We start from the raw sequence: 576,716 nt of genomic DNA, 5'->3' as shown, positions 1-576,716 counted from the left end.
GTTCCTAATCTTAGAGGAAATGCTTTCAGTTTTTCACCATTGAGTATGATGTTTCCTGAGAATTTGTCATATATGGCCTTTATTATGTTGTTGTAGGTTCCCGCTATGCCCACTTTCTGGAGAGTGTTTATCATAAATGGGTACTGAATTTTGTTGAAAGCTTTTTCTTCATCTATTAAGATGATCATATGGTTTATGTTCTTTAATTTTTTAATATGGTGTATCACATTGATTTATTTGTGTATATTGAAGAATCCTTGTATCCCTGGGATAAATCCCACTTGATCATGGTGTATGATCCTTTTAAGGTGTTGTTAGATTAAAAAAATAGTATTTTGTTGAGGATATTTGCATTTAAATTCATGAGTGATATTGGTCTGTATTTCTTTTTTTGTAGTATCTTTGTCTGGTTTTGGTAGCAGGGTGATGGTGTCCTCATAGAATGAGTTTGGGAGTGTTCGTCCCTCTGCTATATTTTGGAAGAGTTTGAGGAGGATAGGTGTTAGCTCTTCTCTAAATGTTTGATAGAATTCACCTGGAAGCCATCTGGCCCTTGCCTTTTGTTTGTGCAAAGATTTTTAATCACAGTTTTAGTTTTATTACTTGTATTAGTCTGTTCGTATTTTCTATTTCTTCCTGGTTCAGTCTTGGAAGGTTATACCTTTCCAAGAATTTGTCCATTTCTTCCAGGCTGTCCATTTTATTGGCATAGAGTTGCTTGTCCTAGTCTCCTAGGATGTTTTGTATATCTGCAGTGTCTGTTGTAACTTCTCCTTTTTCATTTCCAATTTTAATGATTTGAGTCCTCTCCCTCTTTTTCTTGATGTGTCTGGCTAATGGTTTATCAATTTTGTTTATCTTCTCAAAGAACCAGCTTTTAGTTTTATTGATCTTTGGTATTGTTTTGTTTGTTTCTATTTCATTTATTTCTGCTCTGATTTTTATGATTTCTTTTCTTCTGCTAACTTTGGGTTTTGTTTGTTCTTCTTTCTCTAGTTCCTTAGGTGTAAGGTTAAATTGTTTACTTGAGATGTTTGTTGTTTCTTGATGTAGGATTTTATTGTTATAAACTTCCCTCTTAGTACTGCTTTTGCTGCATCCCATAGGTTTTGAATTGTTGTGTTTTCATTGTCATTTGTTCCTAGGTATTTTTTGATTTCCTGTTTGATTTATTCAGCGATCTCTTGGTTATTTAGTAATGTATTCTTTAGCCTCCACGTGTTTGTGTTTTTTACGTTTTTTTCCCTGTAATTGATTTCTAATCTCATAGCATTCTGGTCAGAAAAGATGCTTGATATGATTTCAATTTTCTTAAACTTACTGAGGCTTCATTTGTGACCCAAGATGTGATCTATCCTGGAGAATGTTCCATGCTCCCTTGAGAAGAAAGTGTAATCTGCTCTTTTTGGATGGAATGTCCTATAGATATCAGTTAAATCTATCTGCTCTATTGTGTCATTTAAAGCTTGTGTTTCCTTATTAATTTTCTGTTTGGAGGATCTGTCCATTGGTGTAACTGAGATGTTAAAGTCCCCCACTATTACTGTGTTACTGTTGATTTCCTCTTTTATAGCTGTTAGCAGTTGCCTTATGTATTGAGATGCTTCTATGTTGGGTTCATATATATTTATAATTCTTATATTTTCTTCTTGGATTGATCCCTTGATCATTATGTAGTGCCCTTCCTTGTCTCTTGTAACATTCTTTATTTTAAAGTCTATTTTTTCTAATATGAGTATTGCTACTCCAGCTTTCTTTTGATGTCTATTTGCATGGAATATATTTTTCCATCCCCTCATTTTCAGTCTTTATGTGTCCCTAGGTCTTAAGTGGGTCTCTTGTACGCAACATCTATGTGGGTCTTGTTTTTTCACTTTAAGTATGTCATGCCACTCCCTTCTGGCTTGTAGTGTTTCTGCTGAGAAATCAGCTCTTAACCTTATGGGAGTTCCCTTGTATGTAATTTGTCATTTTTCCCTTGCTGCCTTCAAAAATTTTTCTTTGCCTTTATTTTTTGCTAATTTGATTACTATTTGTCTTGGCATGCTTTCCCTCAGGTTTACCCTGTATGGGACTCTCTGTGCTTCCTGGACTTGGGTGGCTATTTCCTTTCCCATATTAGGGAAGTGTTCGACTATAATCTCTTCAAATATTTTCTCTGGTCCTTTCTCTCTCTATTCTCCTTCTGTGACCCCTATAATGCGAATGTTGTTGCGTTTAATGTTGTCCCAGAGGTCTCTTAGACTGTCTTCTTTCTTTTCATTCTTTTTTCTTTATTCTGTTCCACAGCAGTGAGTTCTACCATTCTGTCTTCCAGATCACTTATCCATTCTTCTGCTTCAGTTATTCTGCTCTTGATTCCTTCTAGTGTATTTTTCATTTCAGTTATTGTATTGTTCTTCTCTGTTTGTTTTTTCTTTAATTCTTCTAGGTCTTTGTTAAACATTTCTTGCATCTTCTCGATCTTTGCCTCCATTCTTTTTCCAAGGTCCTGTATCATCTTCACTATCATTATTCTGAATTCTTTTTCTGGAAAGTTGCCTATCTCCACTTCAGTTAGTTGTTTTTCTGGAGTTTTATCTTGTTCCTCATCTAGTACATAGCCCTCTGCCTTTTCATCTTGTCTATCTTTCGTGAATGTGTTTTTTGTTCCATAGGCTGTAGGATTGTAGTTCTTCTTGCTTCTGCTGTCTGCCCTCTGGTAGATGAGGCTATCTAAGAGGTTTGTGCAAGGCTCCTGATGGTAGGGACTAGTGGTGGGTAGAGCTGACTGTTGCTCTGGTGGGCAGAGCTCAGTAAAACTTTAATCTGCTTGTCTGCTGATGGGTGGGGCTGGGTTCCCTCCCTGTTGTTTGTTTGGCCTGAGGTGACCCAACACTGGAGCCTACCTGGGCTCTTTGTTGTGGCTAGTGGTGGACTCTAGGAGAGCTCAAGCCAAGGAATACTTCCCAGAACTTCTGCTGCCGGTGTCCTTGTCCTCACATCAAGACACAGCCACCCCCTGACCCTGAAGGAGACCATCCAACACTAGCAGGTAGGTCTGGTTCAGTCTCCCCTGTGGTCACTGCTCCTTCCCCTGGGTGCCAATGCTCACACTACTTTGTGTGTGCCCTCCAAGCATGGAGTCTCTGTTTCCCCCAGTCCTGTTGAAGTCCTGTAATCAAATCCTGCTAGCCTTCAAAGTCTGAATCTCTAGGATTTCCTCCTCCCATTGTTGTACCCCAGGTTGGGAAACCTGATGTGGGGCTTAGAACCTTCAGTCCAGTGGGTGGACTTCTGTTGTATAAGTGTTCTCCAGTTTGTCATTTACCCACCCAGCAGTTATGGGATTTGAATTTATTGTGATTGCCTCCCTCCTGTCATGTCATTGTGGCTTCTCCTTTGTCTTTGGTTGTGGGGTATCTTTCTGGTGAGTTCCAGTGTCTTCCTGTCAATGATTGTTCATCAGTTAGTTGCGATTCCAGTGCTCTCTTAAGAGGGAGTGAGAGCACGTCCTTCTACTCTGCCATCTTCCCTATAGTATCTCCTTCAGATTTAGTTAGTCTTTCATTTCTATGCTGGCTATTTATCTATTGTCTCTCAGCTTCACCTGTACTCTTCTGTATACTGATCTGTAATGGATTCTGCACACCACCTTTCCTAGATCGCTTGCCAACTGACTTTTAGTTACACTCTGCCAACGGAAGGCAACTAGAGTGATACCTGAGAATAGATATCAACACATCCAGTAGCTTCTCTTTGAACTACCAACACCCAGTCTCACTGTGTCCCTTCAAAGCAGCAGCTAAGTCATTTTCCCTTGACAATCAGAGTCAATTTCTCATCAGTAGGCTGCAACCCTTGGACCAATATCCATTGAACAATATTCCCTCAGGGGTCCTAATACCCCTTAAGTTGCATTTACTCTTCAGAGGTCCAGCATGCCATGTCTCCTTCTCAAAGATTCAAAAACTGGTTGTTCATAACTTCCTTCCGTAGATTTTTTATTCCTCCAGCCCTAGCAATTTCCTGCAGTTATTAATCTCTGGGTTGTCTGGTTATCTCACTTTGCTCTTTCATATTTCCAACTTCAGTATAACCAATTGCCTTCATCAATTCCCTTCTGCTTAAAATACATAATATCTTCTGCTTTCCTGACTGGACCCTACAGTTGTCTGCCTTTCCATTATAGCACTCCTAACATTCTTGTATTGCATTTATGTATTTCTCTCTGCCATGCATAGCATGCCATTGGGACATATGTGTTGAATTAATGTATGAATAAATGAAAGAACAAATGGTAGTTTGTAACTGGCTTTTCTAGAGCAACCTATGTTAAGAAAAAATAATATTCTGGTCATAGGTATAAAGGGAGAAGATAGACTAAAGAGAGTTAAAGGATGAGAAGTTTAATTCTCCAATATTGTTTTCTATGAAATAAATATCACTTACCTTTAAACCTATCTGTTGGAGTTTTAATTCATAAACAAAAAAGTAGGCAGGAAATGAAAGATATGACTGATTTCTTAAAGGGCAAAAATGTATTCACAATGTGACCCACTGAATATAATATGGCAGCCAATAAATACATAGGGATCTACTGTGTATTAACCCTCTGCTGGGCATTAGGGGAAATAAAATGTAGAGATAGTCACTTTCCTTAAAAAGCTTATAATGAAGCTGGAAAAAGAAAAATAATTGGCTTGAGGGGGTCAACAGACATGCTTTTGACCAAATCAATTCTCTCCCCTGGATCTCAGTTTCTTCATCAATAACACAAAAGGGGGTGCACTAGGAGCTCCAAATAGCCCCACAAGCTGAAGCACACTGTGGCTTTAAGTTTCTATGTGGAGAAGGGGATACAGGGCTATTAATTAGTTTTGAAATGGGGATCTCGAGCAGTTTCAAACACAAGAATAATTATATTCATTTTCTACTTCCAAACCAGGCAGAATCAGATACAAGCTGGAATCTCAAGACAAAAATGAGTCTGTTGACAATCAAGTGGGAAGAGAGCCTCCATTTCCCTAGATGGGTGTATAAGTGTGTGTCAAATCTTTCCATGAGGATGACACCCTGTTTGAGATCTGAAAACTTTCATTCTTTTCTCCTCAACATAATTTCCTAAACACTGTTGAAGAATCAGGTGAAACTTATGCCCTCTGTGAGCTACTTACTGAGCCATTTGATGGTGTCCTAGTCACCCACTCCATCTGCAAGACAACTGTCTCTTTCCTTCTTTACTATCTCACACATTACCTGGGTCAATTTTTGCTGGCTTTATTCTAATGCAGCAGGTGGAGCTAGGACATACACATGAAAATAACTAGTAAACAAGCTTGATGTAATATGCTGTACTAATTCTTTCAACAAGTATTTATTGAGCATCTACTGTGAGAAGAGAGTGAACAAGAAAGTCACAGTCCCTGCTGTCATGGAGCTTACTTCAGGTGACTAACCAAAAATAAGTAAAGCAACATACGAAGAAAGTATTTATAAATTATAACAAGTTATTTGAAATAAATAAAGTACTAGGAGAATAATGTGAGAGCTACATTAAACAGCGTGATCAGAGAAAGATTCTGAGTTGGGTGACTAGTACTGAGACACAAAGTGTAAGAGTTAGGCATGGGTAATTGGAAGGTTGACCAATCCAGGCAGAGAGAAAATCATGTGCAGAGGCCCTGTAGTAAGAAGTATCTTGATGGTTTAAGAGAAAACCATTGCAGCTAGAGTATAGCAGATCTCAAGGAGAGTGGTGGGGCATGAAACTAGTGAGATAGACAGAGGCCAAATTACATACAGTCTATTTGGATTTTATTCCAAGTGAGATAGAAAGCCATTGTGTTTTAAGAAGAAAATGACATGACCTGGCTTACATTTTTAAAAGCTAACTGTGGATGCTATGTGGACGATGGACAGTAGTTAGAGTGCATATGTATTTCTATATGCATATAAGTAGGTAAGTAAGTGTGGAAGCAGGGATACAGGTTAGGAAACTGTTGCAGCAGTCCAGGAGAGAAATGATGGTATCTTGGACCAGAGTGTTGGCAGAGGGGATAGAAAAAAAGTTAATGGATTCAAGATGTTTTAGAGGTAAAATCCAGAAAACTGAATGAAGGATTAGACATAGGGTTTAAGGGAAGGTGAAGGAGTCACGATGACTTCTAGGTTTTTGGTTCAAGAAACTTTAGCACAGAATCCTTCCTGAGGCAGCCAATCTGAGCAAGAGAGAAAGGAAGAATTTATCATAGTTCTCAATAAGGGGCCAAAATCTGTTGGCCTTTTTTTCTTCTTTTTTTTTTTCCACTGTTTCTTTTGAGCTGATTGGTAACTGCTTTCTCCTAGGCCAATCCATTGTCACATATTTTAGGTCTATAACTTGAGTTTCTCTCAGTCTCACCTGCCTACAGGGGCTAGTATGGGTAACCTGATAGTAATCACCCAAGTGTCATCAGCTCTTTCCACACCTGTACAATGCAAGACTTCAGGTCTTTGAGAACTTCTCACAGGTATTTCTGAGAGTCCTTGGGGGTGTCCCACATGTGTTCACCACCAGTGCTCACACAGCTTAGGTATCCAGTTCCATAATTAGGGTCATTTTCATCTTTCTGGCTCTGAAACATGAAAAAAAAACCCTGCAGTGTGGAAATAAATACTTAATATATGCAAACTTCAATCAAAGTTACTTTTAATATTCATAAAAACTTGCATTACATTTGAAAACAATTTGTGGGTTATATTTTCTCACTTTACAAGAATTCCCAAGTATGCATAATGATTACTTAGAAATCATAGCCCATTGTAAATTAAAGGGTTCATTGTAGCCAAATAATTTCAAAAGTAATATTTAAAAAATCTTTTATAATTTTTTACAGTAATAAAATTCTATTTCATGTATACTGTGGGTGTCTTTTATTATATTTGATATAATGATGGATGGGGCCTCCAAAACCTAAGGCTTATGAAGGTTTATAAAGGTCTCTACCCACAAGCAGCACCCACTGCTCTTAAAGCTATTTGCAAGCAGCACCTCCCCACTGCCACTGCTGCCAGGACTCACTATAAGTAAGCGGGTATTTGTAGGTGCCCCAAGGCTGTAAACTTTCTTTTTCTCAAAGCACTCCTGGATTCCCTGTCATTCTCAGAACAGCAAAATCATACTTTGTTGTACATAGGAAGAACATCTCTCCTCATTACCATGAAGAAATTCACCTCTGAAGCACCTCTGCCTTGTTCCTCAGTGCCTGTCAGACTCCCATGAGTATCCTGCCCTTCTGCCTGTAACTGTCTATGGGGTTGTAAATAGTCCATGGCACTGACTGGTTTTCTTCCAAACGTTAGGTGCCAGCATAAAACTGTTTCCTTATTCTTCTTCTCTAAACAGCAAAAGTAAGACAAATCCCCTGAAGACCTGGCCCAACAGTGAAGACCAGCTCTGCATGAATAATGGCTTAGACTCAAGGCGACTACCACTACAGGTATTTCAAAGGAAAACACTTTTCAACCCACACCAATCTTTTTCTCTTGCTTCCAGAGCCACTAGATTTCTGAAATGATGTTAGAAACTTTAAGATGTTGTGTGAGCCACTCTTACTCTATAAGAGCAAGGTCACTCTGGATTGGGATTGGCTTCATAGAGGTAGTGGACCTAAAGCTGAGAAAAGTTATGTAAAGTATTTGTACAATCCACTATGTGGTCTACAAAGAACTTTCACATACATTGTCTCATCTGATCATCACAATATATGAGGTAGGCAATACCCTTAGTCCCTTTTAACTCATGAAGAAATGGAAACTCAAAGAGATGAATGATAGTCCAAGAGTTCTCAGCTTGGAGAAAGCTATAGGAAGAAGCTTTCAAATTGATGAAGATTTTATTTTTAATCTTTGAAAAGTTTTAAAAACCAAAAGAAATGCTTCTCTCCCTGGATCTCTACCTGTGTTCCCAAAAGTACTATCTCCTTATTGCATTTGCAAAAGGCATGGATTCCCTTTTCCAGTGGGTAAATATGTCATGTCCTCTTCTCCCACTTCTGGTGCTCAAATGAGCCATTTGGAGCCATTCAGGAGAAAGGGAATTCTGACCTCATCAAGACACAAGAGATCAAACCCCCACAAATACGTCAATAGATCATTTAGAACAACAAAGAGTACCAAATTTATGTAAATATCACTGATCAAGGCCAATACAAAGACCTTTTACCAAATCCAAACAAGCTTTGGAAATCACACACAAAATAGACAGCCTAGCATAGCAATGCAGTTGACCTCTCTGCCCAGAAGTCAATACTCTGAAAGATTTCTTCAGGAACTAAAAACTGTAGACTTTTATATAATTCTTATATTTAACGCTTGTTTTCCTAACAACAGTAATAATGATTAGTCGTGGAGAATTCAAACACAACAACCAGCTTGGTTTGTACTGATTGAACAGTCAAGAAGCACCTACTATATGCTAAGTACTATATTACATGCTGGGTTTATGGAAAGAATGAAGACATGGACCCTGCCCTTCAACAGCACACAGCAAAAGAATAAAGATGTAAAAGGGCAAAAGGAATTTCATTGTCTACTCAAGAGCTACTGTCCTCCTCTTACTTGCTAACAGCACTTCACTTTTCTTTGGAATCACAATATATCCCAGCCTCAAGAGATGAATCATGATTAGTTTAAGTGATTCAAAATTCCATTCCCATTTTCCTTTGTCAAATATTTACTTTCCCAGACTTCCATGCAATTAGAAGTGGTCATATGATGAAGTTCTGTGCAAAATGTAAAGGGAAGTCTTTTGGAAGTCTCTGTGGAAGATTTTGCTAGGCTTCCTCCAGACTAATGAGAATAAAACTTTACACCTCTCTCCTTTTTCCATATAAATGTGAGGATGCCTTTCCTTCAACTGCAGCAGCTATCTTGTAACCATAAGACAATAAGAATGAAGACAAAAAAGCCATATACTGAAAGTGATGGAACAACAGGATAGAAATAGTTGAAGTCCTTCATGACATAATTGAGCTACTGAATGAACCATAGAACCACATCCTCCAAAGTTCTTGATAAGTAAACAAAACGTCCTATGGTTTAAATAATTTGTTAAGTTTTTTGTTACTTGCAGATGAAAGTATTGCTAACTGATAGCACAATTCACATTTATTGGGCATCCACTATCTGCCAGAAAGAACGTGGTGTTTAACATATTTTATCATATTTAATTTAATCCCCACAAAAATACCACAGCCTAGATATTATTATCATCATTCTTTCACCAATAAAACTTAAGAGAGATTCAGTGTTTTGTCCAAGGCCACAAAATTATTAAGTCATAGAACCAAGAGTCAAATCCATATATGTCCAACTCCAAAACTCTTTCCATTAAAAATATATTCATAATTGTAACACATGATAGAAAATGAAAAGCACTTTAAAAACTTAGACATAAAGTGAGTCTTAGAATTAAACCAAAGAAGAGATTATTTCCAGATAAAAAGGGAGGTATCATGAAGGAGATAACATTTAAACTGGGCACTAAAGAATGGGTAGGATTTATTTTATTTAAAAGGGGAGAGGAAAGCAAGGACAGCCTGAGCAAGTAATTGTTACCTTTTGTTGCTTTATTTTAGTCACACACTCTTTTGAGAATCTAAGGACACTCTCCTCCAGAAAAAAATCTCATATTCCCAGACTCACAAAGTTTTACATATAATTTTTATATGTTCATAGGCCCCTTGAAGCTCTTCCATTGATGTACAGATTCTATTGATTGACAGATTCTAAACAAAAGAAACAACATGAAGCAAATCACTAAGACAGGAAAGTATAGGGCATATAGATGAAGCAGTAAATAGAGTTTGGCTGAAACATAGGCTGTTAAATAAAAGTGGCTGCTTAAATAAAAGTGGTAGAAATAAGATAAATAATAGTCAATATTTGAGGGCTTGGAATGCTGCAGGTAAAAATGCATCAAAAGAGATGACATTAGTGAAAATGGCAGAGTAAGAAGTTCCAAGGTCCCATCACTTCACAGAAACAAACAAACAAAATGAGCATGAACTGTTAGTATCAACTTTGTCAGAACTCTGGAAAATATTCAAAGGCTTGCAGGAAATGAATGCTGAATCAAGGAAAATGTGACTGGAGCAAGGTAGGAGAGCTTTAAGGCACTTTACCTTAAATTTACCCCACCTTCCTTACCAGCACAGTGGCTGTTTAAGACATCAGTCTGCATTTAGTTGTAGACACCTGGTTTCTGGAAGGACAGAGTGGACCTTGTTCATAAAGAATTGTGTTTGTCAATTTTGACCTTTCTGGGAATAGGGTTGTTGTATGCTGAAGGGCAGACAGTAGTGTTAATCCTTGCCTATCTTAGGTAGTTATGCTGTCCATTTTTTACTGGTGTACCATGTTTGATTCATTCCTTATACCTTTGGAGTTTTTCTGAGAAATGGAGCAATGTTGCAACATCAACTTATTAAAATATATATTTAAACATTTAAAAAAAAGAATGATGTGGGGATTCCCTGGTGGTCCAGTGGGTAAGACTCGACACTTTAACTGCTGTGGGCCCAGGTTTGACCCCTGGTCATGGAACTAAGATTCCACAGCCCTCATGGCATGGCCAAAACAAGCAAACAAACAAAAACAAAACAAAAGGAATGATGTAACGCACTTGATTTGTTTCATGTAATTACTCTTTCAGGGCAGAAAAATGGCCAGGTAGAGGGCATACCTTGAAAACATAGAAAAGCAAATGAACAAGCTTCTGCCACTGGAGACAAAAGATTACAGCTGGACAAACATCAGCATGGTGAAAATCTGGGAGGAAAAGCTGGAGAGTTACTTTGGGGAATGAGGACTTTGAAAAGCTCTCATGTTCTGTAAACCTAAATCTGCTCTAAAAAGTAAAGTCTATTAATAAAAAAAATTATAAAGGATTAACTGAATGGACTTACCAGAAGAAAGAGCACAACAGAAGGATGTGTTATTGAAGTTGAAGAGAAGTTAAACAGAAATTATTCATAATAAAAGACAAAGAAAAATAAGAAAAAAACAACAAATTTCCTTCATATTAACAAGGAATCTGAAAGTTTGCCCAGGATAGTACATATGCTCAGATAAAGTCTGAGAAGACACTTAGCTTTCACCCCAGGCTGATCTTTAGGTTCAGTGCAAGCAGGAAGTGAAGGCTAAGGCACAGTAGTAAATAGACTGGCTTAGTCTTGAAAGGGTGCCCCTAGAGAAGGCCTATCTGCAAAGACCAGAAGAGTTTTGCTGTTTTATTTTTTTAACTTAGATGTTTACATAAATCACCAATAAATCACCATCTGACCACCAGCCAAAGGAACAGAGACATCAGAGGCCATACAAAACAGAGAATATGATCTTTTAAAATTAGTAAAAATTACTTTAAAAAACAGTCACTAAGCAAACAACAAGAACCCCCAGTAAGAAACAACTGCAGAGGGAGGAGAATGTGATTTCTATGGTTACCACATTATAATACTCAAAATGTTCAGTTTTAACCAAAAAATGAGGCATGCAAAGGAACAAGAAAGTACATCCCATTAAAAGGGAAATAAACAAATTGAGAGAAACCATCCCTGAGGAAGCCCACACATTGCATTTACTACTTAAAGACTTTAAACCAACTGTCTTAAATATACTCAAAGAGCTAAAGAAAACCATGGAAAAGAAATAAGGGAACCAGGAAAATGATATCCCCCAAATAGAGAACATCGATAAAGAGAAAAATATAATAAAAAGGAAGCCAAATAGAAATTCTGGAGCGGAAAAATACAATAACTGAAATTTTAAAATTTACTAGAGGGTTTCAACCGCAGATTGGAGCAAGCAGAAAAGAATCAGCAAACAGGAAGATAGGACAATTGAAAATATTCAGTACGAGGAGCAGAAAAAAAAGTGAGGAAAAATGAACAGAACATAATAGATCTGTGAGACACTATAAAATGTACCAACACACAATGTGATAATGGGAGTCTCAGAAGGAGAGGAGAGAGAGAAAGGAGAGAAGATCATTTGAAGAAATAATGCTTAAAAACTTCCCAACGTTGATAAAATACATGATCTACACATACAAAAGGCTCAGTGAACTCCAAGTAATATAAACAAACAGATCCACAATAAGACACATTATAATCAAAGTGTTGAAAGCCAAAGAAAAAAATACTGAAAGCAGCAAGAGAGAAGCAATTTATCATGTACTAGTTATACTAAACAATATTAGCAGCAAGTTTCTCAACAGAAACCATGGATAACAGAAAGAAGTGGGATGACATTTAAAGTGCTGAAAGAAAAAAAAAACTGTCAACCAAATAATTGATATACAGCAAAGCTATCCTTTAAAACAAGGAGAAATTTTTTTAAAAGAAAGAAAATTTATACACTCCCAAGTAAGCAAAAGCTGAAAGAATTCACTGCTGGTAAACCTGCACTACAAGAAATGCTAAAGGGAGTTATTAATACTGAAATGCAATAACACTAGAGAGTATCTTGAAACCATTTGAAAATAAAAAGAACACTGGTAAAGATACATACACAGGTAAATATATGAGCTAGTATTATTGCCTTTTAGTATGTTTCTCCTCTTTTTACATATGATTTAAAATGCAAATGCATAAAACATTGATTACAAATCTATGTAAAAGGGTAAAGTATAAAGATATAATTAGTGACATTAACAACAAAAAGGGAAATAACAGAGTTATATAGGAACAAAGATTTTGTATAATATTGAAACAAAGCTGATATTGTTTCAAACTAGAAGGTTGTAAGTTTAAGGTGTTTCTCATAACTCCCAGAGTAACCACTAAGAAAAGGACTTTAAAATATTAAAAAGAGTGATATAAACAAGATGGCTGAGTAGGAAGCCCTATACCTTCCTTTCACCTAGAAACATTGATTCAGAAACAATCTGTGGACTAATTTGCTTTTTGAAAAATCCAGAAAATATTTGAAAAGGATCCTGTACCCTGACAGAATGCAAAGCCATACTTAACAAAGACGGGAGATTTGGAACATTTTATTGCAGCAATTTCTGCCCCTGTTTCAGCACATTATGATCAGAAAGAGACCCCCTAGCTACCAGATTCTCCCAGAGAAGGAAAAGGGTTGGATTTTGTGTTCAAGACGTGAACTTTTTAACGCGGAGTCCCCAGAGTACTGACTTATGTCTTGCCTGTCATGGAGTTCTGACAGGTCTGGCACAGTCGAGCCACCACAAGGAGAATGTAGATTTTGGTTTGAACTGGTAGATACCATATATCCTCCCCTCTGCTCAGCATAGATTGAGTGGAAGAAAAATCCCAAGTCTCAGTTTCCTTCTGGTGAGGGAAAGAATTGATCCATTCATCCAGTGCCCCAACTTCTCCAGGGTTGTCCAAAGGACTGTCATCTGTCTTACTAGTCTTGGAACTCTGATGGATCTGGCGCAGTCTAGCCACCTAGGGAGAATGGAGATGGTGGTTTGGGGGTAACAGATGCTATAGTTTCACCCTCCTGACCCCATTCATCACAGTGATTTAACAAAATCAAAGCTGATTTGCTCTGGGAAAGGAAGGAGATACCCAGAATCTCAAGCCGAGCAGATTGGTAGGAGGTCTTCTCTGTTACAAGGCCAGTCCTTGAAGACTAGGAGAGGTGCCTACATTGTCTAATGAACAGAGACCAACAAAAAGAGTGAAAGAAAATGAAAAATTAGTGAAAGATATCCTCAAAAATGGAGTAAGATGAATCTCCAGAAACCAACCTTAATGAAATAGAGTCATTGATTTGGCTGACAGAGAACGCAAAATGACTGTTGGAAAGATGTTTGCTGAGGTCAAGAGAATAATGCATGAACAAAGAGAAAATTTCAGCAAAGAAATATAAAATATCCTTATAATACCAAAGAGAAATCGTGAAGCTAAAACGAAATTTTAATTAAAGAGGTTCAAGAGAAGACTAGATCAACCAGAAGAAATGATTATCAAACTCAAAGAAGGGTTCTTGAAAATAGGTCAGTCAGAGAATAAAAAGAAATAAATTGAAAAAGAATAAATAAAGCTTCAGGGGCTTATGAAACAGACCAATATATGCATTATGAGTATTGCAGAAAGTAAAGAGAGAAAAGACCAGAAAGCTTAGTCAAAGGAATAATGGCTGAAAACTTCCCAGATCTCTGAAAGGAAATGGCCATACAGATACAAGAAGCCCAAAGGAAACCAATCAAATAAAAGCAAAGAAATCCACACCAAGATACATCATAATCAAATTGTCAAAAGTCCAAGTAAAACAGAATTTTGAAAGCAGAAAAAGAAAAGCAACTTGTAACATAATATTTTTCAGCACAAATCTTGCACATCAAAAGGGAGTGTGATGGTATATTCAAAGCACTAAAATTAAAAAAAAAACACAACTGCCAACCAATTACATATACCTAGAAAATTGTCCTTCAAAAATAAGAATAGGAATGAATATATAAACAGCTCATACAACTCTATCAAAAAACAAACAACCTGATTAAAAAATGGGCAGAACACCTGAATAGACATTTCTCCAAACAAGATACACAGATGGCCAACAGGCACATGAAAAGATGCTTAACATCACAAATTGTGAGAGAAATGCAAATCAAAACAACAATGAGCTATCACCTCATACCAGGCAGAATGGCTATCATCAAAAAGTCTACACGTAACAAATGTTGGAGAGAATGTGGAGAAAAGGGAACACTTGTACAATATCGGTGGGAATGTAAAATGCTGCAGCCACTCTGGAAAACATTATGGAGATTTCTCAAAAAACTACGAATAGAACTACCATATTACCCAGCAATTCCACTTCTGGGTATATATCTGAAGAATATGAAAACACTAATTTTAAAAGACACATGCACCCCAATGTTCACAGCAGCACTATCTACAATAGCCAAGACACAGAAGCAACCCAAATGTTCATCAACAGATGAATGGATAAAGAAGATGTGATATATTTATACAATGGAATATTACTTAGCCATAAAAAGAATGAAGTTCTGCTATTTGCAGGAATGTGGATATACCTAGAGAATATTATGCTTAGTGACATACCAGACAAAGACAAACACTGTAAGATATCACTTATATGTGGAATCCAAAAATACATACAAATGAATGTATATGCAAAACAGAAACAGACTCACAGATATAGAAAGCAAACTCGTGGTTACCAAGGAGGGGGAGGGGAGGGACAAATTAGGAGTATGAGATTAAGAGATACAAACGACTCTGTATAAAATAGATAAGCAACAAGGATATACTGCATAGCACAGGGAATTATAGCTATTAACTTGTAATAACTTTTTCTAAAACATTTATTGGAGTATAATTGCTTTACAATGGTGTGTTAGTTTCTGCTTTATAACGAAGTGAATCAGTTATACATATAAATATGTTCCCATATCTCTTCCCTCTTGCATCTCCCTCCCTCCCACCCTCCCTACCCCACCCCTCTAGATGGGCACAAAGCACCGAGCTGATCGCCCTGTGCCATGCATCTTCTTCCCACTAGCTATCTATTTTAGGTTTCGTAGTGTATATATGTCCATGCACTCTCTCACTTTGTCAAAGCTTACCCTTCCTCCTCCCCATATCCTCAAGCCCATTCTCTAGTAGGTCTGTGTCTTTATTCCTGTCTTACCCCTAGGTTCTTCATGACCTTTTTTTTTCTCTTAGATTCCATATATATGTGTTAGCATATGGTATTTGTTTTTCTCTTTCTGACTTACTTCACTCTGTATGACAGACTCTAGGTCGATCCACCTCACTACAAATAGCTCAATTTCGTTTCTTTTTATGGCTGAGTAATATTCCATTGTATATATGTGTCACATCTTCTTTGTCAATTCATCCGATGATGGATATTTAGGTTGTTTCCATCTCCTGGCTATTGTAAATAGAGCTGCAATGAACATTTTGGTACATGATTCTTTTTGAATTATGGTTTTCTCAGGGTATATGCACAGTAGTGGGATTGCTGGGTCATATGGTAGTTCTAGTTGTAGTTTTCTAAGGAACCTCCATACTGTTTTCCATACTTGTTGTATCAATTTACATTCCCACCAGCAGTGCAAGAGGGTTCCCTTTACTCCACATCCTCTCCAGCATTTATTGTTTCTAGATTTTTTGATGATGGCCATTCTGACCAGTGTGAGATGATATCTCATTTTAGTTTTGATTTGCATTTCTCTAATGATTAATGATGTTGAGCATTCTTTCATGTGTTTGTTGGCAACATGTCTATCTTCTTTGGAGAAATGTCTATTTAGGTCTTCTGGCCATTTTTGGATTGGGTTGTTTGTTTTCTTGTTATTGAGCTGCATGAGCTGCTTGTAAATTTTGGAGATTAATCCTTTGTCGGTTGCTTCATTTGCAAATATTTTCTCCCAGTCTGAGGGTTGTCTTTTGGTCGTGTTTATGGTTTCCTCTGCTGTGCAAAAGCTTTGAAGTTTCATTAGGTCCCATTTGTTTATTTTTGTTTTTATTTCCATTTCTCTAGGAGGTGGGTCAAAAAGGATCTTGCTGTGATTTATGTCATAGAGTGTTCTGCCTATGTTTTCCTCTAAGAGTTTGATAGTGTCTGGCCTTACATTTAGGTCTTTAATCCATTTTGAGCTTCTTTTTGTGTATGGTGTTAGGGAGTGATCTAATCTCATACTTTTACATGTACCTGTCTAGTTTTCTGAGCACCATTTATTGAAAAGGCTGTCCTTTCTCCACTGTACATTCCTGCCTCCATTATCAAAGATAAGGTGACCATATGTGCATGGGTTTATCTCTGGGCTTTCTATCCTGTTCCATTGATCTATCTTTCTGTTTTTGTGCCAGTACCATATTGTCTTGATTACTGTAGCTTTGTGGTATAGTCTGAAGTCAGGGAGCCTGATTCCTCCAGCTCCATTTTTCATTCTCAAGATTGCTTTGGCTATTCAGGGTCTTTTGTGTTTCCATACAAATTGTGAAGTTTTTTGTTCTAGTTCTGTGAAAAATGCCAGTGGTGGTTTGATAGGGATTGCATTGAATCTGTAGATTGCTTTGGGTAGTAGAGTCATTTTCACAATGTTGATTCTTCCAATCCAAAAACATGGTATATCTCTCCATCTATTTGTATAATCTTTAATTTCTTTCATCAGTGTCTTTTTTTTTCCTTTTTGCTGTATGCAGGCCTCTCACTGTTTTGCCCTCTCCTGTTGTGGAGCACAGGCTCCAGACACGCAGGCTCAGTGGCCATGGCTCATTGGCCCAACCACTCTGCAGCATGTGGGATCCTCCTTGACCTGGGCATGAACCTGTGCCCCCTGCATTGGCAGGTGGACTTCCAACCACTGCACCACCAGGGAAGCCCTCATCAGTGTCTTATAATTTTCTGCATACAGGTCATTTGTCTCCTTATGTAGGTTTATTCCTAGATATTTTATTCTTTTTGTTGCAGTGGTAAATGGTAGTGTTTTCTTGATTTCACTTTCAGATTTTTCATCATTAGTGTATAGGAATGCAAGAGATTTCTGTGCATTACTTTTGTGTCCTGCTACTTTACCAAATTCATTGATTAGCTCTAGTAGTTTTCTGGTAGCATTTTTAGGATTCTCTATGTATAGCATCATGTCATCTGCAAGCAGTGACAGCTTTACTTCTTCTTTTCCAAATTGGATTCCTTTTATTTCTTTTTCTTCCCTGATTGCTGTGGCTAAAACTTCCAAAACTATGTTGAATAATAGTGGTGAGAGTGGGCAACCTTGTCTTGTTCCTGATCTTAGTGGAAATGTTTTCAGTTTTTCACTATTGAGGACAATGTTGGCTGTGGGTTTGTCATATACGGCCTTTATTATGTTGAGGAAAGTTCCCTGTATGCCTACTTTCTGGAGGGTTTTTATCATAAATGGGTGTTGAATTTTGTCAAAAGCTTTCTCTGCATCTATTGAGATGATCTCATATAATATTAGAAATCAACTGTACTGCAATTTTTCAAAAAGGATCAACAAAATGAAAACAGAACTTATGGAATGGGTAGAAATATTTTTAAACCATATATTTGATAAGGGGTTAATATTCAAAACATATTTAAAAACTCATGCAAAATAGAAAAAATATATACAAATATTCCAATAGTTTAAATAGGCAAAGGACCTGCAAAGACATTTTTCCAAAGAAGATATATGAATGGCCAAAAAGTACATGATAAGTTGCTCATAGCTAATCATAAGAGAAATGCAAGTCAAAACCACAATCAGCTATCACCTCACACCTGTCAGAATGATATTATTTTCAAAAAAGATAAAGATAACAAATGCTGGTGAAAATGAGGAGAAAGGAAACACTTGTGTGTTACTGGTGGAATTGTAAATTGTTACAGCCAATATGGAAAACAGTATGGAGGTTCCTCAAAAAATTAAAAATTGAACTACCATATGATCCAGAAACTCCACTTCTGGAAATACATTAAAAGGAAATGGAAACATTTTGTCTAAGAGATACCTTGACCCCCATATTAATAGCAGCATTATTTATAATAACCAAGATGTGAAACAACCTTAGGGTTCATTGATGAATGAATGTATAAAAAAGTTTTGATGTATATATACAATGGAATAATATTTAGCCAATAAAAGGAAGGAAATCCTGCTATTGGTGACAACATGGATGGAATTGAGAGTATTGTGCTAAGTAAAGTAAGTCTGAAAAGAGAAAAATACTGTATCATCTCTCTTGTATGTTGAATCTTTAAAAAAAAATACTCATAGAAAAAGAAATCAGGTTTGTGGTTACCAGAGATGGGAGGTGGCAGGATGGAAGAATTGGATGAAGGAGGCCCAAAGGTACAGACGTCCAGTTAATAAATGAGTACTGGGCATGTAATCTACAACATGATGACTAGAGTTAATACTGATGTATAACTATATAGTATATTTGAACATTATTAAGAGTAGATGCTAAGAGCTCTCATCACAAGGCAAAAATATTATTTTTTCTTATTTTTGTTTCTACATGAGATGTTGGACATTAACTTAACTTATTGTGGTAATCACTTCACAATATGTAAAAGTCAAGTCACTATGCTGTACACATTAAAATTACACAGTGGTGTGATCTATTATATCTCAATAAAACTGGAAGAAATTTTAAAAGAAGTAAAACTTGAAAATTCACAAATATGTGGAAATTACACAACACAATCTTGAAAAAAAATTGGGTCAAAGAAAAAGTCAAAAAGGAAATTTAAAAATATCTCAAGACAAATGGAAATGAAACAAACAATACTTAATGAGGTGCAGCAAAGACAGCACCAAGAGTGAAATTCATAATGATAAGCACCTACATTAAAAAAGAAGAAACAACCCAAATACAGAACCCAAATTTACATCTCAATGAGGTAGAAAAAGAACAAACTAAGACCAAAGATAGCAGAAGGAAGGAAATAATAAACATTAGAGCAGAAATAAACAAAATAGAAAATAGGAAAACAACAAGAAAAAAAATCAATGAAACTGAGTTGGTTTTTTAAAAGATAAATAAAATTGATAAAACTTTAGCCAGTTAAGAAAAAAAGAGGGCTCTCACAGATGTAGAGAACAAACTTATGGTTACCAAGGGGGGAAAGGGGGGGATGGGATGAATTGGGAGTTTGGGATTGACATATATACACTACTATGTATAAAATAGAAAACTAATGAGAACCTGCTGTAGAGTGCAGGGAACTCTACTCAATGATCTGTGGTGACCTAAGTGGGAAGGAAATCTAAAAAAGAGTGGATATATGTATACATATAACTGATTCACTTTGCTGCACAGCAGAAACTAACACAATATTGTAAAGCAACTATAGTCCAATAAAAATTAATTTAAAAAAAGAAAAAAAGACGACTCAAATAAACCAGAGATAAAAGAAGAGACATTACAACTGGTGACAGAAAAATACAAAAAAAAATATCTTGAAACCACTATTAACAGTCATACACCAACAAACTGAATAATCTAGAAGAATGGGAAAATTCCTAGAAACATACAATCTACCAAGACTGAATCTTGAAGAAATAGAAAGTCTGAAGAGGCCTATAACTAGTATGGAGGTTGAATCAGTAATCAAAAACTTCCCAACAGGGCTTCCCTGGTGGCGCAGTGGTTGAGAGTCCGCCTGCCGATGCAGGAGACACGAGTTCATGCCCCGGTCCGGGAAGATCCCACATGACGTGGAGCAGCTAGGCCCGTGAGCCATGACCTCTGAGCCTGCGTGTCTGGAGCCTGTGCTCTGCAACGGGAGAGGCCACAACAGTGAGAGGCCCGCGTACCGCAAAAAAAAAAAAAAAAAAAAACTTCCCAACAAAGGAAAGTCCAAGACCATGTGGCCTCACTAGTGAATTTTAATGCACAACAAAGAGAAATTAACACCTACACTTCTCTAACCCTGTCCCAAAAAATTGAAGAGGAGGGAACACTTTCAAACTCATTTTATGACAGCAGCATTACCCTGATACCACAGCAAGGCAAAGTCATTACACAAAAAGCAAAATACAGGCCAATATACCTAATGATTATAGATGCAAAACCCTCCACATATGCAAATCAATTAATGTGATACACCACATTTACAGAATAAAGGATAAATATCACATGATCATCTTTTTCTTGTAAATTTATTTATTTATTTATTTATTTATCTTTGGCTGCTTTGGGTCTTTGTTTCTGCACAAGGGCTTTCTCTAGTTGCGGCAAGCTGGGGCTACTCTTCGTTGCAGTGCATGGGCTTCTCATTGTGGTGGCTTCCTTTGTTGTGGAGCATGGGTGTAGGTGGGCGGGCTTCAGTAGTTGTGGCTCATGGGTTCTAGAGTGCAGGCTCAGTAGTTGTGGTGCACTGGCTTAGTTGCACTGTGACATGTGGGATCTTCCTGGCCCAGGGATTGAACCCATGTCCTCTGCATTGCCAGGCAGATTCTTAACCACTGTGCCACCAGGGAAGCCCCACATGATCATCTTGATAGATGCAAAAAATATTTGACAAAATTCAACACCCTTTCATGAAAAAATTCTCTACAAATTAGGAATGGAAAGCACCCCTATATAATAAGGATCATATATAATAAGTCCACAACTAACATCATACACAATGGTGAAAAGCTGAAAACTTTTCCTCAAACATCAGGAACAAGAAAAAGATGCCCAAACAAATGGGAAGACATAACATGTTCATGGACTGGAAGACTTAATATTGTTCAAATGTCCATACTGCCCAAAGCAATTTATAGATTACTGCAATTCTTATCAAAATCCCAATGGCGTATTTAACAGAAATAGAAAAAAATAATTCTAGTGATACAATTAATATAAAACCATAAATACCACATACAGCCAAATCAATCCTGTAAAAGAAAAACAAGGCCGGAGGCATCACACTTCCTGATTTCAAATCATATGATGCTACAATAATTAAAACAGTATGTTACTGGCATAAAAACAGGTTTATACACCAATGGAACAGAATGGAGAGCCCAGAAATAAACCCACACATATACAGTCAACTGATCTTTGACAAGGGTTCCAAGAATACACAATGGGGAAAGAATAGTCTCTTCCACAAATTGTATTAGGATAACTGATATCCACAGGCAAAAAAAAAAAAAATGAAATTGGACACCCCTCACTGACAACATATGTAAAAGCCAACTCAAAATGGCTTAAAGACTTAAACATAAGAACTGAAACCATAAAACTCCTAGGAAGAAGCATAAAGGAAAAACTTCTTCACATTGGTCTTGGCAATGAGTTCTTGCATATGATACCAAAAGCACACACAACAAAGACAAAAATAAACAGTGGGACTACATCAAACTTAAAAGCTTCTGCAAAGCAAAAGAAACAGAATGAAAGGCAACCTAGAGAATGGAAGAAAATATTTGCAAACAATATATCTGATAAGGGGTTAATGTGCAAACTATATATGGAATTCCTATTCCTGAATAGTAAAATATCTAATAATATGATTTTAAAATAGGCTTAGAAACTGAGTAGACACTTCTCCAAAGAAGACATGCAAATGGCCAACCAATAGATGAAAAAGTGCTTGACATCACTAATCATCAGGGAAACATAAATCAAAACCACAGTAAGCTATCACCTCACACCTGTTAGAATAACTATTGAAGGAAATTCTGCAATATGTGACAACATGAATTAGCTTCAGTGACATTATGCTAAGTGAAATAAGCCAAAATATTAAATAATTCCATTTACTTACACGAGGTATCTAAAATAGTCAAATTCATAGAATCAAAGAGTAGAATGATGGTTGCCAGGTGCTGAGGTGAGGGAGAAATGAGGAGTTACTAATCAATGGGAATAAAGTTTCAGTTAAGCAAAATGAATAAATTCAAGAGATCTGCTTTATAACATTGTACTTATAGTCAACACTAACTTTAAAATGTATTAAGAGAGCAGATCTTTTGTTACATGTTGTTACCACTTAAAAGATCCTTACCAAAAAAATCCAATATATGTATGTAAAAAAATGAGAAGGAAATAAAAACATGTGCAGTGAACTGAATTTTTATGTCCACCCCAAATTCATATGTTGAAATCCTAGCCCCCAAGGTGGGATTAGGTAGTAGGACCTTTGGGATGTCATTTATTCATGAGAGTGGAGGTCAATCACCCATTTCTCCATATGATGTTACAGCAAAAAGATAGCTGTCAATGAGGAAGTGGGCCCTCATCAAACACCAAATCTGCCAGCACCATGATCTTGGACTTCTTAGCCCACAGGACTGTGAGAAATAAATTTCTGTTGTTTGTAAGCTACTCAGTCTATGATATTTTTGTTATAGCAACCTGAACAGATTAAGACAACACATGACAGCAAAAAATTAGTTAAAGAAAGTAAAAGATGGACTTCCCTAGTGGCACAATGGTTAAGAATCTGCCTGCCAATGCAGGGGACATGGGTTCAAGCCCTGGTTGGGGAAGATCCCACATGTCGTGGAGCAACTGAGCCCGTGTGTCACAACTACTGAGCCTGAGATCTAGAGCCTGTGAGCCACAAATACTGAGCCCACAGGCCACAACTACTGAAGCCTGTGCACCTAGAGCCCATGCTTGGCAGCAAGAGAAGCCACTGCAATGAGAAGCCTGTGCACCACACCAAAGAGTAGCCCCCACTTGCTGCAACTAGAGAAAGCCCATGTGCGGCAACAAAGACCCAACACAGCCAAAAATAAATAAAGAAAATAAAAATAAAGAAAAAGAAAGCAAAAGGCAATAGTGGAAGAATTAAGGAACCAAAAACACATGACACATAGAAAACAAATGACAAAATGGCATAAGTAAATCTCTCCTTGTGAGTAATTACTCTAAATGTAAATGAATTAAACTCTCCAATAAAAACCAGAGACTGGCAGAATGGAATGTTTTAAAATCATCAACTGTATCCTCTCTACAAGAGACTCACTTTGGATCCAATGACAGAAATGCACTGAAAGTGAAAGAATGGAAAAGGGTATTCCATCCAAATAATAACCCAAAAAGAACTGTGGTGGCAATACTAATATCAGAGAAAATCAACTTTATTCAAAACTATAACAAGAGACAAAGAAGGATATTATATATCAATAAAAAGGAAAGCCCAACAAAAAGCTATAAAAATTACACACATATATAGACATAACAGCAGCGTCTCAATATATATGATACAAACATTGTAAGAAATAAAGAAATAGACAGTTCTACAATAATAGTTAGAGCCTTCTATACTCCACTTTCAATAATGGATAAAACAATCAAACAGGATTAATGAGGGAACAAAAGACTTTAAAAACAATATGAATTAACTAGATTTAACAGACATATACAGAACACTCCACCCGTAAACAGCAGAATACACATTCTCACATGAAACATTCTCCGGCATGAACTATATGTTAGGTAACAAAAAAAGTCACAATAAATTTTAAAAGATTTAAATAATCCAAACTATCTTCTCTCACCACAATGGAATGAAACTAGAAATTAATAACAGATGGAAAACTAGAAAATTCACAAACATGTGGATGTTAGACAGCATATTCTTAAACAATGAATGGGTCAAATAAGAAATCACAAGTTAAATTAGAAAATACTTTGAGACTAATGAATCAAAAACACAAAGGACTAGAACTATGAAATGAAGCAGAATCAGTATTCAGAGGGAAAATTACAATGATAAATTCGTGCATTAAAAAGGAAGAAAGGGGACTTCCCTGGGGGTGCAGTGGTTAAGAATCCACCTGCCAATGCAGGGAACATGGGTTTGATCCCTGGTCCAGGAAGATCCCACACTCCATGGAGTAACTAAGCCCGTGTGCCACAACTACTGAGGCCGTACTCTAGAGCCCACAAGCCACAACCACTGAGCTCACACACCACAACTACTGAAGCCCGTGTGCCTAGACCCCGTGCTCTGCAACAAGAGAAGCCACCACAATGAGAAGCCTGTACAGCACAACGAAGAGTAGGCCCCTCTCGTCACCACTAGAGAAAGCCCACGCACAACAACGAAGACCCAATGAATCAAAAAATAAATAAATAGAAAAAATAAATTAGTTAAAAAAAGAAAGAAAGATCTCAAATCAATAATCATATTTTACACCTAGAGGAGCTTGAGAAAAAATAGCAAACTACACCAAAAACTGAAAGAAGTAAGGAAATTATAAATATTAGAGAGGAGTTCAAAAAATAGAGAATGAGAAACAATAGAGAAAACTGATGAAACCAAAGTTGGTTCTTTGAATAGATCAACAAAGACGAAACTTTAGCTAGGCTAAGAAGAAAAGACTGAATTATTTACTTCTGAAAATCAGAAATAGAAGTGGGAACATTACTACCAACCTTACAAAAAGAAAAAGATTATAAGAGAATACAATGAGCAATGTTTTTAAATAATTGATATTGCAGTATAGTTGCTTTACAATGTTGTGTTAGTTTCTGCTGTACAGCAAAATGAGTCAGTAATATATATATACCCACTCATTTTTAGATTCCCTTCCCATCTAGGTCACCATGGAGCACTGAGTAGAGTTCCCTATGCTATACAGTAGGTTCTCATTAGTAATCTATTTTATGTATAGTAGTGTATATATGTCAATCCCAATCTCCCAATTCATCCCACCCACCCCTTCCATTCCTTGGTAAACATAAGTTTGTTTTCTACATCTGTGACTCTATTTCTGCTTTGCAAATAAGTTCATCTGTACCATTTCCTTAGATTCCACAAATAAGTGATATTATATGATATTTGTCTTTCCCTTTCTGACTTACTTCAGTCTGTATGACAATCTCTTGGTCCATCCATGTCTCTACAAATGGTACTATTTCATTCCTTTTTTATGGCTGAGTAATATCCCATTGTATATATGTAACACACCTTCTTTATTCGTTCTTCCGTCGATGGACATTTATGTTGTTTGCATGTCCTGGCTATTGTAAATAGATCTGCAATGAACACTGGGGTGCATGTGTATGCCTCATTTCAAATTATACTTTTCTCCAGATATATGCCCAAGAGTGGAATTACAGGGTCAAATCACAGCTCTACTTTCAGATTTTTTAAGGAACTGCCATACTGTTCTCCACAGAGGGTGTACCAATTTATATTCCCACCAACAGTGGAGGAAGGTTCCCTTTTCTTCACACCCTCTACAGCATTTATTGTTTGTAAATTTTTTGATGATGGCCATGCTGACTGATGTGAGGTGATACCACATTGTAATTTTGATTTGCATTTCTCTAATAATTAGTAATGTTGAGCTTATTTTCATGTGTTTGTAGGCCATCTGTATGTCTTGTTTGGAGAAATGTCTATTTAAGTCCTCTGCCCATTTTTGGATTGGGTTGTGTTTTTTTTGATATTGAGCTGCATGAGTTGTTTGTATATTTTGGAGAGTAATCCCTTGTCAGTTTCTTCATTTGCAAATATTTTCTCCCATCCTGAGGGTAGTCTTTTCGTCTTGTTTGTGGTTTCCTTTGCTGTGCAAAAGCTTTTAAGTTTAATTAGGTGCCAGTTCTTTAGTTTTGTTTTTATTTTCATTACTCTAGGAGGTAGATCAAACAAGAACTTGCTGCAATTTATGTCAAAGAGTGTTCTGCCTATGTTTTCTTCTAAGAGTTTTATAGTATCTGGCCTTATTTTTAGGTCTTTAATCCATTTTATTTTTGTGTATCATGTTAGGAAGTGTTCTAATTTCATTCTTTGACACATAGCTGTCCAGTTTGCCCAGCACCAATATTGAAGAGACTGTCTTTTCTCCATTGTATATTCTTGCCTCCTTTGCTATACATTAGGTGACCATAGGTGCATGGGTTTATCTCTGGGCATTCTATCCTGTTCCATTGACATATATTTCTGTTTTTGCGCCAATAACATACTGCTTTGATTACTGTAGCTTTTTAATATGGTCTGAAATCAGGGAGCCTGATTCCTTCAGCTCAATTCTTGTTTCTCAAGATTGCTTTCACTATTCGGGGTCTTCTCTGTTTCCAAACAAATTGTAAAATTTTTTGCTCTAATTCTGTGAAAAAGGCCAGTGGCAGTTTGACAGGGATTGCATTGAATCTGTAGTTTGCTTTCGGTAGTAGAGTCATTTTCACAATGTTCATTCTTCCAATCCAAAAACATGGTATATCTCTCCATCTATTTATATCATCTTTAATTTCTTTCATCAGTGTCATAGTTTTCCGCATACAGGTATTTTGTCTCCTTAGGTAGGTTTATTCCTAGGTATTTTATTCCTTTGATGTGATGGTAAATGGGATTGCTTCCTTATTTTCTCTTTCTGATCTTTCATTGTTAGTCTATAGGAATGCAAGAGATTTCTCTGCATTAATTTTGTATACTGCAACTTTACCAAATTCATCAATGAGCTCTAGCACTTTTCTGCTAGCATCTTTAGGATTTTCTTTTTTTTTAATTTAATTTTATTTATTTTTTTATACAGCAGGTTCTTATTAGTAATCAATTTTATACACATCAGTGTATCCATGTCAATCTCAGTTGCACAATTCATCCCACCACTATCCCCACCACTCCACAGCTTTCCCCCCTTGGTGTCCATACGTTTGTTCTCTACATCGGTGTCTCAAATTCTGCCCTGGAAACCGGTTCATCTATACCATTTTTGAGGATTCACACACATGCATTAATATACGATATTTGTTTTTCTCTTTCTGACTTACTTCACTCTGTATGACAGTCTCTAGAACCAACCACACCTCAACAAATGACCCAATTTCGATACTTTTTATGGCTGAGTAATATTCCATTGTATACATGTACCAAAACTTCTTTATCCATTCGTCTGTTGTTGGGCATTTAGGTTGATTCCATGACGTGCCTGTTGTAAATAGTGCTGCAATGAATATTGGGGTACATGTGTCTTTCTGAATTATGGCTTTCTCTGGGTATATATCCAGTAGTGGGATTCCTGGATCATATGGTAATACTATTTTTAGCTTCTAAAGGAACCTCCATACTGTTCTCCGTAGTGGCTGTATCAATTTACATTCCTACCAACAGTGCAAGAGGGTTCCCTTTTCTCCACACCCTCTCCAGCATTTGTTGATTGTAGATTTTCTGATGATGCCCATTCTAACTGGTGTGAGGTGATATCTCATTGTAGATTTGATTTGCATTTCTCTAATAATTAGTGATGTTGAGCAGCTTTTCATGTGCTTCTTGGAAATCTGTATGTCTTCTTTAGAGAAATGTCTATTTAGGTCTTCTGCCCATCTTTGGATTGGGTTGTTTGTTTCATTAATATTGAGCTGCATGAGCTGTTTATATATTTTGGAGATTAATCCTTTATCCATTGATTTGTTTGCAAATATTTTCTCCCAATCTGAGGGTTGTCTTTTGGTCTTGTTTATGGTTTCCTTTGCTGTTCAAAAGCTTTGAAGCTTCATTAGGTCCCATTTGTTTATTTTTGTTTTTATTTCCATTACTCTAGGAGGGGGATCAAAAAAGATCTTGCTGTGACTTATATCAAAGCGTGTTCTGCCTATGTTTTCCTCTAAGAGTTTTATAGTGTCCAGTCTTACATTTAGGTCTTGAATCCATTTTGAGTTTATTTTTGTGTATGGTGTTAGGGAGTGTTCTAATTTCATTCTTTTACATGTAGCTGTTCAGTTTTCCCAGCACCACTTATTGAAGAGACTGTCTTTTGCCCATTGTATATCCTTGCCTCCTTTGCCATAGATTAGTTGACCATAGGTGGGTGGGTTTATCTCTGGGCTTTCTATCTTGTTCCATTGATCTGTTTCTGTTTTTGTGCCAGTGCCATATTGTCTTGATTACTGTAGTTTCGTAGTATAGTCTGAAGTCATGGAGTCTGATTCCTCCAGCTCCGTATTTTTCCCCTCAAGACTGCTTTGGCTATTCGGGGTCCTTTGTGTCTCCATATAAATTTTAAGATTTTTTTGTTCTAGTTCCGTAAAAAATGCCATTGGTAATTTGGTAGGGATTGCATTCAATCTATAGATTGCTTTGGGTAGTATAGTCGTTTTCACAATATGTATTCTTCCAATCCAGGAACATGGTATATCTCTCCATCTGTTTGTATCATCTTTAATTTCTTTCATCAGCATCTTATAGTTTTCTGCATATAGGTCTTTGTCTCCCTAGGTAGGTTTATTCCTCGTATTTTATTCTTTTTGTTGCAATGGTAAATGGGAGTGTTTCCTTAATTTCTCTTTCATATTTTTCATCATTAGTGTATAGGAATGCAAGAGACTTCTGTGCATTAATTTTGTATCCTGCAACTTTACCAAATTCATTCATTAGCTCTAGTAGTTTCCGGGTGGCATTTTTAGGATTCTCTATGTATAGTATCATGTCATCTGCAAACAGTGACAGTTTTATTTCTTCTTTTCCAATTTTTATTCCTTTTATTTCTTTTTCTTCTCTGATTGCTGTGGCTAGGACTTCCAAATCTATGTTGAATAATAGTGGTGAGAGTGGACATCCTCGTCTTGTTCGTGATCTTAGAGGAAATGCTTTCAGTTTTTCACCATTGAGAATGATGTTTGCTGTGGGTTTGTCGTATATGGCCTTTATTATGTTCAAGTAGGTTCCTTCAATGCCCACTTTCTGGAGAGTTTTCATCATAAATCTGTGTTGAATTTTGTCAAATGCTTTTTCTGCATCTATTGAGATGATCATATGGTTTTTATTCTTCAATTTGTTAATATGGTGTATCACATTGATTGATTTGCTTATATTGAAGAATCCTTGCATCCCAAGGATAAATCCCACTTGATCATGGTGTATCATCCTTTTAATGTGTTGTTGGAATCATTTTGCTAATATTTTGTTGAGGATTTTTGCATCTATCTTCATCAGTGATATTGGTCTGTAATTTTCTTTTTTTGCCGTTTCTTTCTCTGGTTTTGGTATCAGGGTGATGGTGGCCTCATACAATGAGTTTGGGACTGTTCTTTCCTCTGCAAATTTTTGGAAGACTTTGAGAAGAATGGGTATTAGTTCTTCTCTAAATGTTTGATATAATTCACCTGTGAAGCCACCTGGTCTTGGACTTTTGTTTATTGGAAGATTTTTAATCACTGTTTCAATTTCATTACTTGTGATTTGTCTGCTTATATGTTCTATTTCTTCCTGGTTTAGTCCTGGAAGGTTATACATTTCTAAGAATTTGTCCATTTCTTCCAGGTTGTGCATTTTATTGGCATAGAGTTGCTTGTAGTAGTCTCTTAGGATGCTTTGTATTTCTGCTTGCCTGTTGTAACTTCTCCTTTTTCATTTCTAATTTTATTGATTTTAGTCCTCTCCCTCTTTTTCTTGATGAGTCTGCCTAATTGTTTATCAGTTTTCTTTACCTTCTCAAAGAATGAGCTTTTAGTTTTATTGATCTTTGCTATTGTTTTCTTTGTTTCTATTTCATTTATTTCTGCTCTGATCTTTATTATTTCTTTCCTTCTGCTAACTTTGGGTTTTGTTTGTTCTTCTTTCTCTAGTTCCTTTGGGTGTAAGATTAGATTGTTTATTTGAGATTTTTCTTGTTTTTTGAGGTAGATTTGTATAGCTATAAACTTCCCTCTTAGAACTGCTTTTGCTGCATCCCATAGGTTTTGGATCTTCGTGTTTTCATTGTCATTTGTCTCTAGGTATTTTTTGATTTCCTCTTTTATTTCTTCAATGATTTCTTGGTTATTCAGTAACATATTGTTTAGCCTCCATGTGTTTGTGTTTTTTACCTTTTGTTCCCTGTAATTCATTTTCTAATCTCATAGCATTGTGGTCAGAAACGATGCTTGATATGATTTCAATTTTCTTAAATTTACTGAGGCTTGATTCGTGACGCAAAATGTGATCTATCCTGGTGAATGTTCCATGCACAGTTGAGAAGCATGTGTAATCTGCTGTTTTTGGATGGAATGCCCTATAAATATCAATTAAATCTATCTGGTCTATTGTGTTATTTAAAGCCTCTGTTTCCCTATTTATCTTCATTTTGGATGATATGTCCATTGGTGTAAGTGAGGGGTTAAAGTCCCCCACAATCATTGTGTTACTGTTGATTTCCTATTTTATAGCTGTTAGCAGTTGCCTTATGTATTGAGGTGCTCCTATGTTGGGTGTATATATATTTATAATTGTTCTATCTTCTTCTTGGATTGATACCTTGATCATTATATAGTGTTCCTCCTTGTCTCTTGTAACATTCTTTATTTTAAAGTCTATTTTATCTTATATGAGTACTGCTACTGCAGTTTTCTTTTGATTTCCATTTGCATGGAATATCTTTTTCCATCCCCTCACTTTCAGTCTGTATGTGTCCCTAGGTCTGAAGTGGGTCTCTTGTAGACAGCATATACATGGGTCTTGTTTTTGTATCCATTCAGGAAGCCTATGTCTTTTGGTTGGAGTCTTTAATCCATTCACGTTTAAGGTAATTATCAATATGTACGTTCCTATGACCATTTTCTTAATTGTTTTGTGTTTGTTTTTGTAGGGCTTTTTCTTCTCTTCTGTTTCCCACGTAGAGAAATTCCTTTAGCATTTGTTGTAGAGCTGGTTTGGTGGTGCTGAATTCTCTTAGCTTTTGCTTGTCTGTAAAGCTTTTGATTTCTCCATCGAATCTGAATGAGATCCTTGCCGAGTAGAGTAATCTTGGTTGTAGTTTCTTCCCTTTCATCACTTTAAGTATATCATGCCACTCCCTTCTGGCTTGTAGAGTTTCTGCTGAGAAATCAGCTGCTAACCTTATGGGAGTTCCCTTGTATGCTTTGTCATTTTTCCCTTGTTGCTTTCAATAATTTTTCTTTGCCTTTATTTTTTGCCAATTTGAATACTATGTGTCTCAGCCTGTTTCTCCTTAGGTTTTTCCTGTATGGGACTCACTGCACTTCCTGGACTTGGGTGGCTATTTCATTTCCCATGTTAGGGAAGTTTTTGACTATAATCTCTTCAAATATTTTCTCTGGTTCCTTCTGTCTCTCTTCTCTTTCTGGGACCCCTATAATGCGAATGTTGTTGCCTTTAATGTTGTCCCAGAGGGCTCTTATGCTGTCTTCATTTCTCTTCATTCTTTTTTCTTTAGTCTGTTCCTCCAGGTCACTTATCTGTTCTTCTGCCTCAGTTATTCTGCTCTTGATTCCTTCTAGTGTAGTTTTCATTTCAGTTATTGTATTGTTCATCTCTGTTTTTTTTCTTTAATTCTTCTAAGTCTTTGTTAAACATTTCTTGCATCTTCTCGACCTTTGCCTCCATTCTTCTTCGAGGAACTGGATCATCTTCACTATCATTATTCTGAATTCTTTTTCTGGAAGGTTGCCTTTCTCCACTTCATTTAGTTGTTTTTCTGGGATTTTATCTTATTCCTTCATCTGGTACATAGCCCTCTGCCTTTTCATCTTGTCTATCGTTCTTTGAATGTGGTTATTGTTCCACAGGCTATAGGACTGCAGTTCTTTTTGCCTCTGCTGTCGGCCCTCTGGTGCATGAGGCTATCTAAGAGGCTGTGTAAGTTTCCTGATGGGAGGGACTGGCGGTTGGTAGAGCTGATTGTTGCTCTGGTGGGCAAAGCTCAGTAAAATTTAATCTGCTTGACTGCTGACGGGTGGGGCTGGGTTCCCTCCCTGTTGGTTGTTTGGCCTGAGGCAACCCAACACTGGAGCCTACCTCGGCTCTTTCTTGGGGCTAATGACAGTCTCTGGGAAGGTTCACACCAAGGAGTACTTCCCAGAATTTCTGCTTCCCGTTTCCTTGTCCCCACAGTGAGCCACAGCCACTCCCACCTCTGCAGGAGACCCTCCAACACTAGCAGGTCGGTCTGGTTCATTCTCCCCTGGGGTCACTGCTCCTTCCCCTGTGTCCCGATGTGCACACTATTTTGTCTGTGCCCTCCAAGAGTGGAGTCTCTGTTTCCCCCAGTCCTGTCAAAGTACTGCAAACAAATCCCACTAGCCTTCAAAGTCTGATTCTCTAGGAATTCCTCCTCCCATTGCTGGACCCCCAGGTTGGGAAGCCTGACGTGGGGCTCAGAACCTTGACTTCAGTGGGTGGACTTCTGTGGTATAAGTGTTCTCCAGTCTGTGGGTCACCCACCCACCAATTATGGGATTTGATTTTGCTGTGATTGTGCCCCTCCTACCATCTCATTGTGTCTTCTTTATTGTCTTTGGATGTGGGGTATCTTTTTTGGTGTGTTCCAGTGTCTTCCTTTTGATGATTGTCCAGCAATCTGTTGTGATTCTGGTGTTCTCATAAGGGGGAGTGAGAGCACATCCTTCTACTCTGCCATCTGGGTTCCTCCTAGGATTTTCTTTGTATAGTATCATGTCATATGCAAACAGTGACAGTTTTACTTCTTTTCAAATTTGTATTCGTTTTATTTCTTTTCTTATCTGATAGCCATGGCTAGGACTTCCAAAACTATGTTGAATAAAAGTGACAAGAATGGGCATACTTGTCTTGTTCCTGATATCAGAGGAAATGATTTCAACTTTTCACCATTCAGTATGATGTTAGCTGTAGTTTTGTCATTTAAGGACTTTATTATTTAAGGACTTTATTAGGTTCCTTCTATACCCACTTTCTGGAGAGTTTTTTCATAAGTGGTGTTGAATTTTGTTAAAAGCTCTTTCTGCCTCTATTGAGAAGATCATATGGTTTTTACCCTTCAGTTTGTTAATGTGGTGTATCACATTGATTGATTTGAAGGTATTGAAAAATCCTTGCATCCCTGGGATAAATTCCACTTGATCATAGTGTATGGTCCCTTTTAATGTATTGTTGGATTTGGTTTGCTTGTATTTTGTTGAGGATTTTGAGTCTATATTCATCAGTGAGGTTGGCATGTAATTTCTTTTTTGTGATATCTTTGTCTGCTTTTGGTATTAGGGTGATGATGGCCTAGAGCTTGGGAGTGTTCTTTCCTCTGCAAATTTTTGACAGAGTTTCAGAAGGGTAGGTGTTAACTCCTGTCTAAATGTTTGATGGAATTTACCTGTAAAGCCATCTGGTCCTGGACTTTTGTTTGTTGGGAGTTGTTGAATCACTCTTTCAATCTCAGTACTTGTGATTGGTCTGTTCATATTTTCTATTTCTTCCTGTGTCAATCTTGGAAACTTGTACCTTTCTAGGAATCTGTACACATTTTCTAGATTATACATTTTATTGGTGTATAGCAGCTGGTAGTAGTCTCTTGTGATCTTTTATATTTCTGTGGTGCCCATTGTAACTTCTCCTTTTTCAGTTTTAATTTTATTGATTTGAGTCCTCTCCCTTTTTTCTTGATGAGTCTAGATAAAGGTTTATCAATTTTGTCTTTCTTCTCAAAGAACCAGCTTTTAGTTTCATTTATCTTTGCTATTTTTCTCTTCATCTCTATTTCATTTATTTCTGCTCTGATCTTTATGATATTTTTCCTTCTACTAAGGTTGGGTTTTGTTTGTTCTTTCTCTAGTTGTTTTAAGTATAAGGTTAGGTTGTTTAAGTTTTTTTTGTTTATTGAGGTAAGATTCTATTGTTATAAACTTCCCTCTTAGAACTGCTTTTGCTGCATCACATAGCTTTTGGATTGCAGTGTTTTCACTATAATTTGTCTCTAGGTAATTTTTTATTTCCTCTTTGATTTCTTCAGCAATCCATTGGTTATTTAATTACATATTGTTTAACTTCAATGTGGCTGTTTTTTTTTCCATTTTTTCCTCTAATTGATTTCTAATTTCATAGCGTTGTGATCAGAAAAGAGGCTTGATATTATTTCAATTTTCTTGAATTTATTGAGGCTTAATTTGTGACCCAAGATGTGATCTATCCTATAGAATGTTCCACATGCCCTTGAAAAGAAAATGTATTCTGCTGCTTTTGGATGGAATGCCCCATAAATATCAATTAAGTCTATTTGGTCTAATGTGTCATTTAAGGCTTGTGCTTCTTTATAAGTTTTCTGTCTGGATGATCTGTCCATTGGTGTAAGTAGGGTGTTAAAGTCCCCTACTATTAATGTGTTACTGTTGATTTCCCCTTTCATGGCTGTTAGCATTTGCCTTATGTATTGAGGTGCTCCTATGCTGGGTGAATATATGTTTACAATTGTTATATCTTCTTCTTGGGTTGATGCCTTGATCATTAAGTAGTGACTTTCCTTGTCTCTGGTAACAGTCTTTATTTTAAAGTATATTTTGTCTGATATGAGTATTGCTACTCCAGCTTTCTTTTGATTTCCATTTGCATGGAATACCTTCTACCCTCCCCTCAGTTTCAATCTGTATGTGTCCCTAGGTCTGAAGTGGGTCTGTTGTAGACAGCATATATATGGGTGTTGTTTTTGTATCCATTAAGCAGGTCTCACTCTTTTGATCGGAGTATTTAATCAATTTACATTTAAGGTAATTATTGATATATATATATATATATTCCTATTGTTGTGTTCTTAATTTTGGTGGGTTTGTTTATGTAGGGCATTTTTCTTCCCTTCTTCTTTTGTTCTCTTCTCTTGTGTTTCTTGCCTAGAGAAGTTTCTTTAGCATTTGTTGTAAAACTAGTTTGGTCATGCTGAATACTCTTGACTTTTGCTTTTCTGTAAAGCTTTAGATTTCTCTGTCAAATCTGAATGGAGACTTTCTGGGTATTCTTTGTGTAGGTTTTTCCCTTTCATCACTTTCAATATATCATGCCACTCCCTTCTGGCCTGCAGATTTTCTGCTGAAAAATCAGCTGATAACCTTCTGGGGCTCCCCTTGTATGTTATTTGTTGCTTTTCTCTTGATGATTTTAATATTTTTTCTTTGTCTTTAATTTTTGTTAATTTGATTAATATGTGTCTTGGCTTGTTCCTCCTTGGGTTTATCTGGTATGGAACTCTCTGTGCTTCTTGGACTTGGGGGACCATTTCCTTTCCCATGTTAGGTAAGTTTTCGACTATAATCTCTTCAAATATATTCTCAGGCCTTTTCTCTTTCTCTTCTTCTTCTGGGACCCTTATAATTTGAATGTTGGTGCATTTAAAGTTATCCCAGAGGTCTGAGACTGTCCTCATTTCTTTTCATTCTTTTTTCTTTATTCTGCTCCTCAGCAGTTATTTCCACCATTCTGTCCTCCAGCTCACTTTTCCATTCTTCTGCCTCAGTTATTCTGCTATAGATTACTTCAAGAGTATTTTTCACTTAAGATATTGTATTATTCATCTCCATTTGATTGTCCTATAGTTCTTCTAGCTCTTTGTTAAATATTTCTTGCATCTTCTAAATCCTTGCCTCCATTCTTTTTCTGAGATCTTGGATCATCTTTACTATCATTACTCTGAATACTTTTTCAGGTGGATTGACTATCTCCTCTTCATTTAGTTATTCTTGTAGATTTTTATCTTGCTCCTTGGTCTGCAGCAGTTTCTCTGACTTCTCATTTTGTCTAAATTATTGTGTTTGTGGTCTCCTTTCTGCAGGCTACAGGAACGTAGCTCCTCCTGCTTCTGGCGTCTGCCCCTGGTGGGTGAGGTGGATATTTAGCAGGGACTCCCCATTGCTTTATGGTTGTCACTGTCCTGTTAGGGGCATGGTGTGCTCCCTAGTTGCTGGAGTAGAGGCACCCAGATCTGTTTCATAGCTGTGTTTCTGATCTGCAGTGTGAGGTAGGCAGAATTGGATCACTCCCACTGGGAGAGAAGCCACTGAGCATTCCTCCTCTGGAGGTATTCACCTGTGAATATGTTCTGTTGTGTTCTGTTTTGCCCATTGTGCTGGCTCACAAAGTACACTGTTGTTTGGCACTGCTCTTGGTCCAACCTTAACTGAGGGTATGTCAGGAATTGGCTCTGGTGACTCTTAGGTGTTGTTTTCAGCACACCACAAATGCAGATCTCCTGAGGTCAGGAACCAGGACTGCAGTAGTTGTGCACCTGTACCCACTACAGGACGTATGGAGGCAACTCAGACTCTGGCGTGGCCCAACCATCACATGTATGTGTCCAGAAAGCCCACAGCTGCTAAAGCAAGATCTGTCTCACCTGCAGGAGTATTTGTTGTTCATTTCAATGTTCCTCAGGAGTGGAATTTAGGAAACCATTGGTGGACCTGTAACTCCATGGCTTATGTAGATCCAAGGAGAGCTTTCAATAGAATATGCTACTAAATAACCCTGAGATTACAGAAGAAATCAAAGATGAAATCAAAAACTACTTAGAAAGAAATGACAATGAAAACACAGCAACCCTAACCTATGGTATACAGCAAAAGCAGTTCTAAGAGGGAAGTTTATAACAATATAATCCTACCTCAAGAAACAAGAAACATCTCAAATAAACAACTGAACCTTACACCTAAAGCAATCAGAGAAAGAAGAACAAAAAAAACAAAACCCCAAAGTTGGCAGAAGGAAAGAAATCATAAAGATCAGATCAGAAATGAATTAAAAATAAATGAAGGAAAAAATAGCAAAGATCAATAAAACTCAAAGCTGGTTCTTTGAGAAGATGAACAAAATGGATAAATAACTAGCCAGATTCATCAAGAAAAAAAGGGACAAGACTCAAATAGACAGAATTAGAAATTAAAAAGGAGAAGTAACAGCTGACACTGTAGAAATACAAATGATCATGAGAGATGACTACAAGCAAAAATAGGCCAATAAAATGGACAACCTGGAAGTAATGGAAAAATTCTTAGAAAACCACAACCTTCCAAGACTGAACCAGGAAGAAAGAGAAAATATAAACAGACCAATCACAAGCACTGAAATTGAGACTGTGATTAAAACTCTTCCAAAAAAGAAAAGCCTAGGACCACATGGCTTCAAGGGGAATGTCTATCAAACATTTAGAGAAGAGCTAACACCTTTCTTTCTCAAACTCTTGCAACAGATAGCAGAGAGAGGAACACTCCTAAACTCACTCAACAAAGCCATCATCACCCTGTTACCCAAATGAGACAAAGATGCCACAAAGAAAAAATACTACAGGCGAATATCACTGATGAACATAGATGCAAAAATCCTCAACACAATACTAGCAAAAAGAATGCAACTACATATTAAAAGGTTCATACACCATGATCGAGTGGGGTTTATCCCAGGAATGCAAGGACTCTCCAATATATGCAAATCAATCAATATGATACACCAGATTAACAAATTTTAGAATAAAAACCTATGATAATCTCAACAGATGAATAAAAAGCTTTTGACAAAATTCAACATCCATTTATGCCCAGAAAGCAGGCATACAGGGAACCTACCTCTACATAACAAAAGCCATATGTGACAAACCCACAGCAAACATCATTCTCAATGGTGAAAAACTGAAAGCATTTCCTCTAAGATCACGGACAAGACAAGGATGTCCACTCTCGCCAATATTATTCAACATAGTTTTGGAAGTCCTAGCCACAGAATTCAGAGAAGAAAAAGAAATAAAAGGAATCCAAATCGGAAAAGGTGAAGTAAAACTGTCACTGTTTACAGATGGCATGATACTATACACAGAGATTCCTAAAAATGCTACGAGAAAATTACTAGAGCTAATCAATGAATTTGGTAAAGCAGCAGGATACAAAATTAATGCATAGAAATCTCTTGCATTCCTCTACACTAGTGATGAAAAATCTGAAAGAGAATTTAAGAAAACACTCCCACTTACCACTGAAACAAAAAGAATAAAATACCTAGCAATAAACCTACCTAAGGAGACAAAAGACCTGTATACAGAAAACTATAAGTCACTGATGAAAGAAATCCAAGATACAAATAGAGGGAGAGACATATCATGTTCTTGGATTGGAAGAATCAACATTGTGAAAATGGCTATACGACCCAAAGCAATCTACAGATTCAATGCAATCTGTATCAAACTACCACTGGCATTTTTCACAGAACTAGAACAAAAAATTTCACAATTTATATGGAAACACAAAATCTCAATAGCCAAAACAATCTTGAGGAAAAAAAATGGAGATGGAGGAATCAGGCTCCAGACTTCAGGCAATACTACAAAGCTACAGTAATCAAGACAGTATGGTACTGGCACAAAAACAGAAATATAGATCAATGGAACAGGATAGAAAGCCCAGAGGTAAACCCATGCACATATGGTCACCTTACTTTTGATAAAGGAGGCAAGAATATACAATGGAGAAAAGAAAGCCTCTTGAATATGTGGTGCTGGGAAAACTGAACAGCTATATGTAAAAGAATGAAATTAGAACACTGCCTAACACCATGCACAAAAATAAACTCAAAATTGATTAAAGACCTAAATGTAAGGCCAGACACTATAAAACTCTTAGAGAAAATATAGGCAGAACACTCTAAGACATAAATCACAGCAAGATCCTTTTTGACCCACCTCCTAGACAAATGGAAATAAAAACAAAAATAAACAAATGGGACCTAATGAAACTTCAAAGCTTTTGCACAGCAAAGGAAACCATAAAGAAGACCAAAAGAAAACCCTCAGAATGGGAGAAAATATTTGCAAATGAATCAATGGACAAAGGATTAATCTCCAAAATATACAAGCAGCACATGCAGCTCAATATGAAAACAAACTACCCAATCCAAAAATGGGTGGAAGACATAAATAGACATTTCTCCAAAGAAGATATACACAGAGCCAAAAACACATGAAAGAATGCTCAACATCGCTAATCATTAGAGAAATGAAAATCAAAACTACAGTGAGGTATCCACTCACACAGTCAGAATGGCCATCATCAAAACATCTACAAACAATAAATGCTAGAGAGGGTGTGGTGAAAGGGTACCCTCTTGCGCTGTTAGTGAGAATGTAAATTGATACAGCCACTATGGAGAACAGTATGGAGGTTCCTCAAAAAATTAAAAATAGAACTACCATACAGCGCAGCAATCCCACTACTGGGAATATACCCTGAGAAAACCATAATTCAAAAAGAGTCATGTACCACAATGTTCACTGCAGCTCTATTTGCAATAGCCAGGACATGGAAGCAACGTAAGTGTCCATCGACAGATGAAAGGATAAAGAAGATGTGGCACATATATACAATGGACTATTACTCAGCCATACAAAGAAATGAAATTGAGTTATTTGTAGTGAGGTGGATGGACCTAGAGACTGTCATACAGAGTGAAATAAGTCAGAAAGAGAAAAACAAATACCGTATGCTAACACATATATATGGAATATTTTTAAAAAATGGTTTTGATGAACCTAGGCACAGGACAGAAATAAATATGCAGATGTAGAGAATGGTCTTGCAGATGTGGTGGGGGAGGGAAGATGGGAAATAGTGAGAGAGTAGCATGGACATATATACGCTAGCAAATGTAAAGTAGATAGCTAGTGGGAAGCAGCTGCATAGCACAGGGAGATCAGCTCGGTGCTTTGTGACCACGTAGAGGGGTGGGAGAGGGAGTGTGGGAGAGAGGCTCAAGAGGGAGGACATATGGGTATATATGTGTACATTTAGCCGATTCACTTTGTTATACATGGGCTTCCCTGGTGGCGCAGTGGTTGAGAGTCCGCCTGCTGATGCGGGGGACGCGGGTTCATGCCCCGGTCCGGGAGGATCCCACATGCCGCGTAGCGGCTGGGCCCGTGAGCCATGGCCGCTGAGCCTGCGCTTCCGGAGCCTGTGCTCCGCAACGGGAGAGGCCACAACAGTGACAGGCCCGTGTACAGCAAAAAAAAAAAAAATTGCCTTGCTTTGGTATGGCAAGACAAAATTTGACAGGAGTTTTGAATTCAAATTTAAAGAATAAGTAGGACTTTCTCGTAATATGTTACTCTGAGAAACTTTAAATAGACAGCCAGGGTCAGCTGCAAAATTTGTGGGGCTAAGTGCAAAGTGAAAATGTGGGACTACTCATTCAAAAATCAAGGGAAATTCCAGCTAAAGGCATTAAAATATAAAGCATTTTTCCTGTGCACGCTCTTTCACTCACTTGCTCTCTCTCTCAACTTGTCATTATGTTTCCATTTGTTATTTTATATTGTTCTAAGTAAAGAATAACTTAAAATTTAAATTATTAGCATGAATTTTACTGTTCATCTTTATATTATGCAGGATGTTTTAAATACAAATATAAGAACATTTAACTCATATGCAGAATCACAGAAATCACACAGTTCATATTTCATACCTCTCACATATGTTTCATTCTTACCAGAACAGTGGGAATACTGCACAAATACTACTTTTATTTCACTTTTTTATTTGCACACTTTGTACCAATGTTCTTTGGTTTACTGATGAATAATGAAGAAAGTAAAATGAAAAGGAACTATAGATTGCCCTATCTTTTTCTTTATTTCTATATCATCATGTCCAGCAATTGTGGTTAGGTAATACAGGGAAGTAATAGGGTTCCTATCACAGGAAGTGATGGGTTCCTTGGTTGTTCATGTTTCTTAGAACGCCATTGCCTATTTTTTACATTTGAAGCAAGCTCTAGTTTGCATGGAAAGCACAGACTTTTGAGATTGTCAGTGTCCCCATTTACTCAGTTATACCCTTAATCTGTTAACCCTGTACTCAGTTTGAGTCTTGCTGAACTCCCACACATTGCGGATCCACTAGAGTTCTGTGCTCATGCAGCATCACAAACACTATATGCAAATGAGGAACAGTAGACACACTTCAGTTTATGTGCATATTCCATTGTCCCATTGGACTTCACTTGTAAAACACAAGTTCAAAGATGAAATTATTAAGAACTTCCAAAGAGTGACAGTAGAGCATTAAACCAAGCACAGGGCCCTTCTGAGCATAGTGTCCTGTGTGACTGCACAGGTCACACATCCATGGAGTTGACACTGCATAAAACATAATAAAAAGAATTTTATAGTGAACACACATATACCCACTACTTAGATTCTACCATTTACATTTTACTTAAATTGCTTTATCATATATCTATCCATCTATCCATCCTTCTATTCGTTCACTAAGCTATCTTATTTTTGTTGCATTTTAAAGTAAGTATCAGACATTAGTACTCTTCACCACTAAACACTTCAGCATGCATGTTATTAAATTTCAATATATGTTTACAGTTATTCTAAGGTAAACACATACATTTAAAAAATATTAAGAGAACATATGCTGAGTTCTGACAAATGCATATACCTGTTTAATTCAAATAATTATTGAGATATGGAACCTTACCAACATCCCAGAAATCTCCCCTTTCCAGTAAATTGTGACTGTCATAACATTCTCAGAGGTAACCACAAAAACAGGTAGAAATTTGATAGATGAAGACTACAACAATCAAAGGGAAAGGAGAAAATGGGAATATGAGGCCAGCAGAAGGAAAGCTTGTGTAATAATGGTAAGAGCTACCATTTATTGAGCACTATTTGCCCAGCACAGTACTACTTACATGAGTTAACTCAATTTTAATCTTTACAACAACCTTATAAAGTAGGTACTATTACTATCCCCATTTTACAATCAAGAAAACTGAGTCATAGAAAAGAGTCAATAAATGGCAGCCCACGATTTGAATGTAGATGGTGTGGCTCTAGAGCCCATGCTCATAGATAGCATACCATGCTGCCTGTGGTAGGAAATCAAAGGAGAAAAGATGAGATGGTGGGGTGGGCCCTGATCATAGAGAACCTTGAATGCCAGAGTAAAGAACTTAGATTACCCTTTAAGTCATGGGAAATACTCAGAGGTTTTTGAGTATAGGATGAACCTTTCATGCCTTATATGAAAATCAACTCAAAATGGATCACACATTTAAATGTAAACGTGCGTGTTATTAAACTAAAGTTCAATATATGTTTACAGTTATTCTAAGGTAAAGTAAGTCAGAAAGAGAAAAACAAATACCATATGCCAACACATATATATGGAATCTAAAAAAAAATGGTTCTGAAGGACCTAGAGGCAGGACAGGAATAAAGACGCAGACATAGAGAATGGACTTGAGGACACAGGGAGGGGAAAGGGTAAGCAGGGACAAAGTGAGAGAGTGGCATGGACATATATACACTACCAAATGTAAAACCAATAGCTAGTGGGAAGCAGCAGCATAGCACAGGGAGATCAGCTCGGTGCTTTGTGACCACCTAGAGGGGTGGGATAGGGAGGGTGGGAGGGAGGGAGATGCAAGAGGGAAGAGATATGGGGATATATGTATATGTATAGCTGATTCACTTTGTTATAAATCAGAAACTAACACACCATTGTAAAGCAGTTATACTCCAATAAAGATGTTAAAAAACAAAAACAAATATTAAGAGAACGTTTGCTGAGTTCTGACAAATGCATATATCTGTTTAATTCCAATAATTATTGAGATACAATAATATAAAACTCAATATAATATTATAAAAATATAATAAGAATATAAAACTTTTAGAAGATAAGATAAAATATTCAGGACCTTGGGATTCGTAAAGGACTCTTAGATATGACACCAAAGCATGAGATGTAAAAACTCTGATAAACTCTGCTTCATCAAAATAAAAAACTCTCACTCTGTGACAGATCCTATTAAGAAAATGAAAAAATAAGCCACAGATTAGAGACAATATTAGCAAACCACATGTCTGATGAAGGATTGTATCTAAAATATATAAAGAACTCACAGACTAAATGGTAAAACACTCACACACACAAAAAATATTCAATTAGAAAATAGGTAAAGAACATGAAGAGATGCTTGGTCAACATCAGTAGCCATTAGGGAAATGAAAACTAAAACCACAATGAGATATCACTGCATACCTGTCAGAGTGACTAAGTGACAACACCAAATGTTGGTGAAGACATGGAGGGACTGGATCTCTCATACATCATTTTAGTCAAGTAGCCACTCTGGAAAATAGTTTGGCAGCTTTTTTAAAAACTAAACTTGCAACTACCATACAACACAGCAATTGCACTTCTGGGAAGTTATTCTAGAGATAAGTAAACCTATGTTTACACAAAAATCTGTACATGAATGTTCATAGCAGCTTTATTTGTAACAGCCAAAAACTGGAAACAACCCAAATATCCTTCAATAGGTGAGTGGATAAAAAAAAAAAAATTGTACACCCACACCATGAAATACCACTTAGCAGTAAAAAGGAGCAAGTTATTAACACATACAATAACTTGGATGGATCTCAGGGGCTCCATGCTGAGTGGGGGGAAAAAAGCCAATCTCAATAGGCCACATACTGCATTTGCATAACATTATTAAAATAACAAAATTATAGTGATGGAGAAAAGATCAGTGGTACCAGTTATCAAGGATGAGGGAGGGTGTAATGATAAAAAGGTAGCTCTAGAGAATTTCTCTGTGTTGGTGGAACAGTTTCTTATCCTAACTATGGTGTTTGTTTGTTAACAAATCTATACATATGGTCAAATGTCATAACACCTTATAAACTGAATTATGTTCCCTCAAATCTCATACTTTGAAGCCCTAAACCCCAGTACCTCAGAAAGTGACTATTTGGAGATAGGGCCTTTAAAGAGGTGATTAAGTTAAAGTGAGGCTATTAAGGTACACCCCAATCCAATCTGACTGGTGTATTATAGGAAAAGGAGATTAGGACACACTGAGAGACAACAGGAGCACATGTGCCCAAAGGGACAACCATTGAAGAGCCAGCAAGAGGACAGCTGTCTGCAAGAAAGGATAGAGGCTTCAGAATGAAATCAACCCTGACAACACCTTGATTTTGGACTTCTAGCCTCCAGAAATGTGAGAAAATAAATTTCCTCATGGTTTCAGGATTGGTTTCTTCTGAGACCTGTCTTCTTGGCTTGCAGACAACCACTTTCTGTGTCCTCACATGGCATTTCCTCTGTGCACATGGAGAGAGATCTCTGATGTTTCTTCCTCTTCTTATAAGGACACCAGTTCTATTGGATTAGGACCCCATCCTTATGACTTAATTTAACCTTAATTACCTCCCTAAAAGCCCTACCTCCAAATACAATCACTTTGGGTCTTGGGGGTTCAACATACAAATTTGGGGTGGGTGAGGACCACAATTCAGTCCACAACAAAGGTATACAGTTTAGTTCATAGTATTTTACCAATGTCAATTTTTGGTTTTGAAAATGTACCATGGTGATACAAGATAATATTATCATTGGGGGAAGCTGGTTGAAGGGTACACAGGAACCCTCTGTACTATTTTTTCAACTTCTAGTGAGTCTAAAATTATTTCAGAATAAGTTTAAAACAACAAACAAAATAAAAGAAAGCAAGACTTCCCTGGTGGCGCAATGGTTAAGAATCCGCCTGCTGGGCTTCCCTGGTGGTGCAGTCGTTGAGAATCTGCCTGCTAATGCAGGGGACACGGGTTCGAGCCCTGGTCTGGGGGGATCCCACATGCTGTGGAGCAACTAGACCCGTGAGCCACAACTACTGAGCCTGCGCGTCTGGATCCTGTGCTCCGTGGCAGGAGAGACCGCGACAGTGAGAGGCCCATGCACCATGATGAAGAGTGGCCCCCGCTTGCCACAACTAGAGAAAGCCCTCACACGGAAACGAAGACCCAACACAGCAAAAATAAATAAATTAATTAATAAACTCCTACCCCCAACATCTTCTTAAAAAGAGAAAAAAAGAATCCGCCTGCCAATGCAGGGGATACAGGTTCGAGCCCTGGTCCAGGAAGATCCCACATGCTGCGGAGCAACTAAGCCCATGTGCTACAACAATTGAGCCCACGTGCCACAACTACTGAAGCTCATGCACCTAGAGCCCGTGCTCTGCAACAAGAGAAACCACCACCATGAGAAGCCCACACACCACAATGAAGAGTAGTCCCCACTCGCCACAACTAGAGAAAGCCCACATGCGGCAATGAAGACCCAACACAACCAAAAATAAATAAATAAATTTATTAAAAAAAAAAAAAAGAAGTATTCTAATAAGTCCTGCAGTGTACAGGAGTTCTTGACTCTTTCCACACCATAGGGAACCAAGACAAGTTAGATCCTGGCTTCACAACTTACTGGCTCTGCAACTTCACCAACTCACCTAAGTTTTCTGAGCCTCAATGTCTACATCCTTAAAAAGCATGGCACACATTAAGACCCCTGGATCTTTGCCCTATTAACTTCTAGGTAGTTTTTGAAACATTTCTTCCTGTCTTTTAGTAATATGGGGATGATCTCTAACCTGCCCTCCCTCACAACACTGTAGTGGGGATCTAGGGTGGCAACACCATGCTTATGGCTCATTGACATCCTCATATTGTTTTTATAATTTTCTTTCCTAAGTAGAAAAAATAGAAGATGGGGTGGGGGGGTTAGAAATTAGGCAATATGTAGAAAGGAAGAGGGGAAAAAACTGCACACCAGATGTTTTTTTGAGAAATGAAGAAAGTGTGAGGTGAAGTAAGCATTTGACAAGAATGTTCAGGAAGAAAATTAATCACCATTTCAGTGTTCCATGTCCAAAGTGATTGTGTCTTTGCTTGTTTGGCTGGGTCTGTTTTCAGAATTAAAGAAATCAGCTTTCTCATTAGGCAGGATGAGGCAGAGGAGGGGGTAGGGACAGACCAGGGCTTCTTTAAGGTTGGCCACTAATAGAGGACTGATGGAAATGACTAGAATGCCCTTAAGTAAAGCAGAAAACAACTGAGAGAAAACTGTTTTAAAAAAGTACATAAACCATTTGACCACAAACTACCAGGTTCTGACTTGCTGATAGGGGTGTAAAACTAACTTGTCAGCTTGGTTTTAAGTGCCAAATAGTGAGTGCTGAGGTGGCAAGCCATTTGTAACAGGGATGAATCTTAAGGACATTATACTAAGTGAAATAAGCCAGATACAAAAGGACAAATACTGCATGATACCATTTATATGATGAATCTAAAGCAGTCAAATTCATAGAACAGAGAGTAGAATGGTTGTTTCCAGGGACTGGGGGGGAGGAGGAAATGGGGATGTATTAGTCAAAGGGTATGAAATTTCAGTTATGCAAGATGAATAAGTCCTAGACATCCAATGTACAGCATAGTGACTATAGTTAACAATATCATGTTTTATACTTAAAATTTTGCTAATAGGGTATCTTTTAAGTGTTATCATCGTAAAAAATAATAGCAAATAATAAGTAATGAGGACAGGAGAAAACTTTTGGAGCAATAGATATGTTTATGGCCTAGATTGTAGTGATAGATTCACAAATATATACTTATCTCCAAACTCATCAAGTTGTATACATTAAATATGTACAGATTTTTGTATGCTAATCATACTGCCATAAAGTGGCTTTTAAATATGTAAAATAAAAAATTTTTAAAGATGATCTATGACAGTGTGTTCACATCTCTTTTGCCTCATCTCTCAAAGTTCTTCTCTACCTTCTCTTTGTACTTTATATAAAATTATATGGATTCCACTAGCCATACTGTATTTTAATTCCCTGTTTATGAGCCTGACTCCCCCACTAGACTATGAGATACCCAAGGGCAGGGATTGTGTCTTATTGAATTTAATACATTCAACACCTAGTATGCAGTAAGCCTCAACAAGGGTTTACAGGATTGGGCTGCTGAATTGAATGTCTCTTCAATAAGTTGGAACATTACTAAACAAATGTTGAGTTACAGAAGTTCATTACAATGTCAATTGCAATTAATTCAATTGATTTCAACAAAAATTGACTTAGAACAAACTGTATACAAGGCACTAAGCTAGGCATTATGTATCCAGCTGTAAATGAGACAGACTTTGACATGGGTACTGGTTCTCAATCTTTGTTTCACAGTGGAATCACTTGGGAAAGCTTTTTTAAAAATACTGATGTCTGGGTCCCCCACCCCAAAGATTATAATTTAATTCATCTGAGATACAACCTGGTATCAGAATTTTTAATGTTCAACCTAGGCTAAGAATTCCTGCTCTTATGGTGGAAATAGGCATGAAACAAGTAACTTAACCTGGTCTCAGGAAGGTTGAATTCTATGCCCAGTGAAAATATTCTTCAGGAATGAAATGGAAATGAAGACATTCTCAGCTGAAGGAAAACCAAGAATTTGTCATCAGCACACACACACTGTAAAACAATGACTAAAGGAAGTTCTCTAAACAGAAAGAAATTAAGTTTTTAAAAAGAAAGAAATATTAGAGCATCATCAAAGAAGAAACAGCAATCGAGACGACAATTACTCCTACTTAGGAGTTTTTAAAATTATATTTGATAGTTGAAACATAATTATAGCACTGTCTGATGTGATTCTCAACATATGTAGAGGAAATATTTAAGATAATTATATTATAAATAAGGGAGGGTCACTCCTGGGCATTTTTCCCAGAAAAACAAAAACTTATATGTACATAAATACTTATACAAGATTGCTCATAACAGCTTTATTCACACTAGCCAAAAACCAGAAACAACCAAAATTCCCTGCAATTAATAAATGGTTAAACAAACTTTGGCACATATCATCAATCATGGAATACTGCTCAGCAATAAAAAGGAACACACTATTGATACATGCAACATCTTGGATGGATCTCAAGGCCATTTTGCTGAGTGAAAAAGCCAATCCCTAACGTCACATACTGTATGATTCCATTTATATAACATTCTCAAAATGACAAAGCTATAGAGACACAGAACAGATTAGTAGTTGCCAGAAGTTAGAGACAAGAGAAGCGGAGAGAAGGCTGAGGCTATACTGACTGAAAGGTAACATGAGGGATATTTGTGATCGAATTATTTTGTATCATGATTACAGCAGTGGTGACTGCAAATCTACACGTGATAAAATGACAGAATTATGCACATACATTTTATTAATGTCAATTTCCTGGTTTTGATATTGTACTATAATTAATATATAACCATTGGGAAACTGAATGAAGAGTATATGGGACCCCTCTGTACTATCTTTATAACTTCCTGTGAATCTATAAGTATTTCAGAATGAATCTGCACTCTCATGTTCATTGCAACATTATTCACAATAGCCAAGACATGGAAACAACATAAGCATCCATTGATGGATGAATGGATGAAAGAATGTGTGTGTGTGTGTGTGTGTGTGCACATGTGCACGTGTGTGTGTGTGTGTGTGTGTGTGTGTATATATTCAGCCATAAAAATAAGGAAATTCTGTCATTTGTGACACCATGGATGGACCTTGAGGGCATTATGCTAAGTGAAATAAGTCAGACAGAAAAAGACAAATACTCTATGATCTTATTTATATATGGAATTTAAAAACATCATACTCATAGACAGAGTATAATGGTGGTTGCCAGCAGCTGTTGGTAATGGAAATGAGGAGATGTTGGCCAAAGGTCAAACTTTCAGTTATAAGATGAATAAGTTCCAGGGATTTAATGTACAGCATGGTGACTATAGTCAGCAATATTGTGTTGTATACTTGAAAGTTACTATGAGAGTAGAGCTTTAATGTTATCACCATAACAACGACAATAACAAAATTGTAAGTATGTGAGGTAAAGGTTATATTAACTAACTTTATTATTGTAAATATTTTACAATCTATATGTGTACCAAATTATCTCATTGTGCATCTTAAACTTACACAATGTTATATGTCAAACTTACACAATGTTGTGTCTCAGTAAATGGGGTGAGAAATGGGATATTGCCTGCCATATCATAAACAAAGGATGTCACAGTCATCAGCCATGATGGTGAGCTTGTGAGCCTTGAGGGAACTCATGAGGAAAACAAAGAATACCTGCCATCTAGCAGCCATCGGACTGCAGCCACTCCCCACAGTGAGCACTAATGAAACTCAGGATATGAAAACACAGGATACTGGCCCCAGATAGCTGAGGTGCAGATCAAAGGAATGATTTCAGTGAGCCCAGACTCTTGCATCTTCCTATACATAGAAAAGCGCTAAATTCCTTAACTTGAGATATCTAGTTTTCTTTTATTAAGAGTAATCTTTTGTTCCTACTACCAGCCCTTTGTTGTAAAACTCCTATATATCCTAGCTCCCTCCTCGTCTCTTTGGAGCAGTTTTCTCAGGGTTACTTGAGATGTTGTCTCCTGGGCTTGAAGTCCTAAAAATTCCCGCTGAATAAAACATACCTCTCCACTTTTAGGTTTTGAATATTTATTTTAGTTGACAGGGGGAAAAAAAAGTTAAACGACTGCAGCCCTAACCAACATCTTGACTACAACCTCATGAAAAACTCTAAGAGAGGATCATTGGCTAAGCCACTCCCAAATTCCTGACCCAGAGAAACTGTATGAGATAATAAATATTTATTGTTGTTGAAGCCACCAAGATTTGGGATATATTGTTATGCATCCATAGGTAAATAATGCCTATTCAATGTGTTAATATCTTTTCAAGTATTTTTGCAAAATAATGAAAGAGATGGATTGAGAAAATAATTTTGGAAGAAGGTCAACCAAGATGGTGACATAGGAGGCTCCTGTGCTCCCCTCCTCCCATGGACGCACTGAATGTACAGCTACACACAGAGCAATTTCCTCTGAAAGAGATTCATAAACTAGCTGAATGGCTCCTACACATAGGGTTAATGAGAAAATACCCACATCAAGAGGGGTAGGAAAAGCTGAGACATATTCTCACTATAAACCTCACCTCTAGCACAGCATCATACAATCAGGAGGAAATACCCAACTCCCTGCTTCTCACTGAGGAGCAAAAGTTTGGACTTTATATCCAGTGTTCCAATATTTAACACTCCCACTTAAAGTAGAAGCCCCCAAAATACCTAGCATTGAAAACCAATAAGGCTTGCATCCAAGAGACCCACAGGACTATGGCAAACAAAAAAGCAGTTCTTAACAAGCACTTGCCACAACTATACCCCCAAGGTTCAACATAAAGGGAGCAGGTGAAAAATGCCCATCTTCCAGTCTTTCCCTGAAAGAGGTTTATCTGTATACTTTAAAAGCTGCTATCTGAGGACCAGGCTTCTAATTTAACACACATTAGGGACTAGCTGTATACCTCCCCAGAAACTAGAGAAGCCTGAAGGCATCTCCTCTGTCTTCTCCCTCCAACCAGCTCCAAGTTACCAGTATCTCCCTGAAAGGAGCTTGTACACACATCTGCACCCCAGCTTTTATGACTGCTGTTCAAAGCACAGTACCTATACCAGCTGACTCTCATAGCCAATGGAGCTTCCATTCACAAGCCCCCAGAACTGTGGCAAGCAAAAAAAAATAGTTATTAACTGGCTATCCATTCAGAGCTCAGCATAGAGAGAGAAGGCAAAAATGCCCATCTCTCAGTTTTTCCCTGAAAAGGGTTTGCACACTTTACAAGCTGGTGCCCAAAAGTTAGGCTTCTAACCTTAGTACATATCTAAGGGGACTGGCTGCAATCCACCCCAGAGCTGAGGAAGTCAGTGAACACCTCCTCCACCTTCTCCCTCCAGCCCACGTCAATAATAAAACCAAGTTGCCAGTGTCTCCGAGGAGAAAGTTTGTACACGTCTGATACCCCAGATGTTGAAGTTGCCACATGAGAGGTGGGTACCCAGTGAGAAATGGAATATTGCCTGCCATATCAGTAAATAAATGATGTCACAGTCATCAGTGATTGCAGCTCTCCAACATGAGACAGTGAGCCCTGAGGAAACTCAAGAAGGAAAGAATTGCTGCCATCTATAGCAGCCATCAGCCTGCAGCCACTCCCTTCAGTGAGCCCTGAAGAAACTCAGGATGTGAAAACTGGCCCCAGATAGCTGAGGTGCAGATCAAAGGAATGATTTCAGTGAGCCCAGACTCTTGCATCTTCCAATACATAGAAAAGCACTGAATTCCTTAACTTGACATATCTGGTTTCTTTAATTAACAGTAATCTTTTGATGTTCCCAACTACCTGCCCTTTGTTGCAAAACTCCTATATATCCTAGCTCCCCCCCTCGCCTTCTTGGAGCAGTTTCTCAGAGCTACCTGAAACACTGTCTCCTGGACTACAGTCCTCATTTTGCCCCAAATAAAACTTAACTCACAACTCTCAGGTTGTGCATTTTTTTAAGTCAACACTTATGGCAACCATGAAGGGACCCAGAGTGGACTTTCCTCTTTCACCTGAACTCTAAGAGGAACAAGAGCCTTGGTACCAGCAGGGGCCCCTTGCACCCATCCACCTGCTTGGGGAGTCAAGACAAATTTGGGTAAGTCTCTCCTTGTTCACAGATCTTCAAGTATTGGTTGATCATCCTGAGTTTTAATTGGCAGTGTGCAACAGGTACCTGCCCTTCCAATTGAAAGATACTGGGGAGGGGGGCTCATTTGAAAGATACCAGGGAATACCCACTCAGGTGAAAGATACTGGGGGCGGGGGGGGGGTGTGTTGGGGGGGGCTAGTTGAAAAATACCAGTGTTTGCTCAGTTGTAAGAGACTGAGTGGTCTTGGCTGAGTGATTAGGTAAGAGGCTGATCTGACGCTTTTCCTCAGTTTGGCTGCCTTAATAGAATTTGTTGGGATAAAAGTGAAGATATTACATAAGAGCTTTGCTTCAAAGAAAAGGGACAAGTCTCCTCCCAACCAGTTACGGCTTTCTCAGGCGACTGAAAAATTTACGGGAGTGGTGGAGGCAGAGTCCTCATACCATGCAGTGGTCCCATAGGGAAACCTTCTCATTAATTAAAACACTTGCTCGTCCAGGGGTCGCAGATAAGAATTGGCCATTCAGCAATCCGAGCACCCACGGTGGTCTTAGACCACCAACGGGAGAAACCGAGACACATAAGACAGCTGAAACGACTCTAGGGTGACGCCTAGAGGAGTTAAGCTCACCAGCAACACGCTGGCCACCACACAACTTCGTTAGTAAATTTTATCCCTGACAAATTCAACCTAATATGGGAAATAAAGGTTTCAAAATAAAAGAAAAAGGAACAACAGATTGCCAGCCTCCAACTAATACCCCAGCCAGGTTAATGTACGTACAAAACTTACAAGTATTTACTTAACTGGAAATTAAAGGAAATCTCGCCCTAAAATAATGGGGCTCTTTTATTGCATATGCAGTTAAGTTAAATTAAGTTTAAAAAGCTGGCTTGGTAAAAACATCTTTTCAGCATTCTGACTTTAAACAAAGGTCTTGTAGGGGAAAATTCGCATTTCTCTGTGTCTTTGAAATGTAAATGTTCTTTCTGATCTTCCTAGAACATTCCCTGTGTGTGTGTGTGTGTGTGTGTGTGTGTACACACATGCTTTGAAAATTTGACCTCTGCCATACTATTTTTGAGAGTAAACTCTCCTGATTTTACTTAGCTTACATCCTCCCCCACTCTCTTATGAGGAAGCCTCTTGCATCATCTTGGTTTTAATCACTATTAATATATTTTATTAATGGCCAAATGATGGATCCTTTTAAATTTGAGAAACGCATAAATTGGTGAATCTAAAGTGCTCTCGTTATAAACAGCTGTTTTACTGATACTTATAAAACAAAAATCAAACTAAATGCAGAAAAAAGAAATATATATATATTTATTATAGTTAACCTAAAAACTTCTTTAGTTTAAAACAAGAAAAACTGGTTTGGGAAGCTTCATTTGTGGTCTTTGCTTCCCCTCAATGGGCCTTACAGATGCTAATAAAAGCATTAGAATAATTAATGTTAACAGGAAAAATCCTGTAAGGAAATTCTAGGTACTATTTCCAACAAGGTAGGAATTTTTCTTTTCTTTTTTTTTTTTTTTTTGTGGTATGCAGGTCTCTCTCTGTTGTGGCCTCTCCCGTTGCAGAGCACAGGCTCCAGACCGCAGGCTCAGCGGCCATGGCTCATGGGCCCAGCCACTCCGCGGCATGTGGGATCCTCCCAGACCAGGGCATGAACCCGTGTCCCCTGCATCAGCGGGCGGACTCTCAACCACTGTGCCACCAGGGAAGCCCCAAGGTAGGAATTTTACAAGGAATTATTTCAAATGAATAAAGAAATCTTTAGATGGTTATTTAAAATGGGATAAATAAAATGGACATTTATGTGATTAAAACACAAGATTTTTTTAAATAGATCTTTATTGGAGTATAATTGCCTCACAATACTGTGTTAGTTTCTGTTGTACACCAAAGTGAATGAGCCATATGCATACATATGTCCCCATATCCCCTCCCTCTTGAGCCTCCCTCCAATCCTCCCTATCCTACCTTTCTAGGTCATTGCAAAGCACTGAGCTGATCTCCCTGTGATATGCTGCTGCTTTCCACTAGCTAACTATTTTATATTCAGTAGTGTATATATGTCGATGCTACTCTCACTTCGTCCCAGCTTCCCTCTCCCACCCTGTGTCCTCAAGTCCATTCTCTATGTCTACATCTTTATTCCTGCCCTGCGACTAGGTTCATCAGTACCATTTTTTAATATATATATACCATATATATTCATTAGAATCCAGTATTTGTTTTTCTCTTTCTGACTTACTTCACTCCATATGACAGGCTCTAGGTCCATCCACCTCACTACAAATAATTCAATTTTGTTTCTTTTTATGGCTGAGTAATATTCCATTGTATATATGTACAACATCTTTATCCATTCATCTGTCAATGGACATTCAGGTTGGTTCCATGTCTTGGCTATTGTAAAACACAAGGTTTTGATATTACTGCACTACCTAAGGTTAAATGGGCCAAAAGGGACACCCTACTGGTCCCCAACATTAAAAGCCAAACAAGTCCGTTCTATTTACCCCAGTTTTAAAATATATACTTAAGGGGCTAGAAAAAATTTACACTGAGGTACTTGACCAGCAATTATTTTGGGCAACAGGTAGGCCAAAGGGCTTGAGTTCCCACTCTGGGGATCTCAGAGCCTTTTATATAAAAATAGAGAAAATGGACAGGGAACAAAAAGAAGAAAAACTTCTAGAACTCCTCCTGTAAGATCAAAGCTTGTTGATTGGATCCTAATAAAAAGCAAAGTTAAAGGTATAAAGCTGATGGAATTGAGATGAAAGTATATAAAATTGGTATATTTAAATATCCTTTTTATAAGATGGTTACATCTCTTTTGTTTAATTATATTGCGGGATAGGTAGGCTTCACTGGGAAATACTTCCATGCATGGCATTATAAGACAAGTCATATAGATTGCCACTTAGGAAATATTAAACATACTAAAGGAAACCAATAGGGTAACCTGAGCCATACAAATAAGTAAAAACTGGGAACTAACATTCAAGGGCTGATAAAAATAAAAAATAGTGATTTTGCTCTGGGCTTAACTTGTGAACTCAAAATGCAAGTCTTTGCTGAATGCCTTACACAAACCTTTGAAGGCATGATAAATTAAACTCTAAAGTTCTAGAACATAGAACTCATAAAATAAATTTCAGTTTAGTTAGAAATCTTGTCACTGATAAAACCTTTCAGTATCATCTAGGTGACAGACCTGTTCTTTGGAAACTAAAAGCAACTGTCTTTCTCTTGCAAATCTCTACAAACTAGAAATGTAAATACAGGCTACAAGGAACTGAGACTGAGTCTAACGAGGCAAGACCTGAAACCAAGAAAAAAAAATGACAAAGTGGCAGTTTTAAAATCCAAACCGCTGGGAATGCTCCCTGAGCCAAACTTTACAAATAGCAAAACCTTAGTCATCTGAGCAAGCAACTTTAATGTAATCCAACTGTTTGTAAACTAGTAAGTTTATATTGTAATACCTGATTCATAACTAAGCTTTAAAGTGAAGCCATGAGATCTCTAGTTTTGCCTATTTATGTGTGTGTACACAATATACATATGAGATATATCTACCTCTGGAAAGTATTATCAAAATTGAATTTATAAACAGCTCTATTTAATTTAAAAGAAAATGCTTACAAATAAAGAAACTGGCCGAAATGACTTTCAGGTTGATGTGAACTGGGAAAAATGGAATATTAAGTTGATACCTGGTATTAAAGTTTGTTGATCTAATTAATATAGACATGTCAACAGCATTAATACTATTCTAACTAGGTTTAATAGAAGTGAAATAAGACCTTATTTCTGTTGCAAGGGAAAAAACTTGATATTATGAGACTTTAACTGTAAATGAGATAAGAGATTTTGGGTAAACTTTTAAAATAATTATATTTTAGAAATGTCTACTTAAAATGATCTTTCCAGATATTTGGTAACTTAAAGTTATAGAATTGTGCTAATTTGTGATGGAAGTTTATTGAATAGCTGGAAAATTTCCAAAAAAATAAGATACTGAGACATCAATTACTAAACAGAGAAACTAAAGGTATTTAGGACTATTAATGAAAATGTTTGGTGCCACCCTGAGATATTCTGTATAAAAAATGCTTTTAGAAATTATCACTGGTATTTATGTTCACCAATCTATAGAATGCTAATGTAAAAGACAGTTCATAATAGCTTACTTCTTAATTTTCAGTAGAAGTTAAGGTTTTTAAAAGCTGAGGATTCTAATTTAAACTTGTAATTAAAGCTAATAGGAATAACACAGAAACATTTCAGTGTACAGTAGGAAAGTAGAATGTGTGTTTTCAGTAAAGAAGGTATGAGGGATAGAACTACATTTTGCTGAGGGAAAAGAAAGAAAGTATTTCTTAGAGCTGGTTGGTGTTATTTGGATGGAAAAATAAGGGGCAGGCATATATGGGATGAAAGGTTATGGAAAGGAACCTTGAGAAAAAATATGTATTCATGGTCAGGATTAAATAAGTTTAGATCAAAATTAACTAAGTAAATGGATTTTGTTAAGTAAGCTAACACAAGACTGGAATTTGATTTCTGTCTCTGTTAGAGTGCTCCTTTTTGACAACAGATTTTGTGAGTTTCTGTGCCCTTCTGATCCACATTTGTTGTTTTCTTTTAATCGTTTTGGGACTTTGGTTAAATGAAAAAGTATTGCTTCACAGTGACCTATGATCCTGCTGTGTTTTCAAAACTTTTTGATATTTTTAACAAACTTCCCAAATATTAAAATCCAACTAAAGCTCTTTTGGCCTCCAGCTGACTTTGGAATGCTTCAAGGGAGCATATCTGAGACATCTCAGAGATGAACGTTAAAATAATTAAGTTTATTTGGTTTGTTAAATTACATCAAAAACATTGTCAAGTAATTGGAGATGAACCTTAGGTTATAGTGTATAGATAAATGTAATTAATATAGATATTCCATATTTTATATGGAATCCCTAACATCTGATATGTCTTGATATAAAGTTATCAGTCATAAATTTAGTTATTATCCTAAAATGTTATCTGTTACAGAAATATCCAAATTTCCTACTAATTGCATTGTACTCAAACCTTTAACCATGCTATTTTAAGTTTTTTCCTTTATAGACAATAATTATTTTACACTGATGCTTTTACAAAATGAAGATTTTCAAGAAGACTCATAAAAATAACTTTTTAGGAGCCCCAACCACACCAAAGTCTCCTCTAGCTGTGCAGGTCCTGATGGACCCAGGCACTGCCCCTGCAAAACCCCACAGGCCACGAGGGTCCCAGCAGCATGCCCACCATCCCTGACAAAGCCTCACCTGGCCGCGCAGGTCCCAGTGTACCAAAACTCCACCTCCCCAAAGCCTCCATGGCCTGTGCAAGTCAGAGCTGCCCACATGCCACCCATAACAAAGCCTCCTGTGGCCGCATAGGTCCTGGTGGGCCGAGAGCCACCTCCCCAAAATCCTCCTCAAGCTGCACTGGCCCCTGCAGCCATGCCCATGGAAGCCTGCACTCCAGCTCACCTGTTCAGGCACATGTACTATGGGTCAGTTTCAGGAGCAGATGTTGGTGAGAGGCAGAGGTGGGGCTGACACATTTGGTCCAAAGACCTACCTAGAGGTCTTGGAGGGCCACCAGGGGAGGCAGGGGTTGGCTGTATCTCACCATGGGGGCAAGGACACAGATAGCAGAGGAACCATGGAATTTTTTATTTTTTTATTTTCCTTTTTTTTTACATTTTTAAAACATCTTTATTGGAGTATAATTGCTTTACAATGGTGTGTTAGTTTCTGCTTTATAACAAAGTGAATCGCCTATACACATGAAGAACCTAGGGGCAGGACGGGAATAAAGACACAGACCTACTAGAGAATGGACTTGAGGACACAGGGAGGGGAAAGGGTAAGTTTTTTAATCTTTAATTTTATTTTTTATTTTTTTGACTGTTGGTGTTCTGTCTTATTTTGTTGTTACAGTTTCACTTTTATTATTTCTAATATATTTTTTTATTTTTCTAATTTTATTTTATTATTTTTTATTCTTTGTTAATGTTCTGTGCTTTTTTGTTTGTTGTCTGTTTTCTTTTTGCTTTGTTCCTTTCATATTTTGCTTTGCTTTGTTTTGTTTTCCTCTTTTTTATTTTTTGTTTTTCTTTTTGTCATTTTTGTGTGTTTGTGTTTTCTTCACTTAGATTTTCTTTCAGTTTGTTTTTATGATTTTGGTTTTTTATAGATTTATTTTATTTATTTATTTATTTGGCTGCATTGGGTCTTTGTTGCTGTGCACAGGCTTTCTCTAGTTGCAGCGAGCAGGGGGTACTCTTCATTGTGGTGCAAGGGCTTCTCATTGCAATGGCTTCTCTTCTTGTGGATCACAGGTTCTATGTTCACAGGATTCAGTAGTTGTGGCACGTGGGCTAGAGTAGTCTTGGCTCATGGGCTCTAGAGCACAGGCTCAGTAGTTGTGGCACACGGGCTTAGTTGCTCTGCGGCATGTGGGATCTTCCCAGACCAGGGCTCTAACCCATGTCCCCTGCATTGGCAGGCAGATTCTTAACCACTGCACCACCAGGGAAGCCTTTTGTTTTCTTTTTGTCTTCTGTTTAGGTTAGTTTTGTTTTTATTATTGGTTTTGGTTTGTGGGCTCTCTTGTTTGTTTTGGTGTCTTCTTGTTTTTTGCTTCCCTTGTTTTTTTTTTGTTTTGTTATTGTTGTTGGCTTGGTAGTTTATTTCTGGTTTGCTTGGATTTGTTTTTATTATTTGTCTTGGGTTTTATTTGTTTGTTTTCTTTTCTTTTTTATTTGTGAGTTTATTTTTCTATTTGTTTGTTTGGTTTGGTTTTTATTATTTGCCTTGGGCTTTTTCTCTCTCTCTCTCTTTTTTTTTTTTTTGCAACATCACATGGCTTGTGGGGTCTTGGTTCCCAGGCTGGGGGCCAGGCCAGAGCCCCTGTGGTGGGAGCATGGAATCCAAGCCACTGGACTACCAGAGAATTTCAAGCCCCAGGGAATATTAATCAATTGGTGTGAGCTCTCCCAGAGGTCCTCATCTTGGCACCAAGACCCAGCTCCTCCCAACTGCCTGCAAGCTCCAGTGCTGAACGCCTCAGGTCAACAACCAGAAATACAGGAACACAGCCCCTCCCATCAACAAAAATGAGATGACAGAGAAATATGTTACAGACGAAGGAGCAAGGTAAAAACTTACAAAACCAAATAAATGAAGAGGAAATAGGCAAGCTACCGAAGAAAGAATTCAGAGTAATGATAGTAAAGATGATCCAAAACCTCAGAAATAGAATGGAGGCATGGATCAAGAAAATACAAGAAATGTTTAACAAGGACCTAGAAGAACTAAAGAACAAACAAACAGTGATGAACACACAATAAGAGAAATGAAAAATACACTAGAAGGAATCAGTAGCAGAATAACTGAGGCAGAAAAACAAATAAATCAGCTGGAAGAGAGAATGGTGGAAATAACTGCTGAGGAGCAGAATAAAGAAAAAAAAATGAAAAGAAATGAGGATAGTCTCAGAGACCTTGGGACAACATTAACCGCACCAGCATTTGAATTATAAGGGTCCCAGGAGAAGAAGAGAAGAGAGAGGGCCTGAGAAAATATTCAAAGATATTGTAGTCAAAACTTCCCTAACATGGGAAAGGAAATAGCCAACCAAGTCCAGGAACTGGAGAGTCCCATACAGGATAAACCCAAGGAGTAACACATCAAGACACATATTAATCAAACAAACAAAAATTAAATTCAAAGAAAAAATATTAAAAGCAGCAAGGGAAAAACAACAAGTAACATACAAGGGAATCCCCATAAGGTTATGAGCTGATTTTTCAGCAGAAACTCTGCAGGCCAGAAGGGAGTGGCAGGATATATTTAAAGTGATGAAAGGGAAAGACCTACAACAAAGATTACTCTACCCAGCAAGGATCTAATTCAGATTCAATGGAGAAATCAAAAGCTTTACAGACAAGCAAAAGCTAAAAGAATTCAGCGCCACCAAACCAGCATTAAAACAAATGCTAAAGGAACTTCTCTAGGTGGGAAACACAAGACAAGAAAAAGACCTATGAAAACAAACCCAAAACAATTAAGAACATGGTAATTGTAACATATATATCGATAATTACCTTAAATGCAAATGGATTAAATGCTCCAACCAAAAGACACAGGCTGGCTGAATGGATACAAAAATAAGACCCATATATATGTTGCCTACAAAAGACCCACTTCAGATATAGGGACACATACAGACTGAAAGTGAGGGGCTGGAAGAAGATATTCCATGCAGATGGAAATCAAAAAAAAGCTGGAGTAGCAGTACTCATATCAGAAAAAATGGACTTAAAAATAAAGACTATTACAAGTGACAAGGAAGGACACTACATAATGATCAAGAGATCAATCCAAGAAGAAGGTATAACAATTGTAAATATTTATGCACCCAACATAGAAGCACCTCAATACATAAGGCAAATGCTAAGAACCATAAAAGGGGAAATCGACAGTGACACAATAATAGTGGGGGACTTTAACACTTCACTTACACCAACGGATAGATCATCCAGACAGAAAATTAATAAAGAAACACAAGCCTTAAATGCCACATTAGACCAGATAGACTTAATATTTATAAGACAGTCCACACGAAAGCAGCAGAATACCCTTTCTTCTCAAGTGCACATGGAACATTCTCCAGGATAGATCCTATCTTGGGTCACAAATCAAGCCTCAATAAATTTCAGAAAATTGAAATTATATCAAGCAACTTTTCCGACCACAATGCTATGAGATTAGAAATCAATTACAGGGGGAAAAACTGTAAAAAACACAAACACATGGAAGCTAAACAATATGCTACTAAATAACCAAGAGATGACTGAAGAAATCAAGGAGGAAATTTAAAAATACCTCCAAATAAAGGACCACATACTCCAGACATTTCTACTCTTACCCATGATAATATACAAACCTGCATACTCCCACGCTGCTAATATGATTCCCCACTACTCAGCTAAAGTGAAACAGGTTACTGGAGCAGTTGCAAACTGCACTGCAGGCACCTTTTGGGCTGTAATGCTCACCTCCCCAAACCAAAGGATGCTTTCAAAGGGCCTTGGAGACCTCCCTCAGAGGTAGTACCACACACCTCAGCTGGTCTGGTCCTGCTGAAAGGCTCAGAGGAAAGGTAAAACAACCAAATAAAGCTAGTTAAGTTCTTACCTGTCATCTTTGCTAATTAGAGACTGCAGGTTCTGGGTTGACATGTGAAAAGGGATTAGAAAGAAATGAGAAGGGGAAGGAAAGATGAAAGTGAATGTGGAGAAAGCTCAACCCCATAAAATGGCAAGGGGAAATACCTGATAACAGGGAAAACAGGCCTTTGTTTAGAACACCTCCCCACCCCGACCCTCAGGTTTTCATCAACATTTTGAGTCATTCTCTACTATGCAGGAAGATCCACTACAAAAGAAAAAGGAGTCTCCTTGTCTTTCAGTCCCAGCCAAACTCCTCCCAATCAGCTTTGAAGGCTGAGAAATGTCAGCCAACATTCAGAGAAAGTAAAACTACATTGGCACTTTCACTCCTCATCTATGTGCACACCATTTTGGACCAACTTCCCTTCCAAGTCCAGAGAGCTCATGGCTACTAAGGGTAAAGAGCCTAAAGACCTAAGACCTTTCAAATACCTCTGGTTCCAGATCCACAACTGTTGCCTTCTGGGTAAAGTCAATAGGCACATAGGTAACTTAATAACCCCTACTGCTCTACCCTCCCCAACACCACCACCACTACCACCCATGAAATCATTAATGGAAGCTGGCATGAGAATTCAGATACCAATCATCAGGAATTTAGAGTGCTCTTCATGGTATCCATGTCTTGATCTGAAAAATATCTGTCTCGGCTAAGATGCATTGTGCACCAGGTTTTCCACTCTAAAGTTTATATTTTCTCCTTTGTAACAGTAAGTAATTTATGGTGAGATTCTTTGAGTATATGTAAATATCCTGTTCCCCATCAAACCTTCATCCACTACTTTTAGCATCTATTGATGATTTTTGCCCAAATCACTGATTACTATGATGGTTGCAAAATAGTAATTTTTCCAACTCGTTTCTTCTAAAACCAACATCATGTGGCTCCTGATATGATGCACTGAGAAGAACACAGCATCACTCTGTGGTATTTCTGCCAAATTCATAATTTCAATGTAAACATGAGGATATACAATGGAGAAAAAAGAGTCTTTTCAAGTGTTACAGGGTAAACTGAATAGCTTTATGTCAAGCAATGAGATTAGAACAGCTGCACACACTATATACAGAAATAAATTCAAAATAGATTAAAAACCTATACCATAAAAACTCCTAGAAAAAAACCCATAAATCTCTGACAAATTGTAGCAACTATTTTTGGATCTGTCTCCTAAAGCAAAATAAATAGAAGTAAAAATAAATGAATGGGACCTAACTAAACTTAAAAGCTTTTGTACAGCAAAGGAAACCATTGACAAAATGAAAAGAAAACCCTCGGAATGGGAGAAAATATTTGCAAACAATATGACTGACAAGGAGTCAATATCCGGAATATACAAACAGCTCATACAACTCAATATCATAAAAACAAACAGCCCAGTCAAAAAATAGGCAGACAGGGCTTCCCTGGTGACGCAGTGGTTGAGAGTCTGCCTGCCGATGCATGGGACACGGGTTTGTGCCCCGGTCCAGGAAGATCCCACATGCCACAGAGTGGCTGGGCCTGTGAGCCATGGCTGCTGAGCTGCGCAACCGGAGCCTGTGCTCCGCAACGGGAGAGGCCACAACAGTGAGAGGCCCGCATACCGCAAAAAAATAAAAATAAAAATAAAAGATAAATAGGCAGACATTTCTCCAAAGAAGACATAGAGATGGCTAACAGGCACATGAAAAGATGTTCAATATCACTTATTATTAGAGAAATGCAAATCAAAACAACAATGAGATATCATCTCACACCAGGGAGAATAGTTATCATCAAAAAGTCTAAAAATAACAAATGTTGGAGAGAAGGTGAAGAAAAGAGAACTTTTGTACACTGTTGGTGGGAATGTAAATTGGTGCAGCCACTATGGAAAACAGTATGGAGGTTCCTAAAAAAATAAAAATAGAACTACAACCAGAACATGACTAGAGCTAATCAATGAATTTGGTAAAGTAGCAGGATACAAAATTAATGCACAGAAATCTGTTGCAATCCTATACACTAATGATGAAAAATCTGAAAGAGAAATTAAGGAAACACTCCCATTTTCCAATGCAACAAAAAGAATAAAATACCTAGGAAAAAACTTACCTAAGGAGACAAAAGACCTGTATGCAGAAAGCTGTAGGACACTGATGAAAGAAATTAAAGATGATACAAATAGACGGAGAGATAAACCGTGTTCTTGGATTGGAAGAATAAACACTGTGAAAATGACTATATTACCCAAAGCAATCCACAGATTGAATGCAATCCCTATCAAAAGACCAATGGCATTTTTCACAGAGCTAGAACAAAAAAATTCACAATGTGTATGGAAACACAAAAGACCCTGAATAGCAAAAGCAATCTTGAGATGGAAAAACAGAGCTGGAGGAATCAGGCTCCCTGACTTCAGATTATACTACAAAGTTACAGTAATCAGGATAGAATGATACTGACAAAAAAATATATATATATAGACCAATGGAACAGGATAGAAAGCCCAGATATAAACCCACACACATTTGGTCACCTTGGCTTTGATAAAGGAGGCAAGAATATACAATGGAGAAAAGACAGCTTCTTCAATAAGTGGTGCTGGGAAAACTGGAAATCTACATGTAAAAGAATGAAATTAGAACACTCCCTAATGCCATACACAAAAATAAACTCAAAATGGATTAAAGACCTAAATGTAAGGCCAGGCACCATCAAACTCTTAGAGGAAAACATAGGCAGAACACTCTGACATAAATCACAGCAGGATCCTTTTTGACCCACCTGCTAGAGAAATGGAAATAAAAACAAATAAACAAATGGAAACTAATGAAACTTAAAAGCTTTTGCACAGCAAAGGAAACAACAACATAAACAGGATGAAAAGACAAGCTTCAGAATGGGAGAAAATATTTGTGAAAGAAGCAACTGACAAAGGATTAATCTCCAAAATACACAAGCAGCTGAATATCAAAAAATCAAGCAACCCAATCCCAAAATGGGCAGAAGACCTAAATAGACATTTCTCCAAAGAAGATATACAGATTGCCAACAAACATATGAAAGGATGCTCAACATCAGTAAACATTAGAGAAATGCAAATCAAAACTACAATGAGGTATCACCTCAAACCAGTCAAAAGAGCCATCATTAAAAACTCAACAAACAATAAATTCTGGACAAGGTGTGGAGAAAGGGGAATCCTCTAACACTGTTGGTGGGAGTGTAAATCGATAAAGCCACTATGCAGAACAGTATGGAGGTTCCTTAAAGAACAAAAAATAGAACTACCATACGAAACAACAATCCCACTACTGGGCATATACCCTGAGAAAACTATATTTCAAAAAGAGTCATGGAACACAATGTTCATTGCAGTACTATTTATAATAGCCAGAACATGGAAGCAAACTAAGTGTCTAAACAGATGAATGGATAAAGAAGATGTGGCACATATAAACAATGGAATATTACTCAGCTATAAAAAGAAACAAAATTGAGATATTTGTAGTGAGGTGGATGGACCTAGAGTTTGTCATACAGAGTGAAGTAAGTCAGAAAGAGAAAAACAAGTACTGTATGCTAACACATTTATATGGAATCTAAAACAGAAAGTGGTTCTGAAGAACCTAGGGGCAGGACGGGAATAAAGACATGGACGTAGAGAATGGACTTGAGGACATGGGGAGGGGGAAGGGTAACCTGGGACAAAGTGAGAGAGTGGCATGGACATATATACACTACCAAATGTAACATTGATATCTAGTTGGAAGCAGCCACATAGCACAGGGAGATCAACTCGATGCTTTGTGACCACCTACAGGAGTGGGATAGGGAGGGTGGGAGGGAGATGCAAGAGGGAGGGGATATGGGGATATATGTATACTTATAGCTGACTCACTTTGTTATACAGCAGAAGCTAGCACACAATTGTAAAGCAATTATACTGCAATAAAGATGTTTTTAAAAATCTTTTTAAAATATATAAATAGAAAAGGAAACCATAATCAAGATGAAAAGACAACCTTCAGAATGGGAGAAAATATTTGCAAATGAAGCAACTGACAAAGGATTAATCCCCAAAATTTACAAGCAGCTCATGCAGTTCAATATCAAAACAACAAATAATCCAATCCAAAAATGAGCAGAAGACCTAAATAGACATTTCTCCAAAGAAGATATACAGATTGCCAACAAACACATGAAAGAATGCTCAACATCATTAATCATTAGAGAAATGCAAATCAAAACTATAATGCAATATTGTCTCTCACCAGTCAGAATGGCCATCATCAAAAAAATCTACAAATAATGAATGCTGGCGAGGGTGTGGAGAAAAGGGAACCTTCTTGCACTGTTGGTGGGAATGTAGATTGATACAGCCACTATGGAGAACAGCATGGAGGTTCCTTAAAAACTGAAAATAGAACTACCATACAACCCAGCAATCCCACTCTGGGGCATTTACCCTGAGAAAACCATAATTCAAAAAGAGTCATGGAACACAATGTTCATTGCAACTCTATTTACAACAGCCAGGACATGGAAGCAACCTAAGTGTCCATCAACAGATGAATGGATAAAGAAGATGTGGCACATATATACAATGGAATATTACTCAGCCATATAAAAGAATGAAATTGAGTTATCTGTAGTGAGGTGGATGGACCTAGTTTCTGTCATTCAGAGTAAAGTAGGTCAGAAAGAGAAAAACAAATACCATATGGTAACACATATATATGAAAGCTAAAAAAAAATAAAAAATGTCATGAAGAACCTAGGGGCAAGACGGGAATAAACACGCAGACCTTCTAGAGAATGGACTTGAGAACACTGGGAAGTGGAAGGGTAAGCTGGGACAAAGTGAGAGAGTGGTAGTGTATATATGGACATATATACAGTACCAAATGTAAAGTAGATAGCTAGTGGGAAGTAGTTGCATAGCACAGGGAGAACAGCTTGGTGCTTTTTGACCAGCGAAAGTGTGAGATAGGGAGGGTGGGAGGGAGGGAGATGCAAGAGGGAAGCGATATGGGGATATATGTATATGTGTAACAGATTCACTTTGTTATAAAGCAGAAACTAACACACCATTGTAAAGCAATTATACTCCAATAAAAATGTTTATATATATATATATAGTACATCATAAAGGGAGGCCAGCAAGACGGTGGAGAAGAACATGAGCTCACCCCTTCTTTCGAAAACACGAAAACCACAGCTTGCTTCTGAACAACAATTGACAGAAAAATGCTGGAACCTACCAAAAATGATACCTTAAAGGCAAAGACAAAGAGGAAGCCACAACAAGACAGTAGGAGGGGCAAAATTATGATAAAATAAAATCCCATGCTCACTAGGTGGGTTACCCACAAACTGGAAAATAATTATACCACATAATCTCTCTCACAGGAGTGGAAGTTCTGAGCCCCATGTTAGGCTTCCCATCCTGGGGGTCTGACAGTGGGAGGAGGAGCCCCCAGAGAATCTGGCTTTAAGGCCAGTGGGGTTTGAGATCAGGAATTCCACAGGATTGAGGGAAAGAGTATTTCCACCCTTGGAGGGCACACAGAAGGCCTTGTGCACAACAGGACCCAGGGAAAAAATCAGTGGTCTCATAAGAGACACAGCCAGACTTACCTGCTAGTATTAGAGGGTCTCCTGCAGAGGTGGGGGCAGCTGTGGCTGACTGCAGGGACATAGACACTGGTAGCAGCTGTTCTGGTTAGTACTCATTGGTGTGAGCCCTGTTTGAGGCTGCCATTCCCTCCCCAAGTACTAGCCCCACCCAATAGCCTATAGGCTCCAGTTCTGGGAAGACTCAGGCCAAATAGCAAACAGGGCAGGAACACAGCCCCACCCAGCAGCAGGCAGGCTGCTTAAAGACTTCCTGAGTTTGGCCCTGCCCACCAGAGGGACAGGACCCAGCTCCACCCACCAGAGGGCAGAAACCAGTCCCTCCCACCAGGTAACCTACACAAGCCTCTTAGAGAGCCTCATCCACTAGAGCACAGACAGCAGAAGCAAGAAGAACAACAATCCTGCACCCTATGGAATGGAAACAACACTCACAGAAAGTTAGACAAAATGAAATGGCAGAGGAATATGTCCCAGATGAAGGAACAAGATAGAACTCCAGAAGAACAACTAAGTGAAATGGAGATAAGCAGTCTACTGGAAAAATAATTTAGAGTAATGATAGTGAAGATGATCCAAGATCTTGGAAAATGAATGTAGGCACAGACTGAGAAGATACAAGACATATTTAACAAAGAACTAGAAGAACTAAAGTACAAACAGAGATAAATAATACAATAACTGAAATGAAAAATACACTAGAAGGAATCAATAGCAGAGTAACTGAGGCAGAAGAATGGATAAGTGAGCTGTAAGACACAATGCTGAAAATCACTGCCATGGAAAAGAATAAAGAAAAAAGAATGAAAAGAGATGAAGACAGTCTAAGAGATCTCTGAGACATCAAGTGCACCAATATTCACATTATACAGGTCCCAGAAGAAGAGAGAGAGAAAGGACCTGAGAAAATATTTGAAGAGATAGTAGCAGAAAACTTCCCTAACATGGGAAAGGAAACCATCACCCAAGTCCAGGAAGTGCAGAGAGTCCCAGGCAGGATAAACCCAAGGAGGAACATGCCAAGACACATAGTAATCAAATTGACAAAAATTAAAGACAAAGAAAAAATATTAAAAGCAACAAGGGAAAAGGAGCAAATAACATACAGTAGAACTCCCATAAGGTTATCAGCTGTTTTCTCAGCAGAAACTCTTCTGGCCAGAATGGAGTGGCACAATATATTTAAAGTGATTGAAAGGAAGAATCTACAACCAAGAATGCTCTACCCAGTGAGGCTTTCATTCAGATTAGACAAAGAAACCAAAAGCTTTACAGACAAGCAGAAGTTAAGAGAATTCAGCACCACCAGACCAGCTTTGCAACAAATGCTAAAGGAACTTCTCTAAGTGGAAAAGAAAAGGTTACTACTAGAAACAAGAATATTACAAATGGAAAAGCTCACAGGTAAAGGCAAGAAATCATCTGCACACAAATATGGTATCAAAACCAGCAATCGTAAGAAGAGGAGAGCACAAATACAGGATATTGGACATGCATTTGAAATTAAAAGATGAGCAACTTAAAACAATCTTGCTTATATGTAGACTGCCATATCAAAACCTCATGGTAACCACAAAACCAAAATCTACAATAGATATGCACAAAAAGGAATCTAAATTCAACACTAAACTTAGTCATCAAATCACAAGAGAAGAGAACAAAAGAGGAAGGGAAGAAAAAAGACGTACAAAAACAAATCCAAAACAATTAAGAAAATGGCAATAGGAACATACATATCAATAATTACCTTATGTAAATGGATTATATGTTCCAACCAAAAGACATAGACTGGCTGAATATATACAAAAACAAGGCCTGTATATATACTGTCTACAAGAGGCCCACTTCAGACCTAGGGACACATACAGACTGAAAGTGAAGGAATGGAAAAAGGCATTCCATGTAAATGGAAATCAAAAGAAAGCTGGAGTAGCAATACTCACATGAGACAAAATAGACTACAAAATAAAGACTGTTACAGGAGGCAAAGAAGAACACTACATAATGATCAAGAGATCAATCCAAGAAGAAGATATAAAAATTGGAAATATCTATGCACCCAACATAGGAGTACCCCAATATAAAAGGCAAATACTAACTGCCATAAAAGGAGAAATCAACACTAACACAGTAATAGTGGGGGACTTTAACACTTAATTTCATCAATGGACAGGTCATCTGGACAGAAGTTCAATAAGGAAAGCCAGGCCTTAAATGACACATTAGTCCAGATAGACTTAATTGATATTTATAGAGCATTCCATCCAAAACATTCTTCTCAAGTCCACACAGAGCATTCTCCAGGATTGACCACATGCTGAGCCACCAAGCAAGCCTTAGTAAATTTAAGAAAATTCAAATCATACCATGCATTTTTTCTGACCACAGTGCTACGAGATTAGAAATCAACTACAAGAAAAAAACTATAAAAAACACAAATACGGGCAGGCTAAACAATATGCTACTAAACAATCAATGGATCACTGAAGAAATCAAAGAGAAAATAAAAAAATACCTAGAAACAAATGAAAATGAAAGCACAATGATCCAAAACCTTTGGGATGCAGCAAAAGAAGTTCTAAGAGGGAAGTTTATAGCAATAAATCTTACCTCAGGAAACAATAAAAATCACAAATAAACTATCTAACTTTAAACCTAAAGTAACTAGAGAAAGAAGAATAAACAAAACCCAAAGTTAGCAGAAAGAAAGAAATCACACAGATTGGAGCAGAAATAAATGAAATAGAGAGAAAGAAAACAGTAGAAAAGATCAATGAAACTAAAAGGTGATTCTTTGAAAAGATAAACAAAATTGACAGACCTTTAGCCAGACTCATCAAGAATAAAAGGGAGAGAGCTCAAATCAATAAAATTAGAAACAAAAAAGAAGTTACAACTGACACCACAGAAATAAAAAGGATCATAAGAGACTACTACAAAAACCTCTATGCCAATAAAATGAACAACCTGGAAGAAATGGACAAATCCTTAGAAAGGTACAGTCTCCCAAGACTGAACCAAGAAGAAATAGAAAATATGAACAGACTAATCACAAGTACTGAAACTGAAACTGTGATTTTAAAATTCCCAACAAAAAAAGTCCAGGACCAGATAGCTTCACAGTCGAATTCTATCAAACATTTAGGGAAGAGTGAACATCTATCCATCTTAAACTATTCCAAAAACTTGCAAAAGAAAGAATACTCCCAAACTCATTCTATGAGGCCACCATCACCCTGATAACAAAGCCAGAAAAAGATCTCACAAAAAAGAAAATATAGGCCAATATCACTGATGAATATAGATGCAAAAATCCTCAACAAAATACTAGCAAACCAAATCCAACCATACTTTGAAAGGATCATACACATTGATCAAGTGGGATTTATCCCAGGGATGTAAGGATTTTTCAATATCTGCAAATCATTCAGTGTGATACACCATAACAAAAAATTGAAGAATAAAATCTATATGATCATCTCAATAGATTCAGAAAAAGCTATTGACAACACTCAGCACACATTTATGATTAAAAACTCTCCAGCAAGTGGACATAGAGCAAACCTCAACATAATAAATGCCATATATGACAAACGTACAGCTACCATCATACTAAACGTTGAAAAGCTGAAAGAATTCAATCAAAGATCAGGAACAAAGCAAGGATGTCCACTCTTGCCACTTTTATTAAGCATACTTTCGGAAGTCATAGCCACAGCAATCAGAGAAGAAAAAGAAATAAAAGGAATCCAAATTGGAAAGGAAGAAGTAAAACTGTCACTCCTTGCAGATGACATGATATTATACAAAGAAAATCCTAAAGATGTAACCAAAAAGCTACTAGAGCTATCAATGAATTTGGCAAAGTTGCAGAATACAAAATTAATTCACAGGGACTTCCCTGGTGGTGCAGTGGTTAAGAATCCTCCTGCCAATGCAGGGAACATGGGTTCGATCCCTGGTCCAGGGAAGATCCCGTATGCTGCAGAGCAACTAAGCCCACATGCCACAACTACTGAGCCCATGCACTGTAACTATTGAAGCCCACATGCTCTAGGGCCCACATGTCACAACTACTGAGCCCACGTGCTGCAGCTACTGAATCCCATGTACCTAGAGCCCATGCTCCACAACAAGAGAAGCCACTGCAATGAGAAGCTCATGTACCACAACGAAGAGTAACCCCTGCTCGCCATAACTAGAGAATGCACACATGCAGCAATGAAGACCAAATGCAGTCAAAAATAAATAATAAAAAATTAATACACAGAAATCTGTTGCATTTCTATACACTAACAGCAAAAGATCAGAAAGTGAAATTAAAGAAACAATCACATTTACCATCACATCAAAAAGAATAAAATACCTAGGAGTAAACCTACCTAAGGAGACATAAGACCTGTACTCCAAAAACTATAAGACACTGATGAAAGAAATTGAAGATGACACAAACAGATGGAGAGATATACCATGTTCTTGGATTGGAAGAATCAGTGTTGTGAAAATGACTATACTACCCAAAGCAATCCACAGATTCAATGCAATTCAATGCAAATTACCAAGGGAATTAGAGTTAGAACAAAAAATCTTAAAATTTTTATGGAGACACAAAACACCAAAAGCAATCTTGAGAAAGAAAAACGGAGTGAAGGAAAAAGGTTCCCTGGCTTCAGACTATACTAGAAAGCTAGAGTCATCAAAACAGTATGATACTGGCACAAAAATAGAAATATAGATCAAAGGAACAGGGTAGAAAGCCCAGAAATAAACACACGCACCTATGTTCCATTAGTCTGTGACAAAGGAGGCAAGACTATACAATGGAGGAAAGACAGTCTCTTCAATAAATGGTGCTGGCAAAACTGAACAACTACATGTAAAAAATGAAATTAGAACATTCTTTAACATCATACACAAAAATAAACTCAAAATGGATTAAAAACCTAAATATAAGACCAGATACTATAAAATGCTTAGAGGAAAACATAGGCAGAACATTCTTTGACATAAATCACAGCAATATCTTCTTCAATCTGGCTCCTAGAGTAGTGGAAATAAAAACAAAAATAAACAAGTGGGACCTAATTGAACTCAAAAGCTTTTGCACAGCAAAGGAAACCATAAACAAAACAAAAAGACAACCCACAGAATGGGAGAAAATATTTGTGAACAGTGCGACCGACAAGGAATTAGTCTCCAAAATTTACAAACAGCTCATGTGGCTCCATATCAATAAAAACAAAGCAACCCAATCCAAAAATGGGAAGAAGACCTAAATAGACGTTTCTTCAAAGAAGCAATACAGATGGCCATAACACACCTGAAAATATGCTCAACATTGGTAACTATTAGAGAAATGCAAATCAAAACTACAATGAGATATCACCTCACACCAGTCAGAATGGCCATCATCAAAAAAAAAATCTACAAACAATAAATGCTTGAGAGGGTGTGGAGAAAAGGGAACCCTCCTACACTGTTGGTGGGAAAGTAAATTGGTACAGCCACTTTGGAGAACAGTATGGAGATTCCTTTAAAAACTTAAAATAGAGCTACCATATGATCCTGCAATTCCACTCCTGGGCATATATCTGGAGAAAAACATGGTTCAAAAGTATATATGCACACCAATGTTCATTGCAGTGTGGTTTACAATAGCCAAGACGTGGAAGAAACCTAAATGTCCATCAACAGATGAATGGATAAAGAAGATGTGGTACATATATACAATGGAATATTACTCAGCCATTAAAAAGAATGAAATAATACTATTTGCAGCAACATGGATGGACTTGGAGATTATCATACTAAGTGAAATAAGTCAGACAAAGACAAATATCATATGATATATTTTATATACGGAATCTAAAAAAGTGATACAAATGAACTTATTTACAAAACAGAAGCAGACTCACAGACTTGGAGTATGAACTTATAGTTACTGGGGGAAGGGTGTGGGGGAGGGCCAGGTTGGGAGTTTGGTATTGACACGTACACACCGCTATATTTAAAATAGATAACCAACAAGGACCTACTGTATAGTATGGGGAACTCTGCTCAGTATTCTGTAATAACCTAAATGGGAAAAGAATTTGTAAAAGAATAGATATATGTATATGTATAACTGAATTACTTTGTTGTACACCTGAAACTGACACAACATTGTTAATCAACTATACTCCAATATAAAATAAAAAATTTAAAAAGAAATAAAAAATAAAGACATTTAAAAAAACCTACTTGTGGCAATGATGTGGGAAAAAAACAAGAATTCTCATGTCCTGCTTGAGTGAGAATAAAGTGACAGAATCATATTGAATGGCATTTTGTGGTATTAAAATGCATGTACATTTTGATTAACTCTTATAGAAATTTATCTTATGGATATACTTGGAAATACATATAAACTGTGTGTACAACATTATTTACTGCATCATCACTAGCAATACATAAAGACCAAACACAAATAATAACAATGTATTTTTTAATATCTTTTTTGTATCTTTATTTTTTTTCTTTTAACATCTTTATTGGAGCATAATTGTTTTACAGTGTTGTGTTAGTTGCTGCTGTATAACAAATTGCATCAGCTATATGTATACATATATCCCCATATCCCCTCCCTCTTGTGTATCCCTCTCACCCTCCCTAACCCACCCTTCTAGGTGGTCACAAAGCATTGAGTTGATCTCCCTCTGCTATGCAGTTGCTTCCCACTAGCTATCTATTTCACATTTGGTAGTGTGTATATGACAATGCTACTCTCTCACTTCGTCCTAGCTTAAACTTTCCCCCTCCCCATGTCCTCAAGTCCATTCTCTACTTCTGCGTCTTTATTCCTGTCCTGGCCCTAGGTTCTTCAGAACCTTTTTTTTTAATCCATATATATACGTGTTAGTATACGGTATTTGTTTTTCTCCTTCTGACTTACTTCACTCTGTATGACAGACTCTAGGTCCATCCACCTTACTACAAATAACTCAATTTCATTCTTTTCTATGGCTGAGTAATATTCCATTGTATATATGTGCCACATCTTCTTTATCCATTCATCTGTTGATGGACACTTAGGTTGCTTCCATGTCCTGGCTATTGTAAATAGTGTTGCAATGAACACTGTGGTGCATGCCTCTTTTTGAATTATGGCTTTCTCAGGGTATATGCCCAGGAGTGAGATTGCTAGGTCATATGGTAGTTCTATTTTTAGCTTTTTAAGGAACCTCCATACTGTTCTCCATAGTGGCTGTATCTTTATTTTTATTCTTTTAATTTAATTTTTTTTATATTGAAAAAGAAAAAAAGAAAAAAATGAAATTTGAAGATCAGGGAGGACTTCCTCCTATAAAAAGAGGTAATACTCAAGCTAGGTCTTAAAGAATAAGCAGAAGTTCCTTAAGCAGAGAAAGGAGATAAGAGTGTCTGTTGCAAGTATAAGAGAGTCTATGTCATAGTATCACAGGCACTGTATCATGGAGGTCCCTAAATGACATTCTGAGGTTTTAAGGTTTATCCCACAACAATTAGAAGTCCTGAGGGATTGCAGGCAGGTAAACAGCATGATTAAATTTGTGGATTAGGATTATAAGGGAGTAAGACTGAAGTTGTAGATACCAGTTAAGAGGCTTTTGTAGTAGTCCAGGAAAGAGGTGATAGTGATCTTAACTAAGACAGTGGGAGTGGGGATAGAGAGAATTTGACAGACTAGAAAACATTCTGATAACTTGGTAATGGACCTTTGTGAGGAGAGATGAAGAGATCAAGGGTGATTCTATCTGGAAGAAGAGATGGGTAATATAACCAGAGAGACTAAAATTCTAAGAGAGAATCAGAAAGAAATTCTAGAAATAAAAAACAGTCTAACACAAATGAAGAAAGTAATTTATGGCCTCACTAGTAGAGTGGATACAATTTAAAAAGGATCAGTGAGCTTGAAGATATGTCTTTAGAAACTTAAAAAATTGGAAATCAAGAGAAAAAGACAGAAAACATGTAACAGAATATACAAGGACTGTGTACAGCTACTTAAGGTGTAACATATATATATAAAATAGTAACATCAGAAGGAGAAGAGAAAAAGGTATAGAAGAAGCATTTGAAGCAATAATGACTAATAATTTCCCCCAAATTAATGACAGACTTCAAATCACAGATCCAGGAACTTCAGTGAACACCAAGCAGGACAAATGCCAAAAATTCTATACCTAAGCATATCATATTTAAATGCAGAAAATCAAAGATAAGGAGAAAATCCAGGGAAATAAAACAAAAGAGGGGAAGGGAACACCATGCCTAAAGAGGAACAAGGATAATAATTATATTGGACTTCTCTCCAGAAACCATGAAAACAAGAATAAAGTGAAGTCTCTCTCCAACTTTATCCAGTGTAGCATTGGAAGCCCTACCTAGAGCAATTAGGGAAAAAAAGAAAGAAAGAAAAGGCATCCAAATTGCAAAGGAAAAAATAAAGTTGTCACTACGTGCAGACAACATGGTGTTGTATATAGAAAACCCTAAAGACTTCACCAAAACACTGTAAGAACTAAGTCACAGGATATAAAATCAATATACAAAAATATATTCCATTTCTATGTATTAATAACAAACTATCAGTAAGAGAAATCAAGAAAATAATCCCATTTACAATCACATCAAAAGAATAAAATACCTAGGAATAAATTTAACCATGAATGTGAAAGACCTGTACACCAGAACTATAAGATATTGATGAAAGAAATTGAAGAAGACATTAATAAATGGAAGGCTATTTTGTGTTCATGGATTGGAAGAATTCATATTGTTAAATATGTTAAATATTGTTAAAATGTCCATACTACCCAAAGCAATCCACATATTCAATGCAATCCCTATCAAAATGTCAATGGCATTTTTCACAGGACTAGAACAAATAATCCTAAATTTTGTATGAAACAAAAAAGACCCCAAATAGCCAAAGCCATCTTAAGAAAAATGAACAAAGCTGGAGGCATCACATTCTCTGGTTTCAAACTATATTATGGTGCTACAGTAATCAAAAGAATGTGGTACTAGCAAAAACAAACAAACAAAAACCAGACACACAGATAACTGCAATAGAATAGACAGCCCAGAAATAAACCCATGCATATATGTCAATAAATTTATGACAAAGGAACCAAGAATATACGATGGGGAAAGGATAATCTCTCCAATAAATGGTGCTGGGAAAACTAGGTGGGCACAGGCAAAGAATGAACCTGAGCCAGTATCTTACACATTGACAAAAATTAACTCAAAATGGATTTCAGACTTGAACATAAGACCTGAAAACATAACTTCTACAAAATATAGGTGGTAAGCTCCTTGACATCGGTCTTGATGATGAGTTTTTGAATTTGGCACTAAGAGCAAAGGCAACAAAAGCAAAAATAAACAAGTGGAAATGCATCAACCAAAAAGCTTCTGCACAGCAAAGAAAACCATCAATAAAATGAAAAGGCAACCTACCAGAAAGAAGGAAATATTAGCAAAGCACATATATGGTAAAGTGTTAATATCCTAAATATATAAAGAACTCATACAACTCAATAGTAAATAAACAATTCGATTTAAAAATGAACAGAGGATTTGAATAGACGTTTTTCCAAAAACAGACATACAGATGGCCAATACGTACATGAAATGATGCTCAACATCACTAATCATCAGGAAAGTGTGAATCAAACCACAATGAGGTATCACCTCACAACTTTCAGAATGGCTATTATAAAGGCAACAAATAACAAGTATTTGCAAGGATGTGAAGAAAAAAGAACCCTTGTACACTGTTGGTGAAGATGTAAATTGGTGCAGCCACTATGCAAAATATTATAGAGGTTCTCAAAATTTAAAAATAAAACTACCATATGATCAAGCAATTCCACTTCTCTGTATTTACCTCAAGGTAACAAAAACATTAACTCAAAAAAAATGCAACTCCATGTTCTTTGCAGCATTATTTACAATAGCCAAGATATGGAAACAATCTGAGTGTCTGTCAATGGATGAATGTGGGCATTTATGACAAGCCCACAGCTAACATCATACACAGTGGTGAAAAGCTGAAAGCATTTCCTCTAACATCATGAACAAGACAAAGATGCCCACACTTGCCACTCTTATTCAACATAGTTTTGGAAGTTCTAGCCACAGCAATCACACAAGAAAAGGAAATAAAAGGAATCCAAACTGGAAAGAAATAAGTAAAACTGTCACTGTTTGCAGATAGCATAATGCTATACATAGAAATCCTAAAAATGGCACCAAAAATCTACTAGAACTCATCATGGAATTTGGTAATGTTTCAGGATACAAAATTAACATGCAAAAATCTCTTGCATTTCTATGCACTAACAATGAACTGTCAGAAATAGAAATCAAGAAAACAAACCCATTTACAATCACACCAAAAAGAATGAAATACCTAAGAATAAATCTAGCTAAGGAATTGACTTATACTCAGAGAACTATAAGACTTGATGAAAGAAATTGAAGACAACTCAGACAATTGGAAAGATATACCATACTCATAGATTGGAAGACTTAATCTTGTTAACATTACCATACTACCCAAGGCAATCTACAGATTGAATGCAATACCTATCAAAATACCACAGGCATTTTTTACAGAACTACAACAAATAATTCTAAAATTTGTATGAAAGAAAAAGATCCTGAATAGCCAAAAAAATCTTGAAAAAGAAGAACAAGGCTCGAGATATCATGAGCCCTGATTTCAAACTATACTACAAAGCCACAGTAATCAAAACAGTCTGGTACTGGCAAAAAAACAGACACACAGATCAATGGAGCAAAATAGAGAACCCAGAAAGGAACCCACACTTATATGGCCAATTAATCATGACAAAGGAAGCAAGACTGTACAATGGGAGAAAAATGTCTTCTTCAATAAATGGTTATGGGAAAACTGGACAGTTACATGCAAAAGAATCAAACTGAACTACTCTCTCATACCATATGTAAAAGTAAACTCAAATGGATTAAAGACTTAAAGGTAAGACCTGAAAACTCCTAGAAGAAAACAGGCAATAAGCTGTTTCACATAGTATTAGTAATATTTTTTGGACATGTCTCCTCAGGCAAGGGAAACAAAGGCAAAAATTTAAAAATGGGACTACATCAAACTAAAAATCTTTTGCACAATGAAGGAAAGTATTAACAAATGAAAAGGCTGCCTACTAAATGGGAGAAGATATTTGCAAACAATATATCTGATAAGGGGTTAATATCCAAAATATACAAGGAACTCAAACAACTCAACATCAAAAATAAATAAATAAATAACCTGATTTAAAACTGGGCTTGAGTAGATGTTTTTCCAAAGAATACATATAGATTGCCAACAGGAACATGAAAAGATGCTCAACATCACTAATCATCAGGGAAATGCAAATCAAAACCACAATGAGATATCACCTTACATCTATCAGAATGGCTATCATCAGAAAGATAATAATAATTTTTGTTGAGGATATGGAGAAAAGGGAACCTCTTGCACTGTTGGTGGAGTTGTAGATTGGTGCAGCCACTATGGAAAACAGTATGGAGGTTCCTCAAAAAATTAAAAATAGAACTGCTATATGATCCAGAAATTTCACTTCTGGGTATTCACTCAAATAAAACAAAAACACTAATTCTAAAAGATATATGCACTCCAAAGTTAACTACAGCAATATTTACAATAAGCAAGATATGGAAGCAATCTAAGCATACATCGATAATCAAATGAATAAAGAAGCTGATATATATATATATATGTATATTTATATCACTCAGCCATAAGGAAAATGAAATCTTGCCATTTGCAACAGCATGGATGGATCTAGAGGTTATTATGCTAAGTGAAATAATTTGTCTTTCTCAAAGAGAAAAAGACTAATACCATATGATCTCAACTTACATCTGGAATCTAAAAAACAAAACAGAGAAACAAAATGAAAACAGAGTCATGGATACAGAGAACAAACATGTGGCTGCCAGAGGGGAAGGGGATGGATGTGGGTGAAATAAGTGAAGGGGATTAAGAGGTACCGACCTCCAGTTATATAATAAATAAGTCACAGGGATATAATATACAGCATAAGGAATATGGTCAATCATATTTTAATAACTTTGTATGGGGACAGATGGTTACTAGACTTATTGTGGTGGCCATTTCGTAATGTGTGTACAAATGTCAAATCATTATGCAGTACACCTGAAACTAACATAATATTGTATGTCAACTATATTTCAATTTAAAATTAACAAACTAGGGCTTCCCTGGTGGCGAAGTGGTTGAGAGTCTGCCTGCCGATGCAGGGGACACGGGTTCGTGCCCCGGTCCGGGAAGATCCCACATGCTGCAGAGCAGCTGGGCCCGTGAGCCATGGCCGCTGAGCCTGCATGTCCGGAGCCTGTGCTCCACAACGGGAGAGGCCACAACATTGAGAGGCCTGCGTACCACAAAAAAATAAATAAAAATAAAAAATTAACAAACTAAAAATAAATAAATCTATATGTATATACATATAAGGTTTACTGTGTTCTGGAATAAAGTTATAGAATGTAGTGCAGGGTGTGAGGGGTGGGGATTCAATAGCGGTAATTATAAGAAATAATTTCCTAGATTGTAAACATATCCTCTCAAAAATGACAAGTAAAGAAATACAGTTTCTGTGAGTCACTTCGGACTAAAAATAAAAAGTTTTATCACAAAAAAACAGAATGCAGAAATACAGTGGAAGACAAAAATAGAAACAAAGAACAAGGACAACAAGTAGAAAACAGTGATAAATATGGTAGATATTAATCCAATTATATCAATAATCTCTTTAAGTGTCAAAAGTCTAAACACACCAATTAAAAGACAAAGATTGTCAGAGAGGATCAAAAAATAAGACTCAATTACATATTGTCTAAAATAGATGCACTTTAAACATAAAGACATATATAGATTAAATGTGAAGGGATGGAACAAGATATGCCATACTAACACTAATCAAAAGAAAGCTGATGTGGTTATATTAATTTCAGACAAAGCAGACTTCAGAACAAAGAAAATTATCAGGGATAAAGAGGGGCATTACATAATGATTAAAAAGTCAATTCTCCACAAAGACATAATAATCCTTAATGTGCATGCACTAACAACAGGGCATCAAAATATATGAGGTAAACACTGATAGAACTGCAAGGAGAAATAGATGAATCCACAATTATAGTTGGGGACTCCAATGCTCCTCTATCAGAAATGGACAGATCTAACAGGTCAAAAATCAGTAAGGACATGATTGAACTCAACAGCAACCAATCAACTGACATCTATTGAATACTTCAACCTAAGGTGAGGAAAAAGAGCTAGTAGAAAGGAAGAGGTTGAAGATACAGAAGTATGTGTATCAAGGAGGGGAGTGGTGGTGATTGATCACAAAAATGTCTGAGAAGGCAGGATAGAATGGGATCCAGAGGTATGGTAGAGGGTTACACTCTGAGCAGGAAAAGCTATACCTCCTCCACTGAGACAGAAGGAAAGGAGGAGATAATGGGTCCAGGTAAAATTGAGATTATAGGTGGTGAAAGAGGAAGTCGAGGGAGGTCCTGCCTGATATCTTCACATTCACAGTCAAGTAGGTGACAAAGTTAACTTACACGAATGAGAAGAGAGAGTGTAGAATAGAGGGATTAAGAAGAAAACTGGAAATATAAAATAGCCACTAAGAAATTCAAGAGTGAGCTACCTAAGTACATACAGAGGGTCACCAAGCAGCTCAGTTGAAAGTCTAACTGAGAATGGAAAATCATAAATTTGTATTGGCTTCAAACTGCATAGTGTATGCGTGTGTGTACCTGTGCATGAGTTGCGTGAATGTTTTCCAACAGCCTGAGTGTTGAGCAGAAAAATGGCGGAAACTTGGACTTATCCTAGGTTGCAGCTCTACAGGGCAAGTGTGACAGCAGGAGTAGGAAGCATGATGATAATGAATGAAGTAAGGCTCCTAAGCTTAAGATGGAGTCCTAGGGAACACCAAAATGTAAAGGGTAAACAGAAAAAGGGGAACATGCCAAGGTAAATGAGAAGGAGCCAGAAACCAGTGGTGTCACAAAAGAAATATTCTTGAAAACTTCAGCATTTGGAGAGCTTTCTGAGATCATGTTGTCCGAACCCTTAACTGTGGCAGATAAGGCAAGTGAGGCCCCAAGAGGGGAAGAGGCTTGCCCAAGGTTCATAGTAACCTAGAGGTGGAACTAGGGCTGAAATTCAGGTATTTTAACTCTGTCCCATTTACTCTATGGCACTTGGGTATCTTTCCTTCTTTTATTTTAGAAGTAATATATGTTTTCTGTAGATAATTTGGAAAATTCAAAAAAGAATAAAATTTAATTTCTTTATACTCTTACCACTGACTGTTAACATGTTGGCATATGTTAGCTTTAAAACAAGTTGAAAAATTCTTTGACATTTATCACATCAAGAGGTGGAATCTAGCTCCCCTCTTCTAGAATATAGGCTAGGTTCAGTGACTTTCTTCTAACAGCATGAGGTGAATATGATGCTGCATGACTCCTGCCTCTAGGTCATAAAGTCAATATAGCTTCCTCTCAGCTCTCTTTCCCTCAGGACACTTGTTCTTGGAACCCAGTCATCAGGCTATGACAAAACCCAGGCCACATGGAGAAGCCACATGTAAGTGTTCCAGCTGAAAGCCCCAGTTGAGTTCGGAGCCAGCAGCTAGCATCAACTGCCAGACATGTGAATGAGGAAGCCTCCGAGATTTCTCCAGCTCCAGCCACTGTCTGACTGCAACTGTATGAGAGACTTTGAGAAAGAACCATGTAACTGAACCCAGTCAATCCTCAGTCTTGAGAGATGATAATAGTCATTTTACATCACTAAGTTTGTAATGCAGTGTTAAATAACCAATATAGCAAATATCCTTCTAGTCTTCTGTATGCCTATACATTTTTTAACATCTTTATTGGATTATAATTGCTTTACAATGGTGTGTTAGTTTCTGCTTTATAACAAAGTGAATCAGCTATACATATACATTTTAATTACAATATTGAAATTACAAAGTATATACTATTTCCTATCCTACTTTTCTCACCTTGCATTTTTCATGAGCATTTCACTGCAACATTAAAATTTGTTTAGAAAGATCACGATAGTAGGCACATAATATTCAGATATATAGATATTTCAAACATATTTAACCAGTCTTTATTGTTAGACATTTATATTAATTTCTAATTTTTCACTATCACAGATAAACCTGCAGTGAACATTCGTGCATCTACACCTTTTTTAAGGCATGTTTACTTTGTCATTTGAATGACAAAAGCATCATAGTTTAACTGAAGCAATTTACATAAAATACAAAAGATCCAAAAGTTAAATTTGTATATTCTTCCACTCCCCCTCCAGAGCCATCTCTCTAACCACTGTTGAAAATCTAGTGTGAATCCTTACACACTTCACATATACCAACATATAAACATATAGTATATTTTCTTTCACAAAAATGTTGTTACTATAGCCTTCTCTTTTACTTAGCAATGTATCATGGGCAGCCTTCCAAGTCAATATTCCTTATTCCTTTCAATGATTTCATAGTAGTCCATAGTATAGTTAGACCATAATTTATATAACTAGTTCCCTATCAGTGGACATTCAGATTGTTGCTATTACGTATAATATTGCAGTAAACACCTTTGTACAGTTACCTATACATACTGGCACTATAATTTCTGACAGTTAAATTATCATAAGTGAGATTTCCAGGTCAAGGGGCGTGTGAATTTTTCAGTTTTAATAAATACTGTAGAGGACCTCCCATTAAATATGACAGATTAAATACATGTTTATCATCTCTTCTAAAACTGCAATAAAATGAAAGAGAATGGACTTTTTTAACATTTTTATTGGAGTATAATTGCTTTATAATGGTGTGTTAGTTTCTGCTTTATAGCAAAGTGAATCAGTTATAGATATACATATATCCCCATAACTCTTCCCTCTTGTGTCTCCCTCCCTCCCACTCTCCCTATCCCACCCTTCTAGCTGGTCACAAAGCACCGAGCTGATCTCCCTGTGGACTTTTTAAGGAGTATAAACTCACAAAGACAAAGAGAACAGAAATGAAGACAGCAACAGGCAAGATATGCCACCACATTTTTGGAAGATGCAAAGCAGATTCGGGTTAGCACAACTGAAAGAGCTGAAGAGCAAGTGCCTCTAGGTGGCAGATGCAAAATGAGAAGCAACACAATTCATGCAGCAGAATGTCTGTGAAGCTCAAAAATTGGAGACACCAATGACCAAAAAAGTCAGGTGTGTGTCAAAAGGCTGAAAACCGAGGTTTAGTGGCTTGTGTGTGAGAAGTGGGGTTAGACCACTCTTAGATCCCTTCCTTCATCCTGCTCAGCCAGGAAAATACCTTTTCCCTACTCTGGCAGACGACTGGAAGTTTATTCAATCCACAGAAGCCTCAGAGCCAGATGCCCCAGGTAGAGTGAAAGATGGGGAAAGGGTGTCATACTGAAAATAGCGGCACTAAATGAAAGTCTACAATAAGATTCTTTTCCCTACAACCACCACCCCCCTCAAATACCTTGGTTCCAAGAACACAAACAATCAGGTATATATTTTTCAGGCAGGAAATTGAAGAATTCATCTCTGAAGAAATTGAAACTGCTCTCAGAGAAAAGACCTACAGATAATGTCATTTTGGGGTCCCCAGTGAACTAGCCATTCTCACTCAATCATCTTAGAGCGAAGATCACCAGTTGACAAGCCCTTCCCCTATAGGAAAGTCTCCTATATGAAAGATAAAGAACAAGACAAACAAATCAAATGAAACAGTGAAATAAAGGAGAGAGCGGAAGAAAACTTTTTTATTATACCCGGAAATAAGATATTATAACCATGAAATAAAAACAAGATGCTATAAAAAATAAACACTTAGAAAACCAAAGAGAAGTTATACAAATATCCTAATTTTCTTATAATACATTTACAGTTTACTTTTTACACATATATCTCAAATTCTATGATTTTTTTTCTATATGGTACAAGGTGAGGATCTGAATCTATTTCTTCACAAATTGATTGCTGTCCCAATATCATGTATTGAATAATTCATACATATAGACCTTTGTTCACACTGATTATTTCCTTAGGATAAAAACATAAGTGGAACTACTGGCTTTAAGGGCAAGAACAATTTTAAAGCTTTTAAAATATACTGTCAAATTGCCCAACAGAAAAATTATACCAATTTTAATTCCATGAGCAGAGTATAAGTGTATATTTCCTATATGTGTACCAACAGTGCATATTGTTATCTTCACCAATTTTATGAGCCAACAATGGTATTCTTTTATTTAATATTTTTTCTCTTATTTTTGTTTTTTCTTCCACTTTAAGATATAAATGATATACAGTACCATATAAGGTATACAGCATAATGATTTGATTTACATACATCATGAAATGATTATCACAAGTTTAGTGAATATTTATCATCTCATATAGATAAATTTAAAAATAGAAATATATATATATATATATATATATATATATATATATATTTCCCTGTGGTGAGAACTCTTAGGATTTAGTCTCTTAACCACATTTTCATATAACATACAGCAGTGTTAGTTGTATTTATCATGTTGTACATTATATTCCTACTACTCATTTATCTTATAACTGGACATTTGTACCTTTTGACTGCCTTCATCCAATTCCCCTCCTCCCACCCCCAGCCTCTGGTAACCACATATCTGATCTCTTTTCCTATGAGCTTGTTTGTTTGTTTGTTTTTGAGGGATAATTGACCTACAACACTGTTAGTTCTTGTTACACAACATAGTGATTTATATTTCTACACATTTCAAAAAATGATACCACAATAAGTCTAGTTATGATATGACACCATAAGAAGTATTACGTAGTTATTGACTATATTCCCCACACTGTATATTTCATACCCATGACATTTATTTTGCAACTGGAAGTTTGTACCTCTTAATCTCCCTCACCTATTTCTTTCCTCCCCTCACCCTCCTTTACTCTGGCAACCACATATTTGTTCTCTATATTTATAATTCTGTTTCTGTTTTGTTATGTTTGTTTATCTGTTTCATTTTTTAGACTCCACATATAATTGGAATCATACAGTATCTGTCTTTCTCTGTCTGATTTATTTCACTTAGCATAATATCCTCTAGGTCCAACCATGTTGTCACAAATGACAAGATTTCATTCTTTTATATGGCTAAGTAAAATTCCATTGTGTGTGTGTATATATATATATATATATACACACACCACAACTTCTTTATCCATTAGACCATATATGGACACTTAGGTTGCTTCCATCTTAGCTATTTTAAATTTTTGCTTCAATGAACCTTTGGAGTGCATATATCTTTTCTAACTAGTGTTTTTGTTTTCTTAGTGTAAATAACCAGGAATGAAATTGCTTGATCATATGGTAGTTCTATTTTTAATTTTTTAAGGAATATCCATACTGTTTTCCATAGTGGCTGCACCAATTTACAATCCCACCAACAGTGCAAGAGGGTTCCCTTTTCTCTATATCCTCGCCAAAACTGTTGTTTGTTGTCTTTTTGACAATAACCATTTTATACGTGTGAGGCAGTATCTCATTATGGTTTTAATTCTCATTTCCCGGAGAATGAGAATGAGAATTCTCATTCCCAGAGATTTTGAGCATCTTTTCATGTGCCTTTTGGTCATCTCTATATCCTCATTTTAAAAATGTCTGTTCAGATCCTCCACCCATTTTCAAATTGGGTTATTTGGGGTTTTTTTTTTTTTGATGTTGAGTTGTATGAGTTCTTTGTATACTTCGGATATTAAACCCTTATTGAATGTATCATTTGCAAGTATCTTTCCCCATTGAGTAGGCGGCTTCTGGGGGGGGGGTTGGTAGTTTCCTTTGCTGTGCAAAAGATTTTTAGTTTGATGTAGTCCTATTTGTTTATTTTCACTTTTGTTTCCCTTGCCTGAGGAGACATGTCCAAAGAAATATTACTAAGACCAATGTCAAAGTGATTATTGCCTATGTTTTCTTCCAGATATTTTATGGTTATATATCTTACATTTAAGTCTTTAATACACTTTGAATTAATTTTTGTGCATTTTGTGAGACAATAGTCCAGTTTGATTCTTTTAAATGTAGCTGTCCAGTTTTCTCAAAACCATTTATTGAAGAAGCTTTTTTTTCCCCATTGTATATTCTTCCCTCTTTTGTTGTAGATTAATAGGCTGTATAAATTTGGGTTCCTTTCTGGGCTCTCTATTCTGTTCCATCGAGCTATGTGTCTGTTTGGGGTTTTTTTTTTTTGCCAGTACCATACTGTTTTGATTATTGTAGCTTTGTAGTATAGTTTGAAATTAGGAAGTGTGACACCTCAAGCTTTGTTCTTCTTTCTAGAGATTATTTTGGCTATTTGGGGTCCTTTGTGTTTCCATACAAGTTTTAGAATTATTTGTCCTAGTCCTGTAGAAAATGCCAGTGGTATTTTGATAGGGATTGCATTGAATCTGTAGATGGCCTTGGGTAGTATGGGCATTTTAACAATATTAATTCTTCTAACCCATGAAAATGATACTTATTTCCATCTGTTTATGTCATTTTCAATTTCTTTCATTAGAGTCTTATAGTTTTTCAAGTACAGATCTTTTACCTTCTTATTTAGATTTATTCTTAGGTATTTTAATCTTTGTGATGCATTTGTAAATGCAATTGATTTCTTAATTTCTCTTTCTAATAGTTTGTTGTTGGTGTGTAGAAATCCACAGATTTTGTGTATTAATTTTGTATCCTGGAAATTTACTGATTTATTGATGAGTTCTAGTAGTTTTTGAAGCCATCTTAGGATTTTCTATATAGTATCATGTCATTTGCAAACAGTGACAGTTTTACTTATTTCATTTCCATTGGAATTCCTTTTATTTATTTTTCTCATCTGATTGATGTGAATAAGAGTTCCAATACTATGTTGAATAAAAGTGGCAAGAGTGGGCATCCTTGTCTTGTTCCTGGTCTTAGAGGGAATGCTTGCAGCTTTTAACTGTTGAGTGTGATGTTAGCTGTGGACTTGTCATATATGGACTGTATTATGTTGAGGTATGTTCCCTCTAAACCCACTTTGTTGAGAGTATTTATCATAAATAGATGTTGAATTTGGTCAAAAGCTTTTTCTTCATCTATTGAAATGATCTTATGATCTTTGTTCTTCAATTAGTTAATGTGGTTTATTACACTGATTGCTTTGTGAATATTGAACTATATTTGCATCCCCAGGGTTGCAAGTGGGGTTCCACTTGATCATGGTATATGATCCTTTTAATGTATTGTTGAATTTTGTTTCCTAATATTTTGTTGAGGATTTTTGCATCTATGATCATCAGTGATATTGTTGGCCTATAATTTTCTTTTTTGTGATATCTTTGTCTGGTTTTGGTATCAGAGTGATGCTGGCCTCATTAGAATGGATTCAGAAGCATTTCATCCTCTGCAATTTTTTAGAATAGTTTGAGAAGGATAGGTGTTAATTCTTCCCTAAATGTTTGGTGGAATTCTCTGAAGACATCTGGTCTTGGACTTTTGTTTGTTGGTAGTTTTTTTATTACCGATTCAATTTCACTACTTGTAATAAGTCTGTTTATAATTTCTGTTTCTTTGTGGTTCAGTCTTGGGAGATTTACATTTCTAGAAATTTGTCCATTTTTTTCTAGGTTGTCCATTTTATTGGTGTGTAATTGTTTGTAGTGATCTCTTTCTGTAGTATAGGTTGTAACTTCTCCTTTTTCATTTCTGATTTCCTTTATTTGGGCTCATTCTCTTTTTTTCCTGATCAGTCTGGCTCTAAGGTTTATCAGTTCTGTTTATCTCATTGAAGAACCAGCCCTTAGTTTCATTGATCTTTTCTATGTTTTTTAGTCTCAATTTCATTTATTTCTGCTCTGATCTTTATGATTTCTTTCCTTCTACTAACTTTGGGTTTTGTTTGTTCTTTTTTTTTTCCTAGTTCCTTCATGTGTAAGGTTAGGTTGTTTATTTGAGATATTTCTTGCTTCCTGAGGTAAGCGCGTATCACTATAAAATTCCCTCCTGGAACTGCTTTTGCTGCATCCCTTAGATTTTGGATTGTTGTGTTTTCCTCTTCATTCATCTCCAGGTATATTTTTTTTATTTCATCCTTGATTTGTTCAGTAACCCACTGATTGTTTAGTAGCATCTTGTTTAGCCTCCATGTGCTTGTGGGTTTTTTGCAGTTTTCTTCTTTTTTACTTTGTATTGGAATATACTTGATTTACAATGTTGTGTTAGTTTCTGCTGTACAGCAAAGTGAATCAGTTATACATATATCCACATAGATTTCCTTCCCATTTAGGTCACAACAGAGCATTGAGTAGAGTTTCCTGTGCTATACAGTGGATTCTCATTAGTTATCTATTTTATACAAGGTAGTGTTCATATGTCAATCCCAATCTCCCAATTCATCCCACCCCCGTTCCTCCCTTGGTAATCATAAGTTTGTTTTCTACATCTTGCAGTCTTCTTGTAGTTGATTTCTAATCTCAAAGTGTTTTGGTCTGCAAAGATGGTTGATATGATTTTAATCTTCTTAAATTTACTTCACACTTGTTTTGTGGCCTAGCATAGATCTATCCTGGAGAATGTTCCATGTGCACTTGAAAAGAATGTGTATTATGCTGCTTTTTGGTTGGAATGTTTTATACATATATATGTATATATATACTGACCTTTTATGTATATATATATATATATATATATATATATATATATATATATATATATATATATATATACACACACATAAAGGTCATCTGGTCTAATGTGTTATTAAAAGGCCAGTATTGAAATCCTTATTGATTTTCTGTCTGGATGATCTGTCCATTGATGTAAGTTGTGTGTTAAAGTCCCCTACTATTATTGTCTTACTGTCAATTTCTCTCTTTATGTCTATTAATACTTGCTTTCTGTATTTAGGTGCTTCTATATTGGATGCATACATATTCACAATTGTTATATATTCTTTTTGGGTCGGTCTCTTGGTCATTATGTAATGTTCTTCTTTGTCTCTTGTCACAGTCTTTGTTTTAAAATTGATTTGTCTGATACAAGTGTTGCTACCCCAGCTTTATTTTTTTTTCCATTTGCGTGGAACACCTTTTCCATCCCCTCAATTTCAGTCTGTGTGTATCTTTAGATCTGAAGTGAGTTTGTTATAGGCAGCATATATATGGGTCTTGGTTTTTTATCCATTCAGCCATTCTATGTCATTTGATTCGAGCATTTAGTCCATTTATGTTTAATTATTGGTAGGTAGGTACTTATCATTTTCTTAATTGTTTTGGAGTTGTTTTTGTAGTTCTTTTTTGTTCCATTTTTATTCTTTTGCTCTCTTCCCTTGTGATTTGATAACTATTTTTAGTGTTGTGTTTGGATTCCTTATTTTTTGTGTGTCTGTGTATCCATTATAGATTTTTGGTTTGTGGTTACCATGAGGTTTATATATAGCAATATATATATGATTATTTTAAGTTGCTGGTCTCTTAAGTTCAAATACATTTTAACAACCCTGCATTTTTACTCTCCACCTCCCATATTTACTGTTTTTGACATCATATTTTACATCTTTTTGTTTTTTGTATCCCTTAACTACTTATTGTAGATGTAGATAATTTTACTACTTTTGTATTTTAACCTTCCTATGTAGTTGATTTACTATCTTTTCTGTATACTTTCCTTTTGCAGTTTTCATATTTCTAGTTGTGACCTTTTCTTCATAGAAAAGTCCCTTTAACATTTCTTGTAAACCTAGTTTTGTGCTGCTGAACTCTTTTAGCTTCTGCCTGTGTGTGAAACTTTTAATCTCTCCATCAAATTTGAATGAAAGCCTTGCCAGTTAGAGTATTCTTGGTTGTAGGATTTTCCCTTTCATCATTTTAAGTACATCATGCAACTCGCTTCTGGTCTGCAGAGTTTCCACTGAAAAGTCAGGTAATAGACTTATAGGAGTTCCCTTGCACGTAACTTTTTGCTTTTCCCTCGCTGCTTTTTATTATTCTTTCTGTATCTTTAATTTTTTTTTTTTTTTTTTTTTTTTTTTTTTTTTTTTTGCAGTACGCAGACCTCTCACTGTTGTAGCCTCTCCTGCTGTGGAGCACAGGTTCTGGACGTACAGGCTCAGCAGCCATGGCTCACAGGCCCAGCCGCTCCACAGCATGTGGGATCTTCCCGGACTGGGGCATGAACCCATGTCCCCTGCATCGGCAGGCGGACTCTCAACCACTGCACCACCAAGGAAGCCCACTGTATCTTTAATTTTAACATTTCAATTACAGTGTGTCTTGGTGTATTTCTCTTTGGGTTGATCATGTTTGGGACTCTCTGTGCTTACTGGTCCTGGGTGCCTGTTTCCTTTCCCAGGTTAGGGAAGTTTTCAACTATTATGTCTTCAAGTATGTTCTCTGTCTCTTTCTCTGTCTCTTCTCCTTCTGAAACCCCCATAATGCAAACATTAGTATGCTTGATGTTGTCCCAGAGGTCTCTCAAACTATCCTTATTTCGTTTTATTCTTTTTCCTTTTTTCTGCTCAGCTTCGGTGATTTCCCCTACTCTGTCTTCCAGCTCACTGATCCATTTCTCTGTATCATCTAATCTACTCTTGAATCCTTCTAGTGTACTTTTTATTTAAGTTATTGTATTCTTCATCTCTGTTTAGTTGTTCTTTATATTTTCTAACTCTTTGTTAAAAACTTCTAGGTTCTCACTCTGTTCACCCAATCTTCTCCTGAGTTTTCTGAACATCTTTATGATCATTACCTTGAACTCTTTACTGAGTAGATTGCTTATCTCCACTTCACTTAGTTCTTCTTCTGGGTTTTATCTTGCTCCTTCATTTGGGACATATTCCTCTGTGGCCTCATTTTGCCTAACTTGCAGTTTTTATTTCTCTGTATCTGATAGGTTGGTTACATTTCACGACCTTGGAGAATTGGCCTTTTATGGGAGACATCCTATGCATCCCAGCAGGGCACTCCCCTCTGGTTACCAGAGCTACATGTTCTAGTGGTACCCCTTATGTGAGCTGTGTGGGTCCTTCTGTGTGAGATGACTATTGTGGGTGGTCTGGTAGGCAGGTCTGGCCCCCAGTCCTATTGGTTGCCAGGCCCTCCCTCGTGCAGAGGCAGCTAGCTTCTGGTGGGTGGTTGTGTTACAGGGCTGCTGGCTATGAAGCCCTATGGGGTCCCAGGGCTAGCGCAAGTCCCCTGGTGTGTGAGCCCAGGGCCCAGGGGCATCCCAGGGCTAATGCCAACCCACTTGTGGGCAGACCCACCTCCCAGGGTTACTGGCTACAGAGTTCAGGGTGCCCCAAAGCTGGTGTCAGCCCACTGATGAGTAGGGCCAGATCCCAGGGCAGCTGGCTGAGTGGCCCAAGGTGTCTCATAGCTGGTGTTGGCCTGCTAGTGGGCACAGCTGAGGCCCAGGGGTTCCCAGGGCTAGTTCCAGACTGCTAGTGGGTGGGCTGGATCCTGACATAGCAGGCTGTAGGTATACAGTCATCCTGGGGCTGGCAGCCACCCTCTGGTGAGTGATGTTGTGGCCCAGGGAATCCCAGCTTGGGCTTGCCAACTGATGGGTGAGACTGGGTCCTAGGGCTAGTGTTGGCTCTCTGGTGGGTGGAGCTGTGTCCAGGTATCTCTGGCTGCAGGACTCCTGGGGTCCTAGATTTGGTGTTTCAGCCCTCTGGTGAGCAGGGCCAGGCCCAGGGGGTCCTGGGGCTGGTGCCTGCCCACTGATGGGTGGAGCCAGGTCCCAGAGTCTCTGCCTGCAGATCTGGGGTTCCTAATCTAGTGCCAGTGCACTGTTGTGTGGCCCAGGGTCCTGGGCCCTCTGGTGGACAGGGCCAGATCTGAGGGTGGCTGTAGGCTCAGGAGATCTTAAGGCAGCCAGCCTGCTGGTGTAAGAGGTTTTGTCCCTGCCTGGATAGTTGCTTGGCCTAAGGTGTCCCAGTACTCGTGCTGACAGGCTGGTAAGTGGGGCTGGGTCCCTATGCTAATAAGATAGGGAGTGGATTCCAAAATGGCACTTGCCAGCACCAGTGTCCTCATGGTAGAATGAGTTCCCCAAATGGATGCCACCAGTGTCCACATCCCCAGGGTGAACTACAGATGCTTCCTGCTTCTCCAGGAGGCTCTCCAAGATCAGTAGGTGTTCTGACCCAGGACCCTTTCAAATTACTGCTTCTGCCCTGAGCCCCAGAGTGGGTGAGATTTTGTGTGTGTCCTTTAAGAGTGCCTTTTCTATTTCCTACAGCCCTCTGGATCTCCCAAAAGTAAGCCCCACCCCAGGCTTCAAGCCAAACAGATTGGGGAGTCCAATGTGTGGGTCAGACCCCTTGCTCCTTGGGAAGAACCTCTGTGATTGTAATTACCCTCCCACTTGTGGGTAACCCACCTAGGAGTCTGGGTATTTACTATACCACATCTCTGCCCCTCCTACTCATCTTGTTGTGGTTCCTTCTTTATATCTTTATTTGTAGATCTTTTCTGCTCGTCCTCCAGTTTTTCTCATCAATGGTTGCTCTGTAAGTAGTTATAATTTTGGTGTGCCTGTGGGAGGAAGTGAGCTCAGAGTCTCCCTACTCTACCATCTGGCCACTCCTACCTCTCCTAATTATTTTTGGTATGGCAAGGAATGGGGCTAAATTCTAGTATCTGATACTTTTGGTAGTTCCCTGTGACTTCTATCCTGGCCTTCCACTTTCTTTTTCTTGTCCTAACTTTGTCCCCTTTCACATATATTCCTGCATTTTTTTGTTTATATATGAGCCCTAGAATGCTGGGACTAGCCTTACAAGTAGATAGTTGTGTGATATAAGACCTTGTTGATTAAAAAATTTTCCTACAATTTGTGAAATGAAGTGTGGTAATGTATTAAAATTCAAAATACACATACTGTTTGAAACAGATTCCCATTATGAGAATGTGACCTAAGGAGAAAACAAGCAGAGAACTTTTCAAAGATGTAGGTATAAAACTATGCATCCAGCTACTTTAACACTAGTCTTATTTCAGGAAATGGATGTGATAGCTCTTCTGTAATGCATTTAGAGATGTGTTTAAAATCACATGCAATAAAGATGTTTATAAGAAAAAGAAAACAAAACAAAAAAATAAAACTGTGCATCCAAGATTCTTTCTAAAAAAAGACCTAGACAAACTTAACTGCCATCAATAAGAAACTAGTTAAATAAAATATTCTATGTTCAATCAAATATAATGCAAATAGTTTTTTCAAAGAATTTAATATATATTGACATGGAAAGATGCATTATTAGGTTTTTAAAGCATATTTCAAAATGAGATATTCATTCATTAGGCAGATTTTTATTGAGCATCTACTATGTACCAGGTATTGTCATAGCAACTAGGAAGAGAATGGAATTTAATTCTAATAGGATATATACTATACTCACATTTATATAAAATTTTGAATGTACATGTATATGTGTTTTGTGTAAAGAGAGAAATGTCTGAAAAGAAGTTCACTATAAAGCTAATGGCCATTTTTTTCTGGGTGGTAAGGTTTTAGTTACTTTTGACTTTTTTTTTTTTTTTTTTTTTGTGGTACGCGAGCCTCTCACTGTTGTGGCTTCTCCCGTTGAGGAGCACAGGCTCCGGACATGCAGCCTCAGCGGCCATGGCTCACGGGCCCAGCTACTCCATGGCATGTGTGATCTTCCTGGACCGGGGCATGAACCCGTGTCCCCTGCATTGGCAGGCGGACTGTCAACCACTGCGCCACCAAAGAAGCCCCAATTTTGACTTTTTTACTCATGCTTTTCTTAGTGTTTAAACTTTTAACATTAAACATATAATATTTTTTATAATCAGAAGAAACAACAAAGTTATACCCACTTGTGGAGAAATTTTCCAGCCACCATCCTTCACCCTTCACTCCTAGTTATTGTCCATGAAAAGTTTCAAGTCTCTCATGAAGAACAAACTAAGCTAACATCAGTCACCAATACCCCTTCATGAACTTCTTTTTTAGCCCTTTGAGGGGCTGGTTGGCTAAGGGAAGATATTCCTAAGGGTTAAAGTAGGGTGTTGGAAGCTACGGAGACAACCACTGAAATGAATCTGTTGATTGCAGTTTTCCGAGGAGAAGTTGGGAAAGGCAACTACATATAAGTCTAAGGGAAAGGAAGATCTACACGGTGTCAGAGATTTTGCACTTCCCCACCCTTTTGGCCTCAAAGCCTCACCTTCGCAGCATTCTAGAAGAGCTGCGTTTGGTAGACTGCCAGGAGCCCTCTGACATTCAGGAAGGTTATAGGGAGGAAGAAAGGTCTCATCTGTATAAATAACTGTTCTTCTCCTTCTTTTCTCCTCCCTGCAAATAGACTCATTAGGCTTTCGGCATCCTCCAGAGAGTGGGAGCCAGGCCTTCACTGCTGACAATTCCCATTAGCATGCCTTCATTGCAGCTCTTTTATTGCAATGATCAAATTACTTTCTCCAAGAACATTCCCCAGTCCACCAAGTAAGTTATGTATTGAAGAAGAGCATCTGGGGAGCCCTCATGCTTCTTATCCAGCGTGCTGGATCCCAGAAATAGGGCAAGGTAGGGTACTCCTTAACTGAGGCTATACTCCAAACCCCTTTAGCAGAACCTATTACAAGTACTGTTGCCTTTAATTAACAAAGAGACAGACATTTACTTAAAAGTATAGCATAGTGATTAAGGTTTAGTTTACAGTCTAGGAGGAGTAACAGATAGGTACATAATAAATATTAGTACCAATAAGGAGGAATGAAATAATATGATAAACTGCAAGCAAAGAGCTAAGGGATTAAAAAGAAAAGAACCATTCAATCTAATTGGGAGATCATGGCTAACGTTAAAGAGAAATAGAATTAGAGCTAAGGCTTGAAGGGTAAGTTTCATTTCAGCAAATAGAAATGATAACAAAGATCAATCCAGGCTGAGAGAACATCATAAGCAAGGGTATGAAGGAAGAGAAGTAAGTGAGTTATTGAGCTACAAATGAGTAATCAGCTGCGACTAAAGGAGGTGGCATGGTAGCCCTGGCCCACAGTGCCCACTAGATATTGAATGATTACATGTAGGATTCCTGGAGAAATGCAATAAGAGATGCCATCAGAAGAAAGTAGCAGGGTCCAGACTGTGAGGATTTAATTATTTAGGAATTATCAAAGTAGAGGAGTGACAGGGTCTAACCTCTGACTTAAAAAGACAACTCCAGTGTTTATATGGATCATGGAATAAAAGAAATAAGAATGGTACAGAAGGAAGACCAGTTAAGAGGCTACTACAGTAGTCTAGGTGAGATACAACAAAGGCCTGGAGTAAGATAATGGTGATGAGGATGAAGAAGAGGGATACAGATATGGGAGTCCTCAGTATATAGGAGACCTCCAAAACTATGAAAATAGATGAGCTTACCCTTGGACAAAATATAGACTGAAAAGAGAAGAGAATCAAAAAATAAACCCTGGGAAAGACTATGTTAATTAGCTTGATTGCGGTAATCATTTAACAGTGGATACATACATCAAAACATCACATTTGGAGTCGCTCGTTCTTCCTCTGTGCATCCTCTCTCTGCCTGTTATATTCAGAAAGTACTAGATTGCTTTGGGGAGAGGGGGTAGATGGTGGAAGAGTAAAATGCGGAGATCACCTTCCTCCCCACAGATACACCAGAAATACATCTACACATGGAACAACTCCTACAGGACACCTACTGAACGTTGGCAGAAGACCTCAGACCTCCCAAAAGGAAAGAAACTCCCCCACGTACCTGGGTAGGGCGAAAGAAAAAAGAAAAAACAGAGACAAAAGAATAGGGACGGGACCTGCACCAGTGGGAGGGAGCTGTGAAGGAGGAAACGTTTCCACACACTAGAAGCCCCTTCTCTGGCAGAGACAGCAGGTGACGGAGGGGGGAAGCTTCACAGCTATGGAGGAGAGTGCAGCAACAGGGGTGCGGAGGAAAAAGCTGGGAGATTCCCGCAGAGAGGATTGGTGCCAACCAGCATTCACCAGCCCGAGAGGCTTGTCTGCTCACCTGCTGGGGTGGGTGGGGCTGGAAGCTGAGGCTTGGGCTTTGGTCGGAGCTCAGGGAGAGGAATGGGGTTGGCAGCATGAACACAGCCTGCAGAGGGTTAGTGCACCACGGCTAGCCGGGAGGGAGTCCGGGGAAAAGTCTGGACTTGCTGAAGAGGCAAGAGACTTTTTCTTCCCTCTTTGTTTCCTGGTGCGCGAGGAGAGTGGATTAAGAGCGCTGCTTAAAGGAGCTCCAGAGATGAGCGCGAGCCGCGGCTAACAGTGCGGACCCCAGAGATGGGCATGAGATGCTAAGGCCACTGCTGCTGCCACCAAGAAGTCTGTGTGCGAGCACAGGTCACTATCCACACCTCCCTTCCGGGAAGCCTGTGCAGCCCACCACTACCAGGGTCCCGTGATCCAGGGACAACTTCCCTGGGAAAAAGCAAGGTGTGCCACAGGCTGGTGCAACGTCACGCCGGCCTCTGCCGCTGCGGGCTCACCCCGCATCCGCACCCCTCCCTCCCCCCGGCCTGAGTGAGCTAGAGCCCACAAGTCAGCTGCTCCTTTAATCCCATCCTGTCTGAGCGAAGAAAAGACGCCCTCCAGCGACCTACATGCAGAAGCGGGGCCAAATCCAAAGCTGAGCCTCGGGAGCTGTGCGAACAAAGAAGAGAAAGGGAAATCTCTCCCAGCAGCCTCAGGAGCAGCGGAGTAAATCTCCACAATCAACTTGATGTATCCTGAATATGTGGAATACATGAATAGACAATGAATCATCCCAAATTGAGGAGGCAGACTTTGAGAGCAAGATTTATTATTTTTTCCCCTTTTCCCCTTTTTGTGAGTGTGTATGTGTACACTTCTGTGTAAGATTTTGTCTGTATAGCTTTGTTTTCACCATTTGTCCTAGGGTTCTATCCGTCCATTTATTTATTATTTTGTTTAGTTTCATTTTCTTTTTTAATTTTTTTAAAAAAATTCTTAATAATTATTTTTTATTTTAATAACTTTATTTTATCTTACTTTATTTTATTTTCTCCTCTTTCTTTCTTTCTTTCTACTTTTTCTCCCTTTTATTCAGAGTGGTTTGGATGAAATGTTCTTGATGCTGCAGCCAGGAGTCAGTGCTGTGCCTCTGAGGTGGGAGAGCCAACTTCAGGACACTGGTCCACAAGAGACCTCCCAGCACCACGTAATATCAAATGGTGAAAATCTCCCAGAGATCTCCATCTCAAAACCAGCACCCAGCTTCACTCAACGACCAGCAGGCTACAGTGCTGGGCACCCTATGCCAAACAACTAGCAAGACAGGAACACAAACCCACCCATTGGCAGAGAGGGTGCCTAAAATCATAATAAGTCCACAGACACTCCAAAACACACAACCAGACGTGGACCTGCCCAAAAGAAAGACAAGATCCAGCCTTAACCACCAGAACACAGACACTAGTCCCCTCCACCAGGAAGCCTACACAACCCACTGAAACAACTTTAGCCACTGGGGACAGACACCAAAAACAAAGGGAACTACGAACCTGCAGCCTACAAAAAGGAGACCCCAAACACAGAAAGATAAGCAAAATGACAAGACAGAAAAACACACAGCAGATGAAGGAGCAAGATAAAAACCCATCAGACCTAACAAATGAAGAGGAAATAGGCAGTCTACCTGAGACAGAATTCCGAATAATGATGGTAAAGATGATCCAAAATCTTGGAAATAGAATGGACAAAATGCAAGAAACATTTAACAAGGACCTAGAAAAACTAAAGATGAAACAAACAACGATGAACAACACAATAAATGAAATGAAAAATACTCTAGATGGGATCAATAGCAGCATAACTGAGGCAGAAGAACGGATAAGTGACCTGGAAGATAAAATAGTGGAAATAACTACTACAGAGCAGAAAAAAGAAAAAAGAATGAAAAGAACTGAGGACAGTCTCAGAGACCTCTGGGACAACATTAAATGCACCAACATTCGAATTATAGGGGTTCCAGTAGAAGAAGAGAAAAAGAAAGGGACTGAGAAAATATTTGAAGAGATTACAGTTGAAAACTTCACTAATATGGGAAAGGAAATAGTTAATCAAGTCCAGGAAGCACAGAGAGTCCCATACAAGATAAATCCCAGGAGAAACATGCCGAGACACATATTAATCAAAGTGTCAAAAATTAAATACAAAGAAAACATATTAAAAGCAGCAAGGGAAAAACAACAAATAGCACACAAGGGAATCCCCGTAAGGTGAACAGCTGATCTTTCAGCAGAAACTCTTCAAGCCAGAAGGGACTGGCAGGACATATTTAAAGTGATGAAGGAGAAAAAACTACAACCAAGATTACTCTACCCAGCAAGGATCTCATTCAGATTTGATGAAGAAATTAAAACCCTTACAGACAAGCAAAAGCTGAGAGAGTTCAGCACCACCAAACCAGCTTTACAACAAATGCTAAAGGACCTTCTCTAGGCAAGAACCACAAGAGAAGGAAAAGACCTACAATAACAAACACAAAACAATTAATGGGAATAGGAACATACATATCGATAATTACCTTAAATGTAAATGGATTAAATGCTCCCACCAAAAGACACAGACTAGCTTAATGGATACTAAAACAAGACCCATATATATGCTGTCTACCAGAGACCCACTTCAGACCTAGAGACACATACAGACTGAAAGTAAGGGGATGGAAAAAATAATCCATGCAAATGGAAAGCAAAAGAAAGCTGGAGTAGCAACTCTCATATCAGAGAAAATAGACTTTAAAATAAAGACTATTAGAAGAGACCAGGAAGGACACTACAAAATGATCAAGGGATCAATCCAAGAAGAAGTTATAACAATTGTAAATATTTATGCCCCCAACATAGGAGCACCTCAATACATAAGGCAAATACTAACAGCCATAAAAGTGGAAATCGACAGTAACACATTCATAGTAGGGGACTTTAATACCCCACTTTCACCAATGGACAGATCATCCAAAATGAAAATAAATAAGGAAACACAAGCTTTAAATGATACATTAAACAAGATGGACGTAATTGATATTTATAGGACATTCCATCCAAAAACAACAGAATACACATTTTTCTCAAGTGCTCATGAAACATTCTCCAGGATAGAACATATCTTGGGTCACAAATCAAGCCTTGGTAAATTTAAGAAAATTGAAATTGTATCAAGTATCTTTTACAGCCACAACACTATGAGACTATATATCAACTACAGGAAAAGATCTGTAAAAAACACAAACACATGGAGGCTAAACAACACACTACTTAATAACAAAGTGATCACTGAAGAAATCAAAAACGAAATTTAAAAATACCTAGAAACAAATGACTATGAAGATACAACGACCCAAAACCTATGGGATGCAGCAAAAGCAGTTCTAAGAGGGACGTTTATAGCAATACAATCCTACCTTAAGAAACAGGAAACATCTCAAATAAACTACCTAAAATTGCACCTAAAACAATTAAAGAAAGAAGAAAAAAAATCCCCAAAGTTAGCAGAAGGAGAGAAATCCTAAAGATCAGAACAGAAATAAATGAAAAAGAAATGAAGGAAATGATAGCAAAGATCAATAAAACTAAAAGCTGGTTCTTTGAGAAGATAAACAAAATTGATAAACCATTAGCCACACTCAACAAGAAAAAAGGGAGAAGACTCAAATCAAAACAATTAGAAATGGAAAAGGAGAAGTAACAACTGACACTGCAGAAACACAAAAGATCATGAGAGATTACTACAAGCAACATTATGCAAATAAAATGGACAACGTGAAAGAAATGGACAAATTCTTAGAAATGCACAATCTGCCAAGATTGAATCAGGAAGAAATAGAAAATATGAACAGACCAATCACAGGCACTGAAGGTGAAACTGTAATTAAAAATCTTCCAACAAACAAAAGCCCAGGACCAGATGGATTCACAGGCATATTCTATCAAAAATGTAGAGAAGAGCTAACACCTATCCTTCTCAAAGTCTTCCAAAATATAGCCGAGGGAGGAACACACCCAAACTCATTCTACAAGACTTCCATCACCCTGATACCAAAACCAGACAAGGATGTCACAAAGAAAGAAAACTACAGGGCAACATCACTGATGAACACACATGCAAATATCCTCAACAAAATACTAGCAAACAGAATCCAACAGCACATTAAAAGGATCATACACCATGATCAAGTGGGGTTTGTCCCAGGAATGCAAGGATTCTTCAATATAGGCAAATCAAACAACGTGATACACCATATTAACAAATTGAAAGAGAGAAACCATATGTTCAACTCAATAGATGCAGAGAAAGCTTTCAACAAAATTCAACAACTATTTATGATAAAAAACCTCCAGAAAGTAGGCATAGAGGGAACTTTCCTCAACATAATAAAGGCCATATATGACAAACCCACAGCCAACATCGTCCTCAATGGTGAAAAACTGAAAGCATTTCCACTAAGGTAAGGAACAAGACAAGGTTGCCCACTCTCACCACTCTTATTCAACAAAGTTTTGGAAGTTTTAGCCACAGCAATCAGAGAAGAAAAGGAAATAAAAGGAATCCAAATCGGAAAAGAAGAAGTAAAGTTGTCACTGTTTGCAGATGACATGATTCTATACATAGAGAATCCTAAAGATGCTACCAGAAAGCTACTAGAGCTAATCAATGACTTTAGTAAAGTAACAGGATCCAAAATTAATGCACAGAAATCTCTGGCATTCCTATACACTAATGATGAAAAATCTGAAAGTGAAATCAAGAAACGCTCCCATTTACCATTGCAACAAAAGGAATAAAATATCTAGGAATAAACCTACCTAAGGAGACAAAAGACCTGTATGCAGAAAATTATAAGACACTGATGAAAGAAGTTAAAGATGATACAAACAGATGGAGAGATATACCATGTTCTTGGATTGGAAGAGTCAACAATGTGAAAATGACTCTACTACCCAAAGCAATCTACAGATTCAATGCAATCCCTATCAAACTACCACTGGCATTTTTCACAGAACTAGAACAAAAAAATTCACAATTTGTGTGGAAATACAAAAGACCCTGAATAGCCAAAGCAATCTTGAGAACGCAAAATGGAGCTAGAGGAATCAGGCTCCCTGACTTTAGACTATACTACAAAGCTACAGTAATCAAGAGAGTATGGTACTGGCACAAAAAAGGAAAGATAGATCAATGGAACAGGATAGAAAGCCCAGAGGTAAACCCACGAACATATGGTCACCTTATCTTTGATAAAGGAGGCAGGAATGTACAGTGGGGAAAGGACAACCTCTTCAATAAGTGGTGCTGGGAAAACTGTACAGCTACATGTAAAAGAATGAAATTAGAATACTTCCTAACACCATATACAAAAATAAGCTCAAAATGGATTAAAGACCTAAATGTAAGGCCAGAAACTCTCAAACTCTTAGAGGAAAACATAGGCAGAACACTCTATGACATAACTCACAGCAAGATTTTTTTTGACCCACCTCCTGGAGAAATGGAAATAAAAACAAAAAAAAACAAATGGGACCTAATGAAACTTCAAAGCTTTTGCACAGCAAAGGAAACCATAAACACGACAAAAAGACAACCCTCAGAATGGGAGAAAATATTTGCAAATGAAGCAACTGACAAAGGATTAATCTCCAAGATTTACAAGCAGCTCATGCCACACAATTACAAAAAAACAAACAACCCAATCCAAAAATGGGCAGAAGACCTAAATAGACATTTCTCCAAAGAAGCTATACAGACTGCCAACAAATACATGAAAGAATGCTCAACATCATTAATCATTAGAGAAATGCAAATCAAAACTACAATGAGATATCATCTCACACCGGTCAGTATGGCCATCATCAAAAAATCTAGAAACAATAAATGCTGGAGAGCGTGTGGAGAAAAGGGAAGCCTCTTGCACTGCTGGTAGGAATGTGAATTGGTACAGCCACTATGGAGAACAGTATGGAGGTTCCTTAAAAAACTATAAATAGAACTACCATATGACCCAGTAATCCCACTACTGGGCATATACCCTGAGAAAACCATAATTCAAAAAGAGTCATGTACCAAAATATTCATTGCAGCTCTATTTACAATAGCCCGGAGATGGAAACAACCTAAGTGTCCATCATCGGATGAATGGGTAAAGAAGATGTGGAACGTATATACAATGGAATATTACTCAGCCATAAAATGAAATGAAATTGAGTTATTTGTAGTGAGGTGGGTGGACCTAGTGTCTGTCATACAGAGTGAAGTAAGTCAGAAAGAGAAAGACAAATACGATATGCTAACACATATATATGGAATTTAAGGAAAAATATGTCATGAAGAGCCTAGGGGTAAGACAGGAATAAAGGCACAGACCTACTGGAGAACGGACTTGAGGATATGGGGAGGGGGAATGGTGAGCTGTGACAAAGCAAGAGAGAGGCATGGACATATATACACTACCAAACATAAGGTAGATAGCTAGTGGGAAGCAGCTGTATAGCACAGGGATATCAGCTTGGTGCTTTGTGACCACCTGGATGGGTGGGATAGGGAGGTTGGGAGGGAGGGAGATGCAAGAGGGTGGAGATATGAGAACATATGTATATGTATAACTGATTCACTTTGTTATAAAGCAGAAACTAACACACCATTGTAAAGCAATTATACTCCAATAAAGATGTAAAAAAATCACATTTTATACCTTAAATATAAGCAAATTTTATTTATCAATCATACCTCAATAAAACTTGGGAAGGGGGAGAGAGACAAGTTAAAAGTTCTCAAGTGAGACGTAAGAATCACCAGTAGGAGAACCAGTAGAGTACAGTGCTCTGAAAATCAAGGGTAGAAAGTCTCTCAAGATCTACGTTATCCTGGAGCTAGCCCTCCTTTGATCTGCATACCGAAAAAGAAGACTGTGATTGTAGTAGCTTTTTTTAGAATCCATGTCATAATTTTGGCTCATAGTGAGTTTGTTGTCAATTACAACTCCCAAATCTTAGCTACAAGAATTGAAATCCAGTCAGATCTCCCTGTCCTAGACATTTGCAGTTGCAAAAACAGGAACTATTTTGTTCTTATTTAGTGTCATTGTGTTTTTTTGACCTGTTATTCCCGCCTGTCCAATTATTTTTTATATCTTTATTCTGACATTCAGCCTATTCACTTTCTCCCAGCTTTCTGTCATCTGCAATTTGATCAGCTCACTATCTATGTCTTCATCCATATCCTTGATTAAAATGTTGACTAGAAAAAGACCAACTCCAGTGTGGCACTAGAGATCTCCTTTAGGCGGACATAAAAACATAAATCAAAGAGTTGGGGGCTCAAATTATTACTCTTGTACTGTTCCATCATTCAGCCCATGTTTCTGCTTTCTGTACACAAAGATGTCACAGAGAAAATTTACTGAAGTCAATATACATCATTACTAAAGAGTTCTCTCTCTCTAGAAGTAACCACATCCAGAGAAGAAATTGACTTCCTTTGGTAAGCTGGCTCCTAGTGATCCCTCCCTGTTCTGGATCCTCACAATCCATCAGTTTACTAATCAATTCTAAAATGTTGCTAAGCATTGACATCTAGTTTTTTTAATCTGAACTTTCTAGAATCTGACTTCAGTGTTTTGTTAACCTCTCCTCAAAGAGAATTTACATGAGTGTTAAAAATAGTATCTACATATTCTTCTTAACTCCATAGTGTAGAAAGTGGATGTTGTTATAAATGTGAGGAGAGGCCATGGTGGTTTTGAATGGGGAAGGGAGTGACATATCTAATTTTCATGCTGCCTAGCATGAGAATGGATTGTCAACCCCAGGGAAAACTCCAGAGCTGAATGAGGCTGCATAAGGTCATTTTGAGGTTTCCTTAATGTCTCTAAAATCCCAAAGTATCAGCCCAACTCATCCTACAAGACCACACTTCCCACCTCTGCTTTTGTTCACTCTTTTCCCCTCTGCCTGGGATATCCTTTTCCCACTCCCACTACCTTTTACCAATGTACAAATACAGTCCATCCTTTAAGTTCCAGTTCTAATGTCACCGTTGCCAAGAAGTCTTCTGGATTTCCCCAGCATCTAAATTCCCATACCCTTTCTCTGTGCCTTCCTCAGGCACTGAGTCCTTTCTACCTTAGACTATACTCTTTGGAGTATAAAGGAGGTACAAACAGCAAAAGCTATCCTGAAGGCAGATGCTTATACTGGCACCCCACAATCTGAGACACAAAGGCACCTCAGAAAAGATTTGAGTCCCTAGGAGTGCTGGTCAGAGACAAAGCCAGACAATTCCAAGAGTGTTCCCTGTTGTTCATACACTAGTTTCCATCATCAATATACTTTAAACAATGAACCTCTCTTTTCATTGTTTAGCCCCATTATTACTGGACTGTTCATTAGCTAGGACATGGCCTCACCTTTTACCTCCCATACTGAACCTATCAGTACACCCAGAACAAAGATGACACTACAACAAAATTCCTATTGTCAGTGGACCCACTGATGATAGACACCCCAAACATGAGCTTCAATGACCTTCTGTATCTTATGAAATCCTTCTTATTGGAATAACAGCTAAAATACCTGGTCAGAGAACATCTATCAGTTCTGGCTCAAATGAAACTGCCCAGCTACCTCCAAAAGCATGGGTTTTCTAGAGAATAATTACTATACTTCCTCAAATTCTAATGGAAAATTCCAGTATGCATGAAAAAAAATCTCTGAAACTCTACTGTGTCTGTTAGAATTGTGTTCAGCTGCACGTAATATAAACCTAAATCCAGTGACTTAAACCAGAAATGAGTTTATTTTCTCATGACACCAGAAGTCTGATGGTATGCAGTCCAGAGCAGATACAGCCGCCTCCACAATATCTCATGTTACAACATGGCTGCTACAACTCTAGACATAACATATGCATTCCAGGATGGAAAGAGAAAAGAGTAAATGGAGCAAGTCAACCAGATTTGTCAAGAAAACTATCGTTTTCCCAGAAGCCTCACGCTGTAGACTTCCACTTACATCTCATTGGCCAGAACTTTATCACATGATTACCTTTAGCTACAAACCCTCTCAAGAAATCAAAATTTTTAAATGGGCATATCACGTCCCCAAATAAATTCAGAGGAGTTTTAGTACAGGAGAAATTAAGGAATTAAGAAATTCCCTATTAAGTAGGTAATTAGTAGTGTTTGCCTCTTATAATGAGATGAAAAGTAATCAAAACTATAAAAACATGTAACAGGGCTTCCCTGGTGGCACAGTGGTTGAGAGTCCACCTGCCGATGCAGGGGACACGGGTTCGTGCCCCGGTCCGGGAAGATCCCACATGCCGCGGAGCAGCTGGGCCTGTGAGCCATGGCCGCTGAGCCTGCACATCCCAACGGGAGAAGCCACAACGGTGAGAGGCCTACGTACCGAAAAAAAAATGTAATAGTCATTTGAATACATGGCTTATTTCCCTTTTTAGGCTGTACTTTCCCTAAAGTCTGGGACTACATCTTCATCTATCCATTCCACACAGCAGGTTAAGAAAATTTATTCCACACTCACTATATACCAAAAACTGTATAGGTACTTAATATATACTATTTTATCTAAAGTCCTCTCAACAACCCTAGAAAGTAGATACTATTACTATTCCTATTTAATAAATGAAACTAAGTCTCAGGGAGTTGGGTTGACTTGACTGAGATACCACCTCTAGCAAGTGGTCCAGGTAGAATTTCAATTGTACATTCAGATGTTAAAGGCTGTGTTCTTCCACTATACCACAGTACCTGATATAAAGTTGACAATAAATGTTGAATTAATCAGTCACAGTGGTCACACCAAACTCACTTTCTGCCACTGTCATCTACTTCAAAGGGTCATATGCCTTCAAATTTGGGGTACTCATCATACAGCCTCTTGTGACTATATGCACACTGCTCTCCTGCTCACCTTTCTGCCTCATCAGGGATTTGTCACCAGAGCGGTAGAGGCTTTTGCTTAATACAGGCCAGTTCCAGGCTTCAGACAATCCTTGTTGGTATGGGACAGGGATTTCAAGACATTGTTTCCAGGAAAACAGGCAAAAGCCACTGTTTAAAGAAAATAAAGAGATAGATTTTACAGAGGTAGGACAAAAGTTGACTATGGTGGCTCCTGGGAGGAGTGTCCCAATCACATCAGCCAAGTGCTAAGTAAGGGAGAGAGGGGAGAGTACAGAACTGGCAGTCAGGAGATTTATGTTTTAGCCCAGGTTTTGTCATTAATGCATTGCATGACATCAGACAAGTCACTGCCCAGTTCTCATTCTCAGTGTTTATCATCTGTAGAACAAGGGACTTGGGATAAATAAGGCTGCTTTGAGAGTTGACACCTGTAAATCTATGACCTAGAATTAAGGGGACGCTAGGCAGAGTCACATGCCTGGGCACATACATGCAAGCACACACACGCACACACACACAAACACACATTGTATTGAACAAGCCCTATCACTTGTGTAAGTGTAAGCCATTTACAGAACACATTTTCATAAGGGCCAAATTTAGTGCTTTCTTTCTGCTTGCCAAGGCTAAGCCATGTGATCATTTTTCTTGTAATCTACATCCACTCACAAGAAGAATGTTGTTTTTCATGATGTCACCCAAATTATATTTGTTAAAGTGAGTGAGACTGGAAGCTGGGCATGAGGAGTCTGCTTAATTGCATTATTTCAGTATGCTAAGTTATTGCGGGTGCTCAAGTCTGACTGTGATGAGAAGAAAATCTGCCAGCATTTGGGTTTTATCCACCAGCACTGAAGGTAGCCTTAGAGTTTGCTGAACAATGAGGTAGATTTTTTTTCAATGTTCACATTTTTCCTATTAAACTTTTGAGCTTATCTTTCCATTCACCTTATTCTTAGCAAAGGCTCCAGCACTCACCTGAGCCTAGGTCTTCCTGAGTTGATATAATGAAACCAGATAGTGTTTCCCAGACCCTCTGCATACACCAGTTCCTCTAGAAACCCCCTCACCTTGCTCCTCACCCTTCAAAAAACAAGTTAAGAATGCAAACACTTCAGTGCCATTCATGGAACTTCTTTTCTCACTAGGGAGCTGGCCTCATGGTCTTATACATATATAAGAGCAGCATACACACTGGTGAGAGCAATCGGTGGGACTTAGGAAGCCTGGTTGCTGGTCCAAATTCTGTCACCATGTATGTGACCTTAAGAAATCCCTTTCTATTATTTGGGCTTTTAAAGTCCATCTTAAAATCCATCCATCTTAAAATTCATCCATTTTAAAATCACCGGGTTGAACTAGGTAAACTCTCAGGACCATTTTGATTCTAATAATCATGATTTGTTCACACAAACACACCCATGTTAGAATGCACTTTCTCAGAAGTTTAATTAAGGTCATCTTCAGTACCTCAGGGTTGCACAGCTCCAAATGGCACCATTCATATTGTGGGGGTTACCACTCACCTGAGACCCTAAGATCACCTGGCATCATGTTTGAGAACCTGACAAAGTTTTTTTTAGTGTAATGCCTGCCATGACATATATATGTATTGGGCCATGCATACTGGTTTAAAGCCTGTTTCCCCACTAAACTTTGGCAAAAGAGTCCCCCACTTCAAAACCTCGGGTTCCTTCTTCAATGAGAAAGCATAAATCTCTAGATCTCTGTCTTGGTCTCCTTCCCAAAAATGTAGGGCTTATGAGGAATGGCATCTCTGTTCAAAGGATGGAGAGCTTGCATTATGTAAAAGGAACAAAAAGGTTCAATTTAGTTGAAGATAGAACAGCTGAAGGGAGCATCTTGGCCTGAATAATATAAACAGGTCTTTTTCTCCTAGCATAAAGGTCCAAGTGCCTAGAGGAGAAGGAGTCATGGAAAGGTAAGATTAGAATTCTTTAAGCTAAGTGGAAGACTTCACAAATTTCCTTGGGCCAAACCAAGAATGCACCACATATACCCAGATGTGGGATATATCAGACGGTCATGAGGTACTTCCCCAAGGGTATCTTTGGCAAAAGTGGAGAGGTTATACTTCTCCCAGGGGAATGAACTCAATGATATCTACTGGAATATCGAATATTGTTATAAGTAAGATAGGACCTGTGTGAACATCAACTTCCATTCAACAGAGGTTCCGGAGAACTAGAGCTCTATTACATGCTCCGTACATGCACATGAACTCTGCATGCACATAGACTCTGGCCCTGCTGACCAGATTAGCTGGCCTTTCCAGCCATCTTTCATACCCTTGAGCATTTTCCCTCACTAGACTCAGTTTCCTGGTATGTAAATGAGAGAGTTTGAAAGCAGTCACAGTTTTCAAACTATTCTGTGGAGCCCTAGGTTCAGACTCAAGGACATGGCTTGAGCTCATGGCTCAAGGGCTACCTCATTGATGAGAAAGACAGGAGAGGCCAAAAAGGCAGAGATCTACAAAACACACTTCAACAGAGCAGTTCAGCTTCTATCAGTTTTATATATCAGGCTTCCACAAAAGATTCCATTTGAAAAATATATTGTTCTAATGCTAAAAATAGAAAGCTACTGGTCTGCATGCTTGATAAGTGCCCTACAAGCACTAATGTTCTATATGTCTATGAAGAAAGAGTCATAAATTGAGAAGAAATAATTTTTTTTCTTGGGAGACTGGTACTCTGCTGGGAAGAAAACCCCAAGAAGTAGCAAAGAATCATCTGTCACTGAGCTACACAGATAGATCTTTTGTTGAGTTTTGCCTCCCAGTTGGAGCATGAGGCGAAAATCTTCTGTGCTTTAGTTACATTCCTATGAGTGAGATTCCAACTGGAAGAAAACTGATTTAGCTTGAAAGGAGCCTGGATGTATGGGTGGAAGCTGCACCTAGGTTTCAGGTGAAGCTCTGTTCAAGGGAGTTAAATGGTGACAATCATCTCCCTCATATGAACTTTCCAGAGCAATTAATATGCCTACATTTATCTAGTCTCTGATTTTAAGGAAAATTTGAATATCTATTTTAAGAGGGAGAAGCTACATTTTAGCACCATCTGCTGGTGTTAAATTAGCTCTGGAAACCAAATGCCACCTACCTACCTTACTTGCAAGCTGGGCATCTTCTGACACTAATTAGTCAAGGTGACATGCCTGTTTCAGTTATATGGTCACTTTGAATGATTCATTTATAAAGAAAAGAGTAGTCATCAAAGAAGGGTTCCAAAGGAGCCCAGAAATCCTGACTTCCCCAAAAAACTTGGCAGAAAATGTCACCACCTGGCTAGTAGAATTTGAAGAGCCCCAGAAAGGTATTTCTTGTTCTCAATTTCACCACTGTTAGTCAACCCTAGTATCACCACAACTGTGTTATTTTAGATCTTAAAGGCTCTGTGGTCTCCTAAAGCCCCATGTGGAAACACAACTCCCTCTAGAGGGAGAAACATTGTAAGCTGTTAGCAGCTAACGCTTCATGAGGAATTAATTAGATATTTTTTGGTAGTCACCTTTAAGAGGGTTATGGCTAAGATTTGCTCTGGGTGGTCCCAGTTTATACCTATTGTCCTGAAATGATTATTCAATAGCACCCCCATATACACTCAAATATGTTCCAATTTGGGAGATACATTATATGGTCATCTTAGCCATAATATTTGTTATCATATTATACACGTGAATTTACCAAGTCCAACACTGTCAAGGCTGATTAGTACTTTCTAGCCATTTATGCTTACCATTCAGAAGGCCCCCACTAACTGGACAGTGTTGCCAGCGTGTGACTTTTATGAGAAGACTTTCAGGCAGATGGGGGTTGGTGGATACAACTTAGAACACAGACAATACTTGTGACGTAACTTTTGTTAAATTGAAAAAGCTTAACACTAACAAATCACTCGTTACTGTTTCATAAGTTTATTATTTTAATTTTTATTGGAGTATAATTGCTTTACAATTTTGTGTTAGTTTCTACTGTACAGCAAAGTGAATCAGCTATACATATATGTATATCTCCTCTTCTTTGGATTTCCTTCAAATTTAAGTCACCACAGAGCACTGAGTAGAGTTCCCTGTGCTATACAGTAGGTTATAATTAGTTATCTATTTTATACATAGTATCAATAGTGTATCTATGTCAATCCCAATCTCCCAATTCATCCCACCCCCCCCTTTTCCCCTTGGTATCCATACATTTGTTCTCTATGTCTGCGTCTCTGTTTCTCCTTTGTAAATAAGATCATCTATACCAATTTTTTCAGATTCCACATATATGCATTAATATACAATATTTGTTTTTCTCTTTCTGACTTACTTCAAAAAGACACATGCACCTCAATGTTCATTGCAGCACTATTTACAATAGCCAGGACATGGAAACAACCTAAATGTCCATCAACAGAGGAATGGATAAAGAAGATGTGGTACATATATCCAATGGACTATTTCTCAGCCATAAACAAAATTGGGTCATTTGTAGAGACATGGATAGACCTAGAGACTGTCATGCAGAGTGTTTCATAAGCTTAAAGACTACAGTGAAGAGTGAGGTTTAAAAAACTGCTAGTATCAATTTGATTAGATCTCAACCCCTATATCACATTACATTACATTTGCATTTATTTGTTTAGCACAATGACTCTGCTAGACTTTGGTCGCTCCTCAGGAAGTTAGACTTTTCAAGGTAAAAGCAGCATGGTAACATTTTTTTTTTTTTTGCAGTACGCGGGCCTCTCACTGCTGTGGCCTCTCCCGTTGCAGAGCACAGGCTCCGGACGCACAGGCTCAGCGGCCATGGCTCACGGGCCCAGCCACTCCGCAGCATGTGGGATCCTCCCGGACCGGGGCACGAACCCGTGTCCCCTGCATCGGCAGGCAGACTCTCAACCACTGCGCGCCACCAGGGAAGCCCAGCATGGTAACATTTTTAAATATCACTCAGTAGGTTTTCCCTTCTTGGTCATTAATGACATGGTCCTAGACCAGGATTTCTCAACCTAACCGTTCTTGACATTGTAGAGAGTTGTATTGTGCATTGCAAGATGTTTAGCAGCATCCCTGGCCTCTACCCACTAGGTGCTAGTAGCACCAACCCCTAGTTGTAACCATCAAAAATATCTCCGGATTTTGTCAAATGTTTCCTAGAGGACAAAATCAACCCTAGTTGAGTACCACTAGCCTAGACCTTCTGTGTTTAAGCCTAGAACCCAGTGACTATGATTTCTTCTAAAGAAGAAAGGCAGGTGGTACCTAAAATGAAAGTCATTGTTCAGCTTCAAATTTGTAACTAGGCTTTTGGAAGTCCATTTAGAGACAACAATCTTGAAATTCAGCCTTTTAAAAAGAAAAAGGGTTATTCTCAAAACTGTAAAAAGCTGAGTTAATACATTTCAATAACCAAACTTGGAGGACTCACCATAAAATAAATTGTAGAACTGAGAGAGTAAGTTATAACATATGGAAACTTCCCACCCCGTAGGAAAAGGATAAGCCTTCTGGGGCTGGAGAAGGAAAAGATGGGGACAGATGGAAGGAAAGGAATTGAGAAATGATTCCCTTGTCTTGAACTATAGGAGTGAAACCCCCACATGGGGCTGCAGGGGGAGGACTGCAGGTAGGTTTAGGGGAATAAAAGAACAACTAAGGCTTGTGCCTTGCTTCCCTAGAGTAGCCCTCTGAAGCTCCTACTGCTTAGAAAATATGGTGTGAAAACTATGGAGTAGTTAGGACTAAAATTGGAGGCAAGGCAGGTGGGCCTGAGGGCAGCCTTGCAGGAGCTTGCACACTCTTACAGTACCTGGAGAAAGAAGCAGAGGGTTCCTAAGTCCCCATTAGGAGAAGGGGAGCATAGAAACACTAAAAGAAGGATTAATGAGCCAGAAGAGGATGTGCCAAAGTACTATGACCTCCTGACAAGAGAAGGGCCTGGCAACGTCTATGGTCCTCAGTAGCGAGTTGAACACATAATGCCTGAAAGACCAGGAGGTCTGATATAATAATTGCTGAAAAAAAATCACTGTATGTATCTGAGCTGGGTTCAGAGCAAAGTTGAGCTCCGTAATATAAAGGAAAGAAGAACCATCTGCTTTGTGACTGTGAAATTTCTGCTGCTTCATATTCTTAGAAATTGCAAGAGAGAAAGTCATGAGTGGCCTTCTTAGTATGCCCTTATTTAGATTTCAGAACCTCCAAAGTACTTGTCCTGCATCTTTTTTGTACAGAGGAAAAGAACTGCTTTCAGTTCCATTTGAGTCTTCTCTGCTTCCACCCTGTTTCAGTGGATAAAGAAAAATTTTCACCATAACACAATTCCATATGTTTACCTAGGCTGGATGCCCCAAAACGTCTACAGAAGAAACCCCATGATTTTGTTTTCTTGCCAGATCTTCTATCCACCTGTTTTCCCTCCTACCTAATTTCCCTGTCCCTTGGAACACATAACTGTATAAAAACTTAATTTCCCTTAGGCTGCTCAAAATCATCTCTGAAAGATCCCAGCATATTTTTTATCAACTTTAGAATTTCACTTCCGCCACAAACTTCTTACAGAAAGCCATGTCTTTCTTCTTCCCTAGAACATTTCATTTTATACAATGTACAGCAATACATGCTTGAATACGCACAGAATATTTCTGGCCAGATAGAAACTTTGTAACAGCCCTTAGGGAGCCTGGACTTGGGCTGAACAACCTTTCTACCTGCCAGGCTAAATAAAATCTCACAACACTTTTTTACAAGGCAGAGGCTTTGGAGAGAACCAGTTGTGCTAGAAGTAACAAGTAACAGAAGAAGAGAAGAGCAAAAGTGGGGTATATATGGGGAAAACCCAAACACTGCAAGTTGAGGGCCCTTGGTACATTCCTTAATGGTCTCTTCACAGTTACCTGAATTCACTTAGCCACATCAGCTTCTGGCTTTGCTTAGATTGCAACCTGCATGGAATGGCTTCCTTCCTCCTTTTTATCTAATAAATCCTTCAAGGCCAGCTTCAAGTGTTAATTCTTCTAGGAAGTCGGCCTTCCCTCTTTTAGCCTCACAAATCTCTCACTTCTCTGAAATTCTGAAACACTTACTGTTACTTGGCACTTAGCATAGACTGTCCTCTATCATAGCCTGTACTTTCATCTTTGTCAGTTATATTTTTTACATCTTTATTGCAGTATAATTGCTTTACAATGTTGCATAAGTTTCTGCTGTATAACAAAGTGAATCACCTATATGTATACATATATCTCCATATCCCCTCCCTCTTGCGTTTCCCTCCCTCCCTCCCGACCCCACCACTCTAGGAGGTCACAAAGCACCGAGCTGATCTCCCTGTGCTATGCAACTGCTTCCCACTAGCAATCTTTTTACATTTGGTAGTGTATATATGTCAATGCTACTCTCTCACTTCATCCCAGCTTATCCTTCCCCTTCCCTGTGTCCTCAACTCCACTCTCTACATCCGTGTCTTTATTCCTCTCCTACCCCTCGGTTCATCAGAACCTTTTTTTTTTTTTAGATTCCATATATGTGTGTTAGTATACAGTATTTGGTTTTTTCTTTCTGACTTACTTCACTCTGTATGACAGTCTCTAGGTCCATCCACCTCACTAGAAATAACTGAATTTAGTTTCTTATTATGGCTGAGTAATATTCCATTGTATATATGTGCCACATCTTCTTTATCCATTCATCCGATGATGGACACTTAGATGGCTTTCATATCCTGGCTATTGTAAATAGTGCTGCAATGAACATTGTCGTACATGTCCCTTTTGGAACTATGATTTTCTCAGGGTATATGCCACGTAGTGAGATTGCTGGGTCACATGGTAATTCTATTTTTAGTTTTTTTTTAACATCTTTATTGGAGTATAATTGCTTTACAATGGTATGTTAGTTTCTTCTTTATAACAAAGTGAATCAGTTATACATATACATATGTTCCCATATCCCTTCCCTCTTGCGTCGCCCTCCCTCCCACACTCCCTATCCCATCCCTCTAGATGGTCACAAAGCACCGAGCTCATCTCCCTATGCTATGTGGCTGCTTCCCACTAGCTATCTATTTTAAGTTTGGTAGTGTATATATATCCATGCCACTGTCTCACTTGGTCACAGGTTTCCCGTCCCCCTCCCCATCTCCTCAAGTCCATTCTCTAGTAGGTCTCTGTCTTAATTCCTGTCTTACCTCTAGTTTCTTCATGACATTTTTTTTCTTAGATCCCATATATATGTGCTAGCACATGGAATATGTCTTTCTCTTTCTGACTTACTTCACTCTATATGACACACTCTAGGTCCATCCACCTCACTACAAATAACTCAATTTTGTTTCTTTTTATGGCTAATATTCCATTGTATGTATGTGCCACAACTTCTTTATCCATGCATCCGATGATGGACACTTAGATTGTTTCCTTCTCCTGGCTACAGTAAATACAGCTACAATGAATATTTTGGTACATGACTCTATTTGAATTATGGTTTTCTCAGGGTATACGCCAAGTAGAGGGATTGCTAGGTCACATGGTAATTCCGTTTATAGTTTTTTAAGGAACCTCCATACTGTATTTTCTTGAGGACTTCTGCATCTATGTTCATCAGTGATATTGGCCTGTAGTTTTCCTTCTTTGTGACATATTTGTCTGGTTTTGGTATCAGTGTGATGGTGGCCTCATAGAATGAGTTTGGGAGTGTTCCACCCTCTGCTATATTTTGGAAGAGTTTGAGAAGAATAAGTGTTAGCTCTTCTCTAAATGTTTGATAGAATTCTCCTGTGAAGCCATTTGGTCCTGGACTTTTGTTTGTTGTAAGATTTTTAATCACAGTTTCTATTTCAGTGCTTGTGATTGGTCTGTTCATATTTTCTATTTCTTCCTGATTCAGTCTTGGCAGGTGGTGCTTTTCTAAGAATTTGTCCATTTCTTCCAGGTTGTCCATTTTTTTGGCATAGGGTTGCTTGTCATAATCTCTCATGATCTTTTGTATTTCTTCAGTGTCAGTTGTTACTTCTTTTTCATTTCTAATTCAATTGATTTGAGTCTTCTACCTTTTTTTCTTGATGAGTCTGGCTAATGGTTTATCAATTTTGTTTATCTTCTCAAAGAACCAGCTTTTAATTTTATTGATCTTTGTTATCAATTCTTTCATTTCTTTTTCATTTATTTCTCACCTGATCTTTATGATTTCTTTCCTTCTGCTAACTTTGGGGTTGTTTTTTTCTTCTATCTCTAATTGCTTTAGGTGCAATGTTAGGTTGTTTATTCGAGATGTTACCTGTTTCTTAAGGTAGGATTGCACTGCTGTAAACTTCCCTCTTAGAACTGCTTTTGCTGCATCCCATAGGTTTTGGGTCGTTGTGTCTTCATAGTCATTTGTTTCTAGGTATTTTTAAATTTCCTTTTTGATTTCTTCAGTGATCACTTCGTTATTAAGTAGTGTAGTGTTTAGCCTCCATGTGTTTGTATCTTTTATAGATCTTCTCCTGTAATTGATATCTAGTCTCATAGCATTGTCGTCGGAAAATGTACTTGATAAAATTTCAATTATTTTTAATTTAACAAGGCTTGTTTTGTGACCGAAGATATGCTCTATCCTGGAGAATGTTCCATGAGCTCTTGAGAAAAATGTGTATTCTGCTGTTTTTCAATGGAAAGTCCTATAGATAACAGTTAAGTCCATCTTCTTTAATGTATCATTTAAAGCTCGTGTTTCCTTATTTTCATTTTGGATGATTTGCCCATTGGTGTAAGTGGGGTGTTAAAGTCCCCTATACTATGAATGTGTTACTGTCGCTTTCCACTTTTATGGCTGTTAGTATTTGCCTCATGTATTGAGGTGCTCCTATGTTGGGTGCGTAAATATTTACAAATGTTGTATCTTCTTCTTGGATCGATCCCTTGATCATTATGTAGTGTCCTTCTTTGTCTCTTCTAATAGTCTTTATTTTAAAGTCTATTTTGTATGATATGAGAATTGCTACTCCAGCTTTCTTTTGCTTTCCATTTGCATGGAATATCTCTTTCCATCCCCTCACTTTCAGTCTGTATGTGTCTCTAGGTCTGAAGTGGGTCTCTGGTAGACAGCATATATATGGGTCTTGTTTTTGTATCCATTCAACCAGTCTGTGTCTTTTGGTGGGAGCATTTAATCCATTTACATTTAAGGTAATTATCAATATGTATGTTCGTATTCCCATTTTCTTAATTGTTTTAGGTTTGTTATTGTAGGTCTTTTCCTTCCCTTGTGATTCTTGCCTAGAGAAGGTCCTTTAGCATTTTTTGTAAAGCTGCTTTGGTGGTGCTGAACTCTCTCAGCTTTTGCTTGTCTGTAAAGATTTTAATTGCTCCATCAAATCTGAATGAGATCCTTGATGGGTAGAGTAATCTTGGTTGCATGTTTTTCTCCTTCATCACTTTAAATATGTCCTGCCAGTCCCTTCTGGCTTGCAGAGTTTCTGCTGAAAGATCAGCTGTTAACCTTACGGGGATTCCCTTGTGTGTTATTTTTCTCTTACTGCTTTTAATATGTTTTCTTTGTATTTAATTTTTGACAGTTTGATTAATATGTGTCTTTGCATGTTGTTCCTTGGATTTATCCTGTATGGAACTCTGTGCTTCCTGGACTTGATTAACTATTTCCTTTCCCATATTAGGGAAGTTTTCAACTATAATCTCTTCAAATATATTCTCAGTCCCTTTCTTTTTCTCCTCTTCTTCTGGACCCATATAATTCAAATGTTGGTGCATTTAATGTTGTCCCAGAGGTCTCTGAGACTGTCCTCAATTCTTTTCATTCTTTTCTCTATATTCTGCTCTGCAGTAGTTATTTCCACTATTTTATCTTCCAGGTCACTTTTCCATTCTTCTGCCTCAGTTATTCTGCTATTGATCCCTTCTATAGTATTTTTAATTTCATTTATTGTGGTGTCCATCATTGCTTGTTTCATCCTTAGTTTTTCTAGGTCCTTGTTAAATGTTTCTTGCATTTTGTCTATTCTATTTCCAAGATTTTGGATCATCTTTACTATCAGTATTCGGAATTCTTTTTCAGGTAAACTGCCTATTTCCTCTTCATTTGTTAGGTCTGGTGGGTTTTTATCTTGCTTCTTCATATGCTGTGTGTTTTTATATCTTCCCATTTTGCTTATCTTACTGTGTTTGGTGTCTCCTTTTTGCAGGCTGAAGGTTCGTAGTTCCCGTTGTTTTTGGTGTCTGTCCCCAGTGGCTGAAGTTTGTTCAGTGAGTTGTGTAGGCTTCCTGATGGAGGGGACTAGTGCCTGTGTTCTCATGGATGAGGCTGGATCTTGTCTTTGTGGTAGGCAGGTCCACGGCTGGTTGTGGGGTGTCTGTGGACTTATTATGACTTTAGGCAGCCTCTCTGCTAATGGGTGGGTTTGTGCTCCTGTCTTGCTAGTTGTTTGTCATAGGGTTTCCAGCACTGTAGCTTGCTGGTCATTGAGTGAAGCTGGGTGTTGGTGTTGTGATGAATATCTCTGGGAGATTTTCGCCATTTGATATTACATGGAGCTGGGAGGTCTCTTGTGGACCAGTGTCCTGAATTTGGCTCTCCCACCTCAGAGGCAAAGCACTGACTGCTGGCTGCAGCACCAAGATCCTTTCATCCACATGGCTCAGAATAAAAGGGAGAATAAGTAGAAGGAAAGAAAGAAAGAAAGAGGATAAAAGGATATAAAATAGAGTAAGATAAAATAAATTAAAATTATTAAAATAATTATTATGAAAAAAAATTTTTAAGTAAAAAAAAAAAAAAAAGGACGTATAGAACCCTAGGACAAATGTTGAAAGCAAAGCTGTATAGACAAAATCTCACACAGAAGCATACACATACACACTCACAAAAAGAGAAAAAGGGAAAAAATAATAAATCTTACTCTCAAAGTGCACCTCCTCAATTTGGGATGATTCATTGTCTTTTCAGGTATTCCACAGAGTCAGCATACATCAAGTTGATTGTGGAGATTTAATCCACTGCTCCTGAGGCTGCTGGGAGAGATTTCCCTTTCTCTTCTTTGTTCGCACAGCTCCCGGGGCTCAGCTTTGGATTTGGCCCTGCCTCTGAGTGTAGGTCACCTGAGCGCATCTGTTCCTCACTCAGACAGGACGGGATTAAAGGAGCCGTTGATTCGGGGGCTCTGGCTCTCTCAGGCCGGAGGGCGGGAGGGGTACGGATTGCGGGGCGAGCCTGTGGCAGCAGAGGCTTTCGTGACATTGCAAGAGCCTAAGGCGTGCCGTGCATTTTCCTGGGGAAGTTGTCCCTGGATCCCGGGACCCTGGCAGTGGCGGGCTACACAGACTCCCTGGAAGGGAGGTGGGGATAGTGACCTGAGTTCGCACACAGGCTTCTTGGTGGTGGCAGCAGCAGACTTAGCATCTCATGCCCGTCTCTGGGGTCCGCACTCTCAGCCGTGGCTCGCTCCTGTCTCTGGAGCTCCTTTAAGCCGTGCTCTTAATCCCCTCTCCTCACACACCAGGAAACAAAGAGGGAAGAAAAAGTCTCTTGCCTCTTCGGCAGGTCCAGACTTTTCTCCGGACTCCCTCCTGGCTAGCCGTGGTGCACTAACCCCCTGCAGGCTGTGTTCACGCCACCAACCCCAGTCCTCTCCCTGCGCTCCTACCAAAGCCCGAGCCTCAGCTCCCAGCCCCACCCGCCCGGCGGTTGAGCAGAGAAGCCTCTCGGGCTGGTGAGTGCTGGTTGGCACTGATCCTCTGTGCGGGAATCTCTCCGCTTTGCCCTCCACACCCTTGTTGCTGTGCTCTCCTCCACGGCTGTGAAGCTTCCCCCCTCTGCCACCTGCATTCTCCACCCACAAAGGGTCTTCCTAGTGTGTGGAAATCTTTCCTCCTTCACAGCTCCCTCCCACTGGTGCAGGTCCCGTCCCTATTCTTTTGTCTCTGTTTTTTCTTTTTCTTTTTCCCTACCCAGGTACATGGGGAGTTTCTTGCCTTTTGGGAGGTCTGAGGTCTTCTGCCAGCATTCAGTAGGTGTTCTGTAGGAGTTGTTCCACGTGTAGATGTATTTCTGATGTATCTGTGGGGAAGAAGGTCATCTCTGTGCCTTACTCTTCTGCCATCTTCCCCCTCTCCTCCCCTATTTTTAGTTTTTTAAAGAACCTCCATACTGGTCTCCATAATGTTTGCATCAATTTACATTCCCACCAGCAGTTCAAGAGTGGTCCCATTTCTCCACACCCTCTCCAGCAATTGTTGCTTGTAAATTTTTTGATGTCCAATCAGATCGGTGTGAGCTGATACCTCATTGTAGTTTTGACTTGCATTTCTCTAATGGTTAGTGATGTTGAGCACCCTTTCATGTGTTGGTTGACAATCTGCATGTTTTCTTTGCAGAAATGACTATTTAGGTCTTCTGCCCATTTTTGTATTTGGTTGTTTGTTATTTTGATATTGAGGTGCATGAGCTGCTTGTATATTTTGGAGATTAATCCTTTGTCAGTTGCTTCCTTTGCAACTATTTTCCCCCATTCTGAGGGTTGTCTTTTCGACTTGTTTATGGTTTCCTTTTCTGTGCAAAAGATTTGAAAGTTTCATTATTTCCCATTTGTTTGTTTTTATTTCCATTTCTGTAGGAAGTGGGTCAAAAAAGTCTTGCTGTAATTTATGTCATTGGGTGTCTGCCTATGTTTTCCTCTGAGAATTTTTTAGTTCCTGGCCTTACATTTACGTCTTTAATCCTTTTTGAGTTTATTTTTGTGTATGGTGTTAGGGAGTCTTCTAAATCATTTTTTTACATGTAGCTGTCCAGTGTTCCCAGCACCAGTTATTGAACAGGCTGTTTTTGCTCCATTGTATATTCTTTCCACCTTTGTCAAAGATAAGCTGACTATATGTGTGTGGGTTTATCTGTGGGCTTTCTGTCCTGTTCCATTGAACTATATTTCTGTTCTTGTTCCAGTAGCATACTGTCTTGATTATTGTAGCTTTGTATTATAGTCCGAAGTAAGGGAGTCTGATTCCTCCAGCTCCATTTTTCTTTCTCAAGATTGCTTTGACTATTTGGAGTCTTTTGTCTTTCCATACAAATTGTGAAGTTTTTTTGTTCTAGTTCTGTGAAAAATATCATTGGTAGTTTGATAGGGATTGCATTGAATCTGTAGATTGCCTTGGGTAGTATAGTCATTTTCACAATGTTGATTTTTCCAATCCAAGAACATGGTATATCTCTCCATTTGTATCATCTTTAATTATTAGTAAATAATAATAATTATTATTAATATATTTAATGATATAAATAATTATTATTTAATTATTTCATCAATGTCTTATAGTTCTGCATACAGGTCTTTTGTCTCCTTAGGTAGTTTTATTCTTAGATATTTTTTTCTTTTTGTTGCAATGTTAAATGGGAGTGTTTCCTTCATTTCTCTTTCGGATTTTTCATTATTAGTGCATAGGAATGCAAGAGATTTCTGTGCATTAATTTTGTATCCTGCTACTCTACCAAATTCATTGATTAGCTCTAGTAGTTTTCTGGTAGCATCTTTAGGATTCTCTATATATAGTATCATGTCATCTGCAAACAGCAACAGTTTTACTTCTTTTCCTTTTTGGATTCCTTTTAGTTTTTTTTCTTCTCTGATTGCTGTCGCTAAAACTTCCAAAACTATGTTTAATAATAGTGGTGAGAGTGGGCAATCTTGTCTTCTTCCTGGTCTTAGAAGAAATGGTTTCAGTTTTTCACCATTGAGAATGATGTTGGCTGTGGGTTTGTCATATATGGCCTTTATTATGCTGAGGTGATTCCCTCTATACCTACTATCTGGAGAGTTTTTATCATAAATGGCTGTTGAAATTTGTCGAAAGGTTTTCCTACATCTGTTGAAATTATCATGTGGTTTTTATCCTTCAGTTTCTTAATATGGTGTATCACATTGATTCATTTGTGTATATTGAGGAATCCTTGCATTCCTGGGGTAAACCCCACTGGATCATGGTGTATGATCATTTTAATGTGCTGTTGGATTCTCTTTGCCAGTATTTTGTTGAGGATTTTTGCATCTATGTTCATCAGTGATATTGGCCTGTGATTTTCTTTTTTTGTGACATCTTCCTCTGGTTTTGGTTTCACGGTGATGGTGGCCTAGTAGAATGAGTTTGGGAGTGCTATATTTTGGAAGAGTTTGAGAAGGATAGGTGTTAGCTCTTCTCTAAATGTTTGAGGGAATTCACCTGAGAAGCCATCTGGCCCTGGGCTTTTGTTTGTTGGAAGATTTTTAATCACTGTTTCAATTTCAGTGCTTGTGATTGGTCTGTTAATATTTTCTATCTCTTCCTGGTTCAATATTGGAAGGTTGTACTTTTCTAAGAATTTTTCCATTTCTTCCAGTTTGTCCATTTTATTGACATAGAGTTGCTTGTAGTAGTCTCTCATGATCCTTTGTATTTCTGCGGTGTTAGTTGTTACTTCTCCTTTTTCATTTCTAATTCTGTTGATTTGAGCCTCCTCCCTTTTTTTCCTGATGAGTCTGACTAATGGTTTATCAATTTTATTTATTGTCTCAAAGAACCAGCTTTTAGTTTTATTGATCTTTGCTCTTGTTTCTTTCATTTCTTTTTTATTTATATCTGACTTGATCTTTATGATTTCTTTCCTTCTCTGAAATTTGGGGTTTTCTGTTTTTCTTTCTCTAGTTGCTTTAAGTGTAAGGTTAGGTTGTTTATTTGAAATTTTTCTTTTTTCTTGAGGTACGATTGCATTGCTATAAACTTCCCTCTTAGAACTGCTTTTGCTGTTTCCCAGAGCTTTTGGGTCATCTTGTTTTCCTGTCTTTTGCATCCAGGTATTTTTTGATTTCCTCTTTGATTTCCTCTGTGACCTCTTGGTTATTTAGTAGTGTATTGTTTAGCCTCCATTTGTTTGTAGTTTTACATTTTTTTCCCTGAAATTGGTATCTAGCCTCATAGCACTGTGGTTGGAAAAGATGCTTGATATGATTTCAATTTTCTTAAATTTACCAAGACTTGATTTGTGACCCAAGTGTGATCTATCTTGGAGAATGTTCCATGTGCACTTGAGAAGAAAGTGTACTCTTTTGTTTTTGGATGGAATGTCCTAGAAATATCAATTAAGTCCATCTGCTCTAATGTGTCATTTAAAGCTTGTTTTTATTTATTTTCTGCTTGGTTGATCTGTCTGTTGGTGAAAGTGGGGTGTTAACGTCCCCTACTCTTATAGTGTTACTGTTGATTTCACCTTTTATGGCTGTTAGCCTTTGCCTTATGTATTAAGGTATTCCTATGTTGGGTGCATAGATATTTACAATTGTTATACCTTCTTCTTGTATTGATCCCTTGATCATTATGTAGGGTCCTTCCTTGTCTCTTGTAATAGTCTCTATTTTAAAGTCTAGTTTTTCTGTTATGAGAATTGCTACTACATCTTTCTTTTCATTTCCATTTGCATGGAACATCTTTTTTCCATCCCCTCACTTTCAGTCTGTATTTGTCCCTAGGTCTGAAGTGGGTCTCTTGTAGACAGCATCTATATAGGTCTTCTTTTGTATCCATTATGCCAGTGTGTGTCTTTTGGTTGGGGCATTTAATCCACTAACATTTAAGGTAATTATCGATATGTATGTTCCTTTACCATTTTCTCAATTGTTTTGGGTGGGGGTTTTTTGTAGGTCTTTTCCTTTTCTTGTGTTTCCTGCCTAGAAAAGTTCCCTTAGCATTTGTTGTAGACATGGTTTGGTGGTGCTGAATTCTCTTAACTTTTGCTTGTCTGTAAAGTGTTTGATTTCTCTGTCGAACCTGAATGACATCCTTGAATGTGTAGAGTAATCTTCATTGTAGGTTTTTCCCTTTCATCACTTTAAATATATCCTGCCATACCCTTCTGGCCTGCCAAGTTTCTGCTGAAAGATCAGCTGGAAACCTTTTGGGGATTCCCTTTTTTAAATTATTTTATTTTATTTATTTATTTTTTCCTGCTTTTGGTCTTCATCCCTGTGCATGGGTTTTCTCTAGTTATGGTGAATGGTGACTACTCTTCATTGTGGTGCATGGGCTTTTCATTGCAGTGGTTTCTCTTGTTGTGGAGCACAGGCTCTAGGCACCTGGGTTTCAGTAGTTGTGGAATACTGGCTCATTTAGTTGTGGCGCACAGGCTTAGTTGCTCCGAGGTATGTGGCATCTTCCCAGACCAGGGATGGAACCCATACCTTCTGCATTGCCAGGTGGATTCTTAACCACTGTGCCACCAGGAAAGTCCCTGGGGATTCCCTTGTATGTTATTTTTGCCTTTCCCCTGCTGTTTTTAATATTTTTTCTTTGTATTAAATTGTGTTAGTTTGATTACTATGTTTCGTGGCATGTTTCTCCTTGCCTTTATCCTGTATGGGACTCTCTGTGCTTCCTGGACTTGACTATTTCCTTTCCCAAGTTGGGGAAATTTTCACTATAATCTCTTCAAATATTTTCTCAGACCTTTTCTTTTTTTCTTCTTCTTCTGGTACACCTATAATTTGAATGTTGGTGTGCTTAATATTCCAGAGGTCTCTGAGACTGTGCTCATTTCTGTTCATTCTTTATTCTGCTCTGTGGCAGTTATTTCCACCATTCTGTCTTCCTGCTCACTTATCCATTCTTCTGCCTCAGTTATTCTGCTTTTGATTCCTTCCTGAGTATTTTTAATTTCAGTTATTTTATTGTTCATTACTGTTTGTTTGCTGTTTAGTTCCTCTAGGTTTTGTTAAACATTTCTTGTATTTTTCTCTATTCTGTTTCTGAGATTTTGGATCATCTTTACTATAATTACTGCGAATTCTTTTTCAGGTAGTTTGCCTATTTCTTCTTCATTTATTTGGTCTTTTGGGGTTTTGTCTTGCTCCTTTGCCTGCAAGATGTTTCTCTGTCTTATCATTTTGTCTAGTTTACAGTATTTGAAGTCTCCTTTCCATACGCTGCAGGGTTATAGCTCTTCTTGCTTCTGTTCTCTGCCCCTGGTGGTGAGGTTTGTCCAGTGGCTTGTGTAGGCTTCCTGATGGGAGAGACTGGTGCCTGCGCTCTGGTGGGTGGAGCTGAGTCTTTTCCCTCTGATGAACAGGGCCATGTCAGGTGGTGTGTTTTGGGGAGTCTGTTAGCTTAATATGACTTTAGGTAGTCTGTTTGCTGATGGGTGGGTTTTTGTTCCTGTCTTGTTTGTTGTTTGGTTGAGGTGTCCAGGACTGGGAGCTGCTGGTGGTTGGATGGAGCTGGGTCTTGGTTAATCTTCCCTGGGGCCGGGAATTCTCTCATGGTCCAGCATCCTGGCTTCGGTACTCCCACTCCAGAGCCTCAGTCCCAACTTCCTGTCAAGGAACCAAGACCCTGCAAGTTGCTTGTCCTGGCAATAGAGAGGATTTAAAAAAAAAAACTAACAAAACCCCAGACCAATGGTAAAAAGTAAAATCAAACACACAGAAACAAGGACACATGCACACACATAAAAGAAACAAAAATAGAACCAAATAAAACAAAAGGCAAGAGAACAACCAGACAAACAAAAGAAACCAAGAATGAAATCAAACAATTAAAAAGAAAACTTTTATCAGTTATTTAATTTTTTCCTGGGAACACCAGGAAAGGGAAAGTGTAGCATGAAGTGATTTTCCATATTGTCCACAGCAGGCCCATAGCAAATAATCTATAATGACACATCCACTGACTAATTGAACAGTGGCCTTGGCATAGAAACAGAATGTCAGGTGGTCATACTCCCTACAAAAGTTCTGTTTTTAAACCCTTAGCAGAGGTTTTTGCCCATGTAGGGTCTTAATAAATACCCAATTTTTAAAAGTTCTCTCTAAGAGAAGCCTGGTCCAGCAGGAAGCTGCCTTTAGGCTTTGAGACCCTGTCCATATTACATAATAACAAACAGCTAATATTGATTGGAAATATATGCTAGGCACTATTATAAGTGCTTTATGTGAATTATATATTTTTAATCATCTCAGCCTTAGGAGATATGTTATAAAGCTCATTTTACAGGTGAGGAAATTGAAGGACAATGAAGTTAAATAACTAGCCTGAAGTCACACAGCTAGTTAGTAGGGGAGCTGCAATAAAAACCCACGAAGTCTGACTCTAAGGTGTGTTTTTTTAACTGCTATGCTATAGTACTGCCCTCACTTGGAAGCAGAAAGACAATAGCGACAAATAATTATAATTAGAACTTTAAATGACAGTATCTAAAAGATGTACTTTTTTTAAAAAAAAGTTGGCAAAAACAAACAACCTTGTTGTCATAGACATAAAGTCAGTACCATGAAGGTGAGTGTACACATGATGCTGCCATCTCTGGGAAAACCATATTAATTCTAAGGGAAGTTGGAACTATCACCAGCTGCCTAGGAGAAGGGTATTTGACAGGATGTTTCTTTAAAGTGGGGAGGGAGAATTTATAGAGATTTAAATCAAATGACTAAAGAGTTACAAAACAAATTAGCAGGAAGATATTTTCAGAGTTCAAAAAAATGAGACATCTTTAAGAACAGCATTTCCTAGTTTCAAAAGAATGTAAATTTTTGGTTCCCTCAGTGTTTAATTACTCTTCTCTGTGTACTCAGACAGGTCCTGGCAGCACATTTACAGGCAGACCAGTTTTAATCAATGACCCATAACAGGAAACTCAAATTTAGATAGCTATTGTAGCAATTATTTATTGCTATGTAACAAACCACCTCAAAACTTAGTAACAAAAACCAACCATTTAATTACGCTCACAAATGTTGGCAATCAGGAATTTGGGCTAGACTTAGCAGGGTGTTGTTTCTGCTGGATTCTCTTGGGTCACTCATGTGGCTATAGCTATCAAATAGCTCAGCTGGGGCTAGATAGTCTAAGATGTCCTTCCTCATGTGTGGCAGTGGGTACTGCCTGTCAGATGGGCTTCTCAATATGGTCACTCGTCCTCAAGATCTCTCATCCTCAAAGTGTGGTATATTTCAGATGGTGGCAGAAGAGTTCCCTGGAGCAAGAGATGGCAACCACACATCACAAGGATTTTGCAAGCTTCTGTTTGTGTCATATTTGCTAATATTCCAATGGCCAAAGAAAGATATTTGGCCAAGCATCAATGTGGGAAAGAACCATAAAAGTGCATAGATCCCGGGAGGGATGACTCATTAGGAACAATTACTTAAACAATCTACCACAGCTGTTATTTAGAATTTAGGCAGACACATCCAGTGGCTGGCACTATTGTCTGCTTATTTTCCCATCCTGTCTGGGTTACTCATGAAAAACTATTCAAAAGTCTTCCAAAAACAATGCCTAGCAGAAATCCCAAGTGGGAGAAGGCCCTGAGGGTATACTCAGGTCTGCCTCTGGCCTGCTTGTGATGCCAAATGCCAACAAAAGGGAAAGGGAAACTTAAATGCATATTTCTAAGTCAAAGAAGCCCATCTAGAAAGGCTACATACTGTATGACTTCAAGTATATAACATTCTGCAAAAAGACAAAACTATGGAGATGGTAAAAAAGATCAGTGGTTGCCAGGGATTGGGGGAGGAGGGAGGGAAGAATAGGTGAAACAAAAGGGATTTTTAGGGCAGTGAAACTATTTTGTATGATACTGTAATGTTGGATACATGACATTATGCATTTGTCAAAACCCATGGAACTCTATAATACAAAGTGTGAACCTTAACGTAAACTATGGATTTCAGTTAATAACAACGTATCAATATTGGTTCATAAATTTTAACAAATGGACCACACTAATTTAATAATATTCAGCCTTTAAAAAGAAGGAGAGATTCAAGATGGCAGAGGAGTAGGTGGACATGGAGTTCATCTCTCTCCAAGGATGTATGAGGAATATATCTATAGATGCAACAATTCACACAGAACACCAACTGAAAACTAGCAGAAGACCTTGAACACTGGAAAGGACTATAAAGATCCCTGCATAACTAGGTATGACAGAAGAAACAAAGAAGAAGGAGGAGGAAAGGAAGCAGGACAGGACCTGCACCCTGGGGCAGGGGAGCTGAAGCAGAGGAGAGATTCCCGAATTTGCAGAAACCCCCTCCCTGACTGGGAAATCGATTGGGACAGAAGGGAAGCATTTGAGGCTGTCAGAAGAGGGTGAAGTGGCCAATCTGTGGCAGACGGGACAGAGTGAGAAATATGCAGATGGTCTGTACCAAGGCCCTACGTGCCCCAGACTGGGACGTGTGTTCACAGGTGTACAAGGAGGCTGGGAGCTTGTGCCTGGGGATTGGAGAATAGGCCTGAAGCAAGGACTGTTGTTGGATGTGGGGAGATGGACTGAGGGGAGGGGAGGGAGGAAATCCACAGCAGGGAATGCCTACAGAGGAAGGCCAGACTGCCATGGAAGCAGGGCACTACTGCTGAGTCACACGCAGGGGGAGTAGCTACTATGGTAACCTCTATCTCCCCACATGCTGACGCTTGCCAACAATAATAAAAGAAACCCACTCAAGGCTGGCTCTTGCCCATTGGCTGCCGAGCAATAAAACAAGCCCCCTCAGAGCTGGCCCTCATGTGCTGGCTGCAGGGCAATTAAAAAAAAAATAAAGCCCTCTCAGGACTGGCCCTCATGCGCCTGCTGTTGGGCACCAGAAAAAGCCTGGCCAGGGCTGGCCCTCACACACCTTATCCCGGGCATGAAAAAAGGCCTTCACTAGGGCCATATCTCTTGCACCCATGGCTGCCGGCTTCCCTGTGCATTTGGCACCACTGGGACTCCCATGATCCAAGCAGTCACACCATGCCTGCACCCTATCCTCATAGGAGCAGACCCAAGAGCTCCAAGGCAGACTCAGGACCAGACTCCTGTGGGTGGACCACATACAGAGGTGAGGGTAAAACCAAACCTGAGGGGCTTCCCTGGTGGCACAGTGGTTGAGAGTCCGCCTGACGATGCAGGGGACACGGGTTTGTGCCCCAGTCTGGGAAGATCCCACATGCTGCGGAGTGGCTGGGCCCATGAGCCATGGCCGCTGAGCCTGCACATCTGGAGCCTGCATGTCCGGAGCCTGTGCTCCACAAGGGGAGAGGCCATAACAGTGGGAGGCCCGTGTACCACCAAAAGAAAAACCAAACCTGAGCCCCAGGGATGGGGCGACTAATGAAGAAGATTGAAAATCTCTCCATCAGCTGTACAAGCTGCAGATTAAATCCCCACAACCAGCTAGGTAGACCCTGTGTCTATGGAATATCTGAGTAGACAATGAGTGTTCCCACAAATGAAAACGGTCTAGCTCCAGCAGCTGTGGACTTTGGGGGCAAGCACACACAGGAATTGGGCCAGATCAGAGTCTGAGTGCTCCCCACAGAGCCCACAGCAGGTCCAGGCACCAGCCCAGAGGCAGAAGTGGGCTGTGGCTCATGGTGTGTGCAAGGACACTTACAGCAGAGACCCCAGGAAAATATAATTTTTACTATTAATTTTATTATGTTTTGATTCATTCTGCTATTGGTTCTGGCTTTTTTTGGGGGGAGCTTTCTTTTTTCTTTTTTTTTTTTATTTATTTTTTTTATTATTGTTTTAGTATTTTTTATTTAGTCTTTTGGGATCCCCATGTTTATAACTTATTTTTTATTTTTATTTTTTAAATATTTCTATTTTTACTTTATTTTCTGTTGTCTGTGTTCTTTTCCCTTATTTTTTCTTCTTCTATTTCTTTCATATATTTTTCTTTTTTTATTATTTCCATTTCTAATTTACTTTTCTGCTGTCTTGTGTTTCTTCCCTTTTTATTTTATTTTATTCTACTATGATTATTACTTTTTTAATCATTTTTATCAGTTTGTTCTGTTTCCTTGCTTTATTCTTCAGTTCGCACAATGCTTTGATTTTGTTTTTAGGATACGTGTTTTTGTTAGTTTTAATCCTAATTGTTTGATTTCATTTTTGAGTTCTTCTATTTGTCTGGATATTTTCTAGCTGTTTGTTATATTTGGCTCTGTTTTTGTTTTGTTTAATTGTGTGTGTGTTTCCTTGTTTCTGTTTTTCTTTGTCTCATTTTATTTTTATCATTTCTCTGGGGTTTTGCTTGCATTTATTTTTCTTTAATATACTTTCTATTTTATTTTTCTTATAATTCTATTTCTACATTTCTTTTCTGTTGTTCTGTCTTCTTTCCCATTTCTTGTTTTCTTCTTTTTTTAATCATTTTTGTTGGTTTTGTTTCTTTGCTTCATTCTTCAGTTGGCACTCTGCTTTGGTTTTGTTTTTTGGTTCTGTGCTTTTGTCAGGTTTCTTTTTAATTCTTTGATTTCCTTTTGGGGTTCTTTTGCTTGGTTGGCTGTTCCCTTCCTTTTTGATTTATTTGGTTAAGTTTTTGTTTCTTTTGTATGTGTGCATGGTTCCTTGTTTCTGTTTCTGTTTGTTTGATTTTACTTTTTACCATTTGTCTGGGGTTTTGTTAGTCTTTCTTTTTAAATCCCCTTTATTGCCAGCACAAGCAACTTGCAGTGTCTTGGTTCCTCGAGGGGAAATCGGGTCTGAGGCTCTGGAGTGGGAGCAAGGAGCCAGGATGCTGGACCACAAGAGAATTCCCAGCCCCAGGAAAGACTAACCAAGACCTAGCTCCACCCAACTGCCAGCAGCTCCCAGAGCTGGACACCTCAACCAAACAACAAACAAGACAGGAACACAAACACACCCATCAGCAAACAGACTACCTAAAGTCATATTAAGCTAACAGACTCCCCAAAACACACCACCTGACACGGCCCTGCTCATCAGAAGGACAAGACTCAGCTCCACCCACCAGAACACAGGCACCAAAATCTCCCATCAGGAAGCCAACATAAGTCACTGGACCAACCACACCACTGTGGGCAGAGAACAGAAGCAAGAGGAACTACGACCCTACAGCCTAGGGAAAGGAGACTTCAAATACTGTAAACTAAACAAAATTATAAGACAGAGAAATATCTTTCAGGCAAAGGAGCAAGATAAAAACACACAAGACTGGGCTTCCCTGGTGGCGCAGTGGTTGAGAGTCCGCCTGCTGATGCAGGGGACATGGGTTTGTGTCCCGGTCTGGGAAGATCCCATGTGCCACAGAGTGGCTGGGCCCATGAGCCATGGTCACTGAGCCTGCACGTCCAGAGCCTGTGTTCTGCAACGGGAGAGGCTACAACAGTGAGAGGCCCGCATACCAAAAAAAAAAAAAATCCCACAAGACCAAAAAAATGAAGAGGAAATAGGCAAATTATCTGAAAAAGAATTCAGAGTAATGACAGTAAAGATGATCCAAAATCTCAGAGACAGAATAGAGAAAATATAAGAAATGTTTTAAAAGGACCTACAGGAAATAAAGAGCAGACAAACAGTAATGAACAATACAATAACTGAAATTAAAAATACTCCACAAGGAATCAATAACATAATAACTGAGGCAGAAGAATGGGTAAGAAAGGTGGAGGACAGACTAGTGAAAATAACTGTCATGGAACAGAATAAAGAAAAAGAATGAAAAGAAATGAAGACAGTCTCAGAGACTCCTGAAACAACATTAAGCTCACCAACATTCTAATTATAGGTGTCCCAGAAGAAGAAGAAAAAAATAAAGGGTCTGAGAAACTATTTGAAGAGACTATAGCCAAAATCTTCCCCAACGTGGAAAAGGAAATTGTCAATCAAGACCAGGAAGCAGAGAGAGTACCATACAGGATAAACCCAAGGAGAAACATGCCGAGACACATACTAATCAAACTAACAAAAATTAAATACAAATAGAAAATATTAAAAACAGCAATGGAAAAACAACAAGTAACATACAAGGGAATTCCCAGAGACTTCCCTGGTGGCACAGTGGTTAAGAATCTGCCTGCCAATGCAGGGGGCACGGGTTCGATCTCTGGTCGGTAAGATCCCACACCTCGGAGCAACTAAGCCGACGTGCCACAACTACTGAACCTGTGCTCTAGAGTCCACAAATAACAACTACTTAGCCTGTGTGCCACAACCACTGAAACCTACATGTCTAGAACCTGTGCTCCGCAACAAGAAAAGCCACTGCAGTGAGAAGCCCTCACACAACAATGAAGAGTAGGGCCTGCTCACCATAACTAGACAAAGTCCATCTGAAGCAATGAAGACAAAGTGCAACCTAAAAAATAAATACAAGAAAATAAATTAATTTTTTATAAAAAGGGAATCCCTATAATGTTCCCAGCTGATCTTTCAGCAGAAACTCAGCAGGCGAGAAGGGAGTGGCAGGACATATTTAACATGATGAAAGGGAAAAACCTACAACCAAGATTACTCTACAAAGCAAGGATGTCTTTCAGGTTTGACAGAGAAATCCAAAGCTTTACAAAGAAGCAAAAGTTAAGAGAATCCAGCACCACCAAACCATGTTTACAACAAATGCTAAAGGAACTTTTCTAGGCAGGAAACACAAGAGGAGGAAAAAACCTACAAAAACAAACCAAAAACAATTAAGAAAATGGTAATAGGAATATACATATCAATAATTACCTTAAAGGTAAATGGATTAAATGCCCAAACCAAAAGACACAGAATGTCTGAATGGATACAAAACAAGACCCTTATATATGCTGTCTACAAAAGACCCACTTCAGACCAAGGGACACATGTAGACTGAAAATGAGGGGATGGAAAAAGATATTCCATGCAAATGGCAATCAAAGGAAAGTTGGAGTAGCGATACTCATATCAGGCAATATAGACTTTAAAATAAAGACTATTACAAGAGACAAGGAAGGACACTACATAATGATCAAGGCATCAATACAAGAAAAAGGTATAACAAATGTAAAAATCTATGCACCCAACATAGGACACCTTAATACATAAGGCAGATGCTACCAGCCATAAAAGAGGAAATCAACAGTAACACAATAATAGTAAGGGACCTTAACACCTCACTTTCACCAATGGACAGATCATCCAAAGAGAAAATGAATAAAGAAGCACAAGCTTTAAATGACACATTAGAGCAGATGAACTTAATTGATATTTCTAGGACATTCCATCCAAAAACAACAGAATACACTTTCTTCTTAAGTGCAAATAGAACATTCTCCAAGATAGATCACATCTTGGGTCAAAAATCAACCCTCAGTAAATTTAACAAGATTGAAATACTATCAAGCAACTATTCCAACCACAACACTATGAGGCTAGATACCAATTACAGGAAAAAAATCTGTAAAAAATACTAACAAATGGAGGCTGAACAATACACTATTAAACAACCAAGAGATCACTGAAGAAATCAAAGAGGAAATCAAAAAATAACTTGAAACAAAGGACAATGAAAACACAATGATTGGGATTGACATATATACACTAATATGTATAAAATAGATAAGTAATAAGAACCTGCTGTATAAAACAATAAATAAATAAAATAAAATTCAAAAAATAAGAAAAGAAAAAAGAAGAAGAAAAAGAAAACATGACAACCCAAAATCTATGGGATGCAACAAAAAGAGTTCTAAGAAGGAAGTTTATAGCAATAAACTAGTACCAAAAGAAACAAGAAATATCTCAAATAAACCACCTAAACTTACACTTAAAGCAATTAGAGAAAGAACAAAAAAAACTGCAAATTATCAGAAAGAAAGAAACCATAAAGATCAGACCAGAAATAAATGAAAAAGAAATGAAGGAAACAATAGCAAAGATCAATAAAACTAAAAGCTTGTTCTTTGAATAGATAAACTAAATACATAATTCGATAGCCAGATTCATCAAGAAAATAAGAGAGAATACTTCCATCAACATAATTTGAAATGAAAAAGAAGTAACGACTGACACCGCAAAAGTAAAAGGATCAGGAGAGATTACTACAAGCAACGCTATGCCAATAAAATGGACAACCTGGAAGAAATGGACAAATTATTAGAAAAGTACAACGTTTCAAAACTGGACCAGGCAGATAGAAAATATGAACAGACCAATCACAAGCACTGAAATTGAAACTGTCTTTAAAAACCTTCCAACAAACAAAAGCACAGGGCCAGGTGGCTTCACAGGCAAATTCTTTCAAGCATTTAGAGAATGCGTACCTATCCTTCTCAAACTCTTCCAAAATATAGCACTCGCAAACTTATTCTACGAGGCCACCTTCACCCTGATACCAAAAACAGACAAAGATGTCACAAAAAAAGAAAAATACAGGCCAACATCACTGATGAACATAGATGCAAAAATCCTCAACAAAATACTAGCAAGCAGAATCCAACAGCACATTAAAAGGATCATACACCATGATCAAGTGGGATTTATTCCAGGAATGCAAGCATTCTTCAATACACGCAAATCATTCAATGTGATACACCATATTAACAAATTGAAGGAGAAAAACCATATGGTCATCTCAATAGATGCAGAGAAAGCTTTCGACAAAATTCAACACCCATTTATGATAAAAACCCTGCAGAAAGTAGGCATAGAGGGAACTTTCCTCAACATAAAAAAGGCCATATATGACAAACCTACAGCCAACATCGTCCTCAATGGTGAAAAATTGAAACCATTTCCACTAAGATCAGGAGCAAGACAAGGTTGCCCACTCTCACCACTCTTATTCAACATAGTTTGGGAAGTTTTAGCCACAGCAATCAGAGAAGAAAAGGAAATAAAAAGAATCCAAATTGGAAAAGAAGAAGTAAATCTGTCACTGTTTGCAGATGACATGATACTATATATAGAGAATCATTAAAATGCTACCAGAAAACTACTAGAGCTAAACAATGACTTTGGTAAAGTAACAGGATACAAAATTAATGCACAGAAAACTCTTGCATTCCTATACACTAATGATGAAAATCTGAAGGTGAAATCAAGAAAACACTCACATTTACCATTGCAACAAAAAGAATAAAATATCTAGGAATAAACCGACCTAAGGAGACAAAAGACCTGTATGCAGAAAATTATAAGACACTGATGAAAGAAATTAAAGATGATACAAATAGATGGAGAAATATACCATGTTCTTGGATTGGAAGAATCAACATTGTGAAAATGACTCTACTACCCAAAGCAATCTACAGATTCAGTGCAATCCCTATCAAACTACCACTGGCATTTTTCACAGAACTGGAACAAAAAATTTGGCAATTTGTATGGAAACACAAAAGACCCCGAATAGCCAAAGCAATCTTGAGAACGAAAAAAGGAACTGGAGGAATCAGGCTGCCTGACTTCAGATTATACTACAAAGCTACAGATATCAAGACAGTATGGTACTGGCACAAAAACAGAAAGATAGATCAATGGAACAGGATAGAAATCCCAGAGATAAACCCACGCACATATGGACACCTTATCTTTGATAAAGGTGGCAGGAATGTACAGTGGAGAAAGGACAGCCTTTTCAATAAGTGGTGCTGGGAAAATTGGACAGGTACATGTAAAAGTATGAGGTTAGATAACTCCCTAACACCATACACAAAAATAAGCTCAAAATGGATTAAAGACCTAAATGTAAGGCCAGAAATTATCTAGCTCTTAGAGGAAAACATAGGCAGAACACTCTATGACATAAATCACAGTAAGATCCTTTCTGACCAACCTCCTAGAGTAATGGAAATAAAAACCAAAATAAACAAATGGGACCTAATGAAACTTCAAAGCTTTTGCACAGCAAAGGAAACCATAAAGAAGACCAAAAGACAACCCTCAGAATGGGAGAAAATATTTGCACATGAAGCAACGGACAAAGGATTAATCTCCAAAATTTACAAGCAGCTCATGCAGCTCAATAAGAAAAAAACAAACAACCCAATCCAAAAATGGGCAGAAGACCTAAATAGACATTTCTCCAAAGAAGCTATACAGACTGTCAACAAACACATGAAAGAATGCTCAACATCATTAATCATTAGAGAAATGCAAATCAAAACTACAATGAGATATCATCTCACACCAGTCAGAATGGCCATCATCAAAAAAATCTAGAAACAATAAATGCTGGAGAGGGTGTGGAGAAAAGGGAACACTCTTGCACTGCTGGTAGGAATGTGAATTGGTTCAGCCACTATGGAGAACAGTATGGAGGTTCCTTAAAAAACTACAAATAGAACTACCATATGACCCAGCAATACCACTACTGGGTATATACCCTTAGAAAACCAAAATTCAAAAAGAGTCATGTACCAAAATATTCATTGCAGCTCTATTTACAATAGCCCGGAGATGGAAACAACCTAAGTGCCCATCATCGGATGAATGGATAAAGAAGATGTGGCACATATATACAATGGAATATTACTCAGCCATAAAAAGAAATGAAATTGAGCTATTTGTAATGAGGTGGATAGACCTAGAGTCTGTCATACACAGTGAAGTAAGTCAGAAAGAAAAAGACAAATACCGTATGCTAACACATATATATGGAATTTAAGGAAAAAAATGTCATGAAGAACCTAGGGGTAAGGCAGGAGTAAAGATGCAGACCTCCTAGAGAACGGACTTGAGGTTATGGGGAGGGGGAAGGGTGAGCTGTGACAGGGCGAGAGAGAATCACGGACATATACACACTAACAAACGTAGTAAGGTAGATAGCTAGTGGGAAGCAGCCGCATGGCACAGGGATATTGGCTCGGTGCTTTGTTACAGCCTGGAGGGATGGGATAGGGAGGGTGGGAGGGAGGGAGCCGCAAGAGGGAAGACATATGGGAACATATGTTTATGTATGACTGATTCACTTTGTTATAAAGCAGAAACTAACACACCATTGTAAAGCAATTATACCCCAATAAAGATGTTAAAAAAAAAAGACAATGGAGAGAGGATTACCCAAAATCTATGGGATGCAGCAAAAGCAGTTCTAAGAGGGAAGTTAAAGCAATACAATCTTACCTCAAGAAAGAGGAAACATCTCGAATAAACAACCTAACCTTTCACCTAAAGCAACTAGAGAAAGAAGAACAAAAAACCCCCAAAGTTAGCAGAAGGAAAGAAATCATAAAAATCAGATCAGAAATTAATGGAAAAGAAATGAAGGAAACAATAGCAAATATCAATAAAACTAAAAGCTTGTTCTTTGAGAAGATACACAATATTGACAGACCATTAGCCAGATTCATCAAGATAAAAAGGAAAAGACTCAAATCAACAGAATTAGAAATGAAAAAGGACAAGTAACAACTGATACTGCAGAAATACAAAGGATCATGAGAGATTACTACAAGCAACACTATGCAAATAAACTGGACAACCTGGAAGAATTGGACAAATTCTTAGAAATGCATAACCTGCCAAGACTGAATCAGGAAGAAAGAGAAAATGTGAACAGACTAATCACAAGCATTGAAAATGAAACTGTGATTAAAAATCTTCCAACAGGGCTTCCCTGGTGGTGCAGTGGTTGAGAGTCCACATGCCGATGCGGGGGACGCGGGTTCGTGCCCCGGTCCGGGGGGATCCCGCATGCCGCGGAGCAGCTGGGCCCATGAGCCATGGCCGCTAGGCCTGCGCGTCCGGAGCCTGTGCTCCGCGGTGGGAGAGGCCGCAGCGGTGAGAGGCCCGCGTACCGCAAAAAAAAAAAAAAAAAAAAAAATCTTCCAACAAACAAAAGCCCAGGACCAGATGGCTTCACAGGCATATTCTATCAAACATTTAGAAAAGAGCTAACACCTATCCTTCTCAAACTCTCCAAAATATAGCAGAGGGAGGAAAACTCCCAAACTCATTCTATGAGGCCACCATCAACATGATACCAAAAGCAGACAAGGATGTCACAAAGAAAAAAAACTACAGGGCAATATCACTGATGAAAATAGAGGCAAAAATCCTCAATGAAATACTAGCAAACAGAATCCAACAGCACATTAAACGGATCATACACCATGATCAAGTGGGGTTTATTCCAGGAATGCAAGGATTCTTCAATATATGCAAATCAATCAACGTGATACACCATATTAACAAACTGAAGGAGAAAAAACCTATGATCATCTCAATAGATGCAGAGAAAGCTTTCGACAAAATTCAACACCGATTTATGATAAAAACCCTGCAGAAAGTAGGCATAGAGGGAACTTTCCTCAACATAATAAAGGCCATATATGACAAAGCCACAGCCAACATCATCCTCAATGGTGAAAAACTGAAAGCATTTCCTCTAAGATCAGGAACAAGACAAGGTTGCCCACTCTCACCACTCTTATTCAACATAGTTTTGGAAGTTTTAGCCACAGCAATCAGAGAAGATAAGGAAATAAAAGGAATCCAAATCAGAAAAGAAGAAGTAAAGCTGTCACTATTTGCAGATGACATGATACTATATATAGGGAATCCTAAAGATGCTACCAGAAAACTACTAGAGCTAAACAATGAATTTGGTAAAGTTGCAGGATACAAAATTAATGCACAGAAAACTCTTGCATTCCTATACACTAATTATGAAAAATCTGAAAGTGAAATCAAGAAAGCACTCCCATTTACTACTGCAACAAAAAGAATAAAATATCTAGAAATAAACCTACCTAGGGAGGCAAAAGACCTGTATGCAGAAAATTATAAGACACTGATGAAAGAAATTAAAGATGTTACAAATAGATGGAGAGATATACAATGTTCTTGGATTGTAAGAATCAACATTGTGAAAATGGCTCTACTACCCAAAGCAATCTACAGATTCAGTGCAATCCCTATCAAACTACCACTGGCATTTTTCACAGAAGTAGAACAAAAAATTTTGCAATTTGTATGGAAACACAAAAGACCCTGAATAGCCAAAGCAATGCTGAGAACGAAAAATGGAGCTGGAGGAATCAGGCTCCCTGACTTCAGACTATACTACAAAGCTACAGTAATCAAGACAGTATGGCACTGGCACAAAAACAGAAAGATAGATCAAGGGAACAGGATACAAAGCCCAGAGATAAACCTACGCACATATGGTCACCTTATCTTTGATAATGGAGGCAGGAATGTACAGTGGAGAAAGGACAGCCTTTTCAATAAATGGTGCTCAGAAAACTAGACAGGTACATGTAAAAGTATGAGATTAGATCACTCCCTAACACCATACACAAAAAGAAGCTCAAAATGGATTAAAGACCTAAATGTAAGGCCAGAAACTATCAAACTCTTAGAGGAAAACATAGGCAGAACACTCTATGACATAAATCACAGCAAGATCCTTTTTGACCCACCTCCTACAGAAATGGAAATAAAAACAAAAATAAACAAATGGGACCTAATGAAACTTCAAAGCTTTTGCACAGCAAAGGAAACCATAAAGAAGACCAAAAGACAACCCTCAGAATGGGAGAAAATATTTGCAAATGCAGCAACTGACAAAAGATTAATCTCAAAAATTTATAAGCAGTTCATGCAGCTTAGTAACAAACAACCCAATCCAAAATGGGCAGAAGACCTAAATAGATATTTCTCCAAAGAAGATATACAGATGGCCAGAAAACACATGAAAGGGTGCTCAGCTAATCATTAATGATCACATTAATGATCAATCATTAATGATCTAATGATCACTAATCATTAGAGAAATGCAAATCAAAACTACAATGAGGTATCACCTCACACCAGTTAGAATGGGCATCATCAGAAAATTTACAAACAACAAATGCTAGAGTGGGTGTGGAGAAAAGGGAAACCTCTTGCACTGTTGCTGGGAATGTAAATTGATACAGCCACTATGGAGAACAGTATGGAGGATCCTTAAAAAACTAAAAATAGAATTACCATATGACCCAGCAATCCCACTACTGGGCATATACACAGAAAAAAACATAATTCAGAAAGACACATGCACCCCAATGTTCATTGCAGCACTATTTACAATAGCCAGGTCATGGAAGCAATCTAAATGCCCATCGACAGACGAATGGATAAAGAAGTTGTGGTATATATATATATATATATATATATATATATATATATATACACAATGGACTATTACTCAGGCACAAAAAGGAACGAAATTGGGTCATTTGTAGAGACCTGGATGGATCTAGAGACTATCATACAGAGTGAAGTAAGTCAGAAAGAGAAAAACAAATATCATGTATTAACACATATATGTGGAACGTAGAAAAATGGTACAGATGAACTGGTTTGCAGGGCAGAAATTGAGACACAGATGCAGAGAACAAACGTATGGATACCAAGGGGTGAAAGTGGTGGAGGGTGGTGGTGTAATGAATTGGGAGATTGGGATTGACATATATAAACTAATATGTATTAAATGGATAACTAATAAGAACCTGGTGTATAAAATAAACAAAACAACAAACAAATGGGACCTAATGAAACTTTCAACTTTTGTACAGCAAAGGAAACCATAAACAAGACGAAAAGACAACTCTCAGAATGGGAGAAAATATTTTCAAATGAAGAAACTGACAAAGGATTATTCTCCAAAATTTACAAGCAGTTCTTGCAGCTCAATATCAGAGAACAAACAATCCAATCCAAAAATGGGCAGAAGACCTAAATAGACATTTCTCCAAAGAAGATATACAGATTGCCAACAAACACATGAAAGATTGCTCAACATCACTAATCATTAGAGAAATGCAAATCAAAACTACAATGAGGTATCACTTCACACCAGTCAGAATGGCCATCATCAAAAAATCTACCAATGATAAATGCTGGAGAGGGTGTGGAGAAAACAGAACACTCTTGCACTGTTGGTGGGAATGTAAATTGATACAGCCACTATGGAGAACTGTATGGAGGTTCCTTAAAAAACTAAAAATAGAATGACCATACGACCCAGCAATCCCACTACTGGGCATATACCCTGAGAAAACCATAATTCAAAAAGAGTCATGTACCATAATGTTCATTGCAGCTCTATTTACAGTAGCCAGGACGTGGAAGCAACCTAAGTGTCCATCAACAGATAAATGAATAAAGAAGATGTGGCACATATATACAATGGAATATTACTCAGCCATACAAAGAAACGAAATTGAGTTATTTGTAGTGAGGTGGATGGACCTAGATACTGTCATACAGAATGAAGTAAGTCAGAAAGAGAAAAACAAATACCGTATGCTAACACATATATATGGAATGTAAAAAAAAAAAAGAAAAAGGTTCTGACGCACCTAGGGGCAGGACAGGAATAAAGACACAGACCTACTAGAGAATGGACTTGAGGATATGGGGAGGGGGAAGGGTAGCTGGGGCGAAGTGAGAGAGTGGCATGGACGTATATACACTACCAAATATAAAATAGAAAACTAGTGGGAAACAGCCGCATAGAACAGGGAGATAAGCTCCGTGCTTTGTGACCACCTAGAGGGGTGGGATAGGGAAGGTTGGAGGGAGACGCAAGAGGGAGGGGATGTGAGCTATATGTATACTTACAGCTGATTCACTTTGTTATACAGCAGAAACTAACACACCATTGTAAAGCAATTATTCTCCAATGAAGATGTAAAAAATAAATAAATAAATAAAACATATATGTATTATCCTACAGTTTGTTGGTCCAACGTCTGATGTGGGTTTCACTGAGCTAAAATCAAGGTGCCAACCAGCTGCCTTCCTTTTTGGAGGTTCTTGGCTAGAATACTTTTCCTTGCCTTTTGAAGCTTCTAGAATCCACCCACACTCCTTGCCTCATGACCCTCTTCCTCCACTTTCAAAGCCAGCAGCATTGCATCTCTGAATCTCTTGTTCTTAATCACATCTGCCTGTTACTCTCCATTTACCTCCTTCTTCCACTTTAAGGACTCTTGTGATTACATTGGGCCCACCAGGTAATCTAGGAGACTCTCTCCATCCAGAGGTCAGCTGATTAGCAACTTTAATTCCTTAATAATTCCTGCAACCTTAATTCTTTTTCATGTAACAACATATTCAAAGCTTCTGATATTAGGGCACAAATATCTTTGGGGTTTGGAGGAACTATTGTACTTACCAAGAGCTTCAGGGGTTAGAACTTGGGAGCTCACAAGGATGGTAGTGCCACTGATGATGATGGAGAAAACAAGAGAAATCCATTTTGATGGGAAGACAACAAAGTTGTGCAAATTAAGTGGAGTGTCCTAATGGTAACGACACCTAGAGCTGTTGGTCTTGAGGATCTGGATCCCAGGAAACATATCATGATTAGGGACATGAGTTTAGGGAGCCTTACACCTGGAGGTAAAGTCTGAAAGCCCTTGAGCCAATGATCCCTTAGTCATTTTAGAAAGAGAATAACACAAGGATGAGAAGGTGAAAAAGGAAGTGCCCTCATCATCTCTTATCTAGGCTTAACACTGGGCAAACACTCATTTTTTGGAGAACTGAAAGGACCAAGGGAAGTCCTAGAGGGTCCTGAAGATGGTGCAACAAAATTCCAAAAGGGACCATTTAGCTGGTCCCTCCAACCACATCTGTAGTCCAGATGTTCCGTGTAACCAGAGCACATGCCCACACCAAAAAGCCAACATTATATGCTCCATGAGGTCCGTGGCCAATGTAAAAGTGTGGAAGAACCTGTCCACATGGCAAACCAAATTTGTTATTTGTGTCACATCAAAGCCAGAGCCTCAATGAATTACTGCCCTCTGAGGTCATTTAATTATGATTAAGTGAACTATGAACCAGTGTAAATGGCATTTTATACTCTAGTGAATTAAGGTATGAGATGTAGCCAAAGTGAATAAGATTTATGACTCAAATTCATGCAACCTTACAGTAATTTCATGACACTTTTACTATGAGGCAAGCGATGCCAGCTCTTGAAATAATTAAAAGTACATACCAACTCCAAGGCTGGGTTTCAGGCATTTATGGGAAGCCAGGAGACAGAATGAGGAGCAGGCTTCATTGTGACTAATTTACTCAGGATAGCAGCAGCTGTTTCTTTTACCTGCAGCAAAAGTCTTAATTAGGGTGGGAAGACTGCCCCTGAGCAGGCCATGGAGGCTCCAGGAGGTCAGATGACACCACACATCTCCAGGAACCAGGTTCCTCCCCACATGAATCAGTCTCTCCCCAAATGAGAAATGCTTCATAGACAAGTAGCTTTTCAAATCCCTAGGTTCATACACCACTGCCCTCTGCAGATCCCTTTGTTCCCTTGAGATTACCTTAGTCTGGGTTACCATCCACAGAAGCAAGGAATCAGTGTCCATAGATCCCAAGGGAACTGGTAGAGCAGGACAAAAGTCAGCCAGAATATGCCCCATTTACCTTGGGTACTTTTTTCCCATTGCCAGCTATCTCTTGTCTTCTGGCACTTCTGCTTCTTCAGGTTTATGCACCAATTGGCATCTTCCTGACTTCTGACTTTGCACTCCATCTCAGAGATTCTGATCTCACCTCTCCCATTCAATGAAGGGGGTCCCATGGACAGAACCCAGTGCCAACCATAAGGGAAGACCTCTGTTATCTTCAGTTTCTTATATTTCCAATTTAAGAAACTTCAGGTGTGAGAAAGAATGTTTGCCATCATAATCAGTTAAATTCAAATATGGAACAAAATATTTTCCTTGCAGCTCCTGATACTCATGACAGTACCTGATTATATCAGGCATAAAGAAAACGGGGGATGAGAAGAGTGTTGTTAACCTCTAATCATGGAATAAAACCATATATTTTTATTTATCAGGCCAGATAAGTTGAAGAATTTAGCTATTGCAATATTCTCCTAAAATATCTCCCCATCTTCAATCTTGTCCCCACTCTAATACAGTCTCTTGTAAAGTGAATAATTTTTCTAAACAACAAATCAATTCAAGTTACTTTCTCCCTAAAACCTTTCAGTGGATCCCCATTGCCTATTAAACAAAGTCTGTATTCCTTATCATGGTCAACAGCAGAGCTGCTCAACCAGTGTGCCCTAAATGGATTGCAAGTGTACCTAGATATTAATCAACTCAGCCCAGCATAGAGGCCTGGAGTGGCTGAGCCCTAGAGACCTTGGCCTTAGGAAAGGTCTTTTGACTTATGATAAAGACTTGAGAGAAGACTTTCAAAAATGTGGTGTCTGAATCCCTCTCTAATCTTCTATTTAGCTCCTAAATACACACACACACACACACACACACACACACACACACATTCACATTCATATTATTTTTCTTGATATATGAATGTATAGAAGCTTGCCATATAGACTATATAGGACATTATAGTGCATCAGAATCACCAAGGAAACAAATTGAAATGCAGATTTACAGATCCCACCACAGAGATACAGTAAGTCTGGGACTCTTCATTTTCTTAAGAAACAGCCCATGTAACTCTGGTGCAAATGGTTGGTGTATCATACTTGGAGAATTACAACCTACTCTAGCTATACTGGACCATACCATAATTCTTCAAATGCATATGTTCTCTCCCTTGTTTTTGCCCATGCTGTTCCCTGTGCCTGGGATGCCTGTCCTCCATCTGATCACCTAGATAACACTTATTTGTCCTCCAGGCCTATGCTTTGACTTCATTTCCTCTGGAAAGCTTTCCCAGATTCACAAGGTATGTTGGGTGTCTCTCCTATATTCTCTCTGAGGTCCCATGCTTCTCTTGTAGCATTTAAATGATTACCTGCCATAGAGGTAAAGGTCACGTCAATCCTGTTTATCATTTTATCCCTAACACACTCTAAGCATTTTGTAAATATTCGAATTAATGCCTTATCTTGAACACAGGTCCTAAAGGAAATTTAACTTCAATTGACCATTTCAGATCTAGGTGTGATAACCTCTGTCAGCCTCAAAATGGAGTGAGCCACTGATCTAGTTCTACACTCAGAGAGCCAGGAATCTAGTTCTTCCCCATCTCTTAGTTTGTATGAGCAGTCCTTATGCTCTGAAGCAAAACTGCTCTGGCTTCCAAAAATTTTATCTTCTATGGATTATCACTTATAAGGCCCACATTTACAACCAGAAGATATTCCTTGTCATCCTTGACAGTTTCTCATTCACCAGCATCTTGACAATGGCTTTAATTGCCCAGTATCTCTCAGAATTTTTTCCTTCTGGCTTCCTTTCTGAATGGTGTTCTCCTATCACAATTAGGGACAAGATTTCACTTTCATCTAAACCAAAGGGTTGTAAAGCATTCCTCAGGCCCTGTCACCATATCTGCTAACAGGGTTGCTAGTTTTAGGGCAACTTGATATAGGGGAAATAGGCCCAAGACATTTTCACTTTTAACATTGAAAGTCCCCCATCTCTCACTTTCCCCACCCTCAGCCTCGGGCAACCACCATTCTACTCTATGGTTCTGTGAGTTCGATTTTTTTAGATCCCACATATAAGCAATAGCATACAGTATTTCTCTTTCCATGTCTGGCTTATTTCACTCAACATAATGCCCTCCAGGTTGATCCATTTGTCATGAATGGAAGAATTTCTTTCTTTTTCATAGCTGAATAATATTCCATTTTACAGTTATACCACATTTTCTTTACCCATTCATGAATTCATGGACACTTAGATTTTTGGTCAAAGAGTAAAAACTTTCACTTATCAGATGAGTAAGTTCTGAAGATCTAACATGGAGCATGGTGATTATACAAGCATACTTTGTTTTATTGTCCTTTGCTTTACTGTGCTTCACAGATACTGTGTTTTTTACAAATTGAAGGTTTGTGGCAATTCTGCATCAGAACAAGCCTATTGGCACCATTTCTCCAAAAGCATTTGCTCATTTCATGTCTCTATGTCACATTTTGATAATTCTGTCAATATTTCAAACTTTTTCATTATGATATTGATTATGGTGATCCAATCAGTGATCTTTGATGTTACTATTGTAGCTGTTTTGGGGCACCAACAACAGTGCCTATATAAGATGGTGAAGTAACTCGATAAATGTTGTGTGTGTCCTGAATGCTCCACCAACCAGCCATTCCTTCGTCTATCTATCTCACCTGGGGGGGGCGGTCTCCCTATTCCCTGAGGGGTAACAATATTGAAATTAGGCCAATTAGTAACCTTACAATGGCCTCTAAGTGCTCAAGTGAAAGGGAGAGTCACACTTTTCTCACTTCAAATCAAAAGCTAGAAATGCTTAAGCACATTCACAGTAATTTCAAAATATTACTGCTATTGGTCACCCAAGAGCACTGATGGAGAGTACAATGAGATAATATTGTTTTTAAGCCTGCTAACACAACATCCATACTACAGCTCATGGATCAAGGAGTCACTTCAACTCTCAAGCATTATCATTTAAGAATTATATTTGGTGAAATAGAAACAAAGGAAACAATAGCAAATATCAATAAAATTAAAAGCTGGTTCTTTGAGAAGATAAACAAAATTGATAAACCATTAGCCAAACTCATCAAGGAAAAAAGGGAGAAGACTCAAATCAATAGAATTAGAAATGAAAAAGAAGTAACAACTGACACTGCAGAAATACAGTGGATCATGAGAAATTACTACAAACAACTCTATGCCAATAAAATGGACAACCTGGAAGAAATGGACAAATTCTTAGAAAGGCACAACCTGTCGAGACTAAACCAGGAAGAAACAGAAAATATTAACACACGAATCACAAGCACTGAAAGTGAAACTGTGATTAAAAATCTTCCAACAAACAAAAGCCCAGGACCAGATGGCTTCACAGGTGAATTCTATCAAACATTTACAGAAGAACTAACACCTATCTTTCTCAAACTCTTCCAAAATATAGCAGAGGGAGGAACACTCCCACATTCATTCTACAACGCCACCATCACCTTGATACCCAAACCAGACAAGGATGTCACAAAGAAAGAAAACTACAGGCCAATAACACTGATGAACATAGACGCAAAAATCCTCAAAAAATACTAGCAAACAGAATCCACTGGCACATTAAAAGGATCATACACCATGATCAAGTGGGATTTATTCCAGGAATGCAAGGATTCTTCAATATACGCAAATCAATCAATGTGCTAAACCATATTAACAAATTGAAGGAGAAAAACCATATGATCATCTCAACAGATGCAGAGAAAGCTTTTGACAAAATTCAACACCCATTTATGATAAAAACCCTGCAGAAAGTAGGCATAGAGGGAACTTTCCTCAACATAAAAAAGGCCATATATGACAAACCCACAGCCAACATCGTCCTCAATGGTGAAAAACTGAAAGCATTTCCACTAAGATCAGGAACAAGACAAGGTTGCCCACTCTCACCACTCTTACTCAATATAGTTTTGGAAGTTTTAGCCACAGCAATCAAAGAAGAAAAGGAAATAAAAGGAATCCAAATTGGAAAAGAAGAAGTAAAGATGTCACTGTTTGCAGATGACATGATACTATACATAGAGAATCCTAAAGATGCTACCAGAAAACTACTAGAGCTAAACAATGAATTTGGTAAAGTTGCAGGACACAAAATTAATGCACAGAAATCTCTTGCATTCCTCTACGCTAATGATGAAAAATCTGAAACTGAAATCAAGAAAACACTCCCATTCACCATTGCAATGAAAAGTATAAAATATCTAGGAATAAACCTACCTAAGGAGACAAAAGACCTGTATGCAGAAAATTATAAGACACTGATGAAAGAAATTAAAGATGATACAAATAGATGGAGATATACCGTGTTCTTGGATTGGAAGAATCAACATCGTGAAAATTACTCTACTACCCAAAGCAATTTACAGATTCAGTGCAATCCCTATCAAACTGCCACTGGCATTTTTCACAGAACTAGAACAAAAATTTCACAATTTGTATGGAAACACAAAAGACCCTGAATAGCTAAAGCAATCTTGAGAATGAAAAATGGAGCTGGAGGAATCAGGCTCCCTGACTTCAGACTATACTACAAAGCTACAGTAACCAAGATAGTATGGTACTGGCACAAAAACAGAAAGATAGATCAATGGAACAGGATAGAAAGCCCAGAGATGAACCCACGTATATATGGTCACCTTATCTTTGATAAAGGAGGCAGGAATGTACAGTGGAGAAAGGACAGCCTCTTCAATAAGTGGTTCTTGGAAAACTGGACAGGTACATGTAAAAGTATGAGATTAGATCACTCCCTAACACCATACACAAAAATAAGCTCAAAGTGGATTAAAGACCTAACGTAAGGCCAGAAACTATCAAATTCTTAGAGGAAAACATAAGCAGAACACTCTATGACATAAATCACAGCAAGATCCTTTTTAACCCACCTCCTAGAGAAATGGAAACAAAAATAAACAAATGGGAACTAATGAAACTTCAAAGCTTTTGCACAGCAAAGGAAACCATAAACAAGACAAAAAGACAACCCTCAGAATGGGAGAAAATATTTGCAAATGAAGCAACTGACAAAGGATTAATCTCCAAGATTTACAAGCAGCTCATGCAGGTCAATAAGAAAGAAACAAAAAAACAAATCCAAAAATGGGCAGAAGACCTAAATAGACATTTCTCCAAAGAAGATATAGAGACTGTCAACAAACACATGAAAGAATGCTCAACATCATTAATCATTAGGGAAATGAAAATCAAAACAACAATGAGATATCATCTCATACCAGTCGTAATGGTCATCATCAAAAAATCTAGAAACAATAAATGCTGGAGAGGGTGTGGAGAAAAGGGAACACTCTTGCACTGCTGGTGGGAATGTGAATTGGTACAGCCACTATGGAAAACAGTATGGAGGTTCCTTAAAAAACTACAAATAGAACTACCATATGACCCAGCAATCCCACTACTGGGCATATACCCTGAGAAAACCATAATTCAAAAAGAGTCATGTACCAAAATGTTCATTGCAGCTCTATTCACAGTAGCCCAGAGATGGAAACAACCTAAATGCCCATCATGAGATGAATGGATAAAGAAGATGTGGCACATATATACAATGGAATATTACTCAGCCATAAAAAGAAACGAAATTGAGCTATTTGTAATGAGGTGGATAGACCTAGAGTCTGTCATACAGAGTGAAGTAAGTCAGAAAGAGAAAGACAAATACCGTATGCTAACACATATATATGGAATTTAAGAAAAAATACTCATGAAGAACCTAGGGGTAAGACAGGAATAAAGACACAGACCTACTGGAGAATGGACTTGAGGATGTGTGGAGGGGGAAGGGTGAACTGTGATAAAGCGAGAGAGAGGCATGGACATATATACACTACCAAATGTAAGGTAGATAGCTAGTGGGAGGCAGCCGCATAGCAGAGAGATATCAGCTCGGTGCTTTGTGACCACCTGGAGGAGTGGGATAGAGAGAGTGGGAGCGAGGGAGATGCAAGAGGGAAGAGATATGGGAACATGTGTATATGTATAACTGATTCACTTTGTTATAAAGCAGAAACTAACACACCATTGTAAGGCAATTATACTCCAATAAAGATGCTAAAAAAAAATCTTCCAACAAACAAAGCCCAGGACCAGATGGCTTCACAGGCAAATTCTATCAAACATTTAGAGAAGAGCTAACACATATCCTTCACAAGCTCTTCCAATATATGCAGAGAAGAGAACAGTCCCAAACTCATTTCAGGAGGCCAACATCACCCTGATACCAACACCAGACAAAGACGTCACAAAGAAAGAAATCTACAGGCCAATATTACTGATGAACATAGATGCAAAAGTCCGCAACAAGGAACAAGACAAGGTTGCCCACTCTCACCACTCTTACTCAACATAGTTTTGGAAGTTTTAGCCACAGCAATCAGAGAAGAAAAAGAAATAAAAGGAATCCAAATTGGAAATGAAGAAGTAAAGCTGTCACTCTTGGCAGATGACATGATACTCTACATAGAGAACGCTAAAGATGACACCAGAAAACTACTAGAGCTAATCAGTGAATGTGGTAAAGTAACAGGATACAAAATTAATGCACAGAAATCTCTGGCATTCCTATACACTAATGATGAAAAATCGGAAAGTGAAATCAAGAAAACACTCCCAGGCTTCCCTGGTGGAACAGTGGTTGAGAATCCGCCTGTCAATGCAGGGAAAAAGGGTTCGTGCCCCAGTCCGGGAAGATCCCACATGCAGCAGAGCAGCTGGGCCCGTGAGCCATGGCTGCTGAGCCTGTGCATCCAGAGCCTGTGCTCTGCAACGGGAGAGGCCACAGCAGTGAGAGGCCCATGTACCGCAAAAAAAATAAATAAATAAATAAAAGGAAGAAAGAAAACACTCCCATTTACCATTGCAACAAAAAGAATAAAGTATCTAGGAATAAATCTACCTAAGGAGACAAAAGACCTGTATGCAGAAAATTATAAGACTCTGATGAAAGAAATTAAAGATGATACAAATAGATGGAGAGATATACCATGTTATTGGATTGAAAGAGTCAACATTGTCAAAATGATTCTACTACCCAAAGCAATCTACAGATTCAATGCAATCCCTATCAAACTACCACTGGCATTTTTCACAGAACAAGAACAAACAAATTCACAATTTGTATGGAAACACAAAAGACCCCGAATAGCCAAAGCAATCTTGAGAACAAAAAACGAAGCTGGAGGAATCAGGCTCCCTGACTTCAGACTATACTACAAAGCTACAGTAATCAAGACAATATGGTACTGGCAAAAAACAGAACTATAGAACAAAGGAACAGGATAGAAAACCCAGAGATAAGGCCACGCACATATGGTCACCTTATCTTTGAAAAAGGAGGCAAGAATATACAGTGGAGAAAGGACAGCCTCTTCAATAAGTGATGCTGGGAAAACTAGACAGGTACTTGTAAAAGTATGAAATTAGAACAGTCCCTAAGACCATCACAAAAATAAGCTCAAAATGGATTAAAGACCTAAATGTAAGGCCAGAAACTATCAAACTCTTAGAGGAAAACATAGGCAGAACACTCTATGACATAAATCACAGCAAGATCATTTTTGACCCACCTCCTAGAGAAATGGAAAAAAACAAAAATAAACAAATGGGACCTAATGAAACTTCAATGCTTTTGCACAGCAAAGGGAACCATAAACAAGAACAAAAGACAACCCTCAGAATGGGAGAAAATATTTGCAAATGAAGCAACTGACAAAGGATTAACTTCCAAAATTTACAAGCAGCTCATGCAGCTCAATAAGAAAAAAACAAACAACCCAATCCAAAAATGGGCAGAAGACCTAAATAGACATTTCTCCAAAGAAGATATACAGATTGCCAACAAACACATGAAAGAATGTTCAACATCATTAATCATTAGAGAAATACAAAACTACAATGAGATATCATCTCACACCAGTCAGAATGGCCATCATCAAAAAATCTAGAAACAATAAATGCTGGAGAGGGTGTGGAGAAAAGGGAACCCTCCTGCACTGTTGCTGGGAATGTAAATTGGTACAGCCACTATGGAGAACAGTATGATGTTCCTTAAAAAACTATGAATAGAACTACCATATGACCCAGCAATACCAGTACTGGGCATATACCCTGAGAAACCATAATTCAAAAAGTGTTACATACCAAAATGTTCATTGCAGCTCTATTTACCATAGCCAGGCAACGGAAGCAACCTAAGTGTCCATCATCGGATGAATGGATAAAGAAGACGTGACACATATATACAGTGGAACATTACTCAGCCATAAAATGAAACGAAGTTGAGTTACTTGTAGTCAGGTGGATGGAACTAGAGTCTGTCATACAGAGTGAAGTAAATCAGAAAGAAAAAAACAAATACTGTATGCTAACACATATATATGGAATCTAAGAAAAAATAAAAAAGAAATGGTCATGAAGAACATAGGGACAAATATGGGAATAAAGACGCAGACCTACTAGAGAATGGACTTGAAGATATGGGGAGGTGGAAGGATAAGCTGTGACAAAGTGAGAGAGTGGCATGGACATATGTACACTACCAAACGTAAAACAGATAGTTAGTGGGAAGCAGCCACATAGAACAGGGAGATCAGGTTGGTGCTTTGTGACTACCTAGAGGGGTGGGATAGGGAGGGTGGGAGGGAGTGAGATGCAAGAGGGAAGAGATATGGGAACATATGTATATTTATAACTGATTCACTTTGTTATAAAGCAGAAACTAACAAACCATTGTAAAGCAATTATACTCCAGTAAAGATGTTAAAAAAATCATATATTGAAAAAAAAAGAATTATATTTTGTAAGGCTATAGATGCCATACATAATCATTTTTCTCATGAATCTGGGCAAAGTCAATTGAAAACTTCCTGGACAGGAACAGCATTACATGCAACAGAGAAATTGTTCATGAAAGGAAGAGCCAACTGATGTAGCAAACTTCATTGTTGTCTTATTTTATGAAATTGCCACAGCCACCCCAGTCATCAGCAAGCACCAGCCTGATCAGTCAGCAGCCATCAACATGGCGGCAATACCCCTCAACATGGCGGCAATACCCCTCACCAGGAAAAAGATTACAGTTCACCTCAGAAAGATGATAGTTAGCATTCCTTAGTAATAAAGCATTTTTTTTGGCTGTGCCACACAGCTTACAGGATCGTAGTTTCCCAACCAGGGATCAAACCTGGGCCCCTGCAGTGAAAGCACTGAGTCCTAAGCACTGGACAGTCAGGGAATTACCTAAAGTTCTTTTTTTTTTTTTTTTTTTTTGGTGGTACGCGGGCCTCTCACTGTTGTGGCCTCTCCCGTTGCGGAGCACAGGCTCCGGACGTGCAGGCTCAGCGTCCACGGTTCACGGGCACAGACGCTCCGTGGCATGTGGGATCCTCCCAGTCCGGGACATGAATGCACGTCCCCTGCATTGGCAGGTGGACTCTCAACAACTGCGCCACCAGGGAAGCCCAGGCTAAAGTATTTTTAATTAATGTATGAACATTATTTTTTAGGCATAGTGCAATTGCACACATAATAGACTACAGCATAGTGTAGACATAATTTTTATATGCACTAGAATGCCAAAAAAATCATGTGACTCACTTTATTGGAATTGAACACATAATATTTCTGAGGTGTGCTGGTAATCAGTTAAGGGATACACAATATAAATGATGTAAAATGTGACATCAAAATCATAAAACAGGAGGAGGAGCTTCAAGCTGGAGGAAGAGTAAGACGTGGAGATCACCTTCCTCCCCACAGATACACCAGAAATAAATCTAGACGTGGAACAGCTCCTACAGAACACCTACTGAACGCTGGCAGAAGACCTCAGACCTCCCAAAAGGCAAGAAACTCCCCACGTAACTGGGTAGCGCAAAAGAAAAAAGAATAAACAGAGAATAGGGACGGGATCTGCAACCACTGGGAGGGAGCTGTGAAGAAGGAAAGTTTTGCAAACACTAGGAAGCCCCTTCATGGGCGGAGACTGCGGGTGGCGGAGGGGGGAAGCTTTGGAGCCACGGAGGAGACTACAGCAACAGGGGTGCAGAGGGAAAAGCGGAGAGATGCCCGCACAGAGGATCAGTGCCGACCAGCACTCACCAGCCTGAGAATATTGTCTGCTCACCCGCTGGGGCGGGCGGGGGATGGGAGCTGAGGCTCCGGCTTTGGTCGGTTGCAGGGAGAGGACTGGGGTTGGCAGTGTAAACACAGCCTGAAGGGGTTAGTGCACCACGGCTAGCCGGGAGGGAGTCCGGGAAAAAGTCTGGACCTGCCGAAGAACCAAGAGACTTTTTCTTCCCTCTTTGTTTCCTGGCACTCGAGGAGAGGGGATTAAGAGCAATGCTTAAAGGAGCTCCAGAGACGGGCGCGAGCCGCAGCTATCAGCTCGGACCACAGAGATGGGTATTGGACGCTAAGGCTGCTGCTGCCGCCACCAAAAACCTCTGTGCAAGCACAGGTCACTGTCCACATCTGCCCTCCCGGGAGCCTGTGCAGCCCGCCACTGCCATGGTCCCGTGATCCAGGGACAATTTCCCTGGGAGAGCACATGGCATGCCTCAATGTCACGCCAGCCTCTGCCACCGCAGGCTCACCCCGGATCTGTACCCCTCCCTCTCCCCAGCCTCAGTGAGCCAGAGCCCCCGAACCAGCTGCTCCTTTAACCCCGTCCTCTCTGAGCGAAGGGCAGATTCCCTCAGGCAACCTATATGCAGAGGCTGTTCCAAATCCAAAGCTGAACCCCGGGAGCTGTGCGAACAAAGAAGAGAAAGGGAAATTTCTCCCAGCAGCCTCAGGAGCAGTGGATTAAATCTCCACAATCAACTTGATGTACCCTGCATCTGTGGAATACATGAATAGACAACGAACCATCCCAAATTGAGGAGGTGGACTTTGTAAGCAAAGATGTATTTTTTCATCACTTTTTCTCTTTTTGTGTGTATGTGTATCTTTCTGTGTGTGACTTTGTCTGTATAGCTTTGATTTTACCACTTGTCCTAGGGTTCTGTCCATACGTTTTGTTTTGTTTTGTTTTTTACTTTTTAAAATATTTTTCTTAATAATTAGTTTTTATTTTAATAACATTTTATTTTATTTTTCTTCTTTCTTTCTTTCTATTCTTGCTCACTTTTATTCTAAGCCATGTGGATGAAAGGCTCTTGCTGCTCCAGCCAGGAGTCAGTGCTGTGCCTCTGAGGTGGGAAAGCCAACTTCAGGACACTGGTCCACAAGAGACCTCCCAGCTCCACATAATATCAACTGGCAAAAATCACCCAGAAATCTCCATCTCAACACCAACACCCAGCTTCACTCAACGACCAGCAAGCTACAGTGCTGGACACCCTATGCCAAACAACTAGCAAGACAGGAACACAACCCCATCCATTAGCAGAGAGACTGCCTAAAATCATAATAAGGCCACAAACACCCCTAAAACACACCACCAGACGTGGACCTGCCCACCAGAAAGACAAGATCCAGCCTCATCCACCATAAAACAGGCACTAGTCCCCTGCACCAGGAAGCCTATACAACCCACTGAACCAACATTAGCCACTGGGGACAGATGCCAAAAATAATGGGAACTACAAACCTGCAGCCTGCGAAAAGGAGAGCCCAAACACAGTAAGTTAAGCAAAATGAGGAGACGAAAAACACACAGCAGATGAAAGAGCAAGGTAAAAACCCACCAGACCTAACAAATGAAGAGGAAATAGGCAGTCTACCTGAAAAAGAATTCAGAATAATGAGAGTAAAGATGATCCAAAATCTTGGAAATAAAATAGAGAAAATACAAGAAAAGTTTAACAAGGACCTAGAAGAACTAAAAAGCAAACAAACAATGATGAACAACAAAATAAATAAAATTAAAAATTCTCTAGAAGAGATCAATAGTAGAATAACTGAGACAGAAGAACGGATAACTAACCTGGAAGATAAAATAGTGGAAATAACTACTGCAGAGCAGAGTAAAGAAAAAACGATGAAAAGAACTAAGGACAGTCTCAGAGATCTCTGGAACAACATTAAACGCATGAACATTCGAATTATAGGGGTTCCAGAAGAAGAAGACAATAAGAAAGGGACTGAGAAAATATTTGAAGAGATTATAGTAGAAAAATACCCTAATATGGGAAAGGAAATAGTTATTCAAGTCCAGGAAGCACAGAAAGTCCCATACAGCATAAATCCATGGAGATACACACCAAGAAACATATTTTTTTGTTTTTGTTTTTGTTTTTGTTTCTTGTGGTATGCTGGCCTCTCACTGTTTTGGCCTCTCCCGTTGCAGAGCACAGGCTCCGGACGCGCAGGCTTAGCGGCCATGGTTCATGGGCCCAGCTGCTCCGTGGCATGTGGGATCTTCCTGGACCGGGGCACGAACCCGTGTCCCCTGCATCGGCAGGCGGACTCTCAAAAACTGTGCCACCAGGGAAGCACAAGAAATATATTAATCAAACTATCAAAATTAAATACAAAGAAAAAATATTAAAAGCAACAAGGGAAAAACAACAAATAACACACAAGGGAATCCCCATAAGGTTAACAGCTGATCTTTCAGCAGAAACTCTGCAAGCCAGAAGGGAGTGATAGGACATATTTTTAGTGAAGAAGGAGAAAAACCTACAACCAAGATTACTCTACCAGGCAAGGATCTCATTCAGATTTGATGTATAAATTAAAATCTTTACAGACAAGCAAAAGGTAAGAGAATTCAGCACCAGCAAACCAGCATTACAACAAATGCTAAAGGAAATTCTCTAGGCAGGAAACACAAGAGAAGGAAAAGCCCTACAATAACAAACCCAAAACAATTAAGAATACGGGAATAGAAACATACATATCAATAATTACCTTAAATGTAAATGGATTAAATGCTCCAACCAAAACACATAGACTGGCTGAATGGAAACAAAAACAATACCCGTATATATGCTGCCTACTGGAGACCCAATTCAGACCTAGGGAAGCATACAGACTGAAACTGAGGGGATGGAAAATGATATTCCATGCAAAAGGAAATCAAAAGAAAGCTGGAATAGCAATTCTCATATGAGACAAAATAGACTTTAAAATAAAGACTATTACAAGAGACAAAGAAGGACACTACATAATCATCAAGGGATAGATCCAAGAAGAAGATTTAACAATTGTAAGTATTTATGCACCCAACATAGGAGCACCGCAATACATAAGGCAAATACTAACAGCCCTAAAAGGGGAAATTGACAGTAACACAATCATAGTAGGGGACATTAACCCCCCACTTTCACCAATGGACAGATCATCCAAAATGAAAACAAATAAGGAAATACAAGCTTTAAATGATTCATTAAACAACATGGACTTAATTGATATTTACAGGACATTCCATCCAAAAACAACAGAATACACATTCTTCTCAAGTGCTTATGAAACATTCTCCAGGATAGATCATATATTGGGTCACAAAACAAGCCTTAGTAAATTTAAGAAAACTGAAATCATATCAGGTATCTTTTCCGAACACAATGCTCTGCGATGAGATATCAATTACAGGAAAAAATCTATAAAAAAATACAAGCACATGGAGGCTAAACAAAACACAACTTAATAACAAAGAGATCACTGAAGAAATCAAAGAGGATATCAAAAACTACCTAGAAACAAATGACAGGGAAAAGACGACGACCCAAAACCTATGGGATGCAGCAAAAGCAGTTCTAAGAAGGAACATTATAGCAATACAATACTACCTTAAGAAACAAGAAACATCTCAAATGAACAACCTAAGCTTAAACCTAAAGCAATTAGTGAAAGAAGAAGAAGAAAAACCCAAAGTTAGCAGAAGGAAAGTAATCATAAAGATAACATAAGAAAGAAATGAAACAGAAATGAAGGAAACAATAGCAAAGACAAATAAAACTAAAAGCTCTTTCTTAGAGAAGATAAAAAAATTGATAAACCATTAGCCACCTTATCAAGAAAAAAAGGGAGAAGACTCAAATCAATAGAATTAGAAATGGAAAAGGAGAAGTAACAACTGACACTGCAGAAATACAAAGGATCATGAGAGATTACTACGAGCAACTCTATGCCAAAAAAATGGACAACCTGGAAGAAATGGACAAATTCTTATAAAGGAACAAGCTTACGAGACTGAACCCGGAAGAAATAGAAAATATGAACACACCAATCACAAGCACTGAAATTGAAACTGTGATTAAAAATATTCGAACAAACAAAAGCCCAGGACCAGATGGCTTCACAGGCGAATTCTATCAAACATTTAGAGAAGAGCTAACACCTATCCTTCTCAAACTCTTCCAAAATACAGCAGAGGGACGAACACTCCCAAACTCATTCTAAGAGGCCACCGTCACCTGGATACCAAAACCAGACAAAGATGTCACAAGGAAAGAAATCTACAGGCCAATATCACTGATGAATATAGATGCAAAAACCCTCAACAAAATACTAGCAAACAGAATCCAACAGCATATTAAAGGGATCATACACTTATGTTACTGTCTTGCTAGATGTTTGGCATAGGGTGTCCAGCACTGTAGCTTGCTGGTCATTGAGTGAAGCTGGGTGTTGGTGTTGAGATGGAGATCTCTGGGAGATTTTTACCATTTGATATTATGTGGAGCTGGGAGGTCTCTTGTGGACCAGTGTCCTGAAGTTGGCTCTCCCACCTCAGAGGCACAGAACTGACTCCTGGCTGGAGCAGCAAGAGCCTTTCATCACCATGGCTCAGAATAAAATGGAGAAAAATAGAAAGAAAGAAAGAAAGAAAGAAAGAAAGAAAGAAAGAAAGGGAGGAAGGAAGGAAGAAAGAGGACAATATAAAATTTTAAAAGTAAGATAAAATAAAGTTATTAAACTAAAACAAATTTTTAAGTAATAAATAAAAAGCAGAGAGACAAAGACCTACTAGAAAATGGACTTGAGGATATGGGGAGGGGGAAGGGTAAGCTGTACAAAGTGAGAGCGTGGCATGGACATATATACACTACCATACATAAAATTGATAGCTAGTGGGAAGAAGCCACATAGCACAGGGAGATCAGCTCGGTGGTTTGTGACCATCTAGAGGGGTGGGAGGGAGGGAGACACAAGAGGGAAGAGATATGGGAACATATGTATATGTATAACTGATTCACTTTGTTATAAAGCAGAAACTAACACACCATTGTAAAGCAATTATACTCCAATAAAGATGTTAAGAAAAAAAGGATCATACATTATGATCAAGTGGGGTTTATCCCAGGAATGCAAGAGATCTTCAATATATGCAAATCAATAAATGTGACACACCATATTAACAAATTGAAGGAGAAAAACCACATGATCATCTCAATAGATACAGAGAAAGCTTTCAACAAAATTCAACTCCCATTTATGATAAAAACCCTGCAGGAAGTAGGCATAGAGGGAACTTTCTTCAACATAAAAAAGGTCATATATGACAAAGCCACAGCCAACATCATCCTCAATGGTGAAAAACTGAAAGCATTTCCACTAAGATCAGGAGCAAGACAAGGTTGCCCACTCTCACCACTATTATTCAAAATAGTTTAGGAAGTTTTAGCCACAGCAATCAGAAAACAAAAATGAATAAAAGGAATCCAAATCTGAAGAGAAGAAGTAAAGCTATCACTGTGTGCAGATGACATGATACTCTACATAGAGAATCCTAAAGATGCTACCAGAAAACTACTAGAGCTAATCAATGAATTTAGTAAAGTAGCAGGATACAAAATTAATGCACAGAAATTTCTCACATTCCTATACACTAATGATGAAAAATCTGAAAGTGAAATTAAGAAAACCCTCCCATTTACCATGGCAACAAAAAGAATAAAAGATCTAGGAATAAACCTACCTAAGGAGACAAAAGACCTGTATGCAGATAATTATAAGACAGTGATGAAATAAATTAAAGATGATACAAATAGATGGAGAGATATACCATTTTCTTGGATAGGAAGAATCAATATTGTGAAAATGACTATATTATCCAAAGCAATCTACAGATTCAATGCAATCCGTATCCAGCTACCACTGGCTTTTTTCACAGAACTGGAACAAAAAATTTCACAATTTATATGGAAACGCAAAAGACCCCGAATAGACAACCAATCTTGAGAAAGAAAAACGGAGCTGCCACAACAAGAGAAAACACCGCAATGAGAAACCCACGAACCACAACGAAGAGTAGTGTCTGTGTACTGCAGTGAAGAGTAGCACCTGCTCGACACAACTAGAGAAAGTCTGCACTGGGCAACAAAGACCAAACACAGCCAAAATTGAATAAATAAGGTAAATAAAACAAATAAAAAGTGAATTTTAAAAAAAAACCCTCAAAACAAATGCAAGTGGAAACACCATCTACTGAAACCTATGGGATGCTGCAAAGGCAATTCATAGAGTAAAAAATAAAATAATTAAAATTTTAAAAAAAGAAACATGGAGCTGGAGGAATCAGACTCCCTGACTTCACACAATTCTACAAAACTACAGTAATCAAGACAGTATGGTACTGGCACAAAAACAGAAAGATAGATCAATGGAACAGGATAGAAAGCCCAGAGATAAACCCACGCACAGATGGTCACCGAATCTTTGATAAAGGAGGCAGGAATGTACAGTGGAAAAAGGGCAGCCTCTTCAATAAGTGGTGCTGGGAAAACAGGACAGGTACATGTAAAAGTATGAGATTAGATCACTCCCTAACACCATACACAAAAATAAGCTCAAAATGGATTAAAGACCTAAATGTAAGGCCAGAAGCTATCAAACTCTTAGAGGAAAACATAGGCAGAACACTCTATGACATAAATCACAGCAAGATCCTTTTTAACGCACCTCCTAGAGAAATGGAAATAAGAACAAAAATAAACAAATGGGACCTAATGAAACTTCAAAGCTTTTGCACAGCAAAGGAAAGCATAAACAAGACAAAAACACAACCCTCAGAATGGGAGAAAATATTTGCAAATGAAGCAACTGACAAAGGATTAACTTCCAAAATTTACAAGCAGCTCATGCAGCTCAATAAGAAAAAAACAAACAACCCAATCCAAAAATGGGCAGAAGACCTAAATAGACATTTCTCCAAAGAAGCTATACAGACTGCCAACAAACACATGAAAGAATGCTCAACATCATTAATCATTAGAGAAATGCAAATCAAAACTACAATGAGATATCATCTCACACCAGTCAGAATAGCCATCATCAAAATATCTAGAAACAATAAATGTTGGAGAGGGTGTGGAGAAAAGGGGACACTTCTGCACTGCTGGTGGGAATGTGAATTGGTACAGCCACTATGGAAAACAGTATGGAGGTTCCTTAAAAAAGTACAAATAGAACTACCATATGACCCAGCAATCCTACTACTAGGCACATACCCTGAGAAAACCAGAATTTAAAAAGAGTCATGTACCAAAATATTCATTGCAGTTCTATTTACAATAGCCCGGAGATGGAGACAACCTAAGTGCCCATCATCGGATGAATGAATAAAGAAGATGTGGCACATATATACAATGAAATATTACTCAGCCATAAAGAGAATCGAAATTGAGCTATTTGTAATAAGGGGGATACACCTAGAGTCTGTCATACAGAGTGAAGTAAGTCAGAAAGAGAAAGAAAAGTACCATATGTTAACACATATGTATGGAATTTAAGGAAAAAAATGTCATGAAGAGCCCAGGGGTAAGACAGAAATAAAGACACAGACCTACTGGAGAATGGATTTGAGGATATGGGGAGGGGGAAGTGTGAGCTGTGACAAAGTGAGAGAGAATCATGGACACATATACACTACCAAACGTAAGGTAGATAGCTAGTGGGAAGCAGCTGCATAGCACAGGGATATCAGCTTTGTGCTTTCTGACTGCCTGGAGGGGTGGGATAGGGAGGGTGGGAGGGAGGGAGTTGCAAGAGGGAAGAGATATGGCAACATATGTATATGTATAACTGATTCACTTTGTTATCAAGCAGAAACTAACACACCATTGTAAAGCAATTATACACCAATAAAGATGTTTTAAAAAAAAGAAATATAAAAATAAAACAACTACTCTAGTTGGGATCAATAGCAGAATAACTGAGGCAGAAGAACTGATAAGTGACCTGGAAGATAAAATATTGGAAATAACTACTACAGTGCAGAATAAAGAGAAAAGAATGAAAAGAACTGAGGACAGTCTCAGAGACCTCTGGGACAACATTAAATGCACCAACATGAATTACAGGGGTTCCAGAAGAAGAGACAAAAAAGGGATTGAGAAAATACTTGAAGAGATTATAGTTGAAAACTTCCTTAATATGGGAAAGGAAAGAGTTAAACAAGTCCAGGAAGCACAGAGAGTCCGTACAGGATAAATCCAACGAGAAGCACGCCAAGACACATATTAATCAAAGTGTCAAAAATTAAATACAAAGAAAACATATTAAAATCAGCAAGGGAAAAACAACAAATAACACACAAGGGAATCCCCATAAGGTTAACAGCTGATCTTTCAGCAGAAACTCTGCAAGCCAGAAGGGACGGGCAGGACATATTTAAAGTGATGAAGGAGAAAAACCTGCACCCAAGATTACTCAAGCCAGCAAGGATCTCATTCAGATTTGATCGACAAATTAAAACCTTTACAGACAAGCAAAAGCTGAGAGAGTTCACCACCACCAAACCAGCTTTACAACAAATCCTAAAGGACCTTCTCTAGGCAAGAAACACAAGAAAAGGAAAAGACCTACAATAACAAACCCAAAACAATTAAGAAAATGCGAATAGGAACATACATATCGATAATTACCTTAAATGTAAATGGAATAAATGCTCCCACTAAAAGACACAGACTGGCTGAATGGATACAAAAACAAGACCCATAAATATGCTGTCTACAAGAGACTCACTTCAGACCTAGAGACACATACAGACTGAAAGTGAGGGGATGGAAAAAGATATTCCATGCAAATGGAAATCACAAGAAAGCTAGAGTAGCAATTCTCGTATCATATAAAATAGACTTTAAAATAAAGACTATTACAAGAGACAAAGAAGGACACTATATAATGATCAAGGAAACAATCCAAGAAGGTATAACAGTTATAAACATATAGGCACCCAACATAGGAGCACCTCAAGACATAAGGCAAATACTAACAGCCATAAAAGGGGAAATCGACAGTAACACATTCATAGTAAGGGACTTTAACACCCCACTTTCACCAATGGACAGATCATCCAAAATGAAAATAAATAAGGAAACACAAGCTTTAAATGATACATTAAACAAGATAGTCTTAATTGATACTTATAGGACATTCGATCTAAAAACAAGAGAATACACATTTTTCTCAAGTGCTCATGGAACATTCTTCAGGATAGATCATATCTTGGTTCACAAATCAAGCCTTGGTAAATTTTTAAAGATTGAAATTATATCAAGTATCTTTTCTGACCACAATGCTATGAGACTAGATATCAATTACAGGAGAAGATCTATAAAAGATACAAACACATGGAGGCTAAACACTACACTACTTAATAACGAAGTGATCACTGAAGAAATCAAAGGGGAAATCAAAAAATATCTAGAAATAAATGACAAGGGAGGCACGACAACCCAAAAACCTATGGGATGCAGCAAAAGCAGTTCTAAGAGGGAAGTTTATAGCAATACAATCCTACCTTAAGAAACAGGAAACATCTCGAATAAACAAACTAACCTTGCATCAAAAGCAATTAGAGATAGAAGAACAAAAATACCGCAAATTTAGCAGAAGGAAAGAAATCATAAAGATCAGATCATAAATGAATGTAAAAGAAATGAAGGAAATGATAGCAAAGATGCATAAAACTAAGAGCTGGTTCTTTGAGAAGATAAGCAAAATTGATAAACCACTACCCAAACTCATCAAGAAAAAAAGCGAGAAGACTCAAATCAATAGAATTAGAAATGAAAAAGGAGAAGTAACAACTGACACTGAAGAAATACAAAAGATCATGAGAGATTACTACAAGCAACTCTATGCCAATAAAATGGACAACCTAGAAAAAACGGACAAATTCTTAGAAAAGCACAACCTGCCAAGATTGAATCAGGAAGAAATAGAACATATGAACAGACCAATCACAAGCACTGAAATTGAAACTGTAATTAAAAATCTTCCAACAAACAAAAGCCCAGGACCAGATGGCTTCACGGGCGAATTCTATTAAACATTTAGAGAATAGCTAACACCTATCCTTCACAAACTATTCCAAAATATGGCAGAGATAGGAACACTCCCAAACTCATTCTACAAGGCCACCATCACCCTGACACCAAAACCAAACAAGGATGTAACTTAGAAAGAAAACTACAGTCTAATATTACTGATGAACACAGATGCAAAAATCCTCAACAAAATACTAGTAAACAGAATCCAACAGCACATTAAAAGGATCATACACCATGATCAAGTGGGGTTTATTCCATGCAAGGATTCTTCAATATATGCAAATCACTCAACGTCATACACCATATTAACAAATTGAAGGAGATAAACCATACGATCATCTCAACAGATGCAGAGAAAACTTATAACAAAATTCAACACCAATTTATGATAAAAACCCTGCAGAAAGTAGGCCTAGAGGAAACTTTCCTCAACATAATGAAGGCCATATATGACAAACCCACACACAACATTGTCCTCAATGGTGAAAAACTGAAAGCATTTCCACTAAGATCAGGAACAAGACAAGGTTGCCCACTCTCACCACTCTTATTCAACATAGTTTTGGAAGTTTTAGCCACAGCAATAAGAGAAGAAAAGGAAATAAAAAGAATCCAAATTGGAAAAGAAGAAGTAAAGCTGTCACTCTTTGCAGATGACAAGATACTATACATAGAGAATCCTAAAGATTCTACCAAAAAACTACTAGAGCTAATCAATCAATCTGGTAAAGTTGCAGGATACAAAATTAATGCACAGAAATCTCTTGCATTCCTATACACTAATGATGAAAAATCTGAAAGTGAAATCAAGAAACGCTCCCATTTACCATTGCAACAAAAAGAATAAAATATCTAGGAATAAACCAACCTAAGGAGACAAAAGACCTGTATGCAGAAAATTATAAGACACTCTTGAAAGAAATTAAAGATGATACAAATAGATGGAGAGATACACCATGTTCTTGGATTGGAAGAATCAACATTGTGAAAATGACTCTACTACCCAAAACAATCTACAGATTCAGTGCAATCCCTATCAAACTACCAGTGGCATTTTTCACAGAACTAGAACAAAAATTTCACAATTTGTATGGAAACACAAAAGACCCCGAATAGCCAAAGCAATCTTGAGAAAGAAAAGTGGAGCTGGATGAATCAGTCTCCCCAACTTCAGACTGTACTACAAAACTACTGTAATCAAGACACAAAAACAGAAAGATAGATCAAGGGAACAAGATAGAAAGCCCAGAGATAAATCCACGCACATATGGTCACCTTATCTTTGATAAAGGAGGCAGAAATGTACAGTGGAGAAATGACAGCCTCTTCAATAAGTGTTGCTGGGATAACTGGACAGGTACATGTAAAATTATGAGATTAGATCACTCCCTATCACCATACACCAAAATAAGCTCAAAATGGATTAAAGACCTAAATGTAAGGCCAGAAACTATCAAACTCTTAGAGGAAAACATAGGCAGAACACTCTATGACAAAAATCACAGCAAGATCCTTTTTGACCCACCTCCTAGAGAAATGGAGATAAAAACAAAAATAAACAAATGGCACCTAAAAAAACTTCAAATCTTTTTCACAACAAAGGAAACCATAAACAAGACGAAAATACAACCCTCAGAATGGGAGAAAATATTTACCAATGAAGCAATTGAGAAAGGATTAATCTCCAAAATTTACAAGCAGCCCATGCAGCTCAATAAAAAAAACCAAACAACCCAATCCAAAAATGTGCAGAAGATCTAAATAGACATTTCTCCAAAGAAGATATACAGACTACCAACAAACACATGAAAGAATGCTCAACATCATTAATCATTAGAGAAATGCTGATCATAACTACAATGCAATATCATCTCATACCAGTCAGAATGGCCATCATCTAAAAATCTAGAAACAATAAATGCTGGAGAGGGTGTGGAGAAAAGGGAACACTCTTGTACTGTTGGTGGGAATGTGAATTGGTACAGCCACTATGGAGAACAGTATGGAGGTTCCTTAAATAACTACAGATAGAACTACCATATGACCCAGCGATCCCACTACTGGACATATACCCTGAGAAAACCAGAATTCAAAAAGAGTCATGTACCAAAATGTTCATTGCAGCTCTATTTTCAATAGCCCAGAGATGGAAACAACCTAAGTGTCCATCATCGGATGAATGGATAAAGAAGATATAGCACATATATACAATGGAATATTACTCAGCCATAAAAAGAAACGAAATTGAGCTATTTGTCATGAGGTGGATGGACCTAGAGTCTGTAATACAGAGTGAAGTAAGTCAGAAAGAGAAAGACAAATACCATATGCTAACACATATATATGGAATTTAAGGGAAAAAAATGTCATGAAGAACCTAGGGGTAAGACAGGAATAAAGACACAGACCTACTAGAGAATGGACTTGAGGATATGGGGACGGGTAAGGTAAGCTGTGACAAAGTGAGGGAGTGGCATGGACATATATCCACTACCAAACGTAAAATAAATAGTTAGTGGGAAGCAGCACCATAGCACAGTGATATCAGCTCAGTGCTTTGTGACCACCTAGAGGGGTGAGATAGGCAGTGTTGGAGGGAGGGAGATGCAAGAGGGAAGATATATGGGAACATATGTATGTGTATAACTGATCCACTTTGTTATAAAGCAGAAACTAACACACCATTATAAAGCAATTATACTCCAATAAAGATGTAAAAAAAAAGAAAAAAAGAAAAAAAACAACCTAACTTTACACCACAACGAACTAGAAAAAGAAAAACAAATTAAGACCAAAGTTAGTAGAAGGAGGGAAATAACAAAGATTAGAGCAGAAATAAATGAATTAAAGACTAAAGCAATTGTAGGGAAAAAATCAATAAAACTAAGAGCTGCTTTTTTGAAAAGATAAACAAACTTGACAAAACTTTAGCTAGACTCAGCAAGAAAAGTAGACAGGACACAAATAAATAAAATCGGAATTGAAAGAGGAGATATTACCGATACCACAAAAATACAAGGGATCATAAGAGACTACTATAAACAATATATGCCCAAAAATTGGACAACCTAAAAGAAATGGATAAATTCCTAGAAACATGCAACCCCTCAAGACTGAATCTTGGTGAAACACAAAATCTGAACAAATTTATTTCTGGTAAGGAGATTGAATCAGTATTCAAAAACTTCCCCCCAAATATAAGTCCAGGATAAGAAAACTTCACTGGTGAATTCCACCAACCAAAGAATTAGTAACATTTCCTCTCAAATACTTCCAAACAATACAAGAGGGGTGAACCCTTCCAAACACATTGTACAAAGCCAGCATTACACTGATACCAAAACCAGACAAGGATGCTACCAAAAAAAGAAAGAAAGAAAAGAAAATTACAAGCTAATATCCATGATGAACATAAATGGTAAAATCCTCAACAAAGAATTACCAGACTGAATTCAACAATACACTAAAAGTTCATACACCATGATCAAGTGGAGTTTATTCCAGGGATATAAGGATGGTTCAACAACTGCAAATGAATTAATGTGATACACCACATTAGCAAAATGAAGGCTAAAATTCATATGGTTATCTCAATAAATGCAAAGAAAGCATTTTACAAAATTCAACATCTGTTTATGATTAAAACTCTCAACAAAGTGGGTATAGAGGGACCAGACTTCAACATAATACATTTCATGTATGAGATGCCCACAGCTACCATCATACTCAACAGTTCCTCTAAGATCAGGAACTAGAGAAGGATATCCACTCTCCCCACTTTTTTTCAGCATATTATTGGCAGTCCTAGCCAAAGCAATTAGGCAAGAAAAAGAAATAAAAGGCATCTAAATTGGAAAGGAAGAAGTAAAACTGTCACTATTTGCAGATGACATGATATTATATATAGAAAACCCTAAAGACTCCATCAAAAAACTATTATAACTGTGACCACCTAGAGGGGTGGTATAGGGAGGGTGAGAGGGAGGGAGATGCAAGAGGGAAGAGATATGGGGATACATGTATATGTATTACTGATTCACTTTGTTAAAAAGCAGAAACTAACACACAATTGTAAAGCAATTATACTCCAATAAAGATGTTAAAAAAAACTATTATAACTAATAAACAAATTCACTAAAGTTGCAGGATACAAATCAATATACATAAATCTGTTGTGTTTTTATACACTAATAACATGCTATCAGAAAATGAAACCAAGAAAACAATCCCATTTACAATTGCATCAAGAAGAATAAAACACCAAGTGATAAATTTAGCCAAGCAGGTGAAAGACCTGTACACTCTAAACTATGAGACATTAATTAAAGGAATTGAAGACACAAATAAATGGAAAGATATTCCACGCTCATGGGTTGGAAGAATTAATATTGTTAAAATATCCATACTAACCAAAGCAATCTACAAAGTTAATACAATCTCTATCAAAATTCCAATGGAGCTTTTTGCAGAAATAGAATAATCCTATAATATGTATGGAAGCTCAGCGGACCCTGAATAGTCAAAGCAGTCTTGAGAAAAAAGAACAAAGCTGGAGGCATAACAATGCTTGGTTTCAAAGTATATTACAAAGCTATAGTAATTAAAACTGTGTGGTATTGGCATAAAAATAGACATGTAGATCAGTGGGACAGAATAGAGAGCCCAGAATAAAAACATATATATATGACCAATTAGTTTATGACAAAGGAGCCAAGAATATACATGGGAAAACACAGTCTCTTCAATAGTGTTGAGAGGTTTGGATAACCACATGCAAAAGAATGAAACTGAACATCTTATGCCATATGCCAAAATTAACTCAAAGTGGATTAAATACTGGAACATAAGACCTGAAACTATAAAACTTCTAGAAGAAAACCTTCTGACATAGTTCCTGGTGATTATTTTTTAAATCTCACATCAAAAGCAAAAATAAACAAGTGAGACTACAACAGACTAAAAGCCTTCTGCATAGCAAGGGAAACCATCAACAAAATGAAAAGGCAACCTACTGAATGACAGAAAATAATTGCAAATCATATATCTGATAAGGGGCTAATATCCAAAATATATTTTAAAACTCATACAACTCAATAGCAAAAAAAAATCTGATTAAAAAATGGGCAGAAGATCTGAATAGACATTTTTCCAAAGAAGGCATACAGATGGTCAACAAGTTCATGAAAAGATGCTCTACATCATTAATCATCAGGGAAATGCAAATCAAAGTACAATGAGATATCTCCTTACTCCTTTTAGAATGGCTAGTATCAAAAAGACAAGAAATAACAAGTGTTAGGGAGGATGTGGAGAAAAGGAAACCCTCCTGCCCTTGCTGGTGGGAATGTAAATTGGTGCAACCACTATGAAAAACAGTATGGAGGTTCCTCAAAATATTAAAAATAGAGTTACCATATGATCTACCATTTTCACTTTGGGTATTTATTTGAAAAAAATGAAAATATTAATTTGAAAAGATATCTGCACCCCCATGTTCATCACCACATTATTTACAATAGCCAAGACATGGAAACAACCAAAGTGTCCATCATTGGATGAATGGATAAAGAAATTGTGTATATGTATATACAACAGAATATTATTCAACCATACAAAAGAATGAAATCTTACCATTTGCTACAATATAGATGGACCTCGAGAGCATTATGCTAACTGAAATGTCAGACAAAGAAAGACACATAACATATGATCTCTCTTACATGTGGAATCATTAAAAAAAAAAGCTCATAGGTACAGAAAACAGATGGTGACTGCAAGAGGTGGATGGTGGGGGTAGGAGAAATGGGTGAACTTTTTAAAATTTAAATAAATTGAATTTAAAAATTTTAAAATATTCATGCCATTTTGGCAATCATTCATGAACAGGCATAGAGCAGTGAGAATTTTGAGTTGTCCAAGGCATGTGTTCCCAGCTGAGGTTGAACAGGGCAATACTCTGCCTTTTGTTTCAGCTCTCATTTTGTAAACAAGAGTCCTATTTGAAATCTATTTAGTGCCATGTTCTTCCCCTTTTATGTGCTTTTTGTTGGTGATTTTGCTATTTAAAATGGCCTTCATGCATAGTGCTGAAGTGCTGTCTAGTGTTCCTAAGCACAAGATTGTGACGTCTTACAGAAAAAATATGTGTTTGATAAGCTTCATTCAGGCTTGAGTTACAGTGATGTTGGCCATGAGTTAAATGTTCATGACTCAACAACTTATATTAAATAAACTATCTTTAAACAGAGACACACATAAAACAAAGCTATGTGTTGATCAGTTGATAAAAGCATTGTGACCAGGGGCTCACAGGAACTTAAGTCTGTATTTCGCCGGGAGCAGTGGTTCAGGATTCACTAATTCAGTGTTGGCGGCAACTTTTTTTTTTTTTTTTTTTTTCGGTATGCGGGCCTCTCACTGCTGTGGCCTCTCCCGTTGCGGAGCACAGGCTCCGGACACGCAGGCTCAGCGGCCATGGCTCACGGGCCCAGCCGCTCCACGGCATGTGGGATCTTCCCGGACCAGGACACGAACCTGCGTCCCCTGCATCGGCAGGCAGACTCTCAACCACTGCGCCACCAGGGAAGCCCCTGGCGGCAACTTTATAGAGTGTAACAACTGTGAATAATGAGAATCAACTGTACTTTGGTCTTTTCCTTCATAGTACTGATCACACGTTATAAGTATATATTTATTTGTGTGATTTTTAAATGTCAGTCTCCTCCAGCAGAATGTAAGCTTCAGGGGAACAGGGACTAGGATTTTTTTCATTTGATTAGATCCCCAGTACCTGATATCCCAGTGCTGGTGCTTGGTAAAAAATTGTTGAATGAAAAATTAAATGAGTGAATGAATGAACAAAGTGCCTGTGGCTGTGTGGCACAGAGGAATACCTGGGCAGGGAGCCAGGCAGGTCATTACAGAAAGAGGTTGCAGACTGTGGTAGGAGGGACCATCAGTCTGTTTCCCTTTTCCATTATAGTAACACTTGTCCTATAGTGTTGACTATACTCAATGTATAATAAGGATTTTCCATTGAGAGTAAGACTTTTCAGGTGCCAAAGAAAAGTACCACCTTCCTCTAAGTAGTTTAACATCCTTTCATTGTGCTGATAGTGAAAACAGTCAAAAGCAGCTCCTGTAACTTGGTGGCTACAAATACCAGACAGATTTAGAAGGGGCATGGGGTTTTCTTCCTCCTTTCCATTGGAGGCCTTAAATTGGCTCTCAGATGTAGTCACAGCTCCTTTTGGGGTTCATATCTGTTAACATTCCCCAGGCAGGCCTGGAACACATCTCCACATTATGTGTATTGAAATTGAATCACTCAGGCCTTTCTAGGTGTCCTGACCTAACACAGCTAGACAAATATTTATTCATTTAGTAATCCCAGAAGGTAGAAGATAATCCAGCTATCAGAAAGCCATATTAAGGAGCCAGCCAGTTGGGTCATTGTGGAAAGGAAGTCATAATAAGCACAGGGCCAAGTCAGGGAAGGCTTTATCTAACTTAGTAAAGGATTGGTTGAAAGCTGACCTTATATGTAAGCAGAAATGGTAAGTAACCTGTTCTGTGGTCACCTTTGGAGAATGATTTGAGTGTCATCAGGAAGCATCCTCCCACACTTATTCCTTAGTAAGATCTTGTTTTACACCCAAACTATGTTCTTGGTTGTTCTGTTCCCCTAAACTAACCTTCCTTTTTTCTTTCAGCCTCATTAAATCTTAGTTATCATTCAAGGCCCTGCCCCTCTAAGAAGTCTCACTGGACGTTAGGTCTCAGTGCCCTCACTGTCCGACTGTCTGGGCATCCTAGGACTTCTTTGCATGTACTGACTGCCTTTATCAGTGATAAACAGTGATGCAACTAACATTGTATGGCTCTGTTGACATGTTTTCCTGAAGGATGTTATACACTATTGGAAGACAGGGAAAATGTCCAACATTTCCTCTGTATTCCCAACATTTCCTAGCACAATCTTCTGTACATTTTGGTCTTTAGTAAAGATTTGTTCAAAAATGGAGTCAAGCAATTGACCTTTGTAAAGCCTTCTGTGTCCACCTTACCTGGAAGGGACCTCTCCTTCCCCAGAGAACTATATTGCCTTGAGAGTTTACTATATTCCAGAGACAACTCTGGATAAAGAAAGTTTGGGTGGTAGGGTCTGATACAAATATGATCATGACCTGGGATTTACCTTCTCCACTGACCAAGCAAGAGTTGATTTTGGCACGCGGGACCAGCCCAAACACATTTGGAATGCAGGTAGAGATGGTCTTTAGTGTCCTTAAATCCCTGTTTGGTCCCTTCTTCCTCTGAGATTCAGCACCCTCTTGCTTATGATCCCGCTACCCCCACCCCATCCATTCCATTTAGTTGTGTTTACATAGTCCAAATACATGCAGGTTGCTATCATTTCCCTCCTCACGCTTGCTCCAGTCCAGATTTAGTTTCTTTCACCAGTCTTCACTAATCATCCTGGCTGATTCTCCAGGATCATATTTCAAGATCTTCTCTAGGCCTCCCACTGCCAGTCTGCCTAGGTCAGGGTATTTTCCCTAATGACTAGAACCCTGGCTAGAGAACCAGATCTCCCTGTGCCCCAGTTGGACCTTGGGACAGTCCAGGCATCACCAGAATGACCTCTGCAACTCGCCACAGGTTAAGGCCAACCCCTGGCTCATTGGTTAGCAAGGCCAGATATCTCTCAGCCCTGGCGTTCTTCAGCTTCCTCCTACCTCAGAAACATGTCTTTCTTAGATTAATTTTTTCCCAGTTACATGATTTATTTTGTGAGTATCCAAGTAGAATCTCTTTTGGCTATTTCCTGTGCATATTCTGAAGCTTGTTCTCTCTGTATGCTGCCCATGTCTCTATTTCTGTTTCTCTGCTTTTTCTCTCCATGTCCCTTTCTGCTGAGTCTTCTCTCTTTTGTGAGGGTAAGTTACTCTCACTCATAGTAGTGTGAACTGTTCTAAAACTGATGGGAACTGTGGTTCTAAAGACCCCTTTCAAAAGTTCCAGACAAAAGGAGAATTGCTGCATCACTTTTAGGACTCTTTAGCAAAAGACCTCCACAGTATATCTGAGACCCCTTTGGCCAGGGGCTGGGCATTGCGGTGCCTGGGCTCTGGCCTTATTTTCTACCTTATTTCTACCTCATTTCTATCTTATTCCCTATTTTTAGCTAAAATAAGCATATTACCCCTAACTTCGACCATTTTCTTACACTCTAGGCCAAGGTTTCATTGGCACTCTTGACGTTTTAGGCCAGATAATTCACTGGTGTGCATATGTGTATATAGGGGGGGCTGCCCTGTGCACTATAGGAAGTCTAGCAGCATCCTTGGCCTCTACTCATTAGGTGCCAATAGCACCCCCTACCCAGTTGCAGACTCTGACCCAGTTGTGACAATTTAAAATGTCTCCAGACATTACCAAATGTCCCCTGGGGCAGCGGTCCCCAACCTTTTTGGCACCAAGGACCGGTTTTGTGGAAGACAATTTTTCCACGGACAGTGGGGGGAGGGGGGCATGGTTCAGGTGGTAATGCAAGTGATGGGGAGCGGCAGATGAAGCTTTGCTCACTTGCCCACTGCTTGCCTCCAACTGTGCGGCCCAGTTCCTAACAGGCCATGGACCGGTACCAGTCCGTGGCCTGGGAATTGGGGACCCCTGCCCTGGGGGGCAAAAAACATCCCAGATTGAGGACCACTTCCCTAGGTTCCCTTGCCTTGGTCCCTAGTCCCTGCCTGATATTCCCTTGTACTCCAGCCCTTTCCCCAGTCTCACTGGGAAGTCACCATCACTTGGCTAATAAAGTCATCAGGGAAGTAGCAAAAGGAACAATAGACTTAGGAGAACTTTCTTTCCATTGCTCAGTCCACCATTTATCTATGTGACCCTGAACAAGTTGCTGAATCCTCAGTTTCCTCATCTATAAAATGGAAACAATAATACTCCCACACCACAGAGTTTTGTGAGGATTAAATATCTTTCTTCTTTCTAAAATCATTATTGCTAACCATTGCTTTTACCATTCATGGCTTCAAAAAGTAATATGACAGTGAATGGAGCCCAGGGTAGAGCTGACAGCCTTTGACAGTGCTGTAACTCACAGTGGTATAGAAGAAGAATGCCACATATCTGGAAGGAAGAAGAATAGAAGCATTGGTTTGCAAAGCTAGTTGAGCATCAGAATCATCTGGAAACATTTTTGAAAGGACAGAGTCTTGAACTCTACACTAGGTGTCCTGAATGCTGACATCTGGGTGTGGGACACAGGATCTGTACCAAACAAACTTCCCAGTGTATTCTCTTGACAAGCCATGTTTAGATACCACAGAGTTAGATGCTCTCTAATGTCCCTTTTAGCTCTGAAATTTGGTGATTGTACATTGCTATTTATCCTGGAAAATATTATACAAACTGGAATTGTACCTTCTGAGCATGATCTTAGGGAATTTTCATGGAATTTTTTTCAGAGACTGGAGTTGAAGAATGTCACCTTGTTCCAAGAGAATAAAGCAGCTTCTAGAGGCACGTTTGATCTTATAAGTAGGGAATAAGGAGGTAGCTCCATGAAGCTTCAATTGGCAGTTGTTTCCACTTCAGTAAAGAGCACAAATCTACAAACTGGCTGATGAATAAGCTTCAGTCAATGGTCCACAGACCAGAGGGCAGACTAGGCCAGAATAGAAGGTAAGATTTCCAGTGGCAAGAGTCCTGAAAACCTCTGACTGGCTGGAGAGGTGACTGCAACTTTGATGCAGGAAGGTATGTAACTCCAAAGACAGGGTTCAGAAACCTCCAGGACAAAAACAGAAAGGGCCTTTCTGTTCAAGAAGACTAGGTAGTTTGATAGGGATTGCATTGAATCTGTATATTGCTTTGGGTAGTATAGTCATTTTCACAATGTTGATTCTTACAATCCAAGAACATTGTATATCTCTCCATCTGTTTGCATTGTCTTTGATTTCTTTCATCAGTCTCTTATAATTTTCTGCATACACGTCTTTTGTCTCCTTAGGTAGGTAGGTTTATTCCTAGGTATTTTATTATTTTTGTTGCAATGGTGAATGGGAGTGTTTCCTTAATTTCTCTTTCAGATTTTTCATCATTAGTGTATAGGAATGCAAGAGATTTCTGTGCATTAATTTTGCATCCTGCTACTTTACCAAATTCATTGATTAGCTCTAGTGCTTTTCTGGTACGATTCTCTATGTATAGTATCATGTCACCTGCAAACAGTGACAGTTTTACTTCTTCTTTTCCGATTTGGATTCCTTTTATTTCTTTTTCTTCTGTGATTGCCATGGCTAAAACTTCCAAAACTATGTTCAATAATAGTGGTAGAGTGGGCAACCTTGTCTTGTTCCTGATTTTGGTGGAAATGGTTTCAGTTTTTCACCATTGAGAATGATGTTGGCTGTAGGTTTGTCATATATGGTGTTTATTATGTTGAGGTAGGTTCCTTCTGTGCCCAGTTTTTTGAACCACCTCCTAGAGAAATGGAAATAAAAGCAAAAATAAACAAATGGGACCTAATGAAACTTAAAAGCTTTTGCACAGCAAAGGAAACCATAAACAAGACGAAAAGACAGCTCTCTGAATGGGAGAAAATATTTGCAAACAAAGCAACTGACAAAGGATTAATCTCCAAAATATACAAGCAGCTCATGCAGCTCAATGTCAAAAAAAGAAACAACCCAATCCAAAAATGGGCAGAAGACCACAGACATTTCCCAAAGAAGATATACAGATTGCCAACAAACACATGAAAGATTGCTCAACATCACTAATCATTAGAGAAATGCAAATCAAAACTACAATGAGGTATCACCTCACACCAGTCAGAATGGCCATCATCAAAAAATCTAGAAATGATAAATGTTGGAAAGGGTGTGGAGAAAAGGGAACCCTCTTGCACTGTTGGTGGGAATGTAAATTGATACAGCCACTATGGAGAAGAGTATGGAAGTTCCTTACAAAACTACAAATAGAACTACCATATGACCCAGCAATCCCACTACTGGGCATATACCCTGAGAAAACCATAATTCAAAAAGAGTCATGTACCACAATGTTCATTGCAACACTATTTACAATAGCCAGGACATGGAAGCAACCTAAGTGTCCATCGACAGATGAATGGATAAAGAAGATGAGGCACATATATACAATGGAATATTACTCAGCCATAAAAAAAAACAAAATTGAGTTATTTGTAGTGAGGTGGATGGACCTAGAGTCTGTCTGTATGACAGACAGAGTGAAGTAAATCAGAAAGAGAAAACAAATACTGTATGCTAACACATATATATGGTATCTAAAAAAAAATGGTTCTCATGAACCTAGGGGCAGGACAGAAATAAAGACACAGACGTAGAGAATGGACTTGAGGACACAGGGAGGGGGAAGGGTAAGCTGGGATGAAGTGAGACAGTAGCATTGACATATATACACTACCAAATGTAAAATAGATAGCTAGTGGGTAGCAGCTGCATAGCACAGGGAGATCAGCTCGATGCTTTGTGACCACCTAGAGGAGTGGGATAGGGAGGGTGGGAGGGAGATGCAAGAGGGAGGGGATATGGAGATATATGTATACATATAGCTGATTCACTTTTTTATACAGCAGAAACTAACACAACATTGTAAAGAAATTATACTCCAATAGAGATGTTAAAAAAAAAGCATCCTGACAAACCACATAAATGTTTACTTACTTTCTTGCTTTCTTCCTTCTTTACAAACCTGATGAATGATTGAGGAGCTGAACCACAAACAACAGGGTATTGGCTTTGAGTTGTAGTACAACAAAAGACATATTTGGTTTAAAAACTGTGAATCACTAAGTTGTACAGCTGAAACTTATATAATATTGTACATCAACTACACCTCAATAAAAATAAATAAAGCAATAAAAAAGAAGACTAGGTAGACTTTGGAAGTGAAAAAGGACATAGCCCAGAACCTGAGGTTCTGTGTCTCAGTGGCTTGCTTTAGCACTGACTCCTTCACCCCAGGAATTGCTAAGGTATAAGAAGAAAGAACTGGGATGTTATGTTCCATTAGCTATGTCAGACAGACCAACTTGTCTGAGTTACTCTTCGGTCAGAGTTCAATGTTATATAAAATTACCTGGATCTGTGTTGTTTTGTTTGCCCTTGGTTTCCTGGTAAAAACTCTTTCTGACAAATTCCAAACTTGTCTTCACTGACCTAAGGGAAAAGAAGGAATTTCCACACTGTATTAGTTTTCTATTGTTGTGTAACAAATTACCACAAATTCAGTGACTTAAAACAACACAAACTTATTATCCCACAGCTTCCATGGGTCAGGATCCAAGTACAGATTATCTGGGTCCTCTGTTCAGGGTATCACCAGGCTGACATCAAGGCTGCAGTTTCATTTGAGGCCTTGTGTCCTCTTCTAAGGTCACTGATGTTGGAAAGAATGTATTTCCTTGTGGTTGTAGGACTGAGGTCTCCATTTTCTTTCTGGCTGTTGGTTGGGGACCACTCTCAGTTACTATAGGTTGCCTCCCATGTCTTTGCCATGTGGCCTCCTCCACAGGCATTTCATAACATAACTGTTTGCCTCTCCAAGACCAATAGGATAACCTATGCTGATTTGAATGTCTCTGACTTATTTTAAGTGCTCACTTGCTTAGGTCAGGCCCACTCAGGATAATCTCCCTAAAATAAAGTCAACTGATTAGGGACTTTAATTGAATCTGCAAAATCTCTTCACAGCACCACCTAAATTAACGTTTGATTGAATAAGTGGGAGATGTGTATACCAGGAGCGGGAAATCTTGGCAGACCATCTTAGAATTCTGCTTGCTTGGTCAAGAAGTGTGGCAACGGGGCCCAGAGAGAAAACTGTTCAGGTAATTAGGTGGATTGTGTGATTGGATTGTTAGGCAAGTCTCTTCAGCAACATGGCTCCTCTTGGAGAGGGGAGGAATGCCTTTGGTCATAATCTTTACCCCCCCCTCCTTGCTACCCTAAGTTGCTTATTTGGCTTACAGGGCAAATATTCCAGTCAGTTTTTTCCTCTTTTTTCAAGTTAGATTGGACTGTGATTTGAAACAGAATCAAGGGCAATATGGTGTAGAAGAAAGACACTTCCTTTGACAAAGACTGCTGTAGCCCTTTGCAAGTGTTCTGTCCAAGTGACCCTAACCATGATTCAGCAAAGACAGATGAAAAAGGAGTCACACAGGCAAGAGGAAGCTCTATGGCTTCAGGCCACTGTGACTGAGTGCTTAGGGGTGTGAAGGTTGAAGGAAGTTGTCTCTTTGGGGGAAAAGGATAAACTCCTATTGGTGTGGAGACCTCAGAAGACCTAGAAGACAATTCATGAATTTGTGTGTATGTGGCAATAAGGGGGGAAGGAGGAGATGCAATACTGGCACACTGACCTGCTTCTCTTAGGAGCAATTGAATACGTGGGATTTGTTGGGGTAAAACAGTAATAACATTTTTTTAAATTAATTAATTTATTTTGGCTGCATTGGATCTTCGTTGCTGCACATGGGCTTTCTCTAGTTGCGGCAAGTGGGGGCTACTCTTCATTGTGGTGCGCAGGCTTCTCATTGCAGTGGCTTCTCCTGTTGCAGAGTACGGGCTCTAGGCACATGAGCTTCAGTGGTTGTGGCACATGGGCTCAGTAGTTGTGGTTCATGGGCTCTAGAGCACAGGCTCAGTAGTTGTGGCACACGGGCTTAGTTGTTCTACTGCATGTGGGATCTTCCCGAACCAGGGCTCGAACCTGTGTCCCCTACATTGGCTGGCGGATTCTTAACCACTGCACCACCGGGGAAGTCTCAAAACAGTAATAACTTTTTTGACTACTTTCTATACGCAGGCACTATTCTAAGTGTTTACTTGTATTAACCCTCCCCCAAAGTTTTTGAAGTAGCTACTAATATTATCCCTGTTTTTTATAGATGAGGAAACTTGCACAGAGAAGTTAAATACAAATTATTCTAAATTCTAGTTAATAACATGCATGCTACAGTGTTTAGGAGCAAGTGTGCTGATGTCTGCAACCAGTAAAATATTAATGGTAGAATCTAGAGGTAGATATATGGGTATTCATTGTAAAATTCTTTCAACTTTTATATATGTTTGGAAATTTGAAAAAAGTGAATTGTCCAAGATCACACAGTTAGTAATGATGGAAACAGGATTCTAACACAAGTAATCTGGCTCAGAAGTATGTGCTCTTAACAACTATGCTAAACTGCTTCTCAGAAGCTGGTTTTCCAAGGATTTGTAATGTATTGAATGCTTGAAATCAGGTTGCTCTCTCAAGTCATTTGTTCTTTATAAGCTTTGCTGTGGAAACTGCGGAACAGTGTAACAGTCTCTGATGCAAGGAGCTCAGAGTTTTTGGGGGGAGACAAGATGCACACACTTAAATCAACCTGAGAAGGGATAAAATGAGGGAGCAGAGCTCTGGAGGGAGACTAGGGGGAATTGAATTGAAGGCATTGATTTGGGCACTGATGTTCTCCTCAAAGACAGGAGGAAAGAAAAGAGTGAGAACAAGGGTATAAAGTTTGAGATACCTGAGGTAGAGTGGAAGGAGTTTGGGTCTGATAAGACTATCTTGTAGGTACATATAGCAGATGAGATCATCTACCAAGAAAGAATAGGTGAAGGCCAATGAGTTAAGGAAAGTGGACAAGAATTGAAACCATTGTTTTGGAGAGAGAACATGAAATGCCTAGAAAATGTGTTGGACAGTAGGGAGATCCCAGCTTGTATCAGAGGGCAAATATTTGCTATGGTTCTATATTTCTTCAGTCAAGTTCAATGTAATCTATTAGAAACAGGATAGAACAGGACAGGAAGTGGGATAAGATTGGAAGAAAACAGGAGGGAGACCAAGGAATCTAAGGTGACTTTGATATCTCCCTCTCCTTGAAAGTCCTCTGCTTGACGTTGCTATTCATGTAAGAATCTGGCTGTTCCCTCCATCCTGTCATTGGTCTGCAAATCTTTCAAACCTGGATGCCGGCTCTGACAACCCTACCTCTCAGATAATAGTTCTCTGCTGCCTAGATTTTGCCCTTAAGGCTTAATTCTTTCAAAGCTCACCAAATCAAGTAGTTTTTATTCTGTGCTCATTTCCTTGACCACTTTTCTCTGTGCTTACCTTCTTTCTAAGAACTGTCTTCCCTAGATTTTCATGATGACATTCTCTTGGTTCTCCTTCTGCTTTCTGACTGTTCTTTCTCAGTCTCCTTGGTTGAACTATCCGACTTCTTCCTCTCATTTCTCACAATAATTGGGCCCAGGAGCCCTTTCTTGACCCTCTTCCATTCTTGCTCTAGAAGGTATCCCTCATATCTCTGACAAATCCTATTTACTCCCTTGGTTTAACAACGATCTCTTTCAAGATGAGTCTCAAATCTCTACCTCCAGACTTTACCTTTTTCTGGTGCTTTTTCTGGAGCTTCAGATATTCCATTGGTTCGTGAAACCTCCACTTAGATGTCCCTTACGTAGCTCAGATCAAACATGTCTTAAACAGCGAGTCACGTCTTCAAGTCTGTGAGTGTCTCTTTCTCCCATTACAGGTATGAGCTCCTGGAGGACAGAGCCTGGGCTCCTTGGCTGTCTTTGTAGACTGGTGCTAAGCCAGCATCACAATGAGAGGGGATGTTTTCCTTGCACAAGCCTCAGCAAAGGTGTCTTGATGGAGGAGTGAGTTAATAGCAGGTAGAAAAGAGGGCTGGGTGAGGGAGTGAGGATGGGCACTGCTGTGCTTTGTACATGGATGTGACTCATACACTTTAGGCACATTAGTCATTATGCCTCTTGGCATCCCTAGTCCCCCTACTCCAATGATTGCTCATACACATATGGACTCATGCCCAGACCATTCTCGTGTCTGTTTGGGAAGCACTCCACACACACAGTCTTCACATGCCACGTGCAACAGCATCAATTTAAATAACCTTCAGATTCAGGGAACAGAGTGGAAGGTTCTGGGAAGACAGTGCATGCTTTAACTGCTCCATTGTCCTGCTTGGAGCACTCTTATCTCCAGTCCCAGGGGTTGACTGTGCCCTGGGACTGGGGCTGAGGGATTGTGGGCTTAACAAATTTGTTCCATACTTTCTGTCATTTTTTAAAAGGATTTTTCATTTTCTGTGTAACACCCTATAGAGGCAGGCTAGGAAGACACTATTACCTTTGCTTTCTAGATTAGAAAACTTAGGCCTCACAAGGAGTGATTTGAGATAGAGGTGGACCTAGGAGTCTTGGGCTGCTCATTTCCAGCCCAAGGCACTTACCACTGCCCCACAAAGCTAAGCTCAATCAATCAGTTCCTGGTGGCCCTGGTTCCTAATTCAGGTAAGCAGTCAGCAATTAAGGGGGACGCTGCTGGGGCCAGGCTGAGCTAGGATTCTGTTTGCTTTGCTTAGGAGATGTTGGGGCATTTGGAGAGCAGGGGCCTGTGAGTTTCTGTGAGAAGGGAAGGAGGGGTTAGGATTTGGGCCCAGGAATTCCCATCAGGAATGAAACACTTTCCACCTGCTAGCGCCTAAAGCGCCTAACTCTGTCATGGAATTTGCGTGCAGACAGTTAGATCGGACTTTGGAAAGAAAGGATGAAAAACGAGTTTCCTTCTTTCTGTTCACAGAGGCCAGCCAAGAGCCAGAGCTGGAGCCAGGTCTCTAGTCATGAACTAAACAACAGAACCAGTTATCGGTTTCAAGTCTGACTGCCTCCTCTTGTAAGGACTTTGGAACTTGTAGAGGCTCCCTGACCCTTTATAAACCAGCAGAAAGAAGTATGATTGTCAAGACCCCAGATAGAATGGCAGGTATGCTCAAAGGTGAAGTGGGAGGTTGAAAATGCTGCTTAGAATATATTTAATAATTTTATTATTTTAATTCTCTATGTAAAATTTTCTGGGAAAGACCAGATTTAGGGGTGTGGGAGAAGTGTGGGTTAAGTAGGCAATATCAAGGCACTGGGTGCCTTGGAATTCGGGGCTGGGAGCATAAAAAGATATAACTTCCTGGGGCCCAGGGAACCCATAGCTAACCATCACAAGACTACCAGGAGACTAATCCTCTAGTCAAGTCTTAACAGGATGGGAGTTGAATATTTAACACGTGTCCCCGTCAAGACACCTGTCTTTGACTCTTCCACCTAACTGTGGGACAAAAAAAAAATTTCTTGTCACTCCTCTGGGTCTTGATTGCCTTTTATGTTAAATGAGGATGATGTTCTATGAAACAGAAACAGACTCACAGACATAGAGAACAGACTTGTGATTGCCAAGGGGGAGGGGGTTGAGGGAGGGAAGGATTGAGAGTTTGGGATTAGCAGATGCAAACTATAATATATAGGGTGGATAAACAACAAAGTTCTACTGTATAGTACTGGGAACTATATTCAATATTCTGTGATAAACCATAATGGAAAAGAATATGAAATGGAATATACCTGTGTATAACTGAGTCACTTTGCTGTACAGCAGAAATTAACACAACATCGTAAATCAACTATACTTCAATAAAATAATTTTTTTAAACGGGGATGATGTTAATCTACCTCACAGGGTCATTAAGAGGATTACAAAGCCACACAAAGCCTGGTGCAGATATGAGGGTCCAATGTCATTATTACCACATGGTCTGGCTTCTCCTACTTAACACCTCTAGGAGGGAATAAGGAAATCCCAGGATTAAGGGGGAAATATAAGTGAGTATATTTTAGTATGGGTGACCTCTAAAGAGGTGAGACTAGAGCTCTTCCAATGATATCTATTCCCCTGCGTATATGTTCCCCTTGTCCTCAGGGTGGAGGTGCCAAGTTGGGCCTTCAGTTTGGGCTATAACTCCCTTTTGGGTGTCATCCTCAGTTGCCTCTCTACCTGGTTGGAGTTTGAGAAGGCAAATAACACTAAGCTCAGGAGTTATAGTCCTATCAGAAGTCAATCAACTTTATATCAAAATGAAGATTGACTCTATAAACACTGGCTAGGCCAACAATCAGCCCAGCCAGAGAGGCAGCATAAAGTCAAGGAAGAGAATTTGACTAGGAGTCAAGCCAGAGATTCTGCTCTGGCTCTGCTCTTGACCAGCTGTGAGACCTTGCATGAGTCTGAGAGTTGTATGAGAGAGGGAGTATGTGAGAACCCCTTCTAGGCTGTAAAGCAGCATATAAGTGGAAGCAGTTAATACTATTGCTTATATTATGTAATGTAGGAAATCGTTATTTTCGTTATTCTACCCTCAAATGTGAGCTCTTTGGTTGCAAAGGGGACCCAACATGTTAGATTGATATATCCCATTTCCATTTATTAGATAAACAATTGAAAATGCAGGAACTATTGTTTTTATCATTATTATCACATTTGAAGAACAGGTTTATTCAATAGTGGAGGGAGACCTTAAAGATCTCTTCCCACATACAGGGTTTATTTGAGGGGTAATGGAAATGGCCTGGAATGAGAAGGAGTGATGGTTGTACAACATTGTGAATATACTAAAAAAAAAACTGAAATCACTTTTAAATGGCAAATTTTATCTCAGTTTTAAAAATTACAATAAAAAAATCCCTGCCCAGAAGTCATAAAGGCCATGAAGCTTAGATCTGAAGCAGTGAGAACAGACCCAGAGCAGATAAGTCAAACATTGCTTCTTACTCTGTGAATTGTGTACTTGTGAGAAATAGGGGAGTCTTTTGGGTGGTGTGTGTGAGAGAGAGAGACAGACTACTTAGATATAAAAACAGTACATCCCAGAAATAGTTAAGATGCAGTAGTATTGATAATGGGTACAGAAATGGTGTTCCCAGAACAATTTGAGGGATCTTGACTGGAGGATCCCTATTGGCTTCAGGGATTAGTAGCTCAAATTTACTTATCTGAGGGGTAAGGTAAATGCAAACTTAGATTGGCCAACCATTCTGATTTGCCCAGAATTGAGGGATTTCCTGAGATGTGGCAACTTAGTTTCTTTCTTTCTTTTTTCAATTTTCTAAAAGACTTTACCAGCTTTAGTGAGGTATGACTGCAAATAAAAATTGTATACATTAGGTTGTCCAATGTGATTTTTAAGGACTATAATGTGATGATTTAATATATGTATACATTGTGAAATTATTACCACAACACATCCATCATCTCACATAGTTACCATTATTTTTTGTGTGTGGTGAGAACACTTAAGATCCTTTTATAGCAAATTTCAAGTATACAATACAGTATTATTAACTATAGGGACACCTCAGAGATATTACGGGATTCCAGACCACTGCAATAAATTGAATATCATAATAAAGTGAGTCACGTGACATTTTTGGCATTCTAGTGCATATAAAAGATATGTCTACACTATTCTGTAGTTTATTAAGTGTACAATAGCGCTCTGTCTTAAAAAACAATGTACATACCTTAATTTAAAAATACTTTATTACTAAAATAATGCTTGCATCGTCTCGTCATAACCTTTTTGCTGGTGGAGGGTCTTGCCTCCATGTTGATGGCTGCTGACTGGTCAGGGTGGTGGCTGCTGATGACTGGGGTGGCTGTGGCAATTTCTTAACATAAGACAACAATGAAGTTTGCTGAATCGATAATGGCTCTTCCTTTCATGAACGATCTCTCTGTAGCATGCAATGCTGTGTGACAGCATTTTACCCACAGTAGAATTTCTTTCAAAATGGGAGTCAATCCTCTCACACCCTGAAATTGATTTATCAACTAAGTTTATGAAAGGTTCTAAATCCTCTGTTGTCATTTCCACCATCTTCACAGCACCTTCGCCAGGAGCATATTCCATCTCAAGAAACCACTCTCTTTGCTCATCTATAAGAAGCAACTCTTCATCCATTAAAGTTTTACCATGAGATTGCAGCAATTCAGTCACATCTTCAGGCTCCACTTCTAATTCTAGTTCTCTTGCTATTTCCACCACATCAGCAGTGACTTCCTACCCTGAAGACTTGAACCCCTCAAAGTCATCCATGAGGGTTGGAATCAACTGCTTCCCAACTCCTGTTAATGTTGATATTTTGACCTCTTCCCATGAATCACGAATGTTCTTAATGGCATCTAAAATGGTGAATCCTTTCCAGGAGGTTTTCAATTGACTCTGCCCAGATCCATCAGTGGAATCACTATCTATGGCAGCTATAGCCTTACAAAGTGTACTTAAATAATAAGACCTGAGAGTCAAAATGACCCCTTGATCCATGGGCTGCATAATGGACAATGTGTTATCAGGCATGAAAATATAATCTCGTGGTACATCTCCATCAGAGCTCTTGAGTGACCAGGTGCAGTAATATTTTAAAAGGAATCTTTTTTTCTGACCAGTACGTCTCAACAGTGAGCTTAAAATACTCAGTAAACCATGTTGTAAACAGATGTGAAGTCATCCAGGCTTTGTTGTTCCATTTATAAAGCACAGGCAGAGTATATTTAGCATAATTCTTAAGGGCCCTAGAATTTTCAGAATGGTAAATGAGCACCGGCTTCAACTTCAAGTCACCAGATGCATTAGCCCCGAGCAAGAGTCAGCCTGTTGGGCTTCCCTGTGGCGCAGTGGTTGAGGGTCCGCCTGCCGATGTGGGGGACGGGGGTTCGTGCCCCGGTCCGAGAGGATCACACATGCTACGGTGCGGCTGGGTCCGTGAGCCATGGCCGCTGGGCCTGCGCGTCCGGAGCCTGTGCTCTGCAACGGGAGAGGCCGCAGAGGTAAGAGACCCGCGTACCCCAAAAATAAAAAGAGCCAGCCTATCCTCTGAGGCTTTGAAGCCCGGCACTGGCTTTCTCCTCTCTGGCTATGAAAGTCCTAGATGGCATCTTCCTCCAATAGAAGCCTGTTTTGAAATTCTATTGTTTAGCATGCCCTCCTTTATTAATTATCTTAGCTACATCTGCTGGATATTTGGCTGCAGCTTCTACATTACCACTTGCTGCTTCACCTTGCACTTTTATGTTATAGAGATGACTTCCTTCCTTAAACCTCATGAATCGACTTCTGCTTGCTTCAAACTTTTCTTCTGCAGCTTCCTTACCTCTCTCACCTTTTATAGAATTGAAGACAATTAGCACCCTGCTCTGGATTAGGCTTTGGCTTAAGAGAATGTTGTGGCTGGTTTGATCTTCTATCCAGACCACGACAACTTTCTCCAAATCAGAAATAAGGCTGTTTCACTTTCTTATCATTCGTGTGTTCACTGGCGTAGCACTTTTAATTTCCTTCAAGAATTTTTCCTTTGAATTCACAACTTGGCTAACTGTTTGTTGCAAGAGGCCTAGTTTTGGCCTATCTTGGCTTTCGACATGCCTTCCTCAAGAAGCTTAATCATCTCTAGCTTTAGATTTAAAGTGAGACACAAACGAGTCTTGCTTTCACTTGAACACTTAGAGACCATTGTAAGGTTATTAACTGGCCTAATTTCAATGTTGTTGCCTCTCAGGAAATAGGGAGGCCCAAGGTGAGGGAGAAAGATGGGGGAATGGACAGTCAGTTGAGCAGTCAGAACACACACAACATTTGTCAATTAAATTCACCATCATATATGGGCATGTTCTGTGGTGCCCCAAAACAATTACAAGAGTAACATCAAAGATCACTGATCACAGATCACCATAAGAAATATAATAATAATGAAATTTTTCAAATATTGGGAGAATAACCAAAATGTGACACAGAGACACAAAGTGTGCAAATGCTTTTGGGAAAATGGTGCCAACAGACTTGCTCAACACAGGGTTACCATTAACCTTCAATCTGTGAAAAAAAGGAAAAAAAAACAATATCTGTGAAGCACAATAAAGTGAAGCACAAGAAAATGAGGTGTGCCTGTATTGTAATCATAGTGATTTTTACTACTTTTGTCTTTTAACCTTCACACCAGCTTTATAATTAATTAATCTGCTACCTTTACTATGTATTTACTTTCCCAGTGAGGTTCATTCTTTCATTATGTGTTCTTGTTAACCGAATTAGCACCCTTTCTTTTCAGCTTAAAGAAGTCCCTTCAACATTTTAGTGGTCATGAACTCCTTTAGCTTTTGCTTGTCTTAGAAACTCTATTTCTCCTTCGACTCTGAATGATAATTTTTCCAGGCACAGTAATCTTGGTTGGAAGCCTTTTTTTTCTTTTTCCAGCACTTTGAATATATTATGCCACTCCCTTCTGGACTGCAAATTTTGTGCCGAAAATATCTGCTAGTAGTCTTATTGGGGTTCCATTGCATGTAACAAGTTGTTTTGCTGATTTTAATATTCTTTCCTCATCTTTAACTTTTGACATTTTAATAATAATGTGTCTTGGTGTGGGTCTCTTTGGATTCATCTTTTTTGGAACTCTCTGGACCTCCTGCATCTGGATGTATGTTTCTTTCCCCAAGTTAGGAAAGCATTCAACCACTATCTCTTCAAATAATATTTTTGTCCCTTTCTCTCTTCTCCTTCTGGGAGCCCTATAACGCAAATGTTCGTCTGTTTGATGTTGTCATATAAGTCATTTAAGCAATCTTCACTTTTTTCCATTCTCTTTTTCTTTTTGATGCTCTGATTAGGTGAGTTCTACTGCCTTGTCTTTGAGCAGAGTGATCCTTTCTTTTGCTTCATCTAGTCTGCTGTTGAACCCCATAGTGTATTTTTTAGTTCAGTTATTTTATTCTTCAGTTCTTTGACTTTTACTTAGTACTTTATTATATTTTCCATCTCTTTGTTGAAGTTCTCACTGTTTTCATCCATTCTTCTCTGCAGTTCAGTGAACATCTTTGTTACCATTACTTTGAACTTTTTATCAGGTAAATTACTTATCTCCATTTTATTAATGTTTTTTCCTGATATTTTTATCTTATTCTTTCATTTGGAACATACTGCTATGTTTCTTCACTTTTCTTGACTCTCTGTGCGGGTTTCTATGCAGTAGATGAAACAACCCCCTCTGCCAGTCTTGAAGGAGTGTTCTCATGTAGAAGATGAAACTCTTTATTCAGCCCTGCCCAAGCCCTTTGTCGTCTCTCAGATCTCTGTGTTTGTCCAAGCATTAGATTATATTTTTAATAGCTTCCAGTAGTTGAGGATGTGCCAAGACCTGTCAGTGTCCCAAAGGGAGGATCTCAGCACCTAGATTCAGGCTAACTGGAAGCCAGACCCTCAGGCAGCGGCTTTTAGAAGTATGCAAATATATACAGTCCTGAGGGACCACGAGCATAAGACTCACTGGCTGCCAGAACCAGGTGATCTTGGAGATGTCCCCTGGGTGGCAGTCACAAAACTTGGGGCTCCAGAGAGGTGTATAAGTTCCTTTCTGGGAGATACTGGAAAGCTGGGGCAAGGCAGAGGGAAAGCGCAAAGATGGTGTCCACAGCTTATGTTCCTTGAAAACAGCTCCATAGGCCACTAAATATGTGCCACACTTGAAGACTACCATCAGTCCAAAGCTCCAGGAGAAGCAAAGTGGCCTCCTTCACAGAAAGACTGGGTGGGGGGGTGGGGCGTGCCTTAGTCCACTGTTTGTGCAGTGCCCTGGGTGTGGTAGCCTGCCAAGAACCACATCTCCGATTGAGACAGTTCTGTGAGACCCAGGAACACAAACCCCTCTGGCCACCAGAGACCGATATTCAAGGAGTGTCCCTTGGGCATCAGCCACAAAATGCTGGCATCAGATGCATGTAAAACTCTCCTCCAGGAGACACTGGCTCTGTGGAGGATACCAGAGGGTTAGGGTAAAGATAGCATCCACCCTCTGAGGTCTCTGGGAAGAGTTACAGTCAGCCCCTAGATACATGTTTAATTAGAAGCCTACCACTCAGGCCACAGTCATGATGATTAGCTAATAGGTCTACTTCACAGAAAGATTGAGCTCTTGGGTCTGTTGCCTCTTGCTGTACCTGTGGGTGGTAGCTGTTTAAGAATTCTTTCTCCATTGGTTACAGTCCTGAGGGACCCACAAGTGCAAGCCCCACTGGCCACCAGAGCCAGACAATGTATAGGTGTCCCCTGCTGGGAGTCAAAAAACCTGGGGTACCAGACAGGGGTATAAACTCCTTTCTGGGTGATACTGATTATTACAGTCCCATATGACCAGGAATGCAAGTTACCCTGGCCTCCAGAGCCAGGTGATCAAGAGGCATCCCCTGGGTGGCAGCCACAAAAGTTGGGGCACCATACATGTGTAAATGCTTCTTTCCAGGAGCACAGCAAAGGGAGAGTGTGAAGATGTCACCCATAAGTCTCCATCCCCAGAGAGTTTTCCAGCAGGATCCTAGATGTGTGTGCCAAATTACATGCCTGCCCCTCAGGCTGAAGTTTTAATGTAAGCAGGTGAGCCTCCTTCATTTTAAGTCTATGCATGATCAGCTCCCTCTGATCTGGTAGAGCTGGACTTTGGGGTGGGTGAGCCCAAGTGTTTGAGCCCTTTAGGAGGCATTTCTCAGATCACTACCATCTTGTGGGTCTTGGAACACGAGCCTTGCTGATTTTCAAAATTAGATGTTTTAGGGGCTTATCTCTCAAGTGCCTGTCTTAGAAGTTGGGGTGACTGATGTGAGGTTTGAACCCTTCACTCCTCAGGGAGAAGCTCCAGGTTTTGAGTTCTCTCTCAGTTATGGGTCACTGAGCCAGGGATGGGGTTTATGGTGAGATTTTATCCCAGCCTCTCCTACCTGCTTTGATGTGGTTTCCTTCTCATTTGCCCAATATGTAGTCATCACTCAGCCAGACTTTAGGATTTTTAAGAGGAAATTTTTCCATGGGAGGAAGTGAATTCAGGATCATCCTACATCACCACTTTGAACCGGAACCCCACCATGAGTATTGAGTTTGAGGTTAGAAACAAATTTTATCAAGTAAGTTAATTCACAAATACAGAACCCACAAATAATGAAGATCAACTGTACTATGAGAAACAATAATGGAGGGGGGCACTCTGACCTATCTGAAGAAGTAACATCTGAGCTGAGCTGGATGAGAGGGAGGGGTGAAAAAGAACATTCCAGTACAGGGAACAGCATGTTCACAGGCTCTAAATCAGAGAGAAGTTAGGCCTGCTCTAGGGACAAAAAGGCCAGTGTGGTTTGATTATAGTGAACAAGGGAGAGAGAATTAGGTGATAAGCCTGGAAAGAAAGGTAGGGGCCTATAAAAGACAAAATGCACTGGACAATTAAGGAGATCATTTTATTCAACCTACTGCAATAAGAAGCATATTCGTAAATGAGGAACATCTCAAAAAAGGAAGGAAACAAAGTTTTTTATAAAAGAGGGAAGTCATTGAGGAAGGGTAGAGGTGGGTCTTAAAAGGATAGAAGAGTTCTTATCTATCATTGCTTTCCAGGAGCACAGGGTTCAGATAAAATTCAACATCATCAGTTCCACCCTTTTGTTATAAATAAATAAATATCATTCATTGCTGAACCACTCAGAGGCAGCCACAAACCTCCTGAATGGGGTAAAACAGGGCCTGAGAAGTAGTCTCTCAGGCTATTTTATGCAATTTTGCATAATTTTATGCAAAATTGTTGAACCATCTGTTGAGGAGTGGTGGCAAAGATCAGTTGTTTTAGGATCCTAAAGATTAGGCATCCTTAAAGAGGGGTATGTAAAATGAAAAAAAGAGAAATATTAATATAAAAGGTTGTATAAAGGAGTTGAATTCTTAGGGTAACCAGACCAGTAGATTCTAAGAGGCCAGTAGAGAAAGATCTCGGTTATACAGCACCACTCATTGAGTTTTTTGAAACTAGAATGTTGCTACTCTTGGTGATGTTGCCCACAATCTTAGTTACTTCTCATATAAGGGTGTACATGACTCAAACATTTCATTCAAATTCTTTAATGGTCCAGGCAGTGGCTTGTTCAGGGAGAAAATGGACCTATGCATTGTCTGCAGCAGTGATGTCTTCTTCCAAGTTTGTATCAAGTTACTAGGCTTTAGCTTGAAGATCTGCTTCAGATCTTAGATAAAAGGGCAAGCTGCAAGGCAAGCTACAGTTTCAATAGCAGTCTAAACTGTCAGGTTTTAGTTCTCAGTGTACCAAGCCAAGGGGAGGAAGAAAAATTAGAAAGTTAATTTGGAGGGTTGTAGTCAGATATTGAAGGAAGCTAGAAGAATTGAAAATTTGGTAAGGATTGACAATTAACATGATCCAGTCCAGTTTGCAGATAGGTGTCAAAACTGGTTTACCATGGTTGAGGAAAAGTCAATTAAATCTCCACCAGACAAGACAGAGTTTTCATAGTCATCAGTTGCTTGCAATTTACAAAGAGATGCAAAGTAGCTCAAAGACAATAAACAGGACCAGGAATTGATAACCCAGAAGGATTTGATAGTTTCCTATTGAAACACAAAATTTACCTCTACCATCTCCCCATTTTGCATGAAAGATAATCTCAGAGAAAGATTATTCTTGATCACACAAATAGGCTGTTCTTATTAGATTTGATCTAATTATTTACATAGTTGCAGAAAGAATAAGTTACTATTTAGGGCTTCTTAAACTGGCTTTGCTAGAAGTTTTCATAAGGAACCTCAGATTGGAATTTTAAAAGCCCTGAGTCTGGGAGGCCAAATCAAGAACTTCACCACCAGATTTCACCTTAGTACCTATAAATTTAGGCAAATTCCTCTCTTTCCAAGGTCTCCAAAATATCCCATTTTCCTGGCCTGCCAGGAAATGACTTTCCTTACTCACCTGGAAGACTGGGAACCCTGTAAACCAGGTACCAAACAAGTTTCCCCAAGAGAGCTGTGTAATCATTGGTTCCATAAAGTCAATCCAAGTTCCTAAAAAGCATCTGGTCATATCTGATTCAGTGAGCATCATTCTCAAATATAGCATTTGGGCAAGGCCTTTGTTGTATGGGCAAGACCTTGGTTGCATAAGCAACGTTTCCAATCACCTCGTGTTAACCAGGACAACAGATTCTTACTGAGCCTATGCAAATTATCATATTGCCATGAAAATTAAAATACTGAATAAAAGTTTCAGAATTCTGGAGTGTTTAAACAGAATGAATAAGATATCATTTATAAATATTTCCTTTCTGTTTACAAAAGCATAGTCTACTAAATTGTCTTGTGTTATAGATAACTTAAGACAAAAGAAAAGAGGGTTCCTTATATATCTGGGAAAGAGAACATTAAAACATTAGTAGTATTCCAAACAAAACCCACAATCTGGGAGTTCCCTGGTTGCCTAGTGGTTAAGATTCTGGGCTTTCACTGCCGTGGCCTGGGTTCAATCCCTGGTCAGGGAACTGAGATTCCACAAGCCGCACGGCATGGCAAAAAACCCCACAATAACCCACAATCATCCCTCATCTGTTCATTCAGGTTTATGTATTTGTTCTTATTCCATGTAATCTTGGTTAGTGATCTCATGGACCCATCTGTTTTCTGACTGGAGTTCTGGAAATTCAAACTCAGTATATTGGTACATCTCAAAGTTGTTTAAATGATGCCATCAGAACTCTGTACCCAGTAGTACCTGGAATAGTCCTTTTCAAAGGAACTTTGAGACAGTCCTTTGTTGAAGATGAAGCACTCTGGCCTGTAGCTGATTGCAAATGCTTTCAGGGAAGCATCAAATTAAAACATTTTTTTAAAGTATCTGTAGATTACAAAAGACTTACATTAGCTGTGGTTTACTACTGATCATTCTCAAAAGTGAAAGATCTAATGAGAGTTCATTACAAAAATAAAATAACTGTCAAGGAAATTTGGTTGTTTCTGTGGCATGCAAAACAAGACAATAAAGTCAATCCCCCAAAAAGTTTAAAAATATCTATAAACATAATGATTAACACAATTTTCAAAGAAGAGTGTATGTTGCATCTAAGTTATTAAAAAAAGGATTAACATAATCTTTACAAAGAAAAATTACTGAAACATAGTAATCCTAACATAACATGCATGAATATGTTAAGGATATTTTTGGAATATACCAAGAATATATGAAGAATATCAAGTAAAGAGTTTCTACAAGTCTAGAGTAGGTCCTAAACAGGCTTATATTAATAAAACTCCATGGCTAAGTGACATGAATCCCCAATTAACAATCATTGGCTTAGAAGATGCTATATTCAAATTAAATAAGCAAAGTTACAACCAAATTAACATTTTTAAAAAACTGAAATTATGACTGATAATACTATACTGTTGATTTCTATTATCAGGCAAAGCAACACTAGGACTCTGACAAATAGAAACATTTCATGGACAGCAAGGACATTGACGATTCTCTAAGAATTTCCCCTACAGCATACAATTTCTGAAATATTTAAATTAATAACATTTACCTATACCACTTTAACCTAGAGAAGGCTGAGGATCTCCTCTGATTTAACCACTCTTCTTATGTAACTCATCAATAGTAATATATCAAAGAAACCCAATTATTTCTAGCAATTCTATTTTACAAGATAAAAGAACAAATTCTTTTTTTCCCCCAGGGGCCCTTTGGGAAATCTGAAAGACAATTGTAGGTGCAAAAGATATCATTTAGGATTAGATTTGGGGAATCCAAAATATCGAAAGTTGTCAGGATATTTGAACACTTAAAATAGGCTCATGGGTTACTGAAAAACAGTACTTGGATGCCTATTTGACCAACTAGACAATAAAAGATTTGGAAAGTAAACATAGTAGGTAACATGATTGTAAAGAACCATAGCTCTTTCCTAAGAAGGGAAATACTTTGCTTTCTTAAATAATCAAGGACATCAAAAAGTCAATATAAACCATAGAAGGTTACTCTAGCAAGACACAGAATCTTTGACTTCTAGACAGATTACACAGAAAGTAAAGAATAATCTTTTACAACCTCTTATTAAGAGCAGACCAATAGTGGCTTCCCTGGTGGCACAGTGGTTAAGAATCCGCCTGCCAATGCTGGTGACACGGGTTCGAGCCCTGGTCTGGGAAGATCCCACATGCCACAGAGCAACTAAGCCCATGCTCCACAACTACTGAGCCTGTGCTCTAGAGCTGGTGAGCCACAACTACTGAGTCCATGCACCACAACTACTGAAGCCCGCGTGCCTAGAGCCCGTGCTCCACAACAAGAGAAGCCACCACAGTGAGAAGCCTGCGCACCACAATGAAGAGTAGCCCCCACTCACTGCAACTAGAGTAAGCCTGCGCGCAGCAACGATGACCCAACACAGCCAAAAAAAATTTTTAAATAAATAAATTTTTAAAAAAAGAGCAGACCAATAATCCAAGAAAAAAATTGATGTTTTAACAGAGAGAAAATCCAATTCTACTTTTGCCTCAGTAAGATATTTAACACTAAAGCTCTTTTTGAAAATCTTATAAACAAGCACATCAAGCCTTAGCCAGCTTTGAACTCAACAAAATGAATTCCCTTTCCACAAACCTTCTACAACTGTCTATATCCATATACAACCCTTACATTACTTTTCAAAGTAGCAAAAACCAACACATTTATTAAATTTGCAAAGTATATATAGCCTCTCTGTAGTATGTAAAAATAAGAAACAAAGGTATATAAACTTAAAATTATGCTTAGTAATTAATATTTCAGTATTCTATCTTGGAAATGATCTAAGGTATTTAATGAATATCCATTAATCAAGTCGATTTAGTATCAGTTCAAGGTTTTAAGTTACCTAAATCTTTTGGAAATTATCTTCAAACTAACATGCTACAAAGCATAATTACTCTTGAAATAGAGTTTGTCAGAATAATGATTTGATTTGGTTAAACACAAATTTACAGTTTTCATAATCTTAAACACTTAATAGAAGTAATACTAGCTTATTTGATTAGTAAACTTATATAAATTTAGGAAGAACATACCCAAGTAGAATAATTATGTATGCTTGTAGCATATTCAACACTGATAAATAAGAAAAAGCATAGCTCATTTTATTAAATCAAAATATTAAACTACTCTCATTTGCTATATTTATCTAAATTATGTGAACTTGAATTCTTAAAATATTTGAATTAGTTTCTGTAAAAACACTTCTGTTTAGCATATTGAAAGTGTCTAATACAATACAATTCCTTAATTTCTGGGAATTCTAAGAACATTCAATTTATACAAGCACTTATTTATCTCTAAGCCAATCAGAATAGAGCTCCTTTAAGAGATTTTACAATCTAATTTGGTAATACCATCCAGAAGTAGAAAAATATTACATGATCACACAATGAAAGGTAAAGGCCTTTCTGAATTACATATAAACATACAGACAGACATAGATAGAAAGACAGCTTATTGCTTTAATTCTAAAGTTTTGTCATGGGTCAAGTGTAAACACAGATTACAATATTACAATGTACAGAATACATATTAAACAGCCATTCTCTTCCTGATGGGCATGGAATTCTTAATTGATTTGAGCTCAAAATAGAAAAGACTAACCATCATCTTTCACCCAACAGAGATAAGATCTCTATAAACCATTACAGACGGTCCCGGACTTATGATGGTTCGACTTACGTTTTTTGGCGTTATGATGGTATGAAAGCAATATGCATTCAGAAGAATCCATACTTTGAATTTTGATTTTTGATCTTTTCCTGAGTTAGCAATATGTGGTGCAATACCCTTTCATGTGCGGCACTGAGCCACAGCTCCCAGTCAGCCACACAATCACAAGGGTAAACAACTGATACACTTATAAGCATTCTGTTGTTCATTTTCAGTACAGTATTCAATAAATTACATGAGATATTCAACACTTTATTATAAAATAGGCTCTATTAGATGATTTTGCCCAAGTGTAGTTTGTAAGTGTTCTGAGCATGTTTTTAAGGTAAGCTAAGCTATGATGTTTGGAAGGTTAGGTGTATTGAATGCATAATTGACTTACAATATTTTCAACTTACAGTGGGTTTATCAGAATGTAACCCCATCATAAGTCAAGAGTTGTAATTCACTTACAGAGATCACTGAATGGTCAGACAATGAAACCAAAAGAAGCCAGCACCAGAGATCAAGCAAACACTCAAAAATAATCAAAATCAAATCCTTAGAGTGCTAACAGTAGACAAGAGTCTGAAACCGAGGATCTGGAGCTGGACTCACTGTTGGGTCCTCTGATCACCCACCAGTCAGGAGAGGAGCACAAGCGGCTCTGAGAGGCCTTATTACCTGGGTGGAGTAAATATGGATCTGAAGGTGAGGTCCAATCCCACTCAAATCATGACACCAAAACCCTGAAAGACAAAATGCAACAGACAGTTAAGGAGATGATTTTATTCAGGCTATTGCAATAGGGAGAATGTTCATGAATGAGGACTATATCAAAATAAATGGAGAAAACTTGGGGTGGAGCTTATCTGAGTCATTTAGAAAGGGTTAAGGAGGGTCTTGTCTTATAATTTGTGAGGGTGGGGTGGTCCTTTGCTGTTAGTCATTTCTCCTAACACAAAAGAGTCACAAAAGGATAAGGGGTTTTCTAGAAGTATGGGGCTCAAGATAAACTTCAACATCATCAGGCCAAACCATGCAGCACCTTGCTGACCATAGTAAGGCTGTTTGTCTTTATCCTTAGAACAAAGGGAAGTCTTCGAGAGTTTATGTAGGACTATGGTGGAGTCACTTGGCCTCAAACAGTCTGGCTCTATCCTCCTACTTGCAGAATATTCCTTCCCTCGATGCTTCCTGCCCGGGTCTTCACAAGATGCTAGATTCTGGGCTCCCTTTTGCTGTGATTCCTCTGCCTGACAGGATGCCAAATCATGATCTCCAGCTGCCCCTTTCAGGCTTTCAGGCTTTCTCATTATTTTCCAGCCCTACTACTCATCTGGTCTCCCATCCCCTGCAGCAGAATCTCCCCCTAAGGCCTATTCCACCATGATGAGTGTTCAAAGTTCAGGGATCACAAACTGGTCTATAGGAGCCAGACAGGTAGTCTAAGTGAGAGAAGCACACAGGGTATAATGCAACTGATAAGGAAATAGGGGACTATGGCAAACTGGAAAGTACAGATCTTGCCCAAATGTGGTAGCCACTACTCAGTATAACTGAGTACTATTAAGCAGGCAACTTGCCTAGTGTTATGTGATCCTATTACTTTCAAGTTTCTGAATTTTTAAATTGGGGAAACAATTCAAATGTTTTAAAATACTGTTCAGTCACAATGGGGTGTGAATGCTGGATTTGGCCTTCAGATTCCCACTTGGCAGCTAGTACCCTCATCAGGAGATCCTGTCCCTCTTAGCCTGCTCCCAACCCCCACCCCAGCTGCCAATAGAGCTCTGAGCTCCTGTTCTGATGCCCTTGGCCCAAGAAGGAATTAACCCACTGCACTGAAAGCAAATCACCTGTCAATCCCCTCCTGGCCCATCAAAAACATTAGTATCCACATTTATATATTAAGCCTGCCCCATTCAGAGAAAAGATCTATCTGAATCTACCACAGAGAGAGGGTACAATTCCAATACACAAATATGGGTGGAGGCTTCATCAGCGCTCCTGGCAGGGGCTGGAGTGTGGGGCAACCTGCTGACCACTGACCCTACAAAGACTGGGAAATGAGACATTTTCCAACTGAAGGGAGGTGATGCTCACCTCTTTCCCTCTTCAGTCTTCCTCTGGAGAAGTGAGCAAGAGGCAGACAAGTAGAAATGGAAGGCAAGCCCTGCGATAACCTACCAGCCACAAGACAAACAGCCCCTGGCAAATTCAGGTCCTCTGATCCAACCTCTCCTGGGTCACTTTCCCCAAATTTATCCAAGGTCCCCACATTCTGAATGGAGAACATTGATACCTAGAGTGGCAACCTATCATGCCCTGGGTATTGTCAGACCTCAACACAATCAGGAACAATGCTCTAAGAAGATTAGGCGGTGATTTTACTTACATATAAGGCAGCAAGGAAGAACCATTTCTTTTCATAGCAAACTCTTAAAGTAGAGAATCCTGAAAATAACCAAAGGGCAAATTCACAGAGCATGAATACAGCGCATGCACGCTCAAAATACACACTTATGCCCACAACCCACAAAAGAACATTCCCCCACCCCTTCGCCCTGTACGTACCTACAAACTAGCCTCAGCCAGTAACCCCTTCACCTTCACCCCCACCCCGGTCCTCAACACACATGAGATCCTTGGCATTGATATTTCAGGCACAAAACTTATTTCTGTTCAACATTAATAGCACCAGAGGAACTTTTAACTAGGAATTACACCTCTCTCCAAAGGAGTTTAACACTAGGCCCCAGGCTATTCTGTGAGCATGTGAAAAGCCTCAGGAGCTGCTTAGGGGGATTAGCAGAAATAATCTTTCCAGACTAATGGCTTTTCTGAGCCCCAGGTCTGATCTCCAAGCCTGGAACAGAGCTCATCAGGCCTCTTGAGTCAGTGTGACTCAAAACTCAGGGAAGGAGCAGGTAAATTGCTAGAAATTGGTTCTTTGTGCTCTCGGAGGCCTCACACAAGAGAAGACCCCAAGGTGGTCCTAGACACCTCAGGCATTTTCTGCACACAAACCACAGTGTGTGCTGCAGAGCAAGTCCTAGGCAGAGGAAAAGTAAGTGGCCCCCTACCAGGGCAATCTGAGAAATGCCTTAAGAGGCCCCCTAACAACAGCAACTAAACCTAGCCCTCCCCTGAATGAGCACCTGGAATCCACCATTACTCATTCCTCCTGAAGCAGGGAAAGCTCCCTGTTGAAATGTAAATATATCGTCCAATTAACAGCCCTTAACACACTAGCATGGAATCCTTTTCCAGATTTGGAGATAAAATAGCCTAGAGAACAGAAAGTAGAGTCCTAAAGCGATGGTAAACAGGTTTAGGTAAAGGTCAGCAGGGCTGGGAGGGAAGGGGCAGGTAAGAGGCCTGAAAAGCAGTAACTGTGATTCTCTTAGAGGTTACAAAGTGCTTGGGCCTCACAATAACCCTGGTAAATTGTTTATCCATCCTGCTCTTATAGGCTTAAAGAGGTTAGTTAATTTGCCCAAAGCTAATCAATGGCTAAACTCAACAGTACGTCAGCTCATCACTTGAATTGAGCTCTATAAACATTTCCTGCACATCTGCTCCACTCAGGCAATATGCTGTTTGTCCAGGATACAGAGATGGTCAAGACATTGTCCTCACTCTCAAAGAGCTCAGTCTACTGTGGATGACAGTTGGAAGGTAGTGACAACAGAAGCAAATACCATGATAAGGGAAATAGTAGGCACTGTGAGGAGGAAGAGACAAGGCACCTGACCCAGATAGGGAGGTGGGATACCGCAAGGTCAAGGAACGCTTCCTGCAAAAACTAAGACTTGAACCCAAATGTTCTCACTCCAAAACCCATACTCTCTCCATATCGCTGATGATAAACATCATGATGCTTTGACACCCCAGTTTTCCCAGCCCACGGATAAGGTACATGGATAAAGTATAGCATGTTCCAAGATCCCAGACCATCGTTCCCAAGTTCTAAGTCAGGTCCTCACAGCTATGGCTGTCAGATCAGCCAGGCTGCCAGGCCCTGCCCTCATAGTCAGGCCTCTGTGAGCTTCCCAAAACATTGATTTTCTTCCCCTTTAACTTGTGGGCCAGTGGGAAAGGGGGAGACCTGAGGAGTCTAGGATATGGTTGAAGTTCACATTCTGCCTCATTGGAAATCAATCATTTGCTCCTCATTGGGATGACCTAATTAAAAACAAAGGTATTTTTAAAAAAGGTATTGTTTACTATGTGCCAGACACTGTGCTAAGCTTTAAGCTTTTTGTAGACATTATCTCATTTCATCCTCCAACAGCCCTATACAGTAGGTACTATTGACACCTCCGATTTACAGATGAGAAAATGGAGAGTTGGAGAGATCACATGACTTGGCAGAGACTGGGATTCTAACCCAGGCCTGTAATGTGGTTCACTACACTATTGTCCCTGAATTGTCATAATGCCCCCCTCTCCTGCCTTCCAGCCACTCACTCCATTCAGTCACTCATCGGCTTTTATTAAGCACCTCCTACATTTAAGGTACTACACTTGAATATGCTGTAATTAAGATTCTAAGATATGTAAGCCAAGGAATTTACCTTCCAAGATTTCACAGAATATAAACTTGCTGATTTTTAAAACTGAAAGGTCATATTGCCCAACCCCTTCATCCTACAATGAGGAAATAAAAGCCCAGAGAGGACAAGTGAGTCACCCAAAGTCACATAGCTGGTTAGTGACTGAGCCAGGATGAAGATGAGTCTCCCTAAATCACAGGAACTCAAACTTTGTGCATCAGAAGGATCTTCTTTCAAATGCAGATTCCAGAGTCCCACCCCAGACTACACATTTTGAACCTTTGGAGATAGTACCTGGGAATCTGCATTTAAAGAAGGGCTGCTTGGATGTAGAGAATGGACTTGAGGACACGGGGAGGGGGAAGGGTAAGCTGGGACGAAGTGAGAGAGTGGCATGGACATATATACACTACCAAATGTAAAACTGATAGCTAGTGGGAAGCAGCCGCATAGCACAGGGAGATCAGCTCAGTGCTTTGTGACCACCTAGAGGGGTGCGATAGGGAGGGTGGGAGGGAGATGCAAGAGGGAGGGGATATGGGGATATATGTATACATATAGCTGATTCACTTTGTTGTACAGCAGAAACACACAACATTGTAAACAGTTATACTCCAATAAAGATGTTAAAAAGAAAGAAAGAAAGAAGGGCTGCTTGTCTTCCTTGGACCGCACATAGATAAACTGTTTCCTGTGTCCTGATGCATCCTTTGTATCACTGAATAAGAGCAAACTCATTTTTATTCCAAAGTAAGACAGAAGAGCTAGACCAGATCAAAAGCACAAAGTACTGCGGACACGATCTACTTGGAGAGGTAAGACCAATGCAAAGGAAACAACTGGGAAGGAATACATGACAGTAAAGAAAGAATTAGCAAAATACATAGCAAAGACAGGGCTATAGCATCAGAGAAGGAAAAGCTTTCTGTGAGCTGAGGTGATCAAAGGGGCCTTTCGGGAAGAGGTGGGACTTGAGTCCAGCATTGCAGGACAAGAAGGATTGGACAAACAGGGAGAAATACATTCCAGAGATGGGAAATACTTTGAGCAAAGGTACAAAGTGAGCACATGTATGTTGTATTCAGGAGACAGAGAAGAGGCCTGCTCAATTCTGGGGATGAAGTGGGGACCAAACACAGTCGGTGCCTGCTCTCATGGGGCGTACACGGGACAGGAGGATGAGGAGGGACAAGAAACAACCAAATAACCAAATGGCAATTTGAGGTAGTAATAGGTGCTATGAAGACAATAAACAGAGTGATACGGCTATAGGTGTTGGAGGAGCTATCAAACTAGTGAAGTGACGGAAAGCCTCTGAGGAGGTGTCACTTTTGCCATAAGCCAAATGAAGGTAGATGTAGGAGAGCAGTGAAGACTATGATAGGAAAAATGTTTGTTGAGACCATAACTGGAGACTCTGCACACTAGCTTTCATCTAAGCCCAGGTGAAAGACACGTAGGGTAGCACTGAGCCTGTTTTGTTCTTTTTTTAATATACAGCAGGTTCTTATTAGTTATCCATTTTATACATATTAGTGTATATATGTCAATCCCAATCTCCCAATTCATCACACCACCACCCCCTCCCCTGCCACTTGAGCCTGTTTTTTTAGATTTGTTCAAGATAGAGTGGGGTCCAGAAAAAGGGAGAATGTATTTCTGGGTCAGTGGATAAAATCAGGCTTGGAGGGGGGTCTAGCCTGGCAGAATGGGCTACATCTAAGGGCACACTTTTCTCTAACATTCAGGTCTGTCACTCAGCCCAAGTCTTCACACACTCTCCTCCTCCCCTCAAATACCTAGAAGTTCCCAAGCTGGTTCAGCTCTCTCAACTCAGTGGGAACCAGAGGTCCTACAGCCAAAGTGTGACCCACAGAAGTTGCCCAGTGCCCAGGGGCTCAGCCTAAACTGGCCCAAATGCATGAGCAGGCAGTCGTCTCTCTCCTTTTTTTGAGGCCAGGGTCTGTCACTCTAGAACCAGGGCCTGAGGCCCATGCTGGGAAAATGGCTCATTAAACTTAAGTGCATCTTCTTTTTACCTCCCTCCCCTTACCATCCCTCTACCCCCCAACCCCCGCCCCAGGAACAGACCCCCTGCAGTGGTAGCCATGACTTCTGTCTACAAATAGTTTGTGGAAAAACCATCAGGTTGGTGATTTGTTTGCAGTGCTCCAACATCCCCTTTGTATGCCTTTCTCTTCCCTTGAGGGTGATCTCTCCCTGGCCAGGTGTCTAGTACCCTCATGGTCTCTCCTTTCAGCCCATCTCCTTCTCTCAGGAAACAATAGTAAAAGCCCATTAATATTAAAAATCGAAGTAACTAATGAGGCATTTGAATTTTGACAGAGTGGAATTGTAGGTCTTAGTAAATAGATGTGGAGGTTTTTTTTTAATTAGGTACTTTACTGCATCCCTAAAAATGATATTAGGAAGACAGTGGCCTAGTCTGGCAATATGGAGTTAAACTCTGGTTCCCTAAGGCAGGAGCTAAAAGAAAGACAATGCAGGGGCAAGAAAGAGCCAAGACACAGATTTGTCATAACTTCAGGATGAGTTTATTTGTTTTTAACCATAATAATGATTAATATTATGGCAACACCCTGTATTGCGGGTATAAAAACACAATCCTCTCCCAAAATATGACTCAGCCTCTGTGCTCCCAGATACACTGAAATTCCTTGGAAGGCAGCTGCAGGCCTTTGTGGAGACTCCCATTCTTGCTTCTTTCACAGTTGGACAAACCAAAGACCCACAACCCTGCTGCTAGGTGCCCAGTCATAAGGAAAGAGGCACTGGGCCCACAGATCCCCACACAGTACAGTCAAGTATGTTTTGTTCAGACTGACAGTTCCCTACCCCCAACTACCACCCAAAACCAGCCTGCTTCCAGGCCTAACTCTGGGTTTAACAGCAATCCAAACACTTCATCCTGGACCTGTGAGTGGAGGGGCTTGGGAAAGGTCAGGGGGTTAACTGTTTGCCTTTATCCACAAAATTCCTACACTTCTAGAACCTTACCCCTGCCCTCTTCTTGCTTGGTAACTCTCTGTGATTATATCTTTTACACTAAGAAGTGAAAAATAACTCAGTCCCTCTACTCAGACCATACCCTTGGGTGTGGCTTTTCGGTTAAGTAACTGCTTCCTGGGAGGAGGAGAGATAGTAAGGAGGGGGTGGGGCAAGGGCTAGGAAGATCTTAGAAGCCCCAGTATTCTAATTAGCATCACTTTTGAGTGTGGGCTCCAAAGGTTTTCCTTTCCATTTATCAAATTTATTGAAAGGGAAGCTAAGGCCCCAAAGAGGGTAGGAACTTGCTCAAGGTCACACCAAAAGTATAGAGTAGAGCTTGGGAATGGGAGCCAGGTCCTCTGCCTCCAGCCAAGTGCTCCATCCAAAAAGATGTGTGATTCTCCCCAGTGAGTCAGGGAAAAATGCAGTGAAACAGGGTTATCAGAGGAGAAGGTTGCAACTCATGTGCTTTCATTCAGCCTCACAAAATGAACGGGAAGGAGAGACACAGAAAAGGCCTGAATGGATGCACTAGAAATCCTGAACTGTAGAGGAAAAAGGCAGTGCGATTACAGTCTCCTGTTTTCAAAGATGCTGCTCCAGCATTGGGCCACTTCGAGTGTCCAGATGTCCTTCACTATCCTGGAGAGAGGGAAGGAGGGGAGTGAGAAAAGGGTGGAAAGAGAGACAAGGAGAGGAAGAAGTGGGGAAGAAAAAGGAAAGAAGCTGAGGGAAAGATGTGGAAGAAAAAAGGTTGGCTGAAAGAATGTTTGAAAAAGAACAACATGCCATCCCAGGATGCTTTGGGACCCTAAGTTATAGGGCCCTTTCTCCTCTCTCCCTTTCTCCTCTCTCCCTTCCCTCATTCTGCACTGTCTTAGGTGCATGAACACACATACACACACACACACACACACACACACACACATTCATTCTCATTGGTCTCCCTTGGGCCTGCCCCTCTTTCTTTCCCAGACGTGCTGGCCCAGGCTCTGTAGCCTCGGGCTTCAACGGTTGTGAAGGAATTGCTGGGCCAGCCCAGCCTGTATGCTGCTTGACCCATGTATTTCACAGATGTTAGTTCCCTCTGCCATTCCCCAGGGGACTTGAACAGAGACAGTTTAGCAGGAAAATGTCTATACCAAATGGTCTCATTATATTCAAAAGAAAGATGCCACATTTCCTAACCTCCATCTACTACCAAAACAAAAAGGCCCCTTCCTGATGGCCCTAGAGACTACCCCCTTGGGGCAGGTCCACCTAGACAGTTGGGCTAAAACTACATCTACAGCTCTACAACCTGACAGCTGCCTTTGACCCATAGCAGTGGGGATTCACTGGCCCCAGAGGAGAAGGGGGTCAAAGACAACGATAAAACTGCTGAAGCAAGGCAAGACCCACTCTCCAGAACCAAACAGACTAACACCTGACTCATCTAGAGGTCACTTCTTTGGCAACCTCATATATCTGGAACAAAGCAGAGAATAAAGAAGTGAGAAGGGAAAAAAAGCCTCGAGGAAGTCAAAATAGATGTCAGCATCCATACAGTGAAGTTTTCAGGCTTTACTCATAAAACAATCTTTCTAGGAGCCAATTTACTTTACTTCAGACTAAATCCTTACAAGGGTGTTTATTGTTTTCATAGCCACAACAAATGAGAGACACAGCAAATTGTGAGGAAGCAGAAATATTGATAATAGCAAAAGTGACAGTTGAATATAGATGTAGATGATGAATCAAAGTCTTCAGGTTTTGTCCTCTTAATAATACACCATGACTGACTCCTGTTGTCAGATGTCAAAGAGCAACTTGCTGAGTGATGAGAAATTTGTCAAGTCTTGCTGGCCAATCTTACCCAGCTATCCACTTTAGGGATAAAGTTGGTTGTCTCTAGACTGTCCTTTCAGCCTAACAATTTGCTTGAGGGTGATGAGTTATGATGATGACAGCTCAGCTAAGTTTCCTTCTTTAAAAAAAAAAATCACTTCACCTAATAAATAAACCAGTAAATCAATAAATAGAATGTTGTGTTAGTTTCAGGTGTACAGCAAAGTGATTCAGTTATACATATACATACATAGATATATTTTTTCAAATTCTTTTCCCTTATACGTTATAAAATATTGAGTGTAGTTCCCTGTGGTATACAGTATGTCATTGTTTCTTATCTATTTTATATATAGATATATAAACATATATAGAGAGAGAATATATAAATATATCCTTTCCCCCCTTCCCCTTTGGTAACCATAAGTTTGTTTTCTATGTCTGTAGGTTTATTTCAATAAAAAATTAATTTTTTTAAAATAAAAATTATAAATAAATAAACTCCTTAAGCCCAACTAAGGTAAACCCAAGCTCATTGTCAGAAATTATGGAGCTCAGAGGTGTGATTGCAGGACATCTGGGATGGGACTCAGAGCATCAGGCTCTCTTTAGAAAAGGAGCTACCACCGACAGGACACAAGTCTCTTCCCTGGAATGGTCCTGCCAAATCATTGTAGCTGATTTGTAGCTTTCCACGGAGATTTCCTCTGGAAAGAGAGGTGCTGGGCTGAAGGCTGGACCAAGCAGCTCCACCTGCTCTACACTCCTCTGTCCATGTTGCTTTTAGCATTAGAATCTCACCCAGGGCAGCTAGTATCAACAGTTCCTGGGTGTGCTCTTTGCAGAATGGGCAAGATAACAAGATTACACTTTACTGTCACTTGAGTGGGTTTAGGTGTGAGACATGCAATATGGACCAGTGGAGAGGAGGAAGACATTAGAACCGGGTGAGAGGAGAACTAGGAGTCACCACACTGACTACTGAGGCTGGGCCCTGAGGGAGGAAGCAGTGGAACAGGACAACGCAACTTGGCTAAAAGGCATGTGGATATCTGGGGTCCGTTAGGGACAGAATGTGGGGTCCCAGAGGGAAGGCAGGACCAGGAGCACCTCCCTCCCAATCACAGCCAGAGAACTTAGGTAGCAGGCCGCAACCCTCCAAATTAGACAGATGGTAGCATTGAATTCATTCACAGCTGAACCTCAGCCACTGGCAGGAGAGGACAGGAAAAAGCATTTAGCCTCCAGGGGAGGAACTTGGCCGGAGCCAGGTGGGCAATCAAGGTCTCAACCAAGTGGCCCTTAGTCCAAGCAGAGAACCAAAACCCAGGCAGATGAACCGAGCCACACAGTGGGGAATAGAAAAAGGCTGTCATAAGAGGGCTGCAAGGTACTTGGGACTTTCTTGTGGCTCACTCCAGTCACCAGTGGGCTGAGGCAGCTGAGGCGTCCCCATACCCCATTCAGGACTGGCTCGGCGGGGGGCGGGGAACTGGGAAAGGCTGAGAAGGCAGAGGCTTGTAGTTTTCTTGAACAAAATAACAACTCCACCGTCAGGGTCATCCTTTGTGGGCCAGTAATTTACCTTGGACTCCTTAGCTTCCCTGATGATCCTTGCACCCACTTTAACAGCTTTATTGAGATATACTTCACATATCATACAATTCACCCATTTAAAATGTACAATTTAATGTGTTTTAATATATGCCCAGGGCTGTCCAACCATTGCCACAAATCTCCTGATTTTTTAATTAAATTTTTTATTTTAAGATAATTGTAGATTCACATATAGTTGTAAGAAATAACACAGATGTCTCTTGTACACTTTATCCAGTTTCCCCCAACAGCAACACCTCGTAAAACTGTAGAACCATATCACAACCAGAACATTGACATTGATACAATCTACCCGTCTTTTTCAGATTTCTCCAGTTTTACTTGTATTTATTTGTGTGTGTATGTGTGTGTTTCGTTCTATGCTATTTTATGACCTGTGTAGGTTTGTGTATCTACCACCAGAGTCCAGACACTGAATAGTTCCATTGCCACAAGGATTCCTCATGTTGCCCTCATCCCTCACACCTGCCTCACTCCCTCTTCCTTCCCTAAACCCTGGCCACCACTAATCTGTTCTCTATTTTTATAATTTTGTCATTGCAAGAATGTTATATAAACAGAATCATACAACATGCAACCATTTGAGAATGACTTTTTTTACTCAGCCTAATACCCTTGAGATTCATCCAAGTTGTTGCATGTTTTGATAGTTCATTCCTTTTTATCTTGCACTCACTTTTAAGTTAGGGAAATCCGCCAGTGGCTTAATACACTGAAGGAAAGGTCCTGGAGATGGCATTGCAGCCCAGTGAAGGAACTATAGAAGCAGAGGGCATGTGCCTCAGTGGAATTCTTCCTTCCTTGAAGACATGCCTGGAATCCTGAACTGCACATAAGCATGTGGCTCCCTCTTTTAGTTGAAAAGTACACAGCCCTGTTCTTTAGCAATCAGCCACCAGCAGTTGTCACCACAAGACATCTGGCATTTGGGGGTTCCACCCAGATCAGACTCCACTCTCTAGAGGAGAAGCCTCAGAGGTAAGAAATCTTTAATCCTAGCAGAGCCCAACTATTGAGTGCTTAACATTCCAGAAACTGTCCACATACTGAGCAACAGTTGCCTTTTGGGGAAGAAAAAAACATGGCAGAAGCCAAGGAGCCTCAGGAAAGCCAAAGGCAAGAGCTGGAATTCTCGAATTATTTTGAGGAAGATATTCTCCAGCAGTCTTCATGGTACTGATTTCGTATTTCTCTTCTTTCACTCATATTGAAACCCTAAAGACTTTCTGCTTCTTCAACTTCTATTGATTCCAGGATCATCAGAATGAGGCACCTGCTATGATGTCTGTAATTTACTTTAAAATACTAAAGCAGAGACAGTGTGATGTTCTGTGTGATTAGTTTAAATATATACTCTATGTAGGGTTACCTTAATCAAGACCTCTCACTCAAAAGCCGCGCTCCAGAGATGGCTACTACAGCTATCTGCTTCAACTATCATTACTTCCTAGTAATACCAGAGGCTATGATAATTAGCATAATAAATGTTAGAAATAAGTTTTCATTGGAGAAAACAGAGGCATGTTAACTAATATTGAATACAATGGTTGTTAAAATTGGGTTCTTATTGGTGAAATTAGTGGTATTCAAAATATGTGGACAGACTAGAATATTTTGCTTGAACAGAGTATTAAAATCTAGTAGTCTCTACTTTTTAGGGAGGGTACTCTTTTTTTTTTGTTTTGTGTTTTTTTTTGCGGTACGCAGGCCTCTCACTGTTGTGGCCTCTCCCATTGCAGAGCGCAGGCTCCGGACGCGCAGGCTCAGCGGCCATGGCTCATGGGCCCAGCCGCTCTGCGGCATGTGGGATCTTCCCGGACCGGGACACGAACCCGTGTCCCCTGCATCAACAGGCGGACTCTCAACCACTGCGCCACCAGGGAAGCCCCTGAAGGGTACTCTTGACCTGATTCCCAAAGGGTCCTGGGTCCTGCTGCTGTTTGCAGATAATTCTTGGTCCCCTGACCCCACTAAATGGTTAATTGAATCTGTGGCTGGGATATTATCACATTTACCTCAGGTGAACCTTTCATACAAGAAGAACCAAGAAGGACAGAGATATGAAGTATCACCGAGCTTCTAGAACAGGTTTTATGACTGTTTTGTACCTGCTTGCTAATAAATATTTACATGTGTGGCAGATTTGGGTGTGATGCTTGCTTTTATTCTAAACCAGCAGCAAGGTTGTGGGGAGGTAGCTAAACCCTTCACCTTCTTCCCACTATTGGTGACTACCGAGATCTACTCACAAAACCTAATAATTGTACAGGACCAAATTTGTTTACGTCGGTTCACCACAGGACCTTAAGAATACAAAGAGGGACTTCTCTGGTTGCTCAGTGGTTAAGAATCTGCCTGCCAATGCAGGGGACACGGGGTCGATCCCTGGTGCGGGAAGATCCCACATGACGCGGAACAACTAAGCCCGTGCACCACACTACTGAGCCTGCGCTGTAGAGCCCGCAAGCCACAACTACTGAGCCTGTGCACCTAGAGCCCGTACTCTGCAACAGGAGAAGCCACTGCAGTGAGAAGCCCGCGTACCACAACGACGAGAAGCCCCCGCTCGCCACAACTAGAGGAAGTCCATGCACAGCAACGAAGACCCAGCACAGCCATAAATAAATAAATAAATAAATAAATGGGAAAATAAAAAATACAAAGAAGGAGCCCTGGGCTTCCCTGGTGGCGCAGTGGTTGAGAGTCCGCCTGCCGATGCAGGGGACACGGGTTCATGCCCCGGTCCGGGAGGATCCCACATGCCGCGGAGCGGCTGGACCCGTGAGCCATGGCCACTGAGCCTGCGCGTCTGCAGCCTGTGCTCCGCAACGAGAGAGGTCACAACAGTGAGAAGCCCACATACCGCAAAAAAAAAAAAAAAAAAAAAGAAGAAGAAGAAGGAGCCCTTATGGTAGGACCTCCAGAAAGTTCTGAAAAATCCCAAGAGCCACAAAACTTCTGAAGGGAAGATACTGAACTCAGTAGCAAACAGCAGTCTTTGTCACGTGAGCAAACTAGGTCTCTAGATGTCAGGTGAGGAGACCTGCAACTTGTGAGTCTGCATATTCATTGGGAAGGATGTTTCTGTGGCATAATTTCTCAAAGTGGATCTTCTTGAAAAATCAACATTTCAAATCCTTGAAACCGTGGAGTATGAATAAGCCTTTCACAGCCTTAGCTAACCCACACATCTTTAAAAATCTAAAATCTCTGAACAATGATTGAGAGAATAAAAACTTCTCTGTATATTTAAGTGCCAAGCATGTTACACGCATTATCTCTTGATTCTTAAAAAAAAATCCTTCAAAGAAAATGAAGTTCAGAGACATTAACATGACTTATCTGGAGTTCTATGGCCTGTAAGTGGCACAGTTGGGGTTCAATCCCCATCCGTCTGACTCTTTCTACTCCACGCCATGCTGCTTCTCATCCTTTAAAAAGATAATGGGTGGATAGAAGGGGAAAAGTCAAACAAGCAAGAAGCATGCATTCATAAAACAGTCCTCTATTGCTTCAAAGTCACTCTAACCCACCTCTCAAAAACTTCACTATAGTCAGCAATCATGGAAATAAAAAAGAATCAAAAGACCCAATAATGTAGAACCACAGGGTCCCTGGCATACATAACCCAGTATAACTGTGTTACTAACTCACTGTCAGAGCTTCAGATAAATATGTATAGTCATATTTTAGTCTCAAAATCACCTAAGAGGTAGCTTCAGTTATTGTTTCAATTTTACAGCAAGAGGCAGAATTGGAGAGGACTCACTGCCTTGCCTAAAGCCACACAGCCAAGGATGGAACCAGGAGTCAAACTCAGATCTGATTCTATATCCAGTACACTCCACTGCTTATCAATGCTTTACCTGATATTTCACACCTTCCACAAATTCACTCTTGGACTCAGAGAGAGCCTGAGACCCACCAGTTATTGTGTGTATCTAATTTTAAGACCATCAGCTGGCCCAGCCCCAAACCCTTGCTGGAGGGCAAGACATCTTGCCCCATGCAAGCAGCCAGTTGGCCCCAGTTATGGTTTAGGAGGCTGAGCAATTCCTGCTAGGATTTTCTCTTTCTCTCTTACTATTTTTTTCCAGGTTGGGGTCAGTAGGTTAAGCACCCTCTGCTTTGGAAATCTTCAAGGCACTTGAAAAGACAAAGCTTTTTATATCTCCAGAAGAGGAGACCCCTATCACATTAAGAGAAACCATGAGTGTTGGTCTCACCCTTGAACCATCTGGGCCTTGCTTGTCTCCCCAGCTCTCAGCTCTTCCATCCCCCACACCACCATAACCATCCCCTAATCCACACTTGGTTCAGAAGAAAGTCAGAATTTTACAAATAGCTTCATGGTCATTGCTTTGAATTACACAACCCCTTGGGTAAACTATGAGATTACAAAATTTAGCTTTAAAAGCAGTTGTTTTATGGCCAGCCAAGTCATGATACTGTCATTTCATCTCACACCAGGGTGACCTCATCCTCCACTGTGGGCCTGAAATGCTAATCAAGAAAGGCCTGGTTTTGGGGAGGTCCAGACAGTCAAGAGCCAATGAAGTTAACGCCCTGAAACGACAATTCGGTGCTCCATTCTTGGGGTGGTGTCAAGGGGGACAGGGTCAGGGGGTGATGAGGAAACATATGTCTCTGGATCCTGCGGCAGAGATTTTGAACAGTAGTATGGCTATTGGAGCTTGCCTGGGTGGCACTGTGATGACCTGTCCAGCTCCATGGCCCTTCTAAGGCCACCTAACCCTCACTGGTAGGTTTTTCCCCCATTTCTACAAAAACTGGACTCTGGGATTCATTCTGTCCTGAACCAGGGGGAAGTATAAGATATCTCCATCCATACCTTACCAGCTGAGGCTCAAGTGAGTGGCATTTGGCCCTGCTCTGAGCTCATAATTTCAGTTCCAGTAACAGGGGTCTTGTCCCTTCCTTTCTGTACAGGTACGTGCTTTGTACCCAGTTCCTGCGATTGGGCTGCTGTCTTACTTCCTCTATATCCGAGGCCCTGTAGTTTCCCTAGGTCTCTAAGTTCCTCCAACACTGAGGGGAGAGGGTTTTTTTTTTTGCCAATCCTTCCAATGCCTACCCAACCTGGGTCCTTTATGGCAATTGAAGTACTTTGGAATTTTTAAATTTATACATTTCAATTTTAGATGTTATAAATCGGCTCCCTGGTAGGAAAGATTAAGGACTCCACATTCAGTTATGCTAGATGAATAAGTCCTAGAGAGCTACTCTACAGGGTAGCACCTATGGTTAATAATACTATATTGTATACTTAAAATTCTGTTAAGAGAGTAGATCTTATGTTAAGTGTTCCTATGACAAAAAAATAATAGCAATAATAATAAAGAAATCAAGAGGATAGGAAGACACTTTTGCAGGCGATGGATAGGTTTATTGCATAGATTGTAGTGATGGTTTCATGGGTATATATTTATCCCCAAACACACCAAAGTTGTATATATTTACATATGTACAGGTTTTTGTATGTCAATCATGCCTCAATATTTTAAAAAAATCAGCACTTATTCATTTCTGCTTATTTTCTCTTCCTTCACCTCCTTAATTCTGTTAGTCACGTTAATATTTTTACTTTTTCTGGATTTGTAACCTATTGGTAATGTGTCCCTGACACTTGCAACTGCACTTGCTTGACACCAGCTTGCTCCCTAGACCTTATCTGAACCCCGCCACCAGGCTCCCAGGATGCTGGCTGTGCCCCCTTCAGGGCCACCTGTGACTGCCTGTTGCCTGGCTCCCTGGTCCTGTGACCACTGGCCTACAACCTCGTTCTACCTGGGCCTATTGTTGAAACCTCCCCTTGTCACCAACTCTGCTCCCCTTGGGTGTGTTTCTCCTTAGGCTCTGAGGCAATGCTGGCATCACCAACCCCAGCCACCAGCAGGTCCTAGGCAGGTTCCTTCACTCTGGCCCTCACACTCTGCTCTGAGGTGGTGCAGACAGGGGCTGGGAGCTCCCCTGCGCCCTAGGCTGCCCTGAGCCACATGCGCTGTACTATCCAGCCTCCCTTGAAGGGAATTTTTACCAGTAAATTAAAGAAAACCAGAGGAAATAACATGCACCCCAAAGAATAGAAATCAAATGGCTTACAGAATAAGCATACATCTAATCACAGATTGGATTGGATGATAGTATATGAGGTCATGTAGATATCTTTTTATCCTCCACTCTCTCCCCCAAATCCCTTTTGGAAGGTTGTTTTGGTTTTTTCCAGGGATTTCCTACTCCCTGCAGGAGAGGGGATCAGCCCTAGTCACAACCTCCTTAAAAAGAAGACAGTGAACTGATAAGTAGCTAATAATTCATGCCCAGGGGGAGAAAGACCCCATTTCAGCTTTCTGTGTCTCCTGCCACTGAGCAAGACTCTGGCCCCAACCTAAGCAGGCCATGATCCTGACAGCCTCCAGACCTTTACTCTTGCCCTCCTCCCAGCTGGATTGTCCCTCTCCCTCTACTCCATTTACCTGAACTATCATCCTATCACCTCCTCCAGGAAGCATATCTATGTTCTACTTCTCAAACTCTTGCCGCACTTAAAATCCACAGCCCACAGTTTACTACTTAACTCACCAAACTCTTAACCCCTATTGCTTCATGGAAGCTAGATTAAGCGCCACAGTAGTGCCATAAGAATCCCCAGGACAACTTAGCATAAGCCTGAGCCTGTACTTGGGGCTCAGCAAAGACATATTGGAGATGCTTGTTCTAGAAACAAAATCAGAGGTTTCAGGGCTTCCCTGGTGGCGCAGTGGTTGAGAATCTGCCTGCCAATGCAGGGGACACGGGTTCGAGCCCTGGTCTGGGAGGATCCCACATGCCGCGGAGCAACTAGGCCCGTGAGCCACAACTACTGAGCCTGCGCGTCTGGAGCCTGTGCTCCGCAACAAGAGAGGCCGCGATAATGAGAGGCCCGTGCACCGCGATGAAGAGTGGCCCCCGCTTGCCACAACAGGAGAAAGCCCTCGCACAGAAACGAAGACCCAACACAGCCATAAATAAATAAATTAAAAAAAAAAATCAGAGGTTTCCATTCCTTTTGCATAACTGTCTAGAAAATGGAGTGCTCAGATGGAGCCATTAAAAAAAAAAAACTCTCTAGCATCCTGGGGAGCAGTTACAAAAGACACCACAGGTATTCCCAGGTCATTGAGCCAGAGTGTTAGAGCGGAAAGGAATCTTAATCATTTACTTCCAAACTTTTAAACCAGAGTGTGCATACCCCTGGGGATCCATGGCAGTGTGCCAAGGGGGTCCACAGAGTCACAGGATAAACATGGCATGTTCTTAGAGTGTCAATTTTACTTCAGTATAAGAAATTTTAAAAATTTCTTTATCGGACTTCCCTGGTGGCACAGTGGTTGAGAATCTGCCTGCTGATGCAGGGGACACGGGTTCGAGCCCTGGTCTGGGAGGATCCCACATGCCGCGGAGCAACTAGGCCCGTGAGCCAAAACTACTGAGCCTGCACGTCTGGAGCCTGTGCTCCACAACAAGAGAGGCCGCGATAGTGAGAGGCCCGCACACCACGATGAAGAGTGGCCCCCGCTTGCCACAACTAGAGAAAGCCCTCGCACAGAAACAAAGACCCAACACAGCAAAAATAAATAAATAAAATTAGTAAACTCCTACCCCCAACATCTTCTAAAAAAAAAAAACATTTCTTTATCAAAACAAATATGGCTATATCATGGAAGGGAATGCAAATTTTGAACACATTTTTAGGATAAAACATGACACTTCAAGCTCACTTTGACCTTGCAGTAGGCTGCTTTGGATTACCCCCATCCACCCCCCTCCTCCACCCATGCTCCTCTGCCATTAGGGTTACTTCAGTTAAGAAATAAACAAAAGTTTGAGAAGACGGATCTAGTCCAGCTCCCTCTTTTCATACTTAGGAAAACGGAGGCCCACAGATGAGAAATAATCTGGCCAAAGCCCCAGACAGTGAGTTGAGCTAGAGCTAGGACCACAATCCACCCCCTCGGAATGTACATTTCTCCTTAGTGACTTGCTCAGGTGACTATTGACTGAACTACACTTCCTTGCTAACTCTGTTCCATGCTTTGTACCCTTCAACATTTTTTTTTAATTTGCCAAGGGTTCTGTAACCTGTGCTTGTGGCACCAGCAGCTCTGAGAGCAGGACAGAACTGTTAGTCCCTTTCTAAATCTTCAAATGCAGTGAATAATGCTCCATTTCCCAGAAATCAGAGTGTAACTGATGAGATTCAAATCCCTCGCAGAAACAAGATGAAGTCCATAGCTTTAGGGAGAAAGAGGAAAAGCAGGGAGGAGGTCCTGCAAATCAGAGGCCAGGAAGCAAAGATCTGATCTTAAGACTCTGTTTTGTTCCTTGGTTTATGTAAGAAAGAGACTCTATAAGGCCACCTCAACAAGGCTCCAAGGAAACTGGGCCCTCAGAGGAGTCCCCCAACTGGTTTTCCTATCTCCTGATGTGAATGTGCCCTCAGGCTGTGCGACCAAAACAATCACCTTGGGTTTAAAAAAAGGGGGGGCTTCCCTGGTGGCGCAGTGGTTGAGAGTCCGCCTGCTGATGCAGGGGACACGGGTTCGTGCCCCGGTCCGGGAAGATCCCACATGCCACGGAGCGGCTGGGCCCGTGAGCCATGGTCGCTGAGCCTGTGCATCCAGAGCCTGTGCTCTGCAACGGGAGAGGCCACAACAGTGAGAGGCCCGCGTACCGCAAAAAAAAAAAGGAAATGACTTTAGATTCAAATGAGCTCAGCTTCACAGCCATCATATATCTTCGTGCAAATTAGCAGAGGCTGCCGGTAGATTCACATACTTAAATCCACTTATTCACACCGTAAACCCACAACTCTTGCTGTTACACAGACATGCAAACTCTTCTGCATCCAGTCACAAACACAAACATAAGCACACATTTGTATTGAGAAAACCAGTACAGTCATGCTCTCTGTCCATATTTCTCCCCCAACACCCAGCCCCAGACACACACAGCCACAATTGTACCCACATTCACAGTCACATACACCAGGTTGAGAAGTGACCCAGATTGCCAGGGTTAGAGCCACATTCCACAGTGTCCCATTCTTCTCAGAGAACTAACAGATCATTTCACAAAGATGTCATCACCTGCCGACTAATGGCAAGTTACAGCCAGAATAAATGGTCCATTACCCACCCCCATTACAGGTAGGCCCAGAGAAGAATGACAGCAGAGACAAAGGAGACTTGTGGCTCAGTGTCACTGCAGGAGACTGACCGGAAAGGTAAGAAGGGGGCTCATTCAAACCAAAGAGATTGCCTTTCCTCTCTGGGCCCTAGAGTCGGGGGTGGGGAGATTGGAAGGTGGTCTGACTTTTTGCAGATTTCGCAAACTCTAGCTACAAATCACCTGGGCGGGGAGTGGGAGTGGTATTGCTCTTTTAACCTGGGTTTTCCCTGTCCAGAAGAGGATTGTGTCATGATATAATACTTTCTCTTTTGAACAAGGCCCCAACGCTCTTCAGAGTAGTGTAGTGACCAACAGCATGGTCTCTGGAGTTACTCTCCAGGTTTGAATTTTAGCCCCACCATATACAAGCTGTGTGACCTTAAGCAAGTTACTTAACCTCTCAAGCCCTCAGTTTTGTCATCTGTTAAAAATCGGAATGATAATATCTACCTTGTGGGGGTGTGATGTGAGTTAAATGTAAGGCAATCAGATAATGCCTGGTACTTAGGATGCTCAATAAATGAAACTCTACAGGTGAGCAATTTCCTGTTTCTCCCAGACCTCCACTCCCTCACTCCCTGCTTGCCCACACAGAGGTGACAGTTTGGTGACCCCATTTCTGAGACAGGCCTTCTAAAACCCAGAGAGAACAAGACTGGCCCAATATCATACAGAAAGAGTAATAGGATTGGAATTGATTGCTTTGGGGTGACTAGGCCAGTGTTCTCATCCAGTTCATTTCTCCCTTAGGAAAATATGAGCATAGTTTGAGGGAACCTGGGGAGGAAATATGACTGGGGCCAGATAGGATGTAAATAATATTAAGAACAATGACCACTTAATATGTGCCAGGCACAGTTTTAAGTATATTCTGTATATTATTTCACTTAAACCTCATAGCATCTCTATGAGGTTATGAGGACCATCATCATTGCATTGTACAGAAGAGGAAACTGAGGCTCCAACACCTAGAATGGCTTTAAGCTGGGATTTGAACCCAGGTTGTCTGACACCGGAGATGGAATGTGCAACTGCTGCATTATACTACTGCCTACAAGGAAAGAAGGAGAGGGGAGACAGGAACAAAAGACAAAGAAGAAATACAAATTCTTTTTGAAGTAAATAGATTGAGGCAGTGTAGTGTCATGGTTAGGTTCGAACTTAAGATCAAAAATTTATCCCTTAAGATCAGAGGTCCTACCTCTGCTACTAGTTATTGAATATCTCTGGGCCTCAGTTTCCTCCTCTGCAAAATGGGAAGAAAACTACTCCTTAGAGCAGGTGTCCCCAAATGGTACTGGTCCGTGGCCCGTTAAGAACTGGACTGCACAGCAGGAGGTGAGCGGTAGACGAGTGAGTGAAGCTTCATTTGTATTTACAGCCACTCCCCATTGCTCGCATTACTGCTTGAGCTCCGCCTCCTGTCAGATTAGAGGCGGCATTAGACTCTCATAGGAGCGCGGGCCCTACTGTGAACTGCAGAGTAGGGATCTAGGTTGCGCGCTCCTTATGGGAATCTAATGCCTGATGATCTGAGGTGGAGCTGAGGCAGTGATGCTAGTGCTGGGGAGTGGCTGCAAATACACGTTAACATTAGCAGAGAGGTTTGACTGCACAGAGACCATAATAAATCAATTGCTTGCAGACTCATATCAAAACCCTATCAGTGAGTAGCAAGTGACAATTAAGCTGCATCTGGTGGCAGCATTTATAGTGGCAAGTGAGTTGATGTACTTCAATTATACAGCTGCATCTGGTGGCAGCCTTTAAGTCAGAATCCAACACTTAATTTAGTCCGTGCCAGCTACATGTAAAACAATGAAATTAGAACACTTCCTAACACCATACACAAAAATAAACTCAAAATGGATTAAAGACCTAAATATAAGGTTGGATACTATAAAACTCTTAGAGGAAAACATAGGCAGAACACTCTTTGACATAAATCACAGCAAGATCCTTTTTGAACCACCTCCTAGAGAAATGGAAATAAAAACAAAAATAAACAAATGGGACCTAATGAAACTTAAAAGCTTTTGCACAACAAAGGAAACCATAAACAAGATGAAAAGACAACCCTCAGGGCTTCCCTGGTGGCGCAGTGGTTGAGAGTCTCCCTGCCAATGCAGGGGACACAGGTTCGTGCCCCGGTCCGGGAAGATCCCACATGCCACGGAGCGGCTGGGCCCGTGAGCCATGGCCGCTGAGTCTGCGCGTCCGCAGCCTGTGCTCCACAGCGGGAGAGGCCACAACAGTGAGAGGCCCGTGTACCGCAAAAAAAAAAAAAAAGACAACCCTCAGAATGGGAGAAAATATTTGCAAACGAAGCAACTGACAAAGGACTAATCTCCAAAATTTGCAAGAAGCAAATGCAGCTCAATATCAAAAAACAAACAACCCAATCCAAAAATGGGCAGAAGAACTAAACAGACATTTCTCCAAAAAAAGATATACAGATTGCCAACAAACACATGAAAGGATGCTCAACATCACTAATCATTAGAGAAATGCAAATCAAAATTCAATGAGGTATCACCTCACACCAGTCAGAATGGCCATCATCAAAAAATCTAGAAACAATAAATGCTGGAGAGGGTGTGGAGAAAAGGGAACCCTCTTGCACTGCTGGTGGGAATGTGAATTGGTTCCGCCACTATGGAGAACAGTATGGAGGTTCCTTAAAAAACTACAAATAAAACTACCATATGACCCAGCAATCCCACTACTGGGCATATACCCTGAGAAAACCAAAATTCAAAAAGAGTCATGTACCAAAATGTTCATTGCAGCTCTATTTACAATAGCCTGGAGATGGAAACAACCTAAGTGCCCATCATCGGATGAATGGATAAAGAAGATGTGGCACATATATACAATGGAATATTACTCAGCCATAAAAGGAAACGAAATTAAGCTATTTGTAATGAGGTGGATAGACCTAGAGTCTGTCATACAGAGTGAAGTAAGTCAGAAAGAAAAAGACAAATACCGTATGCTAACACATATATATGGAATTTAAGAAAAAAAATGTCATGAAGAACCTAGGGGTAAGGCAGGAATAAAGACGCAGACCTCCTAGAGAACGGACTTGAGGTTATGGGGAGGGAGAAGGGTGAGCTGTGACAGGGCGAGAGAGAGTCATGGACATATACACACTAACAAACATAGTAAGGTAGATAGCTAGTGGGAAGCAGCCGCATGGCACAGGGATATTGGCTCGGTGCTTTGTGACAGCCTGGAGGGGTGGGATAGGGAGGGTGGGAGGGAGGGAGCCGCAAGAGGGAAGACATATGGGAACATATGTTTATGTATGACTGATTCACTTTGTTATAAAGCAGAAACTAACACACCATTTTAAAGCAATTATACCCCAATAAAGATGTTAAAAAAAAATCTAGAAACAATAAATGCTGGAGAGGGTGTGGAGAAAAGGAACCCTCTTGCGCTGTTGGTGGGAATGTAAATTGATACAGTCACTATGGAGAACAATATGGAGGTTCCTTAAAAAACTAAAAATAGAACGACCATATGACCCAGCAATCCCACTATTGGGCATATACCCTGAGAAAACCATAATTCAAAAAGAGTCATGTACCACAATGTTCATTGCAGCTCTATTTACAATAGCCAGGACATGGGAGCCACCTAAGCGTCCATCGACAGATGAATGGATAAAGAAGATGTGGCACATATATACAATGGAATATTACTCAGCCAGAAAAAGAAACGAAATTGAGTTATTTGTAGTGAGGTGGATGGACCTAAAGTCTGTCATACAGAGTGAAGTCAGAAAGAGTAAAATAAATACCCTATGCTAGCACATATATATGGAATCTAAAAAAAAAACATTTTTCTAATAAACCTAGGGGCAGGAGGAATAAAGACCCAGATGTAGAGAATGGACTTGAGGACCCGGGGAGGGGGAAGGGTAAGCTGGGACGAAGTGAGAGAGTAGCATGGGCATATATACACTACCAAATGTAAAATAGATAGCTAGTGGGAAGCAGCTGCATAGCACCGGGATATCAGCTCTGTGCTTTGTGACCACCTAGAGGGGTGCGATAGGGAGGGTGGGAGGGAGACGCAAGAGGGAGGAGATACGGGGATATATGTATGTGTATAGCTGATTTACTTTGTTATAGAGCAGAAGCTAACACAGCATTGTAAAGAAATTATACTCCAATAAAGCTGTTTAAAAAAAGAAATTTAGTCCGCGCGTGGCCCGCCCATTATTTTATTTACCACTTCCGTCCGCGCCTCTTTCCCGCACTGCGTGCTTGTCTCAGTCACAGTCTTGGTAAGCCCACAAGCTAACCCTAGCCAAAATGAGTAAAAAATAGACGTCGCTGGAGAGATTCTTTGAAAAGGGGGAAAGACCAAATGATGAGACAGCAGAAGACTCTAAGACTGCCAACAAAAGGAAAGCTGCATTTAAAAGAAAATACGAAGAGTTCTACTTAAATTACGGGTCCGTTGCAACAGGTGATTCACATTCTCCAAGCCCACTTTGTATAATGTGAGACCAAGAACCCTGCATTAAAAGACAAGCCTTTGGAGTTTTTCCAAAGAAAAAACACAAAGAACAGAAGCAATTATTGAAGGCCACGACTTCATCAAATGTGTCTGCTCTGAGAGCATCATTCTTAGTGGCTAACCACATTGCTAAAGCTAGGAAGTCCTTTACTATTGGTGAAGAGTTGATCCTGCCTGCTGCTAAGGACTTTTGTCGTGAACTTTTAGAAGAGGCTACAGTTCAAAAGGTGGCACGTGTTCCTCTTTCGGCTAGCACCATAACTAGACGAATTGATGAAATAGCAGAGGATACTGAGGCACAATTGTTAGAGAGGATTAATGACTCACCGTGGTACGCAATCCAGGTTGACTAGTCTACTGATGTTGACAACAAGGCAACAATGCTTGTTTGTGTGATATATTTTTCAGGAGGATGTGCATGCGGATATGTTATGTGCACTTTTGTTGCCAACCAACACCACAGCTGGAGAACTATTCAAGTCTTTGAATGATTACATATCAGGAAAACTGAATTTGTCATTTTGTGTCAGTATACGCACGGACGGAGCAGCTGCCATGACTGGACGGCTTTCTGGTTTCACTACTCGGGTCAAAGAGGTCTCTTCTGAATGTGAGTCTACGCACTGTGTCATCCATAGAGAAATGCTGGCTAGATGAAAAATGTCACCTGAACTTAACGTTTTGCAGGATGTGATTAAAATTATTAACCACATTAAAGTACATGCTCTTAACTCACCTCTGTTTGCGCAGCTCTGTGAGGAGATGGACATATAAGAGCACACACGTGTTCTCTTTTACACAGAAGTGAGATTGCTTTCTAAAGGTAGATCACTGGCCAGAGTTTTTGAGTTATGAGAGCCGCTCCAGAGATTTCTTTTAAAAAAACAGTCACCACTGGCAGCACATTTCAGTGACACAGAATGGGTCGCAAAATTTGCTTACTCGTGTGACATATTCAATCTGCTCAACGAACTCAATCTGTCACTTCAGGGGAGAATGACAACTGTGTTCAAGTGGGCAGATAAAGTGGCTGCATTCCAAGCCAAACTGGAATTATGGGGGCAACAAGTGAACACTGGGATTTCTGACATGTTTCAAACATGAGCAGAGATTTCGAAAGAGACTGAGCCAGGGCCTTCTTTCTCCCAGCTGGTGCATGATCACCTATCATCTCAGCTTTCAAAAGAGTTTGAGCATTACTTCCCAACAACAAAAGACCCCCGAACTGGGAAGGAATGGGTCCGCAACCCATTTGTGAATAAGCCGGGTGAATCAACTTTGTCCATGCTAGAAGAGGATCAACTGCTTGAGATCGCAAATGACGGTGGCCTTAAAAGTATGTTTGAGGCAACTTCAATTCTCCATACATTCTGGATTAAAGTCAAGGCGGAATATCCCGAGATTGCCGCAAAAGCAGTGAAAAGCCTGCTTCCATTTCCAGCATCCTATCTTTGTGAAGCAGGGTTTTCTGCAGTGACAGCAACCAAAACCACGGAACAGACTGGACATAAGCAACACACCTCGGGTGTCACTGTCTCCCATCACCCCCAGATGGGACCATCTAGTTGCAGGAAAACAAGCTCAGGGCTCCCACTGATTCTGCATTATGGTGAGTTGTATAATTATTTCAGTATATATTACAGTGTAATAATAATAATAAAAATAAAGTGCACAATAAATGTAATGCACTTGAATCATCCCGAAACCATCTCTCCCCACCCCCGCCCGGTCTGTGGAAAAATTGTCTTCCACGAAACCGGTCCCTGGTGCCCAAAAAATTGGGGACCACTGCCTTAGAGAATTCCCTGGTGGTCCAATGGTTAGGACTCCACGCTTTCACTGCCGAGGGCCCGGGTTCAATCCCTTGGGGAACTAAGATCCCACAAGCCGCATGGTGTGGCCAAAAAACAAAAAACAAAACAAAACTCTTCCTTAGAGTTTTTATAAGGCTTAGGGAGATAATGCACGTAAAGCGCCCAGGGCAATGCTTAACCCAAAGTAAGTACTAAATAAACTGGAGCAAGTGATGGAGTTAACTGCACTTCCTGCTGGATTTGCCAAGCAATACAGCTCCTGCTGTCCGTTATCAGGGAAAATGTATTAGGAAGGAAAAAACATTTATAAGCTGAAGAACCGGGCGGAGCAACAATTCCAGACATCTTTTCCCCTCTCCGAGGTGTACTGTTGCGGCAGGGGGAGGGAGAGGTGAGCATCAGCAGTATTAGCTTCACCATCTCCTTCCTCAAGGAACAGATCAAAAGCAGGCTGCCCTCAGCCTCTGGTCACTTACAGCCTGAGTCAGAACTCCCATTTTTTTTAATGGAGTTTTATTTTTCAATGTCCTTTCCACATAGGTTGCTTAATTTTTCACATTAGCCCTGTGAGATATTGGGAAAGGAGGACGGAACCTCAGATTTGTTGTTATCTTCCGTGTGCTGGACAGAATGCTGGGCACTTTCCATCAGTTTTTTTCTCTTTTTTTTTGCGGTACACGGGCCTCTCACTGTTGTGGCCTCTCCCATTGCGGAGCACAGGCTCCGGACGCGCAGGCTCAGCGGCCATGGCTCACAGGCCCAGCCGTTCCACAGCATGTGGGATCTTCCTGGACCAGGGCCCGAACCCGTGTCCCCTGCATCGGGGACAGTTATTTTATTTCATCTTCGTAATACCACTGTGAAGGGGTACAGTTATCCTCACTTTACAAGTGACATCCCGAATCCAGAGAGGGTCGCTTCTTTTTTTATGTACATTTTCCTCTCATCCCATGCATCCAGCACAATGCTGCCCTGGGGTTGTGTCCTGCTGAGGATATTCGATAAACAAAAATATTCTGAAATCTCACTGTCCTTCACATGCCAATCTTTGCATAATCCCAAGGCCCATAAATTGAGAGTAAATTGCCCCCAGTGGAGCTGAGATTAAATGACAACTCTGCTCCTTATTAGCTATATGATTCTGTGCTAGTCACTTAACTTCACCTCTAAAATAGGGATAATGGTACCGCCTACTCCACAAGGTTGTGAAAATTAAATAACTTTCATGAAAGTGCTCTGTCAATTGGGATACTTCATGGAAACATTACTTAAACAGAATTATCAGTCAGCTTAATCTCAAAAGAGGGAGATGCAAGAGGGAGGAGATATGGGGATATATGTATATGTATAGCTGATTCACTTTGTTATAAAGCAGAAACTGACACACCATTGTAAACCAATTGTACTCCAACAAAGATGTTTAAAAAAATGAAAATAAAAAGAACCCAAGAAGGGCAATGGGATGCTTATATCTCTAACATTTGGACAAGTAGGACTCCAGATATGCAACTGCAATTGGTGACTTTGGGAATATTGGGGGACAAAGAATGTAGAAATTCCCTGAAGTGACTGTTGAAGAAATGGGCTTTGACCATTATCAATGTGTAATTTATATAATCATAGAGACATCTAACTCCTTCACATCACATACTTCTCAAAGCAGTTTCATCAACATTATTTCATTTGACATTCACCAAAACCCCCAGGAATTAGTCTTTACCAATTAAAATTTTTCCACTTGCTTCATTACTATTTTCCCCTTCCTGGAAGTGGCCCATCTGAATTTGCAAGATCTTCCCCATCTTCCCTTCAAGGCCCATCCATCACAAAGGCCACTTTGGTCCAGAACCCGGCTCTAAACCCCCAGATCAACCTTCTCTGTGCTTTCTGAATCCACACAGTACTATGCACCTTAAACTGCCTGCATTCTAGTCATTTATACACTTAGCTTAACCTCTGCTCCACCTTCCCCACCTCCTCACTAAATCCACAAACTCTTTGAAGGGAAGAATGAAGAAGGAAAGAAGGATTTCTTTGTTGTTTCATGTCAGTCCCATTTTTTAAAGCTTTTATTATGGAAATTTCACGTTTGTGTGTTTATAGAGAGATTAGAGGACATATATAATGAACACCCATGTACCCATCACCCAGCTTCAATAATTAGTAACATGAACAATGTTATTATCTCATCTAAACCTCCATTCCTCCTGCTTTCTCACTCTAGATTATTTTAAAGCAAATCGTTGATAGCCTGCCATTTCATCCGTAAATACTCCAATACAGACGCCATCTTTTGCATTTCTGTCCTGTAGAGTCGGAAGATTACTTGCATCTGTGTTCCCCACTACTGGGTGCACACCAGAAGATGATTTCTGAGCACCTACCACGTGCCAGACCTTGTGCTTGGCTCTGGAGGTTCTGTCTGAGCTAGGGAGGCACACCAGAACCAAGCCACGATGTTCCAAACCAAGAATTGCTACAGTTCTGGAGACTGAGCACAGGGTGCCCGTGTGAGCTGAGGAGCAGGACCTCAAATTGTACTAACTGAATTGAGCTGAGTCAGTTTTCTCCTCTCCTGGAGACTGAATTCCAACTCGCCGCGAGACACGGGTTCTCCAGCAGGAGGCGCTGCAAAGGAGTGGCGGGGATGGGGTGCTCGCTCTTTCAGTTTCTCCTGATGGAGCCGGAGCCAGGGAAGGTAGCCAGAGCCCCCATGGGGGTGCAAACTGCAGACAACGTAGTTTAATAGGCAGGCGAGCAGGACGCTGAGCGCGAGGCCCCGAGAGAGGCCCCAGGGTTCTGGTGCCGGCTAGGGGCGCGGGGCGCGGGGCAGGCCGGGCACCTGCTCCCCAGGTCTTCTCAACGCTGCCCGTTGCCCTGGCTGCCTCCAGTTCCCGCCCCAACTGCCGCTCTTCCTGATAGACTATCTCCGAGGAGGGCACAGGACAGAGCGAGGAAACACCTGTTTCCAACAAGAAAAGAGGTGGGGAAAACCCCCCACCAGACTTCCAATGGTCTCATCAAGCTTGCTCTCGAGAGCCTAGTAAAAGCGCGCCCAGAAAGCCAGAGGAGATCATTTTTCAAAAAGATCGCTTTCTATTTCTTACTCCCCCCCTCCTTTTCCTAAGCTGTAACGTCCCTTTTTAAAAAAATGCCTTCTTTCCTCCGTGGGGCTTCCCGCTCCTCCCAGGCCCCTTAAGGCCCCTTAAGGCTCCCAGCCTGGGTGCCTACAGGAACCACCAACACCCCCAATCCCACGCTTTGCAACTGCATGCGTTTCCGAATTCTTCACTTCCTCAGCCCCCTGCCGACCTACAGGTGGGGAGTGGGACTAGGGGGCAACAGAACAAAGAAACCAGGGAGTCACTGACCCAGGCCAGGCGCCCCTTCTGCAGCCTCCGACCGGCCGGGGAACAAGAGAGGCTCACGAACGCGTGAACCCCCCAGCCCGGGTCTCACGCCACTTTCTAAAGGCGAGCAGCCGCAGGCCGCGTGGGAGGTGGGTGCTGCCCCAGCGCAACAGGCCTGAGTGGCAGTGGACGCCAACAGCCTCCACGCACTGGGCTCCGTTATTTCATCAGCAGTTTCAGAAAAACCTGCCAAAAGCAGTTATGCCTCACTGCAATGTGTAGCTTTTTCCTGCCATTTTTTCATAATAAAAGAGGGAGTGAAGCTCGCTCGCTCTCTCCCACTCCACCCCCCTCTCCTAAAAAGAGCCAAAAGGATACGAGGAGGAAAAAAAAAAAAAAAGAACCCACACACCAATCTCCGAGGGGATGCCATTGAGGTGTGGCTTGTATTTAAATATCCAATATGTCAATGTAAGGGGAGTGGGTATGTATATAAAGTGCCGTTTGCATCTGATAGCTCGACGAAGCCAGCTATGAGAGGCCTGGGGAGATGGATGCGGAGGGGAAGCGGCACTTTGACTGAGCGCAAGGTCAGGAGCGCGCTGCCCCACGCTCCCCGCCGCTGAGAAGTTCCTTGGACAAGAACAGACGTCGACTGCAGCTCGGCAGAGCGCGGAGCGAGCTAGCAAGCGAGCGCCGCCGAGTCGCCCGCGCCCGCGGCGGGGAGAGGCAGTTCGCGCCCCACGGCCCGGACTCGGCCCCGCGCACCCCGCCATGGCTGAGGTGGGGGGGGTCTTCTCTTCCTTGGACTGGGATCTGCACGGCTTCTCCTCGTCTCTGGGGAACGTGCCTTTAGCTGACTCCCCAGGTTTCCTGAACGAGCGCCTGGGCCAGATCGAAGGGAAGCTGCAGCGCGGCTCGCCCACCGACTTCGCCCACTTGAAGGGGATCCTGCGACGCCGCCAGCTCTACTGCCGCACCGGCTTCCACCTGGAGATCTTCCCCAACGGCACGGTGCACGGCACCCGCCACGACCACAGCCGCTTCGGTGAGGACGCGGCCGGGAGGGACGGGAGGCGAGCAGACGGCGCACTGGGGAGCCGACGGCTCGAGGCTCCGGCTTGGGGCCCGCGGACCGCCCCCCCCCCCCCCCGCCCCTCGGCTCGGCGCCGTCTGAGCCCTTCGAGGCGGGAGGCCGACGGGGACGCGGGGCAGGCGGGACGCGACGGTGCGGACTTGAGCCGCGCAGCGGCGTCGGGGCGCCTGACACCCTCAGACACTCTCGGGAGGAGGCGGGGGCGCCTTGAGGTGCGGCTTCTCCTTTCCCCACTCCACCCTCCCTCCCCCGGGAGCTAGGGGATTGTTCTGGGACCTGGACGCTGCAGGTGGAGCTGGGAGAGGGGTAGGAGCATCCGCCGAGGAGGTCGGGGACCGTGGCTACAGCGTGAGGCTGAGCCTCCAGGGCAGCTGGGTTGTCGCGGCAGATTACCTGAAGCTGGAGCCTTCGTGGGCCGTGGATACGGCGTGTGGACGGTCCGCGCCCGAGTCGATTTTGACCCGCGGGGACGCGGCAGCCGTGGCACCTGCCTACCTCTGTGTTGCTCTGCCCGTGTTGAGGTACAACCCAGACAGCACGGCGGGATCTGGGTATTAGAGAAACTAGGAAAGCCTCCCGGTGGCTACTGTGTAAGGGCACAAGCCCTGGGGAAGCTTTTGCCGGAGCTACCTCTGGACTCCTTGCCTCAGTGAGGAAACCGTTCTAGGCCCACTCCCAGGCCCCAAAACAGGTGTATTCTGGGCCCAGGGCAGAAGACACCCAGCCTCCATCCAGGATTTTCTCTGCCTGCCACTCTGCAGATTGTTCAAAGGGCACAGCTGCCTGTCTCACATACAGAACACAATTAGTATAAACCTTGACCTGGGACAGAGATCATTGGGTTTCTAAGCAAATGTGTTCACTCCTCAATAATTTGGCCATTTTCAGTTTCAATTTCCTATCCTCTACTAAACTGTTATTTTGATGCTGTGACAGCTACCCTTCTTTGGGTCCCCGCATCTCCCAATGCCCTCTGCTTCCTCCCAAGGACCCTATGGGTCAAAGACACCATCTAAGCCAGTGAGAGGCTTTGCCTACCATCAGGCGTGATACTCTTCCCTTCTTTTTCCCATCCTCCCTCACTTCCCCCAAACCTCCCTATCCTCCTATTCCCCGTGCCTTGCTAGAGCTGCACCCCAGTGCACCATAAAAAGCCTGGGGTGGATGGGGAGAGGGGCAGAGGCCTGTTCCTGGGCAAGGCTAAGTCTAGCAAACAACTTGGGGCCAGGGCTGGTCTTCCTTGCTGGGAGCAAGCAGGAACCCTAATGAGGTCTATGTCATCTTGGAAAAATGCACTTGGAGAGCTGGAGTACAGTAGGTTGTGTGTGGGGTGGGGGTAATGGAGGGGTGCAGGTGTCTGTATAAATTTGCAGCAGGTCCTCAAAAGGGTGACAAGGTGGGGTGGGGTGAGGGGAGAGGGAGGGTTAACTTAGCTCCTTTCCCTTCCATCACTAGTGACTTTGCAGTCCCCTTTTGTTCCTCTTCGGAAGGAATGGGACTCCCACCCTGGCCTCAGAGCCTCCCAAAACTCCCAGAAATGGCCTAAAGATATTGGGGTAGCTCATTCCTGAGATGTAGAATAAAAATTCTGAAATGATGGAGAAATGTGAGGTGGGAGCAGCAGAGGTGGAGAAACTGTGAGCTTGACTCCCAGCAGCTACAAGTGTTCGTCTGATTCTGTGCCTAAACTAAGCCCAGTAACCTACAAGGTCAACATAAAGCAGTAATAGGCTCTTGGGATAAGTGGTCTTTAATTACCTCCCTAAGGACACATCTTGATTTCTTTTCATCTCCCAGGTCTGCTAAGGGTGTTAAGTTTAAGGAGAAACCAAAGGAAATAAAACTGGCGGGAGGAAGGGGTGTTTTCACTGCTGCTTAACTGTTTCATTTTGGGTTTTGCCTTAAGTGCATGTGCACACACACACATACTGACTGAGACCACCTCTGCATCACCTTTTCCCTTTCCTCCTTCCCTGGCTTCCTGGCAGTTCCGTGTATTTCCTGTAAAGGAAATGATAACTGGTCAAAGCTGTGTCTTTGTAACGTCCCCTGCCAACTTGCAAGCACACATTTACTCTTTCTCAGTTTAGCTTTTGGCAGAGAAAGAGGTGGCGTTTTGAGTTTGCTAACTCTCTCCTCCCTCCACATTTGAGTTAATCAGCCAGGGTATTCAATAAATCGAAACTTTAACATTCCATAAGTGCTTTAGCAGTCAACATTCCAGTAGGGTAAAGTAGGCCAGACTTAAGATATAAAATATTATAGATTTCTGCTTGGGGGGAGGAGGTAGTCTCCAAAGGCCATGTAAAGTAAATAGCTATTTGTTGTAATTGGAGAGCAGGGCCCCCAAGGATTACCCTGGAATCCATGTGTTCAGAATGAGTCAGGCTGAGCCCAAGAGCAGCCTCGACTCCAAATAATAACCTGTTGGCACAGCCTATGCTCCCCCTCCCCTCCCCCACACCCCTCCCCCACACCCCCCCATTCTGCAATCAGTCGCCAGGAGTATTTCAATCTCCGCCTGGCTGGCTGGTGGCATTTACATAAGGTTCACAGGGATCCTGACATTCCTGAGGGGCACCTGTGGGCTGGCAGAGCGGAGCTTGGGAGCCAGACTGGAGGAGAGGCCTCCCGCCAGGTGGGATGGAACAGGCTCGTGCAGCTGCTTTGGTTTGTGAGCGATATGGTTCTTATTTGGCAAGGTGCCAAAACAGCACTGTCTTGGCCCTGAAAGGCTGAAAGGATGGCTGAGGGCATTCGGGTGAGTTATGGAGCCAGATTAAATGACATACTAGGCCAGTCATCTAGCTAGGTTCTGAAGCAGTGGGACCCAGAACAGATCTGTTTTCACTGAAGCCATGGGGCAAAAGGTGTAAGAAGAGAAGAGTCTGGAAACTGTCGAACACAGGCCAGAACCTGAGGTGGACAGGTCAAATGAGGCAGGGGAGAGGGAGGTCCTGGGCTTTGAAGGGGGTGAAAGTACTGAGGACAAACTTTGTCTACTTAATACTTTGCTTCAACGTTTAGCTGTTAACACCCCTCTCCAGCTGTAGTTGGGAAAATGTAAAAATGGCTTGTTTTCTCTCTCCCTTCATGCTGGCTGGAATTCAGGAGAAGGTTTAGGAATATCTGTTCCATCATCATGTGCCACTGGGTTCCCACAGTTTGAATCCAGCTAATAGGAAAGTTGGCAAAGGGAAATGATGCCCAAAGACAGCTGGGCAGGGATGATTCCAGCTGTTGGAGACCCCTGTTACTGGACACAACCCAAGTGACTTCCTCTATGATCTGTCCTTTGGCATCAGGGTTAACAGAGAGCTGGAGAAAAATGGTGGTGACTCAAATGGCCACACCTCTTGGGTTGCATGATTTGTTCTCATACCAGGTTTTGGATGGTGAGATCACAAGCTACCCTCTGCTACTTAATGAGCTCAGGGTGGTCAGAGACATGAGATAGAGAATGAGGGAACTAAGACTCAGAAGCTCAGAAGTAAGCTGCCTAAGCAAAGAACAGAAGGCTTCAGCGGGTTGGTATCCCTCAAAGTTTAGCACCCAGAACTGAATCATGACCTGGCTTCTCGTTTCCTGGCCATACTGGCCACTCTCCTTTGAACACCCTCCTGTGTTTCTATAGCCCTCTTTAAACACAGTAGAACTAAAAACAGCACTCTTGTGATCTGAGGCAGAGCAGAATGGGGCAATCCCCTCCTTTATGCCAGTTACTAGATCTTGATCAATACAGCCTTAGATCACATTAGTGTTTTTTCTTTTTTTCTATTTTTTTACATTAGCTTTTAGCAATTTTTAATTTTTACATGACTAGCTTCACATTAGCTTTTTAATAATCTCGTGAATCAGCCATACTGAGGTTACCTTGTTCAATCAAATTCTGTACTCCATTGTTGTGCATGTTTTGCTAAGCCACGTCTCCCCATTCCAAAGCTGAGCAGACTTGCATTTAGTAAAAATGCATGAAAACACAAAAGAACAGTCCATGTTTTCAAGAAAATATACGTGGTTGCCTGAAGGGGGGAGGAGAGGGGGAGAAGCTTATGGAAATAAAAAGAAAGAGATAGATAAATAAAAAAGCCTTTACGCAGACCAATTATGATAATAGGCCATGAAATAAGGAGTATGATTGACTCATACTGTACTTGAGGCTTGCCCTCCCCCAACAAAACCCCAAACACAAAATATCTTGGGTAACTGGTTTGGGGACCAAAGTGCAGGACTTTACATTTATTCTAATTAAAGCTTATTTTGTTGGAGTCAGCCCATTTTTCCATTCTCTTGAAATCTCTTTGGATTTTTATTGTCGCCCTCTCAGCTGTATGTCTTCTGGAACTAGGGTAAACAGTCCCCCTATGTCCTTTTATAAGTCATTTATTAAAATGTTAAACAGGGCAGAACCAAAATCAGAACCTGTGCAGTGTAACTAAAGGTTTTGGTCCACTAAATCAGTATCTGCTTAAGCCCTACTTGGCACCAGGTATTTTCCCTTCCCCTCTTACCATCTTGTGTCAATATCCTTTCCCAAAACTCTTTTTTTGTACTACAAGAGTTAGTAACAACCAGACTGAGACTAAAGCTTGGAGGATGTCAATGCTAGAGGACAAAGGCCACGTTCTGAGTGTTCTATACAATGGCAGCAGAAGAGCGTTACATTCTCCAAATAGGTCCGAGTGTGCCCTAAAAGCTTCCATACCTGATTGCCCACCCACCAGCCCAAGTCACTGGGGCTCTTCAGGAGACTTCCCACTGGAGTTCTGAACCTGATTTCACAATTGCCCACTTAATTTTTTAAAGTGATCTTTAAGGAATCAGTCCCACTCCCTGTGTAGATTACATAGAATATTATTACCCTTAAGAATTACATTTTTGGATGAGAAAGACAGCCAGATATGAGCTCATTTCATACCTTTGGATGCCTGTGTGAGTCAATAGTATCACGTTTTGGTCTGTATGTTGAAAAACATGGTTAGAGAAAATCAAAGAGAAATCTAGTTGACCATTACATCTGTATCCAAATAATAGATGTGCTATCTTAGAACAAAACTGTGAAGTCTTCAGTATCACCAGGATTTCAGTTCTGGTTCTTTTTTCCCTCTTAGTAGTCAATTTCTTTTTTCCCCCGTACTGCTCCTGGGTAAATGAAAAGTTTTTCAAATCCTCACCTCTAACTTTGTCAGCTAGAGGGACATTTCTGAGTATCTTCCCTTTTCCCTTAAAGCTGCAACATCTCACATCAGTATCAAGTCTAATACTACCTGCCAACTCTTTGCCATAGATAAATTTAAAATCCTCAAGAGGTAAGCCTGAGGCTGCACTGGCCAAGAGTACTTTTGAGGAGAAAGCTCTCACCAGGCCAAGTTTTGCTTCCTGCCATAGGCTGGAGGAACAAACTTTGTGAGTGGCCGGTGTGGCCTTTGTTAGAGTCAGTTACAGGCAGTTGACAGCCTCATGTGGCTTTAAGGACATGGGAGCTAAGAGGCTGCAAAACAAGTTCAGCCTAGAGGACAGCAAGGTAATGCTGTGTGCTCTGGGGAGGAGGGAAGTGACTTTGGGAAGATACAGAAACCTGGCCACATTCTTTCATTTTGAAAGCTGCCCTCCCAGTTCTTGAAACGGTGGTATTTAACAGCAATAGTACCTTGTAATTATGGAGCTTCTGTAGCCAAACGCTTCTCATGGTCTTTTCCTTATAATATGCCTAAGAGTGTTGAATAGAGGCAGAGATTGTGTCCCCCATTTTACATATGGACAAGCCGAGGCCCAGAGAGACTCAGTGTCTTCTCTGAGGTTCCATTCTTGCTGCAAAAGATGGTTTCATCAGGTAATTCACCAAAGGCACACAGAGCTGGCCTCCAGTTGGGCATAAAGGACTAGTAGCTCATGTCACCTGAACAGTTTCCTCTTAGCTTGATATCAGTGATGGAAATGGCATTCACTTTTTTGCTCTAGGAATTCTGGAGTTTATCAGCCTGGCTGTGGGGCTGATCAGCATCCGGGGAGTGGACTCTGGCCTGTATTTAGGAATGAACGAGCGAGGAGAACTCTATGGGTCGGTAAGTTTAAGGTTTTTTGTCCTCGGAAGCTGTTACCACAAGTGTTTGGACAATGTAAGGCAAAACATTCATCTAGCACTTGAAAGCACTTTTGTCAACTTTAAAGGATTAGTGTCTTCTAGTCAGTTCTTGACTGCCCAGGAACTTGCTACATAACACTTTCACTCATTCAGCCTCCATCAAAACAGAAGCTTTTCTGTAGTACATTTGCTTTCACCTTCTCCATTAGAGGGCCAGCTCATCTGATAATAATAGGAAGCTGTACTGGTTTGTCAGTAGATGGTAAGGGTTTGGGGCATTAACTCTCCCAAGGAGCACATCTTATTTGTGATGGGTACCCAGAGGAGTAGCCAACTGGCTGGCACAAAAATAGGCAATGGTAAAGCTGGCCTTCAGATTGAGGATTCTGAGATTAACGACACAGTCCTTGATGTCCAGATTGCTTCAGCTGAATCCCAAAGGCCAAACAAAATAAACAAACAAATGAAGAGTGAGGGTTCCAGGGTCTGGTGACAGCCCTAAAGTCCCCAGCTAGAACTGGGTTGGCTGCAGTGCATGTTCACTATTTTGGAAGCCAGCCCAGAGCTGGGGAATGGTGACTTTGCTGATCTTAACCCTTTCAGAGGATCCCAACTCCTGGCTTTGGCTTTTGAGTCACAGAGCATACTTTCTGGCTGCCTGCACCCCATGAAATCAGAGCACATTCTTCCCTGACACCTAAGAGATAGGCCTGTCCCCAGCACTCAGTATCGGCAAAACCCCAGCAAGTAGTATGGTGGTTGGATCAAGTGTGAGAAGGGACAGAGGCAAGAGACCCAGGAGCTGCCAGCTTGAAGTAGCCAGATTTGGAGGAACTTTTCAAGGAGATCTTTTCTGAGCTTTCCAACTGACAGGCCTGAGACCCTTCATTAGGAGAGATCACAGCTCACCTCCCATGGAGCTTTATATAGATCTGAGGCCTTTGCCTGTCAGTTGACATAGTTGACTGCAATCTCAGTGGATTTGAACATCATTAGCCCTAAATAGGGAGAAAACTCAGGGGTGCCAGCGGGACATTGGGAAGCCATAGCAGAAATTCTCAGGCTCAAAGTGCCAGGTGAGCCCATCTCTTTCAGTCTCCTGCCTTCAGAAAAAATATCACTGGAAACATTTTTGCGTGGCTCACAAAAGAGGGTGAAAGTGATACCGACAGGGCTGTTTTGTGCTGTTTGGAAAGAAGATGCCTCAGGAATACCGGGAGATAGGACTGAAATATTCTAATATCAATGTGCTATTACTATTTTAGTTTCTCCACCAGCAAGCTGGGATGGGAGAAATAGTCATATAATGGGCTCTGCTTTATTTTCTTACCCTCACAGAAGAAACTCACACGTGAATGTGTTTTCCGGGAACAGTTTGAAGAAAACTGGTACAACACCTATGCCTCCACCTTGTACAAACACTCGGACTCGGAGAGACAGTATTATGTGGCCCTGAATAAAGACGGCTCACCCCGGGAGGGATACAGGACTAAACGACACCAGAAATTCACTCACTTTTTACCCAGGCCAGTAGATCCTTCTAAGTTGCCCTCCATGTCCAGAGACCTTTTCCGCTATAGGTAACGGACCCCTAGTGTGACCTCTGTGACCTGTATACTCTGGGGCCACAGTTGTCTCTGGAAGCACTATATTCATAGCTTTTCAATCTTCTTTCCTATCAATTTAGATAACAGAGAAGCACTTACTGTTCAACTCAATCCAGCTGTTCCCTTGTTGTTCAAAGTGTATATCAAGGTTGGGTTATTTTGGGGAGGGATGTGGGGGGAGGGGGAGGTCTAGAGGGAATCTTGTATATACTTTTTTCTTTACTCATGTTCTTTCCCCTGAGGTGGCACAAGAAAGAATGGGGTCCCCGCCAAGGGCCAGAGGTGTCTTGCCCCACAATCTACCCAAATACCTTGACAGTGGGTAAATGAAAGACCAAGGAATCTGCCATAGATGCTACCTACAGAGCTTTGGAGAAGTCTCATTAAGAAAATCCTTGGGGCTACAGCCCTGCTGCAAGCCATCCCTGCACTGGCTCTGCAGATTTCTCATCTGTCCTGACATGCAGTTTCCCTGCCATTGGAAGTGGGAGATGGGGTAGGCTGTAAGAAAATGATATTAAAATGTAAGCATGGATACTGTGCATAAGGACAAACTATTTATGAAATGTATATGCTATTTATTTTATATATTTATTTATTTCAAAATAATTTTATTTTTAATGAGAGATGCTATGACTGGATTTTCATCAGAAAGAATAAGGTCCTACTGAAACAGGATAAATGAGTTAGTAAAGGCTTTTATTGGCAATAAAATTGTCTTTATATTGTAACCACTGTCTAATTCTATTCATTTGTACACTTAGAATTAGAAGGTTGGTTAGCTTCTTTCACTAATTAGAATCTCTTGATGTTGGCATCACACTGCCTAGGCTAGGTGACCCACTATCTACAATATTAGCATTATCTAGGGGCCCTATCTGAAGTTCCTTCTGGTTCTATGACTTTAACTTTAGTGGTGAATCAAAGCTTCAGGAAGGCCCAGACCAACAGCCCTTATGGAAGCACCCGTTTGTGCTTAGGACTAAGCATAGAGAAACCCTCCTTTGGGATTTGGTTAGGGCCCAAAGCCTGAAGGTCAGAAACCCTAATTGGTGGCTTCTTACTTAACATATGAAGATGACGGGATTCAAAAAAAATAACAATCAATAGGGAGAATGATTTTTTTTGAACCAGTCAGCTTCCCTTCTGGAGGTGTTCTCCCACTCCCTCTCCAAACCCCCAGCCCCATTCTCTGCCAGTGTTTCTCCTAGAGAGCAACAGTTCTTAGAGTATATGGTCTCTTCACCAGCAGCATCATCTGAGCACTTGTTAGAAATGTAAGAGATCAGGTCGTACCCCAGACCTGCCAAATCAGAATCACTGGGTGTGGGGCCCAACAATCTGCATGTTAACAAGCCTTCCAGAGGATTCCTATGCACAATAAAGTTTGAAATCTAGTGCCCTAAAAGAATGGTTTTCAAGAAGAATTCTTTTGGCATCTGAATTGTCTATAAAGAAAGTTTTAGGATAAATTCAGTCCATAAAATAAGAGTGGCTGTAGTTGAAGTGGGGAAGGCATTCTTGGAGCTCCGTCTTCTCCAGAGCAGCCTCTGAGATATCTTGCTTTGAAATCCCTGGCCTCTTGACTGATATTTACTGAGGTGGGAGTATAGGGTTATTTACATTTTCAAAGCAAATGCTGTCTGGAAACAAGAACCAAAGGAATAAAAGTCTCATTGAGTACTCAGGCACCATGAAGTACTGGTGGGAGAAGTTTTTGGGTTTAGGATCGTTCCTCCTGGTGCTCCTCAGTCACATCCACTATTTCCCCAACTGATTGGTAAAACAAATAGCTTAGGTAGCGGCTCACTTAAAAATCAAAACCAAAAACTCTATAAAAGTTCGTCCAAATCTAAGTACCCAACAGAGAAACCACACGTATGAGCATACACATATCAAAGAGCAAATACGACTGTATGATTGATAGAAAGTGCTAAGTTGCACAGTGTATGTGATCACAGACTAGAATGCTTGCCCACGGAACCACCAAGGCAGAGATCACACAGGGCTGGGGTGAGCAGGGAAAGTTCCCTGAAAGGGGTAATGCCCGCTGCGGAGAACCAACAGGAGGATTTAGAGAGCCAAGAGGCTGATGGCAATGTCTGTGTTGGGCTACAGGGAAGAAACACCACATCTAGAGGTCTCTGGAAGGAGGGTAAAAATCAGCCGTGTGACATTTTTTATCACATTTTGAATGTGCATCACACCTTTATTTTAAAACCAAAATTTTACCTATATTCTCTATGGTCAGCTACCTAGAACTTCTGATACACAGCCCCAACTTCTGAGGGCTTGTGAGATAAGTAAGATCTGTTTTAACCAATAGGAAGCTGGCACTTCCCTGTGAGTAGGGCCAGTGTTACTCTAGTGAGGCAGTTGACATGGGCCTGGCAATGCCACAAGCACCATACTACACAGGGTAGGATTTACAATGAAAATGCCAATGTAATGAAAAGGCAAAGATTCCAAATCCTAGGGTCAGGCCTTACCTTTTTCCTCTGGGTAGAAGTAGAGGGGAAAAGAACAGAAGAAGGGTCCCAAGATGCAGAAGGGGTTCATAGGGGAGGCACTCTTGTACTGAGCTTTAGGAATAACAATGAATGGGGCACATTGCCAGCAAATGTCAGTGGGCATCTGTTGTCACGGTCAAAAAGAGGGAAAAGATATATTCTGGAAATTAAAATGTAAGATGGATGACCTAGTACCACTAGAGCAATCAGCAGCTGATTGACACTGTATCCCCAAAGTGCTAAAGTAATGGATTTTGTGCCAACCTAGAGGGAATTGTAGAGTAGTAAGCTCTGGACCTCTGGTTTTGAATGAAAACATGCACAGAGACTGTTTACTAGTCATCTTTTCATCCCCTCCCAGTGTTTGGGGTGTTCCTGGAACAAAACAAACACTTAGGAAATGGTTGCTGAATAAATGAATGGTTGGTTGAAAGAAAGAATGAGTAAATGAATGAATGGACAAAGACATAGACACCTTTAGCAAATATGTATATGATGCAAATGCCGGGCTAGAGAAACCAAATGCATTACATACAAGAATCATCTGAACTATTAAGTTCCCAGTACACTTAAATATGCACAATGACAAACTAGGCTGTATCTTAAGAAAGATACTCAGTTCCCTGTCACTGGAAGTGTTTAAGCAGAGGCTAGACAAAGTCTTGAGAAGGATATTACATCATTTGGATGGAACAGGGTGAATGCTAAATAAAAGTGACCGAATGTGGTGGCATTATTTACTAATTACATACTCCACGGGACCCCCAGATTTCTCCTGGGCACCTATCGTGTCCTAGGAGAAAGAGGATATAAGACCTAGGAGTGCTACACAACTGCTATTCCAGGCCAAGAAAAACACTGTACACCAGAATTTCCAAACTTGGGGTTCACAAGGTCCTTAATGGTCCATGGAAGGCCCTTTGGACCTGAACTCCCATACAGTATGCAAATTTTTATGTGTGTGTACATTTGATCTTCCATTGGTTCTCAGAGGATCCCCCAACATGTTAGGAACCACTACCCTAGGAGTTTCCACAGCCTCAAAACATTTGGCATAAGAACTGGTGGCCACTGCGATCCTGTGTGAAACCTTGACAGAGTTTTAGTTTAGTTTTGTTTTTCTCAAAGACATAGATTTTATGTGTGAAATCTTTGACTCCTATCATCTAAGAAATAGCTGTAAGTTTGGCAACAGGGAGGTAGGAGTGAGGAGAGGGAAGAGCTGGGCTGGCTTCACTGCTCAGTGGTTCTGCACAAAGCTCAACCCAGGGCCAACCTTGACAGCAGTTCTGATGGCAACAAGATTCTCCTTCCCCTCCCTTCCAGCCCTCTTTTCACCCCTACTGCCACAGCAAAATGTTGTTCATGCTGAAAAAACAATCAGAGACTGAACCCACCAGGCCCAGACACAAGGAGCTTATCAGAACCATCAGAGCAGACTCCCTCCCCAGAGGACTTTAATCAAAGGCTTAAGATAATAAAAGAACCCAAGTTTATCTTACCTTCAAGTCACTGTGGTGCTCAGCCACTGAATCCCTGGCTACATAGTCAGAAATCCATCAGGCTCAGGGCTCTAGTGGGGCCACAAGTCACACAGGCTTTGTCCAAGTTGCCTAAAGCACGGGTTTAGCCTTCCTCTCCCTGACTCTTCAGCTGACTTTCGGGGACTGCTGCTTTCCTTCTCTCTGGAGTAGTTGGAGCTGCATTGCCTTTTCCCAGAACAGGGAGCTGCTGAGGAGGAATGTGGGATGTTAGGGAGAAAGCGATCAGTGAGGAAGGACACTTTCTTTTGGAAAGACACGTTCACGGTCAGTCATCTAACTAACTTCCTTGCTCAGCAGGAGGAACAGAACATAATTTAGTTTGTCATTCCTAGAGCTCCTTCTGTTCTCAAAAGAGAAAATGGAAGACCTTTCTAATAGGCCTCTACACCAGGGCTCTGGTGTCAACTGCAGAGATACCCAACTCTCGCAACCCAGCACAGGCTGTTGCTCCTCTAAATCTCTTTCCAATTCCCAGACGAAGTATGGGCTCAGCTCTGTTCCTTATCGTTGCAATGTAGCACAAGACATGCAGGTAACATGTTCTTCAGGTCCTGAAGTCAGACCAACCTTGTTTTATATCCAGATTCCTTTACTTCCTCTTTGACCCTGAACAAATTCATTAATTAATTCATTAATTCAACGAATATTTGTTGAGCATTTTTTCATCTTTAGAGACATAACAGTAAATAAGACAGGTGTAGTTCCTCTCCTCCTGATATGGTCTAGTCAGGAAGACAGACATAAACAAGTAAACCTACAAATTGTAACACGTGCCATAAAGAAAGAGTACAAGGTGCTATGAGAGTATATAGCAAGGCAGGCATAACCTTTTAAGGGGATTAGGGGAAGGCTTCCTGAAAAAATGATTCTTACGGTGAGACCTGAAGGGTGACTAGGAGGGTAGGAATAGCTTTCCAGGGATAGAGAACAGGAATATGTAAAAGTCCAGAGGCAGGAAGGAGTTAGGCATGATCAAAAAACTATGAGAATGTGATGTGGCTCAATTGTAGTAAGCCACAGGGTCTTCACCTGTAAGGTGAAAATAAATACAGAACCTACCTCAAGGGCAATTGCTATGAAGACTAAATAAGATAATGTATTGAAAGTGTAAAGCGCTTAGCACAGTTCCTGGTGCATAGTAAGCGCTCAATAAATGTTTGCTATCGCTATTACATTTAGTTCATTATTTATTAGTAGCAGTATTAATTTGAAGACATATCTCGGAATGAACATATGCATCACTCCACCCCCTCTCCATATGTATGATTTTGCTGGGGTTTTACAAAGGACAGGTACCAGAAGGTAAGGTGGTACATGAGACAGCCATGCCATACACATGCCAACCTCTTACTAAGAACACATAATGAGAGTACCCACTTGGAAACTCCACTGTCTAATGTACCTAATGAAGCAAACCAACAGAATCTGTCAGCCCTCATCCAACTTCTATTTTAGTTATATTTTAGCAGTGCATCCTATGGTCACAGGAGACTCCCTTCTGCAGGCTCCCATGACCACACCATGAATAGACAGCCTCACCCGGGTCCCACATATCCAGAACCCTCCTTCTTCATTTCTCTTCCTTATAGTCATGCACTCTGAGCCCCATCCCAGTCCTCTTTAACATGCCACACACTAGACTCCTAGTAAACTCGTGGTGGCAGATGCATGCTTGCCCTGTCTGTTTCCAATTTCCCTGTGTCCCACCAGTTGTAAATGTTCCAAGTTTCCAAAACCCATCATACCATCCTAACCTCACCTAACACTATATCCTATAGGTTTCTCCATGCTTGCCCCTTAAGCTATTATACCCACATCCAATAGATCCCACAATTCTCCTCCAATATAAACCCAGGGCACAGCCTCCTCAATGTACAATCTGAATGTCATGTATATATACAGGACAGAATAACTTGGAGAGCCCACACCCAAAGCTCCATCCAACTCAGTTTAAAGTGCCCACTTTCTCTGCTTCTGCTCCTGGATTGCCAACATTGCTAGATAAAGCTATGAAAATTGGGTCATCAAATGACTCCACTACAAATACAGTCACATCAATCTCAAACAGACCAGCCTTTTCCCACTTAACAGGCCTTTTATTCATTTAGTTTTGAGTCTGTCTGGCATTCACCGTAGCCTATCATAAAAATCCCTAACATCTAAACAGCTTTATATGGGCTTAGTGTTAACCAAACTTTTTTTCTAAGCATCTGGTAAAATTGTCTAAAAATAGACTCTGGGCTCTGTTGGGACTTCCTAAATCAGAATTTCCAGCTGAAAGGCTTGGTTATCTATATCAATGTTTCTCAAACTTTTTGATCTGAGGAGCCCTTACAAACTTAAAAACTATGTAGGACCTCAAAGAGCTTTTATTTATTTGGATTATAGCTATTGGTATTTAACATATTAGAAATTAAAATTCAGCAATTTTAATTATCTAATAATTAATTTAAAATAACAAACCCATTAACATTAACATAAATTACATTTTTATGAAAAAAGTAATTCTATTCTCAAAAATTTAATGAGTGGTATTATTTTACATTTTTCCAAACCTCTTTGATGTCTGCCTTAATAGCAGACAGTTGAATTCTTATATCTGCTTCTGCATTCAATTTGTTGCTATATGTTCTTTTGGCTGAAATATGGGGAGAAAATCTGGCCTCTCCTAGATCTGTAATTAGGAAAGAAAGGACCTCATGGACCCCCAAGAATCCTTAGACTACTCTTTGAGAATCACTGATCTGTATATTTAAGTCCCCAAGGAATTCTTATCAAGAAAATAGGTGGCAAACACTGCATTTTTCATGTGAGATATTACAAATCTCCATTCGTCTCTAACTCTCAGCTCCAGACTGTTCCAGATCAGGCATTCTCTGGTCTCTCTCTGTAGATGAAACCTCCCTCATGTTTTACTAAGACCTAAGCCATCTAGTAGTGGCTTCCTAGCATTCATTTTTTGGTATTGTTTAGTTTGGCCTCTTTCTTTCTTTCTTTTTTTCTTTTATTGGCCATTTGTATATTTTCTTTTTTTAAATTTTCTTAATTTTTTTGGCTGCATTGGGCCTTAGTTGCGGCTCACAGGATATTTCGCTGTGGCACACGGGCTTCTCTCTACTTGTGGCGTGCGGGTTTTCTCTCTCTAGTTGTGGCGCAGGGCTCCAGAGCACGTGGGCTCTGTAGTTTGCGGCATGCAGGCTCTCTTGTTGAGGTGCGTGAGCTCAGTAGTTGTGGCATGCGGGCTTAGTTGTCCACGCATGTGGAATCTTAGTTCCCTGACCAGGGATTGAACCCACGTCCCCTGCACTGGAAGGTGGATTCTTAACCACTGGACCACCAGGGAAGTCCTGGCCTTTTTCTTTTAAAGAAAACAGTTTTTTGAATTTTTTATGGTGGTAAAATATATATAACAAAATTTGCCATTTTAACCATTTTCAAGTGTACAATTCAGGGCCATTAATTACATTCACAGTGTTATGTAACCATCATCACTTTCTATTTCCAAAATTCTTCATCACCCCAAACAAAAACTCTGAAACCTCATTACTTCCTCCTCCCAGCCTCTGGTGACCCCCTAATCTACTTTGTCTCTATGGATTTTCCTATTTTGAACATTTCATATAAATGGAATCATAGAATATGTGGTGTTTTGTGACTGGCTTCTTTCATGTAACATAATGTTTTGAAGGTTCATCCGTATTGCAGCATGTATTAATACTGCATTTCTTTTTATAGGAATAGAATTGCTAGGAATAGCATTGCTGAGTTATATGGTACCTCTATGGTCAACCATTTGAGAAACTGCCAAACACTTTTTCAAAGAGGCTGTGCCATTTTCCATTCCCACCAACAATGTAAGAGGGTTCCAATTTCTTCATATCTTCACTATCACTTGTTATTTTCCATCTTTTTTTATTGTAGCAATCCTAGTGGATGTGAAATGGCATCCCACTGTCGTTTTGATTTGCATTTTCCTGTTGAGCATCTTTTCATGTGCTTATTGGCCATTCGTATATTTTTCTTGGAGAAATGTCTATTCAGATTATCTGTCCATCTTTAATAGAGTTTTATGTCTTTTTATTATTGAATTATAAAATTTCTTTATACGTGGGGAACCTGGTGCTAAACCATTCGTAGACAACCTGCTTCTGGGTCAGGGTTTCGTATGTAGCAGAGCAGCTCCCTTGCCACAATCTATTGAAAGTCAGCCCTCGACACAAGGGTTTGTAAAATAAATTTTAAAAAAGAGTATAAGATGAAATAGAAACAAATAAGAGACTTAAAAAGAAAAAAATGATTTCTTTATATATTCTGGACACAGTATATGGGATGAGGTAGAGACCCAACTTCATTCTTTTGCATGTGTATACGAAATGTCATGGCACCGTATGCTGAAAAGACTATTCTTTCCCCACTGAATAGTCTTGGCACTCTTGTGGATAATCAATTGACCATAGATGTATGGGTTTACTTCTCCATTCTCAATTCTATCCATCTATGTATGTGTCTATCCTTATGCTAGTACCACACAATCAAAATTACTGTAGATTTTTTGTAAGTTTTGAAATCATGATGTAGGAGTCCTCCACTTTGTTCTTCTTTTTCAAGACTGTTTTGGCTATTCTGGGCCCCTTGCAATTCCATATGAATTTTAGGATCAGCTTGTAAATTTTTTACAAAGAAACCATCTGGGATTTTGATAGAGATTGTGATGAATCTGTAGATCAATTTGGGGGGTGTTGCCATCTTAATAATATTAAATCTTCCAGTCCCTGACCATGGGACGTCTTTCCATTTATTTAGGTCTCCTTTAATCTTTTTCAAGCAGGCTTTAGACTCATTTTCCCTTTCTTCCTCTTTCAGATAGTGTTCCTCCATCTCTGAAAGTTATGTCCTTCCTCTGCACGCTTGATTCCAACTCCTCCACATAGCCTTTCCCTTTCAATATGTCCAAATTTCTCTAGTTCTTAAAGAACTTCCTAAACATACAAGTAAAGGATGGAATCATTAAGGAAAAAAATCAAGAAGTTTGTTAACTGCTAAATATAAAAAAAATAATAAAATTAAAAGCTTAAAAAAACTGGGGAAACATGTGCCATAAAATTTTAAAAAGTTATTATCATTAACATACTGACTATAGGACCCATACAAATATATAACAAAAACACTAAGCTTCCAATCGAATATGGGTAAAGAAAATATACAGACAATTCACAAAAGAAGATATACAACTTGTAAAAATCATAAGCAACATACTTCAACCTCACAAGTAATTAATGAAATGCAAAACAATGAAATATATTTTCCTTATGAAATTAAGAAAGTTTTAAAAAATATAATAATACTTAAAACCAGCAAGGGTGCAGAGAACTAGTTTCAATCATATACTGCTGTTGAGAAAATACTGATGATGCAACTTGATAATATAAATCCAGAACTTTACATTTTTCATGTTTTTTGACCCAGTAATTCTTCTAAAATGCAATCGATGTTCTTTGCAACATTATTTATAAAAGAAAAAGAAAACTAACTTTCCAACAATAGAAGAATAGCTATAAATTACAGTACATTATTGTGATCAATCATTCTGCAGTCCATGATAAATATTTTAATGACATAGAGATATTCTCTCAGGATAATTTAAAGGGAAAAGCAGAATATGGAATTGTATTACACTATGATCTCAATCATGTAAATATACCATACATACATAATATGAATAGAAAAAATAATAGAGGTAAAGGAGACAAAATGTTGAGCACTTGTCTCTGAGCAGTAGGTTTTTATGATCTTTATCTTCTATATTTTTCTAACTTTTCTACAGTGGGCATGTATAATTATCTATAGTGCCTTGAGGCCATTACAGTATTTAATCAGTCCCCCATCAATGGGCATTTGGGTTGTTTCTAGTCTTCTGTCACTATGACCAACATTCAAGTGAATATACTTAAACATATATCTTTGTGCACATATGTGAGTATATCTGTAAGATAAATTTCTAAAACTGAAATGTTCTGGGACAAATGTGATGAGCATTTTAAATTTCAGTAGTTAGTGCCAAATTATCCTTCAGTGAGGTTGTACCAGTTTATACGACCACCAATAATTTATGAGGGTGCCTGTTTCCCCATGATCTTGTCAACAAAATAAACAATTGTTTTATCTTTGCCAATGAAACATAGATGAAAATTGTATTTGTTTTAGCTCATTTGCATTTTATGACTGAGATTAAGCATCTTTCTATTTGTTTAAAAACCATTTGCATTTCTTCAGATGGGGAGACTGACACCCAAAGAGGGTAATATATTTAAGGGCACATACCTAATTAGTGACAGAATCAAAACTGGCTCCATAGTTTACTGAACATCAATCCTAGACTCTTTGTATCACATCATTTTGTTTTTACCTATACCACACATTACCACCTGATCGTATACTGCTCCAGTGTGCTGTCTTCATATCAAGATCATCAGCTCTATCTTTCCAAGCAGGTTGCAAGAAGTGCCATAAAAGAAAAAGAAGGGGCTTTGCAGGTGGCAGACTTGGATTTGAAACCCGTGTGTTCCACGTTCTTCTGTGACCTTTGGCAAGGCTCAGTTTCCTCATCTATAAAAAGGTGGCAATAATACAGGACTAAATGACATTATGGGTGTAAATAACCTAGGATAGTGCCTGGCATAAAGATACTTCATAAACGGGACATAAACACACACATACATAGGCTTCTTAATGCCAGGATCTAGACCAGCAAGTTCTCTGTAACTTTTTATCATATCCAACACAGTGCAGGGTACCGAGTAGGTGCTAACAAATTTTCTTTGACTTGACTTGACTTGACGGGGTGGGGGCTTACAGTGTAATAGTGTAATACGGTGATTGACTGCACAGTAATGACTCAAAACCCTGAGGCTAACTGACAGAGAAAACAATCACGAGTCCCCACCCCCACCCCTGCCCCACACTCCCGACCCGACCCGCACCCACACTGCTCCTCAAGGCAAATCTGGATGGGAAGGGCAGAACTCCTAGGCTAATGAGGCCGAGCCCTCTAGCAGTTTTGATCACTTTTAGGAGTTTAGTGGCAAATGTACTATATGAGCTATATGGTGGGAAGCAACCTAAGGAAATGTAACATGGTCAGATTTGTGTTTTAATAAGATCATTCTGACTGCAGCGTGGAAGATGGATTGTATGGGTGGGGAGACTAACCAAGAGGCTACTGCAGTTATCGCATCAGGAAGAGATCAGAGTTGGGGAGCTGGAGGTTGAAGGAAGGTATAGGAGAAAGAGGGGATGATGGATGGAGCCAAATCTCTAAGGAAGAGGGAGGAACTTGGCTCCATAGCACAGGTGGAAGAATTCATTTATTGACAGAAGGGAGACACTGAAACACGAGAGAAGGGAAAAGGAAAGGTAAGTTTTTGAAGGAGACTGGGTGGAAAGGTGGTCGAGAAGTTCTGACTTGATGCTCTTGTCATTCAAAGTGAACTGGGAGGCACCATCTCCTGAGCATGGAGAGGAAGGTAGTAGGCAGCTGATTAGGGACACTTAGAAGGGTTTCTAGACAGCTGAATTTAGAGATCATGACTTTGTTGTGACTCCAGTCCATAGAGTTGTGGGCTTTTCTTTTTGAGAAAAAGTTATATGGTTATGGTGATTTGGATATCATGGGTTCCTGTCAAGAAAGTATTGATATCTTCTGTGGAGGAGTAGGAGTAGAAGGCATATTGCTGGACCTGAGGAATGAAGAGAATGGTGAGGGGAACTGTAGGCAGCAAGTACAGACCACGCTTTCAAGAGGTTTAGCAGAAAAGAGAAGAAGGGAGATAGGGCCATGGCTTGAGGAAGAAGTAAATAAAGAACACTTTGTGTTTATTTTTAGGGTAGCAGAGACTTCGAGGTCTAAAAAAGATGCTATGTATGTACTTTAATGGAGGTCATATAAAGTAATGTTTAAGAGCACAGGCTCTGTAGCCATCAGTGCCTGGGTTCATATTCTGGCTTTGCCATTTTTATTCAAAATTAATTAAAGTCACCTAACCTCTTTGTGCCTCAGTTTTCTCAATGGAAAAATGGGAAAAATTACGGTAACTACCTCAGGATTCTTGCAAGTAATAAATGAGATAATATTTCTAAAACACTTAGAACAGTAACTAGAGTATGGTAAGTACTTGATAAGTATTAGATTATTATTATTATTTAAGCAAAACGCACATGCAGGATATGATTGGGTTTGTTTTGCTTTTGGCAAACCTTTTTCCTTATTGTAAAAGTGATAGATGTGCCCTTTTTTAAAAGTAGCTTTTGAAAAATTATACAAGTATTTTTTTGCTACAGAAAAATCAGAAAATAAAGATTAGCAAAAAATAAGAAAACAAAATTCCCTATCATCTTTAACATTCTGGTGTATATCATTCTGGACATTTTTCTATTCATTCAATAATGGTTTTCAAATTGTCTTTCAGTATGTGTGCCCGCATACAGCAAGGGGTCAGGCAAGTACTTTGGCTGAGCTTTTGAGCTTTGTCTCTGTGGCAGCTAGGGTTAATTACCCTAATACACGTGCTTGCCTCACTTTCCTTAACCCCCTACACACACACACAGGGAAGGCCAGACTCGCTGTACTCTGCCTCAGCCCCTGATTCTGGGGGCCCAGCATATGAGAGACCTAAGCCCTCCATCTGCTTGAAAGGAGAGGGGTGCTCAGACACCTTCTGTGAGGCTCTGGTTCTAGAAATGACCACCTTCTGGTTCCCCTATGCAGAATGCAGATACTCTAGCTCTGATTGTCCTAGATCCGCTGTCCTCTTGCTCCTCAAAGTGTGGTCCCTGGACCAGAAGAATCAACATCACCTGATAGCTTGTTAGAAATGCAAATTCTTGGACCCTACCTCAGACCTACTGTATCAGAATCTAAAGTTTAATGAGCTCCCTGGGTGATTTGCACATACATTAAAATTTGAGAAGCACTGGACTAGCACAGGTCCTTTCAATTCTAGGAATGAAGATTTTCCTAAATGTTCTTGAACATTAGAAATTTCAAGACTTTCCCACCAAAAGTTTTACCTTTCCTTAGGCCATTCTACTTCATGGAACAGGCTGAGCTTTGTGGATTAACAATAGGCCCAATGCTTTCCTCAGGATTCCAAGTGCATACCATTCAAACATTAAACATCTTTATGATCAAACTCAGTAGCCGGCAGATGGAACCAGGGAAAAGACTAAATAATTCTGATCCTAAGGGGGGATCCAATTTCTTCTAAGTACACAAGGTCAAACAATTTCCTCTCAGAAGAGAGGAAATTATGTTATCTGGCTAATGTGGGCCATGCAATCAGGGAATGAGTTCCCACCATCAGGTACAAAGGCATAGCTTCTGTGGGATGTTTCTGCCCCTGGTTTCTATACACCCTCCTAAGTCAGAAATGAGAAACTTCTATCAAGGGTCACTCACCCACTGATGTCAATTAAACAGGTAATAAATGAAGGGGGCCCTTGAGTAGAAAGCAATTTTTTCAGTGCAATGAACTATATAACTTATTTCTTTTTAAAAACCATGAACAGAATATGACCTTATTCCATAAACATAATAGAGAATTACAAGATGTACTTCAGTTCTTTGTTATGGCCAATTAAGAAATAGGGACAGAAGTCAGGAAGAGGGGCTTCCCTGGTGGCGCAGTGGTTAAGAATCTGCCTGCCAACGCAGGGGACATGGGTTCGAGCCCTGGCCTGGGAAGATCCCACATGCCGTGGAGCAACTGAGCCTGTGTGCCACAACTACTGAGCCTGTGCTCTAGAGCCCACATGTCACAACTACTGAAGCCCATGCACCTAGAGCCCGTGCTCCACAGCAAGAGAAGCCACTGCAATGAGAAGCCCGTGCACCGCAACGAAGAGTAGCCCCTGCTCACCGCAACTAGAGAAAGCCCACACACAGCAACAAAGACCCAACGCAGCCAAAAATAAATAAATAAATTTATATTAAAAAAAAAGAAGTCAGGAAGAGAGAAGGGCGACTAAAGAAGGTGAAGGAGAAAGACAAAGAGACCCAAAGAAAAAGGCAGAGAAACAGACATACATATACATTTAGGGACACAGAAACAGACATTGATGGTATTGACATTGCCATAATTTTCTCAGGTAATATATGACCACCAAGACATTCACACACCAATTCATCAAACTATCTCATACTTTTTCTGTGTCAGGTGCTGAGGATATTAAAGTGAGCAAAATAGACAGGGTTCTGCCCTTAAAGAGCTCACATATCTAGCAGGGGAGCAAGACATTAATCAAGTAATCACACAAATAACCATTTGATTAGTTTCTTGTTTCTGTTGTAATAAATCACCACTAATTTAGTGGCTTACAACAACACCTGTTTATTATCTTACAGTTCGGCAGGTAGGATAGAAGTCTGAAGCAGGTCTCACTGGGCTAAAATCAAGGTGTTGGCAGAGCTGCGTTCCCTTTTGGAAATTCTAGGTGAGAATTCTTCTCCTTGGCCTTTCCGAGCACCACCAGGAAAAAGGCCACACACATTCCTTGCCTCATGACCCTTTCCAACCACCTTCAAAGCCAGCAGCATTGCATCTCTCTGAACCTCTCGTTCCTTGTCACACCTGCCTGTAACTCTACCTCTGCCTCCCTCTTCCACTTTTAAGGACCCTTGTGATTACATTGGACCCACCAGATAATCCAGGAGGTGCTCCCATTTCAAGATCAGTTGATTAGCAACCTTAATTCCTGTAATCTTAATTCTCCTTTGCCAAGTAACTTAACATTCACAGGTTCTGTGATTAGGAGGTGGATATCTTTGGGGGATCATTATTCAGCCTACCATGCCATTTAATTACAATTTGTGTATTCCAGAAACTATTGGCTTAAATGGGGCTTTGACCTTCTGTGCACAAGTACAGAAGCATGGCATTTCCTAGAACTATCCTGAGTTCTGTTCTTTGCTGCCTACATGTGTTTGTGTTTGTGTTTGTGTTTGCTGTTTCCTCTGAGATGCCCTTCTCCTCAGTCTCTGCATGTCCATATTCTAGCTCTTTTAAGGCCTTGCTTGAATGGTACCTAGACTTTACCAGGTGGAAAAATGAAAAATAAACTTAGTTCAGAATAGTTCTATCTTTAGGATTCTCAATTGGTGCTTAATTGGACTTGTGAGGAAGCCACTGTATTAAAAATGAGTTCTGATATCTTAAAACAAGAATTTCAAAGTACTCACACTGGATTTTTCAGACACTTCTATTTGGATCACAGAAGGAAATGAAAGGATAAAGCTAAACCCTCTAGGCACCACCGAAGAGAGACAGAAGGAAGTGCCCTGAAAACAAGCTTGTTCAATGGCAAAAACAGAATCCTGCCTCTTCCAGTTAGTCACGTGCCACTGAGTGAATAATTTAATTATTTTAAACCTATTTCCTCATCTGTAAAACACAATTATAAAAGTGACTAGTCATAGTGCCTGACACATAATAGGCATTCAATAAATATTGCTATGCGAGAGAAGATTCAGAGAGGTGAAGTAACTTGTCCAAGTTTATAAAAATAGAACCTGGCTCCCAAATTCTAGCATATTAAGATCATTTTGCTGTTTCTTAGTTCTTTGGAAATATGACTATTCATGATCCTTCTGGCACATCTCTATAACTCAAGAATAGTTAGTTGCCCCTATCCTGACAGATGTCACTACACTAACACAGAACTTTCTGTTTTGTTCCCTTGTGAATACAGCAGCATTTCTCATTTGAAATAGAGGATTTTGAAGTACTTGGTACATCAATCTACCTCATCTGAGGAAGGCTGAATTATTCCATCCTTGGCTCTGAAGGACACTGAGATCCAGAAAGCAGAACAGTGCTTCCAGATCCTATTGGTCTAAACTGTGCTGAGTGTGGTGAAAGAAGAAACAAATAAAGATCCCATTGTACAGTTATCACACAGGAATTTGTTTCCGTCATCTTGGTTCACATACCCCTCTACTTCCCACAAACAGTTCTCATTTTAAAGTTTAGTTCAGTACCAGTTATTCTGAAAATTTGCTTAACGTGGTCTGACAGATTGAAAAAAAATTGAATTGGAATACAAGTGTAATAGGAAGCATCTGAACAGAGTGGAATGAGAAGTGGAATAGAGGCTAGAAGACGTGGGTGCCCTTGGGTATCTCTTCCCCTCTCTGGACCTTTGTTTTTCCCGACTATAAAGGGAGAGGGATAGGCTACAGGATCTCTAAGACCCCTACCATCTTTAGCACTGTATGATTCTATAATTATAGAATTATAATTATAAATTATAATTCTAATGTATAATTTATTATAATAAAGTATAATTTATTATAATAAAGTATAATTTATAAATTACAATTCTATAATTATAGAATAATTATCCCATAATTATTCTATAATTATAGAATATTCTATAATTACAATTATAAATTATAATTCTAAATGATAATTTATAAATTATAATTCTATAATTCCCCTACACACACACAGACACTGAGGTATTAGAATATAAAGGGATGTGTGTGTGGTGAGGTGTGGGGAGATGATAGTTTGGAGAAAGGGAAAAAAATTGCAGGCAGGTACTTCATTTGAGCTTAGCACATACGGTGGAGTGTGCAAGATATGGAAAGATAGGACAGAATCACTTGCTAATAGAAAAATAGGTTTACTTTGCTAAGGATAGGGTCCAAGCAAGCCTGTATCACTAAAGCCTTTGAAGGCCAACCTCTATGCTGTATATTATTGAAAACCTACCAAGAGCTGGTAATGAACGAACAATACCTCAAATGATTTATATTAACCATATTTCTTTTTCTTTTTTGTTTGGTTTTGTTTTCATTGAAATGTATTCAGCGGGCCAGACACAAGCTTCTACCTGCTTTGCTACTGGCAGGTGGGGACAAGCAGCTACAGAAAAAAATGATCACTATTTCACTCTTCTATTAGTTTTTGTAGTTTTTGTCACAAGATTTGACTATTATAAAACCTACATCTCAAAAAGTATGCCATATGCGTTGTTACGTAAGAGTCAATATAAGCAAATATTGCCTCCTACTCACTATAAACTTTGTCCAGACCAGACAATTTAAATATCGGCCTAATTTGGGCTTTACAGTTATGAACAATCAAATGGGAAGTTACCAATTATTTGCTTAAAAGCTGACTTTACAAAAGCGGATTTATATTTATCTTGATGTTTTGTCATGTATAATATATAACCCAATCAGGTGACAAAGCTATAAGAATCAGATCCTTAAACATGTTTTTTCATTTTCTGCAGAGTTCCAGAAGCAGTAAGAAACACAGCTCTGAGAGTGCCCCTGGGCAAAAGATAGAGGAGGTTACAGCTTGTGGAAGTGGTAATTAGAGCCAATTACAACTTGACTTACCTGCTTTGTCATTAAAACGCCTGTCAGACCTCTCATTTTTCTAAGCAGAGGAAAAGAAAAGGTATAGCTTAGTAGGGGAGAGGGTTAGCTAAAGGGAAGGGATTTCTAATTGTTCACAAACTTACTGTGTAACTTTAGATAAACATTGCCTTTTGGCTTCAAACTGTGCTTTGCTCACAGCTAAACCCTAACTCTTGGAGCTGAAAAGGACCTCAAGAAATCACCTGGTCCAGTCTCCTGCCTTCAAGAAAGTAAGGTATTATTATAGTCCCATTTTCCAAATGAGACATGAAAGGCTCAGATAAATTGACTAGAATATGTCTTCTGCATCCTAAGTGCCAATAGATTTGATTTTGGTCTTTTAGCTTAACTGTCACGAGGAAAATGTAACTATTCTCCTCACTTTTCTCACAGATATGTTGTACACAGGCTAACACGTAATAAGCACAAAGCACTTTGAAAATAACAAGGGAAGATTATAAATATAACATTACCAACTGAGATACTAGCCCTTGGAATGGATGGGTCTCAAGGAAAAGTAACAGGAATGGATTTAGCCCTTTGAAGAGTTAGCTTGAGGAAAGATGTAGAATTACACTCGACCTAAATGGACCAAACTCACTTTCTGCAAATAATGTATACGGGTTAATTAGGAGTAACGAAAAATTGTGAAAGAACATGAATGCCACTAATGCATTTATCACTATGTTTGAGAGGGTAAACAAAGAGTAAGTGAACTTTTGCATGTAAAATCAGAAATCCTGAACAAATTGGGCTCCTTGGGGAAGGGTAAAAGGAAATAAGGTTTTTCTTACAATTTAAGAAGTTCACTATCCTATACAAGCTCTGATGACTGTGCCTTTTGTCCTTAAAATTGTCAGTAGTCTGGTCACTGAATGCCTAATTATCCATCTTCCTGTCTGCAATCTTTCTTCACCTAACCATTCAAATTACCCCTGCCCAAATCACTATCTTTACCTGCTACTTTGAACACATCTGCTCCCTCACAAACCCTTGTTATCCTCCGTATTGAATTACTCATTCAGGATTTCAAGGTCCTCCATCAATCCACTCCAATCTAGTCTGTCTTTCCCGATCCTTCTCTAACCTTTGTTCTTTTTCTTTCAATACTACACTTTCTCCTCATATACCTGAAACAAATCCCATCCTTGCATCTGATAAGTCATCTCTCGTCACCTTTCTTGAAAACCAGCACATATCTGATGTGAGAACTATAGGCAGGGGGCTGAGTCTACTTAATAGGTAGAAGTCTCTCAGTAGTCATCTGATATGATTACCCAAAGGAGATTGGAGCCAAGCTCCCCCTCCCTTAACGTGTTTCTATCAGGGAGGAGAAGTGAGGGCATAATGTTCAGGAATAGAATGCGGAAGAGTGCTGCTGGGTAGACTGCTTGGAAAATGTGGCAGTTCTGAGTATTAAAAGAGGAGTATTTTAGGATTTGTCTCACCCTTTCATTCCTTTAAAGCTTTATCTTTATTGTTTTTAATAGAGGTGTCAATTTATATGCTGCCTTCCTTGTCACACATCCCTTGGTGAAGGTATGCAGTGGTCACTATCAGAAAGACAGATCCCTAGAGTGGGGGGAGGAAGAGTGATTTCCATAGTCAGCCAAGTAGGCACAATGGTTTCAGGAAGGTTATTCCAAAGAGAGGGTGGCAGTATATATTGTATAGAAATTTTATGGTAGTACATACTCTAGGGAGTAAAACTAGGGGCCGCAAAGGCCATTCCCTTATTAGATCCAACATGAGTGATGTGGGCAGTTTGGTTACCTGGCAGATATTGAGCTTAGAAACAGTATATATTTTGGCTTTTAAATTTTTATTCACTTCCATATAACAGCATATATAAAATGTTGCACAGACAAAAAGCATTTCTGGTCACTCCTTTGAGATTGGCAAAGATTACATACTTTTGAAAAAAAAATCAACGGTGGAAGAATTTTCATCTCTAAGGGTAGATTTTATTTGGAGATAGCCAAAAGTCACTTGAGATTAAGTCTGGTGAACTAAGGTGGGGAATAACCTGAACATAATTTTTCGTGAAATAAGCACGTAAAAGGATGACCTATTTTACTGTTAAAATATCTCACAACATGCCACCCTCAAAGGAAACGATTTTTACTGGGGTATGTAATTAATTCTTTAAAGTTTTGTTTAGGGTACAGAAATATGTATCTGATTTTATGATACTAGAGGGAGAATGGGCATAGCTAAGGGAAGACTACAAAATATTCACCTTCTTTGGAGGTCACGTAACAAGGTTTCCATCAACCTGCTATTGCTCCGGGATAGTAAGCAGCTTTTGTATCAAGTGTGGAGTTGTAGCTCTGCTTGACTTAAATGAGTGACGCAGCAGTTGGGAAGCAGGAAATGGTACTGGATTACACACAGACAACCAAAACTAACACAAACACACATAGACTTCCTGGGATGTAAATTATTTTTGAGGTTTGAGATCTCCTTTTACAGAATTTAGTATATAACAGATTTAAAAACCAAACTTCTTCACCTCCCAATATTAAATAACTAAATGTGCAAAAGAACCACCATTAAATAGCACATAAAAAGCTATACATTTTCTATGAAACAATATGTGCACAGATTTTCAAAGCTGTGAAAATGCAATAAAGAGCACAACACATTTTGGTCACTTTATTAAATGACATTAAATAGTTTAAGTTTCAACTACTAAACAGCACTTTGAATGGTGAAAACACAGATAGTATTATTGTCATACTTGAATGCTTTTCTTTAAAAACACAGTTCCAGTCCTTATATATATTACAAAACAGCCTTAAAGGAAGAAGTGACATCTTTTCTACAGTACTTAAGATACTCAATACGGAACTGAAAAGCAGTCTAACAGAAACAAAGGCAAGTCTTCACAGCTGTATGATTTCAGCAGCCAAAGCTGGATGATGGACTGAAACATTACTATACAACTGGGACAAAACATATACAATATCACAATACTAAGCAAAAACGCTTTACACCCAAAGAAATAAAACAGGTTACAAAATATGGAGAATTTAGCAGGCAAAACTGTATTACAAGCAACATTTTAAATCGTCATTTTTTAAGCCATTGCAACTATTTAAAACATCTAAAACAAATATAAAAATGAGCCTTTTAGTATCTTATAGATGTGATTTTGTCTTTAAATATTTGTTAAAGCTTGATGTTATACTCAAAGTACATATTATGTAGCTAAAATGTCAAGTGAAGAAGAGTATGCAAAGTGGTCCAAGTTTTATCTCAAACTTTCTTATTTCCAAATCATTCTTCTATGTATTATCCTTTAAGTCATAGTTTCATTAATGATGAAAAAGGTTTAGAAGGTTGCCTAAAATTCTGACACCTATGTCTTTGAGCAAGCAATCAGACCATGATGAAAGTTCACAGGTCTAGTAAATCAGGTTTAAAGTATTCTGGACTTGTAGAAATACCAACTGATAACAGTTGGCCAAAGTATACTGTCTTCAAATATTTATCTCATAAATCTTGTCTCTTTCATTTCTTCTAAAGTAAAAACACCCCCCCCACACACACCAATTGAATGAACTTGATTATATGGCTGGCATAATATCCAAATACATGGAATTTGTTAGTGATAACTCACCACGGGAAGGTGGAGGGTGGATCCACCAAACCTCAAAATTCTATATGACAAACTTAGTACTCTTGGATGTTTACCACTAGTTTTTCATGATCAAAGTGGAAATCTCTTAATCATCCTAACAATTCAAAACAGTTTTAGCTAATGTTAAACTCATTCCTCATTCTAATCCAGTGATACCTAGAGCAAATCCTCCACCCAGCTTTCTCTTTTTTGGAATTCGTTGGCCATTTCCACTACATGTTACGTCACCATCTCAAAAATAGTTTTGCCATGTTGAGTTGACTCTCATAGTCTAACAATCTTTTTCTTTAAGAAACTCAAGCAACCAAATTGTACATGAATAAGCTTATAAGTCATTTTTACAGGCCTGGATTAAGAAAAATGACAATGTAATGACTTTCTAGTAAAACCTCATAAAAGGGCATTAGAGATTAATTAATTTTGATCAGAAAATTGCCTCACAGATCTAAACTGAAAAAAAAAATCGAGCTTTGAAACATAATTTACGTAAGAAAATGTAGTTGGGTAAAAAGAACATACTGATGAGAGAAAAGAAGAGCATAGAAGCCAGTGAACCTTATCTTTAGGAGGAATTATTTCACAATACTGACAGTACTGGGAATTGTTTTAAAGCACATTCCTCATGTGAACTTAAAGTCAGCAATGGTTCTGCCATTTTGATGTTGTTTATAAAACAGGGTGTGAAGCTAACAACCACAACATCATCCTTAACCTCCTAAAATGCTAGAACTTGATTTTGTTAGTCCACATCCCACTGCCAGCAACAGGATGAAGCACTAGCACTGACACCAAGCAGTTAAGAGATGTGCTTTATATTAGTGCCAGGAGAGAGAAAATTCTTGTGTGGAAGATAATCCACAACCCTGAAATTTTACCAGTAATTATTTCAGCACGTATAACTGAAAATAAAAAATGGCAGAAAGACTACAGAAGAAAAAGGAATTCTCTTCTTAAGCTGTACTTAAGGCTGTTTATACAATGCTAAGATAACTGCAAGACTCCTCCAAGTTTTAGAGCAGTAGTATTTAAGAATATTGCACACAATTCTGTGTCAAAGATAACCCTTAGTTTCTAATTTTCAGTCACAGACACGATAAAGTAGGAGCCTAGTTTCAGACTTCAGTCAAAAGAACATTAAAACCATTTCAATCACTTTAATCAAGAAATGGATTAATACAAAAGTATTTTGTAACTTGAGGAATCAACTCTAAGAACTCAGCTGTGTGTTTTTATATGTAAAGAATGAATATATAAATCTGTATTCTTTCATAAATCCATTAATTTATGACAATTTTATGGTCGCTAAAAGCAGGCATAAAAATTTAGAGAGGAAATCTGTGGAGTTGTTACTGTTATGGAAGGACTTGTTTTCACTGAAAACAATTTGAAAGATCTTCTGTACTCAGTGTGTGTAAGAAGATTCTAGGCAACATCACTGACAAATGTCAGGAAGAAATGGTATGCCCTATTAAAAAAATTTAAAACTAATATGGAAGATTGCCATTTAAGGGGAACAAACTATTTATACAGTTGAGTTCTGTTAAGTCATTGATTCCTAAAAAAATAAAAGATCTTTCTATGATTTTAGCAATCTTTTAATCTTTTAGTGCAAAATCACATTGATTTCCCTTGGGAAGGTCCCGGATTTTTGCTTCTCATTGGGGGTGGTGCACGCTGTAATGGTGGTGGCTGCATACCACCAGCCACTGACTGATACATTCCTCTCATATCAATCTGCTGGTAGTTAGAAGGATTCATGATTAAATTTGGAGGCTTTGGCATCATGAGGTGACCCAGTGTTGCTTGTTGATAAGTCATTTGCTGCTGTTGCTGCTGATTGTACTGCTGCTGGAGCCTTCGGTTCATAAGTATTCGCTGAACACAGCTGATTAACTAAAGAGAGAAAAGAGAGCTGTTACAAGTGCATGACCTGTCTCAAAGAGGCAGTATCAAGTTTTGAGTTAAAATCAATTTGTTAAGGGGGTACCATACCAAAAGGGAAACACATTATTGTTATCACCATTACTAATTTGATGGCATTCACAGGACCATTACTGTAGAAACCGGTTAGTAACACCATTTAGGGCTAAATTCTCTTAATGACTTGACTATTGTAGTGCAAGCAGCATTTAGGTTAGTTGCCATAGTAACCCATCCTGCACTGTGATTAGTCTCAAGTATTAGTTACAGCACTTTTTTGTCAAGTCTCCTTTCTTTGTCATTCTTTTGAATATTTCACCTGATGACAGACAAACAGTTTTAGTGACAAACACCCAAGGGAAAAGGCACTTGCAGTGGGAATAATTCCTACTTGGAATGGCTCAAATTTCCTAAGATAATTTAAAACCACATAATTCTACAGTGCTTTCTAAGTAAAATTCATGCCACAGAAATTGATTCCCTGGTGTCAAGAGTTGAAATTTCCCAGTGCAAGGCAGATGGCTGGCAAAGACCATGCTAGGAAAGATGATCAAGGATCCTGGAATATGCTAGTCTTTTAAAGAATTACATAATTTAGTAGGAACCTGTGTCATGTATCATTTATAGCTCCACTTTTTATCTCAAATTAAATATATTAAAAAGTATACATATTTGTGGAAGTTGTTTTAAAATAGTAAATGTGGTAAAAAGTCTGGCAAAAATCCCTTTTTAGATGTCCAGAATATACAAAAATAAAATTATAGGAAAGAGAGTCTATGTAAACTTCAAGGAGACCCATTTGGGAAGTTGTTGCTCCTTTGCAACAAAAGACATTACCTTTATTTGATATTACTAGGTTTTTGGATAAAGTTTCTCTGGGAATAACCAATGACCATCCATCCGTCCATATGAGGGAATGGTTATTGACACAGATGTCACACAAACCGATTATTATAAATTCAAGAAAATTAAACATAACCTAGAGATAGTCCAAATTCTTACCATCTGTTGTTTTGTCAATACGTCATTGTAGATTGCTTCTCTTCGTTTAACATCAAGCTCCTGGCTGGCTTGTCTACTTAATGCTAACGCCTGTACCTGGGCCTCTGAGAGATTCATGTTTTCCTTCCACTAGAAGAAAAGTTTCTATTTACTCCTTATTGCAGTAGAGTTGAGAAAAAATAATTAAGGTACTTAAAGATACTGAGGATTTTTTAAGTTTTTTTTTTCCTTTTCCTTTACTCTTTTCTAAAGAAGACAATGATGTAAAAGCCGGGTACTAAGTTGTCCACTATTGTACAAAGGTTACCTATGTCTGGAATAAAACTATTTGGATTTAATTCATGCAACTGGTAATTAAAGTACATTTATGTAAACAATGCACACATTTCTATGATTAACTGATTTCCAAATTCTTAGATTTTACATTTCTCTTTTGTGCCAACATCCAGGTAAAACTGAATTACATATAGCTTGGCACTATTATCCAGTTTATTAGTATTTTACTGTTGCAAATCACGTTATAAGGATTACGCTCTTTTCCCCATGGAAGTAGTGAGTCAAACAACAATTAAAAATTAAAACAAATGGAGGGGGGAGAACACAAACTGCAAGTTGGAATAAACAACTGCCAATTAACTTACTACAGCTGAAATTATATCTTCAAGAGGCTGAATCCTCACTGCTGTCACACTGTTTGTTGCTTCCACAACTTTTTCTCTTCCCTGATTAATGAGGTCCTAGAAGAATGCAAGAAATAACTTTATAAGGGCATGTAAAAGACAGCATAGTTTTAAAGTATAGGGATCCTTTCTCTTGCCAATTTATAGCACTTGGTCTTAAAACTCTTTAAATAATTGAAAAGAACAGCAAAATTCAGCATCAATAAAATGGAGTAAAACTCATCAGTGAGGGTCTTGTTAGGAAGATAAAAGTTTGGGTTCTATTGCACCAATATTTTAATAATTTAAATGACTCCATAAGCACATTTTAAAAAGAAAACCACAGATTAAATTATTAAATTATTGGTATATTAAAACCTAGTCCTTCTTATTTAAATCATAACTGATTCTAGTTTTCAATTACTTATTTCAAAATACTGTGCATTATCGTATACTTAATGTTGCATCTACACTGCATTAGAATATAAATCAATGTGTGTATTTATCCTGTTTATTCAAAATATTTTATAACTGAAGAAAGTGCTATTTCCCTAGCCAGTCAGCTGCTCTATTGTTCCTTAATTAAAATTATTCAAACTACATTAATTCAAGGCCTGATTCCCTTGTGCTATGAACAAACCACATTTTATTATACTATGCTGGTTCAAAAAGGTCAACAAATAAAAGAAAACTTTCTTGGTCTATTCAGAGGTAATCTTTTGGAGAATGTGATATTCCAGCATAGGGAACCTTCAACAACAGGGCATTTGAAATTGCCTTTAATTCAAGTTAAACTACTTTTGTACTTCACAACATACCTCCAGCTGTTGATTACTCATTGCTGACAGGGCTCCCAAATTGAAAGGAATATAAGGAGTTTGAGAGTTGAAACTGACAGGGGGTAAATTGGTCCCAGTTGGTATGTTGAAACGCATGGTCAGTCCCTAAAAACAAAAAAATATGCACTTTCCACATTGTGATTTAAAACTTGAAATTCTACATCACCTACTGGTTTAGAAAAAAATCCACATTCTCAGATCTAGGAAATTATTAACACTCTTTCACACACAAACAAAACACCCTTTTCACCCGAAACCAAGATCTTCTTACATAGAAAGCTTTAACCCCTAAAGGTGTACTCTTTTTCTGATAATTCCCACAGAATGGGGCAACTCAGAGAATTCTGATGAGACTACTAAAATCACAACGTTAAAGAAGTTTGGTACAATGAGTTTAAAAAGGATTCAGGCATTAGGATAAGGTTTCCCACATGCTCAGGCATATTTTTGCTCAAGTGGGGGTGGTGTTTAAAACAGATGTGGAACTATTTTAAATAAAGTTGCTGCTGGAGATTGACACTAATGTCTAATAATGGAGTCTTTCTGTGTTCTGATAATCAGTCAAAACTTAGATTTCATGGTACACATGCTAAAAGCAACATTTACTCCTACCTCCAAACTCTAAGCTCCTATATGTCTGTTACTACTGTGAGGGTGTTGATGGAAGTTAAGTGATGCTAAATATATAGCTTCCCACTAATCTCTCAATTTAGCAAGTGCTAATCAGAAATGAGGTTACTACTCTTTAAGGGGAAAATATTTTCTTCTCTCTTCTCCTCCCACTCTATCACCAAAGGTACCGAAAAGCCCATAAACAGAGTCTCCTACTTGGAGACTCTGTTCCTGAAGATTCACTACATTACTACCTGTTCCAAATGTGACGTTTTTCTTCCCCCACTGTTCTTTTAAATGACTAACATAAAAAAAAAGCATTTCAAATGAACTACCTTCTTCTCTGCTTCATACTCAGCCCAAGCTGCTTTTCTTTCTTCTTCAGTCAACTCTTCTTCTTCTTTGTGGTCCAAAAGAGAATCATGTTCATGATATCCTACAATGTGTTCTTTATGTATTTGAAGAAGTTCTGCAAGTATGGTGTCCTGTTTAGAGGGGTTGAAATAATAATTATTTTCTCCCTCTGGATCATATCGTCATAGTTCTTTGGCCTACTGTTAGACTGGAAGCTAGAAACTGGCTGCTATATATATTTCTGATATATATGATAAATTACCTAGAAAACATTCACAATACATGCAACACCAGCCTCTTACGTAAGAATGTTATGTTTATACAGCATGTTTTAGGGGCTCAATTTTTTAATGACTACTTTTCATCTTTCAAGGTTTTTTCCTCCAACTTTTTTCTAACTTTTTCATATGCATTTTGTTTTGTGCTTTGTTCTGAGTTGATAAAAAAATGCTAACAGAAGTCTGCTTAACTCAGAGATAACACTGAATGAATGTGCTAAAAATCATGGCTACTCCTGTTCTTACATGTTTAACAACTTTATTTTCATAATCACTTCAGCTACCAACCACTATACTAACAAAAACTAAATTTAAATTAATCAAAACAGCTACAGAACAGTTTAACTGGAACATACAATCCTTATATTTCAATTGTAAGAAGGTCAAATATAAATTACACTGTAAGGACACACGGTTCAAATTTAAACTGATATACACTGTTTATCAATTTATTATCATAGTGTCTTTTTTAAAAGTCATAATGTCTTAAGCCAGTCTTTTAAGGTTAAAAAAACTAAAAGCTTAAAAATTGGGATCATTTATATACTCAGTAAGAACACCAAACTCCTGCTCTGTGTGATTATGATTATGAGAGAGACACACACAAACGGAGATTTGGGGGGCAGGGGGTTAAAGTGAACCATGGGTATGTTACTTGCTAATAAAAAATTAAAATATTCACAAGTTGTTTATTAAGAAATAAAAGATGAAAACCTGGATATATAAAAGGCAAATTAATTCACTTTACAAAAGGATTTTCCATAGCTTCTAACAGCAAGTTTCCTTAGAACACACTTTCTAAATTGAGTGTGAACTTAGTGAAAGAACGTAAATAATATTTGACTGGCCAAAGGAAGGTACAGCGAGGTATATAGCACATTAAATTTAAACTTAATCTGCATCTAATAATGCTTAATGCCTCCATAAGTTTAGCATAGACTTTTGTCTATGAAAAGAATTTTGTCTTTACATCTTCAACCATACCTAGAGTATAGCGTCCAACACAGGGTAGGGGCTCAAATGTTTGTTAAATAACTCAAGATGAAAAATTCAGCTCATGAGGCCCTAAGTTTTTTTCTGTACAAGAGCAAATGCTGACACCAATTCCAAACATTCTGATATTTGGCATCATGTTAACAAACTTTTTATCTTGCTACCTCAATAAATAATCACTTCATAATTTCACGAAAGAAAAGGAACTGATTTTCTTAATGCATACAGCTGTAATTGAGATTTTATAATTCATTTTGAAGGCATGTGCTATTTCTTTCGTTGAAAACATTAAAAGACCATACAAGCAAGAGGGCTCAAGAAAGTCTACTGGTGGAACACATATATGTTAATAAGTTTATTCTTTTAAAATGTTAAGTAAACATTTCTCTCCTGCACCAGTGTAGAAGTCTGCCATCAAAGCTGACTTCTCTGGCCTATGACATATAGAACAGGTTTATCATCACTAGATAGATCTCCAAAGTTCAGAGTTACTGACCAGGCAGGCAGGGAGATAGGGCAGTCTGAATTAAATTCTGTTAAAAGATAATGCTTTCTTAGATGTGTGTCTCCCATGCTTACCCCCCAAGCATGACTCAGGAGAGAGGTATGTAATAAAACCAGATAACATTGACTAATATTTTTAGCAAGTGACCATGCCAAGTACAATTAGGAAAGTTAGCTGTTCTACAAAATACCAAATAAATTACAAGGTAGAAATGTTCTATAGATAGTCCCTAATTTTACTTCTGTCTAACAATAGGTGATGTTCTTAACCATAGTCAAAAATCACTTCATTTCTCTAAGACAGCAACCTAAGGGAAAGACCAGGAGAACTGTGTGCTAGGAACTGAATTTATTTTTCAGCTGTGTGGTTTCTCCGTAATACTGGATAATAACTTAATCTAGTTATGACTATAAGTTAAACATGGATGAAATAGTCTACCATCACATATGTAACAGGATGAGATAAGAATAGCAGGAATAAATGAAATACCCAATTATTTGGAAATAAACACTATGTCAATCAAGTGTAATGTTTATTTCTCAATTATAAATACCACGATCCATACATTAACTACTTTTTATGGTTAGAGAAAAACCTTTCCAGAAATGCATGTATGCAGTGTGCATACATGCACACACATACACACAAACACACCCATATACACCCTTTTAAAAAGTGACTGTGATTTCAGGGAGCTTTATCAAGTTAGTCCTTAGCATCCTGTAATTTCAAAGTCCAAACTTATCATCTTGAAATTGGTAGAAACTGATGTCCAGAGAGGCAAAGTAACCTTTTTCCAATCACAGAGCTAAGGACTAGCTGGGACTAGAAGATAAATTTCCTGACTCCTATCCAGTGATTATTCTATCACACTGTAAAGAATGACTGTTTTCTTGAGGTATAGTGCCCTCTATTTCCCAGATCTATTCTCTTAAAAAAAGAAAATTCCCTAAAGGATTCCAGGGGAAGGAAAAACTTAAGTAGGTCTATTTTTTCTCTTTTTAACACCTTTGTTCTTTCTGAAGTTTTTAAAAACAAGTATGTGTTAATTTTTTAATAAAAGAAAATATAAAAACTGAAACAAACACAATTCTTAGACAAAAACTTGTGAAAGGCCAGTTCATGCTTAGCCTGAACCTGACATGAACTATTTTTACCATTTTCATCTTCAGGAGATATTCATTTCAGGAAATCCCATTCTAAAACCTTTAAATATCTTCTCCCCACCAATTCCAGATTTAAGATCTATGCTATCAAGTCAAACATGATTGCCTAATTTTAAGGTCAGATTATGATAGAGGTTCAGCTTCTGCCCATGCAATAACTTTCATTTTGACCCACAGTCAACTAAAATGTCAACAAGTCAGAGGAAAAGTGCATGTGACTTAGCTTTTTATCATTAAAAAAATTTGGACCCTTTTCCTAAAACATTACCTCCCTGCTAACATCAAGCCAAAAAATCAATCATATTGCTACTACTGGCTACAGCACTCCCTTCTTTTCAAAGAATTTTTAAAAATTTTAATGGAAACGATGTTAATATCTATTATAAAAACTAGAGATAACTACTGGTAACATTTGTTGTATATCCCGCCACACATTTACACTTAACACACGTGTGTGCACACATTTTCACATAAAAATGGGATTGTACTATATTTAAAACCTACCTTTCTGCCTTAATATCTTTCCATGAACATTATTTTACATTAAATACAAACTTTCATTGTTTTTAATGGCTGCAAGGTGTGAACATTATATAGATACACTTTATCATCTATTTAATTATTCTCTTCAGAGTTTATCAAGACATTTATGCCACTTCTAGTTTTTAATTATTACCAAATCTGTAATGAAATAGGTTAATGGATAAATTTTAGGGACTTCCCTGGTGGCACAGTGGTTAAGAATCTGCCTGCCAATGCAGGGGACACAGGTTCAAGCCCTGGTCCGGGAAGATCCCACATGCCACGGAGCAACTAAGCCCGTGAGCCTCTGCTCTAGAGCCCATGAGCCACAACTACTGAAGCCCACGCGCCTAGAGCCTGTGCTCCGCGACAAGAGAAGCCACCACAAAAAGAAGCCCGTGCACTGCAACAAAGAGTAGCCTCCACTCACCGCAACTAGAAAAAAGCCTGCCGCAGCAGCAAAGGCCCAATGCAGCCAAAAATAAATTAATTAATTTAAAAAATTTTAATGTATTATTATATGAACCACTTGTTCATACAATAATATGCCGACAATACTCAAGGACTCAGACGAGTATGTTTACCACTATCTTCATTTTAACAAAGAAAAGACATTACATAAAAGTTAACTGACTTTTATAGGAACAAGATTCATTTATACATTTCAGAAGCATGAAAGCAGAAATCTTTCTTTCTTCCAGAGTGTTGTGTAAGACACAAATAACAGAAAGAAGATACAGGATTTCTGATACAAACTGTTTCTACATCTTTCCCATTTAAATTAATTGCAGCATACTGTCAATACAAGAAACTTGATGAGATTAAGAGGGCAAAAAAGTATTTGTAACAAGATCTTCAGAATATTTCTTTGGGAAAAAGTTTTGCAAAATCTAGAGCAAGTTATAAAAGTTAATAAAGAAAAATTCCATCCCAATATACAATATAATCGTGGAGAGGTTTTTTGTTTTTTCCCCTTGAAGCATGCATTTATATCAGTTGCTATAGTAACACTATTATTGAAAACAATACTGGAACAGAATCTATAATCACTAGGCCAACAGTCATCAAAATGAGGTTTAAATTACATCCAAATGTGTACCTTTACTTTTCTTTGTCTAAACTTTATTTTTCCTTAAATAAGTGAAAAAGCTTACAAGCTGGGAAAAGCATGGTCTATATTCTAGCTAACAACCTAAATTAGTTTGAGCTTCAAAATGACTAGTTCAATTAATAAAATAAAATTAATGATAAACTACAAGTTTAAGTTAATCTATTTAGAAGTTTAAAGTATTTGGTAAGCTGACAAAAATTTCCGTTTCATTAATTCTGAAATTCAACCTTGAAAATAAAATTTTTAAAAAACAATCAAGACTTTGCCTAGAGGTGGGGGCAAGGATTTGCCATGTTTCAAAATATTTTGCTTGCCATCACTTTGAACTTGAGTTTCATAATATCTGGAAATAAAATGTCACTAGAATACTTAAGTGTCACAGGACCCACTCAAAAAGCTATGAAAAAATTCCTTTTATTACTTAAATAAGTCTAGATTCTTAATAAATAAACAATATTCCTGGTCAAAAAAGTTTCTATTTTCAAATTTAAAGCCTCTTTCTTCCCAAACTACACAAGAAAAAAATGCAACATATTTGATGAGTAACTAGAGAGCTATTGAATGAAGTTCACATACCACCTCATATCAGATTTTTAGGTCAAGAGTACATAACCCTTGCCAAAGAGCATTGATAAATATATCCAGATTCTCAAATTGTAGGTATGAATAAGATAGTGACAACTACAGAACTTGTAACTTTCAAGGAAAGAAAAGGCAGGCCTGCCAAACTGACACTGGTGGAGGGTAAAAGCCAGAATCTCCTTTGATAAAAATGTTTTATACTCAATTTAACATTTAAAGAACTAGATACTATATTTAGCATTTAACCTTTAAAAACTGGTGATCCATTACAATTCTTATACATGACATATGCCATTCACTGCGAGGTAAAGAGTGTCATTCTGCATTTTATATGACTGTAGTAACTTTCTAGAGGTTGCAGCTTTCCAAGTAGAGCCTGAATTTAACTCAATTCTTATGCTATACAATCTGGAGTTCACATCATCTCTTTAATTTATTAACACTGTTACATCCTCTAACTCAACCATAGGTGTGCTCTAAAAAATATATGAAAATAAGAGGGAAAGCAGTTATTTAGCAGTTCAAATTACATTTAAAGAAAGAAAACATCAGGGACTTCCCTGGTGGTCCAGTGGCTAAGACTCCGCGCTCCCAATGCAGGGGGCCTGGGTTCGATTCCTGGTCAGGGAACTAGATCCTACATGCTGCAACTAGGAGTCCGCATGCTGCAACTAAAGATCCCATGTGCCGCAACTAAGACCCGACCTGGTGCAGCCAAATAAGTAATAAAGTAAATAAATAAATGAATGTTTTTAAAAAAAGTATGATTGATAAAAAAGAGAAAGAAAACATTAAAATATAAAATGGTTTTAAAAATGACATAAATAAGGCCATCTAATGATTCTTATATTGACCAAATCTCTCCCACAATTTATATTCCTTGAAGGGTCCAAAGTAATAAATTTGATGTAAAAAGCTCAGTCATGAAAACATTAGTAATTGAAGAGACAGAAGTGAGACATTCACCTACTTAATTCCCCTAAAAGCATCACAGCTTCAATTTCCCACTGTCCCTACTCCTGGAAGTTTTACAAGACACATTTGAACCAGCCAACCTCAGTTACACACTTTAGGATATTAATACACAGATACTGTGGCACTCAAGTACCTATACTAATTCAGAATCACTGTCACTTCAACATATTAGTTATGTCCTCTGAACTCCCCTAAATGAAAATGGAAAAAACTGAAAGGACATATAGCCATGCTTACCATGTTTCTCTTGACAACAATTTTATGTATGACCAGACTGCATGAAATATAAACATCAGTATAATTTTGTGGGAATCAACTGATTTGATAACAAAAGAAGACCTGTACCAGTCTTTTGATTTTCAGAGGAAAGTTTACTGGCAGAATTTAAATGAAAGAATATATATATATATATATATATATATAAATCACAGTGGTTAAAATCACAGGCTCTAGAGTACTGCTCCAACAGTACTCTGGGCAATGATGGAAACGTTCTGAGTCTGCACTATCCAATATGGTACCTACTGAGCACTTGAAATGTGACTAGTGTGATTGATGAACTAAAACTTTAATTTATTTAAATGTAAATAGCCACATGTAGCTAGTGGCTTTTGTACTGGGCAGTGCAGATCTAGAGTCTTACTGGGTTTAAATCCTAGCTCTAACACTTATTAGCCCTATGTCCTTGAGCAAGTTATCTCTCTGGATCTAAGTTTCCTGGTCTGCAAAATGGGCCTAATAAGTATCTACTTCACAGGATTACTATGGAGACTAACTATTACACAGGAAGTATTTAGCAAAGTGCCTTGTTTACCAATGACCTCTGCATTGCTAAATCTAATGGTCACTTCTCAGACCTGATCCGATCCATCTACCAGTAACATCTAACAGCATTTAATCACTTTCTTCACCAAAATATTTTCTTCTCTTGGACAGCTAACTGGGACCAAGAAAAGACTCTACTAGGTGTTAATTTACCACTTACTCTTAGTTTCAACACCTTTTCTAAAGGTCTAAAGCAGACCCTCACTTTAAAAAACAATGTATTCCCATACAGAGAGAGTAGTTTTTACACCTTAACCAAGTCTTCCTATTGAAAAATTCATGAAACAAATTTGACAGGACAAATTATCTGATATCAGAACTGTCCTAGAAAATTCTAGATATATGGCCATCATAATTATAGAAGGACCAATACGTTATTACTTGTCCTGAGAATGTACATATTTAAAAAAAATTTAGCTGATGCTCATAGGATACCTCTCATTACCTAAATGAAAGCATGGTAAGCCAAAGCAATTTATATATGTGAAGATCAATTTGTTGGGTTGACCAAAAAGTTCCTTCGTTTTTTTTTTTTTTTTTTTTTTTTTGCGGTACGCAGGCCTCTCACTGTTGTGGCCTCTCCCGTTGCGGAGCACAGGCTCCAGACGCGCAGGCTCAGCGGCCATGGCTCACGGGCCCAGCCACTCTGCAGCATGTGGGATCTTCCCGGACCAGGGCACGAACCCGTGTCCTCTGCATCGGCAGGCGGATCCTCAACCACTGCGCCACCAAGAAAGCCCCCTTCGGTTTTTAAGTAAAAATAAAAGACATATTTTTCATTTTCAACAAGAACTTTATTGAACATAGTCACCGTTTTGTTCCACTACCTTCTGCCATTTTTCAGGCAACTTCATAATTCCATCTTCCCAAAACTTTCTGTCTTTTGAGCAAAGAACTGTTCCACGTGCCTTTTACAGTCTTCCAGGGAATTGAAATTTTTTTGTAAAGAATTTTTTTTTTTGTAAAGAATTGAAAGAATTTTGTAAAGACTGAAATAAATGGAAATCCGAAGGTGCAATATCTGGTGAATACAGCAGGTGAATCAGAACTTCCCAGCCAAGTTGTAACAGTTTTTGCCTGGTCATCAAAAAAACATGCTGTTTTGCGTTATCCTGATAGAAGATAACGCGTTTTCTGTTGACTAACTCCAGACGCTTTTCATCAAGTGCTGTTTTCAGTTGGTCTAACTGGGAGCAGTACTTGTTGGAATGAATCGTTTGGTTTGCCAGAAGAAGCTCATAATAGAGGACTCCCTTCCAATTCCACCATATACACAACATTACCTTCTCTGGATGAAGACGGGTCTTTGGTGTGGTTGGTGGTGGTTCATTTTGCTTGCCCCATGATCTCTTCCATTCCACATTATTGTACGGTATTTACTTTTCATCGCTCATCACAATTTGTTTTCGAAATGGAACGTTTTCGTTATGTTTAAGTAGAGAATCGCACACAAAAATATGGTGAAGAAAGTCTTTTTCACTTAACTTATGTAGAACACAAACATCAAAGCGATTAACATAACCAAGCTGGTGCAAAGATTTTCAACGCTTGATTTGGACATTTTGAGTATGTCAGCTATCTTCCGTATGGTATAACACTGATTGTTCTCAATTAAGGTCTCAATTTGATCACTATCAACTTCAACTAGTCTACTCGACCGTGGAGCATTGTCCAGTGAGAAATCTCCAGCACGAAATTTCACAAACCACTTCTGACATGTTCGATCACTCACAGCATCTTCTCCATACACTACACAAATCTTTTTTGCGTTTCAGTTGCGTTTTTACCTTTCTTGAAATAATAAAGCATAATATGCTGAAAATGTTGCTTTTTTCCTTCCATCTTCAATATTAAAATGGCTACACAGGGACTTCCCTGGTGGCACAGTGGCTAAGAATCCACCTGCCAATGCAAGGGACATGGGTTCGAGCCCTGGTCCGGGAAGATCCCACATGCCGTGGAGCAACTAAGCTCGTGCACCACAACTACTGAGCCTGCACTCTAGAGCCTGCGAGCCACAAACACTGAGCCCGCACGCCACAACTACTGAAGTCTGCATGCTCTAGGGTCCGCGTGCCGCAACTACTGAAGCCCACGTGCCTAGAGCCCATGCTCTGCAACAAGAGAAGCCACTGCAATGAGAAGCCTGCCCACTGCAATGAAGAGGAGCCCCGGCTTGCCACAGCTAGAGAAAGCCCGTACGCAGCAGCGAAGAGCCAACACAGCCCAAAACAAATAAAATTTTAAAAATAAATAAATTAGTTAAAACAAAACAAAAAAATGGCTACACAAAAATTCACCAATTTTGAAAAGTTTTCTTTAAATGTGAGCTGATATGACAGCTGTCACTATACAATCTAACAAAATTGTTTCAAATGAAGTTAAAGACAACTAAGCACTACTAGAGCCATCTTATGGAAAACACTGAACGAACCTTTTGGCCCACCCAATATTTTACGAGAGATTGAAGCACAAAGAGCAGTAAAATTAGTAAAAATTTTTGTCTATGTAAAGATAAAGTGCCTTGTTTGACTTTTTCCCCGTTCTCTCTTTTAAAGAATTTTTATCTTATTATATTTAATTGAGGTATGGCTGATATACAATATAAGTTTCAAGTGTGCAACATAGCGATTCACAATTTTTAAAGGTTATACTCCACTTTTACTTATTATAAAATATTGGCTATATTCTCTGTGCTATACAATACATCCTTGTAGCTTTTTTATTTTATACATAGTAGTTTGTACCTCTTAATCCCCTACCCTTATCTTGCTCCTCCCCACTTCCCTCTCCCCACTGGTAACCACTAGTTGGTTCTGTATATCAGTGAGTCTGTTTCTTTTTTGTTATATTCACTAGTTTGTTGTATTTTTTAGATTCCACATATAAGTGACATCATACAGTATTTGTCTTTCTCTGGCTGACTTATTTCAATAAGCGTAATACCCAAGTCCATCCACGTTGTTGCAAATGGCAAAATTTCATTCTTTTTTTTATGGCTGAGTAGTTTTCCATTGTGCATATGTTACCACATCTCCTTTATCCATTCATCTGTTGAAGGACACTTAGGTTGCTTCCATATCTTGGCTATTGTAAGTAATGCTGCTATGAACATTGGGGTGCACATACTTTTTTGAATTAACATTTTCATTTCTTTCAGATATACACCCAGAAGTAGAATTGCTGTGTCATATACTAGTACTATTTTTAGTTTTCTGAGAAACCTTTTTTGGAATTCTAACTTTGCTCTTTAATAATTGGGTAATCTCTCAGAACCAATTCCCTTACTACAAAGGGGTAATACCACCTGTAACTAATAGGACCACTGTAAGGATAAAAAGAGATAATAGGGGCTTCCCTGGTGGCGCAGTGGTTGAGAGTCCGCCTGCCGATGCAGGGGACAAGGGTTCGTGCCCCGGTCCAGGAAGATCCCATGTGCCGCGGAGCGGCTGGGCCCGTGAGACATGGCCACTGAGCCTGTGCATCCGGAGCCTGTGCTCTGCAACGGGAGAGGCCACAGCAGTGAGAGGCCCGCGTACCGCAAAACAAACAAACAAAAATAAACATACTGTCTTTATGATAAGGGAAACAGACAACAGAAGACTATGTGGCAGAATTCTGGGACAGACCAAAGTCTAAAAGATGGGTCCATACCCTTTTTAGCCCAAGTTAGCTCTCTATTTTAGCATATCAAAACAGTTTTCTTAAGCTGGAGTCTGAATCCAAGTCACCTTTTTACAGATTTTTTTTTTTTTTTTTTTTTTTTTGCGGTACGTGGGCCTCTCACTGCTGTGGCCTCTCCCATTGCAGAGCACACACTCCGGACGTGCAGCCTCAGCGGCCATGGCTCACGGGCCCAGCCGCTCCACGGCATGTGGGATCTTCCCGGACTGGGGCACTAACCCATGTCCCCTGCATCGGCAGGCGGACTCTCAACCACTGCGCCACCAGAGAAGCCCTTTACAGATTTTTTAAAATGCTAAGCTGGGACTTCCCTGGTGGCGCGATGGTTAAGAATCTGCCTGCCAATGCAGGGGACACGGGCTCAATCCCTGGTCTGGGAAGATCCAACATGCCGTAGAGCAACTAAGCCCATGTGCCACAACGACTGAGCCCATGCGCCACAACTACTGAAGCCCACGTGCTGAAACTACTGAAGCTCGTGCGCCTAGAGCCCATGCTCTGCAACAAAAGAAGCCACAGCAACGAGAAGCCTGCGCAGCGAAACAAAGAGTAGCCCCCGCTTGCCGCAGCTGGAGAAGCCCACGCACAGCAATGAAGACCCAATGCAGCCTAAAATAATTACAACTAAAAAAAACAGACGGCTGAAACACTGTCATATAAAATAATGAGGAGGAGACCTTTAAGATGGTGGAGGAGTAAGATGTGGAGATCACCTTCCTCCACACAAATACATCAGAAATACATCTACATGTGGAACAACTCCTACAGAACACCTACTGAACACTGGCAGAAGACCTCAGACTTCCCAAAAGATATATATATTATTTTCCTTTTGCTCTATTTCTGAGTATGTGTATGCTTCTTTGTGTGATTTTGTCTGTACAGCTTTGCTTTTACCATTTGTCTGAGGGTATTGTCTGTCCGTTTTTTTTTTTTTTTTTAGTAAAGTTTTTAGCACTTGTTAGCATTGGTGGATTTGTTTTTTGGTTTGGTTGCTCTCTTCTTTCTTTCTCTTTTCTTATTTTTAATTACTTTTTAAAAATTTTTAATAATTTTTTATTTTAATAACTTTATTTCTTTTTATTTGATTATTTCTTTCTCCCTTTCTTTCTTTCTCCCTTTTCCTCTAAGCCATGCGGCTGACAGGGTCTTGGTGCTCTGGAGGGGTGTCAGGCCTGTGCCTCTGAAGTGTAAGAGCCGAGTTCAGGACACTGGTCCACCAGAGACCTCCCATCTCCACGTAATATGAAATGGCAAAAGCTCTCCCAGAGATCTCCATCTCAATGCTAAGACCCAGCTTCACTCAAAAACCAACAAGGTACAGTGCTGGGCACCCTATGCCAAACAACTAGCAAGACAGGAACACAACCCCACCCATTAGCAGAGAGGCTGCCTAAAATCATAATAAGGTCACAGACACCACAAAATACACCACTGGATGTGGTCCCGCCCACCAGAAAGACAAGATCCAGCCTCATCCACTGGAACACAGGCACCAGTCCCCTCCACCAGGAAGCCTACAGAACCCACTGAACCAACCTTAGCTACAGGGGGCAGACACCAAAAACAACGGGAACTATGAACTTGCAGCCTGTGAAAAGGAGACCCCAAACACAGTGAGTTAAGAAAAATGAGATAACAGAGAAACACACAGAAGATGAAGAAGCAAGGTAAAAACCCACCACACCAAACAAATTAAGAGGAAACAAGGAGTCTACCTGAAAAACAATTCAGAGTAATGGTAGTAAAGATGATCCAAACTCTTGGAAATAGAATGGAGAAAATACAAGAAATGTTTAACAAGGAACTAGAAGAACTAAAGAGCAAACAAACACTGATGAACAACACAATAAATGAAATTTAAAAACTCTAAAGGAATCAACAGCAGAATAACTGAGGCAGAAGAATGGATAAGTGACCTGGAAGATAAAACAGTGGAAATAACTACTGCAGAGCAGAATAAAGAAAAAGGGATGAAAAGAATTGAGACAGTCTCAGACACCTCTGGGACAATATTAAACACACCAGCATTCAAATTATAGGGGTCCCAGAAGAAGAAGAGAAAAAGAAAGTGACTGAGAAAATATTTCAAGAGATTATAGTTGAAAACTTCCCTAATAAGGGAAAAGAAATAGTCAATCAAGTCCAGGAAGTGCAGGCAGTCCCATACAGGATAAATCCAAGAAGAAACACGCCAAGACAGATATTAATCAAACTATCAAAAATTAAATACAAAGAAAAACATTAAAAGGAGCAAACGAAAAACAACAAATAACACACAAGGGAATGCCCATAAGGTTAACAGCTGATCTTTCAGCAGAAACTCTGCAAGCCAGAAGGGAGCAAGGCATATTTAAAATAATGAAAGGAAAAAATCTACAAGATTACTCTACCCAGCAAGGATCTCATTCAGACTCGACTGAGAAATTAAAATCTTTACAGACAAGCAAAAGCTAAGACAGTACAGCACCACCAAAGCAGCTTTACAACAAATGCTAAAGGAACTTCTCTAGGCAGGAAACACAAGAGGAGGAAAAGACCTACAATAACAAACCCAAAACAATTAAGAAAATGGGAACAGGAACATACATACTGATAAACAGTTTAAATGTAAATGGATTAAATGCTCCAACCAAAAGACACAGACTGGCTGAATGGATACAAAAAAAGACCGGTATACATGCTGTCTACAAGAGACCCACTTCAGACCTAGGGACACATAAAGACTGAAAGTGAGGGGATGGAAAAAGATATTCCATGCAAATGGAAATCAAAAGAAAGCTGGAGTAGCAATTCTCATATGAGACAAAATAGACTTTAAAATAAAGACTACTACAAAAGACAAAGACGGACACTACATAATGATCAAGGGATCAATCCAAGAAGAAGATGTAACAATTGTAAATATTTATGCACCCAACATTGGATCACCTCAATACATAAGGCAAATGCTAACAGCCATAAAAGGGGAAATCGACAGTAACACAACCATAGTAGGGGACTTTAGCACCCCACTTTCACCAATGGACAGATCATCCAAAATGAAAATAAACAAGGATAAAAAGCTTTAAATGATACATTAAACAAAATGGACTTAACTAATATTTAGAGGATATTCCATCCAAAAACAAAAGAATACACTTTCTTCTCAAGTGCGCATGGAACATTCTCCAGGATATATCATATCTTGGGTCACAAATCAAGTCTTGGTAAAGTTAAGAAAATTGAAATCGTATCAAGTATCTTTTTCAACCACAATGCTATGAGCCTAGATATCAATTACATGAAAAAATCTGTAAAAAATACAAACACATTCAGGCTAAACAATACACTACTTAATAACCAAGAGATCACTGAAGAAATCAAAGAGGAAATTAAAAAATACCTAGAAACAAATGACAATGAAAACATGACGACCCAAAACCTATGGGATGCAGCAAAAGTTCTAAGAGGGAAATTTATAGCAATACAATCCTACCTCAATAAACAAGAAACAGCTCAAACAAACAACCTAAGCTTACACCTAAAGCAATTACAGAAAGAAGAACAAAAAAAACCCCAAAGTTAGCAGAAGGAAGGAAATTATAAAGTCAGATCACAAATAAACTTAAAATAAATGAAGGAAACAACAGCAAAGATCAATAAAACTAAAAGCTGGTTCTTTGAGAAGATAAACAAAATTGACAAACCATTAGACAGATTCATCAAGAAAAAAAGGGAGAAGACTCAAATCATTAGAATTAGAAATGAAAAAGGAGAAGTCACAACAGACGCTGCAGAAATAACAAAGGATAAAGAGAGATTACTACAAGCAACTATATGTCAATAAAATGGACAACTGGGAAGAAATGGACAAATTCTTAGAAAAGCACAACTTTCCAAGACTGAACTAGGAAGAAATAGAAAATATAAACAGACCAATCACAAGCACTGAAATTGAGACTGTGATTAAAAATCTTCCAACAAACAAAAGCCCAGGACCAGATGGCTTCACGGGTGAATTCTACCAAACATTTAGAGCTAACACCTATCCTTCTCAAACTCTTCCAAAATATAGCAGAGGGAGGAGCAGTCCCAAACTCATTTGCAGAGGCCACCATCACCCTGATACCAAAACCAGACAAAGATGTCACAAAGAAAGAAAACTACAGGCCAATATCACTGATGAACATAGATGCAAAAATCCTCAACAAAATACTAGCAAACAGAATCCAACAGCACATTAAAAGGATCATACACCATGATCAAGTGGGGTTTAACCCCTAAGTGCAAGGATTCTTCAATATACACAAATCAATCATTGTGATACACCATATTAACAAATTGAAGGATAAAAACCATATGATCATCTCAATAGATGCAGAAAAAGCTTTCAAAAATATTCAACACCCATTTATGATAAAAACTCTCCAGAAAGTAGGCATAGAGGGAACTTACCTCAACATAATAAAGGCCATATATGACAAACCCACAGCCAACATCGTCCTCAATGGTGAAAAACTGAAACATTTCCACTAAGATCAGGAATAAGACAAGGTTGCCCACTCTCACCACTATTATTCAACACAGTTCTGGAAGTTTTAGCCATGGCAATTAGAGAAGAAAAAGAAATAAAAGGAATCCTAATTGGAAAAGAAGAAGTAAAGCTGTCACTGTTTGCAGATGACATGATACTGTACATAGAAAAACCTAAAGACTCTACCAGAAAACTACTAGAGCTAATCAATGAATCTGGTAAAGTAGCAGGACACAAAATTAATGCACAAAAATCTCCTGCATTCCTATACACTAATGATGAAAAATCTGAAAGAGAAATTAAGGAAACACTCCCATATACCACTGCAATAAAAAGAATAAAAAACCTAGGAATAAATCTACCTAAGGAGAAAAAAGACCTGTATGCAGAAAACTATAAGACACTGATGAAAGAAATTAAAGATGATACAAACAAATGGAGAGATATACCATGTTCGTGGACTGGAAGAATCAACATTGTGAAAATGACTCTACTACCCAAAGCAGTCTACAGATTCAATGCAATCCCTATCAAACTACCACTGGCATTTTTCACAGAACTAGAACAAAATTTTCACAATTTGTATGGAAACACAAAAAACCCCAAATAGTGAAAGCGATCTTGAGAAAGAAAAACGGAGCTGGAGGAATCAGGCTCCCTGACTACAGACTATACTAGAAAGCTACAGTAATCACGACAGTATGGTACTGGCACAAAAACAGAAAGATAGATCAATGGAACAGGATAGAAAGCCCAGAGATAAACCCATGCACCTATGGTCAACTAATCTATGAGAAAGGAGGCAAGGATATACAGTGGAGAAAGACAGCCTCTTCAATAAGTGGTGCTAGGAAAACTGGACAGCTGCATGGAAAAGAATGAAATTAGAACATTCCCCAACACCATACACAAAAATAAACTCAAAATGGATTAAATACCTAAATGTAATTCAAGACACTATAAAAGTCTTAGAGGTAAATATAGGCAGAACATTCTATAACATATATCACAGCAAGATCCTTTTTGAACCATCTCCTAGAGAAATGTAAACAAAACAAAAATAAACAAATGGGACTTTAAGAACTTAAAAGCTTTTGCACAGCAAAGGAAACCATAAACAAGACAAAAAGACAACCCGCTGAATGGGAGAAAATATTTGCAAACGAAGCAACTGACAAACGACTAATCTCCAAAATTTACAAGCAGCTCATGCAGCTCAATACGAAAAAAAACAACTAACCCAATCCAAAAATGGGCAGAAGGCCAAAATAGACATTTCTCCAAAGAAGATTTACAGATTGCCAAAAAGCACATGAAAGGATGCTCAACATCACTAATCATTAGAGAAATGCAAATCAAAACTACAATGAGGTATCACCTCACACCAGTCAGAATGGCCATCATCAAAAAGATCTACAAACAATAAATGCTGGAGAGGGTGTGGAGAAAAGGGAACCCTCTTGCACTGTTGGTGGGAATGTAAATTGATACAGCCACTATGGAGAATAGTATGGAGGTTCCTTAAAAAAACAAAATAGAACTACCATATGACCCAGCAATCCCACTATTGGGCATTATACCCTGATAAAACCATAATTCAAGAAGAGTCATGTACCACAGTGTTCACTGCAGCAATATTTACAATAGCCAGGAGATGGAAGCAACCTAGGTGTCCATCAACAGATGAATGGATAAAGAAGATGTGGCACATATATACAGTGGAATATTACTCAGTCATAAAACGAAACGAAATTGAGTTATTTGTAGTGAGGTGGATGGACCTAGAGACTGTCATACAGAGTGAAGTGAGTCAGAAAGAGAAAAATAAATACCCTATGCTAACACATATATATGGAATCTTAAAAAAAAATGGTTCTGACGAACATAGGGGCAGGACAGGAATAAAGACACAGACATAAAGAATGGATTTGAGGACACAGGGAGGGGGAAGGGTAAGCTGGGACGAAGTGAGAAAGTGGCATGGACTTATATACACTACCAAATGTAAAATAGATAGCTAGTGGGAAGCAGCCACATGGCACAGGGTGATCAGCTCGGTGCTTTGTGACCACCTAGTAGGGTGGGATAGGGAGGGTTGGGAGGTAGACACAAGAGGGAGGAGATGCAGAAGGGAATAGATATGGGAACATATGTATAGCTGATTCACTTTGTTATAAAGCAGAAACTAACACACCATTGTAAAGCAGTTATACTCAAATAAAGATGTTAAAAATAAATAAATAAATAAAATAATGATAATAAAAAGAACATTTTTTAAAAAAAGCTAAACTGAATGCATAAATGCATGGTGACACTGTTCTAAGAACTTCAAATGAAATATCAAATTTGTCATAATAACTGTCTGAAGTACATACTATTTTTAACCCCCATGTTACTGGTGAGATCTCTAAGATTGCGAATCAGAATGGGCTGCTGGTCCCCTCTCTGAAAATCAACCTGCAGAAAAACTACAGAAGGGAAAAGGAAACATGAAGTTCAGGAACTTATAGACACAGACGTGTGTGCAATATCACTGGGGTGACACAATGGGCATCATATGCCATCTAAAGCACAGTTACGGGAAAAATAATTCAAATTAATATGTATGATAGGTGTACTTAAGGAAATAAGGGAAGGCATTACCAATATGAAATTCAAATAAAAATTATCTTAAAAGGGTCAAAATGAAATATTTTGGATAAAAATAATCATTGAAATAAATAATGTATAGTATAAATAGCAGGAGAGGTACAGCTGAAGAATAACTTCGTGAGTTTGGAGATCAGACTGAGACACTTTCCCAGAAGACAGCAGTAAAGGATAAAGAAATAGGAAATGCAAAAGAAAAGCTAAAAGATATGGAAGCTAAAAGCAGATGGGCAGGCATTCAGTAATAACAGTCTCAGAAGGAGATGAAAATAAAAATGGAGAGAATGAGATTTTTGAGGAGTAATGGACACCAATTTCTCAGAACAACAGATCAAGAAACTGAGGCACAGAAAAGTAAAATAACTTGATATGGTCAAGATTCAAACCCAGGTCATCTTGTCTGAGTGCTCCTGCCCTTAACCGCCATGCTATACTGACTGAGGACTGAAGATCAATAAATTCAACATCAAAGATAATTAAGGAGGACTGGAATCAGCTTTGCCACTCTAGGATTTTGCAGTAACTAAAAGATGAAATCTATACTCTCCAGTATTACACACCTTGATAACATTGCAAATGCCTTTCCATAAACTCACAGCACTGGTTAAAAAGGAAGTGTGAAGAAGTAAAGAAAAGGGAACCCTTGTGCACTGTTGGTGAAAATGTAAATTGGTGCAGCCACTATGGAGAACAGTATGGAGCTTCCTGAAAAAAATAAAAATAGAACTACCGTATGATCCAGCAATTCCACTCCTGGGTATTTATCCAAAGGAAACTAAAACACTGACTCAAAAAGATATCTGTGAGATTGGGATTGACATGTATACACTGATGTGTATAAAATGGATGACTAATAAGAACCTGCTGTATAAAAAAATAAACAAAATTCAAATATCCAAAAAGAAAAAGGTATCTGCACTACTATGTTCAACGCAGCATTGCTTACAATAGCCAAGACATGGAAACAACCTACGTGTCATCCATGGATGAATGGATAAAGAAAATGTGGTACATACAATGGAATATTACTGAGCCATAAAAAAAGAAAATCCTGCCATTTGTAACATGGATGGATGGTGAGGGCTTATGCTAAGTGAAGTAAGTCATACTGAGAAAGACAAATATCATATGATCTCACTTATATGTGGAATATAAAAAAGCTGAAATTATAGAAACAGAGTAGAGTGATGGTTTACAGGAGCTGGTGTGTGTGTGAGAGATGGAGAGATATTTGTCAAAGGGTACAAATTTCCAATTATAAGATGAGTAAGTTCTGGTGATATAATGTACAGGGTGTTGGCTATAGTTAATACTGTATTGTATATTTGAAAGTTGCTAGAGAACAGATCTCAAAAGTTCTCATCAAAAAAAAATTGTAACTATGTATGGTGATGGATGTTAACTAGACATTGTGGTGACCATTTTGCAACATACACATATATCAAATCATTATGTTGTACATCTGAAACTAACATAATGTTATATGTCAATTATATCTGAATGGAAAAAAGTTGGATATAAAAAGAAGAAAGTGTCAAGTCCTAGCAAAGGAGACTGCCTCATTTTACTATTTTCACAAGTTTATTCACATAACATATTAATGGCAGCATAGTAGAGTGTAGTAGTTAAAGAGCATGGGGTCTGGAATCATTGCACTAAGATCAAATGCAGGTGACACCACTTCTCTCTGTCATAATTTTATCACCTATAAAATAGAAATAAACTCTACTGGCTTTGTAAGGTGGCTATAAGGATTACATGATTCAGTGCTAATAAAGCCCTTAATACAGTACCTGGCTGCTGGGAAAACTGGACAGCTACATGTAAAAGAATGAAATTAGAACATTCTCTAACACCATGCACAGAAATAAACTCAAAATGGATTAAAGGCCTAAATGTAAGACTGCATACTATAAAACTCTTTGAGGAAAACACAGGCAGGACGCTCTTTGACATACATCACAGGAATATCTTTTTGGATCCGTCTCCTAGAGCAATGAAAATAAGAACAAAAATAAACAAATGGGACCTAATTAAACTTAAAAGCTTTTGCATAGCAAAGGAAACCATAAATAAAACAAAAGGACAACGTACGGAATGGGAGAAAATATTTGCAAATGAAGTGACTGACAAGGGATTAATCTCCAAAATATACAAACAGCTCATACAGCTCAATATCAAAAAACCAAACAATCCAATCAAAACCTGGGCAGAAGACCTAAATAGAAACTTCTCCAAAGAAGAGATACAACTGGCCAAAAAGCACATGAAAAGATGCTCAACACTGCTAATTATCAGAAAAATGGAAATCAAAACTACAATGAGGTATCACCTCACACTGGTCAGAATGGCCATCATCGAAATGTCTACAAATAATAAATGCTGGAGAGGGTGGTGGAGAAAAAGGAAGCCTCCTACATTGTTGATGGGAATGTAAATTGGTATAACCACTATGAAGAACAGGATGGAGGTTCCTTAAAAAACTAAAAATAGAGCTACCACATGATCCTGCAGTCTCACTCCTAGGCATATATTCAGAGAAAACCATGGGCATATATCCAGAGAAAACTATAATTCAAAAAGATACATGCACCCCAATGTTCACTGCAGCACTATTTACAATAGCCAAGACATGGAAGCAACCTAAATATCCATCGACAGATGAATGGATAAAGAAGATGCGACACACACACACACAATGGAATTATTACTCAGTCACAAAAAGGAATGAAATAATGCCATTTGCAGCAACATGGATGGACCTAGAGATTATCATACTAAGTGAACTAAGCCAGGCAGAGAAAGACAAATACCATATGATATCACTTATATGTGGAATCTAAAAAAATTAAAAAATGATACAAATGAACTTATTTACAAAACAGAAAGAAACTCACGGACTTAGAAAACAAACTTATGGTTACCAAAGGGGAAATGGGGGGGAGGGATAATTTATGACGTTGGGATTAACATATACACACAACTATATATAAAATAGATAACCAACAAGGACCTACTGTATATCACAGGGAACTATACTCAATATTTTATAATAACCTATAAGGGAAAAGAATCTGAAAAGGAATATATAAGACTTATGGAAAAACCTGAAGGAACATTTTTGCCAACCCAAATATTTACATATATCTGAATCACTGTTCTGTACACCTGAAACTAACACAATATTGTAAATCAACTATACTTCAATAAAAGTAAATAAAATCTCCGAAATGCACTCAATACACACATTTCAGAACCACATGCCTGTTTTTCTTCTCATAGCATTGGTTTAACTGTCACACTCTATATTTTATGTATTTACCTTATTTATCGTCTGTCTCTCCCCACCCCCACTGCAATGGAAGCTTCACAAGAGCAGGGATTTTTGTCTGCTTTATACATTGCTATAGCCCCAGGATCTTGAACAGTGACTGGCACACAGCAGGTACAGAATACATTTTTGTGAAGTGAATGAAAGTCGGTTTCCTCCCTCCCTCCCTCCTCTTCCTCTTATCCTATGAATAGAGGGTTTGAACTCTGTTTTCACTCCTTTCTTTTTTCATAATTTCCAAGAGCTAGGAATAACTTTCAGGATCTTTGAGACAGATTAAATGTCACACACACTCACCTTCTGCCTAATTCCTTAAAACTCCAACCCAGGTCCAGGCATAAAATAGTTACCAGCTTGCTTCGCATCCTTGTTTGGAATTAAGGAAACATAAATTAATTTGTTCTCACTTTCAACTAAATTAAGGGCAGAAGTCACAGGTTCAGAAACACTGCCTCATTTGGTAGCATGAGGACTTTTTCCTTAGTGGGTAGGAGGGGAAGGAATGCCTTTTAAAAATGCCAGCAGTCAGATAAAAATACCTTTGTCTTTGGTGAGTTAGGTAAAAATTGTGTTCAATCTATGTCCAAAATTTCCATGTTTAATTGACTTTGGAAGCAATAATAAAAGTCAAATTTTTACCAAAAAAAAAATACAGTACCTAGCATAAAAAGCACTCAAACATTAGCTACTGTTCATTATTCTTCTTAATTCAAAGATTTAGCTGATAATAATTAGAAAGGCGAATCATACTCCTATATACCTTGTACTCACAGCAGCGGTAGAGCTTGTTAAAAATACAGATTCCTAGGTGCCACATCAAGAAATTGATTCAGTAGGTCTTGGATGAAGCCAGGAATCTGCATTTTTTATCAAGCTGTCAGGCAAATATAAATGCAGGTTAGTCCAAGGCATGTCAACCATTGTCTTAGCTTGCAATTTTAGGACAAAAATTTATTTGTTCATTGTCACTTTTATTGACTATTTGCTATGTGCTAGGTATTATACCAGGAGCTGGGGATACAGTGATGAAGATATACTAATACAATCCCTGCCTGCATAGGCTAGTAAGAAGCATATAACCTAGAGAGAACAGATACATCTTTGGATTTGTATATAAAACCAAAAAGTTTCTACTACTTAATTCATTTATTCAATGAGCATTTACTAAATATAAACCTGGTATTTTCAATTTCAGAATTTCCATGATCCATAGTAGTGGCTATTTCTAGTGCTTCAAAAGGAGACACATTTCCTTAAGTCTATCCCCAATTGCCTCCACTCCCCCAACCCCTCTCCACCCCCGCAATGGAATCTCACATTCCACCCCCAACTCTGCCAGCAAGACAATTCATTTGTGTTGATGTTTCCATTAGCAGTGATTTGTAAAACAGCTTGCCTGAGTTAGGGAGGTTGCCATTTAGGGCCATCATTGGTACCATGACCTCTTTAACCCAAATGTTCTCCCTAAAATACTTGTTGACTTTGGCTCCTTAGTTTTTCCTGTGTTATAAGGTGATACAATCAAAGTTAAGACACAAAACAGCACTGTTAAAAATCATGTCAGTCTATTAACATGTATTTATTTTGTAGTTTGAGAAAGCATACTAGAAGCAACCCTTCAGTTTTAAAAATTACTACACTGGTATCACAGCTGGCTGTGAGGCAGACAATTCCTTTAAAGTTTTATGTATTATTTAAGGGGGAAAATCCTTGAATGTTAGAAAAAGTAACAGTTTGTAGTCAAATGCATGCTAACATCACTGGAAGTGATTATCAATGTCTAGTAATTAAATATTATCATATTCCCTCTTCTTTATTATAATTGATCTCTAAGGGAGTTAAAGCCTCAAATACCTATCTCTTCTGCAGCCTAGCTGGGATTATTGCCTCTGGCCTCTAAATGATAGTCTTCTACTGATCTGTCATATGTCAAGCTAAACCTTCTAAGGATCAGGACCTCATATGACTCCTCTGAAATTCCACAAATTTAAGTCTATACTGGTTTCAGAGAAATGAACCAAGTATAATGGCAATATTAATGACGATTATGGAAACAAAAATAGCAGCTAACATTTGAGCACTTACTATGTGCTAGGCAGTGTGCTCTACATGGATTATCTCTTCTGTGAGGTAGGTACTACTGTTTTCTTATCTTCTTAAGGGAAGTGGGGCTTGGAAAGCTTATGTGGCTTGTCTAAAATTACACCCAAAAAAGGGTGATTGGCAGGTTACTTGCAAAAGGGACAGGGGCTTAAACCATTTGCTCTTTTTACTGGGCATCAACCATCCCAGCAAATACTGAATAGGAGACTTTTACAACCTACAAAGAAATGGTAGAATTAAAACAATTTTTCTAGAGTTTAGCATGATTTCTGGTGGTCTGTTCTTATTCAGATGAATAATAATCGTTTTTATGCTAGTGAATACAAATATAGAAACAATACTAAAACTTGTAGTAAATAATAAACGTACTAAACTTGTGATAAAAGAGGCAGAGAAGTAGGAGATAATGACATCAAACCTCATATATGCTTCAATTATGAGCATAGCTCCTTAGAGGTACATGTCAACAAAAATTGGGTTCATGTGCCACCATGCGGTTAATATGCTATAGGTTATTAATACTCACCCTACAATTAAATGGGTCCTTTCGAACCTTTATTCTTAAAGGTAAATGCATGCAACTTCCTGAAATAGGTTGATTAGCTATTTTATACTTCACATCAAATTATTTTAATGGAGTATATTTCTCTCTAATGTTAAGAATGACAAAGGTAAAACCTTATACTACCATCTGCTGGCTAATAAAACTGCACAATAACACCTCTGTTCAGTAAACTATGCTATGAGGTATTAAAACTTGAATGAAGGATTAAAGACAAAGGGACAAAATTGTACACAACATCAGGGTAGAGGAAGTAAAGCCTCACTTTAGGTACTTTAATTTAAATCCCCATTTTGTTTTCCCTATAATTATCAACATGCAGTCCATATTTAAAAAGACATAGGTAGTAAATGCTGGAAAAGGGAAGTGCAAAAAAAATTTCTATGCCAATTTTACTGACTTTTGTTTTCTTACTAAAGGGTACAGAGCTTAGGCTGTATACCCACTGAAGCATATTACGAAAAATGACCTTGACCAAGATTTTTATCTCTGATATCTATATAATTCATAAGTTTATTACCAGAAGAGGTACTTTCCCCTAACATAATTTACATAAACGTTAACAGAGGTCAGATATTACTTTAATATTAAAAAAACAAACAGTTAAGAATCAGTCACCAAATCTTTATCACTAGAAACTTGTGTTGAAGTATTTATCAGTTTAGGTCATGTTGAAGTTTCAAAATGTCTGAGGAACATTATTACCCTGAACAACTGAAGAAATGCACAGACATTTGGTAGCCATGATACAGGAGACCCTAAAATCAATATATTTTAAAAAATACGGTTCCACAGAACTACAAGACCATTATATTTCAAAAAGGAAAAAGCGACAACACCAACAACAGCAAGAAACCAATGAGGGGATATAACAATATAATTCATGGGGTGTAGTGATGAATAGAGCTGAGATAGCTGATTGAATATAGAACTGAAGACATGAATTAAAGCTCCAATTCTCTTCCTTTTACATACCTGATTCATTTCAATTTTACTGCTTGCAAAAGTAAGTCAAATTCTAACACCGATTTTCAATGATATATGGATCAATATGGAACAATAAAAAATACAGTTAAATATCACTATAAAGGTGACTAAAAAGGCCATATAAAAGTGTTAATACTGCTTTATTCACTATGGATGAAAGAAAAGGAGCAAGTACAGTTCTTGCCTTTAAAGAACTTCAGAGATAAAAAGACAAGAAAAAGTCAAGTGGTTAATAAACTGAGATAGTAAATCTAATTAGAAAGTGAAGAAGTAAAAGAAAGTAAACAAGAACAGAAATACAGGAGTTATATAATAATGACTTTAAAAGGAAGTGATGAGGCAGAAAGAGACAATCACATATCAAGTAAGTTGAAAATGAATACTTTTTCAACGGACAAAGAAAAGTTAACTCAAAAAGGCATGCAACTTAATCATTATTTAGATAATAGCAAGTTAAGGGGGAAGTGAAAATGTACCATTTTTAGCAGTCTTTCATCTTAAAAAATATGTATAAAAGGGCAGGTGTTTGCAATTGTACTATAACATAGTAGGAACCAACTTTGAAATGTCTTTAAATAAGAGCAGGTTCAAACACCAAGAAATCCTTCACGGCAAATATAAAAAACATCTACTTGTACCCATTTCAGAGAGAACTAATTTTCAAAATCCCATTAAAGGAAATGAAAATCAAATAGTATTGGGCAAAGTTAAATGAAATTCTAAATACAAGCCCAGGGAACAAAATTAACATTTATTGAGTACCTACATCATGCCTGGTACTTCTCTATCCCCATTGCTACCACCTTACTCCAGGCCTGCATTACCTCTCTCATGCGGATCATTTTAATAGCATACTAACAAGTATCTTATCCATTTTCTTTTCTCCAATCCATCCTGCACACTGACACCCAAAGTGATTTTTCTAAAATGAAAATTTGATGTTGGTCTTTTGTTTAAAATCATTAAATAGATCCCACAGCCTGTAACACAATGTCCAAGCTCTCTAACTTCTACGATCTGATTCCCATCTACCTTTCCAGTCTTTCTCTCGCCTCTTCCCATGCCCACCCTTATACTCTACACCCCTATCTCCTTACACGCCATTATTTATTTTTAACTACCTGAGGTTCCTAAAACTTGCAATGCTGTTTTATGCACATGTTTCTTTTTTTCTGCTCCTCCCCTTGAAGGGCCTTCATCTTTTGCCCTCATAGCGATGCACAGAGCTACCATGTCTATTTTCAACATCAGTTCAAGTCCCCTAATGTCAGCTCCCCATCCCCAACTTTTCTAAGAAAGAACTGAATATTCCTTCCTGTACAGGGTGCCTATACAGATTTCTATTACAGGACCCATAATTTTTATTGTTACGGTATGTTTATTTAGACTGTAGGCTCCTTGTGAGCAGGAACCTAGTCTTATTTACCAAAGTATCCTTACTAACCAGCACAATAATTGGCACATCACAGGTACCTACAAAGTTTTTAACCAATTAATAAATAAATAAGCTTCATTACTTAGGTTAAAGGTTTTTCACTGCCTACCAAAAGGTATAGTCTATCATCAGTGATTGAGTTCCATCATTTATTTCCTTGAAATGTCTGTTTCACTCCACAATCATCACCTTATTATATGTCCTCATCCTGCATTTTAATGCCACACTAATTTTCCAAAAGCCCACATTCATCATAAAAAAGCCCCATTCATGAACTTACAGTGAATACTATTTTACATCCAAATGCCTCCATTTACCTTTAATGTCTCTCCAAAAGCTGGTCCTACCTTTACCTATCCAATTTCAACTCGTCATCTGGCCAATTTCTTCATCATAGCTTGAGTCTGGTACATAAATTCTTACCCTTTCCTTTCACCCAAACTGTTTCATTCTATATTCACACCTTATTCTTACCTAATCCAATTAAATACTAACCATCACTTATGGGCCAGTCTGATTTTTTTCCATTAAAACTGTACCTGAATGCACCCCCTCCATTTTTTAACCATATGCTATAGCGAATACATTCAGTACCAGTCACATCAGCACTTCATTCTTTTGTTTTTAAGAATGTTACTTTTTTCTCTCCAAGTGGAGAGAAAAATTTACTCCTTCAGGTAAATCTCATATACATCCTATTGTATTTCCTTTTAGATCCCTAACAATTCTTAGTTACTATGATAGTAAGCCATCATTATATGGTACAGTGATTTAAAAACTTTTTAAAAGCTTTTTTAAAACTAAAAAAGTCCTCTTTTTAAATAAAATATTATGTTGCAGCCCAATACATAAAATTGATAAAAGGAGAGGGACTCTGATCGAAATGGGATGCAGAGCTTGGAGTGCTGCCCATCTGGCCTTCCCCAACTTGCTTAGCCACATGGTAGCCCTGGAGCACCTCTGAAAATCTCCTGAGGATCTTTGGAATACAATTTGAAAACTACTGTGTTCAAGTTCTAGCTCTAACACTTATTGGCCATGTACCCTTGGGTAATCACAAACTCTCTAAGTTTCAATTTCCTGAGATAATGAGTATACGTGAGAAAGTCCTTTGTAAACTTTAAAGCTTTCTATAAATTTGAGGAATTTACAACTTCACAAGCCGTGAGCTAAACTGGTTATATTATACAATCTTAACAATAGTTACATCACCCAATGGTACCGACTGTGAAAGCATTCTATATTTTAAAATCCACCTTTATTTAAAATAAAATAAAGCATTCTAAATATCATCAAATTCTGGGAATCCCAAGTCCTCTGCCTTGTTTCTTGTACTTAGAATTAACTTTCTAATCTCCATTTGGGGGCAATAACGTATAATGATTAAGAGGACATGCTTTTGAGTTGGGCAGACTTGGTTTGAAAGCCAGCTTTACCACTAATTAGGTGTGTAAACTTGGATAAGTTACATAAACCTCCCCAAGCCTTAATTTCCTCATCTCAAAAATGAGAACAGCACTAACAGCTTTTCAGTTGCTGCTAGATTAAGGAAAATAACCTGAACTAATTATTTAGCACAGAGTATGAAACCAGTAAGAAATCAGTAAGTTAACTATTATTTTCCTCTTGGGAAGAGGCGTGGGAGAGTTGAAGCACTTTGCATTAAAGTAGCATTCAATATTCCTTTTCCTTTTTTTCATGGGCAAAGGGTCATAGCACCAAAAACAAAATACAGTAAGTAAAGTCTATAAATGAAAAAACATGACACCTTTGACAACTCAGAGTGCCAAGTTATAAAACAGATGGTTTCTTTCCAGATATCCTGTAACAATTAAATAGCATTTCTTTACCGCTGGATTTTTTAAATCTTCTTTAAAGCTTAGGCAATGTCTTGCTCTTCTTAATACACCTTCACAATACACCTCAAAGTCAGCAAGCAATCAGTAAATGTTTATTAAATTAAACAGATTTCCTACAATCAGACATTTACCATATAACAAATAACTTCAAAGCAACTATCTCTCTCTCTTTTTTTTTTTTTCAGTACGCGGGCCTCTCACTATTGTGGCCTCTCCCATTGTGGAGCACAGGCTCCGGACGCACAGGCTCAGCGGCTATGGCTCACGGGCCAGCCGCTCCGCGGCATGTGGGATCTTCCCGGACCGGGGCACGAACCCATGTCCCCTGCATTGGCAGGCGGACTCTCAACCACTGTGCCACCAGGGAAGCCCAGCAATTATCTCTATTCAACTTGGAATGGTAGCTTCCTATGAGAAATATTACTAATCATGGGCTATTTCTCATGAAAATTGAAGTTTAAAGTTAAGTTTAATTTTAGGAAAGAGGCTAATTAAATATAAAATCAGTCTCAATTTGAAAAAGGAAACTTCACTATCTTTAAAATTATAAACATAAATGTGTGCAAGTCTTTAAAGAATACTCTTTGCCATACAAAATTAAGTACCTGATAGGAAAGGTGTTAGGGATATAAGAGTTAAATAAAACAAGGCAAGTATATACTACGCAGTTTTTTTTTTAAAGTAGAGATATAGGTACCAATATGGAAAGATGTTCAAGAAACATCTAGGTGAAAAGAGCAAGTTGTAAAAGAGTATGTATGGTATGAGCCCATTTGTGTTCGTCTGCTTTTAAAGATACACAAACAAATCTGTTTGTGCACAGAAAATTTTCTGAAGACTATTCAAGACCCCTACTCACATTCTATAATAATATAATTAAGAAAGGAAGCCAAATCACTATCAATTTAGTATTTTGTAACATGGAAAGTGAAATGACTCTTCTTTAAAAAGTATTATAAAAACGATAGATTTTAACCTTCATGTGGCCCTAAGCCATTATCAAAGAGATTTGATAGAGACTGTCACAAAACCTCTTTCCTAAATGCTCTATCAGTAAACTTTAAATGGAAGAAAAGTTCATTGATTACAAAAACAAAATATTTGCTTATATAGACAAAGGAGGTTTAAAAAATTTTCCCAAATGCTAAATATTCATGTTACTTTAATTGACTTATATACATTGAAAAATAATTAGAGAAATCACTGATTTATATTAATGTTAGAAATATATTTATTTATATTACCTTTTGTTTTAATTAAATGTTCCAACCATATGAAGAACTAAGATACTGTTGAATTTTCTTTACAAATGACTGAAGTTTGGTAAAGTGACACTGTAACCCAGTAGTTGCTTTCCCAATTCTCTTAACAGCTACATGGAACATTAAGTGCTTAAATTTGAAACCAAGACAACAGGAACAGCACCTCCCCCAATAATCTCCCCCCAAAATTACATTTTAGATAATTAGAATAGGTTTAAATATATAAACTCTTTATTTAGATCAGAGAACATACAGTTTTCTCACATGTTCAGTAGGGTCAAAATGGTATCTACCATATTAAATTTCTATATTAATATTAAATACTGTTTTCTTATCCAAGAACAATGGACCAGAAGACAGATGTAGATACTATTCCTGTCTCTGCCACTTATTAGGTAAAAACTGGGCAAGTCATCGAATGCCTCTGACCCTAAGTTTCCCCATCTATAAAATGAGAGGACTTTCACACTTGGAAATGTGAAAGTCCTACTTACTTTATGACAGTGAAAAATATCAAGTAGGAGACACTTTTATTTGCTGATTCTTAATTGCTATATGACAACAAAAAATGTTAAGGAAGAGACAATTAAATCTCATATATAATTATTAAAATTATGTATGCCCTCTACTGGAGATTATTAAAAGAGAACCATACTATTTCCTTTAAGGTTTCTACTCAGAAACCCTTTTCTGCAGGGCTGAATTTTTTATTTGGCATAAAATATGTGTTTCAGATTATACTATCTTTTATGGTGTTATGTGGAGAATTGACCTCTCATTTAAATACAGTTTTATTCTCTTTGAAAAATTCTAAAATATAGCCTTAGATGAATAACTTTCATAGTAGGAATAAAATTTCCTTGGTCCACGTTAGTTTCTTTTTTTAAGCTAACAATTTAAAGATGTTTACCTTTGGCAGCATGGGAGTATCCCTTTTCTTCTTCTTTTCTGAATTAGGGTCATCTAACAAGTCTGGCTCAAAGGTATAAAGTTCAGTAAGCTCATTCATGGTAAAATGACGTTCAACTTGCTGTTGATCAACAACTCGAAAAGACAGTGACTGCTTAGTTACTTGCCGATCATAAATCTTATCTTCCATGGTTCCCTTTGCAAAAAAGAATGAACAATATGCAAATAAATAAATTTTGTAAACATGAAACTTAATCATGAAGAAATATAGGTTATTGGTTACTACAAAACAGCAGAACTTCATAGTGATATACTGCCATGAAGCAAATTTTATGTACAATGCTGTTTAATTCATGAGAGAATTAAGATTTTAGGAGGTTACTGATGTAAGAATGAAAGAGAACAGTTTAATTCCTTTCCAATGGAATACAATAAGCTCTCAACAATCACTATAAACTGTCTTTATGTAATTTAAGTCTTGCTTTCCATAACTTCAGGACAAAAAATTAATAACTAAAATGCCAATATGATCAGTTCCACCCAATCTTTCAATATTAAAAAGAGAATGTAGGGCTTCCCTGGTGGCACAGTGGTTGAGAGTCCGCCTGCCGATGCAGGGGACAAGGGTTCGTGCCCCGGTCCGGAAGGATCCCACATGCGGTGAAGCGGCTGGGCCTGTGAGTCATGGCCACTGAGCCTCCGTGTCCGGAGCCTGTGCTCCACAATGGGAGAGGCCACAACAGTGAGAGGCCCGTGTACCGCAAAAAAAAAAAAAAAAAGAGAGAGAGAGAGAATGTAAATGATAAACCTACCTGAGCTAAGAACCTATATACATACACAGGTTTAGTTTGTCCAAAGCGATAAACTCTGAATATACTCTGGATGTCATAAGATGGATTCCAAGAAGCATCAAATATAATCACTCGATTAGCAGCTACCAGATTAATTCCAAGAGATCCTGCTTTGGTTGAAATGATAAACAAGCGCCCTCTGAAAATGAAAATACAAAATAAATGTTTAGTAATGAGTGCTACACATATATTTATGATATGACTTCTTTATTCTAAGGTAGTTTTATGAACAATCAAGAGTTCAGAGAATTCACTACTCACTCACTGAAAAAAAGACATGTCTAAGGAGTCGGGTTGATGATTTACATGCACAAGAAGAATCTTACTGCAGTAAAACAAAACAGTCTATTTAGGAATAAAGATAAATATGGAAACCACATGTTTAAAATGTATTCAACGCATTGATAGATTTCTCAGTAAATGTAGAAAATTTACGTACAACTCAAAAAAATATATTCTGTTCACTACTGTTATGAGCACTAACTGCATCAAAATGAAGGGCACTGCCCAAGGCGCTGAGTGTAGTAGCGGAGACTGATATGCAATTACAATATAATGTAACAAATGTAAGAAGAGAAGTTAGATAGATGCTAGGTACTGAGGTAAGAAAAATATGATCAAGTAGACAGAGGGCTCCAGGAAGAATGTATTCAAGAAAAAAAAAAAAACTGATAGATAACCTGCTACGTTGGAACACAAGAATTTATATTTCTCGTTTTTTTTAACATCTTTATTGGAATATAATAGATTTACAAAGTTGTGTTAGTTGGTGCTGTGCAACAAAGTGAACCAGCTAAATGTACACATATATCTCCATATCCCCTCCCTCTTGCGTCTCCCTCCCACCCTCCCTATCCCACTCCTCTAGGTGGTCACAAAGCACCAAGGTGATCTCCTGGTGCTATACGGCTGCTTCCCACTAGCTATCTATTTTACATTTGGTAGTGTATATAAGTCCATGCCACTTTCTCACTTCGTCCCAGCTTACCCTTCCCCCTCCCTGTGTCCTCAAATCCATTCTTTATGTCTGTGTCTTTATTCCTGTCCTGCCCCTATGTTCGTCAGAACCATTTTTTTTTTTTTTTTTTTTTTTTGCGGTACTTGGGCCTCTCACTGCTGTGGCCTCTCCCGTTGTGGAGCACCAGCTCCGGACGCGCAGGCTCAGCGGCCATGGCTCACGGGCCCAGCCGCTCTGCGGCACGTGGGATCTTCCCGGACCGGGGCACGAACCCGTGTCCCCTGCATCGGCAGGCGAACTCTCAACCACTGCGCCACCAGGGAAGCCCAGAACCATTTTTTTTTAAGATTCCATATATATGTGTTAGCATAGGGTATTTATTTTTCTCTTTCTGACTCACTTCACTCTGTATGACAGTCTCTAGGTCCATCCACCTCACTACAAATAACTCAATTTCGTTTCGTTTTATGGCTGAGTAATATTCCACTGTATATATGTGCCACATCTTCTTTATCCATTCATCTGTTGATGGACACCTAGGTTGCTTCCATCTCCTGGCTATTGTAAATACTGCTGCAGTGAACATTGTGGTACATTACTCTTCTTGAATTATGGTTTTATCAGGGTATAATGCCCAATAGTGGGATTGCTGGGTCATATGGTAGTTCTATTTTGTTTTTTTAAGGAACCTCCATACTATTCTCCATAGTGGCTGTATCAATTTACATTCCCACCAACAGTGCAAGAGAGTTCCCTTTTCTCCACACCCTCTCCAGCATTTACTGTTTGTAGATTTTTTGATGATGGCCATTCCGACTGGTGTGAGGTGATACCTCATTGTAGTTTTGACTTGCATTTCTCTAATGATTAGTGATGTTGAGCATCCTTTCATGTGTTTGTTGGCAATCTGTGTATCTTCTTTGGAGAAATGGTTATTTAGGTCTTCTGCCCATTTTTGGATTGGGCTGTTTTTTTGATATTGAGCTGCATCAGCTGCTTATAAATTTTGGAGATTAGTCCTTTGTCAGTTGCTTCATTTGCAAATATTTTCTCCCATTCTGAGAGTTGACTTTTTGACTTGTTTATGGTTTCCTTTGATGTGCAAAGATTTTAAATTTCATTAGGTCCCATTTGTTTATTTTCATTTTTATTTCCATGTCTCTAGGAGGTGGGTCAAAAAGGATCTTGCTGTAATTTATGTCATACAGTGTTCTGCCTATGTTTTCCCCTAAGAGTTTTATAATGTCTGGCCTTACATTTAGCTCTTTAATCCATGGTGAGTTTAATTTTTGTGTATGGTGATAGGAAGTGTTCTAATTTCATTCTTTTACATGTAGCTGTCCAGTTTTCCCCAAACCACTTATTGAAGAGGCTGTCTTTTCTCCATTGTATATTCTGGCCTCCTTTATCAAAGATAAAGTGACCATATGTGCGTGGGTTTACCTCTGGGCTTTCTATCCTGTTCCATTGATCCATATGTCTGTTTTTGTGTCAGTACCATACTGTCTTGATTACTGTAGCTTTGTAGTACATTCTGAAGTCAGAGAGCCTGATTCCTCCAGCTCCGTTTTTCTTTCTCAAGATGGTTTTGGCTATTCGGTGTCTTCTGTGTTTCCATAAAAATTGTGAAATTTTTTGTTCTAGTTCTGTGAAAAATGCTATTGGTAGTCTGAAAGGGATTGCACAAATCTGTAGATTGCTTTGGATTATATAGTCATTTTCACAATGTTGATTCTTCCAATTCAAGAACGTGGTATATCTCTCCATCTGTTTGTATCATCTTTAATTTCTTTCATCAGTGTCTTATAGTTTTCTGTCTTATAGTTTTCTGCTACAGGTCTTTTTTCTCCTTAGGTAGGTTTATTCCTAGGTATTTTACTCTTTTGGTTGCAATAGTAAATGGGAATGTTTCCTTAATTTCGCTTTCAGATATTTCATCATTAATGTATAGGAATGCCAGAGATTTCTGTGCATTAATTTTGTATCCTGCTACTTTACCAAATTCGTTGATTAGCTCTAGTAGATTTCTGGTAGCAAATTTCGGATTCTCTATGTATAGTATCATGTCATCCGCAAATACTGAACAGTTTTACTTCTTCTTTTCCGATTTGGATTTCTTTTATTTTTTTTCCTTCTCTGAACGCTGTGCCTAAAGCTTCCAAAACTATGTTAAATAAAAGTGGTGAGAATGGGCAACCTTGTCTTGCTCCTGATCTTAGTGGAAATGGTTTCAGTTTTTCACCATTGAGAACGATGTTGGCCCTGGGTCTGTCATACATGGCCTTTACTATGTTGAGGTAGGATCCCTTTATGCCTACTTTCTGGAGAGTTTTTATGATAAATAGGTGTTGAATTTTGCAGAAAGCTTTCTCTGCATCTATTGAGATGATCATATGGTTTTTATCCTTCAATTTGTTAATATGGTGTATCACAATGATTGAGTTGCATATATTGAAGAATCTTTGCATTCCTGGGATAAACCCCACTTGATCATGGTGTATGATCCTTTTAATGTGCTGCTGGAATCTGTTTGCTAGTATTTTGTTGAGAATTTTTGCATCTATGTTCATTAGTGATACTGGCCTGTAGTTTTCTTTTTTTGTGACATCTTTGTCTGGTATTAGTATCAGGGTGATGGTAGCCTCCTCAAATGAGTTTGGGACTGTTCCTCTCTCTGCTATATTTTGGAAGAGTTTGAAAAGGATAGGTGTTATCTCTTCTCTAAATGTTTGAGAGAATTCGCCTGTGAAGCCATCTGGTCCTGGGCTTTTGTTTGTTGGAAGATTTTTAATCACAGTCTCAATTTCAGTGCTTGTGATTGGTCTGTTTATACTTCCTATTTCTTCCTGGGTCAGTCTCAGAAGGTTGTGCTTTCCTTAGAATTTGTCTGTTTCTTCCAGGTTGTCCATTTTATTGGCATATAGTTGCTTGCAGTAATCTCTCATGATCCTTTGTATTTCTGCAGTGTCATTGTGACTTCTCCTTTTCACTTCTAATCCTGTTGATTTGAGTCTTCTCCCTTTTTTTCTTGATGAGTCTGGCTAATGGTTTGTCAATCTGTTTACCTTCTCAAACAACTACCTTTTAGTTTTATTGATCTTTGCTGCTGTTTCATTTCTTTTTCATTTATTTGTGATCTGATTTTTATGATTTCTTTCCTTCTGATAACTTTGGGGTTTTCTTGTTCTTCTTTCTCTAATTGCTTTAGGTGTAAGGTTAGGTTATTTATTTGAGATGTTTCTTGTTTCTTGAGGTAGGATTGTATTGCTATAAACTTCACTCTTAGAACTGCTTTTGCTGCATCCCATAGGTGTTGGGTCATCGTGTTTTCATTGTCATTTGTTTCTAGGTACTTTCTGATTTCCTCTTTGATTTTTTCAGTGATCTCTTGGTTATTTAGTAGTGTACTGTTTAGCCTCCAGGCGTTTGTATTTTTTCCAGTTTTTTCCCTATAATTGATACCTAGTCTCATAGCGTGGTGGTTGGAAAAGATACTTTATATGATTTCAATTTTCTTAAATTTACCAAGGCTAGATTTGTGCCCCAAGATATGATCTATCCTGGAGAATGTTCCACGAGCACTTGAGAAGAAAATGTATTCTGTTCTTTTGGGGTTGAATGTCCTATAAATATCAATTAAGTCCATCTTGTTTAATGTATCATTTAAAGCTTGTGTTTCCTTATTTATTTTCATTTTGGATGATCTATCCATTGGTGAAAGTGGGGTGTTAAAGTCCCCTAATATGATTGTGTTACTGTTGATTTCCCCTTTTATGTCCATTAGCATTTGCCTTATGTATTGAGATGCTCCTATGCTGGGTGCATAAATATTTACAATTGTTATATCTTATTCTTGGATTGATCCCTTGATCATTATGTAGTGTCCTTCTTTGTCTCTTACAGTAGTCTTTATTTTAAAGTCTATTTTGTCTCATATGAGAATTGTTACTCCAGCTTTCTTGTGATTCCCATTTGCATGGAATATCTCTTTCCATACCCTCATTTTCAGTCTGTATGTGTCCCTAGGTCTGAAGTGGGTCTCTTGTAGATAGCATATATATGGGTCTTGTTTTTTAATCCATTCAGCCAGTCTATGTCGTTTGGTGGGAGCATTTAATCCATTTACATTTAAGATAATTATCAATATGTATGTTCCTATTACCATTTTCTTAATTGTTTTCGGTTTGTTATTGTAGGTCTTTTCCTTCTCTTATGTTTCCTGTCTAGGGAAGTTCCTTTAGCATTTGTTGTAAAGCTGCTTTGGTGGTGCTGAATTCTCTTAGCTTTTGCTTGTCTGTAAAGGTTTTAATTTCTCTGTCTAATCTGAACGAGATCCTTGCTGGGTAGAGTAATCCTGGTTGTAGGTTTTTCCCTCTCATCACTTTAAATATGTCCTGCCACTCCCCTCTGGCTTGCAGAGTTTCTGCTGAAAGATCAGCTGTTAACCTTACAGGCATTCCCATTTATGTTACTTGTTGCTTTTCCCTTGCTGCTTTTTAGATTTTTTTCTTTGTATTTAATTTTTGATAGTTTGATTAATATGTGTCTTGGAGTATTTCTCCTTGGATTTATCCTGTATTGGACTCCCTGCACTTCCTCGACTCGATTGACAATTTCCTTTCCCATATTAAGGAAGTTTTCAACTATAATCTCGCCAAATATTTTCTCAGTCCCTTTCTTTTTCTCTTCTTCTTCTGGGACCCCTATAATTTGAATGTTGGTATATTTAATGTTGTCCCAGAGGTCTCTGAGACTGTTCTCAATTCTTTTCATTCTTTTTTTCTTTTTCAATTTATTTATTTTTGGCTGCATCGGGTCTTCATTGCAGTGTGTGGGCTTCTCATTGAGGTGGCTTCTCTTGTTGTGGAACACGGGCTCTAGGCACACAGGCTTCAGTAGTTGTGCCTTGCAGGCTCTAGAGCGCAGGCTCAGTAGTTGTGGCACACGGGCTTAGTTGCTCCGTGGCCTGTGGGATCTTCCCAGACTAGGGCTCAACCCATGTCCCCTGCATTGGCAGGTGGATTCTTAACCGCTGCGCCAAAAGGAAAGCCCCATTCTTTTTTTATTTATTATGATCTGCAGTAGTTATTACCACTATTTTATCTTCCAGGTCACTTATCTGCTCTTCTGCCTCAGTTATTCTGCTATTGATTCCTTCTAGAGAATTTTTTATTTCATTTATTGTGTTGTTCATCATTGTTTGTTTGCTCTTTAGTTCTTCTATGTCCTTGTTAAACGTTTCTTGTATTTTCTCCATTCTGTTTCCCAGATTTTGGATCATCCTTCCTATCATTACTCTGAATTCTTTTTCAGGTAGACTGCCTATTTCCTCTTCATTTGTTTGGTCTGGTGGGTTTTTACCTTGCTCCTTCACCTGCTGCATATTTCTCTGTCATCTCATTTTGCTTAACTAACTGTGTTTGGGGTCTCCTTTTTGAAGGCTGCAGGTGCATAGTTCCTGTTGTTTTTGGTGTTTGCCCCCAGTGGCTACGGTTGGTTCAGTGGCTTGTGTAGGCTGCCTGGTGGAGGGGACTGGTGCCTGTGTTCCAGTGGATGAGGCTGGATCTTGTCTTTCTGGTGGGCAGGACTGTGTCTGGTGGTGTGTTTTGGGGTGTCTGTGACCTTATTATGATTTTAGGCAGTCTCTCTGCTAATGGGTGGGGCTGTGTTCCTGTCTTTCTAGTTATTTGGAATGCGGTGTCCAGCACTGGAGCTTGCTGGTCGCTGAGTGGAGCTGGGTCTTAGCGTTGAGATGGAGATCTCTGGGAGAGCTCTCACCGATTCATATTATGTGGGGCTGGGAGGGCTCTTGTGGTCCAATGTCCTGAACTTGGCTCTCCCACCTCAGAAGCACAGGCCTGACACCCAGCCGGGGCACGAAGACCCTGTCAGCCACACAGCTTTTTTCTCTTTTCCTTGGTGCTTCGTCTAGTTTCACTTGCTCGTAGACTGTGGCGTGCAGAAGCCTTGCCCTGGGTGCTGCAGACTAGAGTTCCTAGTGTGAAAATCTGAACAGACATTCTTAATTTTAATGAAGCTCACCTTATCAATCTTTCCTTTTATTGTTAGCAGTTTGTGTGCCCTGTTTATGAAAAATTTCCCACTACAAATCAGGAGAATACTCCATACTGTTTGTCTTCTAAAACCTTTATGTTTTAGCTTCAACACTGACATCTATGAACTACTGTGAATTAGTTATCAGGAAAATACAGATTAAGACTATGAAGCCTTATTGCTACATATCTATGACAATGGCTTAAAGAAACAGACACCAGGGGCTTCCCTGGTGGCGCAGTGGTTGGGAGTCCACCTGCCGATGTGGGAGACACAGGTTCGTGCCCTGGTCAGGGAGGATCCCACATGCCGCGGAGCGGCTGGGCCCGTGAGCCATGGCCGCTGAGCCTGCGTGTCCAGAGCCTGTGCTCCGCAATGGGAGAGGCCACAACAGTGAGAGGCCCACGTACCGCAAAAAAAAAAAAAAAAAAAAGAAAAACAGACATCATCAATTGATAGTGAGGACAGATAACAAATGAAACAGGTACTCTACTAGCTGGAGTGCAAATTGGTACTACCTTTTTGGAAAAATGTTTTGGCAGTATAAGCTAAAGCTGAATATGCACATACCTATTACATAGCAATCCCACTTCTAGACATACATACACAACACAAGCACATGCATATGTTTACTCTAAGACAGATATAATTCTTTAAAAGTGTAATCTTGGGACTTCCAATTCTGGAAAGATGGAACAGACATGCTGTTCCCTATTCCTCGCCATAAGTACAGCTAAAATGCCTGGATATTATATATAAAGTGAACATAAGATTTTTCTGAAAAGTGAGGAGAAGGAAGCATACTGGCTTGGGACCTAAGACAGAACATGGCAGTGAGTTCCACAGGCTTTCTTTTTGCCTCATATATTCCAGACTGAGTGTTGAAGAGCCCAGCAATCTGGAAATATCAGTGGGTGCTGTCAAAATAAATCTCCAAGAAAAGTCTTCTCTCTCTAGCAAAAGGACCAAACGAAAGGCAGACTAGTAAGACAGAGAGCTTTAAAACAACAACCATTTGACTCCAGTCAAATGGTACAGAAAAAATGCAGTGTACCTCCACCCCTGTCACTAAAGGCTGAGTGGGAAGCCCAAACTTCTACCCTCATGTAGTTGTAACAAGGCATACTGCCAGACAGTGCTGTCAGATACGTTTGAGTTAACCAAGTCCTCCCACCAGCCCAGCAGTGTCAGATAAGACCACATAGGGATCCAGGATATCCACCCCCACCCAGTGGTTATAAGAAAAATCCTCTCCCCCACTACTGGGTTGGTATCAAAGGAGGTCTAGTGGAGAATCAGGAGTTATAACACAACCCATACAGAAGAACAAAATGGAAATTTGAGAACTGAAAAGTACAGTAACAAAAAACTCAATAGATAGGCTCAACAGTAGAATGTAGAGAAGATTCAATGAACTTTGAAAACAGAAGAACAGAAATGACCCAATCTGAATAACAAAAATCAAAAAAAAAAAAAGAAAGAAATAACAGAGACTCTGGGACCTATAGGACTATAATAAAGATGTAACAGTCTTGTTATCAGAGTCCTAAAAGGAGAAGAGAAAAAAAGAACAGGCTATAAAGGTATTCAAAGAAATAACAGCTGAAAATTACCAAAATTTAGCAAGAAACACAAATGTAGAAATTTAAGAAGCTGAATGAAACACAACGTAAAACCAAAGAAATCCATGCCAGGACACACCACAGTCAAACTTCTAAAATCTAAGATAAAGAAAAACTCTTGAAAGAAGTGAGAGAGAAACAGGATCTTAATGACAGGAGAAAAAGCCAATTTGAAAAACAGCAGGTTTTTTAAAAATTAAAATATATCTGACATAATAACTTTGTGTAAAATTAAGGTATACAACATGTTAATTTCATACATTTATATATTGTAATATGATTGCCATTGTAGTGACAACTAAATTCCGAGGTTACATAATTATTTCTTTTTAGTGGTTGGATAAATTAAGTTCTAGCCTCTTAGCAAGTTTGATGATTATAATAAAATATTCTCTGTATCATTAACTGGTTCAGCCACTATGGAAAACAACATGGAGGTTCCTCAAAAAATTAAAAATAGAACTACCACATTATCCAGCAATTCCACTTCTGGGTATATACGCAAAAGAAATTAATACAGGATGTCAAAGAAATATCTGCACAGTCGTGTTTACTGCAGCATTATTCACAACAGCCAAGATACCAAAACAACCTAAGTGCCCATCAGTGGATGAATGAATGAAAAAGATGTGGGATATATATACAATGGAATATTATGCAGCCAAGAAGGATATCTTGCCATATGTGACAACAGATAAACCATGAATACATTATGCTAAGTGAGATAAGTGAGACAAAGACAAGGATTTTATGGTATCACTTACATGTAGAATCTAAAAAAGCCAAACTTGTAAAAATAGCCAGTTTTAAGAAATCATGGAGGCTAGGAGGAAGTGGCACATTTTTCAAGTGCTAAAAGAAGAGAACTGCCAACGCAGAATTCTATACCCAGTTAAGATATTCTTCAAAAATGATGGGAAAATCAACAAATTGTCAAATAAGGGTACTCAGAAAATTTGTTGCCAGTAGATCTGCCCTAAAAGAATGGCTAAAGGAAGTTCTCTTCTTTTTTTTTTAAAAAGGAAATTATAAAAGAAATATGAAACATTAGGAAGGAGGAAACAAAAATGAAAAGAACAAAAATTATGAGTGAATAAAATAGATTTTCCTTCTCTTAAGTTTTCTAAATTATATTTGATGGTTGAAGAAAAAATTATTATGGTTCCTAATCTATTTATGTAAAGAAAACATTTAAGATAATTATAAAGGGGAAAAAAAGGAGCAAAGGTTTCTACACTTCAATCAAAATGGTAAAATGATGACACCAGTAGACTATGATCAGTTATGTACGTATAATACTTAGAACAACCACTATAAAAGTTATACAAAGATACACTAAAAAACATTATAGAGGAATCAAAATGGAATTCCAGAAATTGTAAAAGTAACCCACAGGAAGGGTAGGAAAAGAAATCAGAAGCAAAAGAAAACAGAATGAAATAGAACAAACTGAACAAAAACTAAAATGGCAGCCTCAGGTTCTGTATTAAATGTACATGGTTGTACACCTGAAACTAATATAATGTTATATGCCAATTATACCTCAGTAAAAAAAATTGTAAATGGTCTATATGCACCATTTAAAAGAAAGAGATTAACAGAATGGGTAAAAAAAAAAAATAATGCAACCATACGCTGTCTACAAGAAACTCACTTCAAATATAACAAAATAGGTAGGTTGAAAGTAAAAGGATGAAAAAAGATATAACAAGTAAACATCAATCAAAATAAAGGAGTGGCTATATTAGCATGAAATAAAGTATGTTTCAGACCAAAGAAAATTATAAGTAATAGTGAGGGACATAAATGTGTATACAGTAAACAACAGAGCTGAAAATATGAGAAGTAAAAACCTTGAGAAACAGACAAATCCACAATTATAGTTGGAGGTTTCAAACCTCCTCTCTCAAAAATCAATAACCAACTGGACATAAAGAAGAATACAACAACCCCATTAAATAACAGGATCTGATCAACATTTATAGGAAACTCTGGTCAACAACTGCAAAAAATACATTGTTTTCAAGGGCCCATGTATGATATACCAAGATGTTCTATATCTTGATCCATTAAACAAAAAATAACAAAGTTAAAAACTGAAATCATAGAGTATATTCTCTGAACAGAACTGAATCAAACTAGAAATCAGTAACAGAAAAATAATAGAAATCTCCAAATGCTTGGAAATTAAACAGTATACTTCTAGCTATGACTCAAAATAGAAGTCTCAAAAGAAAAAATACACTGAACTGAACGGAAATGAAAATAAAACACATCAAAATTTGTATGCCAGCTAAAGCAGTGCTGAAAGGGAAATTTACAACACTAAATGCTTATATTAGAAAAGAGGAAAAATCTTAAATGAGTAATTTGAGGTTCCACCTCAAGGAAGTAGAAAACGAGCAAACTAAGTCAAAACAAGATGAAACTGAAAACAGAAAGAAAAAATAGAGAAAATCAATTAAATAAAAAGCTGGTTCTTTGAAAAGATGAATAAAATTGACAAACCTCTAGCAAGACTGACAAAAACAAGAGAATACACAATTACCAATACCATGAATGAAACAGAAGCTATCACTATAGATCCTAAAGCTATCAAAAGGATAATAAGGGGGGCTTCCCTGGTGGCGCAGTGGTTGAGAGTCCGCCTGCCGATGCAGGGGACACGGGTTCATGCCCCGGTCTGGGAAGATCCCACATGCCACGGAGCGGCTGGGCTCGTGAGCCATGGACACTGAGCCTGTGCGTCCGGAGCCTGTGCTCCGCAACGGGAGAGGCCACAACAGTGAGAGGCCCGCATACCGCAAAAAAAAAAAAAAAAAAAAAGGATAATAAGGGAGTGCTATGAGCAGTTCTATACATAAATTTGAAATGAACCAATTCCTCAAAAAGCACAAACTATCACAACTCATTCAATATGAAATAGATAATTTGAATAGTCCTATAACAATTAAGGAAATTGAATTAATGATTTAAAAACTCACAAAAAAAGAAATTTCCAAGGCCTGAAAGTTTCACTGGCAAATTCTACCAAAAATTTAAGATTAATTAACACAAATTCTACACATCTCTTTCAGAAAACAGAAGGGGGAACACTTCTCAACACATTTTATGAGGCCAATACCATCCTGATACCAAAATTAGACAAAGACAGTATAAAAACAACTGGATACAGACCAATATCTCATAAATATTCCCCAACAAAATATTAGCAAATAGAAGCCAGCACTATGTAAAAAGAATTATACATCATGACCAAATGGGTTTTATTCCAGGGATGCAAGGCTGTTCAGCTTGAAAATCAAGCTATGTAATATACCATGTTAACAGGCTAAAGGAAAAAAAATACTTATCAAATTAAATGAGAAAGAAAAAGCATGTGACAAAATTATACATCCATTCATAGTAAAAACTCTTAGCAAACTAGGAATAGAGATGAATAGCAGGGAACTTCAACTTAATAAAGAGTATCTACAAAAAATCTACAGCTATATCACAGTTATCAACACTGAATGCTCTTCTCTTAAGATCAAGAAGGCAAGGATGTCCACTCTCATCACTGCTATTCAACATGTTACTGAAGTTCTAGCCAGTGCAACAAGGCAAGAAAAGGAAACAAATTACATTCAGATCGGAAAGGAAGAAATAAAACTATCCTTACTTGCAGATGACATAATGATCTATTAGAAAATCTCAAGGAATCTATAAAACAAACTCCTAGAACAAATAAATGAGTTCAGCAAGATCACAGGTAAAACAACACAAAAATCAACTGCATTTCTACATACTACCAACGAACATGTGAAAAGTAAAATTAAAAATACAATATCACTTACAATTCCCAAAAAATGAAATATTTAAGTGTAAATCTAACAAAACATATACACGACTTACATGCTGAAAATTACAAAACAGTGATTAAAAACATCAAAGATCTACATAAACAGAGATACTATGTTCATGGGAGACTCAATATAGTAAAGATATCAATTCTCCCCAAATTGATGACAGGTGTAATGCAATTTCTAATAATTCTTGCAAGATTTTTATAGATTAGACAAGAGGATTCTAAAATTTATATATAAAGGCAAAGATATTAGACTAGCTAAAACAACTTGGAAAAAGTAGAATAAAGTGGGAGATATTGACTTGATACTAAGGCCTATTACATAGCTACAATAATCAAGACTATGTGGTAATGGCAGAAGGACAGATATATGGACCAATGGACTAGAACCAAAAAATAGTCCCACAGAAGTATAGCCAAATGATTTTTCACAAAAATGCAAAAGCAATTTGGTAGAGAAAGGATGGCTTTTTCAACAAATGGTGCTGGAGCAATTGGACAGCCACAGGCAAAAAAAAAAGAAAGAAAAAGAAAAGTGAACTCAACCGAAATCTCACATCTTATACAAAAATTAATTTAAAATGCACCTTATACTTAAATATAAAACGTAAAGCCATAAACCTTTTAGAAAATAACATAGGAGAAAATCTTCAGGACCTAGGGCTTAGGGAACAATTCTTAGACTTGACAACAAAAGCATGACTAAAACAAAAACTGACAAACTAGATTTCACCAAAATTAAAAAGTTTTGCTCTGTGAAAGACCTTGTGAAGGAAATGAAAAGACAACCCATAGACTGGGAGAAAATATTTGCAAACCACATATGAAAAATTACTCATACCTAAATTATATAAAGGATTTTCAACATTCAACAATAAAAAAGCAAACAATCCAGTTAGAAAATGGGCAAAAGATGTGAAGAAACATTTCACCAAAGAGCATATACAGATGATAAATAAACACATGAAAAAAATGTTCAAAATAACCAGCCATCAGGGAAATGCAAATTAAGACCACGAGATACCACTACACACCTATGAAAACAGCCAAGATAAAAAACAGTGATAAAATCAAACGTTGGTGAGGATGCAGAGAAACTTGATCTCTCACACTTTACTGAAGGGAAGGTAAAACGGTGCAGCCACTCTGTAAAACAGTTTGGTAGTTTCTTAAAAAATGAAATAATCACTTACCATGTAAACTAGAAATCGCACTCCTGGGCATTTATCCTAGAGAAATGAAAACTTAGGTCCACACAAAACCTGTACACATGTTCATAGCAGCTTTATTTGTAATAGCCAAACCTGGAAATGAACAAAATGCCCTGCAGTAGACATTCAGTTTGTATTATACAAGCTGGTACATCCAATCCATTGAATACGACTATGTAGTAAAAAGGAATGAACTACTGATATACACAACAACTTGAACGAAACTAAAGGGCATTATGCTGAGTGAAAAAGGCCAATCTCAAATGGTCACATATACTATGATATAATTTATATAACAGTCTTGATATGACAATTATAAAGATGGAGAACAAATGAGTTATTGCCAGGAGTTAGGGATTGTGGCAACATTGGTGGTCAGGATGGGTATGACTATAAACGGTCAGAAAGAGAGGAATCTCTGTGGTGATAGAATATTTCTGTACCTTGACTGCAGTCATGCTTACAGGAATCTCTACATATGTGATTTAAAAAAAAATAGATATACACACACATTGAAACAGTGCCAATTTCTTGGTTTTGATATCATAGGTAAGATGTAACCATTAGGAGAAATTAGGTGAAAGGGTCACAGTACCTCTCTATACTGTCTTTGTAAGTTCCTTTGACTCTAAATAAAATAAACTAAAAAAAAAAAGGCCCTGAGACTGTTAAAACTGTTTCCTCGCCACATAAGACAACATTAAGTCACTATCTTAAAACTTATTTTAATGTGTCTTTCTAACTGGTTAACAATGAACAGAATTATATTTATATTCTATTTCTGAACATTACTGAGTCATGAGAAAACAGAAGATAGGTAGAAAAACAGACATAATCTCTCACATTTGTGAATTTAATCTAGACAAGTTTACAGATTTAGCTACTCAAGAGTAACCCCTCAAATCCATGGAGTGTGTGTGTGTGTGTGTGTGTGTGTGTGATATGTGTATGTGTGTGTATATATATATATATATATATATATATATATATATATATACATATATATACACACATACATGATGAATCTGAATCAGAGACACTTTCTGGCATATGTTTAGGAGGCTTAATTTGTTAGTGAAAAAGCCAAGCTGACAGCTCAACATCCACATTTCAATGCTGTTCCCTACTAGTTATCAAATATGACTATTATGGGACAAATCATATGCTATTACGATATTTACAAATTTGGGAAACTGAGCAAGCCAAACGTTTAGATTAAATTTGACAAATTAGACTAGGATAACTCAATAAAATTACTTCTTTACACTCATGCACAAATAATAATTGTTTAAAACATGGTAAACAAAATATAAAAATGTACTTATTCTTTAAAAAGTTATGTAATCATTTTTAAAGTAACTTTACTGTACTCGAACAATCCCTTTGTAAGCTCTCCCAGACTCTACAGATTTTAAATACCTAATAAGAATATACTCCTCCTATGGTCTAACTGGAATTTCCCTAGTTTTAACCCCAGGTGTAGTTCAGGACTCTGTTAGAATTAAAACACGTTTTACACACAAAATATAATACCTTTCATACTTTAGAACATTTAGTAAGTCATATCTTAGCCATCTTTGCATTAAACTAACCCCATCTCTTCATCACTTTCTTAAAGGCAATGCTTTCAACGTGTATGTGTGTGCGCAAATGTTTGTATGTATTATACACATAAATTTTTCTCTTCCAAATGCAGTTCAAGTATGTAATTGCTGATAGTTAAAAGCAACATCACCTATATAACACAACCTCTACCTGCAGTTGTTTAAAGTATATTATTCAAATTATTACAGTAAGTAAAGAGATCAAGAATACCTCGTTAACCTTAAGACACTCTAACAGATGTATCACCAAAGATGATATAAAAATGGCCAATAAGCACATAAAATGATTCTTGACATCAACTAACATTAGGGAAATGCAAATTAAAATCACATGAGATTCCATTACATACCTATTAGAATGGGTAAATTTTTTTATTTTTAAATATGATAATACCAAGGACGCAGAACAACTGAAACCCTCATAACATTGCTGGTGGGAATGCAAAATTGTACAACCACTTTGGAAAACAGTTTGGCAATTTCCTGCAAAGCTAAACATAAATTTACCATATAACCTGGCAATTGCACTCCTGGATTTTCATTTCACTTGGATAAATATCTATGGTCACACAAAACTTATACATGAATGTTTAAAGCACCTTCAATTTTAATTTCAAAACCTGGAAACAATTCCAATGTCTCTCAAATGGAAATGGTTAAACAAGCTACTCATTCACACAACGAATATGTCCATATAATGAAAACAAACCATACATCCATACAATGGACACATCCATACAATGGAATACTACTCAACAATAAAAAGGAGCAAGCTATTGACATATGCAGCAATGTGGATGAATCTCAAATGCATTTTGCCATGTGAAAAAAGTGAGACTGAAAAGGCTACAAATTGTATGATTCCATAAGTGAATTTCCTAAGGGGTGATGAAACCATTTTATATCTTGACTACATCTTGCATTTGTCAAAAATTATAGTAGTAGACACTAAAAAGAGTAAATTTTACTATATGTAGATTTAAAATGATTTTTTAAAAACTATACATTCAGAAATGCTTCCTACCTCACATTAGTTTCATCATTAAATTCTTCAGCCCATTTTTTCCTTGATTGAGCAGTTGTAGAACCATCTAAACGGTAATAGTCTATGTTTCGGAGCCACTTCCCTTCACCTGAAAATTCAACAAGAAAAGAAAAAAGAGACATATATTGTTATCCTAGTACTAAAAGATTTTCTTCCTTGCTTGCCATTTAAAAGCTGGTCATAGGCCTTCCCTGGTGGCACAGTGGTTAAGAATCCACCTGCCAATGCAGGGGACACGGGTTTGAGCCCTGGTCCAGGAAGATCCCACATGCTGCAGAGAAACTAAGCCCGTGCACCACAACTACTGAGCCTGCGCTCCAGAGCCCATGAGCCACAACTCCTGAAGCCTGGGTGCCTAGAGCCCATGCTCTGCAACAAGAGAAGCCACCACAATGAGAAGCCCGTGCACTGCAATAAAGAGTAGCCCCCACTCACTGCAACTAGAGAAAGCCTGCGCACAGCAACAAAGACCCAACACAGCCAAAAATTTTTTAAAAATTAAAAAAAAAAAGTTGGTCATATATAGTCAATTTGCATAGCAAGACAAATTTTTTAAATCAAGGGATAATTCATCATATTACAAATAAATTCACTACAGATTTCCTTCCAACAGATATTGAATAGCAAAGGTACTTTTCAAAAGTATTTCATCTACATGTAAATGTCTGAAAATATTTCCTTGATTAGAATCCTATAAAACTTTCAAAAGTATGATTAAGCTGTATTATGTTCATGAAGCTTTTTAATTAAATCTATAAATGACCAGGTTTCCCACCTTGTTATCAACAAGTTGATACTAAACAGATAAAAACCAGAGACATAGAACACGTTTATTCATTCACTGAACAAATATTTACAGAATGCCTATTTATGTGCCAAAAAATATTCTATGATTTAGCCACAAATATCAGCATATGTTCCTATTTCATGACAATTACATATTTGTGAACATGTATGAACAAGTAAAGAACTGTGATTTTATAAGTTAAACACTGATCAGACATGTCAACATTTGCACAGTGCGGTAAAATTTTACCCAAGCCTGACATTCATACTAAAACACCAATGGATAAAGTACTTATGACACTTTTATATTTTATCATACATAATTTCCATTCTCATTTTTTTTTCATTCTAATTCTTTAACTGCAAACATAATACTATTACTTCCACTCCAAGCAAAATTCATATCATCACACCCTAGAGTCTTAATATAAAACAAGTTGACAACACTGAGATTTATGTCTTTCAGCAAACTTTTTAGTTAAATTCAGTACGTTAGTTTAAAAGATGCTTCTTGGTAGTATGGTCATTTTAGTAATGTTAATTCTTCTGATCCAATGGCCATACTACCCAAAGCAATCTACAGACTTAATGCAATCCCCATCAAAATACTGACATTTTTCACAGAACTAGAATAGATAATTCCTAAAATTCATATGGAACCACAGGACCCCAAATTGCCAAAGCAATCCTGAGAAAAAAAAGAACAAAACTGGAGGTATCACCCTTTCAGACTTCAGACTATACTACAAAGCTACACAGTAATCAAAACAGTGTGGTACTGGCAGAAAAACAGATGCATAGATCAATGGAACAGAATAGAGAGCCCAGAAATAAATCCACATACCTATGGTAAATTAATCTACAACAAGGGAAGCAAGAATATATATGGAGAAAAGTCAGTCTCTTTGGTAAGTGGGGCTGGGAAAACTGGACAGCTACACGTACAATGAGATTAGAACATTTCCTCACACTGTATAAAAAAATCAACTTTAAATGGATTAAAGACCTAAATGTAAGACCTGAAACCATACAACTCCTAGAAGAGAACACAGGCAGAACACTCTTTGACATAAAGTGTAAAAATATTTTCTTGGATCTATTTCCTAAGGCAAAATAAATAAAAGCAAAAATAAACAAATTGTACTTAAACTTAAAAGCTTTTGCACAGCAAAGGAAACCATTGACAAAACGAAAAGAAAACCCACATAATGGGAGAAAATATTAGCAAACAATATGACCAACAAGGGGTTAATATCCAAAATATACACACAGTTCATACAACTAAATATCAACAAACAAACAACAGTATCAAAAAATGGGTGGAAGACCTGAACAGACATTTTTCCAAAGAGGACAAAGAGATGGCTGACATGAAAAGATGTTCAACATAGCTAATTATTAGAGAAATGCATATCAAATTCACAATGAGATATCACCTCTCACCTGCCAGAATGGCTATCATCAAAAAATCTACAAATAACAAATGTTGGCGAGGATGTGAAGAAAAGGAAACCCTTTGTATACTGTTGGTGGGAATGTAAACTGGTGCAACCACTATGGAAAACAGTATGGAGGTTCCTCAAAAAACTAAAAATAGAACCACCATATCATCCAGTGATTCCACTCCTGGGTATATATCAGAATACCTGAAAACACTAATTCAAACACATACATGTACACACATACATGTACACAGCAGTAGTCAAGATATGGAAGCAGCCCAAGTGTCCATCAATGGACAAATGGATAAAGAAGATGTGGCGCGCGCGCACACACACACACACACAGAGGAATATTACTCAGCCATAAGAAAAAGAATGAAATTCTGCCATTTTCAGCAACATGGATGGACCTAGGGAATATTATGCTTAGTGAAATAATTCAGAGAGAGAAAGACAGATACTGTATAATATCACTTATACGTAGAATATAAAAAATAACACATACAAAGGTATATTGCAAAACAGAAAGAGACTCAGAGATATAGAAAACAAACTGGTGGTTACCAGTGGAGAGAAGCAAGAGAGGAGGCGTAAAGGAGGCATAAGGGATTAAAAGATACCAACTACTATGTATAAAATAAATAAGCGACAGGGGTATTGTATAGCACAGGGAATTATAGCCATTATTTTATAAAACTTTTAATGAAGTATAATCTGCAAAAATACTGAATCACTATGCTATACACCTGAAACTAATATAATATTATAAATCAACTATACTTCAATAAAAAAAAATCTACTCCTTTGAGAATTTGGACTAAAACAAACAAACAAAACAGCAAAAGTATGTATGTCTCATCAAGTCAAATTTTGTTTATGTCCTAAGGACTGTAATATCCTACAAGATTCAAATATTAAGGATTTCTGGAATAAATGATCTAGTTTTATTAATGATATTCCTACAAACAGGATGTGTTTCAATTGTTTTCCTTTTAAATAATATTAAAAGTTTAGGGCTTCCCTGGTGGCGCAGTGGTTGAGAGTCCGCCTGCCGACGCAGGGGACGCGGGTTCGTGCCCCAGTCTGGGAGGATCCCACGTGCCGCGGAGCGGCTGGGCCCGTGAGCCATGGCCGCTGAGCCTGCACGTCCGGAGCCTGTGCTCTGCAACGGGAGGGGCCACAGCGGTGAGAGGCCCGCATACCACAAAAAAAAAAAAAAAAGTTTAAAAGTCTTAGGATACATCTTAAAGTATATAAGGATAAATTATTCCTGAAAAAAAATCTAATTAATAAAATAATTAGATTAATAAAAATAAAACCCCCACATGATCATCTCAGTAGACACAAAGAAATCATTTGACAATGTTCAATACACATTCATGATAAGAAAAACACACTCAAAAAACTGGAAATACTGATACAAGGAACTTCCACAACATGATAAATGATATTTATGAAAAAAATACAAATAACACCATACAGAATGGTGAAAGATCAGATGCTTTCCCTCTAAGATTAGGAAAAAGAAAAGGATGTCTGGTTTTGTCACTTTAATTCAACACCATACTAGAGGTTCTAAGGAGGGAAATGGTCAAGAAAAAGAAATAAAAGTAATCCATATTGTAAAGGAAAAAGTAAATTATCTCTATCTGCAGATGACATGATCTTGTATAAGGAAAATCCTTTAAAAATCCACAAAACACTATTTGAACTAATAAATGAGTTATTATGAAAAACTTAATTTATACATTTGCAATGAAGAATCTAAAACTAAAAGAGCACAATTCCATTTACAATACTATCAAAAAGAATAAAATAAATTTAACATAAGAAATGCAAAATGCATACACTGAAAACTATAAAACAACAGTGAAAGAAATTAAAGACCTAAATAAATGGTAAAATATCCCATGTTCATAGATCAGAAGACTTAACATTGTTAAGAAGGCAATACTTCCTAAAATGGACTACAGATTCAGTGCAATCACTATCAGAATCCAAGCTGACTTCTTGGTAAAATTTACAAGCTAATTCTAGAATTCATATGGAATTGCAAGGGACCCAGAATAGCCAAAAAAATCTTGAAGAGGAACAAAGTAGGAGGACGCACACTTTCAAAACTTATGTTCAAAGTAAAGGTAATCAAGACTGCTACTAGCATGAGGAATGACATACAGATCAATGGAATAAAACTCAGAGTCAAGAAATAAACCTGTCTCTTTGGTCAACTAATTTTTAGCAAGGGTACCATGAACAGTGAATGGGGAAAGAACAGTCTTCTCAACTGGTAGACTGAAGTTGGACCTTTACCTCATACTAAATGTAAAAATTAACTCAAAATGCATGAAAGAACTAACTGTAAGAGCTAAAACTATATAATTCTTTGAAGGAAACATAGGGGTAAATAGTCATAGACTTGGATTTGGCAATGGTTTCTTAGATATAACACTAAAGGCATAAGTAACAAAAGAAAAAAAAATAAAATTGGACTTCATCAAACTGAAAACCTTTTCCGCATCAAAGAATACTACCAAGAGAATGAAAAGAATGAGAAAATATTTATAAGGCATGTATCTGATAAGGGCCTGGTATGCAGAAAAAGTTTTAATTAAAAATAATTTTTTTAAGTTTTTCAACTCAATAACAAAAAGACAAACGGGCAAAGGACCTGAATAAACATTTTTCCAAAGATATACAAATGGCCATGAAAAAATGGTCAACATTATTAGTCATTAGAGAAATACAAATCAAAATCAAAATGAGATACCATTTCACACCCACTAGGATGGCTATAATTCAACAACAACAACAACAACAACAAAAACAAGTGTTGGTAAAGATGTGGGGAAATCAGAAACCTTGAACACTACTTCTTGAGAATGTAAAATAGTGCAACCAGTGTAGAAAAGACTTTGGTGGATCCTCAATACATTAAACTTAGAATTGCCATATGGCCCAATAATTCCATTCCTAACTAAATATTCAAAAGAATTAAAAACAGATGTTTAAAGAAATGAAAACTTGTATATGAATGTTCATAGCAGCACTATTCACAATAGCCAAAAGGAGAAAACAACTCAAATATCTATGAATTAATGAATAATCAAAATGTGGGTATTATCCATGAAATGGAATATTATTAGGCCACAAAAAGGAATACAGCACTGACACTTGCTACAACTTGGATGAACCTTAAAAACATGCTATGCGAATGAAGCCAGTCACAAAAGACCACATATTATATGACTCTATTTATAGGAAAGATCCAGAATAGGTCAATCATACAAACAAAGTAGATTAGTGATTGCTTAGGGGTAAAGAGGTAGAAAGGGGGTTAGCAGAGCGACAGCTAAAGGGTACAGGGTTTCTTTGGTGTTGATTAATATGTTTGAAAATTGACTATGGTGATAGTTACACAACTCTGAAAATGTACTAAAAACCATTGAATTGTACACTTTAAATGGGTAAACTGAACGATATGTGAATCATAACTCAATAACGCTGTTTAAAAAAAACAGCGAAAAAAATTTTGCTACAACTGCAGCAACAAACACCACATTTATATGGATAAGGACAAAAAGAAAGGACAGAAAAAATAGATATATTAGGGTTGTGGGTCTGGGTAATATTGTTTTCTTCTATTGTTAAAATGTGTATACGATATGTTTAAATGAATGTTTTTAAAATTATGATATACAAATGTAACTCACCCTTATAAATAAGAGGTTTATCTTTATCTTCTGTCTTCTCCCTACTAGCCAATTCAAGAAAATCTTCAATCAGGTCCAGAGATATGAGAGACTGGCTGAAAACAAGGCTAAAAAGACAAGTTAGTATTCATGGATTAGAAGATTCACAAACAACATGATTCTAATCTAAACCTCAGTAAATATCCAAAAGAATTAAAAATTAGAAATTTGTAGAAATTAAAAAGCTGATTCTAAAGTTTATATGGGTATGCCAAGCACACAGAGTAGCCAAAACAATTTTGAAAGGAAAAAAGTTGGAGGCCTAACTCTACATGATTTCAACACAAAGCTAGTGTAATCAAAATAGTGTAGTACTGAGGAGACCAACACAAATCAGTGGAACAGAATATAGTCCCGATATAAAGCTACACTATAGTTAATTGGTTTGTGACAAATAGGCAAAAGCAATTCAATGGAAAAAATTAGTATTTTTAACAATGGTCTTGGCAAAATTGGATATTCATATGCTAAAAAAATGAATTTCCGCCTAAGCTTCAGCTGCACAAATAGGGAATAGAAGAATCTGATTTGACAAAAGTTCTTCTTAAAAAAAAAAGTCTTAGTTGACCACAAGTCAATATGAACCAATAGTGTTATTTGGATGTTGGAAAACTGCTCCATCAGACTGCAGGAATGGAAAGATAGGGTCCAGAATAAACAAGAACCAGCGTCACTATAATTCTGTGTTAATAAAAATTCAGCTGAAGTGTTTGTGACCATATTTTGAGATAAGTGCTAAAAAGATGAAGTATATTCAAGACCATGTCAGGACTGAAATTATGCCATATAAAGAACAGATAAAACAACTGAGAAGAAAAAGCTAAAAGTGACAAGAGATAAACCCACCATTATCTGAAGAGACAATTGAAATAGTAGTAGTGATGTCTGCAACCTACTTTGAAAGGCATCAGGAAAATAAGATGGATGATGGATAGATATGTAATAAATGAAGTATGATAAAATATAGAATATAGTATAGATTCTAGGAGACAGGTATATAGGTATTCACTCTAAAAATTCTTTCTACTTTTTGTTATGTTTGAAAATTTCCATAATGAAATGCTGGACAAATAAAGAATAGTGGTAATCACAATTCCAGAAATGCAGTTTTATAGTCTTAACGTTGATAACACCTATCAGTTGGGTTAATAACTAAAAATGATCATTATAACAGTATTTTTAAAAAGCAGTAGATATATTCTATTTTAGACCAGGGGGGAAAGAGCTATAGGAAGAGTATAAACTAAAGATAAGGATCCATTTTCTAACACTTTGAAGTATTCAACTATAGGGAGCCTTCTGAGATGCAAAATATTCTACCCAGGGGAGATCAGGAGAACATTCATGATGAACATGGTAGAAGAGATTCTTGAACTGGTTAGGAAATTAAAAGACTACTAAAATTTCCCCTACACTCATAAAATTCTTGTATGGTATCCAATAAAAATTAACTTTGAACTACAGAAGTTAATAGATAAAAAAGCATAAGCATGTCTAGAGCATTAATCTCTCTTGGTCTTTCAGGAACTCTGAGCTCAAATATCCACTTTCTACTTGACATCTCTCACGGACATCTAATAGGCCTTGGAAACTTAACAAAGCCAGAGCAGGACTCCTTACTACCTCTAATAAACTTACTTCTCCCTTAATCTTCTCCATTTTAGTGAATAACACCATAATCTACCAGTCACTTAGGGGGAAAGCCTGAGGGTCATCTTTGACTACTCTCTCCTTCTTACTGCCCTGCATTAAATCTACCAAGTACTGTTGTTTCTACTCCAAAACATACCCTTCATCTCCACTACTACTACTCCATTCCAAGCCAACATCACCCCTTATCTGAACTACTTGTTTCTGTATAAGTGGCAATATGTAACAAAAATAACTTACAGTGAGTACTTATTAGATGCCAGGTGAAGGAGTTAATTAAAAAGAAATAAAACAGTTTGTGTCTTCAAACAACTCACTATCCAGCGAAAAGACACAAGTACATCAGAATGTGTTAAGTGTAGAGTAGAGGTATAATAAAAGGTGGTATGAAAATATAACAGAGCTACCTCTTTCCAGGAAAGTTAAAGAAACTAAATTTGACATTTTTTTAAGATAGAAGATTGTTTTATTTTAGCCTTATGTTAAAGTGCTTAAATTTTTTAACAAAAAAAATGGTTATATTAAAAGCATTATATTTTTAAAATATTTTATGACCAGAACTTGGGATCTTATAAAAGCCTAAACAGCAGGTCTGGTTCAAAACTTTAAAAGTATGTTTTTTAAATAATAAAATGAAGGATAAGATTGGGGGTTGGAATCCAGGGAAGGGAAAGGGGGCACAAATGCTAGAAGTAAAATAAACAGGAACAAAAAACAAAGGAGAAATAATAAAGAGAGTAGTCAAAGAGGTGAAATAAAGTCTGAGAGGTGTCCACTAGATTTGGAAATTAGAAGGTCATTAAGTGACTTTAGGGGGGAAAACTCAGTAAAGTAATAGGGTAGAAGCCACACCGCATGGATTGAAAAATGATTCTGAAAGTGATGAAATACAAACATCAACTAGAGACTTGGCTCAAGGAAATAAGTTCAAGATACTATAGCCAGAAGGGGAAAACAGCACTGAAGAAATAACCAGAATATGTACTCAGAAACAGTGACTAAGAAGGAAGATAGCTGTCACTACACTAACCATGAAATTACATCTTTAGAAAAGAAGAAAACAAAATAGATTGCTTTAAATAAATTGTTTAAACAATAAAAATGTTATCAAAATGTTCATATAATAAAAATAGGAAGAGAACTTACACTTTATCCCCAATTTCCTCTGCCATTCGAAGAATTTCAAAGAGAAGTACCATTTTTCCAGAATGCTCTAAAACCTCAGCATCAGCATCTGTAACAAAATCTTTGTACCAGTCTGGAGCTGGGCTGCTTGGATTAGAAGAGGAAGTAGCTTTACCTAAACAAAATAAATGAAACATAAATAAGTAGGCAAATAAGGGAAGAAGCTGAAAGACTCCAGAGAGGGATTAAGACAGAGATTAAGAGAAAGACATATAGACCAACCAACCCAGGGAGAGAGTGAGAAAGAAAGAGATTGGTAAGGATGTGGGAGATGGGTGCAATACACACACACACACACACACACACACACACACACACACACACACACACACACACACACACAGAAGGAGAGAGAGAAAAAAGACAACCCTAGGAGAGAAAGAGCTCTATACTCTGAGAGAAAGACACAAGATGGGGGAGGTAAGGTAGAGGGGACCCTGGAAGAGGGAGGTAAAGAGACAGAGAATCAGAAAGACACACAAAGGCACATATAAACATACACATATGTACACAGAGGAAGAAAGACATGGGGGAGGGGCACCAAGTGAGACAGTAAGCAAGAGACAGACCCTGAGAAAGTGCAAGTATGAGAAACAGAACGTGGGGGCAGGAGGGCTCAGAAAGACAGAGACCCAAAGAGATGAAGCCCCTCAGGTCCTGAGACAGTATAACCCCCAAAGCATACCCCAAGAGATAGGGACCAGGAGAGAAAGACCTAGAGACCCAAAGAGAGAGGAAGAGAGGAAAAGAAGAAGGGAAGGGAGTCTGACTCACGTAGAGATCAAGGGAGAAAAGATCTTAGGGGCCGGCAACATTTCACTGTGCTACTAGAATTCTGGAAAACTCAAACAAGGATTGATCCCAGCATCACCATATCATGTTAAATCATTTTGCTCTTACGTTCCCCACAAACTTTGATTATAAAAGGTGTAAACAGATTGCCAACAGACACATGAAAGAATGCTCAACATCATTAATCATTAGAGAAATGCAAATCAAAACTACAATGAGGTATTATCTCACACCGGTTGGAATGGCCATCAAAAAATCTACAAAAAATAAATGCTGGAGAGGGTGTGGAGAAAAGGGAACCCTCTTGCACTGTTGGTGGGAATGTAAATTGATACAGCCACTATGGAGAACAGTTTGGATGCTCCTTAAAAAACTAAAAACAGAACTACCATACGACCCAGCAATCCCACTACGGGGCATATACCCTGAGAAAACCATAATTCAAAATAGCCAGGACATGGAAGCAACCTAAGTGTCCATCAACAGATGAATGGATAAAGAAGATGTGGCACATATATACAATGGAATATTACTCAGCCATAAAAAGGAACAAAACTGAGTTATTTGTAGTGAGGTGGATGGACCTAGAGACTGTCATACAGAGTGAAGTAAGAAAGAAAAACAAATACTGTATGCTAACACATATATATGGAATATAAAAAAAATGGTCATGAAGAACCTAGGGGCAAGATGGGAATAAAGATGCAGACCTACTAGAGAATGGACTTGAGGGTATGGGGAGGGGGAAGGGTAAGCTGGGACAAAGTGAGAGAGTGCCATGGACATATATACACTACCAAACGTAAAACAGATAGCTAGTGCGAAGCAGCCATATAGCACAGGAAGATCAGCTCGGTGTTTTGTAACCACCTAGAGGGGTGGGATAGGGAGGATGGGAGGGAGAGAGATGCAAGAGGGAAGAGATATGGGGACATATGTATATGTATAACTGATTCACTTTGTTATAAAGCAGAAACTAACACACCATTGTAAAGCAATTATACTCCAATAAAGATGTTAAAAAAAAAGGTAAGAAGAGAATAACAAAATAATCTATGAAAGATATAAACAGTTCAGTTTAAAATAAGGAATGTACAGGTTTAACCTGTTTCTGTATCTTCTCTCAATTGCCTTTTAATGCAAAGTACTTTAAATTTTTATATATTTTGTTATAAAATATTTTACATATTCAGAAAAGTATATAGAATATAAAGAACAGCAGTGTTCCCATATCCCATCTTCATCAAATTTTAAAACGTGTTAAATCTACTTCTGATGCAACTGAAGCCTAATATGTGACCCTAACCAATACTGTTCTCTTCTTTCTCCCCTTCTTTTGGAAAAGTAATAAAATCCTAAACTTTATATTTACTATTTATGTTGTTTTTACATTTTCACTACATTTGTATTAGTAAACTGTAATTATGTATCATGTTTTTAAACTGTATGTAAATGGTACCATACTGTTTGTACAATTTTACAACCTACTTTTTCACTGAATGGAGTTTTTCATTTTCCACTCAAAGTGAGACTTATTCAATAATTCTAACTGCCATATAGTATTCCACTGCATGAATATACCATAATTTATTAGTTCTCCTATTCATAGACATTTAGATTATTTCTCATTTTTGGCTACTGTGAAATAACTGCAATGAAGACTCAGTGTTGTATTTTTCTAGAATGTTGTCTACTTCATCTAAGTTTAAAATTTTCTGTTATAAAATTATGCTCATGACTCATATCATATTAAACATACCTACTTTATATTCTTATCAAATAGTTCTAATACCTGTGGTTCTTGACAATCTGATCATGTTGTTTGTTTTAACTTTGTCAGGTTGACTGATAACTTATTTTGTTGCTAACTTTTCCTAATGTTGATTGCTTCTTTAGGTACTCTATAACTTTTTCTTGTCATTTCACTTTCAATGTAGCTGTAATATGAGAGAATCCTCGGTAGCCTGGGTTGACATCATACAACTCCACAGTGATTCTGCATCTGCTTCTGTCAGATGCTCCAGGGGATCACCAACCCAGAATTACTTTTGAGGTTAGTATTTCAGCTTGAGATTTTTAGACTATGTAAATAATGTAAATTCAAACCATAAACCATGTGAGAGAAAGCCCATGATTATGAATCCAAGAAAACTATTTTTGAAACCCACAGCCCAGGGTGACACAGATAAGCTTCCTTGTCATCTCCTTATCATCTCCCTGGATTGATGGGAAAATTTTTTTCTATCCTATTCTTCTATGGAGTATGTACCTATGTTAAACAGATTCAGCTTAAATCTGAGTTCTAAGAACTCTCCACCTTATAGAGCGCTCAAGGCCTTGAATCTTACCCCTGAGTAGGTGAAAACCAAAGCTGCTACTCTCAAGACTAGCCTATCCCTAGAGCTTCCATAGCATACTTTCTTGAACTTACTGTTTATCGGTTCCTTCTTTTTAGGCTGGGTCCTGGTGATTTCCATTACTTTTACAGAGCTCATTATGCATTTGTATTTAAACCACAATAAACTATTGCCTAAATGTACCACATATTTTCACGATTCCATGCCTTTCCTTGAATGTCTTATATTACGTTCTCCCCCTCTTTTCTTGACCAACTTCCAGGCATATTTTACTATCCTTCAAGAGTCAACAAAAATTTCATCTTAGAAGAGCCTTCTTAAGAGGGTGACCCTTGGCTGTTGTCTGGGAACTTGAATGGTAAACCGTTCCCTGCACTGATTTTAAACTTTCCCTGAGAAGAAGGGATTGCTGCACCTCATCTAGGCACCTAGAAAGAAAATACCTGTTTTCGTTCTGGGAGTCTAGAATTTGGTAAGAGCCAGGCAGAAAGTGCCTATGTCACCAGTCCCCAGTAAAAACCTTGGGTACTTAGTCTCTAATGAGCTCCTCTGGTAGACAACACTTCACATAACTTGCTGCTGCCATAACTTGCTGCTGCAGAAATTAGTACATCCTGTGTGACTCCACTGCGATAGGACTCTTGGAAGGTTATGCCTGGTTTCCTCTGGACTTTGACCAATATGTGCCTTTTCCCTTTCCTGATTTTGCTTTGTACTCTTCTGTTGTAATAAACCATAGTCCTGAATATGACTATATGCTGAGTCTTATGAATCACCAAACCAGGGGGTAGCTTTGAGGAATCCTGACACGTAGCTTATCAAGCATATGCTAACTAAAATTCCTTTCTACAATTAGTCAACTGGCAAATAATCAGTGCCTTTGGGAATTTTGCAGTTCCACAGACTGAACACAACTTCAGCAATGGTTACCCAATTTAATTAAGGTAATTTATACACGGTAAAAGTGTAAGCAAATATAAAAAAAAAGCTGGCAGATAGTACAAATGTGGCAGCTAAATAAGAAGTGTAAAAGCTTAGCACAGGTGACAATTTCTGTGCAAATACAATACATTCATTCTAACTGTAATCCTGTTGGATATAATCACAACAGAGTAATCTCTAAAAAAAATAAAAAGTGACCCAGAGGGCTTCCCTGGTGGCGCAGTGGTTGAGAGTCCGCCTGCCGATGCAGGGGACACGGGTTCGTGCCCCGGTCCGGGAAGATCCCACATGCCGCGGAGAGGCTAGGCCCGTGAGCCATGGCCGCTGAGCCTGCGCGTCCGGAGCCTGTGCTCCGCAACGGGAGAGGCCACAACAGTGAGAGGCCCGTGTACCGGAAAAAAAAAAAAGAAAAGTGACCCAGAAAAATATGGGCTACTCCAGTTCATAAATATCCTGAATAAATAATTAAAACCTACAAATAGATATTTCATGCTGAATATTCTTACTTCATCATCGACATGGATTAATCATTCCTCCTGTTATAACTCTGTACTGTGTATGCATACATGACAAGTAACAGTGAACTAATAAATCAAAGCCACTTCTAAATATCCACTCTGGATATCAAAAAATGCTTACAAGGCACAAAGGAAATACAAACAAATAGAAAGCAACACTTTTACCCCTAATTTCTTCAAGCAATTTAAATATATATTTAAACACCATATTTGCAGCAAGATACACTGTAGTTTTTTTCTTATAATAACGAACTTTATTTTATTTTTTCGAACTTTATTTTATACCAGAATTCTACTACACAAGAATATTGGGAGGAGTCATTGGAAATGCAGATTATTGTTAAATGCAACTTAAAAAATACTCTCCCCATCCCATTTAGGTAGCACAGATGTTTCTATGCTTACTAAACTCACTGGTGCTATTGGAAATGCAACATATTTGCCAGTCTAGTGAAGAACACTCCCCACCAGACCAAGCACCTCTGAAGACCAGGCCCCTTTGCTTTTCCTTTGATTTCTGGTGTCAGCATATTGATATGCACCACGTATTTTTGAATCAATAGAATGACTGAAAGAATTAGGCTATAAATTCATCTATCAATCAATCAATCAATCACCATCATCAATGTCTTCAAAATGTATCCCAAAGTAAAAGACCAGCAGAACCAAAGAATCAGAGATACTTCTTACCACCTCCTAAAACTGAAACTCTTTCCTGACTCCACCCCCTTTTCAGGCTACCACCTCACCCCTTAACTCTTCTTACCTTTTCTTAAATTGAAGTGCAGTTAATTTACTATGTTGTATTAGTTTCAGATGTACAGTAAAGTGATTCAGTTACATATATATATATATTCTTTTTCTGATTCTTTTCCCTTATAGGTTATTATAAAATATTGAGTATAGCTCCCAGTGTCATACAGTAGGTCCTTGTTGATCATCTATTTTATATATAGTAGTGTGTATATGTTAATCCCAAACTAATTTATTCCTCCTCCCCTTTCCCCTTTGGTAACCATAAGTTTGTTTTCTGTCTGTGGGTCTATTTCTGTTTTGTACATAAGTTCATTTGCATCATTTTTCTTTTTTGATCTTCCACATATAAATGATATCATATGGTATTTGTCTTTCTCTTTCTGATTTACTTCACTTAGTATGATAATCTCTAGGTCCATCCATGTTGCTGCAAATGGCATTATTTCATTCTTTTTTATGGCTCAGTAATATTGCACTGTATACATATGTATGTGTGTTTATGTATACACACACACACACACACCCCCCCCCCCACATCTTCTTTATCCATTCATTTGTTGATGGACATTTAGGTTCCTTTCATGTCTTGGTTATTGTAAATAGTGCTGCAATGAACACTGGGGTGCATGTATCTTTTCAAATTATGTTTTTCTCTGGATATATGCCCAGGACTGGGATTGCAGGATCATATGGTATCTCTATTTTTTAGTTTTTTAAGGAACCTCCATCACCTCACACCAGTCAGAATGGCCATCATAAAAAAGTCTACAAATAATAAATGCTGGAGAGGGTGTGGAGAAAAAGGAACTCTCCTACACTATTGGTGGGAATGTAAATTCATACAGCCACCATGGAGAACAGTATGGAGATTCCTTAAAAAACTACACTGTAGGGCTTCCCTGGTGGTGCAGTGGTTAAGAATCCACCTGCCAATTCAGGGGACATGGGTTCAAGCCCTGGTCTGGGAAGATCCCACATGTCGCAAAGCAACAAAGCCCATGCGCTACAACTACTGAGACTGCACTCTAGAGCCCATGAGCCACAACTACTGAGCCCGCGTGCCACAACTACTGAAGCCCGCATGCCTAGAGTCTGTGCTCCACAACAAGAAAAAACACCGCAACTAGAGCCCCGCCCACTGCAACTAGAGAAAGCCTGTGTGCAGCAATGAAGACCCAACACAAACAAAAATAAATAAATAAAATTTTAAAAACCTACACTGTAGTTTTAGAAATAAAGGTAGAACATCATTAAAATATTATATGTATAAATAGTAGTACTAGTAGAATGGTAAACTCTGTAAGTGTATTTTGCACATTGATATAACCCAAGCTTCTTGAGCTGTCCCAGGCACATAGTAAGAACACAATAAACATTTGTTGAATGAATAAATATGGTATGTTAATGCTAATATTATGGTCCTATATCATATACCAAGATTCTATCACAAAAGATTATATCCATACAATAAATTATATACATTTTGTTTTTAAATTGCGTTACAATTAACATACAATATATTAGCTTCAGGTGCACCACACAGTGATTAGATGTTTTTATACAGTATGCAATGATAACCACAATAAGACCAGTTATCATCCATCACCATATTTTTCAATATTACTGACTACATTCCCTATGTGCACATTAAATGTCTGTGACTTATTAATTTTATAGCTGGAAGTTTGTACCACTTAACTCCCTTTACCTATTTCATCCATCCCCCCAAGATGCACCCCCTTCTGCCAACCACCAGTTTGCTCTAGATATCAACGAGTCTGCTCCTATTTAGTTTAGTTTGTTTGTTTTGTTTTTTACATTCCACATATAAGTTAAATCATACAGTCTTTGTTTTTCTTGGTCTGACTTATTTCACTTACCATAATACCCTGCAAGTTGATCCACGTTGCCATAAAGGCAAGATTTCATTCTTTCTTATGGCTGAGTAGTATTCCATTACACACACACACACACACACACACACACACACACCCCTTCTTTATCCATTCATCTACTGATGGACACTTACGTTGCTTCCGTATCTTGGCTACTGTAAACAGTGCTGCAATGAACATGGGAGTACACATATATTTTCAAATTAGTGTGTTTGTATTCTTCAGATAAATACCCAGAAGTGGAAATGCTGCATCATATGGCATATGGTAGTTCTACTTTTAATTTTTTGAGGAACCTCCATGGTTTTCATAATAGCTGCAACAATTAACATTCCCACCAACAGTACACAACAGTACCCTTTTCTCCACATCTTCACCAACACTTGTTGTTTCTTGCTTTTTGATAACAGCCATTCTGACAGGTGTGAGGTTGTATCTCACTGTGCTTTTGATTTGCATTCTGCTGATGATTAGTGATGTTGAAGGCCTTCCCATGTTCCTGTTGACCATCTATCTGTATGTCTTCTTTGGAAAAATGTCTATTCAGGTTCTCTGCCCAGTTTTTAATCTGGTTGTTTTTTGATATTGAGTTGTATGAGTTATTTATATATTTTGGATATCAACCCCTTATGGGATATATCACATGTAAATATATTCTCCATTTAGTCCCATTAAACAAATGGGACTACTTTGATGTAGTCCCATTTGTTTAATTTTACTTTTGTTGCCCTTGCCTGAGGAAACAGATTCAAAAAAAAATATTTCTAAGACCCATGTCAAAGAGCGTACTGCCTATATTTTCTTCTAGGAATTTTAAAGTTTAAGGTCTTACATTTAAGTCCTTAATCCACTTTGAGTTTCTTTTTGTATATGGTGTAAGAAAGTGATCCAGTTTCATTCTTTTGCATATAGCTGTCCAGTTTTCCCAACACCATTTTATTTCAAGAGACTGTCTTTTCCCCACTGTATGTTCCTTCCCCCTTTGTTGTAGATTAATTGAACATATGAGCTTCAGTTTATTTCTGAATTTGCTACTGTGTTCCATTTATCTATGTGTCAGTTTTTGTGCTGGTACTATACTGTTTTGACTACTAAAGCTTTGTAGTATAATTTCAAGTCTGGAAGCATGTTATCTCCAGCTTTGTTCTTTCTCAAGATTGCTTTGGCTATTCGGGATCTTTTCTGTTCCATACAAATTTTAGGATTGTTCTCATTCAGTCAAAAATGCCACTGGTATTTTGACAGGAATTGCATTGAATCTGTAGATGGTTTTTGGTAGTATCAACATTTTAATGATATTGACTCTCCAATACATGAGCACTAAGTATATTTCCATTATTTTTGTGTCATCTTCCATTTTGTTCCTCAATATCTCATAGTTTTCAGAGTATAGGTCCTGTGCCTTGGTTAAATTGAAACCTAGATATTTTATTCTTTTTGATGCAATTGTAAATGGGAAAGTTTTCTTAATTTCTCTTTCTGCTAGTTCATTACTAGTGTACAGAAAAGCAACAGGTTTCCGTATATTTTTTTATGCTGAAACTTTACTGAATTTATTAGTTCTAATTGTTTTTTGGTAGAGTCTTTGGGGTTTTATACATATAGTATCATGTCATCTGCAAATAGTGACAGTTTTACTGCTTCCTTTCCAATCTGGATGCTTTTTCCCTTTTTCTTGCCTAATGGCTGGGGCCAGGACTTCCAATACTGTATTGAATAAAACTAGTGAGAATCCATATCCTTGTCTTGCTCCTGATCTTAGAGGAAAAGCTTTCAGCTTTTCACCACGGAGTATATTACCTGTGGGTTTTTCATAAATGGCTTTTACTATGATGAGATACGTTCTGTCTGTACCCACTTTGTTGAAAGTTTTCATCATAAATGGATGCTGAATTTTATCAAATGCTTTTCCTGCATCTACTAAGATGATCATTTGATGTTATCCTTTGTTTTATTAATGTGGTATATCACATTGATTGATTTACAGATGTTAGACCATCCTCGTACCTCTGAGATAAATTTCATTGATCATGGTGTATGATCCTTTTAATGCATTTTAAAATTCAGTTTGCTAATATTTTGTTAAAGATGTTTGCATCTGTGTTCATCAGGGACATTAGCCTGTAGACTATTTTTTTGGTGGTGTCTTTGTCTCATTTTGGTATCAGGGTAACACTGGCCTCATAAAATGAGTTTGGAAGTGTTCCTTCCTTTTCACTTTTTTGGAAAATATATTTTGGAAAATATATTTTCTTTAAATGTTCGAGATAATTCGCCTGTGAAGCCATCTGGACCTGGACTTTTGTTTTTAAACTACAGATTCAATATTGTTACTAGTAATAGATCTATTCAGATTTTCTATTTCTTCATGATTCAGTCTTGGAAAATTGTGCATTTCTAGGTATTTATCCATTTCTCCCAGGTTGTCTAATTTGTTGACACACAATTGTTCATAGTAGTCTCTTATGATCCTTTGTATTTTGGTGGTGTTGGTTGTAACTTCTCTTCTTTCATTTCTGATTTTATTTATTTGAGCTCTCTCTCAATGGGTCTGGCTAAATATTTGATTTTGTTTATCTTTTCAAAGAAACAACACTTATTAGTTTCATTGAATTTTCCTTTTTTTTAAAGACTCAACTTCAGTTATTTCCACTCTGATCTTCATTATTTCGTTCCTTTCACAAACTTTGGGTTTTGCCTTTACTTCTTCTTCTTGTTCCTTTAAATGTACGTTTACATGGTTTATTTGACATTTTTCTTATTTCTTCTAGTAGGCCTGTACCACTATAAATTTTCCTCTTAGAACTGCTTTTGCTGCACCCCATAGATTTTGTAATGGTGTTTCCATTTTCATTTGTCTCAAAGTATTTTTTTATTTCCTCTTTCATTTCTTCGTTGATCTATTGCTTGTTTAGTAGCATGATTTTTAGCCTCCCCATATTATTGCTTTTTCCAGTTTTTTCTTGTACTTGATTTCTAGTTTCATATCACTGTGATCTGAAAAGATGCTTGATATGATTCCAATCTTCTTAAATTTATTAAGACTTGTTTTGTGACCTAACATGTGATCTATCCTGGACAATGTTCCATTTTGTGACCTAACATGATCTATCCTGGAGAATGTTCCATGTGCAATTGAAAAGAATATGTATTCTGCTGCTTTTGGATAAAATGTTCTATATTTATCTATTAAATGCATCCGGTCAAATACCAGATTTAAGGCCAGTGTTTCCTTACCGATTTAGTGCCTAGATGATCTATCCACTGATGTAAGTGGGGTATTAAAGTCTCCTATTATTACCGTATCACTGTCAATTTCTCCCTTTATTTCCATTGATACTTTCTTTATATATTTAGACACTCCTATGTTGGGTGCATGAATATTTACAAATGTTATATCCTCTTGTTTGGATTGACTCCATTTACACTATGGCATGCTCTTCCTTGTCTTTTGTTATAGTTTTTGTTTTAAAGTCTATTTTGTCTGACACGAGTATTGCCACCCCAGCATTCTTTACTTTTCAATCTGCATGGAATATCTTTTTCTATCCCCTCACTTTCAGTTTATGTGTGTCTTTAGATCTGAGGTGAGTCTCCTACAGGCAGCATATAGATGGGTCATGCTTTTTTATCCATTCAGCTACCCTATGTCTTTTGATTGGAGCATTTAGTCCATTCACATTTAAAATAATTATTGGCAGGTATATACTTATTGCCATTTTTTTTTACTTGGTTTCTGGTTGTGTTTTTAGTTCTTCTCTGTTCCAGTCTTACTCTCTTCATTTCTTCCCTTATCGTTTGATGGATTCCTTTAGTTTTATGTTTGGATCCCTTTCTCTTTATTTTTTTGTGTATCCATTGTAGGTGTTTTTGATTTGTGGTTATCATGAGGTGTGTGTATGGGTATGTATGTATGTATGTATGTGTATATACATCAACCTATATATATATACCCAATTATTTTAAGCTGACAGTCACTTTAAGTTTGAAGGCATTCTAAAAGCACTACATTTTGCTCTTTCCCTTCAGCATGCCTCTGAAAATCCTGTTGTCACCATGGGCTGCTGCCATGCCTGGTATTACTAGTATTGTAAGAACAATCTGTACCCAGAGTCTTGCTTCTGCCAAGGTGACCCTGATGCCAAGATCCACATCTTTTACCTGGGGTAGAAGAAGGCAAAAGTTCCCACTCTGTGGCTACATGGTGTCAAATGAGTATGAGCAGTTCTCCACTGGAGGCTGCCCATATTTCTGCCAACAAGTACATGGTGAAAAGCTGTGGCAAAGATGGTTTTCACATCCAAACACATCTCCACCCCTTCTACATCATCCACATCAACAAGACATTCTCCTGTGCTGAGGCTGACAAGCTCTGGGTAGGTATGTAGGGTGCCTCTGGAAAGCCCCAGGGCACAGTGGCCACAGTACACACTTGTCAAGTCATCATGTCCATCCCCACCAAGCTGAAGAACAAGGAGCATGTGGTTGAGGCCCTATACAGGGCCAAGTTCAAGTTCCCTGGCCACCAGAAGATTCACATGTCCAAGAGTGGGGATTTACTAAGTTTAAAGTCGATGAATTTGAACATGTGGTGGCAGAAAAGTGACTTAACCCAGTTGGCTGTGGGGTTAAATACATCCTTAATCACAGCCCCTTGGACAAATGGCAGGCCCTGCACTCACAAGAGCCTTGGTGTTGTTGTCCATTCCTTGCTCATGCCCACCAATAAATCCTACTTTCCTGTCTGTCAATCAATCAAAAAAAGCACTCCATTTTCACTCGCCTGTCACGTTTTATTTTTTGTTGTTATATTTTACTTCTTTTTATTTTGTGTATCCCTTAACTACTTACTTCAGTTACAGCTGATTTTTTTTACTACTTGTCTTTAAACCTTCATACTAGCTTTTTAAAGTGACTGATTCAATTCCTTTACTATATATTCTCCTTCACCAGTGATTTTTTTCCTTTCATATATTTTCTTATTTTTAGTTGTGATCTTTCCTTTTCCCCTTAAAGATAACCCTTTAATATTTCTTGTAAGGCCAGTTTATTGGTGATGAACTCCTTTCGTTTTTGCTTGTCTGAAAAACTCCTTATCTCCCCTTCAAGTCTGAATGATAACCTTGCCAGGTACAGTGTTCTTGACTGTAAGTTTTTATCCTCTCAGCACTTTAAATACATCATGGCACTCCTATCTGGCCCACAAAGTTTCTGCTTTAAAATTAGCTGATAGGCTTATGTGGTTTCGCTTGTATATGATTAGCTGTTTTTCTCTTGCTGTCTTTAAAATTCTCTTTCATTCTTAAATTTCTGCCATTTTAATTATGAGGTATCTTGGTATGGGTCTCTTTGGGTTCATCTTGTTTAGGATCTCTATGCTTCCTGTACCTGGATGTCTGTTTCCTTCCCTAGGTACGGATGATTTCCACCGTTATTTCTTCAAATAAGTTTTCTGTCCCTTTCTCTCTTCTCCTTCTGGGACCCCTACAATATAAATATTAGTATGGTTGATGTTTCACAGAGGTCCCTTAAACTCTCATTTTTAAAAATTCTTCCTTCTTGTTGCTATTCTTATGGGGTGATTTCTACTATTTTATCTACCAGATTACTTATCCCTTCTGTATCATCTCATCTGCTTCTGATTCCCTCTAGTGTATTTTTTATTTCAGTTACTGTATTGAGTTCTGATTCTTTCTTACATTTTCTAAGTCTTTGTTAAAGTTCTCACTGAGTTCCTCCAATCGTTCCCTGAGTTTGGTGAGCACGCTTATGACTGTTTCTTTGAACACTTCTATCAGGTAAACTACTTATCTGTTTCATTAGCGTTTATTTTTTTCTGGGGTTTTATTTTGTTATTTTGTTTGGACCATACTCCTCTATCTCGTTACTTTGATCTTCTTTTGTGTTTCTATAAATTAGGTGAAACAGCTACCTCCCCTGATCTTGAAGAAGAGGCCTTGTGTGGGAACATTCCCTGTGTAGACTACTTGTGCCTAGAGACTTTGCCAGGCCAGATGGGGCTGCAGTGGGCACCAGTTGGGGTTAATCCCTGGGGACCACTATGCCCGAGGCTGCCTTGGTGGGACCACAGAACCTGGAGGAGGGCCCAGTCCAGAGGTAGCCCCCTGGGAAGTACTGCACCCAAGGCTGCCTTAGGAGGATAGCTGGAGCTGGAGAGGACCTGGTCCAGGGGCAGTCCCTGAAGAGTGCTGGGCCATAGGCTGCCTTGATGGGGCGGCTGGAGCTGGAGCAGATATGGGGCAGGAGGAGTCTGGGGAGGGAACTCCAAACAATAGTGATCACCACTGCCTCCTACCCAGGCAAGGGCTCCAACAGTTCCCTGTCATTTTGGCAGAAACTCTAGGGTTAGGAAACAGATTTCCTTTACATATACTGTAGGTGCCTTTAAAGTTTTTTCACTGTGTCCCAGGGTGAGTGTGTCTGCATTTGGATCCCTCAGCAATCCATCTCCCTACTGTAGATCACTGCGAAAGAGGAGGGGTTCCCATGGATACCATGTCTCTGACTTTCCTACCAGTTTCTATGTGGTTCTTCTATTGGCAGCACCAGTTCATTCAGCCCCCAGATCTTCTTCAAGAGAAAATGCATTGTGTTTAGGTGTAGATCACTGTGCTCAGGGGAGGAGGTGAGCATAGGGTCTTCCTGTGCCGTAACCTATCCAAGTCCACTCTATGTTTGTTTTCAAATATAATGCTCACTGATAAAGCTTACTCTGAAAACACAGGCATACCTCAGAGATGTTGCAGGTTTGGTTCCAGACCATCACAATAAAGCGAATTATCACAATAAAGCGAGTCACACAAATTTTTTGGTTTCCCACTACATATAAAAGTCAGGTCTACACTATTCTGTAGTCTATTAAGTGTACAATAGCATTATGTCTTAAAAAACAATGTATATACCTTAATTTAAAAATACTTTATTACTAAACAAATGCTTGCATCGTCTCGCTGAAGCAAGTCATAATCTTTTTGCTGGTGGAGGGTCTTGCCTCCATGTTGCTGGCTGCTGACTGGTCAGGGTGGTGGCTGCTGATGACTGGGGTGGCTGTGGCAATTTCTTAACATAAGACAACAATGAAGTTTGCTGAATCGATAATGGCTCTTCCTTTCACGAACGATCTCTCTGTAGCATGCAATGCTGTGTGACAGCATTTTACCCACAGTAGAATTTCTTTCAAAATGGGAGTCAATCTTCTCACACCCTGCAATGGATTTATCAACTAAGTTTATGAAATGTTCTAAATCCTCTGTTGTCATTTCCACCATCTTCACAGCATCTTCGCCAGGAGCAGATTCCATCTCAAGAAACCACTCTCTTTGCTCATCCATAAGAAGCAACTCTTCATCCATTAAAGTTTTATCATGAGATTGCAGCAATTCAGTCACATCTTCAGGCTCTTCTAATTCTAGTTCTCTTGCTATTTCCACCACATCAGCAGTGACTTCCTACCCTGAAGACTTGAACCCCTCAAAGTCATCCATGAGGGTTGGAATTCACTTCTTCCCAACTCCTGTTAATGTTGATATTTTGACCTCTTCCCATGAATCATGAATGTTCTTAATGATACCTAGAATGGTGAATCCTTTCCAGGAGGTTTTCAATTGACTCTTCCCAGATCCATCAGTGGAATCACTGTCTATGGAAGCTATAGCCTTACAAAGTGTACTTCTTAAATAATAAGACTTGAGAGTTGAAATGACTCCTTGATCCATAGGCTGCAGAATGGATGTTGTGTTAGCAGGCTTGAAAACAACATTAATCTCGTTTTACATCTCCATCAGAGCTCTTGGGTGACCAAGAGCAGTAATATTTTAGAATTACTGTCAATGAGGAGAAATATTTTGAAAGGAATCTTTTTTTTTTTCTGACCAGTCGGTCTCAACAGTGAGCTTAAAACACTCAGTAAACCATGCTGTAAACAGATGTGAGGCCATCCAGGCTTTGTTGTTCCATTTATAGAGCACAGGCAGAGCAGATTTAGCATAATTCTTAAGGGCCCTGGGATTTTCCAAATGGTAAATGAGCAGTGGCTTCAACTTGAAGTCACCAACTACATTAGCTCCTAATAAGAGACTTAGCCTGTTCTTTGAAGCTTCAAAGCTAGGCATCGACTTCTCTCCAGCTATGAAAGCCCTAGATGGCATCTTCTTCCAATAGAAGGCTGTTTTGTCTACACTGAAAACCTGTTGTTTAGTGTAGCCACCTTCATGAAATACCTTAGCTAGATTCCTCTGGATGACGTGCTGCAGCTTCTACATCACCACATGCTGCTTCACCTTGCACTTTTATGTTATGGAGATGGCTTCTTTCCTTAAACCTCATGGAACCAACCTCCGTTAGCTTCAAACTTTTCTTCTGCAGCTTCCCCACCTCTCTCAGCCTTCATACAACTGAAGAGAGCTAAGCCTTACTCTGGATTAGGCTTTGGCTTACGAGAATGTCGTGGTTGGTTTGATCTTCTATCCAGACCACAACAACTTTCTCCATTATCAGAAATAAGGCTGTTTCACTTTCTTATCATTTGTGTGTTCACTGGAATAGCACTTTTAATTTCCTTCAAGAACTTTTCCTTTGAATTCACAACTTGGCTAACTGTTCGGCAAAGAGGCCTAGTTTTGGCCTATCTTGGCTTTTGACATGCCTTCTTCACTAAGCTTAATCATTTCTAGCTTTTGATTTAAAGTGAGAGACAAGCAAGTCTTCCTTTCACTTGAATACTTAGAGGCCACTGTAGTGCTATTAATTGGCCTGATTTCAATACTGTGTGTCTTAGGGGATAGGGAGGCCTGAGGAGAGGGAGAGAGACAAGGGAAAGGCCAGTCGGTGGATCAGTCAGAACCCACACAACACAAAATTTATCAATTAAGTTGCCTGTCTAACATGGGTGTAGTTCATGGCTCCCCAAAACAATTACAATAGTAACATCAAATATGACTGATCACAGATCACCATAACAAACATAATAATAACAAAAAAGTTTCGAATACTGTGAGAATTACAAAATGTGACACACAGATATGGAGTGAGCAATTGCTGTTGGAAAAATGGTGCTGATAGACTTGCTTAACACAGGGTTGCCAGAAACCTTCAATTTGTGAAAAACACAGTATCTGTGAAGTGCAATAAAACAAGGTATGCTTATGCTGAAATAATAAATCAAATATTTTGAAGTAGTTAATATACAGTCATTTCCTCATCATAAGATGTCCTAATACGATACTAAACTAAAACACAGAGATGTGGATGCTGTAAGGTAAACGTAAATGACTTATTCAAGGTGTTGCTTCTCAAAAAGTTCAGAAAGCTACCGCAAAAGAATTAAGCATAAACTCTTTGAAGTGAAAGTGAAGTATGCAGTGAAAATCATAGCTCAGTTATAGCCATCTACTTATTTAATATCCATTTCAATTTCCAGGTGCAACATTTTGGCTCTCTAATACTTCCTATTTAGGTTTTCTTACATTTACTATAAGAAAGTGATTTGCAAGGGGAATTCCCTGGCGATCCAGCGGTTAGGACTCGGAGCTTTCACTGCCGGGTCCCAGGCTGGATCTCTGGTCAGGGAACTAAGATCCCACAAGCCACGCAGCACAGCGAAAAAAAAAAAAAAGAAAAAGTGATTTATTTTTAACACTTACATAGTACCAGGTATATATGATCATGTATTATGATCTACTCAGCCTTATATAGAGTTAATCTAGATGTAAAGAACAAAAATAGATTTTTATCATCTATTTGTTCTAGAAAATGTTTCTGATCAACTATACATGTAGATAGCTACAATAAATAAAAAATATATCCATCTATGAATGACTTCTATTTGATTGCACAGAGCTAAAATGAAACAAACACAATAGAAAAGTAGGCAAAGTTTGTCATTTGGAACCCACAGCCTTCCCTGTCTGCTTTTAAGTTCATAACATGTAGCAACCTACTCTCTTCTCCAGTTCTTTTCAAATTTTTTCATATTATGGCATATATGGAAAGCAATAGTACTTACAATAGCACACCAGGAAAACTGGAAGATGCTATTCATTTCTGAAGGTGACCCAGCTGCATAAGACCCCATCTACAGTTCCAAGTGATGAACACATCAATACCTCAGCATACTTTTATGTAATCCATTTAGAGCACAGTATGAGACACACTGGTTAGTCTACTCTCTCTTTTCTCTTAACCATAAGTTATGAGAAAAAATTAAGAATATTTTAAGAAAATCATTCCCAGGAACACATAAACTTTAAGCTATTTATTTCTAATTACGAGATGAGAGACTGAGGAGAACTTAAGTGAAAATGCAGGTCAGGAGACCAGGGGAGGAGATAACAGGAGCTTCCCACTACCTTAAATTAAACTATAACCATTCCTTTACTATTCTTAGAAAAGCATACTTTAAATCTAGTTGGAAGATGAATGCTGATAATAAACTGCCTTTATGGGGTAACAGGAGAGAAAAACAAGAAAAGAAATTTTGTAGTTTAAGTTTTACTATTCCCCTGATTTCTAGGAGAAGTAAGCCAGGGTCTGTGGTTAGGCTGCCATCTGTCTATTTCAAGGAGATACTGAAGAGAGAAATGTTTATCAAGGAATCACCAAATTTGTTCAGCTGCAGGCCTGAGACCAGCTAAGCTCGTCTGTGCACAGGATCATTCACCTAGCTGGCATTCACATCTCATCTCAGATGGTCTCTACTGCTTTGCTCCATGATTCCCAAATGCCACATATTTAGAGTTACTTACACTGTTCTGTTTTCAGATATTTGATATTTCAAATATTCAGATATCTGTTCCCAGCACTGGAGTTCCTAAACACCCAGTCAGGCTGCACTAGGAGTATACAGAGCCTGAACACTAAACCTTCAAATGTAGATATGAGTAAAGATAACTTTAGCCATTGGGAAGTTCAATGGAAGACTTTCACTGAGTATACACTCATGCACAAGAGAAAGAAAGAAAGAGAAAGCGAAACATATGACAAACTGTACCTGACACAGGGGAAACCTAGAGACAATAAATATAGATTATGAAGAATTAAAAAGGAAAAAGACTAAACCAATGAAACTAGTTTTACTGTATAAAATGAATTGTAATCATAGTTTATCATCTGAAATGCTTCCACTTATTTATATAGTAGTTAAGTGATATTACCCTGGTGGGTTGGAAATGGGCTATATCTAGGTCTGAATCCCACTTCTACCAATCATTTATAAAAATAAAGATAACAGCATTGCGAGGCTGCTCAAGAATTAAGTTAGCTAACACATGGAGTGAAAATAATACAGAGTTTAGGCATATACATGTAAATAAATGTTAGTTTTTCTTTTTTCCCTTCCTCTTAAATACCAGAGAGAGCACAATGGCTTGCTTGTAATTCAACATTCATCAAATATTTGTTATTACTTGTATCTGATTATCCTAGATGCTTACCAACTGAGGAAAGATATTCCTTTGAGCCAACCAGTGAGGATAATTAATAACTGAAAAAAGCACTGACATTACAATGACATGATATTTTCTAAATCAATGTTCCATGATAAACATAACATTAATCAGACTCACTTTCTTCCAGCTTTAAAGAAACTGAGGGATTGTTTCCTGTTTCATCCACATTTCCTTCACCACCTCCTCGAGATCTTGAATTCCAGACTTTAATCACTTCAACATCATTGTCACTGCCACTTCCACTTGAGCTACTATCTTTTTTCCCCTTTTTCCCCTTTGTTTTCTTCTTTCTAAAAAAAAAAGAACAAATTCAAAGTATTAGGAAAACACAGGAAAGATACAAGTGCCAATTATTAGAGGATGATCAGCAAGTAGGGATTTTAAACATGTCAACACAGGGCACAAAAAGTATTCAATTTACTTTGTATAATCATCAGAGCTTAAACTCATGGAGGTTTCTTCAGAATCTGAAGCTATAAATTCATCCATACTGTCTTCATCAAAATATCCCTAGAGAAAAAAAAAAGATGAATGTTTTAAGAATTTATATCAATTTATACTGGAAATTATAATAATGTTTATTTCATTTAAGGATAAGTTAATTGTTATGAGATAAGGAAGAACTGAAGAACTATCATAGATTAGAAAAAATAAAGGAGACGTCACAGATATGAATAATAAACAAAATGTGAAATCTTGGATTGAATCAAGGAAAAGAAAAAGGATGTAAGTACAAAAACTGATGAAATCCAATTAATGTCTATTGTTTAGTTAATAGTACTAACCCAATGTTAATTTCTTAATTTTGACCATTTTACTATGGTTATGCAAGATGTTAATCTATGACAAAGGAGGCAAGAATATACAATGGAGAAAAGACAGCCTCTTCAATAAGTAGTGCTGGGAGAACTGTACAGATACATGTAAAAGAATGAAATTACAACACTCTCTAACACCATACACAAAAGATAAACTCAAATGGATTTAAGACTTAAGTGTAAGGCCAGATACTATAAAAATTCTTAGAGGAAAACATAGGCAGAACACTCTGACATAAATCACAGCAAGATCTTCTTTGACCCACCTCCTACAGTAATGAAAATAAAAACAAAAATAAACAAATGAGATCTAATGAACTTAAAACCTTTTGCACAGCACAGGAAACCATACACGAAACAGAAAGACAATCCACAAAATGGGAGAAAATATTTGCAAACGAAGAGACTGACAAGGGATTAATCCCCAAAATATACAAACAGCTCATGCAGCTCAATATCAAAAAAACAAACAAACCAATCAAAAAATGCATGGAAAAAAAAAAGCATGGAAGATCTAAATAGACATTTCTCCAAAGAACACATACAGATGGTCAAAAGGCACATGAATATATGTTCAACATCACTAATTATTAGATAAATGCAAATCAAAACTACAGTGAGGTATCGCCTCACACTAGTCAGAATGGCCATCATCAAAAAATCTACAAACAATAAAGACTGAAGAGGGTGTGGAGAAAAGGGAACCCCCTTCTACACTGTTGGTGGGAATGTAAACTGGTACAGCCACTATGGAGAACAGTATGGAGGTTCCTTAAAAAACTAAAAATAGAGCTACCATATGAGCCAGCAATCCCACTCCTGGGTATATACCTGAAGAAAACCATAATTCAAAAAGATACATGAATCCCAATGTTTACTGCAGCACTATTTACAATAGCCAGGACATGGAAGCAACCTAAACGTCCATCGACAGGCGAATGGAAAAAGAAGATGTGACACATATATACAATGGAATATTACTCAGCCATAAAGAAGAATGAAACAATGCCATTTGCAGCAACCTGGATGGACCTAGATTGTCATACTGAGTAAAGTAAGTTAGAGGACATATATCACATGATATCACTTATATGTGGAATCTAAAAACAGGGTACAAATGAACTTATTTACAAAACAGAAATAGAGTTACAGATATAGAAAACAATCTTATGGTTACCATGGGGAAGGGTGGGGAGGGATAAATTGGGAGATTGGGATTGACATATACACACTACTATATATAAAACAGATAGCTAATAAGGACTTGCTGCATAGCACAGGGAACTCTACTCAGTACTCTGTAATGACCTATATGGTAAAAGAATCTAAAAAAGAGTGGATATCTGTATACATATAACTGATTCATTTTGCTGTACACCTGAAACTAATACAACAGTGTAAATCAGCTATATTTCAATAAAATCTTTAAAAAAGATTAACATTTAACACTCCTTCCATAATCACAATGCATTCAAACATATAGTAATTAACTAGAAATAAAATAAGTTGAATTACTGTACCAAAAAGAAAAAAATTTTTGAATATACAGTACGTCTATACAGATCAACCTTTTTCCTAAAGTTATTCTGCTTCCGACAGATACCTTTTGATCAACTTTAGGTTAGTTGATTTACCTTATTTTCTTTGCTAATGTAGTCCAGCTGTAAACACCAAGGATGAGTCCAGATTCTACTTAACATCTGAAAATCTTGGAAAAGTTTTGCACCTGCCTTTCCTCTTCCACCTTCACTGCTATTACCTACACCTGATCAAAAGAAAAAAAGAGTTAATGTTAAGACATAAGAATTCTCTAATTCATCCAAGGTGTTTCTAAATTAGGGCCTTAACTTTATCTGTGCCTCGGACTCCTTTGCCCATGTAGAGAATCTTATAGGCCCTCTTTCTCAGAAAATTTCAAAACATATAAAATAAATAGGATAACAAAAGAAACCCATTATACAGAAATTATCAAGATGTTTAAAAACAAACTTTTGATATAGTGGTATGTGTACCTTATTAATGCATTAAATAACAAACTACAGCAGTAATTTTAACAACTGCCTGAAATTCTGAAGCATTGATAAAGGTAAATTTGAGATATCGGTAATGACAATAATATATAGAAATATTTCTGATTTCTATTGGTAACAAAGTCACAATTAACACTAATACTACTTTGGTTTGTTGCCTATATTAATAATTGGAAAAATGCTGTATTTTTGATAGAGGTTAGTGAAAACGTAATTTTTTTCTTATTCAGGTTTTTCTTATTCAGGTCCTAGATTCTAACCATAGACCCTAGATGACAAACTTCTGCTTTAGATAAAGCCACTCTCTGTATACAGTATTTTAGCAACTCTCTCCAATTATTCTTACACCAAAAAAACTACTTCTAAAACTTATATTTTTCCTGTTGAAAAAAATAGATTTCTTTTGCCCAGAGTAATTTCAACAAAATTATATTTTTCATATGAAAATGAAGTGAAAATTAAATGAATGCACATTTCATTAATATGACAAAATCATCAAGAGGGTAAAACAGAAGAACAAAGCTGACTTTTTTTTTTACTAAATTTATTTTTGGCTGTATTGGGTCTCCGTTGCTGCGCACGGGCTTTCTCTAGTTGCAGCAAGCGGGGCCTACTCTTCATTGCAGTGCACAGGCTTCCATTGTGGCAGCTTCTCTTGTTGTGGAGAATGGGCTCTAGGCGCACGGGCTCCAATAGCTGTGGTACGTAGACTCAGTAGTTGTGGCTCACGGGGTCTAGAGCGCAGGCTCAGTAGTTGTGGCGCATGGGCTTAGTTGCTCCGTGGCATGCTGGACCTTCCCTGACCAGGGCTCAAACCCGTGTCCCCTGCATTGGCAGGTGGATTCTTAACCACTGCACCACCAGGGAAGCCCAAAGCTGACTTTTTTAAAAAACAGCATTTAAGCAATAACATTTTTCTGTCCACAGTTTTAAAAGATGTAAATTCACTGATAATTAATGTCTTGTCTCCATGAGGGACAAGAGTATATTCAGTAATGATATGAAATATGAATAAAAATGCATAAAAGCCTGATACTGATTATTTTGCCTGATAGAGGTATTTCCACTGTGTATGACAGAAATCATTGCTGTGAAAATGAGGCACCTAATTACTTGATATACAACTGTTCATAGCATTCCCTTATAATTCTTTTATTTCTGTAAGGTCAGTAGTAATGCTCTTTCATTCTTGATTTTAGTTATTTGTATCTGCTCTATTTATTACTTTGTAAGTACAACTAAAGAGTTATCAATTATCTTGATTATTTCAAAAAACCAAGTTTTGGTTTCAATAATTTTCTCTACTGTTTTCCTTTTCTCCTTTATACTTATTTCTGATTAGTCTTCATTATCTCCTTCCTTCTTGCTTTGGGTTCAGTTTGCTCTTATTTTAGTTTCTTAAGGTAGAAAGTTAGTTATAAATTTGAGATCTTCTTTCTTGATATAGGCATTTACAGCCATAAACTTCCCTGGAAGCATTGCTTTACCTGCATCCCCTATTTTAGTATCTTATGTTTTCATTTTCATTTACCTCTAAATGTTTTCTAATTTCCTTTGTGATTTCTTGTTTTGACTCACTGGTTACTTAAGAGCATGTTATTTACACATATTTGTGAATTTTCTCACTTTCCTTCAGTTATTGGTTTGTAATTTCATTCTAATGTGGTTAAAGAAAATATTTTGTGTGGATTTTATCCTTTTATATTAAATGAGGCTTGTGTTATGCTCTAAAATATGGTCTATCTTGGAGAATGTTCCATGTGCACTCGAGAAGAATGTGTATTCTGCTCCTATTGGACAGACTGTTCTACAGATGCCAGTTAGGCCTAGTTGATTCATAAGTGTTTTTCAAGTCTTCTATTTCCTTGCTGATCTTCTGCCTAGCTGTTCTATCCAATATTGAAAGCCTTATGAGTTTTTTAAATTAATGTGAAGAAATGAGAGATTTCAAAAAAAAGTAAGCTAAACAACTACCATTTATTCTCCAAGAAAGGCTAATTAAAAAGTCAATTTTTATTTTGGTGGGTGGGAACTACTCTTGTATATACCATAAACATCTTCTATTATAAAAAAATTTCATAAGACTTTTAAGCCTAACTGGCTAGTGTAGAATGTTAAAGGGGAAAAACTGAAGTCTCCTCTACCTACAGTACTGATATGTGTTAGAGTTGTTATTCTTTGTGAGGAATGGGAACCACATTAAAAAGAATATATTAATAAGTTAGCCAAATAAACATCCACAGAAAAATGTTCTCTATACAAAAGAGAATTGACAATTATTATTGAATCATTCTATCCTAAAAAAAAAAGTTTTGACGCCAAATGGCTTTATTTGGAAATACAAGCACAAAAAAGGGCAAGTAAATACATAATGACAAGCGAGTCTTCCTTTCACTTGAACACTTAAGAAGCTGAGGTATGCCTGTATCTTGTTCTGGCTTTGATTTACATTTCCCTGATGGCCAATCATACTGAGCATCAGTTAGAGCAGTGATACTCAAGCAGAGGGTACATCAAAATCACCTAGAGGGCTTATAAAAATGCAGCTGCCTGAGCCCTACTCCAGAACCACTGACTCAACCTCTAATGTGTGGCACTTAGACCCATTCATTTTTAGAGACAAAAGGATATTACTGTTCTCTATTTCTAAGAGTACAGTTCAGTGGCATTAAGTATAACTGAAATGTTGTGCAACCATCAGCACTCTCCATTTCTAAGACTTTTTTCCATCATCCTAAACAGAAACTCTGTATCCATTAAATGAATCTGACTATTCCAGTCACCTCTAAGTGTAATCACACAGGATTCGTCCTTTTGTGTCTGGCTTATTTCATTTAACATGATGTCTTCAGGATCCATTCATGTCAGGATTTCTTTCTAGACTGTAATATTCCATTGTTTGCATATATCATATTTTGTTCATCTATTCATTACTTGATGAAGACTTGGATTGCTTCCATCTTTTTGGCTATTATGAAATAATGCTATGTAAACATGAATGGGTAAGTATCTATTAGAGTTCTTGCTTTCAATTATTTTGAAAGTGGAATCCTACCTAGAAGTGGAATTGCTGGATCATATGGTAACTCTCTGTTTAACTCTTTGAGGAACTGCCACACTACTTTCTCCACAGGAGCTGTACCATTTTATATTCCTAGCAGCAATGCACCAGGGTTCTAGTTTTTCCTTATCATTGCCAACACTTATTATCTTTCTTTATCTGATAGTCATCCTATTGGGTGTGAAGTGGTATCTCTTGGTTTCAATTTACATTTCCTGAATAACTAATGATGATGTAGAGCATCTTTTAATGTGCTTATCAGTCATTTGTATATCTTTTTTGGAGAAATGTCTATTGAAAACTTTGCCCATTTTTGAATTGGCTTGTTTGGTTTTTCGTTGTTGTTGTTAGGTTGTAAGAGTTCTTTATATATTCTGGATATTATCCCCCTTTTAGGAAAGTGACTTACAAATATTTTCTTCCAATTTGTGGACTGTCTTTTTATGTGCTCCATTTTTGCATTCCTTAAGACAGTGTATGGATTTTAATACTGATTTAAGCTTAAAATCAGGCTGTTTGAAAACTAAGTATTCACACTTGTAAAACCTAAAGTTGTTTACCGAAGGCAGAGGCTTACATGTAAATATAAACTTCTGACACTTGATGGTAAAAAGGAAGACTGCAGGATTGTACTTTTTAGAGAACAAAGGAAAATTAAGAGGATGTTAATTTTCTTGAAATTCATTAAATTTAGCCTCTCATGACTTTAATTCTGTAAATATTAAATATATTATAAATTATCACTACTAAAATTAACATCAAATTGTTGCTAGTATCAAAAGCAAAATGTATGTGAACTTTTAAAAGCCAAGTCAAATATAAAAAGAGTCATATATAGAAACAAAAGAATTTCTGGAATATGTAACAGAAAAAATACCAAACATTTTAAATGCAAGTGAGATAGGTGAATGACATTTTGGGAGAAACACTTTGATGGTTTGTAGTGAGAATCAAGATAAAGTAACCTTTAATATAATCCATTTAGCCTTTTATGGCTATTAACTCAGGTTAACTTTAAGGAAAATAAAACATCACATTTAGCAGGGGGAAAACCCAAGACATTCTCATGACTGAAAGATTCATGGCATCAGATAATAATTTAGCAATTATACCTTTCTGAGTTTAGAAGCGTTGGCAATTAGTACTTTAGATATATACTCCTATCAAGTGAAGTCACAAAGAATGAGGTCCCTTTAATTCTTAAATACTGCATTGCTCTCAAAAAGAGTACATTTTAATATCTATATATGAGCTATTAACATTTTGCTGTTGGTTATTAGAGACAACTGATTCTTTAATAATTGAAAACATCTAGTACATTCCTCACAATAAAACAAAATTTCAAATGGAGAAAATATTAAATGACCAAATTTAGTACCCTTTATTACTCAGAGATTAATGAAAGATAGGTCTGATAATCCCTCTCTTTCTCTCTCTCATTGGAATTTCTACATTTGGTTACTTAATCATGTCTGCAATTTTTGTCATTCAAAACAGAATGGTACTGATACAATAAATCTAATAGCTTATGATTACTATACAAATGAAACTGTATGCCTTGCTGGAAATGATCTCCTTCCAAAAGTCAGTCAGAAAATTGTTTTTATAATATAGCAAAACAACATTTCTATAAAATACAAACATTCAAATCCTCTTTTCCCCAAAGCAGAACAACTGTTGAGGACTATCATCATTATTCTACTTTCTAAAATGCACTGCTGTCACAAAGAGTATTACTTTAACTATTGATAGGATAGGAAGTATCATTCTAATATGTGTGTATACACCTCCACCCTCCATTATTTTTTGATCAACTATTGTATCCACAATGGCTGAAGGGTGCCTTCTAACCTGTAGCTCCTAAATAAATCTGGCACATCACCTGAGGAAAGGTACCAGAATAAAGTGACTAACAAGTAAAAAAAAATCACTCCAGACCAAACAGAAACTAAAGTTTTGCTCTGTGAACAGTGACAACCTTGGGCACACAGACACACACAAACACAAGAGTTTACTGATGATGAAACAATATCTGTTCATTGTATTTTTAAAAAGCACATAGAAAATAGTACAAAATAAAGTTCTGCATAATGTCATCACCCAGAAAATAACCTATTATTAACATTTTTGTGTATTTTAGGCATTTGTGCATATTTTTACTGTTAACATTGGGACATAATGTGTGTGCTGCTTTGTATTTTGCCTTTTTTTCCCTTCAAACTTTGTCAATTTGATACCTAAGAAATGATTTCATAAATTTGATTTACAGGTTTTTTATTATTAATGTGGTTGGATATTTTTTAATAATACACCGGAATTTTATTTATCTTGGATATTAGTTTTTTTAATTAGAAATATTTTGTGCTTTTACAATATAAACATACCCATTTTATGCAAATGCAAAATTGCAAAAGAACAACTGACATGGTGAAATTATCAAGACAGCATTCTTCAGAAAAAGAATGCTTTAAGAGAGAAAACAATAAGCTAAGTGTATTTGTTACCTGTCAAGTGATCTAAGTAGTACTGATAGAGTTTGCACTGAATAGGAGTCATTCTCACAGCTAACACATATTCATGTTTTGGAGGCAAGAACTTTGTTAATGCTGTATAATCTTTCCTCTGCAATTAATAAAAAGAGAATGAAAATTAGTTAAATATATGACAGTAACTAACTGTTCTAAGAATTATCATTGCTTGCAACTAAAAAAATGTACATAAATAAATAGGTACCAGACATATAAGAAAACATTTACTTAAACATATTTACCCTCTTTAATCACACAATGATCCCATATAATTGTAGTTAATGTATTTCATGTGACTATACAATATGACGCACTGGTAAAAAGATACTGCAACACACCAGGCAGGTTTTAAATTGAAGTGGCCATATTACCAAGTGAGCAATTTAGGTTTTCAAATGGTCTCCTCTATATAGAAAAAAAGAAAAGAAAAAAAGGTGGGGAGGGGATATAGTAGGTAGTGCTAGCAAAAAGACTTGCTTTAATCATACAGTAAAACCGTTGAATCAAAGTTTGATGCAGTCTGGGTTATCCTTTGGGTAAGATGTGCCAACATGCCAGAGGATAACACATAATGTCAGGGGAATGTTTGCCCAACTGAGAAAACAAGCCAAGTATAGGCACTCTTGAAACCATTTAACATAGGAACAGGAAAGAAAGAACACTAATGTGCTAGATACAAATGACTACCTAAACAAGAAAAACGCTGCCTAAGTAGCAGCAGTAATACAGAAATACAGTACCTGCTAGTACCTCTGGCTAACCTGAACAAACAGGATGATTTCACCTTACGTAACGGTAGTATATTCAGTCAAAATGATAGCCTGTCTCATCTGTTACATCTTTTTTGCTACCATTAATATCTAGTGTCTTAAGAAAAATACAGAACTAAGATAAAATGCAGACTGACCAACTGGTCAGTCTCTACATACTTATCTACTCATTTTAACAAAGGTTTACTGAAGATCCATGTGTAAACAACACTATTAGCCCATTAAGGTTACTGTATGTACTTGGAATTAATAAAACTGTTTCTTCAGGATTACATTAATATGGCTTCACTCATAATTCATAATTGCCTTTCCTAAAACCATTTCAAACAAATGAGGCTTGGAATACTATACTATAGAATTAGGTGAGCACAGAAATTTCTTAATCATAATAGCTGTGTTCCTTTTACATGCTCCCTATCTTAAGGATGAGAAAATCTAAACATGAACATATTAACACATGAAGTTATACGCCCAGCAAATGAATTAATCAATTATGTTCTAAACCTCTCAAGGCAATTTTTTTAAAGTTCAATGCTGCATAAACTTTGGAAGAGACTGCAAAGAGATTTAACTATAAAACTATTGATACATGCTGAAAGGAGAAAGAAAACACAAAGTTTGAATTCAGAAAACATTTTGAGATTGCAATATACCAAAGTAACAATATTTTATTACTGTGGAATGTACTTGTACCTGAACACATCCAGCTAACATTTCATAGAGAATGTGAGCACGTTTTTTCATTACTCTGACATCTACCATGGTAGAATCTGCACACTGACCATTTTGGATTGGATTTATAAATCGATTCCTGAACTCCTTAATGGATCCAAGCAAATTTTCTTTGATAAAGTTAACCATGCAATGATCTAAGAAAGAAGATATTAGTTCATTAACAACAGTAATGGCTAAAAGAACTGAGAACAATTCTCTGATAAAATGCTCGTGTCTAAAAGGCATGCCATGGAAGCATTACAATTAAGCTACAAAGAAAGAACACCAAACTGAGTGTAGACTAATACTGGTTATCAGTATGATTTAGAACTGGATTACCTAAATCAGATGAGAAACTCAAATAAAACCCATCCCAAAATTCTAGACATGAATGTTTAAGAAAACACCAAAGAACATTTTATTTGAACTCACTAGTCTTTTTAATAGATACTGAGTATAAAACAACTGCTCTATAATTCTAACCATGATTTTATGGTCAGCAAGGGAATCTCGTGAAAAAAACATAGATACTGAATCAAAATAATAAAATCAGGTAATAAACTACTATATCAAATTTTGTATTAACTGATTTAGTTCCAGAAATCCTTAACAGAGTAATCAGTTGCCCTATACTATACAGGACCACAATGTGAAACAGAGCAACAGTCTATAAATGGGGCAACAGAAAAGGGGGAAACTGGAACAGACAAAAATAAAGATAAAATATAGATACATATTATAGATAAATATAAACAAGGACAAAGTGAGACAATAACCAGCATTACGAATAATAAAACAGAAAACAGTAACTATAAATACACCAAAAGAATATAAATAACATAAAAATAACAAAAAGCTATTAGAACAGATTACAATGGGAAATTTCAATTTGTTATTTGCTGAGTAACTCATGTTCCCTCTTTAGTGTCATCACACACATATGAAAATAAGGGAAATTCACAAGTCACTTCCCTGGGTTCACATCATCTATCCTCAGCCTCAGCAAACTGTATCCTGACATCAATTCAACATAGCTCTCCTCCAATCTCCACCTTCCTAAAACTTTCATGCTTAGCATTTCTTTTCAATTTCCTATCAGTACCTCCTCCAAAACTGGATATATTTTATTACAATAGCTCCTGAATAGTCACAAATGCATTTGTATTTTTTAAGCAATCATTAAGACTTCTGATACCTTGCATATACTTTAAATTGTATATTTGTATTTGAACACTCATAATGGCACACCTCTTGATTGTGGTTTACCATTTATATTTATAAAACATTCCACTTGATGGGCTTCCCTGGTGGTGCAGTGGTTGAGAGTCCGCCTGCCAATGCAGGGGACACGGGTTCGTGCCCCGGTCCGGGAGGATCCCACATGCCGTGGAGCAGCTGGGCCCGTGAGCTATGGCCACTGAGCCTGCGCGTCCAGAGCCTGTGCTCCACAACAGGAGAGGCCACAGCAGTGAGAGGCTCGTGTACCGCAAAAAAAAAAAAAAAAAAAACACAAAAAAACCCCATTCCACTTGAAATGAATGGTATACTTTCACAGTAGACTAAGAATGGACCTATGTAGTTCATGGTCAGAGACTATACTAGAATAAACTAAAGATAGGCAGATGGCGATGTGGCAAAAATATATCTGAGGCAATGCCAATACTCTATAGCGTAACTACAGATATTGACTCACACTCAATTAGGTTATTTTGAAGTGGGGTTCCTGTTAAAATAATCCTCCTCCTTGATCGTATAGAATTCATAGCTTTTGAAACAGCAGATGCTTCATTTTTTAGAATATGGCCTTCATCACAGACAACAAAGTCAGGGCCTAGAAAAAACAACATATAATTAACATATAATAAAACTAAAAATATAATCCATTTAAGTTAAGTTAATCATTTTACAGTGCTGCTCTTGTGGAAAGATAAAACAACATCCTGATAAGTTATATTTTATCTGTATATGGTTAATGTGGCTCTCACTAGTATTAATTTTATTAGAGTATTAAAGTACTACTATGGATGGTACTTAAGGTTCTCTGAGAGTACAAAAATAGGCAAGAATAGAAATAATCACACAGATGAAAAGATCCCAAGAGATCTGGGGTATCTGAAAAAAATAATATCTTTTACAAATGAAAAACAGTATCTAAAGATACATTTCAGCACTAATGTATCAAGTTAAAACTATCAACTGATATGTTTATGTATAGCTGATTCACTTTGTTGTGGAGCAGAAGCTAACACACCATTGTAAAGCAATTATACTCCAATAAAGATGTAAAAAAAAATAAAAAATAAAAAAAACCTATCAACTGAGACCAAGAGCAATTTACATATACATGAAATGACAAATTTCAAAAGTTACATTTTAAGAAATAATATGTAAATCACAATAGGCCAAGTAGTATTTCCCATTTGACTTATTCCTAATAACTAATACCCATTGCTGGGGAAAAATTTAACTGATAAAGGACCGCTAAACTGATTGTTACATGGGTATTGGGGTTGGGGGGAAAACACTTTCCAAGCTGTAAAAGATCTCATAGCTGAGAGTGACTCTTTCAAAAGAAATACATATTATTATTTTATGAAAATAACCATATGTATTCTTTGCTAAAGTATCCTATAAACACAATTTGCTTGCTGCTTAACATACACACAAATTACTTAAATATTGATTTAAACAACAGCAGTTGTCAAATTATCCTCTATATGTTAGGCATTATAGAAAATGCATCTTCTACATGATTTCAAAAGTAACTGCTTCAGCATGCCTGATCAAATAACACAATTGCTATTCAGTATTTAGATGGGGCTACATGAATAGTAAGACATTTTTAAATTACTAATCGACTTTCTAAAAACTAAAATATGTATCTTGCTTTGTAAATTACCTCTTACACAAGTGATTTAAATGATTTCTACCACCTAATATTCAGTGTTCATGAGGGTGTGGTGAAGCAGGTACTCTCATATACTCTTTGTGGAAGTCTAAATTAGTATCAAACATTTTGGAAGACAATTTTACAGTATCTCTTAAAATGTAAAATATGTGCACCCTTGACCCAAATTTCAATTTCTAGGAATTTATCCTTAAGATATACTTCCACGAGTACCCCAAGATACATAAAATATTCTCTGAAGTATTGTTTGTTTAGGGTGGAAAATTGGAAACAACTTAGAAGATTGGCAAAGGGGGTTAACAAAACTATGCTATAATGGAATGTCACAGAACTAAAATTAATGATGTAGATTTCTATGTAATAACCTTGAAAGATATGCCAAATATGTTCTTTATATTATTAAACAAAAAGAAGAGTTTCAATATCTATATTATGATCCCATTTGTATTTAAACAACCACCTCAAACAGGGTGATTTTTATCTACATATACATATATGTAGTAAAGTAAAGGATTAATCTGGCCCAAAGAAAAGTTTAGCCTTTGCTTCCACCTCTAGGGAGGTAACCTCTAAACTCCTGGAATGTCTGACCTGATAAAAATATCTCTGTTCACCTGGATGGCTTGGGACACATCAGATAGTCTATGCTAACATGATGTGGGGTGAAGGGAGAGCAGCTTTGGTCATGTGGCATCTTCTCAACTTCTGGAGGAGCTAGAGACTAAGATCACCTGCATGGGTGGTCAACCATGTCTATGTGACCAAGCCCAAACTCTAGACACCAAGGCTCGGATGAGTGTGCCTGGTTGGCAATACTCCACGTGTATTGTCACACGTCACTTCTGGGAGAAGTAAGTGCTGCCTGCACGATTCCACTAACAAACTGGGTGTGGAACTCTCCTGGGCCCTGTCCTATGTGCCTTTTCCTGTGGCAGATTCTAATCTGTATCCTTTCACTGTAATAAACCATAACCATGAGTATAAAGGCTTTTCTGAGTTCTGTGAGTCCTAGTGAATTACTGAACCTGAGAGTGGTCTTGGGAACATCCAAATATTGCAATATAAAATACATGCTTGCAAAAAAATATATAATTTAAAAATGGGCAGAGGATCTGAAGAGACATTTTTCCAAAGAAGACATACAAATGGGCAACAGGTACATAAAAAGCTCCTCAACATCACTAATCATCAGGAAAATGCAAGTTAAAACCACAATGAGATATCACCTCCCACCTATCAGAATGGCTATGATAAAAAAAACAAGAAATAACAAGTGTTGGTGAGGATGTGGAGAGAAGGGAACCCTTGTGCACTGTTGGTGAGAATATAAATTGTTACAGCCACTATGGAAAACAGTAAGGAGGTTCCTCAAAAAACTAAAAATAGAACTACCATATGATCCAGCAATTCCACTACTGGGGATATAACTGGAAAAACTGAAAACAGTAATTTGAAAAGATACACACCTCAACGTTCACAGTGCCACTAATTGCAAGAGCCAAGATATGGAAGCAAACCAACTGTCGACAGATGAAAGGATAAAGAAAATGTCTCTCTCTCTCTCTCTCTCTCTCTCTCACACACACACACACACACACACACACACACACACACACACACACACACACAGAGAAATGTTACTCAGCTATAAAAAAGAATGAAATTCTGCCCTTTGCAGCAATATGAATGGATCTAGAGAATACTAAGCTTAGTGAGATAAGTCAAACAGAGAAAGACAAATACTGTATGATAACACTTACATGTGGAATCTAAAAAACAAAACAAACAAATGTATATAGCAAAACAGAAAATGACTCACAGATATGGAAAACAAACTAGTGGTTACCAGTGGGGAGAGAGAAGGGGGGAGGGGCAAGATAGGGATATGAGACTGAAAGATACAAACCACTATGTATAGAACACATAAGCAACAAGGATATATCGTATAGCACAGGGAATTATAGCCATTATCTTGTAATAATTTTTAATAGAGTATAATCTGTAAAAATAATGAATCACTATGCTGAACACCTGAAACTAACATAATGTTGTAAATGAAGTATACCTCAATTTTTTTAAAAAAACATTAAACTCTACATTACAAAGAATAAACTTTAATGTATGCAAATAAAATGAAGGAACTGACCTATGTAACTTTAGAAAATGATGCTTGGAAATTATAAAGCTACAGACAAAAGCAATCATACATAAGCACTGTACTCTAGTTGGTAAATTTGTTTCTCACGAGGGTATAGGTTAATAATTCTAAAACTACTTTACATATAAGATGAGGTTGAATAAATAAGTAAATGGATAGTGGATGGTTGAAGCCAAGATTCTCACTGTTGAAAAAGACAAGTAACAGAATAACAAAAAAAGACTAAAATGAACCCTATGATACTGAATTAGAGTCAAATATATCACTATGACATCAAGTTTATGTTTATACACACACACACACACACACACACACAGATAGATTTGTGTATATACCTGGATTCGTAGACCTATCACCTAGTTCTGTCTGCTGAGTGAACCTAGAAGCAATGACACTGCAGTAGCAACAAACACACCCAGTGCCCAGATCTTGGTTCGTAAACACCATTTTTCAGTGAAAGGAACCACGCATGGTTCCTTGTTGAAATGATGGACTCCGGGGCAAGGACAAATTAACATGATCCTAGAGCATACTACCAGAAAGTAATGAAGTGATCAAAAAAATCAAAAGGATGAAACATCAAAGGGATACAGGAACCAATCTGAAAGAGCTCCCAGTGGACAAACTGGAACAATCTGAGCAACAAAATAAATAATACAGTGCTAGTTCTAACATATAAACTAATAATAGATAATTAATCTATCCTGATATAAATGACTGATTAAATAAATGGGTAAGAAGTGACAAATCTTTCTTAAAGAAAAATTAAAGAAAAATTCCAAATTTAAGTGTAGCCCACTATAATAGATGGAGCTTAATTTTTGCCCTCCCCCCACTTGGATGGGCTAGACTTAGTGACCAGCAAAGAACAGACACAGGTGAAAACAGTAACTCTACAGCAGAGAAACCTGGCAAACACTACCTTAACCAAGTGATGAAAATTAACATCACTAGTGATGTCATGTGGATCTAATTTACCCTTGATATAATGTGAGGAGAAGGATACTACACCTCTAGTACATTATTTCAAAAACCTATAATCCCAGTCTAATTACAAGAAAAACAACAGATACTAGTGAACATCCTACAGGATACTTTAACAGTACTCCACAAGACTGACAAGATAACAGAAAATAAAAGAAAGACTAAGAAACTGTCACAGACCAGAGGAGACTGTGGAGACATTACAATTAAATGCAATGTGGTACCCTGGATGAGATCCTGGAACAGAAGGTGAACAGTAATATTAAACTGGTAGAATTCAAATAGAGTTTGGAGTTTAGTTAATAATATACGAGTTTCTTAGTTTTGACAAATCTGCCATGGCAATGTAAGATGAACAGTGCGGGATTTGGGTTCAAGGTAAATGGGAGTGTTCTTTACTATCATTCAACTTTTCTGTAAACAAAGAAAACACAAAACTTTCCAAAATAATTATTTTAAATGTCACTAAATGACTTACATGGAAATAACAAACATTACTCTTCATGTTATGAGCTTTAATTTCTTTTTAATTCATTTCCTCATGATGACCATATTAAGCATCTGAAACTTGTTTAAACTGTTCCAAGGAAACCTTCTGAAAAACATGCTATTCACTAGCTCATAGCTCTCTGACAACAAAACAACCACAGGACTTCTAGACGACTATTTTAATCATGAGAAAATGATAAACTTATTATTAGGCCTTAACACTTACAATGGCAATTAGTTTGGTACATGCTAATTACATCATTATCTAAAAAAAAGAGGCAAAAGTGTACGAACTTTCAGTGATAAGATTTATAAGGTCTGAGGACCTAATGTATAAATAACATCGTAATAACATGGCAACTGATAACAATGTATTATAACTGAAATCTGCTAAATGAGTAGAGCATAAATGTTCTGAACAAAAAAGAAAAAGAAAACTAAGTGAGGTAATGATGTGTAACTCAAAGGGGGTTATTCTTTCAGTGTATACATATATGAAATCATCACATTGTACACTTTAATTATGTTACAATTTTACTTCTCAATTAAGCCTCAATAAAGCTGAAAAAATAAATTAAAAGTAAAATTATAAAGGGGCAAAGCCAAGGATTCTAAATAATACTTGGATTAAATAATTCTAAATTATTTTGCCAGTGAAAAATTGGACTTTCTCAACAAACATCTAAAGCCTCAACAGTGTCTTAAAGTAATTAGATATGACAAAATAAAGTTTGATAAGGAAAAAATATAGAATACAAACAACTAAATATTCATTGGTTCTGTGGATCGTACAACTTGCTGCTTTTACAAGTCGCAAGTAAGAATCAAATATTTGGATCTTGCATCATGAAGATTACTGTTAGAAGGAATGACAGCATTGCAAATATTAACCTTCCACAGTGATGACTATTTAAAAGACAGAAAAAATGCAGCCAATTCTTCTAATGACATAAAGTTGGGAAAGAAATGTAAAGAACTGTTTTCAGAGTATGGAGAGAGCTCTTGTAATCATCTAATATTCAGACAGTCAGAAGAATCTGCGATTGTGACACAGGTACCTGGTGAATTTTTAATCATTTACAAGGTCTCCCCTGAAAAACTCAAACACTTCCAGACTCAGCAAATGAATTCTGAACATCTGGCAATATTAAGGGTGATATCATCTTAATGAAATTATACTAAGAAACAGAAGGCAAAAACCTGAAAGATAAACAAAAACCAGCTACTCAGTAGTTGGTCAATTAGTATTTGTTAAATATAAGCATATTTTTCATTCAACTTGTTTCTTTATCTCAGTGCCTGTTAATATCTTACCTGGATCAACCAAAGCTTTGTTAAATATTTCTTTAAGTTTCCTACTCTTCACATTCCTTCCTTGAGCAAGATTTCTGTACATCTCATAGCCTATGATCATAACACCACCATCTTCTTGCCATCTCTGCAGCATGTAGCTTCTCTCCTGAGGACGTTTCACAGTTGCTAATTCAGAGACCTTTTGTGAGGAAATAAAGATTTTTTAAGGTAGGAATGTATGAATACTAAATATCCCCACTGAAACATGCATCATTGGTAATTAAAAATCTTTTTATTTTACTATATGAATTTCATGCAGTTATTCTGATAATAGAAAACATTCTAAATATGATACCTCAAGCTTCTCATCATCTTTTAATCCCTCTTGCCACTTCTCAAATTCATTCATCCAATTCAAAGCAGTATTAAGAGGACAAACCACTAAAGCTGTGCTGAAATCCAATTTGTCACACAAAAGAACCGTATGAAGAAAGCTTACCACCTACAAGAAAACAAATTAAGTTGCCACCTTCATTTAAATATCTGCAAAACAAGTTAATAAATTGAGCAAACTTACAATAGTTGGGTTTTTGGATTTTGTTTTGTTTTTTGTTTTAAACAATAAAGCAACCAACCAAAGGTCAACAGGGAAAGAGATAGGTACAATAAGGGACTTCAACTAGATGATATATAAGATCCTTCCAACTCTAAAGCTCCATGATTCTATGATCGGTAATAATAATATGAATATAAAAAGTAACCACACCAAAGCAGCTACTAAGTCCCTAGTCCCCAGAGAACATCCCTACGATCTTCAGAAAATACCACTGCCCATTTAGAAGAGAATTATGTTACCGAGTATTTTTCCATGTAGTGTTCTGACTCACTGAATCTATAGTAATTGTCTTATGGCTTGAAATTTTATATATATATATAAACTAATTCCACATCTCTGCTACAACTCCTGCAGTCTTCCTGCAACTTCCTGCATTCAGAAATGTAGTATTTTAATAGTGAAAAATATATTATGTTCTCATTACTATAGGATCACAGACTGTTAAAAAGTTGGGAATTCCCTGGCGGTCCAGTGGTTAGGACTCGGTGCTTTCACTGCCAAGGGCGCAGGTTCAATCCGTGGTTGGGGAACTAAGATCCCGCAAAACCACGCAGCACGGCCAAAAAAAAAAACAGTGTTGTAAAGGAACTCCATTTCCACCTCAGACTCTTTGCAGTTTTACTGGCTATGCCTGTAACCCTACACCTTCACTTCATTAGGATCTCTGCTCAAAGATCACTTCCTAAAAGATGCTTTCCCTCTCTATTCTTCCTTAACATTTATTATCTGAAAGTACATATTTCTTATTTTATTTGATTAAAATCTCTCTCCCCCACCAGAATATAAGCTTCTTGAGGGAGAAATCTTGTTATTCTTGTTCATTGCTGTATCTCCAGCTCCTACAACTGTGCTGGAATATAAAAGAATACATATTCTTAAATTAATGAATGTACAAGAACAGAACACCTTCATGTTCTTACCTGTAAAGTCTTACCAAGGCCCATGCAGTGGGCGAGAATGCATCCTGAACCTGGAGATTTCTTTGTTTTTTTTACAGACTCACAGCAGCAATCCCACATAAACTGAACACCTAAAAATGACAGCTTCGTTATGCTCAATTTAAAGGCTCAAGTTAAAAAAAAATCTTCCGTCGGGACTTCCCTGGTGGCACAGTGGTTACGACTCACACTCCTAATGCATGGGGCCCCAGTTCGACCCCTAGTCAGGGAACTAGATCCCGCATGCATGCCACAACCAAAGTTCGCATGCCACAACTAAAGAGCCAAAGAGCAGCAACTAAGGAGCACGCCTGCCGCAACTAACACCTGGCACAACCAAATAAATATATAAAATAAAATAAGATAAAATAAAATAAATCTTCCATCATAAACACATCAAAAACATAACCAAAACTTCTAAGAAATAGAATTTTTTAAAAAGAGAGATAAAAATCTCTTAAATGTAAATGAGATTTGTTTTACGCCCCCCCCACACACACACTAAGGTTAAATAGAAAAAAATGTGAACACAAGCACACAAGAGGGTAACTTTCACTCCTCTAAACTATCACAGCAGATCTTCTCCATTCCCTGGGATGGTCCAAAGAGACATATGAATAATCCAAAATAGAAACTTCATCCAAAGGGAGAATAGATTCCTATCAAATATACTTTCAGGTTTTTTGAGTCAATCAGGAAAAAAAAATCCAGGAGATAATTCATCATTTCTCCCTTTATTCAACATTAAAAACGGAACAATAAAGGGGCTTGCTACCTAAGGAGTAGGAACTATAGAACTTCCCTTATGAATTCATTCATATACACAATCAAAACTGACTTACTGATTCCACTCTGACAAAGCAGAGGATAGGGATAATTTGGTATCTTTCGAAAACCAATGTAGGGATATTATTAACAAACATACTTGAAAAAGCATTTCCTGAAGAAGGCTTTTAGCTAACTGTACCTCTCCCTACCCCACAGCTGCCCTTAGCCAACCACTGCAGATTAGGTGAAATTCACTTGCTATATATACCCATTTGTGAGGGGCACACTTCCCCTTTCATAATACTCATTTTCTTTGCAATTGTCCAGTTTTGTTCTTCTTCATTTGCTTATGCACTCCATAAGGGCAGGGATCATATTTGTTTTGCTCACCAGTAGAAGTAACTCCAGTACTTAGCAGAATGTGAGGCACACAGGGGACACCAAATATTGGTAAAATTTAACTAAAAATGCTTTAATCATCTAATAGTTTCTTACCATCTACTTGATGGGGTTTCAATTTGATAACCATATTTCTATGAACCTGCACTAAAGGTTCTTTGGTTTCTTCATCTTCGTCTAAAACCAACTTGGTTGTTATTGGACACTTAGTGGGTGAAGCATCTTCAATTTCTATCACCTACAAGAAAGACAATTATAGTTAAGCACAAAGAAATCTTTCAAGCAATGGAGGAGTATGAGTCTTACTAAGGGAAATTTTGCAAAATACAGACACATCTACTTCCATACCATACATCCAATATTCTGGTTCAGTAAGACCAGGACAGATCACAGGTTTATATGTTGTCCAAAATCAAAAACCTCCACAAGACTTAGAATCACTGTGATAATGTTGCTGATTTAGCTCATCGGTTCTCACCTTGAACATCTCAACACGTTTTAGGTAGAGATGTGACAAAAGTAGCACTCTAAATTAATCCATGGCACCACCATTAAAATTTGGCTCCTCAAACGGGATTTTTCTATTCTTCTACAGGACATGTGAAAATGTGCAAGGGCACTTATGGTTATCACAACGACTGATTAGGACTGGTATTTAATGTAGGCAGAGGGGAAGGTAAATATAAATGTTCTACAATGTGAAAGACAGTCCCAAACAAGAACTGTGCCACCCAAGATTCCAGAAGACTCCCATTGAAAAACACTGTAAATATGTGTTGTGAAAGGGAAAAACTTTCAGAAACACTGGTTTGAGAAACTCAGGCTCGAAAGCATGACAAGAACATATAATAACCTCCAAATGCAAAAGGGAAACAATTACCTCAAGTTTCTTATTTGAAAGAAAACTTAAATAGATATAAATACATATGAATACATGTATCTGTATATATTTTTTGCTTTCTTATCTATCCATTACATAGTATACCCAAGAACTGTATAAGCTAGGTACAAGTGTTGCCATTTTACATATGAAAAAAAAATGAGAGACTGAGAAGTTAAATAACTTACACAAGGTCATACAACTATTAAGTATCACAACACTAAGATTTATACCCAGAGGGTTAGGCTCCAGAGTCCATGCTCTTAACCACTATGCATTACTACTTTAATAAATGAAATACTTGTATAAACAGGTTTATGGTTCCATGACAATCAATCAATAAAGATTCATGATTTTAAACTGTAGACAATGTGCTGCTTCAGGATAAAATATTAGCTGGTATCCTTTGCCTTATTTAGAACTGTAACTAGAAACGAATGGATTATTTGATACTCACTACTGAAATTTTCAAACATAAGCAAAAGTAGACAGTAGCATAATGAGCCCTGTTACCCATTATTCAACCTCAAAAATTATCAACTTCTGGCCAGTTCTGTTTCACTGACAGCCTCGCACCCGTTCTACACCTCCTTTGATTCCATAAATGATTTTGAAGCAAACCCAAGCAAGATTGGTATTTCATCTGTAAGTGTTTTAGAATGTCTCTTTAAAAGGACACTCTCGAGAGGTGCTCCCGCTCTCGGCTTGCATGTATCCCCGGGGTGTTTTGCCCTCCAGAGGGTACTTTTGGTCTCATGTCCCTTCTCTGTGCTCTGCCCATCTAAGAGGTCGGGAGAGAGGCAAGGAAACACCCAAGACTGTAGCCGAGGGGTGGGGGAGGGGGATGAGAGGAAGAGGAGACGTTCCCCCTCACATCTGCCTGCAAAGGTGGCAACCGGGCAGCGTCTTCCCAGAGATGAAGCTCCCCAAGAAGTCAGCTAAGTATCCCGTCCTTGGGGACTCTAGGATAAAAGAGACTGGATCCACAGATGGAGACTTTCTTACTGTCCTTCCGTCCCTGAAATTGCGTTACTGTGAGATTTTATAAATGTTCTGCACCAACTCACAGGACGTCTCAGGAACCTAAATGACCAATACACTTCGAACTCCCTGTCTGAGCCATGTGAATGAAAGGCTCTTGGTGCTGCAGCCAGGAGTCAGTGCTGTGCCTCTGAGGTGGGAGAGCCAACTTCAGGACACTGGTCCACAAGAGACCTCCCAGCTACACATAACATCAAATGGCGAAAATCTCCCAGAGATCTCCATCTCAACACCAGCACTCAGCTTCACTCAACGACCAGCAAGATACACTGCTGGACAACCTATGCCAAACACCTAGCAAGACAGGAACACAAACCCACCCATTAGCAGAGAGGCTGCCTAAAATCATAATAAGTCCACAGACACCCCAAAACACACCACCAGACGTGGACCTGCCACCAGAAACACAAGATCCAGCCTCATCCACCACAAAATAGGCACTAGTCGCCTCCACCAGGAAGCCTACACAACCCACTGAACCAACCTTAGCCACTGGGGACAGAAAACAAAAACAAGGGGAACTACGAACATAGAGCCTGCAAAAAGGAGACCCCAAACACAGTAAGATAAGCAAAATGAGAAGACAGAAAAACACACAGCAGATGAAGGAACAAGATACAATCCCAACAGACCTAACAAATTAACAGGAAATAGGCACTCTATCTGAAAAAGAATTCAGAATAATGATAGTTAAGATGATCCAAAATCTTGGAAATAGAATGGACAAAACGGAAGAAACATTTCACAAGGACCTAGAAGAACTAAAGGTGAAACAAAAAACAATGAACACCACAATAAATGAAATTAAAAATACTCTAGATGGGATCAATAGCAGAATAACTGAGGCAGAAGAACGGATAAGTGACCTGGAAGATAAAATAGTGGAAATAACTACTGCAGAGCAGAATAAAGAAAAAAGAATGAAAAGAACTGAGGACAGTCTCAGAGACCTCTGGGACAACATTAAACGCACCAACATTCGAATTATAGGGGTTCCAGAAGAAGAAGAGAAAAAGAAAGGGACTGAGAAAATATTTGAAGAAATTGTAGTTGAACACTTCCCTAATATGGGAAAGAAAATAGTTAATAAAGTCCAGGAAGCACAGAGAGTCCCATGCAGGATAAATCCAAGGAGAAATACGCCAAGACACATATTAATCAAACTGTCAAAAATTAAATACAAACAAAACATATTAAAAGCAACAAGGGAAAAATAACAAAAACGGAATCCCCATAAGGTTAACAGCTGATCTTTTAGCAGAAACTCTGCAAGCCAGAAGGGAGTGGCAGGACATATTTAAAGTGATGAAGGAGAAACACCTGCAACCAAGATTACTCTACCCAGCAAGGATCTCATTCAGATTTGATGGAGAAATTAAAACATTTACAGACAAGCAATAGCTAAGAGAGTTCAGCACCACCAAACCAGCTTTACAACAACTGCTAAAGGACCTTCTCTAGGCAAGAAACACAAGAGAAGGAAAAGACCTACAATAACGAACCCAAAACAATTAAGAAAATGGGACTAGGAACATACATATCGATAATTATCTTAAATGTAAATGGACTAAATGCTCCCACCAAAAGACACAGATTGGTTGAATGGATACAAAAACAAGACCCATATATACGCTGTCTAAAAGAGACCCACTTCAGACCTACAGACACATACAGACTGAAAGCAAGGGGATGGAAAAACATATTCCATGCAAATGGAAACCAAAAGAAAGCTGAAGTAGCAATTCTCCTATCAGACAAAATAGACTTTAAAATAAAGACTATTAGAAGAGACAAAGAAGGACACTACATAATGATCAAGGGATTGATCCAAGAAGAAGATATAACAATTGTAAATATTTATGCACCCAACATAGGAGCACCTCAATACATAAGGCAAATACTAACAGCCAAAAAAGGGGAAATCGACATTAACACATTCATAGTAGGGGACTTTAACACCCCACTTTCACCAATGGACAGATCATCCAAAATGAAAATAAATAAGAAAACACAAGCTTTAAATGATACATTAAACAAGATGGTTTTAATAGATATTTATAAGACATTCCATCCAAAATAACCAGAATATACATTTTTCTCAAGTGCTCATGGAACATTCTCCAGGATAGATCATACCTTGGGTCACAAAACAAGCCTTGGTAAATTTAAGAAAACTGAAATTGTATCAAGTATCTTTTCTGACCACAACACTATGAGACTAGATACCACTCACAGAAAAAGATCTGTAAAAAATACCAACACATGGAGGCTAAACAATACACTACTTAATAACGAAGTGATCACTGAAGAAATCAAAGAGGAAATCGAAAAATACCTAGAAACAAATGACAATGGAGACATGACGACCCAAAATCTATGGGATGCAGCAAAAGCAGTTCTAAGAGGGAAGTTTATAGCAATACAAGCCTACCTTAAGAAACAGGAAACATCTCGAATAAACAACCTAACCTTGCACCTCAAGCAATTAGAGAAAGAAGAACAAAAAAACCCCAAAGCTAGCAGAAGGAAAGAAATCATAAAAATCAGATCAGAAATAAATGAAAAAGAAATGAAGGAAATGATAGCAAAGATCAATAAAACTAAAAGCTGGTTCTTTGAGAAGATAAACAAAATAGATAAACCATTAGCCAGACTCATCATGAAAAAAAGGGAGAAGACTCAAATCAATAGAATTAGAAATGAAAAAGGAGAAGTAACAACTGACACTGCAGAAATACAAAAGATCATGAGAGATTACTACAAGCAACTCTATGCCAATAAAATTGACAACCTGGAAGAAATGGACAAATTCTTAGAAATGCACAACCTGCGAAGACTGAATCAGGAAGAAATAGAAAATATGAACAGACCAATCACAAGCAAGGAAATTGAAACTGTGATTAAAAATCTTCCAACAAACAAAAGCCCAGGACCAGATGGCTTCACAGGCGAATTCTATCAAACATTTAGAGAAGCGCTAACACCTATCCTTCTCAAACTCTTCCAAAACATAGCAGAGGGAGGAACACTCCCAAATTCATTCTACAAGGCCACCATCACCTTGATACCAAAACCAGTCAAGGAGGTAACAAAGAAAGAAAACTACAGGCCAATATCACTGATGAACATAGATACAAAAATCCTCAACAAAATACTAGCAAACAGAATCCAACAGCACATTAAAAGGATCATACACCATGATCAAGTGGGGTTTATTCCAGGATTGCAAGGATTCTTCAATATACGCAAATCAATCAATGTGATAAACCACATTAACAAACTGAAGGAGGAAAACCATATGATCATCTCAATAGATGCAGAGAAAGCTTTCGACAAAATTCAACACCATTTATGACAAAAACCCTGCAGAAAGTAGGCACAGACAGAACTTTCCTCAACATAATAAAGGCCATATATGACAAACCGACAGCAAACATCATCCTCAATGGTAAAAAGCTGAAAGCATTTCCACTAAGATCAGGAACAAGACAAGGTTGCCCACTCTCACCACTCTTATTCAACATAGCTTTGGAAGTTTTAGCCACAGCAATCAGAGAAGAAAAGGAAATAAAAGGAATCCAAATCAGAAAAGAAGACGTAAAGCTGTCACTGCTTGCAGATGACATGATCCTATACATAGAGAACCCTAAAGATGCTACCAGAAAACTACTAGAGGTAATCAATGAATTTGGTAAAGTGGCAGGATACAAAATTAATGCACAGAAATCTCTGGCATTCCTATATACTAATGATGAAAAATCTGAAAGTAAAATCAAGAAAACACTCCCATTTACCATTGCAACAAAAAGAATAAAATATCTAGGAATAAACCTACCTAAGGAGACAAAAGACCTGTATGCAGAAAATTATAAGACACTGATGAAAGAAATTAAAGATGATACAAATAGATGGAGAGATATACCATGTTCTTGGATTGGAAGAATCAACATTGTGAAAATGACTCTACTACCCAAAGCAATCTACAGATTCAGTGCAATCCCTATCAAACTACCACTGGCATTTTTCACAGAACTAGAACAAAAAATTTTGCAATTTGTATGGAAACACAAAAGACCCCGAATAGCCAAAGCAATCTTGAGAACGAAAGAAGGAACTGGAGGAATCAGGCTCCCTGACTTCAGACTATACTACAAAGCTACAGTTATCAAGACGGTATGGTACTGGCACAAAAACAGAAAGATAGCTCAATGGAACAGGATAGAAAGCCCAGAGATAAACCCATGCACATATGGACACCTTATCTTTGATAAAGGTGGCAGGAATGTACAGTGGAGAAAGGACAGCCTCTTCAATAAGTGGTGCTGGGAAAACTGGACAGGTACATGTAAAAGTATGAGATTAGATCACTCCCTAACACCATACACAAAAATAAGCTCAAAATGGATTAAATACCTAAATGTAAGGCCAGAAACTATCAAACTCTTAGAGGAAAACATAGGCAGAACACTCTATGACATAAATCACAGCAAGATCCTTTCTGACCCACCTCCTAGAGTAATGGAAATAAAAACCAAAATAAACAAATGGGACCTAATGAAACTTCAAAGCTTTTGCACAGCAAAGGAAACCATAAACAAGACCAAAAGACACCCCTCAGAATGGGAGAAAATATTTGCAAAGGAAGCAACCGACAAAGGATTAATCTCCAAAATTTACAAGCAGCTCATGCACCTCAATAACAAGAAAACAAACAACCCAATCCAAAAATGGGCAGAAGACCTAAATAGACATTTCTCCAAAGAAGAGATACAGACTGCCAACAAACACATGAAAGAATGCTCAACATCATTAATCATTAGAGAAATGCAAATCCAAACTACAATGAGATATCATCTCACACCAGTCAGAATGGCCATCATCAAAGAATCTAGAAACAATAAATGCTGGAGAGGGTGTGGAGAAAAGGGAACACTCTTGCACTGCTGGTAGGAATGTGAATTGGTTCAGCCACTATGGAGAACAGTAAGGTGGTTCCTTAAAAAACTACAAATAGAACTACCACATGACCCAGCAATCCCACTACTGGGCATATACCCTGAGAAACCCAAAATTCAAAAAGAGTCATGTACCAAAATGTTCATTTCAGCTCTATTTACAATAGCCAGGAGATGGAAACAACCTAAGTGCCCATCATCGGATGAATGGATAAAGAAGATGTGGCACATATATACAATGGAATATTACTCAGCCATAAAAAGAAACGAAATTGAGCTATTTGTAATGAGGTGGATAGACCTAGAGTCTGTCATACAGAGTGAAGTAAGTCAGAAAGAAAAAGACAAATACCGTATGCTAACACATATATATGGAATTTCAGAAAAAAAATGTCATGAAGAACCTAGGGGTAAGGCAGGAATAAAGATGCAGACCTCCTAGAGAACGGACTTGAGGTTATGGGGAGGGGGAAGGGTGAGCTGTGACAGGGCGAGAGAGAGTCATGGGCATATACATACTAACAAACATAGTAAGGTAGATAGCTAGTGGGAAGCAGCTGCATGGCACAGGGATATTGGCTCGGTGCTTTGTGACAGCCTGGAGGGGTGGGATAGGGAGGGTAGGAGGGAGGGAGACGCAAGAGGGAGGACGTATGGGAACATGTGTTTATGTGTGACTGATTCACTTTGTTGTGAAGCAGAGACTGACACACCATTGTAGAGCAATTGTGCCCCAATAAAGATGTTAAAAAAAAATTAAAAAAAAAGTACAATGAGATATCATCTCACACTGGTCAGAATGCCCATCATCAAAAAATCTAGAAACAATAAATGCTGGAGAGGGTGTGGAGAAAAGGGAACACTCCTGCACTGCTGGTGGGAATGTGAATTGGTACAGCCACTATGGAGAACAGTATGGAGGTCCCTTAAAAAACTACAAATACAACTACCATATGACCCAGCAATCCCACTACTGGGCATATACCCTGAGAAAACCGTAATTCAAAAAGAGTCATGTACCAAAATGTTCATTGCAGCTCTATTTATGATAGCCCGGAGATGGAGACAACCTAAGTGCCCATCATCGGATGAATGGATAAAGAAGATGTGGCACATATATACAATGGAATATTACTCAGCCATAAAAAGAAACGAAATTGAGCCATTTGTAATGAGGTGGATAGACCTAGAGTCTGTCATACAAAGTGAAGTAAGTCAGAAATAGAGAAACAAATACTGTATACTAACACGTATATATGGAATTTAAGAAAAAAAAATGTCATGAAGAACCTAGGGGTAAGACAGGAATAAAGACACAGACCTACTAGAGAACGGACTTGAGGATATGGGGAGGGGGGAGGGGGAGCTGTGACAAAGCAAGAGAGAGGCATGGACATACATACACTACCAAACGTAAGGTAGATAGCTAGTGTTAAGCAGCCGCATAGCACAGGGATATCAGCTCGGGGCTTTGTGACCGCCTGGTGGGGTGGGAGGGAGAGAGAAGCAAGAGGGAAGAGATATGGGAACATATGTATATGTATAACTGATTCACTTTGTTATAAAGCAGAAATTAACACACCATTGTAAAGGAATTATACCCCAAGAAAGATGTTAAAAAATATATCTGGAAACAAATGCTGGAGAGGGTGTGGAGAAAAGGGAACCCTCTTGCACTGTTGGTGGGAATGTAAATTGATACAGCCACTATGGAGAACAGTATGGAGGTTCCTTAAAAAACTACAAATAGAACTACCATATGACCCAGCAATCCCACTACTGGGCATATACCCTGAGAAAACCATAATTCAAAAAGAGTCATGTATCAAAATGTTCATTGCAGGTCTATTTACAATAGCCAGGAGATGGAAACAACCTAAGTGTCCATCATCGGATGAACGGATAAAGAAGATGTGGCACATATATACAATGGAATATTACTCAGCCATAAAAAGATATGAAATTGAGCTATTTGTAATGAGGTAGATAGACCTAGAGTCTGTCATAGAGAGTGAAGTAAGTCAGAAAGAGAAAGACAAATTCCGTATGCTAACACATATATATGGAATTTAAGAAAAAATAAATGTCATGAAGAACCTAGGGGTAAGACAGGAATAAAGACACACAGACCTACTAGAGAATGGACTTGAGGATATGGGGAGGGGGAAGGGTAAGCTGTGAGAAAACGAGAGAGAGGCATGGACATATATACACTACCAAACGTAAGGTAGATAGCTAGTGGGAAGCAGCTGCATAGCACAGGGAGATCAGCTTGGTGCTTTGTGACTGCCTGGAGGGGTGGGATAGGGAGGGTGGGAGGGAGGGAGATGCAAGAGGGAAGAGTTATGGCAACATATGTATATGTATAACTGATTCACTTTGTTATAAAGCAGAAACTAACACACCATTGTAAAGCAATTATACTCCAATAAAGATGTAAAAAATAAAATAAAATAAAAAAGTCAATAAATGAAGCTAAATAGTAGTCTTCTAAAAAAAAGGACACTCTTTTTAAAATCATAACTACAGTACCATTATTGCATGTAAAAAATGTTAAATAAGTCACAAATTTGTAATAAATCACCTGGATAGATACTTCACTTATATAAAACTGAAATTATATACAAATCAAGATTAATACTAGGATAAAGTGTGGTGGAGTATAAATAGCACAGGCCATTTAGATCCCAGCTCCATTTCAACAAGTTACTTAAACCCTCTTAGCTTTAGTTTCTCCATGCGCAAATTAGGAAAGATTATAAATAACCCACATGGGGTTGTTGCAGAGATTAAATAAGGCAGAGAATAAAAAGTATTAGGCATAGACTAAGTATTCACTAAATTTTTATTGTTTTCTAGCTTGGATGTGTCCCAGCTTCATATTGCTGGGGCAAAGCCTTTAGCCAAAATGTAAAATTCTCTGAATGTCTTGTCCTATTTGCAGGGTGTGGTAGGCAGAATCCTAAAATGGCCTCCAAGATTCCCACCCTCTGGTATAATCCCATCCCCTTGAGTGTGACTGAGATCTGTAACTATGATGAGATATCATCCCCATAATTGGGCCACTAATCAGCTGGGTTTGGTTTAATCAAAAGGGACATTCTCCTAGGTGAGCCAGACCTGATCAAGGTAAGCTCTTTAAAAGACCGAAGGGTAAGAGATGCTCTCTTCTGGTCTCCAAGACAAGCACACTGCCATACTGTGAGAAGTCTCTAGTAGCTAAGGACCTCACTGATACAATCACAAGGAACTGGATTCTGCCAATATGTGAGCTAGAAAACAACAAAGTCTTAGATGAAAATTGCAGCTCTGGCTAACATCTTAATTTCAACTTGGTGAGACACTGAGCAGACGACCCAGTAGACCAGGCTCAGCTAAGCCACTCTCAAATTCCTGACTTATAGAACTGTGAGATAATAACTTTGTCTTGTTTTAAGCTAAGCTTGTGGTATTTTTTAATGCACAGTAGTAAACTAATATACAAGGCTTTAAGAATTTCGAACCATATATTCATAAGTGATATTTTAGCTATTAAGCACTATCTTCAGGATTGGAGATTAGTGAATCTTCATCCTGAATGGAGGAGAAGACAACTTATAAAAAAACTGTCTACTTATTAGTGACTAAGTGCATGTGTTTATGCACTCAAGGTACAATTTAAGTAAAGTTTATATAACTAATAATAGTAATGAAATGGGAGAATTTAGGAGAAATGATAAATTAAGCTATAGCAAAGAATAATAAATAAGGACATGAAATGTATCCCATGTCTGAATTGAAAAAGGAAAAGAAAAAATGAAAGCAAAACCATTTAAGCAACATACTGAAAAGGCTGAGCCCCATTTCTGCTGATGGAGATTCAGGATCACAATGCAAGATGGAGTACTAGGGACCAAATTTACCCTCCTGCTGTAATCAATTAGGAAAGTAGACAAAATATACAAAACTAACATTTTTGGACTTTGAATAACAGGCACCAGCAGGACACTGATACCTGAGAGAAGCAAAACCAATAAGGAGGGCCCTATTCCCCCTTGACTGCTGCCTGAAGGCACATTCCAGAATCGAGGGTATCCAAAGCAGAACACTGGAGTTGTGCTGAGCTGGGGAGACAGAAGTCAAGCTGAGATGGCTAGAAAAACTACAGAGAGAAACTACATAGAACTACAGAGAGAAAAGGACTATACAAAAAGACCTCCAGAAATCAAAATGGGAGTCACTGTCTTAACTGAATATTAAAATGCACATGAGGAGTAAAACTCCACAAAGTCAGACAAAATGTGACCAAGAAGTTGTGAGCTAAATAGTTCCCAATTATCATATAGGTCTGGAAGGCATTCAATTTCAAACAAGGTAGAGTATACTCTTCATGCATAACACAAGGCATTCAGTAGAGACCAGAGATAGGCCATCTTTAAAATGGTAGGAAAGTTTTATGGTATTTTTACTTGCCCTTATCCCACTACCTCCTAGTGAGGTGATGGTCTTATTCTTGAAGCAGCAGCAGCCTGGTTGACAGTTTCCTCCCTCAAAATAGAGGGAGCACAGCAGAAATTATTTGCAAATTATGGTGTATATCTATTATAACCTGCCTGGGGATAACCAAAGGAATGACATAAAACTCTTACCATTGTTTCACCTAAGTTGAAATTCTGATGGGAAAAAGCAGAAAAAAATGCTTAAAAAAAAAAAGCTACAAGGCAACTATAAACCCACAGTTGTCAGGGCCAAGACATTATAGGTGGAGACATGTAACTGACCACCTAAGGCCCAGAGACGAAGCTAGGATGAGACTCTTGGAATTTAGGACATTCAAAACCAGCAAAATAGACAGAAGAATTATAAAACCAAGTGTATGCCCAGGTAAGAAACATGCTCAGAAAATACCTGAAAAGCCCTTAAGTTTTAACCTCAGAGTGATCCTTTAGCTTCATTGCAAGTCTTGTTAAGTACTGAAGGAGTGCCCCAGTACAGAGCCAATCTACAAAGACTGGAAAAGATCAGGCATTCAAGGAAATCTCTTTCAAAACATTAACAGAACATTAGTGAAAGGAAAAGAGCATTCAGTAATGATGCAAAACAATAAACAAACTTTGCAAAAATAAATGGGGAGAGTCTCATATCAATCAGACTATGACAACTAAAGAAAAGAAATACAGCAAATCCTTGGGAAGGGAGAGAACTTAATTTCCAGAGTTACTGCATTATAATAGCCAAATGCCCAATATGCAATTAAAAAAAACCCACAAACCAAACAATGAAACAGGAAAACATGGCCCATTCAAAAAAACAAAATAAGACAACAGAAACCATCCCTGATAAGTCCCCCACAATGGACTTATTAGACAAAGACATTAAAGTAACTGTCTTAAAATATGTTCAAAAACCCAAAGGAACCTGTGGACAATCTAAAGGAAATCAGGAAAACAATGTAGGCACAAAATGGGACTATCAACAAAGCAGTAGAAATTATAAAAAGGAGTCAAAAGAACTGAAAAAGGCAATAAGTAAAATTAAAAATTCAAAAAGGATTCAGATATGAGCAGGCAGAAAATTATCAAACATGAAGATGTCAACTGAAATTATCAAGTCTAAGGAGCAGAAAGAAAAAAGAATTGAGAAAACTGAGAGACCAAGGGACTTGTAGGACATCATCAAGCAGATCAATATATACATTATGAGAGTCTAAGAAGGAGAAGAAAAATAGGGGCAGAAAGGTTATTTGAGGAAATAATGGCCAAAACTCCCCAAATTTGAGTAAAAACCAGGATCTAGAAATCCAAGAAGCACAACAAACTTGAAGTGAGATAAACTAAGAGACCCAGACTAAGCACATTATAATCAGAACTTCAAAGTACAAAGAAAGAGAGAATCTTGAAAGTAGCAAAAGAGAAGTGACTTGTCACATACAGGGATCATAAATAATATGATCAGCTTATTTCTCATCAGAAACTTGAAGGCCAAAAGGCAGTGCAATAATATATTTTAAAGTATTGAAAGAAAACAACTGTCAGCTGAGAATTTTATATCAAACAAAAGTATCCTTCAAAATAGAGGGAGAAATCAAGACATTCCTAAACTGAGAGAGTTCGTTAAAAATAGACCTACCCTAAAAGAAATACTAAAGGGAAGCCTTCAGGTTGAAATGAAAAAAATGCTATATAGTAACTCAAAGATGTATAAAGAACTAGAGATGTATGGAAAAGATACACAGTCAAATATAAAACCCAGTATTATTGTAATTTTGGTTTGTAACTCCAGGTTTACTTTCTATAGGATTTAAAAGACAAAACCATAAAAAGTAATTATAAATATATATTATTGGGGCATAAAATGTATAAAAACAAAATCTGTGACATGAATTATATACAGGGGGGAATGGGGCTCTAAAAGACTACGATTTATGTGCATGACTGAGGTCAAGTTCATTCAATTTAAACTACATCATTATGATGTTAGGATGTTATATGTAATCCCATGTTAACCACAAAGAAAATATCTACATATGATACACAAAAGAAAATGAGATGGGAATCAAAATGTGTCACTGCAAAAAATGAAATAAACAAACAAAAAAAAGGGAAGCAATGGAGGAAATGATGAGCAAAAAAGCAGTAAGACATATAAAATATAGCATAATGGAAGAAGTAAATCCTTACTCATCAGTACTTACTTAAAATATAACGGATTAAACCGCCAATCAAAAGGTACAGAATGCTAAAATTCATTAAAAAATGATCCAAATATTGGTTGTCTACAAAAGACTCACTTTAGATCAAAAGACACAAATAGGTTGAAAATGAAAGAATGGTAAAAGATATTCCATGTAAACAGCAACTAAGAAGGCTGGGATGGCTATATAAACATCAGACAAATAGACTTTAAGTCAAAAACAATTACAAAAGGCAAAATATATATATATTAACAGATGAGTAAATTAATCAAAAAGATATAACAATCATAAACATAAATGCATCCAAAACAGAGTCCCACATTATATGAAGCAAACACTGACAGAATTGAAAGGAGAAATAGGCTGTTCTACAATAATAGTTTGGAGACATCACACCCTACTTTCAATAATGCATAGAACAAGCCAACTAAAGATCAACAGGGAAACACAGAACTTGAACAACCCTGTAAACCAATTAGCCCTAACACACAGAACACTCTGCTCAACAACAGCAGAGTACGAATTTTCTCAAGTGCACATGGAACTTCTCAAGGACAGACCACATGTTAGGGCACAAAACAAGCCTTAATAAATTTTAGAAGATTAAAATCATAAAAATCAACTATACTTCAATAAAAAATAAATAAAATGAAAGGTTTTACTGACCACTTAAAAATAAGTAAATAAATAAAATCATAAAAAACTATCTTCTCCAATCACAGTGGAATGAAACTAGAAATCAATAACAAAAGGACAATGGGAAAAATGCAAATATGCATAAATTAAACAAGATACTCTTAAATAACCAATAGGTCAAATAAGAAACCACAAGGGACATTAGAAAATACCTTCAGACAAATTAAAATGAAAACACAAAATACTAAAACCTGTGGGATTCAGCAAAAGAAGTGCTAAGTGGGGAATGTATAGTGGTAAACACACACATTAGAAAGGAAATAAGATCACAAATTGAGAACTTAACTTTACACCTTAAAGAAGTAGAAAAAGAGGAGCAAACTAAACCCAAGCTAGCAGGTGGAAGGAAATAAAATGGATTAGAGCAGACAGAAATAAAACAGACACTAGAAAAAGAGAAAATCAACAAAATCAAAAGTTGGTTCTTTGAAAAGAATAAAATTCACAAATCTTTAGTTAGAATGAGTAAGACAAAAAGACAGAGGATTCAAATTATTAAAATCTGAAATAAAGGTGATGACATTACTAGCAATTTTACAGAAATAAAAATAATTATGAAAGAATACTATGAACAACTATACAACAAAATGGATAACATAGATGAAATGGAAAAATTCTTAGAAACACAAACCACCAGATCAGACCCATGAAAAAAACAAAATCTGAACAGACTGCTAAACTAGTTAAGAACACTGAATCAGTAATCAAACTTCCAACAAAGAGCAAAGCCTAGGGCCAGATGGGCTTCCCTGGTGAATTTTACCAAACATTTAAAAAATAATGACAATTTTTCTCAAACTCTTCTAGAAAACTGAAGATGAGGGAATATTTTCCAGTTCATTCAATGAGACCAGCATTACCCTGATTCAAAATTCAGACAAATAAACTATATGAAAACTACAGATTCTCTATTAATATAGATTCAAAACTCCTCAACAAAGTACTAGCAAACCAAATTCAATAGCACATTAACAGGATTATACAAAATGGCAAAGAAAGAAACTGTCATGACAAAGGATTTGGCAATGATGTCTTAAATAAAACATCAATAGCACAGGCAATGAAAAAAAATTGATAAACTGGACTTCATCAAAATTTCAAACTTTTATGCAAAGGATACTTATCAATAGAATTAAAGATAATCCACAAAATGGGGGAATATATTTGCAAATTACATATATGATAAGAGACTGATATCCAGAATATATAAAGAACCCCTACAATACAACAATAACGAAAAAAGCACAATTTTAAAATGTGCTAAGGATTTGAATAGACATTTCTCCAAAAATATACAAATGGTCAATATGCACATGAAAAGATGATCAACATCATTAGTCATTAAGGAAATGCAAATCAAAACCACAATGAGGGCTTCCCTGGTGGTGCAGTGGTTGAGAGTCTGCCTGCCGATGCAGGGGACACGGGTTCGTGCCCCAGTCCGGGAGGATCCCACATGCCACAGAGCGGCTGGGCCTGTGAGCCATGGCCGCTGAGCCTGTGCTCTGTGGAGAGGCCACAGCAGTGATAGGCCCGCGTACCGCAAAAAAAAAAAAAAAAAAAAAAACATAATGAAATACCACTTCACAATCATTAGGTTGGCTATTACAAAAGACGGGAGAGGCAGAGAAGAAAGAAGAGAAAAGAAATATTGTAAAGATGTAGAGAAATTGGAACCTGTATGCATTGCTGGTGGAAATATAAAATGGTGCAGCTGTTGTGGAAAACACTGTGGTGATTCCTCAAAAAATACATCAAGAATTACCATATCTTCCACCATTCCACTTCTGTATATATACCCAGAAGACTGGAAAGCAGGAACTTGAAGAGATACTTGTACATCCATGTTCAAAGCACCATTATTCACAATAGCCAAAAAGTGGAAGAAACCTAAGTATCCATCAACAGATAAATGAATAAACAAAATGTTGTATATGCATAGAATATACTGTTCATCCTTAAAAAGAAATTAAATTCTCATAGTTGATATAACATGAATGAATCTTGAAAACATTCTGCCATGTGAAATAAGACAGACAGAAAAGGACAAATACTGAATGATTCCACTCATATGAGGTACCTAGAATAGCCAAATTCATAGAGACAGAAAGTAGAAGAGAGGTTACAAGAGACTAGGGAGAAGGGGGAATGGGAATTTATTGTTAAATGGGTACACAGTTTCTGCTTAGGATGATAAAAAAGTCATGAAAAAGGATGGTGATGATGGTTACACAACATGTATTTCACTGAACTGTGTACTTAAAAATAGTTAAAATAGTAAGAAATTTTTTTAAAAAACCCAAAGAAGCACAAACAAAAGAAGTCATGCCAATATGTAACAGGATACTCCAATTTAGTGAAAACGTTGGAACAACCTAACTGTACCTCAAAAGAAGATTTGGGGAGGGGAGGATTGACAGTGGTACATCCATTCAACAGATAAGCTGTTTCACAGTCAAGAGCAGACACAACCTAGGGAGGACAGAACACTCTCGAAACATTAAGTAAAAGGAAAAAAGGCAAGCTGAAGAAAAACACAAAAATACATACAGTAGATGTGTGCATTCCATGGTATGTCAAAAGCAAATGTACACTTAAAATTGGTACATTTCACTCAAAATAAATTTTACATAAAAATTTTAAATAAATATGAATTCTAGCTAATGACATGCAAGCTAAAGCATTAAGGTTAAGTGAAATGATGTCTGCAATTGACATTGAAATGCATAAAAAATATAATGATGGATAGAGAGATTAGTAGATAAATAGGAATGTAACAAACCAAGTATAGTAAAATGTTAACAGAAAATCTAGGACCTGAGTTTATGGGAAATCACTGTGAAATTCTGTAAACCTTGCAGTATGTTGGAACTTTTCATAGAAAAATGCTTGAAAAGAAAGATGGTGTGACTATACTATCATCACATAGACTAGATTTCAGATGGTGAAAAATCACCAGAGGTAAAAGGGGACATTACTCATTGATAATGGGTCAATTCACAAGAAAGGCATAACAATCATACATGTACATGTACCTAATAACAAACTATAAGCAAAAACTGAGAGAAGAACAATGAGAAAATGACAAATTGACAATTATAGTTGGAGACCTCAACACTGCTCTCTCAATATGAGACAAAATATCATTAAGGATAAACAGGACCTGGGACTTCCCTGGTGGTCCAGTGGATAAGATTCCATGCTCCCAATGCAGAGGGCCCGGGTTTGACCCCTGGTCGGGGAAGTAGATCCCACATGCATGCTACAACTAAGAGTTCGCCTGCTGCAACTAAGACTCTGCATACCATAACTAAGAAGTCCACATGCTGCAAATTGAGAGTCCGCATGCTGCAACTAGAAAAAAAAAAAAAAGATCCCACATGCCACAACTGAGACCTGGAGCAGCCTAACACTTTTTTAAGTGTTAACTTAAAAAAAAAAAGGATACACAGGACCTGAATGTAATAAACCATCATAACCTAATTGAAATTTATAGAATATTTCACCCCACAATGGCAGAATATATACATGGAACGTTCAGAAAGATACATCATTTTCTGGGTCATAAGAAAAATAGAAAAGATCTGAACAGAGTAAAAGGAAAACACAAAACATCAAAATTCATACACTGCAGCATTTAACAGTATGCAGAGTGGGGAACTTTATACCTTTAAATGTATACATTAAAAAAGGAGCAAGATCCAAAATTCACCTTAAGTAGCTGGTAAAAAAGCAAATTAAACCCAAAGAAAGGGTGATAACATAAAAATAGAATGGAAACCAATGAATTAGAAAAAGGTGAAAACAATAGAGGAAATTAAATCCAAAGCTGGTGTTTTTGAAAAGATAGTAAAATTGCTAAACCTCTAGAGAGACTAATCAAGAAAAAAAAAGACAAATTATCAATAACACAAATGAAAGATGAGATATCATGACAGTGTCTACAAAAAACAAAAAACTTAATAACGGAATAGTGTGAACAAATTTACATCAATAAATTAGACTACATAAATGAAATGGACAAATTCCTTAAGGACAAAATTGATCAAAACAGGCCTAAGGAGAAACAGATAAGTCTAAATAGCCCAACATTTATTAAAGTAACTGAATCTGTTTAAAATTTTCTAAAAACTCAGAAAACATCAGACCAATAGCTTCACTGGAGAATTCTATCAAACATTTAAGAATGAAATAATATCTATCTTACAAACATTCTTTTAAGAAGACAGAGGAGGGCTTCCCTGGTGGCACAGTGGTTGAGAGTCCGCCTGCCAATGCAGGGGACACGGGTTCGTGCCCCGGTCCAGGAAGACCCCACATGCCGTGGAGCAGGTAGGCCCATGAGCCATGGCCACTGAGCCTGCGCATCCGGAGCCTGTGCTCCGCAATGGGAGAGGCCACAACAGTGAGAGGCCCGTGTACCGCAAAAAAAAAAAAAAAAAAGAAGAGGAGATAGAGCACTTCCCTACTCATTTTACATGAGAACAGTATTACTGTGATAGCAAAAACAGAAAGATATTACAAGAAAAGGAATTTACAAACCAACATGTCTCCTTAACAGTGAGGTAAAACTCCTGTTGAAACAATATAGCAAAAGAAATACAACAATATATAAAAAGAGTAATATACCATGACCAAGCAAGGCTTATTCTAGCAATGCAAGACTAATTTTCTAGATCACCAGATACATTTAAAAGCATTTGACAGCTTCCTTGGTGGCACAGTGGTTATGAATCTGCCTGTCAATGCAGGGGACAGAGGTTAAGCCCTGGTCTGGGAAGATCCCACATGCTGCAGAGCAACTAAGCCCATGGGCCACAATTACTGAGCCTGCGCTCTAGGGCCCGCGAGCCACAACTACTGAGCCCACGTGCCCTAGACCCTGTGCTCCAGAACAAGAGAAGCCACCGCAATGAGAAGCCCGCACACCACAACAAAGAGTAGCCCCCACTCACTGCAACTAGAGAAAGCCTGTACGCAGCAACGAAGACCCAACGCAGCCAAAAAGAAAGAAAGAAAGAAATTTATAAAAAGAAAAGCATTTGAAAAAATTAACTATCCTTTTATAATTTAAAAACAGAAATGAAAATAAATTTGAAAGAAATTAATAAAATGGTTTCTGTGTATAGACAACATGACTGAATATGTAGAAAATCTTCAGGAATCTACAAAAAAAGCTACTAGAACTCATAAGAGAATTTGGCAAGGTCACAGAACACAAGGTCTTTAAATCACTTAAAATTTCATTTACCATGACATCAGAAAATATAAATTACTTAGGGATAAATTTAGCAAAATATGTGCTAGGTTTGTACAATGAAAAGCATAAAACATTGCTAAGAGAAATAAAAGGAGCACGAAATAAATGGAGAAATATACTATATTTATGTAACAGTAAACAAAATACTGTTAAGATGTCACTAATCTAAATATCCAACACAATCCCAATAAAAGTTCCAGGAAGATTCTTGTTAAAAATTGACAAGAGGATACTAAACCATATGCAAATAATTGAGTAGAGCCAAAACAACTCTAAAAAAGTAGAACAGGGCTTCCCTGGTGGAGCAGTGGTTAAGAATCCGCCTGCCAACGCAGGGGACACAATTTGAGCCCCGGTCCAGGAAGATCCCACACGCTGCGGAGCAACTAAGCCCATGCTCCACAACTACTGAGCCTGTGCTCTAGAGCCCGTGAGCCACGACTACGGAGCCCATGTGCCACAACTACTGAAGCCCGCACGCCTAGAGCCCCTGCTCCGCAATGAGAGAAGCCACCACAACGAGAAGCCTACTTACTGCAACGAAGAGTAACCCCCGCTCACTGCAACTAGAGAAAGCCCGCGCACAGCAATGAAGACCCAACGCAGCCATAAATAAATAAATAAATAAAATTTTAAAAAAATAAATAAAAAAGTAGAACAAAGTTGTAGAAGTTACAGTATCGGATTTCAAGACTTACTATAAGGTTACAGTAATCAAGACAGTGTGGTATTAGCTTAAGGATAAACATAAACATAAGTATCCAAATGCAACACAATATGTAGTGAGACTTTCTTGGGATCCTGATTCACACCAACTATTTTCAAAACCACTATCATGTTTGTGAGGAAAATGAAATTATTTTGAATTTTAACTGGATATTTGATGATATTATGGAATTACTGTTAAAGTTTAAGTGTAATAATGGCACTATGGTAATGTTTAAAAAGTCCTTATCTTTCAACAATATATTCTGAACTATATATAAACAAAATTATATGATTTCTGAGACTTCTCCAAAATAATCTGAAGGCAAAAGAATAGGTTAAACAAAACTGGCCACGTGTTAGTAATTATTGGAGCTGGGTAATGGATACATGGAGATTTATAACACTATTCCTTCTGCCTGTACCTGTGCTTAAAATTTTTTACAAGAAAAAGTTTATTCAAAAAATTGAAATGCTTTATGGATTTAAGCAATAACCTCTTAACAGTTTTCTACTCCAAATAAAACACAATCACTCTGGTGATCAAGAATCTCAACTCTTTTCTGTACCTAATTCATATAATCTAATGAAGATTTATAAGTTGCATAAAATATTGCTAATAGGAAAAAGTAACTGTAACTAAAAATCTGTGGTTGATTACAACATCCTATTCTTGAAATACTAAAGTATATCTATGAAGGTCATATATTTAAAAAAATCATAAATAAAAATTGGTTTACCTCTCTCAATTTCTCTCGCTCACGTTCCCGCTCAGCAATACGCTTTCGCCTCTCTTCCTCTTCCTTAAGAGCATTTTGTGTTTCTGTTCGTAGTTTATCATCTTTAAGAATCTTTCGAATTTTCTTTCTGCCTTTTCCAGGAGACTTGGAATCATCATTTTCATCTTCTTCTTCTTCTTCTTCTTCATCTTCTTCTTTATCATCTTCTTCAGAATTACTCTATGGAATTTAAATGATCAAAGGTTAATACTATAAAGTTTTCTAATTTGTCCACTTGAAATTCCAATTAACATACCAAGAAAAGGTGGAAGAAAACGTACTGAAAAGCTTCAGAATTACACTTTGTAATACAGAAGAGTATTAATAAAACAACCCTAAAAAGGGGACAAAGGACTGAACAGACCTTTCTCCAAAGGAGACACAGAAATGTCCAATAAGCACATAAAAAGATATTCAACATCACTTGTCATTAGGGAAATTTAAATCAAAACCACAAATGAGATACTAACTCACACCCATTAGCATGGCTATTAAAAAAAAACAGAAAATAAAAAGTGTTGGTGAGGATGTAGAAAAACTGGAAGGCTGGTGCATTGGGAAAACAGTGTGACAGTTCCTCAAAAAGTTGAACACAGAATTACCATATGATCCAGCAATTCCACTTCTCAGATTATAACCAAAAGAATTAAAAGCAGGGACTCGCCTGCATTCACAGCAGCATTATTCAAAATAGCCAAAGGTATAAACAACCCAAACATCCATCAATAGATGAATGGATAAACACAAAGTGATATATACATACAGTGGAATATTATCCAGCCTTAAAAAGAAAGGAAATTCTGACATATGCCACAACGTGGATGAACCGTGAAAACATTATGTCAATGAAAGAAGCCTGACAGAAAAGGACAAATACTGTGTGATTCCATTTGTATGAAATACCTAAAACAGGTAAATTCATAGACACAGAAATTAGAATTAGATGTTATGAGGGGCTGCAGATAGGTGGGAATCAGAGTTACCGTTTAAGGGGTACAGAGTTCCCAATTATGAATGTAATTAAGGCCACTGAATTGCACGTTAGAAATGGTTAAAAGGTTCATTAAAAAAATGAACTCCCCCCAAAAGAGAACAGGATTGACAAAACATTACAGAGAACTTGTACTCTAAATAATTCTGCTTATATATTGTACAAGAAACTTAAATTGACTGACTTCACTGGTAAAAGAAATTCAATCACATGAGTCATTATGTTTTATGTCTTCAGACAGAATACTTCACATCAAGTCTATAGCCCTAAGAATGGAAATAATGAATTAGAACAGCTTAAAACTTCCATTAGATTCAGTTAAGGAAAAGAAAAATATTGATAATATATCAAAGTTAATACTTCTGCATATTTATACTTTCAGTAAGTCAATTCTTCCACAAAATTTAAAATGTAAATAAATGAGTAGACAGGGCGAGAGAGAGTTATGGATATATACACACTAACAAACGTAGTAAGGTAGACAGCTAGTGGGAAGCAGCCGCATGGCACAGGGATATTGGCTCGGTGCTTTGTGACAGCCTGGAGGGGTGGGATGGGGGGGTGGGAGGGAGGGAGACGCAAGAGGGAAGACATATGGGAACATATGTATATGTATAACTGATTCACTTTGTTATAAAGCAGAAACTAACACACCATTGTAAAGCAATTATACCCCAATAAAGATGTTAAAAAAAGAAAATAAATAAAAAAAATAAATGAGTAGAATTTAATTAATGAATGGAATGCAGAAGATGTAATAACATATTTACAATGGTCTACTGTACCAGTTATAATTCCAAGCGCACACAGTAAATCTCATTATTTACTACCTTGTTTTCACTGGATGAATCTTCTTGAACCTTGATGCGTCGCCTTTTCTTTTTCTGTTTATAACTTCGCTGATTTTCTTCCAACTCTGCTTTCTTTGCAGACCTAAAGAATATTTAAAATGCAAAATAAAATACTTCATGATGAATTTCCTTAAGTAAATTATAAACTATTTTAGAACTGCTTTACCTGTGTGTACATTCCTAAAAAAGATAAAGGAAAAATCAAAGAGCCAAAAAAACCTTCACTAGGTTCAAAAAGGAGAACCCTTAATTTGAAATCCAGTGATCAAAAAAATAAAGTTAAAAAAAATCAAACAGAAATCCAGTCGACATTTTAATTTATTCAAGGGGGAGGTTTAGCATATGAGTAATAAGATGGATGGAGGGCCTTTAGAAATATAAATGGTCAATATACACATGAAAAATATTCACCATCTCTTTAAATTAAAAAAAAACAGATTACAAAACTTAGATATGATTTTCTTCATACCAGCTCACACAAATTAAAACAAAAACAGTAACAACAATTTGTGATGAGTAATGTATTTTTGCGCTTAGGAATTGGTATACTAAGTTACATTAATCAAGACAGTACGTTCCTGGCATAAAGGATAAACATGCAGATCAATGGAAGAGAAATGAGAGTCCAGAAATAAAACTTTATGTTTATGGTCAATTGATTTTCCACAAGGAGGTCAAGACAATGCAATACGGAAAACAGTCTTTTCACAAACGGTGCTCAGACAACTGGGTATCTACATGCGAAAGGATGAATCTGGACCCCTATCTTACACCATACAGAAAAATTAACTCAAAATGGATTGTAGTTCCCCTAAGATATACGTTCTAGTTAATAGACTGCTCATTGTTTTATTGTTGAAAGAATGAGGAAATGGCTATTTACATACTCTGCTGGGAGATGAAAAAACTGACTTCTATAAGATAGCGTGAAAATATATATGAAAAGTCCTAAAATTGCAAAACTTTAACCCAACAATGTCACTTTTAGAAATTTACTCTAGGATTTAGGTATGAGGGAAGAGACAAGATGGCAGAGTAGAAGGACTTGAGCTCACCTCCTCTCACAGAAACATCAAAATCACAGCTAACTGCTGAACAACCATCAACAAGAAAAACTGGAAACTACCAAAAAAGATGTTCTACATCCAAAGAAGCTACAATTGAGACAGGAGGAGGGGTGCTTTCACCACACAATCAAATCCCATACTGGCTGGGAGGGTGACCGGCAAACAGGAAAATAATTATATCACAGATGTTCTCTGACAGGAGTGAGACTTCTGAGCTCCACATCAAGCTCACCAGCCTGGGGATCTGACATCAGTAAGAGAAGACCCCAGAGGATCTGGCTTTGAAGGCCAGCGGGGCATGAGAGCAGGAGCTCCACAGGACTGGGGGAAACAGAGACTTCACTCTTGGAGGGCGCACACAAGGTTTCATGTGCACTGGGCCACAGGGCAAAGCAGTGACTCCATAGGAGACTGGATCAGATGAACCTGTGGGTCTTGGAGGGTCGCCTGGGGAGGGGGAGGTCAGTTATGGCTCACTATGGGGGGCAAGGACACCGGTGGCGGAGGCCCCAAGGAATATTCATCAGCAAGAGCTCTCCCAGAGGTCACCATTTTGGCAACAAGACCGGGCCCCACCCAACAGCCTGCAGGCTCCAGGGCTAGGATGCCTCAGGCCAAACAAACAACCGAGTGGGAACACAGCCCCACCCATCAGCAGATAGGCTGCCTAAAGTCCCCCTGAGCCCACAGCCGACTCTAAACACACCCCCTTGACATGGCCCTGCCCATCAGAGGGACAAGACCCAGCTCCACCCACAAGTGGGCAGGCACCAGTCCCTTCCAACAGGAAGCCTGCACAAGTCCCTGGATCAACCTCACCCACCAAAGGGCAGACACCAGAAGCAAGACAAACTACAATCCTGCAGTCTGCGGAACAGAGAACACTAACACAGACAGACAAAATGAGATGGCAGAGAAACATTTTCCAGACGAAGGAACAAGATAAAACCCCAGAAGAACAACTAAGTGAAGTGGAGATAGGCAATCTGCCTGAAAAAGAATTCAGTTAATGATAGTAAGGATGATCCAAGATCTCAGAAAAAGAATGGAGGCACAGATTGAGAAGATACAAGAAATAAGTTTAACAAAAAGCTAGGAGATTTAAAGAACGAGCAAACAGAGATGAACAACACAATAACTGAAATGAAAAATACACTACAAGTAATCAATAGCAGAATAAGGACTTCCCTGGTGGCACAGTGGTTAAGAATCCACCTGCCAATGCAGGGGACATGGGTTCAAGCCCTGGTCTGGGAAGATCCCACATGCCGCGGAGCAACTAAGCCCATGCGCCACAACTACAGAGCCTGTACTCTAGAGCCCGTGAGCCACAGCTACTAAGCCAACACGCTGCAACTACTGAAGCCCACACACCTAGAAGCCCATGCTCCGCAATGAGAGAAGCCACTGGAATGAGAAGGCCAAGCACCGCAACAAAGAGTAGCCCCCATTCACTGCAACTAGAGAAAGCCTGCGTGCAGCAACAGAGACCCAACACAGCCAAAAATAAATAAATAAATAAATATATATATATATATTTTAAAACATAGCAGAATAAATAAGGCAGAAGAATGAATAAGCTGGAAGACAGATTCCTGTAAATCACTGCTACAGAACAAAATGAAGAAAAAAGAATGAAAAGAAAGGAGGACAGTCTCAGAGACCTCAGGGAAAACATTAAATGCACCAACTTTCAAATTATAGGGGGCCCAGAAGGAGAAGAGAAAGGGCCTGAGAAAATATTTGAAGAGATAAGAGCTGAAAATTCCCCTAACGTGGGAAAGGAAACACTCAAGTCCAGAAGTGCAGAGTCCAACACAGGATAAACCCAAGGAGGAACATGCCAAGACACATATTAATCAAATTGACAAAAATTAAAGACAAAGAGAAAATATTAAAGGCAACAAGGGAAAAACAACAAAAAACATACAACGGAATCCCCATAATGTTATCAGCTGATTTTTCAGCAGTAACGCTGCAGGCCAGAAGGGAGTGGCATGATATATTTAAAGTAATGAAAGGGTAAAACCTACAACCAAGAATACTTTACCCAGCAAGGCTCTCATTCACATTCAACAGAGAAATCAAAAGCTTTACAGACAAGCAAAAGCTAAGAGAATTCAATACAACAAAACCCACCTTTATAGCAAATGCTAAAGGAACTTCTCTAGGCAGAAAAGGCCACAACTAGAAACAAGAAAATTATGAATGGAAGAGCTCACTGGTAAAGGCAAACATACAGTGAAGGTAGGAAGTCAACCACACACAAATATGATGTCAAAATCAGCAATTGTGAGAAGAGTACAAATGCAGGATATTGGAAATGCTCTGGAAACTAAGAGACCAGCAACTTAGAACAATCTTGTATATATATGGACTGCTATATCAAAACCTCATGGTAACTGCAAACCAAAAATCTACAATAGATACACACACAAAAAAGGAAAAGCAATCCAAACACAACACTAAAGAGTGTCATCAAATCACAAGAGACACTGATAAAAGAAATCAAAAATGACAAAAACAGATGGAAAGATATACCATGTTCCTGGATTGGAAGAATGAATATTGTCAAAATGATTGTACTACCCAAGGCAATCTACAGGTTCAAGTCAATCCCTATCAAATTACCAATGTCATTTTTCACAGAACTAGAACAAAAAATTTTTTAAACTTATATGGAGACACAAAAGACCCTGAATAGCCAAAGCAATCCTGAGAAAGAAAAACAAAGCTGGAGGAATCAGGCTCCCTGACTTCAGACTATACTACAAAGCTAGAGTAATCGAAACAGTATGGTACTGACACACAAACAGAAATATTGATCATTTGAACAGTATAGAAAGCCCAGAAATAAACCCATGCACCTATGGTCAATTAATCTACAACAAAGGAGGCAAAAATATACAATGGCGAAAAGACAATCTCTTCAATAAGTGGTGCTGGGAAAACTGGACAGTTACATGTAAAAGAATGAAATTACAACATTCTATAACACCGTACACAAAAATAAACTCAAATGGATTAAAGACCTAAATGTAAGATCAGATACTATAAAACTCTTAGAGAAAAATATAGGCAGAACACTCTTCGACATAACTTGCAGCAACATCTTTTCAGATCCACCTCCTAGAATAATGAAAATAAAACCAAAATAAACAAATGGGATCTATTTAAACCTAAAAGCTTTAGCACAGTGAAGGAAACTACAAACAAAAGGAGAAGATAACCCACAGAATGAGAGAAAATATTTGCAAACAATGCGACTGACAAGGAATTAAACTCCAAAATATACAAATAGCTCATGCAGCTCAATAAAAATAACAAAAAATCCCAATCAAAAATATGGGCAGAAGATCTAAATAGACATTTTTCCAAAGAATACATACAGATGTCCAGAAAGCACATGAAAAGATGCTCATCATCACTAATTATTAGAGAAATGCAAATCAAAACTACAATGAGGTACCACCTCACACCATTCAGAATGGCCATCATTAAAAAGTCCACAAATAATAAATGCTGGAGAGGGTGTGCAGAAAAGGGAACCCTCTTACACTGGTGGTGGGAATGTAAATTGGTGCAGCCGCTATGGAAAACAGTATAGAGTGTCCTCAAAAAACTAAAATTAGAGTTACCATATGATCTAGCAATTCCATTCCTGGGCATATACCCAGATAAAACTATAATTCAAAAAGATACATGTACCCCTATGTTCCTAGCAGCACTATTTACCATAGCCAAGACATGGAAACAACCTAAAATGTCCGTCTACAGATGAATGGATAAAGATGTGGTGGGTGTGTGTGTACATACACACACACACACACACACACATATACACACAATGGAATATCACTCAGTCGTCAAAAAAGTGAAACAATGCCATTTGCAGCAACTTGGATGGACCTAGAGATTATCATACTAAGTGAAGTAAGTCAGAAAGAGAAAGACAAATACCATATGATATCCCTTATATGTGGAATCTAGAATAGGACACAAATGAATATATCTATGAAACAGAAACAAACTCACAGACGTAGAGAACAGACTTGTGGCTGCCAAGGGGGAGTGAGGGGGTGAAGGAGGGAAGGACTTGGGAGTTTGTGATTAACAGACACAAACTATTATATATTGGATGGATAAACAACAAGGTCCTACTTGAACTATACTCAAGTTCCACAGGGAACTATATTCAATATCCTGTGATAAACCATAATGGAAAATAATACAAAAAAGAATATAAATATGTATAACTGAATCACTTTGCTATATAGCAGAAATTAACACAACATTGTAAATCAACTATACTTCAATAAAATACTTTTTAAAAAAGGAATAAAGTACTGAAACAAGCTACAGCCCTGGATAAACATTGAAAACATTATGCTAACTGAGAAAATCCATTCATAAAAAAGACACATATTTACGAATCTATTCATATGAAATGTTCAGAATAAGTAAATCCATACACAAATAGATTAGTTTTTGCCAGGGGATGAGAAGCAGGAAGAACGGGAAATGACAGCTAAGGGGTACAGGATTTCTTTCTGGGATGATGGAAATGTTCTGAAATTAGATAGTGGTAGTAGATGCACAACTTTGTGAATATTCTAAAAATCCCTGTATTCTACTCTTTAAAATAGTGAATTTTGTGCTATATGAATTCCATCTCAGTGCTTTAAAATTCTCATTGTATCCTATTGTTATTTTATATTTCCCTGAAGTACAGTATGTTACTATACTCCAGGCACAACCTGGTATTAATCTAAAACAACCTCAAATATGTTAAAATTTACAAGTGCAAACAGCTATGTAGATATACATATATACACTCACACAAACACAAATTGATAAGTTGATAGAAGTATCATATTATTCTGGAGGAAATAAAAATTTCTTAGAACGGTTATTATTATCTAAAATACTATGCTAAGAAGGAAGCAAAATTTTAAATAACTTGTAATCTAGATCAGTAGCTATGTGTATTGAGAGAACAAACACATCTTAATTACTATAATACTAGTAGTACTACAAACAGCAATAATTAGCATTCATGGAGCACTTACTAATTACCAAATAGGCACTATTATAAGTCCTTTACATGCACCATCTCATTTAATGCCCACAATAATCAACAAGGTAAATAATAATGTAATCCCCCATTTTACAGATAAGGAAACTGAAGCACAGAGTATTCATACAAACAGGAAGTAGTAAAGCCAGGAGTTAGAGTACAGTAGTTTGTCTACAGAGCCTCTTACCTACCACAACTTCTCACCACAACAACGAAAAATTACAGTTAAGCGTGTTTTTGCACACTGAAAGTCCACCTAATTTAGAACATACAATTCAAGTATATACAGCATGTTTATACATACTATTTTTAAATTAATAATTTTAATAATTAGTTTCAAATCAAAATGTTAAATATTTTACTTTATTAGTAACAGCAAACTTTCTACAAATAATTTGAAGCATGGTTATTCAGATTAATTCCTAAAATTTTAGAAAATACTATATATTTACCGTGTTCTTGGCCGTTGTTCATCTTCAGATTCACTAACTTCTTCACTAACTCCTGATTCCTGAAAATCAGAATCTTCAGAATCTTCACTGCTCACTTGAATAAAAATATATATTAAAAGTTATTAAATACTTCCCAATAGAAATGCAATTTGTCAGTAACTTCACATTAAAACTTAGAGTATTATGAGAATAATATCTGTAGTACATATTATGTCATATAGATTAGACCAGTTAATGACACAAATGGTATTTATAAAAAAATCAAGTAAAATCCAACTATGGTTATAAAATTATGATTCTACATTAAAATGTAAGTATTAATTGTATACGAATTGACAAAATGAGAAATTGCCTGTCAATAAAAGAATTCTGGTTATTTAAAACAAGCAAAGTAGGCTGGCCAAGGTGGAATAATGGCGATTACAGACCCTCTGCCATTTATGACAACTGAAAACTATAGACAGAATACATAAAATAACAACCTAAGAACTGTGAAAAGGAAACAAGAGCAGGCAGACTAGGGACTGAAATCAAAACCTGAATAATGATCCCCATAAAATTGTGGAGGGATGTGAATGTCATGTGTTTTATTTTTTCCTCCGTTCTTTCCTGGTTTTGACAGGAAGGCCGGCTGAATTCCAAAACTATGCAGAGGGTGCTGACAGCAAAACTCTGGGAGGACTGCATTTCTAGCCACAGCACTGGGAAAAGGAGCAGAGCCCTGCATATCACAAGAATATAAGGTGAATTCCCAATTTTATTTTTTCTCTCCAAAATTTTATTTTTCTGTACCAAAACTGCCACTAAGACACAGGCATCTGAAACCCCAGGAGAATACCCATATCTTTCTGGCCAGAGGAAGCCAGGCAGGGAAAATATAAGATGAGCCTGGACTATCTTGTGGTGCCAGAAAGTAAAGCAGTGCTCAAAAAATGATGGGGATATATTCAAAGGACACAGGATCCAACTTGAAAAGCTCCCAATAAGCAAAGCTGGAACAATGTGAGCAACAAAATGAACAACTGGATTATAACTCATAGAATAAAATAAGTATCATCTATAAGTCCATATTAATATAAGCAATGCAATAAATAAATAAACGGGGAAACAACTCTTCCTAGAAGTAATGAAAGAAACTGAAAATCACCACTTACACATACATCACAGTAAAAACTGCTCAGGCAGTTGGATGCTAAAATTAGTGGGCATAAGTATGGATGAGAAACAGGATATTTGCATTGTCTCAAAGTATCTCCCCACAAGATATTAAATATGAACAGAAAAATAGTTTTTCTTTTTACAGTGGAAAAATCCAGCAGACACCAACTTAAGCAACTTAAATCAGGTTAGCATTACCAGTAATAAGACATATTGTCATCATACACCTTTGGTATGATACACTGAGAAAGATTCAATATCACTTTTGTAGTACTGTCGTCAAAATGCCTAATAACCTAAATCTAACCATGAGAAGACACTAGACAAATACATATAGATGGACAGTCTAGAAAATAATTGATAATAGACTTCAAAAGTGTCAAGGTCATGAAAGAAAAGACAAAGGAACTGTCACAGATTGGAGTAGATTAAGGAGACAAGTGAATGCAATGTGGGATCCTAGAATGGATTCCAAAGTGGTAAAAGAACATCAGTGGGAAAAATAATGATAACCAAATAAAATCTATAGTTTACATCAGAGGTCAGAGGTCTGACGGTAAGTATTTTCAACTTTGTAGGCTATATGGTCTCTGTTGCAACCACTCATCTCTACACAACTTTGCCACTGTAAACACATGAAAGCAGTAACTGAATAAGTGTAACAGTGCCCCAATAAACCTTTACTTATAAAAAAAGGCAGAAGGTCAGATTTAGCCTACAGGTGTAGTCTGTCAAACCCTGGTTGAACTAATAGTATTGCATCAATGTTAATTTCCTGGTTTTGATTGTTGTGCTGTAATAAGTGTAAGGTATTAAATTAGGGAAGCTGGGTGAAGGGTATATAGGAACTCCACACTATTTTTCTGACATTTCTATAAATCTAAAATTATGTCAAAATAAAATATTTTTAGAATATCATGAGCTGACCTCAGAATCAAAAGTCTATTCTATCTAAAAAAAACATAGGCAGGCATAAATAATATAAAGACTTGCTATGGGAGAAGAGGGGAATGAGGAATTAGTGTTTAGTGAGTTTCAGCTTGGGATGATGAAAGAATTCTGGAGACAGATAGTGTTAATGGTTGCACAACAATGTGAATATATTAATGCTACTGAATTAATTCAAAAACTTAAAAATGGTTAAAATTTTATGTTATGTATATTTTACCACAATAAAAAAAAACAATAGTAAAAAAGAACTGCTAAGCAACTGGGAATTTGGGAGAACACAGGTGTCCACATGGACACACAAACTTCTCCTGTAATTAAATACAATTTTAAGTCTAGTATTCATTTTTCATCAAACATTTTATTTTAAAAATTTTCAAACCTACCAAAAGTTTTAAAGAATTTTTGAATGTATCCTTTCTCCTAAATTCACTTACTGTTAAGTTTAGCACATTTGCTTTATCTCTCCCTAAACATATACACACCCTTTTTTGCACTGAACTATTTGAAATTAAGTGCTGATATCATGACAGTTAACCCTTAAGCATAAGGACACTGTCCTACATAACTAAATACCACTATAATGCATGAGAAAAATAACATCAATTTTAATATCATATACTATAAAGGCAATCAATAACTACACTTTTGAAATTATCACCAAAATAACTTTTATAACTTTTTAAAAATTTAGGTGAAAATTGAAATCCACATACTACACTTGATTTAATATTATAATTCAGCTATTAGCTTTTGATTTCTCCCCATTACCCAACGTTAAGTTTCCAGACAATACAGGGACACCAGAGTTTGCAAAACTTGGAAAATCATGCAACTCCAAATGTAGTATCAATCACTATGATCATAACCTACATTAGAAAAATTAATATGATGGGATTTTAGTTTACTCCCTTCTACACAAACAAACCAAAAAAGAAAAACAAAACAGCTGGGTAATAAGTTACCCACAGAAGAAGACAATGGAAACACAGGTCACAGAAAACTTGGGTTTCAATAAAGCATTTCAAATGTATTTGGCCCACTAAAGGACTCTATATTCCTGAGCTAAGCCTCAGAGGCAAAATCAGTATTTCTCCTTTTGTTGAAGATGCACAGGAAATCATGTTGTTATGCTAAATCACTCAGTTCCTTTATAGAATGCTAAATCACTCAGTTCCTTTATAGAATCTGAAAGACTGGCTTGTACTCAGGCTGCAAAGAAATTTATGAGAAAAGCATTCACAAAATGAGGTACTATTATTTATTTGTCTACATGAAAATATCCATGAAATATTAAGTATATGTGTGGGTGGGGGGGGTACCTTCCTCCTCTTCTTTAATGGATAGCTGCTGCTCTTTAGCCCTTTAAATGTTCAGGATTCCAAGATTCTTTCCTTAGCCCTCTATTTGCACAACATTACAGCTCCACTGGGTAATCTCACTATTACACTTATACCAGAACAACCACACTTGACATCAACTATGGCAATATCCTTCAAATGGATTCAAAGCCTTCAGTCTCACAGAATAACAGGCAACTAATCTGAACGTATTACAACCTTGGTTGAAATCTTTCAATGGAAAAAATGAGTGGTTGTGCTGAAGTTGTGATTCTTGAGTGCTGGTAACGAATGTCCTGTGTCTTGAGGTGCCATACATGTTCATCAAGCTATCCACTTACGAAATGCACACTTTTCTGTATATATACCTTAAATAAAAAGTTTTTTAAAAAGTGGTGGCACTCCTCTGTGACTACACTAAAAACAAATTATACACTAAACTGGTAAACTGTATGGTTTGTGAATTATGTCTCAATATAGCTATGATATAAAAATAATTTTTAAAATTAAAAAAAATTTAAACCTTTCAATGGCTTTCCATCCTATAGAGCCTACTATACTTCTCAGACACTTCCAAAAATGCTTTCTTATTCCTAGTGGCAAAGAAGAGTTAATCTGCCCGACAGGAATTGGCTAGTAAAGTCTTCAGAATCTGCCCCAAAGAAGAAAAAACTTTCTTTAAACTTCTTGTTAGCCGAAATTCTCAGGAAAAGTTCACATTTAATTCCTCAATATATGTGATTACTTAATATAAGAATGCTCTCCACCAACTCTCAAGTAAAATGAACACACCAAAGAGATGTACCATGTTTACTCTATAGCCTGATATACCCATGAGTCCACTGCCAAGTACTTCAGTTTGAGAAACACAGGCTTACAAAGGTCTCTAGTATCTGGTCTCTGTCTTATTGGCCCAGCCTAATTTCCTGCTGTTCCTTTCCCTACTCCCTCCTATACTCCAACTATACCACATCAATTGCATCCCCTCCACCATGTGCTAAACAATTTGCAGAGGCTTTTATAATTTTTTCCCTGCTTATATTATACATCTTCACAACACATCTACCTGCTCCCCATTTAGAACTTGATCTGCTGGGTGAAATTCTTCATCTTTGTGAAGTCTTCTCTGGTGATAACCCCTAGCCCCCAAGAAGCTAAAGAAATCCTCTCAGTGCCACACTTTATAATACCTCTGTTATACAAGACAACCCTCATGGTACTATAATTTCGTATAATATTAATGTCAATAATTCTTATTAAACCAATGACTGCCAAATCATATCAGAGATGCTCTTAAAACATATGGATACATAGGTCCCACCACCACCAATTATGCTGTAATTGGCTTGGGGTGCAGCCCTGCCATAGGTATATTTTTAAATCCAAGTTAACTGCATGTGTAGTCAGGTTGAAAACCATCACATAAGACAATGATTTCCTTATTCATTTTGTATCCTCGGTGTTTACCATGATGCTGGAAACAGGTAAGTAACTCAGTGCAGAAGGTCTCAGACTTTTAATGTAATAAAAATTTAATCTGGCTAAAGTTTTACATATAAACTTGCATAAATCTATCCAAATTAATTGTATGTTCTATCTTTCCTCATTATTTCTTCCTGCACTTACAGGCAGTCTTAAATTTTCTACATAACTTTAATGCATATTTTATTTATTGTCATATTTCTTTGTCTTTTTAATCTAAATGTATATGACTACTCTAGGTCAAAAATAGTCTTTGTGTCATCTCTCAAGTTTCTGGGTTATCTTCCCACTCTAAATTCTTTATTTCACTCTCAGAATAGTTGTTGTCAGTGTGCTGATACTCACCTAATATAGGTGGTCAACTGTTGGAGCCAATATACTTAAATTTCACAATTATACTTAGTTTATAAAACCAGTATGTTCCTTGCTATCAGAATTAAAATGTCTTACCCTTCCTTCTATTTCTGCCTTTGGCTTCTTTGTGCTCTTTAGGCTTCGTCTTTTTTTCTTCTCCAGATTCTCCATCACTCACAGTCAGCTTGTGCCTCAAAAGCCTATGTCTGTATCTCGGCTTCTTAGATTCTTCAGAATCTGAATCTGATTCAGAATTGACTTGATTTTTTGCTTCTAAATGGAGAAAACAAATCAGTAAAACCTTCAGCCTTTTTTCCTTTAAAATGTTGTAAAACTACATATTTTGTTTGTTGACAATTATCATGATTTATGGAACTGATCAGAGCTGTGTACTTATCTGGGTTGCATTGGTGATAACAGGCTATCTCATACATCAAACTTGATCTATTACTATTATTAAATATTGATTAAATATCACCAGTATACATTTATAGATTTTTTTAAAAGGTAAAAAATATTTTCCTTTAAAATCATCTGTTTATTGGCAGTAACTGACAAAACTTGCACAATTATTACCAGATATTCAAACGGAGTAAAGGTAGTAAAGTTTTCAACATTTTAATAAACTTCAAATGCATGTGTTAAGAGATTTCATGGTCAGACAGTCTTCAACGCCTGAATTGGTCAAATAATTATGACATCCTATACTTCTCTTTGGGGAGCTCACCCTCATCTCCAGGGTTTTCTTCATTGTGTTTTCCACTTCTTTTTTTCCCTTCTTCTGATTCATCATCTGAAGATCCATCCTCATCAGAGGAAAGATTGGCTTTAATTTCTTCTAAAAGCATCTTCTTGGCAATTCTTGAGTAAAAAGACAATAAAAACTATATATTTGGTGGTGAAGTGTAACAAATTAAAAACAAAAAGAATTATGTGTATCAAAATAGAAATAAATGTGTCAATAGATATTTTATTATAAAGAAAAGGCTATCAAAACCATATTTTAACCTAAACTACCAACCAAAAGTTTTGAAAATGCTCTTAGCACTGATTTTCTCCCAGTTCTATACAATTCTGCAATATAGTGAAAAATCTCAGGGACATTTCTACTAACTATTTTGACCAATTCCAACTTCATGCTGGATAACTTTCCAATCCGACACTTGCTCTGCTGCCACCATCCAACAACTACAATATCAAGACAGGCCCACAAAGGTAAATCAATTCATTCAGACAAATGGCATTCCAACACTGAACTCCACATGAGAGGATTTATTCAACAGCAAAACATTTTCTTATAAAATCAGTGTGTAATAAACCACTTTATTGTGAAACAGTACCTCAAACTAGTGGATAATATTTTGGCCCTTAAATTTCAATTTGCTTCATAAATTCTTCTAACCAAATGAAAGAATACAACACATAAGTAGTGAAGCAATCAAAAATCCCTAATAATATTCAAACTAGGGCAGAGAAGGGGCAAGAGTGCTATTAACCACATACATAGTTAAAAGAACAAAAACTACCATAAATGAGTTTCCACTTTCCAAAGAAGTAGATAGTGCATTAGCCTCAAACATATCAAAATTTTTCAAGATGCTCCTCAAAGACCAATTTGCTAATGAAAAAATCAACTGCTAAAAGCATGAGAAAATAATTCTTTAATACCATCTTATGTTAAAATAAAATATATTCCTAAAAAATCTCCATATTTGCACTAAAGGAAGATATCTGAAAGTGTACGATAAAAGCAGTTTTTGTGCAAGACGAAGTGTTTTGCAGCTTTTGATATAAATTCATAAATCACAGTTAACAAAGGAATACCTTACAGAAAGGCTCAAAAGTTGACATGATTCTTGGTTTTCCATGGACTAACTTCTATGTGGATAAACATCTACTCTGCAATCAAGAATAACTCTAGCTCAGTCAAAAACTTGCAACTGGAATTATGAAACTTTTGTTATTTTTGGATTTGAAACTCCTCTTTTTATTTCTTAACAAGCACTCACATTTAAATCAAGAATACATTCAATGGTAGGAGATGCCAATGCATGTTAATGCCTTAACTTTATTTGATACATTGTTCATTGCTATTTATACTCAAAGATATATAGCAAAGGCACCTAAACAGACTGAAGCAAACAAAATAGCTAATCACTTCCATAAATGCTTGTTATATGCCCTTTGGTACTTCCCCCCTAACCAGATAGATAAGGAATATTTACACAACGTGGAGAGTTACCAATTGCAAGAGGAAACCACAGATGAGTTAGCTTTTCTGAGGGTTTCCAACTTGATTTGCTAAAATTAGATCACTCCAATTTAAATCCTACTGGAGTTGGGGACTTCCCTGGTGTTCCAGTGGTTGGGACTTCGCCTTCCAATGCAGGGGGTGCGGGTTCAATCCCTGGTCAGGGAGCTAAGATCCCACATGCCTCACGGCCAAAAAAACCAAAACATAAAACAGAAGCAATAATGTAACAAATTCAATAAAAGACTTTAATAATGGTCCACATCAAAAATTTTAAAAATTAAAAAAAAAACCCTACTCGAGTTGAGCAATTAAGTCTTCGTTGCTCTTAAACTTCTACATCAGTGGTTTGCTGACTTCGGTTGCACACGGTAAACATTTTCAAAATGGGGACTAATATAGGGTTGCCAACTTTTCATTTCGTCAAGAAAAAAATTTAAACCCAAATATCATTTATTTTTATCATTTTATAAAATAAACAAACACACCCTCCACAAATTAGAAACAGTTTCAAAATAAACAGTGGTTCTTTAAATTTATTAAAAGCATCTTTCTGGAAAAACTCTAAAATCATATTTAATACACACCACATTATCATTTCCCATGAACAAGGAAGAACTTTCTCAAGCCAGTTTGAGTAAAAACACTGTTTTGGAATGAATAAATGTGTGTGCGTGCTCGAGTGTGCATATAATGTGAAGCACTGGATAATAGGTTACAAATAGGAAAACACAGTTTACTTGCAGTTACAAGATCTTATATACCCATTTGGGTGGTACAATAATAGCCAACAAAAATACAATTATTAATTTAGTTACTCTAAAGTTTAGTTCAATCACCTGATTTCAGTTTGTATTTACAAGTTCAAAAAATGTCTTAAATTCTGTATAATCTGTAAAGACTTGGTTGTTAACTTTAACAAACCACATAATATTTCTTCTTTCAAACTCTAGACTCCTAATATGTCTACTAAATGGAAAGTCAAAATATGTAAACCTACAAATACTAAAGTTCTAGACTGTCATGAAGAACTATGAAATATATAAAACAATAAGATTCTATACCAACTTAAAATAATCACTTAAGTCATGGAAAATAAAATGAGATCCACATAATGAAGAATTAATTGATTTAGCAACAACCTTCAATAAGACCATAATATATAGAACAATCACAGATACTTTAGAAGCAAAAAAAAATTTACAAACTTCAGAGAATGCCCATTTTTCTCCAAACTGACAGTTATACAGAGTGATAGAGACTCCCTAAGCTTTACCTCACTAAGATGTTTTAAATTTCCCCTCTAACACCTTTTGAGCAAAGGAAAGCCTAATGTACAGCCATATACATTAAGCCCTAAAAAGAATAATAAAGTTAAATTATTTTGCATAAATTATGGCTGATGGCTCATGTCCAATATGTCAAAGACCTACTGTACCACACACCTAGCCTATCGCATAGCCGACACCTCAAAGTTAGAACTTAATTTGAAGGACCTAAGTAAGGGCTGAGGCTGACCTTCAACTTGAGTATTCAGCAAACATGTTGAGGTGAGATGTGTCCCATCTACAGAGCCTGCTGTGAGATGCTTTAAGGGAAACTCCACTACCTTAACTCTTGAGTCACAGGCCACAGAGACTTCAAGGACATCATCACTTGAGAACCAGCTGAGGCTGGCAAAGCATCATTTTGGAGGCCTCGGCTGGACCCGTGCTGGTATGCATGTGATGGATGTATAGTCATGATCCCTAGTTGACTCTGTTTCTGAGAAAATCATCCAAGCAACAAGGTACTGCCCCTGGAATCTCAAAGCTCAACATTACATCTTGGGGCAGGTGTAGCATCCAAAGCAGTCACGACTCTATCAGAAGCATTAGAGGCACAGGCTGTGCCACTCTTGTGGCAGAAAACCTGGGCAGAGCTGGAAGTAATGGAGCCAGTCCTCCATTTTCCTGAAAGGGAGGGAAGGGAGAGGGGAAGAAAGCAAAACAATATGGGAGGGAGGGTAAAAACCCACAAACAAACAATGATCGGAACTGGTGCATGAAAGAATAAATAAAAGAATTGCAAAACTCGAACAAGCTAAGTCTTCTAAATCACATAATGAATACCAAGATACGATAATGCCTTATTACACCTTCCACCTTTGTCTACTAAAATAAAGCAAAACTAAAATAAGGAATGAGCCCAACAATGCAAAGACAAACAAGCAATCAGAGAGAGAGAGAGAGAGAGAGAGAGCGCGAGTGAGCGAGCCAAGAAAGCCTTTAGTAATTCTGATCCTATCTAGAAAGGAAATCAGTAATGCCTCTTCTTTAAGCACTCAAACAGGAAAAGAAAGTAAACTGCCTCTTGCTGGTAGGTAAATCAAGAATTCAAAACACTGAGTTTCTAAGAAAGGAGTGATCAAGAGAAAGATCTCTTGCACCAGGGAATTGTAGAGAAACAGCCATTACAAAAGCAACACAAAATGTTAGAGCTAGAAGAAGGGACCTTAGAGTCCAACTCTGTCATTTTACAGATGAGGAAACAGGCTTAAAGAGGGGAAATGACTTGGCCAAAGAAACAAAGCTAGTTAGTGTCAAAGCCAGGAGTAGTACCTAAGATCCTGAACCCCAATCTGCTACTAATTTTACTATGCCAGTGCTATATTCTCTACTAATTCACTACTACTGTGCTAATGAGTGCTTGGGGCAATAGACTAAGGTCACATTCTGAAAGTTATCTGTATTTCACTGATTTAGAAATGAAAGAATTCAAGTTTTGATTAAAAAAAAATTTTTTGAAAGAGTTCTAAACATCTTTCGGCCAGTATGCACCATCTCTAAAATGTACTGACAGGTCATCTTAAATATATCCTACAATCTACTGCTTTATCTTTTAAGAGGTTCTGAAAACAGGCTTGAAGAAAATTGTTAAATGAAAAATACATTTTTAGAAGGCCAAAATACTGTGCACCCATACACACAGGTGAGAAAATTTTAAATTTCTTTTTACATTCTGTGCACAATATCACAATAGTTAAAACAGAGAATTCTGAATAAGATTATAAGTTTCGAGATAAAAAAAAACTGTGTAAGTAAATGTAGTACTAAAACATCATACCATATATAAAAGGTTGATATGTAAAACAATTCAAATGACTACAGTCCAAAAATCGTTGAATATTTTTTGTGAGGAACACACGTTCTTCTAGTAGGGAGGGAGGCTTTGTTTTAACAAATGCTACATACTTCAGGTTGAGAATTAAAACATTTCGGGGACTTCCCTGGTGGTCCAGTGGTTATGACTCTGCACTCCCAATGCAGGGGGCACGGGTTCAATCCCTGGTCAGGGAACTAAGATCCCACATGCCGCACAGCACAGCAAAAAAAAAAAAAAAAAAAATCAATCACAGAATTACAATGGAATTCCTCATCTTCAAAATCTGTATTAGTGATTTTTTAACTCCTTGGTTCAAAATTATTATCTTTTTTTTTTTTTTGACGGCGCCACTCAGCTTGCGGGATCAAACCTGGGCCTCCTGCAGTGGAAGCATAAAGTCCTAACCACTGGACCGCCAGGGATTTCCCCAAATTAGTACCTTGATATAAACCGTTCTATGAAAAACTATAACCAAGGCATAATGATCTGCACCTAAAGACAGTGCTATTCATGAAACAATGATGACGTCACTAAATAACCAAAAAGCTGAACAACAGTATGAAACTATTTTTTAAGTCACATGTTCTACAATGTTTGCAGTTAATGAAAAACATCACTGTTTTCGTAAAATTAATATCAAATAACTTTTAAAAAAAGTCTTAGGAGTACAAAAATAAAAGCTGTATGAAATCAAGAACCCACAGTTTATTAACAATTTATACATGGGCTCAAATTACAAAATGTGTATTCCCTGATTTTATGTAAAAATCTAAGTCAGCTTTAGAGGAAATTTTAACAAGAAAAAAATTTATTAACATTGATATAAATTTAGAAAATTTTATCATACTAAAGATCATACTAAATAGTTCAATATTTTTATAACTGAAAAGTAAAAACAAAGACTTATGTGTCTCAATTTTATTTTTAAAATTCAAAGTAAAAGGGCTTCCCTGGTGGCGCAGTGGTTGAGAGTACGCCTGCCGATGCAGGGGACACGGGTTCGTGCCCCGGTCCGGGCAGATCCCACATGCTGTGGAGCGGCTGGGCCGGTGAGCCATGGCCGCTAAGCCTGCGCGTCCAGAGCCTGTGCTCCGCAACGGAAGAGGCCACAACAGTGAGAGGCCCGCGTACCGCAAAAAAAAAAAAAAAAATCAAACTAAAAGACAAAGACAATACAGTCAGAAAAATGAACCTTTTTTGCTAACACTAGAAAAATCCAAACTCTCCTTTTGGGCGGGGGTGCTTTTTCTCATCTAAAAGTCCCATTACAGTATCACCGAAGAATAGAGAATAGGAACAGAAGGCTGAACATAATATTTACATCTTAAGCAGAGAGATCACCACTAATGACCATAGTTCTTTCATTGCTGGGAATTCTAGCATAAAAGAGAGAGCTGGTGGCAACTGTAACCAGTTTAGATATCTAAAAATAGATCCTATCCAGTGTCTAGACACCTGTATTATACTTGAGTTACAATACTTACCTGCACTATAAAGACAAAATAAATTGAACAAGAATTACCTTAAAATTGCCAGACATTTAAAACCCTTACTCAAACATGAAACAAGTAAAATACTCATTTAAAAAGCTACCTTTGTTTTTCAAACCCAATAAAGGAGAACTAAAGCAATTTTGCTAACCAAATAGGACCATCATGAAAGAAAATTCACAGAAAAAAATTATTCCAGATTCAGCAAATTTGTATAGAGAACAGATAAAGTCATGTATAGAAGATGAACATTTGGAAAAGTGTTTAAAATAGAAACCAAAGTCACATATCAAAGGAACGTGAGATATACTCATGCCATTAATCTTTGCTGAAATCAGGTAAACAATCATCAAATATCTTTATTAGCATAAACAATATCCAGGAATCATTAATCACTTCCAAAAATATGCTGGATTAACAGCACAGAGCCTGCATCAAAAAAATACCTATGACTTCCGGGAAGGTGGCGGAAGACTAAGACACGGAGATCATCTTCCTCCCCACAGATACACCAGAAATACATCTACACGTGGAACAACTCCTACAGAACACCTACTGAACGCTGGCAGAAGACCTCAGACCTCCCAAAAGGCAACAAAGCCCCCACGTACCTGGATAGGGAAAAAGAAAAAAGAATAAACAGAGACAAAAAGATAGGGAAGGGACCTGCACCAGTGGGAAGGAGCTGTGAAGGAGGAAAGGTTTCCACACACTAGGAAGCCCCTTCGTGGGCGGAGACTGTGGGTGGCGGAGGGGGAAGCTTCGGAGCCAAGGGGGAGGCACAGCAACAGGGTTACGGGGGGCAAAGCGGAGAGATTCCTGCACAGAGGATTGGTGTGGACCGGCACTCACCAGCCCGACAGGCTTCTCTGCTCACACGACGGGGCGGGCGGGGCCGCGAGCTGAGGCTCGGGCTTCGGTTGGAGCGCAGGGAGAGGACTGGGGTTGGCGGCTTGAACATAGCCTGAAGGGGTTAGTGCACCACGGCTGGCCGGGAGGGAGTCCTGGGAAAAGTCTGGACCTGCCGAAGAGGCAAGAGACTTTTTCTTCCCTCTGTGTTTCCTGGTGCGTGAGGAGAAGGGATTAAGAACACTGCTTAAAGGAGCTCCAGAGACGGGCGCGAGCCGCGGCTAAAACCGCGGACCCCAGACACGGGCATGAGACGCTAAGGCTGCTGCGGCCGCCACCAAGAAGCCTGGGTGCAAGCACAGGTCACTATCCACACCCCTCTTCCGGAGAGCCTGTGCAGCCCGTCACTGCCAGGTTCCCGGGATCCAGGGACAATTTACCCGCGAGAACGCAAGGCGAGCCTCAGGCTGGTGCAAGGTCACGCCAGCCTCTGCCGCCGCAGGCCCGTCCCGCACTCCATGCCCTTCCCTCCCCGCAGCCCGAGTGAGCCAGAATCCCCGAATCAGCGGCTCCTTTAACCCCGTCCTGTCTGAGCGAACAACAGACGACTTCCAGTGACCTACACGCAGAGGCAGGGCCAAATCCAAAGCTGAGCCCCTGTGAGCTGTGAGAACAAAGAAGAGAAAGGGAAATCTCTCCCAGCAGCCTCAGAAGCAGTGGATTAAAGCTCCACAATCAACTTGATGTACCCTGCATCTGTGGAATATATGAATGTCAGACAACGAATCATCCCAAATTGAGGAGGTGGACTTTGAGAGCAAGATTTATGATTTTTTCCCCTTTTCCTCTTTTAGTGAGTGTGTATGTGTATGCTTCTGTGTGAGGTTTTGTTATGTATAGCTTTGCTTCCACCATTTGTCGTAGGGTTCTATCCATCCGTTTTTGTTTTTAATTTTTTTCTTAATAATTAATGTTAATAACTTTATTTTATTTTACTTTATCTTCTCTCTTTCGTTCTTTCTTTTTTCTTTCTATCCTTCCTTCCCTCCTTTAGACAGTGAATCATCCCAAATTGAGGAGGTGGACTTCGAGAACAAGATTTATGATTTTTTCCCCTTTTCCTCTTTTGGTAAATGTGTATGTCTATGCTTCTGTATGAGATTTTATCTCTATAGCTTTGCTTCCACCATTTGTCCTAAAGTTCTATCCGTCCATTTTTGTTTTTTTTAATTTATTTCTTAATAATTATTTTTAATTTAATAACTTTACTATATTTTAGTTTATTATATTTTACTTTATCTTCTTTCTTTTTTCCTTCCTTCCCTCCTTCCTTCCTTCCTCCCACCGTGCCGCTCCCTCCCTCCTTTCCTTCTCTCCTTCTTTTCTTTCTTTCTTCCTTCCTTCCTACCTTCCTTCCTTCCTTCCTTTCTTTCTTCCTAGTTCTACTAATTCTTACTCTCTACATTTTCTCCCTTTTATTCTGAGCCGTGTGGATGAAAGGCTCTTGGTGCCACAGCCAGGAGTCAGTGCTGTGCCTCTGAGGTGAGACAGCCAACTTCAGGACACTGGTCCACAAGAGACCTACCAGCTCCACATAATATCGAATGGCGAAAATCTCCCAGAGATCTCCATCTCAAAGCCAGCACCCAGCTTCACTCAACGACCAGCAAGCGACAGTGCTGGACACCCTATGCCAAACAACTAGCAAAACAAGAACACAACCCCACCCATTAGCAGACAGGCTGCCTAAAATCATAATAAGTCCTCAGACACCCCAAAACACACCACCGGACGTGAACCTTCCCACCAGAGAGACAAGATCCAGCCTCATCCACCAGAACACAGGCACTAGTCCCCTCCACCAGGAAGCATACACTACCCACTGAACCAAACTTAGCCACTGGGGACAGAAACCAAAAATAAGGGGAACTACCAACTTGCAGCGTGCAAAAAGGAGACGTCCAAACACAGTAAGATAAGCAAAATGAGAAGACATAAAAACACACTGCAGTTGAAGGAGCAAGATAAAAACCAACCAGACCTAACAAATGAAGAGGAAATAGGCAGTCTACCTGAAAAAGAATTCAGAATAATGATAGTAAAGATGATCCAACATCTTGGAAACAGAATGGACAAAACGGAAGAAACATTTCACAAGGACCTAGAAGAACTAAAGGTGAAACAAAAAACAATGAACACCACAATAAATGAAATTAAAAATACTCTAGATGGGATCAATAGCAGAATAACTGAGGCAGAAGAACGGATAAGTGACCTGGAAGATAAAATAGTGGAAATAACTACTGCAGAGCAGAATAAAGAAAAAAGAATGAAAAGAACTGAGGACAGTCTCAGAGACCTCTGGGACAACATTAAACGCACCAACATTCGAATTATAGGGGTTCCAGAAGAAGAAGAGAAAAAGAAAGGGACTGAGAGAATATTTGAAGAGATTGTAGTTGAACACTTCCCAAATATGGGAAAGGAAATAGTTAATCAAGTCCAGGGAGCACAGAGAGTCCCATGCAGGATAAATCCAAGGAGAAATACGCCAAGACACATATTAATCAAATTGTCAAAAATTAAATACAAAGAAAACATATTAAAAGCAGCAAGGGAAAAACAACAAATAACACACAAGGGAATCCCCATAAGGTTAACAGCTGATCTCTCAGCAGAAACTCTGCAAGCCAGAAGGGACTGGCAGGACATATTTAAAGTGATGAAGGAGAAAAACCTGCAACCAAGATTACTCAAGCCAGCAAGGATCTCATTCAGCTTTGATCGACAAATTAAAACCTTTACAGACAAGCAAAAGCTGAGAGAGTTCAGCACCACCAAACCAGCTTAACAACAAATGCTAAGGGAACTTCTCTAGGCAAGAAACACAAGAGAAGGAAAAGACCTACAATAACGAACCCAAAACAATTAAGAAAATGGGAATAGGAACATGCATATTGATAATTACCTTAAATGTAAATGGACTAAATGCTCCCACCAAAAAGACAGAGGTTGGCTGAATGGATACAAAAATAAGACCCATATATATGCTGTCTAAAAGAGACCCACTTCAGACCTACAGACACATACAGACTGAAAGCAAGGGGATGGAAAAACATATTCCATGCAAATGGAAACCAAAAGAAAGCTGGAGTAGCAATTCTCATATCAGACAAAATAGACTTTAAAATAAGGACTATTAGAAGAGACAAAGAAGGACACTACATAATGATCAAGGGATTGATCCAAGAAGAAGATATAACAATTGTAAATATTTATGCACCCAACATAGGAGCACCTCAATACATAAGGCAAATACTAAAAGTCATAAAAGGGGAAATCGACAGTAACACATTCAGAGTAGTGGACTTTAACACCCCACTTTCACCAATGGACAGATCATAGAAAAAGAAAATAAATAAGGAAACACAAGCTTTAAATGATACATTAAACAAGATGGACTTAATTGATATTTATAAGACACTCCGTCCAAAAACAACAGAATACACATTTTTCTCAAGTGCTCATGGAACATTCTCCAGGATAGATCATATCTTGGGTCACAAATCAAGCCTTGGTAAATTTAAGAAAATTGAAATTGTATCAAGTACCTTTTCCGACCACAACGCTATTAGACAAGATACCAATTACAGGAAAAGATCTGTAAAAAATACCAACACATGGAGGCTAAACAATACACTACTTAATAACGAAGTGATCACTGAAGAAATCAAAGAGGAAATCAAAAAAATACCTAGAAACAAGTGACAATGGAGACACGACGACCCAAAACCTATGGGATGCAGCAAAAGCACTTCTAAGAGGGAAGTTTATAGCAATACAAGCCCACCTTAAGAAACAGGAAACATCTCGAATAAACAACCTAACCTTGCACCTAAAGCAATTAGAGAAAGAAGAACAAAAACACCCCACAGTTAGCAGAAGGAAAGAAATCATAAAACTCAGATCAAAAATAAATGAAAAAGAAATGAAGGAAATGACAGCAAAGATCAATAAAACTAAAAGCTGGTTCTCTGAGAAGATAAACAAAATAGATAAACCATTAGCCAGACTCATCAAGGAAAAAAGGGAGAAGACTCAATAGAATTAAAAATGAAAACGGAGAAGTAACAAGTGATACTTCAGAAATACAAAGGATCATGAGAGATTACTACAAGCAACTCTATGCCAATAAAATGGACAACCTGGAAGAAACGGACAAATTCTTAGAAATGCACAACCTGCCAAGACTGAATCAGGAAGAAACAGAAAATATGAACAGACCAATCACAAGCACTGAAATTGAAACTGTGATTTAAAATCTTCCAACAAACAAAAGCCCAGGACCAGATGGATTCACAGGCGAATTCTATCAAACATTTAGAGAAGAGCTAACACCTATCCTTCTCAAACTCTTCCAAATTATAACAGAGGGAGGAACACTCCCAAATTCATTCTACGAGACCACCATCACCCTGATACCAAAACCAGACAAGGATGTCACAAAGAAAGAAAACTACAGGCCAATATCACTGATGAACATAGATGCAAAAATCCTCAACAAAATACTAGCAAACAGAATCCAACAGCACATTAAACAGATCATACACCATGATCAAGTGGAGTTTATTCCAGGAATGCAAGGATTCTTCAACATATGCAAATCAATCATTGTGATACACCATATTCACAAATGGAAGGATAAAAACCATATGATCATCTCAATAGATGCAGAGAAAGCTTTTGACAAAATTCAACATCCATTTATGATAAAACCCTGCAGAAAGTAGGCATAGAGGGAACTTTCCTCAACATAATAAAGGCCATATATGACAAACCCACAGCCAACATCGTCCTCAATGGTGAAAAGCTGAAAGCATTCCCACTAAGATCAGGAACAAGACAAGGTTGCCCACTCTCACCACTCTTATTCAACAGTTTTGGAAGTTTTAGCCACAGCAATCAAAGAAAAGGAAATAAAAGGAATCCAAATCGGAAAAGAAGAAGTAAATCTGTCACTATTTGTAGATGACATGATACTATACATAGGGAATCCTAAAGATGCTACCAGAAAACTACTAGAGCTAATCAATGACTTTGGTAAAGTAGCAGGATACAAAATTAATGCACAGAAATCTCTGGCATTCCTATACACTAATGATGAAAAATCTGAAAGTGAAATCAAGAAAACACTCCCATTTACCACTGCAACAAAAAGAATAAAATATCTAGGAATAAACCTTCCTAAGGAGACAAAAGACCTGTATGCAGAAAATTATAAGACACTGATGAAAGAAATTAAAGATGATACAAATAGATGGAGAGATATACCATGTTCTTGGATTGGAAGAATCAACATTGTGAAAATGACTCTAATACCCAAAGCAATCTACAGATTCAGTGCAATCCCTATCAAACTACCACTGGCATTTTTCACAGAACTAGAACAAAAAATTTCACAATTTGTATGGAAACACTAAAGACCCCGAATAGCCAAAGTAATCTTGAGAACCAAAAACGAAGCTGGAGGAATCAGGCCCCCTGACTTCAGACTATACTACAAAGCTACAGTAATCAAGACAGTATGGTACTGGCACAAAAACAGAAAGATAGCTCAATGGAACAGGATAGAAAGCCCAGAGATAAACCCACGCACATATGGACACCTTATCTTTGATAATGGAGGCAGGAATGCACAGCGGAGAAAGGACAGCCTCTTCAATAAGTGGTGCTGGGAAAACTGGACAGGTACATGTAAAAGTATGAGATTAGATCACTCCCTAACACCATACACAAAAATAAGCTCAAAATGGATTAAATACCTAAATGTAAGGCCAGAAACTATCAAACTCTTAGAGGAAAACATAGGCAGAACACTCTATGACATAAATCACAGCAAGATCCTTTCTGACCCACCTCCTAGAGTAATGGAAATAAAAACAAAAATAAACAAATGGGACCTAATGAAACTTCAAAGCTTTTGCACAGCAAAGGAAACCATAAACAAGACCAAAAGACACCCCTCAGAATGGGAGAAAATATTTGCAAAGGAAGCAACCGACAAAGGATTAATCTCCAAAATTTATAAGCAGCTCATGCAGCTTAATAACAAAAAAACAACCAACCCAATTCAAAAATGGGCAGAAGATCTAAATAGACATTTCTCCAAAGAAGATATACAGACTGCCAACAAACACATGAAAGAATGCTCAACATCATTAATCATTAGAGAAATGCAAATCCAAACTACAATGAGATATCACCTCACACCCGTCAGAATGGCCATCATCAAAGAATCTAGAAACAATAAATGCTGGAGAGGGTGTGGAGAAAAGGGAACGCTCTTGCACTGTTGGTGGGAATGTAAATTGATACAGCCACTGTGGAGAACAGTAAGGTGGTTCCTTAAAAAACTACAAATAGAACTACCATATGACCCAGCAATCCCACTATTGGGCATATACCCTGAGAAAACCATAATTCAGAAAGAGTCATGTACCAAAATGTTCATTGCAGCTCTATTTACAATAGCCCAGAGATGGAAACAACCTAAGTGTCCATCATCGGATGAATGGATAAAGAAGATGTGGCACATATATACAATGGAATATTACTCAGCCATAAAAAGAAACGAAATTGAGCTATTTATAATGAGTTGGATAGACCTAGAATCTGCCATACAGAGTGAAGTAAGTCAGAAAGAGAGAGACAAATACTGCATGCTAACACATATATATGGAATTTAAGAAAAAAAATGTCATGAAGAACCTAGGAGTAAAACAGGAATAAAGACACAGACCTACTAGAGAATGGACTTGACGATATGGGGAGGGGCAAGGGTAAGCTGTGACAAAGCGAGAGAGAGGCATGGACATATATACACTACCAAACGTAAGGTAGATAGCTAGTGGGAAGCAGCCGCCTAGCACAGGGAGATCAGCTCTTTGCTCTGTGACCGCCTGGAGTGGTGGGATAGGGAGGGTGGGAGGGAGGGAGACGCAAGAGGGAAGAGATATGGGAACATTTGTATATATATATAGCTGATTCATTTTGTTGTAAAGCAGAAACTATCACACCATTGTAAAGCAATTATACTCCAATAAAGATGTTTAAAAAATTAAATTAAATTAAAAATAAAAGAATACCTACACCGAGCTAGTAGGGAAAAAAAATAATCATTTGCATGTTTTCCAGTCTGAAAAGCAAAGTATTACCAAATGATAAAATACTTGGAAAATTTGAAGGCTACGGTGTAGTCCCACAATAATTAAACAGAACTTCTATTAACATTGGGTAATTTCTTTAAGCAATCTCTAAATCAAATTTTGCTTCAATGAAAAAAAAATCATTTAGTCCCACTGAGAGAGAAATTATGAGAAAAATTATGCGGTATTTGTAGACCCAACTAAGCATTTTTCAACTACAAAGTAAATACATGTATCTGTGTGGCAGGAGAGGGTATCCATATAAAAACCTCAGCTTTTAAACAAAATTGGAATTAAAAAAAAAGAATGCTGATTTAGAAAAAAATGTAGCAATCTATTTCTCTCCTCTTAAAAGCTCAGTTTTAAATATTTTCCACGCCCTGTAAAAATACAAATGAAGAATATTCTTAAAATATTTCTTTTTTGGGAGGAATGGATTCTTCAGTGACTGTTTTAGTATGCAACCCCTAAAGCAAAGCCTGGTTTAATAATCCTCAACACTATCACTGTTGAACTTGAATACACTACCATCTTATGACTGAGGCTAATTCACAGTGCAGGTATTAAAATATAGGACATTAAATATCCTTTCAATGAAAGAACCAATTTCAAACATAACTAACAGGTATTTGAAAGGCAACATTAACATAATGGCACATTCAAATAAATGACTTTAAAATTACGGGTATAATTTAAATAACCTGACAAACTGTTTGATATTATTATTCTCCCTTTCAAAAAGTACATAAAGTCTAAGCTATAAAATTTGAAGTAAATTCTCAGTTATACAAAATTGAAAGTATAAAGTTCGTCCACTATTTAATTTTTTCTAAAAAGCTCAGTCAAAAAATGGTAAAAGTTAACCTGTTATTCAACCTATAATTCTTGTCATTGTTTATTAAATAAATGCAATTAAATAGAAATTACTTTACAAGTTAGACCACTCTATCTCACAACAGCATACATTTACTTTCAAATATGAATGATACTACATAATAGACTAAATACATAATAGACTAAATACACTAAAATAACATAAACTTATTTATTCACACCTACTGAAATATTCAGGACATGACTAAGTTCTTTAAATGACCTCAAAAGCTATTATAACTTTAAAACAGAAAAGATAAATAATGGTGAAATCTGTTGTAAAACTTTCACACACATATATAAGTAAATATGTCATATCTAAGTACATATGATTTGGGAATTATTACTTCGTCAATTTTAGAAATATCAAAACTTCTTTGGCTACAAACTAGCCTACATATCTTGGTTCAATCAAATTCTTTCAACTCTCATGAAAAGATGGATTATAATTAAAATTAAATGCTTGAACAAGCAAAAAGTTTTACAGAAATTTATTGCATCCAAATTGTTAACCATTTGCATTAATACACTATTTACCTCTCCATAAACATTAACACTGAAAATGTATTATAATACTGCTAAAAAGGCAAAGCATATGAAATTTATACACAGTTACACAATTGTGTACAAATTTATACACAATTACAATATGCTGTCTACCAAAATACATCCTACTCAAAAATGTGAAAGGTAAAAATAATTCCAAGACTTTATCATGATCTGAAAACAAATTTTTAAAAGTTGCTTAGTGCATATTCAAATATGCTCAAGTACGCTGTCTATACCAAAATAATTCAAGAAGGTATTTGTATCCCCATCATTAGATAACCCATGGGTATTAGATACCTCATTGGTATATTGGATATGAAACAAGTTATTAATGGCATATTTTATAAAAGCACACTAAACTGAATATAAAGAAAAACATGCTCAAGGTAAAATTCAATTCTTCTCAAAAGTACTCAACAGGGCTGTATTTTTTAATCACAAATGCAAGATGGAATTAAAGATACCTTTCAATAAAATAATTGCCAGTTACAGAGAGATATGATCAAGTAGCTTAAAAGATAAAAATGATATTTATATTTTGACAAGCTCTAACACAAATAAAAAATTATCATACCTTAATGACACTCATTTGGTGTTTAAATACGAAATTAAGATTCTAACTCATAAGTAAATTAGGATATAGCATGTTTTAAACATTATTAGCCTTTCAATAACATTTGAGGCCTTAAGATTTACAAGAAAGCAAATGGTGGCATAAATAAATGAAGAGGAATTAAAGCATTTTAAAAGAGAATAAAATTTTAAATGCTTTCATAATCTCACTGTGATCATATCATATACTATATAAAATGCCTGATGAATAAAATGTATGCCTTCACCATTCCATTATGGACCCGACCCCGATCCCACAAAATAATTGGATATATATTTTTAATTAAAAAATAAGTAGGTAGGGGGCGGAGAGGGACGGGACCCGGCGGGGGCCAGGCTGAGCGTGCTCGTGTCGCATGCAGGTGGCAAGAAGAAGCCCCTGAAGCAGCCCAAGAAGCAAGCCAAGGAGATGGACAAGATAAGGCATTCAAGCAGAAACAGAAGGAGGAGCAAAAGAAACTCGAGGAGCTAAAAGCGAAGGCCGCGGGGAAAGGCCCCCTGGCAACAGGCGGAATTAAGAAATATGGCAAAAAGTAAGCTGTTCCTTGTGCCTGAGGCAATGATGATCCTTAATTCCATTCCTGTTTAAACATCTGGATTAAACATCTGGATTCCCTGCCATAACATCTGTTGCCACCTATAGCTAGAATGAAGTGTTGTCTTGGAACCTATTGTACATTTAAGAATAAACTTTTGTAAAAAAAAAAAATAATAAGTAGGTAAAGCAGCATCTGAGTCTTTGCATCTGTGATTAAGCTCTATTCAAAAGTGCAAAATAAAATTGTTCATTCACCTTAATAAAAACGCCCTCCTGTTAATTAGGAGAATGCTGATCTTTGAAACAGAAAAATCTATCAGCACCAGCAAGATATAAAACAGCTGGAGTGACAGCTGGCCCCACAGTATTTACCAACTCAAAGTTAATTCCTTACAAAATTATGACACAAAAATTACATGTTTATCTTCATGTTTTCTTAATTATTAGAGTTTACTATTAGGAATAAATGGATGGTTAATACAGTACTATGTAGTAAAACCTCAAGTCTATTATAGATTTTTTGGTGCTAGAATTAATCAGAAAACATTTCATCCAACCCTTTTGTTTTAAAGAACAGAAAATTTTGGCAAAGAGTAGTTAAGTCACTTGCCCACGATCACACAGAAAGGTTAGAACTAGAAGTCAGATATTCTTATCCCCATTATTCCAAAATTCCATCCACTATACCACACTGTCTTCTCGTTGAAGATTATGAGTGTGGGGGATCCTATAGTCCAGGAAGGGTTTAAAAAATATGTAAAAACATTATGGTTATACTCTTTAACACCTTTGTTTTCTTTATTCCTCATTGCTAGAATATGGGTGTATCTTTATTTTTTTCCTTCTCCCAGCTATTCCTTAGTTAAGTCAATCTGTACAGGCTACACTGTTCCCATATAAACCTATTAAGTATTAAAATTAATACTATCATACTGTCTACTTCTATTTTATTTGACAAACTGTGAAAATCTAAATCAGTCTAGATACTTTGCAAATTCATACTTATTTTGAAAGCAATTTCTTAATCTTAAACATCTTAGCAGTCTCTTTTTCACTTTGAACAGGTTTTAATAAATAGGACCACCACACTGGATGGCAATTTAAAACAATAATCAAATATTGAGGAGAGAGATGTCTGTTGTCACCAATTTATTGAGATATGATTTACTTTTACCAATAAAATAATCTGTCAAAATTAAAATATTCTCAAAAAACTATCACTAAATTACAGGGAAACATAAAAATTGACAGTGCTGTATTTATAACACACCCTATGCTAGGTGTGTTACTATTTATATTTCTTTTAAGGTTTCTGAGTTTTAGCCCATTTTCTGGCCTTTCTTTCAAACTTGCAGGAAGACTGTGAGCGAGTCTTTCTAAGGCAGGCACTCCTGGTTTTTAAACCTGCTTGTGGTTCCCTTGCTGCTGTTTGTGCCCACACCTAGGGTGTGTTATAATCTTTTTAAAGTCCTTACAGATGGATTCATACCTATTCTCAGGATCATTGTCATCGTCGTCATCATCCACTGTGACAGGCATTGATTTAGATAAGGCTTCATCTCCTTGAAGGAACAAAAGTGTACTTAAAATTAGCTTTAAATTATCTTTATAAGTAAAACCATGTAAAATAAAACTGAAAGCCAAAAACTTTAAAACAACTAGTGAGTTCTAAAGTATACTCTGGGATCCAAAACATGAATAAAAAGGATTTATAAGGAAAGTACAATGGGGAATTTAAGAAGTGTCAGCAGCAAAATAATAAATAGTTGGATGTTACATATTTCAAAGTTCCTTCCCAGAGCACAAGAATTTTAAAACTCATCCTTCGCAGTAACAAATCTTTTATCATTCACCACCATATTAGCATAAGTTTGTGGCTAAAATAAGCTTTGTAGTGATCCATTTTAAGTTTAAAGTTAACAGATGTCTAATTTTTCCTGTATCATTGAAGAACTTTTTAAAATGCTATTAATACTTGGTAGTACCAAATAATTTTAAAATATACCTGAATTTGTATGGTATCCAGGAGTAGAATCATCCAGAGATATATTCAAGTACAGTAAAACTTACTTCCTTACAAAAAGCAACGTTTCTATCCTTTGATTAAAACTATAAAGAGATTAAGATTTGTGCATTTCATTGTATGTAAATTTTGCCTCAAAAACAAACTTAAACACTGTACTCTAGTTAACACTATATACGCTGAAGTAACCAGGGAGAATTATGTTAATGTTTACCATTTACTTTCAAATGCATCAAAGACTTCAAGGGCATTACACTGAGTGAAAAAAGACAATTTCAAAAGGTTACACACTTCATGATTCCATCTCAAAATAACAAAATTACAGAGATGGAAATCAGATTAACAATCGCCACAGGTTAAGAATAGAGATATGCTAGGGAGTGTGCATAAGGGGTAGCACAAAGGAACTTGTGGTAATGAAAGTTCAGTATCTTGGTTGTCTGTGGTGGTTATATTTACAAAGCTACACGTGATACAAATTTTGCACAGAACTATACTTACACACACACACACAAATGAAGGAGTACATGTAAAACTGGTGAAATCTGAATAAATCTTCAGTTTCCTGGTTCTGAGATTGCACTATAATTATGAAAGATGTTACCATTGGAGGGAAATTAATGAAAGGCATACAAAACCTCCCTGTACATTTTCTTGCAACTTCCTGTGAATTTATAATTATTTCAAAATAAACAGTTAAAAGGGGGGAAAAGTTAGGTACACTGATGGATAGATAGGATATATAGATAAGTATGTGATAAAGCAAATACAGTACAATGTTAACTGTAGAAACTTTTCTGCATATTTAATATTTTTTCATAATAAAATACTGGGGGAAAATATTGGAGAAAAAAATCCCATAAGGAACACAGACACCTACAGGTTCAGAATAGAAATATGCTAAATATAGAAAGGCAATAATAAATCTCACAATATCTTAGCAAACTCACAATAAATACCTCATTCAAACAGACCAATCTTCAAATGAAATATTACTAGTGATATTACCATTGTTCCTCTTTACTACACCTTTGAAAATGTTACCCATCCTTCAAAGTCAAGTTCAAATGCTACCCGTTCTTTTAAGTCTTCCTCCAATGTTTATATTAAGTGGCTCACTTGCTATTTATCACACAGCCCCATTTTAGTTTTATATCTTTCTTCTGGTATTTTTTTAAAAAAATGACTTATCTATGTCTATCTTGCTCATTGGACTACAACCTCCTAGGATCGTGTTCTTCATCTTGGTTGGTCATGCCATGCCACAATTTCTAGGAAAATGTTGTACCCTGTAACAGGATACCCAACTATTGCTGAATAAATTGGAATCCTCTAAATTCATGGGAGCAGGGGAGGCTTTTTAAGAGCTCATAAAAACTGTCACCTAAATTAAGTTGGACATATTGGGAGAATAAATAAATTTAGCAACTATTATATTATGTTTTGAATACAAGTCCACAATCTCATACACAATTTGAAAATCCAAAAAGTTCTCAAAATTTAAAGTTTTGTAAGGTGGTGCCAAAGTTCATTTGGCAGCAAAATCTAATCTGAACTGTTTATTCCTCTTACATGTAAACGTTCATATGTTTTGCTGCGGAAATACTAATGTGTTTGATTATGGGGCCTCAGGACCTACTGGGGCTACTATATAATATATGATAACTACTCTATATTACCTTCCTAAAAACAAAAAAGTTGAAAATCCTGAAATACATTAAGCCCCAAGAATATCAGGGACTGCGGACCTGTAGTTAAAACAGCCATACAAGCAGAACTCCATCTAGGTATCTGATATAGCAGAGCATTAAAATGAGTATACCATGCATATCCCACTTGGTTTTCAAACCAACTCACTGGAGCTCCAAAAAAGGGATTTAAAGTTTTACTAAAAATCAAGATTCAAGTGAATTCCACTAAAATCCAACTGGGATAAATGGAAAATCACAACAAAAGGAAAGAAAGGAAAAATTTTTAACATTTTGCTTGTGCTGGGAAAACAGTTACATAAGAAATCTACTTTATATTTTAAAATTAATTTTAAGTGTCCCTGGTTAACTGATGGGTTTTACTGACTTAAAAAAAAAGACAATATGACCAACAAGTGTACATTTACTATACAACTGATTTTTTTTAAAGAACTGCCATAATGATAAATATTTTTAATTTTTTTTGGGGGGGGGGCATATTATTGACCGGTTGACCCAAACCCTAATTGTCCTAGTGCTCTATCTCATCAGGGTAGGGTAATCCACCTACTTTCTGGATTTCTTTCTTCCTCTATTTTGTTAGTGTTAAAAATGGAAATATCTTTTCATGTCATTAGAAAAAAATTGATGAGCATAAGCAAAGGGTTTCAATAAATAAACTTAAATTTTTCTGAGGATTTCATAGGACACAAAGTTACTCTGCCCAATTTAAAAAGTCAGATGAATGGCAAAGCAGTTAAAACTTTCACACACATTATATCCATACCAAGCACTCATCTCCATTACTTGAATAAATATCTACTGAACTACTAGCACCAGTCTGATCTTCCTTCATAAATTACTTTTCATTACTCCAAATAAAAGCATTAAACATTGATAAATTTACCCAACACACTTGGTATAACTGATACAGAATACTAACAATGCTGCAAATACCTCCCAATGATGACCAAAAAATGGAGAAAGAGTTTCTAGTAAATCTCTATAAAGAATTTTTAAATGGTGTTTTCCTAAACAGTAAGTAACCTTGCGTTTGATTGACTTCAGAGAAAATTAAACAATGTAGTTATTCAAGAGGGAGAAAGTACAAATTTTCTATTTATTTTCTCATACCTGAAGATTGACAAAATCCAGTATGTGAAGACAGCACTAAATTTTCAGTCACAGGCTTTATTTTCTGCTCATCACTGCTCCCCTCACCTACAGAATTCTGATCATCATCTCCTATATCAGAAGAAGATGAGGAAGAAATGTCAGCCTGCTTCCTTTTAGTGCTTGTTCTTAGGGAGTTTCTCATTTTCTCCTTCATATTGCCTGCCTTCTTTTTAGCTGAAGCTCTTTGTTTCTTCAGCTTTTTATTATCTTCGGAACTCTCCTCAACATCAGAAGATGATGAGCCATTTTGTACTTCCTTGGTATTTCTCTTTGAATTTAAATTTCTTCTTTCCCTTAATTCGATTCTTTTTGGTCTCTTATCAGAAGAATCACAACCATCTTCTTTCATGGAATATTTCTCAGTATCAGATGATGAACAATCTTGTCTCTTCCTTGAACTCTTTTCAGGTAAGTTGCACCTTTTCTTCTCTCGACTGGATGTTCCATTCTTACTCCTCTTATCTTCGGAAGAATCACAACTATCTCTTTTCCCTGGTAACTTCTCAGCATTATCAGATAATTCATCCTTCTTTTTAGAAGTTTTATCTTTTATTTTTTTACTCTTCTTTTCCCCATCAGTTGTGTCATTCTTACTTTGTTTTATGCCTTTAGGAAAATGACAAATTTCTTCTCCTTCGGGTAATTTCTCAGTGCTATCAGATGATGATTCATACTGTTGTTCCATCTTAATTACTTTTTTCTTCAAGTTTGTAGTTTTCTTTTCTTTTTCTTCAGTTCCCTTTTTGCTCTGCTTGTTATCATCTTCAGAGGATTCATCACTCTGTTCTTTCTTTGGGAACTTCTCAGCAACATCAGATAAGCCACCTTGTACTTTCTTACACATTTTGGTTTTCAGATACTTACTCTTTTCTTTAGTTTCAGCAACCTTTTTGTCTTCTGGAGAATTAAAACTCTCCTCTTTCCCAGAAGAAAGCTTATCAGCACCATCTGAGGAAACACTTGGCTGCTGCTTCTTAGAGAGTCGATCTCTCAATTCCATGAGAGTCTTGTCGTTATCAACTATGCCTTCTGCTGAAGAGAAATTCTCTCTCTCTTCTTTCCTTTCAGCATCATCAGATGATCCTTCCTGGGCAGTCCTCAAACTTTTCTGACCTTGATTATCCATTCCTTTTTTGCTGTGTTTTTCATCTTCAGAAGAATCATAATCTTCTTTATTTGGAACTCTTTTTGTTGTTGTTCTGGCAGTCCCGATTTTACTCATACTCTTTATCTCCTTTTCTAATTCTGAGTCATAATTAGAAGATTCAGACTGGTTTTGTCGTTTCTTTTTAGAAATTATAGACCTTTTAGCTGATTTGCCTTTTTTAATATCAAAATCTGAGCCAGAAGTAGAACTTTTTCGTTTCCTTTTTCCTTTATCATCTTTTCCTGTTTGAGTCTTTACATCATACAAAGTCTTCTCATGATTTGTATGAGGTTCATTAATATCAGTATCTGAAGAAGAACTGTGACTCATCCTGGATACTTCTTTGAGGATTGCTAGCATTTCATCAGAATCTGAATTTTGATCCACAGTCTCTGACTGCTTAGATTTAGGCAATTTATTAGGTTTAGGATTATCTATAGCACTGTCAGAAGAATTCCGCTTATCCTTTTTTCTCATTGAAACTGATAGTTTTTGTTTCTCCTTAACGGTGTCATTATTTTCTTCATCTGAATTAAATGTTGTAGGGTTGGTTTCTGTCTGTCGCCTCAAGGGTGTAGTCTTTACACGTGGGGATCTTCGAAGATCAGATTCTTCTGAAAGTAATGGAACTTCACTTTCAACCAAATGCTCATTATCATTCTTTTCCTGTTCAAGTCCACAGTTCTCCAGCTTGGGGTTCAGACAAGAACTTCTATAGCTATCTTTATCTTGTGGAACTTCCTGACAATCAGCACCTTTAATTGGGGAATTAGAAAGGGAAACAGGGGTGAGTTTAACATATAATTCTTTTGTTACTTTAGCTGTTGTTTTTGATTTAATACCTCCTCTGTTGTCTTTTGAAGTAATATTTAATTTTACAGAACTCTCCAGTTCTTGCTCAGTTCCACTGTTGCCATCTCCCTGATAATCTGCTGAACTCTGAACTTCCATAGCAGTCTCAAGATTCTCAAAAATGTCTTCTGGAACTGAGGAAGGAACAGACACAATATCCATGTCTAAGTCTTCAGAAGTGTTAGCAGGTTCATACTGAGGTTCTTCTTTTTTATCAGATTTTTTATGTTCACCACTGGGATTTTTATTTGCTCTTTGTTCCTCTACTGCAACACTCTGATCCACACGCTCACCATCTACCTGCTTTCTTGACAGTTTAGCTTCTGATTTTGAAAAATCCTTCCTTTCCAAAGCACAGGGTTTTTCCCCTTTTCGTACTTTTGTTTCAGACTTAGCATCTATGACTTTATGCTCTTTGGTATTTTTCTCTTTGTTTACAGCATCCAAAGCTCGAATCTCTGAATTCAAATCTTCTTCTAACGCAAGATGAGCTTTCTTAATATCAGCCAACACAGATTTAAAAGTCTTAAGCTGACGTAACTTTGTAGCAGAATTGATTTCTGAATTATCCGTTGCCTGCTTCAAAAACTTAACGTAACTGGAGTTCATGTTGGCAGTAGTCTCAATCAGTTTCTTTGCCTTCTTAATCATCTCCTTGGGCACAATTAGTGCTGAATAAGAGTAGGTTACAGAACCAGAACATGAATCATCTAATTTCTTTTCTTCTCCATTACAATTTGAACTGTTTTTCTTTGGAGAAAATCTGGGTGCATGGTCATATACTTTACTACTCTTTTCATTGTCAACTTTTATCTTCTTCTTATTTTGTTGCAACAACTGTTCTAAGTTTTCAAATACGCTGTTACATGCTGTGACCAAATCCAACAAAGGCTCCGGGTGACAAATGTAGCAAGACCATTGGTTGTTTTCATCCATTATTGTAGACAGCTCCTTTCGACCAAGGTTGCGTAGAATGCATTTCTTGCAGAAGGCATTATGGCAAAAGTCACAACAAATCAAGTTTCCACCTTCTGCACACCATCTGAAATTATTTAAAGATTAAAATATTATTCTGAAATGAAACACATTTTAAACCTTTACAGTATTAAAGCAATTTAAAATTTCCTGGCAGCAATTTTAATAGCAAAGTAATTTTGGTCATTTACTTATTCTTTATTAGAAAATTAAAAGACATAAACCAAGGACTTCATGGAAAAGAACAACCTTTCACGAAAGATATCAATGATGATACTATAAAAAATAGATCTAGTAACAGACTATGTAAGAATTTCGCCTCAAAAAGCAGACAACACTGAATTTTAGTTCATCTTGATTTATTACCTACCTACACTGTTCATCCATTCCATCTGAGTCACAGCTAATATCATCACTCATGTAATATTTAAAGCAATTCTATTAAAAAAGAAAAGGGAAAGGGGAAATTTATTCAAAACTGTTAACATTCATAAAGGAGAAAAACTTTATTTTTTAAGTCATTAAAAAAGTACAGGGAATGTTTGTGTGTGTGTGTGTGTCTGTGTGTGTTTGTGTGTGTTTTAGAGAATCAAAGCGATAACACTGTATTACCCCTACGAGTACTTTCCAGACACAGGAATAGCTCAAGAAATTAATTCCTTGAAATAGATTTCCATATCATCAAGTACCACTTTTCCTTACATAAAAGTTGATAAAAGATTTTGGTAAAGCAAATTTCTGATCTCATATGACTAGCTACCAAAGATCTACATAAAAATGTATTAGATGTTGCTATTGGTTAATAATAATTTACTAGTCATCATATATAAACAGCTACTATGTATAGAGCTGAGCAACAGTATCCTACATTAACCCATATTATCTTTAAATCTCAAATACCTACTGTGCAAGGTAGGAGGTATTACAGCCCAATTTGAGAGAAAAGGCTTTGGTTCATTAATATGTAACTAAATCTCCTAAAGTTATACAACTGGAAGAGGCAAAACTGGTATTCAAATCCAAGTCTGAATGACTTTAAATTCTTTTTCACTGGGACTGGAGAAAAGGGAAGGTTCCATGCCCACTGATGAAAACTACTGATTACTGAAATGGGCTAGGCACAACAGACTGGCCCTTAAAAAAAAAAAAACCAATCACGTATGTAAGAAAAGAGAAAAGCAATGCACATTACAAATCCAACAATATAAAATTCAGCTGTCACAATTTAAAACTAGAAGCTACAACATGTACCCTAAACAGGCTCCTGGCTGAAATGAATTCAAGGAAAGGAGGACACAAATTACTAAAAGATGGAGTAAATTTAGTACATTTAAGGAGGTCTACATCTACCAAAAATTCATACAAGATCTAGAACTGGAACTCTAATTAAGGAAAGTCTGGTCTGCCCCTGTAATTCAAGGAGGCGTTTTATTGGGAAGCAAACTAACAAAGGATTAATTTTAGCAGTAATATGAGTTAGGGAAATGATAACCTTGATACTATAGATATTTAAAATTAATTCCAAGGTATTACTTGTAAAAAAAGTTTACACAGACTGTTAAAACTATCTTCAATACATATGAAACATTTTTAATTCTATTATCTCCAAATTATGTCAAAACCCTGCTCCACATGGAGAGTTCAGATTTGGGTAATTAGGCTATGTAAGAGGGAATGTTGTAAAACATATGTGTGCACACATATATACTCTGCAGTTTCCCAAGACACCACACTCTCCCTCACCTCTGAGCCTTTGAATACCATGTTGCCTCTAGCCTAGAATATGCTGAACCAATCCCACTTTGTCAAGCTAATTCCTATTTATATTTCAGGTACCACCTACATCATCTCCATTATAAAGCCCCCCACCACCCAACTCCAAATTACAAAGGCTTCCTGTGTGTTCCCAAAGTACACAGTAACTCCCCTATCATAGCACTTATTGGGCCTTTCATGTCTGTCTTCCCCACTACATTATATGTCCTCCAATGGCAGAGACCATTTCCGTCTTCATCACTGTGCATCAAAAGTCTGACACGTGTTAAGCATTCAAATATTTGTGGAATTAATTATCAACAGATCATTACATACCTTACAAATAAGTACTTGCAGTAAAGGATGTCTATAAATGGAATCTTTTTGAAAATGATTGACCTGTTGTCCACAAGCGGTACAGCTCACAATCCCATGAAGCCCATCTTCTAGGAGAAAGGAGTGACCATTATTCACACATATACACATGTACAAAAAGATATATACTTTAGTCAGCATTTCCCAACATTCGAATTGAAAATTAAATACCTCATAATCCTTGAGAAAATGACATTTTGGACACAAATACAAAGGTTAATAATTTTACAGACTTACTAAAAAAATGACAACCTTGACAAATTGCAGAGCTAATTTGCTCCCTTTTACAGATACAAACCCTGTTTCTTACAACAACTTGATATAACATGAAGAGACTCTATAAAAAAAGTTCTAAAAATAGGGGTCAAGAGCTCTTTTTCATTTTGCTACTGCTTCACAAAGAAATTCAGGATCAGTTCTTAAAGAATGGGGAAGTGAAATATATGGAATAGATTCTTTTGTAACCCTGTACTTAAGTTAGGTATGCCATAAAGTTTTTATTCTCAAAATGGAATTGTCTACACAGATCCTTTCAATATTATGTGAAAACCTGCTAACTTTATATTACCAATTTCCTTCCTAAGAGTCCCTTCAATACTATCCACAATCCCCATTAACCTGCCTTTTTTCTATGTCTATTCCATATCGGCACTGTCTATTATTTCCAAATAATGACAAATAAGATTTGCAGGTATATCTATCTTGACAGCAAAACTTCAGAATGGCTGCGTTTTGACAGAGCCCCATTCCACAGTTTCTGCAGAAAAACAGATGGAAGATAACCTACACAAGAATAAAGGGGACCTCTCCTGCCTCACTCTCGTCCATAGTTCTGCACGGTGCTTCACAATCTGAGCTGAACATTAGAATCAGCCAAAGAATCTTTTAAAAACAGGGACAGCCATTCCCACCCCTAACCCACTGAATGGGGATCTCCTGGACACTTTTTTCTTTTTTAAGTTTTACAGACGACTCTGATGTGCAACCAAGACCTTGATCCAAATAAGATGGTAGATTATGATTCAAAAGAGGCCAGTGAAAATGCCTGCATTCACCAAAAAAAAAAAAAAGTGAATGACTTAAAAAAAGAAAAAAAAACTGTCTCTATCCCTAAATAAAAGACAAAACAATAAATACATTTCTCACCTTTTAATTTTCTATTTTGTGTTTTTCTTAGTTTTAAGATCCAAAGCACCATGGACCCAAGCATTATCACAAATATCTTTATTTGCATAAGTTAAAAAAGTTTAACCAAGGTATAAGGGCACCATGATACTTTTCCAGAAAATACAGAGAATTTGAAGACCTACTATATAAGCTGCTAATATTTTCCTTTAAATCATATTCTCCTCCATTAGTTTTGATCTTGAGTATTCATATATTCTGTATTTCTTTTAACATAAATAAATATACAGTGTGCTTTTTCATGTCAAATAATGATTGCATTCATATAAACAAGGTAACAAAAAGCTAGAGTTTGAATGCTCATCCACTGTTAGATAATATTAAGTATCTTCTATGTGCTTTTGCACATATATCACTCAAGAATTTTAAAAAACTAGGTGATCCATTGGAGACTTTCTCCCATCTGTGCACAATGACTCATATAAAGGATATTCATTGCAGTGTTAATTAGCAAATTTGAAAAATCTGAAAATGAAAATTAGAAATAATTTCACATTTGGAAAATGGATAGTGGTTTACTCATACAACTAAATTCTACAGAAGAGCAAAAAGTAAAAAAACTAGATTGTACATTTACTGATATGAATAGATGTCAAAATCAATATTGGATGAGAAATGCTACAAAAGGATATATACAAGATACTACTTTGTATACTTTTAAATGAAAAATAAATGCTGTTAAGAATAAAAATATGTAAAGAAAAATATAAAAACATGCATGGAAACACCACACATGCATACAAACGTCAAATAATCACAACCTGAGGTGTGAAAGGAAGGATATATAGATGAGAGTAGGACTAAACCAATTAGTTTAAGTGAGATCTTATTTAAGTGAGATCTGAAACAAATATTGTAAAATGCTCAAGTGGTACTTTAGTATACATACTTGTTTCTATGCATGCATGTTTTAAATTTTTATTTTTAGCTATGAAATATCTTCATGATTATAATATATATAGTATATAAATGGAAAAGCGGCATTTTCAATTCTGAGCTCAATACATTTTATCAGTTTTAAAGAAAGAACAAAATTATTCTGCCATATAGAAAAATTAGGTGTAAAATATGTTTTCTAACAATTAAACTAGGGAAAGGATATCAAAATAGGCTATGGTATTTAAAAAACAATGGCTCCTGAAATGATCAATATCTTTGTGTTTAATTTTGTTTCAAATCATTATAAGATTATTTTATGTATAAAGTTTACCTTCTTGACAGTTTCCTATATTAGAATTCAATTTTAGAACTAACTTTCCTAGGAAGTTTGAATATTAACTAGCAATTCAGTACCTCAGATCACTAGTTTATTCGTACATGTGTACATGAGTAAACATAGTTAAATTTCCTGTGTGATTTCCGACAGCTTAAAGATGTAGAAAATCATTAAGACAAAAATTAACATGAAAGATTTTAAGTGCTATTATATGGCTATAAACATACATTTTCCCTTAAGCACAATATAAACATTCTTACACAGAACACTCAATAAAATGTTCCAGAGACATATCAGCTCAGACCAAATACCAGCAGCATAGTAAAGTGTCACTAAAAACACCCTCCCCAATGACTGTGGTTCTTTTTTATTCTCCTTTTAGCTGTTATCCACATTTGAGACACTGACTGCTCCAGAGTCCCTCCCCAAAAGCCACCAATTAGATATTAATTTTGACACAATACACTTAGTTATCTGTCTTCCCTAGAGGACCCATAATCAGAAATAAAAAGAAGAAACTCTTACTACTGGTCCTTATCATCACCTTCTACTTGCAGATTCTCTTATTTTAAATACTACTTAGCTTTGGTGAGCTCTGTTGTTGCAATGGCAGTTTCCTTACTATGAATTAGATTCTCAATGAATCTTCCTTATGCTTGAGAGGGGTAGAACACCCCCTTGTGGACAAAAGACTAAACAACATTTCCTTGATTTTCTCTAACAATCTAATGAATTATTGAATCTGAAAACCTATATATATATATATATATATATATATATACACACACACACACACACACACACACATATATATACATATATGTGTATATACACATATATGTGTATATATACACTATAAACACAGATATATTTTACTAGTACCATCAAGATATCACATAGCACTGAAATTAAAATCTTCACAAAATTTCACCAAGAACTATGCTATAATTTCACAATGTACATGATAAATATTTAACAGACACGCTTCCATTACACTTCTATTTAGAAACTTAGTGTCATGTTCTATCTTTTAGAGATTCATTCTTCCTACAGTAATGGATTCTGACTCTCTTAATCTGCCCAAAAAATACATACAGGTACTATTTTAAACACACACAAACAAGTGGGACACATACTCCACTGTCGTAAATTTTTAAATGAATCCTCCTTATGCTAACTTTCTACAGATGATTAGCCAATGGTTGTGTGTATAAGTGAGGGTAGACATACAAAGGGAAAGGCGGCTCAGACAGATGGAGGGAAGGTTACTAGCTCTAGTTCCCATCTCCTTCCTACTCATCTCTGCACTGATATCCTTAGATCAATAGATCTCTGACTTGAACGCACATAAGAACAAACTGGGGCAGAGTCTTGACATCATCCTCAGAAATTCTAAATTGTTATGAGTGGAGTCAAGGGACTTGCATTTTTAATAAACACCCCAGGTGACACTAATGCAGATGTCCATCACTCTGTGAAACAATGTTTTAGATATGTATAAAGTTACCTGAAGGCCACAGGCAAGATTTTATCCAAATCTAAAATTCTTTCGGGGTGAGAGGGAACACATGGTATTCTGGCATATAAGCATTACAGAACTAACATGTGTAAGAAGGAAATAGTAAGCTTCTTGAGATAACTTAATAGCCACTGAAGGCAAAGGCATTTTGATAAATGGTGTTTAACCTTTTCTGCTTCAGAGCTCAGAAAGAAACAGAAGTTATTTTTAAGTAGTGCTTTTAAAAAACAATGGGCAGAAAAGTGGAGGTATTTTTAGTAAGCACATCAGATTTTCCAATATGGTCATAAACAGCACTTTAAACTCATGTTTTCATTTTCACTTGTATTTACCTCCGCGTTTTTTGAGATTTTCAGTTTTCATTTTACTTCTGCTTCTAAATTCAGGCCCTTTAAAATCATCTTTGTCTTCATTCAGCACTGGCTCTGGTTGTACAATCACTGTACCTAGAATGATTTCATTTAAAAAACCATTACACATATTAAATGTGCAAGTGAAGTACAAGACTTCAGTTCAGATAAAGCCAACATTGCTGGTACATAGTTTTGTTTCTTTCAAGTTTTCAGTATTTGTATAAGGACCTCTCAAGAATAAATAAAACAGGGAAATAGTAAAAGGGCCAGGTGTCAACAGATTACTTTTTGGAATATAGTTCATAAAAATGGGGGGGGGGCAGTATTATGTACTGATTCATAACAGAAATGTGTGAATAAAGTATAAAGCCTTAGCCCAGTTCTGAATTTTATACTGCCTATCACAAAAGCTGTTCTGAATATGAACATCCATGCTAAGTTCCACAGTTTAAAAAAACAAAAGGATCAGAAGAGAAAATTTTAAAAAGACATCCTATTCTTCTCATAAGCCAAATCATAAATGCAGAAAAAGATTTTTAAGGGGTTGTTTTATATTGCTTTGGGGGAGGATAGTGGGGGACAATGTGAGTAGTTAATTCTGCTATTACTGCTATACCTATTCTGTGGCATTTCCCAAATAATACATCCAAGTTTCAGTACCCTGCAAAGTCCTTAAAGAGTTTTAAACAAAGACTGCCTTAAGATACTTAAGCTCAAGTGCTATGACAATAAATTGCAGAATGAGATCAATTGTTGGTCCCTATGGAAATCTTTTAGAAAGAATGTACTTTCTTAGCTATAAAACATGTGAACTGAGGAGAGAGGCTGCTAATTTAAGTTTTCATTTTAATCTCTCAAGAGCAAATAAAGCAGGGGCATAGTAAAAAGGGTCCAGGTCTCACATTTACCTACATTGCTGGGCTTAGTAATTGGGCATTACTGACAACAATTAAGAAAGTACAGTCATCCCTCAGTATCCATGGGAGATTTGTTCCAGGACCCCTTGGATACCAAAATCCGTGGATGCTCAAGTCCCTTAAATAAAATGGCATAGTATTTGCATATATAACCTACGTACATCGTCCTGTATACTTTAAATCATCTCTAGATTACTTATAATACCTAATACAATGTAAACACTATGTTAATAGTTGCCAGCCAACAACAAACTCAAGTTTTGCATTTTGGAACTTTCCAGAATTTTTTCCCCCAAATATTTCTGATCTGCAGTTGACTGAATATGCAGATGCGGAACCCACGGATACGGAGGGCCAACTGTAAAATCTGGTAGTTGTCAGGGGCTGTCTCCCTGAAACATGGGTCTATGTTATTTAGCGAGCAAGTTTTAGCAAGGTATAGCACCTACTTAAATGAACTTCTGAGTCTCTGAAAAAAGAGGGGAAATAGGGCACAGAGGATTGAGTTTTTACAAACTGGTAAATATAAATAATCTCCACACACAGAAAAAAACCTTTATTCACAACAACCATTTCACATATATACTCTCAGAGAAGCCCTGGCATTTGAAAAAAGCTAAAGATTTATAGTTAACCAAAAAAAACCAGATTTCTTTCTGAAGATTCTTCTCTAAATGGAAGCAAAGCAGCAGAGTGGAAAGAGCACTCACTAGCTTTGGATTCAGGCAGACCTGGGTTCAAATCTTAGCTTCTCAATTTAAAGCTGAAAAAGTTCCTTGAGCTCTGAATTTGTTCTTTCATCTCTACAAATAGAAACAGTAACTACCTTACAGCATTGTTTTGAGGATTAAATAAGTTAACTTTTTAAGAGTCTGGTACTTACACATACTCAATATAGTATGATAACAATAATTATAATCAATCAAATTTAACCTTATGAAACAGGTCTATTTTTGGTTTGGTGGGAGACAATTACACTTAGTTCAGGTTCGTAACATCCCATACTAACTCTCTTCCACAATATCATTAAAACAAAGACTGGAATTCCTAGTTCTTAGCTCACCCAGTGGCCATCATAAGGACTCCCAGTGACAACCACTGAGAATGTAATAATCCAAAGTGAGTCACTGCCTATGGGACTCAGACTCCCATGTTAGTTGTTTCTGCCATAGGCCACCAAAACCATTACATAAAATTGTCACAGATGATTTTCAAAGCCAAGTAAATGGTAGGCCCATCAATTTTCCTTCTCTCTTCTTTCTCTCATTCATTTCTTTTCCTCATTTCATTTCTCATCTATTATAACTCCCAATTTGTCCTAGTAAAGCAATGTATTATTCTCCTAACTCATCATTTTTTTAAATTTCCATAATCAAAAAATGTGTCACATAAGCATAAGTAGAGAAAGAGAATAAAGTAGTAAACACTGCTGTAAATGATCTGTGAGAATAAATTTGAAAAATCTGCTAAGAGCCTTTAAACATATTATTCAATAAAGAGAAAAATCTAAACTGTTGATTTCTGAAACACTATGAAATTACCAAGACCCTTGTCATTCTCTCATCATGTAATCACACTGCTCTCAGACTTGGGCTATGAAAAGTCCAAGATTTTCATTTGGCTTCCCCCCTCCCCACCCCTGCCCAGGCCCCAATCTAATCAATGCACTTTTAATATTAGAAATGCAACAGTTGAGAGGAAATATAACAAGGCATTTTTAAAAAGATAATTACAAGAAATATACCTAAGTCAAATTTAATAGGTAACTTCAGCTTTGCGTCTTAGGGAATTTAAGAATGCAGTAAGACTAAACTAGACTTTAAATGTTTTCTTAAGAAGTTTTCAGAGTATTCATTATGTTTTTCTATAAAGCAAACACATTAAAATTTACTGAACCAAAACTTAATATACTAAATTTTTAAACCAACTTCCACATTCAAGTATAATTTGGAAAATAAAATCCCTTTTCTAAAACCCAATGGAAAGAGAAAATAAGTCTTCTTCTTATCAAACCTGACTGAATATTCTAAATTTTGAACCTCAGTAACACACATTATCATTACCATACTAATACATTTCCAGACCATCACTATCAAAATATTAGGTTTGGTCCTTCACACACAGCTTAAAGTAATCAAGTTCCAATTTTATAATAATGACATTTAAAAATGCATTTCAACTTTAACTTCATATGAAAAATTAATACACTTTACCTTTTGGCAAGCTTTGCATAGTAATATCATTTTCTGAATTTTCATTAGAAGCATCTTCATTTACAGTTTCATCCAAAGGTTTTTCATCATCAGATTCTACATACTTTGTTACAATTGAAGGTTTCCTATGAGAGAATTAAGTCCACAGAATTATGGACATTTCTGCTATTGGAAAAACACCCAAGTAACATAAATAACATGTTTAGATTAAGCAGTGGCTCTTAACCAGGGATACATATCAGAATCACCTAGGGAAGCATACATCTCTATACCATATAACTGAATATTATGATTTAGTAGGTCTTGGGAGGATCAGAGCATGTGCATTCTGAAAAAGCTATGAGGAAGATTTTAAAGGGAACTCCTATTTAAGAATCACTACTTTAGGGAATAAGTTAATAACAAGCAAGCTGTGATTATTAAGAGACATTTCCACTGGTTCAAAAAAGTAAAAGTCCAATAGAATAAATTGCAAACTTCTAATACAAACTACACTCCACAGTTATATTATGCATTACATTATGCTTTGAAGTAGTTTCAGTTGTTACGTACAATTCACTTTGACAATTTAACACAGACAAGTATTTGAACCACTCTTTGATCTTCTTATAACTTCCTCATAACTATGATGGCTACCAGTCCCCATCCTAGACAATTTCATATAACCCTAAAAAACTCAGATTGCCTCATGAGGCATTCAACATTTCATTTCCCCTTTTCTCCTTGTTTTTAAAGCACATATATTATCTGACAGAAATTATCTACATATTGCCAGGGCCACTAATATATAATAAATCCCCTCCTGGGAAATTTTTAATTAAAATTAAAAGTCAAGTGATGGATACAAGAGATTCATTATACTATACTGCCCTTTCAAAAATATATATGTTTGTATAAAATAGTTTACTGAGAACAGAGTGCTTTAAGTTTAGAAAAAAAGATTATTCTAAGAAAAAGAAAATAAAACAACCTGAAAAAGAAAGTAACTTTTTTCCCTTCAACATCAACCAACCTCTTTGATCGTGATGATCCTGATGATTTGGATTTTTCTGAAGAGCTAGCTCCCTAAATGCGAGAAATAAATACAAAGGTGAGTAAAACTCTCAGAGAAACATCCCTACAATTCACTGTTTCCCTATACCAAGATGTCTAATATAGTGATAGAATGAGATATAATTTTTATGCCTGAAGTATTTTTCTAAAAGGAACTTCATAAACTAATTCTAATTTACTCTCAAGTTTCCTTGATTTAAGATTAATTTTTTTCATTAAATTGTTACTGTTGAATTTTGAGGTACAGAAGATGATACACTGCTATATCATGATCTCGGCCTAAGCCAACAAAGACAAAACAAAGGTGTAGAGGTAATCAGATCCCAACAGGGGCAGAGAGTTTTAAGGATCTAAACATGTGTCACTTTCTCTGTCCTAACATATGGCACAGAATACCTTCTACGATTTCCTTTGAGATACTAAATTTACCTTGGTTTTGCCAATATAATCAGTATATTTTATTGGATTCAATTTTTTACACTAGGTGGGAAGAATCCTAAAACTGTAGTGTAGGCTGGGGTATCAGGTGAAGGACCTCAGGATGGGTTCCAATAATACTGCTTAAGAGACTCTAAAATACTCAGTTTTGAGAGATCTCAGAACCATGGGCTCATGCCCATAACAACCACCTTGGGCACCACTGTTGCAATATAATAACACTCAAATACCTATCTGTTAGCAAGCCTTCAGTTGTCTGACTTTAGCTATACAGCTGAAGCAAACCACAACAATAACAAAAACAATGAACACCATCAAAAAGTGGACAACGACCCAAAATGAAGTACTGTAATAATACTTGGGTATAACAGTAAACTCAAACACATGCATGTATTAAATAAAAGCAACCTGATGACATACTCTAGTTGATTAGCATTAATTAATAAATATCTTTTAAATGCTTCAAATTATTCTTACCTCTTCCTTGTTGTTTTCCATCATATCAGAGTTATTTCCAGAACCACTGACTTTATCTTAAAAGAGAAGAAGTAAAAACATTATTTATCTCTTTGGTGCATTATCAAATAGAACACCAATACCTACGATTCCATGAACCTATTTTTCAAACTATGTAGTATGGCAGTATTGGTAGTACTTTACTCACATTAAAATATAAGAGTTTTCTATCAACTATACTCCAATAAATTTTTTTTAAATAATATTGCTTTGGTTAAAAAAGAGTTTTCTGAGTGGCATGGACATATATACACTACCAAACGTAAAATAGATAGCTAGTGGGAAGCAGCCACATAGCACAGGGAGATCAGCTCGGTAGTTTGTGAACACCTAGAGGGGTGGGACAGGGAGGGTGGGAGGGAGGGAGACGCAAGAGGGAAGAGATATGGGAACATATGTATACGTATAACTGATTCACTTTGTTATAAAGCAGAAACTAACACACCATTGTAAAGCAATTATACTCCAATAAAGATGTTAAAAAGAAATTCATGTAAAAAACCAAAAAAAAAGAGTTTTCTGATTAAAATCACTCTCTTTTGACACGCTAATCCCTTCTGAAACAGCATTTCTGAAAAGAGCAGTTTGTAATCAAAATATTTCCTACTGTAATTGTTCAAGGTTTTTCTCTTAGAAGAAAATTTAAGTTCCATCTTCTACTAAAAATAAAATCACATTAACTGTATTTTCCTTTACCATAAGACACTGAAAAAAGAAAAACAACTTCCTAAAGGAAGCAGAGGGAAGGAAATAATAAAGATTAGAATGGAAATTAATGAAACAGGGAATAGAAAACAATAGAGAAAAATCAACAAAACCAAAATAAGTTCTTTGGAAAGATGAATAAAACTGAAAAAAAAAAACTTAGGCTAGATGGACCAAGAAAAAAAGGAGACAAGACTCAAATTACTAGAATGAAAAATTAAAGAGAGGATGCCACTACTTACCTTAAAGAAATAAAAGGATTATAAAGAAATATCATGAACAACTGTATGCCAAAAAATTAGATAACCTAAATGAAATGGACAAATTCCTAAACACACACAAACTACTGAAGTTGACACAAGAATAAAGAGACAATGTGAATAGACCTATAACTGAAAAGACTGAATTGGTAATCAAAAAACTACCCACAAAGAAAAGCAAAGGTCCAGATGGTTTCACCACCAAATTACACCAAACGTTCAAAAAGAAAAAAAGCATTAACACCAATTTTTCACAAACTCTTCTAGTAAAAAAGGAGGGAACACATCCTAACTCATTCAATGAGACCAGTATCGTACCAAACCAGAAAAGATACCACAAAAAGACCAACATCACTTATGAATACAGATGTAAAAGTCCTTAATAAAATACTAGCAAACTTCAAAAGAATGAAAGACATGTCTTTCTGCTACAGACTGCGAGAAAATACTTGCAAAAGACATATCTAATAAAGAACTATTATCTAAAATATATAAAAAACCCAAAACTCAACAATAATAATATAAACAACATGATTAAAAGCAGGCAAAAGATCTGAAGACATTTTACCAAATATATGCAAATGGAAAATGAGCATATGAAAAGATGCTCCACATCATATGTCATTCGGGAATTGGAAATTTAAAAAATAAGATAACACTATATACCTATTACAATGGACAAAATGCAGAACACTGACAACACAAAATGCTGGTAAGGATGTGAAGAAATAGGAACTCTCATTCACCGCTCAAAAAAATGCAAAATGGTCCAGCAACTTTTGGCAATATCTTACAAAATTAACCAAACTCTTACCACATGATCCAGCAATCACACTCCTTGATATCTACCCAAATAAGTTGAAAATAAAGTCCACACCTTCGAGTTCCGGCAGAGAGCGCGGTGAGAAGCGGATCGCGGCCTTCTAGCCCGGGGCCCTCCAGGGCCCTCCAGGCCCTCCGGCCTCTGGTCGGCAGGTGAACTGGGGGGCCCCCGGGACAAGCTCAGGCTGTGTCTTACCGAGCCCCAGAGCCCTCGCCGCAGCCGCCCACTGGCAGGGCCCGAGCCTGGAAGCAGCAACAAACTGCTCCCGCACCGCCACTTCCGCGACCTAATGGCGGCGGCCCCTCGGAGCCCAGATCCCACCCACCGCCGGGTCTCTTGACCCCACGCTGCAGGGGTTAGGCAAGCCTCCGTCACGCCACGGAGGACGTCGCGCCTTTGGGCGTTGGGCGTGGCAGGGTGAGAAAAATAGCGGCCACTGGAACACTGCGGAGGGCCATTAGAGCTTCGAGGGCCTGGGAAGGGGGCTCTATGTGGACGCCAGCTCAGCCACCCTTCGGCCTTGGAGCCCGCGCGGATCCAGGACCTGAGGTGACCTCTCTGCCCCAGTTGGACGAGACCTCACATCGTCCGGACAATGACAGACAAAGGCCTTAACAGGCCCGGAAGGTGAGCGGAGCCCCGGTCGACGATGGGTGGAACGTTAGCGGGTCATCGGGCGGTTGGTCATCGTTCTACCAAGACCTCGATGTCGGAAGATAGAAATGGTATTATAACGTACCACACGCGGCCAACAGGAAGTGCCAACCACCCTTTGGGAAGATTTACTGGCCGTTTATAGAAGGCCTGTGTATATAATATGAAAAAGCTGCTCTCAACTTTCCCCCCAACCTTTGGAAAGAAAACTTTTCTCTACATATAGGCCTTCTAGATGTGAAGAGGTTGCCGACGTATTATAGAGTTAAAGTCACATGTCTTGTAAATGCCCATTTGTTTCTTTAAAAAAAAACCGTAGAAAAGAAATGTCTTCTGGAAATGACTTTTCGAAATGGAGTTGTTTGACCACCTCTAGAGGCAACATCAGGAGCCACAGAGGTCCACGTTTGTTCAGTGGGTTAGAGGACATGGAATGGAAGACTTTGAGGAGGAAGAAAAGAAGGTTCTGTGCCAGACTGGTCACAGAAGACATTTGCATATTAGAACCATTGTTTTGTGTGTGCATTTTACTCCTTACTACTGTATGTGTAGTTGACCATAAGTACTTTTTTGAAATAGCTAGTCTTTCTAGATCTTCTAAAGTGCCTGATATATGTTCAAAGTAGAGGTAGTAAAAAGACATTTTGTAAATATCTTTTTGTTAAAATTCGTATGAAATGTTGTTTTGTGGGGGGAGGGGTGGCCAAACCACCTTTTTGAACAGTACGCAGTATGCACTGTGTTTGTTTGTGCACTGGTTCAAGGTCGCGGGGAGGAGAAGGAAGTGCAAAGAGCTCTGTGCCAGTGTGTTTATAGTGAGGCAAGATTAACCATTGTCTTTTTTATGTTCCTGCATTTTGTTTCACTTTGCTGTGTATATAGTGTATATAATGGACAAATGAGTCCTAATTTACAACATCTAGTCTTTCTAGATGTTAAAGAGGTTGGCAGTGTATGACAAAAATAGAGTTAGTAAATAATACATTTTGTACATTTTGTGTTAAAATTTCTAGGAAGGATTGTCTTCTGAAAATTTGAGCATGATAGCCCTCTGGGTTGGTGGGGGGGAGAGAGAGAAGGGGGTTGGTCTTAGAATGGCTAGAATGCTGGTATTTTGAAGACAGTTTCAGATTATAACTGTTACATGTGTGCAGTTCATTCAGTACTGCTCTGTATATAGTGGACAAATTAAGTCCTTATTTGAAACATCTAGTCCATCTAGATGTTTACAAGTGCCCAACGTATGTTAAATGTAGAGGTAGTAAAATATCACTTTGTAAATATCTTTTTGCTAAAATTCACAGGAAGTACTGTCTTTGGGAAGTTAAACCACCTGTCTGAGCAGTATACTATTGTCTATACTTGTTCAGTGGTTTGGAGGAGGGAGGGAAAGAATTGCAAAAGGTAATATGCTAGTGTGTTCATACCAGGACATTTTCAGACAAAACCATTTTTTGTATGTTCATTTTGTTTTGCTGTGTATATAGTGTATATAATGGACAAATTGAGTCCTAGTTTTGCAACATCTAGTCTCTAGATGTTAAAGGGGTTGCCAGTGTATTAGCACATTTTGTATACTTTATTGAAATTCATAGGAAAGCTTGTCTTCTGTAAATGACTTTTGGATATGAATTTGTTCAGCCACCTCTAAGCATTACATATGCATGTACTTGTCCACTGGATTGGCGGTGGAGAGAAGGAAGTGAGGGAGGAAATGGTTCAGGCCAAATGGTCATATTTAGAAGATACCTCAGATTATAACCATTGTTACATGTGTGCAATTTTCTTTAACAGTGCTGTGTACATAGTGGACAAGTAAGTTCTTATATGAAATATCTATTCTTTCTAGATGTTTAGAAGTGCTTGATGTATTTAAAAGTAGTTTTAGTAGAATAATGCTTCCTGTAAATAGCTTTTAAAAACTGATGGGAAACACTGTCTTTGGAAATGGAATTGTTAAACCTCCTCTCTGAACAGTATACTCTGTGCTTGTTCATTGGGTTTAGGGAGGTGGGAGGGAAGACTGCAAAAGATGTTTTGCTAGCAGGTACTAGAACATTTCAACTTATCCATTGCTCTATATGTTACATGCATTTTGTTTAACTTTACTGTATATATTTTGTATATACTGGACCAATGGGTCCCAATTTTATAATATCTAGTCTCTAGATATTAAAGAGGTTGCCAATGTATGACAAAAGTAGAGTTAGTAAACTAACACATTTTGTACACTTTGTGTTAAAATTCATTGAAAGGCCGTCTTCATTGAATTCATTGAAAAGGGCCTTTGGAAGTGAAATTGTAAATCACATCTAAGTGACACCTGTGCCTGTACTTGCCCAATGTTGGATGGATGACAGAAAGGAGGTACTGGGAGAAATGAAGTGTTCTAGATTAGAATGTTCCTATGTAGAAGACACTTTCAGACCTAACCATTGTTACATGTGTGTAGTTTATTCAACACTACTGTGTATATAGTGGACAAACTTTAGTCCTTATTTGAAACATCTAGTCTTTCTAGATGTTTAGAAGTGCACAAAGTATGTTAAAAGTAGAGGTAGTGAAGTAACATATTTTGTAGATATATCCTTTTGTTAAAATTCATATGAAATACTGTCTTTTAGAAATGGAGTGATCAAAATGATCAAACCACATCTCTGAGCAGTACACATTATTTTATTTGTGCTGGTTCAGGGAGAAAGAAGAAAGTGTAAAGGGCTTTATGCCAAGACTAACCATTGTCTGCTGTGTCTCTGTGTTTTGTTTTACTTGGCTGTGTACATAGTGTACATAAAGGACAGAGGGTCCAAATTTACAACATCTAGTCTTCCTAGATGTTAAAGAGGTTGCCAGTGTATGACAAAAATAGCCGATAAATACATTGTGTACACTTCGTGTTAAAATTCATAGGAAAGACTTCTGAAAACAACTGGAGGAAGTAAAATTGTTAAAATCCCCTCTAAGCATTACAGTTGCTTATTATTCTTGTCCACTGGGTTGATAGAGATGAGAAGGGGAAGCTTCTAGGCCAGAGTGTTCCTGTTTAGGAGACATTTTGTGACTATAGCCTTTGTGTGCAGTTTCTTCAGTGCTACTACGTGTATACATAGTGGACAAAGTTAAATCTGTATTTGAAACATCTAATCTTTCTAGATGTGTAAAAGTACACAACATATGTTGAAAATAGAGAGTTAAAAGTAACACCTTTTAAGTTTTTTTTTCTGTTAATTCATAGGAATGGTTGTATTGGGGAGTGGAAATTGTTAAACTTGAGTCTTGTAGAGTAAGCTGACTATTCACTGGGTGGTGGGGAGGCGGGAGCAGACAGGAAGGAAGTACAGAGAAGGGATCTGTGCCCATGAGTCTTTAGACAAGTTCAGATTGTCTAACCAGTGTTCTATTTGTGTGTTTTAGTTAATATTGCTGTGTATCAAAGAATAAGCAAGTCCTAATGCCCAAAGTATATTAAAAGTAGAAGTAGTAAAATAACCCCTTAATAAATGCCCTTTTGTTGGTTTTTAGGAAGGGCTGTGTCTTCTGGGAGCGTCTATGTTAATCCACCTCTTGGAGCTAGATATAGTCCTGTACTTAGTTGCTGATATGCTGGAGGAGGGGTAAGAGGAAGGGTGAAGGGAAGGGCTCTTAGCTAATATCTCCATATCTAGAAGACAGTTTTAGGTTATAACCATAGGTCTAAATGTGCATTTTTGTAAAGTACCAATGCTTACTATGGACAAGGTTCATTCATTATTTTGCAACATCTAGGCTTTTTAGGAGTCCTGAGGTGACAATGTATGATAAAAAGTAGAGCTAGTGAATTAACCAATTTGTAAGTATCTTTGTTATAATTGGTAAAAAAGTAGCATCTTGGACATGGAATTGTTAAACCATCTGAGAAACGTACACCAGGACTTGTTCATTAGGTTGGCAGCAGAGGGGCAGAAGGCAGTATAAAAGGGAGGGAAGTACGTGGATGTGTTCCTTTTTATATTTTGATGATAACCATTGATGTGTGTGCATCTCTTAGCTGTACTATAGGAATACATTGTTAAGTAATTCAGTGGAAACATACCTCCTTGCTAATACTTTAATAGTTTAGATCAGATAATGAATCCTCTTAAAAGCATTATACTTTGGGTACGCTGTTGCTTTATGTCTCATTTTTAATTGAACGTTAAGGGAATGTAGTATTTTAATCATAACTCTGCCAATATCTTTATCTAGAGGCCTGTTGCCATTTTTGTCTTTTCTGAAGTTTTTGTCACCAAAAAAGGATTACATTTTTTTTCCTTCCAGATTGAGTTGGTGTAGTGTATTTTTGGTTATCAAAATACTCATAACTTTGGGACTTTGAAATGGTAAATATTCATGATGTGTGAAAAAGCATGATACATAACTGTATGATCTTAATTACATAAAAATGGATGCTTAGTTGTGTTTAAATACACAAACGAGACCTAGAAGGACACATCAAATGGTAAACTGCTTGTGATGGAGGATGACTTTGTTTTTTGCTTCTTGTGTTCTTTGGTTTCCTATTATGCACATGTTAACTTTTAAGAAATAAATGTTATTTTGAAAACCTTAAAAAAAAAAAGAAAACACCTTCGTAAGTAGCTTTTTTCCCATAATTGTCAAAATTTGGAAGCAACCAAGATATCCTTCAAAAGGTGAATTGGATAAACTGTGTTACATCCAATCAATGGAATAATATTCAGCTCTAAAAAGAAATGAGCTACCAAGCCATGAGAAGACATGAAGGAAGTTTAAATGTATTGTATATTACTATGTGAAAAAAGCCAATCTGAAAAGATTACATACTGTACGATTCCAACTATATGACGTTCTGGAAAAGACAAAACTACGGAGACAGAAAAAGATCAATGGTTGCCATGGATTTGGGGGCGGGGACAGGGGGAAGGATGGATAGATGGAACAGAGGATTTTTAGTGCACTTGAGACAGGAGGGAGGGTGGTAGGGCACAACCATTAAAAGAATGAGAGCCATTGAGGATACGACAAAAACTGGTTAGAACCAAGTAGGCCCAAGATGGTGGAAGATTCGACTTCCAGTAGACCTTGAGCCTTGTTATACACTCACTGTAATACATTAGCATGCTAAATGACACACCCACAAGGCACCATGACAGTTCCTAGGCTAATCATAAAAGGCCAAAAAGTAGGCAGTGACTCAATTCCTGGAAATCCCCGCCCCTTCCCCAAAATAGTTGGAATAAACCTCTTACTCATTAGCCTATGAAATTACCAAACCCATAAAAAATAAACACCCCCCACACCCCAGGGCCTCTCTACTTCTGAGGTGGCCCACACCTTATGGATTGTGTAGCTCCCAGGGCTGCTCTCTCACCTTCTGAGATGAACCGCATTCTGCCTACGGAACGTGTATCTCGCTCAATAAACCTACTTTCACTTCACTATGGCTCGCTCTTGAATTCTTTCCTGCACGAAGCCAGGGACCTTCACTTGGCAGCACATCCCAGGAACTCACCCAAGACCTGGAACATGACCATCCTCTTGCACCCCATTTTCCTGCAACATCTTTACAAAGGAAGAGGAAGAAGGTGGTCTTCTCTCCTTTCCCACTTTTCCTTTGATTGTAAAAATGTAGCCAACTTAGTTCTCAGGGCACAGCCCTCTTGCCTGCCTGCTTGTATACTTCACATGCATCTTACATTAATAAATCTACTTCTTGCCTGTCACTTTGCCTCTCGCTGAATTCCTTCTGTGCTGAGACATAAAAATCTGAGCTTCACTGAGTCCTGAGACCAGGTGTGCAGTTTCAGCTTGGGAGGGTTTGAGTCCCCTCCTAAGCCAGAGGTTGCACGTTCAAGTCCCATCTGAGGCACAACTGGGTTTTAGTCCCATCTGAGGTGGGACTGAGTTCAAGTCCCAATCTGAGGTGTACAGCTTCACAGTGAAACTAACCTGTGTGATACTATAATGATAGATAGATGTCATTACACATTTGTCAAAATCCCTAGAATGTACAACATCAAGAGTGAAATCCAATGCAAGCTATGGGTTTTAGATGATAATGACTTGTCACTCACTGTAGGTTCATCAACTGTAACAGATGTACAACTGTGGTTGTGGGGGAGGCTGTGCATGTGTGTGGACACATAATAGGAAATTTCTGTACGTTCCACTCAATTTTTCTGTGTACCTAAAACTGCTCTAAAGAATATAATTTATTTTTTTAAACTCTTAATAAAGGAAACTTCCACAGCAAGCTACAAAATACCCACAGGTAACATCATACTTAATGGTAAAAGACTGAATGCTTTTGCTCTAAGATCAGAATACGAGAAGGAAATCCTCTCCTGCCACTTCCATTTAACATTGTAATGGAGATTCTAGCCAGAGCAAGTAAGCAAGAGAAAAGAAATAAAAGGCAGCCAGACTGAAAAGGAAGAAGTAAAACTGTCTTTGGAGACATTATCTTGAATAGAGAAAGTCTCAAGAAATCCATTAAAATATTACAACTAGTAAATGAGTTCAGAAAGGTTGAAGGATGTGAGAACAATATACAGAAGTCAACTGTATTTCTGTACACTTGCAAAGAATGATCTGAAAATAAAACAATCCATTTATAATACCATCAAAAAGAATAAAATGCTTAGGAATAAATTTAACAAGAGAAGTTAAAAACTTATACTCTGAAAACTACAAAACATCATTGAAAGAAATTAAAGACTTAAATCAGTGGTAAAACACTGCATGGTCATGAAATAGAAGACAACATTAAGATGGCAATACTCCACAAATTGATCTACAATTTTTAAAAAAAGGCAATCCCTGTCAGAATCTCACTCGACTTCTTTGTAGAAATTGACAAGCTCATTCTAAAATTCATGTAGAATTAAAATGGACCCAGAATAGTCAAAACAACCTTCAAAAGGAAAAACAAAATAGGAAGACTCGCACTTCAAGATTCTAAAACTTAGTGTAAAACAACTATAATCAGTACAGTGTACTACAGGCAAAAGAACAGATATAAAAATCAGAAATGAAAGAAATGAAAGTTCAGAAATAAACCCATATATCTATGGTCAACTGATTTCCAACAGCATGCCAAGACCATTCAGAAGGGAGAGAATAATCTTTTCAACAAACAGTATGGCACAACTGTGTATCCACACGCAAAAAGTTAAGTTGGAGACCTGCCTTACACCACATACAAAAATTAACTCTAAATGCATCATTAAAAACCTAAACATAAGAGCCTAAACTATAAAACTCTTTCAAGAAAATATTGGGGTAAATCTTTGTGACCCCAGATTTAGAAATAGATCCTTAGACATGACACCATAAGTATGAGCAACAAGAATAAAAATAGATACGCTGGACTTTATCAAAACTAAAAACATTTGTGCTTCAAAGGACATCATCAAGAAAATTAAAGAAATACATACATATACACAACAGAATGCTATTCAGCCTTAAAAAGGAAGAAAATTTTGATACATGCTACAACACTGATTAACCTTGAAGACATTATGCCAAGTAAAATAAGCCAGACACAAAAGGACAAATACCGTATGACCCCACTTATATGAGGTTCCTAAAGTAGTCATATTCATAGAGAAAGAACGTAGAATAGTGGTTGCCAAGGACTGGGGGTAAAGGGCATTGGGAAGTTAGTGATTTTAATGGGTACAGAGTTTCAGGTAGAGAAGACGAAAAAGTTCTGGAGATGGATGGTAGTGATGGTTACACAACAGTGTGAATGTACTTAATGCCATAGAACTGTATACTTAAAATTGGTTAAAATAGTGAATTTTATATTGTGTAGTTTTATCATAATAAAAGTCTAGAATATATAAAGAATTCTTATAAATCAATGATAAAAAGACAAACACCCAATTAAAAATGAGCAACGGATCTAAATAGATAATTCTCTAAGGAATATATACAAACTACCAATAAGCACATGAAGAGATGCTCAACATCATTAACCATTAGGCAAAATGAAAACCAAAACCATAATAAGACACGACTTCACATGTACTACGATGGCTAAAATTAAAAAGTCAGATAACAACTACTGTTGGCAAGGATGCAGAGAAATCAGAATCCTCATACACTGCTGGGGGGAATGTGCAATGGTGTAGCCACTTTGGGAAACAGTTTGATATTTCCTCAAAGGATTTAACAGAGTTACCATATAACTCAGCAATTCCACTCCTAAGAGAAATGAAAATATATGGCCACACACAAACTTGTTCACAAATGTTATAGTAGCATTATTCATAATAGCCAAAAGGTAGAAACAAGATGTTATTGTCCATCAACAAACAAATGTGGTATATCCATATAAAGGAATGTTATTTGGTCATAAAAAGAAATGAAGTACTAATATGCACTACAACATAAATACACCTTAAACACATTATACTAAGTGAAAGAAGCCAGTCACAAAGAACCACATGTAATAGAATGCCATTCATAAGAAAGTCTGAAATAGGGAAATCTATAAAGACAAGGAAGTAGATTAGTGGTTGCTTAAGGCTGGGGGTAGGGGGTGATATCTAAAGAGTACAGAGTTTCATTTTCAAGTGATAATAACATTATAAAATTTACTGTGGTGACGGCTGCATGTATTTGTGAACATACTAAAAACTACTGAATTGTACACTTTAAACTGGTGAATTGTATTGTAAGTAAATTATATCTCAATAATGGTGTTAAAAGTTTTAGTAGTCATTAGGGAAATGCAAATTAAAACCACACTGAGATATCATTAGGTATCTATCAGAATGTCTAAATTTTTTTTAAAATAGTGGTAAAACCAAATGCTGGAGAGGATGCAGAGAAATTGATCCTTCATACATTGCTGTGAGAATATAAAATGGTATAGCCACTCTGGAAAACAATTTAGGAGTGTCCTTAAAAAAAAAAAAAAAACATGCAACCATCCTATGACACACCAACTGCACTCCTGGGTATTTATCCCAGAGAAATGAAAACTTATGTTGACACAAAAACCTGTACACTAATGTTTACCAGCAGCTTTATTTGTAACAGCCCAAATCTGGGATCATCCCAGATGTCCCTTAATGGGTAAATGGTTAAACTGTGGTACATCCATACCATAGAAAACTACACATTGCAATAAAAAGGAGAGAACTATTGACACATGCAACAACCTGGCTGAATCCCAAGGGAATTATGCTAAGTGAAAAAACCCAATCCCCAAATGTCATATACTATAGGATTCCATTTATAGAACATGTTTAAAATGAAAAACAATTTAGAAATGGAGGACAAATTAGTGATTTCCAGGTGTTAGGCACAGGTAGGAGTAGGGGTAGGGAGCTGAGCATGATTATAAAAGGGCAAGATAAGGAATCTGCATGTTGACTGTGGTGGTGGATACATGAATCAACTCAAGGTAATCAAACTGTATAGAACTTAACAAAAACACAAAAGTACAAGTAAAACTGAGGAAATCTAAATCAGATTGGTAGATATCAATAATGTGGTTAACTGACAATATGTTATACTTCTGTAGAATGTTGCTATTGTGAGAAACTGGGAAAAGTGTGTAAGAGCTGTGTGTGTGTTACAACTGCATATGAATCTACATCCATCTCAATAAAAATACCACTTTAGGGGAAAAACTCAGAAAACTAGGGGAGGGGAACTTCCTCAACTTGACAGAATATTTACAAAAATCTTATACAGTAACCATCATACTTAATGGTGAAAGAGCTGAACGCTTTCCTACTAACATCAGAAACACCAAGATGTCTGCTATCATCATTCTTCTTCAACATAATAATGGAAAATACAGAAAGTCCTACCCAGCATAATGAGGCAAGAAAAGGAATTAAAAGGCAAAGAGATGGAACGGAAGAAATAAACGTGACCCTATTTGCAGACAACCAGATTAGGTAGAAAATTCCAATAAATCTAAAAGATGAAAAAGAAGCTACCTAGAGCAAGTTCACAGGATACAAGGTCGACATAAAAAACATAAGTGAATTCCTGCAATGAACAATTGGAATCTGAAATTTAAAAACCAGGGAATTTAAAATAGCACCACAAAAATGAAGTAAGAAGGTAAAAATGTATCAAAGTACATGCAAGATTAGTATACAGCTAACTACAAAACACTGGGCCAACTGAGAGTTTCTATCAACATTTTTTTCTCTATCATTAAACATTCCTATTCTTTACATGTATTTGGTGGATAACTACACAGATTTATTGGGGAAAGGATCTGAAGAGCAAGTGTTCTGCACACTTTTTATTTTTCAATGTTTTCTATTCTCATTTTGGATAATTTCTATTAGACTATCATCAAATTTACTGACACTACTACAGCTATCTCTAATCTCCTGTTAAGTACAAACAATGATTTGTTATTCAGAAATTTATTTTTCAGTTCTAGAATTTCAAATTGGTTCTTTTTTACATTTTCTATGTTTGTACTGAGATTTCTTACCTGTCCATTCAACATAAATGTATTTGCTTTATTATACTAAAGCATAGTTGCAATAGCTGCTTTAATATTCTTGCTTGCTAATTTCAACATTTGAGACATATGTGGATTGTCTCTACTGCTTGCCTTTCCTTTTGAACATGAGTCACAATTTCCTCTTTTTATTTCAGATTGGGTACTGGACATTTTTAAAGATACAGTGAAAACACTGCATGCTGTTACAGTTGTTATTTTTGTTAATAGCGGATAGTCAGCTTACCTGAAATCAAACCCCAAAATATATACCCTCTAGTGTAAGCAGCTGAAAGCTTTATTCTGTTCTTTTAGCCCTAACTGGGCTACCTAGAATCTGGGCTGCACTTGTGAATCAACCAGATATGGCAAGAGTTTTTGCAGGTTCCAGAGCTCCCAAACTGTAGCTCTCTTCTAGGTGGGATCTCCCCTCTCATTTTACTAAACATACTGTGGTCTCCCTAAATTCCTTTATGCCTCATCAAGAATGCAGGTTTCCATTCAACTCTTTTAATTGAAAAATAATTAACTTAATATATTAGTTTTAGGTGCACAACATAGTGATTCAATATTTTATACGTTATAAAATGACCACCCCTACAAGTCTAGTTATCATCTGTCACCATACTAAGTTATTACAATATTGATAACTATTAATTTTTCTTTAAATGTTTGATAGAATTCACCTATGAAGCCAACTGCTCAACTTTTGTTTGTTGGAAGTTTTTTGATCACTAATTGAATTTCATTAGTAATCAGTCTGTTTAGATTTTGTATTTCTCCATGATTCAGTCTTGAAAATTGTAAGTTTCTAGGAATTTATCCACTTCTTCGATGTTGTCCAATTTGTTGGCACAATAGTCTCTTAGGATTCATTGCATTGATGTGGTTTAAGTTGTTACTTTTCCTCTTTCCTTTCTCATTTTATTTATTTGGACTCTCTTTTTTTCACAATGAGTCTGACTTAAGATTTTTCAATTTTGTTTACATTTTCAAAAAGAAAACTAGTTCGTAGTTTCATTGATCTTTTCTATTATTTTTTAGTCTCTATTTCATTTATTTCTGCCCTGATCTTTATGGTTTATTTCCTTCTACTAACTTTGGGTTTTGTTTGCTCTTCTTTTTCTAGCTCCTTTATATGTAAGAAAAGCATGATCCTCAAAAGGAAATCTATAAATTAGACTTCCTCAAAATTTAAAACTTTCACTCTGCAAAAGACCCTGTTAAGAGGAAGAAGACGAGCTATCAGGTGCATTATTTCCAATCTGACCTTTATTATTTCTTTCCTTTTACTAAGTCAGGACTTGTTCTGGTCTTCTTTTTCTAGTCCCTTTAAATGTAAAGCTACATTTTTTTTAATTTGAGATTTTTCTTTTTTCTTGAAGTTGGCCTGTATCACTATAATCTTCCCTCTTGGAACTGCTTTTGCTGCATCCCATAGATTCTGGAAAGTTGTGTTTCCATTTTCATGTGTCTCAAGGTATTTTTTAATTTCCTCTTTGATTTCTTCGTTGATGCATTGGTTTTGTAGCATTTTGTTTAGTACCCCTGCTTTCTTTTCGTTTCCTTTTGCATTGAATACCTTTTTCAATCCCTTCAGTATCAACTCTATTTGTCTTTAGATCTGAAGTGAGTCTCTTGTAGGCAGCATATAAATGGGTCTTGCTTTTTAATCCATTCAGCCATCTCTATTTTGATTGGAGCATTTAGTCAATTTATATTTAAAGTGGTTATTGATAAGGATTTACCTATTGCCATTTTGTTAATTATTTTCTGCTTGTTTTTATAGTTATTCTCTATTCCTTTCTTCTCTTGGTTTCTTCCCTTGTAGTTTTTTTTAAAATATTTTATTAATTTATTTTTTGGCTGCCTTCGGTCTTAGCTGCGGCGCACGGGCTTCTCTCTAGTTGTGGCGTGTGGGCTCTCTAGTTGCGGCACACAGGCTCAGTAGTTGCAGCACGCAGACTTAGCTGCCCCGTGGCATGTGGCATCTTAGTTCCCTGACCAGGGATCAAACCCACGTCCCCTGCGTTGGAAGGCAGATTCTTAAACACTGGACCACCAGGGAAGTCTCTTCCCTTGTAGTTTGATGATTTTCTTTATGTTTGGGCTCCTTTATTTTTTGTTTATCTATTGCAGGTTTTGGGTTTGCAGCTACCAGCAGGTTGATACGTGCGCACACATACACACACACACACTGATTTAATTTAGGCTGACAGTTGCTTAAGTTCAAATATATTCTGAAAGTACTACATTTTTACTACCCCCCCAACATTTTGTTTCTGACATGATATTTTACAACTTTATACTTTGTGTATCCCTTAGCTACTTATTGTAGTTATAGTTGATTTTACTACTTTTTGTCTTTTAACCTTCCTACTAGCTTTGTAAGTGGCTGATTTACTATATATTTACCTTTACCAGTGAGATTTTTTTCTTTCATATATTTTCTTATTTCTAACTATTGCCTTTTCTTTTCCACCTAAGAATACGTTTTAACATTTCTTGTAAGGCCATTTTAGTGGTGCTGAACTCCTTTAGGTTTTGCTTGTCTGGGAAACTCCATCTCTCCTTCAATTCTGAATGATAACCTTGCCAGGTAGAGTATTCTTGGTTGGAAGTTTTTTTACTTTCAGTACTTTAAATATATCATGCCACCCCCCCACTTCTGGCTTGCAGAGTTTCTGCTGAAAAATCAGCTAATAATTTTATGGGATTTTCCTTGTATATGATTAGTTGTTTTTCTCCTGCTGCCCATAAAATTCTCACTTTATCTTTTGCCATTTTACTTACATGTTTGGTGTGGATCTCCTTGGGTTCACCTTGTTTGGAACTCTGTGATTCTTGTACCTAGATGTCTGTTTCCTCTCCCAGACTAGGGAAGTTTTCAGACATTATTTCTTTAAGTAAATTTTTTGTCCCTTTCTCTCTCTCTTCTCCATCTGAGACCCCTACCCCTACTATGAGAATGTTAGTACTCCTGATGTCCCAGAGATCTCTTTTTTTTTTTTTTTTTTTTTGCAGTATGTGGGCCTCTCACTGTTGTGGCCTCTCCCGTTGTGGAACACAGGCTCTGGACGCACAGGCTCAGTGGCCATGGCTCACGGGCCCAGCCGCTCCGCGGCATGTGGGATCCTCCCAGACCGGGGCACAAACCCGCATCCCCTGCATTGGCAGGCAGACTCTCAACCACTGCGCCACCAGGGAAGCCCCCCAGAGATCCCTTAAACTCTCACTTTCTAAAATTCTTCTTTTTTTCTGTTCTGATTGGGTGGTTTCCACTATTCTGTCTTCCAAATCACTGATGTGTTCTACTGTATCAACTATAATTTCCTCTACTGTATTTTCCAATATTGTGTTCTTCAGTTCTGACTGTTTCTTTTTTATATTTTCTCTTTGCTGAAGTTCTCACTGTGTTCCTCCATTCTTCTACCTAGTTTGGTAAGCATCTTTATGACCATTTCTTTGAATTCTTTATCAGGTAAATTACTTATCTCCATTTCATTAAGATTTTTTTCTGCAGTTTTACCTTGTTCTTTCACTTGGAACATATTCCTCTGTCCCCATTTTGTTTGACTTTGTGTTTCTTTCTATACATCAGGCAAAACAGGTACCTCTCCCGGTCTTGAAGGCATAACCTCAGTTAAGAGCATCCCCTGTGTAGTCTGTGTGTGCCAGGCAGCTTTGGCAAGCCGGCTGGAGCCTAATAAGTCATGAGCCAGGGGGTCCTGGGGCACTGTATACTCAGGCTGCCTTGGTAGGACGCCTATAGCTTGTGTGGGCCAGAGGTATGCTGAGGTGGCCTTGGAAGGCCAGCTAGAGAACGTGGACTATGTTTCCACTTGCGCTATCAAGGTAAAGGAGGAACACAAAAAATGGTGCTCTCTAGCACCTTCAACACTGGAGATAGTTCCAGCAGTTCCCTGCCCATTTAGCAGACACTCTAGGGTTAGTAAGTGGATTTCCTGCATGTACAGTCTAGATCTCCTTTAAACCACTGTTTTTTCTCTGTGCCCCAGGGGAGGCAGGTCTGTACACAGGCCCCTTAGTGATATCCCTCGCCACGGCAGTACACCACACTGAAGTGGGGCTCCCTTCAATACTCTCTCTCTGTGTCTCCTACCAATCTCTATGTGGTCCTTGTATCATTTGTTGTGGAGAAGCTGTTTAATCAGACCTCAGTTCTTCTGCAAGAGGCATCACTCTTTACGTAGCTGTAAATTCGGTGTGTCTGTGGGGAGGGGTGAGATCAGGGTCTTCCTACACCACCACCTTGGACCAAATGCTGAGTTTTATGCTGGTTCAACCTTAGTCGCAAGAAGGCTATCAGAAGTAGTGGGGTTGCAAGCTCAAACAGCATATCCAGAAGGACAGAGCTATCCAAGTCTTAAATTCCACTGATGGAGCTAACTGGCACCTTTCCTAAGGAAAAAAGGCTTAACAATTGGGAATTCAGCCATTAATACTTCTTTCTTCCATGGGTTGACCCTACTCCAATTTGTGTCCGCTTTGTGTCACTGTTCAGTTTCCTCACATCATTGTGTTCAGTATTTTGGCCAGAATTAATAATTGGTATCTGTGAGAGATATCTGTTTATCCATAAAGAGCTACTCTGCCACTACCAGAAGCAGAACTCCCCAACTAACTACTGAATATAGAACTGTGACGCTATGATTTCATTCTAAAGACAAAAGGAACTTTAAACAAATATTTAACACTAGTTAGGTTTCTTTATTGTGATGATTTGGTTTGCAAATTTGAAACCACGTGGATACAATGAAGACTGATCAACTGAGTACATAAACTGAGGATAATGGGAGCCATCTTTCTGTTGCAGTAAGAAGTTAAAATACAAAAAGAGGAAGACTAGAATGATGTCTGTAGTCCAAAGTAAAATTAAAAGTATCAATATCAGTGCATGAAAACATAACACATATACTGGCTTTCTCTGCTAAAGGGCCTGGAAGCAGACATCCTGGCGGCAATGAGCACATCATACACCCAGATATTGCTTTCTAAATACCATATCCCTCTAAAAGGAATCAGAACTCCTTGGAGAAATAACTGATTCCATGGCTGGGGAAGGGACAGTGCAAAGTAAATAATGAACATCTTGTGAGAGCAGAAAGTAAGAAAGTGCTCAAGGTTGATGAAGACTTGTGAAAAGGTCTGCAGGAGCCATACAAAAGGGGTTCCCACTAGCCAATACTGGTACAATTTGGATATTAAAATAATGACAGTAAGAAAATGTTCATGGAAAAAGAAAAAAATTAGTATATACTAATATAAACAAATGAATACAGAGCATAGAAATGTAAACTTCTCCCTTATAGTAATATGCCAACTAAAACATAGGAGGAATGATAGATCAGAACATCATGATTTTGAACCCACCATAGTAACATATCATTGAGCCACAAGAATCGTGAATGGATGTGGTGTAGGCAGAATTTCTAGGAATGGTCCCCAAGATTTCATGATCCCGAATCTTCAGAACCTGTGAACGTGAGGAAATAACACTCCCATGGTTTTGCTATGTAAAATGGCACAGTTGACCTTAAAAATGGGAGCTCACTGGGAAGTGGTGAGAAGGAGGGGGTCTAGTCTAATCACATGAGACCTTTAAAGTAGAAAAATGACTCCAGCTCGTGCAGAAGGTGCAGAGAAGCAAAAGGATAAGTCAGAGAAATTCAAAGCATGAGGAAGACACATGTTTTTGATGTCTTTGTAGATGGCGGGGGCCATGTGAGAGGAAATTAAGGAGCTGAGAGGATCCTGGCCAATAGTCAGCAAGAAATGGGGACCTCAGGCCTACAACCACAATGAACTGAATTCTGCCAACAACCTGAATGAGCATGGAAATGGATTTTTCCACAGAGTCTCCAGAAAGGAACATAGTCTTACTGTCACTTTGACTTAGACCTTGTGATTCCCTTAGCAGAGCTCATCAAAATCCACCTAGACTCCAAACCTACAGAACTATGAGATAATAAATTTGGGTTGGGACTTCCCTGGTGGTGCAGTGGTTAAGAATCCACCTGCCAATGTGGAGGATGCAGGTTTGATCCCTGTTCCAGGAAGACCCCACATGCTGCAGAGCAACTAAGCCCATGTGCCACAACTACTCAACCTGCGCTCTAGAGTCCGCAAGCCACAACAACTGAGCCCACATGCCACAACTAGTGAAGTCCGCACACCTAGAGTCCTAGAGTCCGTGCTCCGCAACAAGGGAAGCCACTGCAATGAGAAGCCTGCACACCACAACGAAGAGTAGACCCCGCTTGCCACAACTGGAGAAAGCCCACGTGGAGCAACGAAGACCCAATGCAGCCATAAATAAATAAATAATCCGGGTTGTTTTAAGATGCCAAGTTTGTGGTAATTTGCAGTAAGAAACCATAAAAGCTCACTTCCGATGATGAAAAGACTACCTAAGGGGGCTTCCCTGGTGGCGCAGTGGTTGAGGGTCTGCCTGCCGATGCAGGGGACACGGGGTTTGTGACCCGGTCTGGGAGGATCCCACATGCCGCGGAGTGGCTGGGCCTGTGAGCCATGGCCGCTGAGCCTGCGCATCCGGAGCCTGTGCTCCGCCACGGGAGAGGCCACAGCAGTGAGAGGCCTGCGTGCCGGAAAAAAAAAAAAAAAAAAAAAAAAAAACCTAAGTTAATTTCAAAGTAATCTTCAACAAATTAGTTACAAAGGAATAAATCATACCTTTACAGTGGCTTAACCTAGAAAAACAACCATAACCAAGTAACCTAAGTTAACATCACCAATAAACGGGAAGATTACATCACGTACCTTGTGATATGATGTATGGACAAGAACATAATGCCACTTACATGGCAATCCTGCCAAAAATTAAAAATCCCAATCTAATTATAACTAATCAGACAAATCCACATTGAGGGACAACCACCAAAATAATATATCTGTACATTTGATAAATGTTATGGTTCCAGCTTGTTTCAGATATGAAAAGGCTAAAGACCAAATAACTATTTACAATGTGGCATCTTCAACTGGATCCTGGACTTGCGGGGCGAGAAGTTACCTATGAAAACACTGTTGGGGCAATTTATGAATTAAGACTACGGACTGTGGATTAGATAAAAGTACATATTTCATTTTATTCACCTATTTATCCCTCCCATTGTTATTTGTAACTTCCTGTATTTTGGTGTCACCATTTCGAATTATTTTCCTTCTCATTTAAGAAAACCCTTTACTATTTCCTCTAGTGTCGGTGTGCTGACATCAAGTTCTCACTTTTTATCTTTACTCCACCTTCACTTTTCAAAGATGTTTTCACTGAGAAAACTTTGACTCTGGCAATTATTTTCATTTCTCACTTTAAATAAATCATTTCTTCATCATCCAGCTTCTAAAATTCCTGTCGTCAAATGAGCTATCAGTGTTACTGTTGTTCAGAACATTCAACATTCAAAAAGCAAAGACATTTTTCCTCTGGCTGCTCCTAAGATTGTTCTCTTTGTTTTCGTTCTTTAGGAGTTTAATTATGATATTCATAGTTGTAGTTTTCTATTTATCCTGCGTGGGGTTCATAGTGTTTCATGAATCTACAGCTTGATGTCTTTCTTCACTTTTATAAAATGCTCAGCGAGGGACTTCTCTGGTGGTCCGCTGGTAAAGAACCCGCTTTACAATGCAGGGGATGCAGGTTCGATCCCTGGTAAGGGAGCTAAGATCCCACATGCCATGGGGCAACTAAGCCTGTGCGCCACAACTACTGAGCTTGCGCACCTCAACAAGAGAACCTGCGCACCTCAACAAGAGAGCCTGCATGCTGCAAACTACAGAGCCCTGGAGTCTGCGCGCCACAACTAGAGAAGAGAAAATCCTCACGCCACAGCTAGAAAGAAGCCTGAGCACCACAATGAAAGAGACGGCACACCACAACTAAGTCCCGACACAGCCAAAAATAAATAAAATAAATAAATAAATAAATCTTTAAACAAAAAAAAGAAAATGCTCAGTGAATATCTCATCAAATTCAGCTTCTGACCCATTCTCTCTTTTCTCCTTCTGGTACTCTAATTACACATATGGCTGAACTTTTCACTGTGATCTACCACTCTTCACCCTTTTTGTACATATTGTGTTTGTGTGCAAGTACGTGTGTGTGCGTGTGTGCGTGTGTGTGTGTATTCACCTCTTATATATGTGGCTACCCTTAAAAACCTCAAAACAAATGATGGTAATCATCATATATGATACAAGATACTTTTAAAAAGGAAAAATGGAGGTAGAGAGGAGATGTTGTTTTTTATTAAAAACAAATTTATGTACCAAATCTACTCAAAGAAGTTATCAAACAATATAAAAATGTAACTCGTAATACATGCATAACTTCTAGGATAATATATTTCTGTACTATTCCTACAACTTCTAATACTATCTATTTTAAACAGATAACCTCATCACCCACCTCTATAAAGCATTTCTATTACACACAAAACCCTAAGTATATGCTTCTCTAAGCACCTATAACCATAAAACCTTATACTTTTTACTTATCTGAATTAAAATCTCAAGTATCAGATATTATCTAACTACTAGATACACAGGGGCTATTAAAGACTTTAATAACTGCACCTGCTCAAAAATAAATGGAAAATAGACTAGAAGATGTTACACATCCTTTTTCAATTTACCTGTGCTTTGGTTCATCACAAGTCTTGGAGGAGAACTTGTTTCTTCAGATTCTTCTGATGAGTGTGCCAGAAAGTCATGAAGCTTCTGCACCAATGTATTCAACTTGCTTTCACTGTCAAAATAAAAATTTTAAGAATATCCTAACTTACCAGGTCATATATTAAATTAAATATAAAGTTTAACAAACTGAAAATATATCTACACTGTAAGTGGTCTGAAAGAATGCATACTTAAAATAAGAAAGAAAATGAATTTTCTTTATTTCACTGAGGATATGAAAACATGAGTAACAAAATCTACCTGTACACTTATCTACAATCAAAGTATAATTCAAGGACTGTGATAAACCATAATGGAAAAGAATATGAAAAAGAATGTATATATATGCATATATGTATACCTGAATCACTTTGCTGTACACCTGAAACTAACACATTGTTAATCAACGATGCTCCAATACAAAATTATTTTTTTTAAAAAAAGTATAATTCAAGGACTGTGATAAACCATAATAGAAAAGAATACGAAAAAGAATGCATCTATATACATATGTGTATAACTGAATCACTTTGCTATACAACAGAAATTAACACAACACTGTAAAATAACTATACTTAAATAAAATAAATTAAAAAATTAAAAAGTACTATTCAAGGAAAATGCTGGTAGTATGAGATTTTGCTTTACATCATTTAAAATAATAATCCAGTAATGTATCAAATATATTTCCTGAGCACTTAGTCTCTGGAAGCCTTCAGTAGTTCTTTTGTTTATTATTCTATTTTCTGCTTAGAACAGAATAAATGTATAAATGACCAACACTAAGATGAATAGAACAGGACCTAGAAGAGCTCACAGATTCCCATGGAAATATTTATATAACTAAATTATCACAGCATATCCTATTAAGTTATGTAATAAGTGTAACTGTAATCCAACAAACAGGGCTATAAAAAGTTAAAATTTAGGGCTTCCCTGGTGGCGCAGTGGTTGAGAGTCCGCCTGCCAATGCAGGAGACACGGGTTCGTGCCCCAGTCCGGGAAGATCCCACATGCCACGGAGCGGCTGGGCCCATGAGCCATGGCCGCTGAGCCTGCGCGTCTGGAGCCTGTGCTCCGCAACAGGAGAGGCTACAACAGTGAGAGGCCCATGTACCGCAAAAAAAAAAAAAAACTTAAAAGTTTAAAATGCAGAAAATAAACATATACCCCATTTCTAATAAAAGATTTCCTAAACTGAAAAGCAAGAAAGAAAACAGATAAAACTTATTTCATTGGAATTCAAAACTTGTGTATGAAAAGATACCATCAAGAAAGTGAAGAGACAACCCACATAGCTGATGACAACTATTTTCAAATCATATACCTGAAAAAGCATTAATAATCCTTTTATAGGGCTTCCCTGATGGCACAGTGGTTGAGAGTCCGCCTGCCGATGCAGGGGACACGGGTTCTTGCCCCGGTCCGGGAAGATCCCACATGCCGCAGAGCAGCTGGGCCCGTGAGCCACGGCCGCTGAGCCTGCGCGTCCGGAGCCTGTGCTCCGCAACGGGAGAGGCCACAACAGTGAGAGGCCCGTGTACCGCAAAAAAATAAAAAATAATAAAAAATAATAAAATAATCCTTTTATAAAATATATACCCTTTTAATAATGTAAAGAATTCTTACAATTAAACAGTAAAACGGCAAATCCAATTTGAAATGGGTTTTAAACAACTTAGATATACAATAACTCAACAACAAAACACCAAATAACCCAACTGAAAAACAGGCAGAAGACCTAAATAGACATTTCTCTAAAGAAGACATACAGATGGCCAGCAGGCACATGAAAAGATGCTCAACATCGCTAATTATTAGAGAAATGTAAATCAAAACTACAATGCAGTACCACCTCATACCAGTCAGCATGGCCACCATTAAAAAGTCTACAAATAACAAATGATGGAGAGGGTGTGGAGAAAAGGGAACCCTCCTACACTGTTGGTAGGAATATAAGTTGGTGTAGCCACTGTGGAAAACAGTATGGAGGTTCCTCAGAAAGCCAAAACAGAATTACCATATGATCCAGCAATCCTACTCTTGGGCATATATCCAGACAAAACTATAATTCAAAAAGATACATGCACCCCTATGTTCATAGCAGCACTATTCAGAATAGCCAAAACATGGAAACAACCTAAATGTCCACTGACAGATGAATGGATAAAGAAGATGTGGTACATATATACAATGAAATACTACTTAGCCATAAAAAGAACAAAATCATGCCATTTGCAGCAACATGCATGCAACTATAGATCACCATACTAAGTGAAGTAACTCAGGAAGAGAAAGACAAATACCACATGATATCACATATGTGGAATCTAAAATATGACATAAATGAACCTATGTATGAAACAAAAACAGAATCATAGACATAGAGAGCAGACTGGTGGTTGTCAAGGGGGAGGGGGTTGGGGGAGGGATAGCATGGGAGGTTGGGGGTAGCAGATGTAAGATTTTATATATAGAATGAATAAATAACAAGGTCCTACTATATAGCACAGAGAACTATATTCAATATCCTATGATAGACCATAATGGAAAAGAATATTTTTAAAAAAGAATGTATATATATTTATAACTGAATCACTTTGCTGTGCAGCAGAAATCAACACAACTTTGTAAGTCAACTATACCTCGATAAAAAACAGAAGTTAGATATACAATTCTAAGAATATACACAAATAGGAAGCACATGAAAAAATGCTCAAGATTATTAATCATTAGAGCAAAATATAAATCAAAACCACAATGAGATACTATTTTACACTCTTTAGAATGGATATGATAATTTTTTAAAAAATAAGGGTTGGCAAGGATGGAAAGAAATTGGAACTTACGTACGCTGCTGGTGGGAATGTAAAATGGGAGTCAGTATGAAAAACATTTTAGTAGTAATTCAAAAAGTTAAACACAGAGTTACCAAATAACCCAGCAATTCGACTCCTAGATATATACCCAAGAGAATGAAAACATATGCCCACACTCAAAAAACTAAACACAAAAGTTCATAGCAGCAATATTCATAACAGCCAAAAAGTGAAAAGTACCCAAATATCCACCAACTGATGAAGAGACAATGGGATATTATACCCCAATTAAAAGGAATGAAATATTCATCTATACTAAGCACAGATGAACATTGTAAACTTTGTGCTAAACAATGCAGACACAGGGCTTCCCTGGTGGCACAGTGGTTGAGAGTCCGCCTGCCGATGCAGGGGACAGGGGTTCGTGCCCTGGTCCAGGAAGATCCCACATGCCGCAAAGCAGCTGGGCCCGTGAGCCATGGCCACTGAGCCTGTGCGTCTGGAGCCTGTACTCCGCAACGGGAGAGGCCACAACAGTGAGAGGCTTGCATACTGAAAAATAAAATGCAGACACAAATTCCTACATATTGGATGATTCCATTTATATATGTAAAATGTCCAAGTAGGCAAATCCACAGAGGCAGAAAGTAGATTAGTGGGTGCCAGGGGATAAAGGAAGGGGGAAATTGGGTGGTATAAGTTATCTTTTGGGGGCAAAAAAAATATTCTAGAATTAGAAAGTGGTGACAATTGTACAATATTGTGAATTTAGTAAAAACTTTAAAAACTAAATTATATACTAAAATGGTTTAAATGGTTAATTTTATTTTATGTGAATTTCACCTCAACGGAAAATGCAAAATAGAGAAAGGAATTCAAGAATGTATGTAAGTAGGGCTTCCCTGGTGACGCAGTGTTTGACAGTCCGCCTGCCGATGCAGGGGACACGGGTTGGTGCCCCGGTCCGGGAAGATTCCACATGCCGCGGAGCGGATGGGCCCGTGAGCCATGGCCGCTGAGCCTGCGCATCCGGAGCCTGTGCTCCGCAACGGGAGAGGCCACAATGAGAGGCCCGCGTACCGCAAAAAAAAAAAAAAATGTATGTAAGTAATAAAACTTTACATAAGAAATAAAACTTCTGCATGCAACCTCCAAAAAAATAACCAAAATTTAATAGGCAAACTCATCTGAAAATAAAGAGATAAAGATTCTTATTATACTAAATAATACTGGGAATTCCCTGGCAGTCAAGTGGTTAGGACTCCATGCTTCCACTGCAGAGGGCACGGGTTTGACCCCTGGTGGGCGAACTAAGATCCTGCATGCCATGTGGCATGGCCAAAAAATAATAACAATACTAAATTCCCAGTAGATAAATGAATAAAAGACAAAAAATTTTTTAAAAAGGGAATATAACTGTGTAACCAAAAAAAATGGGAGAAAAAGCACACCGACCTCACTAATCATCAAAAGAATGCACATTAAAACATTAGGGGCTTCCCTGGTGGCACAGTGGTTGAGAGTCCGCCTGCCGATGCAGGGGACACGGGTTCGTGCCCCAGTCCGGGAAGATCCCACATGCCGCGGAGCGGCTGGGCCCGTGAGCCATGGCCACTGAGCCTGTACGTCCGGAGCCTGTGCTCCGCAAAGGGAGAGGCCACAACAGTGAGAGGCCCGCATACCGCAAAAAAAAAAAAAAAAAAAAAATTAGGAAACAGGTAACATCTCAGTCAGGCCTTCATGGGCCAGATACCACCCTGATTCAAGCAGGGTGCTGGGCTCCAAACCCAGTGGCCCCTCTGTACCATTTTTCTACGTTTGGTTAGGAAGATCCCAAGATATTTAGTGAACGAAAAAGAAATGAAATCAACAGGCATACTGCAACTAGACATTGTGTGTGGGATTTTGGTTGTTTTGGTGGAGAGGGTTGTTTTAAATAATCTTAAAACAAACTTGACTCTAGAATATAGGTACCAAGAGGGTATGGTTTCTACTTTTTGCCATAACCTTCCTTTGGAAATGAACCAGATGTACAAAAAAATTATCATCAAGTCACTCAGTATCCTTAATTTTCAATTAGAGAATGGAACCAGAGGAAAAGACGCTACATGTCAACCAATGGCACACAATATTCCTGGTAACCAAAATCTAAAAATAAGAATGGACGATGTCATTCTACACCTTGTTTCATCAACAGATTACCAAACAGCAAAAGCGCTGTACTTTAGAAATGAAAGAGCACAGCAAACCAGCATAATGATTATCGCACTCATTCCTAGAATTCACAGCAATCCAACCACAAAGCCAGCTATCACATGAATTCATACTGTAGCTGAACAAGGTCAAGACTATGGATAAATCAATGCAGCCCATTAATAGTACCTCAATATGAAAAAATTAAAACAAGAGGATACAATCAGAATTTTTTTGTTCTCTGAAGGACAGCATTCTTAGGAATGAACATATTTGTGTAATATTATATATTATGAGACCAGCTATAAGTCCAATGGTGAAAAAAAATTGATACTTAAAAAATTTGCCCACTCATTTGAAAAATCTTCTCTAAGGGCAGATGTGATATTTGGAAATAGCCAAATGTCATTTAGAGTCAAGTATGGTGAATAATGAAAGATTATCAGGTGCATTAAAAATAGTTTTTGCCAAAATTCAAAGTATTCCTGAAGACTTAATTTCTTGCATGTCTTCTAAATTGGTTACAAAAGGAGAGTTCTTGAAGTATCCTCAGGAATGACATCATCATTGGTTTCAGTATGGCCTCCAAGGGTGACTATTTAGAAGGGAAATATTCATTCATTTATAAAAGCTCTGATGTCAGCTTTTAAAATCTGCCTCATTTCTAGAGTCATACATTGGAGATGGTCCTTGGAATTAAGTCTTATTTGTGGAAATGATATTTTAAACACACCAAATAAACTGTTTGAAAGACAACACTTATCAACCCTTTTGTAAATTGAAGAATCTTTTCCTAAGGCAAAACTGCACACATTAACTTATCAGTTTTATAATTGTGAACTATTCTAAGTTATTTTTATTAAATCCAGACGTGGCTGTCACTCTCTTCCTCCTCCACCAAAATGTGAAGCTTACTCCACCAGTACTATACATTACTTAATTCTAGGTTCTAGGTACAAGTCCTTAAAATGATCCTTAAGAATAGTTAAAAATCTTGATTGAAGAAGAATCTGATCAGCCTTCATACTCACAAACACACAATTACAACATGGGCTTGATGTAAATGACCAATGACATCTAATCTACCTATCTTCAAGAGAACCAAAAAAATTCTAAATTCCTAATGTAAGCTAACCATATCATAAATGACTGGATTTCAGACAAGTTTTAAGTACTAATGTCAGTGTTTTTAACTATGGGCCATTTTCTTCACCCTGAATGTTTTACAACATTTCTTCCATGAGAAATGTGGAGTTCTAAAAATTACTAGTGTTTCACCTCTTTTGCATTATTTGGAGAAGTATATGTGTAAAGGAGCTAGCCTTTTTTAAATTAAACTTTTCATTTTGAGATAATCGTAGATTCACATGCAGTTGTAAGAAAGATCCTGTGTATGCATTACCCAGTCTTCCACAATGGTAACATCCTAAACTATTTTTCGGGAATTCCCTGGTTGGCCAGTGGTTAGGACACAGCGCTTTCACTACTGTGGGCGCAAGTTCAATCCTTGTTTGGGGAACTAATATCCCACGAGCCTCACGGCATGGCCAAACAAAAACAAAACAAAAACTATTTTTCATTTTCCCCCATTCATCTACCTGCTCACACAGATGGGTGGCTGTCTTCTAGCAATGGACCATATAGAGTCTCTAAAATTTGGACATATGTTCATGAGTATACTGACCAAAAATGGTCTTTTTTACAAACAAATCATTGGTAATTAACTTTACATTTTTGTTCACTTAACAACTGTTTAAAATAGCATATTATAATCCAAACTGGAAAAGAAGAGTAAACTTATCTTTGTCCACAGATGACATCTTACATGTACAAAACCTTAAAGATACCACAAAAAATTCTTAACAGTTAATACACAAATTCAGTAAAGTTGGTGGATACAAAATTCACACGCAAAAATCAGCTGCATTTTTCCAAACTAACAATGAACAATCCAAAAAGGAAATTAAAAAAAACAATGCCATTTACAATAGCATCAAGAAGAATTAAGTATTTAAGAATACATTTAACCAAGGAATTGAAAGACTTACGGAAAGCCGCAAAACAGGAAAACTTTCACTGCTGAAAGAAATTAAAGACACAAATAAATATTGTTAAGATGACAATACTACCCAAAGTGATCTAGAGATTCAACTCCTATCAAAATTCCAACAGTTTTTTTCACAGACACAGTAAATTCCATCCTAAAATTCATGATGAATCTCAAGGAATCTTGAACAGCCAAAACAGTTGTGAAATACAACAAAATTAAAGAACTCACAATTCCTGACTTCAAAACTAACTGCAAAAGCAACAAGGATTTACTGTATAACACAGAGAACTACATTCAATATCATGTAATAACCTATAATGGAAAATAATCTGAATATATATATATATATATAAACTGAACTACCTTCCTGTAAACCTGAAACTAACACAATATGGTAAATCAACTATACTTAAATTAAAAAAACAAAACTAACTGCAGAGCTAAAATAATCAAAACAGTATGGTACTGGCAAAAGGACAATCATATAGAACAATGGAATAGAGAACCCAGAAATAAAGCCTTGCATATATGTGGTCAACTGATTTTCAAGAAGGGTATCAACAACATTCAATGGGAAAACGACAGTCTTTTCAACATGGGGTGTTGGAAAAAATGAATAACCAAATGCAAAAGAATAAAGTGGATGCCTGCTTCACACCACATACAAAAATTAACTCCAAATGCATCAAAGACCTAAAAATAGTAGCTAAAACTATGAAACTCTTTAAAGAAAATAGAGGGGGAATCTTCATGACATTGGATTTTGTCATGCTTTCTTGAATATGATACCAAAAGCACAGACAACAACAAAAAATAAACTGGATTTCATCAAAATGAAAAACTTTTGTGCATCAAAGGTCACTATCAAGAGAAGAAAAGACAATCCACAAAATGGGAGAAAGTATTTCTGAATCATATATCTGAAATGGTATTGATAACCAGAAAACATAAAGAAATCCTATAACTCAACTCCAAAAAAACCAAACAACCAAATACAAAAATGGGCAAAGGCACAGCAATCAGATAAGAAAAAGAAATAAAAGGTATCTGAATTGTAAGAGAAGAGGTAAAATTGTGAATATATGCAGATGACATGATACCCTATACAAATATTCCTACAGAGGCCACAAAAAAACTATTAGAACTAATAAATGACTTGAGCAAGGTAGAAAGATACAAGATTAATATACAGATAGCTGTTGCATTTCTGGGGACTTCCATGGTGGTCCAGTGGCTAAGACTCTGTGCTCCCAATGCAGGGGGCCCTGGTTCGATCACTGGTCAGGGAACTAGATCCCACATGCCACAACTAAAAAGATCCCGCATGCCGCAACTGAAGATCCTGCATGCCACAACGAAGATCTCGCACACAGCAATGAAGATCCCACGTGCTGCAACTAAGACCCAATGCAGCCAAATAAACAAATAATTTTTTTTAAAAAAAAAAAAAAGAAATCTGTTGCACTTCTTTACACTAACAATGAAATATCAGAAAGAGAAAGTAAAAAAAATCTGATTTAAAATAGCATCCAAGGAGTTCCCAAGTGATCCAGTGGTTAGGACTCAGTGCTTTCACTGCCATGGCCTGGGTTCAATCGTTGTTCTGAAACTAAGATCCTGCAAACTGAACGGTGCAGCCAAAGAAATAAACAAAACTTAAAATTAAGATAATTTTTAAAAATAAATAATATGACACAACAGCATACAAAAAAATAAAATACCTAGGAAAATAACCTAGGAGGTGAAAGACCTATACCCTGAGAACTATAAAACATGGAAAAAGGAAACTGAGAACTAGGAAAAAGGAAACTGAAGTTGACTCAAAGAAATGGAAAGATATTCCATGCTCTTGGTTTGGAAGAATAAATATTGGTAAAACGGCCATACTATCCAAAGCAATCTACAGATTTAATACGATCCTTATAAAATTACCCATGACATTCTTCACAGGACTAGACCACATAATCCTAAAAGTAACAGGGAACCACAAAAGACCTGGAATTGCCAAAGCAATCCTAAGGGAAAAGAACAAAGCTGGAGGCATAACTCTCCCAAATTTCAAACAATATTATAAAGCTACAGTCATAAAAACAGTGTGGTATTGGCACAAAAACAGACATACAGATCAATGTGACACAATAGAGAGCCCAGAAATAAACCCACACACCTAGGGTCAATCAACCTTCAACAAAGGAGGCAAGAATATACAATGGAGAAAAGACAGTCTCTTCAACAAGTTGTGTTGGGAAAGCTGGACAACCTCATGTAAATCAATGAAGTTAGAACATTCCCTCGTACCATATACAACAAAAAAACGTAAAATAAAGACCTAAACATGAGACACGACACCATAAAACTCCTAGAAGAGAGCATAGGTAAAACATTCTCTGACATAAATCATACCAATGTTTTCTTAGGTCAGTCTGCCAAGGCAATAGAAATAAAAACAAAAGTAATAAAATGGGACCTAATCAAACTTAAAACCTTTTACACAACAAAGGAAACCATGAACAAAGTAAAAAGAAAACCTACGGACTCAGAAAAAATATGTGCATGTGATGCGACCAACAAGGGATTAATGTCAAAAACATATAAACAGCTCATACAACTCAATAGAAAAAAAACAAAAACAACCCAATCAAAAAATGAGCAGAAGACCTACACAAACATTTCTCCAAAAAAGAAATGGACAACAGGCACATGAAAAGATGCTCAACGTTGCTCATTATTAGAGAAAAGCAAATCAAAACTACAATGAGGTATCACCTCACACCAGTCAGAATGGCCATCAGCAAAAGTCTACAAATAGTAAATGCTGGAGAGGATGTGGAGAAAAAGGAACTTTCCTATACTGATGGTGCGAATGTAAACCGGTGCAGCCACTATAAAAAACAGTATGGAGGTTCCTTCAAAAATGAAAACTACAGTTACCATACAATCCAGAAATCCCACTCCTGGGCATATATCTAGAAAAGACAAAAACTCTAATTCAAAAACATACATGCAGCACAATGTTCATAAAAGGACGATTTACAATAGCCAAGACATGGAAGCAACCTAATTGTCCATCAACAGATGAATGGATAAAGAACATGTGGTATATATACACAATGGTATATTACTCAGCCATAAAAAAGGAATGAAATAATGCCATTTGCAGCAACATGGATGGAGCTACAGATTATCATATGGAGACAGAAAAAGGCTAATATTATATAATACTATGTGTGAAATCTAAAAAATAATACAATGAATCTAAATATAAAATAGAAACAAACTCACAGACATAGAAAACAAACTTATGGTTACCAAAGGGTAATGGGGAGGGATAAATTAGGAGTATGGGATTATGAGATACATACCACTATATATAAAACAAACAACAAGGATTTACTGTATAGCACAGGGAACAATACTGAATATCTTGTAATAACCTATAATGGAAAAGAATCTGAAAAATAATACACATATACATACACATGTACACATATGGGGTTGGCCAAAGAGTTCGTTCTGTTTTTTGCATAAGATGGCTCTAGTAGCACTGTCATCTTTAACTTCATTCGAAACAATTTTGTTAGACTGTATTGTGACAGCTGTCATATCAGCATGCATTTTAAAAAAGACTTACTAAAATTAGTGAATTTTTGTGTAGCCATTTTAATATCGAACATGGATTAAAAAAGCAACATTTTTTGCATAATATGCTTTATTATTTCAAGAAAGGTAAAAATGCAACTGAAATGCACAAAAAGATATGTTCCGTGTATGGAGAAGGTGCTGTGACTGAAAAAATGTGTCAAAAGTGATTTACGAAGTTTCATGCTAGAGATTTCTTGCTGGATGATGCTCCACGATCGGGTAGGCCAGTTGAAGTTGATAGCAATCAAGACACTAATTGAGAACAATCAACATTATACCACGTGGGAGATAGGCAACATACTCAAAATGTCCAAATCAAGCACTGAAAATCATTTGCACCAGTTTGGTTATGTGAATTGCTTTCATGTTTGGGTTCCACATAACTTAAGCAAAAAAAACCTTCTTGATGGTGTTTCCACATGCGATTCTCTACTTAAACGTAATGAAAATGTTCCATCTTTAAAACAAATTGTGACAGGCGATGAAAAGTAGATACTGTACAACAATGTGGAACAGAAGAGATTGTGGGGCAAGCGAAATGAACCACCACTAGCCATACCAAAGGTCAGTCTTCAGCAAAAGAAGGTGATGTGTATATGGTGGTATTGGAAGGGAGTCCTCTATTATGACCTCCTTCCAGAAAACCAAACGATTAATTCCAACAAGTTCTGCTCCCAATTAGACCAACTGAAAGTGGCACTCGACGAAAAGCACCCAGAATTAGTCAACAGCAAACGCATAATCTTCCATCAGGATAACGCAAGCCAGCATGTTTCTTTGATGACCAGGCAAAAACTGTTACAGCTTGGTTGGGAAGTTCTGATTCATCTGCTGCATTCACCGGATATTGAATCTTCAGATTTCCATTTATTTCGGTCTTTACAAAATTCTCTTAATGGAAATAATTTCAGTTCCCTGGAAGACTGTAAAAGGCACGTGGAACAGTTCTTTGCTCAAAAAGATTAAAAGTTTTGGGAAGATGGAATTATGAAGTTGCCTGAAAAATGGCAGACGGTAGTTGAACAAAACGGTGACTACGTTGTTCAATACAGTTCTCGGTGAAAATGAAAAATGTGTCTTTTATTTTTACCTAAAAACTGAAGGAACATTTTGGGCAACCCATTATATACACACATATATATGTGTATGTATATATATGTATGTATATGTAAAACTGAATCACTTTTCTGTACACCTGAAAGTAGCACAATATTTTAAATCAACATACTTCAATAAAAAATAAAAATATGCAGCTCAACAAAAAAAAATTTAATGGGCAAAGGACTTGAATAGACATTTCTCCAAAGAAGACATACAAATATCCAATAAACACACAAAAGGATGTTCTACATCACTAGTCATTAGGGAAATACAAATTAGAACCATAATGAGATAACACTTCACACCCGTTAAGAGGCTATTAACCCCCACCCACACAAAAAAAAAGAGTAAAGAAAATAACAAGTGTTGGTGAGGATGTGGAGAAACTGGAACCCTGAGTGTGATGCTGTTAGGAATATAAAATGGCGCACCCACTGTGGAAAAACAGTATAGCAGTACCTCAAAAAGATAAACATAGAACTGCCATATGATCCAGTAATTCTACTTCTAAGTATATACCAAAAGAAATGAAAGCTGGGACACAAACAGATACTTATACATCAATGTTCATAACAGCATTATTCACAAGTGGCAAAAAGGGAAAACAACCAATACATCCATCAACAACAGATGAAAGGATAAGTAAAATTTAATATACTGGGTGGGCCAAAAAGTGCCTTCAGTTTTTTAAGGAAAAATAAAAGACACATTTTTCATTTTCACCAAGAACTTTATTGAACAACGTAGTCACCATTTTGTTCCACTACCTTCTGACATTTTTCAGGAAACCTTATAATTCCATCTTCCTAAAACTTTTTATCTTTTTGAGCAAAGAACTGTTCCACGTGCCTTTTACAGTCTTCCAGAGAACTGAATTTTTTTCCATTAAGAGAATTTTGTAAAGATCGAAATAAATGGAAATCCGAAGGTGCAATATCTGGTGAATGCAGCAGATGAATCAGAACTTCCCAACCAAGCTGTAACAGTTTTTGTCTGGTAATCAAAGAAACATGCTGGCGTACGTTATCCTGATGGAAGATTATGCGTTTTCTGTTGACTAATTCTGGACACTTTTTGTCGAGTGCCGCTTTCAGTTGGTCTAACTGGAAGCAGAACTTGTTGGAATTAATTGTTTGGTTTTCCGGAAGGAGGTCATAATAGAGGACTCTCTTCCAATCCCACCATATACACAACATCACCTTCTTTGGATGAAGACTGACCTTTGATGTGGTTGGTGGTGGTTCATTTCGCTTGCCCCGCAATCTCTTCCGTTCCACATTACTATACAGTATCTACTTTTCATGGTCTGTCACAATTTGTTTTAAAAATGGAACATTTTTGGCGGAGATCACGTTCCTCCCCACAGATACACCAGAAATACATCTACGCGTGGAACAACTCCTACAGAGCATCTACTGAACGCTGGCAGAAGACCTCAGACCTCCCAAAAGGCAAGAAACCCCCCACGTACCTGGGTAGGGCAAAAGAAAAAACTAAACAGAGACAAAAGGATAGGGACGGGTCCTGCACCAGCGGGAGAGAGCTGTGAAGGAGGAAAAGTGTCCACACACTAGGAAGCCCCTTCGCGGGTGGAGACTTCGGGAGGCGGAGTGGGGGAGCTTGGGAGCCGCGGAGGAGAGCACAGCAACAGGGGTGCGGAGGGCAAAGCGGACAGATTCCAGCGCAGAGGATCGGGCCGACCGGAACTTGCCAGCCGAGAGGCTTGTCTGCTCGCCCGCCGGGGCGGGCGGGACTGGGAGCTGAGGCTCCGGCTTTTGTCGGAGCGCCGGGAGAGGACTGAGGTTGGCGGCGTGAACACAGCCTGCGGGGCGTTGGTGCACCGCGGCTGGCCGGGAGAGAGTCCGGGGAGAAGTCTGGAACTGCCGAAGAGGCAAGAGACTTTTACGTCCCTCTTTGTTTCCTGGTGCACGAGGAGAGGGGATTAAGAACGCTGCTTGAGAGAGCTCCAGGGACGGGCGCGAGCCGCGGCTAGGGGTGCGGAGCCAAGAGACGGACGTGGCTAGGGCCGCCCAGAGCGGCTAGGGCCGCTGCTGCCGCCACCGGGAGGCCTGTGTGCGAACACAGGTCACTGGCCACGCGCCCTTCCGGGGAGCCTGTGCAGCCCGCCACTGCCGGGGTCCCGGGATCCAGGGACAACTCCCCCGGGAGAACGCACAGGCGCGCCTCAGGCTGCAACGTCTGGCCGGCCTCTGCAGCCGCAGGCCCACCCCACACTCCGTGCCCCTCCCTACCCCCGGGCCTGAGTGAGCCAGAGCCTCCGAATCAGCGGCTCCTTTAACCCCGTCCTGTCTGAGCAAAGAACAGACGCCCTCCGGCGACCTACACGCACAGGCGGGGCTAAATCCAAAGCTGAGCCCCTGGGAGCTGTGAGAACAAAGAAGAGAAAGGGAAATCTCTCCCAGCAGCCTCAGAAGCAGCGGATTAAAGCTCCACAATCAACTTGATATACCCTGCATCTGTGGAATACCTGAATAGACAACCAATCATCCCAAATTAAGGAGCCCTGTGGATGAAAGGCTCTTGGGGCTGCAGCCAGGAGTCAGTGCTGTGCCTCTGAGGTGGGAGAGCCAACTTCAGGACACTGATCCACAAGAGACCTCCCAGCTGCACATAATATCAAACAGCAAAAATTTCCGAGAGATCTCCATCTCAACGCCAGCACCCAGCTTCACTCAACGACCAGCAAGCTACAGTGCTGGACATCCTATGCCAAACAACTAGCAAGACAGGAACACAACCCCACCCATTAGCAGAGAGGCGGCCCAAAATCATAATAAGTCTACAGACACCCCAAAACACACCACCAGACGTGGACCTGCACACCAGAAAGACAAGATCTAGCCTCATCCACCAGAACACAGGCACTAGTACCCTCCACCAGGAAGCCTACACAACCCACTGAACCAACCTTAGCCACTGGGGACAGACACAAAAAACAACAGGAACTACGAACCTTCAGCCTGCAAAAAAGGAGACCCCAAACACAGTAAGATAAGCAAAATGAAAAGACAGAAAAACACACCGCAGATGAAGGAGCAAGATAAAAACCCATCAGACCTAACAAATGAAGAGGAAATAGGCAGTCTACCTGAAAAAGAATTCAGAATAATGATAGTAAGGTTGATCCGAAATCTTGGAGATAGAATGGACAATAGAATGGACAAAATGCAAAAATCAGTTAACAAGGACCTAGAAGAACTAAAGATGAAACAAGCAACGATGAACAACACAATAAATGAAATTAAAAGTACTCTAGATGGGATCAATAGCAGAATAACTGAGGCAGAAGAACGGATAAGTGACCTGGAAGATAAAATAGTGGAAATAACTACTGAAGAGCAGAATAAAGAAAAAAGAATGAAAAGAACTGAGGACAGTCTCAGAGACCTCTGGGACAACATTAAACGTACCAACATTCGAATTATAGGGGTTCCAGAAGAAGAAGAGAAAAAGAAAGGGACTGAGAAAATATTTGAAGAGATTATAGTTGAAAACTTCCCTAATATGGGAAAGGAAATAGTTAATCAAGTCCAGGAAGCACAGAGAGTCCCATACAGGATAAATCCAAGGAGAAATACGCCAAGACACATATTAATCAAACTGTCAAAAATTAAATACAAAGAAAACATATTAAAAGCAGCAAGAGAAAAACAACAAATAACACACAAGGGAATCCCCATAAGGTTAACAGCTGATCTTTCAGCAGAAACTCTGCAAGCCAGAAGGGAGTGGCAGGACATATTGAAAGTGTTGAAGGAGAAAAACCTGCAACCAAGATTACTCTACCCAGCAAGGATCTCATTCAGATTTGATGGAGAAATTAAAACCTTTAGAGACAAGCAAAAGCTGAGAGAGTTCAGCACCACCAAACCAGCTCTACAACAACTGCTAAAGGAACTTCTCTAGGCAAGAAACACAAAAGAAGGAAAAGACCTACAATAACAAACCCAAAACAATTAAGAAAATGGGAATGGGAACACACATATCGATAATTACCTTAAATGTAAATGGACTAAATGCTCCCACCAAAAGACACAGATTGGCTGAATGGATACAAAATTAACAAGCAGCTCATGCAGTTCAATGTCAGAAAAACAAACAACCCAATCCAATAAATAGACCTAAATAGACCTAAATAGACATTTCTCCAAAGAAGATATACAGATTGCCAACAAATATATGAAAGAATCTGCAACATCATTAATCATTAGAGAAATGCAAATCACCACTACAATTAGATATCATCTCACACTGGTCAGAATGGGCATCATCAAAATATCTAGAAACAAAAAATGCTGGAGAGGGTGTGGAGAAAAGGGAACCCTCTTGCACTGTTGGTGGGACTGTAAATTGATACAGCCACTATGGAGAACAGTATGGAGGTTTCTTAAAAAACTAAATATAGAACTACCATAGGACCCAACAATCCCACTACTGGGCATATACCCTAAGAAAACCATAATTCAGAAAGAGTCATGTACCAAAATGTTCATTGCAGCTCTATTTACAATAGGCCGGAGATGGAAAAAACCTAAGTGTCCATCATCAGATGAATGGGTAAAGAAGATGTGGCACATATATACAATGGAATATTACTCAGCCATAAAAGAAACAAAATTGAGTTATTTGTAGTGAGGTCGATGGACCTAGAGTGTGTCATACAGAGTGAAGTAAATCAGAAAGAGAAAAAGAAATACTGTATGCTAACACATATATGTGGACTCTAAGGGGGGAAAAAAAAAAAAAGGTCATGAAGAACCTAGGAGCAAGACAGTAATAAAGACACAGACCTACTAAAGAATGGACTTGAGGATATGGGGAGGGGGAAGGGTAAGCTGGGACGAAATGAGAGAGTGGCATGGACATATATACACTACCAAACGTAAAATAGATAGCTAGTGGGAAGCAGCCGCATAGCACAGGGAGATCAGCTCGTTGGTTTGACTAACTAGAGGGGTGGGATAGGGAGGGTTGGAGGGAGGGAGACGCAAGAGGGAAGAGATATGGGAACATATGTATATGTATAACTGATTCACTTTGTTATAAAGCAGAAACTAACACACCATTGTAAAGCAATTATACTCCAATAAAGATGTTAAAAAATAAAAAAAATAAAAAAAATAAAAAAATGGAACATTTTTGTTACATTTAAGTAGAGAATCACACGTGGAAACAGTCAAGGTTTTTTTTTTGCTTAAGTTATGTAGAATCCAAACGTGAAAGCAATTCACATAACCAAGCTGGTGCAAATGATTTTCAATGCTTGATTTGGACATTTTGAGTATGTCGGCTATCTCCCATGTGGTGAAACGTTGATTGTTCTCAATTAATATCTCGATTTGATCGCTGTCAACTTCAACTGGACTACCTGACCGGGGAGCATCATCCAGCAAGCAATCTCTAGCACGAAACTTCACAAACCACTTTTGACACATTCGATCAGTCACAGCACCTTCTGCATACACTGAACATATCTTTTTGTGCATTTCAGTTGCATTTTTACCTTTCTTGAAATAATAAAGCATATTATGCAAAAAATGCTTTTTTTAATCCATATTCAATATTAAAATGGCTACCAAAAAATTCACCAATTTTGATACCTTTTTTTGAATGCATGCTAACATGACAGCTGTCACAATACAATCTAACAAAATTGTTTCGAATGAAGTTAAAGACAACTAAGTGCTACTAGAGCCATCTTATGGAAAAAACTGAACAAACCTTTGGGCCAACCCAATACACATGGTATAAGAGGAATGATATTCGCTAAAAAAGAATGAAATTCTGATACATGCTACACCACAGATGAACTTTGAAAACATTATACTAGCTAAAATAAGCCAGGCACAACAGAAGGAGAAACATTGTATAATTCCACTTAGATGAGGGTCCTAGAGTAGTCAAATGCACAGAGACAGAAAGCACAATAGAGGGCTGGAGGGGGGAGGGAATGCAGAGTTATTGTTTAATGGGTACAGAGTTTCTGTTTTGGAGATGATGAAAAAGATCTGGAAATGGAGAGTGTGGACGGTTACAAAGGACTGCCAATGTAGTTAATGCCACTGAACTGTACCCTTAAAAATGATTAAAAGAGTAAATTTTTAAAAGATATTTGATATATCAGGCAAATATTAAAAGAAAGCTCGTGCTGTATGTGGCCACTAAAGCTATGAATGAAGACATGTACAAACTGCAGTACTGTTTGTACTAGAGAAAATTTGAAAATAACCTAATTATCCATAAAAAACAGGATAGACAGATTATACATTCACATGATGGATGACCATATATGAATTAAATGAATGAACTAGAGCCATATGTATCAATATAGATACATCAGAAAATAGTTCAAATGGAACTTAAGCTTTAGCTACAATATTCTAATAACTTAAAGTCTGAAGGAAATGTAATTAATTTTAACTAGCATATTATTTTAATAATAAAGCAACTTAGCTTGCAGGAAGTACCTGAGGAGTCCTGAGCGGAGCTAGTTTGCACCTCCTGGCTCAGGAGAATGGGGGTCAGGGGTTAGAAGGGGTAAGGCAAAGCACCCCTCCCAGGACCAAGTGCCCTGCTTCCCACACAAGACACTGTTCCCAAGGCCAACCATGGCTACCTTTCAGCAGCTAATAGGAAAATGGCTTTGATGAATATATGAAGGAAGAGTAAAGATTTTGAGGAATACAGGAAGGCAAGAGGAGTGGGATTGGCACTGTGAAAAATGGATGCAATGGCCAAGCCAGACTGTGTCGTCACTTCTGACAGCAAATCTCTCACCATAAAAACTGAAAGCACCTTGAAAACACAGTTTTCTTGAAAACTGGAAGAGAAGTTTGAAGAAACTACAGCTGTTGGTAGAAAAACTCAGATTGTCTTCAACTGACAATGCATTATGAACAATGTAACCTGTACTAGGATTATGAAAAGGTATCATAAAAATTGCAACATCACTTTAGAGAGGAACTAGCTTGTTAAACAATCTCAGTTCAATGGGCAAATCTTCACAATACTTCTTTTTTTCATTACTGTATTCTATTATCTCTATCACACATAATTTGCATGCAACTATTTCCAAGCATTGACTTAATTAGGATCATCCCAACATAGAAAATCCTAAAGATGCCACCAAAAAACACTACTAGAGCTCATTAATTTGGTGAAGATGTTGGATACAAAATCAATATACAGTAATCTGTTGCATTTCATAAAATAACAATGAACTATCAGAAAGGGAGATTAAGAAAACAATCCCATTTACCATCACATAACAAAGAATAAAACACCTAGAAATAAATCTCACTAAGGAGGTAAAAAACCTATACTCAGAAAACTGTAAGACACTGATGAAAGAAAATGAACATGACAACAAGCAGATGGAAAGATATACCATGTTCATGGGTTGGAAGAATTAATATTGTTAAAATGACCACACTACCCAAGACAATCTAGAGAGCCAATGAAATCCCTACCAAAATACCAATGGCATTTTTCACAGAACTAGAACAAATAATTCTAAAATTTGTATGTAAATACAAAAGACCCGGAATAGCCAAAGCAATCTTCAGAAAGAAGAACAGAGCTGGAGGTATCACACTCCCTGACTTAAAACTATACTACAAAGCTACAGCAATCAAAACATTATGGTAACAGCACAGAAACAGACACATTGATCAGTGGAATAGAATAAAGAGCCAGAAGTAAACCCATGCACTTATGATCAATTAACCTATCACAAAAGAGACAAGAATATACAATGGAAAAAAGAGAGTCTCTTCAGTAAGTGGTGCAAGAAAACTGGACAGCTACATGTAAAAGAACAGAATCAGAACATATTCTCACAACATATACAAAAAAAACGTAAAATGGATTAAAAACCTAAATATAACAGTGGAAAACATAAAACTCCTAGAAGACAGAAGATTCTTTGACATAAATCATAGCAATTTTTTTTGGATCTGTCTCTTAAGGCAAAGGAAACAAAAGCAAAAATAAACAAATCGTACCTAATTAAACTTAAAAGCTTTTGCACAACAAAGGAAACCATCAAAAATATGAAAAGACAACTTACAGAATGGGAGAAAATATTTTCAAATGATATGACTGATAAGGGGTAAATATCCAAAATATATAAACAGCTCATATAACTCAATATTAGAAAAAAACCAAAAAAGATAAAAAATGGGTAGGAAACCTGAATAGCCATTTTTCCAAAGATATACAGATGACAAACAGGAACATGAAAAGATGCTCAACATAACTAGTCACCAGAGAAATGCAAATCAAAACCACAGTGAGGGACTTCCCTGGTGGCGCAGTGGTTAAGAATCTGCCTGCCAATGCAAAGGACACGGGTTCAATCCCTGGTCTGGGAAGATCCCACGTGCTATGGAGCAGCTAAGCCTGACAGCCACAACTACTGAGCCTGCACTCTAGAGCACATGAGCCACAACTACTGAGCCCACAAGCCACAACTACTGAAACACACGTGTTTAGAGCCCGTGCTCTGCAACAAGAGAAGCCACGACAATCAGAAGCCCATGCACCGCAATGAAGTGTAGCCCCCACTTGCCGCAACTAGAGAAAGCCCACATGCAGCAACGAAGACCCAACGCAGCCACAAATAAATAATTTTTTTTTAAAAAAACCCACAGTGAGATGTCACCTCGTACCTGTAGAATGGCTATCATGAAAACATCTACAAATAACCCATGTTGGAGAGGATGCAGAAGAAAGGGGACCCTAGTACACTGTTGGTGGGAATGTAAATTGGTGTAGCCACTATAAAAAGCAGTATGGAGATCCCGCAGAAAACTAAATGTAGAACTGCCATATCATCCAGCAATTCCAATCCTGGGTATATATCCAAAGAAAACAAAAACACGAATTTGAAAGGATACATGTACCCCAGTGTTCAGAGCAGTATTACTTACAATAGCCAAGATACGGAAGCAACCGAATTTCCATAAACAGATGAATGGATAAGGAAGATGTGGTATATACACACAATGGAATACTACTCAGCCATAAAAAATGAAGATTTTGCCATGTGCAAAAACATGGATGGACCTGGAGGGTATTATGCTTAGTGACATAACTCAGAGAAAGACAAACACTTCATGTTGTCACTTATATGTAGAATCCAAAAAATAAAATGAATGAATGCAACAAAACAGAAACAGTTTCACAGACATAGAGAACAAATTAGTAGTTACCAGAGGGAAAGGGGAGGAGCAAAATAGGAATAGGGGATTAAGAAGTAGAAACTACTATACATAAAATAATTAAGCTACAAGGGTATATTGTACAGCACAAGGAATACAGCCAATATTTTATAATAACTTTAAATGGAGTATAATCTACAAAAATATTGGATCATTATGTTGTACACCTGACATTAATATTGTAAATCAACTATACTTCAATTAAAACATTAGAATCAGAGATCAGATCAAGATGGCAGAGGAGTAGAATGTGGAGCTCACCTTCTCCCACAAATACATCAAAAAAAAACCCATCTACCTGTGGAACAATTCTCACAAAACATCTACCAAACACTGGCAGAAGGCCTCAGACTTCCAAAAAGGCAAGAAAATCTCCATGTAACTGGGTAGGGCAAAAGAAGAAAGCAGAAAAGAAGAGAGAAAGGAATCGGGACAGGACCTGTGCCCCTGGGAGGGAACTGTGAAAGAGGAAAGGTCTCTGAAGACTAGGAAGCTCCCTCACTGGTGGGGAGATCAGACAGGACAAAGGGCGAGATTCAGAGCCTCGAAGAAGAACACAGCAACTGGTTTACAGAGGGCAAAGCAAAGAGAGACCTGCACAGACAGTGCTGCCCAGCACTCCCCAGTCTGAGATGCTCATCCACTGGGGAAGGTGGGGACTGGGCGCTGAACCTCGGGATTTGGAGGTCAGACCCAGAGGAGAGGACTGGGGTTGGCTGCATGGAGACAGCCTGAAGGGGCTAGGGTGTGGTGTGGAAGGTCTGGGCCCACCAGAGAGGCAAGGCGACATTGTTGGGGGGCATGCCTCCATAGAAGCATCCTTCTCCACACACACTCTCAGGCACTGCCTACATGAGCTCTGGGGGCGGGCATGAGCTGCCGCTGCCATCTCAGACTCCAGAGGCGGGCACAGACCACTGCCACTGCTGAGGGTCCCGCGACTGGGAGCCAACTACTGCCCCCGCCTTACTTGGAGCGTGCACAAGCCACACACCTGCACACCCCCTATCAAGGGGATAATGGCCAGCAAACACTGAGGAAAGAGACTGCAAGGATCCAAATCAAAAACAGCCCTCATGCCAAAAATCATTAAACCCATATGACCTATGCAGGAATGCTCCCGCATATAAATAGGGCTCCAAGACTACAGGATATAATTGTTTCTCCTAAACTCACAGAATAAGATAAACATAAGCAAAGTGAAGAAGCAGAGGAACCACTCCCAGTTAAAAAACCAAGAGAATTCTCCCAAAGAAACAAACAATGAAACAGACCTTTTCCGTCTAACAGACACCGACTTCAAAGAGGAGGTAATGAAAATACTGAAGGAATTAAGAAAGGTTATTGGCAGAAATGCAGATTATTGTAAAAAGGAACTAGAAACTATGAGGAGGAGACAAGAAAAATTAGAAAATTCATTTGCCAAGACGAAAGCCGATCTAAAGGCAATGAAAAGCAGAATGAATAATGCAGAAAAAAGAATAAGCGATCTGGAAGATAGAATAATGGAATTTACTGAAGCAAAACAGCAGACAGAAAACCAAATGAAAAATAAAAGAAAGCAGTATGAGACCTAGGGGATAATACATAGCATCCCAATCTACTAATAGGGATTCCAGAAGGAGAAGAAAGAGAAAAGGGAACTGAAAATGTATTTGAATAAATTACAGCTGAAAAGTTCCCAAGCCTAAAGAAGGAAAAACATATCCAGATACAGGAAGCACAGAGTCCCAAACAAGATGAACCCAAGCAGACCTACACCAAGACATATTATAATAAAGATAGCAAAAGTTAAAGATAAAGAGAGAATTCTAAAGGCAGCAAGAGAAAAACAAAGAATTAATTAAAAGGGAAGCCCCATAAGGCTATCAGCTGATTGCTCAACAGAAACACCACAGGCCAGAAGGCAGTGGAAAAATATATCCAAAGTCTTGAAAGGGAAAAATCTGTAACCTAGAATACTCTACCCAGCAAGATTATCATTTAGAATAGTAGGAGAAATAAAGAACTTCTCAGAAAAGCAAAAACTAAAAGAATACAGCAATACTAAACCTATCCTAAAAGAAATATTGATAGATCTTCTCTAAATATTAAAGAAGCAAGAAGATATAGGAAGGAGGAATTCAAAATTTGAAAGTAAATCACTTTAATTAGCCAGTAAACAGATCAAAAAGAGAAAGAGAAAAAAAAACCTATTTGTGAAATTGATAATAAACACCAGGAACAGCAAAAGGATAAACACGAAGATGTAAAAAAGGACATCAAAATCACAAAATGTGGGGAAGGAGAGTAAGAAAATGCAGCTCCTTTTGTTTTTTTTGTTTGTTTGTTTGTTTTTGGTTTTTTTCTGTTTTTTTTTTTTTTTGCGGTACGTGGGCCTCTCACTGCTGTGGCCTCTCCCGTTGCGGAGCACAGGCTCCGGACGCACAGGCCCAGCGGCCATGGCCCACAAGCCCAGCTGCTCCGCAGCATGTGGAATCCTCCCAGACCAGGGCACAAACCACATCCCCTGCATCAGCAGGCAGACTCTCAACCACTGTGCCACCAGGGAAGCCCATGTTTTTTTTTTAAGAATGTGTTTGAGCCTATGTATCTAAAGCAAGCAGACAGAGGAAGGGGTTAAGATACTTGAAAAACAGAACAAACACAAATCAAAAACACACAATACATTCACAAAAAACAAAAAGGAGAACACACAAGCATAAAATAAAAGGAAATCATCAAGCCACAAAAAGAAAATGAAAGGATCAGGGAAGAAACAAAGAATCAACTGGAAAACAAGGTTTAATATGGCAATAAATACATATGTATCAATAATTACCTTAAATGTCAATGCTCCGATCAAAAGACAGAGAGCGGCAGACTGGATAAAGAAACAAGAGCCTACAATATGCTGCCTACAAGAGACCCACCTTATGGCAAAGGACACACATAGATTGAAAGTGAGGGGATGGAAAAAGATATTTCATGGAAATGGAAATGAAGAGAAAGTGAGCGTTGCAATACTCGTATCAGATAAAATAGAGTTTAAAGCAAAGGCTGTAAAGAAAGATAAAGACGGACACTATATAACGATAAAAGGATCAAAACAAGAGGAGGATTTTACACTCATCAACATATATGCACCTAATATAGGAGCACCCAAATACATAAAACAAATACTAACAGACATCAAGGGAGAAATTGATGGGAATACAATAATGGTAGGAGACTTTAACACCCCACTCACATCGATGGACAGATCTCCTAGACAGAAAATCAATAAGGCAACAGAGATGCTAAATGATACAATAGAACACTTAGACTTAATTGACATTTTCAGGACATTACATCCAAAAAAAAAGACAGAATACACATTCTTTTCAAGTGCACATGAACATTCTCTAGGATTGACCACATGCTACGGCACAAAACTAACCTCAACAAATTTAAGACTATAGAAATTATTTCAAGCAACTTCTCTGACCACAAAGGCATGAAACTAGAAATCAACCAAAGGAAAAGAAATGGGAAGTTCATAGCGATACAAGCCTTCCTCAAAAAAACAATGTTTTTTTGTGACATAAATTCACTGCATTACTCCTAAGTGCATGTGTTTTTTTAGGTTTAAAATTATCATATGTGTTTATAATGCATTATAAAATATACAGTTCATTTATTTCTTAGTATCTGTAATTTCACTTATAAATTAACTAGTAATTCACAATTGGCTTTTCACTAATCCAACAGATTTTCTACACTTCCTTTATTTACCACAAGTTTAGTATTCATATAAGTGTTTAAAATCTTCTAACTTATGTCCTTATTCAAGTAAAATTATAAGAAATCCTTTTAACAGCTGCCCAATATTAACTATGTAAGCATATAATATAAAGCCTAATTCCCTATAAACTTTTTATGCCTTAATTTTACTCCCAAATGTGATAAAGGTCCATACAGGTTTCTACTATGCCAATGAATATCAACCACTGGAAGATCAAGTGTTAGGGTAAAAGGTGGAATTTTTCTTAGTGAGTCTACGCTGCCTTGGGTTTCCTTACATAACCATGACAAATTTTAACATGCATTTTATACACGCTGGCCTGATTTAAACCTCATGAAACCTCCCTCCTTATTACAGAGAACTGAGGCTCAGAAAGGCACTTATTTGCTAAATACAGCAAGGGAATTAAATAATTTGCACTTGCGTTGGAAAATCAGGAATTCTATCTCTAACCAAAGCCCACCCTATACCACATCCCTTAAGAAAACTCAAGGCACAGTGACTAATATAACTTAATGAACAGAAAAGTAGTTATCACACTAGTAGATAATCCTCAAAAGTCAGAACACTTCAAAGGACTAAGGATAAACTAAGATGTCCACAAAGTGCCTTCAGTTACTACAGCATACTTTTCCAAAGTTTTTCATCTTTGTTCATTGCTATCTTTGTTATCATTTTGAATACACTCATTGATTTTTTCTTTAATTTTTAATAAAAACACTATATGAATGCTTTAAATTACCTAAGTTCTCTAGTTTTACTGTGCATGCTTAATCCACTGAGCTTACCACACTATCCTCATTTGAATGCAGCAGTAACTAAACATAAGGTGTTAACAATAAGACAAACAAATCATCTTAAAATCAATTCCTAAAACTTCCAACTGAAATTGGAACCTGATCCTCACAAAGACCAAGACCTGAAAGATGTAACAAACAAAGGAGAGCACCCCCAAAAAGCCACAGATAGCTATGTCATCTCACATAGGTTCATTTATTTTAAAAAGTCAAAAACAAACAAAAAAACTAACCAGTCAGCTACAAAAGGTAAGGAGCTTAGAAGTCCTCACTCCTATGCTCACAACAAGAAAAAAGATAAACAAATTGAAAATCAGTAAGTTATCTTAGATCCATTAGAGAACTGAGGTCACAGGACAAATCACCAAAAAGAAAAAAAAAAGGAGAGACAGGCAGATACAGAGAATCACATTTTATCTGAAGTGCAAACACTTCAATAGTAACTGATGAATTATTGGAGGCCAAATACAGATTAGCTTGAGTGTTAAAAAATCCTGGTGTCCCAGCTGGGCACACTTTCCTGGGTTTTACCTCCAGGAGTGCCACAAGCTTTTCAGGTATTCATGAGGAAGACCTGAGGGGAAAAAATCCTCTTGTGCCTTGAGCAGGAGGAGGGAAAAGTAAACATATTAAAACTCACCCAGAGCATTCTCTTTTTAACAAAGTCATGCTCTCAAGGTAAACTACTTTACCAGAGCATTATGTACCTGGAGGAAGAGCAATTAGACAACCTCAGTCTCCTGGAGGTTTCCTGTCTCACCTAAGTAGTGTTGCAGGGGGAAAGGCTAAGAAACATTTCTGAAGGTCACAGCCCAGGGACCACTTAAAAAAGAAAGATGTAATTCATAAGATTACAGATCACTTTCCCTCTCCAACTCCTGGGATCCAATATGGTAACACTGAATTATAAATGAGAAAGCTACAAGATACAGACTCTGTTTGAGAAGGAATTCTTGGGCTTCCCTGGTGGCTCAGTGGTTGAGAGTCCGCCTGCCGATGCAGGGGACACGGGTTCGTGCCCCGGTCCGCGAAGATCCCACATGCGGCGGAGCGGCTGGGCCTGTGAGCCATGGCCGCTGAGCCTGTGCGTCCGGAGCCTATGCTCCGCGACAGGAGAGGCCACAACAGTGAGAGGCCCGCGTACCGCAACAAAAAAAAAAAAAAGGAATTCTTAAGGAATCCCAAAGACAAAAGGGAAGGAAAAAAAAAACTAGGACAAGGGAACTAGAAGAAATAATGTGTTTAATGTGTGCTGTAGCACCTACAGCTACAGCACACATTAAACACAGCCCCATTCCTAGCCAGATTAGCATAAAATCTCACACTAAAAGTTTGATTTCCTATTACCAGAAATATCACATAGAGCTTTCAAAAAAATTACAAGTCCTGCTAAAAGGCAAGAAAAAACCCAATCTAAAGACACAAAGAGAGCATGAGAACCAGACTCAGAGAAGACATAGATTTTTGGAATTATCAGACAGGGAAATTTAAAATAACTATGACTAGAATGATAAGGACTCAATAGATAAAGTAGGCAGTGTGCAAGAATAATTGGGTACTGTAAGCAGAGAGATGAAAACTCAAATAAATAAAATAAAATGCTACAAATCCAACACACTGTAAAAGAAATAAAGAATGCCTTTGATGGGTTCATCAACAGAATGGACATAGTCAAGGAAAGGATCAATGAGACTGAAGAGGAAAGAATCAGTGAGGCTGAGGACATGTCAATAGAAACTTTCCAAACTGAAATGCAAAGAGAAAAAAGAACAAATAAAAGGGAACAGAAAAACTATAACTGTAGAATAATTACAAAAGTTGTAACATACATGTCATGGGAATACAAAGGAGAAGAAGGAAAAGAGAAGAAATGTTTGATATAAAAGAATGGTGGAAATACTTCCAAAATCAATGACAGATACCACAGAAGCAGGATACCAAGCAGGGTAAATAGCAAATATCTACACCTAGCTATGTCATATGCAAACAGCAGAAAACCAAAGACAGAGAGAAAAATCTTTTAAAAAGCCAGGAGAAAAAAAAAAAAACATCTTATCTATAGAGGAACAAGGATAAGCATTCCATCTTATGTGTTGTCAGAAACTATGCAAGCAGGAAGACAGTAGAATGAATTATTTAAAGTGTTGGGGAAAAAAAAACCCACCAAGCTAGAATAATGTACCCAGCAAAATGATTCTTCAAAGGTAAAAGAAAAATACTTTCTCAGACAAACAAAAACCAAAGGCATTTGTTGCCAGCAGACTTTCCTTGCAAGAAATGTTGAAAGAAGTTCTTTAGAGAGAAAAAAATTATATGGGACTTCCCTGGTGGTCCAGTGGTTAAGACTCCACACTCCCAATGCAGGGGGCACGGGTTTGATCCCTAGTCAGGGAACTAAGATTCTGCATGCTGCAGGGCGTGGTCAAAAAATAATAATAAAAAAAAATTATATAGGGCAGAAACATGCATCTACATAAAGTAAGGAAGAGCGTTAGAGAAGGAATAAATGAGGGTAAAATAACACCTTTCATGTTTCTTATTCTTTTTTTTTTTTTTTTTTGTGCGTGGTACGCGGGCCTCTCACTGTTGCGGCCCCTCCCATTGTGGAGCACAGGCTCCAGATGCGCAGGCTCAGCGGCCATGGCTCACGGGCCTAGCCACTCCGGGGCATGTGGGATCTTCCCAGACCGGGGCACAAACCTGTGTCCCCTGCATTGGCAGGCGGACTCTCAACCACTGCACCACCAGGGAAGCCCCTATGTTTCTTATTCTTAACTGACCTAATAGTTAACTGTCCAAACTAATAACAGCAAAAATGCATTGGATAATTATAGCTTATGGATAAGGAGAGGAATTGGGAATACTATTATAAGCTATCTACAGTACTTGTGAAGTGGTACAGTGTCATTTAAAAATGGACTTAGACTAGTTATAAATGCATATTGCAAACTATAAGGCAACCAATAAAATGTTTAAAGAAGTATAATTTATAAGTTAAAAGAGGAAGGAAAATGAAATCATATAAATGTTCAATTAAAAGCAAAGGCAGGATAGCTGATTCACTTTGTTATACAGCAGAAACTAACACAACATTGTAAAGCAATTATACTCTAATAAAGATGTTAAAAAAAACAAAACAAAACAAAGGCAGGGACTTCCCTGGCGGTCCAGTGGTTGAGGCTTTGCCTTTCAACGCAAGGGGTGTGGATTCGATCCCTGGTCCTCCCAGCCAAAAACCAAAACATAAAACAGAAGCAACATTGTAACAAATTCAATAAAGACTTAAAAAAAAAAAAGGCAAAGGGACTTCCCTGGTGGACCAGTGGTTAAGAATCCGCCTTCCAATGCAGGCAACGTGGGTTCCATCCCTGGTCGGGAAACTAAGATCCCACATGCCACGGGGCAACTAAGCCCCCGCGCTGCAACTACTGAGCCCATGCGCCACAACTAGAGAGAAGCCCGCACACAGCAACTAGAGAGAAGCCCATGCGCCGCAACGGAAGATCCCACATGCCACAACAAAGATCCTGCAACTAAGACCTGATGCAGCCAAAAATAAAATAAATAAATAAATATTTTTTAAAAAGACAAAAAAGGAGAAGATAAAAAACAAGTACAATGAAGAGAAAAGTTACAAACATGGTAGATATTAAACCAACTATATCAAAATTCACTTAAAATGTGAATAATCTAAGTACACCAACTAAGAGAGTGTGTCAGAGTGTGAGGTGGATACAGTCAGGTGTCAGAGAGGACTAAAACCAAGACCCAAATATATGCTGTCTACAAGAAATCCACTTTAAATATAAAGACAATGATTATAAGTAAAGGGAAGCCAAGGGAAATGGGGAGTTGTTGTTTATAGGGTGTAGAGTTTGTGTTATTTTTTCTTTTAAAATATTTATTTATTTATTTGGCTGTGCCAGGTCTTAGTTGCGGCATGCGGGATCTTTTTAGCTGCGGCATGTGAACTCTTAGTTGCAGCATGTAGGATCTGGCTCCCTGACCAGGGATTGAACCCAGGCCCCCTGCACTGGGAACGTGGAGTCTTAGCCACTGGACCACCAGGGAAGTCCCCAGAGTTTCAGTTTTCCAAGATGAAAAAGTTCTGGAGATTGGTTGCACAACAATATAAAAATGTACTTAACATTATTGAAATGTACACCTTCAAAAGGTTTATGTTATGTTATTTTATCACAATTTTTTTTAAAAAAGTAAAGGGATTTCTATTCAAGTCCTTTGTACACTTTCTGAGTTGTCCTTTTGGTGCTGAGTTGCAAAACTTCTTTATATATTCTGGATATTAAATCTTTATCAGATATATGATTTGCATACATTTTCTTCTGTTTCTGTGGGTTGTCTTCACTCTCTTGATAGTGTCCTTTAACACACACATTTTTTATTTTAATGAAGTCTGTATTATCTATATTTTTCTCTTCTTGCCTGTGTTGTTTCCATCTTATTTAGAGACCACTGACAAATCCAAGGTCCTTATGTTTTCTCCTAAGAGTTTTATACTTTTAGCTCTGAAATTTAGGTATTTTTAGTTGTATATGGTGTAAACTATGGGTCCAACCTTCTTTCACATGTAGATATCCAATTGACACAGCACCATTTATTAAAGAGACTATCAAGATGGGTACAGAGTTTTTTGTTGGGGATGATCAAAGAGTTTTGGGTACACATGGTGGTGACTGTTACATATTGTGAATGTACTTAATGCCACTGAACTGCACATTTACAAATGGTTAAAGTGATAAATATTATGTTATGTATATTTTACCACAGTAAAAATAAACACAAGATATTACTTCATACCCACCAGAATGGGTATAATTTAAAAGATGGTCAACAGGAGGTATTAGTGAGGATGTGGAAAAATTGGAACCCTCATACACTGCTGATGTGAACATAAAATAGCACACTTTGGGGATTCCCAGGTGGTGCAGTGGTTGAGAGTCCGCCTGCCGATGCAGGGGACGAGGGTTTGTGCCCGGGTCCAAGAAGATCGCATATGCCGCGGAGCGGCTGGGCCCATGAGCCATGGCCGCTGAGCCTGTGCGTCCAGATGCTCCGCAACAGGAGAGGCCACAACAGTGAGAAGCCCGTGTACCGCAAAAAAAAAAAAAAAAAAAAAAAAGCACACTTTACTATTTGTAAAATAATACAAAACTGAAAAAGTTTTGACAGTTGCACAAAAAGTTAAACATAGAGTTTCCATATGACCCAGGATTCCAAAAAGAAATGAAAATAAATGCCCACACAAAAATTTATACACAAATGTTCACAGCAGCAATGATTCATAATAACCAAAAAGTAGAAACAAACCAAATATCCATGAAATGATGAATGTATATTTTTCAGCAATAAAAAGGAGTAAAGTTCTGAGTCATCCTACAACATGGATGTACCCTGAAAACATGCTAAATGAATGTAGCCAATCACAAAAGATCACATACTGTATGATTCCTTTTACAGGAAATGTTCAAAATATGCAAATCCATAGAGATAGAAAATAAAATAGTGGTTGTCAGGATCTGGGGTAGGGATATGGGGGAAAATGAGGAGTAACCACTAATTGGTATAGGCTTTCTTGTTGGAGTGATGAATATTCTGTTGGTGGCTGTACAGATTTGTGAGTATACTAAAACCACAAAATTGTACCCTTTAAATGGATAGACTGTGGTATGTGATTTACATCAATAAAGTTGTTAATTTTTAGAAAATGACTTGGACATTAGCTGAGTTGTTCAGAGATCTTTTGACAGCAATTGCACTAGAATTTAGACCTTTCATACAATTTCTACCCTGAACAAGAGTTAGGGGAAAAACTGACTCAAACTAAAAGTTTTAACAAGATCTGAGGATATTACTTGAATATCTTTAGCTTTAAAAGCAGTGAATAGGAAGTAATCGATCTGCTATACTGCTTGAATTTTTTGGTTCAGCACAGATTATAAAACTACGGAATAGAAACAGAAATTAAAATAAATCTGTTATCTATATCTTTTTTAAAACTCATCTGTCAAACTAGATAGCTACTTTGGTGCTTTGGAGGCCAAGTAGCAGTGAACACTGATTGACGATATTAAAAATGATGTAGAAAAAGCACAAGTTTCTTCTACCCAGGATCTCACCGTAGGATATCAAGCCTTTCATGAAGCTCTGCTTCTGAAAAATTCCACATTCAGTATTAAAAAAAAGAATCAAGGGCTTCCCTGGTGGCGCAGTGGTTGAGAGTCCGCCTGCCGATGCAGGGCACATGGGTTCGTGTCCCGGTCCGGGAAGATCCCACATGCCGCGGAGCGGCTAGGTCCGTGAGCCATGGCCACTGAGCCTGCGCGTCCGGAGCCTGTACTCCGCAACGGGAGAGGCCACAACAGTGAGAGGCCCGCGTACCGGAGGAAAAAAAAAAAAGAATCAAGTGTCCACACTTCATGTTCACAAGAGCACAAGGTTTTACAATATGGTTTTACAATTTCTGTTATCTACAATAAGACTTTTCCAGCCTTCAACTCTACCTGAATCTTATTATTGTAATATTCTTTCTATTTAACATTAATTGTTTAACAGTAATTTTATAGTGGGACATAGGAAGGATCAATGTACCACACAGTCTGGTATAAAACTTGTGCCGCAAATAAGGGAAGTTAAATGGTATCTACCCTCTAAATTCTTCAGAGATTCCTCTAGGTATCCTCTAAAAGACCTAGACTTTTTAAAGCCACATGCTTCTCTTGACCCTTGGGAAATGTTATTAACATCTTATACTTGAAGAATTTCTGGGAATACAACAAATTTTTGTTCCTTTACAAAAAGAAGAAAAGGGAGGGGAACAAAAAAAATACTGAAACAGGAAATAACACTGGTATCTCTTTTACATCATCTCAAAAAATCATTCAGGCCTCTTAGCCATCTAAGGACATAAAAATTAAGTATATGAGATGACAGGGCATATCCAGCATGGGCACCATAGAATAATCATCTTAGAAGATAAATTTTATTTTTCTGAAAACAGAATCCAAAATTTACCACAACAAACAAGGCACTACTAAAATATAAGACCTTTTTTTTGAGTCCCAAAACAAGAAGATATATTAAAAGTTAGTCTTTCATAAATAAGTATACTGAATACAAAGAGCCACTAAAAATCTCTTGAGTACCATTGAACATTTCTCTAAAAGCAAAAAGGAGGCAATCTCTTTTTTCACAAAAACTTGGATCTAACTTATTTGAGTTAAAAAGCAGAACAGTCTTTCTAAATTTTGTAGAAAACATCCCTTTATAGAAGTAAACAGAATAATCCAAAAGGAGTTGATCAGAAGCGAACTAATTATATAAACAATGCTTAGATATTAAAGTTATATAAAGATTAGCATGAAGAAAGGACTCAACTAAGAAGAAACAAGAGAAAATCAGTAAGTTCTACATTCTGATAGATGAGTAGAAAATAACCAAACAAACCTGTTCAACATCAACTCTAATCCTCCTATCTCAAGACGACTAGCGCTCCTAGTCTGTGTGTACTCATCCTAACATCTGAGTATCTTGTGCTGTATGTGTAACCTAACTCTATGACAGTCTTACCACCCAAAACTACAAATCATTCCTTGTCCCTCTGGTTAAACTTCCTCATTCATTTCTTTCAGTTGATGGATCCAATCCTGGAAATTTTAAACTAATATCAGCTATCAGAATGGTATTATCGTAAATAATAAATGGTAAATATCGTATCTTCTTTAACTATTAAATGATTTTCTTATCATTCCGCAAGACTAAATAAAAGAGATTCAGAAAAGGCTAACATCCTGAGTTTCTAATTTTCCAGTCCGACTTTAACATCTGAAAGTCATATCAATCTCTTTCTTTCAGTGGGCTGATGCCTCAGTGGAAAGATGAGCTATAATCCAGACGTTATAATATAAGCAAATCAGATACTTGTTAATTTAAGAGATATAACTTTGTTGAGATATAACTCTCTAATTGTTCAAGCTTTTTGGAAAATCCTTTAAAGCATCTGTAAAGCATTAAAATTTCAAAACAAAGGCAATTCAGGTCAGCTTCACAAATATCACTTGCCTGAAAAACTTCCATTTAAACTCTTCCCAAACTGACCTAAGAGTTTTAACCGTAAGTCAGTCAGATTTCACTTTTTATTCATGAGGAGTAAGATTCACTTATTCATTTTACAATATTTACCAAATGCTGAATATATTGTGAGTACGTAGTATTGCAATAAAAAATAAATACATAATACCTGACCCTAAGGAACTCACAATCTAATGGTAAAGAAAGGCTGTTAAGTATCCCAGGAATAATCTAGGGAAGAAAGGGGAACCATCCTTATAACTGTGAATTTCCTAATGCTTTTAAATCTCTCATACATGTAATTTTTTTCATCTAATTTTTATACAGTTTCCTTTAGGGTTAAAACTCTTAACCTTATTTCCAACACCTGCTAACCTCCATTTTAAAAAGCAAAGTTTGCTAGAGAATCAGGAATTTCCTGAAGAATACCTTGGGAAAGCAAACACTGAACCACGGATATTCCCTGTATTAAAAGAGAAAGGTGTAATGGTTTTATACAGAATCAAGAGAAAATAAAAATCAGTTGAGGGTGAGAAATATGCATAAATATTTGAAAAACTTAGATTTATTCCATTCGAGGCACATCTATCTAAATTCAATATATTCTATTCACTTTAACACAAAAATTAATAAGTGCAAGTATTGTATCACTATCTTTATTTTCTAACAAAAGCATACTAAGTTCCCTCAAAAAAAGAAACCTTTGGAAAGTTTTTATTGGGATGAAGTACATTTTAGCTCAAAGGGAATGAACTTAGTTTTAAATAGGTTAAAAAACAAACTATCCTCAGATGAAGCAGAAATGCAATTTTACTTTGCCCATTGTAAGAAAATCAATTTTCTTCTACAACTTGAATCAGAGTGAATCTATATACCTATATATTGTAATGCAAAGAGTACTGAAATCCAATTTAAATAAGATTCTCATTTCTCTTTTGGTAAAGAGGAAAGGGGAGAAAAACAAAATCTAGGTTTTCTGAGAGAAGACAAAGTCACATAATTCCTATATCTATAGCTAAGCATTCAGTGCTTTAACGAAGCCCATCTACAAGCCATTGAGCTAATCATTTAATTTGTGGACTCCTACTCAATTTTGAGGGAGTTATAAAAAGCAAATCTCTCCAGATAAAAATAAAGCTTACGTCCCTAATCAATAAAAACGGAATCAGATAAAGTCTGCAATGCAATCACTAGCTAAATGGAGTTTTGATAACTGCTGATTAAGGTCTGAGATAGTATTAATGTTTTTACAAGAGCAACAAAACCATCATTCCAAGGGGAAAAGATATATAAACAGATTAGATAATCTTTGAAAATACAGTGTTTGGTTTATCTTTAGAATCTAGTGAACTCAATGCTCCAGGTGATAGAAACCTGAGGGGGAAGGTATGAAAAATCAGAATCAACTTATAAGTAACTTCTCTACTTTTTGATATGTACATCAGAGCTACTCATACCTCTTTTCATGAAATTGATACCTAATCAGTTCTGTCTCCAGCTATTAAGTGCATCCACTCTGAAAAATAGAAAAGGAGGAGATAAAGCAACTCAATTTTGTTAAGCGCTTACACTATGCTATACAGCTCATAAAGATTTTCATTTAGGTATTACTGTCTCCACTGCATAGATAAAAGAACAACGCAAAAGTTGGGTAATGTTCCAAAGGTTACAAAGAGAACTGGATTTGAACCCAAATCTAGCCATACATGAGGTAATTCCAAATGAAAGCAAGTTGAGACCGGAGCTCAAACTGTCTGAATTTTATTCCAAAGGACTGGAGAATAATCCATTTTTCCACTATTTCTTTTCCCCAAGAGTAGAACACATCAAATGCAAATGGTCTTCTTACTGAAGTTAAATGACAATCCCTAATTCTTGGAAAACTTCCTGTAATACTGGAAAAACAATGGGTATAGAATAATATAGTTGGGTCCATTTGTATCTTAAGGAAAGCCTGATATTTAATATCTAGAATGGGAACAATTACAGCTCATTTACTCTCCCTTGCCTATAATAATATTCCAGATGTGGAAGTTTTAGCTGATTGTTGCTAAGGACTCCCTCCACATCCTCCTTCCCTAATAAGTCCACTATAGAAAGTGCAATATAAAGAAAAGTGTGAAGTACAAAATAAAATGTCAGGTAAAATCCCACCATGCAGAGATAATCATAGGGGAAAATGTTAGCACGCATTTTCATTGTTTTTAACAAAATCGAATGGTTACTTTACTGCTTTGTAACCTCTTCCCTCTGTTAATACACAGTGAATATTTTCCTGCATCGTTATTTTCCTAAAACAATTTTTAATGGCAGTATAGTATTCCATCATGTAAAGATGCCAGAAGTTTTTTCTCAAGCTAACAGCACTTAACGACAGATATGCTTTTGTTGCAGGAATTGCAGCTGCCTCCTATTAGGATCTGTAGCATGGCTGCTAAATTTTAAAATCAATTTTTATTTATTCAGAACATAAATAGTGCAGAAAAAAAGGGCTATGTGCACTGACTATTACAAAAGATTCACAAAGAGAAATAAGCTGACACACTTAAAGAATTACCAATGCTTGCTTCAGCTGTTAAGTTATAGTTGTCTACAAAACCACATTGGCCAGGGTGAACAACTATAGAATAAGAAAATTCTCAAACTGCCACTGGAAGTGTAAATTAGTAAAACCATTATGGAGATCAATTTGGCAATCATCTTACAATAAAAAATAAAATTGACCTCCTAAAGAAACTCCAGCATATGTGCAAAGGAGACACATTTAAGAATGTTCTAACACTTTTTAATAGCACCAAATTAGAAAAAATTCTAAATACCCACCAATGGTAGACAGATGAATTGTAGTATACACATTCAACTCAAAACTAATAAAATGAAAAGTGAGCATTCCAGATCAGTTTGTTCAACAGAGATATAATGTAAGCCACGAATATAATTTAAAAATTTCTAGAAACATTTTGAAAAAAGAAAAAGCAGGTGAAATTAATTTTAATCTTATTTAACCCAATATATGCAAATCATCATTTCAATATGTAATTAATATAAAATAATTAGTAATAAGATATTCTACATTTTTTTTGTACTAAGTCTTTGAAATCCTCTGAGCAAATACACTTCCAGCACATCTTAATTCACACTGGCCACATTTCAGGTGCTCAACAGCCACAGATAGTTAATGGCTATTATATTGAACAGTGCAGATCTAAAGTTACCTCAAAATCCCCAGAACAATACTGAACCGAAAAAGGAAGTTGCAAAATCATATGTATTATATGGCATCACTTAAATAAACTTATAAAACTAAAAAACTTCCAAATTATGTCTCTGGGAACTTCCCTGGTGGCACAGTGATTAAGAATCCGCCTGCCAATGCAGGGGACACAGGTTCTAGCCCTGGTCCGAGAAGATCCCACATGCCGCGGAGCAATTAAGCCCGTGCACCACAACTACTGAGCCTGCACTCTAGAGCCCATGGGCCACAACTACTGAGCCCGTGGGCCACAACTACTGAAGCCCGTGTGCCTAGAGCCCATGCTCCACAACAAGAGAAGCCACCGGAATGAGAAGCCTGTGCACCGTAACGAAGAGTAGCCCCCGCTCACCGCAACTAGAGAAAGCCCACGTGCAGCAACAAAGACCCAATGCAGCCAAAAATAAAATAAATAATTTTTTTAAAAATCTGTATTGGGGGCTTCCCTGGTGGCGCAGTGCTTGAGAGTCCGCCTGCCGATGCAGGGGACACGGGTTCATGCCCTGGTCCGGGAAGATCCCACATGCCGCGGAGCGGCTGGGCCCGTGAGCCATGGCCACTGAGCCTGCGCGTCTGGAGCCTGTACTCCGCAACGGGAGAAGCCACAACAGTGAGAGGCCCGCGTACCGCAAAGAAAAAAAAAATCTGTATTGGGACTTTCCTGTTGGCACAGTGGTTAAGAATCTGCCTGCCAAGGCAGGGGACACGGGTTCGAGCCCTGGTCCGGGGAGATCCCACATGCCGCGGAGCAACTAAACCCATGTGCCACAACTACTGAGCCTGCGTTCTAGAGCCCGTGGGCCACAACTACTGAGCCCATGTGCCACAACTACTGAAGCTGTGTGCCTAGAGCCTGTGCTCTACAAGAGAAGCCACCGCAACGAGAAGCCCACGCACCGTAACGAAGAGTAGCCCCTGCTCGCAGCAAGTAGAGAAAGCCTGCACACAGCAACGAAGACCCAACACAACCAAAAAAAAAAATCTATATTGATAGTTCATAAGTGTGCATGTATAACCTATCTCCATATTTGTTGCCAGAAAAATATGTTTATACAATTCACTAAATATCTTGTCTTGTGTTATTAGCTTAGTTTTATTCTAAAAGCACTTAAGGGCAGAACCTAGGTATTTCTGGTTTTATTAGACTCAGTACCAACAGTACCTACTTTAGCAAATAAACACTATTCAGAATTTGTCAGAAAACGTCAAACTTTCCAAAACAATGAAGAAACAATGGAGGACTGAACAAATTCCAGTCTACTGTTTTGAATACAAAGATATAAGTGCTCTAATGCAGGTAAAAAGATGCAAGTTTGAGTAATAAAGCAGCAACATTTGAATAAGACCTACATTTTACCTTATGTATAAATAGTGATCTCTGCGTAACATTCAGAATTTTTTAATTGCAATAACAGTCACCATGTTCACATGGGCCAAATCAGTAATTCCCAGTAGGAACTTCAAGAAATGTTTCATTCTATTTGGCACACTGATTAAATACAGTTCATTTCATCAATATGCCACACCCCATCCCCACCCAAACGCAGAGGCTTCAAATGGAGAAAGGAGGCAAAGAACGTGGCAAGATCAAGAAAGCAGGGGACTTCCCTGGTGGCGCAGTTGTTAAGAATCCGTCTGCCAATGCAGGGGACACAGGTTCGAGCCCTGGTCCAGGAAGATCCCACATGCCGCGGAGCAACTAAGCCCGTGCGTCACAACTACTGAGCCTGCACTCTAGAGCCCACAAGCCACAACTACTGGGCCCATGCACTGCAACTACTGAAGCCCGCGTGCCTAGAGCCCATGCTCTGCAATAAGAGAAGCCACCGCAATGAGAAGCCTGTGCACCACAACGAAGAGTAGCCACCCCGCAATGAGAAGCCTGTGCACCACAACGAAGAGTAGCCACCCCCCAAAAAAAAGAGTAGCCCCCACTCGCCGCAACTAGAGAAAGCCTGCATGCAGCAATGAAGACCCAACACAACCAAAAAAAATAAATAAGTAAATAAATAGTTGCCTATGTGCAGCAAATTCAAGTTTTGCTTTCTGGAACTTTTTTCCCCAAATATTTTCAATCGAGTTTGGTTAAATCCACGGATGCAGAATCCAGTATATTTGGTATAGTTGAGCAGACTCAAATATCTGTCACGCCCATGCTCAAAACATCCAGGGGCTTCCCATGTTTATAAATAAGGATAAAGTGCAAATGCCTAAGCAAGAGAGACTGCCCTGGTGGTCCAGTGGGTAACACTCCATGCTCCCAATGCAGGGAATCCAGGTTAGATCCCTGGTCAGGGAAGTAGATCCCCCAAGCATGCCGCAACTAAGAGCCCACATGCTGCAACTAAACATGCCGCAATGAACATCCCACGTGCAACAACTGAGACCTGGCACAGCCAAAATAAATAAATACATATTTTTTAAAATCCTAAGCAAGAATTTGAAGGTCTCTGCAAAATAATTCACAGATGACTTTCCAATCTCATCTGACCACAACTCTAAGCTCAAAGAAGGTTCTCTTTCCCCTCTTCACCCACTGAATATTGCTTTACTTCTCTTTAAGAGCAACACATTCAGCTTATAGTTCCTTGTTTAAAACTCAAGAGTACTCCCTACTGGAGTGTAAACGCCTCAAAGGAGGAAACTGGTCTGAGTTCACCTCTTTTTCCCATGTGAGAAATAACAAATTTCCTTGAACAGAGGAATACTAAATGTTTATTAAGATAAAGATAATGCCTGCTCAGGGATTCCTTAAGAGAAAAGAGTGTTGATTTGTTGAGCATTTTTTAAAAGCCCTGAAGTCATTTAGTACAATCAAATATTTTCCCTTCTATCTCTAAATTGAAATATTCAATAAGCTGTGTTGGATGCTCTACAGGCAGCCTTCAAAAGAAATGCATTATTTCATATACTTAACAGTAACAGGTCCAGTCACTGTAATATGAAACATTTACTCTTAGTTCTCTATTTTTAGGAGATACTCAGAAAACACAATGAAAATTCATAAATAGGGTGTTTTGATTTTGAATGTTGGGGGTATCTGAGGAAAGGGGAAAGGCAAGAAAAATAAGAGGTGGGCAAATTCTCTCTAACTCTACAGAAATTAACCAAGCCTAGCTTCAAAATCTCTAAAGTGGGCTGATAATATTAGTATTAAAAGTAAAACCATTTTTAAAATATACTAGGGACTTCCCTGGTGGTCCAGTGGCTAAGAGTCCACCTTCCAATGCAGCAGACAGGGATTCGAGACCTGGTCGGGGAACTAAGAGCCCACATGCCACGGGGCAACTAAGCCCGAGCGCTCTAGAGCCCACGTGCTGCTACTGAACCCATGTGCCCAGGAGCCCGCACGCCAAAACTAGAGAGGAGCCCGCATGCCACAATGAAGAGCCCATGCACCACAACTAAAGATCCTGCATGCCACAACGAAGATCCCGCATGCCACAACTAAAGACCCGACACAGCCAAATAAATAAGTATTTTTACAAAATAATAATAAAATAAAGTATAGTAAAAGCAAAGATGTGCCTCCTGATAAAATGTGCTCAAAAAGGCGTATCACTTCATACTATCCCTAGCAAAATACATAAACACAAGGAAACACCAGACAAACCCAAATTAACTGGCCTGTGTTCTTCAAAGAACGGAAGGCAAAAAAAAGGCACGGTGAACTGCTCCAGATTAAAGAAGATTAAACAGACATGAAAATAAAATGCAATGCATATTCCAGAACTGGATCCTGGACCAGAAAAAATGATATTTTAGTCTTTCGCTATGAAGGACATTATGAATCAATTGGCAAAATGTAAATAAGGTCTGTAGATTAGAAACAGTACTGTATCAAGGTTAATTTCTAAATTTGCTAACTATATTGACGTTATATAAGACAATATTCCCATTTTGGGGAAACTTTTTTTTTTTTTTTGGCTGCGTTGGGTCTTCGCTGCTGTGCGGGCTTTCTCTAGTTGAGACAAGCAGTGGCTACTCTTTGTTGCGGTGCACAGGCTTCAGTGGTTTCTCTTGTTGCAGAGCACGTGCTCTAGGCGCGTGGGCTTCAGTAGTTGTGGCACACAGGCTTAGTAGTTGCTCCGCGGCACGTGGGAACTTCCCGGACCAGGGCTTGAACCCATGTTCCCTGCACTGTCAGTCGGAGTCGTAACCACCACGCCACCAAGGGAGGTCCCTCGGGAAACTTTTAATTTTGAAATATAGTAAAAAGGAGATATTCTTTTTTCTTTTTTTGGCCACACCACACACAGCATGTGGAATCTTATTTCCCAGACCAGGGATCTAACCCCCTCCTGCTGCAGTGGAAGTGCAGAGTCTTAATCACTGGCCTGCCAGGGGAGTCCCAGGAGATGATTATTCTTTATCTCCCTGAAGGTAGGATCACGTTCACCTCCTGAGGTTACAGTTATAAAAAACATTCACAAAAAATCATTCAATAAAATAGTACATGAGATGAATGAGACATCGACTAGAAACTTAAGGAAGTATCTTCGATCTGTTGAGAGACTTTTTTTTAACATCTTTATTGGAGTATAATTGCTTTACAGTGCTGTGCTAGTTTCTGCATTATAACAAAGTGAATCAGCTATACATATATATATATATCCCCATATCTCATCCCTCTTGCGTCTCCCTCCCTCCCACCCTCCCTATCCCACCCCTCTAGGAGGTCACAAAGCACCGAGCTGATTTCCCTTTGCTATGCGGCAGCTTTCCACTAGCTATCAATTTTACATTTGGTAGTGTATATATGTCCATGCCACTCTCTCACTTTCTCCCAGCTCTCCCTTCCCCCTCCCCATGTACTCAAGTCCATTCTCTACTATGTCTGCATACTATTCCCATCCCCCACTAGGTTCTTCATAACAATTTTTTTTTTAGGTTCCATATATATGTTACCATACAGTATTTGTTTTTCTCTTTCTGACTTACTTCACTCTGTATGACAGACTCTAGGTCCATCCACCTCACTACAAATAACTCAATTTCATTTCTTTTTATGGCTGAGTAATATTCCATTGAATATATGTGCCACATCTTCTTTAACCATTCATCTGTCGATGGACACTTAGGTTGCTTCCGTGTCCTGGCTATTGTAAACAGAGCTGCAATGAACATTGTGGTACATGACTCTTCTTGAATTATGCTTTGCTCAGAGTATATGCCCAGTACTGGAATTGCTGGGTCGTTTAGTAGTTCTATTTTTAGTTTTTTAAGGAACCCCCATACTGATCTCCATAGTGGCTTTATCAATTTACATTCCCACCAACAGTGCAAGAGGGTTCCATTTTCTGCACATCCTCTCCAGCATTTATTGTTTGTAGATTTTTCGATGATGGCCATTCTCACTGGTGTAAGGCGATACCTTATTGTAATTTTGATCAGCAATTCTCTAATGATTAGTGATGTTGAGCAGCTTTTCATGTGTTTGTTTGCAATCTGTATTTCTTTGGAGAAATGGCTATTTAGGTCTTTTGCCCATTTTTGGAGCACACTGTTTGTTTTTTAGATATTAAGCTTCATGAGCTGCTTGTAAATTCTGGAGATTAATCCTTTGTCAGTTGCCTCATTTGCAAATATTTTTTCCCATTCTGAGGGTTGTCTTTTCATCTTGTTTATGGTTTCCTTTGCTGTGCAAAAGCTTTTAAGTTTCGTGAAGTCCCATTTGTTTATTTTTGTTTTTATTTCCATTTCTCTAGGAAGTGGGTCAAAAAGGAACTTGCTGTGATTTATGTCATAGAGTGTTCTGCCTATGTTTTCCTCTAAGAGTTTGATAGTGTCTGGCCTTATATTTAGGTCTTTCATCCATTTTGAGTTTATTTTTGTGTATGGAGTTACAGAGTGTTCTAATTTCATTCTTTTACATGTAGCTGTTCAGTTTTCCGAGCACCACTTACTGAAGAGGCTGTCTTTTCTCCACTGTATATTCTTGCCTCCTTTATCAAAGATAAGGTGACCATATGTGCGTGGGGTTATCTCTGGGCTTTCTATCCTGTTCCACTGATCTATATCTCTGTTTTTGTGTCAGTACTCATACTGTCGTGAGTACTGTAGCTCTGTAGTATAGTTTGAAGTCACGGACCCTGATTCCTCCAGCTCCATTTTTCTTTCTCAAGATTGCTTTGGCTATTCAGGGTCTTTTGTGTTTCCATACAAATTGTGAAATTGTTTGTTCTAGTTCTGTGAAAAATGCCAGTGGTAGTTTGATAGGGATTGCATTGAATCTGTAGATTGCTTTGGGTAGTAGAGTCATTTTCACAATGTTGATTCTTCCAATCTAAGAACATGGTATATCTCTCCATCTATTTGTATCATATTTAATTTCTTTCATCAGTGTCTTACAGTTTTCTGCATACAGGTCTTTTGTCTCCTTAGGTAGGTTTATTCCTAGGTATTTTACTCTTTTTGTTCCAATGGTAAATGGGAGTGTTCCCTTAATTTCTCTTTCAGATTTTTCATCATTAGTGTATAGGAATGCAAGAGGGTTGTGTGCATTAATTTTGTATCTTGCTACTTTACCAAATTCATTGATTAGCTCTAGTACTTTTCTAGTAAGCATCATTAGGATTCTATATGTATAGTATCATGTCATCTACAAACAGTGACAGCTTTATTTCTTCTTTACCGATTTGGATTCCTTTTATTTCCTTTTCTGCTCTGATTGCTGTGGCTAAAACTTCCAAAACTATGTTGAATAATAGTGGTGAGAGTGAACAACCTTGTCTTGTTCCTGATCTTAGTTGAAATGGTTTCAGTTCTTCACCACTGAGGATGGTGTTAGCTGTGGGTTAGTCATATATGGGTTTATTATGTTGAGGTAAGTTCCCTCTATGCCTACTTTCTGCAGAGTTTTTATCATAAATGGGTGTTGAATTTTGTTGAAAGCTTTTTCTGCATCTATTGAGATGATCATATGGTTTTTATTCTTCAATTTGTTAATAAGTGTATCACATTGATTGATTTGCATATATTGAAGAATCCTTGCATTCCTGAGAGAAACCTCACTTGATCATGGTGTATGATCCTTTTAATGTGCCGTTCGATTCTGTCTGCTAGTATTCTGTTGAGGATTTTTGTATCTATGTTCATCAGTGTTAGTGGCCTGTAGTTTTCTTTCTTTGTTACATCTTTGTCTGGTTTTGATATCAGGGTGATGGTGGCTCGTAGAATGAGTTTGGGAGTGTTCCTCCCTCTGCTGTATTTTGGAAGAGCTTGAGAAGGATAGGTGTGAGCTCTTCTCTAAATGTTTGCTGGAATTCGCCTGTGAAGCCATCTGGTTGTGGGCTTTTGTTTGCTGGAAGATTTTTAATCAGAATGTCAATTTCAGTGCTTGTGATTGGTCTATTTATATTTTCTATTTCTTGCTGGTTCAGTCTCGGAAGGTTGTGCTTTCCTAAGAATGTGTCCATTTCTTCCAGGTTGTCCATTTTATTAGCATATCACTGCTTCTAGTAATCTCTCATGATCCTTTGTATTTCTGCAGTGTCAGTTGTTACTTCTTTTACATTTCTAATTCTATTCATCTGAGTCTTCTCCCTTTTTTTCGTGATGAGTCTGGCTAATGGTTTATAAATTTTGTTTCTCGGGCTTCCCTGGTGGCGCAGTGGTTGAGAATCTGCCTGCCAATGCAGGGGACACAGGTTCGAGCCCTGGTCCGGGAAGATCTCACATGCCGTGGAGCAACTACACCCGTGCACCACAGCTACTGAGCCTGCGCTCTAGAGCTCACGAGCCACGACTACTGAGCCCGTGGGCCACAACTACTGAAGCCCACGCGCCTAGAGACCGTGCTCCGCAACAAGCGAAGTCACCGCAATGAGAAGCCTGCGCACCGCAACGAAGAGTAGCCCCCGCTCGCCACAGCTAGAGAAAGCCCATGCGCATCAACGAAGACCCAATGCAGCCAAAAATAAAATTAATTAAATAAATAAATTTATAAATTTTGTTTCTCTTCTCAAAGAATCAGCTTTTAGTTTTACTGATCTTTGCTATTGTTTCCTTCATTTCTTTTTCATTTATTTCTGATCTGATCTTTATGATTTCTTTCCTTCTTCTAACTTTGGGGTTTTTTTGTTCTCTTCGTGTAATTGCTTTAGGTGTAAGGTCAGGTTGTTTACTTAATATGTTTCTTGTTTCTTAAGGTAGGACCGTATTGCTATAAACTTCCCTCTTAGGACAGCTTTTGCTGCATCCCATAGGTTTTGGGTCGTCCTGTTTTCATTGTTATTTGTTTCTAGGTATTTTTTGATTTCGTCTGATTTCTTCAGTGAACTCTTGGTTATTAAGCAGTGTGTTGTTTAGCCTACATGTGTTTGTATTTTTTACAGACTTTTTCCTGTTATTGATATCTAGCCTCACCGTGTTGTGGTTGGAAAAGATACTTGACACGATTTCAATTTTCTTAAATTTACCAAAGCTTGATTTGTGACCCAAGATATGATCTATCCTGGAGAATGTTCCATGAGCACTTAAGAAGAAAGTGTATTCTGTTGTTTTTGAATGGAATGTGCTATAAATATCAATTAAGTCCATCTTGTTTAATGTATCATTTAAAGCTTGTGTTTCCTTATTTATTTTCATTTTAGATGATCTGTCCATTGGTGAAAGTGGGGTGTTAAAGTCCCTTACTATGATTCTACTGTCGATTTCCCCTTTTATGGCTGTTAGCATTTGCCTTATGTATTGAGGTGCTCCTATGTTGGGTGCATAAATATTTACAATTGTTATATCTTCTTCTTGGATCAATCCCTTGATCATTATGTAGTGTCCTTCTTTGCCTCTTCTAATAGTCTTTATTTTAAACTCTATTTTGTCTGATATGAGAATTGCTACTCCAGCTTTCTTTTGATTTACATATGCATGGAATATCTTTTTCCATCTTCTCACTTTCAGTTTGTATGTGTCCCTAGCTCTGAAGTGGGTCTCTTTTAGCCAGCATATATAGGGGTCTTGTTGTTGTATCCATTAAGCCCGTCTGTCTTTTGGTTGGAGCGTTTAATCCATTTACATTTAAGGTAATTATCGATATGTATGTTCCTATTCCCATTTTTGTAATTGTTTTGTGTTTGTTATTGTAGGTCTTTTCCTTCTCTTGTGTTTCCTGCCTAGGGAAGTTCCTTTGGCATTTGTTGTAAAGCTGGTTTGGTGGTGCTGAATTCTCTTAGCTTTTGCCTGTCTGTAAAGGTTTTAATTTCTCCGTCGAATCTGAATGAGATCCCTGCTAGATAGTATAGTCTTGGTTGCAGGTTTTTCCCTTTCATCACTTTAAATATGTCCTGCCACTCCCTTCTGGCTTGCAGAGTTTCTGCTGAAAGATCAGATGTTAACCTTTTTGGCATTCCCTTGTATGTTATTTGTTGTTTTTCCCTTGCTGCTTTTAATACTTTTTCTTTGTATTTAATATTTGATAGTTTGATTAATATGTGTCTTGTTGTGTTTCTCCTTGGATTTATCCTGTATGGGACTCCCTGAACTTCCTCTACTTGACTATTTCCTTTCACATATTAGGGAAGTTTTCAACTATAATCTCTTAAAATATTTTCTCAGTCCCTTTCTTTTTCTCTTCTTCTGGGACCCCTATAATTCGAATGTTGGTGTATTTAATATTGTCCCACAGGCCTCTGAGACTGTCCTCAATTATTTTCATTCTTTTTTCTTTATTCTGCTCTGCATTAATTATTTCCACTATTTTAGCTTCCAGGTCACGTATCCATTCTTCTGCCTCAGTTATTCTGCTATTGATTCCTTCTAGAGAATTTTTAATTTCATTTATTGTGTTGTTCATCATTGTTTGCTCTTTAGTTCTTCAAGGTCCCTGTTAAACGTTTCCTGCATTTTCTCTATTCTATTTCCAAGATTTTCGATCATCTGTACTATCATTACTCTGAAGCTTTTTTCAGGTAGACTGCTTATTTCCTCTTCATTTGTTTGGTGTGGTGGGTTTTTACCTTGCTCCTTCATCTGCTCTGTGTTTTTCTGTCTTCTCATTTTGCTTAATTTACTGTGTTTGGGGTCTCCTTTTCACAGGCTGCAGGTTTGTAGTTAGTGTTGTTTTTGGTGTCTGCCGCCAGTGGCTAAGGTTGATTCAGTGGGTTGTGTAGGCTGCCTGGTGGAGGAGACTGGTGCCTGTGTTCTGGTGGATGAGGCTGGATCTTGCCTTTCTGGTGGGCAGGTCTGCATCTGGTGGTGTGATTTGGGGTGTCTGTGACCTTATTATGATTTTAGTCAGGCTTTCTGCTAGTGGGTGGGGTTGTGTTCCTGTCTTGCTAGTTGTTTGGCATAGGGTGTGCAGTAATGTAGCTTGCTGGTCATTGAGTGGAGCTGGGTCTTGGTGTTCAGATGGAGATCTCTGGGAGATTTTTGCCATTTGATATTATGTGGCACTGGGAGGTCTCTAGTGGACCAATGTCCTGAGCTCGGCTCTCCCACCACAGAGGCACAGGCCTGACACCCGACCAGAGCACCAAGATCCTGTCATCCACACGGCTCAGAATAAAAGGGAGAAAAAAAGAAAGAAAGAAAGAAAAATAAAATAAAATAAAGTTATTAAAATTTAAAATAAAAAATTAATAAAAATTTTAAAAAAGAAAAAAAGAGAAAGAGAGCAACCAAACCAAAAATCAAATCCACCAATGATAAGAAGCGCTAAAAACTACACTAAGAAAGAAAAAAAATGGGGGGGGCCGACAGAACCCTAGGACAAATGGTAAAAGCAAAGCTATACAAAGTTACACACAGAAGCATATACATACACACTCACAAAAATAGAAAAAGGAAAAAATATATATATCGTTGCTCCCAATGTCAACCGCCTCAATTTGGGATGATTCGTTGTCTATTCAGGTATTCCACAGATGCAGGGTACATCAAGTTGATTGTGGAGATTTAATCCACTGCTCCTGAGGCTGCTGGGAAAGATTTCCCTTTCTCTTCTTTGTTCGCACAGCTCCTGGGGTTCAGCTTTGGATTTGGCCCCACCTTTGTGTGTAGGTCGCCGGAGGGCATGTGTTTTTCGCTCAGACAGGACGGGGTTAAAGTAGCAGCTGATTAGAGGGCTCTGGCTCACTCAAGCCCGGGGGAGGGAGAGGTACGGAATGCAGGGTGAGCCTGCGGAGGCAGAGGGCAGCGTGATATTGCAACAGCCTGAGGTGCACCGTGTGTTCTCCCGGGGAAGTTGTCCCTGGATCACAGGACCCTGGCAGTGGCAGGCTATACAGGCTCCCTGGAGGGGAGGTGTGGATAGTGACCTGTGCTGGCACACAGGCTTCTTGGTGGCTGCAGCAGCAGCTTTAGCGTTTCATGCCCGTCTCTGGTGTCTCTCGGATAGCCATGGCTCATGCCCGTCTCTGGAGCTCATTTAGGTGGTTCTCTGAATCCCCTCTTGTCGTGCACCCCGAAACAATTGTCTCTTGCCTCTTCAGCAGTTCTAGACTTTTTCCCAGACTCCCTCCAGACTAGCTGTGGCACACTAGCCCCCTTCAGGCTGTGTTCACGCCAAGCCCTGCCCTCTCCCTGGGATCCGACCTCCAAAGCCCGAGCCTCAGCTCCCAGCCCCCACCCGCCCCGGAGGGGGAGCAGACAAGCCTCTTGGGCTGGTGAGTCCTGGTCAGCACCAATCCTCTGTGCAGGGATCTCTCCGCTTTGCCCTCTGCACCCCTGTTGCTGCACTCTCCTCCGTGGCTCCAAAGCTTCCCCGCCGCCACCCCCTGTCTCCACCAGTACAGGGGCTTCCTAGTGTGTAGAAACTTTTCCTCCTTCACAGCTCCTTCCCACTGGTGCAGGTCCCATCCCTATTCTTTTGTCTCTATTTTTTCTTTTTTCTTTTGCCCTACCCAGGTATGTGGGGAGTTTCTTGCCTTTTGGGAGGTCTGAGGTCTTCTGCCAGAGTTCAGTAGGTGTTCTGTGGGAGTTGTTCCACATGTAGATGTATTTCTGGTGTATTTGTGGGGAGGAAGGTGATCTCCACCTCTTACTCCTCCACCATCTTGAAGGTCTCATGGATAGACATTTTTTAAGTATCATTTATAAAAACACCAAAACATCTTTTTTTGTTGTTGTGGGGGAACAGAGTTACTAGCCAAAATGTAAATTAGTACCGATTTTTTTAAGTATAGTGTAAAGTATAATGTAAGCTCCATGGGGAGCCTTAATTTAATTTGTCTTGTTCACCTAAGCAGTACTTAGAACAGTTCTTGGCAATGGTAATAGTAATTAGTAACAACTAATACTTGAGTAATTATTATGTCACACTTACCTAAGTGTTTTGTGTCCATTAACTCATTTAGTCTTCACACAACCCAAGAAATGTTTGGTGAATGAATCAATACTTTTTGCAGTATGACAATTACAGTCAGTTCTGCAATAATATAACATGAGTTCCTAAAAATCACCAGGTAATGCAAAATTGTGCAATGAACACCATAGGATTCACGGGAAAAACGGGGTTAAAAGCACAACACTGAAAAAACTTCATCAGTGACACATTTTTTTAAAAAAGACAGAAACCTAATAGAAATGGTAGCACAATTTTACACAGTTTACACATATTAAGTGATTAAGAAATACACAAGCACAACAATAAATATGGCACGTTACCTTGAAAAAGACCTGAAGTTTGCTTGTGGAAGTGGGCATCAGAAGGGTTGCAGCTCATGAATTACTGTGAAGTGATGGAAGGAGAGTTATCTGAAATCGGATGGAAAATTGTAACAATAGGTGTGGATGGGTGTGGTTCATAACACAAGGGGTGAACTGAGGTATGTGGTAGATATCTGAGGTATGTGCCTATATATGCGTGTATTTTAATGTAACTCAGTTCAGCTGGATGCAGTTTCCTGCATTCACCCAGGGCAAACTTTCTATAAAGGGCCAGATAGTAAATATTTTAGGCTTTGTGGGCCATTAGGTCTCTGTTGCAACTATTCAACTCTGAGACTGTGCTACAAAAGCAGCCACAGGACAAAGTAAACAAATGGGCTTGGGTGTGTTCCAACAAAACTTTATTTACAAAAATAGGGCACTGTTTGGTGGCCATAGTTTGCTGAGCCCTGAACTTGCAGACAAAATCCTAAATAAGCAAATGCAAATTTTGTCTTATGCTCAAATTGTCCCCCGATACATCCATCTTGTTGGAACAAATTCACTTTTCAAAACAAGTTTTATAGCAGAACTAAGTTTAGAATGCTATCAAGTAAACCAAAAAATAACTGATATAATTCAAATAAGCAAAATAAATCCAGTATTACTCAAAAATAAACTATTTTTGATTTTGGATTTTATAAATCAAATGTCACCCAAAAGTCAACTGACAAATGACCAAAATAAAGACAACTAATGGTACATTTTGAACACTCATAGTCATTCAAAATCTGTGCATTAAATTCTACACAATCTTCAAGGAAAATGGGTTATGCTTTTGATAGCTCTTCTGAATTAAAATTATCGGGCTCAGTCACAAGGGCACATGTGGCTTTTACAAGATCATCGAGCAATCAAAGTTAACATATGAACTGCACTGTAAGATAAGTTCTGAAGATCTGATGTACAGCATACAGCATGGTGACTATAGTTAACAATACTGTATTATATCCTTGAAAGTTGCTAGAGAGTAGATCTTAAATGTTCTCTCCACAACAATAACAAAAAAAGGTAATTATTGTGACAGTCATTTCAAAATATATACACATATCAAATCATCACATTGTACACCTTAAACTTACACAATGCTATATGTCAATTATATCTCAATAAAGCTGGAAAAATACTAATTGCACATGGTTATACAATATTTGCCCAGGAACTGAGTTAAAAAGTCTAAGTTGACCTCCTTTCAATTAGAAAACACTAATATATACAACATTTCTTTGCTCAGGCTGCTATAACTCACATCTGAAATCCTCCCCCAGTCTTCTTTGTTAAAAGCAGATGCATCCTCCAAGGGTCACATCCAAATGCTACCTCTCTATAAGCCTTCCCTGGACCCCATCAGAAATGTCTTCCTACTCTAAACTCCCATAGCAAGTCACTTTTTACCCAACACAGCATGTAGCACTTTATATCCTGCTTCAAATTTATTTGTGAACATGTCTTATTTCCTCTGCTGTGTGGAAAATAAGCCTAATCTTTAGCCATACTAATCCCTCTGCTGGACTGCCCTTTATCACAGCCAACCCTTAACTGCTAACTTACCTTCAAGACCCAATACAGATACCATCTCCTCTGCAAAACTTTCCTAAACATCCCCCAAATTAGGCTTTCATTCATTCTGATCCCTAGCACAACCAATATACCTCCATTTTAGCACTGCTTTGTAACTGCTTATTTACTTACAATTTCCCTCCTTAGATTAAGAATGCTTTAAGGAGGCAGGAATTTTGTCTTTTACCCTTTGCATACGCTAGTACAATGCCTGGCACCTAGTTGGTACTCAAGTATTTGATCAACTAATAAAGCATTCCTCCAAAATATGGAGTATAGGCTATATACACATGAACACCACTACCATACCAATAAATTTCTTAAACAAATATTTTATGTAACAGTTCACAAGAAAGCTGGACTACTGATACCAAGAATGGCTACTTCAAGCCAAAACTCAGAGACAAAGTCTCAGAGACAGGATCTGAAAACAGTGGCTAGAGAGCAAAATTCACAGAACCTTTTCCCAGGGCAAAAATCACAATCAGCTAGAATATACGTCTTTTCAGAAGTATCATCTCCAATCATAAAAGAGCAGAAATACACTGCATATAGTAATTTTTCAAAACAGAACATATCCTGAGCCATAATAATTATTAACGAACTTCCCAGCAAAGTTTTTCCGTTCTAATAAATGTCTGTGTATGTGACAGTATATGAGATTATATTAGCAACAAAACACCTGTATCCTAACCATGTACGCTTCAAGGCAAAAAAGATATGCATACATTGAATAAAGAAACTTTCCCTCATCACTTCTTCTCCCTACCCCCAAAAAGGCAAACAAAGTCAAAAAATGATCGACACTAACATAACCAGGATTATGTTTTTAATAACTTTGTAGACTATCTAGTACAAGTTCATTCTGTAAATGACAAAGCAGAGGCCTAGAAAGATGAATGATTTGTCCACAACAATCAGTTGAGCAACAGAGCTGTAACTAGAACACCCAGGTTTGCCTCGAGTTAAGCATTCATTCCTCTACAACCAGCAGTTCTCAAACTTCTAGTCTCAGGACCTTTACACTCCTAAAACACTTAAAAATTAACAAAGACCCCCAAAGAGCTTTTAGTTTACTGTCTTTTAAGAACCGCTGTTAAAACCATGTTATCTCCTCCAGAACTGCAGGCTTTATCAGTATCTTTTAAACTTACTCCTATTTTACAGATGAAGAGCTATGAAGATTAATCATCCTGCATGTCAGCTATCAAGCCAATAAGACAAGCATTAGGATACATGTACAGAGAGATCCTACTCAGACACTCCTTTTACTGCCCTGCTATATTCAACATTCCTAAAGGAAGAGCTATACATCATTTTCCAATGGCTTAACCCATTTTAACAGCTTCTGCCAATGTCCAAGAGAACATTCAAGCTCTGGAGGAAAAAGACTTCATGTAAACCCAAGAATTGCCTGTATTCTGTCGCCCTATCCGTAAATTTATTCAGATTTCAAAAGTGAAATAGGCACATAAATACACACAATTTCTTACAGAAAAAAATATTTCACACACCTAAATCTATATACAAATACCTTTAAGTACTACATTTATCTTATCCCTAGAAATACAATATAAAAGTGAAGGCTCATGGTCAACTATACCAAGGGTTGCCAATAATGAGAACTGGCCTGATCACAATTAAAATCACAAATGTCTTTCTTTTCATCCCCACCAATAACATAAGGAAACAGCTGGCATTTGAATATTTTCAAAACCCTTTGTAAAATTTGCATGTACTCCGCTGCCACAGGCCCGGCTTAATAATTTCCACACAGTGGGAATGCACATATTTCACAGATAACATTTTTCAAAAATAGATTAGTATGCAACTGATTGTGAACTACCACAATAACAGACATTTTCTAAGACATTTTCCAAACATCTCTCAAGTAGGACCACTTCTACCTTTAAAAATTTAAGACCAATAACTGGTTATATTGCTTTCAGCTTTTCAAGTAATCAATTGCCATAAGGATTAGAATGACAAGTTCCATCAAATCTCCAAGATCTTTATATAAAAATAAATGAGGGCTTCGCTGGTGGAGCAGTGGTTGAGAGTCCGCCTGCCGATGCAGGGGACACGGGTTCGTGCCCGGGTCCGGGAAGGTCCCACATGCCACGGAGCGGCTGGGCCCGTGAGCCATGGCCGCTGAGCCTGAGCGTCCAGAGGCTGTGCTCCGCAACGGGAGAGGCCACAACAGTGAGAGGCCCGCGTACCGCAAAAAAATAATAATAAATAAATAAATAAATGAAAGTTTACCTGTCAATCAGAGGCTGATCTTTCAGGCCAAAAAACTGAAGAAATAATCTTATTTAAAACAAAATAAATAACAAAAAACTCTTTAAAAACAATAACAGGGCTTCCCTGGTGGTGCAGTGGTTGAGAGTCCGCCTGCCGATGCAGGGGACACGGGTTCGTGCCCCAGTCTGGGAAGATCCCACATGCCGCGGAGCGGCTGGGCCCGTGAGCCATGGCCACTGAGCCAGCGCGTCCAGAGCCTGTGCTCCGCGACGGGAGAGGCCACAACAGTGAGAGGCCCGCGTACCGCAAAAAATAAAAAAAATAAAAAAAATAACAAAACCTTTGAAAACTGAGCCACTGATTTTTCAGTGTATATTTGTCCCTCGGTATCTGAGGGGAGTTGGTTCCAGGACCCACCACAGATACCAAAATCTGAAGATGCTCAAGTCCCATAGTCAGCCCTCCATATCAGCAGTTCCGCATCCTCGGATTCAATCAACCACAGATTGAAATCCTTGGTACTGAGTGGAGGAACACAGAGCCAACTGTATGATTTAGCCAAATCATCAATTTATTTTCCTCCCTCTTGCCTTTTGGCTATTTTTTTTACCACAGAATCCTAGGAATGTTCTTTTTTTATAAATGTAAGTAAAAATTAGAAACTAATCTTTGCTCCTATTTTTAAGTGCTGGACAGAAGATCTGATAAAGAAAAAATCTGGAACAATTGTGTAAAATAAAATTAATGACAATTCATAGAATTGTTCATATTATTTCTGCCTCACATTAGAAGAGAATCAAGAGTGATTTGGTATTGTGGGTTCAACTCACTCAAGCATTACCTGTCAGATTATCCTTTAACTACAATTATGGCTTGAGATGAATGACACTTCAGACTGAGACAGTTCTTCTGAACACCCACTTGGAGCACTTTCATAGTAAATAATCAGCATCACACTTTTTTAAATTAATTCTTCACATTTATACATGTGTTCTTTGCAAGGGGGTTTTCACGTAGCTTAAGATTCTCCTGGAATTAAATGCTTCAGTTATCTTACTATCTCATATGAACATAAAAGACAAAATATTATAAACACCTACAAACTCAAAAGACCTACAACAAATGACAATAGTAGCTAACATGAACTTCTTCCATTGTAATACTTAGGCTAAATTAAAATGGTCATAATCACATTGTATCTGGCAGCTCAAGGAGGTATTAATGCCTGTGGTTAAGAACATAAGCTCTGGAGTCAAGACTGGGTTCAATTCCAGCTCCACCAATTACAAACTATATAACTTTGATCAAGTTCTTTGATCTCTCTATGCCTCAGTTTCCTCCTTATCTGTAAAAAGGGGAACACCAAGTACCTACCCATAGAGTTGTTCTGAGAATTAATCACGATTACACAGGTAAAAGTCAACAGTAAGCACTCAATTTTAGTTATGATTATTACTTTTACCACTAAGATCAACAAAAATTCAAGGCTCATAAGGAAAACTGACCCTGGCATAAAATGAATAATTCTATTCAGAAAGTCTATACATAATTAATTTGCTCACCCTAAAGAAAGGGAGAAAATCCAAGTTCAAGCTACAGTTTTAGAGGCAGACTTTGTGACATTTAGTAAAATCTAGAGGTCATATTTAACTGTAAGGTACACCCTTCATGTACAGGAAATGGGCACCTGATAATAACTAACCAACAAGTTGTACTGGGTACCTCTTATGTGCCCAATACCCCTTACGTAAAGGCTTATTGCACTTTGACCAATTAACACAAATTCAAAAACCAAGGCCACAATCCTTACACAACTAGGGATCTATAATCTAAGAACTAAAGTGCATTTTTTTTCCTCAAAGGAAGGAAAACATCTTCCATCTACTGCTTGTTAATGCAGAAAAATAGGCACAATAAACATCATAGGTTCATTCCCAAATTCTATACACTAGGTAAAGTGCTCTAAAAACATATATACCTATATACTATTAAGATGATGTGTACATATACACACACACACACACACACACACACACACACACACATATATACACCATCCTAATAGTTACTCAAAAGCATATTTTGCCAACTACGAATGCAATTGTGATCTATGATCCCTGTAATTTTACTTTGCCACTAGGCACCAAGGATCCATCTCAGAGCAGAAAAATTACTTAATTCACAAGGGATGAAAAGTCAAATGTCAAACTGTCTGAAAAACAAGCCAGCCACCTGTGTAAAAGTGGTATACATTTCTTATTAACAACCCATTATTTTTAGACACTATCAAGAGGCAAATCAGAAGCACAAGAGAAAAGCAGCCTCAACCTAATATAAACGTGCTTGATTGGTAAGAGGTGGCCTGCCAGGCACTACTTCCTTGCAATAGATCTTACTTCCCATCAACCCATGTTAACGTGCTCCCCACCCCTCTTGGAATATATAAATAAATAAACAAAAATAAGGTCTAATTACTTTTGCTCAAAATTTGCCCATAAATTGGAGAAACATCTAAGGACTGCCTTACCACCCATTTAAAGCTGCACTACACAAAAAGTAGTATACTGGGGTCCTCTGGAAGCAAAACCCTGCGTTAGTATCCCTTTGCCTAGAGGTAAATCCAAGGATACCCCTCAGGGTCTGGGATAGATAAGGAATACTGGCAAGACCCACCCGTTCACCCCACAAAATGGGCTTGTCCCCAGGGGCTGCAGAAAAAAAAATAAAATTCCGCAAGGACGGGGTACTTCCCGTCTTCAGCAGTCCAAACGCCACTAAGTCGTCCCAGGATCTCACATCCTCCCGACCGCCCCTCCCCCTCTTCCCACCCCTCACCCCCACCCCTTCTTCCCCTAGCAGTCTCTAGGCCCAAAGATTAGTAAGAAAGACCGGGATACCAAAAACCGCCTCCCACTTCAGGGTCTCAATTCCACAAGCACCAAAGAATAAACAGAGGAGACCAACTAAGCTCCGCGGTTCGGGGAGGCTGGAGAAAGCGCCCGACACGCCAGGCCGCGCCCCCCACCCCCACCCCGGGTTGGAGCCTACCGCCGAAACCCCGAAACCCTCCTCACCTAAGGAGAAAACGATGCCTCTTTCCGCTCAGCAAAACACAGGCCTAACCCACCAAGCCAAAGCTTTCCCAAACACCCGGCTCAGAAGGCGCGTAGGCCGAAACCACTGGGATCCGTGAGACGGGGTTGTGTTTTACCTCATGGGCTCAGCAGTCATGTTTTCGCTTCAACGCCTTGTCGGCTTCAGCGACCGTAGGGCGCCACTCTGCGCTCCCCGGTGCCCAGTTACGATAGAAATGCACTGGACTCTTAGTCGTCACTACAGCTGGCGCTGGATCCTCCCCACAGCTCAAAGGCCGCCACAGCTGCCACCTCCGCAGGAGCCGCGGAAACAAAGCGACGCCGCCGCCGCCGCCATTTTGTTGGGCCGAGGCTCAGGCAGCAGAATTGGCGCGTCCTCCCTCTTCCTCCTTCCATCATCCATTGGCTGCCTTCTCGGCAGCGCAGATGCCTATTGGGTACAGAAATTCACCTTCTTTGGGGGCCTGTTGCTAAGGCGGTCTACGTCATTTGATCCCCTCCACCTTTTCATAGGGGGTCCAATTCAGTCCCATTGACCTGAAAGTACTAGTGACGTATTTTGACTTTATTCTGAAAATGCTTTTTAATCCGTCCTCTTTTCTTTGACATACTGACAAAACAAGAACAGCAATTTACATTTATTGAGAGTTTACTATATACCCAGCACTATACTAATCCTTTATCCGGATTGTCTCATGTAATCCTTATACCCTTTGAGTCAGACAGCCGCTTGTTACCTACATTTTCTAGACGAGGAAACCAAAACACAAAGTCACACAGTAGTGGAGCCAAGATTCCGATCAGACACCACACTCTTAACCACTAATCTACGTGGCCATCCTATACATTTTCTTTCCTATATTCCAGGTTATCATCAAGTTCTTTACTTTCCTAGATGATTTATATATAATATTAATCATTCCAGCATGCTTACATATATATATATATATATTATAAATATAAAACATAAGACCAACTTGAGATCTGCACACAATTTTTTCAATATTGAATAAATTGCCGCTTGGAACACACACGTGGACCATTTCCCCAGTCTGATGTGATGTTTGGCTCACAAACTAACCAATCTAGGTCGATTTCCACCTCATTACAGAGGTTTGGCTGTATCATCTCTAAAAGGCTTTCCAGGGAATTCCCTGGCCATCCAGTGGTTAGGGCTCTGCGCTTTCGCTGCTGAGGGCCAGGGTTCAATCCCTGGTCGAGGAACTAAGGTCCCACAAGCTGTGCAGCGTGGCCAGAGTAAATAAATAAAAATAGAATAAAAGCCTGTCCAGTTTTCACGTTCTATAATTTAATTGTCTATTGGTAATCTCTGCAAGTCACAAATCACTTCTCTAAAATCAAATAGTTTCAAGTTTTATTTCTAAATTTATTCTGCCATAAATAAAGTTCATTCTACTTGCTTTTTCCTGAAATCTACAAGAGCTCCTGTTGTGTTTAGGTGACAAGGTTGCTACTTTCTACTGGAATAGCAAGCGATGAGCATTTTTTGAATGGAACACTTTGATAATCTGATAGACTTGGGCAACTTTTTAATCAAGAGAAGCCTGTACACATTTCAAGTCATCTTTCAGATACTGAAGTACCATTGCCAACTGTAGAAACCAGCCTTCTGTATCTGGAATACTGATTTTCTTCTTGTCTTTTATACATTAAATATTACTTAAACATACAATTTACAGAAGTTATGTTTTCCTGGTTAGTAAATGCAGTTAATTTGAAAGGAGATCCACTCCGTTAGAAGACGTCACACAACTTTCAAACGAGCTCTTGGGGACAAGACTCAACACTAAGCAGATTTAAATGGCAAATTCCACAAATAGAAAAACATCTTAATAACAAAATTATAATCACACAATTTTAAAAGTATAAAATAACTCACTATTTGTGAATCATAAAGAATATCTTTGCCATTAAAGGATGACTAACAAAGTTTTATTGATGTATTTATAGGGGGATCACTTTCAACATATAATTTTCAAAGACTTTCCTTCAGCTGTATTTTAGAAAAAATTCACTGGTACACATCACTTTCACATTTTTCATCAAGTTGCCACAGAAATCAACACAGACCCCTTTCTTGGACTCTTGAACATAAATGTGTGATTTGTGAATCTATTTATTTGCTTTGGAAGAAAGACAAGGTAAATTACCTTTAAAGTGCAAGTTAGAAGAAAAAGTACTCTCATAATTTTAAATAAACAGCATCACAAATTCTGACTATCTTATGTCAAAATCATAATGCTTTGGTGATAATCATGAAATTTTTGAACATATATATCCTTTAATCCAGAAATTTAACTTCTAGGAATTTATCTAACAGATAAACTCTACATGTGAAAAATGAGTTGTTCACAAGACTATTCATTGCAACATTGTAACATCAAAGATTTAGAAACAACATAGATGTCCTCAATAGAGGACTGGTGAAATAAACTATGCTATCCATATAACATAATACCACATAAGTCCTTAATATAAAAATTTTTCAAAAATCACTTGTGTTTCTATGCACTAACAACAACCAATCCAAAAAGGAAATTAAGAAAACAATCTCATTTTCTATGGCATCAAAAGGGATAAAATACTTAGGAATAAACTTAACAAAGGCTGTGAAAGACTTGCACACTGAAGTCTATAAAGCATTGCTAAAAGAAATCAGAGAAAGACAAAAAGAATGGAAAGACATCTCATGCTCATGGACTGCAAGACTGACTGTTGTTAAAATGTCCTACTAGCTAAAAAGACCTACAGATTTAATGAAGTCTGTATTAAAATCCCAGTGGCATTCTTTGAAGAAATAGAAAAAAAATCCCAAAATTAACATGGAAGCTCAAGGGACCTTAATATCCAACTCAGTCTTGAAAAAGAAGAGCAAAATTGGAGACCATACTCTTCCCGATTTCAAAATATACTACCAAGCAACAGTAATCAAGATTGTGTGGTATTGGCATAATATATAGAAAATGGAACAGAAAAGAGAGCCCAGAAATAAACCCTTGCATATATGGCCAAATGATTTTCAGCTAAGGTGCCAAGACTACACAATGGGGAAAGGATAGTCTCTTCAATAAATGGTGTTGGGAAAATAGGATATCCAGCTGCAAAGGAGTGAAGTAGTACCCTTAACTTATACCATATACAAAGATTACCTCAAAATGGCTTAAAGACCTAAACCTGTAACATTCTTAGAAGAAAACATAGGGGGAAAGCTTTAGGTCATTTAATTTGGCAACTGGTTTCTTGGATGTGACAGCAAAAGCACAAGCAATGAAACTAAAAAAGATAAATGGGACTATATCAGATTTTAAAACTTATGCACATCAAAGGAAACTATCAACAGTGTAAAAAGGCAACTTACAGAATGGGAGAAAATATTTGCAAATCCTATATGTGATAAGGGGTTAATATCCAGAATATATAAGGAACTTCTACAATTAGCAGCAATGACAAATAAAGAATAAAAAATGGACAAAGGAATTGAATAGGCAGTTCTCTAAAGAAGATATACGAATGGCCAACAAACATATGAAAAGATGCTCAACGCCACTAATCATAAGAGAAATTCAAATCAAAATCTCAATGAGGTATTATTTCAGGCTGTTGGAATGACTATCATCAGAAAGACAAGAGATAAGAAATGTTGGCAAGGGATTTCCCTGGTGGCACAGTGGTTAAGAATCTGCCTGCCAATGCAGGGGACATGGGTTCGACCCCTTGTCTGGGAAGATCCCACATGCCACAGAGAAACTAAGCCCATGTGCCACAACTACTGAGCCTGCATGCCACAACTAGTGAAGCCTGCGTGCCTAGAGCCCATGCTCTGCAACAAAAGAAGCCACCACAATGAGGAGCCCGCGCACCGCAATGAAGAGTAGCCCCCGCTCGCGGCAACTAGAGAACGCCCATGTACAGCAACAAAGACCCAAGGCAACCAAAAATAAATAAATAAATAATTTTTTTTTAAAAAAAAGAAATGCTGGCAAGGACACGGTAAAAAGGGAATCCTTGTGCACTGTTGCTGGGAATATAAAATGGTGAAGCTGCTATTGAAAACAGTATGGAGGTTCCTCAAAAAGTTAAAAAGAGAATTACCATATGATCCAACAATTCCACTTCTGGGTATATAACCAAGAGAACTGAAAGCAGGATCTTGAAGAGATAATTGCCCACTGATGTTCATTGTAGCATTATTCACAATAGTCAGGAGGTGGAAGCAACCCAAATGTCGATTGGCAGATGAACGAATAAAGAAAATGGAATATTATGCAGCCTTAACAAAGAAGGAAATCCTTTCGTACGCTACAACATGGATGAACATTGAGGATATTATGCTAAGCAAAATGTTACTCACAAAAGGACAAATACTGTATGGTTACACTCATATGAAGTATTTTAAATAGTCAAAATCCTATAAATGGAAAGTAGAAAGTGGTTGACAAGGACTGGGGAGATGGGTAAAGGAGAGGGCATTAGTTTTTAATGGGTATAAAGTTTCAGTTTTTCAAGATTAAATAGTCCTAGAGATCACAACAATCTAAATATACATAACACTGCTGAACTGTACACTTAAAATGGTTAAAATGGTAAATTTAATATTACATGCTTTTTTACCAAATAAAAACTTTTTTTTTTTTTTTGCGGTACACGGGCCTCTCACTGTTGCAGCCTCTCCCGTTGCAGAGCACAGGCTCCGGACGCACAGGCTCAGCGGCCATGGCTCACGGGTCCAGCCGCTTGGGCTGGTGAGATCTTCCCGGACCAAGGCACGAACCCGTGTCCCCTGCATCAGCAGGCGGACTCTCAACCACTGCGCCACCAAGGAAGCCCTAAAAACTTTTTTAAAAAGGCAGGTATAGATGTACATATATGAGATGTTTTTCTAGTTATATTGTTAAATGAAAAAACAAAGCAAGTTGCATAACACTGTATTTTAATATTTGTGTTGGGGAGAGAGGAAGAGCAAGAGTAAGAGCCAGAGTGAGAATGAGAAAGAGAGAGGATAAGAAATAAAATAACTCTGAAAGAATGAAAATTATATTTAATAATAGTGATTACCTGGAGAAGATAACCTGGGAGTGGGGGGACCAGGGCAGGAGGAAACTTCACTACACTATATACTCTTTGCACCTTTTATATTTTATAAATACATGTGGGTGTATTTCCTGTTCAAAAAATGAATGTGAATTTAAAATTAAGACAGTTTGATATTGGTGAAAGAACAGACAAATAGATCAATGGAAGAACAGAGAGGCCAGAAATAATCCCACACAAACAGAGTCAATTGATCTGAGGCAAAGGACCAAAGGCAATTCAACGGGGAAAGGAAGGTCTTCAACAAATGGTGCTAGCAAAAGACACTACTAAGATAATGAAAAGATTAGCCACAGATTGGGAGAAAATCTTTGCAAAACATATCTGATAAAGGACTGATGTCCAAAATACACAAAGAACTCTTACAACTCAACAATAAGAAAACAAAAGCCCAGTTTTAAGATTGGGTTCTTCTTGGGCAAAAGAATCAAAGACACACCTCATCAAAGAAGATATACTGATAGCAAATAAGCTTATGAAAAAATGCTCAACATCACATGTCACTGGGGAATTGCAAATTAAAAGAACAATGATATACCACTACACAACTATTAGAATGGCTAATCCAAAACACTGACAACAGCAAACGCCAATGAGAACGTGGAACAACAGGAACTCTCATTCATTGCTGGTAGGAATGGAAAATGGTACAGACACTTTGGAAAGTTTCTTACCAAGCCTAAGACTAAACATACTTTTACCATATGATCCCACACTTGCAGGAATGAATGCACGAATGAATTGGAAAATGACATCCACACCAAAACCTGCACACAGATGTTTATACCAACTTTATTCATAGTTTCCAAAACCTGGAAGCAACCAAGATGTCCTTCAGTAGGTGAATGGATAAATAAACTGTGGTGCAGCCAGACAGTGGTATGTTATTCAGTCCTAAAAGAAATTAGATATCAAGCCATGAAAATACATGGAGGAAACTTAAATGCCTATTACTAAGGGAAAGAAGCCAATCTAAAAAGCTATATACTGTATGATTCCAACTATCTGATATTCTGAAAAAGGCAAATCTATGGAGACAATAAAAAGATCAGTGGTTGTCAGGGGTTGTTGGGGGAAGGATCGATGAAGAAGAGCACAGAGGATTTTTACAGCAGTGAAACTATTTTGTATGGTACTATAATAGTAGATACTTGTCGTTATACATTTGTCCAAACCCACAGAATGTACAACACCAAGAGTGAACCCTAATGTAAACTACGGATTCTGGGTGATAATGATGTATCAATGTAGGTTCATCAATTGTCACAAATATACCACACTAATTTAAGTAATTAATAATAGGGGAGGGACTTCCCTGGTGATCCAGTGGTTAAGAATCCGCCTTCCAATGCAGGGGACGTGGGTTCGATCCCTGGTCAGGGAACTAAGATCCCACATACCACGGGGCAACTAAGCCTGCACGCCACAACTACTGAGTTCACGCGTCTCAACAAGAGAGCCCAAGTGCTGCAACAAAAAGATCCTGCGTGCCGCAGCTAAGACCTGACACAGGGGCTTCGCTGATGGTGCAGTGGTTAAGAGTCCACCTGCCAATGCAGGGGACACGGGTTCCAGCCCTGGTCCGGGAAGATCCCACATGATGTGGAGCAACTAAGCCCGTGTGCCACAACTACTGAGCCTGCGCTCTAGAGCCCACAAGCCACAACTACTGAGCCCATACACCAAAACTACTGAAGTCTGCATGCCTAGAGCCTGTGCTCCACAACAAGAGAAGCCACTGCAATGAGAAGCTTGCACACTGCAACGAAGAGGAGCCCCCGCTCACCGCAACTAGAGAAAGCCTGCATGCAGCAACAGAGACCCAATGCAGCCAAAACTAAATAATAAAATTAAATAAATAATAATAAATAAATAAATAAAATAAGCTACAAAGATATATTGTACAACACGGGGAATATACCAAATATTTTACAAGAGCTATAAATGGAGTATAACCTTTGAAAATTGTGAATCACTGTATTGTACACCTGCAACTTATATAATATTGTACAGCAACCATACTTCAATAAAGAAAATAGAAAAAAATGAAAGTGAGTCTCTTGTAGACAGCCTATAGTTGGATGGTGGGGTTTTTTAAAAATCCATTTTGCCGTTCTCTATCTTCTTATTGGAGAATTTAACCCATTTACATTTAAGTAATTAGTGATAAGGAAGGACTTACTTTTGCTATTTTGCTATTTGATTTCTATGTCATATATACTCTGTTCTTTGGTTCCTCCATTACTGCTTACTTTTGTGTTTAATTGATTTTTTGGAGTGTATTCATTTCTGTTAGTCTTACTGAGCATCTCTTCAAAGTGAAAAATCATTTTTGTCTTGGTACTTTCAAAATTCTTTGTCTGTCTGTCTTGGTGTGGATCTCCGTGTTTATTTTACTTAGAGTTCGACGAGCTTCTTGATGTGTAGACTCATGTCTTCCATCAAATTTGGGAAGATTTCAGCCATTATTTCTTCATTTTTTCTTTCTGTCTTTTCTCTCTCTACTCTTCTGCTGGGACTCTCATTATTTGTATATTGGTGTGTTTGATGCTGTCCCCCAGGTCTCTTAGTTTCTGTTAATTTTCTTCATTCTTTTTTTTTTCCTGCTTCTCCAATTGGATAATTGTAATCAACTCATCTTCATGCTCACTATTTATTTCTTCTGTCTGCTCAAATATGTTTTTGAAGCCCTCTAGTAAACTTTTTTCACTAATGTATCTTTCAGATCAAGAATTTCTATTTTTTTATATCTCTTTTTTCTCCCCATGAGTAATGTGTTTTACTTTTATCCAGATTTATTGAGATATAATCGACAGATAACATTGTGTAAGTTTAAGGTGCACAACATGATGATTTCATACACATATATATTGTGAAGTGTTTACCACAATAGGGTTACTTAACACATCCTTTACCTCACATAATTACCATTCTGTTGTTATTCTCTTTCTTTATTGATATCCTCTGTTTGGTGATACATAGTTTACCTCGTTTCCTTTATTTTTGGGGTATGATTTCCTTTAGCTCTCTGAACATATTTTAAATAGCTGATTTAAAATCTTTTTCTAGTAAGTCCAATGTCTGGGCTTCCTGAGGTATAGTTTCTGTTAATTTCTATGTTTCCACTGTGAATGAGCTATATTTTCTTATTCCTTCATGTGCTGCATCATTTTTTGTTGAAAACTGGACATTTTGAATATTATAATGTGGTAACTCTGGAAATCATATTCTCCTCCTTTCCCATTAGTTGTTGTTTCTGCATGTTGTAGGTTATAGTTTTTGCTTAGTGAACTTCCTAAACTATTTGTGTAAAGACTGTATTCTTTGTCATATGTCGACACTGAAGTCTCTGTTTCACTAGCTTAGTGGTCATCTAGTGATATGAGAGTGATTTCCTTAAACATCTGGAGGCAAAAAAACAAAACAAAAACCCTCTTTCAATCTTCGCAGATTGGCCCTGTCTTGGTACAGTCCTTCAACACTTAGCCAGTCTGTTTACAACTCTGCCTTAGTTTTCACTTCCTGCTTGCATTGAGCATAAAGATTAGTCAGAGGTAAAAGCTTAGAGAACTATTAAGTCTATTCTGAGCATGCATCCTGTTAAGTCTATTCTGAGCATGCATCCTGTTTCCCAAAGTAAGTCTCTTCTCAGCTTTTGCTCCTAGACTTTTGACACATCTATTGATTGCCACAACAGCAATGTTTTGCCTCAGGCAGCAGTGGCTTGTTCATTTGTCTTTTAACATTTTTGAGGATATCTGCTTTTCGGTTCTGATTGATTTCTGAGCTGGGCAAAACTGAGGTAAGTCTCTTGTGTCATTTCTTAGGGAACGCACAGACAGGTCAAAACAGACAAACACAATTTCTTGGAAACAAGGTCTGCTCTGCTCTCTTTGGGACCAGCTACCCAAACTGGAAACACAGAATGCCATCTTCAAAACTCTGCCACACCAACGTGGGGAGACAGGGTGAGGCTAAAACACCACAAAGTTCTCCTACCATGCTTAAGTTTCCTTTTTCTAAAGGAAACTTTTTCTGATTTAGCATTCACTTTGTTGTTTCAAACCTTTGCCTATTTTCCAGAGTTACAACAAAGTTGATTCTGGCAGTCTTTACATCTTTTTCAGTGTTTCTGCGGAGGGATGGGCCCTCTGAACTGTTTACTCTGTCATTTTTCTATCATAGCTATTTTTTTTGTTTGTTTTGTTTTGTTTTTTGATTGTTATGCAACATTTTATTTTTAATTAATTTTTATTAGAGTATAGTTGATTTACAATGTTGTGTTAGTTTCTGCTGTACAGCAAAGTGAATCAGTTATACATATATCCACTCTTTTTTAGATTCTGTTCCCATATAGGTCATTACAGAGTATTGAGTAGAGTTCCCTGTGCTATACAGTAGGTTCTTATTAGTGATCTATTTTATATATAGTAGTGTGCATATGTCAATCCCAATCTCCCAATTTATCCCTCCCCTCCCCCCTTTCCCCTTGGTAACTGTAAGTTTGTCTTCTACATCTGTGATTCTATTTCTGATTTGTAAATAGGTTCATTTGTACCTTTTATTTGCTTCCACATATAAGTGATATCATGTGATATTTGTCTTTCTCTGACTTACTTCACTCAGTATGACAGTCTCTAGGTCCATCCATGTCACTGCAAATGCCATTATTTCGTCCTTTTTATGGCTGAGTAATATTTATCTTAGCTATTTTTGGCCCTTCACGTTTCCATATAAACTTCAACCTTCACACACACACAAAAATATGCTATAATTTTTATTGGAGTTGATATGAAAATTGAGAGCTTTACAACATTAAATTGTATTTTTTTGAGAAAGTTTAGCATATTTCATTTTTGATGTTACTTAGTGTTATAATTGTAGGAAGTAACTTGTAAAGGGTTATTATTGTTCAAGGTTCATACACATTTCAACTGAAAGAATTCTTTTATTTCCTTAAAAGTTTAAAAAAATTTTTAAAGAATTTTTATTGGAGTATAGCTGAACATTGAATTTTAAAATCTGTGAACAGGGGCTTCCCTGGTGGCGCAGTGGTTGAGAGTCTGCCTGCCGATGCAGGGGACACGGGTTCATGCCCCGGTCTGGGAAGATCCCACATGCCGCAGAGCGGCTGGGCCTGTGAGCCATGGCCGCTGAGCCTGCGCGTCTGGAGCCTGTGCTCTGCAACGGGAGAGACCACAACAGTGAGAGGCCCGTGTGACACACACACACACACACACACACACACACACACACACACACACACAATGAACAGGGTATATCCCTTATTTGTGTTCTTTATTTATTTATTTTAGCCATGCCACGTGGCATGTGGGATCTGGGTTCCCTGATCAGGGATCAAACCTGTGCCCCCTGCAGTGGAAGTGCGGAGTCTTAACCACTGGACTGCCAGGGAAGTTCCTATTTGTGTTCTTTAATTTCTCTCAACAATGTTTTGTAGTTTCCAGTCAATATGTCTTGCACATCTATTATTACATTTATTCCTGATACTATCTTAATTTGAATTAACATTTGATAGAACTAGCTAGTCACTATCAGGGAATTCCATCTTCCTTTCTTCTGCTAAGCTGTTGGAACTTGAATCTGTCAATAATATGTATGATACTAGAGCAAAATGGTTGTACTAATATTTTAGTATTTTGTATATTATCAAAACATTTGTATTTTATTAAAATCTGAGATAAAATTGTCATAGTCATCTACATGTCCTCAAATGTTGTTACACCTGCAAAAGGACCAGGAACTAGGATTAAGGATCGCTTGTATGTCTGGCTTTCCAAATAGAATGAATAAGGAAGAAAATCTTGATTAAAAGAGGTGAGGAGGGGTCAGACTTGTGAGAATGAATTTGACCTTTGAGGGAAAGAAAGAGAGGTAAGAGGAGGAAATCTAACCATGGAGGAAGAGAAGCATTTGGGTTTCAGGGGTCCTGGAAACCTGCCTCCATCTTTTTTCTTTTTTACCTCAAATTTCACTACTATCTTCTCTTTTGCTTTCTTTCTTTTTTTTTTTTTTTTTAAGTTTTTGGCTGTGTTGGGTCTTCATTGCTGCACATGGGCTTTCTCTAGTTGTGGCCAGTGGGGGCTACTCTTTGTTGTGGTGTATGGGCTCGTCATTGCAGTGTCTTCTCTTTTGCGGAGCACAGGCTCTAGGCGCACGGGCTTCAGCAGTTGCAGCAAGCAGTCTCAGTAGTTCTGGTGTGTGAGCTCTTGCAGGTTCAGTAGTTGTGGTGCACAGGCTTAGCTGCTCCGCAGCATGTGGGACCTTCCCGGGCCAGGGATTGAACCCGTGACCCCTGCATTGGCAGGCGAATTCTTAACCACTGTGCCACCAGGAAGTCCCTATCTTCTCTTTCTGTTTCCATAAAGTTTCTCTACCTCAATTCTAAGAAGACTATGGAAGACCTTTGGAATTAGACGAAGGCCCAAATTGGTTCTAAGGGATATACAAATGACTAAGAAATAAAGAGAAAAGATGTTCAGAGTTACTAATAACTTGAGAATTGGTCATTAAAATGAGATCCCTCAGAAGACTTTGTAAAACAGGCAGAGGGATAAGAATGGTAAGAATATTTTTAAAGTAGTGCATTTTTGTTCATTTAGAAATTGTCACATACCATGTAACTCTTTGGGTATTATTTGGGATGTAAATGACTCTGACTTGAGATTTTCTTAAAAGTACTAAAATGATACTATACTGATAAGAGTAATTTGGCATTTCAGTACTTTAAAAATGTATCTTGTGAACTAATCAATCATCCTTTAAAATTTCATTTCCCATCACAGAAACCTCTCCTTTCCCCTCCCACCCAACCTCAAGAAAGTGATCAAACCCTCCTCTGTATCTATGATATAAAACATATTTTCTCACTAGGATTGCATTTGTTTACATGTTTGTTTCCACCACAAGACTGCAACTTGAGAGTAAAGACTTTTTTCTTTATTCAATCAGTGAAAATTTACTGAGTGTGTACTATGCATGCATTTTAGAAAAGGAGTATACAGAGATGAGTAAGACAATGTCTCTGTTCCCAAGGAATTTACAGTTTATGGGAGGGACAGGGCAATTACAAGATAGGATAACAGAGATGCATCGAAGAAGAGAGGAAGGGTATAAAACCCAAACCGGGAGGTCAGGAAAGCTTCCAGGAGACTATAATATTCAAGCTGTGTTTGGAGGGAGAGAAAATATTGCATTTATTTTATTTGATGATCATAAAAAGAACTTCAGACCCAAAGTTCTCTAGGTACAACTGCTAGCCACAGAGCCACAGCCAGGCATTATAAACTGGAAGGTTCAGACCAAATGCATCATTTCTGAGTCTGGGTATTTGGTGGAGCCAGCACATCTTAGTTTGTTTTTCTTTTTTTCAGCTGGAAGTCATTATTTATAAAGCACTCATAGGAATATACTCATCACTGATTCTGAAGGCAGGGTTTATCTGCATGTTCTTAAATTGTCACCCAAAGAGCCTGAAGACCATACTCCAACATTCCCACCATGAGTCATACTCTATTCAGCTGTAATCATTTTCAGGACAATGATCAAATACAAAGTGGTGTCAGTAAGGATATGCTAATATGGGGTTGGTGCCAAGGCAATACTATTTGTCTTAATTTTGAGTTGTGGTAAAATATACATAAAATATACTTTCTTTACCATTTTTAAACGTATAGTTCAGTACTGTTAAGTTCATTCACACTGTTGTGCAACCAACCTCCAGAATTATTTTCATCTTGCAAAACTGAAACTCTAATTATAAGCAACAACTCCCCATTCCCCTTTCCCTAGGTCCCTGCAATCTAGATATCAGGAAGCAATCAAGACAGACTAACTATGGTTTCCATTTCTCCAGGGAGTAATTTGTATCCTGAAGTGAAACCTAATCCATAGGAAATTTGCAGCTAAATAGGAAACCTGTAGGAATTTCCTTGGAATAACCTTCAGTAAATTGCTTCACCTCTCTAGGGCAGGTTTTCTTTAGCAGTCAAAACGAAGGGAGTGATTAAATGGTATCTAAGGTCCCTTTGGTTTTGACTTTCTATAATATTAGCATACTATTACAGTTATTCATCTCATCCTTGCTCAAAATTGGGCAGAACCCACTTAAATCAAGATCTGATATTAACATAATTGTTTCAAGTGTATTCTTTCTAAAAAAATATTTCAATGCATATTATTAAACAATTTTCAGCTATAATGGCTTCCACAAGCATTTCATAGCTTCTTCCGAAATCTGACTACAAAACACCCTGCATTTCAATTGATCTAATTCAACACCAAAGCTGAATATCATAAATGATATCCATTCAAAATTGAAATACATCTTTAATATTTTACATCACAGAACAGTAGTGCTGAAAGGAACACTGAGGTGGTTTAATCCAATGCACTCACATTAGAATAAAGAAACAGGTCCAGAGGGGTTCACTGATTTGCCTATGGTCACATAGCTAGACAGAAACAAAGTAAGGACCAAAAGCTGTTTAAAAGCCAGATTTCTTTACTTCCTATCCAGTGTTTCTACTCCATATTTGCAAATTTACTGCTGCCCAGTCTTATATAACTTGATAATCTGTCTGGGTAACTGTTTCAAATTAATTAGTGCCAAAAGGGAATTACCTAGTCACAGCATTCACTGACTAGGGCAAAATGTAATGAACCATTGAAAACAGTCATTCATTTACTTATCTTGGTTGTTTTGACTAATCTAATGGGTGACAGCATTAATGAAGGATAATGTATGGAATCCTGGAAGAATGTATCTCAGTCCAGAAATACCTAAGTAAATTGGCCTATCAAATTCACTGTCATTAGGACAATAAGAAATTTAACTATAATTTCAAAATGGTACGTCCTAATATTACAATTCTAGTTTAGTGTTTTAAATTCACCTCTCCTTAGATGTTAACCAGAAACTCAGAATTTAGATTGTAAAAGTTTATTGATATGATCAAAAAGCAAACAGCCAGACATTTGGTTATCTTTGTCACTACAATGTGTCATTTTAAATAGTATTTTTAAATGCATAACAAATAATATTTAAACAATTGCTAGAAAAGTTAATTAAGAGTCTACTTAAGGCACTTCAGATGAAAGCTAATTTCAACATTTCCACAAAAGTAACACTATTCTAAGTGTAGTAAATCTGCTTTCTACAGATTTTAGCCAGAATGCAACTTCTCTCCTTAAAGAAGAAGAATGTGCTCTTAAGAGACAAAACAAATACAAAAAAAACTGTCATTCTTTCAATGTTCGTTGCAAATTATCTGGAGCTATACATTTTACATGGCAGTAATATTCCCCCGGTTAGTATGTACAAATCAGGGTATATTCATACAAGTCTCATAAGAATCACAGCATAAATTTACTTGGCCTGAGACAAGTACAAGAACAGCAGATAAGGAATCCAGAATCATACAATTTACAGTGGAGTAACAAAAACAGGCTCCACTAGAGAGTAAATATCCCCTCACCCACCAAATCTACTAACAAAAACAAAAACAAAACCCCCACATACAACATTTCTTCTTAGGCAATTATATCCATCTCTTTCTTCAAACCTCTATTATATAAGACTTCCAGACCACGTGGGAGAGTTATTAGATGGTAAATAGTAGCAGGCAGTCACAGTATTATTTTAATGTAATAATACTTCTAAGATTTATTAAACATTTTTTTCATTATCAGAATTCTCATATTTCCATTAACAGTGGCATTTCTGGATACTCTTTATAACTATGGGGGAGGTTATAGCTAGATCTAATGATAACCATCAACTTCCATTCTTCACAGAAATTTGGTTAGCACATACGGTTATTTTCACTGACAGAAAAAAGATAAAACTCAAAACTTCTTCAAATGATTACTTTGTTCTCCACTTAAAGTGAGAAAATGAAGGCTAAAATAATAGCAAAAACCAGAACAGCTTTCAAGAAACATTTACTTTCTATTCACAGGCAACAGCTTAATATTTCACGATTTTATTTTCCCAATCTAGGGGAGTCCTTTTCCTAAACACAAGGGTTAATGAAATATGTTGCAACTGTAATACAGATATCAACTTAACCAGATGAACCTAGCTTTTTCTCTTAGGTACAAATGAAATAAGTGATGAGCTCTAATTTGCAGAAACGTTTTAGACCATTTAAAATTTACACTGATTTTAGCACTAAGCTACATTTTTATTAGAAAGGCGCCCACCTTAAATAAAAGAAAACTAGGGAGACAGAATGAGCCTGAAATCTTTCCAAATACAGGTAGTTAATACCACACTCATGCAGAAATCATAATCCTGCATTTAGAGATATTTCTTAATGTCTACAGCTACCAAGAAGCATAGTTTGCACTGCATTTCAGGAGGAAAGATGGAGGAGGACTGGCTAGTCTTTTTTTCTAAAGTCTAGACATGTACTCTGAAGAATGGTGTTCCATTTTCAGAAGACACATAGCACATATGATTTCTCTGCCCAAAAGGAAAGATGTGCAAAGTATACACATCCATGCAAAGATGGAAAAGTTAAGAATGGATTCTTGATGTTGTTATCAGAACTGCCCCCCACACCTTTGGATAAGATAATAAAAAATCAGATGGTCAAAAGTTAACTAAAGCAGTTTTGAACCTTGTTGTAACTAAAATGAAGTAGTAGCTTTAAAATTTTTAAAAAATATTTAATTCCACTAAATTAAATATTCCACAAAGTTTACTGGGAAGGGAAGGTTAAGAGGAGAATCATATCCAAATACTTCATGATTTTGATGGAAAATTGCTTCTTAAGGCACTATACATCTTCTTTGGTTAAATAATTAACTATTTTAATCACTTGAAAAAAAGAGGTAATACAAAATACACAAATTGCATTCTTCTTTTCACACACACGTTTTTCATTTTTCAATTTCCATTACTCCAGTGTCTACATATCTCTGGAATCCTTTTTAACTCATCAGAAAGCTGAAACAAAAATATATACCAATCTATTAGTCTCTGAAAGAAAAGTAGTCTTTACTTCTAATAAATATCTTGATTTTTTCAGATCAAAGAACGTTTGGGTACATGTATAATAAACTTTGAGTATCAATCACAAAAAGTGAGAAACACTGAGATATTGAGGTAGTCTTAGGAGAAAAGGAAATAGAAATAACTTCGAATTAAAATATCTCCTGGAGACACCAATTAATAACTGAATCAACCACGGTGATCAAATACGTAACAGAAGTCCCAGCTTCTGGGGAGCAGAAGATTACCCTTGTATCTCAGCTAGTATTCTATAGGGGATAAATTATTTTAAAATGTACATACACAGAAGAATAAAAGTATAAAGCTAGAGGATTATAAGTCAAGGATCAAAGTTCTAGTAGGTTTTGGTCTTAAAATTAAGTAACTCTGCAGAAAATGCAAAAGAAGATTAAGTTGTTCACTAATCAAAATGCATTTAGGAATGTGACAATATAATGAACTGATCAGGGAGTGTTTCAAAATTACCTACTAAAAACTTGTGTTAAAAATACGAAGAATGAATGTGTCTCAAAAATATCACTTGATATACTTTACCTTTAGTGTTCATAGTCGTTTATACAACAGGACAATGTTGTATTAAAAGAATAGGAATTATAGTAAATGGCACTCAGATTATAAAACTAACTTACAACATTCCCCATTGTGTACTGGTACATTTATTTTGGCTAGTAACAGAATAAAACCAAGAACTTATAACCAGGAGAATAATGTCTTCCCTGAGCCTTAGAGATCTCTATGAACATTATAAGCCAATTAGACCTTCTTAAACACTCTTTCTTATTATACACTCTACAAACTGGATTCTAATCAAATGTTCTGTTTATGCCAGCTAAAGAGCCTGAAAAGTAGAGTGAGAAGTTTTAAAAAACATTAGAAAAATAATTCTGTCCTCAAAAACACGTAAAGTATGCAGATAAGGAACTGTATGAGTAGACAGGGTATAAAATGTCCTAATCATTATGTGTTTGATAGATTTCTAGGTTAAATTAGGAGATGTCAGAATAACCCTGAATGATGTTCCTGAGAAATCACATGCTATTGTTCATTGTATCATAATTATTTTAATTTCTATATGCAACATACCTAAATTAAAGCCTACCTCTTTGCTTTAGAAGCTAGAGTAATTTGGCAATACAGTCAAAAATACTATAAAGCAACATCAACTCTAATCATTGTAAGTATAGATAATCACTATATAAATGAAAAATAATCATACCTATATGGATATCCATGATATTTAGATCTGAAAATAGAGAGCATCCAACTGAAGAATAATACAACGAGTCCAATACCAGCCACACACATTACTGCAGAAAAATAAAAGGACAGTAAAATGAGCATGTTAAGCATAATAAAGAGCAAGAGCATAACTTGTAGGCTATACTTCCAAGAGTAAAAAGCAAGGGCTTTAATTTACTGGTAAATCTAAACTGTACAACAAAGTTCATCCCCATTCTTATATCTTCAGCAGTCTGCCTTCTCCTTTAATTTGCTCCATTACAATATAATAGAATAGTTCCATTTACATACTTGTGTAATTTAATTGTATGAAATAATGAATTTTATTAAAGCCATCACAGTCAAGAATTTAGTGTTAAATACACTGTTTTATGACTGACAAGAAAATAACTCACTCAGTTATTAAACTTCTTTTAAATTCTTAGTATGATCTTATTTATTATTGATAAATATTCACCTAAAGACATCTGGCAATATCACTGTGAAAGCCTTACTTGAAAGTATTTTATTCATTCACTGGTAACTACACTGCTTGTATGAGGAACTCCTTCAACATGGATTCCGCATTTGAATTATGAGGGGAAAAAATCCACCCAGATTCCTAGTCCTAAATTCATAGCTCTCTCCATTAATCCCACATGCTCTGGTTTAGCATAGCAGTTACCAACCTTAACTCTAGATGCTGACCCTACAATGCTCAAGTATGATTCCCATAACATGAGGCTCTTTGAGTCCCTGGACTAAGACTGGCTAAGAAGCATAGAGGGAGGGGTGTGGGAAAGCATGTGTGCTACAGCAATGGAAGCTCCAGGGAAACTGGAGCTCCATATTTATTGGCCGATACCAAAAACAACTTTTAGTTTTGTTACTTAGAGAATAATTCTTTTTCCTTTTAAAATTTTCACACAATATGATTAGGGGCCAAAATGTAAATGTTAAATATATTATATCTGAGTATTAACACATGCTCTTTGGAGAAGTCTTTTTTTTTCCCTAATCAAATGCACACATACATGTATATATACAGTTTCACTCTGAATATATATTTGTACTCTACTTTTTCCACGTATCTAAGAGTGCTTCAGGTAGTTCTTGGTACATAATAGGCACTAAAGAAATATATATTATTACTATTTGTGACTATTTCATTAAGTTAGAATCTTAGAAGTAGATCAAATTGTGACTATTTTAATATATGTCACCAAAATGTTTTACAATTTAAATTCATGCCAGCAGTGTAGTACCCAGATGGCCTTTCCCCAATAATGAATACTGAAATAGGCAATTTTTCAAAAGTCAGGAATGAAAGGATGTATATTGACTAGATAAAAAATTGTTACATTAGTTCTATTTTTCTAATATGTAAAAATTCATTTCAATTCAGCAAAATACATATCTCCCAAATTTAAAATCCAATGTCATCATCTTTTTTCTAGAAGAAAAAGTAAATAGATTTATTAACCTAGGTTAATTTTGATGACATTTAACTCTTTAACCATAAAAAGAAACTCTTAGACTGATTTCATGTAAAACTCTTAGACATAAATTACATTGTTTGCATTTCTTTGTAACAAATATCAGTGTGTGAATATTCTAATATATAAAAAGTCTATGCAAACCAATAGGAAAAGGAATAAGACTCTAATACATAAATGGCAAAAGACATTTTACAGAAGGGAAAACACAAACAGCTAATAAACATCTAAGAAAATATTCAACTATACTAATAACCAAAGAAGTACAAAATAATGTATTTCCCCCTTATCTGATTAGCAAATATACACATACACATTTTTAATGAGGTTATCTAATGTTGATAAAGTTACAGTGAAACAAGCATTCTGAAATACCACTGGTAGGAATCTAAATTATTAAAATATTTGGGGAAAGAATTAGGCATCGTCAGCTTAAAACATCAAGATAATTGAAAATACTCATACACAGGACCACACAGTCATTCTACTTTAAGGAATTAATATGAAAGAGGATAAAGTTTAATATGCACCATAATAGTCACTAAATAAGTATTATAATGAAAGTTAGGAAAAAAGTAAACACTTAACAAAATCAGATTGGTTAAGTAAATTACAGTATAGACTATAAATTAAAAATTATGTATGGGAAAGTATTAGTGAAATATTTTAACTCTGGTTAAAAAGGGGTGGTATAAGATTCAAAGTATTATACATACAGTTGAAAAGATGTTTTTATAAATGGAAGGAACTTATATTACGTTAAAATTATTAGCTTTTCAATGGTGGAACAATGGGTAACTCTCCCCCGAAATGTTTCATTCTCCTATTTTCCCCCACATTTTCTACAATGAGCACATATTATTTTTATAATCATAAAGAAGTAAAATAATATAACTAAGAGGGGAAGTGATTAAAAGGACATTCTTTTTTCTGTATTAAAGGCAGAATTGCTACATTTTGGCATATGATATGACTTACTCTTTCGCTTTCCAATATCCATGTCAGATGTAGCAGCTTCACATAAAAGCACCATCCCTAAGGTAACCCCACCATCTTAGAAAAATTGTTTAAGGAGAAATTCACACAGACAAAAATAACATACAACTTTAATATTTCTAGAATAATATAGAATGAATAAATATATAAACCTTCTACTCTCAATTATAAAAAATTATAACTACATAATCTGGTGTCTACATAGTATGACAATTATTTACTATGAAGATAAAATAAAAAATTAAGGTTAGAAAATTACTTTATTTGCACAAATAAAAACTGATATTTTAAACAAATGTCTGATACTTGTTTTTAAATACTGTCTGATATCAGTATTTAAAACTGATATTTAAACTCATAGATGAAATATGAGTTTTCCTCTAAAATTGTACTTTGAAATAAACTTCTGGAACATTCTTCCAACTATTGCGTCAATCTCATACACATTTAAAAAAGTTAAATAGCCATTTTGAATATTTGAACCACCCTCCAAAAAAGAACACACTTGAAACGTACACCATTTAAAGAATAGCAACTGGGCTTCCCTGGTGGCGCGGTGGTTGAGAGTCCACATGCCGATGCAGGGGTTCGTGCCCCGGTCCAGGAGGATCCCACATGCCATGGAGCGGCTGGGCCCATGAGCCATGGCTGCTGAGCCTGCGCGTCCGGAGCCTGTGCTCCGCAACGGGAGAGGCCACAACAGTGAGAAAGAGGCCCGCGTACCGCAAAAAAAAAAAAAAAAAAAGAATAGCAACTAATTTTTATTTGAAAAATAACTTATCAAAATTTTCCAGAATTTCAATAATTAACCTTTAAAGCACAAATGACTACTAAACTACCTAAATTGTCCTATTCTAATAAAAAGAGAAAATCCTGCGAGCCATAACCTCACTTTTATTCAGCTTAATATAGAAGCTATATAAATACAAAATAGACTTACTCGTGCAAAAGGTAACACATGGCATGGCAGAACAGTAAAATAAGAAAAATCACATTTTGAAACAAAGAGAATGTGTTCTAGTAGAAAAGAGAGACTCACCCTGCAGTTTGGTGAATACAAACAGCAGTTTAAAATGCTCATATTAATTATGCATATACACATGCATATTGTATGCTACCTCATGTGGGTATAATTAAACAGAAAGGGGCATAAACTCATTCATGTTTTTTGTTTTTTAGCCAAGTTGTCTTCTCCAGTGATTATTTTTTTTCTTACTGGGGTTCTTTGTATGCATGTAAGCATAAGGACTGATCATTTCTATAGGCTTTGGCTATAGGTACTCTGATTAATGGTTGAGACTTTTGTTTTTGGAATGGTTTGCTTCTGTATCACGGTCTATGAGCTTTCCATCTTACAGTATACCACCAAGGTCCAGCTATCAAGAGCTATGGTGCACTTCCATATGTATTGTTTCATTTCATTTATAGACTCTTTAAACTTTTACTATTATACTTTTACTGCCTATTATAGGGAGGCACTATTAGTTGGAGTCACAAAGTTAGAGGAAATACAGACCATTCCTTGGACAAGTTTACACTCTAGTGGGGGGATACAAGCAATAAATAATAAATAATTACATAATCATGATGACATGTTACCCTGAGAGAACTAAATAGAAAAGAGAGGAGGTGGTATTACATAACATACAGGAACTAGGCTACTAAACGAGCTACTAGGGGGACTTCCCTGCTGGTGCAGTGGTTAAGAATCCGCCTGCCAATGCAGGGGACACAGGTTTGATCCCTGGTCCGGGAAGATCCCACATGCCACAGAGCAACTAAGCCCGTGCTCCACAACTACTGAGCCTGTGCTCTAGAGCTCACGCACCACAACTACTGAAGCCCGCATGCCCTAGAGCCCGCGACCCACAACTATTGAGCCCACGTGCCACAACTACTGAGCCCACGTGCTGCAACTACTGAGCCCATGTGCTGCAACTACTGAAGCCCACACACTTAGAGCCTGTGCTCTGCAACAAGAGAAGCCACAACAATGAGAAGCCCCTGCACCGCAATGAAGAGTAGCCTCCGCTCACCACAACTAGAGAAAGCCTGCATGAAGCAACAAAGACCCAACGCAGCCAAAAATAAATTGAAAAAAATTAATTAAAAAATTAAATAAAAGAAATAAATGAGCTAGTAGGTTTGGGGTTCACGATGGCAGAGTAGGAGGATGTGAGCTCACCTCCCCCAACAAACATATCAAAAATACATCTAAATGTGGAATAATTCTCATGGAAACATAACTAGACACTGGCAGAAGAAATCCTATACAACCAAAACTGAAAGGAAGATCTCCACTTAACCGGGTAGGTCAGGAAAAAAAAAGGCGTTGGGTCAGGACCTACTCCTCCTGGAGAGATCTGTAAGGAAGAGAAGGTCTGCATGGGTGGATCCTCACCCTGGGGAGTGAGCAGGTCATGTCAGAGTCTGGGCATCCCAGTCCTTGCCTGCTAGGAAATTTGCTGGGACAGACAAAAGGGCTACAGAAGCTTAGACTCTACTTGCAAGGAGCACACGAGTGATGGCTTACTAACCATCAGGGCAGAGTGAGCCCTGCACTGATGTCTGTCACCACACCACAACCCCAACCGGAAGGGGCGGACACCCCGGCTGTGCTCACTCCACCCTACAGCCTGGCGCGAGATCTGGGCAAAGACTTGGTCTAGCTATGCAGAGACAGACCAGGTTGCCTAGGGTGGTACCACAAGAACATGCAGCAGCTAAGCGCTGAAATCTCAGGAAGACAGGCCCTGGGAGAGGACTCATCTAGCTATGCGAAGACTGCCTGGAGGGCCTGGGGTGTGGTCCAGGTGTACACAGTCGTTCCTATCGCAGTGGCACCTAGGCTCTGCCAACTCCACACCCTAGCTTAGCTCTAGATATGGGACAGACAGGTCCTGGGAGAAGACTGCCACAGAGGCAGCCCAGATCTCTCATGGCAGTGCAGCCACCTCAATTCCTGCAGCCACAATGCTCCAACCCCCACAGCCTTGCACTAGATCTGGGACAAACACAACAAAGGGACGCAACCTTGGACTGCTTCTGAGCGGAACTGTGGATAGCTACACAGGCAGCACATAAGTCCTCTGTGACTGCATAGGCCTCACTTGCTTCAGCAATCACCTCCGATGGGGCAGGGCACGCATTCAAGGGCAGTGGAGCCTGATTGAACCCGACCCTCAGGGCTTCTATTCCAAGAACTGGGGAGCAGACCCTGCCCCTAACAGGGTAGGGATAGCCATGGAGCAGAGAGGAAGCCCACCTCATATCTTGCATAGTCTCTAGATACTCCAACACCAACCAAAACCCCCATCAAGGGGATAATGACCAGCACACCCTGAGGAAAGACGTGGCTGGTATCCACACCAAAACCACCCTCGCAGCAAAAACGTTGGACACACATAGTCTACACCGGGATGCTCCCACTTAAAAACACCCCTTTAAGACCACAGAAGATAACTGTTTCTCCTGAAATCATAGAGACAGAGAATGTTAAGTAAAATGAAAAGGCAGAAGAACTACTCCCAATTAAAGAACAAGAGAGGGCTTCCCTGATGGTGCAGTGGTTGAGAGTCCGCCTGCCGATGCAGGGGACACGGGTTCGTGCCCCGGTCCGGGAAGATCCCACATGCCACGTAACGGCTAGGCCCGTGAGCCATGGCCGCTGAGCCTATGCGTCCGGAGCCTGTGCTGCGCAATGGAAGAGGCCACAACAGTGAGAGGCCCGCCTACCACAAAAAAAAAAAGAACAAGAGAAATCCCCAGAGAAAACAAATAATGAAACAGAGCTCACCAGTCTAGTAGACCCCAAGTTCAAAAAGGTGGTAATAAAAATAACTGAATTAAGAAAGATTATCGATAGAAATGCAGATCATTATAACAAGGAACTAGATAAAGAAAGGATTCCAAAGGCAGCAAGAGAAAAACAGTCAGTTACAAGGGAACCTCCATAAGGCTATCAGCTGATTTCTCTGCAGAAACTTTGCAGGCCAGAAGGGAGTGGCATGATATATTCAAAGTCCTGTAAGGGTAAAACCTGAAATCAGGATAGCCAGCAAGATTATCATTTAGAATAGAAGGAGAGAGAAAGAATTTCTCAGACAAGCAAAAACTAAAAGAATTCAGCAATACTAAACCTACCCTAAAAGAAATATTGAAGTGTCTTCTCTAAATAGAAAAGAAGCAAGGATCTATAGGAAAGGGAAAACCACAAGAGGAAAGGCAAATATATAAAAGGGTTTAAGATCACTTAAATAAACCAGTACAGGGCTTCCCTGGTGGCGCAGTGGTTGAGAGTCCGCCTGCCGATGCAGGGGACACGGGTTCGTGCCCCGGTCCGGGAAGATCCCACATGCCGTGGAGCGGCTGGGCCCGTGAGCCATGGCCGCTGAACCTGTGCGTCTGGAGCCTGTGCTCCACAATGGGAGAGGCCACAACAGTGAGAGGCCCGCGTACAGCAAAAAAATAAAATAAAATAAAATAATAATAAACCAGTACATAGATTTAAAAAACAATTTAAAAAATTTTAAAAGTGACTGTAACTACAATAAACAGTAAAAGGTTAAGCATGAAGATGTAAAACAGGACATCAAAATCACAGAATGTGGGGGAGGGGAGTATATGCATATAAATGAATATATATATATATATATATATATATATATATATATATATATGGTAGGCTGAAAGGTTCGTTCGGTTTTTTCCGTAAGATGGCTCTAGTAGCACTTAGTTGTCTTTATTCATTTGAAACAATTTTGTTAGACTGTATGTGACAGCTGTCATATCAGCATGCATTTAAAAAAAACTAATCAAAATTGGTGAATTTTTGTGTAGCCATTTTAATACTGAAGATGGGGGAAATAGCAACATTTTCAGCATATTATGCTTTATTATTTCAAGAAAGGTAAAAACGCAACTGAAATGCAAAAAACGGTTTGTGCAGTGTATGGAGAAGGTGCTGTGACTGATCGAACATGTCAAAAGTTGTTTGCGGGGCTTCCCTGGTGGTGCAGTGGTTAAGAATCCGCCTGCCAATGCAGGGGACACGGGTTCAAGCCCTGGTCTGGGAAGATCCCACATGCCATGGAGCAACTAAGCCTGTGTACCACAACTACTGAGCCTGTGCTCTAGAGCCCACAAGCCACAATTTACTGAGCCCGTGCTCCCTAGAGCCCGTGCTCTGCAACAAGAGAAGCCATCTCAATGAGAAGCACGTGAAGCGCAATGAAGAGTAGCCCCCACTTGCTGCCACTAGAGAAAGCCCGTGTGCAGCAACGAACACCCAATGTAGCCAAAAATAAAATAAATAAATTTATAAAAACAAAAAAAGTGATTTGCAAAGTTTCGTACTGGAGATTTATCGCTGGACAATGTGCCACGGTCGGGTAGACCAGTTTAAGTTGATAACAATCAAATCGAGACATTAATTGAGAACAATCAACGTTATACCACGTGGGAGATAGCCGACATACTCAAAATATCCAAAACAAGTGCTGAAAATCATTTGCACCAGCTTAGTTATATGAATCGCTTTGATGTTTGGGTTCCACATAAGTTAAGCAAAAAAAACGTTCTTGACCGTATTTCCACATGTGATCCTCTACTGAAAAGTAACGAAAACGTTCCGTCTTTAAGAAAAATTGTGACAGGCAATGAAAAGTGGACACTGTACAACAATGTGGAACAGAAGAGATCTTGGGTCAAGCAAAATGATCCACCACCAACCACACCAAAGACCAGTCTTCATCCAAAGAAGGTGATGTTGTGTATATGGTGGGATTGGAAGGGAGTCCTCTATTATAACCTCCTTCCGGAAAACCAAACGATTAATTCCAACAAGTACTGCTCCCAATTAGACCAACTGAAAGCGGAACTCGATGAAAAGCGTCCAGAATTAGTCAACAGAAAACGCATAATCTTCCATCAGGATAACGCTAGACCGCATGTTTCTTTGATGACCAGGCAAAAAGTGTTACAACTTGGCTGGGAAGTTCTGATTCATCCTCCTTATTCACCAGACATTGCACCTTCGGATTTCCATTTATTTCAGTCTTTACAAAATTCTCTTAATGGAAAAAATTTCAATTCCCTGGAAGACTGTAAAAGGCACCTGGAACAGTTCTTTGCTCAAAAAGATAAAAAGTTTTGGGAGGATGGAATTATGAAGTTGCCTGAAAAATGGCAGAAAGTAGTGGAACAAAAGGGTGAAGATTTTGTTCAATAAAGTTCTTGGTGAAAATGAAAAATGTCTTTTATTTTTACTTAAAAACCGAAGGCACTTTTTGGCCAACCCAATATATATGAATCTATGTACAAAACAGAAACAGACTCATAGACATAGAAAACAAACTTATGATTATGAAAGGGGAGAGGGAGGGAGGGACAAATTAGGGTTATGGGATTAACAAACACAAACTACTATACATAAAATAGATAAGCAACAAGGATTTACTGTATAGCACAGGGAATTATATTCAATATCTTGTAATAACCTATAATGGAATATAATCTGAAAAAAACTGAATCAGTATGTTGTACACCTGAAACTAACACAAATATTGTAAATCAACTACACTTCAATAAAAAAATAAAAGAGCCAGTAGAAGAAAGTACATTATATACGATGAAGGCAAAGATATTTGTATAAAAGGAAGCATAAGTATAGAATTGCGGAAAAATGTTTGTTACTTTGATTATTATTGTCCAAGCTACATTTAAACAATTTCTTTGCCTACTGAATTAGCAGTTTAAAAAAATAATACATCACGATGGTTAGGACTTGCCAGGGAAAGCAGGGCACATATATATTTCTGGCAGCAAACCTCCCTACCCCACCGCCTTTTTTTTTTGGCCACACTGCGTGCTATGTGGGATCTTAGTTCCCTGACCAGGGATTGAACCCACACCCCCTGCACTGGAAGCACAGAATCTTAACCATTGGACCGCCAAGGGAAGTCCCTCCTACCCTTAAATTTAAGCAAAAGCCTTTTGGAAAACAATTTGGACAAAACACGAAGAGCAATAGACAGATTTACACACTCTGTTTCATACTTCTGGAAATTCAGAGATATGCCAATTATTATTATTATTTTTGGCTGTGCCGCGTGTCTTGCAGGATCTTATTTCCCTGACCAGGGATCGAACCTGGGCCCCCAGCAGTGAAAGCCTGGAATCCTAACCACTGGACCACCAGGGAATGCTGTCAATTATTTTTATACCCAAGAAAACATTCTTTCCAATATTCACCAATAGGAGAATAATTGAATTATGATATATCCATTATAAAGACATTGATAATGATGACTATTTTTCCTTTTCCTTGCCAATATTTTCTTATTGCTCTGTAATTCTCATGCACTTTTGTAACTTTGAAGGCCATATACAATTTATTAAATGCTTATAATACATTAAAAAACCAAACTGTGTGTGAAGTATGTCTATAACTATAAAAAATGGAACTCCTCTTAGTCATCTAGATGATGGGATGACAAGGCAGGGCAAATGACACTACCACCAAGTCACTGGGCAGATTCTCTAACAGCCTGGGCTACAATTGATTCCTGTATGTCAATGTTAGGACCACTTGGCTGAGAAGCGCAACTCTAGGAACATTACATTTATTCCCCTTGTTGATTTGCTCCGCAGAGTCACTGTTTATGCATTCAGGTGGGTAAACTATGATCAGTAATACTAAGAAATGTAGACTGCTACCTATCTGATATCACTGTTACCCATTCTTCAGCTTACAGAGACATCAATTTTCAGATGTGAGAAAGTAAAAATCTGCCCTGCCATTCAAGAGGATGGGCCAACACACATATAAAGTAGCTGCACAGTTTACAGGAAATAATATTTCTCCGTAGGGCATGCTGCAGCTGTAAAATGTCAAAATAAACCCTGTCTTTGAGTAACTACAGTTTTCTTACTCAATGAGGAACCTTGTTCTCTAAAATCGTAGACTGATTCAAATTACATCAGTAAGAAGGAAACATTCCATTCTGGACTGGAGGATCTAAGTTACTCAATTTACAAGTACATTTCTAAGTAGCCTCAATTTACAACCAAAGTACAGAGCTTTAAAAAAGGCGTTTCTGGGTTTCCCTGGTGGTGCAGTGGTTAAGAATCCACCTGCCAATGCAGGGGACACGGGTTCGAGTCCTGGTCTGGGAAGATCCCACATGCTGCGGAGCAACTAAGCCCACGAGCCACAACTACTGAGCCCATGTACCACAACTACTGAAGCCCACACGCCTAGAGCCTGTGCTCTGCAACAAGAGAAGCCACCGCAACAAGAAGCCCACCCACTGCAACAAAGAGTAGCCCCGCTTGCCACAACTAGAGAAAGCCCACATGCAGCAATGAAGACCCAATGCAGACAAAAATAAATAAATAAATTTAATTTAAAAAAAAAGGAGTTTCTGAAGACAAATTCCCAAATTTATCTGAACGGTGTAGTTTCCAGGAAACAGAACCCTGGGTTCACTTCACAGTCCAGACCTGATTCTGATCCCTTTACACTTAGCCTGGCTTTGCTTTGAGCTCATCAAAACATTGCTTCATTTACATTTCATCTAAGCTCCACCTTTCCTTAAATCCTATAACAACTCTATCTTTCCTTAGGTAAGATATCGCATGGTCCCTCTGATTTGTAGTCTCCTTTGTAGCAATGATCCAATAAGCTTGGCTTTATCAGACTTGCAGGTTTGTCCCTGGTGGTCTTTAGCTGATCAGGCTAAGACAGATGACACAGTAATATGATTCCAAAGATATTATGACTTGCACTAATAAGAGAGCAGCCTCAACCAAATGCTGTAGAATGTAAGAAAACAGACAAATTAAAATGTGGCACCAAGAACTTATTGTAAAGAGGATACTAAACAGAAGAACAATGTGTGTTTCAGCTACAAACTGGGCTTGGCTGCTTCCATGGATATAATTCTGGGGGAAAAAAGGACAAAATTTAATCTTTAAATATACAGTAAATTTTGGTGATTTAATCCTAAAATTGACTACTTTCAAACACTATGAAATTAATAATTTACCTGATGTATGTAAGCATTGGATCTGTAGCATTCATCAGTAAAAAGTTTGATTAAAATAAAGCTATTTCTGTTATTTATTATTATTTGTACTTATATTTATTTGTACTTATTCACTGTACTTATACTGTGTTTTCAACAACAGAATATATGAGAAAACTAGTTTTTCAGTGTAGAAGACCATGAGGTACAGTAAAATAAACTCCATGAAAACAGGGACTATGTTTTTCTTATCACTATACCTAGTAATACCTAGTACAGTGCCTAGAAAGGATAGATGCTCAAGTACTTGATCATCTATTATTCTATTTAGTTGAAGGCTAACTTTCATTCTTAGCCACCTTACTCAAAAGAACTACCAAATGGGATAAGGAACTTCCCACTTTTAAGAGTACTGCACAGCTTTTTAGCAATTGAAGTTCATTAATACAAAGAGATTGAAAAGTCAAAACTAAATCTAGTTCCTTCATACTCTGGCACTGATCTCACAGGATAATAATAATTAAGGTTAACTTTGGTATAAGATGAAAAGAAATCCTGGACTTTCCCTTACCACATGTCCTGTGTGGGGATTCTTATGAGCATATGGTGGTCCTCTTATATGGTTCCACATTTGACCAGATGTCATAGCAAGCACAAAACACTAGGAAACAAAAAGTAATGAAATACTCATATAACATGGTGTAGCTGTTCCCACCTTGATTAGACTCAGAGGTGTATGAAAAGTGCACCCTCTCAAGTAATATATGAAATAAATTTTTTCAGATAAACGATAAAAGATAAAAGACTTATATTTCATCACAAGGATCACAAGAATCAATAATATTTACTTTGAAAGGAAAACACTGTTTTAACATTATAAATAAACTGACACAAGTTTAAAATTGAATATTGAAAACCGTTTTAGAAGAATATTTTCAAAAGAACTGGAGATTTTTGTAGGGGTGACAGTCTTTCAGGTTGAATAAAAACTGGGTACAATGAGTTCCTTCAAGCTCTGTCCATCCTAATGAGATAATGGAGGAAACAAACTGATTTTAAGGTATAAAATAAAAATATATCAAATCTTTTCCCACAGGTAAGAAATAAACAAAATGCCACCTAACAATGTAATATTAGGAGTTTTATTCAAGCAATTTTTCTTCTAAAATTCACTTACCAGAGCCGCAAAAGCCCATCCAGTTTTATTAAAGAGAAATTCCATATTGCTTCTTCGAAGATATACAAGTCCACCAATAACAGCCAAAAGCAATCCCAACATAAGGGGGCCAGCATAATTTGGGGGTCTAATTACTCTAATCTAATGGAAAGGAGAGAAAAACACTTTAAAGTATGAATTTTATCCATTAATTATACAGTTCAAAATACTTTGAAATGAAAGCAATCAAAATTAGTGTGGTCATTTTCAAGAAAAATTACACTTTTTCTTTTCATCCTAATGAAAAAGTCTACAATGTACCCGAAAATGGGATGGATACAATATTCTCTTTAACCACAACATAACATCTTTTATTTATCTATTTATTTATTTTTGCTTTTTTTTTTTTCGTGTCACGCGGGCTTCTCACCTTTGCGGCCTCTCCCGCCGCGGAGCACAGGCTCGGGACGCGCAGGCCCAGTGGCCATGGCCCATGGGCCCAGCCGCTCCGCGGCACGTGGGATCCTCCCGGACTGGGGCACGAACCCGCGTCCCCTGCATCAGCAGGCAGACTCCCAACCCCTGCGCCACCAGGGAAGCCCTATTTTTGCTTTTTGAAAGCCATTTTTTTTCACAACATAACATCTTTTAGATTAAGAAGAATTTGCCAAGTACAACTAGATAGTCCATGGGCTTAACAAGGACAAAAGAGTGGTTTCCATGCTGAATTGACTACGTAATAGAGGATGTTTTGTAATGTCAGTCTTTCATCAGGATGATTCTCTTAAATGCTACTTATGAAGGGACTGACAGACTATCACTACCTCAGTGATATGGGGACAAGACCAATTAGGACCTCCCATAAAGATTCAAAGTGGATAATGACAAAGTAACTTTCTACTGTACAAAGCAAGGAAACTTACATTGACATCAGTTCTGTCAGCAATCCACCGGGCAATCTGCTCAGCTGAAAATCCACGCACCTGCAACTCATATGTATCACCCCGTTTGGGTTTCCCTTTTGCAGGAAAGTTGATGAAAGTTGGGGCTGAATTCATGTTTAGCTGAATAAAAAGTATTGCGTTAAAATATAAATTACCAAGAAAATAATCTTAACAGCAAATATTATCTTGAAATTTAGGCATTTTACAAAGATGAGGAAGCCCAGGTTTAGGTAGGTTAAGTGATTTGCCTAAGGAAAGTGGTAAGTGATGGAGACAGGATTCAAACCGAAGGCTGCTTGTGACCTTAACTAGCACACTTTACTTACCAAATATAAATTCCTAGCTAAGAAACCAACATTTTACTCCTTTAGAATGGAAAATTTCCCATACTGCAATCACTTTAATCTGTTCAGAGATTATGCAAAACATAATACATTTATGAGAACTAAAATTGTCTCATGTAGCTTAGGTAAGCTCCAAATAGAGCACACTCTCTATTTTTTTTTTGGCCATGACATGTGGCACACGTGGGACCTTAGTTCCCTGACCAGGGATGGAACCTGCACCCCCTGCAGTGGAAGTGCAGTGTCTTAACCACTGGACTGCCAGGGAAGTCCCTAGAGCACATTCTCAATTTGGAGGAAACAAGATCAGGATAAAAGAGTGCTCTATTGTAGTGAAAACCAATACGAAATGATAACCAATATGAGAAATAGTCAATTCTAAAAGGTTCATAAATGTTTAGTGATAAGCATCATGTTTCTCTGTTCTCTGTCATGAGACCATGGTACTCTTAAGAAGATAACACTGGAATTGCTAAGGTAAAGAATCTATGACCTACTCATCCGCATTATATCTTTCCTGACGTGATATAACTATACTTGTGGAAAATAAAGTCTAAGTCCAGGGAAAAGATGTTGACCAACGGATGCAAGCATTCAGGTCCCCTCAGCAGGTAATCCTTTAATGGAGATTGGCTTGTATAAAACAATTATAACTTAAGACATCAACCAATAAAATAACCCACTCCCTTGCTTTGATTCTATACTTATTACAGTAACCCTTCTAACAGTGATATTTTTAGATATTCTCATAAGGGGAGAGGGTATACCGATAGTGGACATGATTATTTTGGTCTCCTTGGCAGTAAAATATGGTGAATTGGTGAATTAAAAGATTAGGTCTTTGGTTACCAATGTCCATGGATTTTTATGGTTTGGTGAGTATATACAAAGTCTGCAGAGCTAGATAAATTCTGGCTACACTGTTAAAAATTCAATTTGAGTCTGCAAAACTTAAGAACCACACCCTGGATAGTGTTCACGCCACCAAACTGCTGCCCAAACTTTAGGCCAAACTCTTCAGTATTTGTTTAGCTATACAGCAGTTCCCACTTGTCTGCAGTTTCACTTTCCAGAGTTTCAGTTACCCATGGGCAACTTCAGTCTGAAAATACTAAACGGAAAATTCCAGAAAAAAACAATTCAAAAATTTTAAATTGCAGCCATTCTGAGCAGTGTGATGAAATCTCTCGCCATACCACCCAGGATGTGAATCATCCCTTTGTCCAGCATATCCCACCCATTAGTCACTTAGTGTTGGTTATCAGATCAACTGTCCTGGTACCACAATGTTTATGTTCAAGTAACCCTTATTTTACTTAATAATGGCCCCAAACACAAGAGTAGTGATGCTGGCAATTCAGATATCCCAAAGAGAAGCTGTAAAGTGCTTCCTTTAAGTGAAAAGGTGAAAGTTCTCAACTTAATAAGGAAAGAAAAAAAATCATATGCTGAGGTTGCTAAGACCTATGGTAAGAGTGAATCTTCATGAAATTGTGAAGAAGGAAGATAAATTCATGCTGACTTTGCTGTTCCACCTCAATTGCAAAAATTACAGCCACAGTAAATGATAAGGGCTTAATTAAGATAGAAAAGGTAAGATGGAAAAGATAAATTTGTACAACAAAATATTTTGAGAGAGACCACATTCACATAAATTTATTACAGTATATTGTTTTAATTCTTCCATTTTATTATTATTGTTGCTAATCTCTTACTATACTAATTTATAAATTAAACTTTATCATAGGTATGTATGCATGTATAAGAAAAAATACAGTTACATATAGGGTTTGGTATTGTCTGCAGTTTCAGGGTCTTAGAATGTATCCCCTGTAGATAGAGGGGACTATTGTACCTCCTTTGGATTTAAAATATATATATGCATCTAAAAGAACTAGGTAATATATGAAATCCATTTCCCTTATGAAATTAAAAATAAAAAATTACAGGGTTATGAGGACCAACTCCAGTCCATTCTGGCAGCCATTATTACCATTTCTAGACCTTTCTGAATTTATTCATATACATGTGTATGTACCAACAGAAAACATAAAATATTGCTTTGTGTGTGCTTTATTTTAACACAAATGGTATCACATTAACTGTAATATTCTTCAATTTGCTTTTTATTATTCAACCATGTTTGAGAGATCTATCCATGACAGTATGTATATATATATTGACCTCACTCTCACAGTTTATTAAGTAATTATGCTATTGTTGGTATTTTAGTTCTTTTTTTCCAATTAAAAATGATGTTGTAATGAACAGCCATGTACATATCTCCCTGTATACATCTGAGAGTGTTTCTCTAGAAATGGAATAATTAGTTCATGGGGCAGAAACATCTTAAATTAAAATGGATAGAGCCAACTCGCCTTCAGAAGTGGCTGTACCAATTTACACTCCTACCCAGAGACATAGGAAGGTATCTGTTTCCCCACATTCTTGCCAAAAGCTGATCTAATGGATGAATATTGTGTATCACCATTATTGTAATTTGTATGTCCATGATTACCAGTATAACATCTTTATACCAAATCAGCTTTGTAAAAATATCTTGTAGGCTACAGATACAATCAACAGAGTGAAAAAGCAATCAATGGAATGGGAGAAATATCTACAAATCATATGTCTGATAAGGGGCTAATATCCAGAATACATAAAGAAATCCTACAACTAAAAACCAAACAAACTGATTAAAAACTGGGCAAAGGATATGGATAGACATTTCTCAAAAAAGATATACAAATTGCCAACAAGCACATGAAAAGATGTTCTACATCACTAATCATTAAAGAATTACAAGTCAAAACCACAATGCGACACCATCTCACACTCATTAGGACAACTACTATCAAAAAATCAAAAATAATGCAAAATGGTACAGACACTATGGAAAACAATATGGAAGCTACTAAAAAAATAATAAATGGAACTACCATATGACCTAGGAATTCTACTTCTGGGTATAAATCTAAAACAACTGAAAGCAGGGTCTTGAAGAGATATTTGTATACCTATGCTGATAGCAGCATTATTCACAATAGCCAAAAGGTGGAAGCAACCCAAGTGTCCATCAACAGATGAATGGATAAATAAAACGTGGTATATACATTCAGTGCAACATTATTCAGCCTTAAGAAGCAAGGAAATTTTGATGCATGCTACAACATGGATAAACTTTGAGGACATTATCCTAAGTGAAATAAGCCAGTCACAAAAAGACAAATACTGTATGATTCCACTTATATGAGGTACCAACAGTAGTCAAATTCATAGAGACAAAGTAGAATGATAGTTGCCAGGGGCTGGAGGAAGAGGGAATAAGGAATTATTTAATGTGTAAAGAGTTTCAGTTTTACGAGGTGAAAAGAGTTCTGGAGGTTGGTTGTACAACAACCTGAATGTACTGAACATTACTGAACCACATTTAAGAATGGTTAAGATAGTACATTTCATGTTATGCCTATTTTCTCAATTTAAAAATTTTTTAAAGTCTTGTAGGCTTTGAAAATCCTTAGATGTTAAAGAACCAAAATAAGATGTACTGTTTTTGGTAGGTACCACTTTTCATCCATGCTTAGCTTTTGTATACTGTGGCATATGACATTGTTCTTTGGAGAAAGGTTTGAATTTCTTCCACAGATGGACACACTGCCATCCTTATACCACTAATTCTAAATATAGCTCTAAAATGAACATTGATATTAAAAGGTATTTGACGTAGAAGAAAATTGGTTTTGTATTTTTACAAATCACTAATAGAAATTCTTTATGTGTATCTTGTTCAAATAAATGGAATTACAATTTTTAATTTCCAAAACAGTCCTTGCTTTAATAGTAGAGAATGAGAAAGCAGTTCTTAAACTTTAGAAATTGTTTCCTTTGGTCTAAAAAGGCCTAAATGCACTAACATTTTAGGCTATAGCATGTTTTATGAATATACTGATTTTGATTTATGGAGCTGTGTGAGACTAGAATATGACCAGCACGATGACATACTGTAAAATGGAACATTAATCCATCCGTTTGACATTTACTGAACATCTATTATGTGCTTAGCACTAATAGCTACAGGATGTTGGCTCTGCCCATAAGTAAGTATATTCTAAGAGGAACTGTCAAACAACTCTAGGGTTAATTCTACTATAAGATAGAATCTGGATATATATATATATATATATATATATAATAGAAATATAAGGAAAGTAGTGTGACAATATAAAAAAAGGGTTGACTCACATTTGAGGATTTGAAAAGGCTTCAGGGGAATATCTGAAATGAGGCTTAAAGGGTAAACAGAACTTTGAAAGTGGAGAGAAAGGGAGCAAGAGAGAAAAGATACTTTATGTTGAAGGAAATGATCAACAATGTTGAAATAAAACAATGACATAATATTAATATGGGAAAGGTGGTTATGTGTTTGGAGTAAAGAGGGCATGAAGTGAGGAGGACTAAGGAATTTTGGCTTTAGTCTATATGCCACTATTTCCAAAAGTGTGTTCCATAGAATACAACTAAAATGCTCCATTAAGTGGTCCAATACTTGGGGAAATTCTGCATATTACAGCTCACTATTAGAATGGAAGGAATAACACATTTCAGCATGTTGAAGTCTATGAGAAGTCCTGTGTTGGAAAACAGTTTCTCATGTTTATGCATGTCTTGTGAGCAGAGGCACTGACTGCCTTTGTTCTGGATGATCTTCTCAAGGATGTTTGTACAGCCTTAGAAGATAGTAACAGAGTCTCCCTCCAAAGCAATGGGCATGCATGCTTACTGGCCTTTATAGAAGATTTGGGTTCCCAAAGCTTAGAGTTCCTCTTCCATAATGCAACCCACTCATTTTCCTTGCATTGTCCTATGGGAAGTGGGGCTTAGGGAACCAGCGCAATGAAGTGTTGATACTTTGGATTTTGTTGTTGTGAGTAATAAAGTCCTTTAACTCCAACCCAGGAGTGTCATGTCATCTGTGAGCATCTATGAAACTGTGGCAGGGTCACTTGTTAGCTTGCAAGTAGAATAAAACCTCAAGACCCTTCATAGTTCTTGATACCCTGAAGTAAAAAATAAAATTTAATTTTGTTTAAATTAAGGTTTCCCAAATTTTATTTTCCCCCAAGTTTTCTTATTAATACCCTCTAGAAAAAAACCTCTAGGAACTGTTACGGCAGGCAATATCGAGAGAGTATTATATGGATGGTAAGTTCAAATGAAAGAAGATGAAGGCCTTGGAAGTAAAGGATGATGGATGTTGTAGAAAAAGAGGAATGACAAAAAAGTGTCACCAATGATACAGAACCCAAGAGGACTGGGTTTGAGTGGAAGTGGGAGAGACAGGAGTTTTATTTGGGACATAATGAATTTTTGGATTGGGAAGTCATTCATATAAAGGTGTACAACAAGAAGTTATACGCAAATCTTTCCTTTCCTGTTTTATACAATTGTTGAGTAAAATATGTCCAAATATATGAGTTAGACAGATTTATAAACAGACAAAACTCAATCTATGTCCTTGAATCTACTGATTGCATCTATGTCCCCTTATACGCAAAGGGGAAAGAACTACTACAGGGCTTCCCTGGTGGCGCAGTGGTTAAGAATCTGCCTGCCAAGGCAGGGGACATGGGTTCGAGCTCTGGTCTGGGAAGATCCCACATGCCGCGGAGCAACTAAGCCCGTGCACCACAACTACTGAGCCTGCACTCTAGAGCCCACGAGCCACAACTACGGAGCCCACAAGCCACAACTACTGAAGCCCACGCGCCTAGAGCCTGTGCTCCGCAACAAGAAAAGCCACCGCAATGAGAAGCCCACGTACCGCAACGAAGAGTCGCCCCCGCTCGCCACAACCAGAGAAAGCCCACGTGTAGCAACAAAAACCCAACACAGCCAAAAATAAATTAAAAAAAAAAAAACTAGTACAGATGCTGAAGTTAAAAATACAGTTGAAAGTTATGATTTCCAGTTCTGCATGTAAGAAGCTTGGAAGTCGCTACTCTATCATATTAACAAGTAAAAACCTGAACAAACTGAAAAGCAGACAACTCTTCTGGGATTCCCTAAGAGAGAGGAAGACACAGGGCAAACGACTGCCCCCAAGATTGGAGAGACAGACAGGCAAATACAGGGAGTCACGGCTTATCTGAGCAGAGACCAACAAGTGGAAACCGCCTCAGGAACACTGCCAGAGTAGGAAAACCTGTTCTGTAACTGACAAATTACTGGAGGCTCAGTGTGGACAACTCTGAGAGTTAAAAACTCCAAAAGCACACAGTTTTGGGGAGGGGGGTAAAAATATTGTGAGATTTACCTCCAGGAGCTTGACTAGGTTCCCACAGTAAATACTGGAGAAAAATCACCTCATGCTACTGTCAGGGTGAGGGGAAAATAAAACATTTTGAAATACCCCAAAGAACTCTGCTCTTCTTAACAAGGTCTGTCCTCAGAGGAAACTAGTTAACCACAGCCTAACCTGCTGGGGTATTATCAGAGCCTAACTGACCTGGAAGAAGGGAAATACCGAACTCTAGTTCACTCCAGCCATCCTGTCCTCTAAGAGGGGAGGAAAAAAACTGAGAAACTCTTGTGAAGCTCACAGTCCAGAGGCATATGCTCACTAAAAGACTGAAATCTAATTATAGGACTATAAAACATCCCTCTCCCCTCACACCACGTTACTAAAGGCCACTTTATAGCAGTTCCTTTCATCTAGTACATCATGTCTGGCTATGAAGAAAAAAATTACAAGGGATATCAAAAGTCAAAAAAACACAATTTGAAGAAACAGAGCAAGTATCAGAACCAGACTTGGAAGGGATGTTGGAATTATCATACCAGGAATTTTAAACAAAACTGACTAATATACTAATATCTCTAATGGATAAAGTAGACAACATGCAAAAACAGATGGTTAATGTAAGCAGAGAGATGGAAATCCTAAAAAGAACCAAAAAGAAATGTTGGTGATGAAAACCACTGTAACAGAAATGAAGAATGCCTTTAATGGACTTAGTACACTGGACATGTCTGAGGAATCTCTGAGCTAGAAGATCTATCAATAGAATCCTCAAAAACTGAAAAGCAAAGAGAACAAAGACAAAAAAAAAGGAAACTAAAACAGAACAGAATATCCAAGGACTGTGGGCCAATTACAAAAGGTGTAACATACACATAATGGGAATACCAGAAGAAAGAGAAAGGAATAGAAGAAATATGTAATGACTGAGAATAACCCAAAATAACGTCAGACTCCAAATCACAGATCCAGGAAGCTCTAAGAACATGAAGCAGGATGAATGCCAATAAAACTATGCCCAGGCATATAATTTAACTCAAATAAACCAAAGATAAAAAAAAAGCTCTGGGGCTTCCCTGGTGGCGCAGTGGTTGAGAATCTGCCTACTAATGCAGGGGACACGGGTTCGAGCCCTGGTCTGGGAGGATCCCACATGCCGCGGAGCAACTAGGCCCGTGAGCCACAACTACTGAGCGTGCGCGTCTGGAGCCTGTGCTCCGCAACAAGAGAGGCCGCGATAGTGAGAGGCCCGCGCATCGCGATGAAGAGTGGCCCCCGCTTGCCACAACTAGAGAAAGCCCTCACACAGAAACGAAGACCCAACACAACAAAAATAAATAAATAAGCTAATTAACTCCTACCCCCAACATCTAAAAAAAAAAAAAAAAACTCTGAAAGAAGTCAGAGGAATCTCTCTTCCTCTTACCTATAGAGGAAGAGATATAAGAATTACATCCAATGTTTCTTCAGAAACCATGCAAACAAGAAAAGAGCGGAGTGAAATATTTAAAGTGTTGAGAGGAAAAAACAACACCAACTTAGAGAATCCTGTACCCTGTGAAATTATTCTTCAAAAGTGAAGGAGAAATAAAGACTTTTTCAGACAAAGAAAAATTGAGGGAATTCCAGGCAGGAAATGTTAAAAGAAGTTCTTTAGAGAAAAGGAAAATAAGGTAGGTTGGAAACTTGGATCTACATATATTAAGGGAGGGACTGAAGAGGGAATAAGTGAAGGTAAAATAAAAACTTTTGTTTTTCTTATTCTTAATTAATCTAACACATAACAGTTTGTTCAAAATAACACCAGCAATATATTCAATTGTGTGTGTGTGTATGTGCCTATATATAAGTGAAATGAATGACAGAAATGATACAAGGGATGGAAGGGGGGATTAGGATTATTTTGTTATTATAAGGTATTCTTGATACCCATGAAGTGGTATAGTGTTATTTGAAAGTGGGCTTTAATTAGCTGTAAATGTATTCTGCCAACTCTAGGGCAACAACTAAGAAAAGCAAAAAAAAAAAAAGTATAACTAATATACTAAAAAAGGAGAGAAAAATGGAATCATATAAAATGATCAATTAAAGCCACAAAAGGCAGAAAAAGATTGGAAGACAAAAATAGGAACAAAGGGCAAAAAACATAAAACACTCATGAATATGGCAGATGGTAATCCAACTATATCAATAATAAACTTGAATATCAATGGTCTAAATGCACCAATTAAAAGATAGAAATTGTTAGAGTGGTTCAAAAAACAAGACCCAAGTATATGTTGTCTTCAAGAAACCCACATTAAAATAGACACATATATAGATTAAAAGTAAATAGATGGAGGAAACATACCATGCTGTATCTTCTGAGTCATTATGATCATCATCAAAGAAGAAGAAAGCAAAGCTAGAACATGGAGGATCATCAAGCTCTAAACAAAATTCTGATCATAGCAATGGATCATTTAACTCGAAAGTTCTATCAGAACACTCTGGATATAAGTTTGGCGTTCTTGCTAAGATTTTGAATTACATGAAAACATGGCATTAGCAACGAGATACACATCCTCTTACTAAAATTTTGGATGAAACACAACATTTAGATATTGGACTCAAGCAGAAACAACGGCTAATGACTGAGGCAATAGTCAGTAATCCCAAAACTGAAGTAATAGATGGAAAGGATGCCTTCAAGCCCAAGTACAACTTGAAAGATAAGAAGGTCCTACTTAGGCTCTTAAATAAGCATGATCAGCAAGGCTTAGGAGGAATTCTTTTAGAAGACATTGGGGAAGGACTGCCCAATTCCCAGAAAGCAGTTAAGGATTCAGGGAACCAGATACCATTTGTAAACCTTCCTGATAAGAAGAAAATTCTTTTCTTCAATGATAAGAGCTGTCAGTTTTCTGTGGATGAGAAGTTTCAGAAACTGTGAAGGAGTGTCACCGTGGATTCAATGGATGAGGAGAAAACTGAAGAATATCTAAAGTGACAGGGTATTTCTTCCATGCAGGAATCTGGACCAAAGAAAGTGGCCCCTATTCAGAGAAAGAAAAAGCCTGCTTCACAGAAAAAGCGATGGTTTAAGCCTCACAATGAGCACTTGGCCTGGGTGCTGAAGGACTACTCTGACATCGCTCCTGGCAAGTAGTGAACAGTTTTGTCTGAGAGCAAAGAGTTACAAAGTCAAGATCTTCGTTGTTGATGCTGGGATCCGAAGACTGACTGTCTTCCCATTCTAGTTCTTAGGACCAAGGAGAGGAGCAGTTCAGTTTACAGAACTAGTGCAAATTACCATACTCGAAGCTTATTTTCATTAATGCGCTAATGAGAATGTGATGTCCCCGTTAACCTCCTGTTACTTCTTGGGGGAAAGGCAGTCAGCATGGCATGCAGGTGTCTTTGCTATTTATCTCTACTTCTAAGTGGTTCCTGGTTCCATTTTCCCTCTTTTATTACCTTAGAACAAGTTTGCTGATAGTCTTGAATGCAATATTTGTTTATTTCAAAAGAACATATTTATAATAAAATCATTGTAGAAGGAAAAAAAAGTAACTGGAAGAAATATACGATGCTAACACTAATCAAAAGAAAGCAAGAGTAGTTATATTCATTTCAGATAGAGCAGACTTCAAAACAAGGAAAGATATTAGGGATAAAAAAGGGCATTACGTGATGAAAAAGGGGTCAATTCTCCAAGAAGAGATACAATCCTTAACATGTATGTGCCTAACAACATAGTGTCAAACTATGTGAGGCAAAAACTAATAGAACTGCAAGAAGAAATAGATAAATCTACTATCGTAGTTGGAGACTTCAAGACCCAATGGACAGATCCAGCAGGCAAAAAATCAGTAAGGACATAGCTGAACTCAATAACACCATCTAAACAACTGGATATAACTGACATCTATAGACTTCATCCAAAACAACAGAATTTGCCAAGCAAGACCACATTCTGGGCCATAAAACACACCATAACAAATTTAAAGAACAGAAATCACACAATGTCTGCCCTCAGACCACAATGGAATTAAACTGGACACCAATAACAGAAAGATAACTGGAAAATTCCAAAATACATGGAAACTAAACAGCACAATTCTAATTAACACATAGGTCAAAGAAGAAATCTCAAGAAAACTTAAAAAGTATTTTGAATTAAATGAAAATGGAAACAGAACTTATCCAAATCTGTGGAATACAGCAAAAGCAATGGTTACAGGGAGATTTACAACACTGAATGCATATACGGCAAAAAAAGAAAGGTCTAAACTCAATAATTTAAGTTTCCATCTTAGGAAACCAACAAAAGAGCAAATTAAATCCAAAGGTAAATGAAGAGAAATAATAAAAATTAGAGAAGAAAGTAATGAAACTGAAGGTAGAAAAGCAATAGAGAAAAATCAATGAAACCAAAAGCTTGTTCTTTGAAAAGATCAGTAAAATCAATAAGCCTCTAGGCCAAGCTAACTAAGAAAAAAGAGAGAAGACACAAATTACTAATATCAGAAATGAAAGAGGGGGGACTTCCCTGGTGGCACAGTGGCTAAGAATCCACCTGCCAATGCAGGGGACACGGGTTCAAGCCCTGGTCCGGGAAGATCCCACATGCCACGGAGCAACTAAGCTCGTGTGCCACAACTACTCTAGAGCCTGTGAGCCACAACTACTGGAGCCCACGTGCTTAGAGCCCGTGCTCTGCAACAAAAGAAGCCACCGCAATGAGAAGCCCATGCACTGCAACGAAGACCCAACACAGCCAGAAATAAATAAATAAATACATTTATTTTAAAAAAAATAAAGTGGTAATTTTTTATTATATTTTACCACAATAAAAAATACATAAAAGTTACTTGATTTCTACCCAATTTCCATATTCTAATAGGCTAGTATTGACCACTACATTTCATGTTTAGCTTAAGTTTAGCTTTTATCTCATTAACTACTCTAGATCTTAGGTAAGACAAATCTTATTTAACTTCTTGCAGCCATTGAAATAAAGGTATTCCATATTAGCCATATGTTATCTATTTCTATTTAATAGAATAAACCAAATAGCTTACCATCTGAAATACATCAGAGCCTTCATCAAAATCCACCATAGCAAAAAATATCCTGTTGGTAAATGCACTGGAATATCGCCAGGAGTTTGCCAGGATCTGGAATTCTTCATCAGCTTGCCTGGATGCAATCGGATTTGTGAAGATAACATATAAAACATTTTTTAAAGCAATCTAATGCAAGTCAGGCTCTGCTGACAGGGTTAGGACAAACCTTGGAAAACACTGCCAACTGTTTTGGCATAAGAGAAGCCTTATACCAAGTGTTGGGGATTTCACCATGAAGTAGTGATTACTTGACTCTGCTTCATACTTTGTGCCTACTCCTTATCTCAAAGTTCCTTCAACATTCGCTGGAAGAAAGTCTAACTAGATTGTTTCTATACCAATTTTTAATACCCTAAATTACTTCTAAGAGTTCAAAGACAAGGTTGAAGTACTTCCCAGAGAAATTAGACTATAATATTAATCTATTTAAGAAATCTAAAGTACAAAACGCTACTTAGTAAGAATACAGTCTGATGAATTATTACAGTGAAAAAGAAGAAGAATCTAAGGAATTGAGATTAATTGAAACCTCAGGCCATATTTTACTTTTCCCTGATCTCCCATATGCTTTCAGTTTCTAAGATCTGACAATTTTTCATTTCTGATTATCTTTTAACTCTATCCTTCCCCATTTATTTTCATTGTTATCATCTAAAGTCAGATCCTTAATATCTGAAATTAGAACATTAAAACCCTAACTCTACTTTCTCCTCCTCCAATCCTTCTTACATTGCAATATATATCAGTCTTCCTAAATGACTACTTTCCTGATACTCCTCCTCGTCTCAGAAACCATTGTTGCTTTTCTATTACCTTCAGAACAGTCTCCAAGCTCTTTCACTGGTTATTCAAAGTTCTTTATCATCTATTTCCAAATAATGCATCTAGCTTTTACATAGCCTTACTACAACTCAACCTCAAACAGGATCTCTTAATTCCAGCACTTTATGCCTATCTCTGTACCCTTGCACACATCATTGCTTCTAATCAGAATATCCTACTGCTATGTAAATCTGATCCATCTGTCTAGCCCTAGTACAAGTCCTATCTTCTCCTTTAGGCCAACCCTAACCACTCCTCTTATATGTCCTTCCTGAAATTTTATAGCATTTATTATGTACACAATTCATTTGGTACTTAATCATAAATTGTCTTATATTGCCAGCTAAATTTTCATATGTGGAACTGATTTCCCTAGCCGGATGATAAGGATAGCATATCTTTCTTATACTTTTCATCCTGATGGCACCAAATATATAGTATTACACACATCGCTGTTGCTTAGTTTTAATTATTTGAATGAGTTTAGGAAAATGTGCTAATTTACAATTTGGTCTTGTAAAAAGTAAGACAGTATTAAAAACTTTAGTTATTAAGAACTCCATTAATTTGCATTTAATACAGAATTATGAAGGACTTTGTTCATTCCCTGACATTTTTGTATACTCATGATTGCTAGTGAGTAAACTGACTGAATTATAGAGTAATTCCAGAGTTTAAGTTTATTCACAGTTAATATCTACTATTGTTTTTCCTTCTTCTACTTACTTTTAATTTATACTCAGCATAACAGCCATCCCTAAAAAAAAAAAAAAAAAGCACTCTGGTACCAAATCCCTTGACTATCTCCTACCTCTGAGGAGAAAATCCTTTAAAAAGAGTTAGAAAGGCTTGGGGTAGCATAACACACTATTCTGAAAGAAGGCTGTCTATTCCTTCACATGGGCTCAGGCTATCAGAATTTGGAAAGCCTCCAAGATTTTACTAAATTAGTTTTTCACAGGGTAACTTTGTCGTTTCATTTAAAGTGAATTCCCAGATCACAATACTGATCTAAAAATATAAGTAAATAAACAACAAAAAGCAAAAGCGATTTTATTTTTTAGTATCCACTATTTTTAATTATCTATAGTGCTTTTGTTTAAAGAAATGTCTTTTTTCCTAAGATCATTCAGAAATAGTAAAATAAAATCAACAAACCATTGTTTGATGAAATTTTAAGTGAGATTAGTCTCGATTTCTAAGGTTTAAAATTACTACAAAATAATCTAGAAAAAAGAAACACCTCTAAATCATGCATCTTTGTTTTCTAAAAAAGTTCTCTTGTAATTCCAAATTTTGGATGTAGCCACCATTATTGCATTAATAAATATCTATAGCTTTGGGTAGACCAGTTAACATATTGGAACCTGTTTCTTTCAAAAATGAGAGAATATTTGCTTTATGTACCTTCTGGGGTTGTTGTGATAAAACAAGAGTATGAAGTTGAAAGCACACACAAATAATAAAACACTACATCAATGCTATTGACACGCATTTATATAAGTTGATACCAATTTATAAGATGATTGTTAGATTTTTTTATGTTATTTCTAGGATGGTTACCATGAAACTTTATCCTTGCTCTTTGTCCCTCCCCCAATAATATGGACCATCAAGAAAAGACTATAAAAGAGTAGTACTATTATGTGTTACTACAGACACTCTAAGTAACGTATATACATTAATTGTTTATGTACCCACTGAACTAATTTCATTCTTCTGGGGTTGAGATATGGTTAAAATCTTATGAGTTATTTAATTTTTAAAGTGTAGTTGAAAGTTCATACTTGCACACGACACATTGTCTATGAAGTTGGAGAGCAGTGAACATGACAATAACGGAGTAGTTTCTCGGTGGGGCTTTAACAAGGCGACGGAACTTGTCTCCATTCATTCTTATTACAGGCCTTTTATTGGTCCATTCCATCAGTTGACTAACCTTTTCAGATAACACCATCTAAAAAAAAGACAAAGACAGCATGCCATTAATACTCTCAACTTGGCATTTAAAATTTCTTTTAGCTAGATAACTTACTTAAAACCAAGACTAATAAGCAGAGGTACATAAAAAATGTGAAAGAACTAAAAATTAAATTTAGTACTTGTGCCTGATGATGATAATTATTCTTAAAATTACATTATTTCATGATGAGATTTAAATGTATATTGCAATACTACATTTTTTTGTGAATTACTTATTTCTTAATAAATAAGATAAAATCAAAAAACCTTTCATTGGCTAAAGATTCCAAAGAAAGTGAGAAAAGCCACTCTACCTGATTTTAAGGTTTATTATATAGCTACATAAAAGGATAGATACATATAGATCAATGGAACAGAAACAAGAGCCAGAAACAGACCTACACAAGTATAGCTAACTGATATTTCACAAAGGTGCAAAATCAACTCAGTACAGAAAGGACGGCCTTTTCAATAAATGGTGCTGAAGCAACTGGACATCCATAGTCAAAAATACGAACCTCAAACTAAACTTCACACCTTATACAAAAATTAATTAAAGGGGTTTCCCTGGTGGTGCAGTGGTTAAGAATCCGCCTACCAATGCAGGGGACACGGGTTCGAGCCCTGGTCCGGGAAGATCCCACATACCGAGGAGCAACTAACCCCGTGTGCCACAACTACTGAGCTTGCACTCTAGAGCCCACGAGCCACAACTACTGAGCTTGCCTGCCACAACTTCTGAAGCCCTCGTGCATAAAGCCTGTGCTCCACAACAAGAGAAAGCCACCACAATGAGAAGCCGGCTCACCGCAACAAAGAGTAGCCCCTGCTCGCCACAACTAGAGATAAAGCCTGCACAAAGCAACGAAGACCCAACACAGCCAAAAATACATACATAAAATAAAATAAATAAATTTATTTTAAAAATTAATTAAAAATGGATCACATACCTAAATGTAAAAATGAAAACTATTTAAAAATTAGGAAAAAAATATGGGAGAAAATGTTCAGGATCAAGGGGTAGGCAAAGAGTTCTTAGACCTGACACCAAAAGCACGATTCATAAAAAAGAAAAAAAAAAGGTAAACTGGACCTCATCAAAATTAAAAACTTTTGCTCTGTGAAAGACCCTGTTATGAGGATGTGAAGACAAGCTACAGAGTGGGAGAAAATATTTACAAACCACACATCTAAAAAGAATTAGTAGCTAGAATATATTTTTTAAAACTATCAAAACTCAACAGTAAAACAAACAAAATAGGCAAGACATGAAAAGATTTCATCGAAGATGATCTACTGATGACAAAGAAACACACAAAAAGATGTTCAACATCATCAGCCGTTACAGAAATGCAAATTAAGAGCACAATGAGCTATCACTACACACCCGTTACTAAAACAAAATATAGCGACAGTACCAAATTCTGGCGAGGACGTAGAGAAACTGGGTCTCTCATAGATTTTTGGTGGGAATGTACCATGGTACAGTCACTCCGGAAAACAGTTTGGCAGTTTCTTTAAAAAATTAAGCAAGCAGGGCTTCCCTGGTGGCGCAGTGGTTGAGAGTCTGCCTGCCGATGAAGGGGACACGGGTTCGTGCCCCAGTCCGGAAAGATCCTACATGCCGCGGAGCGGCTGGGTCCTTGAGCCATGGCCGCTGAGCCTGCGCGTCCGGAGCCTGTGCTCCGCAACAGGAGAGGCCACAACAGTGAGAGGCCCGCGTACCGCAAAACAAAACAAAACAAAACAAAACAAAACAAAAAAACAAAAAAAAAATTAAGCAAGCACACCATTGTAAAGCAATTATACTCCAACAAAGATGTTAAAAAAAATTAAGTAAGTAAAATATACACTAACCATACAATCCAGCAACTGCACTCCCAAACATTTAACTCGGAGAAATGAAAATTTACGTCTACACAAAGAAAGAGCTACATTTTGTTTGTTTCTTTTTAAAAGCCAGTCATCAATGAGGCAATGGAAGAGAAGCATGGTTAGTCAATGAGAATTTCAGTTTGAAATAAACGCAATCATATTCATTTATCCTTCCCCTCACCTCTACCCTTATGTTCAAACTTTGCAAGAGTAGTAAGAAGATGGGAAAAGATAAAAAAAAAGAAGTGCAGAAGAATCTCAATGCAGAGTTAATGCTAATTTATGGGTTTGTTCTTCTTTACAGGGATATGTTTGTAAAGGGCTGGGAAATCATGGAGTGGTTCACTATTCAGAAGCATTTGACCAATTACATTTCCCATTACTTACACTGAAGTTTGGCCAGGGCACTGGCATTCAAACTTTAAAAATAGTTCCTTCTCATTAAATTCAATCATCAAAGAACAGATGTTAGGATGTGCCTTTTCAGTTGGGAAGTGGATCAGGAACCTAATAGAAAGATAGCACTCTTTGAAAGATAGGTGTCAGTAATGCAAATGAGTTGCCTCAGACTTAGGCTAAGAAAAATAATCCCTGGAACCAATAAGAATGGCTTCTGTGGCTTTAGTCATCCCAACAAAATTCTCAAAGAATGCACGTCTAGTGGGTTTAGTGGGTTTTAATTGAATGACCCTAAATGGTTTTCCTAGGTGGTCAAGGAACCAGGACACAAGCATATTAATCCCCCCACCCCTGCTAGATGTCTCACAACACTTTTTACCTGTGTTATAGCACTTATCATTCTAAGACAATTTGATATCTGTTTCCTTCTCTAGATTATTAGCTACTAGAGAGCAGACACACATAGTACTTTGCCATATAGTAGGCATTCAGTTAGTGTGTACTGAATTTCTATTTAACAGAACCCAGCTGGGAATGGACTCACTTGCATCATCAACATATAAGGAAAAAAAGACGATTACACACATAAACACTTAATAGAAATGGGATTTTTTTTAATTTCAGGAAGGCAACAATAACATGGATTCTAAAAATGCATGATTTACCTTTAAAGCATGCTTGAATTCAGGCAATACTGAAAAAAATTTTACTTCCTGAGTACACTTCTATGAACAATAGAGAAAGATGGCATAAAAAATAGTTTTGTAGCAGATATAAAGTAATTCCAGTAAGAGCCACAAAATGAATATGCTACACATGGAAAAATGAATATAGTCTCTAATAAGCCCACAGAGAAATATATACACTCGCAGAAGACTGGTATAACAAATAATTAACAAGACTTGTGGAACAATGAATGATAGGAAACAGGTTGTTGGGGGAGGGATAAATTAGGAATTTGGGATTAACATATACACAGTACTATATATAAAATAGATAACCAACAAGGACCTACTGTATAGCACAGGGAACTATACTCAATATTTTGTAATAACCTACAAGGGAAAAGAATCTGAAAAAGAATACATATGTGTATAACTGAATCACTGTGCTGTACATCTAAAACTAACACAACATTGTACATCAACTATACTTCAATTTTAAAAAAAAGGAAACAGGTTGGTGGTAAAGGCAGTGGAAGAGAGTGAACTAGAAGGCAGATAGGACAAGGAACAAGGGGTGGAGGCTAGTTCATCTTTAGCAGTAGAATTAGTTACCAAAAATTGTCAAGAATAGGGATATTTGATTTAAAATAAGGCTGCATAAATTAAACTCAGTTTTTCTAAAAAATGAATTCTTATTATTTGATACAGACTTAATGATCCTCTTGGCTAAGAGAACAATATTAGTTCACAGAAAATATGCATTCTATATTCTAAAGCAGTCATTAATTCTGTTATATTTTCAAATTAAATTTGACAGTTACCAGCAAATTCAAACATAATTTGCCTATTTTATTCACCATGGCTACAGATACTATTTCGGGCTCTTTTAGAAAAAAAAATGTAAAGCAGTAACAGGTATAGTTTCAAATAGTCTATCTCTATTCAACCACATAGATATATGATCATTCCAATAAAACAAATGTATGTGCTTTGAATTAGTGGTAAACATGTGGAGTCTTCTTAAACAAAGTCTTGAATAGGTCTATGTAAAAAATGTATTATATTCCTCTTCTTGTTTATTAACAGACTGGAAAGACCAGATTTCTGGCTATACAATCCCCAAATAACTTATCAAGTAGAAGAAATTAGTTCAAAGGAATTACAAATTCTCTTTAAAGCTCTTATAAATGGGATTATTACCTCAAAAGACTGCTTATTACCGAGGCAATTAATTAGGTTACTTTCTCAGTTCATTTTTTTAAAATGAACTAGTTTTAAACTTTTACAATAAAAGTACATGAACATAGCTTGGGACATGATAATTAGAAGCTATAATCCTTATTCACAATGACCTAATCTTTTAACATTTTAATATATATTAAAGTAAGCCCATCTTGATTTTATGGAGAAAATAGCAGTTACTATTTGGAATGCTTAGTACGTATGTGTCAGGCAGCAACTTCTCTCCTTATAGAATGAGTATTTAATTCAATCCTCAGAACAACACTATGAGGTTAAATACTCTATTTTTAGTTCATTTAAATGTTGAGTAAACAGAATCAGAGAGGTTAAGCAACTTGGCCAAAGTGCCATAGTAAGACACAGAGCTAGGATTCAAACAGATCATTCTAAACCAAGGTTTCTCAGCAGCAGGGTAACTGACATCTTGGGCCAGATAATTCTTTTGTGGGGAGCTGTCCTGCACATTGCATGTTGAGCAGCATCCCTGACCTCTACCTATTAGATGCCAGTAGCATCACCAGCTGGCAATAACCAAAAATGTCTCCAGACATTGCCAGATAACCCTTGGGAAGTAAAATTCCCCACTCCCTCTTGAGAACCACTGTTCTAAACTGAAAAGGATTTTCACAGTCTGATTTAAGCTTTTATAATCTTATTATGTATTCAAAACTATTTTTATTAATTACCGATCGGAACACAATGTAAAAGAAAGACTTGGTGATAAAGTAAATCAAAACTTCCCAGAGCAAGCCCTTAGCATAATGGATAATACACTTACTAGGTCCATGTTTCTCAAAGTGTGGCTAGTATAAAGGAGCCTGTTAAAAGTGCAGACTTCTAGGTTTCATCCTCCAGTAAATTTGATTCAGTAGATCTACATAAGCCTTACTCAAAGGATGCTGATTAGCAGGGTTAGCTGATAAAAAAGACCAAGCAGCATGCCTGAGTGAGCCACATACTGTCTCCAATACCCAAAACTGTCCAATAAGGTGCTGGGTTTCCTGTTTGGTTTGGTGGGCCAAAGAGACAGCCGTTTTTCCATGACCACAACAGGAATTGAGCATTATAAATCCATTCCCTTAGTCCCAAGGAACTTTGCTTGGTGAGCAGGCCCTTGGATTTCGTCAGGTTTATCAGCTACTGCTCCTGGCTACCTCTGTAGTATGAGAGCACCACCACCAAGGTCATTGAGGCTGAGGCTTTTACTTGCCAACAAGGCATCATCCATATAGTGAAAGCTTTAAACATGGAAGGGTAGAGGAACTTATGCTAAATCCTGACTCACCAACTGGTAGCAAATGGCACGGGACCTTAGGTACCCCTAGAGAATACTATAAACATATATAGGAGACCTTGCTACCTGAAAATGAACTGACCTTGATCCTCAAATATCAGTAAGATGGCACAGAAGGTGTTAGTGATGTCTAAGACTGCATACCACTTGTCATCAGTCTGTGTAATAGATTCAGTTGCAGTCGCAATGTCTGGAACAGCCTGGGCTATGGGAAAAACAATTGAAATCAGTTGGTAATAATCTGCTATAAGGCTTCAGTTCCTGTTAGTCTTTTTTCACTGGCCATTGAGGGCTGTTGTTGTGAGATACTGCATCACTTACCACCTCTGATGCCTTTAAATCTTTAATCAAGGCTGTGATTTCCCTTTCTCTTCCTGGGGGGCTCTGTAGCTTCTGGTGGATTCCAGGAATACGGAATTTTAACATGTACCCCAAGTGATTCCTTTTTTAAAAATTTATTTATTTTATTTATTTATTTTTGGCTGCATTGGGTCTTTGTTGCTGTGCGCAGGCTTTCCCTAGTTGTGGTGAGCGGGGGCCACGTGCATGGGCTTCTCATCGCGGTGGCTTCTCTTGCTGCAGAGCACAGGTTCTAGGTGCACGGACTTCAGTAGTCGTGGTGCGCGGGCTCAGTAGTTGTGGCTCGCAGGCTCTAGAGCGCAGGCTCGGTAGTTGTGGCACACAGGCTTAGTTGCTCCACGACTCGTGGGATCTTCCCGGATCTTCCATGTCCCCTGCGTTGGTAGGTGGATTCTTAACCACTGCACCACCAGGGGAGTTCCCCAAGTGATTCTTTATACACTGAAGTTTGAGTACTACTGCTCTACATTTTAATTCTTATGGGTAAGGACTACGTCTTATATAATTTCTATGCAATTACACAGGGAAATTAAATAAACATTAAGCAATTCAAATTATACACAACAGGAAAAAATACACCATTCCTAAAAATAAACCACCACCTGATCTTCCTGAAATGGTTGAAGAATGTGATATATTCTAGATAACTCAAATATAACACCTTATCTAGGAATAAACCTACCTAAGGAGACAAAAGACCTGTAAGCGGAAAATTATAAGACACTGATGAAAGAAATTAAAGATGACACAAATAGATGGAGAGATATACCATGTTCTTGGATTGGAAGAATCAACATTGTGAAATTGACTCTAATACCCAAAGCAATCTACAGATTCAATGCAATCCCTATCAAACTACCACTGGCATTTTTCACAGAACTAGAACAAAAAAATTCACAATTTTATGGAAACGCAAAAGACCCCAAATAGTCAAAGCAATCTTGAGAAAGAAAAACGGAGCTGGAGGAATCAGGCTCCCTGACTTCAGACTATACTACAAAGCTACAGTAATCAAGACAGTATGGCACTGGCACAAAAACAGAAATATAGATCAATGCAACAGGATAGAAAGCCCAGAGATAAACCCACGCACATATGGTCACCTTATCTTTGATAAAGGAGGCAAGAATATACAGTGGAGAAAAGACAGCCTCTTCAATAAGTGGTGCTGGGAAAACTGGACAGCTACATGGAAAAGTGTGAAATTAGAACACTCCCTAACACCATACACCAAAATAAGCTCAAAATGGATTAAAGACCTAAATGTAAGGCCAGACACTATCAAACTCTCAGAGGAAAACATAGGCAGAACACTCTATGACATAAATCACAGCAAGATCCTTTTTGACTCACCTCCTAGAGAAATGGAAATAAAAACAAAAGTAAACAAATGGGACTTAATAAAACTTAAAAGCTTTTGCACAGCAAAGGAAACCATAAAGAAGACCAAAAGACAACCCTCAGAATGGGAGAAAATATTTGCAAATGAAGTAACTGACAAAGGATTAATCTCCAGAATTTACAAGCAGCTCATGCAGCTCAATATCAAAAAAACAAACAACCCAATCCAAAACTGGGCAGAAGACCTAAATAGACATTTCTCCAAAGAAGACATACAGATTGCCAACAAACACATGAAAGAATGCTCAACATCATTAATCATTAGAGAAATGCAAATCAAAACTACAATGAGATATCATCTCACACCCATCAGAATGGCCATCATCAAAGAATCTAGAAACAATAAATGCTGGAGAGGGTGTGGAGAAAAGGGAACCCTCTTGCACTGTTGGTGGGAATGTAAATTGATACAGCCACTATGGAGAACAGTACAGAGGTTCCTTAAAAAACTAAAAATAGAACTACCATATGACCCAGCAATCTCACTACTGGGCATATACCCTGAGAAAACCATAATTCAAGAAGAGTCATGTACCACAATGTTCATTGCAGCACTATTTACAATAGTCAGGACATGTAAGCAACCTAAGTGTCCATCAACAGATGAATGGATAAAGAAGATGTGGCACATATATACAATGGAATATTACTCAGCCATAAAAAAGAAACAAAATTGAGTTATTTGTACTGAGGTGGATGGACCTAGAGTCTGTCATACAAAGTAAGTCAGAAAGAGAAAAACAAATACCATATGCTAACACATATATATGAAATCTAAGGGGAAAAAAAAGGTCATGAAGAACCTAGGGGCAAGACGGGAATAAAGACACAGACCTACTAGAGAATGGACTTGAAGATATGGGGAGGGGGAAGGGTAAGCTGGGACAAAGTGAGAGAGTGGCATGGACATATATACACTATGAAACTTAAAATAGATAGCTAGTGGGAAGCAGCCGCATAGCACAGGGAGATCAGCTCGGTGCTTTGTGACACCTAGAGGAGTGGGATAGGGAGGGTGGGAGGGTGGGAGATGCAAGGGGGAAGAGATATGGGAACATATGTACATGTATAACTGATTCACTTTGTTATAAAGCAGAAACTAACACACCATTGTAAAGCAATTATACTCCAATAAAGATGTTAAATATATATATATATAAAACACCTTAATAATTCCTAGACACTTCTTTCACTAGTCTTCTTTTGTCTCTTCTGTTATATGATTTTATAAAGGAATTTCTCTTTTTTCACATTTGAGTTAAAAGTTTTCTTGATCGGAGTAAATCGCTAGTACTGAAGAACCTTCTTCCTTAGGATGCCTCTTATTCGTTGTCAAGAGCCCATTGTTTGGGTACTGAAAGCTATGCCTTAGAAATAAAAATTTTGTTTCTCTATAGGCTCTACACTAAGTCCCACTATTCACTCTCTAAATATTCCTTTATCTTCCAAAGTCATAACCTTCAAAAGTAAAGGATTAATATATCACCTGTGACCTTCAGGCCCTTCTATTTACTATTTAATACTTTAAAGTTGTTAGTAGGAAAGATATTTTCCAGGGACTATAGTACATAAAGGTAGGAGGTTTATCAAGTGAGCTCAACTCAAAAAAGTAATTGATTTGGAAACAACTCCTACTGCAAATACTTTTTCCACTACAGTTTTAAAAAACATTTGAGAAAATATACCCATCCAGTCTTAAAATTTGCACTGGATATATTTATTTAAAACAAAATAAAAGTTTACTATGAAAAAACATTAAATTTATAAGCAAAGACTTTCACAATCAATTGATATCTCCCCTTCTTGGAGTACATTACTCTACTTTCAACTATTTAAATAAAACAAAAAGAAGAGTAATAATATTCACAATTAAAATATAATGCTTACCAACAAAGTTAAGTAAGCTTAAAGTCTTTCTCTTCTCTTGAAGCATTTAAATTATTATGGCCACAAAATAATCCCACTAACAGGAAGTCAATTAATATCTCTAATTCTGTTAGTAATAATCAAGTACGATGAAAATTTTAGGACTACAAGGGATTAAGAGGACCAAGAAAGTGCAGTAACACAACACTGCACTAATTTAACTTTATTCTACTTGCTTGCATAATATGTATCCCAATTAGCTCTAGCAAAATAGATTAAGCCTTAACAACTACAAATTTTCCTATTATCACTAAATATCACTCAGCAAAGATAGCATATAGCAGTCAGTGGTCCCCAATCTTTTCGGCACCGGGGACTGGTTTCGTGGAACAGTTTTTCCATGGACGGGGTGGTGGGGGATGGTTTCGGGATGATTTAAGTGCATTACATTTATTGTGCACTTTATTTCTATTATTATTACATTGTAATATATAATGAAATAATTATACAGCTCACCATAATGCAGAATCAGTGGGAGCCCTGAGCTTGTTTTCCCTTGCCACTCACTGATAGGGTTTTGATATGAGTTTGCAAGCAATTGATTTATTATGGTCTCCGTACAGTCAAAGCTCTCTGCTAATGATAATCTGTATTTGCAGAGCATCAACGCCTCAGCTCCACCTCAGATCATCAGGCATTAGATTCTCATAAGGTGTGCGCAACCTAGCTCCCTTGCATGCGCGGTTCACAGTAGGGTTCGCACTCCTATGAGAATCTAATGCCCCCGCTGATCTGACAGGAGGTGGAGCTCTGGCGGTAATGCGAGCAATCAGGAGCGGCTGTATTTCGGTCGCCCGCCCGGCGGCCCGCCGCTCAGCCCCTGCTGTGAGTCCCGGTTCCTAACAGGCCACGGACCGGTACCAGTCTGTGGCCCGGGGGTTGGGGACCCCTGGTATATAGGAATCCACTATAATTTAAATCTAAATTCTGATGCTGCCATTAAGATTACTTTTGAATTTCAGAAGTAATAAAGCTAAGCATCAACAGTCTGAATTCCTCTAAAATGCACCTCCCTTTCCCCCAAAACTTATTTCATTATATCTGTGTTCTAGACCATCAGGGTTTATTCATAAAAATTCTTGATATTTTTAGCTTTCTTAATAATCCACTAGCCTACAAATGTTAGTTTAAAAAATTCCTGGTTAAGGAATAAATTTTCAACTCCATCCTTAAATTACAAGTGAGACTGAACAGACCTGGAAACATAATTGGCAGATAATGACTGAAGGAGAAAGACAGTGAACAGAGAAGAGAGTATCTGTAATCCTTAAATGCTATCTGCTCCATTCTCAGTTCACATACTTCTTGCACAGGGCTAAAATATACCACTGTCCCCTCTCCTTGATGTTTATTTTTGGAGGATGTCTCAATTTGTTTGTTTTGCAATGCTACTGAGCCTTTTGTTCTTGGTAATAAGGTATTTTCTAAGTAATTGCTGGGGTTTTGCGCATGTGATACTTTCATGCATCACTTCTCAAAGCAATGTCAAAGAATACAGAAGTTTTTTCCAATAATTGCCTGCCTTGTCAAAATATGCAGATAATTTTATTTTCTGAATAAGCTTCATAAAAACAATATAAAAAGATCAATTGAAAAATATTTTATACTGCCGAGGAACACAAGCTTATTTTATTTTCTATCAATAATATTCATCTAATGTCTTCTACATACCAGGTACTGCATTAGGCACTTTACAGCCCTCATCTCCTTTAATTCTCACAATACAAAAGAAGATAGGCATTTTCCCATTCTACTGATAAGGAAAATGAGACTCAGAGTAACTTGCTAAAGATCACTTGGGTTGCATTAACATACATGATCTTTAAAATTTTACACAATTTTTTGAAAACTGAGCAAACGGGAGGAAAACTCTCTGCCACCCTAGCATTATTAAGACCATTTTTTAATGTTTCAGTATGCTTTGTGCATTCATTCTTTTCCAGGGAATTCCCTGGCTGTCTGGTGGTTTGGACTCAGGGCTTTCACTCACAGGGCCCAGGTTCGATCCCTGGTCAGGGAACTAATATCCCACAAGCCACACAGTGTGGCCAAAGAAAAGAAAAAAAATGACACTCTTTTCCATATTCCATATTATTTTTCTATTACAGATTCCCAGAAGTAGATCAAGAAATATGGATAATTTTTTACAAGTGAAGAATTGTCAATTATTATTTTTTTTAAATATTTATTTTCGCTGTACCGTGTCTTAGTTGCAGCATGCAGGATCTTCCTTGCATCATGTGGGATCTTTAGTTGTGGCATGCGGACTCTTAGTTGCGGCATGCATGCGGGGTCTAGTTCCCCGACCAGGGATCGAACTCAGGCCCCCTCCATTGGGAGCTCAGAGTCTTACCCACTGGACCACCAGGGAAGTCTTGAGATATGGATAATTTTGTCAAAGACCATGCCTTTTCATTTTTATCATGCTGCCTCCCTAAAATGACACCAGTTGCAAGAATAAGCAACTTTCTTTCTACCAGAGGGGGAAATAATTCACCATAAAAATAAAATAAGTCACTGCAAAATAAGCCTTTGTGGCCTAGCAGAGAGCATACGATTTGGAGTCAGACAAGGGGTAGAATCCCAGCTCAGCCTCTACAGCTGTGCTTCTTTAGGCAAACCCCCAACGTCTCTCTTGCTCAGTGTCAGTTTCCTCACCTTTCAAAAAGGGCTAATACTCTGCAGGGTTATTGTGAGGATTAGAGATAATGCATGTAAACCATAGTGCATGACATGTAGAAGGCATTGAATAAATATTAGAGAATAAGTCAATGTTCCAGTGAAAACACTGTTACGAGTGTAAGTAATCTGATAAGTAGGGTAGCATTTCATTTAACAACAGACAACTATGAAGAACTTGAGTGATTTTTAATTATATTCATTTAGGAGAGGTGTCTTTTTTTGTTGTTCTTCTCTATTTTTTAAAATAAATTTATTTATTTAATTTATTTATTTTTGGCTGCATTGGGTCTTCATTGCTGCACGCAGGCTTTCTCTAGTTGTGGCAAGCAGGGGCTACTCTCCGTTGCGGTGCTTGGGCTTCTCATTTTGGTGGTTTCTCTTGTTGCGGAGCACGGGCTCTAGGCACACAGGCTCAGTAGTTGCGGCTCTCAGGCTCTAGAGCTCAGGCTCAGTAGTTGTGGTCCACAGGCTTAGTTGCTCCGCGGCATGTGGGATCTTCCCGGACCAGAGCTCAAACCTGTGTCCCCTGCATTGGCAGGCAGATTCTTAACCACTGCGCCTCCAGGGAAGCCCTCTATTTTTTTTTAATTGAAGTGTAGTTGATTTACAAAGTTGTGCTAATTACTGCTGTACAGCAAAGTGACTCAGTTATACAGGAGAGGTGTCTTTTAAAACATAATACTTAGATTATAAGATCATACATTATCCTACCATTTAAAGTCAAATCTACTATGGTGGATAGACCTGGGATTTTTTAAAAATAATGTTTTCAAAAATTGTAAGCATTTTGCAACAGAACGTCTATATTTTTAAACTGTCTCTAAGTAGTATCACAGTAATCTCATTATTTAAAAGTCCAAAACATGCTCAGTTACAGGGGAAAGGTATAAAAACGAAACCAACTTTACCAGCCTATGTTTGTTCCTTGATTACTGATGAGAAAATCCAATTTTAGATTGTGAAACCTAAACAAACCCTCAAGTGAAAGAACAGATTGCTGACTTTATATGTACACAGTTAATTAATTAATTAATTAGATGTTTATTGACAGATACTGCTAGGTGTGAAAAGAATTAATTTAAAAGTGTCTGTATTCATAACCAATATTTTATAATAACTATAAATGGAGTATAATCTTTAAAAATGGTGAATAGCCATGTTGTACACTTGAAACTCATATAATATTGTAAATCAACTATACCTCAGTTAAACAAAAGTGTCTGTATTCAAGATGCTCACAGTCTAATGGGAAAGACTGGTATATAAACAATGACAATACAATGTGCTGAATTCATCTCAATTCACCTAGGGGAACCAGGAAAAGCTTAGTTGAGAAGGAAGGTAATGTTTGAGCTAAGAGTTGAAGAGTAGGAACCCTCAGGTGAATGAGGGAGTGGGGTGAGGGAGAAGAAGGGAGATACTCCAGCAAGTATAGATACTTGCAAGAGAGTATAGAAAGATCAAGGCAGGAATTCCCTGGCAGTCCAGTGGTTAGGACTCGGCACTCTCACTGCTGGGGCAAGGGTTCAATCCCTGGTGGGAGAACTAAGATCCCGCAAGCCATGCGGCCAGTAGAGGGCGGAGCTTGAATTGAGATGAGCCTGGAAAAAGCAGACCAGGGACAGACCACAGGAGTCCTTTTATACTTTGCAAAATAGGTTATTTTAACCTTTCGGTTGTCAGTTTTTTACCTTAGCATCTCTGGCAACACTATGAAGGATGAGTTCAAGGATGACCAGTTAGGCAGTTATGGCAAGAGATTTGCAAGAGCGATAAGGGTCTTGAACAGTGGCATGATGGGAAGGGAGTTAGAATCTGATTCCTTAAAAACATTTTTTTATTGAGATAAAATGCACGTAACATAAAATCCACCGTGTTAACAATTTTAAAGTACATAAAACATTATTAATCATTAGAGAAACACAAATCAAAACTACAATGAGATATCATCTCACACTGGTCAGAATGGCCATCATCAAAAAATTTACAAACAATAATTGCAAGAGAGGGTGTGGAGAAAAGGGAACCCTCTTGCACTGTTGGTGGGAATGTAAATTGATACAGCCACTATGGAGAACAGTATGGAGGTTCCTTAAAAAACTACAAATAGAACTACCATATGACCCAGCAATCCCACTACTGAGCATATACCCTGAGAAAACCATAATTCAAAAAGACTCATGTACCACAATGTTCACTGCAGCACTATTTACAATAGCCAGGACATGGAAGCAACCTAAGTGTCCATCAACAGATGAATGGATAAAGAAGATGTGGCACATATATACAATGGAATATTACTCAGCCATAAAAAAGAAACAAAATTGAGTTATCTGTACTGAGGTGGATGGACCTAGAGTCTGTCATACAGAGTGAAGTAAGTCAGAAAGAGAAAAACAAATACCGTATGCTAACACATATATATGGAATCTAAAAAAACCAAAAAGGTCATGAAGAACCTAGGGGCAAGATGGGAACAAAGACACAGACCTCCTAGAGAATGGACTTGAGGACACGGGGAGGGGGAAGGGTAAGCTGGGACAAAGTGAGAGAGTGGCATGGACATATATACACTACCAAACGTAAAATAGATAGCTAGTGGGAAACAGCCACATAGCACAGGGAGATCAGCTCGGTGCTTTGTGACCACCTAGAGGGGTGGGATAGGGAGGGTGGGAGGGTGGGAGATGCAAGAGGGAAGAGATATGGGGACATATGTATAACTGATTCACTTTGTTATAAAGCAGAAACTAACACACCATTGTAAAGCAATTATACTCCAATAAAGATGTTTAAAAAATAAAAAATCAAGTACATAATTCATTGCTAATTCCTTTTGAAAGTAATCTATCCCCTGCTAGGCTCTTCTGCTTCTAGTTTAGTGAGAGGTTAAATGAATAAATAATTTAACTGGTAGAAATACTAGTTTTTAACATTTTTCACTGTTTTATTAAAAAATGGTGGTTGTAGAAATTTAGACAATACCAACATATAAGGTAAAAAGTTACAGTGTTCCCCTAATGAACAATCCCAACTACCCAGAGATATCCACTGTTGTATATCCTTACAAAGGTTTCTCTCTATATATATATACACTTTTATATATATATATATATATATATATATATATAAACATAAAAGGCCTCTAGAATATAAAACTATGTATTGTTTTACATCTTGTTTTCCACGTAAAAATGGCTTGGAATCCTCCTAAAAAAGCACATAGATTTCTAGTTCCAGTGTATGAGCCTGCTCATTTCACCATTACTTTGAAAATTGTATATTTTTAATTTTACTTTTTGCCAATCTATTAATTAACTCGTTTTAATATGCTAGCTTATTTTTTTTCTTATGGAATAGTACACATATTCAAAAACAGAGAAGGTAGGTTCTCTTAAATTCAGCTCAAGTTGACAAGCATCGGAGATGTTTAAATGGCATTTTAAAAGTGCCTGTACAGGTATCGTGTACTAGAAGGAGGCACAGAATGTACAGGAAATAGCATAAGACGGACTGACCTAGGATTTCAGTCCTTGTTCTGCAACAGTTAACTGTGTAAGTTTAGGACTTGGGTTTCCTTATTTATAAAATTAGAGAGCATAAAGAATTGCTAGTAATCTGTAAAGCTCTAAGAGCATACGGCTCTACACATGTTTCAAAACAACAATGTTAAAATTCCTCAGCTTGGATTGCTTAATGGTGAGTAAAGAATACTGTATCTCCTCCACTTGCCAAAGTCAGTAAATTCCACGAGGAGGAATCTTAGTTTTGTTCACTTATATACACTAAGCTTCTCACAACAGCGCCTGGCGCGCTTGATATTTGGTAAACCATTGAAAATGGTTTAAGAGCTTCACTCCGGTAACTTGCTTTGAATCAATTATTTGGACAATGAAATAAATTTGGCATAGCTCCGCTCTTCTGTTTACTCCTCTCATTCCTGAAGTGAAAATGCTACAAAATACATAGTTCTCACACGTCTAAAAGGGAGTTACATCTACTGACAGAAGAAAGACTCAGATATTCTACCCCTTGGACCTAAAGTCGAACTTCCCGCCACCACCTGATGGGGCCCACACTCAAAGAAGTGTCAAAACTCGTAGCTATGTACATCCACAGGCCTATAGAAGCCAGCTTGTCACCTACCCCACCCCACTCTCAGACTCTACAGTCCCAGAAGACAAGGTATTACAGTTTCTTCTCTCGCGAATCCCACAATTCCAAAAACGGCGGAATTGGAGCCGCCAAAGGTACAGAATCGGCGGGGAAAAGGGATCGGGAAGGACAAAACAGACCCTCTCAAGCCCCACTCGTCGGGAGAAGCCCGTGTTGCTGGAAACAGCGTCCTCACCTCCTTCTTTCTCTGGGCAGAGGCTGAGGGAACCCCGTAAACGAGCAGCAGTGCCACCGCTACGGTCGCAGAGACGCACCAAAGCCACCAACGCGCTGCCATGTTCGCTTCTCTCCTTCCTAGAAGGGAAACTTTCCTGGGGCTGGGTCTGAGGGTTGGGCGTGAGAACAGGCAAACCAGCCCCCTCGCGCCTCCTCATTGGTCCAGCTCAACCCTGCCCGTAGTCCCCTCACATTACGTCAGGGCGCTGTACAGCCAGACGCCCGCTAAAAGACGTTTCACTTCTAATTGGTCTCTGTTAGCCAATAGAAAAATGACAATCTGGAGGTTTTACATTGGTCCGCTAAGGATGAGGGACCGCCCCTTTCATTAAACGTAAAGATGGCGGGCTTAGCGGTTCTTCAAATACGCGTGCGCAGTTGTGAAGCATTGCGGCTTTTCAGCGTCCGAGCTGGCTTAGGGTTGTTAGGACAGAAACTTTTTCCCAGAGACTCTTTAGAACTCTTTGAACACCTCTTTCGTGTAATATTCTAGAGAAATTGGACCTAGCCACGTGATTGATAGGAGCTATCCAAGTCCCTTATTTGGCCTCCAAAGTATTTCAAATAAAAAAATAAAAAGAAAGTTGGGGCTTCCCTGGTGGCAGTGGTTAAGAATCCGCCTGCCAATGAAGAGAACACGGGTTCGAGCCCTGGGCGGGGAAGATCCCACATGCCGTGGAGCAACTAAGCCCGTGTGCCACAACTACTGAGCCTGAGCTCTTGAGCCCGCGAGCCACAAATACTGAAGCCTGCGCACTTAGAGCCCGTGCCCTGCAACAAGAGAAGCCAGGACAATGAGAAGCCTGCGCACTGCAGCGAAGAGTAGCCCAGGCTCACCGCAACTAGCGAAAGCCCGCACACAGCAAGGAAGACCCAACACAGCCAAAAAATAGGTAAAAGCAGGAAAGCAAAAACAGTGTTACTGAGGGATATTTTAAAAAGTGAATGAACAAGAGCTTGTTGAATACCTTGTGTGTCCCAGGAACTGTGCCACATGTGCTGAACACAACAGACATCAAAAGTTATATTCTAAAGTGTTTATTCATGGCAAACCTTTAGGTTTATTAGGTAGGCACCAACAAGTACTTAAATTTCTGTTATAGACAGCAAATTTTTTTTTTTACTTGCCGTTCTTTTGTTTGAGAGATGGACGCAGCACTAAGGTTGTAAGAAAGCACTTCTGTCTTTTTAAAGTTTTTGTGTCATAATCGGTTTTCTTAAATATCCAGTTCCCTTATCTAAAAAATAATAAAAATCCTACATAGCAGAACTTTCCACTTATTTGGCCCAGTTCTGTTTACCATTGTGGGTTGTAAAACTGGGATAATAGAGAAGAATAATATACTCAAGAGGAAAAACACCAACAAAACCAATTGCATGTAATTTGGATTTATTTTGATGCTGTGGAATATCATATGACCATTCTTTTAGGCCCTGCTGAGAAACACACGGAGAGGAAAATAATTTCATTAAGTTGGAGAGACAAAGAGATGGGTATGGAAGGGAAAATAGTTGCTTCTGAAGAGATGTGATCTAGAGATATGTAAAAAATTAAAACGTTTACAGACACTCGTAGTAAGAAATTTTTTAAAAAAGGACACTGGGACATGCCATATGATTCCATTTATATGACATTCTAGAAAGGTAGAGAACAGATCAGTGACTATCAGGGGCTGGAGGTGGGGAGAGGGACTGACTACAAAGGGGCCACACAAGGAGATTTTTTGTGAGGATACAGCCTTTCTCTCCTTAATTATTGGGGTGGTTACACACTGTTTGCATTTGTCAAAACTCAGAAGACTACACTAAAAAAGAGTGAATTTTACTGCATGTAAATTTAACAAATAAAAAATTAAGGTAAGTTTTTTAAGTACACAAAAATCTCACCTATCATTTTGGCAAAAATTCAATACATGATGTCATTGAGTCTGTGGGGAAACAGGCACCCTCATACATTGCTGGTGGGAATGAAAAATGGAGGATAACTTAATATCTAATGCATTTATCCTTTGATTCAGCAATCCCACTTCTAGGAATCTACTCCAACAATAAGAAAATATATGCTCACAAATTTGTTCATTTCAGCACTATTTGTAATTGAAATATTCTCAAAACCACCTAAATGTTCAAATATAGGAGAATGATTGAATATACTATGGTACATAAATACCATGGAGTATTTCACAGCTGTAAAGAAAAGGAATGAGGAAGAGCTCTGTAAATGATATGGATTTTCAAGATCTATTGTTAAAGTGAAAAAACCAAGTGCAAAAGTACATACATATTATGCTACATTTGTGTAAAATAGAAGAGGAAATAAGAAAATATATATGTTTGCCCATTTTGCAAAAGGAAACACAGAAAGCTTAAATTAGAAACTAATGAAATTGGTTACCTACAGAAGGTGGAGAAAATGGAGTAGAAAAGTTATGAGGGAATGACACTTCTCTAAGTACACCAGTTTGTATAGTTTTGACTTTTGAAATAATGTTAATATTTTAAAAATAAAATATAAAAGCAAATCATATGGTTTTGCAAGATGAAAAAAGTTCTGGAGATGGATGGTGGTGATAGTTGTACAACAATGTGAATGTACTTAATACCACTGAACTATACACTTTAAAATGGTTAAAATGCTAAATTTTATGTTATGTATATTTTACCACAATTTAAAAAATAAGTTAAACATTTAAAAATCACATCAGTAAGAATGGGTTAAAAAACTGAAATTGAATACAAACAGAAAAAAGGGAGCACAGCTCTATTTCAAATGAAAAAAACCACACTAAAAAAAAAATAACTAATCTGAAAAATTTGTGAACACAGTACCTTGATTACATACCATTAGTCTAAAGAAAAAAACACAACTACAAGCAAATCTTAAACTCTACTAGGTAGATTTCTTTTTCATAGTGATATGAGCAAAGCAATTCTGAAAATATATTGTGTATAATGTAATATGTAAAAACACTGATGTTGAGAGCCAGGATTCTCACTGTGTAAGAAGGGAGATACAAATATGAAATGAGGGAAAGTAAAAAAGAACTTTTGGGGGTTGGACTGGAATTGGAAGTATTTGTATAAATTTATCATTCATGATATATATTCCTAGCTCTATTCACAGGAAGGACTAGAAGCAATGACACTCCAATATCAATGAGCAAACCTAGTGCCAAATCTAGGTTGCTAAATGCCATCCCTGAAATAAATTGGGGCTCCTTAGGGAAATGGTTGATTCCAGTGCTGGGGCAGGGAAAGTACAAGATGAGCCTTGTGTCAGAAAATAAAGATGTGCTCAAAAAAAATGATGGCGACGTCAAAAAAAGACATATAAGCCAGCTTGAAGGGAATCCTACTGACCACATCTGAGACTATTGAGCATTAAAATAAATCATGATAGCAATGGATTATAACCTATGGAATCCATGGATCCACACTGATAGTGAACAAATAAATAGGGGAGAAGATCAAACTCCTCTTTATAGTAGAACACTCAGTATTAAATATGGAAGGAATGATAGAGTTAGAAAATCACCATTTTGCAACTTTCATACTAATAATTCTTTTAGGCAAAAATCATCAATGGATACAAAAACTAGTGGGTGGAAGTTTGATAAAGAACAGGATATATACATAGTCTGAATGTATTCCTCACGTTACTTATTAATGACAAAGGGAAAAACAGTAACTTTATACTATAGGAACTTGGAGGTCACCCTTTTGATCAAATGATTAAAGTTGGCATTATCAATAATGGGACAAGCTAATATTATAGGCTTCCTGATAAGATGCCCTAAGAAGACATATCTGTCATGTAGTATTCCTGTCAGAAGTGCATTAACTGAATCTAATTAGGAGAAAATGTCAAGCACACAAAATTTGAGGGAACTTTTACAAAATAACTGGCCTGTACTCTTTAAATATATTACGGAGCACAGACCTGTGGAGTCAGAAGGTCCGTTACCAGTTGTCACTTACAATTGCCTAATCTTGATTCTGCACCTCACTTCCTTCATATGTAAGCTTGAGAGTATAAAGTTTACCTTAGTAAGAAAAAAATTAGTGCTGTGAAAGACAAAGAAAGGCCGAGGAACTGTTTGATTTTCTAGGAGACTAAAGACATAACTTACATGTAATGAGGTGGCTGGACCTAGAGTCTGTCATACTGAGTGAAGTAAGTCTGAAAGAGAAAAACAAATACCTTATGCTAACACATATATATGGAATCTAAAAAAACAAAAAGGTTCTGAAGAACCTAGGGGCAGGACAGGAATAAAGACGCAGACGTAGAGAATGCACTTGAGGACACGGGGAGGAGAAAGGGTAAGCTGGGTCGAAGTGAGAGAGTGGCATGGACATATATACACTACCAAATGTAAAACCGATAGCTAGTGGGAAGCAGCTGCATAGCACAGGGAGATCAGCTCGGTGGTTTGTGAGCACCTAGAGGGGTGGGATAGAGAGGGTGGGAGGGAGACGCAAGAGGGAGGAGACATGAGGATGTGTGTATATGTATAGCTGATTCACTTTGTTATAAAGCAGAAGCTAACACACCATTGTGGAGCAATTATACTCCAATAAAGATGTTTAAAAAAAAGACATAATTAAATTCAATACAGGGAACTGGATTGAATTCTGGATAGAGATATTGGGGTAATTGGTGAAATTGGAATATGAGCTGTAGTGTCTCAATATTAAAATTTCTGAATTTAATAACTGTACTGTGGTTATGTAAGAGAATAGCTTACTCTTAGGAAATGAACCCTGAAGTATTAACAGGTAAAAACACATGACGTATGCAAGTTATTCTCAAATGGTTCAGAAAAAAAGAGATGCATTTATATATACATCTTTTATGTACATGTATTTAATCACACACACAAAGAAAACATGTGGCAAAATATTACCAAGTGGTGTACCTTGGTAATGGGTGTACAGGAAGTCTCCCTCCCCCAATATTTTATTATGAAAATATCCAAATATACAAAGTGAAAGAATTGTACTCTGAACACACACCGCCAAGATTCTACAATCAACAATTTGTTAAATTTGCTTTATCACATATTTATCTACATATTAATAATTCTTTTTACTGTTCTTGCAAGTTTCCTCATAACTTGAAATCATTTCAAAATTAAAAGTTAAACGAATTAGTAGGTAGTAATAGGAAAAAAATTAAAGAAATGAAGGAAGTTTGGAGGGAACAGAAAGTACTGCTAGTGTGGAGCGAGACACAAGCTCAGTCCTCTGAAACACTATCTTGAAGCTGGTGCCTTTGATGTCTCAGTCTGAGATCAATGTCTCAGCTCTCCTCTATAGATCCCTAAACCTGGCTTCGAGGCCAGGGATTCTCTCATTGTTACGTAAATATCTTGGTATGTCATTTACAAAGTGTAAAACTTCGTTTCCCACAAGGCGTTTATCCTTCCGTGCTGTAAAGAGGACAAATTCTATAGGTTTTTTACAGGTCTCGCGAGATTCATCAAATCTCTTTAACGAGCTCAGCAGGAAGCCATTTTGTTTCTCAGGGCGCTTTGCAAGGGTACTAGAGGTGAAATTGCAAGAAGTCAGCAGCTGCAGTTGCCGCCGTTCTGTCTTCAGCTTCACGATGTTTCCCTTGGCCAAAAACGCACTAAGTCGTCTCGGAGGTGAGCAAAAATTGTGAGCACATCTTTTCCAACTGCCTTTATCCGTTGTCTTCGTGGTCTTTCGTGCCCCTTCCTTCCATGTGCATCTCGACTTTATTATTCTAAATGCTCTGTCTCCTACTTCACCCCAAGTAATTGGGAAAATGTCCTTAGCATTAGCCTAATCGCTCAGCGTTTCTGTTTGGGTTCCCAGCTCTCTTTTGTTACTGGAGTCATAACCCAGCTCTGCTTTTTTTTTTTATTTATTTTTCGGTAGCCTACGATTTCAGGGGAGACACCTGGTGAACACTTCTCGTTCCTTAAGTAATTCCGTAAACTTTAGCTTTGGGGACACGTTTACCCGCAAATGGAAGAGCCTCTTCTCCAATTCTTGGTTTCATTGCAGGGAGACAACCTAAATGGTAGCACTGCAGCTTTTATGTTATTTGTGGATTATTAACTAAATAATTGTGGTCATTTTTTTCTTACCTAAAAGTTAGGCAGGTACAGGGAAATTTTGAGACCAGCATTATGTACTGAGAATGCACTAGATTGGAGAGATAAAAGTCATTTCCATACTTGATTTGCACTGAAGGTGACCTTGAGTAACGTGAGCAGTTTTACAATGAAAGTGACCTTAAACAACTACCATTTAGCTTCTTTAGCCATCTTTTTATTTTCTGTTTATGGAGTCATTAGAAGTATTACTAGATTGTGTTCTAAATGCTCAAGCACCTTTGACAATAACCAAAAAATAGTTGTCTGACCGGTTTTTCATATTCCAAAAGCCACATCTATTATCTCTTTCACTTTGGGCAAATGATTTAACCTCTCTCAACTTCATTTTCCTCCTTTGTAAAATAGAGGCTTAGTAAATAATACCTACCTCATAGAGTTGTTGAGGATTATATGAGATTACCAATAGGTGGTAACTGAACCATTTCTTGTCACAGAGAAGAGGTCCAAAGAAATCCACTTGGGTGACCTGAGTGTTGAGGTCATGAGGTGTTCCAGAATTGCTTGCTTGGTAATCTTATTTTCTTTGCTTTTTGAGCAGGTAGGGCCTTGTACCTCAGGAAAGGGGTTTGGGGGTTGTTATTTTCAATGTGGAATTCACATGCTCACTTTTTAACTGCTCTAGAGCAGATTATATTGGGAAATGTTTGTAAATTTGCTCATCCCAAGTGTGACTAAAGGTGAAAAAAAACTAAGGCACTTAAGCGAAGAAACCATTAAATGGTCAAATAACTATCGTGAAATAACCCATTGTATCACATTATATCAAATAACCCATTGTATCACATAACCCATTATATTCATAAGTGCTAGTGAATGGGCAACATTGCTGTTTCTTTAATACGTTTTTCATTACATACCTTTTGAGGCTCTAAAACAATAAGGACCTGCTACTTAGATTGGAGAGGAAGAAAAAAGCAGCTGGAAATATGCATTTTCCAGTCTTGGCTCTTTCCCAAGCCCCCCAACTACCTCCAGAGGCAGTTTGAAACTCTTTCTACTAAAATAGCAGTAATAGCAAAGCTTTCATGTTGTCATTCTGCTCAACAGCTTTTACCTCTACCAAAAAAGTGACCCTCCATGAACCTTTCTAGTTTTACCTCCTGTTACTAATTTATTTACCTTGTCCTTCAAACGTAATTTGTTTTCTAGGACACTGGGTTTTCTGTCTCTGCTTTTTTCAGATTTGCCTTTCCAATGCCTATATAACCAAATCCTACCTGCTATTCAAAGTGCTTAGCTAACATTCTGCTTCCTTGTATTATAGTGGTTTGTGTCTTCGTATCTAATAGCCTGGCTACATAACCAAATCCTACCTGCTATTCAAAGTGCTTAGGTAACATTGTACTTCCTTTTATTATAATGGTTTGTGTCTTTGTATCTAATAGCCTCCCCTAGAGTGGAAGTTACCCAAGAACAGGGTCTGTGTCTTACACATTTCCATATACCCCATTTCTTTTAGCATGGTGCTATATTCATTAGTCACTTTTTTAAAAAGTCAAGATTACTCTAGTTTTTGGAGGTTTTGGGGTAATTTTAAGGTCATAAACATTTAGCGTGCTTTAATGATTTTGAGTTTATTTACCCCTTTATGTTGTAAGTTGTTGAGCACTGCTGAGTAAACTTTAGTGAAATTCAAAGTCATAAATACTCAAATTAATGAAGTAGGAGCTAAGTTCAGAGGTTATACAAATACCAATTTGTCATGGATGTTACTGACATCACTTTTTCTTGGTTTTTCCCCTCAACATTTTATTGTGGAAAGTTCCAGACATATCGAAAAGTTGGAAGAATTGTATAATGAATACCCACATACCCACCACATAGATTCTACAACTAACATTTTGCTGTATTTGTTATATCACATATTTATCCATCTGTCAATCTTATTTGTGAAGCATTTCAAAGTATGCTACTTTGCTTTTAGCTGCAATATGTTTTAACATTTTATTATACTGCGTAATACTGTAGAATTAACTTCCTTGGCTTTTGTGAGTGGCAATATCAATTACACATGTTCTCTTTTCCTGATAATTGATAGATATGCTCCCGTATTCTCTTTTCTTTCCCCCTTTAAGTTCGAAGCATTCCGCAAACAATGGCAAGGCAGAGCCACCAGAAGCGGGCACCTGATTTCCATGACAAATATGGTAATGCTGTATTAGCAAGTGGAGCCACTTTCTGTGTTGCTGTATGGGCATATGTAAGTACTGTTGATTGATAACCTGTTTTAGATGTTTTTTATTCCCATTTATCTCATGTATTCAAAATGTTTTCACACAGTATACATTTCTAGTTAGGAGGGGCTTTAGAGATTTTCTAACGTAATTACCCACCTAGTGCAGGAATTTCTTCCTCAACATTGAGCATTCATCCGTCATCTGTTCTTAACATTTCCAATGACAAGTTGCTTAGTGGATCAAAAGGCAGTCTTTTCCATATTGTGTAGCTGGTTGAAAAGATCTTATGTTGAGTTAAAATCTGCCTCCTTCATATTTTACCCATCATTTCATTGCAATACAGAAATTCTGATCACATTTCCATGTATCAGCTGTTAGATATTAGAAGATTCCTATCATGTCTCCTGGATCTTCTCTTTCATATTAAACATTCTTAGTTCTGTTGATCATTTTTTTGTTATATGATTTCCAGGGTTTTCACCATCTTGGTCACCTTTCTTTGCTTAATCAACCTTTCTTCTATAGAAGAACTGAGTACAGCATTTCTGATGGATGACATATAAAGTGACTTGCTTTTAATATTTTAGTTTTTTACATCTTCATTTACCAATCTACTTACCAGTCACTGTACTTGCTAGTTAAAAATAGGAGTCTTGAAGTTATAATAAATATATAAACTGATTTTAAAAGATATGAAACAACCCTTGCCTTAATAATCAAAGACTTTATTAATAGGCCTTTTTCATTCTTATTTTGATCTTCCTGAAATCAGATATATTATTAAAATAAGTGTGTGTACTTAATTGGAAGAGTAAACAGATGTTGAACAAATGTGTGATCGGGGGCACTTTTGGAAGTGAAGTGCTACTTGAAGAAGGGATATTATAAAAGTTCTCTTTGGCAGTATTTAGGTAGTCGTGGTTGAGTGCAACAATGTTTTTGAGGATGTAGTATAGAAATGTGATATACAAATTTGAATTAATTAAATGAAATTTAAAATGTAGTTGCTGAGTCACACTAGCTACATCTTAGTTGCTCAATAGCTGTATGTAGCTAGTGGCTAACTGTATTAGACAGTGCAGATATAGAACATTTCCTTCATCTCTGGAAGTTCTACTGAACAGCACTGCTCTAGAGAATTAGGACAGCAATTAGGTTTGGCCTACCTGGAGGGCACTGTATCCCAGGTGACTTTCTGTGTGTTTTTAACCTATAGTGCAGAATACCTTTGCCACTTTAGGAAATACTCTCCAAGGGAGAGTGGGCTCTGGTTTAAACATATAACTGACAGCATTTTAATTCTTACAGACAGCAACACAAATTGGAATAGAATGGAACCTGTCCCCTGTTGGCAGAGTCACCCCAAAGGAATGGAGAGATCAGTGATCATCCCAGCTCGTTTAATACTGAATTGTTTCAAAATCAACTCATAATTGATGCCAAGTAAAAGCATTATGTACCCATTAAAATATGGCGTGATTGAAGAAATAAAGTACATTTGAAAACCTCATTGTAGGTTTGTTTGTTTCTTTTGTAAATGAAACCAAGCTTGATCATTTTTATTTATTTAACCTTTGTGTTAATATTAAAGTCAAAACACTGTACAACTTCTTGAATAGCTTTTCTCTATTAGGTAGTGTGAAAGGAAAGTTTGGCTGTCACCTAGGAGTCAACTTTATAATAGGCTGAAATTACAGTTAATGAATAACTGATAACAGAGTTATTTTAGGGCATCTATGAGTTTAAAATTTGGTGTCCATATCTTGGTTATACCTACTACTTTCAGCCTCTCATATATGTTTGTATTTAGAATTGGCGTTAAGTCCTTTGTACTCCTGCCAAGAGAACTTAGGGTGTCACCAGACCCATAGGAAGAGTGGTCCTATCAAATGAACTCCTAGGATGTCTGAAGACTAGCTAGCTTCTTGGCTCCCTCGGTGCATTTATCTTAGAGCTCTATTTTTTTTTTTTTTTTTTTTTTTGCCGTACACGAGCTTCTCACTGTTGTGGCCTCTCCCGCTGCGGAGCACAGGCTCTGGACGCGCAGGCTCAGCAGCCATGGCTCACGGGCCTAGCCACTCTGCGGCATGTGGGATCTTCCCGGACAGGGGCACGAACCCGTGTCCCCTGCATCGGCAGGCGGACTCTCAACCACTGCGCCACCAGGGAAGCCCGAGCTCTATATTTTTCAGCATATTTATTTGAGATGTTTATGAGGTTATTAAAGAAAGGATCTGTTTTACTTATCTAACTACTAGTGACCTCTGCTGTTGGCTTTCTGTAACTATACCAGTTTTTGGATTGGTGGATTATCCTGAATTCACTATGACATTGGATTTTATGTGTAAGATATTAACTGAAGAAAACACAGTATCTACACCATGTGCTTCTTTATTTCCTCAGCCAAAGGCTCTGAAGTAAGCCTCAAGTAGTGGCTTTTTAATAGTGCTCAAGCAGAAAATGAAATTTCAGTTGAGTAACCTATCTATATTGGCTAAATTTGAGATTTCTAAAATTCACTTACCTGATACTGTAGGTTATCAGGTAAGTGGCTTTTAGGACTCTCCAAATTTTCCTGATGTAGATAAGGATTTATACTTAACCAAACATTTGAAGAATGTTTACTCAATAGGTGAAATACTAGAATTGCTCTTATGGCAATATGTCCTGTTTTCTCATTAATGTACCAAAGCCAGTAATTTCATGACTTTTTAAAGTAGGAA

General features: G+C 37.9%; 4 protein-coding genes and 3 pseudogenes across 15 annotated transcripts; 5 read left to right on the top strand and 2 right to left on the bottom strand.

Annotated features, from left to right (window-relative positions):
- The first annotated feature begins 223,800 nt into the window (after positions 1 to 223,800).
- Positions 223,801 to 232,890, top strand: FGF16 (fibroblast growth factor 16). Its single transcript, XM_067722464.1, has 3 exons — positions 223,801 to 224,461; positions 230,471 to 230,574; positions 231,933 to 232,890. Exons 1-3 carry the CDS (start codon positions 224,188 to 224,190, stop codon positions 232,176 to 232,178), a joined length of 624 nt encoding a protein of 207 aa, XP_067578565.1. The 5' UTR covers positions 223,801 to 224,187; the 3' UTR covers positions 232,179 to 232,890.
- A 19,428-nt stretch (positions 232,891 to 252,318) lies between these two features.
- Positions 252,319 to 504,286, bottom strand: ATRX (ATRX chromatin remodeler). 11 transcript variants are annotated; one of them, XM_067723503.1, is made up of 37 exons: positions 504,028 to 504,286; positions 496,971 to 497,060; positions 454,480 to 454,510; positions 447,380 to 447,492; positions 425,747 to 425,802; positions 424,791 to 424,843; positions 423,779 to 423,903; positions 420,628 to 420,741; positions 416,337 to 416,446; positions 414,616 to 414,683; positions 411,230 to 414,312; positions 407,874 to 407,946; positions 389,601 to 389,734; positions 388,970 to 389,146; positions 383,592 to 383,685; positions 376,975 to 377,077; positions 375,115 to 375,333; positions 354,261 to 354,402; positions 352,980 to 353,089; positions 351,799 to 351,945; positions 351,465 to 351,642; positions 345,305 to 345,442; positions 343,591 to 343,766; positions 342,104 to 342,221; positions 336,143 to 336,273; positions 334,112 to 334,200; positions 333,808 to 333,980; positions 314,927 to 315,080; positions 312,092 to 312,198; positions 306,133 to 306,241; positions 289,774 to 289,951; positions 288,963 to 289,157; positions 258,689 to 258,838; positions 257,721 to 257,846; positions 256,885 to 256,980; positions 256,244 to 256,372; positions 252,319 to 255,214 (listed from the first exon to the last, which is right to left on the bottom strand). In XM_067723503.1, exons 2-37 carry the CDS (start codon positions 497,026 to 497,028, stop codon positions 254,936 to 254,938), a joined length of 7,536 nt encoding a protein of 2,511 aa, XP_067579604.1. In that variant the 5' UTR covers positions 497,029 to 497,060; positions 504,028 to 504,286; the 3' UTR covers positions 252,319 to 254,935. The 11 variants fall into 11 exon arrangements, with proteins under 11 accessions (XP_067579604.1, XP_067579593.1, XP_067579596.1 ...); XM_067723492.1 differs by lacking the exon at positions 496,971 to 497,060 and adding an exon at positions 482,572 to 482,630; XM_067723495.1 differs by lacking the exon at positions 496,971 to 497,060 and adding an exon at positions 482,572 to 482,630 and having other exon boundaries at positions 416,337 to 416,443.
- On the top strand, positions 323,908 to 326,954 carry LOC137217260 (large ribosomal subunit protein uL16-like; annotated as a pseudogene).
- LOC137217257 (translation machinery-associated protein 7-like) lies at positions 402,266 to 406,561 on the top strand (annotated as a pseudogene).
- Positions 504,287 to 517,963: 13,677 nt separating the features above from the next.
- On the bottom strand, positions 517,964 to 565,805 carry MAGT1 (magnesium transporter 1). Of its 2 annotated transcripts, XM_067724447.1 has the most exons (10): positions 565,630 to 565,798; positions 549,260 to 549,429; positions 546,606 to 546,723; positions 534,877 to 535,017; positions 533,975 to 534,115; positions 533,369 to 533,458; positions 532,651 to 532,714; positions 523,754 to 523,828; positions 521,278 to 521,368; positions 517,964 to 519,995 (listed from the first exon to the last, which is right to left on the bottom strand). In XM_067724447.1, the coding sequence occupies exons 1-10, from the start codon at positions 565,729 to 565,731 to the stop codon at positions 519,980 to 519,982; spliced, it is 1,008 nt and encodes a 335-aa protein (XP_067580548.1). In that variant the 5' UTR covers positions 565,732 to 565,798; the 3' UTR covers positions 517,964 to 519,979. The 2 variants fall into 2 exon arrangements, 1 of the variants encoding a protein (XP_067580548.1); XR_010940121.1 differs by lacking the exons at positions 523,754 to 523,828; positions 532,651 to 532,714 and having other exon boundaries at positions 565,630 to 565,805.
- LOC137217256 (general transcription factor IIE subunit 2 pseudogene) lies at positions 543,878 to 544,851 on the top strand (annotated as a pseudogene).
- Positions 565,806 to 571,156: 5,351 nt separating the features above from the next.
- On the top strand, positions 571,157 to 575,503 carry COX7B (cytochrome c oxidase subunit 7B). Its single transcript, XM_067722600.1, has 3 exons — positions 571,157 to 571,318; positions 573,892 to 574,016; positions 575,302 to 575,503. Exons 1-3 carry the CDS (start codon positions 571,279 to 571,281, stop codon positions 575,377 to 575,379), a joined length of 243 nt encoding a protein of 80 aa, XP_067578701.1. The 5' UTR covers positions 571,157 to 571,278; the 3' UTR covers positions 575,380 to 575,503.
- The last annotated feature ends 1,213 nt before the right edge of the window (positions 575,504 to 576,716 follow it).

The sequence above is a fragment of the Pseudorca crassidens genome, chromosome X (assembly GCF_039906515.1).
Source record: "Pseudorca crassidens isolate mPseCra1 chromosome X, mPseCra1.hap1, whole genome shotgun sequence".
Lineage (NCBI taxonomy): Eukaryota > Metazoa > Chordata > Mammalia > Artiodactyla > Delphinidae > Pseudorca > Pseudorca crassidens.
Note: the sequence above shows the minus strand (reverse complement) of the source record. Positions and strands in the feature narration are given on the sequence as shown.

Excerpts from the sequence above, each read along its gene's own strand:
- FGF16 (XM_067722464.1), top strand. The coding sequence starts at position 224,188 with ATGGCTGAGGTGGGGGGGGTCTTCTCTTCCTTGGACTGGGATCTGCAC. Across the intron at positions 224,462-230,470 it reads CCACGACCACAGCCGCTTCG|GAATTCTGGAGTTTATCAGC; the intron begins GTGAGGACGCGG and ends TTTTTGCTCTAG. Across the intron at positions 230,575-231,932 it reads GAGGAGAACTCTATGGGTCG|AAGAAACTCACACGTGAATG; the intron begins GTAAGTTTAAGG and ends TTACCCTCACAG.
- ATRX (XM_067723503.1), bottom strand. The coding sequence starts at position 497,028 with ATGAGCTGCAACCCTTCTGATGCCCACTTCCACAAGCAAACTTCAGGT. Across the intron at positions 354,403-375,114 it reads AGCGAGAGAAATTGAGAGAG|GTGATAGAAATTGAAGATGC; the intron begins GTAAACCAATTT and ends TCTTTCTTGTAG. Across the intron at positions 336,274-342,103 it reads CTACTTAGATCACTTGACAG|GTGTAGGTAATAGCAGTGAA; the intron begins GTAACAAATACA and ends TCTTTTGATCAG.
- MAGT1 (XM_067724447.1), bottom strand. The coding sequence starts at position 565,731 with ATGGCAGCGCGTTGGTGGCTTTGGTGCGTCTCTGCGACCGTAGCGGTG. Across the intron at positions 546,724-549,259 it reads AGACAATGTGTCGTGTGCAA|GCAAGCTGATGAAGAATTCC; the intron begins GTATGAACTTTC and ends GATTGCATCCAG. Across the intron at positions 521,369-523,753 it reads GGATATTGGAAAGCGAAAGA|TAATGTGTGTGGCTGGTATT; the intron begins GTAAGTCATATC and ends ATTTTTCTGCAG.
- COX7B (XM_067722600.1), top strand. The coding sequence starts at position 571,279 with ATGTTTCCCTTGGCCAAAAACGCACTAAGTCGTCTCGGAG. Across the intron at positions 571,319-573,891 it reads CGCACTAAGTCGTCTCGGAG|TTCGAAGCATTCCGCAAACA; the intron begins GTGAGCAAAAAT and ends TCCCCCTTTAAG. Across the intron at positions 574,017-575,301 it reads GTGTTGCTGTATGGGCATAT|ACAGCAACACAAATTGGAAT; the intron begins GTAAGTACTGTT and ends TAATTCTTACAG.